This window comes from Heterocephalus glaber, unplaced genomic scaffold (assembly GCF_053883595.1).
Source record: "Heterocephalus glaber isolate CG9 unplaced genomic scaffold, H.glaber_assembly_v1.0 deba00001579, whole genome shotgun sequence".
In the NCBI taxonomy this organism is placed as follows: Eukaryota; Metazoa; Chordata; class Mammalia; order Rodentia; family Bathyergidae; genus Heterocephalus; species Heterocephalus glaber.
In genome coordinates this window covers 298,468-808,432 of record NW_028258360.1, presented here as the reverse complement: position 1 = coordinate 808,432, position 509,965 = coordinate 298,468, and the positions used below count along the sequence as shown (strand labels likewise).

Genomic DNA, 509,965 nt, shown 5'->3' with positions numbered 1-509,965 from the left:
CTTCTGGGCTTGCAGATATTGACAGCTGACTGTCCCTTTTGGAGCCCTTCAGAAGTTCCTACAAAATACTCCAAACAAATCACTTGTTAAAATTTGATCAAGAATGGCCCCCAAAGTTCTTATGCATTCAAAAGCCAGGCTTTTGTAAGGTGATTGGATCTGGGGGCACCACGGTAGCTGAATGTGCTGTGGTGAGGTGGGGCCTGGTTGGAAGATGTGATTCACTGGGGCATGGAAGGATATATCTCCCTTTTCTGGCTCTTCCCTTTTTGCTCTGCTTCCTGGCTGCCTTGATGTGAGCAGCTTTCCTCCATGACAAGCCCTTCCACCATGCTGTGTCTGCAATTTAGGCCTTCCAACAATGGAATAAACACACTCAGATGTGAACCAAAATAAACCCCTCCTCCTTTAAGTGGTGTGTGTCACGTATTTTGTCTCAGTGATGACAAAGTGACTAAGACAGATTTTGGCACCAAATTGGGGTCACTGCTGTGATTGCCTGACCATGTAATTCAGAAGTTTTTGGAAATGGTTCATGGATAGGGGCCAGGGATTTAGCTCAGTGGTTCCAGCGCCTGCCTCGAGACCGCAAGGTCCCAAGTTTGATCCCCAGTACCAAAAAAAAAAAAAAAGGAAATGGTTCATGGAAAGATTTGGAGATGCCAGCTAGAGAAGCCCTAGAATACTGTTAATCAAGCTTGAGGGGAGATTCTGATTGGAGCTCAAAAGACCAGAAGGCTCACTAAAATGCACACAGTAAAGACCAGACTCAAGAAGTTTCAGGTGGAAACAGGTATTCCATTGTCAGTTGGACTCCAGACCATGTGTGTTACACTCTGGCAGAAGATTTGGCTTCATTTTGCTCATGTCTTGAGAGTTTCAGAAGACTGAAATTAAGGACAGTGGACTAATTAATCTTGCAGAGAAAATCTCAAGGCAGTCCAATGTTCAGGTTGTGGTATGAGTACTGCTTGCTGCTCTTAGCAAGATCTATAGTTGGTCATGGTGGCACACACCTGTAATCCCAGCACTCTGGGAGTCTGAGGCAGGAGGATCACCACAAGTTCGAGGCAAGTCTGGTCTTCACAGTGAGTTCAAAGGTAGCCTGAACTACATAGTGAAACTCTGTCTGAAAAAAAAAAAAGCCTATAATAATAATCAGGAACAAAAACCAAAGCTGAATAATACGAAGCTTGACCAGAAAGGAAGTGGCTACAAAGGTGAAACCTTGGAGCTCTTGGTTGCTGAAATTATTACCATTGAGAAGAAGCCAAATACAATGGCATCTCAGTTCATGAATGCTTTTGTTTGCAAACAATTTGGTTCACAAACAGAAGTATTTGGCAAAATTTTGGTTTTCTTTGCAAACTCTGTGCGGAGTGACAAACATGACTGCAGCTGTCTTTCCCACATGACCATGAATGTGGCCATCTTTTCCAGGATCAAGGAATGAATTAAGTTTTGTGAACCAAGATAACACTGTACTTTGCATAGGAAAGATGGCTTGAGAGCATCTCAGGAATCAGAAAGACCCCTCACCCTTCACTGGCTCAAGGGTGTAAAAGGGTAAAGGTAAATTCCTTTGAAATACTTTGAAAAAAAAGAGCCCCAGGGCACCCTGCTCCAGAAGGGCTACCTAGGGAATTGGTTCCCCAAGATTTTGTTCACAATTCTCAGCCATCCAGGTACTTGGAGGACTCTGTAGCTATGATTCAAGGGGGCCTGGCTACTGCTCAAGCTACAAACAGACCTTGGAGTCATCCATGTGATACTGGTTTTATAGGCATGCAGAACTGAAGAATGCAAGAGTCATGGGGTCAAGGAAGCTTCCACTCAGCTTCCAAAAAAAAGTCTAGAAGGCCAGGCAGTGTGCCCCTGAGGGGGCAGTGTGTAAAGCTGTGAAAGTGAAGTCAAAAGTACAAATAGAGACCCCAAGAAGTTGGAGAACCCAGGAATATGGAATATCAGCTCAGGAAAAACACAAACAGTGAGCAGAGCCAGCCCTAAAGAGAAGCCATGAGGGCTATAACCAGAAATGCCATAGAGGCAGGGCTACACAAGCCTTTTGGCATTCACATCTTGCCATAGCATGCCGTGGGTGCTAGGCATGGAGTTACAGGATTTAATGTTTGCTCTGCTGAGATTCAGTTTTGCTTTGTTCTTGATTTCCTTCTAGTCACCTATTCCTCCTTTTTGGAAGGAGAGTGCTTATCCTGCACCACTTTTATGTTGGAAATGTTTATCTTTCTTTAATTTTTACTATGGTTCACAGCTAACAGTCACAGAAGAAACTGTGGAGTTGGACTTTTTAGCAATGCTGGAACTGTTAAGTCTTTGGCAACACTTAAAGATGGACTAAGGGATCTTACATAAAGAGATATGCATGAAGTCTTTTGGGAGCCAGGGGCAGAATATTATGGTTTAGATCAAGAATGCCACTGTCCCGTCCCCCGCCCCATTCTCATTTGCTCAGAGACAGGTCTTTTGGAAGGTGACTGGATCATGGAGGCTGGAGTGGACAACTAAAGCTGAAATGTGCTATTGGGAAGTGGGGCCTAGTTGGAAAAGGTGGTTCACTAGGGCCATGGAAGGGTCTATCTCCCTCCCTGGCTCCTCATTTCCTGCTCTGCTTCCTGGTCCCCATGACATGAAAAGTTTTCCTCCAACACAGGTCCTTCCACCATGCTATGTTTGCATTTGAGTCTTCTGGTTATGAAATGAACCCACTTAAATATAAGCTAAAAGAAACCTACCTCCTTTGCATGGTGGATGTTGAATATTTTGTCCTAGTGACAAGAAAATAACTAAGACATGTTGGACTTTCACCTGCAGTTCCCTTGGCCTGAAAGAATGAACTCTCAGGGCCAAGGATTTAGCTCAGTGGTTCCAGCATCTGCCTTGCAAGCGCAAGGTCCTGAGTTCAATCCCTGGTACCAAAAAAAAAAAAAAAAAATTCAGTGGGCCTTCACTAGCCTCTCTTCTGCTAGGCCTGTGTCTTAGCTACTTTCTCACTGCTAGGACAAAATACTTGACAACCAAAAGTTAAAGGAAGTAGCTGAGTGTGGTGGCACACACCTGTAATCCTGGGAGGCTGAGGCAGGAGGCTCACTGAGAGTTCAAGGCCAGTCTGAACTACACACTGAGACCCTTTTTTAAAAAAAAAAAAAAAAAGTTAAAAGAGGAAGAGTTTATTTTAGCTCACAGTTTGTAGAGGTTTCAGTCCATAGTTGGCTGGCTCCAAGGTCGGGCAGCATAGCAGAGGAGAAACAGTCCATGGCATGGCTAGGCAGTAAGCAGCCCATGCTAAAGCATGAGGGATGGATGGATATGGAGATATATATATATATCCCACCCCCCTCCTTCCACCAAGCTTCACCTCTCAACATCACACCTAGTTATAAACCCATCAGTGGACTAATCCAGAATCAAACATTCATGATCTAATATCACACATCCATGTTCCATTCACCTGCAAAATGCCCCACTTATGAGAATATGAGGCTTTGAGGGGACACTTAGATATAAGCCATAATAGCCTGTTCACCTTTAGATGGGCTTTGAGTCAGATAATGAAATGATCTGAAACAGTTCTCCTCCACATCTGGTCCACCGGAAACACTCATTCCCTAACAAACTCTGAAAAAACAAACTAATTATTGTCTACTATCTACTAATAACTCTCCTTTGATCCACCTTCAAGCAGAAGCTAGCTGTTCTATCCTCCAGATTTCCTGAAAAGGAATCAGACATTAATAAACTATAAACTCATCAATTCAGATAACACATTTGAAGCTTTCCAAGTGGTCTCATTGAAGTGAAGCCTCTCTCTTTTGACTTTACATGTGGCGGGGGGATTATGTTCCTACTTCTGTCCATTAGAAAAGTTTCAATTCCACCTGAAGCTATTTCCAAAGAAATCTCTTAAAAATGTCCTTATCCTTATGGTAGAGAAACTGCACACATTGGCCACATTATCAAAATTAGTATCACCTATCTTAGTCACTCTTCAATGCTGAGACACAGCACTCAACACCCACAATTTCAGGAAGAGGTTTATTTTGGCTTACATTTCATCTGGCGCCAAGGCAGGATAGCATGGCAGAGAGGCATGGTGGAAGAGAAGCTGCTCATAGCACAGCTTCAGAGAAGGAGTGAGCGAAGGGAGATAAATCCTTCCAGGCCTTGCCCTCAGTGACTGGCCTTTTCTAGCCTCCCACCCCACCAGCAAGTCAGCTATGAGCCCCCATAATCCAGTCACCTTCCCAAAGCCCTGTCTATGAGCACGTGTAGCTTTTGGGGAATTTCCAGGTATAAACCATAACATCACCAATGAGAAGCAGATACATAGTGTCCACCTTAAGATAAACTCCAAGAATACAGCACATTGCTTATGTAGCATTTTGATTAAAGACCATAACCTGAACAGAATCATGAGAAAATATCAAACCGAAAAGGAAAGCATTGTCTTAAAAAATTAGTATGTCTCAAAAATATCATTGTCATAAAAGACAAAGAAAGCCAGAGGAACTAGACTAAAGAAACACGAGACAAGACTAAAGAAACATGACAAGTAAATGTGATACGTGCACTGCAACCTCTAGTGGAGGAAAAAATCAAATGCTGCATTATGACTTTGTGAGGGCTGTTGATGAATTGGAATGTGGATGGTAGATTTTTTAAAGTATTATTTTAATGCTTGATTTTCTGGCATTGGTAACTGTACTATGGTTACATTATAAAATGTCCTTTGTCTGAGGAAGTATACAATGAAGTATCTGGAGGTAAAAGGGCATGATGAGGGCAGCTTATTCCCAAGTAGTTTATACACAAACATGGATATGCTAATAGAGAAAATAAGTCTCTCTTTAATGATTAAGTAAATAAAGTAAAATGTTAACAGCAAATGAATCTGAATAAAAGGTATGTAGGTATTGTGTGCCATTCTTGAACTTTTCTATAAGTTTAAAATTACTTCCAAATAAAAAGCACTTTAAATTTTAGTAAGTCAGCTCTCTTAAATCTTTAAGATGACTCATTTGTATCCTTGATAAAGGAAAAAAAATCAAGAATCATGTATTTAATTATTAATGAATTCATCTTATTCTTTTAAACCATTTTGCTATAAAAAACACAAATAAAAGTGCATATTTCAAAGACATGGTTTAGAGAATAATAACAGGAACACTGTACACTTGTGAAAAACACTGTCGCTGGAATTGGTGGTGCACGCCTGTAATCCCAGCACTCCAGAAGCTGAGGCAGGAGGATCACCATGAGTTCAAGGCCAGCCTGGGCTACACAATGAGCTCAAAGCCAGCCTGAACTACATAGAAAGACCTTGTATCAAAAAAACAAAAGAAACAAACAAACAAAAAGCACTGTCAATAATTTAAGCCTCAGGCCAAGGATTTAGCTCAGTGGTTTTGCCCCGAGCTACACAAGCACAAGGACCCGAGTTCGATCCACAGTACCCAAAAAAATAATAATAATAATAATTTAAGGCTCCATACCCATCATTCCACTCCAGGTAATTTCCATCTCAAATTTGGTGATAATTCTTCAATTTTTTTTTTTTAGTACCAGGGGTTGAACCCAGGGCTTTTTCAATGAGCTACATCCCCAACCTCTTTTTTTTTTTTTTTTTTTTTTGGAGACAGATCTCACTAAGTTGTCCTAACTTACTCTTTCTCTTTAGGGGTGTGTTAGATAATCTTAGACCTTTTTGGATTCCAGGCAGGACTGGAACTTCCAATGCTCCTGCCTTGGCCTCCCAGAGTGCTTATATGACAAGTGTGTACCACCATCTGTGGCTGCATTTGTCTCTTGATGAACACATGTATAAGCTTTCTCTAGGATACATTTTCTCTAGCTGGAATGTACTGTAGCAGTGCTCAACTTTACTGTTGTGAAAGGTTACTAAGCAATGACACAATGTTTTGCTCAGTGATTTTAATAATGTATATACTTACCAAGTGTATGTAAGAGATTCTTTTACTCCATAACCTTTGTCAATATTTGGTACTATACAACCTTATTTTTTCTATTCTGGTAAACATGAATGCTACCTTACTTTGCTTTCACTGGCACATTCCTTAATACTAATGAGTTTGACCACTTTGTATATATTTATATGTCATTTGTATTTATGGAATGCCTGCTGTGTCTTTTGCTCTTATAAAATCGTTTTATCTTTCTTGTTCATTTGTAAGACTTTTCTAAACATCCTGGATATAAATCCTTTGTCAGCTATGAATTAGTCTCCCAGTTTGTAGTTTATATTTTCACTTTTTATGATGTGCTTTTTAAATTCATTTTGGTATAATCAGGTTGACTAATCTTTCATTTTTGATGTGAACTTTTGTGTTCTGTTAACAGAATCCTTTCTTATCCTAAAGTCATAAAGATATTATCTTTGAAATTTTGTTGTTTTTTTTTTTTGGTACTGGGGATCAAACTTGGGTCCTTGTGCTTGAGCAGCAGGCGGCAAAACCACTGAGCTAAATCCCCAGCCCATCTTTGAAATTTTTATGGCTATGGCCAGGCATGGTGGACAAGCCTGTAACCTCAGAACTCAGGAGGCTAAGGCATGAGGATTGCTGTGAGTTCGAGGCCAGCCTGGACTACATAGTGAGTTCAAGACCACCCTGTACTACACAGAAAGACCCGGACTCAAAAAATTTAAAAAAAAATATATATATATATGGCTTTTGCAGAGCACAGTGGCACACATCTGTAATCCCAGTACTAAAGAGGCTGGAGGATGGCAAGTTGAAGCCCAGCCTGGGCAATTTAGTGAGACTCTATCTCAAAATAGAAAATAAAAAGGGGTGTGGCTCACTGATAGGACACCCCTGGGTTTGCTCCCTAGTACCACAAAAAAAAAGTTTTATGTCTTTGGCTGTTATACTTTAATCTACTAGGAATTGATTTTTGTATATGATTTGTGGTAGGGACCTGACTTTGTTTTCTTATTCCACTTGGATAATCAATTGTACTTGGACCATATTTTGAATAACTTTGTGTGTGTGTGTGTGTGTGTGTGTGTGTGTGCGCGCGCGCGTGTGTTTTGGTACTGTGGATCGAACTCAGGTCCTTGCACTTGCGCAGCAGGCAGCGAGTGTGTGTGTTTGACAGGGACTCACCATGTAGTCCGGGTCAGCCCTGAACTCAGTTCGTAGCCCAGGCTGCCTTCAACCTCACAATTCTCCCCCATCAGCTTCCTAAGTACTGGGATTACTGGCATGTGCTACCATATCCAGTTTTGACACTAACTGAGTTGACGCTACTGTCCACGTATGTGTTGGGGGCAGGAGATTTAGCTCAGTGGTTCCACAACCTCCCTCGCAAGCACAAGGACCCGAGTTCAATCCCTGGTACCAAAAGAAAAGAAAGAAAGAAATTTCTCACATATATATGTTGGGATCTGACTCTGGATTCTCTATTCTGTCTCACTGGTCTATTTTTATTGTTGTTGGTTTTTGTTTGTTTGTTTTGGGAGGGGGTACCAGGGTCGAACTTGGGACCTTCCGCTTGCAAGGCAGGCGGCGGAACCACTGAGCTAAATCTCCAGCCCACTGGTCTATTTCTCTATTCCTATGCTAATTCAAAACTGTCTTAATTACTCTACTAGTAAATTTTTAAGATGTAATACAAACGTACTATTTCTCTTCAGGAATGTGTTAGATAAGCTTAGGGCATTGTTCCTCCATATCATTATACACTCAGCTTCTTAAGTTAAAAAGAAAAACTATTGGGGACATGAAAATGTTAGGGTCAGGGATTTAGCTCAGTGGTTTCATTGCCTGCTGCGCAAGCACAAGGATCCGAGTTCGATCCCTGGTACCAAAAAAAAGAAAGAAAATGTTAGTGACCCTCTGGGAAAAATTAGATTCTTAGAAAACTGGGTCGTGTTCATTACACAGTATTTAGATCTCTTGAATAAACTTTTTTGGTTAATTTCCTGTGTACTTTATAATTATGGGTATTATATTAAACTTTTTAAAATTATGTTTCTAACAGGTTTTTCCTGGTGTTTAAGTGTAATTGAATTTTACTTTTTTATGTAATTGGATTTTAATACTGCTTTTGTATCCAGCAATCTTGCTAGATATCCCTATTCATTCTAATAATTCATTGATTGATTATTAAGTTTTGGGTTTTTGTTTTTTTTTCTTTTTTGGTACCAGGGATCAAACTCTGGTCCTTGTGCTTGCAAGGCAGGCAAAGAAACCACTGAGCTAAAACCCCGGCCCTGATTATTAAGTTTTTAAACAATAACAACCATAGAATCTTTAAATAATGATAGTTCCTTCTTTGCAAACATTATACCTTCTTTTCCTTCTCATATCACTTGAGAATAACTCTCAACTAAAAATTTGAACAGAAATGATGATTTGGGGCATCCTTTTTTCTAATACCCCATCAAAGGAATGTTATCAATGCTTTATCATGAAGTATATTTGCTGTGATTTTTTTTGAAGATGGGCTTTATCAGCCCATGGAAGTTTCTTCATATTTCTAGATTGCTTAGAGTAGGGTCTTTCCCTTCTGCAGTAAGTGGGTCTATATGGCTTTTAATTCTTTATCCTCTTATCCTACTAAATTACATAAATTATTTGTAATAATTACATATATTATTGCATATATTAACTAATAATTATTAATTACATACATTAATTATAATAAAATTTATTTGTCAAATCGTAAACTAACTTGCATTCCTGGGATGAATCCAATTTGATCATCATGTATTTGTTTTAATTTATAAGTGGATTCAGTGTGCTAATACTTGTCAGGATTATGAAGAAGATGGAGGCATACATGCTTCTCATACTGTCCTTGTTAGCTGATCTAAATGAAACTCTTTCATAAAGAATAATGAGAATTTTAAAGATGAAGAAAAGTTCCTGACAAGAATAAGATAGGATCCCAGACATGAGAATAATTATTCTCTTTTCCCATTCTCCCTTCCTAATTCGCTCATGCCATTTTGGGGGAAGGGGGGTACCGGGGATCGAACTCGGGACCTTGTGCTTGTGAGGCATGCAGCGGCACCACTGAGCTAAATCCCTGGCTCTGCTCATGCCATTTTTAATGATATACATGTCCCATAACATGTCACATGTTTCTGTTCATATTTTGTAGAAATTGAGCAAATATAATAGTATACATGATAATCAATAAAAGTCTTGCATTTTAATTCTTAGTTTCTAATCCAAGATTAGCTGCACCACTTGCCTACTTATAAGAAGTACTACTGATGGGGATTTAGCTCAGTGGTTTCAGTGCATGCCTCACAAGCACAAGGGCCCGAGTTCAATCCCTGGTACCAAAAAAAGAAGTACTACTACTACTTTGGAAATAAATCATGTCCTGTAATTCCCACTGAATTCTTTAGAGTTATCTCTTAGTATCATCTTGTGTCATATAATATAATATATTATATTATTTTAGTTTAAAAGATATGTCAGTGGAAAGCATGAAAAATAATCCTAAAAATATCAATAAGATAAAATAAAAACAAAAGTATGTATGTTGCTGCTTCCTCTAAAAGTGAAACTGTAGTTGCTGAACGCATTCATATGCTAGCTCCCTTGCACAGAAAATTCGACTTAGGGACGGGATTTAGCTCAATGATTTCGCCGCCTGCTGCGCAAGTGTAAGGACCTGAGTTCCCTCCCTGGTACCAAAAAAAAAGAAAGTTAGGCTTAAAGTGACTCAGTCTTTGTTAGGTGCAAACAAAATTGTCAATTCAGCTCTCAACAGAGAAAGCAATGTCTGGTAGCTCAAAATATAAAATAAGCAAATGCTGCACAATTACAGTTTGAATGAAAATAAGGTAAGTAGGTTCTAATGTTCTAAGAATAGGCTTATGAATCCAAGACAAAATCTATAAAAACATTACCTCCTGCTATATTATCTTTAAACTCTGGGACATTATTTTGTGAGATTGCTACTTAAAAAGGTTTGAGAGTAATGCTAATTTTTCAGAGTTCAAAATATACAGTGTAGTTATTTAGGCATTGATTCTCATACTCCAGTTCCTTCCACACATCACATAGCTACATGATATTCCCAAGTCATGGATTTTGCTGTTTGATCTCTGATATAGCTTGAAGATATTGCAAAGCTCCAGAAGCGAGACAGTGCTCTGAACACACTAAGTATACATGTGAAGCAGCTCAAATGTACAAGAGCTTCCATCAACAATCACTTCAAAGATCATTAATAACTTACAGGTGTGAGAGTGGAAATGCCCTCTGCACTCCCCTGCCCCTTCTTGAACTCTGGTCACTCTCTCTGGGCCATTTTTCTAACAGCAAATTCTTAACTTGGCTTGGCATTTCTCCATTTTCTCTTCCATGGCTCTGGGGCTTTTAAGATGACATTCCAAACCTGCCTAGGAAACATAGAAGCAGGCCAAAATGCTTCGATATATTAATGCTGATCTTTTAAAAATTCCTCAGTATTTATTAGTTTACTGGAAGTAGAGAAAAGCAATTTAAATTATTTTTCAAAAGATACCTATAAAGGCAATAAAAAGAACAGGTGAGTAGCAAAACTCTGTTTGGTTTGTATCGTGGGAAAATTTTGCTACACTGTAACATCTGCTTGGTTTCTATCATTGATGAAGACAGGCTTTAAAGCTTTACTACCATTGCCAAAAAGGCCAATGGACTGTATGAGAGTGAGAAGCTTAATTCAACACCTACATTAAGGTTTCTTAACAGCAGAATTATTGAAATTCTGGGGCAGATAATTCTGTGCTGCTGGAGGTAGCCCCATATAGATGCTAACAGCAGACCTGACCTCTGCCTACTACATGCCAGTAGCACACTTGCCCCACACCCCTGACTTGTGACAACTCAAACTCAAAAATGTTTCCAAACATTGTCAAATATCCAAAAAGGGGGAAAATTGCCTCTAGTTGAAAACCACAAATCCATACAGAGGTATCTTCTGATTTTGAACTTGTGAATATGAATCAATTACACATCTGGGCAAGACACATAAGACAACTAATGTGTTTTAATCATTGGGTGAAGGGATATCTGCATGATACAAAATATAACTGAATAGATTACTTGTAACTATATTTATTTATATATTTATTTTTTTGGTACCAGGGATCGAACTCGGGTCCTTGCGCTTGTGCAGCAGGCAGGGAAATCACTGAGCTAAATCCCCGGCCCAGATTACTTGTAACTATAAAGGGGAAAATTCACCTTACAAAGAGAACTGGAAGTCGCTACCTTAACTATGTAACCACATGTAGCATCACTAATAATGCAACAAAATGACATTATATACATAACTTGTATCTAATCAAGACTGTAAACTAATATCTTGGGTCATGATGTCAAATGATATATATAAAATTGCTACAGTCATTTTGTATATAATGTGTTTATATAAATTTCATAGACATTATATGTAAATGGAGAAGAATAAAGCAAATGTGGCAAAATGTTAACAATGAATTTGAATGAGAGTTTTTGTTGTTCTATTTTATTAGCTTTTCTGTGTTTCAAATTTTTCAAGATTAAAATTAGGGAAGAAAAAATATATAATTATTTAGTCTACAATCTTATTTATTTATTTTTTGGTACAGGGGATCGAAATCAGGTCCTCGCGCTTGCGCAGCAGGCAGCGAAACCACTGATCTAAATCCCCGGCCCTGTACAATCTAATTTAAAGGATCACATATTTATATCATCACCAATGATAATTATTTATTGGGTATACAGTACTGTGAATGATTCAAAGATTATCAATATATAATCTCTGCCCATGATGGGGAAAATATTAAATATCAAAATCAAGGAAGGAAAGAAGGCTCAAAAAAACATAGCATAATAATTACAAAGCTTAGAATCAATGTGAATAAATACTAATCAACAAAACCGTTAAGAACTTTTTATTGTCCATCCAGTGCTGTATCCATCCAGTGTTGTGTTTGGGGCTGGGGATTTGGCTCGGTGGTTCCGCCACCTGCCTTGCAAGCATAAGGACCCAAGTTTGATCCCCAGTACCAAAAAAAAAAAAAAAAAAGCCAGTGTTGTATCCATCCAGTGTATTTACTGGCCTAACAATGGCCCGCTAAACTAACCATGAGCTGTCAAGATTCATCCTGGGTCAAACCTATCTCATGAATACGCCTCACTCTGACTCCACCAATGTGATACTCACACCTGCTCAGTTTCTACTTCCAGGTTTACTTTCTAGGACTTATACCTTCCTGACTCCAGCCTCAATAATTCAAAGATGACTTGTTTGTTCATCTCTTCAAAGACAGAAACAGGGCCAGGGATTTAGCTCAGTGGTTTCGCCGCCTGCTGTGCAAGCGCAAGGACCCAAGTTCGATCCCCGGTACCAAAAAAAACCCCCAAAAAACAAGTACTTGTAGAGAAAGATAGAGAGATAGAGTGGTAGCAGAGCAAGAGAGGGAGAGAGAATCGAACTCATGACCTTGTACTTGCCAGGCAGGCACTGGATCCACTCAGCTACAGCCCAGATTACAACTAACTTCTTATTTTAGTTCATAGATAAGAAAATTGAGGCTTGGAGAGGTTTAATAGCATGTCCAATTTTACCTGGATGGTAAACATCTGGGATAGGATTGAAACCTAGGTCTTTTATTTTCTGTTGAAATGTACTGCCTAGGAAGGGGAAATGAAGCTATATGGCACAGGGCAAAAAGCATGGTTTTTCTGCCAGGGCTAAACTGAAAACTAAAGATAAGATTTATCTTTTATGTGATATTTGCATTTGAGACTCCTCCCCCTACTACCAAGCCCCAAGCACTCAAGTGCTTTCTGCATCCCTTACTTGACAAGGGCGAATCCTAGAACATATTGAGTCCATTATTTTAACATTTTCCAATCTTCTGACTTTCATCAGAACTTTCCCAAGTATTCCATGCAACAAATGATATAAATTTAGATTATAAAGAATATTATGCCAGGGATGGTGGTGCATGCCTGTAGTCCCAGCACTCAGGAAGCTGAAGCAGGAGGATCGCTGTGAGTTCCAGGCCAGTCTGGGCTACACAGTGAGTTCAATGTTAGCCTGCACTACAAAGTCAGACCCTGTCTCAAAAAAATCAAAAGAAAACAATTATGAATGAATATTTATCTAGGTTAATGTTGTACACTTTTGCATTTAACTGGGACTTACTAAACAAGGACTCAAGCTGGGTGTGGTGGTGTACATCTCTAATCCCAGCACTCAGGAGGCTGAAGTAGGAGGTTGCTCTGAGTTTGAGTCCAGCCTGGGCTACACAGTGAGTTCAATACCAGCCTGAACTATACAGTGAGACCCTGTGCCCAAAAAACAAAAAAAAACAAAAAAAGTCAAAGACTCATTATTAGAAAATATATACACCCTGGGACAGGCTGGGGGATCAGCATTCCTTTTAAGTTAAGCCTTCTATAAAGCTGTCTAAAATGAAGGAAAAAAAATCTGTTTTATGAGGTTTTATTTTTGTCATATATTTTCATAATTCAGAAATCAAATAACATAAAAAGGTTTTCACTAAGAAGCCTCAGCTAACAGTTCCACAATAGAGCTCTTGTCTAGCATGTGTAAAGCTGTGGGGGCAATCCCCAGTAACTAAAAAAGAAGGCTAGGGCCGGGGATTTACCTCAGTGGTTCTGGCACCTGCCGCACAAGTGCAAGGTCCCGAGTTCAATCCCCGGTACCAAAACAAAAAACAAAAAAAATAAAAAGAGAAGGCTCAAGTACCTCTCTACTCCCTCCCAACTTACAAGAAGTTTATTCACTTTTTGTCAATCTAGTCTCTCCCACTCTCTCTCTTGGGGGGGGGGGGGACGGAGACCAACCGAGACCTTGAACTCCAGGTGATCTTGCCTCATAGCTCCTGGGTGCTGGGGATTACAGGTATGCACCACCACACCGGGCTCATAATACTGTATTTTGTGGGTGTGGTTAACCCTGTTTTGTAGTCCCCTATTGCTAGACACTGAAATTGCTTCCAGTCTTTACCAATACTGCTTGATATGCTTGTATATGCAGATAAATCTGTGGGGCAGATTGTACACAGAATATAGCCTCCCCCCCTCAAGATGTCCACATCCCAGTCCCAGCAATCTGTGACCACATTGCCTTATATTCACAAGGAACTGCAGATGTGATGAAGGACCTCCTTAGTTTCACCCTGAATGTGAGTGGGTGTAATCACAAGGTTACACCTTGGGGCAGGCTAGCAAGACAGGTCAGAGGGGAGAGTAGATGCTATACTGCCTTTGAAGATAGAGGAAAGGGCCATGCACCAGGGTATATGTGCAGCTTCTAGATGCCTCTGGCCGAGCCTGAAAATGGTCCTTCGCCTAATCCCTACTCCCTTTCTCCTTCATAGGCTAGATGATTATCAAACAAGACAGTCTGTTTGAAGGGCCAGGGATTTAGCTCAGTGGTTTCGCCACCTGCTTCGCAAGCGCAAGGACCCGAGTTCAATCCCCGGTACAAAAAAAAAAAAAAAGACAGTCTGTTTGACTAAGATTATAGATCCTGGATGCCATAGCCCCAAGAGGCAGTTGCATTATGTATCCTTGTTCCCTTTCTGTACATGCCCCAATCACGAGACAATCACACTACATTCAGCCTAGGGCATGTAGGCCACGTAGCATGAGTTACCCCACCTTCTCTCTTGTCTTACACCATAAATAAAGAGTGCGTTGGGGTCAGGGATTTAGCTCAGTGGTTCTGCCACTTGCCTCTCAAGTGCAAGGACCCAAGTTCAATCCCTGGTACAAAAAAAAAAAAAGAGTGTGCTAATTGCTTTTTGGCCTTTTGGCTAAGATCAAGTGAAGAGTGCGCTGGACTCCAGGTGGCCATGAGCTCATCAGGCTGTGGTTCCACCTGGCACCAGCTATAAAGCTTAATCTTGGTATGTATCTTTCTTTCTTGTTATTCTTCAATTTTCTTCATCTCCCACCGCTCTCCCCAGCTTCAGACCGTAGGCTGTACATGTCATGGCATCTAGACATGACGAAGAAACACCTACATGCCTAGACCTTTTTTTTGGTACCGGGGATTGAACTCAGACCTTGCGCTTGTGAGGCAGGTGGCAGAAGCACTGAGCTAAATCCCCGGACCGCCCAGACCGTTTTTTCTGGGAGGGAGGAAGCAAGTCTCTTTAAGTCTAAACTGCCTACACCAGGCTCGAACTTGCAATCCTCCTGCCTCAGTCTCCCAGAGTGCTGGGATTACAGGAATGCGCCACCACACCAGGGTTTAAATTTACTTTCTATATACATTATATTTGAGATCCATGGTAATCATTTAGATACAGTTCATTAAATACTATATGGTGCTCCACTGTGTGAATAAACCATAATTTATATATTCATTTCCTTGTTGAGTGACAGCAATTTGCAAGATTTGCTCTTATAAATAATGATATTACAAAAATAATGATAGTATGAACATTGAATATGTCCTAAATTTTTTATTTTGGGATGGGGGGTTGTTAATATTATGTTTGTGGTGCTGGGGATTAAACTCAGGGCCTTCGCACTGAGCTATATCCTCAGCCCTTCTTTATTTTGTATTTAGAGATAGGGTCTCACTAAGTTCTTAAGGTTGCTAAACTGCCCAGGCTGGGCTTGAATTTACCATCCTCCAGCTCAGGTTCCCAGAATGCTGGGATTACAGGCGTGGGCCACCATGCCTAACTCCATGTTTTTAACTGCAAAAAATAATTCCAATTTATATTCCCACCAACATTAAAGAGCAGTTCCAATTTCTAATAATTCAGGCTATTAAATATAGTAATTTTACCAGTCAGTATAAAATAATTTTTTTTCCAGTACTGGGGATTGAACCCAAGGCCTCCACAGTGGGCTACATTTCACATCTTTTTATTTGTTTGTTTTGTTTTCAGGGTGATGAAATTGCTACAAGAGAACAGTCACTGAATGGCTTTGGCTGACCCAGTTTTTCCTCCTCTTACTTCCAGTTCTCAAGCAGAATCTACCCACAATGCCAACAACCTGAGATGAGGAGGGACTGTGCAGATTAACTCAGGCTTTGTCCTCCTTCCTCCTAGAACAGTTGTTTGGCAACACTTGAGTTTGGTGATCCAAATGTACCCTGATGTGTAGAATTCAGAGCAGACTGCTTTCAAGTTCCCTCAGTTGCAGTGAGGTGAAGTAAGGCACACGTAGATAAGACTCCATCCGTCCTGGGCAACTTTCCTGAGGCTTGGGCAATCAGGTCCTTTTGGATCCTAAACTTCTGCTTATCCTTGCTGCCTGTTGTGCACAGTAAATCTGCTTTGTCTGACTCATCGTGCAAGTATTCCATCTCATCAGACAAAACTCTGGCAGCTAGATTTGTGTAAAACCTCCTGCCAGAACTAGGAACCAGAAAATTTAGGAAACCTAGCAGAAACTGGGGAGGTGTTTAGAAACCTTCCCAGGGACTGGAAACCATAATACAGTGTTGGCCTCCTAGGGACTGACATCCTTGCATGGAATTCTGCTTCAAAGTTGCCAACAATGGAATGCACCTGAGTATAAGCCTTGAGATACTGAGAATTTAGCTGTAATACCAGAACTTGGGAGGCTGAGGCAAGAGGATCCCCATGCATTTGAAGCCAGCCTGGGCTGAGGCAGGAGGACCACCCAAGGCCAGTCTGGGCTACATAGTGAGACCCTGTCTCAAACAAACAAACAAACAAAGATATAAATAGATAGGGCTGGGGATTTAGCTCAGTGGTTCCTACGCCTGCCTTGCAATCCCAAAGACCTGAGTTCGATCCCCGGTACCAAAAAAAAAAAAAAAAGATATAGATATATCCTCTGTCTTTTTACAATACTTCACACTAGCATGTTGAATGTTACAATCTAGAGTGATCTTGCAAGCTAGATATTGAAGATAATAAGCTGCCCAAGTAGAGTGTGTCTCTACGATGGTTCCATGGAGCAAAACTATCTACCTTCTTTGAGCTATTACATAAAAAAGAAATGAACTTCTATCATATTAGCCATTTCCTTATGAACATTCAAGTTTTATTTATTCTTTACCAATCTTTATGCCTTTTTTTTTCTTGACTTATTATACTGGCTACAAAACTAGGAACTTCTGAAAAATGTTCAATAAGAGTGAAAGCTAATATCCCAATTTTAGGGAGGAAGTATTAAGTCTTTTACTACTAAGTATTATCTTAGATCTGGGTTTTTTGGATTTTGGTTTTTCTGGTACCAGGGATCCAACTCAGGACCTTGCACTTGCAAGGCAGACATGGTGCTACTGAGCTAAATCTCTGGCAATTCTGGGATTTTTTTGTAGATATTCTTTAATTGGTTGAAGATGCCCTATACTTAGTTTGTTGACAGTTTCTACCATGAACAATGGTTGAATTTCACTAAGTGCTTTTTCTGCTTCTATTCAAGTAAAAAGATTTATATTTATTAAATTCTTTACTAAACATAGAGCCACTAGCTTTTTAGCTCCTTGTCATTTTCAGCATTTGTATTTTTCAAGGAATCTGTTCAGCCCAGTAGGGTGGTACATGCCTAAATCCCAGATACCCAGAGGCTGAGGCAGGAGGCTCACAAGTTTGAGGCCAGTCTGGGTCACTCAGCAAGACTCTCTGTCTCAAAATAAAATATAAAAAGGGTTGGGGATGTAATTCAGTGGCACAATGCCCTTAGGTTCAATCCTCAGGAAAGGAAAATATGAGTTATCAAATTTACTAGCAACTTGGAGCTGAGAGTATATATCTCTTTGTATTTCTTTTTTTTTTTTTTTTTGGTACCGAGGATGGAACTTGGGTCCTTGCGCTTGCGCAGCAGGTGGCGAAACCAATGAGCTAAATCCCTGGCCCCTCTTTGTATTTCTTTTTACTAGTTACTCCAGGGATAACTGTGTGCTTCCTTAGCAATCTACCAGGAATACTGAACCACTTTATAATAAGAAAAGAAACTAAAAGTAGCACACTTCCATTTTCCCCTTACTCCACACGTCTATCCCCCTAATGTCTTTTTAAAACCCTAAATCTTTTTCTTTCTTTTTTTTTTTTTTGAGACAGGGTCTCATTATATACTTCACTGGCTTTGAACTATGTAGTCCAGAACTCATGGTAATCTTCCTGCCTCCCTGCCTCAGCCTCCCAAGTGCTGGGATTACAGGCATGTACCACCATGGCCAGCTTCAGTCATTATTTTATATGTGCAATAATTGTTTCAATCACGTCAGCAATCAATTTCTTTGCATAACTTTTTTTTCAGTACTGGGGATCAAACCCAGGGTCCTCATACTGAACTACATCTCTACACATTTTATTATTCTTTTTTTTTTTAAGCTTTTGTTGTTGTTTTTCTTGGTACCGGGGATCGAACTTGGGTCCGTGTGCTTGCAAGGCAGACAGCGGAACCACTGAGGTAAATCCCCGGCCCAAGCTTTTGTTTTTTTGGTACTGGGGATCAAACTCGGGACCTTGTGCTTTCGAGGCAGGCGCCGGAACCACTGAGCTAAATTCCCAGCCATTTTATTATTCTTTTTTTCTTTTTTCTTTTTTTTTTGGTACTGGGGATCAAACTCAGGACCTTGTGTTTTCGAGGCAGGTGGCAGAAAAACTGAAATCCCTGGCCCTTATTATTCTTTATTTTGAGACAGGGTCTTGGTAAATTGTCCAGGTAGAGCTCAAACTTTGGATCCTCCTGCTTGAGCCGTCCAGAGTGCTGGGATTACAGCCATACACAATCACTGACTACAACATTGCTTCTTGTGATTCATTCTCTCCTGTGTTTAACAGATTCCGTCCTCCACATTCTCTACCTTTTGTATTATCAATGGTATGAGAAGGTAAATTCCCACTTGTTTGTATCAAATTGTTTTTAATTCTTATTTTTTAATAGTAATTTAGCTGGGCATGGCATTTTGAGTTCGTTATATTCAGTCCTTTCAAAATATCATTCTTTTTTGTCTTTATACATGTCTATTAAGAAGCATGCTGCCAACCTAAATGTTTTTTCCTCATATATAATCTTTCTACAGTTTTGATGTTATCTTATATATCTTTGAACACTGTAACAATTTACTGATATTTTCTTTTTTTTTTTGTACTGGGGATTGAACTCAGGTCCCTCTGCTTGCAAGGCAGGCAGCGGAACCGCTGAGCTAAATCCCTGGCCCCTCATTGATATTTTCTTTTAAGGCACTTATCATACTATACACTTAGCCACTTTTCATACTAACTTTATATTATTGAATCATCTTCCATACCTGCCTTAACGCTACCATAGAGAATAAGCTAGCTGGCACTATACTAAGTGCTATATATATTTTCCTATAGAGAGGTGCCATGTTCGTTTTTGTTTGTTTTTTGCTTTGGTTTGGTTTTTTGAGACAGGGTCTCACTATGTAGTTCAGGCCAGCATTGAACTCACTATGTAGTCCAGGTTGGCCTCAAATTTGCAGCAATCTTCCTGTCTCAGTCTCCTGAGTGCTGGGATTATAGGTGTGTGACAGCATGCCTGGCTAAGAATCCCATGTTCTTTCACAGAATTTGGAATGGTATGTAAAGAAAAAAAATCAAAATGCCCTATGTGAGTTGTCTCAGAGAATGCCTAGATAGGTCAGTTTGCTTACAATTCGCCAATGTTGAAGAACAAATAACAAATAACAAATTAGTTAAATATATATGCAATGACTACTTTGTTCACAATTTATTGCTTGGCTTTTCAGCAGATGGTTGGCATTCTTACTGGAACTGTTTACGCATCAGAAAGGTATTTGTTAAGCTCAGCAAAGTTTTCATCTGCCAATGGGGGGGTGTCATCAGTGTATATACAGATCTATGTCTCTGTGACTGTGCTGGGAAGGGGAACAGTCCCCACCACACCCCAAATATATGATCTAAGCTGCTTCTATCACTTGGGTTCAAAAGCCTCCTGGGGGTAAGCATATTATTTTAAACAAAGAGAAAAATCACATAGCTTAATCTAGAAACAAAGAGTCTTGGTGCTTAAAGAAGAGGAGTAATTCTGAATGAACTAGTGTTACAGTTCCTGACACTGGGAATTACCTTCCTCTCCGACCACCTTGGATTCAAATCTTAAGAAAAGAGAGGACTATAAATAAAAATTAAAATACTGTTTGTATTAAAACCAGTGACAGAGTACATTACAGACTATTTTGGAACCCTCTGACAGAATACACCACAATCAACAATGAACAAAGCTTTGCCAGGTGTGGTGGCGCACGCCTGTAATTCTAGTACTAGGGAGGCAGAAGCAGGAGGACTGCCTCAAGTTTGAGGCTAGCCTGGGCTACATAGTGAGTTCAGGGCCAGCCTGAACTACAATGGCAGACCTTGTCTCAAAAAATAAAAAAATAAAAAGCTTTGGCATCTCTACTTTATCAGTATAGTGATCACCAACTGTATCCGGAAAAAAATAGCAACAATACACACAGAAGAGATGCCGAGCAATAGGACAACTTTCAGCAAAACACAGTATCAATGGTACAGACACGGCAACCATGGCGAATGGCAAAACCTACAAAAGAAGGTACAGTGAATAATTGGAGAAGAGATTCAAAATATAGTATAATATTTTCTGTTTGTTCATGTTTGTGCTGTGGTACTAGGGAATGAACCCAGGACCTCATGCAAGCTAGGAAAGCACCTTTGTGTTGATCTACATCCATCTCTCTTTCTTTGCTTTGAGACAATGTCTTGCTATACTGCCCAGGCTGGCCTCAAACTTGCCATACCCTTGCCTCTGCCTCCTGAAGAACTAAGATTATAGGCACGCACCACCTCATTTAGCTAAAATATTCTATTATATACGAAGTCTGATAGTTTACCAGACTTGTTATTGAAAATACAGTAGTACCTCAGTTGAAACACTTGTTTTCACAGTTCCGCTCACAAACCAAATTGGACAAGAACTGAATCAAATTTTCCCATAAGGTCAATAATGAACCTAACCACTGAATTTGATTTGGTTCTCCAACTCAGTTTGCAATCAGAATCATGGAATCAAGTTTATGAACTGAGATACCACTGTACCTAAAACTGCCAGGCATGGTGCCACATGCCTGTAATCCCAGCACTCAGGAAGCTGAGACAAAAGGATCAGCATGAGTTCAAGGCTAGCCTGGGCTACATAATGTAGTGAGGTCAAGGCCAGCCTGAACTACATAGTGAAACCCTGTCTCAGAAAATCAAAAAAAAAAAAAAAAGAAGAAGAAGAAGAATTGGGGCGCAAATACTGGTGATAACTTACAGCATGAGAATCAGGGCTAATTTCACAATACGGTCAGGGTATGACAGAAGTATCAAAGCCTTAAATTAAGAATGTTGGGGCCGGGGATTTAGCTCAGTGGTTCTAGTGCCTGGCCTCCAAGTGAAAGGACCCAAATTTGATTCCTGGTACCAAAAAAAAAAGAATGTTGGGCTGGGTATGGTGGTACATGCCTATAAGCCCAGTATTCAGAAGACCGAGGCAGAAGGATTATGAGTTTGAGGCCAATCTGGGCTACAAAGGGAGTTCAAGGCCAGCCCAACTACATAGGAAAACCATATCTTAAAAAAAAAAGTGGTGAATTTGTAACCTAGTCCTCAAATCTATAATATAGTCTGTGTTTGTTAATTTACTACAATGAGAATAATTATGCTCTCGCTGAGTATAGATCTTTTAAAGTTAAGATACTTCTGACTTTACAAAAATATTTGATTACTTTAGTAATTGAAAGTTCCTACATTTTCCTCTAGTTTAGACAATTTAAAAGAACTAGAAATATAATGGCCACAGAAATCTTTCTCAGAATGACAAGCGATATGAAAAAATGTCATCTAAGAAACTAAAGTGTGCTGTTACTTTTTTTTTTTTTTTTGGTACCGGGGATTGAACTCAGGACCTTGCACTTGTGAGGCAGGTGGCGGCACCACTGAGCTAAATCCCCAGCCCCTGTTACATTTTTTTTCTTGGACAAGGAATAATAATGCTAAAGTTATCTAATTCCCACTATATATATATTATATATATAAATGTATATACATAATGTATATATATATAAACTTTTACTGTAAAATTATACTTTGTACTGACTTTCCTCAATTCTCAAAATATGCCAGGAAAACATTTTTAAAAGCTTTTCTAGGTAAGAGAATGAATACATAAATTTGAATGGTTTGGTAACACATATCCCAAATGAAAGCCCAAACCTCACCTTTGCCACTGTCTTTTTGGCGACAAAGCAACACTGTCATGTAACAAGGATGAGGAAGGTCATCATAAAGTCACCACAAGGGATAAGATGCTCTGGGGAAAGGGGAAAGGGGTAAGGGCTGAGTTGGGAGGAAATGAGAGGTGACTCCAAACTACTGAGTATAAGCCCTAGATTACACAGAATGTGCAGAGCACTTGAACTTCTTCCGTGGACTGGACAAGGGCTCCTGCCAGGCATTCCCAGGCATTCCCAGGCAGGGAGGACTCCGGACAGCTCCCAGCGAGGTTGCCCAGCAAAGGAAAGAGCTGGGGAGGCGCCATGACGTCAGTAGCCTTCAAGTCCACAGCCAAAAATAGCCTCGTAGAGAAAGGCAGCTATACCATGTCCTTCAGGTATCAGTTAAAATTTCCTCCTCTTCTTTATGAATTTGTATTATTTATAAGACACTTGACACATGTTTAAACACTTTCATAGCTGCTCAGTCTCAGGAAATAAGGCTTGTTCGGCCGAAGGGAAAAAAGCATGTAATGAGGGAGTTAACAAGGGCCGATTTTTTTTTTACAACATTCTTTAAAAACTGGAAAACTCTCTTTAAACACCAGGAACAGCTTAAATAATTCACTCTGGGCCTGAGGGGCCCATGTGGACGTTCAGGCGGCCTTCTCCTCAGGCTTCTTCCCCGAGGGTGGGGGGCATGGAGGCACTCGGCCTCGTCCTCACCTGTGCCTCGCCTCTCCGGCCTTCGCAGCTGTGGAGAAGCCCTCGAGGTCCAGGCTTGAGCTCCAGAAGTCGCCCCCAGGCCGCGCCCTCGCACCCTTGGGCGCACGGAACGCCGGGAGCGAGCGGAAGTGCGGCCCTCGCGGCCTACGGCGGCCTGGAGGGAGCAGGTTCGAGGCTAAAGCGAACGAAGCCTCAGGGTACGCGGCCTTCAGTGCACCCTGGGGTCTCGCACGGCCCCTTAAAAGGCTGCTGGGAGTCCAGCGCCCTTCTCAGGGTGCCTTGACCCAGCCTGGGCAGGCGGAGAAGGCCCCTAGGCCGAAGGGGCCCCGCTAGGTCGAGGGGGGGGGCACCTCGCGGACTCCGGGCCCTCTGTATATTTGTTTTGCCGAAGGGAGTTGACGGGAGTGGAGTTGTCACAACTCGGGAACTGTGAACCCTGACCTGCGGACCCGGGGCGGGGGAAAGGCAGCGAAACGGGGCTCCTCGCGAGGCCCCGCGCCCAGCGGCGGAGGAAGCACCTGCCCCCGCCCACCTTGACCCGGCCGCCGCCCTCCTGCTCAAAGCAGAGCCCGGCGCGGCGCCGATCCCGGGCCAGCTCCGCGGGAGTCTCAGCGAGGATGAAACTCGGAACCTCACGGACCTCGAGTGCAACCCTGCCAGGCGACATCCTGGATCTCCTGGATCGACCCCCGCGCCCCAGGACAGGGAGAGTTCGACGCTCCCAAGTAGGGAGTCTCCATGGAGGAATTCGTCCTGCTTCACTTCCAGAGTTGAAAGCCCGGCAGCCGTCGGTTCTGCAAAGAGGAGCAGTCGGGCGCGGGCTAGAGAGCAGCTGATGAAAATAATTGTCTTCGAACACACAGCCCTGCGCCCAGGGGCGCGCGTGTGCACACACACACACACACAACTTGCCCCCTCTAGCTACCCAACCTTAGTATTCCGGGCATGCGGTTTTCAACAACTTGCTTGACACAATAACAAAGACATTTAAATGCCAGGACGCAGACTTCACTTTTTAACCTGCTGAGAGGAGCTACTTTCAAAGCTTCCCCACCGCGAAGAAACTGACAAAAAATATGGGGTGCGCTTATAAATTAAACACCTTACCGTCAAAGCTATGTGCGTTAATCAGGTTTCTAAGGCAGTAGCCATCTCTGTCTTTTCCTATTCACCCAAATAATGCCCCAAGAAGGAACCCCTTCACACAAGAGAGAGCTGGGGGGGGGGGGTGAATTGTACCCATTGCTAGTAAAAATCATCTTAAATCAATAGAGCACCACTTGAACTTGAGTTTCCATTGTTTCACTGAATCATCAATGTTTTTAATTAAACAGTGCTACCCTTTCTGTTAGAACATTACATAAAAGGGTTAGGTTTCTACTTTTGTTGAGGCAGCTGGCGTTTGTTGGCTGTTGTGTTTGAGCAACAGACTGTTCAATAGAAGCGAGAAATAGCTCAACGCGCTCTTAATAGACCTGTTTCAACAATGTACCTTGAAAAGGAATACATTGTGTTATTGTGTTAGTTTGCTACAAACCTATTAAAAGAAAAATAGCATCCATCAGGTCTAACAAAACGCATTTGTATTATACGTACTTATCTGCTTCAAATACACTTCTTGGCACAATGTCTAGAATTCAACTAGATCATCAAGAGCTGGACAGAAGAACACATACCAGTTAGGAAATGATACAGAGTCTAAAAATAATAATAAAATAAAGTCTCAAGAGACAGTAATCGCTACTTTTTATGAGAAATGCAGACAACCCTGTTGCAGTTGAAAATACATTGCAAATGTGTGGATTTCTGCGGCAAAAGAAAATTTTTTTTAATTTTTGTAGCATGAGACTATTGATCCAAATCGCATGTTTGGAACAAATCTGATACACTTTCGATAGCAGTTTGTTTCAGAGAAAGATTCAGGACAGAAGCGATGCATTTTTAAAGCAGAATTAAACAGCGCAAAGAGCCTGGGTCTTCAGGGAAATGCATGAAACAAACAAATCGAAAGCAAGGGTTTCAGCCAAGACGTTGGGGAGCAGCGCTGTCTGGCAGTATGAAAGGAAATGCTTCTTGAAAGTGCTTTCTTAAAAATTATTTTAAAACTTATTTATGGCATTTTAAACACAAAGTGAAACTTGAAGCAAAAAAAAAAAGAAAAAAGTGATATTCCTGGTACCCGGACAGAGCCTGTGGTCTATAGCAGGGATGGCTGCCACTTGGACCACAAACGTTAAGGAAAAAAGAGGCAAGTGATGAGGCTAATTTAGCTCTGAGGTTGCTTAGAAGAAAGGACACTCAAAGTAGCATCTGTCAGAGAGGCATCTTTTGCTTCCACACAAGGGATTTAATTTGGTTTCCAACCTGAGTGCCCAACATTCAGTTTTCAAGTGCAAGAATTTGGGGGCACAAGAGAATAATAGATTGTCTACAATTGAACACAACTGTACAAAAAGGAGAACTTACTTAAGTTAAAATAGCACCTTATGTGACATGTCTGTGTTAACAATAGATGAAGCAATATTTTGTCCAGTAAAATCAATCATTTGTTACTTTTCTGAATCAGTAAATTATCACATGAAGATTTAGAAAAGTGTCACCTTGAAACTTTAGATGATAATTTTGCCGGGTTGCAAAATAGTTGTTAGAACCTTTTAGAAGGCAACTTGAGGTCAGATGGTTAATATGACCACTCTTTTCAGTGAAAATATTTTCTCTTCTGATAAAGTGTGTGTGTGTGTGTGTGTGTGTGTGTGTGTGTACACTGGAAGGTAGTTGAGATGTATTTGATCCATACTTTAACACTTTTCACTGACATCTTCCCTCTAGAGCAAATCTAGTTTTTAAATTAATTCATTTGGAGTTAAAAATAGAAATGAAATTATAAAGCCCAAATTGCATTAGAGTCTCAAATGTATAAGATTGACAGAAGAGTTGACATTTTCAAAGTGAGAATTTTTATGCATGTGATAATCTACCAATTATGAAAGGAAGTTCACAATAAATTGGTGTGACTGTAGTAAGAAATATTGGCTGAGGCTTTACAAAATATTATTATTTCCATTTAGAACTTTTAACAATATGTGTATGTATGAAGTTAAGCCACCTAGAGAAGAATATTGAATGAATTTTAATTTGAAGACATTTTTCAAATAAACAAAAAAATCACCAAGCAGGTCATTTGAAAACCCAGCAAAGAAAGAAATATATTTTAAAGGAAGAGTGTACTCTGATTCTTTGTTTTATTCTTGGTCTTGAAAATCCTTGACTCTCTACCCTTACAAAGAATCTTTAATAGTATATGAAAGTTAAATGTTTTTATTTAAAGTTTTAAAAGTCCAAATAGTGTACCTTATAATTTGTCTCCCTTGAAAAATAGGAAGAAGAGTATCACATAAAGATAATTTTCTATATTCCCTCCAATTTTTCCTAGAAAGAAATTTCAGATATGCTAATCTCTTGTCACTAGTATCTAGAAAAGTTTTAACCAATCTAATCCTAAAAACTCTGTACTGCTATTGATTCTAAGCAGCCTCTAATCCAAAAGATTTTGTAGAGTACATTTTCAAAGCATCAAGCCTTTTTTACAGTTGCTTGGTCTGCTTTGGTAGGTAATGAGTATCCTTTGGCTTCTTTTGCTTTTTAGCTCAGAAATAGGGGAAGTAAAAAGGCTAATATGTTTTAAACATTTCTGCTGCTCGCAATTATTTCAATGCCATTCTCTGGTGTTGTGTCTGGAAATGGGTGGCCAAGCCCACTACCCACAGTGCCAGACATTCTGCTGGATCCAGCCCTGGGCATGGTCATCAGGAGGGAAAAGACTCAGCTTCCAAACTTGATTAAAAACAGCCCAACACCTTCTATCCTATTAAAGAACTATGTGGCTGGGCAAGCTGAGTAAATTGCTTCAGAGAGGAGCTGACTGAGCTCTACGTCTCTTTCACAGGAGAGCAGAAAAACTTGGGAAAAGCAACCAGATAGCTGGTGGATTGCAGAAGGGTAGTTTGTCCACCAAGTAGCTTAACCCACAGTTAAAACCTACTTTGCAGGATGTAGGTGCTGAGAAGGCATGATTCTACATTGTAATTTTTCAACTTAATTTGAAAGGAGAATGGAAACACCTCACACAAAGACCTACAAAGATGTGTGGGAATTGTTAACTTTTTTCTAAAAGACTTTTTTCTAATTATTTTCTGTTTGGCAAATATTTCAAAATATCTTTCTCCCTTTAAAGTTACATTCCAGAAGACATAATTTTTTTTAAAGGCTAAGATTTTTTAAAAAATTAACTAGGAATGAGGACTGTGTAGGTTGGTGAATAAACTAGATACCTGTCAACGTCTTCTTAATGATAAGTTGTTGTTATTTTCTGGGTTGTGATTCTTATGGTTAAGACTAAAGACATCCAAACAAGAATCTGAACATGAACAAAAGTGGCAGGTTTTCTGGTGTGTTTCAACAGTATAATAAAAACTGTCTCTCTATGTGCCTGTGTGTTCTCCTTCTATTCAAAATTTTATTCCAGAAAATGGTGAAATTTGGTACTTTTTTTGTGGGCACAGGAGGAGGAAAATATGATACATTTGGGGATTTTTCAGTAGAGCTGTGTTTAGTTTTAATTTTCCTGAATTTTAAAATAAACACTTTGACCAAAGCATGTTTGATCTTTGCAAGAAGGAAGTATACATTGTGAAGGAATGTGCAGCGGTTGGGCATGAAAATGGGGTTGTGACTCACAGCTGCCGGCAGAAAAAAAAGGCGTCGTGGTGTCAGCCAGAGGTGTTCAGTCTAATAATTCAAGCTGTAAACTGTATCCCCTAAAATTACCTACATAATAAATCATTGTATGAAGAAAAAAAGTTTGGAGTGAAAAGAGTAGGAGAAGCAGAATCCTCAGGAGACTACAATTTGGGGATCTATTGGCAATGGATATGAAATATGGGCTTATTTTGTCCAAACTTGAAGGATCCACATAATACTAAAAATCATTCTAGCCCAGCTGATTTTTTTTTTCCTGGCATGAGTTTCAATACATTTCTATATAGTCTATCACAGAAATGGATTTACATTTTCCCCCTCCTGATCACACAGCTAAAACTGGTTTGTGGGATTTAGTGTCAATTTATGCAGTTTTGAGAGGGAAAAAAACCCTAAATTCAAAATGGCTTCATTTTAGAAAAATAGCCATAGCTAAGTTATCAAATGCATATCAAGAACAGAGGCAGAAATCTTTCTGAAAATTCCCTTATGTGCCTGTCTCATATTTGTGTTGCTTTTAGGAACCAAAGAAAACACCAAATTTATGTGAATGGTTGAATTAGCTGGCCTAAGAATTCAATGCTGGGTTGAAACACTTAAGACACTGCGGTTGGTAAAGCCAGTGCCAAACCTCGGAGATTTGAGAACTGAGAACGTTTGGGGGATAGAATGCACCCATTTGGAGCAGAAAGGAGCTGGCAGTCCCTGGCAGGAGCCAGGAAAGATGCAGTTGTCAGGAGGAAGTTTAAAGGCCAAAGACACACTAAGTCTTTGAAACCATAAGGGTGAGGAAGTCAAGAGGCAGACTCGCCAAAGCCACATTGAAACAATTTATTTTATAGGATCCCCTACATTTCCAGAATTAGTGAGCAGAGCCACTCCGAGAACAGGGGCTGCGGGCGCTTGCGCTCCCGCGGACACCTCGAGGGGGAGAGAGTCGAGTAGACACCGGTGTCTTTTGCCTGAGCATTGCACAGGAAAATATAAGGAAGAGGGAGGGGGAGAGAATAGACAAAACGAAGCTCGGGAAGGCTGACTCCAGCGAAGTTTGCAATAAAGATTAACTGGAAAAAGGAAGTCCACAGCAATTAAAACCCCTGCCCTGGCTCATTAGTATTCATGACTGAATGTCCAGCGTTTCTGTTTATCTTTCTCCCAGGATCAATATCCGAGCAGCGTGGGCAGGGGAGGAGCCCAAGCAGGACCCTGCGTGAGCCTGACCTTTCGCGCCCTCCCTCCGGGTCAGAGCGTCTTCGAGCCTCCCGGCCAACGCAGTGCCCGCGCTCATTAAATCCACCATTCCTCGCCTGCGAGGACGGGCGCGAGGGCAGGCGGCGACACAGCCAGGCGGGCAGGGCTGGGGCCCGCGGGCACGCAGACCCAACCGACTCGGAAGAGTTTCGGGAAACCACACTCAGCCACGCTAACCGCTGTGGCCCCAGTGGGTCGAAAGGTGGAAAAAAAAAAAATCCTTGCCTGCAGCAAGAGGCTCCAGGGCAACTCCTGCCAGGCCCTGGCTGGTTCTTCCTGGGTCCAGACCAGAGGTTTAGGTTTTTGTGCAGGGGCAACCTGAGTCCTTTGGCAAATGGATCCCCACGCCCACTCCCAGTTCTAGCGAGACTAGAGCCTCCCAGGCCTCCGCCAGCCTCGGAGAAGCAGCCCAGCCTTGGAGCATTGACTGCGATGATTATCTTTGACATTATATTAACATTATTATTACTCCTACCCCCCACGTTCTCTAGCTGCTCTGCGCTGAGCTGCGTTCCGCTCCCCAGGGCCACTGGCACAGGCTTTGGGATGGAGAAAACCTGGTTGGGGGGGGGGCTGAGGCAGGATTGGGAGATGGGGGGGCGGTAGTCAGTTTCCCCTCATTCCAGGATTAACTGAGAGGAAGGTGGCGCCCCTCTCCCCCACCTGGAGGGCGCGCAGGTGTTCAGGGCAGCCTCGCCCATGGAGTGGGCCTGGGAGACCCCAACTGCAGTTAGCCCCCCACCTCCACCCATCCCACCCCGCTGGAGACTTGAGGTGCCGGGTCAGGCCTCGGGAGTTCCAGCTGACCGTGCCCTTTTGAAGCCAGGTTGGGTGGAGAGTGCTAGGGAGGCCTGGTCCCCTCCGGGTTGAGTTACGACGACTGAAAGGGGTGAGGGGGATGAGAATGAACCGAAGAGTGAGGGGAGCATGCCTTGCAGAGTCCTCCTCCCACTCGTCAGCGTCAGGTCCTTTCCATCCAGCCGAGGAGGTGGCTGGGAGATGCAGGAGCCACAGGTCGGCATGTGTGAGCGGATGGCGTGTGCTGGGGTGTGGAGATAGTGTGTCTGGGTGTGGGTGTGCATGTGCGTGTGCAAGTGAGGGGGTATCCCCAGCCCCTGCCTAATGGCCACTCCGAACTCCCTCGTTCAAGAGGGATGCTGGTCACCGGCAGGGACTAGAGCAGGAGAAGGCAAAGCAAAGTGGCACCTCTTCTAATGGTGAAAGGCTCCAGGAAACAAAAAGAAAATTGAGAGGGCGGCAGGGTGGCCTCAGCACCCAGGGTCCCTGGACGTCCCTTGGAGAGGTGAGACAGCAGTGGGAAGACTCTGGCCGGGGGTAGTCCCTGCCAAAAAGCTGGGCCTGGCAGTTCAGGAGCAGGGCGGGGCCTGCAGGCTTTGGTGCAAGTCACCCCCACAGCCTTGACCATGAACTCGGACCCCGGGGCTGCTCGAGTTATTGAGTACAGGAGTCCTCATTTGTAACACCCGGTGCAAAACTACACGGGTGCCTTTGCGTTTGAAGATGCCCTGAGCATCGAGCCTGAGGGTTCATGATTTACCCCTAGATCCAGTCTGGAGAGGAGATTTTCCCCTAAAATAAAAACCCAGTGACAGTCAGCAGGGAGTGGGGCGAAGGGTCGGGGGGGTGTTTGGGGAGGGAAGGGAAGGATGACATTTCTGTAGGCCGGGTTCTGAGCTGCCAGTTAAAAATAAAAACCATTCATTGAGTTCCACTTGGAGTGCTAGTGGGCCAAGGGGCTCCAAGTTCCTGTGGTACCAGAGTGGTACCAGGCTGGAATCAATCAATGCACGAGTATGTACTGAACCCCCACTTTGGATCCTGAGGGTTGCTTTTTCGGGCACGTGTCTATTTAAGAAAAAAATTAAAATGCAACGCATTCCACAGTTCAACTCTTGATGGGGTGTTATTTTGAGGCCTTCATTTCTTAGCCCTTGGAAGAGAGCCTAATGCTCCCTTTATCTGGTTATCTGGTGGCACGACTTGGGGAGGGGCAAGACTCGAATCTGTCTCTAGTGGGTACCTCGTGGGTCCCCGCGCGTCTCTGAAGCTACTAAGGAGCCCACCGGGGACCTACTGGAACACACCTCTCCCGGCCTCACCGACTAGGCAAAGGACCGGTCACTTTGAGGGCCCAGGCCTTCCTAGCCGACCCCCAGGGACGCGGGAGAATAGCAGAGTTCAGGGAAACCCGAGCCTCCGGTCCCGCCGGTGATCTGCCCTTGATCTCAGGGTTTTGTGAGGAAGATAAAACCACTTGAGACTGAAAACATCCGTCCGAAAAAGAGACAAAGGGGCTGGGGGTGGGGGGAGGAAGAGCGAAGAAGGTGCCGGCGGGAGGAAAGGGGCCGGGGCGTTGTGGGGTGGGCGCGCGGGGCTGGGACGCGTTTCCTTTCCTCGCGTCCTGCCCGAGCTCGGCCCTACCAGCCTCTCTTTGCTCAAGTCCGGAGCAGAACGGACGCGGGCTCTGTCCTGGGAGTGACCTCCTCCCCGCCAGGGAGTTCAGAGGACATCACTGAACTAGGAGAAGCTGATAGCAATGCCAGTTATCACTGTGGTCATTAATAATGCAGTGAGGATCGCGATAATTAATAATAATAATGATGGGCCTCCCGAGGGGGCTCCAGCTGCCTCCGGATAAAGCGACTCCCCGATGAGGGCAGTTACTCGGGGGGTGGATGGAGGGCAGCGCGCGGGGCGCGGCCTTGGGAGCCCTGAAGTTCAAGTTGACGGCGGTGGCGGCCAGACTCGGTCCTCCGTCCGCTGCCGCTCTGGGTCCCCAAGAGAGGCGAGGACGGGCTTCAGTGTTGTGGCTCTGGAGTCGAGGCAAGGGCAGGTTAGCATTCAGGCCCGTCTCGACGTGGGGGCTGGAGGGGGGTCGCGCTTACCCCACTGCACCCCGCTCCAGGAGGCTCTACCAGCCCCTGCGCGCGATCTGACATCGCTGGTCCTCTTCACGGTTTTGCCATCTCCCTTTCCGTTCGTCCAGTGCCCAGGATTCGAAGGGCGAAAGAGGGAGACTGGGCCACACCGTCGGGTTGGTGATTCGTCCGGACAAAGCCCGGGAAGCGAGGGCGGAGGAACTGGGAGCCATTTTGGAGGGACGCTGCTCCCCCTGGCTCCGTACATCCTAGGGTGGGCCACGAAACCAGTTCTAGGCTGTGGTCTTCTCCGCCGGGTTCGTCTTCACCTTTTATTTTCCTACTGAAAACTAAGGTCAGGCCCAGCGACCTAAGGAGCCTTTCGGGCGGCCGTCCGACTCTCAGATCTGGAAAGCGACGGGACCCCAATGCCGTGAGAGGCTTCTCTTCTTCCTTCTTGCCTCAACTCAGAAGAAAAGCCCCCAAGACCTTGAGGTGATGGGAAAGTTGCCCCCCTACATCTTATTCCACCCTTCTCAGATTTGGGAGATGTCTCAAAACTAACAATTCCCACCTCCCAAATTAAAAAGTTGAAAACATTTGGAACAGACCGGTGCATTCTTGCCCAGAGTTATGATGAATATTTAATCTGACTCCTTCCTCTCTCCCCCACCCCCCGGGGGTAAGGGACTTTAGAAAACCCTAAACGATTTTCCTTACAGCTTATAATGTGTTCAGTGAACTCTCCCAAGGACCAGTAACATATGCCAATTATTTTAATAATTTTGCTTAATATTATTAGGGGTTATAAATTTGATTTTAATAGAGTTGATTGCTTCAGAAGTTGGAGCTCAGGCAGCTCGAAAGGGCCGCTGGGGAGGGAGCGAGGCTGGCGTTTGTCACCCTGAGTCTCACACTCCAGGCTGGATGGATGGAGTCTTTCCCTCCCTGCTGAACAGGTTGGCTTCGGGGAGGCCAGCGTAGCCCTGCTCTCCCCGAGCGCCCTCGGGCCTACCCTTACTGGCCTGCGGCTCTGGGCGAGGGCTGGAGGGGAAGGAGAAAGCAGTCTGCATCGCAGCTCCGGCGCCCTGGGGTTCGGCTGGGGGAGCCCTAGGAGGTGCGGGGAGACCCCACCGAGGTGCTGCCGCCGCCGCCACAGCCCCCACCTTTTCGCCGCTGGGAGAGGAGATCCTAGACCGCCCAAGGCCTCTCCGAGATCTAGGGACACCCATGGAGAGAGGGAGATGTCCCAATGGTTCAGGGATTTAAACATCATTTCCTCCGTCCCTATCCCGTGGCTACTAAAATTATTTTTGTTTTCTTTCTTAGAGCATCTTTTCTGAAAACTCTGACCAACTCCGAGGGTGAGGGGCGAAGCTGCAAGCCCTCCAGAAAAGCTGGTGGCTTAGGTACTTCCACCTGGCAACTTTGTATCTTAGTCTACTTTATTTTGCTGAATTCTTGCAAAGGTTCTTTCATCTGGGACCAAGTTTGTTGCCTCCTGATTATCTCAAAAGGAAATTAAAACGTACTCTCACCTTCTCTTGAACACCCTGGTTATTAGTGCAGAGCTGCTTTGCTTAAAGATAAGCAGCATTTCTTGAGCAAGCTCTCTGCATAAAATTTCAAGGAAAGAAAAAAACAAAAACTTCTGGTAGAAACAGGCCCCCTTAAACTATAATCATTGGGCCAAGTTCAAAAACAAAGTACTCAGCTCAGTTTTAAACGTGCAATTAAAAATAACTGTACCTCAGCTTTTCAGAGGGAGGGAGAGGAAGGGGGCAGGGAAGGGGGAAAACAAAGAATAAGGAAATGTTTAGTGCTCTTAAATCCAGTCCAAATAGCTGAAAGAAAGAAAGGCATTCCCTCAGATAATGGAGCCATTAGAAACTCTGAAGGTTCCTGCCGCCATTCCTCACGGGGGCTTTCCAAAAATTTAATTCACTCTCAGCTACTAAACAAAGGATGTAGAAAATAATTTTGAGACGTTCTGCCAAAGAGGCAGTTCAGCCTGGTTTCTACGCATACACCTTCCTTCCCAGAATGCATGGTGGTGCCTCCCACTCTGATCCGTATCTTTGTCGACCCTCTAGCTGCCTCCTTCCCATTTTTAAAGATAAATTTGCTAGGAAAAAAGAATAGTATGTTCATGCAGTTTCAACACATTTTATTATATTTCTGTATGCATTACTCTCAAAACATATCACAAGAAATGATCAAACCACTTAAAACCTTCAAATAAAAAATCTGCAACAGTTTATGCCCACAATTGTACATATTTATAGTTAAGAAACATTCTTTATAAATATTGTTTCCTCTGTAGCAAGTTAATACCATAATTTAATTACAAATGGATAAATATGGTAACGGGTATTTACAGAAGGGAGGGTGTTATTACGGAAAAAGCTAACGGCACAACGTTTATTTTTCCCCCACAATCTTTCATACAGGAACTAACAAATTGAACTTGCAAAAGCACTAAAACATCACATGTAAACCCAGCTAACAGAAAAATACATTCACAAGCGTTGTTGGTGGTGTGTACGTGTGTGCTATGGGTTGGTGTGCTGAAGAAACGGAAGGGAGACTTTGGCACAGCTCGTTTTTTTTTTCCCCCAGTCGATAGTTGTATGAAGTTTACAATCAAGTTGCCTTATAAAAAGGAACACAATATTCAATACCACAGTACAAAATAAACCATTTTCTTCCACATTACTTAAAAAAGAAACCGGGTAAACCAAAAAGAGAAAAGAAAAAGCCCATCACTTAGGGAAGGGAAAGCAAGGGAAGAGGAGAAGGCAGGAAGGAACGCAATCCAGAGTTTACAATGGACAAACTTCTATACACCAAGAAGCCATTAAAATCACCTCGGAGAAGGACGGAGGCCCGCTATGTACAGTTTGTCAGGAGACTTGGGAACGCGAGTGGGAAGGAACATGAGCATGGGGTTAGGCAGGAGGGTTTGGGTGAATATTTTTGTGGGTTTTTATTCTTTCATTTTTATTCCATATTTTTATATGTTCAGCTTCAAAGACTCCGTAAGATTTTTTTTTTTCTTTTCATGCCTGGATTTTGTTTCTTTAAAAAAGAGAAACTTTTTAAAAATCCTTCTGCTGGTAAAATCTTTTTCTTCATCATAAAAATCAGATTTTAACAACACGATCACAAGGTACCCTGGGCACAGCGCCCGGGATAGGGCCGGGGACAGGGAGAGGGCCCCCGGCCGCTCACACGTACCATTCATTGAAGTTGGAGGAGAGGCCGCTGTGGGCCCCGGCTGTCCCGCCACCCGCGCCAGAGCCCCCGCCGCCGCCGCCGCCGCCCGCCCCGCCCGCCCCGCCGCCCCCGCCCGAGCCGCCGCCGCCCGAGCCGCCGCCGCCCCGGTGCACGGCAGACACGCCGGCCGCTGCCGCCGGCGACAGGTTGGAGCTGCTCTGGGGCTCGGCGCTGGGGGACACCAGCCCCGGGGGAGTGGACGACTCATAGCCAGAGCTGGCGGCCGGGGAGGACTCAGAGCCCTGCGGGGAGGACTCATGGACCTGCAAGACAAAAGCCGGGAGGGGGGACCAGAGGGGACTGGGTGTGAGTGCAGCTGCTGTGAGGCCGGCCCCCCAGAGGGGAGCACCCCAGAAACCTCCCGGGCCCCCTGGGGGCCCTCCCGGGCTGGCGGAGGTTACCCAGGCCGGCGAGGAGCCAGCGCGCCAGGCAGGCCTGCCCTCCACCCGGCCACCGCGTGATACCTTCATGTGCTTGCGCAGGGAGCTCGGGTGCGTGTAGGACTTGTCACACATCTTGCAGAGATAGGGCTTATCGGAGGTGTGCACGTGCATGTGCTTCTTCCGGTCGCTGCTGTTGGCGAAGCGCCGGTCGCAGCCCTCGAACTCACACTGGAAAGGCTTCTCTCCTACGGAAGGCAAACACTGGCGCTCGCTCGCAGCCGATAACCAGGACTCCAGAACCTGTCCCCACCCGGGCTGCGAAGGGGCAGGGCCTCGGTGTGGCCGGAGAGGGGTACAGGGACTGCGTCCCCGCATCCCTTGGACAGACTGGATCCCCTGCGTGGGAGGACCAACACGAAATTTCCCTCCTGACAGTCCTGATCACTGATTGCATGTTTTACTTTCTTCCTCAGGAACGCTCGTCTCTGCGAATCCCTAACGGGTTTGGGTAACTCCTGGCCCTGCCGTCTCTCTAATACAAGGCTTCCTGGATTCGCAGCATCTAACAAGTTGTTCTCTCGCCATAGAGAAGCTGTTGTTATGACAAAATATTTGGGGCATTATCAAAATCACACAGGCTGCTGGGCTGCTGTCGATTTCTCTCTGGGGCCAGTAGGCAATTACATTTGGAGTTGCTGTGTTTTGTTTTGGGGGCCGGGCTGTAGATACAGACTGAGCCAGTATTTCTCATCCAAAATTTTGCAAACTATCACAATGCTAGCCTCGCCTCCACTCGTTTAAAAATGAGTTGAAAGAAAAGATAAATATTAGAGATGAGGCAGCTTTCTAATGATGAAGAGGGGCACGAGCTGGGAGGTGGGGGTTGGAGTTAGGAAAACCTTTCAGAATCTGTTTAATTTTCTGGCGGTCCCCGCATCCTGTTGCCAGAATTCCAAACGCTTGGAGTCATTTAGAGGTGTGAGAACTCCAACGTCGATCCACTTGGAAAGGGGGCCCTTTAATGTTAAATTCCATTAGCACCTAAATTGTTTTTTTAAAGACATCCGCTCAGACACAGAGCTCGAAAGCAAGCATTTCATGCAAATAAATTTCTCAAATTTTAAACCTTGTTAAAAGCTTGTCTCGCACCTCGGCTCCCTCCCTTCCCGAAAGAGAACAATAGGCCGCTGGCGCATCCCCACGTCGGAGTAAATATTGACGGGGGAAGTTGGTAAAACATTTGGCTTTCTTTTAGGAAATCGTCTGGCACGGATTTGGCTGAGACCTGGTCATAGATGAATAATCTATGAAGCGGGAGGCGCGTTCTTTTGCGGCTTTCCTCCCGCAATCCCCCCCGCAAAGGCCGCCCTGCCTGGGGCTCTCGGTGACTGGGTTGTGGATACAAGTTTGGAATTGCAAACCCTCTGGTGCCCATTAGAGATTTTCACAAACTGCTGCGCAACCACCGTAAAGCCCCCGCGACCCACTCCAGACTGGTTTTTTAAAACACTTTAAAAATGAGAAATGCTTTACAGCTTCGACTCACACAAGGCTCTTTTAATGGGAAACATTCCCCGGAAGGGCTTTTGGTCCCCGAGTAAGAAGAAGTGGGAAAACACACAAGCCGCTCAAACAGACATACACCCGGAGCCGAAAAGCACATTCACACAAGCTGGCAAAATCTCTAGGCTCGCTTCCCGGGCACCAAGTTAGAGAACAGTTTTATTTTGTGCGTTTAAGTTAGAACGGAAATTATTAACCAGGGCTGAGTAAACGAAGCCCTTGCATCACCCCCGACCATACATTTGGTGTTTCGCTGATCATTTAAAACTCAATTTCCGCACATGGAAAAACCCAGCCCTATAGTACTCTTTCATTGTCCAAGAAAAACAAGCCGAGCCGCTGGCTCTCACGCACAAAACCATCTCCTATCTCAGGGCCCAGGCTGGAGACTGGCGCCCAGCGTCGGGGACACACACACACACACACACACACACACACACACACACACACACGGCTCGTGCATCCCTGCCCGTGGTTACCTGTGTGGGTCCTTTTGTGGATTTTGAGGTTCTCGGAGCGCGCGAAGACCTTGCCGCAGCCCGGGAAGGGGCAGGGGAAGGGCTTCTCGCCCGTGTGTACACGGATGTGGTTGACCAGTTTGTATTTGGCCTTGAAGGGCTTGCCTTCGCGCGGACATTCCTCCCAGAAGCAGACGTGGTTGCTCTGTTCTGGGCCGCCAACGTGCTCCACGGAGACGTGGGTCACCAGCTCGTGCATGGTGCTGAAAGTTTTGTTGCAGCTCTTCTTAGGGTTGCTCAGCTGCTCGGGGTCGATCCACTTGCAGATGAGCTCCTGCTTGATGCACTGCTGCCGCATGTAGCGGAAAAAGGCACCCGGGTGGTGGTGGTGGTGGTGGTGGTGGGCCGCGGCAGCTGCCATGTTCATACCCATGTTCATATTCATGGGGCCGTACTGGTTATGGAGCTGAGCCGCCGAGTAGGGGTCGGTCCGCGGGCTGGCCACCTGGCGGTACTGCTCTGAGCGCCCGAACACCTCACCCGGCAGCCCGAGGCGCATCTGCCCGTTGAGCACGTTCTGCGAGCCGTGAGGCCCGTGCTGCTCCGGGAGGCCAGGGAAAAGGAGATGGCCCTGCGCGTCCGAGTGAGCGTGGTGGAGGCTGCCCGCGCCGGGTCCGAAGAGCCCATGTTGCCCGCCGCCCGGCGCGGAGTCCCCGAAGCCGCGACTGCGGAACAGGAAGTCTCGGGTGGAGTTAAAGGGCGGCCCGGAGTAGGAGCCAACGTGCGCCGCGTGAGGCCCGAGTGCCGCGGCTGCAGCGGCAGCCGCAGCGGAGCCCGGGTAGGCGCCGGGACCCTGCGACGTGAATGCTGAGCTCTGGCCGGGGGACAATTCGTGCGCGCCGGGGTTGAGTTTGAAGGCTCCCATGTGCGCCGCGGCCGAGTCTACGAAGCTGTTCTGCGCCGCTGCCAGGCTCAGTTCGCGGTCTTGCATCTCCGCGGCCGCCGCTGCTGCCGCGGCGGCCGAATGGTGATGGTGGCGCGCGAAGCTGCCCACCCCGATGGCCGGGAACTGCGGCCCGGCGTCCAGAAGCATGGCCAGCGCGCCCGCCCGCCCCGCCGGCCCCGGCGAGCCCCGCGCTTCCGCGCCGCCTCGGCTTCTGCTCCTGATCCGCGCGTGGGGCGTCGACCGGCCGCCGGGCTTCGGGCGCAGGCGGCGGGAGCAGTGGAGGCTTCAGCCCCGGGAGCCGCGCTCGTGCGCCTGCTGCCTCCGCCGCCGCCTGGATCTGCCTCGGGCGGCCAGGGACGGAGCGAAGGCGCGGAGAGGGAGAGGAAGAGGAGGAGGCGGCGGCGGAGGAGGCGCGGGAGGAGGAGGAGGAGGTGGAGGAGGAGAAGAGTCCAAAGCCAGGCGGAGAACCAAACTGTATTAAAGGAGCTGCGGCGGGGGCGGGCGGGCAGGGCAGGGGAAGGCGGGCGGGAGGAGGGAGCGGGAGGGAGGTGTGGGGAGCCGTGCGGAGAGGGGGGCCACCGGGGGGCTAGCGCCGCGCCGCAGCCCCCACCGCTGCGCGCACTCGCGCAAGCACGCACGCACACACTCACTCGCTCGCCGGCCCCAGAGACTCGGGGCTGGGCCAAGCCGAAGGGCGCCCGCTGAACGGAATCACGGCAGCTGCAGGGCCACGATGCCCGAGGGGACGGCGGTGCGCAGGCCGAGCGGGCGGTGGGCGGGCGAGGGAAGGACCGAGGCGAGTCCAGCTCTCCGCGCCCAAAGCCGGCGCGTGCACGGCTCCACCTGACCGCGGCTGGGGCGCTGAGACAACGGCAGGAGGTGGCCAGGCGCCCCGCTCACCGATCGCTCGCGCGACCGCTGCCGCCTCCTCCCCCGCGGCCCTGCCCGCGCCGCCCCGCGCGCTGCGAGTATTGTTCGGCTCCGCGGCTGCGGAGCTTAGTCCTCCGAGCTTGACATTGGCTGCGCCTGGAGTAGTAAACTTGTGGTGGCCACGAATTTCCCCAGATGAAGGAAGCAGCCGCGCGGCTCCCTCTTTCTTTAAGTTGTGCCGGAGGGGGGGCAAGAGGGGGGAAGGGGGCTGTGGGAGGGGAGAGGGCTAGGAGGGGGAGGGGAGGCTGGGCTGAAAAACAATAACAATAAAAAAGTGATCCCTAGCTCGCCCCCTTCTAGCCGGTCGGCCCCCGGTGCAGGACCCGGAGCCGGTGCCCCCCCCCCCCCGCTAGGACGCAGCGGAGCCCGCGGCTTCCCCCTCTGGGTTGCAATCGCGGCCGCCTCTGTTTATTTCGGTGGGCCCTGCCGCCTCAGCAGCAGCCTTTTATTTTTTATTTTTTGTCTCCTCCTTTTCCTCTCCCCTCCCCCGCGGCCCCCGCGCCTCCCGCCCCGGCTTTCCTCTCTACCTCCCTCCCTCCCTCCCTCCCTCCCGTTACAGGCCGGGCCTCCCGGTCACACCGCCCCTTTAACGGCGGCTCTCGCCCCGCCCGCTCTGCAGGCTCCGCTATTGGCCTTCGCGGCCTAGTCAATCCGGCGCCCCCGCCCCACGGCCCCCCCGCCCCCCTTCCCCCGCCCCGGGAGCTCCTCTCGGCCCGGTCGACCGCCGTTCGTGCCCGCGGGCCCAGCCTGCCAGCCTGCGGCGCTTCGCCCGCGCGCCTGGCGCGGCGGATCCTCGTCCTGGCTGGCTGCGGCGCCCCCGGGAGCCGCCGCGCCAGGCACTGCCGGGCCAGGCCGCGGGGTCACGTCTCCCTCGGCCGGGCCTTGGCATGGAACGAGAAGGCTCCCCGACCTTCCGCGGAGTCCACCCGCTCCCCGAGGATCCAAGCCACTCCCGGCAACACCGAAAACCCCAGAGACCCCGAGCCAGGGCACACTGGCCGCCCGAGACGTGGGCAGCAGCCAAGTCGCCTGGCAGGGGCCCTGCTCGTGGGGACTTGTTGGGCCGCAAGCTAGCTACTGGGAGCGGCCGGAGGGCCGGTCTCTTGCCGGGTTGGCACACTCCCTATGCCTCCCCACCACCTTGGTGAATCTGCCTTGTGGCGTTGAACACGCAGGTGAAGGACTAGTGGGGTCGAAAAGCCGGGCTGACCCCTTCCTCCTGCGCCCTGCACGCGCACCCAGACGCCGCCCCCAGCCGGGCGGTGTTCCCCACGGGCCCCTGGGCGCGCTCGCTGCCCCCACCGCTCGCCCCCTGCTCCGATTGCAGCAGTAAACACTGGGCAGCGGCCCCCAGCAAGGGAGGGGCTGTTTGGAAGTGGTTTACAAATACTGTCTGAGTGGATGCCCAGTAGCTGGGGCCGCTGCCACGATGGGCCGGTAAATGTGGGGACGCCCGGCACAGCCAAGCAAGGCTCAGGCCTGAGTTTGGCTGCGAATCAGACTCAGGGCCTGGGGAAAAGAAACAGCCAGACTGTAGGGTTTAAGCCGTCTAGAAGGTAAATATCACTCCTCGGAGAGCAGAAAGTGCTCCAGGGGCAGTGGTCCGGCCACGAAGCTGGGGCCTGTGCGGTGGCACTTGGCCCTGTGGCTCCCACCGCACCCCGAGCCCCACGCTGGCCACTGCGAACCTTCCTGGTCCCACCGCCTGAAGCTGCTGCTCCCGAGGTAACTAGAGAGGGAACTGCGGGCCAGAAGGCAGCGGAGGTGTGAAGGGAAGTGCCGAGGCCATTGCCTTTACACATCTCTGGGAGTGGGGATAAAATTCTAGTAAGGAAGAATAACATGCACTTCAATATTTTTGTGTCAAAATGAAACCAACAAAAACGCGGGAAGAAGCTAGCTCACAATTGCTGGCCGAACTCGGACTAGCTCGCCGGCTCTAAAAGCCTCTCCCAGGGTAAGGGAGTCTCGGCCTAGGCTGGAGCTGACGGGAGCTCCTTCCACTTGGGGCCCTGGGCCCTCCCTCGGTCACCCCCTCTCCGAGCGCCACTGGAGGGGGCAAGAAAGAGGGAAACTGTGGCACTTCGTCTGAAAGCTGGAGTTTGCCTGGAAGCTAGAAATCCTAGCCTTCCATGACTTGTTTAAAAGGGGCATAGGGCAGTTTTCAAGCTGGCTCCCTAGACTGGTAGGAAGGGAGAGTGGGAGGGGGATGGGGGGAGGGAGGGAGGGAGAGAGAGAGAGATCTCCAGGCAGAGAGGCTGCCTTGCTACATTAAATCCATTTAAAAAATTACCCAGTGCAGTCTCACACTTGTTTATTTTAGTCAATTTATATTGGGAAGGGGATGAAGGAGTGGACTTGAAAGGCTTATTCCAAAAATTTTTCAAAAAACATTTTCCTAGAAATTGATTGTGAGAATTGCAATCTAAAGACCTCACTTCCCTTCCTTCTTTCAAGTCATCAGACTTCCAAATTTTCTTCCTTTCCCACTTTCTCACCCCCTCCCCACCCCTCCCTCCCTCTCCTCTCTGACCCATTCTCTCCTTTCGCTTTGATTCTCCCTTTGCTGCTCCCGCATTTCGGGGCGGCGCGGCTGGGCGCTTACTCGCGCTGGATTCCGAGGGCCGCGCGCTGCCGGGCGGTGGGGCAGACGCCTTAATTCCCGCCGGAGACCCCGCGGGCTGGGCCCTCCTGGCTATTCTTTCCCGGCTGCAGTTCTCCTCTCGCTGCAGGACGCAGAGGAGCTGAGCCAAGTTCAAAGTCACGTCTCCGTCCCCTCTCAGAAGTGCTTTCTCTGCAAACCGCAAAACCTCTTTCCATCACCACATTTAAAAGAAGGAGGGAGAGGAGCAGAAAGCTAGGTGAGGAAAAGCTGCAAAGGCTTTCAGAGTTATTACCTCAAAAGTAGACCATTCCTTGACTGAAAAAAACCACCCAGGCCTCGTTTGGCAACATAGGAGTGAATTTGTTTTTCAACAGGTTTCTGGAAGGGCCCATTTGCAACGGTGTCAGACTCGCTGGACCCACAACTGTGTCCAAACGGCAAACTTGTTCCCTCTTTGTAAGTTTCCCAAAAATGTTCTTTCAAAATTGAATGGTGGCTACAACCTGCAAACCCCAGGCCTGCGGCTGGTGAGGATCCGGACCCTGGGCGCGGGCCCGAGCTCTTTTCCTGACGAGCCCAGAGAGCCTCAGCACAATTGAGAATCTGTGGTGCATTAAAAAAAAAAAAAAAAAAATCCCACCTAACACCCGAATCCTCATCAGCTGATCACCTCTTTTTGACGTGTGGGCCTCTGTGAATGGTATTGCCCGAGTTCTTTGGTAGTATGATGTGCATTTTGTGTATATACATAAATACAGCACCTGTACATTCACCAAGCTCTCACACATGCACATACACAAGTATACACTGCTGGACAGGAGACCTTAACACAAACAAATATGTTACACTGTTAAACTGGGAAGCAAAACTATCTTGGCACCATACCATTCAAACTTTTAATTTTCTTCTTAGGGAAGGGGTGGAGGTGGGGGAGGAGCTGGAAGAAGAGATGGGAGAAACAAGTATGGAATACACAGACGAAAGTCAGGATTTTGCAGGATTCTAGCACCGTCGTTTACATCTCAGATTCATAAAGTCAGCAAGATAATCAACAGGATATTAAGTTGCAGGCCATCTTTGATTCAGTGGTCTCAGCTACTCCTAGGCTAGGTGAGCCTCCTTCTGCAAAACCCACCTAGAACAAAAGTTCTTTGTCAGGGCTTCAGAAGAATGTAATGTAAAAGAGGAAATTGTGAAAATCTCAGCAAATGTTGTAACTTTTATATGCCATTTTTAAGAAGAGGGGTAAGAATGGAAATATCATAAGATAAGGCCCTCTCCAGTCTGCTAAAAGAACTTCCTACAGTTAAAATTTACTGTTCTGAAACTGGACTTATTAAAAAAAACTCCATATAAAATATATGCTCTCCAGCAGTTTAGAGATAGGGATGGAAATATGTGTGTATTTGTAAAAAGAAAGACTGAAAAAAAAAAAAGTCATCAACTACTTCTACTTTTGCCCCAGCATTGGTGAGCGGCTGTGGTTTTGCAAAAAGGGAGAGAATTGTCCTTACTTATCTCCTCTTTGCTGATGGGAGTGTTACCACTACTGCAAAACAAAAGAAAAATAAAAAAACAAAAAACCAGGAGGCATTCGCTGACGTAATTATTCTGAGGACCATTATCCTTTGGGCTCCCAGGCGAACTACATCCAGGGAGGTTGAATACCGATGACAAGCGAGCAGCTTTCCAATAAACTGCAGTATTATTGCAATAGACTTTGTAATACAATTTATTCTGTCATTCATAAATAACAATGCCATATGTCAGCCATATTGCTTACACAAGTAAATCCATCAAACGTGTCACCGTTTGATTTAGCCCAACAGCTTCTTCAAATATTGAAGTATAGATACTGGAAGAGATGTTGAGTAGGGGACTCCTCCCCCCAGATTTGAGGGTTTAAAAAACTGCATACCCTCCTTGTTCATCCTTTGTCTCCTGTTTTAAAATACCCTAAAGGATAGGACATGTAGGGAGAAGAACTTCTTGAGATCAATAGAAATAAATATTAGGTGGTTATATGAACCTTAAACACTTACAGGAACCTTATGGTTGTTGTTTTCAGCTTCTGAGCATATTTTAGAGCACAGTGATGTGTTTCCCATGAAATTACCAATCCTGATGGTCAAATGCAGGTCAAAGGCCTTTCCCCAACAACTTCTATCTCTGAGAGTAAAACTGATTGATAACCAAATAGGAGTATGATGACAGGCCAATTTTACACAACATATTCCTTAGTAGTGGGGAGGTAGAAAAGGTGACAATTTTTCAACAGCTTTTAGCCATAAAGGTCCAGTAGACAAGGAGTGGGGTCCAATTCTAGACTACCCAAACAACATAAAAATCCACTGGAATCCAACATTTCAGTCCGGCCGTCTACCTTATCTTCATTATGTTCTGCATGCATCAGAGATCATAAACTTTAGCAAGATGCACATTTTTGAATACATTCAGCCAGCCCCTACACGTATGCTGAGGACTCAGCAGGCACTCAGGAGGGTGAGAAAGAGAAGCAACCCTTGGAGAAGCACTCAAGAGTTCTGTAAATCGAAGGGGGAGTCAAGAGTAATAAGGTCCCTGAGCCCAGCAGCAGCGCCTCCTGCAAGGCGGATCTCAGGAAGGGTGGAGGATCCAGTTCCTGCCCAATTTGGCTAGAGTGGGCTGGGCCAGGAGAGGTGTTTCGGGACCTTGCTTCCTACACTCCTGGTGAATCTGATTTGGGAAAAGCCCTTGAGCCTAAAGTCCCCATGACTTCTGGCCCTGACAGAAGTCCACTAAAATGGTGCTTTGCCCAGCTGGCCCATCTTACAGAGATATCTGCGTGGACCACCCCCCTGCCCAGTGTCCTCCGGCAGTCTGCCTCCCTGGCCCTAGTTAAGCACCCATTGGCTCCATTGGGTTGGGCTTCACAGGGCCTTGGGTTCATCTGGTAGCTCTGGGTGCCCTGCTCACCCTTGAACCCACCTCCAGCATGGCCAAAATCACCCCACCATCCCCAAATCACCAAGAACTCAGCCTTTCTGCAAGGAGTCCGTTCTCTCAGAAACCACGCGGGACCAGCCAGTTGTAAAGCAATTGCAGGGGCAATAAAAGGCAGCTGGGTGGGTCCCCCACCTTCTTTCTTGTGCACCCCACAGTCCCCCAATGGCCCTCTCTCCCTGTCTGCAGAAACAATCAAACAAAGCCTCAAAAGCCAGGAAATGTCCAATTCACTTCCCTTAGAGTTTATTTAATTGCCCACACTCATCGCAGGAAACTTGGCTGTGTTCAGTGAGGAACCGAGGGCAGCGCTGAGCCGGGGAGCTGCTGTCCTCCCTGCACACAGCTGGAAGCCGAGCTCCCAAGCATCCCCAGAGACCAGTCCCGTGGCCTCCAGGCAACTGAGCTGGAGCGTGGCTGCCGGGTACCAGCCAGCTGGGCATTCACTGTGCCTCTCACCTCCTCAGCCTCTCTTTGTTTAGGGCTGGAAGGAGGGGGGTTTGGGGTGCGACCCAGAGGTCTGGAAATCCATGGCCTCAAAAGCCTGCGTCCACTCCAAAAAGGGTATTTCTGTGGCTCACCACGTCGCTGCCTCGGTACAAGCACCTCTGCTGTGAAAAGTGCAGACAAGGGCATGAGTTTAGGGCATTGCCCTGATGACCAGCACCACCATCGAAATTTGGGGTTAAATCAACAGAAAGAGAACTAGCATTTGGATGTTTATAGCCCCCTGCTTTTTAAATGAATACATTATTTTCTTCAACGCCCTGGAAATTGTTGGTGTTTATTTAGGAAGTGTGACACAGCTATTGGGCCTTTAGAAACTTAGCATTAAAGGGGGTTTGATTTGGCTTCCAAAAAGCTTGAAAAAGAAACAGTGCACCTGGGGTCAGGCAGGTCATCACAATAACAAAAAGCGCGTCTACAAAATAAAAAGCTCTTTTATAAAGAAAGGCAATCCCGGAAATCCACTGCGAGCCTTCCTGATGACCATCTAGCTAGGCCTATTCTCAGGTTTAATTGGCAGGAGGTTTATTGGCGCCTTATTGGTGTTGATTGAAATTTTGCTCCCAGTCCTTTCTTTTAAGAATTAGCATGTCAAGTCGATTTACCTGAGTCAATTATCTTTTTTAGGGTCTGAGTTTGGTCATAAATTTGCAAATATTCATTAAACTCACTTTGTAAATATCCCTCTTCCCAGTGACTACCCAAATCTGTTATTTCCTTAAAAAGTATTTTTAAAGGCTTCCATAAAAAGAAATTGATCAGGGAGCTATATGTGAATTAAGACATATTAAATCGATGGCAGATACATATCACGCTGTGTTTAACAAGAGTTGTACAAGGAGGCGGGTTCCAGATTCCGCACGGCTGTGCTGCAGCATTATTCACATTTTTACAGCCTTTCCTTCATGCCTCCACCCATTAAACCATTAAATTTCAGCAATTCAATAAAACAAAGCAGTTATAATTTTGACGAAAAGCTATTTTGAAGGGGGTGGAGGCACCCATTTTAGTGCACAATAAAAATGCTCAACAGTCCATATTGTAGCCTAGGTTGTATTTATTTTCTTCTTTATTCTTTTTTGGTTTTTGTTTTGTTGTTTTGTTTTTACTTATAATCTGTAGGAATGAACTCAAAGCTGCCATTACTGCAAGTATAGATGCTCACTGCCAAGAAATTCAAATAAAGGCCACTCATTTGAAATGTTTTGAGAGGAAATGAAGACAGTGGTGATAATTCCCAATATGATGCTTTCTTTATAAAGGATGGCGTGGGTCTCCACCGACCTTCGTTGTTTTGTTTTTTTTTTTTCTGGTACTGGGGATCGAACTTGGGACCGTGACCTTACAAGGCAGGCGCCAGAACCACTGAGCTAAATCCCGGGCCCTTTGTTTTTTCTTTTTTTTCTGGTTCCACCGACCTTTTTGTGGTTGGCTTGAGATGTTTCAAGTCTTTGAAACAAAATGGTGAAAGAACTCATCCTCTTCAAATACAGATGTGGATTTTGTCAGTGTTGCTCATTACATTTTTTTTTGTTGGGTTTGCACTCGTGCCTTTTTTATTTCCCTATATTTGAACTTCATTTAAGCTTAAAGAAAAAAATCCACCTGAAATTTGATAGTATTATTCTTTGTTTACTTGTCAGTTTTATAAGAGAAATGACATTTCCAAGGCTCATAGGGAAGCTCTCCACTAAGCACCAGTGTCAACGGCACTAGCGAATCAATTCTTTTGGAAATATTTCTCACTTCTTCCCAGGACCATTGCCCAATGATGGCTTTGTGTGATCTATTTTACTTGTAGCACAAGCAAACGAGTAAAGCTGGTGACATATTTCATTGTTATCTCCCAAAGGAGGGGGGAAAATCACATTCTATTCATTATTGCTTTTTTTAAGATTAATTTGTGGAGGGAAAAAAAAGAAAAACTTTTTACATTCTGACTTTAATTTTTTGCCATTTTGGAACATCACGTGTTTTACAAATGTTTATTTTTTTAATTCTGAAAAATGACCCTTTGGGGCAGTAAAACTTGTGTTTTTCGGGTCTCACATTTCTCTACTCCTGAAAGTGACATAAAGACTCATTTCTATTTTTCAAAAACTGATTTGGTAGCAAACCGCCGGAAAGGGATGGGTTTCCTTCTTTTAAAAGCCGGTTTTTATGGTTTTCAAATAAGACATCTCAGTTGATTAGAAAATGATGAGGTGAAAGCTTATCCTATTAGCAGACAGGTAACGAAGCTGCTTCTTGCTCTAAAAACACCACTGGATCTATTCTAGCTTGGGTCCCTTTCACACAATCTGGGCACACATGTGGAGTGAGCTCTGGGCAGGAGGATAATTCTGCTGCAAGGCCACTGCTTGTTGGGCGGCTTCTCTCTGGGGAGACGCCGTTTGGTCCGCCTGGCCACTGCACCTCCGAAAGGCAACAGCGTTGCTGCCCGATATTCCCGCCGCCCCGCCCCTCCGGTAGATCTAATCGAAAGTGGCAGCTCTAGAACCGATGAGTAGTGAGATTACAATTCTTATAGGGCTGGGGATTTAGCTCAGTGGTTCCGGTGCCTGCCTCGAAAGCGCAAGGTCCCAAGTTCGATCCCCGGTACCAAAAAAAAAAAAAAAAAAAAAAGATTACACTCCTAGGCAACTCCTTTGAACCATGCTGAAAGGAACTCCATGAGCTAAAAAGTCGAAGTAAAACGGTTCCTCAGGAAAATGATTTATTTTGACTTCACCTGTTTTTGCGGAGCCAAATCACTCAAGTTGTTTTGCAACCAATAGACTTTAATAAATCTTCCTCATTCCGTCTCCTGTCTGCGCCCCGCATGAGCGCTGGGCAGACTGGGTGTCCAAATAAAGTTTATAGCATCACCGGTACAGGTATGATGACGGGATATCCACTTTTCTTCCCAGACAGCAGCGCAAGGATCATCCAAGAGAGGAGGAGGTGGTAAAGGAATCTTGGGTGCTGCGAGGGCCGCTGTGAGCAGCGAGGAGGTGGGTTTTGAAGTTGCAGGTCCTCTGTCGCCTTTTGCTCCTTGGGGGGTCTCCTGCCCCTCGCCCCCCGGTGCAGCCAGACTGCGTGCTGGCGCGCGCACTCCGAGAGGTGCGTCAACAGAGCGTAGGGCACTGCGCGCGCAGGCCCAGCGCAAACTTTCTGCAAGTGCAACTCGGGCGTCCCCGGGGAGGCGGGGATGCAGGGTTCTGGGAAGGCGGGGGAGCGAAGTGAAAGCGCAGGCGGTCGCGAGCACGGGGGCGGTTCCCTGCTGGGCCGAGGCCCTGAACGCGAGCCAATCGGACAGCCGCGGCTGCTGCCAATCACGCGGCTCCCTCCAATCCCACCCGTACCATTTCCAAAATCTCGGTCCCACTGTGCAGCTCAAATGTGGCGTTCACTCTGCCAATCGCTGGAGGACAGAGTGGGAATAGGAATAAGCAGAGTTGGGAGACCAGGACAAAAGAAGTTATAGAGCCCCTAATATATACATGTTTTTGAAGGCGAGAAGAGGGAAAAAAGTTCCCCCAGTGAGGGTCTATGGGTCTGATCGTGTAGTTCTGATGGAGCCCCCTTTGAGCAAGAGGAACCTGCCAGCGCTGAGATTAGCGGATTTGGCAATGGCTCAGGCCCAGCCGCTCCAGAACATGACATGCTTCCCGATGCTGGCCTGCCCGCCCGCCCACTCCCAACTCCGCGCCTCAGTCGCGCATCTCCACCCGCGGGACCCGGGCGCTGACCCCGGCGCTGCCGTCCCCGCGCTCGGACCTGAGCACATGGCCCAGGCTAGCGCGCCAGGCCACAGCCTTCCTGCCCAGGCGCTGCCGGCGCAGGCCGAGGCTCCAGCGGCCGCCGTGTACACGGCAACCGCAGTCGCACAGCCCGGCTCCAGCACCCACCCGGCCGGTGAGGGCAGATGTGGAGCGCAGCCCTCCGCGCCCCCGCCCCCAGCCCCACCTCTTCCTCCCTCCCCTCCCCCTCCTCCCCCTTCCCCTCCCCCGCCCCCTCCTCCTCCTCCTCCTCCTCCTGTCCTCTCGGGCTACACCACCACCAACAGTGGCGGCGGCGGCAGCAGCGGCAAAGGCCACAGCAGGGACTTCGTCCTCCGGAGGGACCTTTCCGCCACGGCCCCCGCGGCGGTCATGCACGGGGCCCCGCTCGGAGGGGAGCAGCGGTCGGGCACCGGCTCCCCCCAGCACCCGGCCCCGCCTCCCCACCCGGCCGGCATGTTCATCTCCGCCAGCGGCACCTACGCGGGCGCGGACGGCGGCGGCGGTCCGGCGCTCTTCCCCGCGCTGCACGACGCGCCGGGAGCTCCGGGTGGCCACCCGCACCCGCTCAACGGCCAGATGCGCCTGGGGCTGGCGGCGGCCGCTGCAGCCGCGGCGGCCGAGCTGTACGGCCGCGCCGAGCCGCCCTTCGCGCCTCGCTCCGGGGACGCGCACTACGGGGCGGTGGCGGCCGCAGCTGCCGCCGCCCTGCACGGCTACGGAGCCGTGAACTTAAACCTGAACCTGGCCGCGGCCTCGGCCTCGGCCTCTGGGCCCGGGCCCCACCTGCAGCAGCACCATGCGCCGCCCCCGGCTCCGCCACCGGCATCCGCGCAACCCCCGCACCACCCCCACCTCCCAGGGGCGGCCGGGGCCTTCCTGCGCTACATGCGGCAGCCAATCAAGCAGGAGCTCATCTGCAAGTGGATCGACCCCGAAGAGCTGGCGACCGGGCCACCGCCGCCACCGTCCCCGGCCCCCGCCGGCTGCGCCAAGCCCTGCTCCAAAACTTTCGGCACCATGCACGAGCTGGTGAACCACGTCACGGTGGAGCACGTGGGCGGCCCGGAGCAGAGCAGCCACGTCTGCTTCTGGGAGGACTGTCCGCGCGAGGGCAAGCCCTTCAAGGCCAAGTACAAGCTCATCAACCACATCCGCGTGCACACCGGCGAGAAGCCCTTCCCCTGCCCCTTCCCGGGCTGCGGCAAGGTCTTCGCGCGCTCCGAGAACCTCAAGATCCACAAGCGCACTCATACAGGTGGGTGTCTGTCCCCGGCCGCCGCCGCCGCCTCCTGCGCCGCTTCCGCCGCCGCTTCTCCTCCTGCTCGCTTTCATTTTTCCCTCCTTCTGCTGCTTCTCCTCTCAGTCGTATAACCCGGACATGTGACTTCTTTTTTTTTTTCTCTCCCCTTTTTTTCTACGAATAAGTAATTCGATAGCACACACAGGCCCTGCGCCGGCTTCGCGCACGGCGGAGTCTCCAGCGCTCCTGCCACCTCCACCGGGACTGGCCACGCGCTTCAGCCGCCTCCGCCGCCCGGAGCAGAAACAGCCGCAGACGGAGCAGCAGGAAGGCTCCCAGGACGGTCGGCAGCCCCCCAAGTGCCCGATCCCCGGAGCCCGGGGAGGGTCACGGGCAAAGGGCGGGGCCGGGGCCTGGTCGTCCCCCTGCCTCTCCTGCCCCCCGCCACGAGTCGCAGGCGGAGCGCATTGGGAGGCACGAGTGGGATTTGCAGCGGTATTGGGGCCGCTTTGTGTGACCCCGCCTCGGGGAGGAAGGGACCCCTTTGCCTCCCAGGCAGGAGGAAGATGGTGAGAGGCACGCGCCCTCGTCCCCCAGAGACCACCCTGCTTTGCTACACGCCCTTGCACTCAACCACCCCACTCACAATGGCCATGTGCACGCAGCTCACACCAGTGCACACGCCCCGTCCTCATGCACACCCACCCCATTCTTGCGACATTGCTTGCCCTCAACTCATGTTCCACATATACACTCCTTTCACTCGCACACTCAACGCTCACACGCGTTGTCACACAGCACCCTCACGGACACGTCCCACACTCCCCAGAGTGCAGGGTGCTGGAGAAGTTGGCTTCCCCCCAACACTGCTGGGGGCTCGTACCCAGCGCCTTGCTCACCCCACGCAAACCCCTTATTCCTGGGCTACACCCCCCAGCCCGGGTCCTGTCTACGTGGGGAGAGGTTCTCAGTGGAGGAGGAGGGAGCCCCTGTATCAGTGAGGCCTACCACGCTGCGGAATTGATGGGAGTCCCCAGCGGCTTGGGGAGCCCTCCCAGCCCATGCGCCCCTGTCACTGCCTTTGAGGGTACCATGGCCGGGTGAAGAGGGGCTGCGACGTGGGGCGCTCAGATGGCCCCTGTCGGCTTGGAACCGACTGCCGTGTCGGGCGGGAGCGCTGCTGAGCTCGAGTGCTAGCGCAGCCGGGATTTATAGGGACAGACAATATTACTCCTCCGAGGACTCTTAAGTAACCGGAGTTTACATTCACTAATCACTTGGCTGATTTATCTGCGGCTGCGTCGAGGAGGCAGCCCCGGGCCTGGGCCCTGATGCCCGGCCAGCAGCTGACCGGGGATGGGGGTGGGGGGTTGGGGGAGTTGGGGACTACAGAGCAGCAGCTGCATCCTAGGCCTTGCCCTTTGGGCGGACATCCCACAGGCCCAGAGGACTGTCGGGGAGCGCGTTTCCCCTAGCCCCCATTTTTCCCTACTCGAGATCAGTCCTCCTTAATGATTTTTCCGAAAGGAAACTTCCTATCAGGCTGTCATTAACACCCCCTGTCCAGCTAAGCTAGCTGCTTGCTTCTGAGCCCAGCCAGCACTTCCCAGTGGGTGAGGGCAAGGGACAATGAAGCTGTCCCTTCGGCCCCTAAAACGGTCCCTAAACACGGTACAAGCAGCCTCGGCCTTCCTGCCTTTCCGGGGCTCTGGACCGGAGTAGGCCTCCCTTTCCTTCTCGGATCTTGGCTTTCAGGCCCCTGAGGGACAGGCCAAAGGCGCCACCAAACAGCAGGCTGTGGAGGGTGTGTAGGGAGGGAGTTGGAGACCCTGGGGGCCCATGGGACGTGAGGGCGGTTTGTTTTCTGGTCCAAGTTGCCGAGTAGTTGCATTTCCTTCCCTCCTCCTGATGGCAGCGTGGGTCCTGCCAGGTGAAGCATGCAGGATTCTCCCGGAGGGACGCTTGAACGACCCAGTCCGGCTGAAGCTCAGTGCCTGGAGTTTTGTCTGCTTAGCCATTGGGCATTGTGCTCAGGGAGGGACCGACCACACTTCCTTCTCTCCCTACCACAAAGCTCTCCCTTTTATGGATCATCCGGGATCCCAAAACAGATTGATCAAAGGGACTAATCCCCAAGCCACTCCTGAAGGCCCTGGTCCTGACCCGAGTGCCCTCAATTGCGTTTATGGCCTGCCTCTAGGCCAGACTCTGGAAGGAACTGGCAGGACCCGGGCTGTGTGCACACAGTGCGTTCCCTCACTCTCCCACAAGTCTCAGAACTCTACATAGTTAAATTCTGACTGACCCCTCTGTCAGAATCTGAAATGTAAACACTGGAGTCTCTTAGCCTTCCTAGTTGGATGGAATCTGCTCAGTGGCCCCGTGGGCCCTCTAAACAGCATGGGCCATTCGGATCATACTTCCTTTTCTTCTGCTCTCTCCGGCCATCTTTCCTTTATCCCTAATTTCCACCTTTGTTTCCATCTCCTCTATTCCCTTAACAGGGTCTTCTTGCTTCTCATACGCAGGGACGCAACCAGCAATGTTCAGACTGTTTATTTTTTGCAATGCGGGATGTGTGGGTTGGGCAGGGAGGCAGGAGAATTCCAAGCAACCTTGCACATTTGCATAAAGTGAATACAACCACTTAAGCCTCCATATTGAAGAGCTGATTATAATTTTTTAAAGAAAGAATGTTATGTTAAATTATTATCACCAACTTAGAGTGTAATAATGGACAGCAGGACAAATCACTAATGTTTTGGTGGGAGGGGATTTACTTTGGTTGCAGCTCATCTCCAAAGGATTTTTAAGGGTTGTGATTATCTTTTTGAGTTCTGTGGGGGGTTTTGTGTGTTTGTACATTAATTGTATTTGAATGATGTCTAATTTCGTTTTTAAGCAATATTTCTAGGTAGGAAAGTTATATTCCAGGCATCTGGATACCTTGAGATGTGCTAGTGAACTCTGATGAAGCAGTTATCATTGGTGAAATATTAAACACACACACTGAAAAATTGGTTGGATAAAAAAAATTACCTCAGAAATTTATGTACACCAAGCCAACTCATAATAGTTTCTTTTAAAAAATAAGCGATCCAAAAGAAAGAAAACTGCTCTACGTGATATGTCACCATAATAGCTGCTATTTTAAAATTCTCTAAAATGTGAGGAAAATGTTATTTATAATATGAGTGGGATGGCTTGTTCAATTATGGATTGAAATACTTCAAGTTCATAGATACTAAGGTGCTGGGGGAAAAACTCAGGTACTATTTACCGTTACTGGTTTTTTTCCCTTTTGCCTTTTAACACCAGGTGCATTGCGGTTGAATCTCCAGTTGTCTGATTTAATTGTTTCCACTTCCTGGACTAGTGGCCTTGTATTTAAGGCATCGTGTTCCTGAGGTAGTTACACCAGCTTAAAGGGGTGATAGGCCAAGAGACCCCAGTTTTTTTAGAAAAGTGTTTTTGATCATTAACCAATGGAGAATACTGTTAAAAGTTTGTTTAGGGAGTAGGCAAATGGCAGGTTTCCTGAGGCTGTGGTCTTTACCCATGTCCATGTTCTGTTCTGCTATTCTGTCCATGTTGTGGAGGAAGCTGGTGGAATGCAGAGGCCAACAGCCTATTCTGTGCCAAGCCAGCCTTGTCAAATCTTACGGAGTGATTGTGTGTTTCACAGGTGCCTTTATTTCTACAGAGGAGGCTTTGGTTTATTTTCTTTCCTTTCCCATTCCACATCCTCTCTTGCTGCCCATTCCCAGCAGTGAAACCCTGGGAAGACTCTCAAACAAAGTACCATTATCATTTTACTGCACGCCCAGCTAACTTTTAGTGTATGTGTTTATTTTTTTTCTCATATATTCTCATCCCATCTGCAGCTTTGGAAGTATCATTAGGGTCATTCTTGACAGAGGATCTTCTACTTGTGTTTTGGGTGTTCAGACCCTGAGGGAATTGAGGAGTCAGTATGGGGTACCGGGTGGGTTTTGGTGGTACGCCTTGGACCTTATCCCTGAGGATCTCGCCGTGACCCCTGTGGTGCTACAGGGTCTGACACCTGGCCTCTCACAACCCAGGTCCAAGCCAAACCTCCAGGCCAGTGGCTGGTCCTGAAGGGACCTGGAACGTACCAACTGGGCTTAGGAGTAAGGCTGGGTGTTGGTCTTTGGCCGAATGGGAAAATGCACCCCTGCATCTGCTCCAAGATTTCTTCTCAAGTGAGAAGTCTCTAGAAAGCCACTGTTTACCTTTCCTGTGTTTTGTTGCAGGGGAAAAGCCTTTCAAATGTGAATTTGATGGCTGTGATAGGAAGTTTGCCAATAGCAGTGATCGAAAGAAACATTCCCATGTCCACACCAGTGACAAGCCCTACTACTGCAAGATCAGAGGCTGCGACAAATCTTACACTCACCCGAGCTCTCTGAGGAAGCACATGAAGATTCACTGCAAGTCCCCCCCACCTTCTCCAGGAGCCCTTGGTTACTCAGCAGTGGGGACTCCGGTGGGTGCCCCCTTGTCCCCTGTGCTGGACCCAGCTAGGAGTCGTTCCAGCACTCTGTCCCCTCAGGTGACCAACCTCAACGAGTGGTATGTTTGCCAGGCCGGTGGGGCCCCCAGCCACCTCCACACACCTTCCAGCAACGGAACCACCTCCGAGTCTGAAGATGAGGAAATGTATGGGAACCCTGATGTTGTGCGGACGATACATTAGAGTGTATTATTATTAATAGATGAAATAATAAGTGGGAGTCCTTGGATCCTCTCCTAACCTGAGACAATGCCGAGCCTGAGACAAACACATGACTCAGACTTGCCACTGGTCTAATTAGCCCTATTTATTCAGTATGAAACCCTATGGTGTTTGTACATTTAATTAATTTAATTAAGATATTTGGGCTTTTTTTTTCCTTTTTCTGAAACAAACAAAAAACAACCAAGCTGGACTTGTACATTACAGGGGGACAGGGCTGGGGGCAAATTGTGCCAAGGGAAATGAATGGAGAGATTACTTAATCAAGATACACACTGCCGATACAATATGTGTGTGTGTGTGTGTGTGTGTGTGTGTGTGTGTATTTATATTTTTCAAGGTGGGGAAGAAGAGCATTAAGTCAAAACTTCATACAGCAGCCAGGCCCTCTGCACTTTCCAGAGTGCCTTTCCAATGCCTTTGACACCATGATGTGGACTGCTTTTGAGCCTTCTTGTTAGGCCCTGATTCTGCAAAGGCCTCTTGGTTGTAAACCACACACTTGCTGCACTGCCAACAGATTCCTGCACTCTGGCTGTGTCCAAAAGTATTTGTAAAAACCCCTCAAGTTCTAATATTTATGGTGTTAAATTTCCACGCTTTTATTACTGATCTCACCTTATCACAGTATTTTTATACAGGATTTTTTCTTCAGGGCCTTGTGTGATTTTTTTTTTTTTTATGTGCAGCAACCTTAATATATCTCCATATATTCTACTGTGATTGTGTAAGCAAAAATGGAGAGAAACAAAAGCTGCTGCAATAAACAACTATGAAACTGTGATCTTTTATAAAATAGAAGAAATTCAAGTGCTTTCTTTTTCCTCTCTGGTTTTTTTTTTTTCTCCTTTAATCTGAAATCTCAGATGCTGCCTTCTTACTGTGTCCAGACTTCTTGTGTAATACAGATTATGTTTTTGATCATAAGTTCTTTGGGATGCCAACATTCACAGTCAGGTCTGTGGAGATGTGATGATGGCATTGCCTGTTTTTCAAATTTTTATTTCTTTTGGAAAGCTGTTTTTAAAACAGGCCAACTCTTCTTTTATACTATTGTGTCAACCTTTTTTTAAAAAAAGTATATTTTAATGCCTGAAACTTCATTTTAGTGCATTTTCTTCCACCTGAGCACTGAGCACACCAAACTCTCTTCCGTTTGAAAATGACAGTGTGAAGTATATGATTTACATTAAAAGAGGGGAAGGAGTTGCTATACATATTAAAATTTTTAAAAGGTTTATAGTTACCACCAAACACTGATGAATGTGTGACCTTTGCCAGAGCTGTCAAGCTAGGATAAAAAAGGTCAAGGACCTAGGACAATAACTCTTAGTCAATTTATTTTCAGATAGTACAACACATCTCCTGTGCAAAATGTAGTCCATCAGAAACATCATACAAATATACTAAAGAGCACTAATTTATCCTCAGAGACCCTGAAGACACCCCCTCCCCAGGGTTTGTAGAAATGTTTTGTGTGCTGAGTGGTTGATGTAGTCTTGTCATTGTTAATAACTTGTATGTGAACACTTTTATTTGTACAGTTGAATTAATTTATTTTCAGACATCATCCTCCCCAACCCCACCCCTGGAAGAGTTCAAAACACACCAAAGAATTATATTACACATTTTGGTGAAAGATTGTCATTTATGGTCCATGGTTTGTTTTAAAAAATAGGGGAAAGAAAATGGAAAAATATATTTTTAAGCTTACTTGAATGAAAAGTGAAATGTGAAAACCAAGACTCTTCCTGCATGTCTTTTTTGCATTGTGTTGATGAGATTATATATAGTTTATAGATATATTACTAGTACAGTGCATGGTGCTGTCATTTGGAAGCCCTCAATGTTGTCTTCAGATTGTTACAGTAAATATGAAACATGCAGACCCTCCTTTATAAAGAAAAGACCATAAAACTTGAATATAAAATAATTCTACAGTTTTAAAGTTTATTTGATTTTCATATTATTCACTTTCAAAGTCCCTTTCCAATACAAAAGTTATGGTATGAATGAGGGGGGGATAATTTATGTATCGTAAACTTATTAGGACAAAATATTCCTGATGTATAATGAGTTGTTTTATTTATACAACTTTTTCAATGGTAGTTTGCACTATTCTTTATTATGCTACAGGTTTATTTATTACAAAACAGAAGAATGTATTTTATGTGTTTTTGCCATGCATAGGTTAATTCTGCCACAGATTTATTGGCTCCTGATTCACCTAAAATGAACGCTGTGTACCTCCAATAGAAAGAAAGCAAAAGTGACTATGAAGTAAAAATGTAATAAAGGTATTCTTCCTATGTATTGCTACATTTTACCTAATGGCATAATGCTGTCATTCTTTTAAAACAGAGAGCAGTTGCTAAGATAGTGAACATTAGGTTCGCCTCCCTTGATCTTGTGGCCTCTCTCCAAGCAGTAAAATAGTTTTACAGCTTGGTTTACCTTACAGTTTAATTTAGAAAATTCAAGATATTTATGAAGACTAATCCCTGCAGTTTGTAGTTGTAGTAACACAAGTCTCAGGGTTTACTGTACTCATTTGTTAAAATTAGGAATATGCTTAGTGATTCTAATCAGTGAAAAGCTGGAGAGTAAATTTCAGCATGTGTTTGGTGCCTAACCTGTAAAGTAAAAGGGAAAAATAATAAGAGAGAGAGGGAAAGAGGAGGGTAAAAGCAAAACTGTTGAGCTGATACGGGTATGGAATGAAATTGAGTAGTGGTCATTAAATTCTCTCATAGAACACAGATCAAATACAATGTACTGTAGCTTATTTTGGAATTTAAGTAGATAAAAGTAACCTAAGCTCAGCACTTTGGGGCAAGTATGAAGGAGAAATTAGATTCTTTCATAGTAACAAAATATTCAAGTGGCTGAAATGAGTGGATTTGGCCATGTACATTAAAAAGCTGGATGTTTGCTTGTTTTTATGTTAGCTAATACAAAGCTGATAAAAGGCAAATAGTTAAAAACAATTGGTAGTGATGTCAATAGGCATTTCTCCAAAAGGTTATAGTGACTTTTAAAAGTCAGGTTTGTTAAATGTAGTAAAGGTGAAACAGGTTACCAAGAGCTGTTTTAAACCAGATGACAATAACCAGCACACGAAGGAGAAAAACACTCATAAATGGGGCTCCAATCAATGGGAAAACTTATAGCTCTCTAATGAAGTTTCTTGTGAAAAGAAGGGTGACACAAAGCCACCAAGACATGAATCATTCATGGGAAATATAAAAGATAAAAGATATCCGACAATGAGCAGAACATTGTATAGAGTGTATAAAACAAGTTTCCCCTTCTTATTTTCTGCTTTAAGGCGCACAATCTCCCACTCCCAGCGTTCTCTGTCCAGTCTATAGAGTTAAAATTGACCACTGCTCGTCCTGCGCCACTTCAAAGTAATTTAGTCCAGAACGGAAGGCTTGGCGCTTGGACAATCTTCATGGTGTGTTAAGATTTCTATGGCAATTGGCAAGCAAGACGTTCCCATCTGAATATGTCTCAAAGAAAGCCACTTATTGACACTAAGTTGGCTATCATCAAAGACTTCATCTTCTGTGGGCAAAATGTGGCCCTTGCAAGCACCGTTTAAGTCATAAACTTTGTTTTCCAGGCTAGGAGAATCTCCAAACACATGATTATTTATAGTTCATGTATTTATATTTTCCCCATTTGGATGCTCTTTTGTAAAGCTAATGCTCCTAAAATATAATGTACTTAGAAAGAGCTCGATGAGAATTATATTTTCTTGAGTTGGAGATGGGCCTGCAAGTACCATTGCACTGGGGACTTGAAGAAAAAGAGGGGCCCAAACCAAAGAGCTGGGCCCAGCTGTCTGCAGATGTCATGTTTGTACTGCATTCTCATAATTGATGTCTTTCATTTTGTGGAAGCTTTGGGAGGTCATTGTAGTTTTATCTAGGCTAGGAAATGATTTTTAAATCCCACTTTGGTTAGGAAATACAACATCTGGGGAAGGGGCAGGCAAGACGATCTGTTTTCCCAAGTGATCGCCTTAAATCAGAGCAAAGGAAAGCTGATCACAAGGTAAACAAAACAATCCAGATGCTTATTAATACTTCCATCCTGTCACAAGCCTACCCGCTTGCCCGTCCACCCGTAGGGTACCACAACAGGACACATGACCATGGAAATCTTCCAGGCCTGGAGCAATGGTGGAGGAGACCCACAGTGAAAGCACTCTCTCCCTGAACAAAACTTCCCAGAAACACTGGCCCCCACGCCCACTCACAACCACTCCTGAGCACACATTCACATACAACCCCAGCGCCTAATAAAGCGGGGAGAAGTTCAAAGGCATGTTCTTTGAAATTCAAACTACTGCTTTTATGGTACATCCACGCAGAGCATCAGAATTGCTATGGCAATGGGCAGGGCCAGGGGAATCTCTGGCAGCCGGTCCATGACCATTGGAGACACTCTATTAAGATACAGTTGCAGTGACCTCTCCTTTCGTGCCAAGTTAGTGCAGTCATTTTCCACATCAGATATATACATGCATACATACATATATATATATATATATATGTATATGTATATGGCTTTTTTTTTCTGATTCCTCTTTAGAACTTCCTAGCTTGAGAGAGAGGAGAAAGAATGAAGACCGGAGGAGAGAAAGCGGAGTGGGGGTGGGGTAGATGGTCGGGGGGGGGGAGCAGGGGCGCCAAAGCTCCGGTTCCTCTTCTCTCCCCACCTAAGTACTTTTATTTGCAGAGCGATTGTTCTTTGTTTATTTAATACAAGTACTGTGTGAATGGTGAAAAATAAACACGATGAAAAATAACCAAACAGATGATTCCTCCAAGTGAAAAAGCCGGGACTTAATAAAAGTGCGAAGCAGTCACCGCTGAATGAGAAACTCTTTGAAGTGGAACTTATTATAGGAGGAATACTTCGGGGTTGCCCTAACGACGCCGCTGAATCGAAAGCGCTCGCCTTTGTCAGCGATTTGTTCTCCTTTGCTGGGGTGCCCGGAGAAATTACTTACATGGGCTGCCTTAACATGCAGCTTGCAAATCAGTAACTTTGCAGCTCAGACTTGGAGACGCCACTCGACAGCGGACAAAAAGAAGTCAGGGGGGAAATGCACCGAGCTTTCACGCCGAGCCTGTGGGGATGGGGCGCACGGGCGTGTTGTGGGAGGCAGATAGGACGTTGTATTACAACTGGTCCCCCTCACCCGAGCTCCCCACCCCGCCTCCCTCTCAGTCCCGGGCGAGCTGGGTCTGGGCCTGCGCCGGGCCGCCGATGCTCGGGCCCTCCAGCGGGGGGCGCTCTGGGGACTTTCCCAGCGGCCCGGGCCATATTTAATAAGGGTCGTTTATCACCAAGGCGCTTTGAAGGGTCGCCTCCAGCCCTGTGCCCATTAGAAAGGCGGAGGTGACATTTAAACTCCGTTTTCAAGGATCGCGGGGGGATTTCATTGAAAAGGCAACTCGTTTGTCTTAGGAGCCTGGAAAACAACCCCCTTCTCTCTCCTTTTGACCACATGGCATAACTCAAAAACAATAGTTCAAAAGTGAAATGGCACCGTGGTGTTCACTGGGAGACAGGCCCCCATCCAGCACCAGAGAAAGGGGTAGTCCGCAAGACAATGTGCTTTTTGTGTCCGACTCTGTCACAAGGATTGTGTTGTTTGCTTTTGGAGGCTGCGCCTGTTATACTTCCCTCAAAGTGCTTGTGTTAAACAAGAGTTATAAGTCATCCAAAACAACAAACATTTTGATTTTCTTTGCCTAAAGGGCTTTCCCTGGCTATGGGCACCGTGAAAAAATAATGTCCTTGCTTAGAAAGGAACACCAGTAGTAGCATTACAAGCGGGTGCATTAAATATTGAATGACACTGGAAAAAGAGCTTGTCGAGGGGGCACTCAGCCTGTCTTTCTTCAACTTTGTCTTCGGTGGCTGCTGGACTATTTAAGATGGTACTAATTAAGGCAGCTTCGGATGCCGCCGAGCCTGCCGGCCAGGGCCGCGCTCGGTCAATGGGCCTGCGTCCCCGCGCCGGCTCCTGCGTTGGCTGAGCCGAGAGCAAGTGTCACTTCTCATTTGCAGGCTGAAGAGAGGGGCCCATCCTACACTAGAGGCAGCAGGGATGCAATCAGCAGCGGGCGTTAAAGGAATACGGGGGGCTGGAGTGAGGAGGGGAGGGGAGACGGGAACAAAATGCGAACAGCTGCCGGGGCGGGGGAGGAGAGAGCCCGGCCCGCGTGCACCGCTTTGGGGCACATTTCGGAGAGCGCCGCTGAACAAACAAGCGCCACGCGGGACTCGCCGGGATTGGAAACATCCCCTCTCTTTCGTCGCTCCTGGGTGGGGAAAAAGGAAAACCTCAGCCCTGCCAAAATCCATTAGGCAGCGTGGCGGAGCATTATTTTACAAAGGGCCTCGCTTCTACAAAGACAGACAAAAGCGTGGTGCAAACAGCCCTCTTCACTTCCCCCCAAATCCCCTTCACAGATCACAAACAAAGCCAAAGAGCCTCAGCCAAGGAGCTCCAGCTCCAATTTTACAGATGGCAAAACTGAGACCCTCAAGTGAGACCCCCCCCATCTCTTTATTGGCTAATATTCCCTGAGGAATCAAAAGTTGAGACCCTCAGTGAGACTCAAAGACCCAGGCAGAAGTGGAGTTCTGTTTAAGGTTGGCCCACAGCGACGCCAAAAACATCCTCTACCCCTTGCACTATTCCAAGTGTTTGATTCAAAATCAGATGGTTTCAGCAGTTTGGAAATTCCTATTAAAAAAATAAAAAGAATGAAGCGTACTGCCAACTAACTGTGGCACCATAAATGAAATGCATGCTTCAAGAAACTTAACTGCCAGTTCTGGAGGAGGAGGGGAGACTCGGCTGGTGGAGGGGGAGGGCATCCTGGCAGTTTTCTTTCTGCTGGCGGAAGCCTGCGGGCGCCTCTGTCTCCCAGGGGGAGTTTCAGCTGGACCTGGGCCTCCCTTTACCTCAGAACCCCTAGCAGACCCGGGGAGCGGAGAGATGCGTCCAACGCCCCCTCTGCTGTGGATATGAGAGATTTGGACCCTCGAGGTCGGGTGCAAGGTTTAGCATCTTCACCTCTAGATCCACTTGCAGGGTCTGATTCTCTCTCTGCCTTTTGAGAAAGTTTCCCCGGGCTCCCTTTGGCTGTTGGGATAAGGGGTGGTCACATTTCTTCCTTGGGAACCTCGCTTCAGGACTAGTCCCTACCCTTCCTGCTGAGACCCGAGACTCTGCCCGAGGGGGTGGGCTGAACAGTTCAAATCTAGCAGCCAGAGGTGTAGGCCTGGGGCCTGCCGCCCCACTCGAGGCCCGGAGTCGCCTGGGCGGTGGAAATGCCGCAAGATCCGCAGACCTAAGACTGGAGCTGCCAGGCCCAACCTTCTACCACAGTAATCTCGTAGTCACCTATGCTCTCCTTCTCCGTTTGCCCTACTTTTACTTCTTTTTTATTCACAAACAGGCCCCAGGCCACGGAAAAGGGTGCAGACACGTGGTCTTTTTGGCCCAGAACGCGCGCACACCCAAACACACCCTCGCACACGCTCACGCACAACTCACACACCCCAGCCCCGCCCCGCCCCCTCCAGGACTCGGGCACGCGCTCGGTCTCCAGGCGCCTTGCCAAGAGCGCGCGAGCACCCTGCGTGGCACACTGGCTGAAGTTCCTGCACGGAGTGGCGGGGGTGGGGTGGGGTGGGGTGGGCTGGGGTGAGGAGGGAGGGGTGGGCGGCGGTGCACGCCGCCGACTGCTGGCGGTGCGCACAAGTTCAGAGCTCAACTTCCCACTCTTAACGAGACCCGGGATCCTTTTGGAGAGGCCCTCGGGAGCTGGCGCAGGGGCTGGGAGTGGCGTGGGTAAGCTGGCCGGCGCGGGGCTCGGGCGGCGGGGCACGAGGGCGCGACAGGAGGAGGGCGCGAGGGTGCCCGCGGCCGGCCGGGCGCTCCGGGAAGTCAGCACGGGCAGCTGTGACTTCACCTATTAGCCCCGATGTCTTTCCGAGGAGCCCGGAGGAGTTAAACAGCCCACAATGGGGCGCCTCCAGCCTGACCTCCACCCGGGTTTAATAGTTTCATAGGAACTTCATTAAATCAATTACTTAGTGAGCACATCATCATTTATTTGTAATTAGCAGCGAGGAGCGTGTTCTCTCCCCCAGCCCGCGGCCAGGGTCCCAGCGGGGTTGGCGAGTTGTGCAAGCACTTTTTGTTTGCTGAGTGTTGACTCCCGGCATTATTCGGCCCGGGTAATCTTTACGTCTTAATCTAGCATTCAGGGGGCGAAGGGAAAACAAACGGCGCAGGCCGGAGGCCAGCCCTGAAGTCCTAGCGGTTTGCAGAACTCAGCCCGCGCAGGGCGCATCTCCGCGGCCCCGGTCCTCCCGGGAGAGGGCGAGGGCACCCCCGGCGAGGCTGAAGGCGACGCATCCGGGCAGGCCCGGGGGACCCAGAAGGAAAGTGCCGAAGGAAGCGGAGACCTGGGACAGGAATGCCCGGCCTGCCAAGCGAGCACAAAAGGAAAACGACCGGGCTCGTGCACGAGTGCGGGCGGTGTTGGACGGGGAATGTTTGTGTGCGCGCGTGTGTGCGTGTGAGTGCGTGTGAATGCGTGCGCGTGAAATCCCATCCATTTCGGCAGCTGGGGCGCTGGGCGGGGAGAGGTGCGCGGGGAGCAGGAGGTGCCGGCCTGCCCAGCGTGGAGGCAGCTCGCTGGGTGTCCGGGCTGCAAAAGTGCTTTAATTTGGGGCCTGCAGCCCCGGGCGCAGCTCCACGGTGGCCCACAAATTACGAGCTAGTGGTTAGCGAGGGAGGGAGGGAGGGGAAGCAGCTGAAAGCCGGGCCGGGACCTGCGCGTGCGGAGCTACGCGCGTAATGGCTCCGCGAGGAGTCGCGATTCCTTCTGAGCGTAATCATCTCCCCGCTCACGCCGCAGCGCCCGCCAAACACCGTGAGAATCCGAGGAGTTTTGGCTCCCGGGGCCGGAAACCAGGGCTCTGCGCCCCGGCGTCCTTGCCCAGGGCCCGATTGCCGCTCCAAGTTGGAGAAGTCCCTCCAGCGCGGGAAACGCCCTGCTCCTGGTGCGATCCCAGCTCTGGAAAGGGACCGAGCCGCGCCTGCCAGCGCGGGGTCATTGATGATCCGGCTGCGGTTGCCTGGGCAGCAGGCAAGTGTGGACGACTATGTACTTAAGAAAAGGCCCACGGGTACTAGGCCTGGCAAGGGGGCTTCCTTCCGGTCAGCGTGCATCCCTGTGCGAGTGAGGTTTTGAGGGCAGGGTCCTGAGTGTGTGCAAACGTGTGGCCTTGCGATTTTCTGATAGAACCAGTGCTTGGAGGGCTTGTACACCAGTGGGCCCAGCCAGAACCTGAGTGCTGGGGAGACACGGGCGTCATGGAGTGATGGGAAGGGGGCTGAGGTGTGGCCCCGGGTCTCCAGCTGCGTCCCGGGCGGACGCTGCCTGGTGTACACGTGTGTGAGGCTGCTTGGCTCACTTGCTAAGGACCCGCCCTAGCCTCTCCTGAGGCCTGCAGTCTGCCGAGTCACTGCCATGACAACGTGGTGGGCTCCCAGGAAGGTCTCCTGAGCCTCCTGATTCCTTGGGCCCCACTCTGGCCTCTGTTTCCCCCTCTCCTTGCTCTCCCCATCCCGCACTCCTTCTGTTCCTTTTCCCTCCTGTTTTTTGCAAAGTTGACACAGGTCAGTTGAGCCTGTACCCCAACATCTTAGGGTCCCTTGCCTGCTGGATGCAGGATGAGAAGGAGGCAGGGGACAGTTGGGATCCTGTTTCAAAACTGTGTTTTCAACTGGACTTGGTGGCCCATGCCTGAAATCCCAAGCACTTGGGAGACTGAGGCAGGAGGATTGATGCCAGTTTGAGACGTGCCTAGCCTACATAGTGAGTTCAAGGTCAGTCGGAACTACACAGGGAGACCCCGTCTTAAAACAAAACAAAGGAAGGGCCGGGGATTTAGCTCAGTGGTTTCACCGCCTGCTGTGCAAGCTCAAGGACCCGAGTTCGATCCCTGGTACCAAAAAAACAAAACAAAAAAAACCACAAAGGGCTGGGGATTTAGCTCAGTGGTTCTGATGCCTGGCTCATGAGCACAAGGTCCTGAGTTCGATCCCTGGTACCAAAAACAAAAACAAAAAAAAGTGGGCAAAATGAGTCCTGTTAAACCACCATTTTTGGGCTGGAGATTTAGCTCAGTGGTTCCACCACCTGCCCTGCAAGCGCAAGGACCCAAGTTTGATCCCAGGTACCAAAACAAAACAAAAGGGCCAGGGATTTAGCTCAGTGGTTCTGCCACCTGCCTTGCAAGCACAAGTACCAGAGTTCAATCCCTGGTTTTAAAAAAACAAAAAACAACCATGAAACAAAAACAAACCAAGACCACTTTTCTCCAGCTTCCTGAAAATGCAGAGATCTGACTGATCTATTCAGCTTTGCCTTCCCACCCTGACGCTCTGTGAGCTTGGGTCAGCCTGAAAAACAGGAACCATCAAGCAGCCAGTCAATAATCCAGGAGAAGCTCATTTAAAAATGTGAGAAGCACTTTATAACTTTGCATTCTTCTCCACTTCTTCCTGCTCCAGTGAGTCCCTGCCAAAACCATTAAAAGGGTCTGGCTTCCAGAATAATTACCAGGAAAAGTCAATGGGTGTGCATAAAAGAAAAATACAGTTTTCTTGAAAACATCCAGAACCGGAACACTGTGAACACAAATGCTCCCTACAAGGGCTGGGGATTTAGCTCAGTGGTTCTGCCGCCTGCCTTAAAAGCACAAGGACCCGAGTTCGATCCCTGGTACCAAAAAACCCAAAAAACCAATGCTCCCTACAGTGTGTTGTGCACATTTTTGCTCCAATGCACAGGATATGTAGCCATGTGAAATGTATGGTTGATCAGCCAAGATTACACATGCACGTGCATACACACATATACACATGCACTCTCACATGCATATGATTATGGCACATTTAAATCTAACTGTGGAAATGATCAGGGCCTATACATCTGGACCCAACCAAATACAGGATGACAGCCTATAAGGAAGCAAGACTGAGAATAGCTACATTTTTAAATTTTTTTTTGAGGCAGAATCTCACTATATGGCCCAATCTGGCCTCAAACTGGCATTGATCCTCCTGCCTCAGCCTCCTGGGTGCTGGGATTACAGGTCTGTGCCCAATTTAGTAAAGGCTCACATTCTATTCTCTGTGAGTGCATACTTATCTAATTTTGCCTAATTAACTTTTGAATGGATCTAAAAAATAGAATTAAAATATAATTTCCCCTGACTTCTCTCTCCACTCTTGGAGTCTCCCACCTCCTCCACCTTTTAATAAAACAGTGTCCTGGGCTGGGGATTTAGCTCAGTGGTTTCGCCGCCTGTTACATAAGCGCAAGGACCCGAGTTCGATCCCTGGTACCAAAAAATAAATTAATTAATTAAAAAAAATAAAACAGTGTCCTTTGGAGCAAGAAGGGAAGTTAGGGAAACATTTTATTACCTGGCAGGGAGGTGAAGTGGTTCATTTGGAAAATCTGGATGCCAACTCCAGAGTTTTCCTCAGTTCAGGCTGGCTTTTAACTTTCTATGAAGCCCATGCTGTGCTTGAACTCACAGCCATCCTCCTGCCTCAGCCTCCTGCCACCACGGTATCTTCCAGCATTTAGTCTGTTGTCTGACTCTGTTCTGTTCATGAATGGGACCCTGATCAGATCCTACCTGTATTGGGCAGTCTCATCTGAGGCTTCTCAGGTCAGGGGCGTCCCAAGCTCTGCTCCCCATCTCCATTCAATGGGGCTCTCCTGGCAGGCGGGGCAGGACCCGTCTCTCTTCACTTTGCTTGACTAGGATCCTCACCACTGGGCCCCTTGTGTGCACAGGGTCCTCATTCTCTGGGAGGGAGATTCAGAGGACTTCTCGTCAGCAGCTTCCGTGTCACCCAGACCTGGTGCACAGAGAAGGCTTGAGGTTGACACCTGCTTGATTTAAAACTGGCCAGAAAGCTGAGTGCAGTGGTGCATCCCTGACATTCTAGCTACTCAGGAGGCTGAGGCAGGAGGATTACAAGTTCAAAGCCAGCCTGGGCAACAGCAAGATCCTGTCTCAAAAAATGAAAAGGGGTGGGATGTAGCACAGCATTCCCAGGGTTCAATCTTTAGTACTGTAAAAATGAACAAAAATAACAGAGTGGTCAAAACTAATGGAATGGGACCCTGGAGTCCTCGGCAGCCTGCTGTAGAGGATGACAGGTGAGAGAAATTGAAGGGCAGGTCTAAGGTCATATTTGTCCCTTTAAGGCTGAGGACAAAGGTCTGACTGCTGTGGTCATGTCTTTCTCACTCTCTGGTTTTTTGACAGGGTCTCACTATGTAGTTCAAGTTGGCCTAGAACTCATGTAGCCCAGGCTGGCCTTGAACTTGAGGCAATCCTCCTGCCTCAGCCTCCTGAGTGCTGCAATTACAGGTGTCAGCACCACACCCAGCTTGCTCTTCCAGTGATGGGCCTTGGGCTGTTTGCACTTTTCGGCTGTGGTGCCTGGTGCTGCTATGAATATGGGTCTGCACACATACTTTTTACTGTCCATGTATGCCGATGTAAATACTTCTTTAATAAGCCAATGTGAAGCACTTTACAGGGAGTTCCCGCCAAGAATTTAGAAGATCTGGGCCAGGGGTGTAGCTCAGCAGCCCGCCTACCTGGCAAGCACGAGGTCCTGAGTTCGATCCCTGGTACAAAAAAAAAATCTGATTTCTCTCTTGGATCTGGCTTCACAGGGTCAGCAAAATGCTGCTGGAATTCAAGGAAAAGGCAAGTCACTGCTTTACTGCTTTCCAGTTCCAGTTGCCTCTCTTCCCCATCTCCAAGTGTGCATGTGTGTGTGTGTGTGTGTGTGTGTGTGTGTTCAGACCTACCCAGTACTGGTGCTTTGGAGGAACTATTAACACATTAATATTATCAATAGCAGGCAGGGGCTGAGCCATTAGGGATTTATGAAAACATCTGAAGCGAGTCATTTCAAAGCGCGGATTTGTTTTATAGTCAGTATTACATTTTATGACGGGCTCTTTTGCCAGCAAAATGAGTGCATACGCATAATACACAGCTCCACTGAAGGAAACCAGTGCCCTGGGCTGCCCTGCAAATTTGTGTTCCAGATCCCCAGGAGGCTTCTGCAGTGCACAGGCACTCCTGGCCCTTTGCTAAAGGGTTGACCCTGAGCTACATGGGGAGCATCTCCCCCTTAACATTTTTAGCTGGAGAACCACCAAAGCCTCTTCACTTTTCTGACATTTTCCTCAAATTGAAAACAGAAGAAAAAAAAAAAAAGAAAACAGAAGAAAAGCCAATAGTGAGCTGGGCACGGTGGCACAGGCCTGTAATCCCAGCACTTGGGAGGCTGAGGCAGGAGGATTGCTGCAAGCCTGAGGCCAGCCTGAGCTACATGGTGAGTTCAAGACCAGCCTAAACTACATAGAAAGACCATGTTTTTTGTTTTTTGTTTTCAAGCCATTATCTAGTAGTGAGAGACCAGACATTTTCCTGGTCACTTCTTCGAGACAGGGTCTTGCTATGTAGCCCAGGCAGCCTCGAACTGGCAGTGATTCTCCTGTCTCAGCCTCTCAAATGCTGGGATTACAGGCCTGTGCTGCCATGCCTGGCTACTTTTGCCATCTTACAGTGATTCTTTTTTTCCCAAGTTCCACAGGGGCAAATTCTCCGGTTTGGGCTAAAGCAGTCTGAGCCCTCCTAGAAGGCACCCAAGGAGAGGAACAAGCAGGTCCCTGGCCGGGGTTGGGGGGTCTGAGTCCCAGCAGCCCAGGGCCTGGCCCTCTGCATTCAATCATCTGACCCCTTAGCCCCACACTTATACCCCATATCAACCTGGAGGAGGGTCTGATGAGAGGCTGATGGAGTGTGAGTGGCTGCAGTGGGACAGAAGCAAAGAGCACCCCAATCCTTGGCTCCCCAAGCCTGGTGCTGTGGGGCCCCCCAGGACCCCCGCCCTGGATGGGGCTAGTCCCTGAGAGTTCCCCCTCCACGTTCCCAGGGAGCAGGGTTTGTAATATTTTACAGCAGCTGTTTAACATTCCCCTACCTAATTATTAAACACGAAAGGGAGTAAATTAAAATGGCAAAGTGAAATGAAATAAAAGGTGTCTTTTCTTTCTGTAAAGAGACAACACCTAATTAAGGAATATTTGAATCCCACAAAAATGCAGACTCTCACGGTGACATAAAACTTCTCCTTTTAAACTGGCAACAGAACCCAGAAAATTAGGGACAGGCCCAAGAGGTAGTCAGTCCTTTTAAACAAAAAGCTCTTTCCTCTGAGACTTTCGACTTTTTTCTCTCTTCCTTTTTTCCTTTTGCATGGTGCTGGAGGAGCATTTACACTCACACAACTCCTTTGAGTTGAGGTTTTCTGGGCCTCGGCCAGCCCAGCCTTCAGCTGGCTTTCCGCCCTCCTGCCGGCAGCCCCATGCTGGGTCCCGGCCTTCTTTTCTGTCCCCAGCCGCCTCCCCTCCCCCACACGCTCTATGGACGCTTCTTTTGGGGGAGTGGAGGGGGGCAACATGTTCTGCTTCCTATAGAGCTTTCCTGGCAGTTTCTGAAACTCCATGTTTACCCATCTTCCAGTTCCTTCATCCCACTGAGCCGAGGAAGTGAAACCTCCTTGGCTGCTACCTTTTCTTTTCTTTTTCTTCTTTTCTTTATTTTGAGACAGGAGCCTGGGCTGACCTCAAACTCAGATCCTGGTGCCACAGCCTGCCTAGTGCTGGGGTTACCAAGTGTGCCACCAAGCACCTTGTTTTTCACTAGACACTGGACGCTTTGACCTCTTCCTGCTGGATTCCACCCAGATGCCCTTGGCAGCCTTTGTGCCATTCTTCCTGTTACACCAGAGGTTGCCTATGGCCTCTACTCACTGGCCACTGCTGTCCTTCCCTGCTAGAACCGCATCCAGGGACACTCAGGAAATGGAAATGTACTAAGTGCCTGGGGTAGGACCTGCTGTTGGAGCTCAAGTAGGAAGGCTGTGTACTACTCAGGGCCAGGTAGGAATTAAAGACAGAGGTGGTTAGGGCAGAATCTTCCTGTACTAGTTGCTCACTTCTTTTCGTATTCTCTTGTGTGTGGGTGTGTGACAGAACCTGGCCCCTTATGTAATACCCACAGGGCTAGTAATATTTTATTATTTGTTTGTTTGAGACAGTATTGCTATGTAGTTCAGGCTGACCTCAAACTCACTGTGATCTTCCTGCCTCAGCTTCCTGAGTGCTGATATTACAGGTATGCTCTATCATGCCCATAACCGGCTTCCAGCTTCCTAGTTATTTTTTTTTAGCAGAGTATTTTTTTTTTTTTTGGTACCAGGGATCAAACTCAGGACCTTGAGCTTTCCAGGCAGGTGTGGCGCCACTGAGCTAAATCCCTTCCCTGCTAGAGTATTATTCTTGCTGTTTAGTATTATCGTGAAGAAGAAAGAAAAAAGTTATAGTAAGCTAAGAAAGTATGAATTGATATACTTTGAAATAGCTACCTCAGTCATGCCTTTCTGGGATTGTTTTAGGCTTTGGATGGCATGGAAGTCCTGCAGAAATTTCCCCAACATCACAATACAAATGCTGGAGCCAGAGGTTCCAGATTCCTGCTTATTAGACTAAACACTAAAAGGAAATCTCTTTTTTTCCTTTCAAGAAATAAGGAGAGGCGATCTTGCTGGCATTTCCTTTTGGGGATGGAGCTTGAGTCCAGCGGTGCTTTTTAAGAGGGCAGAGCAGATTCAGCTCGAGTGGTAAAGTGGTGAGGCTGGAAGTGAGGTCAGAGCTCCTTGAGCTGCTGCCTGAGCTCCCTGAACATATGCCTGGCAGCTCGGTCCAGGTCTCGGCCCCCAGCCCCGTCCTTCCTTCTTTTCCCCAAAGCACACAGGACAAAACATATTTTTAAACCTTCCTTTTTCTTTTAATCTTTGCATTAAAATGCTTATGTTTCTGAGTAAAGCTTTGGGTTTTTTTAAAATTCTGAGACACAGTCTTGCTAAGTCACTAGGTTGCCCAAGGTGGGCTAGAACTTGTGATCCATCTGCTTCAGCCTCCCAGGCTGCTAGGATTACAGGTGTATACCACCACATTCAGTGCTGAATGGAATTTGTTTTGTTTTGTTTTGTTTTTGGTACCGGGGATCGAACTCCGGTCCTTACGCTTGCGTAGCAGGCAGCGAAACCACTGAGCTAAATCCCTGGGCCCTGAATGGAATTTTTTAAAAGGAAGTTTATAACAGCACAACTCAGAGTAGCTAAATCTTGGAAATGGCCTATATGTCTGCCAACAGATGCATGGCTAAAGAAAATGTGGTATTCATGCACAATGGAGTACTACTCTGCCATAAAGAAAGCTAAATTCAAGTTATTTGTAGAAATATGGATGAACGCTGAGACCATAATGTTAAGTGAAATAAATCAGACCCACAAACTTAAATATCACATGGCTTTTCTTATATGAGAAACCCAGATTATAAATAAAGAGCAAAATAAAAGATAGGTAAAAGGAAGTTGGGAGACAGATCTTTCTCAGATAGGAAAGGGATCAAGAGACAGAAGGAAGGGCCAGGGACTTAGCTCAGTGGCTCCACTGCCTGCCTCTCAAGCGGAAGGACCTGAGATCGATCCCCAGTACAAAAAAAAAAAGATGGAAGGAAGAGGGAGGAAGAAGAGGGAAAGGAGACAAGAAAAGGAGTTGCAATATGTTATATACATGAACCAACTCCACACGAGGAATATAAAATTATGTCCTACAAACATGCACTTATTAAACAAAAATTGGGAAAAAGAAGAAATGTCATAGTAATGAAAATAATATCTTACACTTATGCTCCCTAACATTTAGGGGCAGGAGGACTGCTCTTTGCCACCCAGGATGTTTAGCAGTGTCCTCGGCCTTGATGCTAATAGCAGCTCCCTCCCCTCCAAACCAAAACAATCAGAGATGTCCCCAGACTAGCCAGTGGCCCCAGAGAGGCGAAATCATCGCTGTGTGAAAGCCATGGAGCAGGATGGGGTGGCTCGTGTGGCTGGAGCCCGGTAAATGAGCTGGAGCGTGGCTCAGGTAAGTCGTGGTGGAAGGTAGGGGAACTCAAATGACAAGGAAGGCTTAGATATTACTGTAGGACAATCGAGAGCCAGGGAATGTCGGCTAATATAAGGGTCTGGCTGCTGTGTGGGAGCAGGAGTTTGAACAAGATCTTGCAGTGGTCCAGGTGATAGGGATCAGGGATGGGAACAGTGAACAGATGCAGGATGTGTTTTAGAGGACCAGTTGATAGCGCTTGCTGAATCTGAGTGAGGGGTGAGGCAGAGAAGGACCAAGAAGATGACCTACGATTTGGTCCAGCAACCAGGCAGGTAGCTATGTGTGTCTGTCTGCTTTCTGTCACTGTCACAGAATAACTGAGGCAATCAGCTTATGAAGAGAAAAGGTTTATTTTGGCTCATGATCTTGGCAGTTCCAGTCCATGATCAAGGGGGTGCATCACTTTGGCCTCTAACAAGGCAGCCCATCCTGGTGGGAGTGAGTGGCAGAAACACATGGTAGAGCAAATTGCTCATGTCTCACTCCTCAGGCAGGAACCAGAGAAAGAGAGGATCCTCGGGCAGCAGAGTCCCACAGTCCCCAAATGACCTACAGGCCTCACACACGAACCCATCACCACCACCTTTCGACAGTGCCACCTGGAGGCCACGTCTTTACCACGTAGACCTTTGGGGACTTTAGAAAGGGCTGGAGCCAGGATGGGACAGGAAGTCATTGCATGGAGATGCCAGGAAGACGGGATTTGCAATGCCGGAGACCCAGGGAGGGAGAGGCTGGAGACAGAGGCTTGGACGCTTTGGGGCACACTGGTCTCTATGGGTGCTTAAAACCACAGGAAGACATTGTGAGGAGATAAGAGAAGGAGCTCAGGAGAGAGTTCCTGAGTTGCTTCAGGAGGGAGAGGAGGGACCAGAGGAAGACACGGAGCCAGGAGTGGTGGTTAACACCTGTAATCCCAGCATTTGGGCCGGCTGTGGCAGGAGGATCACTGTGAGTTCAAGGCCAGCCTGGGCTACCCAGTGAGACTGTACCTCAGAAAACAACGAAAAAACAGGGTTCTCCCTGAGGTGGGAAGTAGCCCAGAAGGGATGGTGTCAGGAATGTCAAAAGTGTGTGAAAGGGCTGGGGATTTAGCTCAGTGGTTTCGCTGCCTGCTGCGCAGGTGCAAGGACCCGAGTTCGATCCCCGGTACAAAAAAAAAAAAGTGTGTGAAGAAGGCTGAGCGGTCCTTGCCTGGGTGACCCAGAGCTTATCCTCGGCTTTCTGTGCACAGTGTCTGTAGCCAGGCGAGGGGAGGAAAGCAGGTGAGCCAGCACTTCCGGGAGGACACGGTGCTGGCGGGGAGCAGGTGCCAGGGTCCTTTCCAGACCAGAGGTGAGGCACATGCACTGTGTGCTGGTGGCTAGGAAGGGACAGAGGTTGGGATCGGTTGGGAAAGTTGGAGCAAGAGAGGGTGCTGAAGGAAGAAAGCTGCTAGCCAGCTGGATCAGAGCCCAAGTCAAAGGACTGTGGCTTAAAAAAGTTTTTTTGTGTTAAAATATTTATAAGATTTTTGTTTAAAATATTTTAATTTAATTAAAATTTTTTTATTAGTACATGTTTTCCATACATAATGATTACATTCATCTTTTTTTTGGAGGAAGGGTTTCACTGTGTAGTTCAAGCCAGCTTCAGCTCACTGTGTGGCCCAAGCTGGCCTGCATTTTAACCGCCCCCCCCTCCCAACTTGGTGGCACTGGGGATTGAACACAGGGCCTTTGCACTGAGCTACATCCCTAGCATATTAAAATTTTTTTTGAGGCAGGGTCTCGATTAATTGCTGAATTGCCCAGGTGGGGCTTGAACTTTCAACCCTCTTGTCTCAGCCTCCCAGTGTGCTGGGATTACAGGTGTGGGCCACCATATCTGTTCATTTTGTTTGTTTTTTAGGGACTGGAGATCGAACTTGGGTCCTTGTGCTTGCGAGACAGTCGCTGGAACCACTGAGCTAAATCCCCCGCCCCATATCTATTCATTTTAAGTCTTCAAGTGTGAAATTCAGTGGCTTTAGTACCATATTAACCCAATATTGTACAACCATATTGTACTACTTATCAACTCTATTGTACATTTTTATCATCCCAAACCACAACTCTGACCATTTATTGGTAATTCCCCATTCCTCAGTCCCTCCAGGGAGGGGCAGGTTGATTTTGCTTGTTTGGGTTTTTTGGGGGATTTTTTGGTACCAGGGATTGAACTCGGGTCCTTGCGCTTGCGCAGCAGGCGGCAAAACCACTGAGCTAAATCCCCAGCCCTATTTTTGTTTTTTGAGACAGGCTCTCAATTTGTAGTTCAGGCTGCCTGAACCTTACTATGTATAGCCCATGCTGGCCTTGAACTCACAGTGATCCTCCTGCCTCAGCCTCCCGAGTGCTTGGACCACAGGTTTGTACCACCTTGCCTGGCAAGGGACAGGGTTTTTTGTTTGTTTTTTTGTTTGTTTGTTTAGTACCAGGGATCGAACTCAGGACCTTTTGCTTTCGAGGCAGGCGGTGGAACCACTGCGATAAATCCCCAGCCCAAGGGACAGGTTTGGATAAGAGCTGGACATGCATTCCTAGTAATAGGAAGGAAGTCCCAGACTTTGGTTAGAGTGGGAAGGGTGGGCTTGTCGCTTAGTAGTGGGACAGTAAGGAGGGGTCTGTCTGATGGCTCAAATTTTCTTGTCAAAGTGAAGCTTCTGAAGCCTCTGCTGAGGAAGGGGATGGAGTGGAGGAGGGAGGCAGAGAGAGTGTGAAATAGTCTTTGGGAAGGTGTGAAAGTGAGAAACTAGGGAAGTTTACTAGGATTGATGGTCGGGCTCCAATGCTGATTTGCTGTTCCTACATTTGAAATGAAAATGAGACTGGCCAATAGTGTTGAGTGGGTTTAAAAAATGTTCTCTAAAATTGCGATAAAATATGCATAACGAAATGCAACACTGTAGCCATTTTCAGGTGTGCAATTCAGCGGCGTGAAACGCGTTCACATTGTCGTGCAAACATCACCATCACCGGCTCTAGAATGTCCCCCAAAGGGAAAGGGCGTTGCCATTAAACTCCAACTCCTGCCCTCCCCTCCCCAGCCCCTGGCCACCGCAGGCTGAGAGTTTCCCCCGCGATGTGCAGGGCAGACCCGAAGCGGTGGGCAGTTTGTCACGGGGAGTTGAGGGGCGCTGCCAGGCAGCAACGCCCCGTGGGCCCCTAACTCCGGCTCCGTGAGCAGGCATGAGGAGGTGCCTGACTGGTACCTTTGGAATCTTCTCTCCTTTTCTTTCCCATGATGCCAAAGACAGCAGGAGCCAAGGCTCATGTTGAATTTATTAATTACGATGATCCCCTATTGCTCTTGACACCCCTGCGGAATATTCTAGAGGGGCCCGAAATGGCCTGTGAGTCACTGGCATTTCTCCTCCCCCTCCTGCCACGGACCGGAGAACACAGTCGAGGGCCCTAGGATCCCCGCACTCCCTCCACCTAATTAGGTAAGAGAAGAGGCATATGGCACGTTACATGGGGAAAGAGGTACATGTTCTATGAATAGCATCGCTCTGTGAACAGACAGGCTGGCAGATGATTTCGCTCGATCTGATCACACAATATGGGCATCCTCACTGTGTGAAAACCGCCAAGCTTCAGAAACTCGCTAACATCCTCCTTGCTTTCTGCTTCTCAGCCCGCGCCTCTCCCTGCAAAGCTGAAGGGGAGGTGGGGAGCCCTTTCCCGGCCTGATGGACTCTCCACCCAGAAATCCTGTCTTCCCATCTTCTTCACCTTCCCCAGCCCGGCTGCTTTGTGCATTGTTGGGGGAAGCATCTCCTCTGCACAACACACCGCTAAGCCTGTCTGGTGACTGCTTTCTGACCCCTCCCCTGACACGCGCGAGCACACGCACGCACACGCACACACGCAAGTTTGAGTCCAGGGCACTGGCTCTGTGTGCAGGCCACACTTTTGAAGGGCATGGTGGCCGGGGCTATGTTCTGCCCTTTGCGAGGAGGCAGAAAGACAGTGGAGCGGGTTTTTCCCTAAGGGAAGAGGCTAGGGCAGGTCACCTTGGGATTCTGGATTGACCGACTGGCGGTAACCCTAATCTCACTCGGAGTCTTGGCTCCAGCAGTGCCCTTAGAAGACGTGCGAGGTCGTCAGAACGGCAGCTTCTTAGACGGCTGGGGTCACCTGGAATTGTGTATCAGCGATGCAGAACCTTTGGCGGTGGTAGCGATGTCCCCTCCTGGGCTCTCTGGGAACCACTGAATCCCAAGTCTGCTGACCTCTTGAAATGTAGCCAGTGCAAACAAGGCACTGAACTTTGAGTTTTATTTAACCTGGAGTTAAACTGCCACACGTGGCCAGTGGCTGCCACGTTGTGCCTCGCAGTGGCAGCAGCAGGCACCGACTCCCCAATGAGCCCCAGCTCTTCAGTTAGGGTGATTTCAATTAAAGGTGCCGGTATCCAGACGTCTGCATTGTCTCGGCTGGAAGGAGTAGGTAATGGAGCCGCCAGGGTGGTGCGGGTAGGGCTTGTGTCTCTCCCCAGTAAGGAGCTTGGAGTGTCAGGGGAGGCCTGGCTGGTGGCCAGGGAGGATGTGGGGCCTCTTGGTATCCAGCTCTGCCATCCATAGGAGCAGCCTTCACCCCCAAGGTTGTGAGGTGGCTGCTGTACTTCCCAGAATCAACTTCTGGCAGAAAGGCAGGGAGAGATGGGAAAAGAGCACAGGGCATGTGGTGGTGCAGCCTCTTTGGGAGGCTGAGGCAGGAGGATTGCTGAGAGTTCAAGGCCAGCCTGGGCTACACAGTGAGTTCAAGGCCAACCTGAACTACATAGGGAGACCCAGTCTCAACACACACACACACACAAAGCAAAATAAACAAACAAAAGGAGCAAAGGCTTTCTTTCCAAAGGCAAAATAAGTCCTGTGGTAGAGAATTTGGCCAAGAATGAGTGTATTACTACTCTTCAACCCAGAAGCCCCACTTCTAGGAACCAGTCCCCAGTGGTATCAAGGATAAATACAAAATGTGTACACTGTGGCTTTTTTTGTGGTACTGAGGATCAGTCCCAGAGGTGTTCTACTACTGCGCTATGACCCCAGCCTGTTTTATTATACATATACATATATATGTGTATACATTTGAGATAAGGCCTCACTGTGCAGCCCCAGATGGCCTCAAACTTGGAGCAATCCTCCCGCCTCAGCCTCCTGAGTGGTGGGATTACAGGTGTGCCCCACCACACCTGGCAATTATTTTTTGTTTTGAAACAGAATCTAGCTAAGTTGCCCAGGCAGAACTTGAACTTGTGAGCCTCTTGCTTCAGCTTCCCTTGGTGATGGGATGATAGGTGAATGCCACCACACCTGGCCTGAAATTATTTACGGGCATCAGAAACTGGAAATAACATGGATGTGGTGACACACATGTAACCCCAGTGACTCTGGAGGCTGAGGGAGGTGAATTGCAAGTTTATGGTCAGCCTGGGCAACTAAGCAAGACCCTGTCTAAAAGTAAAAACTTTTTAAAAAAGGGTTGAAAATACAGCTACCATCTGTGAGCCTCTAGGTTTGATCTCCAGTACCAAGCAAACAAAAACACAAAAAACTAGAGATAGCCCAAGTATTTATCACTAAGGTTGGTTTGTAGTATATAGCCAGACAACCAAACAGTCTTCCATAGAAAGAAATGAGGAAACATTGTACATACAGCTGTGGAGGGAATTCTGAGAGTGAAGACTATAACACAGAAGAAGGTAAGGAGAACAACATAAAGTGATAGATAGACAGATATCCTTACATGTAAGCAAAGAAGGGAGCACACACATATTTTATAAGATTTGCAGCAAAAATGAGCAAACAAAAATATTGTTTTATTGATTTATTACTTTTGATCACAGATTTTTATTCCACGGCTTTCTGTTAATGGGCTCAAAGAACTTAATTCCACCTTTGCCCTCTCTGTGGTAGACACAGGAAGTTGAGCCTTGTATGGATTCTCTTATGTGCGAAACTCAACGTATAAATCCAGAGTAAAGTAAAGGGAGATGTTAGGAAATGAGGCGGTCAACTGCTGGAGGCAGGGAAAGGATCCAAGGGAAGGGGACACGGTAAAGAGGAGGAAAGCTGACCAAGACATGGTTTGCCTATGTGCCAGTTGCCTTGGAAACCACTAATTTTTTTTTTCTGCCTTCTGAAGACATTTCTCTCTCTTTTTTTTTTTTTGTACCGGGGATCGAACTTGGGTCCTTGGACTTGTGCAGCAGATGACGAAAACACTGAGCCAAATCCCCGGCCCCATGAAGACATTTCTGATTGTCACAACTGGGGCTGAAAGTGCCACTGGCTTGCTTACTGATTGATTTATTTTATTGATTTATTTTTTGGTACCAGGGATTGAACTCGAGACCTTGCGCTTGCGAGTCAGGTGGCGGAACCACTGAGCTAAATCCCCAGCCCTTGTTGATTTATTTTAAAGACTATATAGTCCAGGCTGGCCTTGAACTCATGGAGATCCTCTTGCCTCAGTCTCCCAAGTGCTGGGATTACAGGTGTATGCCACCCCCCCATACTAGCCTGTTTAGCAGGTAGCAGCCTCTCCAGTGGCGAGAGACCAGAGATGCTGCTCAACACCCTACAAGTCACAGAGTAGATCCCCATGGCAAAGAGTCAGATCATCAACAGAGCCAGCAGAAATCCTGACATGGATGCTAAGCAGAAATTGCTTTAATAAATGGCTAAGTAGGGTACATAGTAAATCCTTGAGGAATTTAATATAAGGAATTAAATAGATAAATGTATGTGTTGAGGGAATAATCCAGATGGACGACTACTGAGGTGTGTCTTAAGCTTATGACCCAAAGAAGAGCAAAGAGAAAAGGTATCTGCTGAATTCGTATCCCCTTGCTACCCAATTTGGAGGGCCGGGCAGGAGAGCAGTGGGTATGTTGACAAAGGGAAAGTGACTTTCTCTAATTACCATGCGTGAGAGTGTGAGAGTATCACACATACTCTGCGTGATAGTTTGTGCAGATATTTGAGTGGCCTGGTGGTATTAGGCATGAGTCACATGGCAGTTGTCAGACTTCTGGGTCAGTATTGTTTTCTCTGGAAGACAGAGGAATCCTGTCTTAGAATTGAGCACAAAGCAACACATTATGGTACTTTTCTCCTTTGTTTTAAGAGGCATCGAAGAGACTCAAAAATGAAGAAAGGTGAGGGGTGGCAAGTCCTAAACATTACTTGAAAGTGTGTTTTTGGTCCTCAGAGAACTTTTAATACAGTATATTGAAGAACTGTCAGGGAGATGAGAGAAGCAAAGACTTTTGATATTTAGTTTGAAACAAAGCGGAGAGACATGAGATTCAAATATAATGAAGGGAAGAATTTCAAAAGCAAATCTGGGCCACATTTCCTGGTTTTGACTCTTACATATCAAACGAAGTCCAACTTAGATGCTTGCTGCCCATCTCCCATCTCGGTGACACTGGGATGTGCGTTAATGGCAGGATCCTTCAGAGGCCCCAGTGCCTTCTGGGGTGTAGTTCCATACTCAGGGGAACTTCACCTCCCTCGGATGTGGTCAAGGGTGTTTTCTGTGTCCAGAAGCTGGCCTGTGTGGCTGGTGTTCCAAACTCTCTTTAACAGTGTTGAGTCCTGCATCCCATACATGTGCTCTAGCTTGGGAGCCAAGAGCAGTAAGATTCCGTCTGACCCCAAGGTGCTCTCCGTTCGGTGAAGGAGGCCTGTGAACCATGTGAAACCATACTGGGTTTTCTAACAGAGCATTTACAAAAGGCTCTGGAGGGCCAGGGATTTTAGCTCAGTGGTGCTGCCACCTGCCTTGAAAGCACAAGGTCCCAAATTCGATCCCCGGTACCAAAAAAAACACAAAAAACTCTGGGAATGTTAAGGACAGGGCTAGTGTGTGTGGGAAAAGCTTCAGCGAACAGGTGGTTTCTGGGGGAGGTGCTAAAGGGTGAGGAAGAACAGCAACAGGCAATTCCGCGGGGCATTCCAGGCCTAAGGGGAGCATCTGAAAGTCCCCAGATTGTAAAGGGGACTGCTGTATCGAAGTGCAGGGTAAGAAGTGTGGTGAGGCAGGGCTTGGGAGTAGGAGGCCGTGAGGCAGGAGGAGAGGTCTGGAGTCGTGAAGGACTTGCATTGTTTACAATGCAGAGCTAATGGCCAGGGATGCACATTGCACAACTCCAGGGGGTGCTGCTCATGGTGTGGTCTAAGAGAATGCTACTGCTTGTGGGGCTCTACTCATTGGCCCAGCTAATGGTTGTTGAATGATTGCTAATACAATATGTACTGAGAGTTCTGTGTATTTTGTTTAATCCTCCCATGAGGTCCATTCTATTCTTTATTCCCATTTTATAGACAAGGAAACTGAGGCATACAAAGTTAAGTTGTGTGGCTGAGAAGGGGTGGTACTGAGATTTAATCTGAGCAGTTTGCAGCGTGGTTCTCAATATTTGTCATGTAAGACAGGAAATGATGTGGGGTTTTTTGTTTGTTTGTTTTTTGCTTTTGGTACCGGGGATCGAACTCAGGACCTTTTGCTTGTGAGGCAGGTGGCGGAACCACTGAGCTAAATCCCCGGCCAGGAAATGATGTTTTGTAGAACAGGGAGTGGGGCCGGGGATTTAGCTCAGTGGTTCTGGCGCCTGCCTCTCAAGCGCAAGGTCCCGAGTTCGATCTCCGGTACCAAAAAAAAAAGATTGTATATAGGACAGGGAGGAAATGACAAAGGTATGAATACTCTGAAGGGCCCCTGCCTAGGGATACCTGTGTCACGGGCTGGCCACTTGCATGGCCGAGGGGGACTCAGAGTCTCGACACATCCATGGTTCATTTCAATAGCTCAGGGTGGCCGGGTGGAGCTCAGCCTTCAGGTTCTGGTTCTGTCACAGGTAAGCTCTAAGGTAAGGTGCAGGAAAAAATGCCACACAGAGTCCTTCATCACTTAGCGACCAGGACACATTATGAGAAATGCAGCTTTAGTTCACTTTGGCACTTGTGCCACATCAGAGCGTACTTACCCGCATAGGACGGCTACAGTCACATGGGGAGGCGGGTAATGTTATGCGGCCACCATGCGATTTCAGCTCCTTGTTCACCGAAGCACAGTCATGTGGCACGGGACTGTTCTTTACATCTGGGCGGTTGGCAGTGGGTGTTGTGGTTTCATAAGAAAGGGTCATGATATTACAGCTGAGGATGTAGCTCAGCAGCACCGCACCTGCCTGGTAAGCACAAGGTCCTGAGCTCAATTCCCTGGTGATGATAAATAAATAATCTGCAAGAAAGGGTCATGAGGGTTGTTTACACACAAAGCATGGGCTCCTGAGACAGTCAGACCAATTTTTGTCATATGACCTTGGATAAGGCATTTGCTTTCTCAGAGCCTCAGTTTCTTCAATGATTAAAAAAAAAAAAGGGGGCCAGAGATTTAGCTCAGTGGTTTCACCACCTGCTGTGCAAGCGCAAGGACCCGAGTTCGATCCCTGGTTCCAAAAAAAAAGCTGCAGTAAGCAGGCACTCCATAGAGGTGCTATGTTTAATGCAGTTGCTTCTGGAAAGCTACTGGTGCCCCCTTCCCCAGCCTGCAGTTCACCCTCGGCCTCTTCTTTCCTCTGGAATTTCTGATCAAGCACCACCATTCCTTAGTGGTTTTGGGAGGGCCATGCAACACTGTCTACCAGTGAAACCACTCATCCTAATTTATGAGGCCCCTGCTAGTGACAACACCCTTTCCTTGGAACTCCTTCCTTGTGAAAGTACCCTTGAGTTTTGTTGGCCAAAGTGCACAGCTGTCAAAACTGTCTATGGAAGGGCCGGGGATTTAGCTCAGTGGTTCCGGCACCTGCCTTGCAAAAGCAAGGTCCCGGGTTCGATCCCTGATACCAAAAATAAAAAACTGTCCATGGAAACAAATAGGTGAACGGTTCTCAATAGTTTCTTCATCTTCCCGTACTTTTTCTTTTCTTTTTCTCTCCAGTACTGGGGATTGAACCCACGGTCTTTGCATTATACAGCATCTTCAGCCCTTTTTACTTGTTATTGAGACAGAGTCTCCCTAAGTTCTCCAGGCTGGGTTTGAACTTTTGATCCTCCTGCCTCAGCCTCCTAGAGTGCTGGGATTACAGGCATGTTCTACTATACCTGGCTTCCATATTTATTCTTGAGTGGTTGTGTGATTTTTTTTTTCTCAAATGAATTACACCAGGAACTGGAAACCAGGGGATGCGTTGGGCAGGGGTGTGTGCTGCTTTCCCAGGCCCAGATGTGTGTTTCTCCTATGGATGGGCCCCTCCAAGGGGCCTCCCTGGTGCTGGCAAAGTGCTGGCTGCCCGATGGCCCTGTCCCTGGTAACACCTTTCTGAGTGGTGCATTGCTGGGGCTGATGTCCATGGGCATCCGGGCCTCTCCCTGGGCCCAGGGGTGGCGTTTGTCTTTCTGCTGCTGGGCTCTTTTTCCTGTGCACTGGGGAGGTTTTTCTGGATCCCACCCTGACAGGCTTTGGCTTCCTTCTCATGCCAACCCCTCAGCTCTCTCTAACAAGTCTTCCTTCCTCACCAACTGCTGCCTCATACCCTTCCCTGCCCCCTTTTTCTTCAGCCAGCCTCTCATCTACACCCAGAATGTTTGTTTCCTCTTTTTTTAAGAAAAATTTTTGTCTTTTTGTGACAGGGTCTCACTATGTCTTCCAGGCGGGCCTTGAACTCACTATGTAGCCCAGACTGTCTCACAGTGATCTTCCTGCCTCAGCCTCCCACCACCATGTCCAGCTTTGTTTCTTGGTTCCCCTGTTCCTGGCATAAATTTGGGACCTGTGCAGACACTTGGAAATTTTCCAGTGACCACAAAGTGATGCATGCACTTCTCCCCCTGCATGGTATTTTCTGACAACTCCAGGGACAATGAATAATAAATCAGTGCACTGTGTTTCAGTAATTCTTTTGGTTTAAATTCTTGAAGGCAGCTCTTGGAAGGTGTAAGGAGACAGCAGCCCTCAGAGTTTCTCCTGGACTGCATCTTCTAAAAGCTCAGCATTGACTAGTGTCTGTAAATAGGCAGTGGGGTTAGAGCTCGAGGAAGGAGCAAGGCTTAAAGAAAATCTGGAGACTCTAGGTTCAGTATGTTCTTCTCTTTTTCTTTTTGTTTTTTGGGAGGGGACAGGGTCTCACTGTGTAATCCATGCTGGCCTTGAATTCACTATATATCCCGGACTGGCCTTCAACTCATGGCAATCCTCCTGCCTCAGCCTCCCAGGTGCTGGGATCACAGGTGGATGCCACCACGCCTGGCTCAGTATAGTCTTCCTCACCCTGCTCAGTGTGAACCTCAAATACTCAGATACCCCCTGAATGCACAGTGAGAGCAGGCAGGAATGTGGCTAGGGGCCGGCAAGAAGACAGGAACACCCCTGCTCTAGGGTGGGGGAGGGGCGGGACACTGTGGGCCCTTGGCAGGGCCCACCTCGGCCTGGGCAGCAGGAAGCCACAGGAGAGACGGCCATGCCACACAGGGGCTCCTCATTTGGCATAATCAGACCCACGTTTCTTTCCTCGTTCTATGCACTCTGGGTCATCACTACTCACTGGTCGTGGGTAGAGCATGTCTTCACTGGATCAGCTTGTTTGTAAGGAGCCACATCCAGCCGTGCTTGGTGCCACATGCCAGTACTCCCAGCACTCCGAGGGGAGGCTGAGGCAGGAGGATGGCAAGTTCAGCCCCAGCCTGGACAACTTAGTTAGTGAGACTCTGTCTCCAAATTTAAAGAAATAAAAAGGGGCTGGGGATGTAACTCAGTGCAACGACTGTGGGTTCAATCCTTAGTATTTCAAAGCAGCAACAACCACAAAGTGCCATCTCTCGAATCTGCCTTTGGCTTTTGGGGAGGGTTAGCAGGTGTGAACAAGCCACTCCCCACTGTTCCCTTGGCAGAAGGAAGGGGTGTTTGTGAGTTCTGATTGGTGGGTTTAAGGTGTTCACCTGGAACGGAACATCCTCGGTCGTGCACTTCGTCACTGTAGATGTGGTGGGGCAGGGGTGGACGGGTGGGGTGTTGAATGCGGTGTGCGTGTGCGTGTGTGTGTGTGTGTGTGTGTGTGTGTGTGTGTGTGTTCATGGTACTGGGGATTGGATCCAGAGCCTCATGCGTGCTAGGCGAGTGCCCTACCACTGACCCACACCCGAGCCCGAGTGTGCCTTGTATTTGATGGAATGTGTAATAGGGTCATGTCTTAGGACTCGGTGCTTTGAAACTCGTCAAATGTGGTACCGGATGCGTTTTGACAGGAAAATTCCCAGTACTTGTCATTTTTTGGTACATTATATGCAAGCCAGAACTTAACAGCATCGATCACCTCGTGACTTGTACCCTCTCCAGACAAAGCAACGTTTGGTACTTGTTGCACCTCTGAGAGCCAACAACGATGAGTGCCAGGGCACCACTGTCCTGTCATTTGTTCCAGCTGGATGTTTCAAAATATCCAGGCCAGTGGGTTCAGGAGATGAAACAGCCAAAACCCAGTGGCTGAAAAGCCACGCCTAAGCTTGCCGGTTCTTTCTGTCTCTGTCACAGCGGAATGACAGGGAGACATGTTCTTAACGATCTTAATCACCCAGGGGGCCCTGACCCCTTCCAGCCCTGCATGGCTCCCCAATGCATCTTGGACGTGCTCCAACCTAAGGTGCTGGTAGGGTGAGGTGGTAGGAGTATGTTTTGAAGCAGTGAGTGTCAAGAATCTAAAAATTTATTATGTTTAACTGATAAAGAAAATTGTCTGTGTTTATCAAGTACTACACGATGTTTTGAAATATGTGTACCTTACGGAATGGCTACAGCACGTTAGTTAACTTCTGCATGACCTCACTTAGCTACGCTTTTGTGATTCAAATACTTAAATTCTCTCTTAGTGATTTTCAAGAACACAGTCAGTCGTGGTGGCCCATGCCTATAATGCCAGTACTCAGAAGGCTGAGGCAAGAGGATTGCCATGAATTTGAGGCCAGCCCGGGCTACAAAACAAGTTCAAGGCCAGCTTGAATTTCATAGTGAGACCTTGTCTCAAAAAAAACCCAAAACCCAAACAATGCATTGCTTATGAACTATCATCATCACTCTGCTGCACAAGAGAGCTCTTGAACTTATTCCTCCTGACACTTTGTTTTAGGAGCTAGGTTGGTTAGAACAGTGTGAATTCTGTGTTGCCAGCCTTCATAGTGGACAGACACAAGTTCATTTTCCTCTATGTAGAAAGTACTGTTCTGGTTAATGCTCATCATGAAGTGTTTGTTGTCTGCCAGGCTTTGTACGCGTGTGTGCTAAGTGCTTTGTACAATAGTCTCATTCATTCCTGAAGCAGCCCCAGCAGATGGGAAGCCTGTTGCTGTGCCCATTTTAGAGGAGGAAACAGAGGCTCGGGTTAGGTAGCTTGGTCCTAGAAGAAGGGGCAGAGCTCGGATCTGAGCCCAGTTCTGTCTGATCCCAAAGCCCAGGCTCCTAACTATAAACGAGATCCCCTCCCACCTCACACCTCTTCGCTTGAATGACTTATTTTCTCCACGTCCGACAAGATCTCCAAACAACCACCTCCTTATACACACTTCCTCTCATTCCCCAGACACCTGCCTGGCCCCTCTGCTCAGAATTAATGATGGTAGATGGCAGCGCTGACATCCGGGTGACCTCCCACGGTGAGCTCTCCAGGGCTCCGCCATCCAAACCAAATGGTGAGATCAAGCCAGTTGGGGGTGTCACTTCCTCACCCCTCCAGAAGTAATTCAGTTGTTTCTGCTTGTCAAATGCTTCTGTTTGCTCGCTAAGCCCGCATTAGTCATTGGGATATGTCAGTATGTGAATGGATTTCCTGTGTTCCAACAGCTGCCGGGCTGCCAGCACATGTCCCACACATGGCAGCAGCCAAGGCTATGCGGGGGGCCCACAGACCTCCAGGGTCCTCGAAATTAAGTCCAGGCTCTGAGACAGAGGAGAGGATGCTGGGGGAGAAAGCATTGTTCCAGGATCCAGAAGCGATCTGCCCCCATCCAGTCTCCTCTCTGCCAAAGTGGAGGGGACACTGCACCGTGAAGCGACAGCCCCTACAAAATTTCCTCTCCTCTCGGAACACAGCCCGTCTGTCCAGCAGGGTCTGAAATAACCCCGGTCGGCCAGCAAAGGAGTGTCCATTGTCACATGCACATTTGTACCACAGGGAGTCCACACGGCCCCCATCATTCAAATCACAGCAGCCTCTTCGGTGACAGGGAGGCGGGGAGTGAAAGTCGTAGCTGCGATTCCAACAGCCAGGAGGATTGTTTTTCTGAGAATTTCTGCCAGCAGCCACGGAGGACTCTGTGCGCCTACAGGAGATCTGGAAATTTAGACAGCTATCAAATTCAAATTAAACACCTATGTGCTGCCCACTTGCTGGATAGGCAGCTCGGTCCTACTGCTTTGAGTTTGGAAAAGACCAGAATCTGATTGTCCTCACTGTTTTCTCGTGGAAATGGCCCTAACCATCTCTCCCAAGATCGCAAATTAGATACTGGGGTTTAAAGCTTACAGGCCAGCGGAGCTGTTGTTCAAAATTCAGAAATGGGCTGCATTGAGCCTCTGGCCTCAGAGTTCTCTAGATCGGGCTATTAGAATGTGGTTGTGTGGGGGCTTCGTATTTCTGTACAGATCAGGACTTGTAGTTTGCAGCTGGGTTTTCGTGACTTCTTTTCAGAGGTGAGCACCAGCTGGATTGGAGTAAACCTTTTCTCTTTTCCTCTAACTTTAGCCCTCAGGACTTAACATTGTGAGAGATTTCTTACTGGTGTCCTGGTGGATGGGCTGTGTGTCAGGAACCTGGTTTCTGATCTTGAACCTGCACCGTTCCAGCCTTGGGACCTTAGGCAAATTATCCAGTATCTTCAAGCCTCAGCTTTTTCATCTATACAGCGGGTATGATGGTGACAATAAAAATGTGAGAATTAAATGAGATGCTTAGCATGGTACTGGGGTATAAGAAGGGCTTAATCATGACAGTGTTGTCAGAAGATGAAAACGGCAATTGTTATTTGGTGTCTCTTGTCTACGTCTCTTTCTCAGGGCTGTATAAGGTTACTCCTGTGCTTGGGGGCTGAGTTGGAGTGCAAGCACCTGCCCCCAAGAGGTAGAAGGCCAAGCCACCATGGGGTCAGGTGCCCACGAGGGAGATGAGATCAGATGTCTGCAGTCCCATGGCTTCGAGTCTGCCAGGTGCCTGAGCGGGCCCGGGACTAGCAGAGGGCTTCGGGTGGATGGCCGGGGGTCAGGGCCCTGGGCGAGTGCTCTGAGGATGCATGGCTTTGCCATGGCCAGATTTTGGAGGTGGCAGGAGGAAAGATTGACATTTAAAACTTTTTTTTACTGTGGCCTAATATGCACAACACAATGTACCCTTTAGCTGCTTTTGTTGTTGCTGTCATTGTTTTGGTCTTTTTTTTTTGGTACTGGGGATCAAACTTAGGTCCTTGCATTTGCGCAGCAGGCAGCGAAACCACTGAGCTAAATCCCCGGCTCCTGTTGTGGTTGTTTTGAGACAGGCTGGCCCTGAACTTACTATGTAGGCCAGGTTGGCCTCCAACTTGCAGCCATCCTCCTGCCTCTGCCTCCTGAGTGCATCATCATGCCTGCATCCCATCAACCACTCGTGAGGATGCAGTTCAGCAGCATTAAGGATGTTCGCCCTGCTGTGCAACCGTCAGCATTATCCATCTTTGGAACCTTCTCCTTGTCCAAAACTGAAACTCTGTCTCCAGTAAACACCACCTCCTCATCCCCTACTTCCTTCCTCCTTTTCACTGGCATATGTTTTCGATTACACAATAAATACAACCACTATGGGGATTTGGTATATATACATATTGCTTCTTGATCTTTTTACTTCCCCTTCCCTTCTCCCCTCCCAGCTCCCTCATCCCCTTCCCATCTCCACAAAGTCTAAAACCACCATTCAGCTTTGTCTCTGTGAGTTCACTACTCTAGATCCCTCCCATACATGCGATTGTACCGCATTTCACATGGGTTAGTGAACCTTGAATAATGTCCTCAAGATTCAGCTTTGTTGTGACATAGTGTCCACATTCCCTTCCTTTTTAAAAGCTGGCTAATATTCCAACGTGTCTGTGTACCACATCTTACTTATCCATTGGTCCACTGACGGACACTTGGATTGCATCTCCTCTTTATAGCTGCTCACGATTGAATAATGCTGCTATAAAAATGAGTGCACAAATATTCATTTGAGTCCTTGCTTTCAGTTATACACCAGATGTGGCATTGCTGGAACATGTGGTAATTCTGCTTAATTTTCCCAAAGTGGCGGCCCCATTTTCCATTCCCACCAGCAGTGCGCAGGATGCTTGCAATTTCTCCACATCTTTGCCTACGCTTACTTTCTACCTCTCGATAATGGCCGTGCTAATGGGAGTGAAGTGGTGGCTCACTGGGAGGCCCTGGTTGGAGAGGCTTCATTAAAAGGTTGGTCTTGCCCTAAAGGCTGGAAGCACAGTGCCCGGCACACACTGGACATCCAACGAGGTCTCTCCTCTTGGGGACTCGCAGTTTGGGCATGGAGGACCAGGTGCCTTCTGCTCTCCAGCCTCCTCAGGGTCTCCAGGCCCAGCCTTTTTGCAGACAGGGGGCCACCTTGGCCCAAAGTGTCCATGTGGCCCCACAGGTGGCCTTTACCAGCCAGGCGGGGCTGGAAGGCTCCCTGTTGACCTGGAAACAGGTTACTTGGGAGGAGCAGGGAGAAGCCACAGGCAGGCCGGGCTGGTGTGTGGGACCCTGGACCCCTGGCCGCATGTGGAGGAAGGGTCTCCCTCTCTGCACCCCTGGGTGGCTTCTCGTCCCTCTACAAGATTCCTGTGCCCTTGGAGTCTGTGCCTCCCATCTGATTCCTTTTTTTTAGTTTCCTTCTCCCTGCCTCCCTTCCTTCTTTTGTTTGTTTCAGACAGGGTCTTGCTATATATAGTCCAGGTCGGCCTTGAACTTGCTGTGTAGCCCAGACCAGCCTCAAATTCACTGTACTCCTGTCTCCAACTACCAAGTGCTGGATTTACAGGCTCGTGCCCCCACACCTGTGTCTCGTTTGCCTTCTTTCCACACTTTTCTGAACGTGCCTCACCCACATCTCTATTTCCTACTTTCCTCCACCTTCTGGGGGGTTATGTATGTATGTATGTATGTCTTCTGTATGTCTCCCTACTTGGGTCTCTAAAAAATCCCAAAGGCAGAACTGGGGATGTAGGTCAGTGGCACAGCACCTGCCTGGCAAGCGCAAGGTCCTGAGTTTGATCCCCAGTACAAAAAAAAAAAAAATTCCCAAAGGCTTGCTTCATGCTTGTGCTGAATGGCAGGTAGCTCCAGGCTAACTGTGCTGGTCACTGGTTGAAATTTAGAGAACAAACTCCAGACATTTGAGAACCCAAGTTCATTCAACAGTTTGGGAGACTGGGGATGGGAGCTGTGGTAGAGCCCTTGCCTGGAGTATGTGCAGCCTGAGTGCTGCCCTCAGCGTTGCACACACGTACAGTGGACGTCGAGGGCCTCTTCTGCAGCGTGAGTGTGAGAGGCAGTGTCAGGAAGTGGCCACAGCAGGTGACAGACACCCCTGCTCCCGAGGACTTTGCTGGAGAGCCAGGGACGCGGGTGTACGAGGCGCTGAGTGTGGACAGTGTAAATGTGACAGGTGCTCTCTGGAGGGCCACATGGGGTCCAGTGGGGATGGACACACAGGAGTCCCTAGGCGTGGTGGCTCAGGGAAGGCTTCAAAGAAGAGGTGACCTGGTGGCCCATGCCTATAATCCCAGGACTCTGGGAGGCTGAGACAGGAGGATGAGGCATCCAAACCCAGCCCGGGAACTTAGTGACTTAGCAAGATCTGTCTCAAAATAAAAGAAAAAACAAGGCTTGGGATGTACCTTAGTGCCAAGACCCTGAATCCAATCCCCAGCACGAAAAAAGAAGAGGTGACATCCAGCTCGGTCAGTTCAGGAACTTGCTAGATACCACTGGGGCCTGGACCTGAGTCCCAGAGCCCACCAAGCTGCTCTAGGCACGGGTTATCTCTCTACTTGATTTTCCGATTGCATGTTTACATTCTAAGAGAGAAAGTCTAATGGGAGCCAGAAGCCATCAGCAGGGGCAGGGCGAGCCCTACAATGCAGGCTCAGATTGTTTCTTCGAGTCTCCTCCTTCTGTTGCATCCTGGGGGCTGAGTGCTGGGGTGTATACTGATCCCCGTAGAGCTTTGCATCAAGACAAAGAACAGAAGGATATACATGACAGCCGCTTTAGCAACTAGACCAATCACAGTGAAAATCTGAAGATGCTCAACATACTTTTAAATGCCCGAGTAAGCAAAAGATACAAAAGGGGAAGGAAACTTGTACTGTGCATGTACAACTTTTACTGTTAAAATTAATAGGAAATGGAAACAGACGTCCCCAGGGTCACATTTCTAATGGCTCTGGCTGCTGAAAGAAGGAATACTGCTAATGATCAGGACTGTGTGCCTAGGCGTGGTCACACACGTCTGTAATCCTAGCACTCAGGAGGCTGAGGCAGGAGGATTGCTGTGAGTTTGAGGCCAGCCTGGGCTACATAGTGAGTTTAAGGCCAGCCTGAACTAAATAGTGAGACCCTGCCTCAAAAAGAAAAAGAAAACAAAAAGATTGTGTAATTTTTCAGGACTTTGGGACCTGAGTCTGAACATGCAAACCAAGTTAAAAGAGCATGATGTTGAGGGTACAGGGCTTGAGAGAGAGAATGATTCTGAGGCATGCTCATGGGAATGTTTCGTTTCTTCACGAACTTCCTGAAATCTTCACCGTGCATTGCCCCCCATGGCCACCAATGCATCCCCATCCTTTGAAAGTCAGCAACACTTAAGGCCAGTGGATTACAGCTGGCAAATCCGTAACAACAGGCTGTTGTTATATGGCTGTCAACCAAAGCGCAACGGTTCATTTTGTGTCAACCCAGCAAATATTTTAAGAGCCAGATTTACATTCTTTTGCAAGGTGTAAATCCACACATGATCTTGCTGTTCTGAAAAGAATGTGTAATTTTTAATCTGGGGATCCTATCACCTTAAAAATGGATTTGAACATGACTGTGAGTGATTTTCAGGCACTTATTTCAATATTTCCCTCTATTCTCAAAATACATAATGAAGTGACACAACTGTTTTCTTAAAGGATTTGCTGGGGATTATACTCTTCAAGTAAAGGGATCCTGGATTCTGGTTGTCAGTTTCCTTAAAAAGGAAGTCAGGGCCAATATTTGTCTAGCATTCAGAGGTCTTGGGTTCGATTCCCAAGCACTGGAAAAAAGAAAAAAAAAAGGGTGTGTGCATCTGCACACCCGTGTGTTCCTAGATATTGAACCTGGGTCATCACATACTTTGGGCAAGTGCTCTCCCATGGAGCTACATCCCCAGCCCAGAGATAAGATAGTTCTGAAATGAAGCATTAAACAGAAAATTTGGATCAGGACTCTAAGATCAGGTGGTTCAGGTCAGAAGGAGAAGAGTTTAATAAAAATGTGTGGGGGCGGCAGGCGTAGTTCAGTGGCACAGTGCCTGGCTAGCCTCCGTTAGGTCCTGGGTCCAATCCCTAGTACCACAAAAACATTAATTGACGTGTAAAAATTGTACATATTTGTGGAGTACCATGTAAGTGAGTTTGGAAGATGTTAGAAACCTTCTTTGAGATTTCAGGCCATCAGCTTGGCTTACTTTGAAAATGAAGAAAGATAGCTCCATTTTCTCATAGAATTGTGATGTGGGGGCTTAGAAGAACATTTAAGAATAGGTGAATGAGCCTTTGAAACAGACGGCTGAAGTGTAGCATACAGTTGTCAAGATTTCGTTGAAGTCATTCCTATACAAATCTGAATCATGAACCAATTCTAAAGGCATGGCATACTTCTTGGTTTACCAAAATTATGGAATTGTAGGTACCTTGGATGGCCTGTGTGGTCAGGGACACAAGGCCTTTGTGTGTCTGGGGGCTGGGTAAGGGAAGGGCTCAGGTGACACTAGTTTAGGGGGTGCTCTCTATGAGCCAGGAAGTCATGGCAATTTGCCTGTTCTGTTCATTATATCAGTTTCTGATTTTGACTTTACATGAATTCTGGAAAGATTTAGATGTCTTACTTGGTTGGACAGAATCTAGGTGTGATGGTGCAAGGGGGAATGTTGAAACACCCCGAGAGGCAGTAGGGACCTTAACGAGCATGGAGATCCTTCTAGATTCATGGACAAGGGTTATCTGCTACAGGGCAAGGGATGTCTGGAGGGAGTCAGAATACAAGGAATGATGCAGGAAGTGGGGAAACGAGCCGCTCTCCTTTCCAGCAAGCGGCAAAAAGCAGGTGCCCAGGAGGCAGGCACCAGGTGGGGTCTTTAGGAGGGAGGCTTACCGAACTGCTGGTCTTTCTAGGTGCAGGTGGCCGGGCCAATCCCCAACCTCCCTCTGGATGTTAAAGGAAGTAGGCACGATGAGGGGAGAGATACACAGGGCAAAGGCGACGTAGGAGATAAGAGAGAGCTCAGTGCAGTGTCTCCCAGTGTTTGCCCACCACGGTACACAGAGAAAACAGTGTCTTCATGGCAGGAGATGCCCAGCTGGGAAGAAACGTCCTTCCGTTCTTGGCCTGTCCACCAGCCAAGGGCTTGGGGGGTCAGAGGCACTCTCTGTCTGTCTCTCTCTCCCTGTCTGTCTCTGTCTCTCTTTTGCTGTCTCTCTCTCTCTTACACACAGACACACACACACACGCAAATGCACACCCACCACCCATTCCTGTACACTGGGTGGGATCAACATCGTGAACACACAGTGAAAATATGAGGGGCATGCACCCTTTGAGAATCCAGTGAAGTTATGAATGCTCGTCCCAGAGAAACCACACAGAATTTTGCCCTTAGTTTCCCATAATTCATGGGAAGGCTCAAGTCTGCTTCTGGGCATAGGAACTCCTATTTTGGATCATTAATCAAAGCAAGGGTGTTGGTGAAGAAATAAAGGTAGGGTCATAAGGATAAATTTAGCAACTAGGATAAAAAAAAAAAATCCATGTAAAGAAAGATAGAATCACAGACTCTTAGGGTTTTTCAAAGGCCATTTCTATAAAGTTCTGGCTTTAGACACGGTTCAAATGCTGGGGATACCAAGCAGAAAATATCTGGGCCAGGTAGTTAGACCTGAACCAATGGAGCAGATTGCAATGGCGGACCACATTGCTTAGTGCCATGTTGTCTACTTTTAAAGAAAATTTTAATGATAACTTCGTCGGGATGATTATTTGGTAAATAGTCCAGCTGCATAAGTTTAATTTCCTTCCAAACTTTTTTTTTCTTTGTCTTGGTGTGTAGTTCAGGCTGGCCTTGAACTCACTATGTAGCCCAGGCTGGCTGAAACTCACGGAGATCCTCCTGCCTCAGCCTCCCAAGTTCTGGGGTTATGGGCATGTTCAACCTTGCCTGGCTCCTTTCAAACATTTTTCAAAGGGAAGCTTTTCCAATTTCCTTAAGGCGCATGGAAGAATGGGGGTCATGGTGAAGTTTGCTCTTGGGTTGGGCTTCTGTGTTTGGGGACTGCTTGGGCAGTTACCCTCTCTAGGCGCTCTGCGTGGTCCAAAATCAGTTCTGGTTAACTCAGCTTCGATTGCCCAAATAAATAGGCACCCTCCAAGCACCTATATGCGGAGATGACACGTGACCCAAACGACGAGACAGTCAGGGCTAAAAGCCTTTCTGATTATTTCTGAACGAAAATGCACACCAGATCACGAAAGACAAAGTGGCGAGAGGGCGACTAATCATCAGCGTTACCCAGAAAATTGTGTGACTTCTGTGAGTTTAATCTCGGGGAAGCTCTGTCTCGATGCAAAATACAGCTTGGCGGGAGATTTCGCCGAGGTCCCCACTGGTGAGTTAGTTTGCATTGCAGCAGTTTTGTAGCAGATTATTTACCAAGGAGAGCGGGACCCGCAGGCCCCAGTGCCTAGCAGCGGGCGGTTTCTTCCGCCCGACGTCCCGGCCTTCGAATCCCCTTCCGGGTTCTCCCGGTTCGAAGGTCAGAGGACGCTTCCCTCTGCCGGCGGCGGCAAGGCAGAACTGGCAAGTAGGTGAGACTGCGTTGCCCTCTGGTGCCTGCCAACTCCAGAGAAAGAACTGGCGCTCAGCAGGCACGGTGCGGAGGGAAGTGGGGGCGGGGAGGACGGGGGGGAGGTGTCTCGCCCACGGCACCCCGGGAACCCCAGCCCGGGGGCCTCCTCCAGCGGGAGCCCCGTGACCTGGGATGGTGAAGAGGGCCTCCTCGAGGGGTGGGGCTGGGCCTTTGCCTTCGGGGACCAGTGGGGACAGCTGAGTGATGGCCACAGATACTCCTGTGCTGCCCTGTGACAGGCGGCCTTGGGGTGCTTTTGGCATGTTGGGGTACTATTCCCTGGGTGCTCACTGCGGGGAGGTGCAGACTCTGACCCTCGGAAGCCCCTGGAGAGGAGCAGATCCGCCGCTTCCGGTCTGAGGTCCACCTCTTCCGAGGAGGAGACCGGGGTTTCAACCCCCACGAGTCTGCCGCGCCGGCCCAAGTAGGGCAGGGCCTCCCAGTCCCTCACTCAGGCTGTGGGCAGCGGGTGTTGGACGACAGGGACGGGACAACCTCTGCCCTCTCTGAAGCCCCCGTTCCCAGCGCGGCCCCTGTCGCCCACGGCCGTGTTGCGCCCACCCTGGCTCGTTTGCCAGCCGCCTGGTTTAAGCGAGGGTCCCCTCCCAACGAGACTGTCCTGTCCGGGACACCCGTGCTGTGTCCTCCTGCCACAAACGGGAAAGGCTTCTGGAAACAAGCAAGGGAGCCTCAGTCAAAGAAGTTGATGGCAGCCTAGAGCAAAACGCAGGCAGCGTTTGGGGAGAAGCAGGAGGGGTTAGAGCGCTCCCTTGCTGGTCCAAGTAGAAGAGATAATGGAGCCCGGGGAAGGATCCTTGGGACCGCTGGGCTTTGGGGACGGGGACAGGACCAGGGGACCGGAATTTAGCTCAGTGGCACCGCGCCTGTCTCACAAGTGCAAGGTCCTGCATTCGATCCCTGGTACCAAAAAAAAAAAAAATTAGAAGAACTAGAGAGAATTCGGGTTGTGGAAACTATGCAAGACTAGAATATGTAAGATAAATGTTTGGGGAAAAATAGAACCAACAAAATAATTTTCAAAGAAGCTAATTCATAGATTTGTAAATTACTTTAATTTGGCCTGTGTGTGACTGAAACAGAAGCAGGCATAATAATGGGAGCTTCCCAAGCTCTATTCTGTGGGCCGGCGGTGCCCGGAAATGGGATCCAGGATCCCGCGGGGAACTTCCTGTTTCCTCCCGGGTGAGACCCTTAGGCTAAGGAATGTGAACGCTGGGGTGGCTTTCGGGAAAGAAGCTGCAGAAGTCCCGAGTCCCACGCGGTTCTGAGTGTGTGCGCGCCCAGGGCCTGGGAGATGGTGTCGCCCTTTGCTCTTGAGGACAGTGGCTCCCCATCCACCTCACCCACTTCCCTTTTAAGGAAAGTGCTTACTTTATGCTGCTCCGCCTGGAAGCTCAGTGCTCTTTTCTAGAAAAAGACTCCCTGTGATCTCTAGGGAATTGAAGAGGGACAGCGTGTTCTAATGATTAGACTGATAAAAAAGATTTGTGCATGTCTGGCTGGTGTTGACTTTCGCTGGCTGCAAAAGTGGAAGTTGGGAAAATGGAAGCTGAAAGGCCAGCCCTTAGCGTATGGCGCGCACATCTCACGTGAAACAAAAGCAAACAGAACTTCAGTGCTGTGTTCAGTTGCTGTTGGTTTCTTTTCCCCAGGTATTAGGGATTAAGCCCAGGGCCTTCACACTGAGCTACGTCCAAAGCCCTTTTAAACTTTTCTTTTTTTAAATTCAGAGTCCAGGGCTTGAATTTACAATCCTCCTGCCTCAGCCTCCCAGAGTGTTGGGATTACAGGTGTGGTTTATAAGCTTGACTTCCGAACAGGGCCTTGGAAGATGGCCATGAGGGAAGAGCACTGGGGCAGCAGGTGAATCCTATAAGGCAGGGCTGTGGGTATCTGGGAAAGTTGAAGTCCATGGGCTGTCATTTTTCCTTTTTTTCCCCTCCTCTCTCAATAATGACCTAGTGAAATGTTTTTTTTTTTTAAACTTGGGATTGAATCCCAAGGCCTCCTGCATGCTAAGCAAGTGCTCTGCCATTGAGCTACATCTCCAACCCTTTTATTTATTATTTTGAGACAGGGTCTGGCTAAGTTGCTCAGGCCGGCCTCAAATTTGTGATCCTCCTGCCTCAGCTTCCCAGAGTGATGGGATTATAGTGTACACCACTGCACCTGGCAAGAAGAACATTTAAATCAGAAAACAGTAGATGATCCTATATGCTGGCCTTGTGCTCAGACTGGCCACAGGTGCCCTGCCTTCTCAGGCCTGGGCATGCAGGAGACCAGAGGGCCACTGGGTCAGACTGTGGACCTGCTCACACTTGCCTGGTATGGTCAGCGGTGAGAGTGTTGCTGTGAGATTTGCATGGGAAATGTGATGCGTGTGCAAGAGCTGCAGAAGCGAAGCCGGTCTAGGACCCAAGATCAGAGATTTACCCTGCTGCTGGTACAAGTAATGTCTTCTGTCGGTGAAGTGGTGGCGACCAGCGGGAGGTCCAGCAATGCAGATTTTAATCAGAAAATTTAATTTTGTATACAGTTCGCAGTTTGTGCACGGTGAGAAGTGTTTCTCACTGCATGGACTTTCAGGACTGGCTCTGAGGAAAAGGAGTTTCAATTTATCTCGCACCTTTCTCAGGAACAACCTCCGAAGCACTGCCTGGTGTCACTGGGCAGCTGCTGCAGGGCTTCAGGCGCCAGGCTTTCTTCACGATCCCCGGTTGTTTGGAGCCACCAGAGGCAGCCTCATTTCCTATGATCCGCCGGGAAGGTGGACGCCCAGGCGGCCAGGACCTGGGTGCCCTGTGCCCCGGCCTGTCCTTCCCGCCGGCTGACTGTTTCCCAGGTGACTGTGGAGTCAGCCGTTGTGGACATGGTGACCCAGGGCCCGGCCAGGGTCCTGCGAGCACAGGAGGTCACACAGCTGTTTCTGGGTGACCCAGAGATGCCAACCCTGAGCCAATTTGCTGGGCTTGGGCATTGGGTGGGTCTCAAGGGTGTGAGGCGGCTTTCTCTGTAGCAGAGGCAGGAAGATACGGTGAGGGCATCAGGCGTAGCCTGGGGAGGGCAGGTGGAGGCGGTCAGAGGGCGGAGGCGGGGGGTCGTAGCGAGGAGGCGGAGTCAGAGGCCGAGCCCGGGCTCTGCAGGCGGAGCCTCCCTGGCTGGAGCGGGCGGGAATCCCTCCGGGCCTCCACGTGGAGGTAACAGCGGCTCCGAACCGCAGGTCTCCAGGGGCCTCCCGTCCGCCGGTTCCGCCTGGGCCTTCTCCACTTCTGGGAACAAGTGCCCTGCCGGCCCCCTCGTCTCCTAGCCGGGTGTGTGACAGAGCCCTGCGTGTGTCTCGGTCCCTCGGCCCACCCTCCCGGCCCAGCTGCTCATCACACGAGCTGTGCTCCTTGGGAGCCCCCGCCCTGCTCGGCCACCGCTGCACTCAGGGGACCCAGGCTGAGGTGGAGAAGGCTTGGACCTGGCTGGTGGAGGCCAGTGCGGCGTCAGCGACCACAGCATCTGTCCCAGCCGGGGCCACTGGGTGGCTTGCCACTGGCACAGAGCCTTGCTGCATCCTCAGAGGGGCCTTGTGTGTTTGCCTCGGTGCAATCTGAGGCTTAGAGAGGAGGAGGAACTCACCGGGTAGCTCAGGCCGCCAGCCTCGAGGCAGAGGCATCCGGCACAGGAGGGCAGAGCAGGCGGCTCCGCAGGGACGGCGGGCAATTTGGGAAGAGCCAGGTGCCCTGTGGCAGAGTGACCCCGCGGCCAGCTGGACACTGAGGTGTATTCGAGGACACTGCCCAGGTTGGCCTGGAACTTGTGGCAATCCTCCCACCTCAGCCTCCTGAGTGCTGAAATTCCAGGCACCCACCATGCTGGGCTGTCAAATTTTAAAATGTTAGCCAAGTGGCCGCTGCCCAGCCTGGAGCAGAAGTCCTGAACGCATCTGTGGTTCTGGGTTTCGGGATTTCATGGCTTCATGTGTCTTTTTCATTCTACAAATGCTCATTATTTTCCACAAATAGATAAGAACCAAACTCTCTTTTCCCATTGTGAACCTGAAGCCATGGCTTTGGCATGGGGTTGGTTACAATCCCATCAGAGGACAGTAACAAGGCAGGCACACAGAGAAAGCCAAGCAGTTATTGATGAAAGATTTATTTATTTCACATGATTTATATTTGTCACTGAATACTTACTGGGCATTATTCTGAGGATTTCTTGAACATTAATCCACTTCTCTTATTAACCCTGTGAAGTTGGTTCCAGTATTAACTCCATTTTACAAACTGGACACCTGAAACCCAGAAAGGTCAAGTAACTTGTCGAAGGTCACACAGCTTTGTGAACTTGAGCAGTTTGATGCCAGCACCATGTAATTAAGTATGGGTGTACATATTTCTGTTTCGTTTTGTGTGTGTTTTGAGACAGAATATCACTGTGTGACCCAGGCTGGCCTCAAACTCAGGGCAGTCCTCCTCCTCAGTCTCCCCGGGTGCTGAAATTCCAGGCATGTGCCACATGGTTAACATTTAAAAATTTGACAGCCAGGCATGGCTCACATGCCTGGAATCTCAGCACTCAGGAGGCTGAGGTGGGAGGATGGCCACAAGTTCGAGGCCAACCTGGGCTGCATAATGAGGCCAGTCTGAACTACATAGTGAGACACTGTTTGAAAAAAAAAAAAAGTAAAAAAAAATATATATATATAAAAAAAAGTGACATGATGGCTATTGTGCTTCAGTCCTTTTCCTACCGTTCTGTGGGCTAAAGTCAGGTTGCAAACAGTTCTTTCACTCGTGTTTTCCTTGCCAGGGCCATAGGTGGCCCGTGTTAATCGGGTCTGATACTTATAGTTAGAGAAAGCCTGTTAGGCCAGGAGCTGTGAGGGGAGCATGGGGCCCTCCCTGTGGGCAGTGGCTTTGCCCCTCATGCAATAGGAGAAGCTAGCAGCAGTGCTGGGGGCTGACAGCATGCACTGCATGCTCCTAAGCTCTACCTCGCTCAACCCTCAGGAGGTGGAATTTCTTTGCAATTTGCCTGGAGCTGAGCCTGGAAGCTGGAAGGATCCAGGAAGGGTTACAAAAGGCCAGGGAGCCCCAGCCCCCCTCTCGAGGCCCCGGTGTGTAAACAGAGAGCAGGGCCTGCCTAGAGGAGGGGTATTCGAGGGACAGTGGGCCCAGGCTCCCTCTCAGGATTTCTTTTTCTGTTTGTTTTATTCTTTGTTTTTTGGAGACAGGGTCTCACTATGTAGTCCAGGCTGGTCTTGAACTCATGTAGCCCAAGATAGCCTCAAAATCATGGACATCTTCCTGGCTCAGCCTCCCACATGCTGGTATTCCGGCCCAGGTATAGACCTCCTTGTAGGGAAGGAAAGAGCTCTTTCCTAGAACCCCCAGGGAGCAGGAAGCAGAGTGGGGGTGGAACTCGGTGACTATCCTGCTGCTCTGGTTCCTTTCTGCTATCCAGCCTGCTGGTCCCTCCTTTTCCAAAGGGGATCTTGGGACCCAAGTCTGGAGTCCTGGCAGCTGTGCGTTCCAGATCTTGCTTGCAGCTCTCTATGCAGGGTCTCTTAGGCCTTGTCATAAGCAAAATCAGTGCTGGTGGGGTACTCTGGGGGCTGTGGCTGGCAGACTGCAAGTTTGAGTCCTGCCCGGGCAGCTTAGTAAAACCCTGTCTCAAAATAGAAAATAAAGGGCTGGGGATATAGCTCAGTGAGAAGGCCTTAGACTGAATCCCCAGTACCAGAAAAAAAAAAAATTAGTAGATCTTAATATAATTAGCTTCAACTTGGTGTTTTAAAAATCAACAGATATTGCTGGGGATTTAGCGCAGTGGTTCTGCTGCCTGCTCCGCAAGCACAGGGACCTGAGTTCGATCCCTGGTACCAAAAAAATCAACAGATATTTAACAAAAAGTTTAGAAATTAAAAAAGTGAAAAAAAAGAAGAGAGAAAGGAAAATAGAAAGAAAGAAATCACCAGTTCCCTCATCATCCAAACGTCTGCTAGCATCTTGGTGTGTTTTCTTCTTTTGAGGCTGGTTGTTCATGTGTAGAGGGTCAGCAAAGCACTTTGCATGGTTGTTTACATGCATTAAGTCACTGCAATCGCCAACAACTGTATGAAGTAGGGACAGTTACTGTCCCCAGTTCACAAATAATGAAACCGAGGCCCCAGACATCAGTGCCTTATGCAAGGTCACTCAGCTAAGAAGTCTGAGAAGCAAGGAGCAGGCAGGGCGGCTCCAGACTCTGCACTTGCAGCTCCGGATCTGATTTTGACCTCACCTTTAGTACATATGCTGCCAAAAGCAAGCACTTGAACTCACCTTTATATTAAAAGCATTTTCTGCTTTTAATAGAGAATATCTGTAATCCCAGCACTTGCAAGGCTAAGGCAGGAGAATTGAGGCCAGCCTGAACTACACAGCGAGACCCTGTTTTATACCCTGCCCCCCAAATAAAGGATAATGAAGAGGATTGGAACCAAATAGGTGGGGAAACAGGGTAGGAAAACCTCAGCTGCCCACCTGCTTTCGTGTCCAATAGAATTACTGGGACTTTGGGTGCCTCCGGGGTCCCCTCCTGCTGGCCACTACCACGGTGACATCATGATCTCAGTAAATGTTTGCCAGAGAGCCAGGGAGTCTGCAGCGCATGCGCCTTCCCTCTCCTTGGAGAGAGAGCTAGTGCCAGAGTCCTTGCCCCTTAGCTTTCCCTTTGCAAAAAGCAAGTCTGCGAGTGTGATCCTAGGTCCCAGCCTTATTAGAGTAGTGGCCAACCAGAGGTCTTTAGCCCAAGGCACATCTTTGGGATCAAAGCTTCCTGATCTCTGGGGAGGTCCCTGGTCCCTGCATAGCAAAGGGAGCCCGATGGGCCTGGCCTGGGAGGCGGGTGCCAGGCCTGAGGCCTTGGTGAGAGCTTGGTGTTGGCCAAGGTGACCCGGAGTCCCCGGTAGTAGCATGGCTATCACCTTCGGGGACTGGGACTCAGCTAAGCTCTGCCTCAGCTTTTACAAAAGCTGCGCAGTGCACATCTCAAAGGTTCAAGTGCTTTGAAAACTGTGGCTGACACTGGGACGCGTTCTGCTTTTTCTGTATGTATTTTAAGTACAGATAAGACAAATTCCCAGAATGTTAGTCATGCAGCATGACAAAGGCCACCACAGAGGCTGAAGTTCGAAGTTTTACAGACAGCCCCTGGGCGGTCCAAGTGTGCCTGAAAATCGTAGGAGATGTTTGAAAACAATGTTTGTTCTGGCCTCTGTGGGTCAGTTGGGGCGGGCGGGAGGGCGGGGGGGAGTGTGTGACACCAGAAATCAGGGCAGTAGGGGAATCACTGAGCTCTTTCACTTGTAAAATCAATTCTCACGGCCCAACATGTCATTGTGGAAACATAGTTTAGTGTGGCAATAGCCAGGCATGGTGGCACACACCTGTAATCCTAGCACTCAGGAGGCTGAGGCAGGAGGATTGCCACAAGTTCCAGGGCAGTCTGAGTTTGGTAGTGAGTTCAAGGCCAGCCTGAACTGCATGGAGAGACCCTGCCTCAAAAAAAAAAAAGTTCTCAAGTCATGCTCCTTTTAATGCAGAAGTCAGATTTCATCTTTTGAGGTTATGTAGTTTTATGTAGTTATTTCTGTCTTTAATCTGCAAAATGAAGGTCAAAGTAGAGTATGATATAATTAGTTTTGGGTGGGGCCCTGGCATTGGTATCTATGAAAAGCCTACAAGATAATTTTTTTTTTTCTGTTTTGAGACAGAGTCTTGCTATGTTGCCCAGGCTGTCCTGGAATTCCTAGGTTTAAGCAATCCTCCTGCCTCAGCCTCCAGAGTGCTGGGATTACGGGTTTGTGCCTGTTCTGCCAGATAATTGCAATGTGCAGCCAGTGGTTTTTGCCACCAAAAAAACTGTGATTTTGATAATTTAAATTTTTAAATAAAAGTGAATAAGGAAATCAAATTCACTTTGCAAGCTAGGTGTGGTGGCACATACCTATAATCCCACTACTCAGGAGGCTGAGGCAGGAGGATCCTTGCAAGTTGGAGGCCAACCTGCTTTTCATAGCTAGTTCAAGGCCAGCCTGGAGTACATAGTGTCTCAAAAACAACAAAAAAAAGAGAAACAAAGATACTGAGTTTTTGCTATTCACTTGGGATGACAACTCCCCACATGTGTGTGTGTGTGTGTGTGTGTGTGTCGCGATGTGCCTCTACTGGGGGGGAGAGGAGCAGTGGACTTAATGAGGATCTTACAGAAACTCCGTGGACAGACAGTAGCAGGCGACAGCATGCTCTGGATGAACAGGTGACATCCCAGTAGGAAACTCTCTTGCTAAGCACATCACCCCAGAACCATCTCCTTTTAAAATGCATTTCAGCTTGAGAGCTGGATTCTCCACACCCTTGCGGGACCCTGAACACTGTGTCCATGGCAAAGGGACCTGAGACCGACACCCACTGTGCATGAGCCCGGAAACTGCAAGACCCAAGTTTGGGATGTGGACCCAAAATACAAGTCCAAGAAGTAACACTGCCATCCAAAATGAGCATTTTCTAAAGATATTTATTTGAAAGTTTCAAAAAAAGCAGAGCTCCTGCCCCAGGGCTCCTGGGAGTATGTACAAAATACAATAATTAAATTAAATCCAGCAGTTAAAATTCCTCATAAAAAGAAAACGCTGAGTGCTTCCCAATGGGGAATGCTCGACTTAAAAGAAAGGTTTCACTCCGTGGCCTGAAGGTCAACAAACTGGGCTCTGCAGAGAATGGATAAAATTTCTTAAAGGGCTTCTTCGGTCTTTGTTTTGGGGAAAGAAAATAAAAGAGTAAAAAAGGACAAGTTTTGAAAATTCAAAAAATGAAGGTGCTGCCCTAAAATCATCAGGAGTTTTATAAACACCACACCGGAGGCTATGAAAACACACGCTCTTTCCCAAGCACTAATCGAATACATATGTGCTTGCAGGGGGAGGAAAGGCCGGAGGCTTTGAATAAACCTTTAAAACCTGTTCATTTCAGAGGCAGTGCTTGCAAATCCATGACTGTTGCCTGGCTACTTATTTTGAAAATGTTTACCTTAAATATTCTCATAAATATATTTCACAATTTGAAATTCCCTGGATGGCACATGACATTTTTTTAAAGCTTTTATGAAGCAAAATTATACCAATAATATTTTTGGGTCACATTCCAAAATGGAATGTTTATCATAATTTGAAAATATCAATTTTCATAAAATCATTTGACAATGTCCCTGCAAAAAGGAAAAAGAATAGGATAGAAATCAGATTTTTCAAGTTACATAGGAATAACTTTATGCCTTATTATATAAAATTTATATTTTATATTTATAGAAAGTTGAATTTTATCTTTTGATGAGACAGGGCCTCTATATATCCAGGCTGGCTTCGAATTTAGGGCAGTCCTCCTGCCTCAGCCTCCTGAGTGCTAGGATCACAGGAGTGTTTCACCATGCCCAGCTGCTGCAATAGGATCTTTTTTTTTTTTTTTTTGCAATAGGATCTTAATGTGGGCTTTGCATTAAGACAACATGATCAGATGTAGGCCAATAGGAAAAGCAACTATGGCAGCAATATTTAACTTACTGAATAATTAGCAGCCTAGCTGACATTTCTGCTTTGATTCCCAGAGTGCATCCGCTGTTGTCTGGTCTCCAGCCTTTCCAGGAAAATGGGCATCATTCATATCCTGTGCCGAGTTCACAGGAAGTGAAGGATTTCGGTGTGTCCTGAAGCAGCTCAGAATTTAAGAAGCTAGATTTCCCTCTAATACATGGACAAAGAATGAGGGAAAAAATTGCACAGTTTTGTTGTTTCCTTTCCCCCAACATATTTGTTATTTGTGAAGGAGGAAAGGAAGAAAAGGTAAAATTGCAAGGAAAAGAACCAAGCATGGTGATGCACACCTGTGATTCCAGTTACTCTGGTGGCTGAGGCAGGAGGATGCCAAGTTTGAGGCCAGCCTGGGGAACTTAGCAAGACCCTGCCTTGGATAAATAAAAATAAAAAAGCTGAGGATGTGGCTCATTGATAGAGTGCTTGCCTAGTATGCTAGAGGCCCTGAGTTTATTTATCAATATTTTTTTATTTTTTGGTTTTTGAGACAGGATCTCGTTCTGTGTGTGGTGCAGGCTGGCCTCAAACTCCCAAGGATCCTCCTGCCTCAGCCTCCCCAGTGCTGGGATTACATGTGTGTGCCACCACACCTGGCTGAAGCCCGGGTTGAATCTCTAGCACTGCAAATACAAACAAAAGAGGGAAGAGGAGGCAGAGAGCAAACGGAGGGATGGGACTGAAGAAGGACGAAAGCAGCCTGGGAGGACACAGTTGCAGGGGTGAGATGGGGACCCAAGAGCAGGTGAAAGGCAGCCTGGCTCTCCGAGTCTGAGTCCCATGCTTCATACCTCCTGGGGGCTGCTTTCCTAGACAGCCATTCAGAGCCGCTCAGGCTAACCCTGGTCCCAGCTGCCTGGGAGGCTGAGGCAGGAGGATCGTCAGAGCTCAGGAGCTGGAGATCATCCTGGGCAAGGCCGGGAGACCCGGCCCAGTGCTGCCATTGGTCGGGCGCTTTCATTGTTCCAAAACACAGCTGGGAGCAACGTGGAACCACGAATCCAAGGTGCTCAGGTGCGGCTGTGTGGTTTGGTGGAGAAAAGGTGGAGACTTGAGTCATAGATTGGTTTTGCCAGCAGTGTGACCTTGAGCAAGTCCTCTAACTGGGCCAGTAGCCGCACAAATCCCAGAAGGCCGCACGCTTGTAGTTTTCTCTGGGAATTGCGCCCCCTTCAGTCAGGAGCTGGCACTACATAGTCCTTCTAGGGTTTTAATTTCTAGTCAAAGTCGGCCTGGGACAAAACAATCAGATAAGAGTTTGGGCTGGGGATTTAGCTCAGTGGTTAAGGTGCCTGCCTTGCAAGCGCAAGGTCCCAAGTTCGATCCTCAGTACCGCCCCCCCACCCCCAAAAAGAGTTTGTGGTCAGAACAGCCACGCAGCTAGGAGAATCCTAACAACAGCAGAGCCGCGAAGCTGCCCCGGGATGCTCGTGCCGCCGAATATGCCAGTTCCTCCCAGTGTTCTCCCGAGAAAGCAAATGAGAAAACGGGGTTCACGCCATAGACGTGTACTTTGAAGCCAGCGTTGCTGTGGCGAGATTGTTGTCCTCTCCTGCAGGTCAGGCTTAGTACCCGGATGGAAATCATTTGTCCTGTATTGCGTGCCCGCTGTGTGCCAAACACCATGCTTGTGCTTTTCAAAAATACTGCATTTATCTTTATTTCACATTGGTTTTTCAAAAAATTGTTTTTAAAAATCATGGTAAAATATACATAACATTTACCTTTTGTTTTGTTTGAGACAGGGTCTTACCATGTAGTTCAGGCTGGCCTTACATTCATGGTTATCCTCCTGCCTCAGCCTCCTGGGTGCTATTACAGACATATGCATCATGCCTGGCTTCAAAATTTATCATTTTAACAGTGTGTGTGTGTGTGTGTGTGTGTGTGTGTGTGTGCGCGCGCGCGTGCGCGTGTGTGCGCGCAGGGTGCCAAGGTTGGACGTCAGGGCCTCACATTTAGTAGGCAAGTGCTCCTTCTACCACTGAACTACACCCCCTGACCTATTTTAACCTTTTTTCCCCTTAATTTTGAGTGAGTGCCTTTAGTCGTGCCATCGTGGCTGCCTGGAGGTCCTGATTCGATTCGAAACGTTTCCCTTTCATGGTCATTTGGACTTTGGGGAAGAGCCAGAAGTCGCACGGATCTGGTGAATCGATCCAGTGGGTGGGGACACATCACCATGTTTTCTCGAAACACTATCTTTTTGTCACTCTCGAAGGAGGACTTCAGAGCTGCCTCCAAAAGTGGCCAGAATGCCAGGAGAAGTGGGTTCGAAGCAAGGCACAGTATTTTGAAGCCAGCTCATGGCAACGTGTCTTTTAATTTTTTTTTTTTTTTTTTAAGTTTAAACACACACTGCACGTTTTGCTCAGCCCTTGTGTCCTGCGTCCTGGGTCCTGATGTCCTGTCCACTCCTCCCTCAATGACCAGGCCCCTAGGGGGGACGAGGCGGTGATGAAATGTGGGGAAGGGCCATGGTGAGGTTAGAGCAGCGGGCCGCATTGCCCCTGCGTCCGCGCTGGCCTGGAGCGGCCTGCTGAGCTCCCGGAAACCGTGGGGAACGGTGGGTCTCGGAGTTGGTGCCGTGGTTTTCTGTCCTTCCCTTCCTGGACCCCGAAAGAGGCCCGCCGCCTGCTTTTTAGATATGAGGCCAGAAGCTGGGCCAAGAAGCTCCACAGAGGATGGGAAAGGGAATGTCTTTTTTCCTCCATTCTATTATGCATCTGAATAACGAAGGTCATTTGATTCATTGTTTCAAAACAAAACACGATATGGCCAAGCCAAGTATTTGGTATTTTGTAGGCCAAACATTCCAGGTTCTTTTCTCTGCATTATTCCCCATTAGTAGATATTTTTTAAACTGTTACTACATCGTGTAAGATGGAGTTTTTCAGTCTGTCAGCTGTAAAGAAAGAAAGCTTGTAAGTTCCTTCCAGACCCAAACCCTCACCTCAGGAACATGTCCTGTTTTTCTTTCTTTTTCTTTTTGTGTGCTACTGGGGTAGAACCTAAGGCCTTCATACTGAGCTACATTCCTAATCCTCTTTTATTCTTTATTTTGAGATGGGGTCTCCCTAAGTTGCTAAGTTGCCCTGGCTGGGCTCCACCTTTCCATCCTCCTTCCTCAGCCTTGAATGTGTGTGACCACAGGATGGTCCACCAACAGTGCTTGAGAATTCCCAGGTCAATAGGTGTAGGTGGAGGGGCAGGCAGAGAGGCAGTTTTTCTGCACCAAACTTTGTTCTGGCTTGGGGTTCAGCTTCTACTCTGCAGTCTGCCTCTGTTAAATCTACTCTGGCCAAGCAGGATGGTTCTTGAACAAGACATCATGTGGGAGAAAGACAGCGTGGCTTGGCCGGCCCCTGCCCAGAGCCTAAGCAGCTTTCCCGTTCTGTGTGTGTGTGTGTGTATGTGTGTGTGTGTTTTAAGATAGGTCTTGCTATGTAGTCTCAAAATCATTGCGATCTTCCTGCCTCAGCCTCCTGAGTGCTAGGATTGCAGGTCTTCGGCACCAGCCCAGCTCCAGTTCTCTGTATGGCCTTGGATCATGGGGGCTGCCCGCAAGCCTGACAGGGTGTGCGGAGCTCTGGGAAGGGGCAACCTCACCCCCTACCCCATCCCCGCCTGGCTGCTACCAGCCAAGGAGGAGGGACAAGGAGATGAAAGAGGTGAAAAACTCCAAAGCTAAGCTCCGGGTTTTCCAAGAGGTTTCAAATTCTTCATTCAAACCGCTCTAGTGTTTTCATAGCTGTAGCCAACAGCACTGGGACTTCTTTTTGTTTTAACATTTGACGTTACTTTACAGCTTTGTGCCTCCCTAGACTTCCACAAAGGCATTTTAACTTTAAAAGAAAAGCTCACTGGGCCAGTCCTATGCCGTTCCCAGGAGCAGTCTGGGATCCATTTGGCCCAACAGGTGTTTGTTGAGTGACTAAACGAATGAAGCGATTCCCTGGGATACCTTTCACTCTCGGCGAAGTTTTTCTTCTCTCTTTAATAAGCTGGGATGACTGTGGACGTCTTCTCTCTGAATTGCAGGGGAAATCGGCAAAGTTGATTGAATGGTGCTTGGGAAACTTAACCATAAAGTTCCCTGAAATAAATGTCCCTTTTTCTCTTGCTTCAAAGGGTGTGTTTGGGTAACGTGAGCAACCCTCTGCCTGACTGGGAAGCCGGGGGACCGGGACCGGGACCGTGCCCCCTCCTCGGTCCAGCTAGCGAGCGGCTCCTGGCCGGGCAGATCCGGCCCGGATCCAGGCCGGGCCAGCCGCGCGCTGGCGTTTTCGGACGCGGTCACCGCGCGGCCGAGCGGCGACTCCGGGCCGGGCACCTGGGGCGGCCCGGGGCCCACGTAGGTGTCGCCTGCGCGCAGGGTGCGCGGGGCCCGGGAGGACGTTATTGTTACACTGTAACGAGTCTGATTAACGCGCTCCTGACACTTTCTCTTAGTTTCTCGGGCTCCTAGCAACAGCGCACAAAGGCGAGCGATTGTGCCGGGCTCCGCGGGAACGCGGCGGCTTTGATCTGCCACAGTCGCAGCCGGGCCGCGTGACGGGGCGGCGGGGTCTGGGCGGCCGGGCTCCCCCGCCCCGGAGCGCCGCTCCACGCTCGCACTCGCCGGCGCCGTCCCTGGGTCCCCGCGTCCCCGCGTCCCTGGCCGCGCGGGCTCTGCCTCGCCGGGCCCCTCCCGTCGGAAGCAGCGAGAACAAACCCCGTGGATCACTGAGAACGGGAAGAATCTAAAAGGGAGGCCGCAGATCCCCAGTCCCGGAGACTTGTTCGAAACGCACTTTCTGCATCTGAAACTGGGTCGCATCACAGCAAAAGGCGCTGGGGAGACCTCGGGTCTCCTGAGGGTGGCTTTTCTGTAAGGCGCGCCGCCAAATAATTACTAGGATTTAAACAAACCGACACCAAAGACAGCAGAAAACACCGGACTAAGAACAGTAAACAGCTGCCGGGCCCCGGCCCCAGCAGTTAGGGATGGAACAGTAACTCGCTTTGCGCGCCCGTCGGTCGCTCTTCTTTTTAGCTACTTCCTGTCCCGGTCCCGCTTAAAACAGCGCGGGAAAAAAGACTGAGACTCAGGCCTTAACATTTAAATGCAGGGTCGGGTAATTGCGTCTCCCCTTGGCTCTGTGAAGCCCTGGAGGGGAGAGGGGCCGGTGGCTGACGCTGAGGTCGCCGTCCGAGCCCCGCCGTCGCAGGCCTCCCCAGCATTCATATGCAAAGGTCTTGATGGAAATTTTATAACCGGTTTTGTGCCGTCGATTACTTTCCTAATACTAGAGAACAATAAATACATAAAACCGGAAGATTTAGGTGGCAAGGTAAATGGAAATGCTAAAGGCAGGATACCTTTCAAATAAAAAAGCCTCAAAGTCCCCAAAGAGTAAAGTCAGCTTCCGGAACTCCAGCACAGCTATTGGGGGCCGAGGTGGTTCGTGATAATAATGACACCTCTATCTTGCAGACGGGACAGCCGCATAGTTGTCCTATTGACCCGGCAGAATAGGCCCGGCAAGCGGCGACTTTCAAATTCACTAGCAGAGGCCGTGAAGTCTTCATTCTGCGGGGCCTCGGGTCCGCATCCTGCCCCCAGAGGACAGGAGGTGAGGACGGGGCAGCACAGGCACATCGGAAAGGAAAGTGCCCGCTTCTGCTGGGTGGACGGCAGCCCCGCTCCATAAAACATGACTGTATTGATATAATCCTCTATACCTTAAAATGAGGTTGTCACAGACTGTCATTAAGACCTCAGTAAAACAATGAAGACATTATTGGACATCCCCCCTCCTCGGGCAAGGTATTAGGGGAATAAAGCAATCTACACCACACGGGTCCTATTGAGATTAATGAAAAAATTATGCAAAAAAACTCAATTTCATTTTCCCGCGACGAGGCTTTGCATACATACAGTCCATCTTGCCTTGCACCTGATGATTTATTAAACTAATCTATGGTGATCGCCCTGATGTTCTCGACTCAATCTTGTCCAGGCTCATTTTCTAAGTAATTGTTTCTCATTAGTTCTGATAATGTTTTAATAGTGTTACCCATAATTTAGCCCCCAAGAATTAATAACAAGGGGGTGATCTGGAGAAATGGCTTGTGATGAGCTACACAAACTATAAACAGGTATGGTTTTTAATTAATCTGATTAGCAGCGAGGTCCTCTTCTCGCCCTCCCTCCCTGCCACCCCAGCACCCAGAGATGTGGGCAGGGCCAGGGGGACACCTTCCATGTCCTGCACCTCCTGCCCTGGAGCTCCGTCTGCCCAGGTCTGAGGGACATGGGCTGTGGCTAATGACTCTCTCCTGGGACCCTCGTTAGGGTCTCCGCTGGTCCCAGGCTCACGGTCCTACCACAGTCAGGACACTGGGTTCTCAGGAGGATCAGTGCGTTGCCTGGGAGACTGAGTGAGGTGGCTTTGTTTGAACCAAGTCCAGTTTGGGACCAGGGCATGGTGAGGTGTCTGACTTGATGGGAAGCAAGGAGCCCGTGGGCCCAAGGCTTGTGGGGCAGGGGACCAGGTTGCTTCTCCTGTGGTCCCAACACCCTGTACTTTCCTCTTGGGGGCTCCCTGTGGGGCCATCCCTGAGGGTAGGGGTCCCTGGCTTGAGGAGGCCACCTGTGTGGGATGGGGGCTGCCTGCATCACTAGGGTGGACACCAGAATGTGTGCCCTTCCCTCCTCTCACGCCAAAGGCTGCCTGTGACTCCTCTTGGCACGTCCTGGACCATCCTCCTGCTCCTGGCTCTGAGCATCCTCCTGTCCTTTGTTCTGAGCAGAAACTGCTCAGATCAGGACACGCCTGTTGTCATGACTCCCAGCAGTCCCCCAGGCCTGGACCGCAAGGCCATGGTGGCCACTGGTCACCTCTGAGGTTGTTGAGATGCTGTCCCCCCTGCCATTCCCTGAAGGGGGGTGCGGGTGGCTCCCACCACCTTTCCAGAAACTCTGGGGCAGCACAGGATGACTCAGGTGAGGGGATGACACCCTAAGGAGGGCCGGGAGGCTGCTCGGAAAGGGGGCCCAGCTCAGCTCGGGAGCTGTCTCCACGAGTCCCCTGTTTGGGAATATTAGTTGGTGTCTCAAGAACGTGTGTCGCCGGAGGAGTTCCTTGAGGAGTCCAGTGGACAGGAGTTCCCCTTTCTGCCCTGGTGGCGACATCTCCACACTTGGTCTTGGTGTCACGATGTCGTTGCTTGTGACCAGACTTCACTCTGCTCACCTCTCCAGAGGCTTCTTGTGGGGAAGAGGAGACCCCTGGTTGGGGCCCACGCTTGGGGCCATGGAGGGAACACACCAAGGGGGGGTAGGAGGAGGTGAAAAAAATGAAACTGAAGAAACAACTGTTTTCTATTTACAAATTTAAATAAACAGAACAGCCTTCCCTGCGGTGTTTGTCTATGAGTAGCAGTGTCGCTGCTGTGTAGGTCGTGAAAAGGTTGATGTAGAGTTTAAAACTTCCCATTCTGTTAATTTCTTAAAGAACAGTCGTCCAGAGTCTCAACACAAAAGCTCATGATTTAATGAGGAACAGAAACAAAATCTCTGATTGTTGGTGTTTCAAACTTCATTGGCGTCTTCTGGCATGCAGGAGCTGATCCTCCTCAGCTTCAATACCCTTTAGCCTTCAATATAAGAGTACGTGCTGAATAGGGAACAATGGCCGGTTGTTATGTTTATTTACCCTTACTACAAGCTGGGTTAACCTCTTCAAAACAGCTTTACTAAGCCCGTTAACCACACCACCCATCTGACCTGTAGCAGCATCTCTAATGTGATGCAAATCTCACAGGGGGCCATGCGCACCAGCCCTGGCTTTGTGTCGTTGGAGACACTACAAGTTTATGGCCGAGGGAGCCCTGTCCCTGCCATGCATTTGCAGGGAAAATGGCCTCAATGGTGAACAGTTAAACTGGGAAAAGAAAGGGCAGAATGGATGGTCTTGTGTTTCTGCACATTTCTTTTTTAATTGCCGGTAACTGTTGACCCAAAGCATTCACCCCATGAATGCTTTCGGGCTCACTGTCCAGCACTTGGAGGACAGAGATGGTGCAGCTGGGGGATGGGGGTTAACAGTAATCAGTTTGGGAAGTTTATTTTTAGCAGGTAGCTTTACAAGCCAACATCGTGCTCCATAATGTTTTCTGTGCTGTCTCTGTTGTTTTAGAGGACTGCTAGTGACACACACAAAACCCTTTAATTTTACTCCTTTTTTTTTTTTTGGTACTGGGGATCGAACTCAGGTCTTTGCTCTTGCAAGGCAGGCAGGGGAACCACTGAGCTAAATCCCCGTCCAAAACCCTGCACTTGCTTAAAATCATCTGTGATGCTGGGCGTACAGATGGGTAACGTGGCAAGCACTTCCCAACACGAGGAGGCAGAGGGAGTCTGTATATTTGACAGATCAGCCTCAGGGAACCCTAGCTTCTTCCCACCTTCTTCCCTCCTTCCATGATTTTATCTCCCTGTGAAATCCTAAGTCCATATTTGTAATGCATTAATAACAATAAGATCATAAACTTAAGGGCGCCAAGGAAGAAAGCTCAATTTCAGAGGAATAACTTGGCCATAAGACAACAACAACTGCCCCGTAAATGCATTGGAGCCCCAGTCTGGCATGCTAGCAAGTTGCCCGAGTGTACATCTGGCCTTAAGCAATCCACTGTATATGTTCAGCCCACCTGATGAGCCTCATTTAACAGATCACTTCTCCTTGATGGCTGTGGCAAGCGTAACAATGTTCTGGGCCTGCTTCAGTAACGGCATGTCGATCATACTCCCTTGGAAAGTAAAGGCTCCCTGGAAAACACAGAACACAAACTCCTGAAAGAACACTTGGAATTACTGGCTCCCTTTCTGCACACACTTGTGCAATAAGAACGTGTTTAGATTCCACCTGAATTACACTGACTTTCCCACCCAACTTTTGAGAAAGCCAAAGTAAAGTGCAGGGGAAGGATTTCCTTTTTCTTCCTAAGGAGGAGGGGGAAAAAAAACCTTTCAGCATTTTAATGGAGAGGAAAAATATATCAGATGCAAAATATGGGAAACTGTTCATTTAACTCTTGAAATCAAGCAGAAAACAACCTTGGAAGGAAAATTTCAATAGTTCCATTCTATGGTTTTTGAAATATTGCATAAGACTTTAAAAGCAGTAATATGCTTTGGCAACTAATTATTATTTTTAAAAATTATATTATCAAGTTAATGGTGAAAGACATCCTCCTTGTTCTTGCATAATTAAGAGGTGTTAGCTATGCTGCTAAGCAAATGGAGGCTGGCACTGCCACTGGTCTGCCAGCCACACTTACAAAAGAGGAGCAGGACCAGAGACAAGAGTTTGTGGCAAACAAATCACACTTCCGGTGAGGGTTGGGCCCAGAAGGCATCTCTGAGGCCATTTTTTTTTTTTTTTTTGGTACTGGGGATCAAACTTGGGTCTGAGGTCATTTTGCATGTTCATTTTTTCCCCTTTTACAAATACTTACTCCATATGTCATGTGACCAGGCCGTTCTGGATTAGGAAACTGAGGCCCACAGTAGTTAAGGGCTCTTCCAAGGTTATGCGACTAGAAAAGTTGGAGCTATAATGTCAGCACTCTGGGAGGCTGAGACAGGACGATCACAAGTTCAAGTCCAGCCCCAGCAAATTAGCAACTTAGCGTGACTCTGTCTCAAAAAATAAAAAAGGGGTGGGGGGCTGGGGATTTAGCTCAGTGGTTCCACTGCCTCGAAAGTGCAAGGTCCCAAGTTCGATCCCCGGTACCAAAAAAAAGAAAAAGGAAGTGGGGTGGTGATATAACTCAGTGCAAAAGCCCTGGGTTCAATCCCCAGGGCCCCCCCCGGCCCCCAAAAAAGAAGATGGAACCCCAGTTAAAACTTGGATCAGTGCTGTGAGCTTTCCCCAGAGACTCCTGCTTTAAGATAACCGGAGGTTCCTTTAGTCTGTTAGAAAAAGAAAAATTAAGTGGACAGAGGTGGCTTAGAATCCAGTTACTATCCGGTACCTATGCTCTTTTCGTTCCTTCTTTATGCTGTAACAGTCGCAAAACCCTCGTCTTCACTCTCCTGTCTAGGAAGACAAGGAGCGGGTATCTCTGAGACCTGCATCCTCATCCCGCCGAGCTCAGCCACTTCAAGGTCTCAGGTGCTCAGGCGCTGCCCTCTGCAGTTAGCGCTGTCCTCACTCAGGACTTCCGGGCCTCGAGGTGCTCACTTGGTCGTGCTTACACAGGGCGGAGGTCAAGAACAAAGAACTGGCCAGGAGTTCTTAGCATGGGCTGCAGCGTTTAGCTTCCCATCAAGACTTGGGATTCTCTCCTGCAGTGCTTCCCCGTGAACACCTGTGTGGGCTGAAGCCCGGGTCACCTGTATGCCATTCGCAACCTACTTTGGCTTCTGGTCATTGCGTTCAACCTGAACTCAGCCTCGGCGTCTCTCTGGCCGTGATGGGGTTTATGAATGTGGTTTGAGGAGTTCCGAGGTTAGCGCTCTGTAGGAATCGGGGCATGGGACACATGCTGATTTACAAGGCAATCGTCTAGTTTTCTTACTGGAGTAAATGAGGGAGACCAAGGCCTCTTGGTTATCCGCCCACCGCGTGGATTATGGCCCTATAAATCAGCACATCTGTCCTGCGAAGGACTAAATAATAGGCTGGAGGGCCGGGGATTTAGCTCAGTGGTTTCGCTGCCTGCTGCGCAACCGCAAGGACCCGAGTTCGATCCCTGGTCCCCCCCCCCAAAAAAAAGGCTGGAGAGACAGAATTAGCATAGATGCAAACGGAATCAAAACAACGCCTTTGGGTCTATGCTTGGTGCCCGAAAGTGCTTTGCCTTCCACAAGCACATTGAAGATGAGAAGTACTTTCTGTGGCTGATTCAGGACAGGGAGATCATTGCTTTATTCTGTTTTGCTTGATTTCCTTCATTAAGGTAGAAAACAAAAATTTTTTTGGTTCTGTTTCCTTCAACTTTGCAAACTGAGGACTTAAGTGTTTCCAGAATTAGACTGCCCACCCCAGGCATGGTGGTGCATGCCTGTGATCCCAGCACTCAGGGGGCTTAGGCAGGAGGATCCTTGCAAGTTTGAGGCTAGCCTGGGCTACATAATGAGTTCGAGACCAGCCCTAACTACATAGTGAGACCCTGTCTCAAAAAACAAAAGATTTAGACTGCCTAATATGAATATCCTTCTGCTTTCATGTACCAGCCTATGATCTGGCTGTTTTTAAAGTACTGTATATGGATCTACATGGGAAATGTAAATGGTCCTTTTGGTCAGCATTTGGGAAAAAAAGTGCAGTTTGTCAAAAGCTACTTGGATTTTCAGAGAGAGTTTGAAATATTCCTTAATGGATGATTATAGAGAGGTTTCAGTCTCACAGTGCAATGCTTTCTTGAAAAATTGTCATGCCATTTAAATAGTACAGGGACCTTCCATCAGCTGGAAGATTCAGACTATAATTTTGTTTAAAATGCCTTTAAGTAGTAACCGATTCATGATTAAATACCTTAAAAACCCTGACAACAAAGTGAAAAGAGTTACAATTTTTTTAGTGGTTACTATTCCCCAGGCCCAAGCCTAGGGCCTTATGTGTTTGTTTCATGTAATACTGATATTATCTGTCCCATTATTAAGTTCTCTCTCTTTTTTTTTCTTTTCCAAGTGCAGTGGCACTGCCTATAATCCAAGCTCCTCAGGAGGCTGAAGGAGGATGGTAAATTTGAGGCCAGCTTGGGCTACATAAGAGACCCTGCTTCAAAAATAATAAATAAGGGCTAGAGATGTAGCTCAGAGCTCCTTGGGTTCAACCCCCAGTCCTGGGGGGACAAATTTTTTATGTATTTATTTTTTGAGACAAGGTCTCACTCTGTACCCCAGGCTGGCCTCCAATTCATGGTGCTCTTCCTGCCTCAGCCTCCCAAGAGCTGGGATTATAGGCGTGTGCCACCACACTTGGCAAAAAAGACCCACCCCTCTAACTTTGGTTTAAAAAAATCACATAAGTTACCATCTTTGCTATTGTTACGAATATGGCTCAGCACAGTTAAGTGTGTTTACAGAGCTGTTCGACAGAGGTCCAGGTCTTTTTCATCTTCCCGCTTCCCATACTCCTCTCTCTCCACAGCCCCTAGCAACCGCCATTCATCCCATTGCTGTCTCTATGTGTTTGTATCCATTCCCAGTTTATAACCGAGGAAACTGGGGTGCAGAGAGCATAAAAAAGTGGGCAAGTCTGCCCTGTAGCTTGTAAGTACAGAGCAGAGATGAACCTGTTTCTATGTGCCTGGAGCTGCCACTCTTACAGGTTTATTGATTGAAAAATGTCCCAGGTTTGTGTGGTGCGAGTATGTGAATGACTCTATGTCCTGGTGTGTGTGTGGAAGGGGCCTAAAATGCAGATTCCTGGGTCCCTTCCTATAGGGCTGATGCAGAAAGTGGGGATAGGCCAGGAACCATTTGGTGCCACTGATGCGAAGCTGGAAGACCCTGCGTCTCCGCTGCCAGGGTTGGGATGGCCAGGTCCGCTCTGCCGCACAAGTCTATGAACCCCAAGTCCGTTCAGCCTTGGGGAACCGTGCCTTTCTCTTAACAGGCATAGCCGTACCACAACGAGCTTCCCCAGGCGACTCATCATTCGCCCACTCATCTGTCCATTGCAGGTCTTGGCTGAGCTGCTTGGGAGCTGGGGGTGGGGCCTCCATCCCTGCCCTAAGGAGAAAGGGTTTGAGGGAGCAGATGGGGAAGACAAGAAGTGGGTGCCTCAAAATGCAACAGGAACCTGAGAGAAAGCTGGGGGCTGGCGACAGTTCCACCTCTGCCAGGCTGCAGGTGCACACAGATGTGACCGTGTCACAGGAGCTCGGCTCCGGTCAAGGTCACGGCTGTTGTTCCTGACCGTTGTAGACTCCTGGCCGCCCACCTAGCGCAGCTTTCCCTACACAGGTCTGTGATTCAGACTCCAGAAGGGAGGGACGACATCAGATGTGGATGTGTCATCTTCGGGACAGTTGGGCTGTCAATTTTCTACCACCTCAGTCTTGTCATGGGGACAAGCCGGGCTCTGAAATAACATTAACGTGGTCACACCGGGAGTTCTGGGAGATCAATCCCTTCACTGTCCACCGGGGAGAGGGGTGCCGCTGATAGTGGGGGCCGTGTCTCTGGGAAATGTCCTATCCTCTGCATCTCTGGACTTAGCGCCGGAGCCTTATTTTCTCTAGGTACTGAGTCATCATCCCCTGGGAGCCACAAACTGCTCGAATGTTTTGGCAGTTCATCCTGGGCACGGGCTCTGCCACCGAGCTCCTTGCCCAGCCCCAAATTGATCGGATTCTTTCCCCGTTCACTTTGTTTTCAACTTCTAGGGACATCGGGGTGTTCTCCCCACCACACTCCGATCCCAGGGTGCTGTGGTACCCTGACAGTCCAACAGGGCCCAACGCCCAACATGTGCACGCACTCCCACACCCACACACGGGTGCACACATGTGCATGCACACCCTCTGCCCTATGTCCCTTTCCCTGTCCCTGGCAAACTGAAGATGGCACTCTGGGAAGTCCCTGGGCCTCCCTGGTGGGACCACTGTCACCCTCTTCCCTGTCCAGCCCTGCTGCAGCCCTCGTCTGTGGGTTCAAGGCCTCATCCTGGAGTCCCCAGTTTTTGGTGCTGGCTACACACCATGATGGGAGGCCCCTGAGGTCATGGCAGGTCTCATGGACCTGTGATTCCCCGATCCCCACACCCAGGACACACAGGAGAGCTCTGTGAAGGCTGCCCTGACAGTGATGAAAACACATATGGGAGTCGGAGGTGGTGCACACCTGCAATCCCAGCACTGTGGGAGTCTGAAGCAGGAGGATCGAAAGTTTGAGCCCAGCCTGGGCAATTTAGTGAGACCGTGTCTCAGGACCAAACAAAACCAAAAAGGGTAGCTCAGTGTAGATGCCCTAGGTTCAAACCCCAGTACCACCAAAAACAAAAACGAGAAAACTAAAGGAGAAGGAAGCTGAGAGAAGTAAGTAATATGAGCTTCCCAGAATAGGGAGGCTCAAGTTCAATAGGGGGCTTTCGGTCATTTTCTCCCCATAATTCTGGACCCCAGGAAGGGAGACAGTTGTCTGGGCCAAGCTTTACACTGCACACAGCTGCTGGGTCCCTAGGTCACCCTGCCACGCGTAGCACGGTCCCATCCAGGTTTTCCACTCCCAGCTGTGGAGGCTCACAGCAGGTCCCGGGAGCTTGGCTCCTTGTGACCAAGGGGTGGGTGGCAGGAGAGATGGACTCACCTGGCCCCGAGCCCTCACTTCCTGTCTGACCCAAGTGTCTTCCTGGGCCCCCAACTTCCCTGGGGCTGGTGACATTCACCAGGCAGCCAGTTGACACTTACTGCTCCTCTAGCAGGACAGTGTGGCCAACTGGAAAAGCATCATATTGGCTTGGGGTCAGGTGAGCACCCGGGGAAGCGAGTGCACCTCATCCACGGCGCTTCCAGGCTGAGGGCCCCAGAGAGAGGCGCCATCAATGTGGGGGCCTCTTGGCCAGGGAGGGCTTCAGGGACAAGGGCGGTAAAGGTCAGGGTAGAGGTCAGGGATCCCAACTGCAGGTCCAAGAGGGGCCTGGGAAGCAGGCGCTGACAGAGAGAGGCGTTGTGGGGTTGCCTCTCTCTGCCCTTTGGGAGCCCAAGGACAGGACCAATGGAAGGACATGGCCTGGCCCTCCTATGGCTGATGGGTTTCTCTAGCGCCTAAGGACAGGAGCCTATCGTAGCCTGAACTAAAGCAATCTGGTTTTTGGTTTTCCTGGGGAGGGTACCGGGGATTGAACCCAGGACCTTGTCCTTGCCAGGCAGGCACAGTGCCACTGAGCCACATCCCCGGCCCCAACTAAAACAATCTGGATGGACAGCATTGTTAAATACTGGTTGTATTACTCATAGCTGCTTGATGTCCCCCCATGACAAAGCATGTGAAAGGGTGGTCTTTGGAGGCTGAGGCAAGAGGATCAGAAGTTCAAGCCCAGCCCAAGCAACTTGGTGACTTGAGACCCTGTCTCAAAATTAAACAAAAAAACAAATAAATAAATAAATTTGGTCTCTGCAGATAGAGCCCAGTGGAAGCCCCCCCCCCCTTTTCTCATCTGCCCTTCTTTTCTTCCTTCCTTCTCTTCTTTTCGTGCCAGGAACTGAACCCATGACCCACACGCACTAAGCCCATGCCCTGCCAGTGAGCTACACCTCCAGCCCCAAGAGGTCTCACCTGCCAACGCTTCTTAATTTTACAAAATATTTTGAAAGACACTTTCTCACTTGTAGTAGAGAAGGCAGGATTCTTTCCATTTTATTGATGCAAAAACAGTTAAACCTATTTAAGGAGCTTACAGGAAGGCTAAGATGAGCCTAAGGGGGCCGGGGATTTAGCTCAGTGGTTCCGCCGCCTGCCTCGCAAGCACAAGGACCCGAGTTTGATCCCCGATACCAAAGAAAAAAAGATGAGCCTAAGGCTTTTACTCCAAATCTCAAACTCTTGCCAGTGTACCCCAAAGTACAGCTGATAACCATTGTAGTTGTAATTTTAGAAAAATTGAAATAGTAATGAGTTAATATACATATCTTTATATACTGTATATTTTACAATTTTATCTTGATGTAATTTATAAAAATAACTAGCATATCTATATTGTTACTTCAGAGATATTAGTGCTGAGGATAAGGCTGAAAAATATATACATAATGGGCAGATAAGAAAGAATGTGAAAATGCAATTTTAATAAATGAATTTGAGAAAAACTGAAATACGACATGCTTTCATTCATTCTCAGTTTCCATCTGGAAACACTCACTATAATTATTATGATATCAGAAACACTAAAATTCAATAATACCATATATGAGTGACATTTTGAGTTTTAAAAAGAACTCAAACTCTTTGTTTAAAGATTCAGAGTCATTTGACCCTTGTATTTGCTTTACAATATCAGTAATCTTTTGTTTTATAGAAAAACATCTTTAAAAACTGTCATAAAAATAGTAAAAAATATTACCAAACAGAGGATGGTAAAGCACTTGCCTGATAGGTACAAGACCCTGGGTTCGATCTCCAGAACTGAGAAAAAAATTTAAAAATAGAATTTTACTGAAGGCTGGGGAAATACAGAATGTATTTTTTCTTTTTTTTAACACTTCAAATGGTAGTGATAATTTGATAGATATCTTAATAATCTTTTGAATTAAAATTCAGCAGCCATTTACTCCTACTGCCAGGTAATTTACAGATGCTAATGTATCTCAACGTGAAATTTCTGGAAGTTCAGCAGAAGTCGTCAGCAGGGGCAACAATCCGCATTGCGCTGGCCTGGGTTAGGGTCAGGAGCCGCCATGCCTGGGCTTTGATAGGCAGCCCTGTAAGCTCTGCAAGAATGCAGAGGTGGAGACCGTGAGGGTCGGGCTTGGCATCCTCTGGGGGCACCGTGCCAGCGCCTCGGGAAGGCCCTCCAGCCCTGCGTCCTGGACAGGGCCTGGACAGCCCGGGGACCTACACCTGGAGAAGGCCCTGTATCCCTCCTGTACCTTCCCTAGCCTTCCTCTGCAGCTCTGGCCTTGAAAACTCAGGGCCACCAGAGCCACCCCTGGGGGCAGAGCGGAGGCCTTTGTGTGGTCCCCGAGCACATTCACCTGCCACACAGCGCTGGCCCCAGAGAGGGCGCTGGGGCCCATCCACTCTGCACAGCCCCTTGGGGACACGACACTTTCCAGAGCAGTGTTCAGTAGCCGAGGCTGGAGCCAAGGGTTGCGGTGACACTCCGGGAGGAAGGGCCGAGCCTCCTCTCCGAGGCGGCACCGTGCAGCAGTGAGGAACTTGGGCTTTGGGCTGGGCCACATCTGAATGTGAACCAGGAATTCCTGGTCCTGCCGCCTGAGCCACAGTGAATAAAGTAACCTCGCCAGCCTCAGTCTCTCCATCTGTAACATGGGCATGACCTGTCCCTGTAGGGTTGTCCCAGGATTAAGTGAAGTAACGCAGTGAGCGGCCTGTCACATGACAGGCTCTCGGCAAATCCTGCCTCTCCTCTGCTGCAACTCGTCACCCTTCTGACAGCTGCCACTATCACTAACAATACTGAGGCCCCAACGCTGATTGCTACCAGGATCGAGACACCATGATCACTGTGGCCACTGCTCTTCCTCCTGTTACTCCTGCTGGCCGTTGGCCAGAGCTTACTGAGCTCCTCTGCCGCAGACCAGCTAGGGAGAAGCAGGGCATTTGACTGGGACAGGTTTGATGCTTTCAGAGTCACTGTAAGAGTCTGAGAAATGCTGAAGACACAAGTAGACGCAGACGGATTCCTGAAGTTTCCTGTCCTTCCAAATTCCCATAAATCATAAACTCAGTGTCTTGAAGAAACTAGACTCAGGGGTGTTCTGTTATCAGCAAAGCGTCACTCAGAAAAGAATTTAGAAACGTTCACTATGACTGAGAGGAGGCTCCCATCAAGCGGAGATAATCTGAAACCGGAAGCCTGGCTATCCTGGAGGAGGCACCGAAATGGAGAGCAGAGTTTCTCAGGAGAATGTGGACAGGAAAAGGGAAAGATGTTGCAAAAAACAATAGCAGATGTGTTCACTAAAAAAATAGGAAAGTCAGTTGGGCACGGTGGTGCGCACCATGACCTCAGCACTCGGAGGCTGAGGCAGGTGGACTGCAAGTTCAGACCCGGCCCAGGCAATTTAGTGACTTAGCAATAGCTGCTTCTCAACAGACAGGGCTGGGGATGCAGTTCAGAGGGGGGCCCTGGGTTCAATCCCCAGTACGGAAAACAAAACATTTCATGTAACGTGCAAATGGAGTGGATGTACAGTAGATAGGCAGCATCGACATTTTGCTTTCTTAGCAAGAAGCATGATGTTATTTAGCTCTGGCCTTATGTAGAAAATAGAAAAACCCATGTGTTGTGTTTGGTAAGATGAAGTCAGGACTTTACCCAGAGTTTTAGGAAGTCAGAGGAGAAAAGCAGGAGAGGAAAGTCTGCAAGATGGATTTGGCAGAGCAAGGCCTGAAAGGCCGAGGCAGCTGAAGAGGAGGAGAGCCGAGGTGAATGTCCGAGTCAATCATTTTAACACGGCGAGGACCAGCCGTGTCTGACAGTCTCAGAGGCTGCAGCCCTCCTCCCCTCACACCCCCACCGGAGACCACCAGAATGCTTCTTGGAGCTATGAAATACAGGTAACAAGATCTACCGTAGACGAGGGTCAGGCAGAATGCTCAGACAGGCATGGCTATGTCTTTTTTTTTTTTTTTTTTTGGTACCGGGGATCGAACTCGGGACCTTGTGCTTGCCAGGCAGGAACCACTGAGCTAAATCCCTGGCCCTGTCTTTATTTTAAATATCTTTTGATAAGGACATCTGAAAAATTCAAGCCAAGTATGTCACACAGAAAGCTGTTTACAAAGGAAAACAGAACGGGGTTTATGAGTGTTAAAATCTAAAGGAGTTTCCAAATTTGCTAACAATTTAGACTGTGCTTTTCTTACTTTAAAAAAATGGTCTTATTGAGATATGATTTGTGTGCCATAAAACTCACCCATAGTTAGTGTAAAATTTGATTTTTTTTTTTACTAACTACAGAATTCTGCAATTTCTTGATTTAGTAGCTATGTATGGTTCTTCAACTATCACCTCCATCTCAGTTTTTTTTTCTGTACCAGTGATTAAACATTGAACACAGGGATTTACCCCTGAGCTACATCCTCAGCATCCTCAGATCTCAGATTTCTTCTTCTTTTTTTTGAGACAAGGAAACTCATGTAGCCCAGGCCGGCCTCCATCTTGCAAGGATCCTTCTGCCTCAGTCTCCCAAGTGCTAGGGTTACAGGTGTGTGCCACCGTGCCTGGCTCAGATTTCTTTTTGGTTGATTTCTTAAGAGCAGCCATTCTTTCTGGAGTGAGATGAAATCTCAGCATTGTTTTAATTTGCATTTCACAAATGACCAGTGATGTTGAACATTTTTTCATATATCCATTTGCCATTTCTAATTCTTTTTTTTTTTTTTTTTTATTGGTTTTTTTGGTACTGGGGATCAAACTCGGGACCTTGTGCTTGCAAGGCAGAAGCCGGAACCACTGAGCTAAATCCCCAGCCCTGCCATTTCTAATTCTTCATCAAATTTCTTTTTGAAACTAGGGATCTTGTTTAAATTATTTTTTATTTTTAAAAGTAAGAGACATGTGGAATAAGCCAAATGTCTAAATATTTTTATTTAAAGTATTCTGTGTCAAATTTAAATTGCTATTGCCTCTGAGAAGCACAGACAACGAATGCCATTCATTGCAGTGTGCAGTTAGACCAATTATGCTAAATTTCTAGGCTTATTCTTCCTTTGAAAAGCAGATATAAAATAAGTTAGAATGAATTAAAAGATATTTTTAAAGATTTACTAAAATATTGGTGCTTATTTTTTTCAGTACTAGGGATCTAACCCAGGGGCACTCTACTACTGATCTACATCCTTAGCCTTTTAAATTTTTAAACATTTTTCACTTTGAAACAAAGTTTTGCCAAGTTCCTCAAGTGGGACTTGAACTTATAACCCTCCTGCCTCAGCCTCGTTCAGTGCTGAGATTACAGGTTTGCACCACTGTACCTAGATATGATGTCCCCCCCCCCCGTTAGGAATTAAACCCAGGGCCTTTGCACTGGGCTCCATCCTCAACTCTTAAAAAAGTGTTTTGTTTTTTTTTAAATTTTGAGGGCAGGGGCCAGGAATTTAGCTCAGTGGTTTTGCTGCCTGCTTCGAAAGTGCAAGGACCTGAGTTCGATCCCCATACCAAAATAATAATAATAATAATAATAAAATAAAATAAATTTTGAGGCAGGGTATTGCTAAGTTTCCTAGGCTGGGCTTGAACCTTGGATCCTCCTGCCTTATTCTCCCACAGTTCTGGGATTACAGGGGTGCACTATCACACCTGGTGTGCTGATGCATTTCTAAAAGGACAACAGATGATCAACAACTAATAAAAGTTTTCTTTCAAATTTTCTAGAAAGCAGCAAAACGTCAGTATCATATACACTGTTAAAAGTGGATCCAATAATTCCTTTTCAGCATTGCTAGAAATTTTGAAACCAGCTAGATGGACAATACTCACTCTAGCTTCTTGTACCTCATTCTGTCCAAGATGCTGAGGGAGGTATGTGGCACAACAGAGAAAATTCTCTAGAGTAACGGGGAGAAATCGCCCCATTTTTTCACGGTGAAGAAAAGAGAGGATTGTAGAAATGCCTGATTGATATTTTAATAAAATTCCATTTGCCAGCTTTTCGTATTAAAGGGAGGATGAGATTCGGTAATAAATACGACAACGACGAAAGGGAAGGGGTGCTGTCACCTCCTCTGGAGTAAGGAGTTCATAGGAGCAGAGGGACGGTGGGGTGCGGAGAGGGGGTGCAGAGCCCGAGAGGGGAGGCAGCTCCGGGGAGGGGAGGAGGGACGGAGACGCGCGTGGACTGGACGTAGCTACAGAGGAGGGAGAACTGGAGGAAGAGAGGAGAGGAGCAGGTGCCAGGCGGAAGCATCCCTTCCTGCCCTCACCTGCGCCCTGCGCTCAGAACCGGAAGCCAGGCCAGGTGTAGCCACGGGCAGAGCTGGGTGCGGTGACACTGGGGGTGCGACCTTTGAGTGAGATCGAAGTCAGCTCTGGGCTTCATGTGCCTCCTTGCCACGGGTTCTCTGCTCAGGCTGACGGTTTCCAGGCTACGTTGGGAGACTGGATGGATGGGAGGAGAGGGAATGGGGTCTGCGGTGGGCAGGGCCGACCCAGGAGGCCTCGGGGGACAGGGTGGGTGGACAGGAGACGGGCAGGGTGGCAGAGGGAGCGACATTTTGATCGTTATGGAATATTTTAAGGCTCTGTCCAGGTTTAGTCATGAGCACGGGTATTCATAGTAACCCAGCTGGAACCATATTTATGCTAACTATGTCCATATCCTTTCTTTGCTTTTTTTTTTTTAACCAACGGGGCCCTGCATTCTGGTCACAACTCTGTCACCACCTTGGCCCTGAGTGACCATGGGCAACTTCCAGATCCTTATTGGATTTCTGTCATCAACCGGAAGGAGCTGATAAGACAGTTTCTGAGATTTAATCCAGATCAAAGAATATTTTTTTAAAATAAAAAAGGAATGGAAAACTTCTGAAAAATATAAACCAGAAAAAATATTTTGATTAAAGTAGATTTTAAGATGATTTTAGGATGAAAGAAACAACTTAAAAAGTTATCAGATTTCACCTACATAAAAATTCTCTTCTCCTCTAATACTGACCCAGCCACTTAACACTAAAAACCCCAGAAACTAGGATATGATCAGCACTAGCATTTAATTGCCTTGTTTCAAAACTTGCAGTTTTGTGTTAATCAAACCAATCATAAAGTCACCATTGGCAGACTCTTGGCTTTTCTAAGAATTAGCTTTTTTGAAGTCAAAATTATTGCATATAGTTTTGAAAAGAGTAAATGAACAAGGGCATATGGGGTGGGGGGTAGCAATTATTAGGATTCTCCAAAGTGGAGTTCTGTCGTTTCACCTTTCATTTTCCCCAGAAATTGCCTGGTTCTGATTTTGAGTGTTCCTGCTCACAAATAAAGGGGGAGAGGCTGTGGGTGGTGGGGTGGGAGGATACATTGTCATCTATTAGTGGAATCAACCCTTTCAGTTGACAAAGACAACAACCAAATCTTTAGATGGTTTATTTGATCTGCGTGAAAGAGTGGCAGTAGGATTTCTGGCACTTGAATAAGCGGAAACAATATTTTTGGCTAGAGAGACTTGTCTGAGTTCTCTGAGGGAGCCTTCGAGAGGCCATCTGGACGGAACAGTATTTCTTTTGTAAGGCCCTGCATTTGGCAACAAAAATGAAAGGTGTGCGAGCCGCAATCAGATACCTTCAAAAATAATTTGCCTTCATATTTGGGAGGGGGGATTTATGACTGTTTGTAATTTTCTACTTTCTGTTTTCTTTCCTTATTAAGGGACAAGTTCCTAATTTATGATCCAAGACAGGATGTGCTTATACTGTTAGCCCAGTAATTTGCACCATTGTTCTCTCATGAGTGAAATTTCAAATGTTTCTGTTATGTGTGATATTTACAATTGTTATGTCAGGTAGTGACTTTGTGTCTGGCCCTTGTAATTGTTAACTGAACCTAGATTTTAAAGATGAAACATTTCGCCTTCCTTGGTCTTTAGCCAGCTTGTGAAGCTATGACAAATGAAAAATACTGAAGAAGTCAAAAGAAATCTTCCACCCAAATAAAGCACTTACAGCAATGATATGAATAAAACAGAATACTTGTTAGAAAACTGAAAATAAAGCAAAGACATGTTTGTAGCCAGATATTGCAGAAATAGGAATATTCTAGCAGAATACCTTTAAACATCTATCACTTTTTTTTGCTATTCACATTTTTTGAGTAGAGTTGCCATTTAGAAAGAAATGCCAAATTCTGATAGTAAGATTTCCTATGACTAGTAATCATTTTTAAAAGAAGCTGTCTCCTTTAGCTGTCATTTTTGTCTAATAAATGAATAAGAAGAAAATTTAGTTCATAATATAGATGTGAAAAAATACACATTATCAAATACACTTGAAAATACATGTATATTGCATTAACATGTAAGCTATATGTACTCATTTCTATACAAATTATAGTTGCTACTGATACCAATTTTGACTAATTATTTGCTAGAGAAGCTTTTATTTTAATTATCCAGTTTTAACACTGTATAAAGTTCTTAGTTGATAAAAAAAGAACTGTTAAAAATCATGTTTCTTTAGTAAGTCAATACTAAATGGAGTTCTGAATGGAGAATTTTCACGTATTATTGCAATTACCATTAGTATGAAAATATAACATCAAAAATGAAATAAACTTCTTAGAAATTCCTTTATAAATTTAAAACAAACCACATGGGAATGGTTCATTCTGGCTAAAGTATTTTACCCAATAATTTGAAGCTAGAATAATTAATGACATGTGGGTTATATCCCCAAATACATTTTTCTGGAAGGATGGGAGAATCAATTTGATTAAAATTAGGGTTGGATACGTCACAACTTTGTCAGCTAAATTAAAACTATTTTGGTTTCTGGGAATTAAAATGGCAGAGATTATGTAGAGAGTTTATGCTTTTCTGAGAGATTTTAATAGGAGAAAGAAACCTGAAGTCCCTGATATGAGCCTGTTGCATGCATTCTTAGTACTGGGGACCACTGTGGCAGGCAGAATTCTTTAGCCTGAAAATCTCTGAACTAAAACAGTGCCACCATAAATACCAGTGCCTGCCAAACAGTGAGAAATTACATGAGTTATTATTATTTTAATATAAAGTGTTCTTTTCTTTGTGAGACATCAAACTTTATTTCCATAGAACTTCTAATTAAAATAAAATAAAATTTTGGATTATCAAAGACTGAACCCCAAGAATTTATCTGCTCATGATCTGATTCCCATGATTTTTGTTCTTTGGAGAGGGAAGACAGGAAGAAAATGTGAGACTAAGTTTTGAACAATAGCAACAACAAAACAACTATTATTATTATTACTATTACTACCACTACTATAGAAAACACAAATGACCAGCACTAAGGATGAACTTTAGGGGCCTGGGATTTAGCTCAGTGGGTTCGCCGCCTGCTGCGCAAGCGCAAGGACCCGAGTTCGATCCCTGGTACAAAAAAAAAAAAAAAAAGGATGAACTTTAGCTATGTCTTTGGTCTTTGGGTAGAATTTGAGATAGAAGCAGAAGAAAGCAAAGATACACAGTTTTGCCTTCTGGGGTCATTTCTACTTAAAAACACAACTTGGGTGACATTTTCATGGCACAGGGTGGGTCTCTTAGAAATGTATGAGTGTCTCATTGGGACACCAGCCATCAGTTTCCCATGTTTGAGAGGCATCTGGTCTGGACAAAGTATTTGAGGGTTCAATGTTTTAATCACATGTGATTCACATGTGAAATAAAACAGATTAGATGTTTGTCGGAGGCAATATCTTTCACCAGCTAAGCAGCCTATTTATATGAAATCTTTGCAAACAGAACTCACACTATTTAAAACCCCAAGAACTCTTCATGACCCAGAGTCACCTACCCGCAGGCCCAATTTTTGTGACCAGCCAGTTTATAGGTAAAGTGAAAGAAACATGCTAACTGGATAAAATAACCATAGGTCCCTACTGGAAGCCCTATTACTCGAATCATTTAAACCTAGCTGGACAAAGCACCAGGAGAATTTGCTGTAGGAAACAAACTTCCAAGAACGGGCCAGGGAAGAAATGACCTAACAGTCTCTCCTCTGCTCTAGTTTCTATGGTTGTGTGTTGGGAAAAGCTGTCCCGCTACACTGCTGTGAAAGCTTCTGCCCCAACAAGGGGCATCTCTTATTTAAAACACAAAAAACAATGAACAGCTCAGAATCTAACATTAAAGTTGCCCTCATCAACAGGCAGGGGCAACTTTGGGACAATTTTCCTTAGGAACAGTATTTTCTAGGCACAGTGGGAAAAGGTTGTTTTCCTCATTCATGAACTTACATGCCAGGAAAAGCACGTTTCTGGTTGGAGTTTTGTTTGCTGGCTGCTGAAATTTAGGGTGACCTCTCCCATAGCCTAACTGTTTACCATGCCAGGTGGCGGCCCCTGATGCTATCCAACGCCAGACCCCGTTGGGACAGCTCATGGGGACAATGCGAGCCTAGACTGGAACTGTGCTGTCTGTCATCTAAATGGAGCTTGGGCTGCCTCAGTTTCCTGTCTCAATAGAATGTGTTTATCGCACACAGACCCTCAGCTGGCATAGGCACATAAAGCATTTAGTGTGTGTGTCTGCAGGCAGGTGTGTGAGAGAGGGGAGTGGAGGGGTTTGCATGTAGGAATGAGAGTCCATGCACCTCTCGCTAGATAAATATCTATGTCTGTTCATGCAAGATTGTGATTTTTGGGTTAAGATAGAGAAATTGACACAGAATACACTGTCAGTTTGAAAATATTTTTCTATGAAATGCATTATTTTTCTGATGGCCACTGTGGATGTGAAATGAAATATGCTATTTATCATGAAATTGGTACATGTCCAAATTGGGTGTTTCCAAAGTAACATACATACTCTGCTTTGGGATATTAACTGTGAGTTTATGCAAAGATGAGCTCCTGTGTGTGTGTGTGTGTGTGTGTGTGTGTGTGTGTGTGTAGTGTGTGTGTGAACATGCATGCATGGGCAGGGTTGAAGGCAGATGTCCATAGGGAATGACCCACTTAATAATAATATTACCTACTTTTGCAAGGCTTAGGATTTTCAGGTGTTCTTGTTGCCAGAGACAGTGCAAGGGACATTCCTCGCATGCATCTCACAAGATTGTCACAGTTTCACTCCTGAAAACCAGGTTTTTTTCATCTTTTTTTTTTTTTCTGGCAAGGGAGACTGTTTAACATTTAGATCCTTAATAATTTTTCCATATTCTTTCTTTCCGAAGTAATTTGCATTGAAAGCACGGAAACTTCATCCCTTATGGAAGTCACAGGCTGAGTTTGGAGATTACCTCTGGCATAGATTTATAAATGTAACTTTCCTATCCTCTTGAAAAGAGGCAAGCGGTATTATTGCAAATAACCTTTAAGATAATTAACTGACAATGCTGCAACTAGCATAAAATCTTCCTTCAGGCGACACCTAATTTAAGTGTTACTGGCACAAAGTGGAGACAGATTGTGCATTACCACTGCAATATTTACATAGCAGAAACCCACGGAGCAGGAAACGGGCTCAATGACGCACTAAATTAGGAACAACCATACTCCAGTGTTAATTTGCTTTCCATTCGATCCAAATCGCAGGACCAGAAATTGGTACAAACACACATACAACCTCCTACTCTTAAATGACTAAACCGAAGGAGATTTTTGTACTTTTCCCCCCGAAATTAAAATAACTTGAAATTTATTTCTTTTCTCCACAAGAACCATTTGGTCAAACTGTGTTTATTTCATTACAACTTGCTCTCACTTTGATCTAAAATTATTTTCATATGAATGCTGCATTGAAGTCTGTAGAGGAAAAACTAAACAGACTTCTATTTTCTCTAAGGCTGCCAAGATATTTTATGGAAAGAATAAAACGAGAGATTTGAGAAGCTGTTAGTGAAATATTTAGGGACGGGGAAGGGTGAATCTACCTTCAGATGATGAATCTGGTGTCTGCTCCACTCTTCACACTCCCCACCAAATACAATGAGTTTTCCTAAAACCATTCACACATATTTTTAAAAATTCTTCCGCACAGTATTTTAAACACCAGTTCCAGCCAAGGCAAAACATAACAAAACATTTGGAAACAAAACATTTACCTTTCCTAATTGCTGATGCTCTTTAAAGGCAGCAATCAGTTCTTCCGCCCACTGGATTTTGTCGGGGGCAGGGGTGAACAGCTCCTGGACCACGGCTATTTGGTTCGGGTGGATTACCTGCTTACCTACAAGACATGAATATCACCAGAACCTTGTACCACTGACAGATGTTAAGACAAGATGTGTCCACACAAAAGGTTCCTGAATGTCCCCCAGACGGTGTGCTAAATAACGAGTTTAGAACTTTTTTGAAGACAAAAGAAAACAACAAAAAAATCCCAAACCTGTCATCAGGCAGGCTTTTCCAGAATAGCATGTAAGAACAGGTACAATAATGGAAGGCATTGTGAGGGCCACTTCAGAGCAGCTACCTCTCAGTTTTAGTTACAGGTGGATGCCAAGGCAGCTCACTGAATGTTAAAGGATGATGTCCACAAATTACAGCGATTATCTTGAGTTAAAGGAAAATTAAATTCAATGAGAATTCTTTCAAATTTTCTAAGTTCTCTTTTGCTTATTATGAGGGAGGACACCACATTCCATGGTTTCCTGTAGGAATGGCATGTCAGTTTGCATAGGGCTTGTGGCAGGTGTTATGGCTATATTAATGTCAAATGGTATCTTATAATGAATGATACATGTCTTTAAAATGTGTCATTTCTCATCCCTAACAGAAAATTGAATTTCAATAAAAATAGTATATTCAGTACAGTAAAATAGAAGGCAGATTTTGAACAATACGACCTCTAGATTATTCTAATTTTTTAAAATAAAAAATTACAGAAAATTTCTCTAGCCTCAAAATATCCAGATTTCCCCTTTATGCTTATAGAACGAAGACTGGCTATTTTCTCCTTCACAGCAACTTACACATCCCAGAAGAAATATTACTTCTATAGAAATATCTAAAAAATACTTGTGATTTGCTTTGAAGTTTAAGGATTTTAAACAAAAACATCATACAAACATAAGAGTCAAGGGGTTCTGTGAAATCATATTGTCATTAGGAAAATAATTTGTCAATCAGGGAAGTTTGGAATCTAGTCAGGTCATTAATAAAATGCAACATAATTTAATGTTGTTACAATAATGATGAGATTATATTTTATTACATGATAAGGTTATGGATATAATTTGGTTCCTTAAAAATGAATATACACTTAATGGGCATTTACTCTGTATATGTGTTGGTATATCAATTAGCTTTTCATTTGAAATAGCTGTTTTAACATTTAGTCAGTACAGACTACATGCTGGATGTTTTATAAAATGCCAAATGTTAAAACGTTACTGTCATTATTTTGTCCAATAAAAAGGAACAATGTTTTTTAAAAAATGTTTTAGTGTTTCATGAGAGGAATGTAAGTGGCTAAATAAAACATCTTTGCTTTTTTGTGGCACAATTAAAACACCTTCATGTTGCTATTTCCTTCTTATCTGTTGGCATGCTAATTATACATTAAAAATCTATATAAGTAAAGATTAAATTATTTGAAGAATAATTTCTAGAAACATAACATGAATGATGTCAAACAAGAGCTCTTTCAAATAGTAGGTATTTAATATTTAAGTAATCTAATAGTTACAATATTGTTAATAAGGCTGTCAGTTCTATCAGTCATTTGCTACTAACTGTTAGTCTTGAATTTCATAATTTATGTACATAATTTCCACTGATGTGTAAAAAGCCAAGTTTCATGGAAAACTCTTGACTGAGGCACTACAATTTGAGGAGCAAACAGAAACTCCTGAAAATATTGTGAAATCTTTAATGGGTCTCAAGTACTTGTATTTTGGTAGTGAGGCTAATTTTAAGATGTGTGAGATTTTAGAAATCCATGTACATTCATACATGAGGATCTTGGGCTGGGGATTTAGCTCAGTGGTTCCACCGCCTGCCTCACAAGCACAAGGACCTGAGTTCGATCCCTGGTACAAAAAAAAAAAAAAATACATGAGGATCTCTTTTGTAGCCTTCGTCTACATCCCAACAACTGTATAACAGGCTTGCATGCCATGTGGGAACAGAGCAAATATTTTATCCGGAAGAGTTATTATTGACAAGTTACTGAGAGGGTGCAAAATTGGACAACATTAAAATTTATGGCCATGAAATCCTTTTTACAGTACCACTTGGTATATCTTGCTTTAAATCAATACCTGTCAAGTCTTTTAGGTAACTGTATGATGGTGTCATTTTTGTCTTCTACAAAAGGCTGCGAAAAAGAAGAAAACCTATAGTGCTTCATACTTATAATCTTTCTTCTCAGCATGTAGTACTGGAGTAACTGTAATGACTAAGTCAGCTGGTAAAGCTTTATCCCTAGATTTAGTTTGGGTGTCTTTTTATTAAAAAAAAACTCTCAAAGTTAATGGCTATTTATACAGCCAATGCATTGATTTAAAATCAATCAATATGGATCGTGACACTATGAAATAATGACTGCAGAAAAGAAACCATAGCGTACAGTTGGTATATGACTAACTTTTAAACATGACTTATTAAGAAAAACTATATATATTTAAAAGCACAGAATATCTTTATAGCCCAGATTGAGTCTTCCTTACCAGTACCTATTACAGATAACACAGTGCCAGCCCTGGATTCTAACTCTTTCACCTGCTTCAGATAGATATTTCAGAATTGGGTCACAGTATTTATTCCTTCCTCCCTCCCTTCCTTTATTCTTTTGCTTCTTTTCCTTTCTTTCCTCCTTTCTTGTGTGAGGCCCAAGGTATGGCAATTAAATGCCAATTAGTACAAATAGAGAGTGGTCTAAAATACTCAGTAAAAGAGCATTTTAAAATATTATAAATAATCTAACTTTTAATTACCTTTGATTAGTATGCAGAAATATAAGTGGGACAACAAAGACCTTCTCTGTGAAAAAAAAAAAACACGCAAAATGGCCTTGGAGTGTGGCCCATGTCTGCGGCCACGTTCCCGGGAGTGCACTCTGGGCACGGTGCTCCAGTGGCTCCCGTGCCCCGCCTCCGTTTCTCTGCGATTTAATGCTCCCCGTGTGGAGAAACAATAGTGCCAGGTCCATAAGTTCCTCGTGCTGAGTTGGGCACAGTCTAGAAATTTAAACCTGATTTGAAATCACTTGTCTCCTGCGATTGAATTGGGGACCAATTTAATTCAGTCCTCTGTCTTGGGGACCCCCTCAAGCTCCCTTCGAAGCTCTGGGGCAAACACAACTCCAGAGGAAGATGAGGAAACCTATACCCAAGGCTGGGGATGCAGGCCAGGGCTTTCTCTTTTTTATTGAATTAGTTCGCATTTCGGAGCAACATCTGGCTGCCTGGCAGCCAGAGCCACACATTTTCGGCCAACAACATCGGGGTCTATTAGATAGATTTCATGGAGCTTTTCTCTAACTGTCCCATTTGGGGCACAACCTGGCCCGGTCATGGAAGAGGCAGGTTACAAGCTCAGGCCTGGGGAGGAGGCAGAGGGAGGGGCGCCTTTCTTTGCCAGTCACTTAAATGTAGGGAACATTCACTTAATGATAGTTTGTAGCACTGAAAAAATATTTCTCTGTAACAGACCACATTTTTTTTTAAATTTTAAAAATCAGGGGCTTAGTTTACTTTAGTTCTTTATCTTAAACACAGAGAAAGCAAATGTCAGAGCTTTAATTCTAACAACCTTAATGTTGATAATACAGCTTTTTCCTTTTTGTGGTATTGGGAAGGAAACCCAGGGTCACTATGTCACTGAGTGACATCCTCAGTCCTTCTTATTTTTTAATTTTTAATTTTGAGACTCTTGCTAAGTTGTCCAGGCTGGCTTAGAACTTGTGATCCTCCTGCCTCAGCCTCCCAAGTGGTTGGGATTATAGGTGTGTGCCACTGTGCCTGGCTATTATATTGCTTTCTAAATCTTTCAATTTTATTTCAGGTTAAAGCATCACCCATTAAGATACCATTTATGGGGCCAGGGATTTAGCTCAGTGGTTTCGCCGCCTGCCTTGCAAGGGCAAAGGCCCAAGTTCGATCCCTGGTACCAAAAGAAAAAAAAAAAAAAAAGATACCGTTTATGTTTGAGGGCACTGTTCTTTTAGTAACCCTTAACGAGATACAATTCCCAAAGATCTATAATAGGGATAGCACAGTGCTTGTTTTCACCTTATTATTTGAGTATATTTCTAGTATAAATATTCTTGGAACTTTCAGTGTGAAAACAAATAAGAATAAAAGAACACATGGTATTTTCTGTGATTGCTGGTTGTGTGTGTATATATTCACATGTGTGTTTATGCACAGGAAATTATTGTGGTTTTTCAAAAAATAGATTTCTGCTGCAAAAAAACACTCCAATTTTTGATTGCTCCCCTGGCCCACGGGGAGCAGAGTGAGGGGACCAGCCAATCGTCAGCTGCCTGCCTATGCCCCAGGCCGAGCTCAGAGGGACCTGCTGCTCCTATTGCCAGCCGATGCCGTGTCGCCAGCTCACTTACTGGGAGGTAGGAGAGGCTTGAAGTGGCAGAAGAACAAAAAACTAGTTCTGAGTAAAAAACAAATTATAGAAGGACATCAGCAATTGTTTTTCAGAAATAAATGAACATGTTGGGTATTTTAAGAAAATTTTCATCCACGCATGGACCCAACTTTTTATGGCAATTCACTCCAAAACACTCCTGTAAAAGCAGCTTCCCTCGGATCAGCCAAAACTGTACTAAAATTCTTAAGAGGACAGGAGGAAAAAGGCAATGAATATAAAGAAAAAATAAAACAAGGGTTTGCTTTTTGATTTGCAGAGCCAAAGAAAACGCTGACAATTGATTTGGCAGGTGGTTTATGCTCTTGGCCTTTTCATGTTGGAGGTTGTGGAATAATTACAAGTGATCGCTGAGGACATGAGAAATGTATTTCCTGGCTAAATTTCTATTTTTCCAGAGCACTTGCTAATCTAGATGCAGCTTCTAAGACATCATCAGAATCCTACCAGTGAAGCCCATGGCGGCGGCTTCTCTCGACTGTCTACGCAGCCCATCTTCGTCCCGGAAGTCAATGTACACCAGATCTATGGCTTGTAGGCCAAAGGCCTTGGCCACGATGACAATCTTTTGTCGGGCGTAGACAATGTCCTGGGTGTCTTTACTACTTGTTGCGCCTGAAAATGGGATGTGGACACAAAAAGAGGCTTTAACTCTGGAAACCAAACCCAGACATTTCTTATAAAAATTCAGTTTGTAAAGACATCTATGTCTCCCTGGGAATTGCTCCTCAACAAAATAATATTTCTTCAAATAGAAAGGAAGAGTGGGTGTGGGCAGGCGGTGTTAAATCTCATGTGTCTATTTCCCTGGTAGGGCATCTTCCAACACAGTCACTTCTGCAGGCATCGAGGAGAGGCCCCTCCTCCTTTCAGGAGGCGGAATCAGGGTCCCAGGGACTCCTGATAGATTTTCTCCTTCTTGTCATCACTCCCAAGTGTCAGCCCAAAGATGGCTCCACAAAAAGTGGCCAGGAAGCTGCGAGGGGAAGCGGCCACCTCTCACTCTGGGCATAGAACGGCAGGTGCCGGCCTGGGCCCATTGTGCTGGGTGTGCGACCCCTGTCCTGACTGAGGTTCTGCATCAAACATCTGGCTGGGGCACTCAGGAAATGAGACAGACACTCATTTTGGGAGAGGCACAAAGTGTCAATCTGCCTGCGTAGTCCGCTGAACTGTCGGCCACACGGAAGTCTCCAGCAAAGACTGCTATTAAAATCAATTCCTTTCTTCAGCCTGGAGGGACGAGGAGGTGTCACTTTTTATACTTGGATGATGCCTGACACTCACTGCTCAGGGAAAGCGTCTCCAGGTCCCGTGGCCTTGGCCCTCAAGGTCTCCAGTTACACAGAGGCCAGGGCCGAAGGGACAGAAAAAATTGGTGAAAACTGGTGGTGTCCCAGTAAATATTTAATGAGAAGAATTCTGGAACATATTTTAAGATAAATTTTAGACTTGTCTTAAATGATATTTACATACTACAGTTATGTAGAAAACAATTCACTGAGGCCAATGTAAAATTGCCTGAAATTTGTTTTAGAATCCTAGGCAGCCCCCAGATTGATATGAAGACAAAATATCTAAGTTATTGGAAGATTTTTGGCATAATAAATTTATTAGGAGCCAACTAGATGCCATATATTCGTAAACATACCTGAAGCTGCAACAGGCTTTTTATTAGTTATTTTATTAATGAGCAGAAATAATAATGCAGTGTTCTGGAAGCAGGACAGCTATGAGGAGCCCTAAATGATCAGGAAGTGGTGTCCATGCCATTGTTATGAACAGACATTTGCATGGTTGGTAAAGAAACATTGTTATGCAAATATCCATTTGTGAGGTGCAAAGAAAAATTACACACACACACACACAGAGGGAGAGAACGAGAGAGAAAGGTCTTCGACACCTATGCTGGCTCGAAAATCTTCTCCTCCAAAAACGACTGCATCTAGGAAAAGACCCACTTGAGGCCCAATCTTAAGGGCTTCTTCACACACTGCCTGCAAAAAGCAGAGGAGAACCAGGTCTTACAGAAACGTTCAAAGCAGAGAAGGAGCCGGGCTCCTCAATCAGCAGGGAGACCCGACTCCCAGCCTAAAACTGCAGCCCAAATTTAACCCTTCCCAAAGGCGTTTAACACCATCCAAAATAAGCACTCTGTAGATATCTGCTTTGCTCAGGGGATTATAGTAATACCCATTGCTACACAGTAATATAGTTATAATGTTCAAATTGTAAGTCACCCAACTTCTAGAGAAATTTCAAGTTAACTCATTTTGATTGTACTAGAAGTTATTTATATTTTTCCAAATTTGTTTTTGCTTTAAGAGGTTCTTAAATAATAAACATAAAACCATGGGCAAGAAGGAAAGAATTTTAAAATCAAACTAATTTGATTATTTGCATTAGGATCAAGTAAATGGTCTCAGGATTAAAGGCATTTGATACAAAACCTATAGCTTCAGAGGGGAAAATAAAAATGCAACAAGTCCTCCACGGTGGTTTAATAAAGCAACTTTGACATCTCTGAATGAAACTGAAGATTAATAACATTCACTATAGACAGGACTGGGAATCTTGAAAGGTGGGGATGTAAACTGCTAATACACATGTAGGTGGAAAAGAAATGAGGAACCAGTAGGGACACTGTTGATTAATTTCAGGCATTGCCAGGGCCCCTTAGTACATTATAGAATAAAAAGGCGAAACAGTGCTTAAAATTAAATCACTGTATGAATCTGGTTGCTTCGAAGGGATGTGTTGTCGATCCCATTCCGAGGGTTCTAGGGTGGGCTGGAGGAATTTGTGGTTATTTGTGTAAATGAGCTGATCACGAGGTGAGGCTTGAAACAGCCCCCCCAGACATTTGCACTCAGCCCCTCCTGCACAATCCCACAGGTCTCAAAGTTTTCTCTCCAGCATCTGCTCACACAGTCTCTCCCCAGCCCAGGTCAACTATCTTTTTCCTTTGTTTTTAGTAATCTCTTTCTCTTGCCCTCTGCGGGAGAAGAAGAAAAAAGAGGGCTAGAAACTCTGTGGAGGGGGCACCGGGGTGCTAAGTTGCTATCACAGGCCAGGGCGATTGAGAGGCATATTTGGAAAACAAAATATAAATGCCCACGAAAAAAGGGAACAAAAACAGGCCAGCGATGGGTCTGGCAAGGCAGGTAGCTGAGGGCCCCACAAAATGGTTGAAAACACTTGGCTTGGCCAATTCCCCTGAATGTATACTTAAAAATACTTTTAGTTCTAATGTGCCAAAGTAAAATAGTAGACTGTCGATTATTTGTGTACACGAACTTAGAAACAATAATCTCATCTGCTACAGTCTGGATGCCTTGCTTACAAGGAGGTGAGAAAAGGTCTCCATGAAAAGGCTACTGATAGAAAAAGAACAATTCAAAGTTAACTCATAAGGGTAACAGAATTAATTTCCCATGTACATTTAATCTATAAATGTAATCATCCAAAGCATATATTTACACGGTGATTATTTAATTAAAGTTATTAGAGATATGTAAATATTTCGTTTAAATCTTTAGGACTGGGAAGCTTTTCCTTTCTATTTAACCTATTTCTTTGTTTTCTAAGATGCTGACAACCTGGTTTTTGGACTATTACAGATAACAGATGGTGCTCAAGGTTTACCTTGCTGGTAAATCTTTCCTTAAAAATATTTTAAATAGATGTTAAAATCGAAAGCAAAGGTTCTCTTTTGGTGATAAATAAAATACTAACTTATGTATCCAATGTTATGGTTTTCTTACCTTAAAATTGAGCAAACCCATTGCGGTTTCCACAAAAGGGATTAAATTCATTGGTTGTTCGAGTTTTCGGCCTTTTAAGTGGAATGAAAATTTGCCCGCAAACTAAAATCAAAAGTGTCATAGGTGATTAGTGGGAGAAAAAAAAAGAAAAGAAAAGAAAAGAAAAAGGTACAATCCCTGAAATGTAGGCGCAGAAGTAGTAGAGTATTTGAGTCTTTGGCCTGAGGAAGTAATATCCCAGCCTCCTTCATCCACACAAAGGAATTAAAAAAAGAAAAAAGAAAATGAAAAGAAAAAAGGTTACAAAGTTACCACCAAACTAAACAGTAAAACCCCAAGCATTACAATTTCTTTTTTCACCTAAAGAGCAATTTGAGGCCTAGGAGTCAGGCTGGAAGGAGAGATTCCTGGGTTTAAATGCTTCTCGTGAAAACATATTTACTGGAGACCTCTGGCCCTCTGCGTTAAATGCAAATGTGGGCCCTTAAAACAATGCGGTCCTGCTCTACCTGCGGCTCTGTTTTTGTTCCGTGCCCAGCACTGACATCGCCGGAACTGTTCCGCAGCCTTCTACGTGGAATCCATATTATTCATTATAGCATCATTACCCTTTGTTCGGGTGGTTTTTCTCCATAATTTTTTAGCTTACCTAGGAAGACCTTAAAAAGGAAGTTTAATTCTTTGAAGACCAAAGCTCGCCAATTTTTTCCATGAGACCAGTTCACAGCTAGCTCTGGCTGCCAGTGGGGTAGCCCAAATTCCAAAATCTATCATCTGGAAACATACAAAAGCTCTGGCCCAGATTCCCCCCACCCCCCCTTCAAAAGGGGGGAAAAACTCCCCACAATCTAAATTGTAAATCTATTATGTCTATCTAGATCTAATAAGATGTGGAGAGATTAAAAAAAAAAAGAAACACAGGTGATAAAGATATTTTTGTAAATAAAGATGAAAACATAAATATATCCATTTTAAATTTAAGGGATATTCAGCCATTAATGGATATCAAAGGAAAAGGGAATTTTAATCATCTCTCCATTCAGTCTCAGTTGGGTAAATCATATCTAAGAGATTTGCATAAATATAAACCATCAAAGACTTTTCATCTTCAAAGGGGGTTTCAAGACCCTATAAGCTTTGTACTGTAATCATCACAGGTCACCACCCTGCAGGAATAAGGCTGCTATGGCAACATAAAAAAACTAATGCTTAAGGCTTAGCATAATATTCTGACTAATAGAAAGGAAACTCATTTTAAAAGCTGGCAGCCTATTTACCAGAAGCGGGATTAGAGGTGTTATTTCCCCTTTTAGCTGCCCCTCCTCGGCTGCAAATCCCCCCCCCCTTAAAAAAAATCTAATCACTGGGATCTTTAAAAAGCTTTTGAGCAATTTGCAGTAACTTTACAATTAGGCTAAAATAAATCACAGCTTTCAGTAATGAAGGACGGTTCCCCTTGCTCCTTGCCCTCCCTGCCTCAGCCAGCCTCACCTCCGTAACTTTCAAGGCAAGGGTTAACTCAGCCAGGACGAGAGAAGCCGCAGTGCAGTGCGAGGGGACAGAGCCCTGTGGCCTTCGACGCGGAGGGAGAGGAAACATAATTTAGGTCACAATTATGCTAGAAAGCAGGTGCTGAAATATTAGTGGTTTTTTGGTGTTGACTATGTAGATTTTCTTTTTTCATTAAAAAAAAAAGAGAGAAAACTTGCAAAAGCCACTTGCCCTGTTCTCTGTGATAATTCTTCTAACTACAAAAATTGTAAAGTTTACAACTGGGCAAAGCCTTTAAAAGATTCACCCTGTTCTTAGCAAGTAAAATCTCGAATGTTCTTTATTTTTAAACCAGTAGGGGCATTTAAAAAATTAAATATGGCAGCCCCTCTGCCCTCTCCCCCCTCCCACTCTTTCTTAAAAAATTGCATTAAGTACTAACACAAAAGGTAACTAGTGGAGAAGTTTCAATTAATTTTTTTCAAAAGGAGACGATTAAATGTTTCCGGCCTGGTAAAGTGTTCATTTCAGCGAGGTGGAGGGAGCTGGGGTGGGGGGAGGAAAAGAAGGGGGAGAAATTACAAAGAGATTGGGGAGGAGATGAAGTAGCGAGGCTCAGCAATTCTTTCAATTCCAGTGCACACCCAATAGTGTGTTGGAAGAATGCACACTGTTCGGGATTTGTGGGAGAATTGTCCCGCGACAAAAGAGGCAGAGCTACGCTTGTTATAGTCCAATAAGCTGTGCCAGTCAAACAAGAACCCACACTAGCGACAAAAGGCGAGCAAGAGATTCTCACACAAAAGGAAACAAGTAAGCCCATCTTTGAGTTGTGCATCAGGCTCTGGGTTTTACGCTTCGCATAAATACAAATGGAGAGGAAAAAATAAACAGCCCCAAAGACTTTCTGTGAACTAGAAGTGCTGCTTCAATTCCAGCGCGCTCCCGGGCATCCGAGGAGGCTGGGCTGGGTCCCCTCTATGATAAAGGGTGATGCCGGAGATAAGCGGGCATCACCGGTGAGACCTGACAGGGACGGTGACTTCTGTCCACTTCCATCAACCTAAGACATGTCCCAGAGGAGTCAGAGCCCTCAAGACCCTAACACGCTCCCACGGAACCTCCCAGTTTTCAGGGTGACCTTGGAGAGAACCTCAGTTTAGTAATAAGTACTGGCCCTTCCCTACAGGTCTTTAAGAAGAGCCCAACACAGAGCTGCCCAACAGAGACACAAGGGCATCTGTAAGTATGACTTTAAATTTTCTTTTCTTGTTTTTTTTGAGATGAGGTCTTGCTATATAATCCAGGCTGGCCTTGAACTCACAGCAATCCTCCTGCTTCAGCTTCTCAAGTGCTGGGATTACAGGCATGTGCCACCATGCCCTGCTTTTAATTTTAAAATTCCTAATAGCTATGGGTGGTCAAAGAGTTAAAGAGACAGATCCAGTTAATTTTCATAATATCTTGTATTCCACCTAGTAGATCCAAAATATTATTTCAATGAGCAATCAATGTAAAAATTACCGAGGTGGTTCATACTCACATTCTTCTCCCCTCACCAAGTCTTCAAAATCAGGTGTGCATTTTACACTTGTAGCACATTCCGTTCTCACGGGCCACCTTTTTTTTTTTGGTCCTGGGGATGGAACTTGGAACTTTGTGCTTGTGAGGAAGGCAGCCAAATCACTGAGCTAAATCCCTGGCCCTCAAGGACCACATTTCAAGTGCACAGTAGCCCCATGTGGCAGATGGCCCCTGTGTCGCACACAATAGGTCCAAGCTATTCAGATTTAGTAAGCAGGCGAGCAGTTTTATTAGTATTATAACCACTCAGTGTTTTGCTGTGATTGCATCTAGACCCTTCGAGATAATATTTGTTGTTGTTATTGTTTTTATTTATTTATTTTTTTCTTTTTAAAAATATTTTTGGTACTGGGGATCGAACTCGGGACCTTGTGCTTGTGAGGCAGGCGGCGGAACAACTGAGCTAAATCCCTGGCCTATTGTTTTCATTTTTTGAGACAGGGTCTCACTACTGAGTTCAGGCTAACCTTGAACACATTAGGTAGCCCAGGCTGCCTTGGAGATCCTTCTGCCTCAGCCTCCCAAGTGCTAGGATTACAGGTATGTGCCACCACTCTTGGCCTTGAGATAACACTTTGAACCCTCTGCTCACTCGCCCTGACAACAAACACAGCCAGCTCTCGAATCTCATAGCTTCCGCCCTGAAGTAGCAAAATAAAATGGTATTTCATTCAACAGAGACCTGCAGAATAATAGCAACCCCTAAATAAATTTATCCCCCCCATACTGTTTCACAGTTAAAACAATGATAGTATAATTGGGCCTATTTCAAAAGCTTTCTTAAGTAATTTGATGTGCCAGCCACTTTACATTTCACGTTTTTATTGGCTGAAAAGTCTGTCCTGAAACTCAAACACACCTGTCAGCAATTTAAAAAGGACGTACTAGAGAGCTGTTCAGGAAATAATATCTTTGCTAATTAAAACCACCAGTTAAAAGCTTCCTGTGTATTCATCTAGCTGCCCCCAGAGGTGACCTTTTTGTCCCTTACTTTGGCTCAGTTTTTCATACACAGCTCATGTCCTCAGCGGCCTATGATGACTTCAGTGTGGCTCAGCAAAGGCTGTGTACGTCATGGCTCTTCTGGGTGGAAACCTTGGCCTGGGCCCGGGAGCGGGGGTAGGAGCAGGGACAGAGGGCTGGCTCCTATCCAGGGACTGTTCTAGGGCGCTTCGGGGAGGCTGATTTGTCCAAGCCTCAAATCCCATCAGGGAGCAGAAGCATCATTTCAAAAGTAGAGCTGTTCCCTGGTATACTTGGGAAAAGCCAGTTACTAGGAGGAGGGAAGGGTTGCTTGCGCTCAGTCTTCTGTCGCTGTTCCCTTCCTCTCTGCTCTTTGTATGAATTTTCCCTTTCCAAATCAAGGGAATGGTGGTGCATGGCTGGAATCCTAGCACTCTAAGAGGCTGAGGCAGGAGGATGGTAAGTTCTAGTCCCTCCTGGGCAACTTAGCAATACCATGTCTCACAACAAACAATCAAAAAGTTGGAATGAAGACCATGGGTTCAATCTCCAGTACTGGAAAAAACCACCAACCCAAATCAAAACCCAAGGGTACCCAGTCCTTCTTTCTGCTGTTACACTGGCCAGCTGACCTGAGTCTCAGAGCAAAGCATTCTACTCACCCACTGGATTTCTTCAGGACTTTCCACCTTGGGGAGCATCAGGCTGGAAGGGAGCACCCGGGACTGCAGAACAGCTGCCAGGTCTTCCTCGGCCAGGCCGCTGGACACCGAGCTGACTCGCACACACTTTTCAGCTGGGCCCAGATCAAAGTCTTCAAGAGTTTTTACTATTTTCAATCGAGCTTCATTCTGTAAGTGTTGATAAAAATGGACTTCTAAGTTTAGTTTGATTATGAAGAGGAACAGAAGTGAACTTTTCAAGGATTCAGAGTCTCGACACCATTATTAGATCTCAAATTTCCTGTCTATCATAAAAGTGATATTTGAAAAGTCACCCAATCTGGCAGATGAACCTCTGATTTCTAGACTTCATTCGAGGTGGCTTTCTCATGGTTGAGATCTACCACGACACAGCCATGGCATCCTGCTCGTCACTACTCCTTTCCAAGTGGGAAGGCACAATAGGCAATTATTTATTGATCGGGCATTAACTAAGTTCTTTAACTGGAATGTTCTCATTTAATAAATATAAGACATCTGGATCATGGCGGGCTCATCTGTCAGCCTATTCACATTTGGGGGGTAAAAAATAAAGATTTCTTTTTCCTTTTCTCCATGTATATGTTTTTTTACTCACTTGTTTTATTTTTTGCAACTGAGTTGCATCTTGACATTCAATTAAGAAGGAGCTCGCAGGAATGTGACACTCCACATTACAAGAAAATGTCCCACTTATTCAGGTGGATGGCAACAACAGTACCAGGGAATCCCTTTGTGAAATACTTAGCAAATACATTTTTTTCCCCTTTGATTTGACAGACTTTGCTCCACAGTTAAGAAAAGCTGAAAGGTTGAAATTCTGCTTCAGTATTTGAATTATCCCATGAAAAACCATATGAGTCCAAATATGCTCTTTATTGGGGTTGGGTTGGGGAGAATGAAGGTGGAATGGAGGACAGAAAGGTGCCCTGAGAGGGGATTGGTGTCAGGAGAAAGAAAGCACCGGGAGCCATCACTTCCTGCCAATTTCAGTTTCAAAACCGAATTCCTCCCACTGCCAACAGCCCTCCACAAATTCGCATTGTCAGAGCAAATGCTTATCAAAAGTAGTTTCATGTGGGAAGGGTTTTTATGGCACTAATAAAACTTTAAAGCTGCTCACTGCTGAGGAGTGGTTTTTTTTTTTAAGTTTTAACACTATACTGACGTTTCAATAGCAATGATTATCTAGGAAAATAGCAAACCAAAGAAGGGACAAGAAAGCATTATGTAAGCCAATATGGAGTCTCAGTCCAATGCAGGAGACAAGCCAGGACGGGAGAGTTAAACCAGACGGATGTAGGTCTACGACCTACTTCCAAATGTGGTCTGAGTTAAGTGGTGTGTGTGAGGAAACAGTAGCTCAGAGTTGTCAGGTCAGATGGAAACATTACCTAGGACCAGTGCAGGGCATCTCTGTGGAATTCTGATTTGTAGCACTCTGGCCACCAATAATTAGGCCAAGCTTAGACAAAAGCAAGAGGGAGCTTGTGCTACCGAAAGTCAGGAGTGTAACAACCAACAGTGTGCTTCTACATCACACCTTTGGCCACTCCACCACTATAAAGCTCCTCATCCATGTGTTCTACCAACACTCGTTACAGCCGCTGGATGGGAATCCAGGAAAGCGAAGGCAAACGTTAGCTCAGCGTCATGGGTGCCAGGCCCTCTCGAGCTGCAGGAGAAAAGCTTCATGCTCTCTCTGGTAGCATGGGCCATCAGATCCATGGCCTGGGAGACCCAGACAGCTATCAACCCTGGATCTCTCCACTTTGCAAACATTCTAACTTCCAAGTTCTCTTTCAGCAGCAAGTCAGCCTTAGCCAGGCGTGGTGGTGCACGCCTATAATCCCAGCAGTCTGAGAGGCTGAGGCAGGAGGATCACAAACTCAAGCCCATCCTGGCAATTTAAGTGACTCGGTAAGAATCTGTCTCAAAATTAGATAGACAGATAGGCAGATGGCTGGGGATGTAGCTCAGACTGAAGGCCTGGGGTTCATTTTCCAGTACCACACTCATAGAAAAACAAAAACAAAAAAGTCAGCCTTGCAAAGGGTCTATTAAGACAGAGTAAATGGAAAATAGAAGGGAACTCAGAAGACCAGCGAGGCTGAGACGCCCCCTGAAGCTGGAGTGACTGGATTGTCATCTCCCCTCTGCTGTAATCTGCTGTGTGCTCAGCAGCACACGCTCCCTGGCAACACCAGCTTCCTAAATTGTTAATGCTGGTGTCACACAGCATCTGACCTCTGAGCTGTTTTTCTGTTTCCCTTGGATGTGAACGGGACTGTTTGTTCAAAGCTCGTGTTCTAGTCCTGTTTGTGAATTTTATCTTGAGTCAGATCGCCATGGTTTCGGCACATTCCGGTTTACTTAAGAAAATTCAGCCCTTGTGAAATTGGCTGCAAATGAAGTCCCTAACTCCAATTTTGGGCATAATCTGATTAGTACTTTTCATGTTATAATGAGCAGTGAATGCTCAGCATTTTATTGGGCTTTTTAATTTTGGCTCAGAATTAAAGCCAAGCTCTTTCCACTTCATCCTTCTGCACCTTTCCAAAAGAAGACAATGGCTTTGGAGGTACATTGCCACGAGATGCCCTTGTTCATGGGCTGTTGCTTGTTTTGATTTACATAAACCAAGTGTGCATCCGTCTGGTCTGGATCCCAAAATACCCAACAACTTCATGAATTTACACCAACCGACAGGCACGTCGGTTCTTTTTCCCTTTTTGGTATTTTAATGGTGAAACATGTTGCTGTGCTAGCAAACACACCCATGCCATCTGTTGGTCTGAAATGAATGAAGGCAGTTTCTAAGAACCAGTAAGTTCAGCGTCCGGTGTTCGGTGAGAGTCACAGTCTACCCAGTTGCGAAAAGCAGGAAGTTCTGTTCCTTCCATCTTCTCCCTCTCGCTCTGTGCCCACCATCATGCCTGCTTTCTCGTCTCCATCTTTTCACCCCCATGTTTCCCTTGTCTGTTTCTCTGGCCCATCCCAGCAGAGGCGCCATCTCTCAGACGACTCTCGGGGTGACCTGCTGGGGCCTCGGGGAGGGACAAGCCTCCTGGGGACAGAGGAAAAGGAAGTAAAGAAGCCACTGGAGGAAGACCTTTGGGGGATCTCGAATCCTGGAAGCAAGGTGGGTTGTTCCCACTGAGGGTGGGAGGGGACTGTGTTCTCAAGGCCACGCTGCAGGGCAGCCTGTGGAAGCGTCCTCACTGTGGAATGAACTTGCCCCCCTGAGATCCGACAAGCTGGAAAAGACAGAGTAATGGAATTAGGGCCTTTATCCATAGTTCCAGGAGAGCTCTGAAGAGACGAATTGCCGTCGTCCGTGCTGCATTGGGTTTGAGCCCAGACTTTGCGGAGGTCTCAGAGATGGTTGGCAGAGCTCAGGATCTTCTAAGAATGATTCTAAAACATGGTGTTCCCAAAGTTCCCGCACCCGATCGATATTTCGTGCCATGGGCTGTCGGTGCAGTGGACCGAGAGCTAATAAACTTGTCCTTATCCATAAGCCACCATATTATGTGACTGTGTCTGGGCCAGGAACCAAGGCGTGCTCTGATTTCAGAGGCTGGATTCCTGTCACCTGCAGAGGAGACACGCTCAGGTGACGTCAGAAAGCGGATAAATCAACCATCACCAAGACCGGCAGACTCCGAAATTAAAGGAGAAAATATGGCTGCAGTTGGTTCCATCGGTACCCATTAAAGCTAATAACTAATCATCCTTGCAAGTTTCTAGCTCAGAATGATCAAATCGGCAAAGAAAACAACATCCGTCCACTTTTACACTCCAGTGGAAGAGGTGGTCCCTCGCGGCAGGGCGGCACAGTCTCCCATCTGGAGAATAAATCGAGTGTGAAGTACAGTATAGTTTGGGACCAGGCGCCGTGGCAGCAGCTCAGCAGTCAGTTCATTAGTTCCAAACTTCCAGGGATTAGAGCGGCATCAATTCTACTGTCAGATAGGATGAGACAGACAGGACACGAGAGGCAAAGAGGATCGAGACACCGAAAGCAGCCCCTTGGGTTTATTTCTACAACGACAAAGTATAAACACACACAAATAAGTGCCTTAAATAGTAGCATTATCAGTTTCATAACATCTGAGTTAACACCTTGCCCTTCAAATTCCAGCTCCCTCCCCAAATCTTGAATGTTAATGTGTAGCGGTTCCGGAGGAAATCACAAAGACAAGCCCTGCGTGCAACAGGAGCCAGGAGAGAGCAACACGGCCCAGCCGGGGTTCGGCGATGAAGAAGCAGGAAGGACTTCCTGGACTCCAGGGAGATGCACTGCATTTGCGATTTAATAGATTGTATATATGATATCTGCTACATATGTTTAATGTTTTCATCCTGCAAATGGCAAGTCGCCACGCCATATATTTAGAAACACGTGTAAATTCTTCTCTTTTCTAGATTCGCCCACCTGATCTCATTTCCACTTCACCTCGTGTATGAAGTGGCTTCGGTCATGGAGTGGCCCCACTTTTGAGAAGGCCCTGCTGTCGGTATCTTTATGAAAATGATGAACATTTTGGAGTCAAGTCTGGTTTAAAATAAACTCTGTCTGAATTTTTTCATTTCAGGATCTCCTTTTTTACACGACTGCTTTTTATATATTTATATTTGAAAAACAGAGTGCCTGTAACATAAAGTAAGTCATCGCTGGTAAATACCGGATTTTTCTTATAAATGTATCAAAATTATAATAATGATTCAGAGATTGTCATAGAGACTGTGTTGAAAAAGCAAATAAAATCTGTTTCTTGTCCAGTGGTGATGTGTTTCGTCAGGTGAGGTTGGAGAGCTGACTTTCTATCCCCTGGTTTTTCTCTCGTGCAAAAGAAAGCTTGGTTTGCTTGCTTCCACAAAAGAGAAAATGTATGATATTGAACACATCCTGTGTTAACTGGTTTAAAATTTCACGCCTTGGTTCACTGTACAAGCCGTTACATGCTGGACATCCTGTTCACTCTGAGAACGTGGATTTGGGTAAAGCAAAGTTTCTGATGTTAATTAATCATGAAAGGTACATTACAACACAGGTTTATAGTAAAAATACAAAATCACCTTTCATTCAGAGGATGAAGAAGACTCAGGTGTGTCTAACGGGAAGCTGATAGGATGTAATTGGAATTTGGGGCCTTCAGAGATTAACTGGGAAAAAGAAAGCTCTACAAAACACAGCTCTAAAACACAAATATCTATGAAAAGAATTTATTTTGAAGGTACCTGAGCAATTAAAAATATTTTTAAGGAGGCCGGGGATTTAGCTCAGTGGTTTCATCGCCTGCTGCGCAAGCGCAAGGACCTGAGTTCGATCCCCGGTATCAAAATATATATATATATATATATATATATATATATATATATATATATATTTTTTTTTTTTTTTTTTAAAGCTGTTGGAACAATAGCTTTGGGTCATAAAAGCCTTTACATTTGTTAAAAATCATGGAATATAGACTTTAAATTGTGCATTTCACTGTATATAAATTTCAACTCAAAAGCAAACCAAAAAACTGTAAACAAATATGGACTTCTAGTTAATAATATGCACACAGGCGTATTTAAGAGGAAATGTACTACTGTCTGCCACTTACTCTGAAAGAAATAAAAGGCAGTAGGATGAATTTAAGGATGGATAGGAGAGATGGATGGAGAGACATAGGTTAAAGCAGGGAGAGTAGGATGTTCATGGGAAAATAAAGCGGGTGAGTATATGGGTAACAGCTTTTCTGATGTTTGAAATTTTTTGTAGTAAGACTGAGGAAATTTTTTTAAAGGTACCTCAAAATGTTGATTTTTTTTGGAATTGACTGACACATGTATGTGGTCTCTTTACACTATTACCTTTACATTGGTATACATTTGAATATTTTTTAATGATAAAAAGTTTAAAATTAACCACTTGAACTTTATTTTACTTGTTATTTGTAGGAAATAATTTGGGGAAGATTATTTTTAGCTTTCGATGTCTTTGGGGGGGATAACAGCTTTAATGAGACAAAGTTCACACAACATCCAACTCAGCCATTTAATGTGTACAACTAATAGATGAGTGTGGCGGCACAGGCCTGTAATCCCAGCCCTCGGGAAGCTGAAGCAGGAGAACTGCCATGAATTTGAAGCCAGCCTGGGCTACACACTGAATTCACGTTCAGCCTGAACTACATAGGGAGACCCTGCCTCAAAATAAAAAGAAGGGTACCACCAGTGTACTTTTCTGTCTGTAGTGTGCTTTGTGGGACTTAGAAATGGAGGTATGCAGTATGTGGTTCTCTGCGACCAGCTCCTTTGACCCAGGACAATGTTTCAAGCTTCATCCGTGTTGCAGCAAAGGCCAGTGGCTCCTCTTCACTGCCAAGCAGTGTGCTCGGTAAAATATAAACTTTCCATTCTAAATTTTTTTGTTTTTGTTGGGCACACCCATAATCCTGGCACTCTGGGAGGCTGAGGCAGAAGGATCACAAGTTCGAGTCCAGCCTGGGCAACTCAGTGGCTTAGTGAGACTCTGCCTCAAAAAGCAAAAATGGGCTGTGGTGTGGCTCAGTGCAAAGGCCCTGGGTTCAATGCTCAGTACTCTGCCCTCAACAAAATTTTGCTGGGCTGGGGATTGACCCTAAGGCCTCACCCACACTAGGCAAGCACTGTACCACTGAACTACATCCCTAGCCCTATTTTTTATCACTTTCAACAGAAACTCTTCTTCCATTAACCAACAATTCTCCATTCTCTTCACCCCCAATTCCTGGTAATCTCTAATCAACCTTCTATGAATTTGCCTACTCTAGATATTTCCCATGGGTGAAACTGTATAATATTCTTTGGCTCTGGCTTAATTCAGAATAGCACCTTCTCCGGGTTCACTGACATTGTGGCATATATCCACATTCCTTCCTTTTTGTGGCTCTGTAATATTCCATTGGAGAGCAGACATACCATTTTGTTGTCTGTCTACTGACAGACACTTCTGAGTAATGCTTCTATGAACACAGGCATACAAGTAGCTCTTTGAGTCTCTCTTTTCAGTTCTTTTGAGCGCAAACCTTGGAGCAGGTATGAGTCACAGTAGGACAGACAGTAATTCTATAGCTTTTGAGGAATTACCAAACTTTTCCACAGTACCTGCCCCATTTTATGCTCCCACTGGAATGTACCAGGTCTGATATCTCTACATCCTCACCAACACTGGTTACTTTCTCCTTTTTTGGTACCGGGCTCGAACTCGAGTCCTTGCGCTTGTGAGGCAGGCAGCTGAATCACTGAGCTAAATCCCTGGCCCCCGTTACTTTCTTTTTTATTCCTCCATGTATATGTGTATGCATGTTTGCACTGGGGACTGAATCCAGGAGCTCAGAGCTGAGCTATATATTAGTTTTTCAGAATTTTGAGATAAGGTCTTGCTAAGTCACTCAACTGCCCCAGGAGGGCTTGAATTTGCAATCCTCCTGCCTCGGCCTCCCAGAGTGCTGAGAAAATAGGCATGCACCACCATGCCCGGTGTGTATCTTCTTTGGAGAAATGTCTATTGAACTCTTGGCCCACTTTTGAGCTGGGTTGTCTTTTTTTGTTGTGTTAGCTAAGAGTTCTTTAAGTATTCTGGGTATTAAATCCTTGTTAGAGAAATGCTTTGCAATATTTTCCTCTGCTCTGTGGCTGTCTTTTCACTTTCTTAATGGCATTCTATGAAGCAAAAGTTACACTGTTGCTGAAGTCCAATTTATCTATCTTTCGTTGTTGTTGTTCTTCATGCATTTGCTATCATTTTGAGACCACTTCCCACAGGTCTGTGACTATGACTTCCTCTAGGAATTTTATCAGTTTGCCGCTAATATTTATGTTTTGAGTATATACAGAGTCTGCCAAAAAAATGTGTACACACTTATCGCTAATAAATAAATGTCTGGAAGCCCATGGCCACCACCCCGAGCACCTCTTGTAATTATAGAGGCCAAAGGTAACTTGTATGACTCTCACGATGGCTCAATAAATTTAGTATTAAAATATTCATACAAGCTTTTCTTTTCCTGATGTAAACATTTTTTTGGTGGACTCTGTAATTTTGTATATGGTGTGAGGTAGGGGGCTATGATATTTTTATTTTGTGCTTTCAATTTTTCATTGAAATACAGTGGTAGTTCCCTGGGAGGAGAAAGCTCTGGCAGAAAGAAGGGTTCACTGCCTCTGCCCCCCCCCCCCCCCCGCGGCCTCGTGAGGGGGCGGTGTCTGCTGCCCTAAGGCCAGAGCTCTGTCTACCCCCTTCCTCCCTTCTCTTCTTCTCTTTATTTTGTTTTGGTTGTGGTTTTTAAACAGGTTCTCGATATGTGGTTCAGGCTGCCCTTGAACTCACTATATACCCCAGCCTGGCCTCAAACTTGGGATAATCTTCCTGACTCAGCCTCTCAAGTGCTGAGATTTCAGGCATGTGCCACCAACTATGCTCTCTTCTCTTTTTTACCTTACCTTCCCCTTCCTCCTCCAGAAGGGTTTCCCACGACTCTATGTGCCAGGCCTTGAGGTCTCTCTGAGGCCCTCGACAGACACCGTCAGGGGCCTCTGAGGTGGCTTAAACCCAAAACTGAGGGCCAGGGGTTGCAGCCAATGCCTTTTATCCTCCTGTTAAATGGGACTTGCTAGTGTGCTCTGAAGTATGCTTTGCACACGTGCCCTAAGAGACACAAAGCCCCCAGCATAGCTCTCCGTGGCCTTGTTCCTGACCAGCGGCAACCTTGACGCTGGGATTTGGGGAGCTCCAGAAGATGCAACCTCGAGGCTCCTCCCAACCATCTTCTTCTCCTTGCTTCTCCGCCAGTGGGGCAGCACCACAACTTCCAGTTTCTAGTGGGATGGCAGAAGCCCTGTGGACTCAGGCGCTGGGTCTGCTCCAGGCGGGCTGCTGCAGTGGGGAAACTGGGTGTCTCAGCCTCCCCTGAAGAGAGGCCACCTGCATGTGATGAGAGGATCAGGCCAAAGATCCAGATACTTGAAAATATTTAGATAACCTAGAGGTCTGTCTTTTAAGAATGTTTATGATTCTAGCAGGGCCTGGTGGTGCACACCTGTAATGCCAGCACTCAGGAGGCTGAGACAGGAAGATCACAGCAAGCTTGAGATTAGCCGTGCTGCACAGTCAGTTCAAGGCCAGCCTGAACTACAAAGTAAGATTCTGTCTCAAAAACATACGAACAAAAAGAATGTGATTCTGAAATCTTCCTAAGCACCATGCTTGCCTTCTGCATGATGACCCTGGCCTGGCACATTTACAGTTTTAGCTTTAAGAGAGGGATTAATGAAATGCTACTTACTACACCAGGTGCTGGGGACAGGGGTGGGGGTGTAGGGAGGAGACACACTATATAAGTCACTCCCAGCTGAACTCCAGGAAGTCGGCTGTTGTTTGTTTGTTGGAACTCAAGGGTAGGGGCAGCACGTCCGCTGAGGTGTGGGGCTGGGAGGGAGCCTGAGGCTGGGGCTGACCTACGGACAGAGCAGGGTTTCAACAGGCACAGAAAAGGAGGGCAGCATGCAGTAGAGAGCCAAAAATGGTCAAGGGCGGAAGCAGGAAGAGGGAATTAAAAGGCACATGGGCCGGGCTGGGTGGCACAAGGAGGTCTATAAGTTTGAGGCTACCCTGGGCTACATAGTGAGTTCAAGGCCAGCCCGAACTACATAGAGAGACCATCTCAACAAAACAGAACAACAGCAAAATACTTCTAAAGAAGGCAGATGGGTGCTCTGTAGAGATGAATCTCGGGAAGGCGGGATCCTCGCTTAAGCCAGGAAGGAGATGGAGTGTCCAAGGGGCGGGGACAGCCCAGGACTTAGAAGTCGGGAGAGAGGGCTGTCGGTGAAGGCCAGACAAGCAAGTGCAGTCTGGTGGGAAAGGGGCTTCTGGGAAGCGGCCCTGTGCCCTGGCTGCACATGGGGGGTCAGCAGTCCCCGAGAAGTCCTTCCTGCCCCCAGTCCCACTCTTGTCCTGGGAGGTCCTCAGCCCTTCGGCTGCTGGGTTCCATTTCTGGGGTGGGTGCTGGCACCCAGGATTCTGACTGGGGACTCGGTCCCAGGCACTGTCATGGAGGTGGGAGGGGCACAGCAGAGCCGGGGCGGGGGGGGCAGCCACCTCCCCTGCTGCACCTTCTAATCAGTCCTTGCCACCTTGGCCCTGGGGGACGGGGGGCAGGCCCCCTTCTCCAGCAGGTACAATGTGCGCCCCAGCAGGGCTGGCTCTCCCTCTCCCTGCATTTGTTTCCTGACTTCCCCAGGTTAGAGGACAGAGGACATAATTAACTGTTTTGGTTTAAAAGCCCTCCTGCTGGGTCGAGGTCTTCGTGGGAGAATCAAAGTAAACAAGCAAAAGCAGTTTCCTTATCCAAGGACTCTGGCACCTACCTTTCTCCACCACGAGGGAAGCGCACTGCTGCAGGTGCATGGGTCCCGGGCAGGGCAGGGCCCGGCCTTTCATTCTCTTACTGGCAAATCAAGAGCATTCGGTTCGTAATTTAATGAGCAGCCATGCTGTGGTTCTAGACATGCACCGATGACAGCCCTGTCACCTGTCCCCACTTGAGCAGTTTTAGAATGATGCTCATGACATGTTTTGGCGACTGACTTCCTGTAGCCCTCAAGCCAGCTTGAGGTACAAGGCTGAAAATGGATCCCAACTGTCTCCTCATGCAAAGAGCAAGAACTGATTTTTTTTCTTTTAAATGCAAAAGGCTTTTCACTTCTGTGGAGGAGAACGACTGTCTCCCTGCCCATCACTAAATTTTGGTGGTGAGCTTGGCCTCTCCAGGCTGTGGAAGGTAAGATTTGAACGTGGGCCCACACTGGAGCTGGAAGATTCCTATCTGCAGGACAGTTGCTTCAACAACAATTGGCCAAGGTGTTGACACAAAGAATGTGGAGGTTATAAAAGTGTACAGATAGAAGGATACACTTCTGGGCTGGGGATTTAGCTCAGTGGTTCCGCCTCCTGACTCGCAAACTCAAGGTCCCTGGTATCAAAAAAAAAAAAAAGTACATCAGAAGGATATGCTTCTAACCACAGGGCACAAGCAGCCTTGCCATGAAGCGAAGCCAACTAACAGTAACTTCCAAGGACTACAGGATGAAGTCCTTGATTTCCTGTTGTCCCAAGCAGGCCTTAGCCTGTGTGGCCAGGCAGCACCCCACATGGACTCTTTAGATTTGCTAGAGCACAAATGAGTCTTCCTGCAGCCAGGACAGAACTCAGGTCATGCAGTAAGCTGTGTGTGGCAGGAAAAGGGGACAGAGATAGATCCTGCAGGTGTGTGAAAAGGGATAACAATTCTCAAAAACCCCTTTTAAAGTAGATGAGGCTCTAAAACTAAAAAGGAATAAAAAGAGACCCCCACAAAATATTGCCAGTTTGGACAGGTGTGATGGTGCATGTCTGTAATCCCAGCACTCTAGGAGGCTGAAGCAGGAGGATCTTAAGTTCCAGCCCAGCCTGGGCAACTTAGTGACTTAGCAAGATTCTGTCTCAAAGTGGAAAAATAAAAATTTAAAAAGGGCTGGGGATGTAGTTCAGTGCAAAGGCCATGGGTTCAATTCCCAGTACCACAATACACACACAAAGAAAGAAAGAAGGAAAGAAAGAAAGAAAACTACTACTAGTTGGTTCTATCTTCACATATTCTGATTACTGCTATTCAAATCTACACTCATGATCTCATTTTATAGTAGCTGACCGTTAAAAAAATATATTTGTTTTTGTTTGTCTTACTTCCTAATTATTTCCCAAAGAAAACTGTAACTAAAAAAGTCTCTGTTTCTTTTAGGTGGCAAATCTATCAGTCTCTTAAAGGATGGTACTTTCCCACTCTGTTCATCTATTTCACTTCTAAAATGAACCAGGAAAAGCAAACAATATAAGGTGGAAAACTTGAAGAATGGAGGACGATGAAGGGCACCAGGACACTGTATCGTTTAAAAAGCAAATTGGGAAGTGCTCAGGGAGCATGGTTTGGTAGGGGCAGCTCTGAGGTCCAAGGGGACAGGAGGCAGCCAGTTGTGGTGGAGGAGGCGGCTGCACGCATCGTGTCCCGGCACCCACCGGTCCTGGCCCTCGTCCTCTGGTGCGAATTGCCCCCTGGAGTGCCGTGGCTGGCGCCACGTTAGATTCCCCCTGCCTTGCCCACCTTTTCCCTTTGGCAGCTCTTCATGTCAACTCCACTCCTTCACTGACGCCAACCAGGTGCACTGCAAGACTACTTGGATTTTTCTTTCCTCTCTCTGCGCCCAGTAAATTTTCACAGTGCGTTTAACGTGAGAACAAGCAGGTTCAGTTCCTGTGTGGCGAGCCAGATGCCCAGCAGCACAGAGGACTTGGGTTTCCAGGGCAGAGGCCCAGCCTTGCCAGACCCTGCAAAGGCTCCCGGCAGAGCTGGCCTGGAACGGCACCAGATGTACTGCAGCGGAACAGATGTGTGGATGCTCGCTGCTTCCCTATGCGGGTGTCAAAGCGAACCTGCACCCTCCAGCAGTATGAAGACGGGGCCTCTGGGGCTGGCCGTCCTGCCCGGAGAGGCAGCTGGACATGCAGGGAGTGGAAGGAATGCTGCCCCACGTCCCAACGCGTGTGGGGGCCTCAGGAGCATTAAGGTCCTTCCTACCAGTGCCCTGTTAACCCTGAGTCACAGCACAGAGTGGCAAGGAAAACCAGGATTTTTTTCTTTACTACACAAAGAGGATATGCAAAAAGTGGAAGTATAAAGAAAATGTAAAACTCTTTGAATCTGGCCTTTGCTGTACACCTAGTCAATTGCTAGACTATGCCTGAAACCTTGGTGGGCAATGACTTTGTTGACATCCAGCTGCTGCTTGAGGGGGATTTCAGGGCAGAAGCCAAGCTTTGCAGCTATCCGTGGAGAGCCCAGAGGGGAGAAAGGCCTGTCCCCGCAAAATGGCAAGATTAGTGAGCCTTGGAAGAAGACAGGGCCAAACCAGAGGCCCAAGTCACCCCACAGTGCCAGTGGCAACTTAACACCTAGCGCTGTGTGGTCAGTTGACCGGAAGGACAAGGGGGTCCCAACCGCGCCCAACGCCAATGGCCTTGGTGAGAAACGCATCAGTGCTCCCTGACTTAAGATGAGTTCCACCTGTGATGACCCCGTCATCCATTAGAATGTCCCATGTCAAACCCCAGCCTGCCGAACACGCCAGCTTAGCTGCAAAGCACACTGCAGTCTCGCTGCCCTCACGACAGTGCTGAGCGGAGCCAGCACAGGTCCTGCTGCCCACAGCTGCTGAAGGACAGAAAGGTCAGACTTGGCAGGAGGCTCCACAGCTTGCCTCCGGTTCAGATGGGCAGAACTCACACCTCAGGACTCGTCTTTGTGTGTGTTCATTTTTGTTTTGTTTGAGACAGGGTCTCATTATGTAGCTCAGGCTGGCTTCGAGCTCAGTCCTGCTGCCCCAGCCTCCCAAGCATGAGCTGCCACAGCTAGCTAGGATTCCAATCTGCGCCTTTGACCTTGGGGATGGGTGCTTTCCCCAGGAGACTTAATGAACAGCTTAGTTTCCTCCTTGAACTTGCTCAGCTCAGATTCCGTGGCTGGGTCAGGAGCCCTCACAGATGCAGGAGTCCCATTCTACATGCCGCCTGCCACCTGTCTTTTGCATTCAGCGACAGGCAGCAACATTCCTCTTCATGTAGGCATGTCCTACGCAAACACTTGCAACATCTGCAGAGTCCTCTGTTGTGTGGGTATGTCATCATCTACCTCAGCAAGCCCCAAAGGATCAAGATTTCAATTTCCGAGCCAGGGATTTAGCTCAGTGGTTTTGCCGCCTGCTGTGCAAGAGCAAGGACTGAGTTCGATCCCCAGTACAAAAAAAAAAAAAAGATTCCAATTTCCCCTGTTTTTTTGCTATTAATCAATTCATTTCATTCAAGAGCTAAATTTACTGAAAATGCTTTATGCCCAAGCTGCTAGTTTAGGTATGGAGAGAACAACTCCCTGCGTATATGGAACTTACACTGCAGCCAGGCTAACAGCTGATAAACCAAGAACCCTTACAGGCTGTGAAGAGGCTAGCAAGAGGACGGAGTAGGTGGCAGGTCAGGAGGGGCGGCGGGACGCTTGAGGTGGTAGCGGAACAGCTTCTGTGAAGGTAAGCGAGCTGCCTCAGTACTTGAATGACTAAATGAAGCCATGACAAATATCCCATAACAGTCACCTTAGCGCCTTTGTCCAATTACCTGCGCACTCGGGTTCCCAAGGACCGGCCATGGGGCTCCAATGCTCACAGCCTCCCTCCAACCCAGCAGGTCTCGCTTCAAGTCCCCCTGTTCTCTGGGATGGCCAGCAAAAGCAACAGGATGGTCTCTTAACAGCACCGTGCCTCAGTTTCCTCATTTGAAAGATGGTGGTAACAGCCGTGCTTGACTCAGAGTACACCAGATTCTAGATTTAAAAGGACATGTGCGCGTTTAAGTTTTTAAAGGGATGTACAAACTTTAAAGGGATGTTAAACTCCCACCTGCTGGCGCCCACCCTCTTGGGTTTGGTTCTGTGGTTACAATGACTTGGCCCAGTCTTCAGAAGCCCCAGTGTGGAGAACTTTGACCACACAGAGGACAGGGAACATAGCTCAGGGCTCTGAGGTCCCTGGTCCTCAGTGAAAGGAAAGCCCCAGGGAGCAGTCTCTCAGAACTCAGGAGGGTACCCAGGGCCAGTCCACTCACAGACAGAGGGAGCTGGCTTCCCACGGATGGGCTGCAGGGTATGCTACCCCAAAATATGGCTCCTTCGCATGCGAGAGCAGCAGAAGCAGGAAGTCACCCTCACTTTCCCCCCTTCTTCCCGGAACCAGGCACAGGGCTTTGTTCTGGCACGGCCCTTCCTATGCCCCGAGGAGAGGAACATCCACATCCCCCAAGATACCGGTGTCAAGAAGGAGCTGAACCCACAGGCCTGGCCAAGCTCCCCGTTTGTTCTTGTTGGGTCAGAGCCCTGTCTCTGACTTGTGCAGGACCGACTGCTCTGCACCAAACCAAGTATGAAAACCACCCCATTCCCCTTGTTTCTCTGGGGCTTTGTCCTAAGGCTCCCACATCACAGAAAACTAACCAAATATGTAATTATTTATACACATAAATTCAAAGAACAGAGACTCTACCATCTTCCAAGCATACCAAAGAAGCATCAACAGGTAAAAAAGCACTCGCATTGAGGAACTTCAAAACAGTTGACAAAAATATCAAGTGGAAACTGACACTTGTAATTTAAAAGCATATCTCACTTATGGTTAAGAGGCTATATATGTACCTCTTTTAGTATTTAGCAAGTTATATCTTCACTCTTCTTAGTGATGTTTGTTCTGCTTGATTTGATAGGTTTGGGTGGGCTTGAACACGGATGTTTTTAAAGGCTCCCTGGGCAACTGATGACAGCCACAGCTGAGAACTCTACCCTACAGGGTTCAAATGGCCCACAGGACAAGCAGCCCCCAGTGCTCAGGTGACAAAAGCTGCTGGGGAAGAGGAAGCCAACAGCCCCTCGAGCATGTGCCATACATCCTCAAGCAGCATCTTAGTCGTCGCGCAAAACCTCACCAGCGCGCTCCGCTTTACTGCGCTTTTCTACCTGTGACACTGTTGGCAAATCCCGCTGCTGAGGTAACTGGCCATCGTGATGATTTCAGCTCTTGGCTGGTGATGAATGTACTGGAGGGAAGACTCGCATAACAGCTGAGCAGGAAGAGCACCACAGAGGGAGACCAGGGACGCTTGTCCCGCATTTTACAGCTACACAAATAAAGAACTGCAAAAATGAGATCACCGCCATCTTGGAAGAATTAGTTCACTGGCAGTGCTTTCTGACCTAAAGAAAACATGTAATCCTTATAAGAAAGCAAGCGCGCACACACACACACACACATTTTAACAGCTACCTGTGATCCAATGCACTGTGACACCATCTGGCATGCTGGAGCCGGTCCATACATCCATACACAACCCATGGCCACCACTCCCAAGTCCCAACTTCCCGCCTTTGTCCTCCTGATCAATAGTCTCTCAACCCCATGGAGTCCACACACCTCCGTTTATCGACTTTTTCCTGGCCCAACCTTTTCAACAACTGCCCTGGAATTTCTGGAATGTTAGCAGTTCCCTCACATCAGCAGCCACTGCCTGGAACTCCGTCCATTCTCTTGGAGCTGGGGCTTGGCCCTGTCCTACTCACTCTCCCATGGGAGGAAGGCCACATTCCCCTGCATGGAGGCCCAGCCCGGAGGGAGGCCTCCTCCTCGTACATGTCCCTGTCCCCCAGCACCCCTGACCATCCCTTCCCTGATGGGAGTCCATGCCACCCGGTCATGTCACTTTTCAAGTCCCCACCGCACTCATCAATGGAAATGTCTCCCAACTCCTGCAAATGGACTCCATCTCATGCCCTAGGCCAGTGATGATGAATCTTTTAGAGCTTTCAATGATACAGATAGCCCACTGCGGCATGCAGGCCATGCCGTAGGTTCACCACCACTGCCCTAGGCATTGCCAACACCCACCGTGATACCTTGGGCATACTCGGGACTCGCTTTTTACGAAATTGCTTTATCCCTAGATTCTCAAACCCTGAAACCACCCCCTCTGATGCTGCCTCCTCAGTTGCCCCCTGGTCCTTGTCCTTTAGTTGCCCTACGCCTATCCCCAAAGCCCTGGCCCCAGGGAAGTGGGCTCATTCTCACCCTCTACCCCCCGACCTGGATTTCACTGTTAACTGTTCCAGCTGACCCTGTCAGCGTGTCCTCAATTCTTGCTCCTCTTTAATTTTCTTTTCCTCCTGCCTTGGTCTGGGTTTGGTTTGCTGGAAGTTAGACTACATTCCCCATTCACTCCTTGTTCAATGACTCAACTATGTCAGGCCCTGCCCTAGGTCCTGGGGATATAAAGATGTACCCTTGTCCCAGGGACGAAAAATGCAGAAAGGGCGATGCCGGGGGACGTAGGTGCAGCAGGACAGAGGTCACTAGTGGCTGACAGGGTTGTGTCAGAACCGCTACTGGCCCTCAGCCTCTGGATTCCTGAGAGAGAAATCAAGTTCATAGGTGTGAGCTGCTGTGGCCCTGGGTCTTTTGTCGTAGCAGCTAACCCCATACGAGACACAGGAGAAGGGCTCATGGGGCACATGTGGAGGCGGGCCACAGTGACACAGAGCTTGTCACGGGGATGAACGGTGCAGCGATGTGAAGACAGGCTTGGGCTCTTGATGCTCAGCAGGCTCTTTACCCACTTGGAAAATTTCCTTTCTCACTCTTCTGTGTTCGTGCTAGGAGGGAGAGGTGTGTTCCGACAATGGCGGGGAACAACAGGAAGAACATATGCGTGTGTGTGTGTGGGTGTGGGTGTGGGTGTGGGTGTGTGTCTGGTTCTGTTTTAGACGCATCTGTGCAGGGCTTCTCTCTTGAGCATCAAACTCCAAACCAGGCCTGGGTGTAGCTCAGTGCTACAGCACTTGCCTACCATGCACAAAGCCCTCAGTTTGATCCCCAGCACTGCAAAAACAAAATAGAATAAATTCGAAACCCACAGAACAATAAGACAGAGGTTCGCTCATTTTCAGTTCTTTCCCATAAATTGGTAGGAAGATGAGTTGACTATTTCCACACTACTGAGCTCTTGAGACAACGCAAAGATTCTAGTATAGTGGAACGTTTAGGGATTACTTGATTTTTCTTTCCCTTGAAACAATAAGAACTAGTGAAATAAATACATATTAATGAATAACATGCAATAATATTTTAAGATCTATTAAGCCTTGCCATTAACACGCATTGATTATGTAACAGATTCTTTGGGAGGTTTTCTTTCCCTCTCCCCCTCCTTCCCTGTTTTCTCTCCCTTCCCTCTTTTTCTCTTTCCCTTTCTTTCTTCCTTCCTTCTCTCCCTTCCTTCCTTCTTTCCACCCTTCCTTCCTTTTTATAATTTTTAATGGGTTCTTTGAGGGTTTTTCTCTTTTTTTCTTTCCCTCCCTCCTTTTCTTCTTCCCTTCCCCTCCCTCCCCTTTCCTGTTTCCCTCCCTTTCTCCCTTCCTTCCTTCCTTCCTTCAACAGATTTGCAACAATTCTAAATTCAGTTGGCCTCTGCTGGTGGTCTGTGGAGCTGCTACTGATGTTTTGCTCCCACCTAGGAGCAAAAGGGTTATCATGACCCCTCAGCTCCTCATTCAAGGGGTCAGAGGGCAGCTTGGCCTGTCCAGCTAAGGCAATGCTCCCTTGGAGTATAACTTCAGGACTAGAGAAGTCTGTTTGACAATAAAATCCCTTTTCAGGGAATATTTTCAGTTTTCAGGTAAATCTGAGCTCCATACTTCGTCCAGGTGGGTATTCTCTGGGTATCCATCCTGGTCAGTCCTCACCATCCCCTGACATGACTGCCTGTGTGTTGGTTTCTTCGACCTGGCAAGCATTCTCTAGGTATTTAATTGATGTTTGTTGAATCAAGCTGAAGAAGAAGAAAAAGAAGTAGATGCAAGGCAAGTGGGTCTGCAATGGGCCCTTTGGAGAGCTCCTGTGAAGCGTGGAAGGAGAGGACAGAAGCACAGCTCGGGCTGGTACCTTGGAGGAGGAGGACCCCGGGAAGCTTCTAGGGTAATCCTGTGCAAGGCAACTGCTTTTGCAGTTTTCCTAATGGAACTCAACCATCAAAGCAAAGTTGCTCAGATGTTGAAATTGGATTGTGAAAAACAAACAAGTACACAATGTGCTGTTATTTAAAAATCACCCATTTGGAAAGAAATAAATCCAATATTGTTACTAACACTAAGCTGTTCATCCTCAATTGTGAGCAAGTAAATTGGTGAACATCATACATATTCGGAAACTGAAATGAAGGCTTCTGTTGATGTATTGAGACAGAGCTCTGAGAGCAGGCCAACAAATTCTGGCCAGAAGACCAGAGTTGACTATTTGATGAATGCATAACCAAACAGTAGAATTTTATTGATACTATTGCTCATTGAAGCTGATATACCCCAAAATGGTGAGGTTAATTAAGAATGCACATCAGCCTGGCGCGGTGGTGCACGCCTATAATCCCAGCCCACTGGGAGGCTGAGCCAGCAGGATTGCAAATTCAAGCCCAGACTGAGCAACTGAACAAGACAACAAAATCCTGCCCCCCCACCCCGGCAAAAAAAATGACCAGCATGTAGCTCAATTGGAGATTCCTGGGTTCGTCCAGGACCACAAGAAAAAAATGAAGCTATTTTGCTGATAGTGATGTGTTTCCTTATATAAAAAAAAAACCCCAAATTTAAGAAAATGGTGGTTTATTCAGAAGATGGCTATTATGTGAGAAAAAAAAAAATCCTTCAAAAATCTCTTCAAAAGAGCTGGGGATTTAGCTCAGTGGTTTCGCCGCCTGCTGCGCAAGCGCAAGGACCCGAGTTCGATCCCTGGTACCAAAAAAAAAGTTCCAAAAAAAAAAAAAAATCTCTTCAAAAGAGATCTAATATTCCCATTTAATTCTATGAGTAAGACCAACCAGGATGTCCGCAGGGAAGGAGATGAAGGAGGCCCCATTGATGAGCTCTTGAAATACACTCCCCTGAGGTGTGTTCATTTCCTAGAGCTACCTCAACAGCACCACAAACTTGGCCACATACAGCAACAGAAGTGGACACCCCTACAGTTCTGGAGACCAGAGATTTGAGGCTGAGCTATCAGCGAGGCTGTGCTCCCACTCTGGAGACCCCTTCTGTGGCTCCTGGCAGTCTTTGTGGCCACATCAGCCCAATCTCCGCCTCAGTGGCTTCCCCTCTGTGTCCCTTTTTGTTTGGAGACGGGGTCTCACTGTGAGTTTAGCTTGGCCTTGACCTTGCTGAGTTGCCCAGGCTTGGCTCCCACTTGTGGTCCTCCTGCCTCAGCCTCCCAGAGTGCTGGAATTACAGGCCTGTGCCACCATGCCTCGCTTCTATGTGTCTCTTATAAGAGCATTTATTTGGTTTAGGGTACAGATGGATAATCTATGATGGTCTCATCTGCAGGTCCTTAACTACAACTGTAAACACTCTCTTTCCAGTTCATGTCACACCCTCAGATTCTGGGGAAAAGGACAAGGACCTGTCTCAACCCACCCCAGCAATATACCTCATGAAGAGCAGAATGGACAGTTCCTTAAAGGAGCTATTAGCTATCACAGTATGATAATATGGCCAAGTTTTCCTTTTCCACCTTTCCCTTTCCTCCCTGCTCATGTAGAGCAACAGTTCCTGGACCACTGAAATCTTTGACAAGATCTCTAGGGGTGTCACTGTGTTCCTGTACACAAGACTTGGGACTGTCACAGACACCCAGGGTAGGTGAGCTGGACAGATCTTAGAAGTTACTCGGGGCAGCCCTAAGCTCACACCTGACTCCTCTGCAATGTTCCTAGCCCCAGGGGCACTCACAGCTGCTCAAAGGCCTTGAAGGTGATCCTTTGCTCATGGAGAGCTCCAACACTACATTGCATATCCTGGTGCTGACTGGAGGCACAGCTAGCCTCCTCATCTTTCTACAAATCCGTGCCTGTATCAGTCACCTTCCACACTGCTGGACTATAATACCAATAGCCACAACTTTTTTTTTTTTTTTTGGTACCGGGGATCAAACTTGAGACCTTGTGCTTTTGAGGCAGGCGGTGGAACCACTGAGCTAAATCCCTGGCCCCCAATAGCCACAATTTAAAAGAGGAGAGATTTAATTTGGCTCATGGTTTCATGAGATTCAGTCCATGGTAAGCTGGTTCCAAGTCAGACATATCATGGTGGAAGAGCATGATGGACAAAGCTGCTTAGTCCCTGGTAGCAGGGAAGCACAGCAGGGCAACAGTGCCAACAGGGAAGGGGCCAGGAACCCTATATAGTACTCGAGGTCACATCTCCATGACCCACTGAGACACACCCAGAAGTGTGCTTTACTAAGCCCTTTGGTAGCTCACAAGCCAATCAAGTTGACACTTTCATTTAACTCCCACAGAGCCTACTCTTTCCCATTCTGCTGCTCACTTCTGCTGGAAGAGCACTAACCAGGGGAAGAGGAAGATGACACTTCGGTACCACTGTCTTTGGAGCATGTGCTTGGAGTGCTTCTTTCCACTGAAGTGCTGCCTCTTCCATGGAGGACTAGTGGATATCTTTCACAACTCAGAGAATGCATTTTTACATGGTTTGCAAAGATGCAGAATCCTAAAATCAATGTTAGGGCTAAAGCCTGCTCGGCAATTATCTAGGCATTTTAGAAACAAGGAGACCAAAAGGCTCAGAGAGGTTACAAACAACTAAGGTCACTTGACACACTGGGGCCTGAGTCAGGGCCAGGATATAAAGTCTGCTGATGCCCATCCCAGTACCTGCTCACTACATCACACGTGGGAGGGACTGGGACACAAAGCCTGCTCCTATCGCACTTGACATGGCCTCTGTGGTGTCACTCCATGCCATCATGAACCCAATGATGACAGCCAACGGTATCTGCTGAGTGTGTGCTCCGGGCAGACAAGCTCTTTGCATTCACAGAGCTTGCACACTCATGTGGGTAATGATCACGTGGCACACAAAAGGCTCTGAGGCTCTGATCAGCTGTCACATCCAGGAGGTGATTGGGAAGAAAGTCACCTGAAGGGCTTGAAGCAGTGCCCATTGTCATCATTTGAATCAAAAGGACTTCATCTAGAAAATGATTCTCTTTACTTCCTTTCTAGTGTGCAACTCTAAAATTAAACAGGAACCCAAGGTCAGCAATGATAGCCACAGTAACAAAGCTGTTTTTATCAAAGCTCATCATAGTCTATAAAATAAAGTGTCCCTCTGGGAAGAGTAAAGTCACTCATTGGCTAGTCATAGATGAGAGCAACATTTTATGGTCGGCACAGTGAGAGAAAAGGATCCAGATGGCGGATCCTTTTGGCATGGACTTATCTGCTCCTGCTGTCTGTTTCTTCCCCGTGTTAATTTCTCTTGCATCAGAACTATCACGGAAGTCTGCTTATTTCCAGGAAGACAAAAAGCAGAAAAGTTTTCTTCTGTTAGGTTCCGACCTTCCTCCTTTGACAGCAGTAGGGTGTTCTATTCCCCAGAGGAGGTGACTAAAACGCCCTGGGTCCTGGGTCTTTGGCGAAAAAATCTCGAGGCTCTGTCCCCTGAATGAGTCAAGACAATCCCTTTCTCGTGAACAGAAAAGGGCCTTGGCTTTTGTGGGCCACGTTACCTGGGCCAGACCTGACACCTGATGAAGATTCAGAATTTATTTTAAAACAGGTTTTGGCATGTTGGATGGAGCATGTTGTATTATTTCTGGCTGCAGAGTGAGTCCCGTGGGCTTGCCGCCCTGTCTTCTTGCATGAGGAATCCCTGCCAATCCAGGATCTGTGAACTGCTTCTGCCAGCCAATCTCTAATTTAGCATATGTACAAAGCCAATTTTTGGACACCATGATGGAGCCTGGCACCTCTGCAGCCCTCCATATTTGCAACGCTCACAGCGAAATAATGAGGAACTAGCAAGATAGAAAAAAAATCCGACATGAAAAGGCTTTCTAAATTTGCAGATAATTCGTCTATGTATTATATATGTATGTGTCTCCCTCCTGCTTTTCCAACATAAACTTCCCCCATGCCTTTCCTTGTAGTTATTTCATTTAGATTTTCAATCTGCGATGCACTTAGTAAAAGCCAACACTGACGAAGATAAAACCCTGCTCCCCACTGAGAACGTCTGATTTTTAAAATGTAGAAATGCTGCTCTTTACAAAATAGGACATTTCCCTTTTAATTAGCTTCAATATACACCCAAATAATTTGCAACGTGGAAATGATACCATTTTAGAGTACTTAACAATAATTCCCACGCATGCAAAACCAATTTGATGAGAGGCCCAAGCTAGTGAAACCTTCAGTTTTGGGATAAATTGGGCTGCTTCTGAGGGGACAGCTGTCACCAGCACAGGAAAACTCACCTGACCCCCAGTCCTTTGTCACGATCTCCACTGACAAAACCTGAGTCTGAGGTGTGTCTGGTGGAATATTTGGAAACAAATGCAACCTGAATATCCAACATGCCCATCCATCTTAGATGAAAATAGGGATCTCTCTGTCTCCCTCCCTTCTATAGATGTTTCTGCCAATCAACTAGTTTTTTAAAAGAAAATAAGTTGTTTAAAAGAAAATAAGTAGCCGTAGAAGCTCCATGGTGTTGTTTCATGCTGTCTTTGAAAACAAACACATTTATTGCCTTTATACATCTGCCATATGCTGGTCCTGAGTCCCCAAAGGGGCATCTTCCAGGAGGGGCATTTTGATATTTCTCTGGGTGCAAATGAAATAAAATCTCTCAATTAAATTGGGGAGGGGGTGACTGCAATTTTCTTTTTTTTCTTTTCTTTTTGGTGCCGGGGATCAAACTCAGGACCTTGCACTTACGACGAGGTAGGCCGCGGAACCACTGAGCTAAATCCTCAGCAACTGCAATTTTCTGATGTCTGTGTCTTCCAATGCACAGATTTGTGACAGTGGCCAATTTTTTGGCTACTTTGGTAAGTGAGATCGCTGGTGAGGGATGGACGGGCCTTCCCAAAACATACTCGATGCTTGCATTTAGGGCTTCTGCCGGCAGAAAGTGAGAATCTGAACCTTGTATGCAGAGCTGTAAATATTTCAGGAACGAGGCTGCTGGTGAGTTCGTATGGCATGCAGAAGCTGGGCTTGACTGCAGGCCGGTGTGGCTCCCCAGGTGGCAGGGCCTGAATGCGGGCGTCTCGGTTGGCAGGGGGTGAAGTGCAGGCCTCTAGTCGCCTGAGTGGCCCCTGGGCTGATTAGCGACAGGGCTGACAGGCTCCTGAGGGGAGGGCCTGTCCGGTTTCTTCCCACAGTGGGGATGACGGCTGTGCACAGGGTCTCAAGGCAGACATGGGGGCGTCTCTGTGTGCTGCTGGTGGAGCTGCTCAGAGCTGCTCATCAACAGGCCCGCACTGGTGGACTCTGAGGCTGTTAGGGATGTCTGACCGCGTGGGTGGTGCCGGGTTCCTCCCACCCCTGGGGGCTCCACCCAAGCCAGCCGGGCAAGGACAGAGCACTGGGGATGGAGAGCAGGATCCATATGTGCCTATGAAGCAGTTGAGGACAACTGAAGAGGCTCACACGTCACCCCTCAGGAACTGCTTCAGACTGAAGGCTGCGGTCAAGGCCTCAGGAACCTGGGCCCGACCTGTCTGCCTAGGGACGGGTGGAGGTGAGGGGTTTGTGACATTTGTGATTCACAGAGCGACTAGAACATATGCAAAGATGCCAGAAATTGCCCTAAAAATAAAAACATAACTCCTTAAACAGGGAGGAATTTGTCACTCACGAGAGATCGAGGAACCAAGAATTATGAGATAATTGTTTTTTCAAATGTAGCCTAAAAGGAAAGACAGGGTCATTGTAATAGAAAGCTTAGAACTTGAGCTCCGCTGCCGCAGCACCCTGAGACAATCCTCAGCTTGATGGTCTAATGAGATTCCATACTGACAGTTATACAAGACAACCAAGACAAGTACTGGATTAGAATGCAGGTGTTTTGTTTTGTTTTCATTTCTGAAACAGAGTATCACCATGTAGTTCATTCAGTTCAGGCTGGTCTTGAATTCACTGTATAGCCCAGGCTGGCCTTGAACTTGCAGGAATCCTCCTGCTTTAGCCTCCCGAGTGCTGGGATTACAGGGATGTCCTACCATGCCTGGCAGAATGTAGATATTTTGAACTCCAGACTTTTAATGAAGTAAAATTATCAATAAAGACAAAAAAAAAATATGTACTTCAGTTTTTCTTTTTTTTGGTACCAGAGATCGAACTCAGGACCTTGTGCTTGGGAGGCAGGCACTGGAACCACTGAGCTAAATCCCCAGCCCTGTACTTCAGTTTTAACAAAGCTTAGAGTTCAAGATCAGATTAGGAGAAGTAAAAAAATCAGCCAGATTATAATTTGGAATTCAGTTACAAGGTTTGTGATTCCAGTCATGCAGTTGATTTTCCTAGTGAGAAGAAAATATTTCGTACCTAGGACTGCCATGTGTTGGGTCGAAATAGGGTCAAAGAGGGCTGGGGTGAAGTCAGTGGTAGAGGGCTTGCCTAGGACGCACCAGGCCTGGGTTTGCTCCCAACAATAAGAGGGAAAACAGAAGAGTCAAAGAAAAGGGGACTCTCTCACTAGCGATACAGAGGTGCCAGTCAAAGCCCTCCAGGGAACAGCAGTGAGAGTGGCATCAGCAGAGTTCTCTTAAGGACCTGGGCCGCAGGGTGGGGTGACAAATCTGAAATGTGCCAGCTGAGATGGCGAGCCTGAGCATGGGCAGGACACTCGGGCAGGATGTCGGGCAGGGGGATTTCCTCTCCTGCAAACCCGGGCAGTAGAGAAGGCCCTCAGCTGGCCACCTGGAGCCCGCCCACTAGGGAGAATAAGCCACACATAAAGTCAACTACAAAACATCTTCTCAGAAACATCTGGGTTTGTATTGCATTAAATAACTAGGCATAATAGTCCAGCCAGACTGACAGCTAAAATGGACCATCACAGTAGCTTTCCTCCAAACCCTGAAGAAATAATAAAAGTCTCCAGCCCATGAAGACTGCAGCCTTCTCCCTTTCAGAAGAGCCCTGCGAGCCGCTCCCCGTCAGATGAGCCATGGTCCTCCTCACCAGATGGGCCATTTGCACAGGGCTGTAGATCCTGATCTTGTGTGCAGATGGTGATTAGAAGGCGGTTATTATGGTTAGGGTTAGGTAAAATGTAGGGAAAGAAATCTCATCTATGCCTATTTTTTTTTCAGTACTGGGGATTGCACCCAGGGCCTTTACACTGAGCTATATCCCCAGTCCTTTTTTTTTTTTTTTTTTTTTGGTACCGGGGATCGAACTTGGGTCCTTGCACTTTCACAGCAGGTGGTGAAACCACTGAGCTAAATCCTTGGCCCAAAACCCTCAAGATTCTTTTTTTTTTTGGTATCGGGGATCGAACTCGGGTCCTTGCACTTGCGCAGCAGGTGGCGAAACCACTGAGCTAAATCCCCAGCCCTCCCAGTCCTTTTTTATTTTGAGACAGGGTCTTGTTAAATTACTAAATTGCCCAGGCTGGGCTCAAACTTGCAATCCTCCCGCCTCCGCCTCCCAGAGTGCTGAGATTATAGGGATGTGCCACTGGGCCTGCTTAGACCCACCTATTTATGATTTCCATTCTGGTTCTGCCAGTGTCTCTGGCAGCCAGTGAATGAATGGTGATGTGTATGGTCCCCCCACCCAGTTCCTGGCACCTGCCTCCCTCACTATTGCTGAATATTCACTAAGTGTGTCTTTGAGTGCGATGTGTTCTCAATGTGGGGTAGAACCTGATGAATCCAGATCACCAGTGTGTTGTGTAAGCCAAGTGTCTGGGTGTTCTCATCCCTGAGAAACATAAGCTTTCTTCCCCACTAATTCTGTCTAATCTTTCCTTTCCTGATTTTTACATTGATGGGATTTATTAAATAACAAATCATCTGTCAGATAAAAGAGGACTGAATGGAAAGGATGAAAACTTGGAAGAAAAACATATCCTTTTGATTCTTATCTCCACAGTCAGCTCACGGTGAATGCCACTTATGTGGTACCTTATCTTGGTGAAGTGCCTTCCCATATCCTTATTTTCAGCCTTGCAGCGACCGTGCGAGGTTGGTGGCATCCTCCCCCAGGTACAGATGCCCGCTCTGAGGCTCGGAGGGCTGAGCAGACTTTCCTGTCATCTGCCATCAGAATGTCGCGTGGACCTGACCTGGGTGACCCTCTTCCCCGCTCTGCCCCGGGCTGCCCAGACTCCTCGGCCGGCCGCTGGTGACAGACCTTAGTTCATGGAGTTCGTAAATGTGCCAACAATCTGCCAGTCCAGTAAGCCATGAGGCGACTCTGTGCTGATGGAAAACCTCTGTGGAAGGCGCTGTTCCCACACATGGCCAGCATCCTCCCGTCTCCCTTCCAGGGTCTTGCATGGGGCTAGGGCTGGGGTGCGTGAGAAGCAGGATGTGACCTTTTCTCATAAAGTGAAGACTTACATCCCAACACATAATTAGGAAGAAAGTCAAAGTTGTTTCCTCAGCTGACTGTCACCGGTCGAGCGGACTCTGGATTACACACTTCTGCTCAGTGGTTTGACCTTCGAGGTCAGGCATATCCTGATGAAATCAGAGATGTGGGATGGAGCGAGAGGCCAAAGCAGCTAGAATGGCAATGACCTCTTTGAAAACGGAGGAAAAGAGAAAGCAAGAGCAGAAGGCACATGTGCTCACGTGAGTGTGTGTGAGAGAGAACAGAAAGAGGACTGTGTGTGTGGTGTGTGTGTGTGTGTGTGTGTGTGAATTAAGGACGACGAAAAGTGAGTGATAGAAGCAGAAAGGCGGGGCTGAGTGATACTAATTAATTAGACTTTAAGATCTTGGCAGCAAGAGGTGTGTTTATAAACAATCTTCACTAAAACATACCTTTCCAACTATTAACTGTCTTATTTGCCAGAAATAATCTCTGCTCTAATTATTCTGTCCTTGTCTCAATCCAAAAGTGGGGAGAGAAACACTAATAAGTGAACATAAGCATTCTTGTGCTATAATACGCATATTTCTGCATGAGGTTAATATTTCCAATGCTCACCTAATGAAGTGAGGCCAGTTCAAACTAATTCACCAATCAAGGAAGGGGTGGAGAATGGTTAGAAGGCTTTTAAGCTAACAGCAAAGACAATTTAGATTAAAGATATAAGAAATAATAGAAACTCAACCATTCAGGAATCTCTTAAGTAGCATGTGTATGCTAAGCTACCAGGAGTCCAACTTGTTTTTCTTTTGAGATTTAGGTCTAGAACTGTTCAGTCCATGTAGATAAATACTTCTGCAGAATGCCAAATACTTTTTTTCTTTTAAATTTCTCCTATGTATCCTTTCTGAGGAAATGACTACAGGATGTACTCCACTAAATGAAGGAATAAGCCAGGAAAGAAAACAACATGAGAGGGCCAGGGATTTAGCTCAGTGGTTTCACCGCCTGCTGCGCAAACGCAAGGACCCAAGTTCGATCCCCGGAACAAAAAAAAAAAAAAAAGAAAACAACATGAGAGCCAATAAACAAAAGCTCCAAACTCAGAAATTAGGCCCAATGCTTTCCCCAATAAAAGAAGGGATGCTATCGGATAACAATTTAGTGGACAGCAGCTCAGATTGCAGTAGTTGGTGAGAACTTTAGAGGAAAAAATTTCAAGGTTACTTGACTTATTTAAAGACATTTTATAGCTCCACTGGAGAGTTTGGAATTGAACTAGTGATAGTTACATAGAAATAAAGCAAATTCAGTACGTGAGTAGATAAAGTAGCACATTCAGACAATGAAATATTATTTAGTAGTAAACAAAAACGAGCTATGACACCACAAAAAGAAAGAAATAAGTACGTTAAAGACATATTGGTAAGTGAAAGAAACCAGTCTGAAAATGCTATTTACCTTGGGAGTCCAACCACAGGACATTTTGGAGGAATCAAAACTACAGAAATCTGTGGTTGCCGGGGGCTCAGTGGAGGATGCTGAATTCATAAAGCAAAGGGATATTTTTAGGGTGATGAAACTGTCCTGGATGATACTGTAATGACAAATACATAGCATCATGCATTTGTCAAAACTCATAAACTGCATAATACAAAGAATGAATCCTAAACTATGGACTGGAGTTAATATTTTTTTTGGTACCGAGCATTGAACTCGGTCCTTGAGCTTACGCAGCAGGCGGTGAAACCACTGAGCTAAATCCCCGGGCCGGACTGGAGTTAATTTTAAAAATTTAAAATAATGTGGGCCGGGGATTTAGCTCAGTGGTTCCACTGCCTGCCTCACAAGCACAAGGTTCTGAGTTCAATCCCTAGTACCAAAAAAAAAATAATAATAATAGTAATAAATACAAGACAATTATTAACTTTAGGAAAAATAAGAAAGCAAATATAAGGCAATAAATTGTACAGGTCAGTTGTGAAAGTGCTTACACAGCCATGTTAAACAGTGAATATTAATCTATTCATGTATATGAAAGCGATGGGGGAAAGTGTAAGAGTTCGATCCTCACCTATCTATTGGCATAGGAGGAAACCAATAGATATTTTAAAATGAAAAATCAAGCAACAGCAGGATAACAGTACCATCTAGAACACATAGAGGTAAATAGCAAGAAAGTTAAAAGATTTGGAAGTAGTTTCTTTTAGAGAGGAAGACTCAGGGAGGATTGCGGAAGGTTAATTTTTTAAATTAGCTTTATTGTAACAGCAAAGAGAACCCTAAATCAAGTCAGTTCCCCAGTTCCTCCTCACTTTGATGAATGGCTCAGTGGTCAGACCAGATTAATGAAGTCAGAGATACGATCTTTCTCTGAGCACACGGACTACACCTAACTCTTCATTTTATTGACAACCAGTGTCATTTGTTCCAGCAGAAACCAGCCCATGGCATGTGGAGGGTTTAGCACAAATCCACAACCACCAGCAAGGAAAGGGACAGACTTCCTCAGGGCCCTGGACGACCTGGGGCTGTGCTGCACTTCGTCTTGGGGAGCCAGGTTTTCCGAGCCACCACGCCTGCCCCGGGCAATGCACCAAACACCAATGTGGTGGGACTTCCGCTCTCACAAGTTGGTGTCAGCCTCGTTTTTGAGACATTTCCCTAACTTCTTTCCTGACTCTGACCCTGTCTGGCGTAAGCCTTCCCTTCTCCAGTCCTGCTGTTTGCTCTTCTGCTTAAATTCAGACTTATCCATTTGGACTTGACTGTGTGGCTGTTAGATTAGCTACTCACTGAGGTCTAACAAACCACCTCAAAATTTAGTGGCCATAACCATTTTATTTCACCATGGTTCTGTGGGTCAGAATTTATGGGACTCACCTGGGCCTTTCTCCTGGGCTCCCTGGAAGTCAGTTTTCTGGTGGCATGACTAGGGCCGGGTCAGCTAAGATGGCCTCACTCATGTGTCTGAATGTTGGTGTCAGCTGTCACTAGGGCCATGTGTTTCCAAAAAGAGAGCTATGCTGCTTCAGATGGTGGCAGGGTCCCCCAACGTGTTCAGTAGACCCCGGAAATCACGGGGCCGGCTGAGAACCATTGTGGACAGAGGGTGACTATGCAAGGGTATGGGAGTGGAGGGCAGGAATCACTGGGGTCCACAGGCACTTCCTGGTCATGTTCTGGCTTCTCTCCAGCCAGACGCCCTTAGATGGGGATTGGTCAGCTCTCCAGGAAATGGATGCGCTACTTTGTTCCCAAGTTTAGTATAAACTCAGTGGGGCTTTTTTCCCCACTCCTTTATTTCCCTTGCATGCAAGAAAAACAAAGCGATGCACTTCTGTAAGGGGAACCAGATCCTCCCGAGTTTGGACTGAATGCCACTGGGCTTGGCCAGACCTGGTGAGCTGGGGAGGAAGCAGCCAGGCGTGGACTACTTTACTTACATGCAGTGCTGGGGTGCAGCTTTGCCAGCACTGCCAAGATTCCTTGGCTGTGCCCTTCCAAGGAGCAAGAAGCCAAATTTGTCCATTAAGAAAGAAAAACTTATCAAATAACAGGAGCAATTTGGGACAAATTAGGCTACATCTGTTCATTTATTTATTCACAGAATCTTGTGAATTGAGCCAGTTAAATGCCAGGCACTGTGTTAGGTGCTGGGCATGCACAGATGAGCACATTATAGTTCCTGACCATAATACGCTCAGAGCCAGGGAAGGGTCAGAGGTAAATGTAGGCGTCCTTCAGTATCCCAAATCTAATCCACCCCTGGAAATGATGGACAGCAAGCTTTTGGACTGTGTGAGCCAACATACGGAACCAAGAGTACTGTGTTCCCAGCCCATCTAAAAACCCCTGGCAATTCCCCCAAATAATGTTAAAAAGAAATGTAATTGCTTTATAACAATATACCAAGTATTTATACATAATATAAGACATGGACAACATGAATTATTTAATTAGTTAATAAATGGGCACTCACGGGGGTGTTTTGTACAGTACACGATACAATTTGTGTTTCCCTTCTATGCCACATGACACACGTATGGTAAGGTACATAAACAATGAAACCACAAACTAAGGATCCTTCTTGGAAGACACTTGCCCTTAATGACATGGTGTGGACATCAGTGATAATGCATATGTTTAAAGGACATGCCATGCCATCCTGGCTAGCACATGGCTGGGCGCTGTCCCCTCCTCTAATCCAAAGTCTCAGAAAGCCTAAATGTTTCTGCCAGCACACACACACAAACTGTGCTGGAATACTGACCTGGATGGTAAACTCTGGTTTAATACTTTCTGTGGGTTGTTATGACTACGCCAGTGGAAGTTTAAATAGTGCAGTATTCGTCTTGTACTAAGACAGAGGCTATGAAGCAACATGATGACCCCTGTTAAGTTACTGATCAAAGGAAGAAACAGAACTGTACGCAGGTGAGTACAGTCAGTGTGAGGTGGGACAAGGTGAGCAAAGTGTATGGAAGCAGCACACAGTCTGCCATTGTGCTATGTCTCTGAGTGATCTTTTTCCCTTTCTATCATTCTATCATCATCTTTACAGTCTTGTTTGCACCGTGAAGACAATACTTCACACCCACGGACATATACACAAACAGCGATGCATCTCCAAGTGTGAATACACACGAACACAGTGGCCTTGAAGCATGGGGGCCTTCCCACCTGCCAAGGCAACCTGCCCTGGGCCTGAGCTCAGCCCCCTCATCCTGTGCTAAGAACTGGACCAGCAGCCTACACAAGCCATGGCACAGCCAGGCAACAGGCGGAGGGGCCTGGATACAAGGTGTGACCACTTGCTTTGGGAGACCTGGGATTCTCTGCAGCCAGCAGCCATAGGGTGCACAGGTCCAACCTCACGGGTGCACCCCTCCAAGGTTAATGGTTGCTAAGGCAACCTGGATAGCTGGTAGACGTTATTCCTATGTGTCTGTGAAGGGGTTTTGAGGATGATTAATATTTGAATCAGTGATTGAGTGAAAAAAATCTTCCCTCTCCAGTGTGGAGAAGCATTATCCACTCTGTTGGAGACAGAAGAGAAAATAAGATAGATGGAACAAAAAGGGTAAATACTTTCTCCCTTCCAGAGCTGGGATACCCATGTTCTGCCACTGGCCATCAAAGTGGCTGGCTCTTGGGCATTCACACTGTGAGTCTTGTTCCACTGGCCTTTCTAGTTCTGGGTTTACAGATGGCACATTGCAAGACCTGCCAGCAACCGAACATCCTTACATCCTATTGGCCCTGTTTCTCCAGAGAGCCCTGGCTAATACCATATCTATATGCTTACGATAGTAACACAGGTACTCTGTTCTATATTGTAGGTACCAGGGGTCCATCAAATTTTTGTAATTTAACTTATACCTTTGAAACACTAGGCCAGGAACTAAGTATTTAAAAGTATGTGTATGGCTGAGGATATAGCTCAGTGTAAAGCATTTGCCTATCTTGTGCAAGGCTGTAGGTTTGATCCCCAGTACTGCAATGAACAAACAAACAGGTAAACTAAAAGTCCCCTTGTGGAGGCTTTTTTTGATAAGTTGGATTTTTTCAGTGCAGGGCATAATAGTAGCCTTCACATTTGTGTTAGACAATTATGGTACATCAGCTTGATGGAATATTAAGAAGTTATTAACATTTATAATTATGAGGACTGTGGTGATGTGGGAAATGCTTGTGGTGTGTTAAGTGAAAAAGAGCTAAATATAAAAATATACTTACTGCAACTAAGTAAAAATGCATAGGGAAGAGGTGAAAAAGAACACAGAATAAGGAGAGCACATTACACACATCACATTTCAATCTCAAGTGGATTAAGTGGAGCTTTGTAAAAAGCAAATCCTACCTTCCAGCTATAGAAACCAAAGAGGTTAAAACAACTTTACAACATGTATTAGCTACAGTGATGTGAGCAGCTGTAGCAGAGAAAACCCACAATTATAGAGCCTTAACACAAAAATAGTGCCTTTCCTGTCCACATCAAATCCATAGCAGTGCGTGCGTGCGTGCGTGCGTGCGTGCGTGTGTGTGTGTGTGTGTGTGTGTGTTTACTGTTCCATGCAGTTTCAGGGACTGGGCTGCCAATGGCTCTACCATCTTGGATCCACAACTCCCAGGTCCCTCTCTCTCCCCCAGCATGCAGCCCAAGGATGAGAAGGAACATGGTGAGTGGAAAGTTTTTATGGGCAAAAGCTGGGAGTAGTATATCACTTCCACCCATATTCTGTTGACCAAAATATAATTAGAAGGCAGTTTACAATGAACTGCAAAGGAGTCTGGGAAATATGACCAGGAGAAGGAAGTGGTGATCTGCTGGCTGATCTCTGCCACATAAATTCTCACATCTGATTGTAAGTAGAACAAGAATTGGAATCCAGATCTTCTTTGAATTTTAACTCAGTCTTTAAATACTCAAATCTTCTCTCAACTGTGTGTTCTCTCTTTCCACCCTATCTGTTCCCAGCCCTGACATACATCCATACACACACACACTCAAAGATAAAGAAATGTGTTGCAATTTAAACAGAAAAGAGTTCTATCTCTAAGGGTACCCAATATACAATCTATTATTCTTTTTAGAGCATATATTATGATCTCAATGAGAATTATCCCTGGAAAGGAAATAGTTACTAGGAATAAATCCCTGGAACAACAGACTTTGGCTAAGAGCTCACTTGGCTGAGAAAGAATGAGCAAATGCCTACATAATTGCACGGACCTTATTGATATTTCCAGTGTTACTCATGTCTTTGCCTAAGCATTATTCCATTATCAATGCGTAGAAGGAAAATAAAATCCTGCCTGTAGCATATATTCGGACCCCCGGCACTCCCCACAAAAATCTCAGCCAGAAGGCATGAGAAGGGAATTGGCACGCTTATCTACTCTGAGGCCTATCTTGGTCCATTCAGACCCCTGTATCAAAATACCATAGCCTAAGTGGTTTATAAAAACAGACATTTACTTCTCATGGTTCTGGAGGCCAGGAAGTCCAAGATCAAGGTGCCAGCAGGTTGGATGTCTGATGAGAATCTGCTTCCTGGTTCACAGATGGGGACTTCTCCCTGTGTCCCCCCAGGGCCAAAGGGACAAGGACGCTCTCTGGAGCCTCTTCCTAAGGGCACTAACCTCATACACTAGGGCCCCTCATATGATCTGATCACCTCTTGAAGGCCCCACCTCCAAATGCCATCACACTGGGGATTAGACTTCAACACAGTCAGTCCGTAGTGGGGTTGTCTTCCTGGGCACCTGCTCAGGTTTTTGGGCCCTAAGACATCTGCTTATTGCCACAGCAGCTCTTCTATCCCATGACCAGTGACAGTGAGGGTTTGATCACTGGGAGGGAGCCACTTTGCACAAAACACCCTAAAGAGCAAATTAAAATATTATTTGGGGATAGGCTTCGGCATTCTGGAAAATATACGTCTGTCTCAACTTGGCATTGTGATGTCAAATGTTCTCATTTGATGAACAAATGAGTTCAAATAACAAGTCATCAAATCCTATTAGTTCTTTGTTGTTTCTGCCAAACACCTAAATTTTAGCCAGAGTTTCAGGTGAATAACGTGAAAAACAAAATTGCTAGTTTATATTTCTGTCCTATGCCAAGACTAACCAGTCCAGTGCCCCAAACATTTGGCCACTTAGTAAATACTGAGTTAATCATGATGAAAAGGATTATTAAATTATGTTGTTTAATAAGAGTTCAGAAACTGTTGCAATACAGATAATTATAGCTATGGAAATGTAGCTGGGCTGCTCTGCTCTGTCAGGTCTTCTCTGAGGTTTTTGTAGGTTTACTCATTCTGTGTCTACACCAGCCCCACTCACTGTTTACACATGCAGCCTGCACACCGTCTGCACACACATCCACAAGAGCTGCATCTTGCTGCTCACAGAGCATTCGCCCTTTCCAAGGCTGTGAGCTCTACACTGGTACTCCTGGGACAACAGTGCCCAGAATTGCCCCACAGTGACCCTAACTGTTTTGGTAGCATGGGGCTGGTTGTGTTTTCCCCAGAGGCAGAGGGGGACAATCCATGTGGAGTGTGCTAAGGCTGCTCCAGAAATCTGGCTCGCTCACTCCTGTTCTTTATTTCAATGTTCAAAAGAAGAAATGTTGTGCCAGATGTGATGGTGCATGCCTATAATCTCAACATTTGGGAGGCTGAGGCAGGAGGCTCGCTGTGAGTTCGGGGCCAGACTGGGCTACATAGTGAGTTCGAGGCCAGTCTGAACTACATAGCAAGACTTTGTCTGGACAAAATGACCAACCCCCCCCCCAAAAAATATATAAAGCTGGTGTCAAATTCTTCAGGAATAAAAGAATTGTCTTTTTTAAAAAGTTACTTTAATAATTACCTTCAATAGAGTTTGATTCCAAAGCCCATACTGTCACTCACAACCAACATACTGCCCCATGAACACTGAGGATTGTAATACCAAGCTATCAAGTAGCAATGATTTGTGGTTTACTAATTAAGGGCAATAAAAGCATCCCAGCAATGCAAAGTATTAAATAAATACGATTATTACTGTTCTTGCATTTGACCACTGACACTGGAAGACAGCACTGTCATCTGCAATGGAAATGTGACAAGCCAGCAAGGGCGTATTAATGTCAGATTCGAGCGACACGGTGAAATGCTCATGTTTGCTTCCAAGGGTATTTCTGTTCTTGGAGCCAGGTTCTCAAGCACGGCCCTCCATTAAGGTCAGCATCATTTGCAAATGCAGAAGAAAATACAGTCATATCACTTCATTTTCCCCCCCTGAAATAAAAAGAAAAGTGGTTCACCATTTTGGAGCAGAATTTTAAAGCAGAAATCATGGTGCCTTTGCCACTTCTGATTCAAAAAGGAGAAATTATAGCCTTTCATTCTCCTAGCAGGATGTAACTAAGGTTTAGATGAGTGAACAGATGCATGCAAAAAAATCAGCCACACGCACAGAAAACATTCATTTTCACAATCTGGTAAATCTGCTAGGTACGCATGAAACAGAGCCAAATGGATTTCAGCAGAATGCAGTGTCACAGCCTGGGCACAACAGAGACCCACCTTGGCCACACTTGTCACCAGGGCTGTCGGCAGCCAGAGTCCCAGGCGTGCTGCTCACCCAGCCACCTGGGGATCTCCCGTGGCTCCATGCTGGTGGCAGAAGGTGCCCACCCCTAGCCAAGTACCTTAGGTTATTCCCATCTCAGTGTGGGACAGAGCATGCGATGAGCCTCCCTTTTGCCATTCCACGGGGCACAGAGTCCCTGTTTGAGTTCCTACCCTTCACCCCACGGGCAGCTCATGGAGCATGGGATCTGAAAACTGGAGGCACAGCAGCCACTCTGTGTCACTCACGTGGTGGGCGGCCACCCCCCAGCCCACCCTACCCCACCCTACCCCACGCTTTCTTCCCCACGGGCTATCGCCACTGAAATTCAGACAATGTAAAAGGGGATTTCCACAATCTTTAACCTCGATGTCTGTGTGCCTATGAGATTTCAATAGTGTGGACTCCACTGACCCTTCTCCAGAATTATTTATTTTTCTACTGGACCCTAAGTCCTCAAACACTTAACAGTATAGGTTTACAACCCCTTGATACCAAACAGTAGGGATGAATGGGTTTGGGCATTAAGAATGGTCTGGACCTTAAGAAGGTAAAATGGTACCTGGACAGTCTATATCAGGGTGGTGAACCTATGGCATGTATGCCACTGTTTTCATCACTGAAAGCTCTAAAAGGTTCACCCCCATTGGTCTAGATTATATCCATTCCCCCAAACCTGAGGGAAAAAGCAGGAGGAATTACACTCAGTGGATGAAACCAATCAATCCTCTCCTATCAATTTAGCTCCAGTTTTGCTGTCAAGTGAGTCAGCAGAAAACATGATACACTTTTTGGTTTTCTGAACTTTGGGGACTTTGGAATTGTGGATAAAGAACTAGGAATTCATACCACTCTTTTCACACAAGAAGCTGGAAATAAATACCAAGGAGCAGTTGCACAGCATCGCTTTGTCAGTAAAATGGAGCTTTCCCTCCAGAAATGTCTTGAGACTTGTGTTTCTCTGTAGAGTTCAGTGATTCCAGCTGCATCACTGTTAAACCCCAGACAACAAAATGGAACAGCCTCCAAGGCCTTCTAGGGGCTGAATGCCCCGTCTGCTTCGTGGCTATTTTATAAATCAGATCCAGCCAGGACCACCAGAGGGACAGGCTGCTCGAGGAGGCAGCTGGGAGGTCACTGGGGACAGCGGTGCCACCTGTGTCCTGGGCGACAGTAAAAGCATAGTGGAGAGCTCCTGCCCCGAGCCCTCAGTGGGCAACTGATCTTGCCTGCCATTTCTGGACTTCCTCTGGCTCCAACTGAGTTGTAGCTTCTCCCTTCGCCTCAGATGGGCAAGTTTCCAGAGCTGTCAGCTTTTCTTCTGCCCAAGTTAGCAGGGACATTGATTCTGGAGGAAAGGGGGCCCTTGCTCCCACCCCCCATCTTTGCCTCGCTCCTGGCGTAGCCTCCCCAGTGCTGTGGCACTGTCTGGTTTTATTAGTCCTGCCTGGCTGAGGCCTCCCTTCCCAGGTGGCCCTGGTGGCTCCGGCCCCCGCCCTTTGGTGTGTTGACATGCATTTCTGGTCTCCCAGGGAAAGCCTGCTTACCTGGATAATGGGCACCTGACCCCCTGGTTCCCAACATGGGCTTCTGTACCACAGCGGGGCTCGCATCTGTTTGCATTGTTTTCTAGACTGTCGCCAGGGGGGAGTCTTATAAATGTGACCTTGCTTGGCTGGCTTTGGGATCGATGGAAATCAGGTCACTTTGGGGGCTCTAATGGGCCTGGATGTTTGGGTCTAGAGTGGACAAAATGAGTCTCCTGCTTTGTAGAGGAGGCCTGTGGTCCTGCTGAACTGGAACTGGCTCTTCTGAAAGCATTCGTCTGGTACAGAACTGTAGGCACCTGTGTCTTTGAGGAATTTCCCCAAAAGGACAGGAGGACGACATTTTACCTAGAAAACTGGAAAGGTCTTCTAAGGCAAAGAACGCATTGTTGCCTTTTGTAACAGACGGAGTATGTTTGGAGGAAAAGGAAGGAAGAAGGAAGGAAGGAAATGCTGTCTCATATGCCATCTGTCATTGTCATCAACCTTATCTCTTCTCACCACTGTGACCACCTGTACATCTCCCCGTTCACATCTGCCCAGCTCTAATTCATTGCTCTGCATGCACAGTGATAATCGTTAAGGCCATATCTTTGCCGTGCAAAGCACTTAGTGGCTTCCACTGCCTTAGAATACATCTAAAACTCCTGCTGTGGCCCGTGGTCCTGTACCATCTACTTCCTGTGTGTCACTCCAGCCACATTTTGCATATCCTAGGCTCTGGGCACTCTAGACACAATTCTGCTGCCCCTGGACCTTTGCATGTGCCCCTCCATCCATCCAGAGGCCCCCTCTCTGTTCCGTGTCCTCGGCAGCTTGCACTTAATTATCGCTTGTGCATCCTTCCCATCCTGGTTCAAATGTGATTTCCACAAGGGCTCTTTCTTTCCTGCGTAAAGTCCTGTTTATGCTCTCATGATACCATATGCTTTTTCTTTTCATCACACATGACAACTCACAGGTATACCTGTATTTGAGTGACCACCAGACAGATTCGTCTCCCCAGCCATAAGCTGTGTTAGAGGAGGGGTTGCACTGTCATCTCTGGGGACAGCCTAGTGTTGTATTCGATGAGTCCTGAGTGAATCATTTATCTGGCTGGTATGGCTTTGCAACAGTGTCACTCCTATGTAATAAAAGAGCTCTTGCTACTCCAGTGGAATGGAAATTTCCACTTGCCAAAACACTTGGGCATTAGAGGTTCTTGAGAATTTTGGACTCACCAATAAAGATGATTGAGCCAATGTCCCCAACCCCTATGGACAACCCTGGTGGCTTCAGGCTGTGTCACATTTCTCCCCAAAGCTCCTATGGGCCCTTTCTGATGGCAGACTGGCATGTCTTCCCTGAGTTGTCATGGTGGCCAAGAGGAACATGTCACATTGGTGATAATGTCAGTAAACTCTGAGGTTGCCAAGGAGAGCAGCAAGGGAGGGCCAAGAGGGAGCCAGCGGGCCTTCAACACCAGGCCTGGGAATTGCTCATTATCAGAGGTGCCAGCCGCCACACCCTGGACAGAGGGGCGTAATTGCTGCAAACAGCTAATCACTAACAGTTCGACAGCCAAGGGCCTACAGCCGTTCCTGTCTTCACTTCAGGCTCTGTCCCTGCACAGGGGAAAGGTGCCAAAAAAGGAAGCCAGGCACAAAGGCATGGCTTCTGTCTCACAGAAGGGGCGCCTCTTCCCCTAGCATTCCTAAGACACTTTGGGAATTCTGCTTTTTGCCCTGCTTGAAATCTTGATGTTTCTATCCGAGTGAAGGGCTTCTGAGCTTCAGATATGTCTGACCTGGGCCCTACAGCCTTCCAAGTGACATTGGCCATTCATGGAAAGGAAGCCCATGAAAGCAACATTTTGCTTTCAGGAGAATATGTGGGCAAATGAGGACTGAACACTCATTGTCTGGATACTACTGAACAAGCTTCCTGTGGGAAGATTAAAATAATGATCCCATAATTTGTTACATTAAATTTATTATGTCTTTATGATGATTCATTAAAATAAGTGGATGGCTTCATCTAGTAAATGTCCAAATAGATATGAAGGCAGAAGTGTCACAGGCCCCTGAAGGGTGTGCATGTATGAAATTAACAAGCACAGCACCTGGGTAAATCAAGCCCACCTCACTCAGCCATCTGCCAAGCGTCTTCTGTGTGTAGTAGATACTTAGGATGCAAATGTGCTTGTGGCCTCAACAAGCTTATGTACCAGTGCAAGAAACCCACAGATAAATCAACAACTACAATTTGGGGTAGAGTATTGGGATTGGTGTTGTCAGTAAGAGATTTTCTTACTCAAGGGCAGCTTTTGTACAAGAAAGACTGAATGAGCTTGCCTTGGTTTTAAAAGTAATAACATAGTCATTAAAATTATCAATTCAAAAATTCAACTTCATGCCAGGCATAGTGGTGCACACCTATAATTCCAGCACTCTGGGAGACTGAGGCAGAGGATCCCAAATTCGAGCCCCACCTGGGCAACTTAGCAATTTAGTGAGATGCCGTGTCAAAATAAAAAGTGCTGGGGGCCGGGGATTTAGCTCAGTGGTTCCTCCGCCTGCCGCGCAAGTGCAAGGTCCTGAGCTCAATCCCCAGTACCAAAAAAAAAAAGTGCCGGGATATAACTTCATGGAAAGGTCCTGGGTTCAGGACTCAAGACTGGAAAGAAAAAAAATCTACCTTCACCCAGGCACAGTGGCACATGTCTATAATCTCAGCTTTCAGGAGGCTGGGGCAGAAAGATGGTGAGTTCAAGGCCAGCCTGAATAACTTAGCCAGACCCTGTCTCAAAATGCAAGAAAGGCTGGGGATATATCTCAGTGGAAGGGTAGGGCACTTGCCTCATATATGTAAAGCCCTGGGTTTAATCCCCAGTACCCCCACCAAAAAAAAAGATAACAGAAAAAAATCCACCTTAGGCCTTTGTGTTCTGCATATAATCTTATTATATTTTTAAGTAAATTTGATCAATTAAAATTGAATAAAAAAGTTGAAATCTCAACTGACACCATTTAAAACTTTATTCAATTCCCTTAAACTTTTAAAATAATATTTATAATTTATTATACTCATTTTCCTTTTGACATTGTTCAAATGCTTGAGCTAACAAGGAAAGTCTTCCACATACTTGCACAGTACTTAAGTGTCTACAAATTACTGATACCAAGGCTGGGCACTGAGGTGCCTGACGGCCCAGAGACCTTCCCCAGCACGTGGAGCCCTGGCCAGCGCCCTCTGCAAGAGGGTACCAAGCCCTCTTGTGGCTGCCACCACCACACGAACCTTCAAATTCATACCATTTGGACAGTAGGTCTTCTTGAGCCCAAACTACAACGTAAGGAAATTCTTTCCTCTGCTTTGAGTTCTAAACTTCTCAACTGGTTTGCAACTGCAGCAGATCAGCCCCAGGACTGGCAGTGGAGTTGAAACTGGCCATAGATGGACAAGGAAGTTACTTTCTTCCTCAGATATATTTACAAACAGGGTGACTCTGCCTCAATAATCTTGGGTGAATACTTTGTGTAACTGGAAGCACTGGGGATCTCTGTACATCCTTCCAACCCTTCAAACTACTGCTGACCACTGTCCACGTAACATCAGCATGCAGCTTAGACAGCTACAGTTCAAATATTCTTCAGTCTGACCAGATCATGTCCCTGTGTGAACAATCCCCTCTGCCTGTATCTCCAACTCCCAGCAACTCAAGCATTTAAGGATGAAAGGTAATTAACAGATGATTTAGAATATAGTAAAAAAGAGGAGGAAACTAGCCTGGGAATGACTTTCAATAATAAAACTGAAGAAATCTAATATTTATTGGTCATATGTGTGCCAGGCACTATGCTAAAGTGGTGCATATATATTACTAATTTAATCTTTGTAGTAATCCAGTGACAGGGCTTTGTTTCTGTTCTTAAAGATAAGAAATCTTGGGCTGGGGAGGTAGCTCAGTGGTTGAGTCCTTGCCTAGTGTGCACAAGGCCATTGGTTTAATCCTCAGCACCAAAACAAACAAACAAACAACAAAAGAAACCACCCCTGAAATCTGAAGCTTAATGATGTATAACTTGCCCAGGTCAAAGAAGTAACAAAGGTAGGCACTGAATCTACCTTTGCTTCTAGTTCTTCAGGTACTAATTATAATGCAATGCTGCACAAGTCACCCATTGACAACTGAGTAGAAGGTATAAAAAGACAAAATACACAAGAAAACCCACCTTCTAAACACAGGAAAACCATAGAATAAATTTTTTAAAAAGATTAATGCAACAAAGAGCATATTTTATAAATATCACTAGTAGAAAAAAGTATATTTTATATACATCAACTAGTACAGACATTGGTATACTCCAATATTACTGCTGAAAATATACTCCTAATCTCTGAAAACTAATTTTTACATAATTTGTAACATACTTTGGCAATATATAACAAAGCCATACAAATGTTGTTACCCATTGGTCTGGTAATCCCAGCCCTATAAACATTCCAAAGAAATAAGTCTGGGCTGAGGAGTTGACTCAGTGGTACAGTGCTTGCCTAGCATGCACAAGGCCCTGGGTTCCATTTTCAGCACTGTCCCCTCCCCCCCCAAAAAAGGCTGAGAATAAAAAGTTATATACACAAAACTCTCTATTGCTAAAATTATCAAATTTTAATAACAAAACTACAGCGAGAAACTGGAGACAATCTGAATAGTCAGTGAGAGGAATATTTTACTGAAGTGAAAACCTTTGATATATATTACACATGTTAAAATAATAAGTACAAAGATTTTGTAACAATTTAAAAAGGAAGATTTGAAAATAATAGTAATGTAATGACATAAAAATTATGGCTGCAAAGGGACCAGGACTGGAAACGAAATAGAGTAGATTCCATGTGAGATTGGTAGGTCGAGCATTAATTCTTCCCCTTTTAAAGGTATTCTTTATTGCTGTTAAAAGCAATAAAAATTGAAACTTGTAAGTACCTGACAAGACTTGTCTATAAAAATAAGGGCACCTGCTGGGTTGTTTTGATGATTAAATAAGTTAATGGATGCAATGGATGCACCTAGAAATAACCCCTGCAGGCTCTCTCAGAGCCTCCCTCTCCTGCCCTTCCTTCCTCCCAGCTTTAGTGTCCTGAGGGGTCAGGATCAACACTGGGCACGTGGTGTGGTGGAAGTTTCTCCACAGGACCTCCTTTCTCAGTGTGTTTATTTTTTATTGTTTTTATCCATGACTTCCAGAGCTAAGTAGGCTCTGGACATTTACACTTTCTGGCTCTGTCGTCAAAATTAACTTGTTCTTTTCGTCAAGGTTAATATATTGTTTTTAAAAGTATGTAGTATTAACAGCATGGAAGTTCCCCAAAGTAATAAACAGAATTACCAGCAATTCCAGCAAAGGAATTGAAAACAAATTCTCTGTAGCAACACTGTTCAGAATAGCCAAAAGATGGAAGGAACCAACAGGGAGGTGGGTGGGGAAAACGATGGTGACCGGTCCTTAAGCCTCAGACTCCCCTTCTGCCCTTATTTCATCCCTGAGAGCATTCTGTCCTCAGAAAAACCTCTGATGAAGGGATCCTATTAGGGCTCTTTATGAAGCCAGGGGGCACAGAACCAATTCTGACTGCCTTAAACCAAAACGAACTTTATTGGCTCTGCATTTCCAGGCTGGGGAGATTGTGGCAATCAGGTGCAAGCAAAGCCCTCAGGACTGAGTTTCTTGTCACCTCTCAGCCCTGACTTCCATTGGAGGTTTCATTTTCAACTCCATGTGGTACAGACTGGAATCTCCCAGGTGCTAATGGTTGCTGAGAACCAAACTCACTTCCTGGTAGGTACAGAGCTCCCCCTCCCTCCCACAGAAACCCAAGATTCACTCTGATTGGGCTATCTAATGTCACGTGTGCTTGCCTATGCCAATCACAGTGGCCATCAGACATGCAGCTCCCTGATTGGTTCACCCTGTGTCCCAGACTTCCCTAGGGCTGAAGCCCCACCCAAGACTATCTGGGCTGAGATTAAAATCAGAGACCTGGGTTTGTAGAAAGAAAGATGGATACTCTACTGGGGGGGGGGGGGGCAAAGCTGTAGTCTACACTCATCCGCATTCTTCCCAGGATCATTTCCATTGTAGTAGGAGCCAAAACCTTAAAATAAAAGAACATCCTCTGGTGCTCTAATTAGGGCGTTTCCAGTGCTCTGCAGAGGAAGGCTACGCCATGGGCTCCATGGCTTCCTCACTGACAAGCCACCCACGGGGAACCTGACTCCACTGCACAGGCAGACACAGGCTTCATCTTCCATTTGAGCAAACACACGTGTTTGCTACACATATAAACCTGTCCAGCAAACCCAGAGTGTTGGTGTGATTGATATCCAGGAAATGAGGCACCTTGGAACAAGTGGTATTAGGCCCAGGATTACCTACCTAGATACCTGCGTGATTGACCCCATGTGATTATCTGTCATGGAGACAGACCCTTCCCTGCTTCCAGTGCAATTACCTTCCCCCAGACAGAAGAAATGGATGCCCACATGATGGCCTGCTCTGCATACATGCATGATTGATGCCTATGCAATTATCTAACAGTGATATGCCAATGACTGATACCCATATGATTATCCGCTAAGATACCCATGCAAATGAAAATTGGCAAGCCCTGCCAGCTCTAATAATAACCCTAACAAGTGAAAACCAATGGCTAACTTAAGGCAAGTTCTTTAAAAATACAAAAAGCCACTGATGCTCTATTAAGCATGCATGTATGTGTGTCTATTAGTGTACTCGTGTGTGTATACATATCTCTGCTAAATAGTATATACACATGAATATATGGAGTAGGGTGAGCAGAAACAAAGAGATCCACTTTCTTGTAGCATTTAAATAAAACAGAGTCAGGCGTGGCGCTACGTGGGTATAATCTCAGCTCTCTGGGAGGCTAGGGCAGGAGGATCCCATGGGTGAGCTCAGCCTGGACAACTTAATGAGACCCTGTCTCAAATAAATAAAAATAAAAAAGGGTGGATATATGTAGCTCAATATGAAGGTCCAAGGTTCAATCCCTGAACTTAAAAAAAAAAAAGTAAAACTTGGAATAGGACCATTATTACAGTAAGTAAATATCAAATCTAACATTTTCAGATTCTGGAGGCACAATAACTGAAAAAGAAAGTCCAGAAAGCAGCAAACATTTATTTGCTTATAAATTTGTTTGTGCTCATAGACATTGGTTCCTAGAGACTTTTGTGTTTCTTGGTGACCATATTGCGAACAACGACCTGCAGCTGAAGATGAGGTGCAGCTGCGTACATCAGTAAGTCCCCACTTGCAACCCTGTGTGTGCAGGTAACGCAGTTTCGTTTCTCAGCCTCTGCTGCCCTGCCCCTCAGAAAGAAACAGTCTCCAAGTAACAGCATGTTTGGCCATTTATCTTGCTACCTTTTCCCTGTTCTTCATTCTGCCTTTTGAGAAAAGCATGTAATATCCCCCATAGAATTCAATGATTTTCTTTGTTATTGTTAAAAAAAAAAAAAAGCTAATCCATGAAGAGTCTCTTTCTGGTTAATGTTAATTCAGCTGCCTGTTTTATAATAGGATTATGTTTTCCAGGATTTAAAAACCCCACTTGTTAACTACCAAATAGACTTCTACAACAGCTATAAAACCTAATTTAATACCTATTAGCATTAACGAAATAGCTGAGGTACAATTTATGTCTAACGACACTTTAACACCCTACAACCTCCAATAAAAATATAACATTTCTTTTGAAGTTATAAAAGGAAACTGTTCAGTGGAATAACTGGAGTCTTGTGGGTTCAATCATGCAGTATCTCTAAGGGAGAACAAATGTTTACATACAGGAAGGATTATGGAGAAAGTTTGCTTAAACAGATTAGTGCATGTTTACATGTATTTATGCTCCCTTTTACATCATGCAAATTCAAGTTAAAATGATCTTCATTTCTTTCATTTGAAAACAATTACAGAGGGAGTAAACTATTTGGTCTGTTACCTAATTAGGTTAGAATAAATTTCAGAATAAAGCATTACACCAAACTCAGGCAGAAGGCTAATGCTGTTTCCGGCTTTAGGAAGGGGAAGAGCTTTTTCCTGTAGGCCGGTGTCCATGGGGGAGGGGAGGCCAACAGTGATTCTGTGGGCCAAAGGCAGTGAATGGTAAACAGATCCCTTTTTGTCTTTGGATCTTCATTCCTGTATTACTGTCTTCATAAACTGGATTGGGCATTTAAGGGCCTCTCGGGAATGTAAAACAGAGACAAATTTCTTCTCCACCCTGCCCTCCCTCTCCCTCCTTTTTCAGACAGGTGACTATTGGGAAGCTCATGGTAAGCCAGATGGGAACAGAGAAACGCTGGCAAATATTGTTTCAAGATGAAGGACAGAAAAACAAGGAGGCTGACGTGTAACATATCAAAGACTATCCAGGCACTCGGAAGTTGAACATGAATCTCTGGGCAGTCCAACCTCTTTAAAGATGCAAATTGCAGTCAAACACAGAAAACAGTAGGGTTCTGTTTATCCTTTCACAAAGGGTGCAAACTGCTAATCAGGCTCCATTGCTGGGCTGGCCACTTTGTTTATCAATAAACAGGAAGACAGTTAGACTATAATTTTCCTGCCTAGTACTGGTGGCCAAAAGGAAATGCTGGCAGCTTGGTAGTACTGAGTTCCAGTTGCATCAAAACCCAATTATTATTGTAATAATGTATGGGTGTTTGCAAGTTGCACAGGCGTGCTACACATGTCCACAGAATCATGTGAAACATATTGGCAGAGAAGGAGCTTGGTGATACATGGACGAAGAGGAGCTGTCAAAATAGGCCTGGTCCTCCAAGAGCTCAGCTGTGGAGTGTTATTTAAAAACACACACACACGGGAAAATAGTGAAGATGGCAGATATGGGAATCTTTCACATGTTAATACAACATAACAAAAACATGGTTTGGTTAAAATCAAAGAAGTATGCAATAAAGTAATTCTGAGATGGGAAATTTGATTGGCATATGCTTTAACTGTCATCCTAAACTCTGTTAATATGGAATGCTTGTACCTCTAAAAGACACAGTTCAGAGTTATTGGAGCTACCTTCATGTCAATGGAGCTACCTTCTTAAGATATTATAAAATCTCAAATCTAGGAGATACAGCTCAGTGCTGTAGCCCTTGCCAAACATGTGCAAGGCCCTGGGTTCAATTCTCAGCACTCAAAAAAACCCTAAAATATCACATAAGATCCTAAATATAACAATTCAGCCATACATGTGTTTAGGCATTCAAATTGTCCAAATCATTACTTTAGTTCCTTCTTTCATTTTTTAATCTCTGTGGATGTACCTGTAAGAGATTAAGATGCACTCTGAGTTTAACATAAATCTCCAACGGAGCATCACAAATGTTCAACAAAAAGAGATTGTAAAGTTCACCACATGGCGCTTCAGTTCATGTTGGAATAATATGCAAGCAAACAATAGTTATCACATATTGAGCACATATAGCTCACATAGTCATCAAATATTTGGTGAGTAGCTACTATGTTCAAGGAAACCCTAGGAAGCTGTGGGAATACAGTGAAATCCTCTTCACAAAGCCAAGTGTCTTCCAGGGAAGCAGATATGGAACAGGTCATGAAGCTAAGGTTTGGTGGCCCACTTCTGCATTTACCTAACCAGTTCTCACTACCATGGCTGGCTCTCCAAGATGCCAACCCAAAGCAACCTGCATGCCATTTGAGATGGGGACCCTTGCCTCCTTCTGCTAGGATAAGGATGGACAAGTAGAAATAGTGTAGGGTTTTTTTTTAATAGAGTAGGTTTTTTATGGCTCTGTTAATAACAATTTTGATCAAATGTAGTGGTCAAAAGTGCAGTTCTTTGGTGTGGCTTGTATAGCTGTCCCACTTATTAGCTCTGTGACCCTGGGCAAGTTTATGAACCTCTCTGTAGCCTACTGTCCTTGTCTGTCAACAGGGATAATAACAGCAACTCTGTCATGAAGTTACTGTGAGCAAGAAAGGAGTTAATCCATGCAGAGCACTTAGAAATAGAGCTGGCACACGGAAATATTCACCGCGTGTTCTCCGGAGTTACTCTCAGACAGCCATCAGCACCATGGCCAGCGCCAAAGTCCAGCCCTTGGGAGGTCACAGGCCTGAAAGAACAATGGCAGCCCAGAGACTGCCTGCGGCTCAGGAGTGGGCCCAGCTCCAGGAGCCTGCCCTTCGCAGGGGTACCCGGAAAGGTGGGGCAGCGATGTCCAGAGCTGACCGATTTGTGCAGCTGGTCCCGGACCGGCCAGTCTGGGCTCCTGGCCTGGTGAACCTTGACACCCTTGTCAGTGGGAGCTTCTGGCCCTGATCCCTCTCATGTATCAACTCCAAACTAGGCCCTTCATACCTACTGCAGGCTCCCTTTTTACAGACAACGTGGAGCAGAGTGTTTGGATTTGTTGACCCTACTTCCCCTTGCAGCTAACTATGCATAGCTCTAGGAAGGAGATGCTCTGACACCCACAACCCCCATTCCCTGTGTACGGCACCCATGTGGCCAGAAGGCCAGCTTCCCCTGCTACTGCAGAAGGCGGGTTAGACAATGTGGATGAAATGCACGGTGGGCTGCCTACTACTGTTCAGCCTCAGCCTTGTATTTCCACCCTGGGAGACTCCAAGAATTCATCCTCTGATGGAAAAATTTGAGGGATCTTTAGAAAACCCACCTCTTTCATGTGTGTGTGTTATTGGGGATTGGATCCAAGGCCTTTGCACCGAGCTATACCCCCAGGCCTTCTTTATATACATATTTTGAGATGGGTCCTTGTTAAGTCACCAAGTTGTTTGTCCAAACTGGACTCAAACTTGCAATCCTCCTGCCTCAGCCTTTCCATCTGCTCAGACCAAATGAGAAGGCTGGGATTATGAACAAGACTCACCACATGTGGCTTACAAAACCCACTTTTATCTCAGTCTAGAGCCCTGACTCATCTTTCTCTTTAGGCTTCTGGGCTTTTCTGACACACATTGGGAGGCCTTGTGGTCTACTTGCCCAAAATACACTGCTTCTTCCACTAGTCCTGGCTGGGGATTCCGGGCCCAGTTGTAACTTCTCGGGGCTAATTTCTGACCAATAAATATCTTGCATGATGGCATCATATAGGGAAAGTTGTAAAAATGCATTTGAAAGAGACAGTGTACCTTTAGTAGAAAGGCAGTCTCTGCTATCGGCTTATTCCTGACTTGATGTTTGCTCCTGACAAGCCACACTTGTCTTTTACCAATAAAACACCATCTTGCCAGGTATATACTAGAATTAAAACACTACCATCACTCGTTACCACCCGGAGAAGATCTGATATGTGTTAAAACACCTGGCAAAATTGTATTATTCCTCAGTTGTCTCTGTAAATCAGAATAATTAACTTACCCATTAATATACCCACTGATTTATTATTAAAAACATGGTGATATTTAATACATTGCTATCAGTTGTGGCCAGTGAAGAAAACCTGAAAAAAACTGTATTTCAGTATCAAAATTCCCTCTGCAAAATTTCGTGTTACCGCTTTTTTATTTGGCAGTGCTCTCCATACTTGTTTGGTTTGGTTCAGTTTGGTACCAGGGACTAAACCAGGGTGCTCTACCACTGAGCTACATCCCAGGCTTTTTTGTTCTGAGAGTCTCACTGTGTTGCCCAGGTTGAACCCAAACTTCTGCCCAAACTCTCAATCCTCTTGCCTGTCTCCAAAGTAGTTGGGATTATAGGTGCATCCTTGGTTCTTGATTTAACAACTAATACCTCTTGATCTTATTTTGGGAAAATCACCCATTTTTTTTTAAAATATGGATTTTAAGTAATTACTAAAGTTGAAAGAAGTTTAATGATTTTTTTTCACTCAACTGTCGTCTCCAAGCTATCTCTTACCTCATTTTAGAGGACATGGCCGCAGTTTCTACATTTAGAAATTTTGGGATCACTTAAGCTGGACTCTTTCCTTGTTTTTTTTGAATCTTAATTTTAAGCTGGAACTCAAAGATCTGTTTTATTGCCTAGGTCTTGGCTTTCTGTAGTTATGTATTTTGGGTCATACTCAGTCTTAATTGGATTCCTAGGAATTGCAAGAAAAGAAATAACTAACAATTTAAAGCCTGCAACTCTTTGTAAAGAAACTGTGTTGCGCTCATTAAATGGAAATTGCTGACTATTATGACCCTAATAGAAATACTTGAATCTTTGTATTAACAAGATGCCTGGTTTGAAGAATAAAACAGTGAGAGAGGGAAAAAAAGTGTTTGTTTGGTTGATTTTTTGTTTTTTTAACAATTACCCTTCAAAGGGGGAAAGGTTATTTAAGGGTATGAAGAGATTAATAAAAGACTGAAAACACTTTCCTATTTTTATAAAAACCTGAACAGGTTTTTATATCAGAACCTTTAAGGATCAAAAAGACCTTGCAGAGTTCCTAAGCACAGTTCAGCTTTCCATACTGTTCCAAAAAGACCCGCAGATACCCCGATTGCTATTGAAGAAATCTCCCAAGCCCTTGAGTCTTTTAATAAAGGCGAGGCACCTGGGAGAGGAGCGTTCCCATCCTAATTCACACCCCTATTGAAGAGGCGGGGCGCCCCAGGCCCCTGTGCACACTGAATCGTTCCCCTTTAGCTTTCTCCCTGCAGGAAGAGTACACCTAGCCACTCTACTAATTCATTTCAACAAGAGTGACGACACCAAGGAATGGAAAATTTAGCCAAGTGGATTTGTGTGTACATACAGGGTGTAAGTACAAATGGGGCTTTAGGGTCTGTATGCTGGTGTGTGTGTGAATGTGAGCACACACAAAGGAGGATGTACAAATAGGAGAGAATTCATATGCTTAGGATAGAAAAGGTTCTTCCATCTGTACACAATGAAAGGCATGACAGCGGGCCTCAAGGGTAAGGAGTTCACAGGGCTGAGGGCCAGGATAGCACACATAGGTTCATCAAAGAGTGACAATCAGCTGAACACTTTGGATGATATTGGAGGTTCTTAACTATGTGGCAGCTCAACTGACAGGCTCAACTGCCCATTCTGAGTCTGCAGGCAACCCCAGGCATCCTTTAGGGGGTTTGTGTGTGAGGAAGAAGCACTTAGGACAGGGCTCCCCAGGAGGGGACAGTCTCACAGCCCTCGCCCTAAAGCCGCCCTCCCTTGTTCTCTCCTCCAGAGCTGCTAGCCTTCCCTGTGGCCTTGCGATCATCAATTGTGATGTGTCATCTTGACTTGGGTGAGGACCGCCCAGCAGATGGAGCTCCAGTGGTGCCATGGGTTAGCGTGCAGTGCTAACATAGTAAAGCTCTCGGTGTGTCTGTAGATGACTGACACATATTCTGAAGACTGAAGAGAGAAAACCTGCCCTGGATGTGGGTGGCATCAACTGACATGCTTGTAGCCTGGATGGAATAAAAATGGAACGAAGAAGGAAGGCTTCCCCTTTCTTCAGAGGAGGAGCTTTGATCTTCCTCGCCACCTTTGGACTTTGGTCTCCAGTTCCTTTGGTGTTTCTACCACAGGTTCTTTGGCCTTCCAGCAGAGACCTGCACCAGACTCTGCAGTGAGCTCCAGGCCTTTGGCCTCCAACTGGATCTTCTGGGCTTGCAGTGTGCAGACGGCCATTTTGCATTCTTCCACCCTGATTCCACAGGCAGTGCACCCTAATGGATACAGGCCTGCAGTATGTCCTGACACCCAGGATGGAGGGAGAGAGAGAGCAAAAATTCGGTGGGGTAGGAAGCTTATTACTATTCTTACCTTTATTTTACATTAGAGATGGGCCCAGAGAGAAGGGAGACTGCCCAGATCACACTGTCAGGTTAAGATGTTACAAGGATCAGACACTAGCATAGTTTGGTTCTAAATTTTTTTTCCAGTGCTCTCTAGATCAAACCAGGGCCTTGCACATACTAAGCACGTGATCTACCAGTGAGCTGTACCCCCAACCCTAAATCTGTCTTCTTGGCCATCAATTATGCCTTTTTATATGAAAGAGATATTTTAAGGAATGAGTTTTCCATTCTCTCTGTTTTCTAAGTTTCTTCCTTCTCCTCTGCCTCCTCCCCCACTCTTTTTTCTAGGGGGTGGGTGGGTGGAAGGGGTGTTTGAGATGGAACCCAAGGGCTTTGTGTTTGCCAGTCAAGTGCTCTATCATTGAGCTACATCCCAGCCCTAAGGTTCAGCACTTTGAAAATGTTACACTACTTTATAAAAAAGAAAGAAGAAAGGAAGGAAGAAAAGAAAGGTACAGATAGAGAGCGAGAGAAAGAAAGAAAAGAAAAGAAAAGAAAAACCATTTACATAGTGCTTGAGAGCTTACAAGGTGACAAGGTGTGTCCCCCTTTGAACCTTCCGGCCGGCCCCTGGTAGGTGGTGTGTGTCTTGTTATCATCAACCCCATGGGACAGATTAAAGGGAATAGGTCAAATGAGATGGCATGTGCCTTGACTAGACAGCATCACAAATGGAAAATTTAAGTGCATTTTCTGTTGCCACACTATGACAAAATACCTGAGGGAAACAACTTAAAGGGAAAAAGGTGTTGTTAGCTCATATTTTCAGAGATTTCATTCAGTCCATAGTCAGCTGGCTCCATTGCTTTTAGGCCTGAGGCAAGGCAGATCATGTGGAAGAGGGTGGTGGAGGAAAGCTGCTCCCCTCATGGCAAACAGGAAGCAAAGACAGCCAGCAAGGGCACAGGGACAAAGGTCGCCTCCAAGGGCACACCCTCAGTGACCTCCGTCCTCCAGCCACACCCCACCAGCTGGTTTCTGCCATCTTCCAACAGCACCACACACGGGGACCAGGCTTTCAACACACGAGCCTTTGCAAGACAGTCCTGATCCAAGCCATAGCACAGGCCCTCCACCGTTCACTGACCAGGCTGCGCATATCAACATAAGCTGCCCACCAGCAGCATCCAGGCCTTATGAGCTTAGGTTCCTACAGAAAAACCTTCCTTGAACCAAAATTTAGAGTTACTTGGCTTCCTGAAGGATCATGAGTATGTGTAAGAATGAATTATTGGCCGAGGATTTAGCTCAGTGGTTCTGCTGCCTGCCTCGCAAGCGCAAGGACCCAAGTTCGATCCCTGGTACCAAAAGGAAAGAATGAATTATAGACCTTTGTAGCATTCTTTTATAGTACAAACTGGCCTTAAACTCCCTATGTAGCCCAGGCTGTCCTTAAACTCACAATCTTCCTGTCTTGGCCTCCCAAGTGTTGGGATTACAGGCATTTAGACTAATATTTTTAAAAACTTTTAATAAAAAAAAGCAGTATCACATACATGTAATCACAGCAGGAGGCTGAAGTAGGAGGACTGCAAGTTCAAGGACAACCTGGAACACAGCAAGACCCTGCCACAAAAAAAACAAAACAAAGAGGCCAGGGATTTAGCTCAGTGGTTCTGCCACCTACCTCACAAGCACAAGGTCCCGAGTTCGATCCCCAGTACCAACCCCCCCCCCACACACACACAAAACAAATAAGGGCCAGGTGTGGTGGTGCATGCCTGTAACCCTAGTACTTGGGAGGCTGAGGGAGGAGGACTATCATGAGTTTGAGGCCAGCCTGGGCTACATAACAAGACCCTGTCTTAAAAAAACAAAACAAAACAAAAAACCTAATTAATTTCAATTTTATTATTAAAAATTTTAAAAGATCAGTACTTTATTTTTAGCAATATGGTAGTTTACAGTCTCTCTGGAGGAAAACCTTTCTCTCTAGGCCCTTGGCATTCCAGTCAATATAGTTTCACACCACGAAGAAGGATTAGCAGAAACAATAAAAAGTAATTTAGAAAAAAAAAAGTAATTTAGGCTCTAAAATATTGAAATTATCAGATTCAGATTATACCAAGCAGATATGAAAAAGAACCAAATAGAACTTCTGGATATAAAAAATATAAACACTAAAATTTAAAACCCAGATGTTGTGCCAGATTATATACAACTGAAGAGAGAATTAGAAAACTAGAAATTAGATATGAAGTACTAACCTAGAATGTAACCTCAAGAGACAAAGAAATAGAACTTATAAGAAGATATTGAGAGACAAAAAGGACAGAATTAAAAGTTCCTTAATGTGTGTATTCAGCATCTCTGAAGGAAAAGAATAGGAGGGATGGAATAGAGGCAATATTTGAGTGCTAACGGAGATTTTGCAAAACTGGTAAAGGACATGAATCCACAAATATAAAAAACACAGCTTAGGGCCAGGGATTTAGCTCAGTGGTTTTGTCGCCTGCTGCACAAGCACAAGGACCCAAGTTCAATCCCCAGTACAAAAAAAAGAAAAAAACACAGCTTACACCAATCAAAAAGGAAGAGAGTAGGAAGGGAAAAGATTAATAAATCTATACTGTTACATTTTAATAAAATTTCAGTAAACTAAAGTGATCTTAAATGTAGCCAAAGAAAAAAGACAAGCAACCTAGTTTCAAAGCTTAAAGTAGTAGGGGGATGGGGATTTAGCTCAGTGGTTCCAGCGCCTGGCTTGCAAGCGCAATCCCAAGTTCCATTCCCCGTACCCGCCCCCTCAAAAAAAGCTAAAAGTAGTAATAGTAACCAGAACACAGTGAAATTATATCTTCAAAGTTCTGAGAGAGACTGTCAATCTATATTTCTGTACCGGGTCAAACAGTAATGACATCCTCAAATAAAAACCAAGAGGGTGGGGATGTAGCTTGGTGGTGCCATGCCTGCCTGGCAAGCGCAAGGTCCTAAGTTCGATCCCTACTACTGGGAGAGAAAAAAATCAAGAGTGCCTCAGCTACAAGAAAATTCTGAAACACACCTCAGGAGAAAGAAAAATGAACCCAGAGAGGTCTGAGATGCAAGAAGGAATGATGAACAAAGAAGTGGTAAAATATGAAAGTTAATCTAAATAAGTAATGTATATATAAAATGGTAATAGTAGTGATATAAAATGTGTGAGATTAAAACGAAATGACTTAAATCTTGGGAAAAAAATAACACAGACATTTTAAAGATGATTGGATCTAATGTCGTCTAAGTTTATTATGTAGTCCAGGAAGAAGATATATATCAATCTGTAGCTTTACTGAATACAATTAGTAAAATTTCAAGAGTAAGCTGGGTGTGGTGGTACATAATAGTACTTTCGGCACTCTGGGAGGCTGAGGCAGGAGGATTACAAGTCTGAGTCCAGCTTGGGCAACTTAGCAAGAACCTGTTTCAAAACAAAAATTTGCCGGGGATTTAGCTCAGTGGTTTGGGTGCCTGCCTTGCAAGTGCAAGGTCCGAGTTCAATCCCCAGTACCAAAAAAAACATAAATGGATTAACGTTTGAGTTGGAAGACAGAGATTATCAACATGGATATAAAAATGTTTAAACTGTAAGATACATGTTTAAAGCATAAAGATGAAAAAGTTGAAAGCAAAAGCATGAAAATCATACTAAGAATGTTGTCTTTGCTATTTTAATACCAGACTACATATACTTTAAAGCAAAAAGCATTATAGGGGACAAAAATAGTACATAATAATAGGTTAATCAATGTACCAAAAAGATGTAATAATTCTAAATTCGTATATACCTATTAACATAAGTTCAAGCTATCAGCAGCAAAAATTGATAGAACATCAGAGAGAAACTGGCAGATTCTCCTTTGAAGGGTAGATTTCAACTGGCCTCTTTCAACTGTTGATACAACAAGCAGAGGAAAATCAGTACAAATTTGGATATTTGAACATTACTAACAGACTTAGTCTAATGGAAAATACTGAGAACTCTGCAAATAGAAAATAATACCTTCTTTGCAAGCACTAGGTCTTGAAGGAAGACTGGAAGGATTTTAAAGAATCACCACCATTCCCACCATATTCTTAGCCACTGCAAGTATGTTACAAGTCAGCAACAAAATGATAAAACAAACTTCCATACAGTTGGAAATTTAAAAATTCAAAGTTCTTGCTACTCAAAGCGTGATCTCTCCCAATCTTACATGCCACTCTGAGTTAAACAGGAAGTGGAAAGTGAGAGGCTGGCATCTGCTGGCCTAGGGGTGTAGCTCAGAGGCAGGGTACTCGCCTACCATGTATGAGGCCCTGGGTTCAATTCCCAGAACTCCCCAAATCAACAGATGCTTTTATAGCAGTTGACATTGCCTTCACACACGAGTAGCATTTCACCTTTCCAGCATTTTATTTTATTTTACAAAAGTGTCAGTCCACAGAGGGGAAATGTAAAAAAAAAATCAAAAGAAACAAAGGAACAAATAAAAATTATCAAACCAGAGTCTGGAAAGCACCATTTTGATTTTCATGGTTCAAGCAGGAAATCAGAATGGCAACTAAAAAGCACTTAGAGGGCCGGGGATTTAGCTCAGTGGTGCCGCCACCTGCTTCGCAAGCACAAGGTCCTGTGTTTGATCCCCGGTACCCCCCCCCCCAAAAAAAGCACTTAGAGGCCAGAGATTTAGCCCACAAACACAAGGTTCTGGGTTTGATTCCCATATGGGGGGAGGGAGCACTTAGAGTCAAATTTTAAAAAGGATGTGCTCTCCTAGAACTTTCTTTTTAAATTTTTTTTTCAAAATTTACTTGTATTAGTACGTTTGCAATGCATAAAGGTCACGTTCATCACAGGGAGCTGGTTCATGTACATAACACACTGTAATTCTTCTTCGTCCTCTTTATTCCCTTCCCTCCTCCTTCCCCCCTGTACTCTTTTCCTCCCCTCCATCTCCCACTTTTTTTTTTTGTACTGGGGATCGAACTCGGGTCCTTGCGTTTGAGCAGCAGGCAGCGAAACCACTGAGCTAAATCCCCAGCCCCTCCCTCCATCTCTTAAGTCTCCTTCCTATTTGCAAAAGATCTGTTTCCTATTGTCTATCTTTTATTTTCCTCTTTAATTTATAATCTGGGGTTCTCATATAAGAGAAGCCAGGCGATATTTAAGCTTGTGTGTCCAATTTATTTCACTTAATATTATGGTCTCAAGGTGCATCTGTTTTCCTACAAATGACTCAAATCTATGCTTGGTTACGGCAGAGTAGTACTCCACTGTGTGTAAGTACCACATTTTCTTTATCCGTTCATCAGTTGATGGACATATAAGCCACCGCTTCCAGGATTTAGCTGTTATGAGTTAGCTGCTATGCATCACTGTAATATGATGTTTTTAACTCTTTCAGAACGATGTGTAGAAGAGAAACAGCTGGGTCGCACAGACCTTACTCTAACTTTTTTGCCTGTATTACCATTGGCCTACATCCCCTCCAAACCATGGATCATGCAACCACTTTTGTGTCCCTCCTGCCTTACATGGTGCCTGCATCAGCAGATATTCCATATTTATTTAGGCACTGCATGCTTACTTACACTTAATTAGTGAAATATTTACTCTAGTGAAATAGCAGCCCTGAAATCGGCCTCCACCTCCTCCTCCACTCCCACTGCTCGACACCCAGTGTCACGGTGAGTCACCAAGATTCTGTGCATGACTTGGTGTATTTTTCCCGTGGCCCAGCAAGCAGTGGCTTGGACAACCTGCACCTCCTCATGGATCTAACAATGACAGGAGGTGATAAGAGAGAGTGCAGGCGTCTTTTCATCATCCATGCTTGGGGCCATGAGAAGGAGCTCCTTAAACACAAATTGGATTAGCAGGACAGGGTTAGAGCCTGCCGGAAGGTATGGGAGCCTTATAAACTGCGGCATGGAGCTCCTATTGTCTTCATTCTAAGCCCATGCTCATCAAATAAGATATGGAGGTAGTCATTAATAACGGGAAGAAAGGAAATGAGATATAAAATGAAGTGACCACATTTTTATAATTACCAGAAAGCTGCCTTAGGCAATAAAAGTTTAGATTAGCAAAAAATAAATAGGATAATCTGAAATAAGAGTTAAATAAGCATTTTTTAAATAAGAAATAAACTCACTAAAAAAGTCTCTTATCTCCTCCATCAAGAAAAACTTTAAGGAAACTGATTAAGAGGTGACTTCAAAAAAGAAAAATATTTGAGATGTATTAGAAGAGTCCAACACACCTGGACATTTCCAATGAACTGAAGTCCCGGGTCTAAATGAATTACAACTCCATGGCACTGGGAAAATTTGCAGATATAAGCACAGAGCTCCTGTCAGTAACTCCTGAGAAATCACAGAGAATACAAAGTTGGGCCAAGGCACTAACTTTTGAAAAAAGGGGAAATGGTGAATCGTGAATCATGTTGATAGTGAATCAACAGTGAGCTCCAGGCTGATTCCATCAAAAATTCTAGAAAATACAAATCTGAGTTCTGCCATTTGTTTGTTTTGTGGTAGTGAGGGGTTGAAACCAGAGCCTTTGCACTGAGATACATCCCAACCCTTTTTTGTCTTTCATTTTGAGACACGATCTTGCTAAGTCACTAAGTTTCCCAGGCTGGGCTCAAAATTGCAATCCTCCTGCCTCAGCCTCCCAGTGTTTTGGATTTACAGGCATTTGCCACATCAGGCTGAGTTCTGCCATTTAATAGCAATGTAACCTTGAACACATTTCAAAACTTAGTTGTAAGAATTAAGATATATATATGAAAATAATATATTTAGATGAGATGGTACATGTAAAATAATATTACATGTTAGATAGGAAATTATCAGTAAACCATTTTTTCTTTCATTTGTACCACTTCAAAAAGAGGGAATAGCTGGGGCCCAGGATTTAGCTCAGTGGTTCTGGCACCTGCCTTACAAGCGCAAGGTCCCGAGTTCAATGCCCGGTACCAAAAAAAAAAAAAAGGAGGGAATAGCAACTAGGTACTGACACAGCCTCATCAAGAACCAGTCTTGTTTACCTGGCCTCGTTTTTCTGGTCTAGAGTTACAGGGTTAAAAAGATATTTTTAGGCTGGTATATTGGGAATGCATCTTCATTCTGAAAAAGCATTTAATAGAATTTCATAACATCCTGATGAAAAGACTGGATTTTTGGAGTTAGGTGACTGAATAACCTTACCCCCAGTACCACTCATGAACATGCCTGTTTCCTTTCTTGTAAAATGATGTAATAACAGTCTCTCCCTGGCTGTCGTCTACATCTCAGTGCCTAGCCTTGGTCAGCACTGTATACACATTGCTCACGAAGCCTCTAAGGAAGTTCCCAGTGCCCAAGCTTGTGCAGCAGCTGGCTCCACCCTCTGACATTTCCCTCAGGAATCAGTTCCGTTTTCCCATAGTGTGCTTGTTAGGCTCTCAGATGATAAGAACATTGGATAATGAGATCAAATCCCAAAAACCTTGACAGACTAGGGCTTTGAGTTGATATATGTGAGGTGAAATTAAGTTCCAGGTAGAAATTTTAAGAAAGAACATTTTCCCATGTGGTGTCCTGCCTTATTAGATTTTCTGTGGATCACAAAGGGAATTTTAGTTCACTCTAAGCTCTACATGTGGAGAAGAATGTGTCCAGCAATTAATGCATGGTCAGCTGCATCAAGAGAACCAGAATGGCCTGTTTTAGTCACTTTCTTGTCACCGAGACACGATTCCCAGCCCCCACAACTTAGAGGAGGAGAGGTTTATTTCGGCTCACAGTGTGTAGAGGTTCAGTGCATAGTTGGCTGGCTCCAAGGCAGGATGGCACTGCAGAAGGGAATGGCAGAGGAGAAAGAGCTCGTGGCATGGGCGGGGCAAAGAGAGGGTGCAGGGAGGCGCAGGGAAGAGATCAATCCTTTCAGGCCACCTCTTCCAACCAGACTCTACCTCCTAGCAGCAAGTCAGCTAGCAACCCCCATAATCCAATCATCTTCCAAAAGCCCCACCTATGAGCACATGAGACCTTGGGGGACATTTATTTAGTTAGTTAGTTTTTGAAATAGGTTCTCACTATGTACCTCAGGCTGGCCTTAAACTCACTGTGTAGCCCAGGCTGAGCTCGAACTTGAGGCAATCCTCCTGCCTCAGCCTCCTGAGTGGTGGGATTACAGATGTCTGCCACCATGCCTGGCTAGGGGACATTTTTAGATGTAAACCATAACCTGGCCCAACCAAGACCCATGTAAACATATAGTCCAAGATGGCGAGCACAACGCGTCCATCGTGAACTCTTCTCTGCCTCTGGTTTCTTCTGAACAGCAGCTCAGCTCCTGTGACACTGGGTCTCAGGAGGGCTGAGGCACAGATAAACAGTGAGGAAATGGAAGGCAGGAAGGGATCACATTTCCAGCTCATCTGGGGTCAGGAAACATCCTCAGGTGGGTCTAAGAGGACAGCCTCAAGAGTTGCAAGGAAATATAATTAGAACTTTATCAGGCACCTAATGGCTCACTATGCTACAATGCTGAAATAAATTCCCTTCTAATCGTGATTACTACAGCTTTATCTAATCTGCTTCCTATAGGAAATCAAGCTACTCCCAGGCACTTTATCAACTTTTTGCTCATAATAATCCCTGTCCCTGACAAAAGAAGATATTGTCATCCCCACAGTACAGATAAGAAATCGAGGCAGAGAAATAGAGTGAATTGCCCTGGGTCACACAGAACCCAAATTACAATTTAGTATCTAACGCAGAGCACATTACCTGAGTTTGGGAGGAAGCATACTGGAATCACATTATAGCTTCAAAAAAAGGACATATTTACCTTAATCTCTGGGAGAGAGAAGATTAATTGCATTTTCCTTGGCACATGCCAAAAATACTGAGAAGACACTTTAGATTCCACATGCTTATTCTAATCCTTTTCCAAATGCTTCAAAAGCCTTGGTTTGACCAGTATTAGGATGATGCAGGAAATCAACTTTATTTTTCAATTAAGGTAAATATTTGTTTGCTGAATGCCCAAGGAAAGTAATCAAATCAGAATGCCATATAGTACAGGTTCTTTCAGATCATCAGGAAGCAAGAGACTCCCCCCAGTAGGCATAAATCCAGACAGCCTGCTCCTCTGTCCCCAGCCCCGCTCCACTCCCAGCCTAACTGCACCATCCAGGGACCGCATAAATAAAGACCAAGGGAATCATATTTTTAACCAAAAACGTTCCATGCAACCATAAGTTATTATTAAACAAAGTTATATATTTTACCTAATTACTGAAAAAAATCACGTTCATTATAAAAATCTAGGAAATAAAGTTACACAAAATAAAATTAATCCAAAAGCATGCCCTACATCATCACCAACTAACAACCTTTTGTTGCTGTTTACAAACAGATTCTGTAAGGCTCATTTCTCTGGTCAGGGCATGAGGAATCAGGCAGAGGCTAACGCAACCTGAAGGTTCTGTAAGTAGTTTCTCTTTAATTAAGTATGGAAACTGGCAATTTACCCATGGACAACTACCTTTTATTTTCTTGCCATTTGTCTTAGAAGATAAGACCACTATGATTTTTGGTGGTAAAGACAAGAAATGATTGTATTTTATTGGCCTGAGAATTTTTTTTTTTTGGTACCCGAGATCTAACTCAGGTCCTTGCGCTTGCGCAGCAGGCGGTGAAACCACTGAGCTAAATCCCAGGCCCATGCCCTGAGAATTTTACACGATAATTCTAGAACTGTGTAACTCACTCACCCAGACCAGCAAGTATTTATGGCCCAAAACGGACTGTCTGCCTCTTTACCTGTACACACAATAGTCACATCTACTGGACACAGGTACATTTTGATCAAATTCTGCCCTTCCCTCAGGAAAAAAGACACATCTGCACATTCAGAACCCATATAAAAGCTGGATAAAAAATGTTAATAATCAGCAAGTGATGAGTATAGCGGAATCTTTCCAAATAGGGAGCAATACTGCCACAGACCAGCACGGTCCAATCCCTTTCTTCTTCCATCAGAACCTGCTCCTTACCTTTTTGTTCATCGCTACACCATCCTCACAGTCGAGCACCACGCAGTCTACATTCAGAGAAGGAATCTTCTTTATTTTCTTTTCGTCGTTCCCAGGTACATATAGCACTGCCCTCCGAGGAATATACTTGTGACTGGACAAGGAACTATAGCGAAGCCTGGGGACATCGGCTGCTAGGGAGGTGCTCCTGCAGGAGACATAGGTGGGATTAGTCCAGAATGGAATTTCTGCATTCACAAATTTGCAAAAAAACTTATTTTAATGAAAAATTAAAATACAACATATAGACAATCTTTCTAAATTAGGGCGGAACACAATCCCATGTTAAAATCTTGAAAAGCAATCACAACAAGATATAATCAGTGAAGCTCAGCATAATGGTGCACACCTGTAATCCCAGCACCCAGGAGGCTGAGGCAAGAGGATCACCATAAATTCAAAGCCAGCCTGAGCTACACAGTGAAGCCAAGACTAGCCTAAACCACATAGTGAGACTCTGGCTCAAAACAACAACAAACAAACAAACACACCCTAATGAACAAAATGTCATTTGGCTGAGGTTTTAAAAATACACAGTCCAAGGGCCAAGGATTTAGCTCAGTGGCACCGCGCCTTCTTCGAAAGCACAACATCCTGAGTTCGATCCCTGGCACCGCAAAAATAAATAAATAAAATTAAAATTAAAATACACGGTCTTGTTTATTGGCATTATCTTCTGGGAGATGGAGGAGAGTGTACCTAATCTTACAAAAATACTTCCAGTATCAGTATGCTGTCCAGATAGCATCCATGGCAAACAAGATGAGAAATGTACATCCAAAAGACACTAAACAATAACACAGGTCGAATATCTTTTGTCTGAAATACTGGGGCCAGAAGTGTTTGGGATTTTGGAATTTTTAAATTTTGGAGCACTTGCATACACATAGAGGGACGTCTTGGGGAGGGGACGCAAGCATAAATATGAAATTCATGAAGGTAATTTTATGCAAAAATAAATTTAGAGGGGTACAGTGCTGGGGACTGAAGCCAGGGCTTCAAGAGTGTTAGATAAGCTCTAACCGCTGAGCTACACCTGCAGCCTAACTTTATGTAGTATGTTTAGTGTACCATGTTTGGACTGCAACCTGTCACATGAGGAGGTCAGGTGTAGAGTTTTCACTTGTGGTCGCATGTTGGTGCCCAAAAAGTTTTGAATTTTGAAGCATTTTGGATTGCTGACTACAGATGTCGATCTATACTATCTACAATTACGCGTAAATCAAAAAGTAGAACACAAACTATATAAGCATCCATATGGACCCTCTTTGACATTCCATCTTTAAAAGTAGGCAATAGGTGATTCAAGTTCAATTCCAACAGCAGACGAGATAGGCTGGCTGCCTCATGAGTAGGAGGACAGTGGATGGCAGGCCGCGTCTAGCTCTGCACTACAGACAACTGCATTCCTGGAAGTTTAACTCCTCGCCATTCTGCAGGCTGCTAAAGAGTAAGCGAAGGCAATAATGCACTCAAAGCTCTAAAACAAGCTGGCAGAGATGAGCTAGGCGACAGGGTGCTGGGCATCGCACAGCAGGAGGAGGTGTAGTGGTTCTTCAGGGAGAACCTAGGGGCAGCCGTGCCTGCCTGCTCCTAATCCATGCTCTTTCTTCCCTCCAACTACTTCAGCTTCCTGGCCAGCAGCTCCTTGGGCTCACGCTGCCCCCTGCCCCAACCTGACCCAAGCTTGTCCTGTAAAAACAATGCTTTATGCTTAGAATGTAAGTTTTGGTGAAGGAAGAGGAAATCAGCTCTCATAATCAGGACCAGTTACATAATTTGCAGGACCCAGTGTGAGATGGAAATGAAGAATCTCCTGTTTAAAACAGATTAGGAATTTTGTTTTAGAGACAGGGTCTCACTATGTAACCCAGCCTGGCCTTGAACTCATGGAGATCCTCCTGCCTCAGCCTCCCGAGTGCTGGGATTACTCCTGGCTGATTAGAATTTAAAGATGGCAAAAGGAGAACATGAAGCCAAGTGCCACAGCATAAATTACACACCCATGTCCTGCTTGTAACAGGTGCTATGTGTCATGGTATATGTCATGAAGACTGCTGGCAAAGGACAGGTTTAGGCTCTAGCCGACTAAAAATGCCCTAATGTCTTTCCTGCAAATAAATAGTGTGACCTATTTCAAGTAGGTGTTAGTTGTACTCTTTTTTTTTTTTTTTTTTTTGTACCAGGGATTGAACTCAGGCCCTTGCACTTTTGAGGCAGGTATTGGCACCACTGAGCTAAATCCCTGGCCAATTGTACTCTTCATAAGAACTGTTGACATCAGTAGCTATCTTAAGTTAATACCATCAAATATTCTGCATGGTTGTAACATTTTGGTTTTTTGTTTTGGTTTGGTTTTTGGCTTTTTGAGACAAGGTCTCCCTATGTAGTTCAGGCTGGCCTTGATCTTACTGTGTAGCCTGGGCTGGCCTTGAACTCACAGTGATCCTCCTGTCTCAGCCTCCCAAGTGCTGGGATCACTGACATGCACAACCACACTCAGCCTCATTTTGCTTTAACTGCTGTGACTTATGACTTACTGTACCTGATGAAAAATCAGTTGTTTTGAGGATCTACCAAATTTGTGGGCATCTGCCCTCCCCTGTATCAAGGATTGAACTCTGGACCTTGTGCTTGCCAGGCAGCCACAGCGCCACTGAGCTACATCCCCATCCTTTTTCCCTCTTGCTAGTAACCTTTAAAATTGAATCTTAATCTTATTTTACCTGTGCTCTGACCACTGATTGATAGTGCTGATCAGAGGAGCAGACAGACAGGCTGGGGTGTTGTTGCTGTGTCTCCCTCCATTGTGTTTTCTAAAGGCCCCAGAGCTCCCTCTCAATCTCTCCCCCCCCCTTTTTTTTTTTTTTTGAGACAGGGTCTCACTATGAAGGCCAGGCAGGTCTCAAACTCATGGCAATCTTCCTGCCTCAGCCTCCTGAGTGCTAAGATTACAGGCATGTGCCACCACACCCAGTTTCTCTCTCTCTCTTTTTTTTGACATGAGGTCTCACTTTATAGTCCGGGCTGGCCTCAAGCTACCTGTGTCAACAAAGTGTGGTTGTACACACCTGTAATCCCTGTAATTTGGGAGGCTGAGGCAGGAGGACCACAAGTTCAGGCCCAGCCTGGGGCAACCAAGCAATTTAGTGAGACTCTGTCTCAAAGTAAAAAAAAAAATTTAAAGGCTGTGGATGTAGCTCAGTGTGGAGGCCTTGGGTTCAATCCCAGTATTTCATACACAAACACACACACACACACACACACACACACACCTCTCTGTGTGGCCCAGACTGACCTTGAATTTACTATCCTGCCTCATCCTCCCAGATGCTGGGATTACAGGTATGCGCTACACACCTACCTTAATTTTTCTTTTTTCCTTCTCCTTTTTGGACCCAGACATTAAAGACAAAGAAAGACATTAGAAAACATACTGTATGTAAGGGAAAATTAGAAAATAATTCTGCTTGCCCAGGGAAAGTCTGAGAAAAAATCTGAGAAGACTTGAAGCTTACACTGTAGGCTGATCTATAGCACAGAGACGGTCTACCACCACTGAAAGACCAAAAACTGTAACAAAAACACAGCAAACTCTCAGGAAGGGAAGAATCTAGTTAACAGAGTTACAACATTTTTTAGATTCAGATGCCCAATTTAACAACAACAACAACAACAACTACTACTACTACTACTACTCACAATGCCCATAAAGAAATAGGAAAATATAGCTCACAGGGGAAAAAAATCAATAAAATTTGTTTCTCAGAAAGATTCGATGGCCAGTATGCTAGACAAAGACTTAAAACAATGGCCTTAAAAGACATCCAAAGAACTAAAGGAAGATGTGAAGAATGTTAATAAGACAATGTGTGAGGAAATACCAATAAAGAGATTAAAAAACCAAAAAGGATTTTAAAAAAATAAATTCCAGAGCTGAAAAGTACAATAATTGAAATGAAAAATTCATGAGACTCAAAGTCAGGTCTGAACAGAGGAAAAGAATTAGTGAACTTGAAGAAAGGACAATGGAAATTATCAAGAACAGAAACAAGACTGAAGAAAAGTGAACAGAGCATATAGGACTTGTGGACACAATCAAGGCAATCAACACATATTATGGGAGTTGCAAGAGGCAGAAAAGGGTAGAGAAAATACTTGAAAAATAGTGGCTGAAAAAAATCTAAATTTTGAATAGGGGACATAGCTTAGTGGAAGAACACTTGCCTAGCATATGTGAAGCCCTGGGTTTGATTCCTAGCCCTACAAAAATAGGTAAATTAAAAGTTGCCCGATCTGATGAAAGACATGAATATCAATATCCAAGAAGTTCCATCAACTCTAAGATGAACTGAAAGACCAACACAGGGACACATTAAAATCAAACTTGCATGTCTGAAAAACAGAAAATCTTGAAAATAGCAAGAAAGATGCAAATCATCACATATAAGACTAAAAATAGATTTCTCATCAGAGACTTTGGAGACCAGAAGCCAATGGGCCAATAGATCCAAAGTGCTAAACAAACAAAAAAAGTAAACCAAGTACCCTATATTCATCATAACTGTCCTTCAAATTGAAGGGAAAGTTAAGATATCCAAGATAAACAAAAGCTGAGGGAGTTCATTATCATTAGACCCACTCTACAAGAAAAATTAAAGAAATTCTGCAGGGTAAAATAAAACAATACTAGACAGTAACTCAAGCTAATGAAAAAACAAAGTGGTTTTTTTTTTGGTACTAGGGATCAAACTCAGGACCTTGCACTTTGAGAGGCAGGTGCAGTGCCACTGAGCTAAATCCTCAGCCCAGAAAACACAGAGATTTTATTTTTTTACTTTTTTTATTTTTTTAATAATCATTTGAGCTTTTTTTTTTTTTTTTTTTTTTGGTACCTGGGATTGAACCCAGGACCTTCCACTTGTGAGGCAGGTGGCGGCACCTCTGAGCTAAATCCCCAGCCCTATAGAGATTTTAATAAAAGCAAATATATGAACAATTATAAAGACTAGTATTGTTGTAACAATAGTTTTTAACATCAAACGTTTCTAATTTCATTACCTGTGTAATTTCAGAGACACGCACTTTAAAAAAAGTATTAGTCTAAAAGCTAGTATTATTATAGCTGTGTAACCCCACATTTTATTTTGTACATAATTTCAATGACTAATGTATTTAAAAGCATTATCATTTTATATTTTGGGAGACACAATCTGTAAAGATGTAATTCTGTTACACTAACAACCAAAAGAGCTGTGAAGGAACAGAATTTTTGTATGTTATTGAAGTTAGGATGGCATAAATTCAAACTGAAGTGTTGCAACTTTAGGATGCTAAATGTAACCCACATGGTGACTACATAGAAAATAGTTATAGATTATACACAAAAGGAAATGATAAAAGAATTTAAACATTTTACTACCAAAAAGAAAATTAACCAAACATACAAAAGAAGGTAATGCAGGAAATAAGTGACAAGAAATATAGAAAACAAATGGCAAATGAGAGAAGTCAGTCCTTAAATTCTCCAATCTAGATTACACTCTGCAATCAAAAGACAGGAGTTAGAGCTGGGGCTGTGCTTAGGAATAGAGCACTGGCCTAGCTTGTGGAAAGTCCTGGGTTCAATATCCAGCTACACACACACACCCATGCAGTGGGTAAAGAAACTCCACCATGCTTTCAGGAGTCTTCTTCTGTGTTGGATGCCACTCAGCAGCATATTCAGTGTATTTAAAAATTATCAGTACATGTTTATAAGGCATAATGAATACATTCATTGTGGGGAGTTAGTGCATGTATATTTATTACCTCTTAATTCTTACTTCCCCTTCCCTCCTCACTTGCTCCTCTCCCTTCCTCCCTAGGTCCCCTTCCCATCTCAAAGAATCTATCTCCCTGTTTTCTATCATCTATCTTTAATTTTGATCTTTAAATTATTTACTTTGAGTTTCTCACATAAGAGGAACCTGCAATATTTAACCTTGTGTGTCTGATTTACTTCACTTGGCATTATGGTCTCAAGGTACACCCATTTTCCTACAAATGACTCAAGTATTTCTTTATGGCTGAGTAGTAGTACTCCATTGTATACAAATACCACATTTTCTTTACCACTCATCTATTGATGGACATATAGGCTGCTTCCAAGATTTAGCTATTGTGCTGCTATAAACATGAGTATGCAGGCTGGGAACTTAGCTCAGTGGTGCTGTTACCTGCCTTGCAAGCGCAAGGTCCTGAGTTCAATCCCTAGTACCACAAAAAAACCCAAAAAACAAAAAAACAAAACATGAGTATGCATGTATCACTGTAATAGGATGTCTCTAACTCTTTGGGGAAGATACTCAAAAGAGGAATAGCTAGGTAAAATGGAATTTCTACTTTTAATTTTTTGAGGATTTCCATAGTGGTTGTAGTAGTTTACATTCCCACCAAAAACAAAGAAGGGTTCCTTTTCCCTGGCCAACATTTTTTGTTTTTTGAGATCCTGAAAATATAAAAGATGACTTTCAAAACTGCTTCAGAAGATGGTAAGAGGGCCAGGGATTTATCTCAGTGGTTCTGCCGCCTGACTTGAAAGCGCAAGGTCCCAAGTTTGATCCCCGGTACTGAAAAAACCAAACAAAAAAAAACAAACAGAAGATAGCAAGAACAATGGGTGTGTTGGAAGTGAAGGGAAGTATTTTGAGGAAAATTAATGGTAATGTGCTTTTTATTATAATACATTTATTTATTTTTGGTACCGGGGATCGAACTCGGGTCCTTGCGCTTGCACAGCAGGCAATGAAACCAGTGAGCTAAATCCCCGGCCCTTAATATGTATATTTAAACACACACCATATTTCTGATCATCCATTTTTGTTTGTTTGTTTGTTTTGGTACCAGGGATCAAACTCAGGACCTTGCACTTGCGAGGCAGGTGCGATTCCACTGAGCTAAAGCCCCAGCTCCCATCCATTGTATTTTTGTAAAAATTGCAAAGAAAAATATCTAGAAGTAAACACATTTGAAGTTTACTAGGGATGCCTCTATCCTGTAGAACTTAGGATTTAGATTTTTTCTGTCTCTGCACACTATTTTCTATTTTGCACATTTACCAGAAAGAACATTATTCCTTTTTAATTTCTTTTAGACATGGCTGAAAACAAACCAATAAGAGCATTTATAAAAGGTCTCCAGTGGTAGTGTAATGTATTGGAAAGCATTAATAAGCCAAATGACATGAAATTGGGTCAAATATCCCATTTTTTACTACAAAACAGCAACTGTATATGGCTCAACCCGGCATTCTGACAATCAGAAGGGTGAGAAGCTGGCAGCAATTTCTACTTCAGTGAGAAGCGACATGATGGCTGCCTGCACAGGTGAAAGCTCACATACATGGTAAAAAAAGAACACAGCAGCAGGCAGGTGTCGCTGTGTTACCTGTCACCTGTCTCCCAGTGTGCCACTGTGGACCTGGCCTGGCCTGGACTCCTGTATCCAGACTGCCAAGGTGACCAGCTCTCCAAGGATGCGGTGGGCACAAGGCCTGCACAGAAGAGCTCGGCCCATCCTGTGCCCTTGGTATGGCAATGCCAGTCTGCTTGTCATTTCCATTACAAGTACTTGTGCCCGGGTAACTTTACGGAGCAAAAACAACTCTTTGGTTCATAATTTCAGAGGCGAAAGTCCGAAGAGGATGTGCTGACTCTGCAGAGGGCCCCTCGGCTGTGTCACGGGATGTCGCCCTGATGGAGGAAGCCATGCAAGCATAGGAAGGCGGAGGCTGCAGGTGTGCTCCTACAACACTCCTTCCGAGGAACTCAGGGGCCCCACAAAAACTACCTTAGTCCCTGTAAGCACATGACTGGTGACCTAAGCACCCCCACTAGGCCCCACCTCTTTTTTTGAGACAAGGTCTCTCTATGCAGTCCAGCCTAACCTTGAACTATGTAGCCCAGGCTGGCCTGGTACTCACAGAGATACTCCCGTTTCAGCCTCCTAAGTGCTGGGATTAGAGGAGTGCTCCACCACACTCATTGAGATCCCACCTCTGAAAGCAACTTCCAACATGTGACTTGTTGGGAGACACAGTCCCATCCAAACATCTCCAGAAGCAGCTGCCATTCCTCTGGCACTGAAGTTCCTGTGGAAGAGCCAAGTTCAGCAGTGGTGGGCATCTTCATTCTGTGCCTCTCTGCCACATCTGAACCTTTTATCCTCCCCCGTGTATCCCTCCTTCCCATAATACATTTATACCCTAGTTCAGGGCCTCCTCTACCTACCTGGGCAACTAGGAAGGCTCTTGCACACCTCTACTGTGTCCTCTGTTCACTCCTTCCTTCAGTGAGCAGTTAGTGGACACCCAATGGGCACCCTGCACTGGGCCTCCAGCAGCCACATGATACAGATTAGAAAAATGTTCCCCTCGCACCTTTCCGTGGCTGGAGACCGAAAGGCCTTTCCTGCCCTATCACAGCATGACCTCGACATGGAGACAGACTGAATGCAGCCCCAACAGTACCCAGGCGAGGTGCCCTGTCCAGGGCACACCTGCACAGTCGTATGCAATGGTCCCAAGCTGGGTGGTGCTGAGTACAGCAGGAGGTAGCCCAGAAGGTCCAGGAGGACATCCAAAAGAAAGCCCTGTGAAACAGGCCAGGAGGCTCAAGGCACAGTGAAGCTTGAACAGAAAAGTCAAAGGCACCAAGCTGTTTGGAGTAAGAAAAAGGTACAGGGGGACTGAGCTCGGGGCTCACCGCAGACTCGGAGCCTGCAGGAGCTGTCATGGTTCTGGAGGAGAGGGAGGGAGAGCTCCCCCCCCCCCCACCTCCCTTCCTGCCACAGTCCCCTCCTTCCACAGCCCCGCTGTTCGGAGATCTGTTCTGTACTGGAGTCTTACACTGGGTATGACTATGACTGCAGTAGGTGGCAAGATCAAACTTATTTTAATCTTACATATTTGGAGTTAGGGCCTCTTGATAGTCAACATGCAAATATATTCAAACAATATGCAAAGCGGGAGCTTAACATGAGTTGAAAAAAAATCTGGTTGCCTTATGGTGAGTTCTCTCTACAGAGGGACCTCTTTTCAGATGCGACATTCATGGGGGGCTCCTCCTGGCCTTGCTTTTGTCCTCCCCTTTCTTCCTCCACCTGAAACCATTCATTAATCATTTACATAACTAGAGATATTTTGTTTAACTTTTTTTTTTGGTACCGGGGATCAAACTCAGGTCCTTGCACTTTCCAGACAGGCGGCGGAAGCACTGAGCTTTAATCCCCAGCCCCATAGAGATATAACCAGTCCCTAGTGCCCATGCTGAGGGGGTTCTCAACTTGGGATTCCATATAACCATCACCAGGGAACCTTTAAAAATTGTCAAATAGCTGGGAGTGGTGGTTCACGCTGCAGTCTCAGCATTCCGGGAGGCTGAGGGAAGAGGATCACCACGAGTTGGAGTCTAGCCTAGGCAACTTAGTAACTTAGAGAGACCCTGCCTTAAAATTTTTTAGTTTTTAAAAAGGGATGGGGATGCTGCTCAGGGCAAAAGCCAGTATCACCCCCCTACACACACACACCACACACACACACACACACACACACACACACACACACACACACACACACACACACACACACTTGTTAAAATTGTTAATTGCACAGTGCAAATAAATTAACTGTACTGGTAACAGGATCCAAGCTTCATTGACTTTTTAAGGTCTTGGCATTTCTGCTACATAAGTGAGGCGCTGCTGCAGACCAGCCCCATGAGATACCTCTCTCTCTTCTCAGGAGACTCCCCAGCTCCCATGGGAGGGCCTGTTCTCAGAGTGCCTCAGCAGTGCAGGACCCAGGGCCCTTCCTGCCTCATCAGCCTCTGCTGAGGACAAGCTCACCAGTTGATGCAGAAACCAGCAAAGTCTGTGGTGCCAAACTGTGGGTCATCAATTCTCAAACTTGGCTGCCACTAGGATCTCTCATCTCAGGAGTTTTCATATCTGTCAAAGCCACAGCCAGGTTGGCTGTCACTGGCAAGGGTGAGACTGAAGCTTTGGGACTCTTAGAAGTTACCTTTGTGATTTACTGTGCAACCAAATCAACCCATTAGAAACAGCAGGAGGGGAGTAAGCGAAGCCTCCTGTGTTCACAGACCCTCCCCATGGCTCCCCTCACCGTCTGAGCTCCACTTCCTGTCAGATCAGTGGCAGCATTAGATTCTCATAGGAGTGAAAATCCTCCTCTGACCTGTGCACATGAGGGATCTAGGTTGTGCTCCTTTTGAATCTAATGCCTGATGATCTAAGGGGTGGAGCTGAGGTAGTGATGCTAGTGCTGGGGGATGTAACTATTATGTATCACAAAAATATTCTAATAAAGAAAAACTTAAAAAAAGAATTCTCCTGGGCCAGGAATTCAGCTCAGTGGTGTCCTGCCTGTCTGGCAAGCACAAGGTCCTGAGTTTGATCTCCGGTACCAAAACAAACAAACAAACAAAGAATTCTCTTCCCACCTCTGGAAAATTGTCTTCTGTGAACCCTGTCCCTGGTGTCAAAGAGGTTGGAGAACACTGTACTTGAGGACCTCTGATTTAATAATGACTTCTAACCCCCAATTCATAGTTTCTTTCCTTTGTTAGGGGCATGCCAGCTGCATGTTATAGTCACCTGGGGAACTTTGAAAAAAAACGAAGACCAAAGCCATACCAGGGCCTAAGGGCCAGCTCATCACATCGCCCGTCTTGTACTAACACTTCTTGAAAGCTTCCAGAGAGACTCCAAGGTGCAGCCAAAGATGAGAATCTGCACCAGGGCTGTAAGTACACCAAAGCGCTTTGTGACTCCTAGGTAGGACTTGGGGTCCTTATCAGGGCCTAATCCTATGGACTGAGGCAGGGGAGCTGGACACCAATTACATGACTTCCCAGGAATCAGGGGATTGGGAATGACAATGTTAAGAAGAGTAGTTTTCCTTGCTTGGAAATCATGTTACTCTGCATTCACCACCCACTGACTCAGTAGCAGCCGTAACCACAAAGGTCTGGGAGTCTGGGGTTCTGGGAGGTGAATATCAAAGCCCTTAAAGAGCTCAGAGCTAAAACTAGATTCTCATGCCAAGTTCACAGTGAGATAGGAAATCTGTCTGTTAGCAGAAAAGGAACTCTAGGTTCCAAGTGCTTAGGGATCTGAACACACAGCTCTTGGGAGGCCGGGTGAAGAAAGGATGGAGATCTGAGGCAAAGGAAGCCCTTGTCACTGACAGGACAGATCCTTCAGGGGCAGGGACAGGCTGAGTGATCAGACTGGGGTAAAGATTGTTCCTGTGTCCTAGGAAGCTGTGGGGCATGACGCCAGCTGGAAGGCTGATGGAAAGGCTTGTGCCAGCCTCCCATGTCACACTCTGGACAAGTACTTCCTGGGACTGCCATGTGGTCCTGGGGAGACAGCGTTGTGCCCTGCTAGGCAGAGGAGGGGCTGAGGCAGCCCAACAGGCAGTGGCACAGCCTCTCCCTTGGTTACACGCTGGTCCATACCCAGGTCTCCTCTGTCCGTCCGGCAGTGGCGATTGTCACAGCAGAGCCTACAGCACTGAGTGAAGACGAGAGCCTATTCAGCCATCCTCGCCTTCCCTGGAAGTGACAGCAAAATTCACCTGATAATTCCACCATGCATGTGGCTATTAATAACTCGCTATTTACACCAGGATCTATTATGGAGGCTTACTTATGTTCTCGCTTTGCTAAGTTCCCAATGCCCAGAGAGATTCCTTCTCTATTTTGAAGAACCATGTTTTGGTTTCTATGGCAACAATGCACGGGGAGGGGGAGCTTTCCATGGACACCAGAGCAAGGCTTAGCTATCTGTCCCCCCTCAGCAGGACAGGCCCTTCCTGAGGGCAACACCTGATGCAAATGCTGAAAAGTCCAGGGCCCTTTTCAGGGCAAACTCACAAACAATCGTGTCACGCCTCGCCCAAGAGCTCCATTTTGTGCTGAAAGGAAGAGAGTCTTGTGGCCAAAGCACACACACAGGAGAGCAGCTGGAGGTCCAGAGGGGTTCGCTTCTGGGGAAATGAGAAGGGCCCCAGGCCAGCGTTAAGGACACTGTGGGATTCCGTGGGCTCTGGGACCCCTACTTTGCCAAGGAAACCCTGGAAAAACAGGTTGCTGCAGGATAAGGACAGACTTGACAAGAGGAGGAAAAAGCAGCGTGCTTATTCTTATCCCACCTCGTAAAGGAGGGCAATGACATAAGTCAGGCATGGTGCCACACAGCTGTGATCTCAGCACTTGAGAAGCTGAGGCAGGAGGATCGCTATGAGTTCAAGCCCAGCCTAGGCTGCATAGTGAGACCCTGTCTCAAAACTCAAAATACAAAAGCAAAAACATAAAGGAGGGCAGGGCTGTTGGAGTGCTGAGCAGTGAAGGCAGTGCCTCCGCAGACCGTCAGGCCTAGAGGGGTAGAGCCAGTTCCCACAAGTGACCCGGAGGACAGAGCCTTTTCCACACAGAATGAGAAAGTGCTGAGTGCAACCAGCCAGACACAGGAGGACAACACTATGTGGCCCTACTTACACAAGGCCCTCGGGGGTCCAACTCAGGGGAAGGAGATGCAGGACACTGCCAGGGGCTGGGGTGGGAGAGGGGACCCAGTGTAATGGGGATGGAGTTTCCCTGTGGGGAAAATATCAAAGGTCTAGACAGGGGACAGGGCGGAAACTGCAACAATTCAAATGCCCTCAAGCCACTGAACTGCACACCTAAAAATGGCTAAAATGGCCAGCTTGATTTTCCGTTCATTTTACCATGATTAAAAAAAACAATTAAAGATAAGGGTGTGGAGACACACAGCTGAAGTCCCAGCTATTGTACCTGAGAGGCTGAGGCAGGAAGATCACTTAAATACAGGAGTTCCGGCCAACCTGGGTAACATAGCAAGACCCTGGCTCAAAAAAAAAAGTTGAAGTTACCACATTTGTTTGCCTTGTCGCATCCATGCTATCCTTTATACACAAACACATGTTGGTCAAATTCAGCATCTACCATGCAGTCAGTAGGCACTGTGTCCACATTAGCGGGCCCTTGCTAACTAAGGGCTGTGGCTACACAAACTTGGATGAGCAGCTGAAGCCTGAGGTGGCCACAGAATTCACTGTCCAGGCAGGTGTGTGGCTTGTTCAGGGGGAGGGGTAAGTACCAGGAACAGAGAAAGCCGCATGGGACTGTGGTGACCATTAATGATCTCAAATGGAGACCATGGTTATATCCCACATGGGTTTCTTTCTTCTTTTTCTTCCCTTTTTTTTTTTTTTTTGCAGTACTGGGGACTGAACCCAGGACCTTTGCACTGAGCTATACTCCCAGCCCCTTTTTTATTTTTAATTTTGAGACAGGGTCTCACTAAGTCACTAGGTTGTGGAGGCTAGGCTCCAGTTTGGGGTCCTCCCGCCTCAGCCTCCCAGAGTGCAGAGTACAGATACGCACCACCACACCCAGCTGTGGCTTAGTCTTTAGTAATCATTATGGTGAGGGCCGGGAATTTGGCTCAGTGGTCCTGCCGCCTGCATCGAAAGCACGAGGTCCTGAGTTCGATCCCCGGTACCAAAAGAAAAGTAATAATAATAATAATAATCATCATCATCATGATGGTGGCAACTTTAGAGTGGTTTGAACTTGGGGCAACTGGTAGTACATTTTCCTGAAAGAAAGCTGAAGAGAAAGAAGAGTTCAATAGCAGCTAAGGCTAAAACAGCTCAACAGAAGGAGAGGAGATAGAGGGCAAGGCACAGGATCTGAGGGCAGGCAAGGGTGACACCAAGAGAGGACCAGGCCAGAGGAGGAAGCTGGGTAGTGGAGGGAACTTGGGATGAATGGAAGGTGTGAAGTAGGAAGAAAAGGAGAGGTGAAGGCGGAAGGAGGGGGGGGAGGGGGGGAGGGGAGGGGGAGGGGGAGGGGGAGGGGGAGGGGGAGGGGGAGGGGGAGGGGGAGGGGGAGGGGGAGGGGGAGGGGGAGGGGGGGGAGGGGGGGGGGAGGGGGGAGGGGGGGAGGGGGGGAGGGGGGGGAGGAGAAGTTGGCTTTTGTTTTTCTGCAAAGCTTCCTGTTCAGCATCACAGGGGGACAACAGACCATGTGCCTATTCACGGGTCTTTGTCTTAATCCCACTTTCTTTTGGTGAGAGGGGGAGGCGTAGAGGTTCTATGAGGGTGGAGACCCGGTAGTTTTTCCTGGCAAGACACTGGGGTCGGGAGGGAACCCCACACCTTTCCCTGCCCACGCCTAGGAGTGCAGTGCAGTGAGCATCTCTGCCCTTTCTGGGCTGCTTCTCGTGGGGACCTGGAACACAAAGGTCTATAAGGCTGTCACTCACCAGTAGTTAGCTGTGGATGGCTGAGTGCTGGGCCTGGGGTGGCCGAATGGGATTCTGCCTTTGAGACTGCTAGCTAGGTCCCCAAGTGTGACACAGCACCTGGCAGGCACATGATGTGCGAGCACCTGGTAAACTGTGATTTAAACCTAAAGGACATGGCAGCTTGACTTTGCCAAGTAGAGATTATGATTTTTGCATCCTGAAACTCTGGGTAGCAATGAAGAGGGAAACTGTTCCACAATTGGCCAGAGGTTGAACATCCATTCCTAAGAGGATCTCCTTCCAAAACCAGCTGCAGAAAAGAGATTTAATAGCTAATGCATTGAAACAGCTGCGGGGGCCCTGAACACTGTTATTGTAGGACCATCAGAAATGCCCACTAGCCAGGCATGGTAGCACCTGTGTGTAGTCCCAGTTACTGAGCAGTCTGAGGCAGGAAGATTATTTGAGGATAGGAGTTTGAGACCAGCCTGGGCAATGCTGTGAGAGCTTGTCTCAAAAAAATTAAAAATAGGCCAGGTATGGTGGCACACACCTGAAATCCCTTTAAATATCTTACGTTTTAAGCTCGGTGTGGGGCACATGTCTGCAGTCCCAGCACTTGGAAGGCTGAGGCAGGAGGATCACCATGATTTTGAGGCCAACTTGGGCTACATAGTGAGACTCTATCTTTAAAAACCAAACCAGGGGCCGGGGATTTAGCTCAGTGGTTCTGGCGCCTGCCTCGCAAGCTGAGGACCCAAGTTTGATCCCTGGTACCAAAAAAAAAACCCAAACCAGAACAAAGCAGAAAACCCCACCATCATAAATTGTGGTAGGGATCAAATGAGATCATATACATATAAGCAATTAACAAAGAGTAAAACACAAAGTAAAATTTTTTTTTTAAAAAAGGAAGATGCATGGGCTGGGGATTTAGCTCAGTGGTTTCGCCGCCTGCTGCGCAAGTGCAAGGACCCGAGTTCGATCCCCAGTACCAAAAAAAAAAAAAAAAAGAAGATCCACTAAACTTTACAACTTAGAAATTCCATTAATACTGGGTAATTCAAATTTTTTTGTTGGGGGAGGTACTGGGTATCGAACTCGGGACCTTGAGCTTGCAAGGCAGGCACTGGAACCACTGAGCTAAATCCCCAGTTTCAATATTTTAAAAATAACATTTTGGGGAGGGCTTTGTTTTGTTTTTTTGAGACAGGGTCTTGCTATGTAGCCCAGGCTGGCCTCGAACTCACAGTGATCCTCCTGCCTCAGCCTCCCAAGTGCTGTGACTGCAGACATGTGCCCCACACCGAGCTTAAAACGTAAGATATTTAAAGTTGACATGATTATTTCCTGGCTTGTTCAGAACTTGAGAGGTAACAGAGCAAATCCAAACTAGAAGATCAACTTCTCCTTAACTTTGCTTTTAAAGGTCGAGGGAAGACCATCACCCTGACAAAGGCAGCCATGGATTCTTTTCCAGAGTTTTTCACAAGCTGAACGACCACTAAACATGTCAAACGAATGCACCATCCCACGGCTGGGGTCTTTGCTACAAAAGTAATCAGTAAGGAATTTGTTTTTCCTCCAGAAAAATGGCTCTAAAATTTTGAGAAAATTGTTCTTCCCACAGCCTAATTTTTTGTTGTTGTTTTTTGGTAACTGTCAGGAAAATGATCTGGGATAATGGAATCTGTTTTCTTCCCAGAGTCTCTCAAAAATTCCTTTCAAGTGTCAATCTTAATGAAATGAGGCCAAAATGTTACACAGCTTAGAATTTTGATATTTTGGTAGCTACAGTCCGTTGATTATTCTGATCTGTGATGTGGGGAGGGGCTGATATTGATCTCTCTCTCACGCTGCATAATTTCTAGAAAAAACACAGTCTGGGTCTAATTGCCAGCCCCGTACCACACACACGAAAGCTGTGAACGCAAGCTGTGATGGGGAATCACGTGGAAGTGGCTTTGATTGTGTGGGACCTACAATAAGATTAAGATTGTTTTTTCCTTCTTAATTATGCAGAGCTAAGTGTGATGATGAAATTAAAACTAAACATATGGATGTGATCATGAGGCTTTTTCTAACATAGTTGGGTTTTTAAAAAGTATGTTTAACGTGCTAAGAACACTAACTCCTGTAAATATCTTCTAAAGGCAAGATTGGGCAGCACGTGCTCTAGTTTTAGGGGAAGATTGTTCCCTCAACCCAGTGCCACATTTAGCAATGTACCACCTCCAACAGCAAAAGTTTCTACCTCTTTCGGTTTACAAAAAAATCACTCTTAGTGAATTACATTGTAACTTAGTTTTCAGTGGACTGAACTGAATCAAATTCAAAAAGTAACACGTTTTGGTTGAGGATAAAGGGAATATAATCAAAAATTAAGACGTGCAGTCTTTCCATAATCTGTATATCCAATATAACCCGCGTTAGGATCTGGGACTTGTGTCGCAGTTTCCTGTGACAACAGCATCCGAGCCGGGAAAGCCCGGAAAGGCGCGCTGCACTGTCTGGAGGGAGCTAACTCGCCCAGTCACCTGGAGGGTGCTGACACTGCTACTCCTTCCTTGGCAATGAGCCCATGAGGCAGGGGCTCCGAATGACCTGAAGGACAGGGTGGGCCCTCGGGATGGAGAGTTGTGGGTTTCGTGGCCTCACAGGCACCGCCTCAGTCACGTCTGCCGCCGCTTGTCCCCGTCCTCTTGGGGTCCTTGCCCCTTCTTCCACCTTCTTTCTTCCCTTTGCTTCGCTGTCGCCCATCTCGCTTGCTGACTTGCGAATCCCACACCCTACATGTTTCCCGGGGGAGTTTAACCACCCCCCACCCCCGGCCTCTGGGCTCAGGCGTTCTCCGGGACAGGCCCTCAGCCGTGAGGGACAAGGCTGCACCCATGGGACTGCAAAGCCGTGAGCATCTCAGGGCCCCCCAGCTCCCTGAACCTCAGGGAGCTTCATACAAGTCCCAAATGCCAGAGGACTGAGCGAGCTTTCATCTCCCACCACGGCGGAAATGCAACGAGTGACTACTAAAAAGTCAAGCATGGGAGCAAACTTTCCCGTGGTCCTCCCTGCCTGGCAGAAAGCAGAGAAAAAGACATAGATAAGTCGAACCACGAACCGCGTTTCCGCAGAGTCCCAGCGGTCCCGGCAGACTGCAGCAGTAACACGCGGCCGGGGGAAGCGATGGAATATTAAATTATGAAACGCCAACAGTCATACAGCCATTCCCACTAATTAAGAAGGACGGAAGCTGTTGGTTATAAACCCCGCCATGTCCGGCGCTCGGCTCAGTGGGCGCGGGCTGTTGGCTGGGCGTTTGCATGGGGCGGGCGCGGCCCACGTGCTATTAATCCTAGTCCTGCACCCACGTTTTAATCATTTGTTCTGTGTTTATTTCTCAGTTAACGCTAATGAATGGCCTGGATACCTTGGATCATATATGTCTAATTGCAGTGAAGAGCGGTTCTTCGAGGCATGTACATTTCAATTTACCGCGGGGGATAATGCCGTTTAATTGTATTTCTTTCTACGCAAGTGAAGAAAAAGGCTGCTCAGGCAAAAAGGGAACTAAGTGTTCTCCTCTTTCCCTTTGTTCCTGCAAGAACTAAAGTCACTTCAAGAGCCACTTAATCCCATCATCTGCTGTTACAATTGCCTTCCAGCGTCAATCAGAAAGAATCCTCAGTAAAATGATGCTGCTATATTGTGTAATTAAAAGCAATTCAGGTAGTTATTGCTTGGGGCCCTTCACCGGGCCAAATATTTAAAATGGCCCTGCGGGATCCTAAACACCCAAGTGTTTCACATTTGGTCAGCAACAATCTCTCCCTGCAAAGGGAGGAATATGCCAAGGAAAAAGGGAGAGAGAAAGAAAGAAAAAAACCCTGCTACCTTTTTCTAGCACAAATTGTAAAGCAAACTAAAACAAAAAGAGAAGAGAAAAGTCTAAATTTTAAAAAGTCCACAACTCCCAAATACAAAATGAAATAAAGGGGAAAAAAGAAAACAGTGAAAAAAAAAAGAAGAAAACAAAACTCTGATGTTTTCCAAATTAAATAGTCCCTGTCTCCACCCAACTTTTGCACTTCAGAAAAAAGTGCAGTGAGTTTGGCCGAGTCTCTTCAACATGAGACAGCCTTGTAACAGAAAGAGACTTTCTAAAAATTGAGACTTATTCAGAAAATACCGAGTACGATGACAGTGTGTCTCATCCCGTAGTTACTGACAGAGGCAAGAGGGGAGAAGTACTTTTTATTTTACATATTTATTAGTCATTTATTTTCTTTTTGTGTGCTGAGGCTTGAACCCAGAGCCTTTTTTGTATGCCAGGCAAGCATTCTACCACCAAGCTACACTCCCAGCCCTGAGAAGTACTTCAAAAATATTTGTCATCTACTTCTACAGCAGCTTAAATCACTTTTTTAAAAAGGAATTGTAGGGCCGATGTTTGGGGGTGTTTTTTTCTTTTTTGGTTTTGGTTTTTTTGAGACATCGTCTTGGTACATAGTCCAGGCTGGCCTTGGACTCACTATGTGGCCCAGGCTGGCCTCCAACTCTCAGCAATCCACCAGACTCAGCCTCCCAAGTGCTGGGAGTACAGGCACCCACTAGCACACCTGGCTGATTTTTAAGTTTTTTTGTTTTTATAAACCAACAGGAGTTTAACATAGTGATTTCTGGGGCCGGGGATTTAGCTCAGTGGTTCTGCTGCCTGCAGGCACAAGGACCTGAGTTCAATCCCTGGTACCAAAGAACAAAAAGCAAAAAAAAAAAAAAAAAAAAAAAAAAAATCGTGGTTTCTTTTTTTTTTTTTAACAATGATTTCTGATGTGTACTTTTCAAAGGAGGAAGAAGGATGGCGAACAGAGGTGGGAATAATTCTCTGGTTTTAATGCGTGGCTAAAATATTTTTGAGTTAAAACACAACTCAACAGATGTAAAACAAGATGTTAAAATAATTTGTGAGGGCTGGAGATGTAGCTCAGAGGCCCTGTAACTGCTTTGCAAGTCCAAGGTTCTGAGTTCGGTCCCTGGTACTGGAAAAAAAAGATGTGGGTCTGTCTGTTTTGTCATCATTTCCCCTTTGATAATAAAAATAAAAATGGGAAAGAAGGCTTTCTGTTGGTTTACAAGGAATTTCAGGACACAGTGCTGAGTGTGTGCATGACTGATGTTGTACAGTAAGGGAGTTTCCTAGAGACGCCAGGTTACTCAGGGGGGAAGTTGCATTCTGGAAACAGTTGAGCTCGAAGCACCCGGCCAGAGAACAGCACTTCCCAGGGGCACCAGTGATGCAATCTGAGGTACGAATCAGTGGCAGATGGAACAGTGGCCTGAAAACTACATGTGAACACAATGTCGAGTGAATGTCCACACTGTAAATGATGTCCAGATATCAGACAGCACATCGTGTAAACACAGAACTGCCCTCACTTTCCACATGGCTATTGTAGCTACTGAGCTCAGCACTAACACGACCAACTAAACACATGGAAAGTACACTCTCAAAAGCCTAACCTTAGGCCAGGGATTTAGCTCAGTGGTTTCACCGCCTGCTATGCAAGTCCAAGGACCCGAGTTCGATCCCTGTACCAAAAAAAAAAAACCACAACCTAAGCTTAGCCTGGCATGGTGGCGCATGCTTGGAATCCTAGCACTCTGGGAGGCTGAGGCAGGAGGATCACAAGTTTGAGCCCAGCATGGGCAATTTAACAAGACCCTGTCTCAAAATTTAAAAGTTGCTGGGCATGGCACACACTTAATAATCCCAGCACTCAGGAGGCTGAGGTTGGAAGATCACCATGAGTTTGAGGCCAGTCTCGGCTACATAGTAGATTCAAGGCTAGCTTGCACTACAAAGCAAGGTCCTGTCTCAAAAACCAAAACCAAAACAAAATAACCCAGCCCAAATGCCTATCAACCGATGATGAATGGATAAAGAAGATGTGGTTTTTTAAATACAATGAAATACTACTCAGCCATGAAGAAGGATAAACTTGAGACACTTCTAGGTAAATGGATGCACCTTGAGACCATACTCTTAAATGAAATAAATCGGACACACATATAAATATCAAATTATTTCACTGGTGGGAGAAACCGAAAGTGTAAATGAGGATCAAAATGTTTGTAATATTGTGAAATGGGAAGAAAATGTTCAAATGGGAAGGGGAATGGGGGAGAGGGAGAGGAGAAAGGAAGGAAGGGAAAAGAAATAAAAGAGAAAAGGAAAAAATGGAAACAAAGCTTTTGTAAACGAGGGGAAGAGGGGTTGAAGGGAGAGGAGGGGAATGGGAAAAAAAGAATCAAGATAGATCATGTACAGGTACAGATTCCCTATGATGAATGTGATCATTATGTATATCTAAAATGTACCAACACAATTAATTAAACAATTTTTTAATTTAAAAACTTTTGAAAGGCTGGCCAGGTTCACTCCCTGGTACTGGGGGGGATAAAATTAGATCTTCTATGGGTGCACAATGGTAGAACGGACCAACTGCTTTCTGTGTTTGAGAGACTCAAGTGTCCCAAGGAGACACTGCACTGCTCCAGCGGTCCCGTCAGGAGCTGTTTCCTCCGAGTGGAAGCCCTGGGTGTCTCCAGCCTCGGGTATCCACACGGGGGCCCAGGCGCATCCAGCCGCTCGCAGGCTGGGCTCACTGGGAACGGGGTGCATGTCTGAGGGCAGCTGTGAGCTTCGATCGCCATCTCTCCCCACACTGGCAGAAAATGTGTTTCAGAAATGGGCACTGCTGCTTCTTTATCTGACCTCTGATCAGGCCCTGAAGTAACTATTTCATGCTCTACAGTTGGTTTGTTTTTTCATTTGCTTTTGGATTAAAATCTGGAAGTACTCTCTCCTAGGGAAAGCAAACGTAAACATTTGGCAAGGTCATTTTAGGAACACTGAAGTGGTGATGCAGGCCAATGTGATCCGAAAGCACTCAGGAGGCTGAGGCAGGAGAATCATCACTGTGAATTCATGGCCAACCTGGGCTACACGGGGAGACCCTGTCTCGAAAACACAAAACAAACAAAAAAGGAATATTCAAACTCAGCTAAGCAATCGGAAGAAACACGGATTCCCAGATAATGAACTTCCAGCCGAAGTCCACTTCAGAACCGGCAGGGGAGTCCCTGAGCCCGAGCCAAGTGGGACAGGACGAGCACAGGGGTACAGCAGCCAGGGATCCAGCACAGGCTCGCGTGGGGGGGGGGGTTCCTGACGACCAGAGGTGCTGTGCGTCCAGCCGGAGGGCACAGCATCGCCAGGGTCAGGGCTCATCTCGAGGGTCGCGGCCCCTGCGTCCATGTTCACCCCAAAGCCACTTGGAGGGTTCGCTCCAGGCAGCGGACGGGTTCTCCAGTCATCTCAGCTGCCAGTAAAGAATCTTAATGTGACCCTAGAGAACGCTCGCAGGCACGTTTTCCTGGCGCAGAAACCGCCCTCCCTCCCTTCCTTTTCCTCCCTTCCTCCCGCCCTGGAGGTTTTTGTCTGTTGAGACAGGGTCTCACTACGTAGTTTAGACTGGCCTTGAATTCACTTTGTAGCCCAGGCTGGCCTTGAACTCGCAGTGATTCTCCCGCCTCAGCCTCCCAAGCACTGGGATTACAGGTGTGCGCTAAGCAGTCTTGTTTATTCAGACAGACCCTCACTCTGTAGCCCACACTGGCCTCGAACTCCTTGTGCTGGGCCTCTCAAGTGCTGGAATTCCCCCTCCTCATCCCCACCCCCAGTATTTCTGAGTTTGAATCTCCGGAAACTGGTTGGAGGAGGTGAGGTATTGACGGTGACTGGAAAAGCGGACCTTCTCTCCACAGACTCCGCGTGGACCCACACACGCACACCCGGCTTCACACTCGCGGGTTCTTCCCGGTACAGGCTCGGGAAGGGGATGCTAGGCTCCCAATCCTCCTGTGGGAACTGAAAGGGCTTCCTAGAGCTGGGCATTGTGGCGCCCTCCCATGATGCCAGCACTCAGGAGGCTGAGACAGGAGGACTGCAGTGAGTTTGAGGCCAGCCTGCAATATATAGTGAGACCTTGTCTCATAAAACAATGCAAGAAACTAGATAGAAGAAAGGAAAGGAAAAGAAAAGATTCCACACTCCCCAGGATGAAGACCACTTGGCTTTCGGAACTGACTGTGACCCGGATCTGTGCTGCCTCAGGGATCCTGCACAGCTGCAGGGATTCCAGAAGCCGGTGGCTGTAAGGGACACCCAGGCCCGTCTGGCCCTCTCTGGCTGGGCCCGAGTCCACACCTCTAAGGACAGTTGTGTCTACGCGTGTTTCTCTGCAAACAACACTGCTTTTCAAATAGTCCACTGGTTAACAGCATGAAACTGAACCTGGCAGTAAAAATGTCAGAATGCGCCCACTCTAGTTATTTATTTTTGTGGTCCTGAGGATTGAACTCAAGGCCTTCACACTGGGTTACATCCCCAGCCCTTTTTATTTTGAGACAGGGGCTCCTTAAATTGCCCAGGGTGGCTTATACTTGTGATCCTCCTGCCTCGGCCTCCCAGAGTGCTGGCATTACAGGTGTGCACCACCATGCCCGGCTAGTATGAACCTACTTCCTAAAACACCCTTCCTTGATGACTATCTCAGCTCATTATTTGTGTGTGGTGGGCGCCCTACTGGGGACTGAACCCAGGACCTTCACACTAAGCTACATTTCCGTTCTTTTTAAATTTTTAGACAGGGTTTCTCTGAGTCTCTAATTTCCCCTGACTGAGCTCAAACTTGCAATCTCCCTGCCTCAGCCTTCCAGCAATTACAGGAATGCACCACCATGCCTGGCTGTCAACCTAAATACATGTTAAAAATAGAAGTAATCCTGTGTGTCAAGATTTTGATCACTTGAGAGCCACTTTTTATCTGAATAAAGGAAGTCATAGCAGCAGCTTGGCACAGTGGACCACACCGGCATCTATGATGCCCTCCCATGTGTGCCCCACCCCTCTGGATTCTTGTGACATCTGACCGTAATGGCTTGAGGGTCACGGAGGGTCCAGCTGACCAGACAGCCTCCCTCCTCCTGCTCTGAGGCACCTGCCCCACCTCCTTCCCCTCTTTTCAAAAGAACTTATCAAGCTCTGTGACAGCTGCGTCTGCACTCAAATTCAGCAATCTGCTAAGTCAAAACTTTGGAATATCTAAGTTTGTGGTGCTTTGGGTTTTATTTTCCATGTGCAATGAGAGGCCAGCAAGTTCCCTTAAATCCCTGGCTCTGTTTAGATTTTTGACACTGACATAAGCTTATCAGCATGAATTCTCAGGTTTGTTGTGACTGACTGACTTAGCAACTTCCTACCTGGTTAATTGTAGAAACCATCTCATCATCTGGGGAAATGTCTCCTTTTGTAATGACCAAGAAACTCCTACATTTGTTTATTTCATAAATCATTTTAATAACTGCTTCTGTATCGTGCCACAGCCACAATCTGTCCCCTGGGGTTTTTTTTTTCCCCTTGATTTTTGGAGCCAGGGTCTCACCGTGTAATTCAGGCTGGCCTTGAACTCCTGGTGATCCTCCTCCCTCAGTCTCCTAAGCACTGGAATCACAGGCGTGCGCCACCACGCCCACCTCCCCTGCAGGTTGAAACAAGGTTTACCCAAGACACATGAGATGTACCAAAAATACCTTCTGCTCAGTACAAAGGAATACAAAGAAGGCCCTCCCAGAAACAGTTTCCATCAGTTTTGTCCATTCGATCTGTTCTTTCAAGGGCCCTAACTCTCCTCCCTGACAGCCACCACGACTCAGGATGTCTAGCTGGGAAGATAAGGCAGATATGTCAACTGGGGGTAACCAGGACGGCTTAATTAAAGAATTTCTGCATCTCGCTTACAGAGCATCGCTCCTTAAGTACTGCGTGGCATTTATTTAAAATGTCCCGGAGGCAATTAAACCCTTGATTAACAATAAAATTTCCTTCCTTGACTTCATTCTTAATTAGCGCTCCTGCCTTTCTCATGCCCGGCCCTGCAGCACGGGCCTCATCGGAGCTCATACCACGTGACTCTGCACGCACACTACGAATGGAATGAACACGGCCACGGGGAACGTGACTCCACCCGGGCTGTGGGTGAGGCTGGGAAGCCCGAGGGAGGTGTACCGTGCTGCCGCTGTCTCTGCGGTCACCTTCCTGCTATGACCACTGTTCTGGGTGAGGGTTGCAATTACTAATTCCAGGGTTAGTTCTTAGTTCCTATTGTTTGTTGTTGTTTTGAGACAGGGTTTCACGCTGTAGTTCAGCCTGGCCTCCAACTCACAGTGATCCTCCTGCCTCAACCTCCTGTGTGCTGGAATTACTGGCATGCGGCCCCATGCTCAGCTAGATGCACCTTCTGAGTTGGATATGATAGCCGGTGAGAAGTCAAAGGACAGATGTATGTGAAACACTTGACAGGGCATCATGCATGGGGTCTGATCAGTAACAGCAAGTGCTGGGCTAGGGTGTGGCTGGGGAAAAAGCATCTGGTTAGTACTCCCAAGGTCCTGGGTTCCAGTCCCAGGAACACACACACACACTGGACCATTACCAAGCACACAGTCTCCACCCCTCACCCTGTGAGTGAGATCCGTGAGTCTGGAGTGTCACCCAGGACAGACACAGGTGGTGGCCAGCCTTTGCCACAACTGGGAAACACAGCTCCCTGGGGAATGGGGAGCAGGCACTGCACACTGAAAAGATGGGCTTGGAGTTTGGGTTTTTTGGGGGGTTTTTTGGTACTGGGGATTGAACTCGGGTCCTTGCACTTGCGCAGAAGGCGGCGAAACCCCTGAGCTAAATCCCCAGGCCCTGGGCTTGGAGTTTTTAATCCACTCTGAGATGAGGTTTCAGGATTGTCTATGCATGTGTGTCTAATTGGAAAAAAGGAATTTCAGAGGGCTTCTTCCTCTCATTTTGATGAGGAAATAGTGCACAGCATGGCAGGCCTTTGTTCCAAACCCACTCCTAGGTTTTTGCTAGGAATCCTAAGGTTCAAGCAATGTAACTGTTCAAGCTCCTAACTGCAGATGTGACTGTACAAACTGCAAGATGTTCCTACCTGATGTTTCAAGATGTTCTGACCCCAGTGTTTCAAGATGTTATCTCTGCCCTTCCACTTCTGTAAATGAACCCAACCCTCCTACCCCATAGATCTCTGCATAAGGTTGCTTCCGTTTCTGTTCGGGACTCAGACTTTGGAGTTTGAAATCCTCTGGGCCCAAAAGGTTCCCCTCATCTCTCTGAGTGCCGCTTGGCTTCTTCAGATAGCTGTAACACTTGGCTGTAACGCTGAGCTATTTTACTTCGCTGTAACGATTTTAATGCTAGACACATTTTTATTTAGTATTTTATTTGTTTGCTGTGGGTTTTTTTGTTTTTTTGGTTTTGGTACCAGGGATTGAACTCAGGACCTTGCACTTGTGAGGCAGGCAGAGAACCACTGAGCTAAATCCTTGGTCTGTTTAGCATTTTATTGAGTCAGTAAGTAGCAACTAGGCCCCTGAGCCAGGGCTGAGGTCTGAAGATGAGGAGGAGAGAATAGCATGGTTGGGGAAGTTGAGGTTAACTTGATGGGAAACAGTGGCCCAATCCTGGAGTCAGGAGGGACAGGAGCTTCAGGGATAAGTCACAGCAGAGGTGACACTGAAGTGGGCCATAGACTCGAGATAAAAACGTATGCTGGGAACCTGTGGGAAGGAAGACTGGTGGACTCAGCAATTTTTTTGTCTTCAGGGCTGGGGGCTCAAAGCCGGCACCTCACACATGCTAGGAAAGTGCTCTAAAGTGTGACCTTTAGCAAAATAGTCCCACCCAAGAGCCTCATGTTTTCTAAACCAAAAAAGCTTCTTTTTATACTTTGCTCTCTGATAAAATCTACTTATGCTTTTGAAATTATTTTAGAAATGGATAGGACCAGGGCTGGGGATGTGGCTCGAGGTGCCATGCCTGCCTGGCAAGTGCAAGGTCCTGAGTTCAATTCCCGGTACCACAAAAAGAAGGGCAAAAAAATAAATAGCTAGGACCTAAGTAATTATTTTTCCCCCTAGTACCCGGAATCAAACTCAGGACCTTGCATCAATGGAATAGTTTAGAAGATACAGAAACAACCCCAGACGTACTCAGCCACCTCATCTTTGACAAAGGAGCCAACCGCCCTCATTGGAGGAAAGATAGCCTATTTAATAAATGGTGCTGGAAAAACTGGATTTCAACCTGCCACAGATTAAAATTAGACCCCTATCTTTCACCATGCACTAAATTAAAATCGAAGTGGATTAAAGATCTCAATATTAAAACAGAAACACCAAACTTGCTGGAAGATAAGTTAGGTAGAACTCTTGAAGACATTGGCATAGGAAAAGACTTTATGAACAAAACCTCAGTAGCATGGGAACTAGCACAAAGAATCAACAACTGGGATCTCAGCTTATTAAAAAGCTTCTGAACAGCAAGAGAAACCATCAAGAGAGCTAAGAGACAACCTACAATGTGGGAAAAAAAATTTACCAGCTGTTTCTCAGACAAAGGTCTACTATCTAGAATATATAAAGAACTTTAAAAAATCAGACCCCCCAAATATAAAGACCCAATTCAAAAATGGGCATCTGAAATGAATAGACATTTCTCAAAGAAGTAAAAGCAGCAAATAAACATATGAAAAAATGTTCAACATCAGTGGTCATTCAAGAGATGCAGATGAAGACAACACTGAGATTCCACCTCACCCCAGAAAGAATGGCTGCTATTAAGAAATCAACCAATAACAAATGCTGGCAGGGTTGTCAGGAGAAAGGAACCCTTCTCCATTGTTGGTGGGAGTGCAGACTGGTGCAACCACTGTGGAAATCAGTATGGAGATACCTCAAAGAACTAGGATTAGAGGTCCCATTTGACCCAGCTATTCCTCTACTGGGGATCTTCCCAAAAGAATTAAAAGAATCACATCACAGCAATATATGTGCATCCATGTTTATAGCAGCACAGTTTGTCATAGCTAAAGCTTAGAAACAGCCCAGTTGCCCATCAACTGGAGACTGGATAAAGAAGATGTGGTTTTTTAATAAAATGGAGTACTACTAAGACATAAAGAATGAGAAACTAGAGTCATTTATAGCTAAATGGATGCACCTTGAGGCCAAACTCTTAAGTGAAATAAATAGAACACACATGTGTAAATACCAAATAGTTTCCCTGGTGTGAGAAGCTGAAAGTGTAAATAAGGATCACAATGTAGAAAAGATAATGTGAAATAGGAAGAAAAGGTCTAAAGGGGAAGGGGAAATGGTAGGGGTAGGGGAAAGAAAAGAAGGAAAGGGCCGGGGATTTAGCTCAGTGGTTCTGTCACCTGCCTCGCAAGAGCAAGGATCCGAGTTTGATCCCTGGTACCAAAATACCAAAAAAAAAAAAAAAAAAAAAGAAAAAAAGAAAAGGGAAAGGAATAATATGAGAAAATGAAAAAAATGGAAACAAAGTCTCTGTAAATAGGGAAGGATGGAGGGGTTGAAGGGAGGGCAGGGGAATGGGGAAAAAATAGAACCAAGATACATCATGTAAAGGTACAAGATCCCAATGATGAATGTAACTGTACTGTATCCCTAAAATGTATTGTATTACTAAAATGTAATGAAAAAAAAACTCATTACCTTGTGCTTGCAAAGTAGGTGCAGCACCATTGAGCTAAATCCTCAGCCCCCTAAGTAATAATTCTATTTCAAGTTGATAAGAACTTCCTTTCAGAAGACCCTTCCTTTAAAATCAGAATTGCATTGAAAAGATACACGACTAAATTATACTTCATATTAGTGGAAGCTATGAGAGGCATTACTTAGGCATTTACCACTCACTGTACAATATGTTAAAATAAAACATACCTGGAGTCACGCTAAGTCAAAGCAAGCCTAAATTCTCATGGTAGATTATTTTCTTTATAATGTTTCTTTTCTTTCTTTCTTTTTTTTTTTTTCACTATCTCAATCCTTTCAACAACCCTAATAAGTACTGTTATTGTTGCCTATTTTATATATGGAAACACATGTATATTTTATTTTTTATTTAAGTTTTCCAACAGGCAGCTGCCAGCAATAGTACATCACATTTCACAACTAATAGAAATTTTTTCAGGGTGTTACACAAGTTACAGTATACTAACTCAATTTTCACTGACCAGAAAAACCACTTATAACAAACAGATGGGCGTGGTGGTGCTCAGCTGTAATCTCAGCTACTCAGGAGGCTGAGGCAGGAGTATAGCAAGCTTAAGCTATCCTGGGAAACTTAGGGAGACCTTGTCTCAGAATGAAATATTAAAAAAGGGCCATTGATGTAGCTCAATGGTAGAGCACTTGCCTAGCATGTGTGAGGCCTTCTGTTGAAAGAATGAAAGAAAGAAGAAGGGGGGGGCGGGAGGAAGGAAGGAGAGAGAGAAGTTCTGGTAAGATGGCGGAGTGGTGAACAGCAGAGAAAGAACCTCTCTGGGATTTGGTATCCAGACACTGGAATATAGTGGCATGAGGACGAGAAGGAGGAAGTGGGTCCCCAGGACCCAGGAAGGATTCCAAGTGAGAACTGAAGTCCAAGGAGAGAGCCAAGAGAGAAACTTCAACGGAAAAGAGGGAGGTAGCAGGTAGCAGAAGTGCTTACTCCTTAGCCTGGGAAGTCTGAGGTCATGGCCACACCTAAGAGTTATTGCTACACAAAAAGAAAGCAGTTTGTGTGTGAATCACAAAGCCAATGTCTTATTTTCCTCTTGCCCGGGCATGGTGGCACATACCTGTAATCCCAGCACTTGGGAAGCTGAGGCAGGAGGATTGCCATGCATTTGAGGCTGGCCCGGGCTACACAGTGAGTTCAAGGCCAGCTGGACTACATAGTGAGACCCTGTCTCAAAAAACAAAAAAACAGGGCCAGGGATTTAGCCCAGTGGCACCGTGCCTGCCTCACAAGCATAAGGTTGTGAGTTTGATCCCCCATACCAAAAAACCAAAACAAAAATCTCCATTTTTCTGACTTTCCTTATTCCTCCCATTCTTTTTGTTTGTTTGTTTTTTTGTTTTTGTTTTTGTTTTTGGTACCGGGGATCGAATTTGGGTCCTTGCGCTTGCGCAGAAGGCAGTGAAACCACTGAGCTAAATCCCCAGCCCTATTCCTCCCATCCTGATGCCAGTAAATTTCTTTTGGGGGGCAAGTTCTAACAGATCAGTGTTGTGTTGCTAAGTATAGGATTTTATCCTTTTAAAATACAAACCCCAGAAACTCAGTCTTTTGTAGGCTCCCTGCTCTTTGTGATCACAGGAGAGGGGAGGGAAGAGGTGAACAGGGAGGCGGGCGGCTCACAAAAGTCCAGACAGTATTTGACTACAAAAATGCAGAGCAGGGGAGCAGGTTGGAAGAAATGAATCAGAAATCTTGCAAACAGAGGAGGGTGAGTTCTTTTAACAGATTAAGGGTTGTAGGTTTTCATGGTTACTCAGATGGAACAAGAAAAGACTTTAACCTCTTTGCCTCATTCCTTTTGGGTCTGAACAAAATAAAAGTCGGGTACATTCCAAGCATCCATTACCATTTTCTTCTTCCCTTTAAGATGGCGAGGCAACGTGTGGCGCAAGATTCAAGGTTACATTCCTGCCAAGGGGGCACCACCAGAAGGGCCCCTAGGTAAGGCCGCCCTGCCCCCGGGCAGCAGTCCCACTTCCGGCCTCAGGCAGGGCACACGGATTCTAGCTGCTCAGCATGAATAGAGAAGTGCACACGGCAACTGCACATGTGTCAAAGAGGCTGTTTCTCTGGCGGGAAGAAACCATATTTTCCAAATTAGTCCAGCTTGCGGCTGACAGGCCGAGTGCCCATTCTTCTACACGCATAATGAGCTGGTGGCCCATGCTAACAAAGCCTTCAGGAAGTGGTTAAGCTCACTGCCTCGTGTACTGGTAGAGCATACGATGAAGAGGAAGGTTTGAAACAGGCAAAGAAGGAGGAAGTTTGGGCAGTCACTTTGACTACAAAGTGGAAACAGTTTTATAGGTTCAAATTAGAAGGGGTTCCATTCAGCCCTAGCAGCCCTCTCTCTACAGGGCCAATTTTGGACTAGTCTGTTCATTTCCCTCATAGAGGCAACTACTGAGTAATTACCATTTCTTAAACATTTTCACAGTCTATAACTGGAATTGCAAACCCTGTTTATTTACTTGCCGGTCTGTTCTGTTTGAGAGAGGGTCTCACTATGTAATCTATGCTGGCCTTGAACTCACTGTTGCAGCCCACACTGACCTCAAACTCCTGCCTCAGCCTCTTGCGTGCAGCAGGCATTATAGGCACTGCCATCACACCCTGCTAAGATTACAGAGTCTTAGAAATTAATATAAACTTCTGACCAGGACAATAAGACAGATCAGGAGGTAAGATTTGAGAGGGAAACAGAGACAGCTGACCCTAAGAGCCACGACTGAGGGGAGTGTGCTTTCAGAAAGTACTCTTTATGCTGCCCTGACCCCTCTACCTGGTATAGAACAGATGTGAATTAAATATATGACATCAAACACAAGGACACTGATGCAGTTGTCAAATTTCTTAAGTTAGGTTTATATATAAATTTACTTGCCATAATCATATGATACGGATAACAATTGTTTGTAAAGCACTTAAAAATGAGAAGAGCAAGTGGAATCACCCTACTTACTTGCTAACCAACATGCTACTGTTAACCATCTGAATGAGAAGAGTGGCATAGTCATAAATGTCAAAGAAAACGGATGTGTTTTTAGCTATCTTCAGGGGAAGCATAAAATTGTCCTATTGGGTTGGTAAGGAAAAGCTAACATGTGCCTGCCTCTTACCTTAGAGCACTGTATTTCTGTATTTTAGCTCTATTTTTAAGCTCTTTGGATATTACTATCCTGAATTTATAGGTAGTTTCTGGGGTCAGGAACCAGTTACAGGTTTTTAAACGCCTTTAAAATACCAAAATTACCAAACAGCAATTCCTTACCATAATCTTTCTGTCCACATAGCTTAAGACTCATAGGAAGCTGATTTCCCTCTCAGAAGTGAAGAAAAATCACCTTTAAAACGCTGTCAGGTGGTGCTGAGCCCTCCAGACACTTTGGTGTGGGGTCTTTAAGAAACATACTACATCCCCCGAGGAAAAAGGGAAGGAAAGACCCCCCCCAACAAAAGCAGAGCACTCAGCAGAAAGTGGAGCAGAAACTCCAGCTGCCCCCAGGGTCCCTCACTCGTGTCCTGCTGTCCACAGCTGCTGGGGGCGGAGGCTCAAGGACCCACGTTCCAGATGGTGACTCTGAAGCAAGGTGAGAGCACCGAGGCCCGGGGCGGGGAAGGCCCAGGGCGACCCGCACAGTGAGTGTTCCTGAGCCCCTCAGCTTGCTGGGGCCCTGTCCAGAGAACCTGGCCACTCCCCACCGCGCAGGGCCTGCTCTGCGGTCCCTCCCCAGCCACCACCCGGCTGGCTGCTGCAGGGCCGACCTTGGAGTCAGTCTGACTGCAATGCGTCAAAGTTTTTTGGTTTTTTGCAGTACTAAGGATTGAACCCAGGGCCTTCACACAAAGCTACATCTCCAGCCATTTGATTTTTTAAAATTTTGAGACAAGGTCTCACTAAATTGCTCAGTTGCCCAAACTGGGCTCAAACTTGCAATCCTCCCGCCTCAGCTTCCCAGAGTGCTGGGATTACAAGTGTGCACCACCAGCCCTGGCTTCCTCGATTTCTTCTCTCTCTTAATTAGTACACATTTGCCATACACAATGATTACAGTCATCATGGGGAGTTGGTTCGCATACACAACACATCTTAACTCTTTCTATGTCCCCTTCCCCGACTCCATCGTTTTTTAAAAGCAGGTTAGAGTCATTTATTCTGCTGCTAGGTTTTTGCATTTAAATAAGAAAAGAAATGAAAGCCATCTCAACTCCTAAACAAGGCTTTAAACAAACTCTGCATTGACTCTACCACTCTACAAAACTCCGGCTGTGTTTCTCTCTCTCTGAGTGAAGCTTGCCACAGAGGGCCCAGCCTAAGAGAGCAGAGAAGGTGGCACCTCCTGCCCAGCACCCCCCTGGCAGGGGAATCCAGTGGCCTCCGAGCCCCCGGCTGCGGCCCCGCCCTCAGCTGCCGGCTGGGCCATCTTGGACTGCACTCCCAGAGCCACCCTGGCGGGCTCGGCCCCAGCAGAGCCACCCTGAGGACGCTGGGAGGGACCGGCTTTGGGAGCTGCCTTGGGCTCTCACTTGGGCTCTTCACCGTGACGCAGCCATGGGCTTTGTGGTCCTCACTGTCCCCAAGTCATCTGCAGGGCCAGAGCCAAGCTGACGAGGTGGCATTAGTGAGCCTCCTGCCAGGCCTGCCCGCCCCCAGGGCACTGACAGGCCACTGGGACCAGTTCTTCCACAGGGACAAACTTTAAAAGGTGAGCCTGGATACAGAATGGGCTACGTTAGCCGAGTGTGGTGGCACACCTGTCCCAGCCCCTGGGAGGCTGAGGAGGCAGGACCACCATGACTTTGAGGTCAGCCTGAGCTACACAGTGAGACCCTATCTCAAAAAAAAAAAAATCACACTTTGCTAATTGACAGAGAGAGAAAAAGAATCTTCTCTGTGACTCTTTCTTTCCTTCCTTCCTTCCTTTCCATACCAGGGAGCAAAATCAGAACCTTGTGCTTTCAAGACAGGCGTGGCACCACTGAGCTACTTCCCCAGCCCCTCGGTGACTCAAGTGCTCCACCAAGGGGCCAGTGGCCATGTGCTCTTCCTTGGTCCCCCTCAGGAGAATCCAGGAGGGATGCCAGGTACTTGTTTTAGTTTTCTGAGATACGGTCTCGCTGTAGTTCAGGCTGGCCTTGAACTTGCAGCAGCCCTCCTGCCTCAGCCTCCCAAGTGCTGAGATTACAGTATTGCCACTATGCCTAGCTTCACGATGACATTTCTGAACCCCATCTGACTAAGGACATTTATCTCCAAACAATCTGTGTGTCTACAGGTATGGCAGCCACCCTCCACCACGCCCTGGCTCTTTTCCTTAGGCAGAACTGATACTCTAGCAGGCAGCTGACAAAAGAGCTGATCAGAAAGGCTGTGGAAGCAAAGTGTAGTACTGACCTGTGTCTCAGCACTCCGATGACCTCCGAGCGCTTGGTGGTCACAATGAGTTAGGCTTATCCCAGTGCTCAAGGACACCCTCTCCCTTTACACTTAGCCAAGTGACAGCGCTTCAGATCATTCTTCCTTGTTCCAAGCTTAAGATGACAGCGACCTGGCCTGCAAGAAGACGATCTGCTGGCCTTGAATTCTTTCTCTGGCTCCAGCAGCAAGGCCCAAGCTTCCAGGACAGTTTTGCATCCCCAGCCCTTTTTATTTTTTATTTTGAGACAGGGTCTCACAAAGTTGCCCAGGCTGTGCTTGAACTTGTCATCTTCCTGCCTCAGCCTCCAAGAATGCTGGGATTTCAGATATTTGCTACCATGCCCAGCTAAAAATCTAAACAAGAAAAAAAACTTGTATGTTTAGAGGCTGGGCTTGGTGGTGCACACCTGTAAGCGCAAGCTTGAGGCAGGAGGACTGTGAGTTCGAGGCCAGCCTGGGCTACATAGCAAGACCTTATCTCAAAAAACAAAAAAACTGCTGCGCTTATATTAAGTACTGAGAAGTTCAGGAGGACCTGATTTATACTAAATGAACTTTGGAGAACGCACATCAAAAAACTCTTGAACAAATGGGGTGTGGTGGTACACACACACACACACACACACACACCGGTTATTCTGGCTATTCAAGGGGCTGGGCAGAAGGATTCCAAGTTCTAGGCCAGCCTGTACAACCTAGTGAGACCCTGCCTCAAAATCAAAAGTGCTGGGGGTGCAGCTCAGTGGTAAAGCACCCATGGGTTCAACCTCCAGAGAGGGAGGGAGGGAAGGACAAAGTGGGAGAGAGAGAGAGGCCGGGGAGAAAAGGAAAGGAAAGAAGAAAGGAGAGGAGATGCATAAGAGACCCAAGACCCGTAACACTAATGCTAACATTGTCTGTAAAGAGAGGACACCAAAAGCTGTTATTCCCTAGAAGAGCTTTCCTGAGATACAAAATCGGGTTTCTTCAGCTAGTATTTATTGCACACTGGCTGTGGAAGAGAGGTCTGGGTCCAAGTCCAGCTCTCCTGCTCCTGTCTCTGCAAGGAAATAGCTCCCTGCCTGCTTCTGCTACTTCCTGGCTGCGAGGTCTGACCTACAGGGTATGTGCTTATGGGGCTGACATGCGTTTGTGTTTGTTCCCCTTTCCACCTGCTTCAGGGGACAGTACAGTACCCCCACAATCTTCCGGTTTCAGGGAAAGACCTTCCCCCTCTGTCTGAGAATTTCATCTGAAAAAGAACCTGCAACCCTGGAAGAAATGTGTTAGCAGGCTCGATTTTAAGACAGTTCTTGTCAACAATTACCACGTTGAATTTCTGGAAAAGCAACATTGGGGAGAAAAAGGAAATCCATTGGAAGAAGTAGTAAAAATACCTGCAAGGACGGGGTGTCGCTCAGCAGTATGGCACCTGCCAAGCGTGAGGCCCTGGGTTCCATGCCTCGAAGTGCAAAAGAGAAAATCTGCAATTATGCTTCAAACAAGCAGGTGAGGGCGGTATATTCCCCAAACCTAGAGTCTGAGGTATTTTCCAAGGAATAAAACTCTGAATATACATCCTTGCACTTCTCAGGGTGGGGGGATTGTTTTTCAGATACTGGAGGATTGAACTCAGGGGTGTGCTATCACTGAGCTATATCCTCAGCTCTTTTTTCATTTTTCATTTTGAGACAGTCTCACTATGTTGCCCAAGTAGGACTTGAATTTGCCATCCTCCTGCCTCAGCCTCCCAGAGTGCTGGGATTACAGGTATGCTCTACCACACCCAGCTCCCGCACTCCTTGTTTATGGCACACTGAAAACACTGATCAGACCAATTCCCCAAGAGGATGTAATTCTGATGTTTTGCAAACATATACTAATACAAGCAGAAGAGGAGGAGGAAGAGGAAGAAGAAAAACAAAGTACCAATTAGGGGCCTGGGATTTAGCTCAGTGGTTCCACCACCTGCCCCACAAGCTCAAGGACCTGAGTTCGATCCCCGATACCAAAAAAAAAAGGAAAAAAGGAAAGTACCAATCAAGTGAGTTCCCTGGCCTCCGGTGTGTTTGGCAGAAATTGGGTCACTTCATTGCCCTGTGGGAACCAATTTCCTAGGAATACGGGGTGAGGGAGAAACAGTCGTGGGGGTGGAGGCACTGTGGGCCAGGCCACATTTAGAATTTTCTCTCTCAGGGAGCCTAGAGCCTTTCAGACAAGGGAAAAAAAAGCAAGTAACTGCCTGTGTCCTTTCGATGACACCAGTCTGCCCCGCGCCTCTCGCCGGCTTCAAATCTTGAGAACCTGTCAGCCACGCAACTTTGGTTAGCATTCCAAGAACTAAGGTCCGTTTGTGCAGGGACCTGACTCAAAAGGAACGTGGCCACGCCCACAGAGGGGGAGCTAAAGCTGATTATCAAAACCAGTACACACAGGGTTTCCAGTATTTACAATGCTCATTGCAAATATAAATTCAAAACAATTATAACAACGGTGTTATAATACTATGAGCCTGGCATAGAGTTTCATAAATAATATTTGTAAATGAATGAGTTCATCTTTATGTTCCTAATCTGGAAACACTACCAGAGAAGATCAGCAGGGAGTCAAACATGTTGTCAATTTAAAAATAATAAATTTTAAAACTCTTATGATTCATCTTTTAGCAGGACCGTACTAATTATCATTACTTGAACAGTAGTCCCGATAATTTTGCCCTAACTTGTTTATGCGAAGAAACCCAACTACACTTCTTTCAACTGAAAACGTACTTCCCGTGGAAAAGAAGGGATTCTCTCTCTCCATATCCCAAACTTATCTGAATTCAGAACTGCTAACCTGTTGCCTTCCTGCGCATGTGCAGTGGCTGGATTAATAGGACAGAAAGCAGCAGCCCTAAGAACTGCTCCAGGGCATGGAGCAAGTCCTCTGAAAATGAAGGGGAATTCACACAACCACCACAATGCCTCGCTGGGAGCCGTTCCGGTCCATCAGAACCCAAATTTAACTTTTTCTTTTTCTCATTGCTGAGGATCCGACCCAGGGCCTTGCGTACACATGCTGGGCCAGGGCCCGGCCCCCCCAATTCCAGCTTTTCAAAAGCACCTTAATGTGTGGGTACTGAATAGACCTCACATTTGCAATAAATAAAACTTTACATGCATTCCCAAATCAACTTTTTAAATGCATACAGACATAACTGAGTTTCTGAACACTTTAAATCTCTCCTAAACTGCCTCTGGATCAAAACTATTACTGTTCCCCAGGGGTTTCTACAGAATGGTGCTAAAATGTCCCTTCAGCCCTCTGCTGGCCTTCTCACCAACAAAAAAGTTGGTAAACAAAAGAAAACAAATGACAATAGAATTCAGTTTCCTACCTGATTGGGTGTCCTGGACAAAGTTTCAAGTCCCCCAGGGCTGCCCCAGGGAAAGCCCATTGTGAGCCCTCACTTTCCCCTTTCTTGCTTTTGTTCCCTTGAGAGCCAGCCCTGAGGCTTACCCAAGCTGTGAGTCTCTAGGCAAGAGGCAGGTCCGGATCTTAAAAAGAAGGGTCCCTGTGGAAAGTCACCATCTTACTCACTCTTGGCTCTGTCCTTCTTTTACATCAAGATTTTGTTGCTGCCACAAACATGAAGCAGGCTCTCTTCCAAGCCAAGCTGCCAGATAATGGTCATGTTAGCAAGCAGCCTGGTTGAGGCAGGATTAGATAGCCCTCTTCGGCATCATCATCTTCCTCATAAGCCCAATAAATGCTGATGCTCAGCAGGACCCATCCCCAACTTTAAGTCTCAGCAATGGCTAAGAGGAAAGTATCACAAATTTACCGAAATTATCTGTCACACAAAAGAAAAGAGAAGGAATTAATCAAAGTCTCTCTCTTAATGCAATGCTTGATTGAACCACCCCAATCCCTTTTTAAATAGGACACTGGTGGCGAGTGACCCTGCCCGCACACCCTGGCGAGGTGCACAAGGAACACTTGTTCTAGTTTTTTTCTTTTATGACCTCATTAAAGAGGATTTTAAAGATTGTTCCTGAAGATGAGAACAAAGTGTCTTAAGACATCTTGAGCTGTTTATGTTCTCAGCCTTTTGCTGCTGGGCTGGCCCGGCATCCATGTTTAGCACCAGGCGCACTCAGCTCACACCCACAACCCCAAATTGAGGGTCTGGACGAAAACGTCAGCGCTGCACCCCTCCCCATGCACACACGTGCTAGTTTCTTACAACAGAAAGTTTGGCCCAGACTAACTTGGGATCCATACTTTTCCCCATCTCCTCCAAGTGGGGAGCTGCTATTAATTAGCTCTGGCAGCTGCTTGTCACCTCTTAAGGGAGGGTGGCGGCTGCCAACCCTGCCTAGTGTGAAAGTACTCTGCCGCCAGGAAGGCTTTCCTCTAAGTGTTTGTTGATTCCACGCTCCCATTTAATACAGAAGATTATATTTTACGATCAGAAACAAACAGATTTATCACTGAAGACTTGCAATGCGAGCAGGGAAAAAGGAAGCCAAGGATTGAGCCGAAATGTAGTATTTTTATTGACTTCTTAGAAACCAAACAACCTGGCATATTAGTGTGCGCATTCTGCGACAGACATCCAGCCCCATTGTACGACTCCAAGGAGAATAAAAGGAAACCCTACTGTTTGAAACCCAGCGGAACATCCCCACGACGGGGCCCAACTGCCTTCGTGCATGAATGGGAAGGAGATGAAAGGAGAGATGAACTTCTGAGGTACAGCAAAAAACAAAGACAACAAAAGTGCTGACCATGAGGGAATGACACAACTCGCTGCGGCGCAAAGGATGAGAGAGAGGCACCCGGACAATGGCGGGGACAGCTAAGTGACACGTAGGAGAATTGAAAAATCTACACAAGTGTCTTTTCTCTCCACCCCTGAGGAAAAACAATTAAATGCTGGTACATCTGTCATTAAAAAAAAGAAGTAAAAAAATACCACTGAAACCTGGAGCCGTGACTGGGGCTGGTAACTGAACTCCCCAAACTGTCCGCCTCCTGCTAAAGCTCATCACCCAATTCTCCCTTTTGCTGAAATGAAGAGATTTCATTTCTGTGACGATTTCCGACATCTGAGGATAGGGTAGCAAATCAAAGGCTCATGGTCCTAAAAATTCGTGTGGACATATGGATGGGAACACGGATGCAGAGCTTAAAGCCACTCCGTGAAAGGTGGGCCTCGGGAACTGTATATGGAGAAACCTGGCTGTTTATAAATAAACACTGTGGCCTTGACGCACGTTGTTATTATACAGAGACCCATTAGATTTCGGATTCACTTGCACCTAGCAGCAACTCCAAACATTTTAAATTTCCCTACTCTCAAACCCTAATGCAAGGAAGACACTGTGTGTAAACACTCAATATGAACGAAGGAAGCTTCATTCTGTTAGGTGTACACAGTCACGGGAAGCGATGGGAATAATTACCTTTTGATGTTTGTTTTTCTTAAACACAGGCATACCTGTCCACACTTCACTAATGTTGAGCCCTGCTAATGAAGTGTTCAGTGAGAAAATCCCACCGACCAAATATATTAAAACCTACCCTATGAAACCCCCGCTAGATGTTTATTGCTCCGGAAGTCCAGCAGCCTGGGAAAGTCACACCAGGTTTTAAAGCTTACTCCTGAGCCTTATTTCTTACTTGATAAACGTGCGGCCTCGCACAAGACCTGAAACACAGTTATTGACCCTGTCAGAAGGCCTGATGAATGGATAAACGCTGTAATTGATTAGTGGAGAAGTGTGAATTAAAACAGGGCATGGCATCAATAACCAGTCTCTGACAACAGGGCCTCTCATCAAACGTAAAACAAGAGCCTGTGGCTATTTCTCATCAAAGCACGCTTTTCTTAAGACTGGAGGGAAGGGGAAGTAACCGGCCCAGTGTCCTGTTTTCTGGATTCTTTAATTCTTCCTCCTGGGAATGATGTCGTGTGAAGCCACCAGCAAATGGTACAGGAACTCAGCTGCAGTGCACATTCATATATCTAGTCCTGTGGAGCAGTTCAAGGTTCCTTTGGTGCCAGGACTTAAAAAAAGAGCAGGTAGGAAGTCCTCTTCTTGAGCCAAGCGTGGTGGCACGCACCTATAATCCTGCCCATGGGAGGCTGGGGCAGGAGGAGCTCCATGAGTTTGAGGCCAGCCTGAGCTACATAGTGAGACCCTGTCTTGAAAAACAACAAAAAAGAAGGCCTCTCTCTCCATTTTTTCACTGAGAGCTCTCTTCATTTATCTCTTAATTAAAAAGTACATTCTGCTTGTCCCAGTGTCCCTGGAGGGACAGGAAGCTTAACTTACTGGAATACTGCTTCCATCCGCTTCAAAGTGTGGAAATTTCATTCATTCATTCATTCATTCATTCATCCAGCATCTGGTGCAAATCATTTACTGTCCTGGGCTGGAGAGCACAGTAAAGTTTGAGGGTAGACTGAGTTGTTGCAGACCCACCCCTGCTTAAGATACCTAGAAATACTAGATAATCTAAAGCAAATTTATAAAAAAGGTTTAAGATGGGCATGGTGGTGGATCCCTACAGTCCCAGACTCTGGGAGTCTGAAGCGGGAGGATCCAAAATTAGAGCCTAGCCCAGGCAATTTAGCAAGACCCTATCTCCAAGTAAAATAAAAAGAGCTGGGATATAGCTCAGTGTAAAGGCTTTAGATTCAATCCCCAGTACTGCAATAAAAAATACATATACTTTTAAAATGTTTAAAAAGTTTAATGCAGCAGGGTGTGGTGGTGCATGCCTGTAATCCTAGCACTTGGGAGGCTGAGGCAGGAGGATTGCCTCAAACTCGAGGCCAGCCTGGGCTACACAGTGAGTTCAAGACCAGCCTGAACTATGTGGCAAGACCCTGTCTCAAAAAAAAAAAAAGAAAAAAGTTTAATGGATACTTGAGCTCGAAAGAAAGAGAAAAAAGAAACTCTCAAAAGCTAGAAACAGCAGAATCTCAAATCGATGCTGTCTCCCAAGGCCTCTCAGCCCTGGAATAAGAACTGGGCCCAAAGTGTCAGCACCTACCTGGAACAGAAGACTTGAAGTTGGGTCTCTGCAAAGGAGAGAGGGAATGGGACCAAACGTGAGAAACCACCACTCCAGGGCAAGAGAACTTGCAATACTGAGACGACAGCCAAAGAAGAAGGGGGCAGCCCACGTCTGGCCTGAGCCTTGTGTAGGAGTCATGCCAACCGAGCCTGTGCTAGAAACATGTGTGTGGCTGCGGTCTACACCACCTGGGTGGCGGCGAGTCACAAACAGAGAAATTCAAATAAAAAACTTGCCCAAGTCACTAAACAAACAAGTTTTAGTTTCCAGAAGAAAAATGCAAGGGACGGTCCCAAGAGCGCATCCCCAGTCCAGGGCAGGTGGACTCCATCTCTGAAGACAACATCACAGTGGAGCATTCCAGCCACTGACCAAAAACCACCATGCACCAGGGCTGGTACAACACAAGGGAGGGCTGATGGGTCTCCGGGAACTATAAGTCAGTAGAAGGAGCCCCAAAACAGAACCTGAGAGGTGTACGTGTAAAGGCCCACACAATCCTAGGTACTTGGGAGGCTGAGGCAGGAGGACTGCACAGTGAGAGCCTATCTCAGAATAAAAGGCTTGGGATTAGCTCAGTGGTGGAGCACTTGCCTAGCAGTCTCCAGCCCTTGGGTTGGATCCCTGGTACTAGGGGGTAAAAAGTGATAGCACTAAAAGACTAGGACATTTATTCATGAAAATAAAAGATCAATTTGAAAGGGAACCGAATAGTCTTAGAAGGAAAAAGAGTCACTAAAAGTAATAGGTAAAATAGTAGCTTGGACATGGCGGATGGCAGGGTTAATGAACAACAGGATGGATGTAGGGAAATCATCCAGACCTCAGGACAGAGTTTGGCGACGGAGACAGAAGATGAGAAATGGGCAGTGTGAGCCACTGCACAAATGGCAGGGAGAAGAGCATGGATGAGTGTCTTGGGCTTCTTCAGAACAAAGGATCACACAGGTTCCCAGGATGAAGAAGACACTCGGGCATGGCACCAACAGTCACAAATCAACAACTGAAACACGTAATTGTGAAGCTACAGAATTCATAATTTTTTTAAAAATCTGCAAAGTAAATTGTTTCTAAGCAGCAAAATAACCCCTAAATAATGGAAGAGTATTTGCAGAATATTCAGGAAAAATAACCTTTTGGCCTGGAATCCCACTAAGTTATCATTCAAGATTATGGGAAGGGGTAGGGGGAGCTCAGCATACAGCACAGCCATAGCCCTGGATTTGATGCCCAGCAAAAAGAACTAGGAAAGGGCTGGGGATTTAGCTCAGTGGTTCTGCCACCTGCCTTACAAGTTCGACTCCCGGTATGAAAAAAAAAGAACTAGGAAACTGGAAGAGACTGTGTCACTAAATATATTGAATTAGTGATCAATACAGAAACAAGTTGTACAGATAATTTCTAGCAAGTTTTTTTTTTTTTTTTTTTTTTGGTACCAGGGATCAAATTGGGGTCCTTGCGCTTGCGCAGCAGGCGTTGAAACCACTGAGCTAAATCCTCAGCCCTCTAGCAAGTTTTAACAAGCCTTTAAGAAGATAATTCATAGCCATGCACAGTAGCACATACCTGTAATCCCAGCATTTGGGAAACTGAGGCAGGAGAACTATAAATTCTAGTCCTCCTTGGGCAACTTAGTGAGACCCTGTCTAAAAATTTAAAAAGGGCTGGGGTGTAGCTCAGTGTGAAGGTCCTAGGTTCAATCCCCCCAAAAAAGAATCACATGGGCTGTTTTATATGAGCCGTTCCATTAATAGACTAAGGGAGAAATAATTTTTTCAATTCACTTTTGAACAGAGCATAAAAATCAAAGGTGACTGTAAGTATAGGTTAGTCTCAGTTATAATCAAATGCAAAATCCCTGAATTTTGGCCAATTAAACCTAGAAAAGGGCCAGGGATTTAGCTCAGTGGGCACCGTGCCTACCTTGCAAGTGTAAGGTCCTGAGTTCGATCCCCGGTACCAGAAAAACAAACAAAGCAAAACTAAACCTAGAAAAGGGGAAAACATGTCTTATACCAAGGATTAGTTAAGATGAGAATGTATATTATTATAGCTCACTTCATTAGCAGATTATAGAAGAAATGCCTTTTGAACATCTCAAAATATACAGGAAAAGCATTGATAAAATTCAATAATCATGCGTAATTTTTTAAGTCCAATAAAAGAGTTCATAAAATGCCAGTCACAGTGGCTCAGCTACTTGATTAGACCACAAATTAGAGCCCAGCCTGGATACGAGTGCAAATCCTCAGATGCAGATGGAATAAAAAAGAAAAGATGCCTTATAAGAGATCCCAACAAACTATTAGAAAATAGGGTGGATCAACAGATGCAAATTTTAACTACAAGGTATGATCAAGATATGTGCTAAATATTTAAATTTTTAAAAACTTTATCATAGTAAAAGACATATTGTCATTAATCTCCTTCAAAATAGTCGCCATAGTTTCAAACACACTTACCCCATTGTTCTTGCCACTTTCTGAAGCAATTCTGGAAGTCCTCTTTGTGTCTTTATGAGATACGATTTTTTAAAAATCCAGGGAATGCTGCTGCTGAGTACCATCCAATGGCAAGGCAGGCTCATAAAAAAATTTTTTTTTTTTTGGTACCGGGGATCAAACTTGGGACCTTGCGCTTGCGAGGCAGGCAGTGGAACCACTGAGCTAAATCCGCAGCCCTAGGCTCATAAAAATTTGATGATGTATCCTCATTCACCTTATTCACCAGATCTGGCACCAAGTGACTTCTTGTTCTTCACCAAAGTAAAAATGACCATGAAAGGCAAAAGTTTTGAATTGATTCAGGACATCATGGCAGCCAGGACATTGCAACAAGACACTCATGAAAGAGGATTACAGAACTGCTTCAGAAAGTGGAAAGAATGGTGAGATAAATGTGTTTGAACAGAGGGGGTATTCTAAAGGCGGATTAATGGCAGTGTATTTTACTGAATGTATTTTTTAACTTAAACATTCACCATATTTTTTGACTCCATGTATATAAACTGCCGTTGGTACTGGGGCCTCCAAAAGATTCAAGCTTATTTCCACAGCATAATTCTGGAAAAGCTTAAGAACAAGGGGTTTCCTACACCTCTGACAGCCAGGTTGTGGGTTTGAAGAAAAAGATTGTTTGAGCCTCTGTACAAAGAGCACTCAGACTCTCCCTCCATCAATCTCCCCTATTGTAGTAGGTAAATGAAGTTACTTCCGGCAGAAAGCAACACAGTAACAGAGAGGAATGAGTCAAAAAGCAGAAATAGGGCCGGGGATTTAGCTCAGTGGTTTTGCCACCTGCTGTGCAAGCGCAAGGACCTGAGTTCGATCCCCAGTACCAAAAAAAAAAAAAGTGGAAATAAGAACAAAGTGGAAGCAGCGCTTGGCATGGTGAGATTCCCATCTCCTCCCCAAGCAGCAAGACACAGGGCGACGAGAGATGATGCAGAGAATAAAAGAAAGTGAAACAACAAAGAGAAATAAGATGTGACTCTGAAAAACAATAGAATATTCTTTATAAAAGAAACAATGCACAAAAGCTGGCAGAAATTAAACCAAAATAGTTTTTGAGGAAATCTTGGTGTAGAGCGCTCGCTTAGCATGCTTGTGGCCCTGGGTTCAATCCTCAGTACTGACCCAAAAAATTTGAGGAAATCCTTCAGAAAGTTGAATAAAAAGACAAAAAAATTTTTAAAACTTTTTTAAAGTTTTAAAGTTTAAAAAAATTTTTTTTAACTTTTACTAGCAGAGAGGATTCCAGAAAAAAGACTAGAAAAAAACCCGGAGAAAACCAGGCATGGTAGTACATGCCTATAATCCCAGCACTCAGGAGGCTGAGGCAATAGGATGCCATGAGGTCAGCCAGAGAAGGAGGGGAAGGGAAGGAGATTCTTCTCACTAAACTGCTAAATTGCCCAGGCTGGGCTCAAACTTTAAATCTTCCTGTCTCAGCCTCCCATAGTGCTAGGATTACAGGCATGCAGCACCTGGCCCAGGTACAGCAGCCTCACCTCTAACACTCATTTTTCCATGAAGTCTGAGAGACACTGAAGACATTTTCATACTTACAGTCTTGGAATCATCTTCCTTTCATGGAACTCTTTTTCACTTAACTATGAGATGTTATACAGCCCCAAGTGAGTAAATAAACCATGAAAGACATGATTCCCAGGAACTGGAAATGCAGACTACAAGAGGAGCAAACACCAGGGTTATGGCCAAAGGAAATCCTAGGGGCACACACACATGGTTGGCTTAGAAGCAGCAGGCTTGGACAGAGGCTGCAGGAGGAACTCGGAGTGAAAGAAAGAGGGAAGGACAGTGTTGGGGCAAGAGGCGTAATCTCTTCCCTCGCCCTCGTCCAGCCAGGTCAATGAGAGAAAAGCAGGGTGAATTTGCTTCACTGAAGTCTTACATTACACAGGAGCTTCCAGAAATGACCAGACCCAGGGGAAACCTCCTGCCTTTATGAATTATGCTCCATGAAGATTGGCCTGCCATGGAGAAGTGGGACTGGACAAACGGGCCTGACCTGGTAAAGAGGGCAGGAGAACAGGGAACCCAGCCAAGCCCCAAGCCCGCTGCTCAGATTCCCCTCGGCCTCCCTGCAGCCAGCACTGCTTCCTCCCAGTACCTGGCAGAGCCCTCTGGAATTTGGGGCTCCCCAGACAGGGGAGAGGCTGGCTTTTTCTAAGACTTGCTGTGCTTCAGGAGAGAGGGATTCTAGTTTCCATGACCTGCCTTGGAGAAGAGGAATTCTGGCTACTGTGACTCATTTAGGAGGGGAAAGGAGAGCGAAGACTTTGCTTCAGAGGCCTTCAATCTCCTGTAGAGTGCTCATTCTGCACAGTACCACACTGAGCGGGACTTTTTTCCCAGTGCTGGGCATGGAACCAAGACTTTTTGCACCAGTGCTCCACCACAGAGCTACAGCGCTAGCCCCAGCACACTGTTTTCTGAGCCCCCAAGAGAGACTGCTTAATGCAGACAACATGGTCAAAGTCTGGGGAAAAACTTAGCTTTAGCTGAAGAGTCTGTTACTAACCGGAGGAAACAAAAAGTTATATAAGAAAGGAAAGACTTGTACAAGAAAGGAGGCTTTTCGTTTTTGGAGACAAGGTCTGGCTGCGTATTTCAGCCTGGCTTTGAACTCACTGTGTAGCCCAGGCTGGCCTTGAACTCATGGTGATCCTCCTGCCTCAGCCTCCCCAGTGCTTGGATCACAGTGTGCGTCCCCACGCCTGGCTCAGGAAGCTTCATTATGGTACCCAGTGTGGCTCAGCTGTGAACAGGATTTTATTGGCACAATGTAAACCCTGGAGTGAGCATCGGGTTAACAAATGAGAAACAGGCCTCCATTTTTCACAGCAGGAAGCCGCAGGTGCTGCAGACTCAGTATCTGCACCCCTGCAGCCCTAGTTCTGGTGGAGACCCTCACCCACAGGGGGCCAGCACTGGTGAGCCTGTGAGTGGGAGACAAGGGCTGAGGGCTTGTGAACAGGACAGGTGCTACGTGAGGCCGCCTTGCCACTTCTGCAGTGGGAGGACAGTGGGAGCTGCGACTGAGCCTGGAGCGGGGCCCTCTCCGGACCCCAAGGCTCTGGTGCCTTCAGGTGGCGTCCCAGCCTCAGGGACCACAAGAAATAAGTTTCTATGGCTCATAAGCCACCCAGTTGATGGCATTTTGTTCTCGCAGCCTGAAGAGACTAAGGCAAAAAAACCAAAATAAATTAAAACTAAATTAAACATCCTGCTGGGCTTCATGGTACACACCTATAGGCCCAGCAGATGGGAGGATCACATGAACTCAGCAGTTCACGACCAGCCTGGACAACACAGTGACACCCTCATCTCAGAAAAGCAAGTAGGAGAAAAATCAAGACTAACATTATGTTATGTAGAAGCACCATGGGACATGCAGATGAAACAGCCGCCAGGGTCCAAAGTGATTGCTGGGGAGTCATACTAGGGGCCTGGGAAGCCACACAGAATTATTTGAGTTTTTAAGTCTGTACACTGTATTAGCTCATAAAAATTTACACTAAAAAAATCAAGCCAGGTGTGGTGGGGCTCACCTGTAATCCCAACACTGGGATTTGGGAGGCTGAGGCAGGAAGATATGAAAGTTCAAGCCCAGCCTGGGCAATTTAGCAAGACCCTGTCTCAAAATAAAAAGAGGTGGGGATTATGTAGCTTACTTTGAAGGTTCCAGGTTCAACCTCCAGTATTGCAACTAAATAAGTAAATAAATAAAGCCCGGGATTTAGCTCAGTGGGGCTGCAGCTGTCTGGCACAAGGTCCTGAGTTTGACTCCTAGTACCAGAAACAAAAATTAGGCAGGGGATGTAGCTCAGTGGTGCTGCGCCCACCTGGCAAGCACAAGGTCCTGAGTTCGATCCCCAGTACTTAAAAAAAAGTCAATAAAGCAACATTTTTGTGCACCAGCAATAAACATACATACTTTGTACGAATAAAGTCCCAATTCCTACCTGCATGGCTCTCAGATTTTAGCTGACTGATGGAGGGTAAAGAGAGAAATCAGAGAACCACAAGGTAAGTACTAAGACTGAGCCATTATTTAGACCCAAGGTCAGGAAGAAATAGATGCTTCTGAGAGAGTTAACCAAGTCACTTTAGCAAACACAAAATCTGAGCAGCCATGCATACATCCAGGTTGAAGTAATGTGCTAGAGCCATCGTGAAGGGACAAGAAAGAAAAAAGAATGGAAGGGAAAAAAGGAAACAAAGCTTTTGTAAATGAGGGGAAGAGGAGTTGAAGGGTGAGGAGGGGAATGGGAAGAAAAGAAGAAGCAAGAGGTACCATGTACAGGTACAGATTCCCTGTCATGAGTGTGATCATCATGTATATCTAAATTGGACTAATAAAACTTTAAAAAAGAAAAGGATGTGATCAGCTGGGAAGACCCCCCAGCCTGGGGAGTGAGCAGAAGCCAGGAAGGACAGGGTCTGAAAAGCAATCTCCTCCCGGGGGTGGGAAAGTGAGGAGTGGGAGCAATGGAGGCGCCAGGACCTGCAGTGGCCGGTGGGAGGATTAAAGTGGGGCTTTGGAGCTGGGAGTGCAGCATATGCCAGTAAGGAGGCTGAGGCAGGGGGAGCCCCGTGAGGTGAGGCCAGCCGGGCTACATACCTAATGAGCTCAAGGCCAGCCTCATGAGCGAGACCATTTCAAAAGCAAACAACCAAAACAAAAAATTTCTGCAAAGAGAAAAGAGGGCAGGCAAAGGGTTCCTGTGGATACACAGGGCTGAGGCTGAGGTCCCCTGGCTCTCCTGCTGTTTTGGTCAGGGCCTGGAAACTCCCGGAGACCCATGATGGCTTCTTCTTTGCCTTAAAGCATAGGAAATTGCTTGGCTGGCTGATTACCATAGTGGGGCCGGAACCCAGGACCTCTGCACTGAGCTACATCTCCAGTCCTTTATATGTTTTATTTTGAGACAGGGCCTTGCTAAGTTCTTAGTTGCCCAGGCTAGGTTTGAACTTTCCATCTTCCTCCTGCCTCAGCTTCCCAGAGTGCTGGGTTTACAGGCGTGTGCTACCGCGCTGGGCTAAGTACAGGATCTTTAAATGGCAGGGGAGTTATAAATGGATCTGGAGAAGCCTGCTTATGAAGAACATGCATCTCACAGTTCCCCAAGTCAAGGGAGCTGTGGTCACTGTGGTGACAGCTGAGCTGAGAAGGACACGCCCAAAGACAAAAGGGAGGCGAGGGGCTGCGGTGGGGCCATCAGAAGTCTCATCCAACCCGTAAGAGGACAGGGCAGGAAGGGCCAGAGAGGAGCTGGGGACAGCGGGAGAAGTTTGGGGAAGCAAAACTCCCTAGCCTTGCTGGGTATGGTGGCACAAGCCTGCCATCCCAGAACTCAGAGGCTGAGGCAGGAGGATCTCCATAAATTCAAGCCCAGCCTGGGATACACAGTGAGTTCATGGCCAGCCTGGAATACATAACAAAACCTTGTCTGAAAACAAAATGAAAGAACAAAAGCAAAAACTTCTCTCCCTGTATGGATAAAAACTCACAAGTTGCCTCATGCCCTACACTGTCTTCCTGAGTCTCAATGACAAAGGGTGTGCAGGATAAATAACAACAGCTTTATTATCCGTGCAGCTCCACTGGGGCAGAGAAACAGAGCAGACGGGCTGGGAAGCACAAATGTCCAGAGCTGCCTTGGCTGCCTTCTCCAAGTGCCTGCGCCACACTTCCTAAAAATAAAAACTCAAGCCACTGATTAAAAAGAGGTGAGGATGTGGAGGGCTCGCCTCTGGATTACCATCTTTCCCATCGCTTCCTCTCCTGGGACTGCTTCCAGGTTCCTCTGTAGTGGAAGAATTTACACAAAATCAACTCTCACCTTCCAGCAAGGATTTGGGAGGGGCCGGGCAGGGCAGTGAACTGGGGTCCAAACCCAGCACCCTAAGGAAAAGGGCTCGGAGCTCGCTCCCCCTTCTGAGCTGCTGCACTGGCTCGTTACCTGCCAAATGCATCTTTGCTGTGCCTCGGGAAGGAAGGGAGGGCAGGGTTAGGGTCATGAGCCATTTAAAGAAGCCTCCCTCCCACGGAAGGCCTGAGCATCCTCACACATAGCATTTGCATAAACTTCATTTATATAAAGGTGCTTTGGCTTCCACTTTGGAAACTCAAGACACCGGCAAACACGGGGCCATTTCTGCACGTAGAGCTTGGGTTCCGATTCATAAACATACCATGAAACCTAGCGTGCTATACATTATCATACAGGTACAATTTTTTGTGCCTGTTGACCCCAAAGTAGGAAAGCTGCCAACCAGTTGGGAGGACACTAAGACCAAATTTCTCATCTACTCCAAACCCAGAAGGTTAGTTTCTGAAGGATAAAACCAAACGCTGTGGATAAAAGGACACAGAGCCATAATCTTCCAGAAAGTATCTCCTATGCAAAGAAAAGACATATATAATAAACAGAGCCCTTCCAAAGACCTCTACATATTAAAAATCAAAGAGCAGGCAGTGAGAAGAAAACAAAAATCTCACACTGAGTGCCTACAGTCAATGAGATAAAGAAGGCACCAAGGAGGTAAGGATGCAGGAAGCCAAGGTGGAAGGGGACGGGATAAGGGGACCCAAACTGGGGCACAGCACCCACAAAATAAAAAAGAATAGAGCCAGGCATTTCACACACTTGTAATTACAGCCCTTGGGAGGCTGAGGCAGGAGGGTGACTTGAGTCCAGGTGTTAGAGACCAGCCTGGGCAACCTGGGGAGAGCCTGTGTCAAGAAGAAAAGAAAGGAATAAGCAAAGGTTTACTCATGTTTGTGTGACAGTCTGGGTCTAATGAAAATTTCATTTCAACTAGGCTGCTAGATTTTTTTGATTTTTTGAGACAGGGTCTCACCATGTAGCACAGGCTGGCCTTGAACTTGTGGAGATCTTCCTGCCTCAGTGTCCTGAGTGCAGGGATTACAAGTCACTTGTTTTAAAGTTTTACCGAGTTCAGAGTACAGAAAGCCTTGAAGTTTGAAGGAGCCTGAACATGAAGATGTGGGAGCCGGGTGGTGATGCACACCTGCAATCCCAGCACTCACGAGGCTGAGGCAAGAGGATCACTTCGAGGTCAAGGCCAGCCTGAGCTACATAGTGAGACCCTGTCTCAGAAAACCAAGGGAAGAAAAAGCCAAAAACATGAGAAAGCAAAAGAAAAAAGCACACCAGGGTTTCCAAGGTACATGCCAGCCCGGGCCGGTCCTCCCCTCCCTGCCGGGTCCCTGCCTGAGGAGGGGTGTTTACAAGTCACCATTTAGCACCTGCCTCTGAGCTATTCTTACACCGAGCTGCTGAGTTTCCATGAAGGACGAGGCAAGAAATTAGAGTGCGAAGCCCGTTTTCATTTGCATGCTGCAGTTTAACATAGGAAAACGTAAAACATTAGACTTGTTTTTTAAACAGCAATGTTTAAAATTTCTTCCATGTCAAGGATGAAGGAAAAAAATTTTTTTTACTCCTAAAAATGGCTCTTTCCTAGAACATCAGGGTTAGTTTCTGAGTGGCACGTTTTAAAAACATTTAATCAGTAATCTGAAAGTATGTCAACACCTTCTGGCGGTGTGCTATAAAATGTGAGCCTTGTCAACAGCAACAGAGAGAGGTGACACGCTGGGGACACAGAGCTTTTATGCTGACACACAGTAATAATATAATTTTAAAATTTATCATCTGTTTGGCTGCAAGCAACAATTAATCTTTTTGACAATTTGTACAATGCTTTCAGTAGCACCTGGGAAGAAAAACAACACGTTCTAATTTTTACTTTCATCATTTTTCAGGGCTTTATAGCTTCCAATGCATACAAAGCCACACATACTAAATTTTGTGATTAGGATTACAATGTTGGCAAAAAATATTTCCCTTGTCACCGCACCCCCCTCCTCCCCTTGGTTAATAAAATTACTTAACACAAGAACTGCGAGAGCAAGCCCGGAGGAAATATGGGCCTCAGAGGGTACATTTCTGTCACGTCAAACGACATTTAATTCCCAAATCATTTAACCTGTGACTCCACAAGACTACTGAGAGCTCAAATGCAATTCTGGTGGGGACCTGGAAGTGACACGGTTCGCTCCACTTCGGCTCCCTCAAGGCATGTGACACAGAGCCCATTTGATCCGATGACCTGAAACACACTGCATAGCAGCCAGGTATGGTGGCGTGTACTGGAAATCTCAGGATTTAGGAGGCTGAGGCAGGAGGATCACCGTGAGTTTCAGGCCAGTCTGGGCTGCAAAGTGAGTTCAAGGCCAACCTGAACCACACAGTAAGACCCTGTCTCAAAAAAACAAAACAACAACAACAAAAATCAGACAAAAAATAAAAAACAACTCGTCAAGACTTTGCCTTGCACCCATCTGACAGCTCATGAATCCAGGGTACTACATTGCAGCTCAGGTGTTCTCCAGATCCCAGCCCCAACTCCATGTGTTTTCAGTGGTCACTCACCCTTGGCATCCATTAAGACGCTAAGAGAACTTAGCAGAATGGGTCAGGGCATTAGAATGTGGCAGCCCAAGCCAGGGCAGTGGCACATGCCTGGAGTCGCATTTACTCAGGAGACTGAGGCAGAAGGATCCCGTGAGCTCAGAAGTTTGAGGCCAACCTGAGCAACATAACAAGATCCCATCTCAAAAACAAAACTGGGCCAGGGATTTAGCTCAGTGGTTCCGCTGCCTGCTGCGCAAGTGCAAGGACCCGAGTTCGATCCCCGGTACCAAAAAAAACCAACAACAATAAATCAAAAACAAAACCAACAACAACAAAAAGAATATAACAAGTTGGATGTGATGGTGCATGACTGTAATGCCAGCACTTAGGAGGCTGAGGCAGGAGGATCGCTTTGAATTTGAGGCCAGCCTGGGCTACATAGTGAATTCAAGGACAACCTGAACTACATAGCGAGACTGTCTCAGAAAAAAAAAAAAGAGAATGTAACAGTCCAATGTTAGGAAAAGTGACTATACCAGCAGCGAAGATACACAGAAAAGTATGAATTCCACTATAAAAGCTACAAGGCAGGGTCGAACAAGGCAGGAGACTGTGAAATACAGATGTGCACCTCTGTTTAAAAAAAAAAGGATTTAATACTGTGTACCTCTGTTACAGATGTTTCCTTCTTTGCTCATCTCTTTGGTCTTTCCTTTTCTCTTCTTTTGCAAGCCTGGGCCTTCTGAGAGATGATGAAATGATTTTACCATGTTCCATGAGTCTTAGGTATTGGGACCTGAATGGAGACTTAAAGTTCAATGATTTATCTGTGCCTAGTGGCACATGACTGTAATCCCAGCATGCTAGGAGGCTGAGGCAACTCAGCAACTTAGCAAGACTCTGTCTCAAAATAAAAATTTTAAAAGGCAGGAATTGTGGCTCAGCCTGAAGGCCCTGGGTTCAATCTCTAGTACTAAATAAAAATATGATCATTTTCTCCATTAGAAAAATAAATAAGTGATTTTTACTGAATGATTTTGTTACCGAGTTTGGGTGTCCAACTTCTAGATGCCTCTTAACTCTGTCCACACTCTGATTAGAAAATAGAGTGGTTAGGGCCGGGGATTTAGCTCAGTGGTTTCACCGCCTGCTGCGCAAGCGCAAGGATCTGAGTTCGATCCCTGGTATCAAAAAAAAAAAAAAACAGAGGGCTTCTTCAGAAAAGACTTCTGGAGAAGAGCCTGACCCTCTTCACGGCGCCTCAGTCACTCTGGTGGCCCTGTGACCCAGGGACCAAGCTCGAGATTTCTATTTCGAGGCTCTTGGCATGAAACGCACCAAGGCTGCCTTTGTGCTGTTACTGCCGGGCCCAGAATGCAACCCCTCCAAAGACAGCGTCTTGCCACACTGAGCATTTTTGGTTTGGTTGGTGTTTGAGGCAGGGTCTCACTGTGTTGTCCAGGCTGAACTCATGGTGATCCTCCTGCCTCAGCCTCCCAAGTGCTGGGGGTAGGGGTGTACGCCACCATGCCTGGCACACTGAGTATTTTAAACTGGAGAAAACTACAGAAGCAGAAAGGTCACTCAGTGCCCTCCCCTGCCCTGAAGATTCTGTGACGGGAATCTTGCCCTGGACCCAGAGGAAGACATGCTGAGTGGGAGGCCAGGAAGAGCCCGGCCGAGCAGGCCTTGCTGAGTCCCCACCACCACCACCACCACCACCGCCGCCGCCGTCACCCTCCAATCGCACCCTGTATCCTCCAGTCACACCACACACCTGGCCAGAACGACACTGACGTCCCTACGTCCTTGGGTCTTTATTCTGAAGGCTCCCACCTCACGTAAAATCCATGCTAAACTGAATAAAGGTGGGTGCTTCTCTTTGTTAAGCTGTCTTTTGTTTGGTTTTGGTTTGGTTTTGTTTCTTTGAGATGGGAGTCTCGAACTTTTGAGGCTAGCCTCAAACTTTTGGTGATCCTCCTGCCTCAGCCTCTGAATTACTATGATTACAGGCATGTGCCATCACACCCAGCTAAGAAATCTTTTCTTGAAAAGTGAGCTGGTCACCTAGAAGAAAAGAATCCAGGGATATGTCCCTGCACACCCTTCTGAGAAGCTTTTCTTGTATAGGGCTTGAAAGAGTGGCAGTAACTTGTAAATACATACGCTTTGTTTCCTTTTTCTCTTTGTGTGTGGCCTTCACACTGAACTATGTCCCCAGGCCTTTTTAAATTTTATTTTGAGATAGGATCTTGCTAAATTGCTAGGTTGCCCACGCTGGGCCCAAACTTGAAGTCCTCCTGCCCCAGCAACCAAGAGTGCTGGGATTATAGGCCTGTGCAACCATGGCCAGCGTCATTTATTTTGAAAGTCAGAATTCTGACACGAAATCAGGGGCACGAGGGGACCTGCAGCCTGGCCACGTCATGCAGAGGGAACACCTGAGACAGGTTGGCAAGCATCTCCCGAACCCAGGTCCTGACTTCCTGACCCCTCACTCGCTGCTCCCATAGCACTGTCATCTTCCTGTCCCTGAAAGGAACAGAAATTATTTTCTCACCAAGGAGAGCGTTCCCTCAACCTCCCGAGGGACAAATTCCCCCAACACTTTCTCAGCTAATTTGCTAGTTTGCTTCTAGTTCTATTTATTGCTAATATGCAAGTCTAAACCGGGCCTGGTAGCACTTGCCTGAAATCCCAGGTCTCGGGAAGCTGAGGAAGGAGGATCGCTGCAAGTTCGAAGCCAGCCTGGGCTGCACAGTGAGACCTTGTCTAAAAGAAGGAGAGAGAGGAAGGAAGGAAAAAGAAAAGAAAGGAAAAGAAAAGAAAGGGAGGAGAGTCTAAGGCCTAAGCCAGAGCTCCCCAGCTAGTGCAGAAGGCACTGATGTCCAGGGCACCTTGGCAGGAGAGCCACTCCCAGAAGCGCTGAGTAACAGGGAGCCTCACAGTATGGAAGCCATGGCACGGGGATGTCCAAAGGCTTTTCCACATAGCCTGTGCTCCTCAGCTAATTAACAAACAATCCGCCCAGCAATCTGATCAAGGAGACAACCAAGACCTCAACCCAGGTAAAAGTAGGAGTGAGGCTGGGTGGAGTGGGCACCCAGTGGAACCCAAGTGTGAACACCAGGCCTGTGCAGCAGGGCCCAGAAGAGGCGCAGGTGCCCACTTGGCAGTGCCAGCCTGTCCTTTCACTCTGGGGTGAAACACTGGTACGTGATAGCCATCTGCTGTCTGCAGCAGCCCCTGTGTAGGCACCTTGGAGGGAAACACATGCTCGGGTGGGGGCTGGACCCCATGCATGTTCACTGCTCCTGGCTCCTGTGCGCTCTGGCTCTGCAACTTTTCAGGCTTCACCTTCCATGCCTGAGATTTTCTTGCAACTGTTCTATCAGATTTCCCAGGTATTTTGCTGTTTTGTTTTGTTTCGTTTTGAGACAAGGTCACACTAGTGTGTAGCTCGGGCTGGCCCAGGTGGGTGATCCTACTGTCTCAGCTTCCTGAGTGCTGGGATGACAGGTGTGCACCACCATGCTCAGCTTGATCTCCCTGGTTTATAAAGCAAGTGGTTTGTGGAGGGTATGGAAGGTAGCAGGGAGGGAGGACACAGACTGGTCACCCACTTTCAAATGAGCTCGGTTCCACTGTGGCCCTGGAAATGCCTCACTGCCGGAGGAAGGAGGTTCTGCCGCTGTGACAGAGGGAGCCGGGCACAGCCACGGCCAGGCCCAGCTTCCCTGCACTTACAGTTTATTGCATTAACTTTCCTTTTGGGACACTTACTGCTGGGAACCTACTGAGGTCTTTTGTCCCATCTGGCCCTCCCTCCGTGGCATGGTAACATCAAAGGTGGCCCATTCGGCAGAGGCAGCTCTGGCTCTCAAATCCACCCTTAGGGACATGGGAAATGCACGCATGCAGCAGAATGAACCACGGAGACCTTGCTCCAGCCTTCTGAGAGGCTCTTAAAATAATCTTCCTTAAACTTCCTGCACGTGTGCCCGAGCCAAAGCCTGGTGAGGTATTAGTATTCCCCTTCCAGATCCCCCTAAGGCACCAGCTAAGCCGTGTCAGACAGGGAGCGGCCCCCAAATGCTAGGGCTGGCCCCAGCCCCGCCTCTCCCCCACTTGGCTCTCAGTGGTGCTTAGAATAATCTCCTCTCAAGGGTCTGCGGAAAGCAGAGCTGCCTGTGCAACTTCTGCCTGGGGATGAGGTAGCCAGGAAAATCTCAGGATCCTGGCAAAGGCCCTGCAGTCCTGGCCAGAAGCTGCTCCTCTCCCAGAAGCTGCTCCTCTCCCAGATCAGCTGCCGCTTCCTGCATGGAAGAGAGATGGGGACTGGCAAGCAGAGGAGGCTGCACTGGTCACTCCCATCCCTTGGCATCTCAGAGGACCTACGACGAGCCTAGGTAGGGCTGCCTGGGGGACACAAAGACGGACAAAGGCGCTCTAGCCGTGCAACTCAGTGGAAGTGCACTTGCCCAGCATGTGCAGGGCCTGGGTTCCATCCCTGGCCCCACAAAAGTAAATAAATAAGTTAGGCAAGCAAGCCAGGTGCACACTTGCATCCTGGGACGTGGGAGGCTGAGGCAGGAGGATCGCTGTTTTAGGCCAGCCTGATATACATAGTGAGTTTAAGGTCAGCTTATACATAGAGAGACTGTCTCAAAAATTTTTTAATTAAAAAAAATTTTTAAATGATACAGAGAAGATTAGCATGGCCTCTGAATAAGGTTGACATGCAAATCTGTAAGTGCTCCATTTTTTTCAATGGGCAGGGGAAAATTAAGGTGTGTTACATACATGTACCAATATGCTGAGGTAAAACCCACTATTCTGAATAACTAGTAAGCACTAATAAAAAATAGAGAGAGAATCACATGTAATCTTGTAATTCTACTGCTGGGTACATGGCCAAGAAAAATGACAAATAGTTTAACAAAACCCTCATGCACAAATGGTTACAGCAGCATTCTTCCCAAGAGTCAAACAGTGCGAGCAACACAAGTGTCTACCATTGGATGTGTGGACAAAATGTCTATCCCTGAAGTGGAACAGTCTCCAGCTGTAAAAGGGAATGGCGCACTGACAGATGTTACAACATGTGTTTTAGAGACATTATACTAAGTCACAAAAGGCCACAATTATATACCATTTCTACGAAAAAGCAAATTCCAGAACAGGCAAATTTATAGATTCAGAAAACAGATAAGTGACTGTCAGAAGAAGGAAGACAGGGACCTGGGGTGAGGGGCAATGGGAAAAGAGATTTGGGGGTGCGGGAAGTGTCCTAGAGTCAGACAGTGATGGTCAGTGCCCAATTCCATGAACAGACTAAGAACATTACAATGTATAATTTCAAAATGTGGGATTTGTCTGGGTCTGATGATGCATGCCTGTGATTCCAGCACTCTGGGAGGCTGAAGCAGGAGGATCCCCAAGTCTGAGCCCAGCCAGGGCAGTTGAGCAACTTATTAAAGCCTTGTCCCCCCCAAATAATTTTTTTAAAGTTCAGTGTGAGGGACTTGGGTTCAAACTCCAGTATCCCTCTCTCCGAAAGCGAGACTTACAGTATTTTAATTATAGCTCAATGTTGAAATGCTACAGCAGGGCTGGGGATTTAGCCCAGTGGCACCGCGCCTCCCTTGCAAGTGCTAGGTCCTGAGTTTGATCCTTGGTTCTGAGAAAAAAAAGAAAAAAAGAAATGCTTTGGCACCTTAGGGCTACTGGCATTCAGAGCAGAGCACAAACTGTCTGGACACCTTCCATAGAGCCAGGGAACAGGGGCTCCGTGCAGCAAGTTCTCAGGATCCACGACAGCAGCTCTGCATCTGACCTACCTGGGCTGTGTCATTACACAGGTCACCCTGTGCTTGTCCTTTACTCTGAGCATTTGGGGGTGGCAACTATGCCTCTGTGTGTGTGTGTGTGTGTGTGTGTGTGTGCGCGCGCGCGGGCCCTGCCGATGGAGCCCAGCCTCACGTTTGCTGGTGAGGGCTCCATCACTAAGTCTTTTCCTGCTCTGTTCCTGGAATCAGCAGCACACAGAAGGGACTTGGGTGCAGGTGGCTACCAAGGAAGAAGTTATTTGCTTATGAGGAGCTTGCAGTCTAATTCTCAAGCTTTCTCATTTTTCTGTTTCCTTATCCGGTGGCATGATAATGCTAAATAAAACCAATGTTGTTACTCGAGTGTCACCTTCAAGGTCAAAATTAGTCAAGTAGTGACAATTTCATACAGTTTAATCCAATACATAATCACAAGAAAAAGTATCTTTTTTGTCCTATTCCATTACACAAAGTGATTTTCAAGGTGGGGTGTCATGGTGCATGCCTGTAATCCCAGCACTTAGGGGGCTGAGGCAGGAGGATTGCTGTGAGTTTGAGGCCAACCTGAGCTACACAGTGAGTTCAAAACCAGCCTGGACTATACAGTGAGACCCTGTCTCAAAAGATTAAAAAGGGGGAGGGGGATTTAGCTCAGTGGCAATGTGCCTGTCTTACAAACATAATGTCCTAAGTTAGACCCCCAGTAAAGAGAGAGAGAAAAAAAAAAAGATTTTAAAGCTTGGGGCTCTGAAGCGCCATTTAAAAAGCACCAACAGAGAGGTAAGGGAGAGCAACTGTGATCCCCAAACTCCAAAATTTAGTTTCCATATGAGTTGGTTTTATGTCTATTTATTTTCTCCCTGAAGTACTGGTTATTGAAGCCAGGGCTTTTTGCATCTTCATACCAGCCCTTTAAAAAGTCTGTTTTTTTTTTAAGTTTATTTTGAGATAGGATCTGTCTAAATTGCTAAATTGTCCAGACTGGGCTTGAACTTCTCGATCCTCCTGCCACAGCCTCCAAGAGTGCTGGGATTACAAGTGTGTGCCACCTTGATTGACTTAAAAATTATTCTGTGCAGCTTATTTACAACTCTAGATCAGCTCAGGTATAAATTAAGAAAATGTGCCACACAGGTTGGGGATTTAGCTCAGTGGTTCCGGTGCTTGCCTCGAAAGGGCAAGGTCCCGAGTTCGGTACCAAAAAAAAAAAGTGTGCCACAGGTCAAAGAAAGAGAAGTAATACTTAAGCTTTCTGCTTTCAGTGTCCTGAGAATCGCAGTGTTCAGGGATGTCCATGCTGGCTACCTTGGCTACGGCCAGGGAGGCTGCCATGTTGGAATTCTGGAGGGGCAGGAAGTGGGTCAAAAAAATCCTAAGCAAGAAATCAAGAGTGGATCGGGAGAGACACTGACTCCAGAGCGCTGATTAACCCCAGTCTTCTCGCACAGTGTACCCCACCCTGCCGCCTCTCACTTAACAAAAGACTGGAGGTCTCCCTATGAGAGGAAGCTTTTGTTCAAGTAGGAGGTTGACAGCTACTTGTGGTGAGGAGTTTTTGTTTGTTTGTTTGTTATTCAAATAACTTTTTCCCCCCTAGGAAACTGAAAGGGAAAATGTCAGAAGTGTGTGATTAATGATTTTTTAAAAATAGATGAGATCCCTTGTTGAACTGAAAAGTATGCATTGAAAAGGAAGCCATCCCATTACATGGTAGATTTTCATATGTAAGTTTGATACTAATTCTCTCAGGAGCTGTGCTCGAGTCCAGTCAGTCACCAATGCCCTGGGAAGGGCAGCACTCAGGAACATGCTGGAAGCATGAGCACCAGAGCTAGAGCACTGATCACCCCATCAATAAATAGGAGACCCCTCCAATTCTGTCTTGGCCTCCAGGCTATGGTATCAGTGTGATCCTAAAATATTTTAAAAGTTAAACAAACAATCCCATGCTGTTGGAATGGGGGAAGTTAATGACTGGGCTGGAAGTGGGGAGGCAGGGAAACAAGGGCAAATTCAAGAGAAAAAAAAAATCAAACCAAAAGTTTCCTTTTTTTTTTTTTTTTTTTGAAGTTCTCTTTAATCTGTTCTTGAAGCCAAGACAGAACCTGACATTCTATGTAAATAAACACCAAACAACTCGGAATCCTTAGCGATCCAGAACACCTGAAGGAGCTGGCCTGTTACAGGCACGATGGCTTCAGTGGATTTAACAACAGAAAAGAAGATAGCCCCAAATGACCAAACTTAGGGGGACTTTCCTTTCCGGAAAGAAAAGTAGATGACACTTCCCACTGGGGGTGGGGAGAGGCAGGCGAGATAAAATGCTACTTAACACAACAGTATGGACAGCACTCAGGCCCCCTGCAAACTCGGTCCACAGAGCTCACAAAGGGAATGCAACTTACTGCTCAGAGTATGTAACCGATTTGAGTCCAGAGAGCTGATTAATAAAACAGTGTAAAAAGAATGCAGAGTTGATCACCATCCAGCTCCTATTTCAACCAGGTTCTTTACACGCGCTGTTAGACAAAAATGCCAACTATTGGGCCGGGGATTTAGCTCAGTGGTTCTGGTGCCTGCCTCGCAAGCACAAGGTCCCAAGTTTGATCCCCGGTACCAAAAAAAAAAAATGCCAAATATCGTTATAGCCATCGAGCATTGGCTGTTTTCATTGTTGTTCAAATTTACCGGAGGGGAAAAAAAACCTCAAAAACGTTGAAGTTGCTCTTCTTTGCAGAGCTTATTCTGTGATGGAGGGAAATGTCAGCCTACAGATTTCAAGTTAGGTTCCTTCTGGAAAATAGTAGTAAATAACCATAACTGTTTGGTAAACATGGTACTCAGTCTTATCTATAATTGCTCATGTTGAAATCACTGAACACAATCCTCAAACATCACACTCTCTTTCACAGATAGGCTGGGCACATGGGATTAAACCATTCCCTGCTGTGAATCACAGAATTAAAGATAACAATGGTTTTTATCTGCCATTTGCCTCTAGACTTTAGCCTGTCTGCACTAGATAATTTTTATTTTTCACTGATAAGAGCCGCTGGGGTCAGTTATCACTTCCACTGGGACAACCTGTGAGTAACGGTAAGGATACAGTTCAAGACATCCCGCCAGCGGGGTGGGCCTGGGGTCTGCAGGTGGACAGGGTGCTGTGCCGCTCTGGCCTGGTTGTGCTTCTGAGAATGAACCACAGCCATTTGTCAGCGGTGCGGCTTCAAATGCCTGGGACTCTGAGAGTACTGGGTGTGGAGGAAGGCACTGGATGCTGGACCCCACACACCAGCCACCATGAGCTTCCTGAGGTGGGCAAGGGCAGCACTGCAGGGCGAGAGTACTTCCAGAGCTGGATGGGTAGACCTGGCAATCGCAGGTTCCCCCTGGCCAAGGTCCTGGAGGTGCATCTGTAACCCTGGCTTTTGTAAGGATGAGTGATGGTGTTAGGTAATTTCAGCAAAGCAACTCATCTGCCAAAACACGCCTGCCAAAATATTCAGATAATGTCACTTGACACTTACGTCATCTGACTTTCTGGCTTTACTTTCGGGCCGTGTGCTTTTGCACTGTGCCTCCCTGCCCACAAGGACCCTCTGCGCCCGTCCCTCCCTGGTGGCCTGGAAGAGGAAGGGTGAGCACATCCTTCCCTCTCTTCGGGCTGCTTTCTCCATTCCAGTTCATGTGTTATTCCTATAGCACTGCCAAGTTTGTACACTAAAAAAAAATCTGACTCAAGAAAAGCCAAGCGAGTGGTGTCATTAGCAAATGCAAATATGCTAATTCAGATAAAAATATAATTCTTTAAAAATCCAACATTTCAAATGCAAAATCATTTCAATGACACGTTTGAAAAGTATCTGGATGTGATACTGCCAACAAGGCAGTACATTTAGGGCAATCTTAGAAAGTATATGAAATCACAGACTGTAATATCCCGCAACTATTTTAATTTTAAAAGCTCAGTTTACAAATATATACCAATATTTTTCTCACTTTTAATCACTCCCCCACTGTTTTAGCATAAGAGCTAAAATAACCTAAAACAGCCCCCTAAAACACACACAGCAAGTCTGTTACACTGATCTGGGGGAAAAATATGTATGAAGAAAAGAATTTTCAATGTAATCTGAAACACAGTATCAAAAAAATGTGTGCAGTTTGTAGGGTTTTAGCTACTAATAATTTTCCCTGGGAGAATTTTACTTTACAGCAAATCCAAATGAAAATGCATATAATTAAGAGAAAGACCATTGCTTCAAACAGATTGACTGTTTTTAACAAGTTTCTCTCTTTCTAGCTACTCAGATATGCTATATTTCCTAATTATCACCTTTTAAGGGCCATCTGGGCCCATTCCTCCCCATCAGGGGGCAATTCCATTTGCATTGTTCCTGGGCTTAGTCATGATCATGTAGTCTGGTGGTAAAGTTCATTAGAAATTAGAACAGAAGCATTCAGCCCAACACAGTAAACCAAATATCTGATACTCGGGCCCACAGGAGAGATGCAAAGTGCCATCCACCGCATTCTCACACAACTAACAAGTCTTCACTGTACACTTCACCCAGTTGCTTAAAGAAACACTGAGCCTGGTCCCTGACCAGGTATGTAATGAAAACTTGATTAAGTCCCCTCACACTGCAGAATATTTCTCAATTAAGGCAACATAACTAGAGTCCCTTACGTCTTTTGCTTCAAAAGTCTATTAAAAACCCTTTAATGGCTCCCTCATTTAGCCCACCATTCACAAGCAGTATACTACTTCCTTCCTGGAGAGAACACACAAGAATGATTCTAATTGTGTTTTCTGTGAGACAAATGCACGTCATGGAAAAAGCTTGTCCAACCCACAGATTGATGCAGACTAACTCTAGGCTCCAAAGATCTTTCTCTCTGTTGTCGCCTTGGAGGATCATACTCTCTGTCTGTTCACAAGATCTCTACACAAGTCTGTGTGCCAGAGTTTTGCAAGCCTGGCCAGCAACGCACCGGACAATTCGGGCAGCTGCTCCTCAATAGAGCCGATTGTAAAAGGTCTGGCTAATTCAAGGCAGGCCTATAGAAGGTTCCTGCTTCAACCCTCTGAAGGCCTGACACATAAAACCCAGGAAATTGTTACCTGCCTCCTCTTGCAATTCCCGACCTGGCTTGCAATGGCCATCTTAATCCGGGCGCCAGCCCATTGAGATTGAGGAGGAGGGACCCCCGCTGCGAGCCACAGCCTCTTCAGCTACACCTTAGTCTTGCAAATGAAGACAGCTGCAGCAGCCCTAATCTATGCAAGGCAGGTGTCGCCCCGGGGCTCTCTGCAAGTGACCCTTGGAGCTATTAGGGCTGCGAAGCTAAGAAGTTACTGTTCTAAAAAGAACTATTTCATAGCTGCTCATTATCGAGGTTACTAAGCTTTTTAAAGGAACAATGGCCTATTTCCTCCCATTTGTACCTTGATATTCTCCCTGCCCTTCTGAAATTCTCTTACTTAGTCCCTAATTCTGACCCCAGCTGGGTCTCTTTAAATTGGTGGCCTAGCTATTCCCAACTGATGCTATTCATTCAATGTTATGTGCAAATTTGATCTACATCAAGCTTGCCATTATTATTATTTTTAATGGTATTGGGGATTGAACCCAGGGTCTTACACACGCTAGGCAATTGCTCTACCACTGAGCTATATACCTATCCCAAGTTTGCCATTATTTTTAAACCTATTCTAAATCTTTTTCTTTCCTAAAATCTTCTATCATTAATCTAGATATTAATAGGAGTTTCAGGAAAAAATGTCCATAGGATCTTCCTGGGATTTGGTAATGAATGAAAATGATAATTCATTGTTTAATTAAAATAAACCTATAGCAAAACACTACCATGGAGACTGGCCCAACTCAAGTCACAATCATGCCATGCATGATGGCAATTCCTGTAATCCCAGCACTCGAATTGGGAAGCTGAGGCAGGAGGATGGCTGCAAGTTCGAGGCCAACTTGAGATACACAGTGATTTCAAGGCCAGCCTGGACTACACAGTGAGACCCTGTCTCAAAAGAAAAAAAAAGGCACAGTCACTGGATCTCTGTCTGTGTCTCAGTGTGGTGAACAAGACCTCTGAGTCTAGTTCCTGGCCTCCAGGGTCCCCCAAAGGACTGTGGGACAGGACCCCAGCCATGGTTCTGCTCAGGAGGGCCCAGTTCATTCCTAAAGCCCTTGGGTGGGCCAGGCCCCAGGCTACAGGCTGCATGTTGTGCCCCAAAGCCCCTTTGGGTCTGAGAGGAGCTCAGGAGGACAGGTTCAGGGGGGCCTGCGCCTCTTCAGTACAGCCTGGGGCATGGCCTCCTCCCAGACTGCACCCGGCTCAGCGAAGCCTTTCCACAGGCCCCTGCTGGTTGCTCCACTTCCCTCCCAAACTGCACAGCAGAGTGAGGGGAAGTCTGAGCCCATTCCCTGGACTGTGATAAAAACAGCAGCCTGGTAGTCGCAGGACACAGGACAGCGATGGCGAGAGAGTCCTGATGGAGGGATCCTGCAGACATCCACAGGGAAGACCCCTCCTCCCATCTACTGGAAGGATGTTTTGCTCAGAGAGTTGATGCTTAGGTTATGTGGGATTCAACGGAGATTACTGAAAACCCAGAATCGCCACATGTGATCAGCAGGGCATAGCAACACAAACCTGTAATCCCAGCACTCTGGGAGGCTGAGGCAGGAGGACTGCAAATTCAAGCCCAGCCTAGGCAATTTAGTGACTTAGCAATCCTGTCTAAAAAAAAAGAAGTAAAATGAGGCTAGGGATGCAGGTTAGTGTGAAGAGCCTGGGTTCAATCCCAGTACCATCACCACCACAACAACAAAATTATTGTATGCGATTACCGTGCAAGATTTCATTAACTATCTTTTTCTCCATTTGAAGCTTGATTTTAAAGAGTATTTGAAAATTCTGGAAGTTGCTATATTATTTTTTTTTTTTTTGGTACCAGGGATTGAACTCGGGACCTTGTGCTTGCGAGGCAGGCGCCGGAAACACTGAGCTAAATCCCCGGCCCGCTATATTAATTTTGAATAAAGATGATAAATAGAATTATTTTAAAATTTCTTTCTTAACAGTATGTATATTTTTTCTACTTTTCACATTTGGAAAACACATAATACAGCCCCCCCGCTTCAATTCTTATAGAACTTTTGCATTTTTACAGAAGTATAACATTTGAAACAAGTGCAGAAAGCCTGTAAATGTACCAGAAATGCTGGGCTACTCATCCATACCCATTACTTCTAACAATTTCACAAGAAGGAGCACATTTTCATGAGTTGTGTGATGTTTTAGCAAGAAGACTCCTATGGGCTTTAATGGAAGTCACACGGCTAAAACTCCATGTGCCACTTTGGAAATTTAAGAGTAATTGCTAAGTCCCTCTTAGAGGGTCATAGAAATATTAAAAACCAAAGTATTTTGCTAAGAACTCCAATTATGCCTGAGGGTTTACATCAGATTTTATAAAATGATTGGTCACATATATAATGTACTCTAATACCTTTTTATTGGCTGGTTGTTTTCTTTATAAAAGAAGGTCTTTGTGAAATCCTCTGTACAGGAATATACAATACAGTGAACTTCAGTCCCAGGGTTCACTTAAACCCATGGCTTAATCTTAAAGAGGTGGTAGCCAAAAGAAATACATGAGTGTAGGAACATTTTATCTTGGTATTTGTCATTTCAGAGAGAATCATTTAGGTTACTGCATCATCAGACCGATGGTTTTGCACAAATTCATTAAGCTGTTGAACATAACCAGTCTGCCCTGGGGAATGTTCACCTGCAAGATCCACTGTGTCCCAGCACTTGGGAGGCTGAGGCAGGAAGATCGCCACAAGTTCATGGCTAGCCTGAGCTACATAGTGGATATCCTGTCTCAGAAACAAAACAAACCAAACAATAAAAATGAAAAACTAACAAATGTAACAGGGCTTTGTTCATAGGCAAATGACTCATAAACCTCTGATAGTTCTGGCCCAAAATAGTCACAGAAGAAAAATGAAAATTTGCAAAAGAAATAATCTTGTTCTTCCTTTTATGGGATAGGAAAGAGCATGACGTACGATAAACCGCAGTGAAACATCACAAGAATTGCACTCTACGATCCCCAGGCAGTTCATTTGGTTTATGCGACGCTAGCGCAGCCAAGTCTCGCCGGTGAGGGAAGCCCTGGAGGTCAGTCGGAGGCCAGAGACGGCGCCTGCGTCTTGACAGCCACACACTCGTGCCATGGTCAGAACAGGCCAGGCACGGAGTCCACGCTCAGAACCTCTGCGCCACTCTGTGATGACAGCACTCTCTCCTAGCGGAGAACAAGGAAGCTTTTCCACTAATAACGACAAACCCTGGGTTTGGGATTGATTTGTTGGTCAGCCAGCCCATGGACTGTTAGGAGGCCTCATGTAAAATTACTTTGTTTTTGGTACCGGGGATCAAACTCAGGACCTTGCGCTTGGGAGGCAGGCGGTGGGCGGCACCACTGAGCTAAATGCCCGGCCCCAAAATTACTTTTTATATAGCTGGTTAACTTGGGTATCATTCGCAGCAACACAGGAGTATCACCCGGGCAACTCTGTTACCACAACCTGACTGATGCCATCTCGCAGGCCTAGTTATTCACTTAACCTGATCCATGATTTCACCCTGGAAGCAGAATCTGGGAAATAAGGGTGTGTTTCTACAGGAGGCCACAACACTGCTGAAGATCTGCAGGCACAACTGCAGAAAAGTGCAAAGGATGCTCTAGGGAATCAGACAGCTTCTGAACTCACTATGGAGTCCATGCTGGCCTCGAACTTGTGGCGATCTTCCAGCCTCAGCCTCCCAAGTGCTGGGATTACAGGCGTGTGCCACCATGCCCAGCTTCAGACATCTTGTGAATGTGTGGAAGGAGACAATATTTGCACATTATGCCTTCCCTTGGCCATCAGAGGCACTGCCTTACCAAATTCCCCAGTTAGCAGGCCGACTTCAAATCACCATTACCCATGAAAATACCAGCCTACAGTTTGTAATAGCTAAAACTTGGAAACAGCCCAATTGCCCATCAACTGGAGACTGGATAAAGAAGATGTGGGTTTTTTTCTAAAATGGAGTACTACTCAGCCATAAAGAATGAGAAACTAGAGACATTTATAGCTAAGTGGATGCACACTGTGGTCATACTCTTAAGTGAAATAAATAGGACACACATGTGTAAATACCAAATAGTTTCTCTGGTATGAAAAACTAAAAGTATAAAAAAGGATCAAAATGTATAACTGACATTGTAAAATAGGAAGAAAAGGTCTAAAGGAGTAGGGGAAGTGGGAGGGATAGGGGAAAGGAAAGAAAGGAAAAGACAAAATATGAGAAAAGGAAAAAAATGCAAACAAAGTCTTTGTAAATAGGGAAGGGTGGAGGGGTTGAAGGGAGGGCAGGGAAGGGGGAAAAAATAAGAACCAAGATACATCATGTAAAGGTACAAGATCACAATGATTAATGTAACTGTATTGTACATCTAAAGTATAACAATAAACTTAACGAGAAAAAAAAAAAGAAAGAAAGAAAACACCATCCTATCTGTCTTCAGCCAAAGTTGTGAATGTAGAGTTTCCAGCAAAAATAGTGAAAACTACAAACTGGGCATCTTAAGTTTTTTTAACTATTGCCCTAAGAAGATAACATGGTCATTTAATATTTTTAATGTCTAAGTACCTGTACCAGACAGTAATATACATAGCCCTTTAGGGTGCTTTTTCTCACACCAAGACCAAGGTTAGCCAATCATCTGCTTTGAATGGAGTTCAATAATATGTACCTGTAGATCTAGCATAGCCGCAGAATCTTCTATATAATTACTGGCTAGAGGACTCTATAGAAATGCTTTTCTTGGGCCGGGGATTTAGCTCGGTGGTTCCACCGCCTGCCTCGCAAGCACAAGGTCCCGAGTTCAATCCCTGGTACCAAAAAAAAAAAAAAAAAAGAAATGCTTTTCTTCCCATGCCTTCCAGCCACTTCCACCCTCCCCTTCCCATCCTGGAAAGAAAAGAAATATGGTTTCTCTACAGTGGATTGCGGTTATTCATTACGTGACATTTGGACAGATGTGTCATTTGCAGATATAACAGGTCTGTGCTTCACCACCCCCTGCACAATTACTCAGATTGCCATCTGAGGAGCTGTAAGAGTGATTCGCAAGGAAAAAAAGAAGTCCCTGCACAGCGCAGTGCCATCTGCGTGACACTGGTGAAGAGAAACATTGCTCACCAAGCAAGGGAGACTTCACTGAGAACCCTGGAAGGCCGCTGTTCAGAGGAGTTCTGGAGGCCTGAACATTCGGTCTCTATTTATAACCTGTATCTAGAGCAGAGTTCAGTGGGCTATGCAGTTTCAGTCAAAAGGCTCTTTTCTGGGAAGCAGAATATTAAAAAAAAATACAGTATTTTTTTCAGTACAAGGGCTTGAACCCTGAGCCTCATGTATGCTAAGCAAGTGCCTTCCAGTTAAAGTATTCTGAGCCAGGAAAAAAATTATTACATGTGTTGTTTTTCATTACTAAAACAAGTACCTATCTGTATGAACTAGATTCTCAATGAATGTCTGGTGAGTGAATGGACATGGCCAGAATTGTCCTGTACTTTCTGCTTTTAAAGAGTTAACCTACATTAAAATATCAAGAGAATGAAACATTTCACACTAACTCTTACTACCTTTCCTTTAGTTATTCAAAAGATGATTGTAACAAACCCACTATATAAATCTCAAAGAAAAAAGATAATAATACTTCTCCGGTTGTGGTTTGGTTGCAGAAAAGGCAAATTGGTGCATAATTAACAATTTGTTGGTGCAAATTCATCTGCATCTTTTAATTGGTGTTAATTAGATTAGGACTAAAATTTCTTTAATCCTCTATCTTGCCTTTTTTGATGCAAACTAATTTTCTCAGCTGGATGTCAAAGTTTCCTATTAATTACACTTTTCTAACAGGAGCTTCTGCAGCAATGTAGACTCAAATATCCAGACCAAGAGCAGTTTTCAGAAATGGCTTGGGAAAAGCCTTTTGGGAAAAATGAGACTTGGTGAGAGGGAGATAAGGAGGGAATTCACCCAAATTCACTGGTAAATCAAGGCTTTCACATTCCAAATCGGGGGTTGTCTGAGGCGTGAGAGCTTCTAGCATTTGGCAGCTGTAAATAACACCCTGTAACCTAACTCTGCCACAGTGCAGATGTTAGAACAGACCTGAAACAACAACAACAACAAAATGTTGAGCCTTATGGCTAAGAAGATAACTTGCTTGGAAATCCAGAGAATATCAATATGCGGCTGCCTCTTCCTCTGTGATCCAGGGGCCACTCAAATACTGGCATGCCCATTCCGATGGAAAACACATGCAAAACACAGGCATCTTAGGTGAATTAAGTTCCACGTCTCATATGGTTTCCTCCAAATATTGCAATCCTTCTACAAGAGTGAGCGTGTCGGGAGAAAAGGTCACAAAATACATTCAATATCTTTTATGGCAAGGTGACCTGAAATAACATTTTATGTAGTCAAGGATTTTTGATAGTTCTTTATCCATTGCTTTCCTCTTGCTGTGCAGTGGTGATGATTGAAACCCGATGTCTACTGCAAAAACAAGCTATAAAACATTTTATGTACAAATAAAACAGTAGCCATTAAGTTTTGCTATGATGTCTGAGTAGATATTCAGCATGAAAACATGATAAAACAACTGTAAACGGATTGTGATCAAATGTAATTACAATGACTTGTCTCCAGTGAATGACATGAACTAAACACAGTCACAAGGCTTCTCCAAAATTACTTTGGGCAAAGAACCAAGAGAACACTATATCCTTTTTTCACCAAAGGCATTTTGCCAAATAAATCGCAAACACACAAGCTGTAATAACCACGGCCAAAAAAAGCACTTGGGAACTCATTATGGAAATGTTTAAAACACACATGCACGCACGCGCACACACGCACTTATATTTGATTAAAAAACTTTCACATTAGTATCATTAATATTAATATCACTCATATTAATATTAATATCATTCCACTGAAAAAGCTGCAGGTTTGAGATTTTTAATTGGTGCTCCCCAGAAATAAATCCATGGAGTGATAGGCAATTGCAAGGCGCTCTCTCTCTTTCGCTCTCTCTCTCTCTCTCTCTCTCTCTCTCTCTCTGTCTCTCTCTCTCTGTCTCTCTGTATTTGGCTGTCTTTCCTGGCATCTTTATTTTGGAGAGGTTGTAAGAAAATCTACTTGAAGATTTGTATTCAGCTAAATGTAAACAATGGGTTCCATGAAATAATCTTATCTTTTCAATAAGCTGCTGCAGGTGGATTATCTCCTTTTTGATGCAACCTACAATTGCATTTTCTTCAGAAACAGAAAAAGCAACATGGCCATTTAGCACAGGAAAGTCATGGCAAAAATAGCTCTAGGAACCCACAGACCCAGGAAAAAAGGGAGAGTTTGTGTTCTCAGTCCTGCTTCTCAACTCTGGCTGATGTTCTGGTGTCTAGTCCTAAAATTATGGTAATATTGTTGTGAGCCACTTGGGAGTATTACCAAGAAAACAGAAATTTCATTCTACTCTTAAGAATCTATCTCAGAAGATATATGCCCAGACAAAAACTTACATGCAAATGTTCATATCAGCATTACTCAAAATAATCAGTAAGTAGAAAGGACCCAAATTCCATCATCCAATCAATGTATAAATACAAGTGGTATACGCATAAGATGGAGAATCATTCAGCCATAAAAGGAATGAAGTGCTTGCACATGCCACCACACTTGGGAACCCTGGGAAAGTCACACTAAGTGAAAGAAGCCAGTCACAAAAGGATCACAGTTTGCATGATTGCATTTATAGAAAATGCCCACAAGCAGCAAATCCATGGAGACAGGAAACAGATTAGGGGTTGACCAGGCCTGGGGGTGTGGGGAGAAATGGGGAGTAACACTTCATGGGTACAGGTTTTCTTTCTGGGTTGATAAAACATGGATATAAATAAAACTGATCATGTTGATAGTTGCATGACAATGGGAATAAACTAAAAAACCACTCAATTCACAGAATTGTCTTTCAGTGGGTGAATTGTATGGGACAATAAAGCTAATAATACACGCATATAAAGTAAAGTACACATAAATGAAGTAGAACTCATTTACATCCTATAACATGGCGGATCTTATTCCCTTAATATATATGGCAGTAGAAGTTTCAGGGTCAACTCTAAGGACTGAAGAGGGCTCCACATACAGTTTGACTTCAACTCTGCCCACCCCTGAAGAGGAAGAATATTAGGAAAAACCCATCTCATACCTCCACCAACTCTGTTCTCGTGGAGGTCACCAATGAGCCCCATGTCACTAAACTCAGTGGCCAATTTCCTATTCCCAGATTGCTTGACCTGGTGGTAGCAGCATGTGTCACAGTTAACCACTCCTCCTGTCCTGTGGCACTGCTTTCCCCCCGACCCCTGTACGCACACTCCCTGGTTATCATCCTCCCTGCGCACAGTCCTACCACTCCTTTGCTGGCTTTGGTCCACCCCTTGATGTTGGAGTGGCCCTGGGTCCATTCCTAAGTGACCTTCTCTAGCTGCTTTGCTTCCCTATCATCTCTACCAACAACTCCTGTGTGCAGATTTCTCATCCTGACCTCTCTCTCAAATGCCAGGCTCCTAGCCTCAACTGCCTACTGACATCTGCACAGAGAATTCTAATAGCTGTCTCAGACTCCACGAGTCCAAAGCTCAACTCCTGACCCAGCCCCAGCAAAACCACGCTTCCTCTATGGCCCGCTCTGCCTCTGCCATGGACAATTCTTTCCTTCCAGTCACCCAGGACAAAAACCTAGATGGTCTTCCTTGGCTCCTTTTATTTCCGACTGAGAAACATTCAGTCCGCTAGGAAATCTCATCGCCTCTGCTTCGGAATAGATGTAAAATCCACCTAGCCACTTCTCACTTGGGTGTGAGTCCCCAGCAGCGCCCACCAGGCTCCTGGCCACCTTGTCCTCCTGCCTGGTCACTCGGCTCAGTATCTCTCTGTCAGCATGACTGTTGACAATCCCTCTGGAGCCATCCCCTGCCCATATCTGGTCCAGAGCGACTTTGTAAGTTTGGAACATAAAATTTTGCTACCACAAAGTTTTAAATAAACAGTGGAGAAAACGGAGGTGCAGACTTTTGCTAAAAGTCAGGCCTGTGGTAGCAGCCCCGTGAGCGTCTGAGGTAGGAGGATCACAAGTTCAAGGCTGAGCTGAGCAATGCAGTGAGAATCTGTCTCAAAATATAAACAGGGGTGGGGATGTGGGGATATAACTCAGTGCTCTCTAGATTCAATTCTCAATACTAAAAAGAGAAAGAAAAGAAAAGAAGAAAGACTTTTTGTTGCTGTTTAATGTTTACTATAGCTCTGAAATATGCTAGATGATCTAGAGAAGATTCTCTAATTCTAGAAATCTCTCAGTGAACTTGTGGATGTTTGGGAAGAGAATGTGCTCGAGATATCCCAAGAGTTTAAGTACAACATCTGGAGTAAAGGAAAGAGCATGAGATGTCAGGGATGTTCCTCCAACAAGAATCTGCGAGACTTTCAGAGTTCTGGGGGAAGCCATGCTGTAAAAGGAGAATTGCCCTGCCTAGCTTGTGGGTAACACTGGGGTTTTTTTTCCTGGTGCTGGGGACTGAACCCAGGGCCTCGTGCATGCTAAGCATGTGCTCTACTGCTACACTATGTCCCCAGCTCCCGAGGTGAAGCACTGGAGACTGGAACAAGGGGAGCAAGAGCAGGGAGAAAACATCGAAAACACTCATGGGCCTGTGAGCAGAAACCGACTTCTGCTGGGGCAGTGGCAAGGGATTAAATGGTAGAAAGGGGCTGTGGTCTAGGTGAGATCTGTGGGTTTATTTTGCAGTTGACCAGTATTTGTCTTGGTTGCTGCTGCAGGGTTTTTTCGTTTGTTTGGGAGTTTTGTACTGGGGATTGAACCCAGGGCCCTGCACATAAGGCAAGCACTCTACCAGGAGCTTCTTTGACCCTAGTTGCTGCCGTTTTGACTAAAAACAAAACAAATCAAATGATTCCCAGAAGTCCAGAATACAGGACATTTTCATAAATGTAAACTGTTCAAACACCCTTGCTTTTATTTATTTGAAAAGTAGGAAGAAGGTGTAGGCAGGGCAAAGATTCCTAAATCCCATCAAAGTTCAGCCTGATGGATGCCTGTTTTTTAGAGTAAGTATCTAGAAATTGCAAGTTATGTTTCAGGAAATACTAAACCACAGGGGAAATTTCACTAAGACAATTCAGATAGTGAATATTTTGTAAGCATCATTTAGACACACAGACGTTTCTAACAGGCCTCCCACCAAATAGTAAAATGAGAGAATAATGCTCATAAGGAAACCTAAGAGACTGTCTAGGCCCAAACATGTCTTGCAGTTCTAGGAACTCTCTCTCTGGTTATGAAATGTATACCGTGTGGGGTGCAGGACACTGTTTACTTCTCTGCTGTAACAGCTCTTAAAGGCTGAAAATAGGGATCTTTATGAGGAACGAAAGAGAAACTTTCCAATATCCATGAAGTTGAAGTTAGGCTCTCAATAAATCAGGAAGTCTTTCAGAGGTGAAGAAAATGAAACAATGATTTGAAACAATGATTTGAAACAATGATTTGAAACAACGGGCCAACCCAGTATCTCCTATTTGGATAAGTAGGGTTCCTGGGGTTAACCAACTTTTTCAAAGCTTTTAAATCCCCACCCCCACTGATTCTTAAAGGAGTACTATGAAAGAGCCTGAGAAATTTCTAAAAAAGGATAGAAGGGAAGGAGGGAGGAAGGAATGGATGGATGGAAGGAGAAAAGAAAGAAGACAGGCAGGCAGGCAAAACTCATCTTGGAACCCTTAATGTCTCACTTCCCACTCAATGCTGAGCCCATAAAAACTCGTTATCTGATTAATCTGATTCAACCACTAGATGGCCTTTTAGTTCCCACCCCAGCACCTTGGACGTGGCCAGGCCACCACCAGCTGGCATTCTGGAAAATGGGCCAGGGTTGCCATGCCATCTTCATGCCCGGGGAGAGACTTTAGACACAGGCAGGCAAGAGTTCAGTTCTCCTCTTTCTTCTGTTTCTTCAAACACATTCAACTTGTTCAAATACCCAACATTACATTAAAGATGATTTATTTCTGCTCTTCATCTTTTTATAATTAATTGCTTGGCAAGCATTAATGAGAAATGATGGGCAAGGACTTTGTTTCTCAGATGACCACAGAATTCCTGAAATGTATGTGTACACACACACACACACACACACACAGGGTATGATTAAAAATACAAGGGCTACCTAAATTTTTTATTATAATAAAAGACATGCTGCCATTAATCCTTCTCAAAACACGCTCCCTCACTTCAAACACACTCATCCCATCACTCTTGCCACTGTCTAAAGCAGTTCTGGAGTCCTCTTTTTCATCGTCAGGTCCTGAATCAATTCAAAACCCAACAGAAATTTCTGTCAAATAAAAACATTGTAAATGTGTCCTCATTCACCTTATTCACAAGATGAGGCATTGTGCAACTTCTAGCTATTCTGCAAAATTAAAGTAACCATGAAAGGTAAACATTTTGCATCAATTCAGGGCTTTGAAGCGGCCAGGACAGTGCAACTAAAAACACTCAGGGAAAGACTTCTAGAACTGCTTAAAAGTGGCAAGAATGATGGGATAAGTATGTTTGAAGCAAGGGGGAGTATTTTGAGAGGGATTAATTTACTGTTATAATTTTTTTTGAGACAGAGTCTTGCTATGAAGCCCAGGCTGGCCTTGACATCATGGCGATCCTCTTGCCTCAGCCTCACAAGTGCTGGGATTACAGGTGTCCCCTGCCACACCTGGCTATAAATTTTTAAAAATTTAAACAGTCACCATATTTTTCAATCACACCTCATATGTCCTTGTGTTCCCCTTACCAATGGAAATATTAGAAAGATTTGTTCCTGGAGGAAATGACTTCAGTGTGGAGTGAACTGACCCAGTAAAAAAATTAAGAGAGAATGTTTACTACGCCTGTAGGAACATCAGTCTAGTAAAAAAGAAATCAGTTTTTTGGATGATATCAAATACATAATATGACTTCATTAAAACAATTTTTTTTTTGGTACCGGGGATCGAACTCGGGTCCTCAGCTTGCGAGGCAGGCACCAGAACCACTGAGCTAAATCCCCAGCCTTAAAACAATTTTTAATGTGGACATCATCAGTTGCTTCCTCCCAACAGAGCATTTGACTTTACTCTTTAAACATGCAGCAGCTGCCTAGGAAACAGAAACCAGTACGCAGGCAGAATTCTGCCTTGCTGCTCACCTGCTGCAGAGCAGGTGCGGTGAGCTTTCCTCTTTCTCAGAGAAGGTTTACTGTCCATACAGACACAACATTCCTAAGCTGCCACCCTGCCTGCCTTCCAGTCTGGCTCTGTGTGTGTGTGCAGATGTAGCCCTGGCTGTCCCTACAGCAGGCTGAAGTTGAAAATGACGTATTATCCGCTTTCTGTTCTTCTACCCTACATCTCGAAATCCATCCCCTTGGGACAGTTACATGTGGCATTTCTGTGGAGAGGTTTTAGTCACAAGTGCAGGCTCCCACTGTGTTCTGGCAGGGCAGGGCTTCCTGACAGACGCAGGGTCCTCGACACCTCCAGACCCTAAGAACCTCCCATCAACACTCGCTTCTTGTTCCTCCCTGGGTCTACGTGGAGGTCATCTAATTTAGGGGGAAACCCCTCAGAAGCAGAATTCCAGCAGGGCTTTGGGGTGCAGACACTCAGGTGGGGCAGGGGACATTCAGACTCATGTCACATGCAGGGTGAGACGCAGTGTCCTTCCACAAGAGCCCAAGGAGAAGAGAGGCATTCACAGGAGCCCCAGGGAACCAGCCACAGGGCACCCAGATGGGACCAGGGGCATAGTTAAGGCACCTGGCCTCTTTCCTTTTGTTAATATAGGTGAGGGCATTATGTCCAGCGCTGGTGGCTTTTTTGGGGCAGTGGAAAATTTCACATTAATACTGTAAAAGCTGCACCATATTTTGACACCTGCTACATCAGATACAAACAGAGAAAAAAACCCCACGTCTACAGAATGAAAAACCATTCATTTCCCCCTTTTTCATCCCAGCAGGAAGAGAAAGCAATTCCAAGCCACTCTGTAAATGTAACCAAGGTTAGAGATTTTGGAGGGAGGGATAGGCCAGCACCTCCTGCCCCAAATCACTGAAGCATTTTGGGAGACTGGTAGTCTCAAAATAATGACTTAAGAAAGAAAGGAAAAAGAAAAAAGCCCATCAGGGAACAGCCTGTGAGATCCGAGAGAGCTCTGGTGTTGTACAGGTTCTTCCGAGAACCACCTCGGGGAGGCTTATCCCAGGGGGCCTGTACTGGGGGCTCACACCCACGGAGCCACCCGACCCACCCTGGGGCGCCACCGTTGGCGTGCAGGGGTGGGCGCTGGGCAAAGGAGCAGCTTTTCCGGACCCCATTAGATTTCTCTCCACTCCCCCCCTTCCCACATGCTCGTCCGGGTCCCGCACCCCCACTGCCACTATGGTCCCCACGCGCCCCATGGCCAGGGCGCCAGGTGTCTCCTGCGCGGGACCCTCCCAGCAGGTACAGAGGCGCCCTCCCCTCACGCGAAACCCTCCGGAAGGCCCTCCCCAGACAGAGCTTGGAAATGATTAATCTCTCAGATTAACTGAATGGGCTCAAATATAAAAATATTTTTAAAAAACAGTAGGGTCGTTAAAGAGTGACAGATTTAAGCGCCATCTGGGCTCGCTGGTCAGGGTGGCGCGAATTCCATCAAACGGCTGAACGGTGCACGAACTGAGAATCCCATCTGTTTTATCTAACATGCATCCGTCCAACATTTTGGCCATTTTGAAGTTAGAGTTGCTGAAAGAAAACCACGGCCGTGTATTATCTCCCTAAACTGCCAGAATGCAAAACAGACATTTGGTTATCATGATGGACAACAGAAATGAAGCCTGGCTGGATTCTAACACTGGCCCCAGTGAAATTCTAAATAGGCTTCTTTTCATCAAATGATATTTCCCCATAGTTTTATTTTTTTAAGAAAAACCCTTAGGACCATATGTGGGTGACTTTTCTTAGGCTTATCTTGTGAAGTTTTCTTTAAAAAATTTTTTCCCACTAATAAACTATATTAAGAGTTTGGATCCTGGAAAACAGGATTATTTGTTTTGTTTTCTGTCTCATTTTAATCCATCCTCCTCTGCTCCCCTCAACCAAAGTATTTTAATGAAAAGAACATCAAAGTATTATCATGAAAAGTATTAAAAACCATCACTTAGATGATTTAAATTGCTTTTCAGAAATATTTTCTTTTTTTTAAACAAGTAATGTTTTTTCCCATTTTTTTACAAATTGCTTTTAACCTTTAGCACTTTGGACTGTTTCCCTGTCTGGCTATGCTATAATAATTCTCAGAAACACTAATCACATTTCTTTTGTACTTGATAACAGTTTCTGAATGGTAGCAATGAATCACTCCAAACAAATAGCATGGCTACCTAGTCTTTAACAAGTGTGTCTGTGGTTATTATTTTAAAGACTAAATATGTCTTGGGCATTTTGAGATTTAATGTCTTTTTAAAAAATCCTATTTTAACCAGATTACCCTTTAATTAGAAAACATTCTTCTGCTATAAGGTGATTATAATTTTATCTTTAAAAATATGGAGCAGATAATTTTCTTATAACTATACAATATTACAGTATTTTACAAACACATGAAAACTTAAGTTATCATAAAACCAAGATTCATGCAATTGCCCGATTAAAAAGAGACTGCACATTATCACATGATTTTATTCTATTTTTGTCATCTTTTATATGTACCATGTGGAATTAAAACCTCAGACCCAGATTTGTGTTTTCTAAAGCCATTTTACACAGCAAATATTATTCCAGGAACAGAATTCTCTGACAACACAAGCTGAGGGTTTATGGCATGCCATGAATATATGTGCATTTATCATTTCATCATCTATAAATATCTTCCTTAGATAATAATATCTTCCTTAGAATTATTTCAAAGATTTTATGCAATAAAGTTTGTGAAGGTGTATTAAAATAATGAGTTGCCATGCAAAGGTATCTTTAGTACTCACAGTAATCGTTTAATATTCATGTGGAACAACTACTGAAAAGCAAAACACCCTTTCTCCAAAGCCCCCTTATGATTAAATAAAGAAGCACATTTATGTGGATTATTTTAAAGTGATATTTCACAACTGGCTTTTAAGAAATGACAAAGATATCAGAGAACAATAATTTCTACATTTGACAAATTTTAAAATATAAGAGTAAACAGTCAAGTTGTCAGATATTGTCTTTGTACCCTTTATTGTCCTAACGGGTGCTGTGGCCAATCCAGAATTCTAAGAGCACCGAAAAGCTCTGCCCAGGGAGCCAAGGCTCAGAGCTGCCTCCACCCAAACTCCTATCTCACAGTGATCTGTCTTAATAAATGTCAGTGGTCCAACGCTAAAACCCATTAGGTCGTCACTAAAGCAAATGCTGGAACCACTGACTTTCTCTTTTTCCTTTAGGTTTATAAAATAAATCACAAAGACAAAGAATTTTTTGAAGGATAAATGCTATTTACAAAGTCCTTGAAGAGAAAATTGTAATGATTACTAAAGTTTCATTAAATTTGAGGTTTGTCCTTCCCTGAGTCACCTGCAACAAAAGACATGGGTTCCAGCCTCAGGCCCCTGGTTATTCACACTCTTTCCCTCCACTATCCAAGCCTGCAACAGGCTCTGGAGTTAGGAAAAGCCAAGCAGGAGCTCTCCGAGCACAGCTTTGACAAAAATGGCGTGGCTCAGGTTGTCCCTGAGATGCCAGCTGGCTTCTGCACAGAGGTGACAAGCTTTCTTTGTCTGTTGCTAATCCCTTTGGCTTTCTTAGCGTCCCCAAGTCACACAGACGTGCAGCAGGCACTTCCATCGGGTGGACACAGTATTGATGTCTGGCATCAGTGTTGGCAGCATGGTACCCCCCATGCCATGCCTGGTGCACTCCTTCAGTGGGCACCCCACAAAAGAGTCAGTTACACTTGGGCGCGAGACAGCTCTGCTGCCCAGCAGTGGCATGGGAGGACACACTCAACCACGGGATAGGGGTGAGCCACAATGTATGCCTGGGTAAAATGACAAGCAGTTACGAGTGACAGAGGACTACCGCAGAGACATTCTTCCTCGGCCAGGTAAAATGCCCCTAATCAAACAGCACACACTCAGGGATGCCAACCGAAAAGTGTTATTATTTATACTCATGCGTGGGGCTAGTATCAAATGACACCCTGTTTGCTCCAGTTTCATACACTGTTCAATCAATGACTACCTATCTTCAGGGCTTAGAAAGTAGAAGAAAATATTCCCCTTGCGGTTTACCTAAGTAGCACAACATGAGCTCACGGAGGGGACAGGCTCGCACTGCCCCATTTCATGATAGCATACTCCTTGACAAATAATCATATTTTGAAATCACAGCTCATTAGCTGTATCTCACTGCCCATATTTAGGTGCACTTGAGTAATTTTATGGAACCTTGGTGTTTTTTTTTAAAGTTCATAATCCCGCATGCTGCCTTAAAGGTTTTTCCTTTGTTCCAGCAGTGACCACCCCAGATCTCAGCACTATACTCAAAGACCCTGCATAGCAGCACCTTAAAAAGAGAATATAAGCAACAAAGCATATGAAAAGGCAGAGCAAGGCCCAGATGTAAACAAGGACAGTTCCTGCACAACCTAAAAACTACTTCATTCTTAATAGTGCAGTATCCCTCTAACCATCACTCAGAGAGAATGGGGAAATAGTTTACAAATGTGCTGTACTTTATAAATTATTAGCAGGTAGTAGCAAAGGGTAAAGTAGCATCTCCCATTTCTTAGGTTATCCCATAAATCTGTACTTCAACATGGGACAATTTGTCAAATTTGTTTCTACCGTAACAATCGTAATGAAAAAAATAAGCCTTCTTTCTCCTAAAAATCTTTAATTTTGGCCTATTATGATTATTGCCTAACAATGTCTTAAAGACCTAGAGCAATTCAGTCTATTTTTTTAAAGCAGAAATCAACAAAATAGAACCAATGTTCCAAGGTCTGTGGCTTATGTGATTCTTTCCGTGACACTAGAAGAGTTGGAACTTATTTTGGCTCAAGAGAATTGATGAAATTCTACTCTCTTTAAAAAAAAACCCCATCAATAGTTTGTGTCAGATTTTTAAAAAATGACTCTGGTGCTAACATGTATCTTAAATGATCCAAAACTTCTAAAACTTTTCGTGGCTTTGAGCAAGAGCATCATAAAGTGTACGACACCCGAGTAAAACTCTTTAGAGGGACAAAACAGTGAGGAAGGATCAGGGAGCCACACAGGTCAACAAAGTCCTTGGTCCCCACTTGGGGTCATTCTTCCCTCCACCACGGATTGGACTCCCAGTAAATTCCACATTAGCTCCTCCCTTCCGCTGTGGCAGGAACACTTGAACTGCCTTCGCCGCCACAAAGTTGAGTTTGCTGATTGGGCCTGAAACAAAGGGAAGACGGCGGGCCCAGTTCATAAGGGACAGGGGAGGCGGCAGGCTATTGTGCTCTGGGGGCATTGGCAAGCTGTTAATTCTACTTTAACATCGTTAATAAGACTGTTAACACATCAGACTTTGTTTAGGGACCTTGAAAACATCAACAAACTATTAAATGACCCACCTGAAATAAAATAGTATCCACTTTGGAAAGCATCAAAATTATCCTTAGAAAAAAACACATCCTTAACACAGAAAAAGGGAATCTCATACTGTAAAATGTGTCCCAAGACCCCAAATTCTTACATTTAATGTACTTGGAACTGCCTTTTTATTATTTTGATGATTTCATGTCTGATCAACAGTTTTATGAAATAAAGAAGTTATATCAAAACAAAATCACTGCCATGTGCACAGTGAAAAAGGATGTACAGGTTTAATAAAATATTTTAAATGAATAATTAGCCTGATGGATTAACAACAGTTCATTTTGCAAAAGTAGGAAAATGTCTGATCTCAGTCCTTAGAGAATTAGGAAAGCAATCCATTATAGAAGGGAAGTTTTGTACTCATACATCAAGAAATTGTTAAGTAATTTCAGGAGGAATAGAGAGTTCTTGTTCATGGCTTAAGGGAAATATAATTTTCTGAAAATTATTTAATAAATTTTCTCTTTTCGTTTGTTTCACTTAACTTTAGGAATTACGGCTATTTTAAATAAAAAATATTATGCTTAAAATTAAGGACACTAAATAGCTCAGTAATTAATATTCAATAGTCAGTATTATAAAAGAAATTACTTCATTTGAATGTTTTTTTGGTGTAAATGAATGTTTTGCCAAACTTTTTCTCAATTAAAATAGTCTACTTCTCATAGGATGGTGTATTAACTAACATTGTTATAACTGACATTTAACTTTTTTTTTTTCATTTTAGGTAAAACAACTCAAAATATATTATGAGGAATTTATAATAACATTTTCAAAAACAATTTTGGGGCCACTATATGCATCCGAAATCTAATGATGAAAACATTATAAGGTATTCCAGGTGTAGCTTAAGGAATTGATTTTCTAACAAACTTAACACCTATAATACACATTTACTTGTACATGCTTATTTTAGATATCCTTGCCTGGGACTCAAAGCAACAATTATTTAGTACTCTTGCCAGGTCTGCTGAGGACAATTTTTTTATAAACTTGAGAAATTCAAACAGAATCAAATCACATGAAGAGATCTACAGCTTTTAGAAGAGAGGCAAGAATTCTAGGGAACACTGAAATATCTGGACTCCTCTGAGGGTGGGGGTGTGTAGATGGGCGTGGTGAGTCGGGCCTGGGGAACAGAGTGGAAGGACAGAGAAACTGTACATGAATCGGACGGAGAACACAGTCCTGTACACTTCTGGGTAAGTGTGGAGGCGACACCAAACGCAGTCCCCGCATCACACACAATACGGAGATTGTGTTCTCCACAGGTCAAAGGACCAATGAGCAAAGGCTGGTACAAGGCCTGGGGACTTGGGCGACACAGTCCATGAAAGCATCAATCACCACGCATTTTAAAAAGTGGAAACCGAGGCAGTTACTCTGAAGGAGGACCGCCGGAGGAATAATATTTGGCTACCACTGTTCAATTGCCTTTCCCAAACACAATGCTGGGCTTGTTTCTCCGGCTTCCTACAATCTTTCATGTTTTAGATACACACATTTCATTCCAAGTATTTCAGTTGCCATAACAACTTCATAAATTTGTTCTCAGATGTCCTTTTTAATCATGTCATTTTTAAAAAGCTGGATGCTTCAGTAGAGTGCCTCAATTTATTCCATTCGCACCTAGCTCAAGAGGGGCCTGGGATTTATTTCTCTTTCTCAAACACCTGCAAATAATGTCACTGTCTCTTTGTAGGCCAAGGAGATTCTTTGAAAGATGTTTGTGTGTGGCCTGATTATCAAGTTTTTAAAACCCAGGTGACAGGAAGCCCAGAATCGCCCCACAGCTCACAGAAGAGGCCCTGCTGCAGCGACCCAGCCTGTACAGCAGGCCCCGCACACAGAGCTGGGGCTTTATTTCCAGATATCAATTATTTATGCTGCCAAACAGGTTTTTGATAGAATGCTAGCACTTTAAATTGGCTTCTGGTGACTGTTACTGCACAGTACCTTTAAAATATTATCTACCTTTAGATGGGAAAGTAAAACTATCCCGATGTGTAACGGTTTCAAAAGCATGCATTAATTTTTAAGCTACTCCAGGATGTTTTGGGATTGCAAGCCAATAAAGACGAAAGCCTAGGCTCCCTGGCATCATTAAATAAATGACTTTTGCCAACATCAACAACTAAACAATGGAAAACAGAAAACAGGCCACCACCAACAAATGGACTGGGGGTGTCAAAAAATTCAAGCCGGGCTTTTTGCATATGCAGTGAAACAGGGCACTTCCCACAAGTATTGAAATGCACAGATAAGAACACAAAAGGCCTTGAGGAGGTCACGATGTGTGATTAAAACACAGCAGATGGAAACCTGTGAAAGTCCACTTCTCTAAACTTTAGAAATAAAGCTCAACCTAAAAGTCCAATCAGGAGTCTGGCACCAGTTAGGGAAGTCAATGATACTAGTTTTATGTTTTAATTGTGTGATCAATTTGTTAGATGAGAAATACATATATCTTTAAGCTTGGGGAATTAGAAGGGGAAAATACTATTTACAACCTCCATCTGTCAAAAATTAAAATGCAGGCTGGATGACATGAAGCTAGGTATCAGCCAAAAGTAAACATTGGGTATATTCAGGAAAGAGCATAAAAACAGATGCGGTATAAAAAGTTAGACCTTTTACTTCAAAAAATACTAAGTGACTAATTCTTTACCACGGGGGGGGGGGCGCTCCTTTAATTATGTAAGAAGCGAGGAGAAGGGGGCAGGATTCTTTACCTTTGAATACTAAATTAGGAAACGGCAGCATCAAAGGCAGGATGGATCTGTTTTGCCTGAAAAATTAATAGGCTTTACAAGTCCTCTGCAGTAGTCCCGAACTGCAAAGAAAGAGGCTCTGGTGACACCAACAGTGCCGGGAACAAAGTGCAGCCCTGACGGAGGGACTGGGGTTGGAGGAAGGTTTTTGTTGTTGGGTTGGAGGAAAGTGGGGTTTGTTTTTCTTTCACCAAAATCTATCAAACCTTCAGCCGAACCTCGACAGAGGACCTGTCTTTCTGGACGCTTCCTCCTCACCTTCCTGGGGCTCTTCCCTTTCTTCTCTCCACCCCAACCCGAGGCACACTGCCTGCAGCCAGGGGCCCAGCGGCCTGGGCGCCCAACTCCGCAGCAGTTTCAAAGCGCGGAGCTGAAAGGGGGGGAAGACCCGGAGGGAGGAAAGACGTCAAGTCAGCATTCCCCGGTGGGTTCGGGTCTCCACCCTTGTTTTCTCTCCCTTCTCCCCTCCTGCCAGCCCAGAGCGGGTAGGGAGCGCGCTGCAGAGGCCAGCTTTCTGGGTGCCTGCGAGGACTCGTCACCCGGCCGCGCGGGCATCGCATCGGCGCTGCACACGGAAGGTGGTCATTACTATCGATAAACACAACACTCAGAGGGATGCCACACTTCACCTCCTGAGCCAGCTGCTGCTGAAGCTGCTGGTGCTGGAGAGAGGGAGCAGGGTGACAGCACAAGGCCTGTCCCCGGGGTCAGCCCCTGCTGCAAAACGTGAGCCTCCTGCGCGGAGGAGCGCGCAGCAGCCTTTGGCGTCGGGCATCACACCCGCACCCCAGCTTTTGTCTGCTGTGTACCTGCACCCCACTGCTGCCTCGGAGGAGGGCAGAGGATCGCCAGCGCCACAGCAGGAAACCAGAGGGCAGCGGGCGGCGGGCTGGGCCGGAAGCCGGAGCTGAGGGAAGCACCGGACCTCTTCGGAAAGGGGGCCGAGGAAAAGGACCACCATTTGCAGATGAATGAAAGCAGGCTGCTTAATTCACTCGATTACAAATCTTCATTGCTCAAAACAAAGCAGCTAAGTTTAGACAGCGCTTCAGAGATCCTCCTTTGCCTACAACTTGCAGTACAAAACAGTGTCTCCCTCCCCAAAAAGCGAGGATCAAGGATCAAGTTAGAACTTTACCTTAATCTTTTTTTAAAAGGTTTAATTTTTCCACCTCCCTACTACCCACCGGGTTAGAATTTAGACGATGTTATTACACTGACTACAACCCATTTATTTTACCTTCTTTTTTAAAAGATGAGAACGACGTAGCATGTACTTTAATCCTAAAAAAAAGGCCCCAAATCTGAATTTAAAAGAATAACATTACTAAGCAATTATAAGGAAAGTCAAGAAGGATTTTTGAAAGAGCTATCAAAAGACAATATTTGTATAGAATTTGAGCATTAGCAGCGGGCCTGACACAGCAAAACCATTGTATTTTCCACTAGTTTTGTTTTGCTCTATACAGCTGTGTTTTCACAGATGCAAAGCCATGTGTCTCCACCAAAAGGTTTAGCCCTCCCTTCAGATGTGAATGCAGATCAAAGGTTCCAACGCAGAAATACAAGATCCTTTTCCCTTTGGAACATGTTTTTATTTTTCTGCAGTGGCTGCAAAGCAGAATTTCCATCTGTTGTCCTTCTGAGGAGCACAGGTCAGCCCCAGCAGTGGGGCTGAGCGCCGTTATAGCAGCAAAGAGGGCGCAGGCAGGGCGGGGAATCACCCGAGCAGGAGTAGAATCCATTTTAAGTGACATAGACATTAACGTTTATGTCTCTAAAACATCAGAGCTGATGAACTGAAGATGAGCTTTTGCTTTTGCAGCACATGCACCTTAAGGAGATAATAACAGCAACTGAGATTTCTCCCTCCTCGCCCCAGGGATACGCAGCCAGGCGTTTTGCATTTGGATCTTGGCTGGCTGAAAATTCTCTAATAGGAAATGATCTGATAAAATGATGCTTTTATCTTAAATACGTTACAATTTACCAACCCATCATTTAGAATGGAAAATTTTTTTAAACATCTCTTACCTATTATTCTTTTTTAATAGCTCCCTTATTCTCAGTTTATGTTCCCTTTACTGAGCATACCCTGAGAATGACTGATGACAGAAACAAGTTTCCCTCTGTTACCACTGTAAAAATGAATTTACTGCCGTGTAAACATTTGCTCAGAACAGCGAAAATACAAGCAAAGCCGCTAACAAGCTTTGCAGCCTTTGAAGGTATTTTGCCAGGTTTTTAAGATCACTAAATATTGAGGGAGTGAAATGAATTAGAAAGAGGCGTATATCTGCCCATCTATATTTCTGTGGAAGATCAAGAGAGGTTAGAGGGATGAATGGATGGAGACATGACAGATACAAAGCTTTCGCTGGTCCCTGGTGAGACTACTGAAGCCCAAAGCGGAAGTGCCCGGGATGGGTCCGAACGCCAATGTGTGAGTGCCATCTAGTGGTCATTCCAGAACAGCACCCTGGTCTTGGCGCCTACAAAACCTCCAAACTGCGGTCCAAGGCTCTTTCCCTCCACCCCACCCCCACACTTCCCCGCCCCGTTCTGGCTCGCCCCAGCACTCCCAGCCCTCCTGCTCAGGAACTGTAGCTTTTAGGCTCAATTACAAAACAAACCAAAAAAGCAAAATGCTGAGAAAATAAAGCAGGAAGAGGGAAGAGGGATGAGCCCGAAGTGGGGTAGGTTTAGTTAGCAAGGTCAGTGTGTGCTATCACAAGTCTGAGGAGGCTGCCTGGAAGCCACGCAGGGAAGCCTAAAAGGAGCTTTTTGTCTCCGTCTCTGTCTGTCTCTCCAGGATCTCACTATGCAGCCCAGGATGGCCTCAAACTCACAGCAAGCCTCCTGCCTCAGCCTCCCAAGTGCTGGGATAACAGGTGTGCAACACCACAACCCATGAACACATGCCCAGTCTCTGTATTGTAGCCCAAGGACTGGGAACTTGCTCCCTTAAGACAGACCCCCCCGGGGTTCCTATACCTGAAGTATCAAGTCCGGCAAGGCGTGGGTGGTGTTCGTTTCCACTATGTGAGGTCACCCCTGCTGTCCGGGCACCCAGGGAGGCCAATGCCACCAACTGACAGCAGGTACCAGCAGCAAGGCCGGCAGGCTCCCCTGTACCCAGTGCTGTGTAAGCGCCACAGCAGGTCGGCCCACCAAAGTGTCACTTACTGGGAAGAAAGGATGCCACCCAGCTCCACCAAGTGAACCTCCAGGTATCACCTGTGAAGCTGCCCAAGACAGCATCCCGAGGTCTCTCCCAGAGCTGGGAGGAAGGCCAGAAACCGCTAACGTGCAGCTTGGTCCCAGCCATGAGAGTCCATTTTCCTGTCCTCCTTCCATGAGTCTTAACCTTTGTATGCAGCCCTGGAAGGGCAAACAGTCCTTACAGTAACAAAACACAACAGCGCAGCCCTCAGCCATGACTTCCATAGGCCTGTTGGAGAGGGAGGATGGTTTGTTTTATTAGGGATGGAACCTAGGGCCTTCTTACTGAGCTACTTCCCCTGGCTGACCAGCCTGCCTGCCTCCCTCCCTTTCTTTTTCCTTCCCTTTCCCTTCCCTGCCTCCTTTCCTTCCTTCTTTCATGAGACAGGGTCTTGCTAAGTAACTAGGTTGCCCAGACTGGATTCAAACCTATGATCTTCCTGCCTCAGCCTCCCAGAGTGCTGTGATTATAGGCACATGCCCCAACGATTGGCTGGGAGGGCAGATCTTGTGATAAACAAGCCACTGTCCAGAAAGAATGGGCTCTGGAGGAGATCTGGGCCCGAATCCCAGCTTCGTGAGTGCTTCGTCCTAGCCAGGCCCTGCCTCCTTGGGCCCTGCTGAGACAGGGCTGCCGCTGGAGTGATCAGGGATGCATGTGATATGGCTTGGGCCAGGTTCTGCAGGGAGGCGGACCTGGACACAGGAACCCTGTTCTGAGAAGTCCTCATTAGGCAGTGTCACTGTGTAAGCATCACAGTATGCTTCCACAACCAAGCACACCACCATATCCCTGGTGACATCTATGGGACCGCTGTTGTCTTTGCAGTCCACTATTGACTCAAGTGGTGGCATGTGCCTGTATTTACTGCCACCATCGTCATCTTTTAGGCTGCTCTCCCCGGCTGGGAACTGCAACTCTTCCTACGTTCTGTCAGGTGCACAGGTGGCCAGCACAGCCCTTCGCCCGTGAAAGGGTTACTGTGAGGGGGGTGATTCATCACCCTCCAGGACCCAGCCGAGAGCCTGTGTGTGCTCACATGGAGGCTTCCTCGTGGCCTTGCCTGCACGTGGGAAAGTGAAAGCAGAGGTGATGCCACTTAGGGTTTGGGTAGCACTGCGGGAATGTTCACAACTATTTCCACCTCATCTGTCCACGTCTACTCCGTTCCCTATACCCCCAGGTCTCTATGATGGGGAGCAGTACCTGTGTCTTCCTGGGGAGGCTCCAGTCCCGCTGAGGTCCCAGAGGGTCACACAAGTCAGGCAAGCCCGGGCACCTGAGTGCCAGGAACAAAAGGATCAGCCTGGGGGGTACAGTCTGACATGGCAGCTTTCTGAGGACTCCCTCATGCTCCCTACAGCTTCCAGTCTCCTGGGGTGATCACCCAGGTGCAAAGCTGGATCCACCAGACCCATCTGCCTGGAGTTTCATCCTGAGCACAATCAGGGACCAGTAGCTAGTTCTGATCGCTGAGCTGAGGCACAGTGGGGGAGAGGAGTGGATGTCAATGTGCCCAGAGCTGCCTGCCTACTGCCTGTGTGAATGAGCCAGGGCGTCCATTAAGCCCCTTGCTTAGAATCAAGAGTCTCAGCTAACAGCCATAACTCAGAGCTCCATGTCATTCAAAAAGTACTTAGTCCACCCTTGTTGTGTGTGGTCCCAGGCGGTGCTGGGCTTTCCCACAAGTGAAGGAGCAAGAGGACAGGATGCAACAGGGGGAGTCGGGAAGGTCTCCCAGGACAGCTTGGGGTGGGGCTGCACCCTCAGGGCTGGGAGCTGTGAGGTTCTGGAGAGCCTGAGGTGTGTTCTAGAAGCTTAGGGCCACACTGGGCACTGAGAATAGAAGGCTCTGAGGGAGTCAGGACTCCAAGGACAACAGCCCCAACATGTGACAAGGTGGCCTCAGCGTCCCTGCCTGCTCAGTGCAGTGACCAGAACAACACAGTCCCCTCTTCAGAGGTCTCCCCGCTTGCCTAACTCCTCAGAGCAGCTCATGTGCACCTGTGGCCAAATCAAGACAGGACCTCACCCGTGAATTTAGTGACACCATTTCTGTCTCTCAGGGGAGTGAGGGTTAAAGTGGACAAACACCTGTGGCTTCTCTTGTTTTGTTTTGTTTGTTTTGCTTTTTTGAGACTGGGTCTCTCTCACTATGTAGTTCAGACTGGCCTCGAGCTTGGGGCGATCCTCCTGCCTCAGCCTCCTGAGTGCTGGGATTACACGTGTGTGCCACCATGCCCAGCTCACCTATATCTGAGACTTCTGACACTGCCTTTTTGCTTTCCCTCTTGAAAACATTTTTTGTTGTTTTGTTTTGTTTTTTGAGACAGGGTCTCGCTATGTATGTAGTTCAGGCTGGTGCAGGCTGTCAATCCTCTTGCCTCAGCCTCCTGCGTTGGGATTACAGGCGAGTCCCACCACACTCAGCTTGTTTCCTCTCTGAAAAACTTCCTTCTCATGAAGTACCATAGAATATTTGGCATATAAATCTTCCATCACCGTTTCAAAATTTCCCCATCCATCAGCTCCTTTTAAAGGCGAATCAGTAAGATTTGCCAAAAAATGCAATAGCGTGTGAAGGTACATCTCATTCACATCTACCTGTCCCACTGGGTAGCTCTTCTACCTCCATGACGAGGCTGTTAAAGGAGCTTCTTCCCACACTGCACCCGGGCTATCACATGAAACGTGGGTGCTAAGGAGTCCTTTAGTCCAAACCGGTTTCCGCACATCACTGTCTTCTGCGAAGTAAGCTGGCACACAGGGCTGCTATTAATAGCACAACCAGAACACGAGTGGAAAACCTGAGCAAAATTATCTTTTTAAAACCCCGTTTAGCAGGCTGGAGCAGAACAGACTATGCGGCACGGTTCGGGACACAGAACGAATGCATCACATGTCCCTCGCTCGGCAGCACGGCACGGCTGGCCAGACCAGCGCCTCTGATGTCCCAGGACAGTGGGGCAGGCTCTCCATTCGATTTGAGCTTCACATTTAAGCATCCTAAATAATGCTATTAATTTAGTTCTCCTCTAACCACCGTGATTTTTTTGAGGGAATGAGTAAGTTTATGAATGAAATATTAATATAAACAACTACACATCCATATGTTAAGCATAAAACATTTCAAAGTAAGTCTGATCTGTGGAAGTAAAGTCATATAACATGTAAGACCACACTGGGAAAAAAAATGATGCTTTGACAAATGTAAAAAAAAACAAACTACTGGCAGGGCATGGTGGAGCACTTCTGTCATCCTGTCTCAGCCTCCCAGAGGCAGGAGGACCAAAATTTTATCGAGCCCACCCTAGGTAACTTGGTGACTCTGTCTCAAAATAGAAAAATAAAAAAGGACTGGGTGGGCCAGGGATTTAGCTCAGTGGTTTCACCGCCTGCTGCACAAGTGCAAGGACCCGAGTTCGATCCCCTGTACCAAAAAAAAAAAAAAAAGGACTGGGCATGGAGCTTAGTGCAAAAGCCCTGAGTTCAGTCCCCAGTAGTGCAAAAAGAAAAAGAAAAAAAGAAACTACTAATTGAAAATAAATACTAGTGAAGGTAGGTAACTTTCCTTCTTTCTTTCTTTCTTTTTTTTTTGGTACTGGGGATCGAACTCAGGTCCCTGTACTTTTGAGGCAGGCAGCAGAACCACTGAGCTAAATCCCCAGCCTGAAGGTAGGTAACTTTCTATTGTCAGTCCAAGACAGCAATAAGAAAAACCTATCTTTTCACTGAATTAATTTGACCAGAATGCAAAGCAAGCTTATAAAAAACCTTAAACATCCATGGCAGGCAGTACAATATCTCACCTCGGTAAGTAACAATCTGATGGCAGCTTCTTAAGATCTAGGCACTGCTGGCCATGTGACTGGCTCTGAAGATAAAAATGTGAGAAGAGGGCCTCGAAAGAGTGGCACAGGCAGCCAGTCCCCACTCTTTGGACTGCCATCATCACACCTGACGGCGAGTCACAGAAACTAGGGCTGACAAGAATACTGCTTTCAGAAGTCACAGAACAATGGGCTATTAATTTTGGCATTCCATAACCATTTTACCTACACACTCTTTTTAGAAAATGGGTAAAATTCAGGAAAGCAGAGCCTGGGAAGGCTGACACATATTTGGACCCTTTCTGAACAGTGGTGATGAGATTTTTGTCCGCGGACTCGCAAAGTTAAAGGCATAGTCCTGCCAATTGTGAGATGCCTTCTCCAACACAGACCACCCACAACTGTGGATTTTCCATCTGGTGAACAAAATAGACAGCTCCCTAATTATTTTTAAAAAGGATTTTTCCCCCTTAACATACTTTCTTTATTTGTCTGTGACCTGGAACTTAGTGGAAAACCTGGTGCATGCCAACTTCACTTCTTGTAATGAAACATCCTATTTTATTGTTTTAACTAGTGGGGTTTTTAAGGCTCTAACAGAAATTGTTACCCTGAGAGCAACGTACCAAGCCACCAAGACAGTTCCACCCAACAACTGTTTTTCCTGAACAGAGAATATCTTGTTGAAATATTCACTGCTAAAATTTTCTCTCACAACCAACAGGATGGAAATAGGAGGGAAATTATTTTCAATCCTTCTCAACTGGGCACCCATACTGCTAGTGTCAAAATCTATGGCTTTTCCAACAAGACGGCCACCTCTGCCAAAAACATGCTCAGAAATGCCAACTGTAATTAAAATCTGGCACCTGTTTTGGGCACCAAATTTGCTTCTAATATCTCCATGTTGAAATGTGTCTCAGCTCTGAGAGGACGCACGATGCTTCTTGCCCTCTGCCCTTCAGAAAAACACTCAAGTGGAAAAATTGACAGCTGTTATCCCGAAAATTTTTTTTTCAATCTTAACTATTCTAAATCTTCCCTGCTTTCTTTCTCTGAGTCCATTTGTTTAATTAGTCCCAAGAGAATCAGCATACATTCCTTGCACACATTTTTTAGGAACCTCAGGAAAAATAGGCATTGAAATAAGTTCTTCTGACCGTGGAGTTTTGCTTAGTAGGGGTGGTAGTGCAGCCTGGTGGATTTCCCAAGGTTTCGATACTACACAAGTGGGGACCTGTAGGTGGGGCTGGGGCTTCCCTAGAAGGCTTTCTGGAGGAAGCAGTAAATCTGCATGTGTGTATGGCTGCCTGCACACAGGCACCTGCTCTATCACTGGGTGATGGCCCCAGCCCGGGGCAGTAGATCTTGATTTAACACTCACGGTCCTCTCCCTGCTCTCTACCCACACGCTTGTGCCCCACCTCCTATTCTGCTGAACCAGGGCTCTCAAAATCTTGCTATAGCCATTGGCATTTGTTTTTTGATCTTAAGGAATCTATAGCGTTTCTCAAGAAGGAGTCCTCTTCCGGTCTGTCTCACACAGGACACCTAGGTCTCCTTAGGGAAGGGAAAGCGGCCCTGTGTGCACTTTGGAAGGTTAAGCCTATTGCACACCACGCATGCTCAAAGGACCCAAAGGCCAGCATGTGCAAATGCCCCGACAGCCTACTAGAGAGGAGGGGACCCTGGCTGCCCGCTCACCACAGCCCCCAGGGCCGACAGGGTGCCCAGACACAGGGGTCTCAGAATGAGCCTCCGGTGGACCGGCAGCCTGATTGGGATGCACTCGCCCTACTGAGAGCTCCTTGTACCACCAGCTCTGACCCACATGGCCTCCACCACAGGAGACTGAGAAATTGCCGTAAATATAGAAAGATGCCCTCTCCCCACGCCTGGCAAGGCCAAAGACACTTGGCCAATGGCACAGACCTTCTGAGCTCCCCCAGGCTTCCCTCTGCCCCTCAGCAACACACTTACCCGTGACACCCGAAGCTTCTGGGACACATCTCTCTTCATCAGCAACGAAGGGGGACAAAGGCGCATGGCAAACCACCTAAGGTGCAAACACCTACTAACACTGTATAAAAGCAGTGCCTAACTTAGGACAAGGTCCTCATCAAAATATTTCACCCAAGCCAGGGATTTAGCTCAGCAGCACTGCGCCTGTGATGCAAGCACAAGGCCCTGAGTTCAATCCCCAGTACCAGAAACATTTTTTTCACTGAGAAGTTGATTCTTTGAATTTTTTGGTCAATTTTTGCCAATGGAAGAAATGTCACAAATGACAGGCCCTCAGGATAGCTCACAAAAGCCCGATAACCCCAAAATGCCCCAGAGTGCTACTATTTGTACTACTGTGTTCATGGGAAAGAGAACCCTAAATGGAAAGTGGGAATTTCTCAGCCACAGGAAAGGAGTACCTGACCTTCTTAGGCATTTATTCACGCTCCACACCTTTGTTTTTTTTTTTGGTACCGGGGATCAAACTCGGGTCCTTGCGCTTGCGCAGCAGGCGGTGAAACCACTGAGCTAAATCCCTGGCCCTCCACACCTTCTTAAAGAACTATATCTTCCTAGACCAGAAATTCCCCTAAGGAGCATTTTCCAAAAAAATTTTACTGTAACCTACAGAAACCTACATTTTATTTTGAGAGCTCCTCCCCTACACATCCCATATAAACAGTTTCATAAAGCAAAATGTGTGACGGATTCTAGGTAACATAGTTCCTATTCTATTATAGCTTACTCTTTTAAATAGTCCAAATAAATTAATCTTACAGCTCACCCACAGGTTGAGGAGCACAGTGTATTTCTTTTCTTGCAGTACTGGGAATTGAACTCAGGGCCTTTGCACTGAGCTAAAATCCCCAGTCCTTGTTTAGTATGTATGTATGTATTTATTTATTTATTTTTTCAGTACCAGGGATCAACTCAGGACCTTGGGCTTGCAAGCCAGGCACGGCACCACTGAGTTAAATTCCCGGCCCTAGTTTTTATTTATTTTGAGATGGGGTTTTGCTAAGTTGATAAGTAGCCCAAGCTAGTTAAGCTTGTGATTCTCCTGTCTCAGCCTCCCAGAGTTCTGGACTTACAGACATGTGCCACCATAGCTGGCCCAAAACGCCCTTGACCAGAATATGAACTAAAGAGTGTAGGTGGGGAATGGTGGCCATGGACCTGACTACCTGCAATTCATAGACTGAAAGCCAAGATTATAATTACAAACAAAAATATAGAAGGAAGGCAATTTCCTGCAATCTCAGGAAACATGTGCCCCCTGGTTTAGGCTTTCTGCTTGTCTAAGCAACCCCTTTTTCTCCCTTTCTATCTTGCTGAAGATGTAGGTGTTGGCAGAACAGTGAGGATACAGATAATTACAGATACTTGATAACAAAGAGAATGCAAATCACACTGCTGACAACCCTGGAGGTCTGTACATTCAGAGCAATAGCTTATTCAGCATTCAGGACAGCACTCCAAGACGCTCTGGCACCAAAGCTAATGGGTAAGCAAAGCCTGCTGGCCTCCGCTACAGAAGTGCCACACCTCGGCTCAGCTCCTATCGGTAGGGCCCTCAGGCAGGCCCCACCCAGTAAGGAGAAGAGGTCAGACAGAGGAAACAGGCCGTTTCGCAGCCTGTCCTCAGGGACCAAGGTCACCCTCACAGGGACACCAGCGAAAGCCCAGCACTGAAAGGGCAGCGTGCACCCCGCCCGGCCAAACCTACCCAGAAGCCCAGCAGGTGGCACTGGCTATCATCGCAGCACTCTGGGAAGGTGACGCAGGAGGACTGAAAGTTTGAGCCCAGCCTGGACAATTTAGCAACTCAAAATAAATTTTTTTTTCAAAATAAAAATTTTGAAAAGGCTGGGGATGTAGCTCAGTGCCAAGGTCCTGAGTTCAGCCCCCAGCACTGGAGATAACAAGCCCCTAACTGCAGTGGGTGGCCATGAAATGTGAATTCTTCCCAAAGGTCTCTCAGCACCATGTGTCACTGTGCCAGAGAACCTGAGGCCCTCGTGGTGTCCTTCCCAGGGATGGGGGACCTCTGTCCTCCTTGAGGGGTGTCCTGCTGGTGTTCACCGCCAGACTACAGGGACACAGCTTTTGTATTATGTCAAATGTTTTTAATCCTGCTGGGGGAACCCAGGGCCTTACGCATGCTAGCCAAGTACTCTACCCCCGTCTCAAATTTCCTTTTAAAAGTTTTTACTTGACATTCCAAAAAGAAGACTCCATCAGTCTTTGACTTTTAATTTCTTTACTTTCTGTCTTTTGTTGGACTATTTTTTATTTTTATTATTTTTTGGTACCAGGGGTCAAACTCGGGACCTTGCACTTGCAAGGCAAGTGGGAGAACCACTGAGCTAAATCCCCGGCCCTGTTGGACTATTTTATTTATTTATTTGGTATCGGGGATCCGAACTCAGGTCCTTCCGCTTGCGAGGCAGGTGGCGGAACCACTGGGCTAAATCCCTGGCCTCTATTTAAAGAAATTGTCTTAATTACTTTTCTGGTTGCTGAGACAAAATACCGGGGACCCACAAGTTAAGGGAGGAAAGCTTTATTTAGCTCACAGCATAGTTTCAGTCTATCACTGGTTGGCTGCAAGGCAGGCCGGCAGGGGGCCTCGGCAAAGGAGAAACAGTTTTCGGAGGGCAGAAAATAGCAAAGCAAGCAAGGGAGGAGCCTTACCAGGATCCTTCTGCCCCTTTTATATTGTATCCAGGCTACTGGGATTAGGGTGGTGCCAAACCAATCAGTGGCCTGATTTACTAATCACACATCTTTAATTCCAGCGTCACACACTCTCGATCCAGCCACCTCTGAAAAGCCCCACCTGTGACTGCATGAGGCTTTGAGAGGACATCTAGACAGCCATAATAGAAACAAAGTGATGGGGGGGGCATAATAAATAAAAAAGCTAGGCATGGTAGTGCATGCTTGTAGTCCCAGCACTCAGAAGGCTGAGGCAGGAGGATTGCTGTGAATTTAAGGCCAGATTGGGCTACATAGTGAGTTCAAGGCCAGCTTGAACTACATAGCAAGACCCTGTCTCAAAAAACCAACCAACCAACCAACATATAGTGTCGATCCTAAAATATAAATAGCCTCAATTCATTTGGATTCCCACTATGATCCACTGGTAACTCGACTTGCAATTAGTCTAGGTTATAAATGACTATTCACATTTTTAAATTAGCAAACCATATTCTGTGTCAACTGAGTGTTACATCAACTGCAAACAGTGTGTGGATGTGGGCTTGCATTGGTGACGGGAGAAGACTCCAGCAGGACCACTGGCAAGAATTTTCAGAGAACAATTATGTATCTGTCACATGTGAATTTGTGTGAATATAATTCATAAAACCAATTAATGAAAAATCTGTTAGATATACAATAAATGTGAGAGAAAGGAAACTAGCCACTGATTCTGTTACATTCTCAGGAGGCTGAGGCAGGGGGATCACTGTGAGTTCTTAAGGAGTGCTTTATGGAAAGGAGTGAGTGTGGATCTGCAGGCGCAGACCAGCTCTGGGTATCTATGTCTGAATACACACAGAGGCACTTCCTGAGCAGGAAAGGTCCTGCTGGCCTTGACACAGGAGAGCACGGCAGTGCCCATGAGAGTTCTGTGCCAGGCCTTTGTTTCTAACTGCCCACTTCAGGCACCTTCACCACTTGTCAGCTTTAAACCCACCCTCAGGTTTCCTCCTAGCCAATGTCCATCTGCAACACAGCAGTGTCTGACCTACTGCAGCACATTATGTGAGGAATATTCCTCCAGAACCAAAGCTGGACTGAGGGTGAGAAGAGGGAGCCTGCTAAACATCTTCACATCTGTCAGCTACTCGAACAACACTGCAGACCTGGACGTGGTGGCACAGGCCTGTAATCCCAGCACTTGGGAGGCTGAGGCAGGAGGATTGTAGTGAGTTTGAGGCCAGCCTGTCTACATAGTGAGTTCAAGGCCAGCCTGCACTACAAAGCAAACACATGAACACAGCAAGCTGGCCATGGAAAGAACACAGAACTGCTTATTTTCCCTATTTCCCATGGGGACCTCCAGGAGAACCAGTATTTTAACCACAGACCAGCCAAGAAAGTAAGAGCCAGAGCAGACGGTATACCCAAAGTGAATCACATCTGTACAACATAGGAAATACCTTCTGTTAAACTCTGCCCTTTAAAATCAAAGTTCTCTCTCCAAAAGTAGGGGGCCAGGGAGACAACAGTCCCCAAACAACTCCAGCAAAAGGAACAGCTCATCAGCTGGGCAGGCAGCAGGGCATCTGAGGCTGTGTGAGCAGAGGCGGCTGCAGGGTGCTGTGCAGGACCCATCTGAGGCCCTGCCTGGCCTATGCATTTGGTGGTTTTGTATCAACTGAAGCTCAGCCAGACCCACTGGGTCCTGCTCACTGGAGCTAACAGATGATCTTTCTTTCTTTCTTTTTTTGGAGATAGGGTCTCACTTTGCAGTTCAGGCTGGCCTTGAACTCCTGGTGATCCTCCTGCCTCAGCCTCTGGAGTGCTGGGATTACAGGCCTGCACCACTACGCCCTGGAAAGATGATCTTTTATAGCCAGGGATGTAGCTCAGTGGCACCCTGCCTGCCTGGCAAGGACCAGGCCCAGAATTTGATCCCCCGTACCAAAAAAAAAAAAAGAGAGAGAGAGATGATCTTTTAGACTGCTCCATCGTGCTTCGGCAGCACATATACTAGACTGCTCCATCGACATCCTTAACAGGAAGCTGGCTCCCTAACACGAAGGCACCAAGGCGCTGGAAACTAAGTGCTGGGGCCAGGAGAAGATCAGATCTTCGTCGCAGCCCTCGGGACAGGATTGAGGTCGCTCACGTGGGGTAGGTCAGGTCTCACAGATTTAGTTTCACTCTCACCAGAGTGGCTGTTGTAAAGCAAGGCCACCCCACATGCTTGGCCCCATCTGTACACAGCCGGTTCCCTTTCTGGGTCTCTTCCAGGCTGTCATGCAGCAACAGGCTCTTGCACCATGAGCTCCAAACTTTCTGGCCACTAGAGCTGTGATTCAAAATTATCCTCTTTCCTTTACACTGTACCAAGCATTAGGAATTCTGTTAGAGCAACACAAAATGCACTAAGCAATGGGGCTGGTGTTTTGCTTGGAGGGACTAAGTTGTTGCTTCAGAGATATAATTGGAGGCATGGGCTGAAAATAATGCAGAAAGTTCTGAACTGCACATCCCATGGAATCCCACAGCTAGAGTTCATCACAACCATTCTTTTAACTTAGCAAGTGTACTTTCTTAAAGTTCAGTATTCTGGTAAGAGTTCAACACAACAAATATTTGCCAAGCACAGCTGGCCTCAAGGAACATACAGTCTGGTGATAAAGACATTCAATCATAAAGATTCAAAACAATGTCAGAAGTGTTTGTATGAATAACAGCTATAGTAGGAACCATGCTAAGCAACATTGGTTTTGTTTTGAGGTACTAGAGATTGAACCCAGGGCCTTCACACTGAGCTACATTCCTAGCCTCTTTTTTTCTCTTCCTCTTCTTCATTTCTTTTTCCTTTTGAGACAGGATCTTGCTAAGTCAGTCACTAAATTGCCCAGGTTGGGCTTGAACATGGCAGTCTCCTGCCTCAGCCTCCCACCACATCCAGCTATGTATATTATCTCTAATCTTTCTGTCTCAACAAAATACAGATCAGAAAACTGAGGCTGAGGAGATTAAATGATTTGCCTGAGCTTGTTGCCCTGGTAAGCGAAAGACTAGAATTAAAAACAAATCTGTCCCAACAGGAGCAGAGAGCAGACTCACTGGTTCAGTGTGGTAAGGAATAGGTAAGGACTCCAGGGCAAGGTACTTCCAGAGGTATGTAAAGCAGACAAGGAGAGGATACAGGGAAAAGGGAGCCCAAGCAGTCAATAGCTGTGTGCTGTGGCAAGGAGGGTCTGTAAAGGTATCAATGGGATCTGGAGTGTGGCAATGAGGCTGGACAGGGGTTAGGCAGAGGTCAATCTCACCCTGGGGAAGGCAGGTGGTTTACAGACACGGTGACAAGGAGAAGATGAAGATCTGAGAAGCAGCCGGGTCAGCTGGCAGGAGCTAGTGATGCAGTACACCTGGGCTTGTTAAAAAGGCAGTCAAGGAGGAGGCAGGCTCTTGGCATCTGAGATGAAGAAGCCAGAAGCAGAGCCATCCATGGTGCCCTAGTGGCAGTCACTCACATCTGAGTGAGAGTGACCAGCTTGTGTGTAGAGAGTGTCAAGATCATTTTAGAGCCCACCTTCACCCACTAGTCACTCCTCATTCCTCCTCCCAGCATCCATAACCACTAAACTTTCAGCTCCTTTTCATAGTTTGTTTCTGAGCTATTTCCTATCTCCTTGCTCATCGTCTGTATGTTTTCTATTAACTCCTTGAACATATTTATGATGGACACTTTTCAAGTCTTTGTCTGTAAATTACAATATTCAAATCGTACTGAGTTTGGCTGCTACTAACTGCTCTCTCCCTCCCCCTATTTCTTAGTCTCTTCTAGGATTTTTGATAGGACATTGGACATCATGAATGATATGCTATATACACATGGGATTCTGTACATTTCTCCAAAGGTAATTTTTGTTTGCATACTCAGTGAACTTGGCCCAATACAAACACCAAACTGTCTCCCATGTGGTGGCAGAACCTGAGATCTTCATTCAGTTCCTTCAGCTTCCTGCTGCTGCTTTTCCATCAGGCCCTTGGCATCTCCTCTGTGGCACACAGTTTAGGGCCAACCAAGGATCTGTGTTGTGTGAAGACTTTGGAGCTTGACCCCCATGGTTTCCCACACTCTGGGGTTCCCTCCTAAGTTTCCGCTGCTCTGCAGTCACTGCTGCTGCCCTCCAGCAACTCAACATAGCAGGGTTGTGGCTTTCTGCCCCAAAACTGGTAGATCTGGGAGTGTCTTCTGGTTGGGAGCCAGAGACTTCCAAACCTTAAGCCTTCGTTTGTCTTTCATGGTAGATTCCCCTCCTTGCCCCAGTTTCTGTTCGACTCTGCTTACTTTCCAGCAGTGTACAAGAGTTGGTTTTAAGACATATTACATGCAGATCTCACGAATGTGCTCTACATGAGTGCAATCCAACTGGTCACCATTCACAAAGGAACACAGAGCCGCTTGTTCTTAACAGCTTCATGACTACTATGTAGAACTACACCATAATTAATAAATCCTCAGTTGGTGGGCATTTTATAACAGTATCTTTTCTGTTAACACTAAAAGAATTCTCCTTTCCAAAGGTGTCCAAGCCAGATGGCTGAAATGCACTGGCCCAGCAAAGAGGCTTCAGAGACTGGCTTTGGTTCCTGCCCCATCCCTTAATAAGTGTCCTAGTTACTTTTTTTTTCATTGCTGAGACAAAATACCTGATGCCCAAAGTTAAAGGAGGAAAGGTTTATTTTGGCTCAGTTTGTAGAGGTTTCAGTTCATAGTTGGCTGGCATGGCAGAGGGGTATTGCAGAGGAGAAACAGTTTGTGGCAGGCACAGAGCAGCAAAACCAGCGAGCAAGAAGCAACAACCAATGACTTTCTTTCTGTCCCTTATACTTTATCCAGACTACCTACCCTTAGGGCAGGTAGCACTCACACCCAAGGCAGGGCAGCTTTAACCCTAGCATGGCACCATGAATCAATTCCACTATCACATCCTTGAACACAGTACCACACACCCTAGATCAAGCACTACCTATAATCGCATGAGGCTATGGGGGGACACCTAGATGCAAGCCACAATAGTATGTATGTAAACTTAGAGAACACAAGTGTTATGGCTTTTTCAGAGGTAGCTGGCTAGATCTAGAGTATGATGCTGGAATTGATTCATGGTGCAATGCTAGCTCAAGGGCACTAGGATTAAGGGTGTGAGTGCTACTCACCCTAAGTAGTCCAGATAAGGTAAAAGGGGCAGAAAGATGCTGATAAGGACTCTTTCAATGGAGTTTTTAATCTCTTAGAAATCTGTTTGTATCTGTTTTATGGATTCTATTTGTTTCCTATGTTGGGATTCCATCATGTTCCTCAGATCCTCTATTTTTTTTATCTGTGTCCTCTCTAGATTTATTAATCATGTCTTGCACTATGGCCACAATCTCTGCTGTTATCTGAGAAACTATTTCTGATTTCAGTTTTTCCAGATCCTCTTTTGTTGCCAGTTTAGGGAATCCAGGTGGTTGAGTATCACAGTGTTCCATCTCCTTTCCCTTTGGGGTTGCTTTAGGTGATCTGGAAGTCTGGTTTTGAGACTTGTTTATGTGTCTTCTCATTTCAAGGTGTGGGGGGGTCACTGCTTCTGTGATGGGGGGTGGGGTACAGTGCCCCGGAAGCCTCCTCCTGGGCGCCGGGAGCAGCTCACCTCTTCTGCACTGGGGGGTGGTGGTACGGCAGCCTGGAAGCCTCCTCCTGGGCACTGGGAGCAGCTCACCTCCTCTGTGCTGGAGGGGGAGAGGAGGGTGGTACAGTGGCCCGGAAGCTTCCTCCTGGTGCTAGGAGCAGCTCACCTCCTCCTGGCCGCTGGGAGCGGCTTACCTTCTCTGCCACTGATAAGGACTCTTATTGCTTTTGCTACCACGTGGGTGCCATGAACTGTATTTCCTCTGCAACCCCCCTATGCCTTGAGCCACTGTGCCTTGGAGCCACCCAATTATGGACTGAAACCTCTGCAAACTGTAAGCCAAATAAACCTTTCCTCTTTAACTTTGGGTGTCGGGTATTTTGTCTCAGCAAGAGAAAAACAACTAACACAACAAGCAAAAGAATTCTTTTCTTGGGCCAGAATGTAGCTCAGTGGTGCTGTTGCCTCGTAAGCGCAAGGTCCTGTGTCCAATCCCTGTACCCAAAAAAAGAATACTTCCTCAAGGTAATATTAACATATATAAAGATAGTGCCTGAAGCCAGGGAATGCTGGCTCATACTTAGTATCCCAGCAGTTGAGAGGCTGAGGCAGGAAGATCCAAAGTTCAAGCCCAACCTGGGCAACTTAGCAATTAGTGTCTCAAAATTTTAAAAAAAGGGTTAGGGATATAGCTCAGCACAAAACCTCTGAATGCAATCCCCAGGACTGAGGGGCAGGGGGAAAGAAGCCAGTGCTTGCTCCTCAGAAAGAGCCCGAGAGAATGTGGTCTTTCCCAGGAATAAGAACAGGATTTGGGAGTGGGCAGAGAAGGGGTTAAGATCAACAGCACAGGGCGACAGGGACAAGGGGGCTCAGCTGGAGCAGGAGGTCACAGGCGAAAGGTGAAAGAAAAAAGGAGAGAAAAAAAGAAAGGCCAAAACTAATGTCTTTGAAGTAGGTAAGATTCCATCAAACACTTCCCTTGTTCAGAACTACTTTAGTGAAAGCCGGGGAGTCAGGCAGAGTCCCCCTGGCCAGCACTCTCCTGCCCCAAAATGTCCACTTTTAGCACTTCTCTGAACCCTCTGACCCTGTGTTATAAGTAACTCTTTCTTCAGAGAGCAAACCCACCAGCGGCCCCTATGAAAGCCTCCCTCGACTAGAGGAAGACCACATTTCAGAAATGCATTACATCCACGCTCCAGTGACTGCAGAGGAGAGGAGGAGGAATAAAAACCCAGGGTGAACTGGAAAGAGGCGGTTTAGTTTCGCAGGTAACACCCTTCTCAAAAAGGCAATGATTGGGCTGGGGATTTAGCCCAGTGCTTCAGCCGCCTGCCTCGAAAGTACAAGGTACCAAAAAAACCAAAACAGAGCAAAAAAAAGGCAGTGATTGAGAGTGGCTCACATGGAAGTCACAGGAGTGGTGCCCCAGCCACCTCTGAAGCAGGGGAGGTTTGTAGGCAGCCTCCAGGGTGCCACTTCCTGCTCTGGCATCTGTCCTTACCGGGCAGAGAAGCCTCACCCAGTCACCTCGGGCTGCAGCACATCTCAGAGCCCAGGGTGGGCGCCCGCAGCCTCTCTGACAACACACCTGGACGAGACCCACCTGCAGGCTTGCAGATGCATGAGCTGCTTCCACACCAGTGACACCATCTCCATGCAGAGTCTGGGGTGTCCCAAGGTCCCAGAGGATCAGCATGGAATCTCAGGAAGGGAGAAGACTCGACAAGGAACCAGGCTCAAACAGGAGGCCGGCAATGGAAAGCCCAGGGCCCAGAGGTGCAGTAGTTTACCCCAGCCGCCTCTCTCTCCCAGCCCCAGCCCTTCTGCACCCCCTGGAAAGAAAGGACTTTGAGTTGTCTTTTTGTTTGTTTGTTTTTTGAGACAGGGCCTTGCATTGTAGTTCAGGCTGGCCCTAAACTCACTAAGTAGCCCAGGCTGGCCTCAAACTCACAGCAATCCTCCCACCTCAGTCTCCCAAGTGCAGGGATCACAGTCGTGCGCCACCACACCCAGCTGAGATTTAAACACTGTACTTGCCAGGAGGCCCTGCCTGGAGCACCCCATGTCCCCACGTCTTTCTGCCCAGGTGTGCTCTGGACACCGTCCATCTACAGAATGTGTTCCTGAGTTCTCACCTAATCTTTGGTTTTCTTCACGGTTTCAGTTGAGGAACCGGTCCGGCATGGTCAACACAAATGCTGGGGCTGGGCTGACCGCGGCAGGGGCACATGACTCCCACAGGCAGCCGAGAGCCTGGCCCTGTCCCCTCCCCACAGGAGCCAAGTGGAAGCTGGCAACTCTGCCCCATCCCCTGGCTCGCAGGCTCCACCTGCCACACACCTGCCCAGCCTGGGAATTCCATGCTGATGACACAAGCAAGGGGGACCGAGAGCAGCAGGTGTCTCCAGGTGAAGTCTCCACCTTAGCTAGGATGCTGGGAATTGTCAGTATGAGAAATGTATTTTCCAACCCACAAAAATATTCACAATCTTACTTTTTGCAACATTGTACAAAGGCAGAAACAGAAATAACACTGTCAGAGTAACAAGGAGTAAACAACCGGCCATTATACTCACCTTTTATAGACAGACGTTTTAAGGGATCTGATTGGCACACTTAAGGGCACATTTATGAATCTGATAACCTAAGACTTTAACTGCATTACAAAGTCATTGCTGCCCAGAGCCTAGAGCTCAGGTTTACAAGCCTGTTCTGCCTGTCTGCAGGCCCCCGATGCTTATAAATGACACCTTCCAGTGTCTTAAAGTATGAGAGGCAGCTAGTCCCGCATTCTCGGGCTGCTAATGGTTTCACATAAAATGAGCTCCTACGATTTTATTACCACCCTAGTGCAACCTCACAGGTGAGAAGCCACCAGGGAAAGGACGAGGACATGTCTCTCGCTCCTGGCCTCTGACTTTTCCAAGCACAAGGAACTGTTCCATGAAGTATTTCCAGTGATTGTTCCAACTCCCCAGGCTGTTGACTAATCCAAATAGGTCTACTGAGTCACTTAGGGAAACCAGAAGTAAGTCACCAAGTCAAATTCACTTCCTAAATTCACAGCCATAAAACTGATTACTGATCCTTTCTATTTTCACGTGAGTGGTTACATTTGATGGCCAGTACTGTAGCTGATCTGCATGTTGAGAAATGACCACTGGAAAATATTAAATTTCACATTCAGTGAGATAAGCCAGACATCAGTTTTATAAACATGCCCACAACACAAAGGTTACTGTTACCTGCAACCCAAGAGAAAGGTCCCAGTGGATCTGCAAACTTGCTGTGTTAGTACTTGTGTGTTTCTGTAAGTTTTAACACACAACTTGCCAAGCACAGCAGCCATGAGCTCCTTTCAAAAGAAAACAACTAGCAGCCTCCGAAACAGGGTTGATTACCAGAGACAACCAGAGTCAAGTGTATCTAACTTTGTGTGGCTATTTCCCTCCCCTTCACTGATGGCTGGCTAAAGAGAAGTCTAAGATTATTTGGCAACATTATTTCTCCTGGAAAAAACAACAACCTAAAGCCATACAAATGAAAAATAACTTCAATTTTCAAAGTAGTCAACTGGGCTGGGGATGTAGCTCAGTGGCACTGTGCCTGCCTTGCAAATGCAAGGTTCTGAGTTCAATCCCTGATACCACAAAAAACCAAAAAAATCAAAAGTAGTCAACTAATAAATGCTTATTTTTTCAATAAAACAAAAAAAGTAAAATCATTTTTAAATGGCAAACATATAAAAAAGAGTTTAAGTAAATAAAACTCTAGTTTTAAAACTTTTTAAAAATTTCAAATACAAATAAACCAAAATTCAACATAGGCTTACAAAAAAAACCTTTCAAAAAAAACCCAAAAACTAAGCTCAGCTTAAAATTCACACACAAAAAGTCTTTCCTTTTAAGACCAAAGATCTTCCAGAATCATCTGTCATAGGATTAGAAGTGGTGAAAACTAAACCAGCTGCCAAAAATTATTTCCTTTGTAGCACAAACGACTAAGGATATAACACCCACTAACTGACCTGCAGAGAAAATGCAGAGTTAATTTATTCTGCATGTTTTTGGTTTTACTTTCTGTTAAAATAAGATTCATCACCATATACAATCCCTTCTTCATGGATTTTACCTTAATTATGAAAAACAGAGACAAAGGAAAGAACATACAAAAGAGGAGGAAATGGCAAAAAAAAAAAAAAACCCCATCCAGGATTTTGGAGTCAAAAACTTTAAGATTATGCCAATAATTAAACCAATGATGAAAAACACCATGAATACACGTGCTTCTAAAAGTGTAGGACCAGCCGAGGATTTAGCTCAGTGGCTCTGCCGCCTGCCTCACAAGTGCAAGGTCCTGAGTTCAATCCCTGGTACCAAAACAAATAAATAAATTAAAGTGTAGGGCTAAAACTGGTATTATTACAACATTTACAATATCTTTAGAGACATGGTAGCTTCTGGATCTTTTCTGATGCAAAAGCCCGGGCCCCAACACTACCAACGTGAATAGAGTGTAGAAAGCAATCTGCACACGAGCCTGAGCTGGATGAGGCAGAACCGGACACTGCTGTGAGGGGTGACATGGGGACCAGCCTGTCAGTCCCCAGACAGAGAAAGCCTTTGTAACTCGAGCCCTGGAATGTCAGCTGCCTTGAATTACGTCCACCTGGGATGGGATGATGTCCGATGACCAACACCACAGACTACTGGACTTGAAAACCTCACTTTTTTAGTAATTGACATTTAAACTGTTTGAAGTTTCTCTGAAGCACTCTTAACACATGAACTGCAGATTCAGGAAGCTAAGTGTGTAGTGAAATGAAGTTACCTGAAGGCTGCAGAAAACAACTACAGAACTGCGGTGAGTACGTCACAGGTAAGGAGGGCCACTGTTTTATCTGTTCCAGTTCACTTCCCAGTGTGCTCTGTGTTGTGCTAGGATCAAACCAGGGCTTTGCACGTGCTAGGCAAGCGCTCTTCCACTAAGCTATATGTGTCCTAGCGCATTCAGAACGTAATTACAGAAAGTCAGGAGGCTGAGAGGGCATGAGACTACACCAGCTTCATGCCCAGCCCCGTGCTCCTGGGCACCCCACACTGCATGATGCCCTCCTTCCTGGTAGCTTCCTCTGCCAGGAACACCCTTCCTTCTGCTAGCCTCCCTTAAAATCTGCTGAGAGGCCTGGAGTGGTGGTGCATGCCTGTAATCCCAGCCCTCGAGAGGCTGAGGCAGGAGGATCGCCATGAGTTCTAGGCCAGCCTGGGCTACATAGTGAGTTCAAGATCAGCCTAAACTACATAGTGAGACCTTGTCTCAGAAAGAAAGAGAGAGAGAGAGAAGAAAAGATTTGTTTAAAGGTCAGTCCCCATGCCCTCTGAAAGTCACCTGCCTCTGTATCCCCCCAGCCTTTTGCTGCCAGTGGAGGTGCTACAGCGGCCACCTGAAGACACAGACGCAGTAGGTAAGGACTCCTTCAAGGGCTTCCTCCACTGGCCCTGCCAGCCACCGAATACGGCACCCCTGTTAGAGCGAGGCCACCTCTTGCATGACATGTACTGAGGAAAGGCCCTCTGTCCTGGGCCTGGCACAGAAATGGTCCTGGGAAATTTTCTTTGCTTCTCCCCTCGGGAGTCATGATCAGAACCTGGGGACACAATCCTCATTTTTCTCCCAGTCCTGGGATGGAACCCAGGCCATGGGAATGTGCCCACCAAGTGCTCTGCCACCGAGCTGGGTCCCCGTCCCCATTCTTTTCAGAAGAATGGATAAACTCACATCTGAATAATGATATGGGCCACAGGGTCTAGCACTTTTTTGACAACATACCGTTCTCTGAAGTGTTCTCTTTTCCCATTTTCCTGCACAATAAAATCAACAATGACTCCTGCAAGAAAACAGTTTTGTCTTACTAAAATAAAAACCAAGTTTAAAAACATTATAATAAGAAAACCACATCAAGCAGTAAACCATATGGCTGTGAGGATAAAAAGCCGAGTTCCTTATCCCTCATTAACAACAATCCTGGAAATATTAACATTTGTGCGAATTCCCTCAACAGTGCACTAATTAATGAAATGCACCTGTGTCGACAGCCCTGCCTGCATCTTCCCACATCATCCTGTTGGCTGATCCAGGTCCTCACTGAACACATCATGCTCGTGGAGCCCACAGACTGCTCGGCCCTGCTGGGCACTGCTGGTCTCTGATGCTTCTCGGCCCCCACAACCAGAGCCGGGCTCCAAGACCAGCCTGTTAGCCCAGGGGCCAAAGACAGAGGTGGAAACACCAAGCCTCGCCTGTCCTCAAGGGGCTTACAGCCCAACCCTTGTCAAAACCCAACAGGATGGGCCGGGGATTTAGCTTAGTGGTTTCGCCGCCTGCTGCGCAAGCGCAAGGACCCAAGTTCGATCCCTGGTACAAAAAAAAAACAAAAAAACAACCCAATAGGGCTCTGGCCCAAGCTGCCCGGGAGTAAGGATCTGCCAGAGCAGATCTTCAATAGCAGCACCCTAATTCAAAGCATGGGCTGGAAGGAGTTTAAGGCATCACAGTATAGCCATACCCCCACACCCATGTTTACAGCTGCACAACTCACAGCAGCTCAGTCGTATGCCCATCAGCAGACAAATGGATAAAGAAAATGTGGGGTTTTATACACAGTGGAGTACTACTCTGCCATAAAGAAGGATAAACTTGAATTATCTGTAGGGAAATTGATGCATCTTGAGACCATAATGTTAAGTGAAATAAATCAGACACACAAGCTTAAATATCACATGGTTTTTTAAATATAAGAAACCCAAAGTGTAAATAAATTAAAGAACAAAATAAAAATAGACAAGAGGAAACAGGGAGATAGAACTTCTGCACATGGGAAAGGGACCAAGAGATGAGGGAGGGAGGGTTGTAAGAAGGAATGAAGATGTGTTGTGTGGAGAGCCGACTCCCCACATGGAATGTAATCATCACGGACTGCAAGCACGCTGTTGGCGAGGCAGTGCATGTGCTTCTTTTAACCCGGTTCCAGTAATCACCAGGGGTTTGGGGCAGGGCTGGGATAAGGAAAAAGAAATTAATTAAGGCCTAGGACAATTTCAGGATGAAAGTGGACGCTGCTCTGGTTCCTCCCAAGCTGGGGGGCCATGTGCTTTCTTTCTCGGAGGGTGGAACCTAGGGCTTCGTGTGTGCTACACGAGTGCTCCACCACCGAGCAACATCCCAGCACAAGCCCTGATTTTTAAAAATATATCTTCTGCATGCTGACTCAGCTGAGTTAGGGAAAAGAAGTGTGTTCCAGGTGAGGAACCTGAGACAGCATGCAGGGAGGAGCTTTAGGCCACCCCAAGTCCCCCAGGGTGGGGGTAATGCCACATGCAGACATTCAGGACCCCCCTACCTACAATCCAACCTCGGAAACCAACAATGGGGACCAGCAGAGACAGTACTTTGGGAAACTTCACAGAACACTTGAAAACAGCCCTGGGATGTATCCAAAAACTGAAGCCAAGAAAGAACCTTCAGATTTGACATCTTAAATTACCAAGAATGTTTGGACAAATCTGTAATCTGGGAAAACACACACTCCCACACGCACGCGGAAGAAGGCTGCCTCTCTGCCCATTCATGCGCAATGGTAATTAGCAGTGGAGTCGGCTTCCTGCGACCAAGGGAATAGATTTTCATTCAAGGGCACTGTCACCAGCACCTGCAGCGTGCGGGCACATTTAGGGGGCAAACCGCAAATGCAGTAAGATGGGGTGCTCCTTGGGGGAGGCGGGGTCTCCAGCAGCCAAGGTTCGGTGGTGTTCTGAGGCAGTGCTCAGTGTGCCATCTCTGCATTCAGTTCCACATGGCTCTGGGCTTGAAGCCCGGGCCTCGGAGGCTGTGGCCTGGCTGGGGAGACAGGAGAAGGCCCTGGGGCTGGGCAAGCGGGGTCTGTGTGGGGAGCGGGAAAGTGAGGGGCGGGAGGCGGGGATGAGTCCGCACCAAGACGCGGGCAGGGTCGTCCTGAGGGCAACAGGAAGGGTGCCGAGCGGAGCAGGAGAGGAGCCATCCGTTCACTTCAGTGGCTCGGAGGGACCCATGGTGAGCATGGCGTCGCACCTGCGAGAAGGGTTGTAACAAAAATAACAGAAAAACCAAGTACTGTGAGGATGTGGGAAAATTGGAACCCTTGTGCATTCCTGGTCCAGTGGAAAACAAAAAGTGAAACAGAATCAACATGTGAGCCAGCAGTTCCACTCCTAAATACACACACAAACTCAAGACAGGTGCTCAAATACTTGTGCATGAACGCTCAGAACAGCACTATTCGCAACTGCCCAAAGATGGAAATAAATCAAGTGTCCATCGGTTTATGAATGGCCAACAAAATATATATCCATACAGTGGAATACTTCCCGGTCGAAAAAAAGGAGTGACGCTGGCTGGGAACTGGCGCTTGTCCAGTTTGTGTGAGGCCTGCAGCTGGGTCCAGAGCACCACCCGTCCACAGCCTGGCAGCTGACAGCCATGAGGAGAAAGGGGGATGAGGCCAGAGACAGGGAGCCCTGAGCCTAGAGGCCCCCACAAGGGAAGGGAGGCGGGAGCCATCGGAGGAGGGCAGGGCCCCGGGGGGACGACACACATGGCTGCCATCCGAGAGATCCAGGAAGAGAGGCTTCCAGGAGGCAGAGTTGAAGATGAGGAAGAGCAGGAACAGGACAGAGAGAGAGGGGCTGAGTGCGAGGAGCAGCGAGCATCTGACTGATGGACACAGGGTGCAGAGCGAGCAGGGTGGGGGTGAGAGACACAGGCACGGCGCCCTGAGAGATCCAAGGGGCCCAACGGGAGAGGAGCAGCAGTGTGTGACCAAAGGGACGTCCTACAATGGAAGGCGAGGACGATCAAGCCAGCCGGGTGCAGGGCCAGGCGTGCCTTGGCGGTGAGCACCAAAAAGCCCCAAACCCAACTGAGTGTAGACTGTACCTATACCTGTGGGGAAGACGGAGCTTTTATTATCTCCAATCTCCGCTCAAATTGAGCTCGAACGGACCAAAACAACTCACAGCTCAAAAAGCCATTATTTTATATTACAGAATTCTCCAAGGTCCTCTTACTAAGTCCCTTCCAGACAATGGAATGCGGACTGCTGCAGCTGTGGGGTGTAGAACAGCAATGAATGAGCACGCCACGCCCCGCCCCCGTGTCAGGAGTGCTTGGAGAGTGGGGCGGGGCACAGGCAGACGACGCATAACACAGTATGTCTGGGGAACATGGCCCACGGGAACCCGTGGGCGGGGCCGGGAGGGGGTGCTGTGTTGCACAGGGTGGTCAGCGAAGCCACTCTGACTGGCGACATCTGAGCTGAGACGGAAGGGACACAGCCCCAGGCTGGGGATGGGAGAGGTGCTCAGGGGCTGCAGGCTGAGCTACTTCTTAGGTTTCTCGTAAACTTTGAAAGGGACCATTTATAGGGCAGTGGAGCAGTGTTTCCTCTGCCGTCCATGTGTCTTTTGTTTGTCTTAAAAATGAACAGGAAACCCAACCCTATCTTTCCCCAAAGCGGCGGCCGTTCCTTAAGGGGCAGCCTGCCAGCCACGGGGGGTGGGGGTGGGGTGTTCATCTCCCGTTGCTGCAGCGCCCCCGAGTGCCTCGGGGTCAAACTGCATTTGGCATGGAAGTTTGCGGGTTTTGTCCCCCTAAATTTTTGTTTCTGGCCAAAAAATAATATAGGCATATCTTTCTTCTCACAAAGAAGGCTGAGATTAAATAAGAAGGAAAGTCAAGTGTAAGGGCTTTCACAGAAGCCTGCACCACCTCCCACACCAAAGCGGTACACAGCATTTGTACAATGACGTTTAAGGACCATACAGACTTTAATAATCTCCACAGAGAAACGCTTATAGGGGGAAATGCAGTCTTCAGCAATGTAGAACTGCAAATTAAACCATGAATATGAACACAGTCTTCCCCTAAACTGTGGCCCTTGTTTTACCAGGAGGTGGCAAGTAGGGCAATAAAGGAGAAAGTCTTTCTTTTAAAACGTTCGGGACTTGGGGGTTCTGAAAACTAATATCTGGATAGCATCCCACAAATACTTGCAGAATACTATAGTTATTCTCCCTTCTCAGCGAGAACACAGTGAGGGGAAATAGTTATGGTAGACTCGCTCAGGTCGAGCTTTCATTTAAAATAGAATACTTACTTTCTCAATGAGACTGACTTTTTTTTTCCTTCTGAGACAGGGTCTTGCTATGTATTCCAGGCTAACCTTGAACTCACTATGTAGCCTAGACCTACCTCGAACTCAGGTGATCCTCCTGCCTCAGCCTCCGGAGTGCTGGGATTATAGGTGAGTACCACCACACCCAGTTAGAGGCTGACTGTCCCTCCTTCATTCTACTGGGCACCTCTGTTGATCCAAAGCCCAGCCAAGAGAAAGGCGTGGTCACATGGTCACAGGTGATCAGAAGAGCACGGAGGGAGAGGGCAGTTTTTGTAGCAACACAGCTCCCAGCAGTGCCCCCAGGCCGGGTCATGGTGCCAGCCCAGACTGGAAGAGGTGGCGCCCAACAGCCAACAGCCAAGGGACAGGGCTGTTTCTGAGCCTGGCACTGCCAGCTGCACAGCCTGCAAGACAGTGTGCGGTTGCTTTCCCATGTGAGGGACAGAGGAGCCTGACAGGGACACAGCAGAGGGGACAGAAGCATCATGCAGCACTGGTGCCACTCTGTCAGACCAGCAGGCTCACACAGAGTGGCCCTCTGCGGACAGGAGCAAGGGGATCCAGAGACCTGGAGAGGGGGTGGCCGCGCCACGTTTTCCAAGACCAGCTGGGCAGCGTGGCTGCACATACTCGGATACACACATGCTCAAGCCGGCTCTGATGTGCACCGACACCCAACACGGAAACAGAATGAGCTTCCAGCAGCTCAGGGAAAGGCCCTTCTAAACTCGTGCATAGTGGAGAAAAAACAAAAGACAGAGAAAGCAAGGAATGAAGCTCAGTTCTGGGCCCCGTTCATTATCTGAATCATCCAAGTGAGTTACCTAATTGTCTTGGTCAATTTTGTGTTGCTATAATAGACTAGATAATTGTTTTTCAGGACTGGAGATTGAATCCAGGGTCTTCACACTGAGATACAAGCCCAGCCCATTCTTATATTTTTTATGTTTTTATTTTGAGACAGGGTCTCCCTCAGGAACTATGTAGTTCAGGCTGGGCTCAAACTTGCAATCTTCCTGTCTCAGCCTCCCAGAGAGGTTGGATTACAGGCCTGTGGCACCACAGCAGGCTACCAGACCAGGTAATTTAAAAGAAAAGATATTTACTTCTCATGGTTCTTGAGGCTAAAAGTCCAGGATCAAGGTGCCAGCACCTAGAGAGAGCCTTCTTGCTGCATCACCCCACGGTGGAAGGAAGACAGCACCTAAGGTCCAAACTCTTCCAGGACTCAGGCTCCCGAGGTAACGACCACTCCTGCGACCCCACACTCAGCATCGTGCAGAGCTGCAAGACCTAATTCCTGCTTCCAGGTCCCACTCTGGGCATAGTTGCACTGGGATTCAATTTCCAACAACAAGGTCTGGGCAAACAGCAGAACCACAGCAACAAGCCGTAAAACAGGCGAGTAACCACGTGAAATAAATGAAACCCATTTGTGTTACAGTGGATTAAATTCATACCCAAGTGACTGATATGAAAACACAAATGCCATTTCCTCAGTATTTTCTTTACTGCCTAGTAAAATTCTAAACCTGTTGTGATCACGAGCGATGTGTAACAGCAGAACACGGCTACAGTTGTATTCAGGCACAGGAAGGCATATTGGTTTTACAATGAACAACGCTACACAGCTTTAAAAAACTCGCCCTTGCCTCTAGCTCCCCGAGGAGCCCAGCTTTCTCCTCCTGGTCCTCCTAAAGCCGCTTCCCTGCGACTCCAGCGGGGGCTAAGAAGACTGAGCAGAGGCCCTGCACAGATGCGACATCGGGCAGACCTGGGCTGGGACAGGCCTCCCTGGCTCCCTGGAGAAAACGCTACTCAGGAACTGCTCATGCCGGTGCCACCAGCTTCTCCACAGACACCACCTTGATGGCATCTGTCACGTCTTCTGCCAGGCTCACACACACTTTTTCTGTCATTTTCTGAGGTATTTGGGAGTGAACCCAGGGGCAATCTATCACTAAGCTCCATCTCTGGCCCTTGTTTTTTAGGGGATAAGGTCTCACTTAGCTAGCTGCCCAGGCAGGACCTGAACTTGCAGCCCTCCTGTCTCAGTCTCCCTCGGGGCTGGGATTACAGGCCTGCATCACGGCACCTGACTGAGCTCTAATGCTTGCCCCTCTCATCTATCCCATACAATCACCTGTCTTCTCTCACACACTCCCCTCCTGGGCCCTGGGTCCTGCCCTGTGTACCGTCTGTCCCTTCCCCACCTATTTCTGCACTCAACCTGGGACAGCCCTGGCAGACTACAGGGCTGGTCGCCCACTTCCCTGGACTAAAGTCACTTTTTGTCCCACAACCCAAATGTGCATACAGCAACCCCCTCCAGCTCCTCAGATGCACTTGGGTGACTTAAGTCAACTTCCAACACTGCAACAAACATCGTACAGCATCTGACACTTCACCCTGACCTTTGAATACCAGTTCAGATGACAACACCCAATCACTCTTATTCTCGGTCCATTCTTGTCAAAATAATCACTTTTAATTTCCTAGGCCTCTGTACCCCTGCCTCTAAGACAGTGGACTTCTCAGAAAGCTGCAGAGCTGAGACCAACTCTACAAAAAGGTCCATTGGTAACGCCACTGCCATGACCCCCACTTTGGGTGGGTGGCTTGATGCTGTCTGCCCCCTGTTCCTTTCTCCGGGGCCACACAGAGTAGGAAGCGCCTTCCCACACACTCCTTCCAGCTGCTCCAAACACAGTCACCAAGCCCTTTTCCTTGTGCTTTTCCCCAGGGCCTGGAACATGCGGGCAGATGCTCTGCCACCCAGCCACACACCCAGCCTCCTTTACAGTCCACTGCTGCTTACTTTAGAATGTACACTATCAGGATGAGCAGTGAAAAGAGACAGTAAATATGAGACTTTCTAGAGGCAGCTAAAGCCAATTCTTACCTATAATGCCAGCATTTAGGAGGCTGAAGCAGGAGGATCACTGTGAGTTCAAGGCCAACCTGAACTGCATGAAAGACCTTGTCTCAATCAATCAATCAATAATAAAAAGGGCGGGAGATAAAGCTCACTCAGTGTGAAGATCCTAGGTTCAATCTACAGTACTGCTGAGGAGAAAAAGATGGAGAGAGTGGAAGAGAGAGGGAGAGGAAAGAAGTCTTCTGTTTTCAAAAACTTAAATCCAGGGCCAGGGATTTAGCTCAGCAGTTCCGGTGCCTGCCTCGCAAGCGCAAGGTCCCAAGTTGGATCCCTGGTACCAAAAAAAAAAAACACTTAAATCCATTCTTAAAACCCTAAGCCAGGATGACTTCAACAAACTTCACATATAAGAATTTCAAAAATCTCATCCTCTGTAGGGCAATGAGCATAGCAGCATAAATTGTCAGAATCAATCTTTCCAGAACTCTGAAAATTAACAAAAGGCCCACAGCAAACTTGGGAGCACTTATTTGAGAAAAGTGGATGAATCTCAGAACAGCAATTCTGCAGGGTTCTAGCTCACCCTACCCCTTCCCTAGCTCCGTGGTAACCCTGAGGACCAGCAGCCCACAGTCACAGAGGAAGCCCGCAGCCTGGGCCGGTGGAAGAGGAAGAACAGGACTGAGTCCTTACAAACCTGGCCCAGGTCGGCACTACCCCATTCCCCCTGGAAGACTCCACTTCGAGACTCTGACCTGACCCAGGCCAGTGCTTTCCCTGAGGTCATCTGTCCAAAAGATCAGAAGCAATGACTGTAGTAACAGACAGCTACTTGAGCAGGAGGATGATAGCTGGGCCAAAAACCAGCTACCAAACAGCTTAAAGGGAAAAGCCAGAGAAGAGATGTTCCTGGGAATCTGGATGCCGGGCACAAGTGCCAGAGAAACATGCAAAGGCCTTGTGCTCTCATGTCTTCGTGTTTCACCTTTAGTCTCCATGCAAGCAGAGAGTGACAGCAAAGGCAGAACCGCAGGCTGCAGGTTGAATGTCAGAGACACCCCCAGCACAGAGCCCCTCAGCAAGGTTGGGAGATCACAGATCCGAGCATCCGAGGAAGTCTGTATGTAACAACTAAACAAAGAAGCAGAGACTTCAGTGTTCATACATGACGAAGAATACAATGCAGAATTAGCTCATTAAATTCACTAAGTAAATAACAACAGAGGGCAACAACAATAAAAGGAAAAGGAAAGGAGAATCTGATTGCCAAAGTTGTCACATTATGTTGTTGTTCAGGCCGGGGACTTAGCTTAGTGGCACTGAGCCTGCCTTGCAAGCACAAGGTCCTGAGTTTGATCCCCAGTACAAAAAAAAAAAAGAAAGAAAGAAATATTACATTGTTGTTGCTGAATTATCATTATTTGTTTTTTTGAGACAGGCTCTCACTATGTAGTTCAGGCTGGCCTTGAACTCACTATGCAGCCCAGGTTGGCCTTGAACTCCAGGCAATCCTTCTGCCTCAGACTCCCAAGTGCTGGGATAATAGGCTTGTGCCACCATGCCCAGCATCACATTATGTTATTTAAAGATTTAGTTTTCAATAAATATTTGCAGGACATCCAAAGCAACAAGAAAGTATGGTCCACATACAGAGGGGGAAAAAAGCAGTCAATACAAATTGTCCCTGAGCAGGCCCAGAAGCTGGATTTACTACTTATGCTAGTAATTTAAAATACATTCAATGGGCCGAGGATTTAGCTCAGGGGTTCCGGCACCTGCCTCAAAAGCCTGAGGTCCTGAGTTCAATCCCCAGTAACAAAAAAATAAATGAATAAAATAAAATACATTCAAAATTGGGCCGGGCCTGGTGACACACATCTATAATCCCACACACTTTGGAGGCTGAGGTATGAGGAATGCCATGAGTTTGAGGCCAAACTGAGCTATATAGTTCAAGGCCAGCCTGAATTACTTAGCAAGATCTTGTTTTAAAAAAATTTTTTTTAAATACCTATATCAAAAGAAACCACTTATTAAGAAATGAAGCATGAGAATTATATCTCAGTAAACAGAGAGTATCAATAGAGATAGAAATTATAGAAAGGAACCAAGTAGAAATTCTGAATTGGAAAGTACAATAACCAAAATGGAAATGACCTGAGCTAGCAGAGGGAGGAACCAGCACACTTAAAGACAGGTCAAGTGCGATGATACAGCCTGAGGGGTAGGGAGGAAAATGAACCACGCCTCTGAGAGGCCTGTGAGATTCAGCAATCACAGAGATTCTCAGAGACCTGTGAGACGCCATCCTGTCAGAGAGGCGAATAAACAGAGGCGAGCCCAGAGTCCCAAACTTTCGAGACAGTAGCAGCACCCACCTCTGTGCAGCAACTCACACACAAGAGAGCCCCGGGGAGAGAAGAGGGAGCAGGGGAGCATCTCAGATCTGCTACACACGTCCAGGAAACTCAACAAATTCCAAGGAGAGTAAACTCAGCAAGAGCTGCATGTGCCATAAGAAAACTGACAAAAGCCAAAGACAAACTCTTAAAAGAGAAACAGAAAAATGGGTGATCACTTACATGTAACTGTAATAAGATTAACAGGTGACTTACCAGAAATAATGGAGGCAAGAAGACAGTAAGAATATATTCAAAGTGTACACATACTGCCAACCAAGAATTCTCAGTAAACAAAATTTGAAGAAAAAAGATCTTTAGACTCAAAGCACATGACCCCAGTTTATATTCACACACATAAGCAATGGTAAAGCCACTTATGTAAGTATCAAAGACAGTGTAAATGTGTATTTCTTCTCTTTTACTCAACTGATTTAAAAAGCAATTTACATAAAAGAATGTTGTACAATGGTATCAAAAGGCATACATACAGAAATGTAGTATTTGTATTACGATGTAAGGATTACATTGTATTACAACATTGTGAAAAAAAACAGGAGTAGCTATCCTCTTTGCAGATCAAGTGGATTTCAAACCAACACTGAATAAGACAGACAAAGAAAGACACTACATCCTTGTAAAGGGAACAATCCAAGAGGAAGAGACGACAATCATAAATATATATGCACCAAGCACAAGGACCCAAGTTCAATCCCTGGTACCTAAATAAATAAATAAATAAATAAATGTATATGCACCAAACACTAGTGCGCCCAACTATATAAAACAAATACTAACAGACATGAAAAATCAAATAAGCACTAATACAGTAGTAGCGGGGGACCTCAATACCCCACTGTCACAAATAGATAGATCAACTAGACAAAAAATAAGCAACGAAATACTAGAACTCAATCAAATTCTTGAACAAATGAACTTAACAGACGTTTACAGAGTGTTCTACCTCACAAAATCAGAATACACATTCCTTTCAGCTGCACATGGGTTGTTCTCCAAAACAGATTACATACTCGCTCACAGAACATATTTAAGTAAGTGCAAAGGAACTGACATTATCCCCTGCATATTATCAGACCATAGTCCGATGAGACTGGAGATCAATAGCTAAAGAAACCACAAAAATTTCATAAATACATGGAAATTGAACAACATACTTCTGAAAACCAATGGGTCACAGAGGAAATTAAAGAAGAAATCAGACAGTTCCTTCAATTAAATGACAATGACAATACAATATACTGGAATCTATGGGACACAATGAAAGCAATCTTATGAGGGAAATTCATAGCAGCGAATACTCACATTAGGAAAACAGCGAGCCCAATTAACCTGATCCTGAACCTCAAGCTACTGGAAAAAGAAGAGCAGGACAATCCCAAAGCTCATGCAAGGGAGGAAATTATACAGATCAGAGCAGAAATCAATGCAATGGAGACTAAGAGAATGATACAAAAATCAATGAAGCCAAGAGTTGGTTCTTTGAAAGAATAAACAAAATTGACAAACCTTTAGCAAAACCTTATCAGGAAAGGAAAGAAAAGGCCCAAATCCATGCAATTAGGGATGAAAAGGATGAAATTACAACGGACCCAGTAGAAATCCAGAGGATCATCAATACCTACTTTGCTAAAATAAGGTTATTTACTTTTAAAAATGATACACTGGACATAATCTGTATATAGAATAAAGCAGTTAATGGTAAACTGAATAAGGCACCCTTTAAAGCAGATGCTGTACAAAATACATTTAGTGTGTTACGTATCAAAGATCTGGACTTTTGGTGTTTTACAATTGCATAATAAAATTGCTTTTTACCCTTTTCAATGCCTATGTACAGTTTCCCTAATTAGCTCTATTGATATTTTCATTTTATGCAACATATACTACATCTTAGTTTTCAGTGGGAAAGGATAAAGGTCACTAAAAGAGCTTAAATAATTCCATGAAGCAGAGGACAGAGCACAGCTGGCATTAATGTGACATGGTTCACCTTCTGTAAATGCCGTATTCACGCTTTTCACGGGCAGCCCTGACAGGAGGGTCTACTTGCTGCTTCCCGTACACTTAATCTGGTTCTTTTTTTCTTTTGGTTTTTGAGACAAGGTCTCGCTATGTAGCCCAGGCTGGTCTTGAACTCTCAACGATCCTCCTGCCTCAGCCTCCTGAGTGCTGGGATCACAGGCGTGGAGCACCCCACCTACCTTAATCTGGTTCTCGTGATATGTACGTCCTCTTTGCAGTTCCCACCATGACTCTCCTCACAGCACTAGGGTAGAAAGACGAACTGCTGCCTGCTGTGGTGGCATCTGACACCAGGCAACTGGAATATTACCACTTTCCAACAGAACGAGGCTGCAACCATCTTTTGATAAATCAATTTTCTGTGATTGAAGTTGTTTTGCATATTTAGAAATGCTCCAAAACAACATATATGGAAAGAAATGTGTTCTAAATTTATAAAAGCAGTCCTGAGATAAACTCTTCACTATCAGATTTATCTCAGGCCAACTCAGAGATGTATGCTTCTTTAAAAACTGGGTTTTTTGTTCTAACCAGAAAAATTGAACCTGAAAAAAAAGGTACTGTGTATTTGTTAAGAGTGGGGGGCTGGAGATTTAGCTCAGTGGTTCTGCCGCCCAACTCGCAGCCACAAGGTCCCAAGTTCAATCCCCGGTACCAAAAAATAAATAATGAATAAAAATTAAAAATTCACGAGAATTTTCTTTGACCATTAATTTTTGCTGCTTATATTCAGGTAGTCTGTGAGATATTCTAGTTTGTGTATATGTTTTAATTATTTAAATGAATGACTGAAGCCACAAATTGTTAAAATACTAAAATTCTAAGTAGGATCAAATAATGGCTTCCAGGGTTTTATAAATTATTAACTACGATAAACAGAATATGTCCTCTTGTTGGACTTTGAATATTTCACTTACTGGATGAACTTTAAATTTAAGAGGGCATTAAGTTTCATGCAACATTTTCAGATTAAAATCTAAAAATTATAAATATGGCAGCGTTTGCTTTGTAAAGAACATGTTATACAGAAAATGCTTCCATTAACCAAACTTCTAAGGTTAATTCTTGATGTCATTTACTAGGCCAAGTCAATTTTAAAAACTCATGTTAGTGATTTATATTGTCTCTGTCATCTCTTTTGCCTCCACATACCAGCTCACTATTTCTAAGGGTAAACTGACATTTCTTTACGTATTTTCTTTACGTGATAAATGACTTTCAAGACAAAGTTTACCAAGGGAAAAATGAATCAAAGTTAACTTGAAGTAAATCAGATCTTGTAAGTATTCTCAAATCACACAGTGATTGTGATTACAGTGTCTGTGCTTCTCCACAGGGAGAGGGAGCCACATTCTGGGAGCACATTAGTGGATACTATCAATGGGCAGATTTATTTGGTGAACACTTAAAACTTTATGTTAAATGAAACTTATTAAACACATGATTAAGGCAAGTTTCAACTTTGTTAAATCTGGCATAAGGACAATGTCTTAAGTTTTGGCCTTAAATGACAGTCCAGATTTTAGTGATGGATAGATGGATGCTCTGATTTCCCCAGTTGAACTCAAACCTTTTTGGCCATGTTGTGATACAATCACCCTTATTTCCTGTTACATTCAAAGGACAGTCTCACTTGATGCTCTCATGAGTTGATTGTGGGGAATAAGAGACAAGCATTTCAAAGCACAGTAAGTTTAGGGGACTCAGTATTGCTCAGATAACAAGGCCTGTGCTGTATATAAAACTGGTATCATTTTCCTGAATAACAGCTACATGACAGACAGGAGTACTGCACACCTGCCCGACTCTTCATCTTTACTAGTTAGGGACCAGAAACAAAACCTCAAAACGTCTCAAATGATTTAGATGTTTAGAACATATTAAGAGTATAGATCAATTTATATCAGCTGACACATGAATCTGATTATAGAATCCTTTAGCAAAGGACCACTGAGATGATATTACCCAATGAAGTCTTTGCCTGAAGTTGCTCGTTTCTCTGAAAGTTCGTATGTGTTTGACCTACACCAACCTGACCCCGAGGACAGGATGTGAGGCTCCACAAGGTGGCCACTGTAGCGTGAATGTATGTACATACATAAACTCAGCTGGAGAGGAGGGGGTTTGCGAGTAAAGCACATTACACACACAACATAAATAACTTCCCTTTTAAAAGTTACTGTGAGTAGGGCCGGGGATTTAGCTCAGTGGTTTTGCTGCCTGCTATGCAAGTGCAAGGACCCAAGTTCAATCCCCAGTACCAAATAAATAAATAAATATAAATAAATAAAAGTTACTGTGAGTAAAGGATGCAGAAGATGATTTAGGCACTTCCAGCGTTACCAGATGCAGTAATTGACTTGCTTAAGACATGGTTGCTTTATCAACATGGTTCGTGGCATTGGAAGCTCCAACTTTGGATAGGATCCTTTTCATGACAAAATAATTATAAAAAAATGAAAAAGGATGGCAGCAGAAAAAAAAACAGTTTAAATTTACAGACACTTTAAACTTCTTTTGGCCTTTACAGCAACTATTATGTTAAAAACAAAGTTGCTGGGGAAGCTACCTCACTTGCAAGACAAATCGCTATTACAAATTGGCAAATCTTGGTCACATATTGCATTTTTAAAGCACAGAACCAGTAGCCACCTGCCTCTTCCTGTGCACTCATAAATCATTTTCTTCTAATTCCACGGGCAGCAGAGGGATCTTGGCACATGCGCGCACACACCAGTATCCAGAAGGGCAGGACACACTGCCGTCAGCTGAGCGGCACCCCAAGGAGCCCATCATCATCTAGAGGCTGCTTTAAAACAGGCAGACTACAAACAGATTGCATTTCCCAGGTTGAAGGCAAAAGTGGGTTTCTCCATCTCAGCTGCTCAGTTAGCCTCTTATGGCTTTCACAGAAAGCACCACTCAGGAATAGGCTATTCAATACACAGAGTTCAACTGGAGACTTAAGAATCAGGGTTGGGGGCCAGGGATTTAGCTCAGTGGTTTCACTGCCTGCTGCGCAAGCGCAAGGACCCGAGTTCGATACCCGGTACCACACACACACACAAAAAAAGAATCAAGATTGCAGTCTTGATGCAGCTCATAAAAACTCAATTAAAAAGGCATCAAAAACCACATTTAGAATACAGCTGTCTGTGTGGGAAGAACGCAGGGTCCCGAGCCCCAGTGGTGCCCTGCAGAGCATGGCAGGGCACGGCAGGGCAATGTCAGCAGCCTGTGAAGGTGAGGGAGGAGGGGCCACACACAGGTGTGCAGCAGCACCCTGGGGACAGTCAGGCCCCTCCTGCCTGTGCAGGTGTCAGATCTTTACATCCTGGGACTCCACCATCTTGGCAAGTGTCTTCTTGATCCTCAGCACAGTCAGCATGGAGGCTGGGTTGCGGGCCCAGCACTCAGACATGAGCTTCAGGCCCGCGTGCAGACACTCGTCGCTGTTCCAGCGGTTGGACACCAGTGGTCGCAGGCGTTTGACAACACAACCTTCTGCATGTCCTCGTAGGATGGGCTGCTGGGGACCATGTTGTAGTACGGCAGCTGGTACTCCTCCACAATGCATCCCGTGACGCAGTGGTGCGCCATCGCCCAGATGATCAGGGCGAAGCTGTAGATGTCGGCCATGATGTAGGGCTGGAAGTGGTTTTTGTTCAGGCTCTTGTGCAGTACCTCTGGAGCCAGGTAGCACTTGGTGCCCACCCTGGTATTCAAGGGCACATCGACTTCATTTGTGTCACTGTTGAATTTAACAGCAAGGCCCAGGTCAGAAATACAGAAACTTCCATTTTTCTTAATGAGGATGTTCTTGCTCTTGAGGTCTCGATGTGCAATTGCAGGCTTCCCTTGGGTACCGTAAATCTCTGTGTGGTGGTGGCACAGACCACAGGCCACAGGATAAGCCAACTGGAGCAGGGCTCTGGTGTGTCGTGTAGCGCACTTCAGGAAGTCATAGAGAGACCCATTTCTGTGGTAATCAGTGGTCAGGTAGAGCTGTGTCCAGGAACCCATGCCTTTAATGTCTGGAGCTCTGAACCCAAGTACATGCTCAGGGCGCATCGGCACTGTCTGGTAGATCTCCGTTTCTTGGAACAAGCTTGCTTCTTCAGTGGTAAAAAACACTTTGACTGTCACCTTTTCTCTGAGCCATTTACCCATCCACACTTCTCCATACTGGCCTTCTCCAACCTGCCGGACCATCTGAATCTGTTTGGCAATAGTTTATTGAACCAGTAAGGGAAGTCCAGACCCACTCCCAGAGCTCTTCGACTGGCCAATAAGATGTTTCAGTGACTCTCCCACTGGAATAAGCCCTTCGTCCTGTTTCAAATCACGATTGTAGCGATGTCTGTTTGAGATGCTCCTGCAATAGTGTTTGTAACAAAAACAGCTGGAGAAGATGCAGACTGCCATGGAAATAAGCACAACCAGCCATCAAATGCTGCCGTCAAAAAATGGACCCATAACGACAGCAGGCAGTGTAGGCTGCAAATACTGGTTACACAGATTGGTCCGACAACACTCTACTGTCAGGCGAGGCCAGGCTTTTGGAGAATCCTTGAACTGAAAATCAGATCCTTCATATTTCACACACCCTGAAGCTAATGTGGTTTCTCCTTGGTCATATTCTTCTATGATGGCAAAGCAATGTCCATTAGTTATGCACGTGTTATGAACAGCATCATCCGGGCAGTGTCCCAAGCAATAGCACTTTAAAAAAGGCAAGGTGTCCTCTGGTGCTAAGGTCATTCCGTTCTCTGCCTTTTTCGGGTCAGTCTGATTTCACCCCAGTACCATGGAGCATGCTGTCTAGATTTTGCCCTTGGATGTGTGTAACGATGAACAGATAGGGTCCCAATAATCTGATGTAAATACAGAGCTGCGTCATTGTTCAATTTTAATATTCCGTACACTGCCACCTTGAATAACTGTTGCTCCACTAATTCAAATGACTTTACTCAATGAAATTTTCTTGTTGAGGATGAAATCACTTGACAATGACTCCACCTCCCACTGCTTTCTCCTGATTCCCTGGAGATGTGGCTATTAAAGTGCACTTCCAATTTTCTTCAAACACCTTTGACCTATGCTTCCCTCTCATGAATTCCAAGACAGTATTAAAGTGATGCATATTTTCATAAATCTGGACCCCGCAGAGGTCATCCTCCAGCCTCGCACGGCGTGGGGCACGGGGAGCAGGCCTGGCTCGCCTCGGCCCTCAACGAGCTGTGGCCCTGCTCGGTCGCCCCTTGCGCAGCCAGCCATGTGCTTCTCCTCTGGCATGGACGACGATTCAGAGCCGAGCCTTCCTGCCTGTTCCCTCCCTCCATCTGCCCTCACCTGCCCACCCGGCAGGCGGATTCCCTCAATACCTACTTTGAGAACCTATACGCCAATAAAATGGAAAACACAGAAGAAAAGGGCAGATTCCTTTATGAATCTGCATATGAATTCCTTTATGAATTCATTCCTTTGGTATGAATTACCAAAGTTGAACAAAGAAGACCTCAAAATTCTAAACAATCCAGTATCAATCAATGAAATTGAAAACGTAATTAAAAATTTACCAACTAAGAAAAGCCCAGGTCCTGATGGCTTCACTGCTGAATTCTACAAGACATGTAGAGTGGAACTACTGCCACTACTGTTTAAACTCTTCAGTCAAATTGAAAGGGAAGCAATACTCCCAAATTCATTCCTGGAAGCAAGCATCACCTTGATCCCCAAAGCAGAGAAAGACCCAACTGAAAAAGAGAACTACAGGCCAATCTCACTAATGAACATAGACGCAAAAATCCTTAATAAGATACTGGCAAATAGAATGCAGAAGATCATCAAGAAGATCATACACCCTGATCAAGTGGGATTCATCCCAGGGATGCAGGGATGGTTCAACACACGCAAATCAATCAGTGTAATACACTATATCAATACAGCCAAGGACAAAAACCATAGGATCATCTCAATAGATGCAGAAAAAGCATATGAAAAGTCCAACACGCATTTATGATAAAAACTCTACAAAAAACTGGAATAGATGGTCTCTACCTCAATCTAATAAAAGCCATCTATGAAAAACCAACAGCCAATATCATACTAAATGTTCAAAAACTGAAATCCTTCACACTAATATCAGGAACAAGACAAGGATATCCACTCACCACTCCTGTTCAATATAGTTTTGGAAACATTAGCCACGGCAATTAGACATGAGAAAGAAATAAAAGGAATAAAGATAGGAAATGAAGAAGTCAAATTGTCATTATTTGCAGATGACATGATAATCTATACAGAACACCCCAAGAACTCCACCAAAAGTCTTCTAGACATAATAAACCAAATTCAGTAAAGTAGCTGGATACAAGGTCAACACACAAAAATCAATAGCTTTCCTATACATGGACAAAAGACTCACTGAGAGAGAAATAGGGCAAACAATTCCTTTCACAATAGCATCCAAAAAACTGAAATACCTAGGAATCAACCTAACAAAAGAAATCAAAGACCTCTTCTCTGAAAACTATAGCACTCTGAAAAGAGAGATTGTAGATGATATCAGAAAATGGAAAGACATCCCCTGCTCCTGGGCAAGAAGGATCAACACAGTGAAAATGGCCATACTTCCAAAATTGCTATATAGATTCAATGCAATCCCAATTGAAATCCCAGCAGCATACTTCATGGACCTTGAGAAAACAATCCAAAAATTCATTTGGAACAAGAAGAGACCCAGAATAGCAAAAGCAATTCTAGGTAACAGAGACATGGCAGGGGGTATTATAACCTCCAACTTGAAACTATATTACAAAGCTATTGTGATAAAAATAGCATGGTACTGGCAAAGAAACAGACCTGAGGACCAGTGGATCAGATTAGAAGATGCAGAAACAACTCCAGACACACTCAGCCACCTCATCTTTGACAGAGGAGCCAAACACCCTCACTGGAGGAAAGATAGCCTCTTTAATAAATGATGCTGGAAAAATTGGGTTTCAGCTTGCCAAAGATTAAAACTAGACCTATATCTCTCACCATGCACTAAACTAAAATCAAAATGGATTAAAATCTAAATATTAAAACAGAAACTCTGAACCGGCTGGAACAGAGGTTGGGTAGAAGTCTTGAAGACATTGGTGTAGGAAAAGATTTTATAAACAAAATCTCAGTTGCCCATGAACTAGCACAAACAATCAACAAGTGGGATCTCTTCTTACTAAAAAGCTTCTGCACAGCAAGAGAAAGCACCAACAGTGTGAAGAGACAACCCACAATGTGGGAAAAAATTTTCACCTGCTGTTCCTCAGCAAACATCTACTATCTCCAATCTATAAAGAACTTAAAAAAATCAGACCTCCCAAATTTAAAGACCCAATCTAAAAATGGGCATCTGAAATGAACAGACATTTCTCAGACAAAAAGAAGAAATAGGGCTGGAGAATTTAGCTCAGTGGTTTTGCCGCCTGCTGCACAAGCTCAAGGACCCGAGTTCGATCCCCTGTACCAAAAAAAAAAAAAAAAGAAAGAAAAAAGAAGAAATAGCAAATAAACACATGACAAAATGTTCAACATCACTGGTCATTCGAGAGATGCAAATGAAAACAACACTGAGATTCCACCTCACCCCAGAAAGAATGGCTGCTATCAAGAAATCAACCAATAGCAAATGCTGGTGGGGCTGTGGGGAAAGAGGAACCCTGCTCCACTGCTGGTGGGAGTGTAGACTGCTGCAACCACTGTGGAAATCAGTATGGAGATACCTCAAAGAACTAGGACTGGAAGTCCCATTTGACCCTGCTATTCCCCTGCTGGGCATCTTCCCGAAAGAATTAAAAGAATCATACCACAGTGATATATGTGCACCCATGTTCATAGCAGCACAGTTTGTAATAGCTAAAACTTGGAAGCAGCCCAAATGCCCATCAACTGGAGACTGGATAAAAATGTGGGTTTTTAAAAATAAAATGGAGTACTACTCAGCCATAAAAAATGAGAAATTAAGAGATATTTATAGCTAAATGGATGCACATTGAGACGATACTCTTAAGTGAAATACACAGGACACACATGTGTAAATACCGAATAGCTTCTCTGGTGTGAGAAACTGAAAGTGTAAATAAAGACTAACAGTATAATAGATAATGTGAAATAGGAAGAAAAGGGGCAAAGGGGAAGGGGAAGTAGGAGGGGTAGAAGAAAGGAAAGAAAGGAATGGAATTAATACAAGAAAATGAAAAAATGGAAACAAAGTCTTTGTAAATAGGGAGGAATGGAGGGGTTGAAGGGAGGGCAGGGAAATGGGGAAAAAAATAAGAACCAAGATAGATTATGTAAAGGTGCAAATTTCCAATGATGAATGTCATTATATTGTATACCTAAAATGTACCAATAAAATTAAATTTAAAAAAAACCCAAATTGGCTGGAACAACTGGATATCGATGTGGAAAAAGTCAAATCAGTTTTGTGCAGTAGCACATTCCTACAATCCCAGCTATTCAGAAGTTCAAACCCAGCCTGGACAATGTACTGAGATCCTGTTTTTTTTTTTTTTTTTTTTTTTGGTACTGGGTGGGGATCAAACTCAGGTCTTTGTGCTTGCACAGCAGGTGGCGAAACCACTGAGCTAAATCCCCGGCCACTGAGATCTTGTCTTAAATTTAATTTTTTTTTTAGTCAGGGTTTTGCTATATAGTTTAGGCTGGTCTTTTTTTTTGTTTTTGGTACCAGCGACAAATGTAGGCGTGGGGCCACTGAGCTAAATCCCCAGCCCTAGGCTGGTGAGTACTGAGATTACAGCCTTGGGCCACCATGCCTGGCTTGGAAGCACAGCACTTGCCTAGCACCCATGGGGCTCTGGGTTTAATTCCCAGGACAAATAAATGTATGTTAAAGTAGACATAAACCTTACACCTCACACAAGTCCTTCCAAATGAATCACAGAGCAAGTACAAAACACTATATTGTACAACTTCTACAAGACTGATCGAGATATGTTATACATATGTATCAGTTCCCAAAAACAAACATCACTTTTCTATATTAAAAACATGCACTGCTAGATGTTGTGGTGCACACATGTAATCCCAGCACTCTGGAGGCTGAGGTAGGAGGGTCACAAGTTCAAGGCCTACCTGGGCTACATAGTGAGTTCAAGGCCAACCTGAACTACAACAGACTCTGTCTCAATAAACCAAAAAAAAGAAAAAGTAAATAAAATAAAATAAACACACTGATACAAAAAAAAGTAACTTCTACAAGAAAACACAAGAAAAAAATCTATGACTTTCTGTTTAGCAATAAATTTTTAGATAAAATGTAAATTACATGAGTCACAAAAGACAAAACAGGGGCCGGGGATTTAGCTCACCAGTTCTGGCGCCTGCCGAGCAAGCGCAAGGTCCCAAGTTCGATCCCTGGTACCAAAAAAAGCAAAACTGATAAGCTGGACTTCACAAAATTAAAAAATTCTGCTGTGTGGGCTGGGGATTTAGCTCAGTGGCACCGTGGCAGCCTGACAAGCATAAGATCCTGAGTTTGATTCCCGGTACCCAAAAAAAGAACCTCAAAAAGCTTCTGCTCTGTGAAAAACACTATAAAGAGAACGCAAAGTCAAAACACAGAAGGGCCGGGGATTTAGCTCAGTAGTTCCACCGCCTGCTCTGCAAGCACAAGGACCCGAGCTCGATCCCTGGTACCAAAAAAAAACCACACAGACCTGGAGAAAATATCTCCAAAACATAAATCTGATAAAGGCTTAATATATACCAGCAGCATTTAAAACTCAACAATAAGAAAACAAACAACAACCTATGAGACAGGAAAGGCCACAGTGTTTTCCTACCTCACGTACAATACAGCACAGAACACTTCTTGACCAGAAGGGAAGGGGTTTCTCCACACTCTAAGCGACGGGGCATCCCAGAGTTCCGGCAATTCTGACACGATCCACCTGGACAGCATCTCTCTCTCTCTCTCTCTCTCTCTCTCCACACACACACACACACACACACACACGCGCGCGCGCGCACTGAGTGAAGGGTTCAGGCCCAGGCTACCTCACTTCCCAAGCAAACTAAGCCCCAGGTTTTGTAGTTGTGTTCTGGCCTATTGGCCTTCAGTCGGGGGCTTCCCAAAAAATAAAAAATAAAAATAAAAATAAAACCCCTCGTAAGGTTCAATTAATTTGCTAGAGCTGCTCACAGAACTGAGGGAAACAGGTTTCCTGGTCTTTCTGTTGAAAGCCTCCGTCCTAAAGCTCAACAGGGCCCTAAACACCAGGAACCTCATTAGCGAACAAAAGACACATCACCTTGAGAACTCAAGGGTTTTAGGGGGCCATGGCAGGAAACAGGGAGACAGACCAAGCTTGTATTTCTTTCTTTTTTTTTTTTTTGGTACCGGGATCGAACTCGGGTCCTTGAGCTTGCAAAGCAGGCGGCAGAACCACTGAGCTAAATCCCCGGCAAGCTTGTGTTTCTTATATCACAATGGCACACATCCAACTAAGAGACGGGCAGAAGGTCTGCCCAGCTCTCACCAAGAATACATACAGACGGCAAAAAAGCACACGCAAAGATACTCAACACCATTCAGGTTAAACAGATTAACAAATTAAAACAAGATACCACGACATGCCTACTAGAATGGCTAAAATTTTACTTTAAAAACCCACAGTGTAAGTGCTGGTGAAGATAAGGAGCAACAGCAATGATCATGCATTGATGGCAGACATGTAAAATGGCTCAGCCACTGGGAAGAGTTTGGTAGTTTCTTATTAAATGAAACATAATCTCACCAAACAATTTGTGGATCATACTCCCAGGAATTTACCCAATGGATCTGAAAATGTATGTCCACACAAAAACCTGTAGTTTTATATAGACAGATACATAGATTATAAATATCAACTTTAGTCATAATCAACAAAAACTTGGAAGCAGCCAAAATGTCCCTCAATAGGTGAATGGAGGTCTGGGGATGGTGGAGCGCTTGCCTGGTGAGCACAAGGCCCTGGGCTGGATACCTGCCACCACCGAAAAGAAAACAAAGAAAAATGTGAATGGATAAACAAGCCATAGTACATTTATAGAATGAAATACTACTCAGCAATAAAAAGAAATGAGTTATCACACCACAAAAAGCATGGTGTGTATGTGTGTGTATACCAGGGAGTGGACCAAAGGCCCTCACACTGATCTAAATTCCAAGCCCTTTTCTTTTTTATATTATTGTGAAACAGGGTCTCCCTAAGTCACTAAATTGCTCCGGCCAGGCTCAAATCTGTGATCCTCCTGCCTCAGCCTCCCAAAGTGCTGGGATTACAGACATGTGCCACCATGCCTGGATGATACAAAAGAAGGTATATGCATATTTTCAAGTGAAAGAACTTTCAAGTGAAAGTCTAAAAAGACTACATAATGCATGATTCCAATTATATGACATTCTGGGAAAGGCAAGATGCAGACCTACCAGTGCCAGGAGTCTGGGGGAGGGGATGAGTGAGTAGGTGAAGGACACTGGACTTTTTAGGGAGGAAAAGTGATCCTGTATGGTATGTAATAAGGTGTGGTAGACACATGACATTATGTATTTATCAAAACCCATAGAACTTCACAGCACAAGGAATGAACCTCAATATTTGATATTAAAAAATATCGAGGAGGTAGAGAGATTCTGGAGAAGAATGCAGACTGTGACAAGAACATGTAACTATTACAGACACATGGATCACACTCCCTGGAGGAGACAGGCAGGAAAAGGTGCTGAACTAAGTAACTCTGGAAATGAGTGGAACCTACTGGACCACAGGGAAGCAACTGCAGATGAGCACTGTACTCTAGAGGCTAAACTCTTCTCCCATGGGGTGCAGCTTAGCAATTCTGACATCCCTACACTTGCATTGAGTAAAGGATGGCGGATGGAGTGGCGATTTATAAACCAGCACAGGAAGGCGGCTAAAATGGTCCACGTGGTGACGGATTAGATGGGAGACATTAAGAACACATGTGTAGCTCAACATGCTCACAGATGGCTCTGTGTAGAAATAGTCATAGATGTGTATACATATGCAGGTTAGCAGTCACACACCTATGTCTTGGCTCTGTCGGGGAGAAGTTATGCTCCCCTTCCTGAGAGCAGGATGATTTGTATAAATTCAGCACGGGTGGAAAATGACCCTTCCCTGTGCAGGAATGGTGCTGCCACTCTAGAAACAGAAGGCAAAAGCCACAGCGAGCTGCCATGGCCTGAGCTGAAGGGTAACCCATCGGATAGAGAAATTAAGCCACCATTAAGCAACTGACACTCAGTTCCTTAACTTCTCCCATCCTGGTGTGTTCGGAAGATGCCAGGGCCCATTTATGTGGCCCCTGGTGAGGCTCTGTGTCCAGGGGTTTGGTGGGGAGTGAGGAGGTGGGCGGAGAAGGTGCCAAGGTGCTCGGGAGCTGCAGAGCACTGGTCATGCAGCCCCAACTAGGTCAGAAATGGCAACCCCCAGCACCCAGGAGGCTGAGACAGGATTGTCATGAGTTTGAGGCCAGCCTGGGCTACACAGTGAGCTCAAGGACAGCTTCAATTACATAACAAGACCCTGTCTCAAAATACAAAAAAAGGAAGTGGGGACCACTGAGCAGGGCACATAGGCTGCCCCTTCATGGCTCAGAAGTGGAATCTGGAGGGCCTGGGTTCACCTCCCCAGTGGCTGCTCCGTTCCAGGGGTGCTGCCCTGAGCCAGGCATGGATGGGGAGAGGGGAAGCAAAGGTGAGAAGCATGGGACAAGGTGGGCCTGCCATGGGATGTGGGACAGGGCAAGGAGATGTAGAAAGTTACAGACAAGGAACCACAACTTCGGTTTCCAAACCAAACACTGCCACTGCTGGTTATAGGGCTTTGAGAGACTCAGTTTCCTCATTTTTTTCTCCTTATAAAGCTAACCCGAACTTCTTTACATGGCGCTCAGGGAAACCAAATGAGATCATGTCTGTGCCTGACATTACGGAACAGGCAAGTGCTAGAACAGCGGTTCTCAAAGTGTGGTCCAAAGACACCTGGGTCTCCCCCAGAGCTTTGCTGAAGGTCTGGTTTGTCCTCCTTTTTCAGTTTTTGCATCTGCCAAACCAGAATTTCTTTCAAATATTTCCTCCAAAGCATTGGATGTGAGACTGTGGTTGACTCTTATTAAGTCAAAAAGTTTCAAAAATATAAAGCCTTAAAAAAAAAACACTACTCTTCTCAATTTTTCTTTAAAGGCTGGGGATGTAACTCAGTGTGGTGTGGCAAATAGAACACACTTGCCCAGCATGCACAAAGCAAAAGGAAAAAGAAATAGAAATTTAAAATAGGTTTCTTCGTTAAAACATTTCATTTGTGTCAGCCAGGGACGGTGCCACATGCTTGTCATCCCAGCTACTTGGTAGGTAGAGGCAGGAGGATTGCAAGTTCAATCCCAGCTTGGAAATTTAGCAAGACCGTCTTTCAAAACAAAAAATTAACGAGGCTGTGGATGTAGCTCAGGTAGAGCGCCCTGTGTTCCATCCCCAGTACCAAAAATAAAATAAAATAAAAACCAAGTCATTTGTGTTAAATTTGTTTTAATTCCTGATATCACAAAAAGGAAGATATTGTATAGGCAAAGCTCTTTGGGACCCTCGGTAATTTCTAGGCACTTAAGAGGGTCCTGAGACCAGACGTCTGGGAACCGCTGTGCTAGGCGCGCGAGCGTCAGGGGAGGCGCCCCCTCCCGGGAGCGGACTCCAGCGTCCGTCTGCGCCCATTGCCCGGGTCTGCGCTCGGCCCGCCGACGACGACCTTGACTGAGGTCGAGCCCGCGCATCGAAGGCGCACACCATTCCCCGCGGGAGTTCCCGCGAGCGCTCCGGAGCCGGCCCTCGCGAGCCGGGCCGGCGGCGGAGACTGGGGACCCGCACTCACAGCCTCGGCCGCGCCACTGCCACTCCGAGAGCCGCCCTCCGCAGCAGACAGAGCGCCATCTTCTCGACCCGCGCGCTGCCACGCCCAGGCCACGCCCTGCTCGGTATGCCACGCCCAGTAGATTTAACCACGCCTCTTCAGACAGGCCCCCACCTCCCCGTTTCGGCTCTAACTCCGCCCACTTTCTCCACGCCCCGCGGCCTTTGCTCCCCTGCTCCGCCCTACGCGATCTGACAGTCTCCACCTGGAAGACCACAGTCAACCTGCAGACCGGCTCGGGCTGTGCGGCCCTCAGGACAGACGTCCCGGGAGACAGAGCAAGACCCACAGAATAACGCCTCCTGAGCAGTTTCTCAAGTGACCAAATGCTCCGCCTGGCGGCGGTGTCCAAACAGGCAGCCGGGTCTGCCCTCCAACATCCGCTGCTTACCTGCTCCTTGGTACCTGAACCCGTGCTCACACCATCCCTGGCCATTTCTTTACCTTCTGTTTTGCGTCGGCTGCTTTCCATTCATTCTCTGAACTTACACCCGAAAACTTTTCTCAGAAGAGCGGAAGGAATAAATTCCGCTCTCGGGTGCAAAGAGCAACTGTTTCAACAAATGAAACCTGTTCGGCCAGAATGGGCTCCAGGTTCTTTGGAAAAGTGAGGCAAGATAGCTAAGCAAAAGGCTGGAGAGAGAAAGGCGGGCAGCCCGCCTTGGAGTACGCTTTCTGGGACTAGGGAAACTTTTCAGTTAAACATTAGCCCAGACTAAGATGTCCAGGCCTAGAAACAGTGGGAAAAGCTAAGCGGGAAACGCAGCTTATGCACTGTAAGTCCCTAGCATGTGCCAGGGTCTTCTACTGTGGGTCCCACCCCAACCCCATGACAGTGTCATCGACTATGCAGATCTGACCCTCCCCCTGCCATGTATGGCGTGTATTTGGTCTTTTTGTCTTTCAAATAAATCATTGATCCTGCTGCTACTTTCGATGTCCTGCACAAGTCTTTGTTTAGGACATGAAGGACCTGGACAAGACCCCAACCTGGTACCAGGAACACAGATGCTGGCTATCTGCTGTCCAGAGGAATGATTGTAAGAGATAGCGGCAGGAGAGATGCTCAAGCCCGCCCACCCCATCCCCACCCCTGTCCTGCCTGTCTCCCTAGTCCGGACTGGTGCCCCACACTGCCATACTGAGCCTAAAACAAAGGAAAAATCAGGAGCACCCGTCTTGTCTTTAATTAAAACTTTGATATTTTGTTCATAATGGAATTTTTCCATCATCTTGATTTTCAGGATATTTTATTGAAATATTTTCTTAATATCTGAGTCTTGGAGCTGTCCTATTAAGTTCTGCATCCGAGGCCAACACTCCACCTGCCTCACCCAGGTCCTGACCCCTTCTAAGGACTACCCCCTTCTACCTGGATTATTTCAAGTCTTCCTTGCTGCCCTTCTTCCCTCCCACCATCCACCTTTTTGCCCTACGGCCCTGCTGATCTTTAAAAACCATCATCAATACTGCTTCCTGGTTCAGAATTTGCTAGCTGTGTAACTGCACCAGTCCTTAGTCTCTCCACGCTTCTGATTCTTTGTCTGTAAACAGGACACAAATAGTGCTTGCTTCATGGGGCTGTGATGAGGAGATGCTGAATATACGTATGGGGACTCGGAGTCTAATCAAGTGCCCAGTAGTGTGAACTATTTCTCATTATTATCATCACCACATTGAGTTACTTCTTAAAGTCCTTTGGTGGCTTGGAACGAAAAACAGAATATAATCCAGGTTCATGAACCTCAAGACCACCCAGCCTGGCCCCTATCTGCTCCTCCAACCTTCCCTCCAGCCCCACCTGGCTTCCTTCTGTGTTTTGTGTTGTTTGTGGTGCTGGAGATAGAAACCAGGGCCTCGCGTGTGCTAAGCACCACCGTGGTTTTTCTTTTTCATTCTATGAGTGCTTGTTTGCAGTACATAATGAAATCATCCACCGTGAGGGGAGTGGTACATGCACATGGCACATCTTCATCCTTTTTATGTCCTCTTCCCTTCCCAACATCTCTTGGTCCCTTTCCCTTTGCAGATCTATCTGCCTGTTTCTTATTGTTTATCTTTTACCTTACTCTTTGATTTATTTATACTTTGGGTTTCTTATATGAGAGAAACCATATGATAATATCTGATTTGTTTCACTTAAAATTATGGATTCAAGGTGCATCTCTTTTCCTACAAATGACTCAAGTTTATCTTTTTTTTTTTTTTGGTACCGGGGATCGAACTCAGGTCCTTGAGCTTGCACAGCAGGCAGTGAAACCACTGAGCTAAATCCCCAGCCCCCTCAAGTTTATCTTTTTATGGCAGAGTAGTACTCCATTGTGTATAAATATCACATTTTCTTTTTTTTTTTTTCACATGAAAATATTTATTTAATCTTAAAATTATATTCCTGGACTATAACAGGCAATTATTTCAGCACTCCTTAGACTCCTGGAAATTTTAAATGGTCAAAGCAATTTGAAGATTAAATTTCCAAAGTCCTCACCAGACATCCTTAAGTCACCTTTGTGCTCCCAGGTGGTAATAAGCTAGCAGCAGTTGGCTTCAAGCATGCATCTTCCACCGAGAATATTACATTTTCTTTACCCATTCATTTGTTGATGGACATATAGGCCACTGATTCCAAGATTTAGCTATTTTGAATTGTGATGTGCATATATTACTGTAATATGATGACATCAACTCTTTCGGGAAGATACTAGAAGGAAAGCTGTGTTGAATGGACTTTCTATTTTTAGTCTCTTAGGAATACTGATTTCCATAGTTGTTGTATCAGTTTACATTCCTCATCTTTTTTTTTTTTTTTTTTTTGGTACCGGGGATCGAACTTGGGACCTTGTGCTTTCGAGGCAGGTGCCGGAACCACTGAGCTAAATCCCCGGCCCTAGTTTGAAGCTAAATCCCCAGCAATGTTGAAGCCCCCTAACTGGCACTCATTGCCAGCATTTATTATAACTTGATTTCTTGATACCAGCCATTCTTCCCATGTGTTTTAAGTTCACTAAGCTCTCTCCCACTTTGGGGCCTTAGCACAACACACAAGCTGTTCCCTATCCTCAGAAAGCTCATGGCTACACCTTCTCATCCTTCTACCCTCTTCTCCTCTTCCCCCATCTATTCCTGACCACAGCTACCTGACCACCTGCATCACAAAGTCTTTATGTGCTTGTGAATTTATGTCAGTGTTGCCACCTCCCTCCCTCCCCCATAGTTCTCAGAGGATGGGAGTGTGGGCAGAGGTGGGATTCCCACCTTTCTATTGATGGGCTTTTGGGGTGCAGTATTGTGTTTTGTGGGCAGGACTAGAGATGTGCTGTCAGTCCCACGTGCAGAAAGGGCAGTGCTAAGGAGGTTCAGAATCTAGACCATTAGTTTTTGAAAGCAAGAATCTGGGATATCTTATAACTGCAGTGGCCCCAGCATCTGGCTCAATGGCTCATATCTGGCAGTGTTCAATAAATACAAGATGAAAATGTCCCACCAACCTCATTAGAGTTCTGAGAGCTGCCATATGATGATATCCTTATTAAAAATGTCTGGGACCTAAAATAGGATCTACAGTGACTTCTTCAATAGTGATTCGATCTCAGGCTCTGCTGGAAGCCATTGCAGCTGTGCCCAATCTCACCAGGAATGCTGTGGTTTTGTTAAGCTTCTATGTGACATTTCTAGCACACAGGTTCTAAGAACTATGCTAGTAGCATCACTTCTCAGCCTTTTGGCTAAGATCAAGTGTAGAACTATGCTAGTATATGTTAAAATACAGCTTCAGGGCTGGGGATTTAGCTCAGTGGTTTCGCCACCTGCTGCGCAAGCGCAAGGACTCCAGTTAGATCCCTGGTACCAAAAAAAAAAATACAGCTTCAATCACTTTTCCTACATAGTGTGTGGATTTCTGGACGATCCATTGCCAGATATAATACAGAAATGGATCCAGAGTTTGTCCCCTGAGACCAGTCCAATCTGTCCTTTCAGTTTCCAAAACTGAAAAGAAAATCAAAGTACTTATTTGGCAAAAGGCATTGACAGGGCCGGGGATTTAGCTCAGTGGTTCTGGTGCCTGCCTCTCAAGCTGAGGACCTGAGTTTGATCCCCAGTACCAAAAAAAAAAAAAAAAAAAAAAGGCATTGACAAAGCATATGAAGTTGAGCAGGGTGAATTCTACGAGATCCGTTATCCTGAGGTGAAGGTCTGGGGAGGCAGGTGGCCCGCAGGGATCTGGGAAAGAAAGGGGTGCTATGCTTTATATCTCGGCACTCATGGAAGGTGATTGGACCGGGGGCTTCTTGCTGACTTGCAAGGTGGGGATTTAGGAGGTGGGGCCTGGTTGGAAGAGGTGGCTTACAGTGGGCTTGACCAGGAAGGTGTTGCTGTATCTCCCCGCCCTGCTTCCTGGATGCCAGGAGGTAGGCAGCTTTCCTTCACCCAGGGCCTTCCACTGTGTTGCTTGGCCTTGGAGCCAGCTGGCTACAGACTGAAATCTCTACAAACTGTGAGTCAGAATAAACCTCTCCACCTTTAAGTTGTGGGTGTTGGGTATTTTGTCGCAACAAGGAAAGTGACCAAGACAAGGGGCTTGGGTTAGGAACATCCCACCTCGAAATGGGCTTGAGGTGGCCACGGTGGGGACCAGAATAATCAACACTGGTCACTGTGGAAGCTGGGTGGAGGCCATGCAGGGCCCAGGACACTGTACCCCAAAGTCTGGCACCTTGGCAGGCTGAGTACTTTGAACTGCAGGGGATTGGAAGGCCTCAGAAGCAGGGCTCTCTGACCTTCTCCTGGCCTCTTGCCTGTTTCTCCCCCTCCCATCCCTACCAAGTGATGCACAGAATCCAGACTTCCTCATCCCTGAAACTAGAGGGTGGTGACTGCCACTGAATTAGGTGAGTCTTTAGGGGAAAGTAAAGCAGACCGGGAGAGCACACCAGGACCCCAGACTGGCGGTGACCTGAATGCTCCTTTTTTATTTTTATCATCACCATCATCACCACCATCATCATTATTTTGAGTGATGCTGAGGTGGAACCCAGGGCCTAATGCCTGCCAAGCAAGGGCTTGACCCAGCCGCAGTCCCAGAACGTGAAGTCACCAGTGTCCCTCTGAATGGATAATGAGTTGTATTTTTCACCTCGGTCTTGTAAGTACACTGAAAGGCAAATAACTTTCACCCCTACTCTCAGGAACATTGGCTTTTGGATTGGCTCAACTTTGGCAAACAGACACACCCAAGGCAACCGAGGATGAAATGTCCAATCAACGCGTGGGTGACTGGAGCATTTCTGTAACTTTCCAGGGCTAAAGAGCGACAGTGATTAAGAAAATGAAGCTGCTTTGTTCTTTCCTTACGAGGACCAAAAGGCTCTTTATGAGAATCCATTTTTTCCCTTCCTTTTGGTGTCTGGCCGCATAGGTTATTTTCACCAGAGTTGAGTCTCAAAGGCTGAGCGGGCCGGTGTCATCGATTTAAGACTTCAGAATCCCACGCTCAGAAAGAGGCCTATTAGAAGTTCTGTGGAATGGTTTCTGAGCACAGACAGAACTACACTGCGCGCCCGGCCCTCCCTCCTGCTGCTAGGATACAAAACCCTCCCAGCCGCCCTCCTGGGCGGCGCTGCCTTTGATGAGGGTGAAGGCTGGGTCCACGCCTTGGGGAGAGAGGAAGAGGCTGTCTCTCAGATTTAGGCCAACTGCAGAAAAACTTGCGACCACATTGTGGGTCTTCTGGGCCTCAGCTTCCTCTCTATAAGCAGAGGAGTTAGACTAGATGATCCCTAAAATTCCTTCTGGATCTCAACGGTCGGGAATAGGATTTTATTGACTACCTTGGTTTCCAACCTTTGCCCCCCCAACTGTGCTGCGGCGCCCCCTGGTGTCCGCATCTAGGTACTGCCCCAACCCCGCCCGGAGCCCCTCTTCGTTTTTTCCCCAGTGCTTTGCCACTTCTAGCTGCAGGATAAGGTATTTATTTCTTCTTCTTCTTTTTTTTTTTTGAGACAAGGTCTCATTACGCAGTCCAGGCTGGCCTCGAACTCATGGCAAACCTCCTGCCTCAGCCTCCCGAGTGCTGGGATTATAGGCAGGCGCCACCACGCCTGGCATAAGGTATTTATTTATGATGTCTGTTCAATGGAAGCCCCAGAAGGGGAGGGGGTTGAGCCTGTTTAATTCACCCATGTGTCCCAGGCCCACGGAACCAATGTCTGGAACATGGCTGATGCTCAAACAAACACACTTGTTGAATTCAAGGTGTTCAGTCTTGAGGAATCTTCTGCCAGACACATTGTTCCCATAATTTCCTCTGTTATTTTTGCCTAAACAAGGCTGATCATTATCTTGTCTTTCAGTTGCTGTTCCTTAACTTCCTACTGCGATCAGTTGAATACCGGTCCCCAAAGATGTCCCCATCTTAACCCTCAGAACCTATGTGTCACCTTCCAGGTGTGAATAAGGATCTTGAGATGGGGGAGATTGTCCTGGATCAGCCAAGGGACCCAGTGTCCTCACAAGGATCCGTTTAAGAGGCAAGCAAGGGGTCCGGGGATTTAGCTCAGTGGTTCTACCGCCTGCCTCATAAACACAAAGTCCCGAATTCGATCCCTGGTACCAAAAAAAAAAAAAAAAAAAAAAAAGAGGGAAGCAAGAAAGTCAAATGAGTGACAGATGTGCCATAGAAGCACAGTGTAGAAGAGTTTGGGACCACAAGCCAAGGTCTGCAGGTGGCAGATGGGAGATGGAGAAAGAGGAAATGGCTTCTCCTCTCAAGCTTCCAGAAGGAATGAAGCCCTGCTGCCCCCTGGATTTTGTCCCCATGAGAGCGATTTCAAACTTCTGTCCTCTAGAACTGCAGGATAATAAAGTTATATTGTTTTAACAGACTAGGTCTGTGGTGATGTATTACAGCCACACTAGGACCCTGGTACACCTAGTAAAAGAAACCGTCCCAAGAGCTCCTCCATCTAGGAGCCAGTTCGTGAAGGCTGATTTTAAAACATTTTTAAGAGTTGGGCATGATGGTGGACGCCTACCATCCCAGCACTTGGGAGGCTGAGGCAGGAGGATCCTTGCAAGTTCAAGGCCAGTCTGAACTACATAGTGAGACTCTGTCTCAGCAACAACAAGAAGACATGTTTAAGTCCAAAATGATTCAAATGACCACAATCATCTCTATCAATGACAAGCAGTCAACAAGCTTTTGCTTTGGCCAGAGCTTTCCTGACTGTGAAAGTTCCTACAGAGAGCAGCTTCATTTGCTTTTCAAGAAGGGTTGGAAGGGCCCGGGATTTAGCTCAGTGGTTCCGCCGCCTGCCTGGAAAGCACAAGGACCTGAGTTCGATCCCCAGTACCAAAAAAAAAAACAACCCCAAACAAACAAAAAACCCCAAAAATAAATAGGCTTTAAAAACTCCTTAACTTGGGCCGGGGATTTAGCTCAGTGGTTTCCCGTCTGCCTCGAAAGCATAAGGCCCCAAGTTTGATCCCTGGTACCAAAAAAAAAAAAGGATTGGAGCGCTTTCTCTCTGTGCTGTTTTACAGGGGTTCTGGATCCCTGAACTGAAAAAAACAGAGACACAGCAGGAATCACTGCCGAAATTACATTATGCATTTATATGCTTATTGCTTGCCATTAACACTTTCATTCACTCTTGATGTGTTGCTTTCCATGACAAAGTAAGCCCCATGAGGGTGGGAACCTAGTATGTGACTGTATTTTCCATGCTTAAAATGATACCCAGGACACACTAGGTGCTAAGCAAAGACTAATGACTATTAGTGAATGACCAACTCACTAATTATTTTCTCACTAATTAATTTGAATTCTAATTTAAAGTGAATAACTGAGAAGTTAACTTTTTAAGAAGATGTGGGGCCTGGGATTTAGCTCAGTGGTGCCACCACCTGCCTCACAAATGCAAGGTCCTGAGTTTGATCCCAGGTACCAAAAACAAAAAAAGATGTGAACAGTTGTTCAGCAACACGGTGGCTTACCTGTTAGAAGAAACAAATGATAGCAACACAAAGGCAGTTTTTAAAAAAATGGTGGTGGACACCTTGTAATCCCAGCACTCAGGAGGCTGTGGCAGGAGGATCACCCTGAGTTCAAGGCCAGCCTGAGGTACATAGTGAGTTCAAGTCTAGACTGAACTGCATAGTGAGGCCCTATCTCAAGCAAGCAAACAAACAAACAAACCCCAAATCAGCAAGTAGCCTGACGTTGTTAGTTGTGAGGTGTCCTAGTCATTTTCTCATTGGTGAGACAAATGCCAAAACCCCACAACTTGGCTCATGGTTTATATAGGACCCAGTCCATAATTTGATGGCTCCAAGGCAGGAAGGGAATGGTGGGAGGGTCTGGCAGAGGAAAGCTGCTCACATCATGGTGGCCAGGAAGCAGAGAGACAAGGAAGCAGCCAGGGAGAGAGATCTACCCTTGCATTTTACACCTCCAGTGACCCACTCATCCAACCACACCCCACCTACTAACAGCACATAAACCCTGAACTTTTCATTAGATTAATCCACTTATGAGTATAGCACCACCATGATCCAATCACCTTCAAAAGCCCCACTTCTGAACACATGAAGCTTTTGGAGGACATTCTAGATCTAAATCGTGATATTCTGCCCTGGGCCCCAAAAGATTCATGTTTATTTCCTTATGCAAACTGCATTTAGTCCAACTCTAAGAGTCACCTGAGTTTTAACAGTTCCAGCATTGCTGAAAAGTCTAACTCCAAAGTTTTCTCTGAGACCAAGGCAAACTCTTAGTTGTGCACCCCTGTAAAAATCAAAAAGAAAGTTAAAACACTGCCAAGTCTAAGTCCAAAGTCTTCTCTGAGACTCAAGGCAAGCTCTTAGCTGTGAACCCCATACAAATAAAAAACAAAGTTAAACACTGCCAACATACAGTGGCACAAGGTAAACATTCCCACTCCAAAAGAAAGGAATGGAACCAAAGCAATGCTGAAATCCAGCAGGACAAACATTAAATCTTGTACTTCCAAGTCCAACACCTGGGGCAACTTGTGGTGAGCTATGAGCTGCAAAGGAGCTGTGGAGCCCCACACCTACAGCACTACCAGTTGCAGGCCTCGTGGTCTCTCACTTGGCATAGCTCCACTCACTGCCTGAGAGTTTCCTCAGTGGAAATTCCACATCCCTGGCATCTCCAACTTCCTGTGATCTCCACTGCATTTTTGGCTTCACTCTCAGAGTTTCATGGACTGCCCTCTCATGGGAATACTGCCTGGCTTCCCAGGCCTTCTTCTGAAATCAGAGTGGAAGCTCTCACAACCCTATAACTCTTGCATTTTGTGTGCCTGAAAAACTCGCACCACATGGATGATTCCAAGTTCTGCTGCCCACTTGAACAGTAGCCAGGCCCCCTTAGATCATGACTGCCAAGGACTCTGAATGCCTAGATGGCTGAGCACTGTGAAATGCATCTGAAAACCCATTCCCTAGGCAGGTATTTTCAGGCAGGATGCCCTGAGGCTCTCTTCTCAAAGCAAAAGTCTTTCAAAGAAGTTTACATTTATCCTTTTACACCCTTGAGCCACTAAAAGTGGGGTCTTGCTGATTTCTAAGGTGCCCTCAAGCCATCTTCCCTATTGTCCTGATGCAAAGTACTAGCTACTTTATAATGTTAATTTTATTAGCAACCACACTCTCCATGGCCCCAACTTTGCAGATGCTTTCCTTTTATTGAAGTTGAGAACTTTTTATAACTTTTGGCTCTAATATTTTTTTCCTGAATTTTGCTGAAGATCTGACTAAAGATAGCCAGCACTATCCATGCCACACCCTGAATATTGGGCTGCTTTGAAATTTTCTCCACCAGATTAATTAGTCCATTGCCCCTAATCTCAGTCTCAGGCAAAGCCTCAGGATATAGGTAAAATGTAGATACATTTCCTCCCAGAATGTAACACACATTGCCTTGAATCCAACTGCCAATGGAGTCCTTGTTCCCAACCGAAATCTCCTGAGCCTAGCCTTTACTGCCTATATCCCTATCCGTTCTGCTCTTCTGAGCTCTAATCAGAATCACCCATCTAGCTCAGTTTACAGCATTCAAGGGCTTCTCTAGCCAGCATCTCCAAACCTTTCCAAACTCCTCCCACAAGCCAGTTCCAAAGGCTTAAAAAAATTTTTTTGAGACAGTCTCACTATAGAGTCCAGGCTGGCTTTGAACTCACTATGCAGCACAGGCTGGTGTCAAACTCATGCTAATCCTCCTGCCTCAGCCTGGTGAGTTCTGGGATTACAGACATGCACCATCACACCCAGCTCCAAAGCCTTCTAAACCACATGGTCAGGTATAGTCAAGACAATGATCCCACTATCAGTACCAAAATCATCTTAATCTCTTTCTTATCACTGGGACAAATACCTGACACCCATAACTTTTTTTTCTAGTGGGGGGGGATTGAATTTAGGACCTTGTGCTTGTGAGGCAGGTGCAGCCCGAATGACACCCATAACTTAAAGGAGTAGAAAGTCTTTTTTAGGTTCATGATTTTTAGAGAATTTACTCCATAGTTGGATGGCTCCAAAGCAGGAAGAGTATTGTGCAAGGGTCTGGTGGAGGAAAGTTGCTCATGTCAGGGTGGCCAGGAAGCAGAGAGAAAAGAGAGGAGTTGGGGAGGGAGACACACCCTTTCAGGTCGCCCCTCAAGCAGCCCATTCCTCTGAGCAGGCCCCACCTCCTAACAGCACATTCGGCTCGGAACTCATCAATGGGTTAATCCACTGATAAGTATAGCACCCCTATGATACAATTACCTTCCAAAAGCCCCACTTCGAGGGCTTCAAGAGCCCCACATGAGGCTCTGGGGCAACATCTAGCGCTAAGCCATAACATGAGGCAATTGAAAGGAGACATGAGACTCTATGGTAGGGGGCACAGTTACAGCCAGCTTCAGAAATGGTCCTTTGGCTGTCTCTCCACAATTCAAATATTAGGGAAATAAAACAGGATGTTGGCCTGTGATCAGAATCTATTAAGAATTTGGGTTTTTAAATTACAAAGCCAGAGGGGAAAGCCCTCTGTCTTGGCCCCTCCTAGGAAGCCCAAAGTAATCCAAATGTGAAAGAATTCATGTGTGAGGTTATTCACTATATTCTCACTTGTTATAGACAAATACTGAAGAATAATCTAAATATCAACAGGGAATCAATTTTTAAAAGTCTGATATGTGACACGACAGAAAACTATTCACCTATAAAAAGAATGGCTTTTTCCATGTACTAATACAGAAATATCTCTGAGATTCATTCCTAAAAAAAGTAGACAAGGACTGCAGGGTGTGCATGTGGCTCAGTGGCAGAGCACTTTCCTGGCAAGCACAAGGGCCTGGCATGGCAGAGGGAGAAAAATTATATTGTGTTCTCTCTTTTGTGAAAAAAGGAGACTAAAATAAAGATAGGAGTTTCACATTTTTTTCTAGTGGTAAATATACATAAAAATTTAATATTTTAACCTCTTGTGGTTTTCTTTCTTTCTCTTTTGGTTTTGTTTGTTGTTACCATACTGGGAATTTGAACTCAGGCCCTCACTCATGCTAGGCAAGTGCTCTATCACTGAGCTACACCCTCAGCCTTTTTACTTTGCTCTGAGACAGAGTGGCCTCAAACTTGGAATCCTCTTGCCTCAGCCTGAATAGCTGGGATTCCACACCCAGCTCCATTTTAGCCATTCAAAAGTCTGTGGCATTAAGTACCATCACAGTATTGTGCAGCCATCTCTACCACCCATCTCCAGAAGCTTTTCATCTTCCCAAACTCGGGTCCTTGCACTTGCGCAGCAGGTGGCAAAACCACTGAGCTAAATCCCTGGCCCTCTTGTATTTTTTTTTGTTTTTAACTCTGAAAGAATAAAATAATGCTGATGAAGCTGCAAGGGGAGATAGGACTTATTGGAGGTCAATCAATCCCCCGATCTGCCTAAAGAGGAGGGTGGCCAGGACTAAAGAAAGAAAGACAGTAGAGACTTGCACAATTTTATAATACATGAGGGGCTGGGAGGTCAGTGCATCAGAGTGGGCAAAGACAAAGACACTCCGAGCTTGCCACTATTTATTGGGATCATCAGAGGGAGTATCGGGTGACTCAAAGGGCTGCAGTAATCCTTTGTTGATGAGGATCTTAGCCTATAATGAGGATTTTATGTTGATGAGGATGGTAAGATAGGCAAAGCATTCTTACAATAGTAGGTGAGATGAGATAGCAGACTAGTAAGGAATTTGTTCTTACCCCCGTGAAAACTTTTCTTTTTTTATTACTGCTCAGTTCTCAAAGAACCAAGATGTCTTCAGCTGATGTGATCTTGTCCTTGTGCATCACAGTATCACAGGACCATTGAAGCCTCAATTTGTGACTGGAGGCAAAACAGAGTTATGTTTCTGCATGCCATAGCTGGCTTGAGGGCAAGGTGACATTGGGCCTTCCACAGTCCTTATCATAATTTAATTATGAAATGATTTTTCCCCCAAATTGTATAGAATGCCTCTCAATAAGGACTAGAGTGAGTGGAGATAAGGGTTGGGAAGAAGGTTTTCACTGTGTATCCCTTTCAGCAATTTTTAAATTTTTGAGCCACAGGTAGGTATGACTTATCCAGCACAGTACATTTAAATCCTCTGAACACTGAGAGAAATGAAGGAAAGAGAAATTGCAGCATCACTTTCATGAAGCTGTAGGTCACTAACTGGCCAGCCCAGGGCCCCGGGGACATCTTTGCCTGTGGAGACTGTGATGCCATGTGCTGTTTTGCATCTTTATGGCTGCTGAGTTTTGTGTTGCTTCCATATTCCATGCTGGATTAAAAACTCCTAGAGTCCAGCCTGTGTATGAAGTAGAGAGAGACCCAGTGACTGTGTATGAAGTACAGACCCAGTGACTGGCACAGGTCACAGAGCTGCATGGTAGGGGTGTGATGCGGACCCACCTCCTGCAGGCTTTGGTGGAGACCCTCTGGGTTGGGGAATTATCTTTAATGCACCAGATAGGCAGATTGTTAGCCAGACTTATTACCCAGCTTCCTATCATGGGGTGGGGCAGGCACAGGACTGGAGGATTATCCCTGGCTGACAAATCCCCTGGGCCCTGCCAATCCCATTTAGAAAAGAAACAGATCTGTTTATTGCTGATAATAGATGGCATGCCCACGGGTTTGCTTGTCAGTAATATGTGCATCGCTTTTTATTTTTTCTCTTAGCAACAGGAGCCAAACTTGGATTCATTCTGATAAACCAGACATTCGGGACTGTATGTGATCTAATTGCTCTGAGCTGTGTCTTAATCCCCTTTTGCTGACTCTGTGTCCCCACAATGGCAGATGCCACCTTGATCCAGGATTGAAAATGCTCCGCTCAACAAAGGGGCCTCAGAATTGTCCCCATGGGTGAGATAGATGCTCAGTGAGCTCTTCTTCCTTGTGTTTGTTTGTTGTCCTATGAATCATTTAAATAATAGAAGGAAGCAAATCCTAAACCTGTTGCTGTGATAAACTGAACTGTCCAAAGGCAAAGGCCATTTCTTAATTCGTCACCGTCACTGTATCCCTAGAAACAGGTACTGTGATTGACAGGTAAGGGGCTCTCAAAACATCTGTGGAATTGCCTTGTTCATGAAAGATTAGAATGCTTACAATAAAATGTTCTCAGAGATCTGAACTGTAGTAGAAAACACTTGGAAAAGAGATGAATTGAAATTAGATCTATAATTCCTTGGGATTTTTTGTTTTTGTTCTTTGTGGTAGTAGAGATGGAACCTAGGGTCTTTACCTTGAGCTACAGCCCCAGCTCTGAGTTGCCGAGGCTGGCCTTGAATTTTCATCCTCCCAAGTAGCTGGGATTACAGGTGTCACCACCATGCCAGGCTGATCTGTAATACTTTTTTTTTTTTGGTACCGGGGATCGAACTCGGGCCCTTGCACTTGCACAGCAGGCAGTGAAACCACTGAGCTAAATCCCTGGCCCTGTAATGGTTTTGATTTATAAGAACTAAAAGACCAGGGCCGGGGATTTAGCTCAGTGGCGCCACTGCCTGCCTCACAAGCGCAAGGTCCCAAGGTGGATCCCCGGTACCTAAACAAACAAACAAATAAACAAACAAACAAATAAATAAAATACCAAAACTGGGTGTGGTGGTACACACCTGTAATCTCAGCACTTGGGAGACTGAGGCAGGAGGATTGCCAAGAGTTCAAGGCCGGAATGGGCTACATAGTGAGTTCAAAATCAGCCTCCGGGCTGGGGATTTAACTCAGTGGTGCCGAACCTGTCTTGAAAGCCAAGGTCCTGAGTTCAATCCCTGCTACTGCAAAAAAAAAAAAAAAAAAAAGAAAAAAAAGAAAAGAGTAAGACCAACCTGAACTACATAGTGAGACCATGTCTCTTTTGTTTTTTGGTACTGGGGATCGAACTCGGATTCTTGCACTTGCACAGCAGGCGTCGAAACCACTGAGCTAAATCCCCGGCCCGCGAGACCATGTCTCATAAAACCAAAACCAAAAACCATATACCAGATCCAAAACACATGCATTAGTATTTAAGCTTATTCAAAATATTGCAATAAATGTCATTTTAAAAAATAGCTTCACAAGAAAAGATTTGTAAGCACACTTAACAGTTCATGCCTGAGCCCTGGTGTTTTAGCTAATGTAGTTCCTGTGTAACTCACAGATGAAATCCAGTACACAAACCCAGACCTGGCGTTGGGGGCCCCTGGACTGCTCCTCTTGCTCTGAGAACCATTAGTACTGCAAATAGAGAAAGGAAGTCATTGGGATCACATTCTCCTTCCTAATCTCTTCCTTCTTCCTCCTAATTTCCTGCATTCAAAATGCTACAATGCATGGGCTTGTTATTAGTTTCCTTGGAGTTACAGGAGTTTTAGAATTCTTCATGCAAAAAGGCTGAATGGTTAGCTATCTATATCTCCTTTTAAAAATCCCATTTAGTATTATATAGGTAAGAATACATGCTTTATACACAAAGTGAAACAGTCAAAAATACAAAGTAGGGACATAGGGAAAAGTTAACATCCAAAGGCAACATAATTGTTAATATTCTGATGTCTTCCTTATAGACACATGAGGTATATCTTTCTTTTTTTTTTTTGGTGCTGGGAATCAAATTCGGGACCTTGCACTTTTGAGGCAGGCGGTGGAACATTATGTATTTCTGTGTGTGTGTGTCCACATATGTCTGTCTAGATGATGGACATCTATGCTGGATGTGGTGGTCCACTCCTGTAATCCCAGCACTTGGAAGGCTGAGGCGGGAGGATTGTTGTGAATTCAAGGTCAGCTTGAGCCATACATAGTGAATTCAAAGCCAGCCTGAACGACATAGCAATACCCTGTCTCAAAAACAAAATGAAACAAGACAAAAATAATAAAAAAGATGATAGGTAGATGATTGACCCATCAATTAATGAACAGATAGAGGGAAATGCACTCATATCTACATAATTCTTAATAAAAATAGCATAATTTATACATACTGAGTTTTGGTTTGTTTTTGCATTGCTAGGGATTGAATCCAGCACTTGTTCATACTAGGCAAGCACATGAAGCTATATCCCCAGGCCACAATAGTCTTGAAATTTGCTTTGCTCTCCTCAATGAACCAAGGAAACACGTCTTTTAGTTGATATTGTAAAACCAAATGCACATGGGGATATTCAGACTTTTTTGTGAAAGAGAAGAAACAAAATATATGTATAAAAATACTAAAGACAGGGCCGGGGATTTAGCTCAGTGGTTCCACTGCTTGCCTCGAAAGCACAAGGACCTGAGTTCGATCCCCAGTACCAAAAAAAAATACTAAAGACAAATCCAGAGAAAGCACTTATATAAGCCAGGAAATGAGCTCAGAGGTTAGATAAGTTGCTTTCTCCTAATTCAAATATTTTCCTCTGATAAACTCCGAGAAATATTTTCACAGCATACATTTTTTTGGTAAGATACAGCTGGGAAATTCTCCTATTTCATGCCCTCTTAAGCTTAAAGTTTGGAAAATCTAGTTTTTGCTGCTTCTTCTTCCTTTTTTAAAAAAGCTTTTAACTTATTGACCCTAGTATTTTTGCTACATCCATTGCTAGGATCAAATCATTGTTCTTTTCAAAAGCATTCCTGTAACCTGAGGTCAAACGAATGTGAAATATGAGGAAGTTATAAAAAGACTAAAATCTAGAACACCCATACCCATGATGTACTTTATCCAAATTTTTACAACTTTGAAGTGCACTGAATACAGAAAGAATGCACGGCTTTTATTTTTCCAGCCAGAGAAGCCACACACAGAAAGAAAGGAAGAAAGAAAGAAAGAAAGAAAGAAAGAAAGAAAGAAAGAAAGAAAGAAAGAAAGAAAGGGTATCTGTTTCTCAATTTTATAGTCAACCTCTCAATCTAGGAAAAAAAAGGAAGCTGAGAGGATCCAAGTCAAGGCAGCAGAAATAAACTGTTGCCATTGTGTTTTGGGGTTTTTTTTGGGGTACTGGGAATTGAACTCGCGACCTTGCCCTTGCTAGGCAGGCGGCAGAACCACTGAGCTAAATCCCCGGCCCTGTTGCCATTGTTAATGAGAAAATAAATTCCTTGAGATATTTTTCCCCCAGACAAAAAAAGAAAGAGAGGAAGGAGAGAGAGAGAGAGAGAGAGAGAGAGAGAGAGAGAGAGAGAGAGAGAGAGAGAGAGAGAGAGAGAGAGAGAGAGAGAGAGAGAGAGAGAGAGAGAGAGAGAGAGAGAGAGAGAGAGAGAGAGAGAAAGAAAGGAAAGAAGAAAGAAAGCAAGCCACAAAGATGATCTGTGGCTCAGTTTATTTCATAGAAGAGAAATTGTTTGATGTTTATTTTGTACAAACTGCCAACAGCAAGTGGACCCAAACAACTCCACTCTCTCCTTTGGGGAGCCGCTGTCCAGCTCGGCCCGATCTGGTCCAGCTTCTGTGAGATTCCTATGAACTCCATCCCGCCGGTTGAGCCCAGGTGAGGGGCTTAGGCAGCGAGGATGGAAGTGACCAGAGCCTGAAGGCTGACATCTGGGTAGGTTTGACGTTGGCTAGCACACTGAGTGGAGGCTCATCTTCCTTCCCCTTCTCGGCATGCACAGCCTCACCACAGGCTTGGAGTGGCAGTGCACACTTCTAGGCCTGCATGGGCCTTGCACGTTTTCGCTTGCCCTCTTTCTTCCCTGCCACCAAGCCCGAGAGAATGGCATGTCCTAGCCAAGTCACTACAGCGAGGAGGATGAGGGCCGGGGAACAGAGCTGCATGCAGAGCTGTAGTGGAACAAAGCTTTCCTGGCTCCCCAGAGCAGCCGATCACAGCGGATACAGAAACACATCGGCAATAATAGACATCTGCTCCAGAAAGTCCCTGAGATTGGGGACGCTCTGGTATATGTGGTGTGATCAGACAACACAGTGAATGCCTAGATCTTTAAAAATTGTATTCTAGGGTTGGGGATTTAGCTCAGTGGTTCCGCCGCCTGCCTCAAAAGCACAAGGTCCCGAGTTTGATCCCCCATACCAAAAATAAATAAATAAAAATTGTATTCCAGTAAAAGATACATTGCCATTACTCCCCAGCAAAATACTCCCCTCATTTCAAACACATTTAGCGCATCTTTCTTGCCACTTTCTGAAGCAGTTCTGGAAATCCCCGTTTCATGAGTATTTCTAGTTGTGCGGTCATGGCTGCCTCAATGTCCTGTATCCATTCAAAACGTTTACTTTTCCTGGTCATTTTGACTTAGGAGGATCCAGAAGTGTCATGGTGCCAGATCTGGGGAATAGTATGGACAAGGACATGCAGTAATGTTTTTGTGAGCTGCCTTTCTGTTGGATGGCACTTGGCAGCAGCATTCACGGAAACTTTGGACACTCACAAAAGAGCACTTCCAGAACTGCTTCAGAAAGGGGAAGAACAGTGGGATAGGTGTGTTTGAAGGGAGGGGAGGACTTTGAGGGGGGATTAATGACAATGTGGATATTACTGTAATACCTTTAAAATTTTTTAAATATTCACCATATATTTCATCACCCCTTATACTGCAATATTGTGGTAATACAAGTTAAAACACACTTTTCAGCCAAAAGAACCAATTCTTTGGCTGTTCTTATAGAAGCAGAAAATAGAATAATGGCCACTGTAAGCTAGAAGGTGAGAGGGAGGGATAAAAGAAGTTGGATAAAGGGCACCAAAATACAGCTAGATGAGAAGAATTAGCCGCAGTATTCTAGAACACAGTAGAGTGATGATAATCTATATCAATGTATTATATATTTAAAAATAGCCGGAAGAGTTAGAAGGTTCTCAGTTCCTCCCTCTTTGGGCAATGGGAAAGCCAGGCCAGGCTAAGTTTGGTTCGAAGAGAAGAGTTCAGTGTTCTCAACTCAAAGAAATGCTAAGTGTGTAGGAGATGGAAATGCTGGTCACCCTATGAATTGTAAATATGTATTGAATTACTGCACTGTGCACCACAAATATATAAAATAATTACACATCAATGAAAAATTTATTTTAGAAAAGAATTTTCTTTTTGGTACTTGGGATTGAAACCAGGGCCTTCACACTGAGTTATGTCCTCAGCCTTTTTCATTTTTAATTTTGAGACAAGGTCTTGCTGAATTGCTAAATTGCCTGGGTTGGGCTTGAACTTGGGATCCTCCTGCCTTAGCTTCCCAGAGTTCTGGGATTACAGACATGTGTCGCCATGCTCGGCTGAAGGAAGAAATTTTTGGCAAATGCTGCACTGTAGGGAGTGTAATGTTTGGCCATGTGTAGGGTGGACTGCAGAGGGGACAGAGTATGATGGCCCCACTGTCAGGCGATCAGCCCTCGGACGGAAGGGGATTGTGGCTCCCAGAAGGAATGGCAACAGGAAAGAAGCTGACAGAGGACTGGCCGCAGGGGTGAGAGAAACGGCTGCGCCACATGAAGATGAGGGGAGATAATTAATGCTTGTGCACAGGTCAGTTGGGGGTAATCCAAAACCTAAATGTAAAACTACAAATATAAAACCAATAAAAAGGGGGCTGGGGATTTAGCTCAGTGGTTTCACTGCCTGCTGCGCAAGCACAAGGTCCCGAGTTCGATCCCCAGTACCAAAAAAAAAATAAAATAAAAAGGGCTGGGGATGTAGCTCAGTGGCACCATGCCTGCCTGGCAAGTGCAAAGTCCTGAATTCGATTCCCAGTACTGATTTTTAAAAAAAATAGAAAAAATCAAATAATTTTGTCACCTTGTCATTTGTAGCAGGAGATGTTCAGGCCCATCATTTCTATACCATAAATGCTATCATCTCAAAAAGTTGGGTGTTTTTGCTCCTTGTAGGAGCTTAACCAACATGCCTTCAGAGCTTCCGGTCTAGCTAGAGCCAGGCGCCAAACTGACTACGGGATACCCTTTTCCAGATGTGTTATGAATGAACGAATGAATGAACATATACTGCACATATGCAAGTAGGGGACAGAGGAGGAAGGAAGGAGAATGCGACATGGTAAAGAAGCAGGCCAGAGAAGGATGGACAATGCCTTGCTGCAGACAGCAACAGAGTCAAGCCCCAACATTAGCAGGCGGCAGAATCACCTTGTGGCTTTTTAAAACCCAGAGTGCTGGTCTGAGCTACAGGGCTTGTGGTCCAGCAGGGCTGGAATGGGGCCTGAGGATCTGCATCTCTCACACAGCCAGGCCATGCTGCCATCACTGGTCTGGAAACCCATGGAGAGAAGCCAGAAGGAAGGGGTCTAAGGCGCTCAGAAGTCCCCAGGCTTGGTGGGACCGAGGGGGCAGATGGAGAGCGTTTCAGGGATGTTGGTTCAGATACCGAGTCCCAGAGATAGCAGAGTGTGCTGATTCCTGCCCCCTGGAACAATGCCAGGCACGGGTTCCTGCCCCATGGTCCAACAACGGGCAGGAAGGTGAGTCCTTGTCATTCACGCAGGCTGCTGTCACACTTCGCCGGCACCCAGCCCTGGGAGGATGCCAGGAGCTAGTCCATGAGTCATGCAGCGTCTGTCTGTCTTCCCCAGAACCCTGCACTTCTGCTACAACTCATGCAGGTCACAGGCATTCACTGCAATAAAGGCATCTGTGGTTGGAATCCAAATTTGAATAGAACAGTAACTAAAAATAAGGCCTACCACTTTGAAAGGAGGTTAAGAGACTCATGTCCTGAAAATAGCTATTATTTGCCCACCATCTAGATTGGATTCAAATTAGGACTGAGAAAGTAAAGGTCCTAGAGCTCCTTCAGACAGATAATTTTATTAGTACTTTCCTCACTTTAGAGGACTCTATGTATTTTCTTCCTTTCCTTTTTGTTTTTCTTCAGTACCAGGAATGGAATCCAGGGCCTTTGCACTGAACATATCTCCAGCCTCTTCAGTGTTTTAAATTTTGAGACAGGGTCTGACCAAGTCTCTAAGTTTCCCAGGCTGGGCTTGAATTTATGATCCTCCCTGCCTCAGCCTCTCAGTGTGAGATTAAGTGTGTGCCACTGTGCCTGGCTGAGTGTATTTCTTTTCTCTCTAGATATAGGACATTTTCTTTGGCTTCTGTCATAAAATACTGGGATTGGCTGGCCTACAAATCAGAAATGTATTCTTTTACAGCTCCGGAATCAAGGCATTGAGGAACCATGCCCCCTCTGAAATCCACAGGAAAGACCAATGGATCCTTCCTCGGTTCTCCGTAGCTCCTTATGGTCTCTGGCAGCCCCTTTGGGTTCTTGATGTGCAGCTGCATAGCTTCACTCTCCACCCAGACGTCACACAGGGTTCTTCCCATGTGGCCTGCAAGTTCACACAGCTGTTCCCTGTTTTCAGAGGGAAATGGGGCCTGTTGGATTCAGGGCCTATCCTACTCCAGCTTGACCTCATCTTAACTAGATAAGGCCACATTCTGAGGTACTGGGGGATTAGCTCAGAATTTTGAAGAGAATTAATGGCAATGTGTCTTTTACTGTTTTGCCCATTAGATGGTGAAGATGGCCTTTTGATCTATTGTAGCTCTTGCCACAAAACCTAACACATGGCAAGCACTTACATATTTATTTTGCAATGCTAGGGATTGAACCCAGGTCTCCATACACGCTAAGCAAATGCTCTACCACTGAGCTACAGCCGAGCCCATTCAAATATTTAAGGAATATTTTGCTAAATCCCTTTTCTGCCCCATGGTGAGCTGCTATTTGCCTTTGTAATAAAATGAGCACAAGAACAATAAGGGAGAAGGAAGGATGATTTAAAGGCACAGATATTGGTTTTCCCAACTAAGTACAGAGGAAGTAAAACAAAAGCTTGAGAGGCAGCTGTGATCAAACTGGGACCATGTTCAGCAGATTAAATAAGTGGCGTGTGCACAGGCAGCACGGACCATTGGCAGAGGGTCGGTATTCCCCTCAGGGTACCAGGCAACAGGGGGTCCCCAGGGATGTAGCTGTAGATCAAGGAGGGTGCAAGTGGCCTTGGAAAGGGGTCAACTAATGGGATGATTTCAGCTCAGTCAGGAAAGGCAGGTGGGACCAGACCTACAGTTCAAGATCATTCCAGACTGCATGTGTCCCCATTGTGGCAGTATCTGAAGGTGGAGCCCGTGGGAGGTGAGTAGGTCATAAGGATGGAGCCCTGAGGAAAGGGATTAGTGCATGAAGAGTCATGAAAGAGATGAGCTCTCTCTTCTCCCTGCCACATGAGGAGTCATAAACAGATGCTATCTGGAACTAGGAAGCACATGCCCACCACATTCCACATCTGCCTTATCTTGGACTTCCGGACTCCAGAACTGGGAGAAATAAATGTCCATCATTTGTAAACCACCTGGTCTCTGGTATTTCGTCATAGCAGCCAGAGTGGACAGAGACAGGAATAGTGGTTCCTTCCCATTTGTCCCCAACCCTCAGAGCTGAATGGGAAATCAAAGAGAGCTCTCTGGACCCTCTTATGTATTGCAAAAATAGATTTGCCAGCAAGGATCTTCAAAATGGGTTGTCTCAGTCACTTTCTCATCATGGAGACACAGTACCCAACACCCACAACTTCCAGGAGGAAGGGTTTATTTTGGCTCACCGTCTGTAGAAGTTTCAATCCATAGTCACCTGGCTCCACGGCAGGATACACAGTGAAAGGGCCTGGGCGGAGGACAGCTGCTCTCCTCATGGCATCCAGGAAGCAGGGGACAGGGAGAGGGAGGGGAAAGAAACATTCCTGGGTCCTGTCACAGGGACCCACCTCTTCCACACAGAAACCACCTTCTAAAGCAAGTCAGCTCTACAGCCCCCACCTTTGAGCACACGAGGCTTTGGGGTCAACATTTGGGTACAAACCATAACATGGGCAAACGATATGATCAGTGTCCCCTCAAGGAAATGCTAGGGATTCCTCTTGACTGATTAGAATTTCCAGGTCCTATGGGGTGAAGGTAAAGGTGCACCTTTGACTGTCTTTGATGGGACTAGTTTACAATTGTGTACAGATAGGAGAACTTGGGGAATAACTGAGACCCAATGTTTCCCATTCACAGAAATGCCTATGAGGAGTTTTGGAGGCTTTTGCTGAAGGGGAGTGGGAAGCAGAAAACAATATGGCAAAGAGAAAGGGAGGAATCTTTATTTCCTAGAAAGCCCTAATTTCTATGTGAAATAGGTGTTCACTGGACCCTCTTTCCTGAGGAAAGCAACTAGTCACCAAAGCCCAGCAGCAACACCTGGAAATCTTCCAGAAAGCCAAGAAATTATAAAATATATCTCCTGCCTCCTAGTGGGCCACAGGTCAGAAGCCTGTGCTATCAGGGGGTGTCCTTCTTAGCCTTGAGGACTTCCAAATGCAGTTCCTCACACACAGGGAACCTGTAGGGATGTTACTTCAGTTGCCTTCCACCAGGAGCCTCGGGCCTTGTCCCCGGGCCCCAGGCTACTTCCAAAACCTACCTTTGCCAGAGGAGCTCATCAGATTCCATCTGGAGACAGGAAGGAGTTCAGGTGACCGCTGGCCCGTCCAAGGAGAGCAGTTTGCCGACAGACTGAGAGTCCCGGAACTTTCCCCCTCAGCATCGAATTTCTCTGGATGATTCCCTTCTCATGCTTCACAGATGTTCACAAAATATGGTGGCTTTGACTTCCTCTCCTACCCGAGCAGACACAAAAGCACGTGGAGCGAACCGAGGGCCACACTGTGAGCTCCGTTTCAACAGAGAATCACTTGGCTCTTTTAAGAGAGCAGGGGGCGGATTCCCTGCCCTCCCTGAACTTCACACCTTCTCCTATACTTCGTAGGTGTTTTCTATCTGCCCGACAACTAACAGGTCCCGTCAATAAGAACTGCTTGGTCAACCTCCAGACTCTTTCCCACACTGTCCCTTTCCTTGACTGGACACCCAACCTTCACCACCACCGATCAGCAATTCGCTTCCTCAAAATGAACTACGGGTCCACTCCTGAGACAGTCATCTCTGTCAGTGACGCCTGCCTCCAACCCCTCTCCTTCCCATAGTGGCTACCTTACAGTTTTGAGGAAAACAAAGAATAATGTGTTACTCTTTATAATGCACATGATGTATAGAAGGTCTAAACATAGAAAACCTGTATAGAAATTGTAAATCCCAAACCACTGTATTTGCTTAACTCCAATATTACAAAGGAATAATCGCGGCTTATGGTACAATGGCCTCTTTACCCATTGTATCTTTGTCACTTGCAGACAGGATTCCTCATGTATTTATTCACACATAACTATGGCGCCCTAAAGACTGAATATATGAATATAAATGTAAATCAGAAAGAATTAAGGTAGATTTTACAGATTTCCCAGGGCTTTGAAAGCAGGCGACATCTTCCAATGGAAGAAGGCAATTGCAGGTGCAGTGTGAGGTCTGTTCTCTCCTTAGGGACCTTTGCCCTCTGCCACCTTTGAGGTGGGTGTTGGGGGGACCGAAGCCTCCTGGGACTCAGGGGGGGCTGTAGAGGGAAGGTTTGGGAATTGCTGGAACCTGGAGACCTGAAGGGGTTGTGCTCTGAGGCACCAGGGCACCTGGCTCCTCCTCACCTCAGCTCCGGTAGTAGCAAAGGGCCAGTCTCTTCCAACCCTCCTGGGCTGGGCAGCTCCAGCGCCATCCAATTAGCAACAGCCACGCTTCTGCTTCTGCTTCCGCTTCCGGGTGAGGAGAGGAGGCAGCTTCCTGGTGGAGCAATGTCGTGGACGCTGAGAGGAAATGCACTCCACACTGAGCCTTGGGCTGCTTTTATTGTTGTTTTAATAGAAAACAAAGCACTTCTCATTCCACTCTTACACATTTAAAAGATGCTGCCCTGTAATATTTTTTAAAGTGGGCTGAGTGTCCAGCTCAGTGATAGAGTGCTTGCCTGTAGTGTGCAAGGGTCTAGGTTTGATCCCCAGCATTGAAAAAAAATATTCACACCTAAGGTAGAAATAAACTTCTTCGTAACTCCTCCAAGGACTTTTTTTTTTTTTTTTTGGTACCAGGGATTGAACTCAGGACCTCGTGCTTGTGAGGCAGGCGGTGGAACCACTGAGCTAAATCCCCAGCCCTCCAAGGACTTTTTGATGAGCTTTCAAGGCAGGGGAGGAAGCCGGGAACACCACAGGCCGAACCTGCAGCGAACTGGCAACTGCACCTCACAGCAGAACAGCAGGTGGCTTTTCTGGTGGTTTTCAGAGAGGCCGCGTTTCTGGGTGGCACTGTGTAACATAAGGTGCTGCACCGATTAGCTGGGATCAGAGTTTTGTCACCGTGGACTGAGCCGGGGTGGTGCAGATCCAGAGAGTTTCCTCCTCGAGGTTCTGAGTGCCCTCACTTCTCCCCGTGGGTTGGGTCCCAGCTAGTGGCTTATGGGTTTACTATACATCAGAGCTGACAGGTTTCTCATAGCTCAGAGATGTCATTCCATCACTGCCAGCAGCAATTCGGATTAATCTGATGAACGTTCTCCACATACCGTCTCCATGGTTCTTTCTAAAAAACTTCAACATCAATTTTGAAACCAAATATGATAAATACTGTCAATTAAATAGGCATCCAAAGAAGAGGCTTCAAGTGCATAAGTTAAAAAAAGGAAGATTCAAGATACCTAGGAGATGAGTAACAGGGGACAGACCATGGCGATTGGAGGACAAGAGTCTCACTTCTCTCTATAGCCTATGGCACATTTTGAACTACGTGCCATGTACAGAGTACCTATTCCAAAGGGGGGAAAAGCTGAATTAAAATAAATTAAAATTAAATATCCATGGGCCAGGGATTTAGCTCAGTGGCACTGTGCCTGCCTCATAAGCTCAAGGTCCTGAGTTCGATCTCTGGTACAAAAAAAAAAAAGGCTGTTAAAATTAAATATTCAGAGTATAAATTTAAACTTCAAAACCTGAAGATTGTTAAAATGACTTTTTTTTTTGAGACAGGGCCTCACTATGTAGCTCAAACTGGCTTTGAACTCACTATGTAGCTTTGAACTCACTATGAACTATCGATCCTCCTGCCTCAGCCTCCCAAATGCAAATGCTGGGATTATAAGCATACGCCACCCAGGTTGGCTAAAATGCTTTTCCTTAAACCTTTGAAATAAAAGGGAATAAGCTCTTCTGTTCATGAGCCCTCCCTCCCCCACCCCAGCATTTCAGTTGCTATGTGAAATTCCTTTAAGGAGCAAGTAGGCATGTGTGGGAGTTAAAAACGCTTTTAATCATCCCCCCCAAATTTGACAGAAGTGCAGTAAGAAGGCCCATCTGTTTTGTTTGAATGAGAAGTGACCCAGCATTCTGATTTCAATTAGCCTCTTTGTAGCTTTCTGTTTGGGCTGGTTCCATGGGTAGCAGTTCACACTAAGTGTAGAGAGGAGCGGGCCAAGTTCTGCCAGTGCTGATCTGTTTTAACAACTGTCAATGAACATAGCACAAGTGTACAAGACAATGTTGCTGGATACACACGAAAATGCATAATTTTACAGAATCAAAATAGCACATGCTGGAAATCTGAAAGCTAAACAAAATATTGAAATGGTGTCTTTAAGTCATTAAACAATAATTTAAATATTTAAAAATCAATATCAATTATCATCAAAATTCCTCATTTCAACCAATGAACACACGCCTACTTTATGCACAGTGTTGCTGCAGCTCACATGTGGCCAGCAGCCATCTTGAGCCACAGCTGTCACGATGACCTTGGAGTCACCCTGACCTGTGCCCGACACCCACTTTCCCAGTGTACAGTAGATAAACAAAATGATTGCAGTAGGATGTGGAGCTTTACGCTGACTTGATACCATCAGTACCAGCAATGCTGCCTCTGATGTTGGTTCTGCACAAACCACACACCTGACTCCCTGACCACTTTGTCCTGACCACTGTAGGAGCCCCTCCCTCTGACCCAAGCTGTAAGGTCTTCCTGCCACCCTGACCATGCTTCTCTCCGTAGGTCCCCAATGAACTGCACTTTGAACAATGACCTATGACCTCTTACAGAGATGTTTAGCATAGTCAGTGCCGTTCGTGTGACTAGTTTTTGGTAAAAATATTCAAAGGAAATAATGACTTTTGTTTTTTGGCACTGGGGATTGAACTCTGGTCCTTGTGCTTGCAAGGCAGGTGGTGGAACCACTGAGCTAAATCCCCAGCCCAGAAATAAGGACTTTTTAGAATCATGTTCTCCCTCCCCTTTTCTCTCTCCTCCTCTCCTTCCTCTTTCCTCTTCTCTTTCTTCTCCTTCCTTCTCCTTCTCCCTCTTTTTGGCGTTGGGGGTTGAACTCAGGCCTTCCCACTGGGGAACACCCTCAGCTTTTTATTTTGAGACAGAGTCTCGCTAAGTTGCTAAGTTGTCCAGGCTAAGCTCATACTTTCAATCCTCCTGCTTCAGCCTGCAGAGTGATGGATTACAGGCTTGTGCCATTATGCCTGATTCCATGTTTTCTTCTTTACAAAGTTAAATAATTCTTTATTAATGAGGATGCCAAGTAATCACTGGATCCAAGAACAAAAGGGAAAAAAAGATAATCAGATGTGAACATGTAGATTTGGAGTTCAAATGAGCAAGCTAAAGAAATTCAGTTGAGTTCCCAAAGCCAGAGGAATGTGCAGAAGCAGTGATGTTTAGTGTTTAGATTTTAAATGACACAGTTAAGGAGAAAGCAAATCAGTAGAAGGAATCAGATTCTATCAAAATAAAAATAGAAGAAAAGCATTAATTCCTAATATTGATCTTATTGTAGGCAGGGAATTTATGGTCACCATCTATTTGGGCTATAGGAGTAAAACTTTGGAAAAACATTTTCTTAATGGCATAGATTTACATATGAATGAAGTACAAGAATATCCTGCTGTTCATAGGCAGAAGATGAGGAACTCATTCTGTTAATCAAGCTTTTTTATTATTTATTAAGTTTATTAAAAAACAAAAGCATGCACTAGGGTAGCGCACTTGCCTAGTGTGTATGAAGCCCTGGGATCCACTCCCAGCAGTGCAAAAATAAATCAACAAAAATCTAACACAGGCCTTGCCAAAGCCTTCTAAAACTAATCATTCAAAAATAAGCCTTTAAGACCTATAATGCTTAATAACTTAAAATGTTGGTGATTTATAGCCTTAGTAATTTTAGATAGCATATGTAAAAGCCTGTGAAAAGTATAAGATATTGACTGCACAGATTTGAGGTTGGTAATTTTCAAGTCAAATACAGCTGAGCAGTCATCAGGTGCCCATTTGTGACTGGATGGCAACACCTGGGTTGCACCTGGGAGCCAGCTGTGCAGCATCTGCACTGTGATGGTTACAGAAAGGGCTGCGTCCACCTGCTTCCTCCAAATTGTCCCATTACTGAAATGTCACGCTTTAGAATCACCCTTTTCAATTAAAGCACTGATTTCCTACTCTAAAACTTAAAATGCTAATCTTAAATAACACTACTAAGATCACTCTATTTATTGGCATTGTCTGGATTATCCAATTAGCTAAAGGTTGGGACTGAGAAAATGACATAACTGGGAAAATTCTGAAGTGACAAAGGAGGAAGATTTGGAAGCATTAATCTCTTAAATCCGAAAGGACATGGCTACCCCCTGTGTGTACCATGGCAACCAAGATGAGTAAGACGGGGCGCTGTCCCCAGAGAGCTTACTCATGATTTCACAGGGTGAGGGGGCACCTAATATATAACTGTATCAAAACGTATGAAGCAAGAGATCTTTATAATGAGTTTATAAAACCTTTCCAAACCTACAGCTAAGGTTCATTTTTTTTCCCCCCTGAGCAACTATGATCAAAGGAAAAGCAGGACTTCTCAAACAAAATAATCATCTGGAGATGGAATACAAACCCAACCCCGAAGGAGCCTTTAATCCTCTGAGGGCTCCAGTCCTCCTCAGAGAAGGGTGGTGCCTGTTGCCTTGTAGACCAGCAGGCTGCTCCCGGCAGAGGTTGGAGCCATGGCCAGAGGAGGGCACCCCAGATCCAGTCATGTCTCCCCAGCAGACATCAGCGATGTAACTGTGACCCAAGAATGATTCCCCGGTGACATTTGGTTTAACGGATGGCTTTGACTTGTGAGGAAAGGATCCTGGTATTGAAAGGAAAGAGAACCAAACTATTCTTTGTGTTTCATTAAATGGACCCTCATTGTTTTATTTTATTTATATTTTGAGATAAGGTCTCTGTTGCCCAGGGTGGTCCCGAACACTTGGGCTCCATCAATCCTCCCAGCTCCATCTCCTGAGCAGCTGAGATGACTACAGATGTGCGTACCCACAGTCTTCTGACTGGGCATTAGAAGAAAGGGCATCATCATGAGCTAAACTGAGTCTCGTCCCTCCCCCCATTCATATGTTGGAGCCCTAACTGCAGGACTTCTGAATGTGACTATATTTGAAGATAGGGCCTTTAAAGGATAATTAAGGTCAAATTAGTTAATCTGGATGGGCCTAGTCAGTCTTACTGGCATCCTTTTAAGAAATTTGGACATACAAAGAAGGTGGCCACCAACAAGCAAGAGAGGCCTCAGGAAGAACCAAACCTACTGTCATCTTGAACTTGGACTTCTGGCCACCAGCACTGAGAAAATAAATAATGTTGTTTAAGGGAGGGATTGTCTGGGCCACAGATAGTTTCCGGTTTGTGGTCTGATAGAAACCAGGCTGCATAGCAGGGAGCAAGAGGTGGATGAGTAAAGCTTCATCTGTATTTACAGCCGCTCCCCATGGTTGTTCCCTTCACTGCCTGAGCTCCACTTCCTGTCAGATCAGTGGTAGCATTAGATTCTCATAGGAGCAAGAACCCTCCTGTGACCTATGCACGTGAGGAATCTAGATTGTGCTCCTTTTGAATCTAATGCCTGATGATCTGAGGTGGAGCTGAGGCAGTGATGCTAGTGCTGGGGAGCAGCTGCAAATACAGATTAACGTTAGCAGAGAGGCCTGACTGCACAGAGCTCATAATAAATCAATTGGTTGCAAACATAAGAGATAGAACTCTATCTCTTTCCCATGTTGCACACTTGTCAAGGTCACAGTTTTGGTAACTCCCAAGCTAACCCCAGTCAAAATGAGTAAGAAACAAATGTCACTGGACAACTTCTTTGAAAAGGGGGAAAGACCCAGTGATAAGGCAGCAGACTCTAAGACTCCCAACAAAAAGAAAGCTGCATTTGAAAGGAAACATCAAGAGTTCTACTTAAATTACAGGTTCACTGCAACAGTTGATTCACATTCTCCAAGCCTGCTGTGTATAGTTGCAGGAAAATAAACTCAGGGCTCACAGTAATTCTGCTTTGTGGTAAGTTGCATAATTACTTCACACTAATTCTGCATTACGATAAGTTGCATAATTACTTCATTTTATATTATAAACTAAAAGTAATTAAGAAATAAAAAGTGGGCATGGTGGCACACACTTATAATCCCAGCACCCAGGAGGCTGAGGGAGGAGGATCACAGTAAGTTCAAGGCCAGCCTGAACTACATAATGAAACCCTGTCTCAAAAAACAAACAAACAACAACAACAACAAATGTAATGGGCTTGAATCATCCCCAAATTGTTCCCCCCACCCTGGCCCATGGAAAAATTGTCTTCTGTGAAACTGGTCCCTGGTGGCAAAGAGGTCAGGGACTGAAGACTTGGGGCATCTTCTAATATTACTGTGTTGTTATTAGGTCAATAGGAAACTACAACCCAACCCCGGTAGAAGGACAAAGGGGCCAGAACCTCCAGGAATGAAGGAATGGGTCACCCTGCCAGATGAAGCCTAGTAGCTGGAGCCACCCAGAGCTAGAGTGGGACTTCCTCACCTCGGTTTTCTGGCCTGCATCCGAGGTGCCTGCTGAGGTCCCAGGGAATGAAGAATGGGTAGAAGATAGTTACAAACACCAGTTATAACATAACCAGTTACAAAAATGCAGATTGCAAAGGTCATGATCATTTCTCATTTTGTCAAAATAACATCTCAGATCTTTCTTTGTAACATAACATTAATATTAGTACTTGAGTATCGTTAAATTTACATAATTTATATTTGAGTTTATTGGTACATTTTAGGTATACATTATGATCACATTCATCACTGGGAATTTGTACCTGTACATGATGTATCTTGGTTCTTATTTTTTTCCCATTCCCCTCCCCTCCCTTCAACCCCTCCCTTCAACCTCTCCCTTCAACCCCTCCACTCCTCTCTATATACATAAGCTTCGTTTGCGTTTTTCCTTTTCACTTTTTTCCTTTCTCCTCTTTCCTCTAGCCTCTGCCTAGTTCCCCTTCCTCTTTGAAGATTTTCTTCCTATTTCACAATATTATACAGTTTGTTTCTCATTTACACTTTCAGTTTCTAACACCAGAGAAACAATGTGGCATTTATACGTGTCCTGTTTATTTTGCTTGAGTGCCTCAGTGTGCATCCATTTAGCTATGTCTCTAGTTTGTCTTTCCTTTATGGCTGAGTAGTACTCCATTCTGTAACAAAACAAAACTCTTAACTTCTCTTTTTTGGTACCGGGGATCGAACTCGGGTCCTTGCGCTTGGGAGGCAGGCAGAGGAACCACTGAGCTAAATCACTGGCCAAAACTGTATCTTCTTTATCCAGTCAGCAGTTGATGGGCATTTGGGCTATTTCCAAGATTTAGCTATCACAAACTGTGCCGTTATAAAAAAAAAATGGACTTCACAAATGTGTGCATCATCCTTGCGCAGGAGCCATGCTAATCTATTGTTCCAATTTTAGTGTATGTGCTGCCAAAGCGAGCACTACGTTATAATCTTTAAGTCATAGAGTGGCAGGAAAGGAGTAAGCATCACCCAAAGAAAAACAGCTTTCTATTCTGGGGAGGGAATGTTTCCATCTCTATGCAGAACAGTTGTATCATGTTAGGTTTAATCATGAACTTGCTGTTGTATTTGGAGATGAAGTACGGCTTAAGATGTGCCTGGTTGTCAAGTTGACAAGGGTGGATAGCAATCATTAATAAGGATGTGTCTGGGGCCAGGGATTTAGCTCAGTGGTGCCACAACCTGCCTCTAGAGCACAAGATCCTGAGTTTGATCCCTGGTACTGCAAAAAAAAAAAAAAAAAAGATGCATCAATTTGACAAAATTAAGAAAGATCAGTAAAGCGCACTTCCGCACTTCTGGGTGTGTCTGTGGACATGGCTGGAATGCAGGTCAGCAAACTGAGGAGGCAAGTCCTACTTGTTATGGGCACCTCCATCCAAGAGGCTTGTATCCTGGATAGAATAAAAAAGGAAAAGATGGAAATCTGCCTTTTTGGAGAGCTCGACTCCTTCAGCCTGTCCAGAGGCTGTTGCCCTGGACACTGGTCCAGCTTCTTCAGCCTTCCAACGCATACTCACACCTTTAACTCTAGGGAGCTTCTAATGTGGACTGGAGCTACACCCTTGATCCCTCACTCTGCAGCTCTCATCTTGGCCTGAGCTGCTACTGGACCCTCCAGCTCTCCAGCATGCAGATGGCCACTGTGGACCCTTCTGCCTCCAGACCCACTGGCCTAATAAATCCCCTTGCATAATTACACATAGGTTTTCTATGGATTCAGTTCTAGAGAACCCTAACTAATACGGGCCTAGTAGTGGAGTTGGAGGTCACAAAACTTGGTGACTAATTGAAGGGAGGTGCCAGGTAACCTGAGGCTCCAGCTCAGGCGATGAATTAGTTGAAGGGAAGGCCTGAATGGAGTTCACTTCTGTACATAATGAGCTTGAGGCTCCCAAGGACCACTTGAATTATTAGGCAAGGAGGTGGCAACAGTTGGCAATGGAGGCAATGGTTATTATAAATGAATGAAAACGGGCAGAGAACACCAAGTGAGAAGTAGGTGAAAGATGGAGCCCCCAAAGGGCACTGATGGCAGAAACTGGTGAAAGAGGACCAGACAAGCAGTGTCTCCTATTTTAGTGCACTTCTCCAGACTATGTACAGGGCCAGGACATGTTGCTGACAATCTCTTTGGGATATTATGAAGGTGACTCGAGCTCAGGCTGAGAAAGATGGCTTTAGGGACAAGTTTTCAGGACAGATTGGGTGTCCTGTCAACAAAGACCTAGTAAAATCCAAGTTGAGAAGTAATCACTGGGTGGGGTTTCAGTGGGCACTGGAGACCTCAGTAACAGAACTTCCAGCAGAATCCTAGGGACATGAGAGCTAGCAGGGAGGACAGGAAGAGGTCAGAGGGCCTATGTGCCATCTAAAATGTAGCAGAAGCCAGGAGTGGTGGTGCACACCTGTGATCCTAGAACTCAGGAGGCTGAGGCAGGAGGGTCACATGAGTTCGAGGCCAGCCTAGTCTAGATAGTGAGGTCAAGGCCAACCTGAACTACACAGTAAGACTCTAAAAACAAAACAAGATAAAGTAGCAGAAAGTTGAGTGTATTTAGCAAGGAGAGGGTTTGAGCACAAAGAAAGGAAGGAAAACTGAAGGAGAAAGAGGAGCCACTCTGGAAAGCCAGCAAGAAGGAAGGTGAGGCTGGAGCAAGCACAGGATGAGGACACAGCTGGAGCGCGAAACTGAGACACCTGGCAGCCAGGGTGCTGCTGGGAAGCCTGGGGAACTTTCCTGATGTGCCAGGAAAGGAGAAAGCTACAGACAAAATGCCACTTTCTTTTTTTTTTGGTACCGGGGATTGAATTAGGGAACTTGTGCTTGCGAGGCAGGCGACAGCACCACTGAGCTAAATCCCCGGCCCAAAATGCCACTTTCTTAAACAGCGCTCAGGACAGTCCTGCAGAATGTCTAGATCTCTAGAAACGATGCTGGGAGACAGAAGGAATAAATCTAACACACTTCCAGCAGTTACTTCATTTCCAGGCCTTCACTACATGTGCTCTTTTCCTTACATCTGCTTGCAGCTATGAGGGCGCATGGAAAAGATGTCCCTGGGGTTCTCAGATGCTCACAGCTCACAACCCAACATGACCAGGTCTGTTCTGGGCTACATTTCAACTAAGGAAAAGGGTCAGCAGGCCAGGGTCTACCTCACTGGCCAGAAGCAGGGTGCATGTTCCTGGAGAACTTCCTAAGCAGATCACAGCAGCTGACCTCAAGATGGTCCTGACCAAAGTCACAGAGAAGAGGCCATTTTCTCCACTGCCCTCCTCACTGTTGCACTGTCCTTGTCATTCCTATCCTCATTCTAAATAATTTCCTTTTTTGTGTGTGGCATTGGAAACTGAACCCAAGGGTTTGGAGATGCTAAGCAAATGCTCTATCACTGAGGTTCATCTCCAGTCCTTCCTTTAGTACTTATACAGGTTGAGCATTCCTAATCTGAACATCTAAAATGTTCTGAAATTTTTTTAAAAAAATTATTTTTGGACCCGGGATCAAACCTGGAGCACTGGGGATGCTAAATAAGCACTCTACCACTGAGCTATACAGAAATCCAAAACTTTTTGAGCAATGACATGATGCTCAGAAAGTTTTGGATTTCTAATTTTCATATTAAGATGCTCAACTGGTAAAATCTATGCAAATATCCCCAAGACCAAAATAAAGCTGACTTTTTTTTTGTACCAGGGATCAAACTCGGGTCCTTGCGCTTGCGCAGCAGGTGGCGAAACCACTGAGCTAAATCCCTGGCCCAAAGCTGACTTTTAATCATTCATTGTTCACTGAAGGAAAAATTAAAGTAACTTAACTTTGATCAACAAAACTAACCTTAGTATCTGAATCAACAGTTTGTTTTTGTAAAGTAAAACCTTTGGTCAACCAGTCTATTTCAATGCTACCTTTACACTGCAAAAGATACTAAAAAATCTTATAAGGAATTTTAACCCTTCTGTATGAGATTCAAAATAACTCAAGCTCCAAAACTTATAGGTCAGTTCGTTTTTAAAGATAGTGATAGAAAATTACTCAGTAAGAACCCAGCAAAATCATATAAACAACAGCTAGAAATTTTAGTTCTAAGTTTAATGACAATGTCTGATTTGTTCTCATAAGCAGCAAGCAGTGAGCCTCTTAATACAAATAGTTTCACAGACTTAAGGAGACTAATATCTCTGAAATCATCTCTAATGTCTACATTTTTCATAGATTTCAGTCAGATGAATATGAAAAAGCAGTAGTGATTTCTTGGCTTTCTGAAAAAAAATCTGTGAAATCCAAATTAAAACAATGTAATCATAAAGATGTAGATTTGCTATTCACCACCAATGTACAGATCATAAAACCCAATTTTTAAAAGAATAAAAAGTACTATATTTTGAAAAACTCAAAAATATAAAATCCTTAAGGACAACAATGTATGGAAGGCCCATAGTAAGTACCAGACTTACCTCATTTACCTGACTAAATTTATGTTACTGCCTCAGAGGGAAACTTCTGGACTTGACCCAAAGCCCAAAAGACTGAAATTACAGTGAAATGAAATTTAGATCTAATTTCATTTAGATCAAAACTCAGTGATATACATGAACAAAATTTGATAAATCTGACAAAACACTACAAATCAGCTTAAAACACCCTTATCAATAGATTTGTATTTACATGAGCTCCTTGAACATATAACAGGTAAGGATGCAATGAAGATGTTTTTACAATATTTATTAAGGTAACAAATTTATAAATTGAAAGACTCAGAGGCACATAGTTTAAAAGGCCAATACCATGGGAATAATGAAGTCAACACAGAAAACTAAGAAGATATGAACAGTTACAACCAAAGATTTTTAAAAGTTACATTCCCCCCAATGAACACATCATAGGAATCATCCTTCAAAATTACCATGATAAAAAGTTATTTCCTTCAAAGAAAAATAATTCTTTCCACCTACCGAGCCTAGAAAATCCTATTTACAATTAACTGTCCTGCATTACACCAGTATTATGGCCTCCTCTATTCTGCCATTAAAAGTACTGAAAACTTTATAGCTATTATATTTACAAATGCACATAATATTTATTAAATTTGCTCCTCATCGAGAACAACTGAATATATACTTAAATCAAATCACAATACAAATGCTTTAGTGTCAAAAACACATTTTGTGGGGACAGGTGTATGGGAAGAGGTGTATGTAGAAGTATGTTGTTTCTGTAGGATTACTAGGCCAATAAGTCTGATAAAACCCAAGGTAGTGACAAAAACAGGTCTTTGTTGATGAAGAATTTTATTTCTGTTTTTACTGGACACACTGGGCTTCTTCAGTCAACCTTTACCACACTGTATATTTTGGTAACAAACCAAAAGCATGCAAAGAAGCCAATAGTTCCTAGAAAAGAAAAAACAAAAATAAATACATTTTCAAACAAAGTTTATAATTTATACCAACATTCACTTTTTTTTTTGGTACCGGGGATCGAACTTGGGACCTTGTGCTTGCGTGGCAGGTGCCGGAACCACTGAGCTAAATCCTCGGCCCTCCAACATGCACATTTTAAATGACTGGTTCCTTTAAAAAAAAAAATCCCCAAACTCTAAGCTATCAATGGCCAGGAAAATACCAGATCCATGGCTTTCTAAAAAATATAAAACTACTTCAAATCAAATTTCTTACAAAAACAGATACAATTTTTATACTGTAAGATTACCTAAGCTTTCCATAATACATACTATTTTCCTTACTACATACAAAAGATTGAGTTAAAAAACAAAAAGAATCCCAAATTTCTCTTCCTGTTTAAGAGTATTTTATCACGAAATGGAATTGCTACTAAAATATTTTCAAGGTATGGTACAAATACACTTTTTTTGGTACCGGAGATTGAACTCGGGACCTTGCGCTTGGAAGGCAGGCGGTGGCACCACTGAGCCAAATCCCCAGCACTATAAATACACTTTTAAGGGCTGGGGATTTAGCTCAGTGGTGCCGGCGCCTGCCGCACAAGTGCAAGGTCCTGAGTTCAATCCCCAGTACCAAAAAACAAAACAAAACAAAACCAAACAAATACACTTTTAATTACTCAGATTCACAGAATAATAGGAGATACTTCCCAAGTACAGTTATTGGAAGTTATCAGTTTTTAAAGAATTGCACTAAAAGAGAAAAATGCAAAGCCAAGGTTTTGGCAAGTGACACAGCAAGGAGGATGTCCCCCAGATAAGTGATGGGGCCTGGTGCCAGAGCACAGGGCGCTCCGCGCAGTTGGTCCTTAGATGAGATGACCGACATCTCCAGTAGAAATTTATTGGCCCTAGCCGTCTCTGTATACTGTTATGCAGAATAAAGGAGACAATTCATGCAAAAAATATACGCCTTATTTTCAGGGATCTTCATCAAACTAGAAATAAAAAATCTGAATGTTAGTTGGGGAGACTTTTCAATGTGACAAAAATGAAGCTGAAAGGAGTTAAGTGACCGTCTCAAGGAGTGTGGCCTTTTCTGGTTTCAAATGGAGTACACTTTTAGATTCAGAGACTGTTTTGTAAAAGAATATACACTAAGTTATAAAACTGCCTAACATAATTTAAAATAAATTGAGACATACCATTTATCCAGGACTAGCCTCTGAGAAACCCATATGCACACAGAAGGGGGCAGATACACCTCCTACCCTGTACAAGGCTTACATTTCAAGTCCCAACTGCTTTTCAACATTGTCTTAAAGGTAAAGCAAGGAAGAGCAGCAATACAGGAGATTCTCTAAACCGAGAGACCTCTGGAAGTGTGAGGGTGACTGGTCCTAACCGCGGCCACGAGAGGCCCTGGGTGCCAGGCCCCAGCGCACCTTGGAGGACACACAGGGGCACCTTGGGTGCTTCCAAAGGGTCATGGAGGCTCAAGGAGAGGCTGGGGTTAATTCTACAAAACCAATGGTGAAGAAACAAATGTGTTTAAATGATCTTGTGGTTGGCAAGAATTAGAATGAGAGGAGAATATACTTAGGATGAGGAAAATGTGTAAACTTTTAGGTAGGGGAGTGTTTTATTTCCCTTACACACAAGACGGAAGAGCAGTTATAGGGGACCAGACTGGCACCACCACATCATCTCCAGTTTTGTCCTTTTCCTTCTCTTACTCTTCCTTACTGAGAAAAACATTTTATTACTACCATCCCGGTAAGCCCACAGGACACAATGAATACTGAAAATGGCATCTCTTCTTGGGCTACAGAATATTTTCATTTTGTAAAATGGATTTTGTTTTGTGAGATCAAATGGTGTCAACCTGGAGTTCTCAAGTAAATACAGACACAGTCCCCTTAGAAAAATACAGAGCCTTTGCACATTCCCACTCTCTCCCTGTCTTCGGTGAGTTTTGAGACAGGATCTCACTCTGCAGTTCAGGCTGGCCTTGAACTTACTACAAGCCCACACTGGCCTCCAACTGTGGTAATCCTCCTGCCTTAGCCTCCCAAGTGCTGGGATTACAGATGTGTGTCACCATGGCCAGCTCCCTACTCTTAAACAAAATCCCTTCCACAAAATGAAACGCAGGATAAGTTAATGTCCTCACTGCCTGATCCTATTCCATGTGGCTCCAGAATTTGGATTACAAAATCGGATTAATAATGAATGAAAATATGACATCTTAAAAGCCATAAACAATAAACTTTAGGTGACAGCTAAGCTACCATTTCTACATGTGCATTTATGGTCACACAGGTACAGAGGCATAAAGATAGCAACTCCTTGCTTTGTAAGCGTCTGCCACCTTACAGCCCATTTATGGACACTCATGCCTGTGAGCCTACCCTGAGCGCAGCGCCCTGAGATGCTCAGCCCACCCTGGGCCCAGCCCGGCTCACTAAGGACCCAGGTGCCTGGGGCCTGTCCTGCACTGAGCCTGCTGCCAGCCCGCCACACACTACCTCACACTCTCAGCTTTAAGGCAGGAGTAAAAGCAAACAATTCTAATGGAAAAAAATTTATTTCTTTTTCCTTTTTGGTTCCTTATACAACATACATGACAATCCTGGGTACAGTTTTGGATGTACATTTTGAGTAATATTACTTTCCTGTGACAGAGAAAGGTCCATAATTTTTTTTTAAATCACTCCACAACTGTTAACCAAGCGCACACAGGGTGCTGAGAGACCAAATACTTTTACCAATTCAATTCGATGTGGCTCCAAAATTCTGATTAAACTCTGGATTTACACATGTAAAGTCAATGTCCATCTAACACTCATTACATACTGTCAGGTGCTTTGGTTCTAGAGTGGAGCTAAGACGTCTAGTTCCAACTTCCAGAATGAGGACTGTCCTATTACTGTCTTTTCTGGAGGCTGCCCTCTTGGCCTCACCTGGTCCTCTCCTCAGTGTCTCCCCATGACTGGGCCTAGGCGGGAACAGCTCCCTGACAGCCTACTCTGGAGAGGGCAGGGAGCATGTGCACACCACACAGAGGCGGCGGGGGGTAGCACGAAGGTGACAGGCCAACTGCTCTGCTTTCTAGCACCATGGACTCTGCCTCACCTTCTCTCGTGACTTCTGTTTTATCCCCTTTATCACCTTTGCAGAACTGAACTGCACAGGTGGGGGCACTAAACCATGATGCTTAGTTAGTGTTGAGGGCCAAGCACAGGAGCACTGAATAAAAGGAGCCTGCAATGGGTTTTTTAAAGGGAAAATATTTATAAATTGTGCAAAAATTTTTAGTTAAAAATAATGTTACCTGTAAAAAGAAAGAAGATCAAAACCATTATCATGGTATAGCCAAAGTACAGAATTGTACTTGCTGTTCCTGTGATCTGCAGCTTTGAAAAGAAGTAATGTACTGCATATATTAAGAAATATACTGCAGTGAAGCCGCTGGTGAGGAATGAACGCCACTGCCAATGGTAATCCTAGGTAGGGAAGAAAGTAATTAACAGCAAGATTAGATAACATGTAGTTACAGAGCAAACATTACTTCAGTGAAAGCCCCCCAAACCTAATTTTTGCCATCAGTTCCAACCCCTGGCTTTTACTGAGTTTTGTGCACTTCCAGCCTCACTAAAGGTACAAAGAAGCATCTCCTACCTGTTGTGGAGCTACTTAAAAACAGGCTAAAAATGTGAGGCAAAATATTAAACAGTTTATGAGTAATAACATACTTAAAATTTTGTGATTCTCAAGGAAAAGCAATGTACAAAAGCTTACATGGTTCAAAATTAGTATTAATTACATTAAAGTCTGGTCAACTCTATATCAGGAAAGTTATTCTATTAAGGGCTGGCTGAAATACATTTTTAGTTAGTACTAATACAATTTAGACAAGTGAGGTGATTAAAGCAGCTCCTCATGCTGTGTACATAAAGTGGCTTATGGGTTAGCAGGAGAACTTCTAAAAGAGAACACGTCAAGATCTTTCCCTGACTTGGGCCAGGGATGTAGCTCAGTGGCACCTCACAAGTGCAAGGTCCTGAGTTCGATCACTGGTACCAAAAAAAAAAAAAAAAAAAAAAAGATCTTTCCCTGACAATTTAGAATATGTGAAAAATAATATATTTTAAAAAGCAAACCGGGCCGGGGATTTAGCTCAGTGGTTCTGCCGCCTGCCTAGCAAGCCTAGGTCCCGAGTTTGAACCCCAGTATCAAAAAAAAAAAAAAAGGAAACCAAGATTAGAAAATCTTAAAGAACCCACACTCCAAAGGAGAAAAAAAAACTACTATACAGGTAATAAATGAATTGAGCAGAGCTGGATGTGGTGGTGAATATCTGGAATCCCACCACTGGGGAGGCTGAGGGTGACAAGTTCAAGGCCAGCCTCGGAAATTCAGTGAGACTGTCTCAAAATAACAAGGACTGGGGGTGTTGTTCAGTGGTAGAGTGTCCCTAGGTTCAAGTTCCAGTGAAGGAAAGAAGGAGGGAGGGGAGAGAGGAAAGGAAGAATGGTGGGCAGGAAGGAAGAGGGAAAGTAGATTTCAGGATATGAGATCTACATGCAAGAAACAGGTTTTTTTTTTCCTTTCTTCTTATTTATTTTATTTTTTGTGGTGCTGGGGACTGAACCTAGGGCCTCACACATGCTAGACAGGCAAGCCTTCAGCACTAAGCTGTATTTCCAGCATCTTTGTCTTTATACATCAGCAACAAACAACTCAAAGAAGACATAAAAATATGAAGGGATGAATTTAACCAAGGAGCTAAAAGATTTATATGCTGAAAGAAATTACAGAAGACCTAAATGGGGAGAAGACACTCCAGGCTCAGGAACTGGAAGACCTGATATGGTTAAGATGGCAGAATCTCCAAAGTGAGCTAGGAGTCAATATAATTCCTATCAAACTTCCCAAGTTTCCCTATCAAACTTTCCCAGAAACAGAAAAGCTGATCCTCAAATTTCATAAGGAATTCCAAGGGGCCCCAAATGGTCAAAATAACCTTGAAAAAGAACAAAGCTGGAAGACTCATCTATCTGTATTTCAAAGATCACTAATCAAAATAACTACTAATCAAAAGTGTGATACTGATGTGAGCATATAGATGACTGGATTAGAACCGATAATTCAGAAGTGAACCCATACATCTATGGCCGACTGACTTTCAACAATAGCCAACTCTGTTCAAAGAGGGAAGAATAGTTTCTGCAACAAATGGTGCTAGGAAAGTTGGACATCCGCATACAAAAGAATGAAGCTGGACCCCTACCTCACACCATATACAACAATTAATTCAAAATGAATCAATGGCCTAAATATGTAAGTTGAAACTGTAAAATATAGAAGAAAACATAGGGGTAAATCTTCCTAATCTTGAATTTGGCAATAAATTCTTAGATATGATATCAAAAGCATGAGCAACAGAAGAAAAAATTAAATTAGACTTCACTGAAATTACAAACTTTTGTGTAAAGGCCATCAAGAAAGTGAAAATCACAACCTACAGAATGGGAGAAAATATTTGTAAATCATGTATTTGATAAAGGCCTACATCTAGAACACATAAAGAATGCTTACAACTCAACAGAAAGACAATTGACTCAATTTAAAAATGGGCAAAGAACTTAAGTACACATTCTTCCAAAGAACATATACAATCCATACAAGAAAAGATGCTCAGTATCATTAGTCACTGGAAAATGCAAATCAAAATGAGATATCATTTCATAACCACTGGGACAGCTATAGTAACAAACTAAAACACACACACACACAGAAAGTAAGTGTAGCCAAGGATTTAGAGAAACTAGAACCTTTGGACATCACTAGTGAGAATGTAAAATGGTGGTTCTCCAAAACGTTAAACAAAGAATATCGGACAAAGCAATTTCACTCCTAGGTATACACCCAAAAGAACTGGGAAAAAAAACCCAACAACCCAAAAAACCAGACTGCTATTCATGAATGCTCACAGCAGCACTATTTATAATAGACAAAAGGTGGAAATGACCCAAATGTCCATCAATGGATGAATACATAAAGATATGTTGTTAAACCTACACAATGGAGTATCATTCAATCACAAAAAAGAGTAGGGTATATGTGCTACACCATAGGTGAACCCTGAAAGTATTCTAAGTGGAAGAAACCAAGCACTAAAAGACCATATATTGTATTTATAAGAAGTAACCAGAATAGTTTATCTTCCAGAGACAGAATCCAGACTGGTAAAGATTGTCAAAGTCTGTGGGAAGAAGGAAATGGTTTTATGTGAGGAAGGGGAATGAGACTATTTTGGAACCACAGAGAGGTGCTGGTTGTTCAACACAGCAAATGTGTAAGCACCAGTGAGTTCTGCACCTTAAAATAGTTAATTTTACGTTATGTGAATTTAATTTCAATTGAAGACCATCATACTTGGCTTAACAGTTAGACTTTATCTTTTGTGTAGAAAACAACTATAAAAGAATGGATTTAACATCTAAATCTTTAAAAATCAACTATATTACATATGAATGTCATCAATTTGGTGTTGCCATGAATGTAATCATTACAGTGTAATCATTGAGACACTGCACAGAATTTTCCCACTTATATTAAAATATTTTTACTAAATTCTCAGAATCTAGAAATATCTATGAACAAGAAGCTTTTTAGTTGTTGTTTTTTTTCTTTCAGGGCTGGGGTTTTGAACCTAGGATTTCACACACTAGGCAAATGCTCTACCACTGAGCTACAACCTCAGCCCAGAATATCAATTTTTAAGTAGGCAGATGTAAAACTAAACAGTGAAAATTTAGCAAAGCATATATAAAATATCTAACAGTAAAAGCTGGGCATGGTGGTGCATACCTGAAATCCCAGTACTTGGGAGGCTAAGATAGTAGGATCGCCACGAGTTCGAGGCCAGCCTGAACTACTTAGTGAGTTTAAGGGTAGCATGGGCTACACAGTGAGACTGTCTCAAAAAGACAAAAACAGGGCCGGGGATTTAGCTCAGTGGTTTTGTTGCCTGCTGCACAAGCACAAGGACCCGAGTTCCATCCCTGGTACCAAAAAAAAGACAAAAACAATCAGCGGTGCTGCACCTGCCTGGCAAGCACCAAGGTCCTGAGTTCTATCCCCAGTACTGAAAAAAAACCCCCAAAACTCTAAATAAATAGACCAAACTAGACTTCACTCAATCCTAGAAGGCCACATTCAATTTAAGAATATAGGGCAGGGGCCGGGGATTTAGCTCAGTGGTTCCACTGCCCGCCTCACAAGTGCAAGGTCCCGAGTTTGATCTCTGATACAAAAAAAAAAAAAAAAAAAGAATATAGGCCAATTTCTATGATAAACACGTATTTTCAGAAATTATTCATAAATAAATCGGACACACATGTTTAAATACTGTGTTGTTTCTCTGGTGTGAGAAACTGAACGTGGAAATAAGGACTGAGATGTATAATGGATGTTGGGAAATGGGAAGAAAGTGTTCAAATGGGAAAGAGAACAAGGGAGTAGGGAGGAAGAAAGGAAGTGACAAGAAAAAAATGAAAACAGAAGGAAAAAATGGAAACATTTTTTGTACATGGGTGGAGAGGGGGCTTGAGGGTGGGAATGGGATAAAATAAAATTTATTTTTAAAAAAGAAACTATCTCAGTAACAGTCAAGTTGCAATATGCCAAAGTTATAAATACTGTCTATGAATTAACACAAGTGCACTGTTAATACATACCTCTGCACATAGATGGAAATAACAAAGAAGTATAGTTGCTTCAGAACATGTGATAACCAAAATGATAAACACCAAAAACAGGAAGCCAAACATGTAATACATCTGGTGTGACCTACAATCAAACACATCAAGATGAAACTATAAACATTTTCTCTCTAACATACTAAATGACACAGTTTCATTTTTCTTGAACTGAGAAAAAGTTGCTTTTTCCTCCAACTAACCAAACAAGTTCAACTTTCATAGGTTTAGATGGTATGGGTGTGTGTGTGTGTGTGTGTGAGTGTGTGTGTGTGTGTGTGCAGGAACAGGAAGGATATGGCCATGTCACTGGGTTTTTCACATTTTGATCAGGTAGACCCTGAAACTCCTTTTCATTTCAGTATGGTTGGTCTACTTGCCTACTGGGGAGTCAGACATATTTGATAAAAACTTAATGGAAAGGCAGACAAACTTGGAAAAGGTTGCACTGATACATATGGTTTCTAATCACCCATGTTAAAAATCAGTTGAATTTGGAACATTACTGTAACTGAGAAATATTCTAATCACTAAAAAGCTCAAATGTCATTCTAATTTTATGCTACTTCAAATCTTGGTATTGTCTGTAACGTTCGTTAAGGTAATCTAATAATGACATAATATACTACTATAAGATACATGTGCACATGTAATAGAGTATCTCAAAATTAACTACAAGTTCTCCACGGGAACACAAAATCAGAGAATGAAGGCATGGTGGGACTGAAAGGATGCAAAGGTCACCTGGATCAACTCGTGCTCCGATGCCTGTAACAGGCATGCAGAGGCTCTCTCGAGAGCATGCAGATTATTTATAAATACGGGTCTAGAGAGACTCAGGTTAACTTCCTGTCACATGGCAGCTGTATGGCATAATTACTTAACCTCCAAAACCTCATTTTCATCTCTCTAAAATGAGATAATATCTATGTTAGAATTCTGAAAAGTTATAAAAACTAAATAGGATGAAGAATCAGCTTTTGATTAATATTAGCTGTTATCACTATTATTCTTTTTAAAATAACTTTTATCCCATTCCTCCCCTATGTACAAAAGCTTTGTTTCCATTTTTTCCTTCTATTTTCATTTCTTTTCTTATCCCTTCCTTTCTTCGTTCCCCTTCCCATTTCTCAACATCCATTATACATCTCAGTCCTTATTTCCACATTCAGTTTCTCACACCAGACAAACAATGTGGTATTTAAACATATATGTCCGAATTATTTCACTTAAGGTCACTATTATTCTTTATCCTATTCTTTATCTTAAGGTCACTATTATTCTTTATCCTAGGAAAGATAAAATAACCTTTGGCTGTTACAATTTTTGTAAGTTAGAGAATTGCTTTACATTTCGAAGATACAAACAGTAATCTAGACTAAAAACAAAAGCAAAACAAACAAAACCCCCCCTAAGTATTACATATAATGGTAACAGGAGTAAGACTTCATCCTTAGCTTACCAAATGCTATTCAGAATGAAGAAAAGCTGTATAAAGATGCAGCCGAAGGGCAAAATCCCTCCCATGATAATACCAGGCAGGGGCTTTGTATAGAAAGACTGTTCAGGAATCTGACGTGGAATCTGATTGGTTCGAACTGGGTGTTCAATGGCCTTCAGGAAAGGAAGAAAGAAAGGATTCATAATTACATATCTGTTTTCAAAATTTTTCTCAGTACAAGATTATTGGCCTGCTTTTTCTCAGCTTCCATGCTGACACTAATGGCAATGAAAGTCTACTTAAGCCATCAAACTGAAATTTGTATTTAGAAGCAATGAACCAGACACCATCAGGTACAATACCCAGTCTGTCTACTGGAACGAGTCAACACTGTTTTCAGCAGGTAGCCAGTGATTAATGGCTTTAGACAAAGTAAGAAATATGCAGGAGAGAATATAGTACTTGGAAAATAATAGTTAATAAAAAGGTAGAGCTAGGTTTTTCATTTTAATTATATACTTACTGTAAGAAATCAGATGGTTCTGAAATTTTTTCAACATTTTTTAAAATCTGGAGGTGGGCAATGACATCTTTATTAAATTGCCCAATTTTACTAAGAGTCAAGAACATGAAAAAGGCAATGAAAGGCTATATGAAGCTTTATAACCATAAGGTACGGGTGATCTCAATTATTCTCCCTTTTAGGACACACTAGGCGGTAGTATAAAAATACTTGCAACCTAAAGTTCCAAACATCCCTACATGGGGAGAGGGGAATATACATGTGAAAAAGCTCAAAAACATTCTTCCACAGTTTTTGTGATGATAAACTAAAATTTAAAACCTATTTTCATTGAGACTGGATTTCCACAGACTAATTGTTTTATATGCAGATACACATGTGTTCAGGCAGATAACCAAATTATTCTTCAATGCAAACCATTTTTAACTTCTAAAGTAGGATTAATTTAAAAATTTTTACACTTAATCTACATGTTTTGTTTTGTTTTCTTTGGTACCGGGGATCGAACTCGGGACCTTGCGCTTGCGAGGCAGGAAGCAGAACCACTGAGCTAAATCCCCAGCCCAATTTACATAATGTTTAAAAGTTCTAACTCTGTTGGTTTACTATTCATAATACATAAATTTAAAATATTTAAACTAGTGCCAGAGAACTGAAAAATTGGAGAGTCCTGATGTGCCAGGTGGATGGAGACCACGGTGCCAGGTGCATGGAGACCACGAGGCCAGGCTAGCCCCTGTGAGTCACTCTTGGACGTGCTCCCTAAATGCACCCGCCCCTTACCTTCTTCCTTGGTCTGAGAGCTGGGACCCAGGGCCTCCTTCGTGCTAAGCAAACACTACCACTGAGCTATTCCCCCAGCCCCTGTCACGTTACTTCTTTTAACTTTGTGGATTTGATGTCTTTCAGAAGGAGGAGAGACAGAGAAGGCAGTAGGAGAAAGATGGTGATGAGACAAAATATATTCTTATTTTCTTCCTAGCCTGAGGGTAGAAGGACCCAGCAAAGAATGAATGGTAGACTGGAGGGATGGAGAGAAAAAGAAATGAAAGACTGAGCTTTGTCTATAGTCTTCCTTAAAATCAAATATTAGGAAATAAGCATGTACAATTTACTTCAAAGCCATGCATCAAAAAAAGCGTTAATCTTACTTTGTGGTCACTTTTCTTACATATTTACTCCCTAAACTGCGGCATTTGTTAAGATAGTTAAGTACTGTGCACTAGTGACACTTCTACTTAGGAAAAATAGACACATTTTTAGAGTAAAAGAGCTAATAATGTACATAACATCAAAAATTCAAAGTCTTCATTTATTTATTTTCCCAACCACTTATCTATTATCTGTCTGTCTGACAGGGTCTTGCTATGTAGTTTAGGCTGGCTTTAAACTCACTATGTAGCCCAGGCTGGCCACAATCCTCTTGTCTCAGCCTCCCGAGTGATGGGATTACAGGCATCTGCCACCACACCAGGCAGTTCTCATTGGTTTATATCAGCATTTCTTTTCCAATTAATCTATTAGTTTCCATTTATTTGAAAAACTCTAAAATCTAAGAATATACCCGTAATACCTCTTTACTCCATCCCTAATATTAGTGGGGGGTTTTGTTTTAACAATACGGGGGACTGAACACAGGGCTTTTGCAGTGAGCTGCACCCTTAGACCTTTTTGCACTTTTAACCAGGGTCTTGCTAAGTTGCTGAGTTGCCTAGGCTGGGCTCTAACTTGCAGGTCTCCTGCCTCAGCCCCACAAAGTACTTCCTATCACTATGACTGGCCTAATAATAGTATTTTAAGAATTTTCTATGAAGTCCAGATTCTGTAAGACAAATTCACAACTGTTAAGATATTTTTATAATATCTTTCAAGGTGGAATATTTCTACAGCTGAAATTCAACTGCATAAGTTAGCATCTATAAACTTACATTCTTCTTAAAACCAAAGTATGCGCCAATAAATGTCAGAGGCACAGATATGCAGAACCAAAGGCCCAGTATGGCAACCAGTGTGCCGAAGGGAATGGCTGCTGATGATCCTTCTCCCCAGAGGATGAGATTCATTATGAAGAAGTCAGCAAACACGATCCTAAAAGACACAACAGGTTTTCTGGTAAAAGCAGCATTAGAAGCAAAGTGAAGTAGTAACAATACATGACACCACAACTTGTGTTTCTAACCGCTGCATCCTAGGGTATGTGAATTTAAAACTTTACTAGAACCTAGTATTTGCTTCTTCTGGTTGGTTCTTCTTCTGAATGAAATTCCTACAAGCAAACTGCAGAAGTTACCTCTTTCCATATTTTCACCACTGTTTTAACCTGGATTTCCTATGGACAATGGCAGTAAGCCTCTGCTATTTGCTTGCTTCCAAGACTTTACCTTCTGTGACTTGCTGGTGACATCCACTGCTCATTTTCCATCTGGGCTGCACGTCTTTTGCCAAAGTCACACACGTCAATCATTTACATACTCCAGAGTGCCTAAGTCTTCATTACATATCCTACTCTCCCAGTCTGTGGATTTTTCTGAACCTAAACATCTGAATGTGTACTTCCTTTCTTGCTTTCTTCTCAGTACATTTAAAAAAATAATGAGTACATGTTTGCAGTACATAATGTTTACATCCTTGTGTGGAGTTGGTTCATATACATAACACATCCTAAGTCCTTTTTTCCTCCTCTTTCCCTTCCTTCCAACTCCTGATCTCCTCCCCATTTAAGAGATGTCTCCCTACTTCCTATTATCTTTTATTTTGCTCTTTAATTTATGTGTACTTTGGGTTTCTCATATAAGAGAAACCATGTGACATTTAAGCTTGATTCTCTGATTTATTTCACTTAACATTATGGTCTCAAGGCATATGTTTTCCTACAAATGACTCACTTATCCTTTATGGCAGAGTAGTATTCTACTGTGTGTAAATATCACATTTTCTTTATCCATTCATCTGATGATGGACATACATGCTGTTTCCAAGATTTAGCTGTTATGAGTTGTGTTGCAATAAACATGGGTATGCATGTCTCACTATTACAATGAAAGGGTAATGGGAGTTGCCAGAGACCCCTGCAGTGGTCCTGGTCTCCTGGAAGCCAGCAAGATGTCCGTGAGATAAGAAAGTGGGAATTCAAAGAAATACACAGAGACTTGAGAGAAACTCAGTCTTGGACTGATCTAAGCTGCTCTGGGCAGTAAAGACAAAGGACTCCCAGGACATCCAGTGTTTATTCATTACAAGCGTGAGAGCGGGGGAAACTGCACAGGCCTTGGGACACCTGCTGATAACAAGTATCAGGCATGCAGGACTGTAGAAGGAGGGCACAAGGGTATCTCTGCTGAAGAGAACAGTTAATTCAGAGGGGAAGAATTTAGCTGGAGCCAGTTGAACTTGACTGGTTCTGTACTCAGCCAAGCTCTGCTACTTCCAATGTAACACAGCCAAACTATGGAGGGGCAAGCAGCTTGTGCCACTATAGCCTGCTAATACTGGGCAGAGGTGTCTGCTACACACTGTAACATAACATCTTGAACTCTTTCAGGAAAATATCTGTAAGGGAATAGTTGGGTCAAATGGAATGTCTAGTTTTAGTTTTTTTAGGACTCTCCATACTAATTTCCATAGTGGTTGTACTAGTTTACATGCCCACCAACAATGTAGAAGGCTTCCTTTTCCCCTGCAGCCTTGCCAGTATTTCTTATTATTTGGTTTCCTGATGATGGCCATTCTTTCTGGGGGTAAGAAGATACACTCTCACTGTTATTTAAATTTACATCTCTCTAATGGACAGTGATGTTGAGCATTTTTTCATGTATTTATTGGCCATTTGTATTTCTTCTGTGAAGTTTCTATTCATTGCACTTGCCCATTTTTTGATTGGGTCTTTTATTTGGGGCATGCCTAATTTTGTTTTAGTTCTTTTTCTTTCATTCTGTAGGCTTTCTCTTCTCAATACATTTAAAATAATAGCTGTATCATACAATAACCTACATACTCTATAGGTTTTTGTTTTGTGCCATGCTGGGATCAAACCTAGCATTTCATATATACTAAGCATGCAATCTACCACTGAGCTTCTAGCCTAGCCCTACACGGTTAGTTTTGTTTTTTTTTTCCCCCCTCACTACTGGGGTCTGAATCTAGGGTCTTTCACACTAAGCTACACTCACAGACTTTTTTGTATTTTTTTAATTTGTATTTTGAGAAAGGGTCTCACTATGTAGTTCAGGCTGGGCTTGAACTCACTTTGTAGCCCAGGCCGGCCTCGAACTCACAGCAAAACCCCCTGCCTCAGCTTCCTTTGTGCTGGGATTACAGGCGTTTGCCACCATGTTCAGCTTATACTTTTTATTTTTGTGACAGGGTCTCACTAAGTTGCTGCATTGCCTGGGATGGGCTTGAACTTGTGATCTTCCTGCCTTGGCCTCTCAGAGCGCTGGGATTACAGGTGTGCACCATCTTGCTTGGCTCCTACAGAGTTTTAAATATATCGTTTCCCCTTCTTTATCTTTTGCTACCTAGTTTAAGAGAACAAAGCCTTCTCTAACCTGGGATCATGAAGATACTTTTTATTTTCATTTAACACTTCTGCCTGTTACCTTTAGGTTTTATTCTACCCAAAACTGATTTTGTGTATGTAATTTAAGAATGGGACTTTTCTTCTCTTTTTGGGGGGTGGGGGGGATAGAACCCAGGGGCTCCCACATGCCAGGCTCTTACCCATGAGTTACAGTCCCAGCCCCTCACATAATGGGGTGCCCCAGAATCATTTTATATTCAACAGCTCCTCTGGCTCGGGATGCCACACCCTGCATACTTCCACACAGACAAGGCCTGTTTATCTTTCACCTGGGCAGCCCAGAGGAAGATCTTCAAATCCCTTTACAATACTTCATCTTCTCATCAAGTAAAAGCCAATCACTGTGGATGCTGCCTATTTGGAGAGGCTGAATGAGGTACTGTCTAAGTTTTCTGTTACTAATACCCCTGGGAATAGAATCTTCTACACAACTCCCATCTGACTGGTTACCTGGATATTAGCTACTATCTAGCCATTTTGCCAAACTCTTTTTATAGAAATCACATCATCTATAAATAATAACCTGATCCTACATTTTGGATTGTATTTCTCTCATTTCTGTTTCCTGCCTTGCTGTTCAGAGAACTTAAATAACTGAAGCCATAAAAGTGATTTACTGGGAATTTGCTGCTGGAATACTTGGGTTCTTAGCACTCCCTTACAGTCACTTGGGTGCTCTCTTGCTCTATATGCTTTAAAACTTTGCTTGTATTTACCTACTTTTAGGGTGAGATAAAAATTATAAATCAGAGACAGCTGATCAGCGACATATGAGAAGAACCAGCACGGGATAATGAAGCCTAAAAAGAAGTTTCAACCATTTGTTATGGTTTAGATCTCAAGTCTCATGTGTTCAGAAATGGAGCTTTTGGAAAATGACAGGATCATGGAGGAGCTTATACTTATCAATGGATTAATCCATTGATAAATTCCTAGTGGAATGTGCTATTAGGAGGTGGGGCCTGGTCAGAAAAGGCGGGTCACTGGGGGCATGACCTGGAAGGCTGTACAGTATTCTTGTCTCTGTTTCTGTTCTCTTGCTGTTTTCTGGGTGCCATGGGGTAAGCAGATATCCCTGCTATTCCCTTCCATCATGCTGTTTTTGCCTTGGAGCCAACCAACTATAGATTGTACTCATGGAAACTGTGAGGTAATCCCAAATAAACCTTTTCTCTTTTTAACTTGCAGATGTTGGGTATTTGGTCCCAGTAATGGGAAAATAACTAATATACTATTTATCACTACTGCTTGTTCAGGGGTCAGTTCTTGCCCATCAGAAGAGGAAGTAGGGGAACAACTAGGTTCTATTTCTAGGGCCAGAAGCTTATTAGATAGCAGAGATCAGAAGCTGTCCTCAGAAAGTCAACATTTTGTTCTGATTTGTGGTGACTGTTTAGTACATGTCACTCCACTGAATGGAATATTCTAAAAAATGGCAAGACTTCTGATAAAAATCCAAAGACATACGCTTGCCTAAACATCTTCAGAGGAATCCATTCCTGTGATTAGATGAAAAGCCTTAAATCAATTTTACGTGACAACATGTCAGACTGACTACCACAGAAAACAGAACACAGAAAATTCTAAGAAAAAAAAACAAAAACATTTCTCATGCGTAAAGGTGATTTTCTCAGAGAAATCATGCTGTAGTCATTTGCCAAATGTCTTTTACTCAATTTCAAAAAATAAATTTGTTTTCTTAGGGATATGATCTAGAGACAGAGGATTAAAGAACCAGCAACTCAAAAGTTGGGAACAAAAATATGACTATACGAAGTAATTATTGAAAAATTCACTTACCCAGGACAAAGAAATGATGTCAATAAAACATTTGTTTTCCACTTTTCACCTCCAAAAGCTATGAAAGAAAGCAAAAGTGACATAAATAGACTTTTCTTTAGAGGTCTAAGCCTGGCATTTGCCAAAGTGCCAGGCACTACCAGCTGTGCTGTGGTTTCCTTATCCAGGGCCGCAAAGCTGGGCTGCAGGGCCCAGGCCTGCCTGAGAACGGCCTGCTCTACAAGTTTCTGCTCAGCCTAAGACAGGTCAGAGATGAAAGGAGTCCTCTAGACCAGCTCTTTTCTTATTTTTTCAACCTCAAAACAAAACAAACCCCTTAAGTCCTGAGCCAGCATTAATGGGACCGGCTAGAGAAAGTTCACACTAGGGATTCTCGAGCGTGAACCCTCGAGCGTGACATGCAACATGTAAATTCCCAGTCAGCTGGCATCTTCGGGGTCTTCTAGCACTGTGGTTTCTGGCAGGGCTGGGGGGATGAGCATGTCAGACCAGGTGACCAGGAAGAGGAGGTCATGGCCTTTTGCCTTAACAGCCTTGTTGATCAACTTTTCACTCTCCTTTGCCCCTCTCTGATTCCTCACCTCAATTAAAACAATCATATACTGAAATACAGAGTAAAACATGAAAGTATTAGCCTGTTCCCAGTTTAAAATTCAAACATGAAAGGAGCTCAGATGAGAAGAGCTTTAATTCTTAAAAAGGTGTAACAAGATTTGTAAGCAAGTTTGAGTACCACTTGCCCTCAAAGAAAGTCACATACCAATATTTATATACGCCATATTATATGTGCTATGAATTTGCACTGTAACTAAGAGACTTATGAAATTATTAGTTCTGGGAAAATTCAAGTATTTTTTAAGCATGAGAAATGATTCTATAAAATGAGGTGCTTTTCTGATAGGGCGGCATGACAGCAGCCTCTGAGCACTGCCCCATTAGCAAGCTACTTCATCTCATCTGCAGTGGAGACCTAGGGATGGAGAGAGCAAGTGGGAGGGGTCTGGGCGAGGAGGAGTGGGACGGGAGGGCGGGCATATGGGGCGCAGCCTGGACTGCAGAGCTGCGGAAGCCCGTGCGGCTACAATCGCGGCGGGGGAGGAGGAGGAGGAGTAAAATGAAGCTGCGGCAGGCAGGGGCCTGACTGTATCTCCTATATTAAGATACAATAACTTCCCCAATCCTATGTCCTGTAGTAAGGAGGAAAAGAAAAAAAAAGAACCTGGCAAGATTTGAAGACACACAGACGTATGAACAGGGCTCCATGTACTAGAACAGGAGGCAGCAAATTCTCACCCGCACTTCTATGTTAGGCCAAGATTCCCTGACCCAACCTAAAGGCAGCCTGTGTAACCCTTCCGCATTTCACCTCTAATCTTCCTCTTGAGAGAGCCTGAGGGACCACTGCTTATGAACCCCAGATTACTGACAGCTGCAGCGCCGCCTCTGACACAGAACCTGCCGAATTGCTTCTGGGCCATGTAAACATCTCAGTCGCCCTGAGCCTTTTCTGGGGGCTGAACTTTGTTTTACTTCTGGAAAGCAAGACTACAGAAGACTGTAACTCATTACAAAAGCACCTTACTCCAGGGCTCTCTAAAACACTGAGATCTTGGTTCACTTGACATACAGATTAAATGGACACATTAAGAACCTTGGGATGTTAAAAAGATGTTTATCTAGATGTTACTTACTTTAGTTAAGAAATCAATGATACTTATTTGCACACTTTCCTCCTCTGACAGTCTCTGTACTTTCATGAACAGTCAATCTAAAGTGGGGTCCAAATCTTACAATATAAGGAGATTGGGGTGGTGGATAAGCAGCATCTAAACTGCTCATTTCACTGTTGAAGCATTTTGAAACCACACTCCTAGGGTCATTCACTGATGCAACAAAAGACATCACCAACCAGGCTTCTTTTACCTGAGACCCCTGACAATACCTACTGTTTACAGAGTACCCCTACCTGACATCCAGTCGGGATGACTGATGTGACACCAATCAGAGTGGCTTTTACTTACACTTATAGAATCTGGCGGCAACGTAACCCGCAGGAGTACCCAGCAACACCCACAGGACCACGGCACACGTCATTAGCGCCCCTCTGTTGGCAGGGGACAAAAACCCCAGGCAGGCAAAAACTAGAAAACGAATCATTAAAGGTATAAATGTGATTACTCTGTTACCTCGGTTGTGAAATGACAGAAGAACACTTTCATTTAATAAGAAAATGAATACAATTTCAAGAAAAATACACCCTGTTTGGCATTCAGCTATATCAAACTGTAGTAACATCTCATGCACATGTCAGTACGATCCTACAAAAGGCAAACTCCACTTTGGAGCCCCTCACCTGGGCCCACACCCCATATGTCCCCTGTCTGGGGAGGCTAGCCAAGCACTAGAGTACTTTCCATCCTGCTGAGATCCAACGACTATCTTTAAAATTAATGTGGATAAAAACCACCCTCATTTTTATTTCAATTAAAAATATTAAGTCCTCTGGTGTAAAAAATAGTCAAATATAAGCAATAAGACAAGATCTAATCACAGGGTAAAGAGGGAAATTACTTGGTAAAGAGGGAAGGACTTGGTCAATAACTTGAGGAAACTGTCACTCATTAGTTAGCTTTGTTGGCTCTTGCCTACATAGCCCTTCACGCTGACTGGAATATAAACCCCATCTAATATGCAGAGATCCCAGCTTGAAGCTGGGGCCCAAAGTTACGATGTGTTCACAATGGCAAGGCCTGTAAGATACTGCCAAGAAGTGTCTCAAGCAGGCTTCTAATCCCAGCAGCAGGATAATCTCTGTTGTTTCCCCAATGTGCACATGAGCAAGCATGTACGTGATTAGCCATACAGTTGTGACCAAGAGGCAGACCATGGGAGCTTTAGAGATCCGTCTGGATTCCAGGTGAGATGTACACCCCTGCCCCACTGCAACCCAGGCTGGAGAAATGGACTGACCTGAAACACCAGGTTCGGACTCAAGGACTTAAGGACAAGGATTCAGTTAACAAACCTCCTTTTCACATAATTATTTAGAAAAAGTATTTCTACTCTTTAATTTTCTCTTGACACTTACATAGAGTCACAAAAGTCATAATTAAAATCTGTGTCCCAGATCCTAGGAAGACTGACAGAAGCATCCCTTTTCTTGGAGGACGGAATATGTCACCATGAACTAGTTTCCAGCCAAATTCTTCCTGGGCATCCTCCTAAAAAGGGAACGAAATCCATTAAATGTGTTGTATGACATCATCATGACAGCTAGATAAGTGTGTTCACTGTTGAGTATGCTGTTACAGAAAAAATTTGTAAACTTATAAATGTTAATATTTACTTCAATTCTGAAGAACAGAAGTTGAAACTTCATATGACTTTCTAAATTTTTTCTAAAGAAACTATGTATTAAAGTCCATACCAAGAACTTTATAAAGACAATGTAAGTCCTATCTCATCCTTTTCTGTGTCAAACTTTGTGATTCAACTTGACTTATCTTTGATTACACGCTATCCTTTTTAACCTATGTTCATTAATGTACAAAATAAGCAGATAGTATTAGCCCTCGCACTATAGCTATTTTGCCAGTACAGTAAGTGTGACTGACCACTGACATATTAAGAAGTCTGTACTGAACTGCATCTGTGGTCTTCAGACATGTATGAGAACCTAATCAACAGCTCCACTTGTTGTTGTAATAGAAATCTTATCAGAATTATCCGTAACTGAACTGATTCTCCCCCTCAAGTTTGTTCTTCCTACAGTCTCCCCAGTAGATAAAAATGCCATCCTTCCAGCTGCTGAGTCGCCAAAACTTTGGAGTCATTCGTGAGTCTTTCCTTTTTCTGAGCTTCCCACAAAACCCTTTAATAAATCCTGTAGCCCTCCCCAAAACATGCCCACAGGATGCCCATCTGCTCCATCTTGGTTCTAGCCATCACATCTGAGCTGGCTATCCCCTGGCTACAATAACGGGTCTCTTCTACCCTTGTCCCTGCTCAGCGGATCCTCCGTTCAACAATCACAGGGATCCTTGGTGCTGCCCCGGCATCTGACCCTAGGTATCTGGGTCAGTCACGCACTTCTACACTCTCCACAGCCAACCAGTCACCCAGCCCCTCACACCTAAACATCCATCCACTTGTCCACTTCCTCCCTCCACCCTGCCACCAACCCATCTCTGGGAGTTCTGTCAGTGGTCTCCTACTACTCTCTGTACCTCTCACCTTCCCTGCTCTAAGCAATCCTCCACATGACATTCAAAACGATTTTCCTAAAACATGACACTGCTCTTTCAAATTCTCCAACAGCCTTTTGATGACCCTCGGGCTCTACACCTTCCAGGGCCTTCAGAATCTGGACCCCGCCCTCTCCTTCAGCCCTCTCCCAAGTAAATCTGCACCCTTTCCCCAAACTCCCATTTAGACACCTGTCTTTTTGAGCAGTAGACAATGCTACTTCTAATACACTTCATATTTTTTCTCTTTTAATAAATACAAATCTACTGAAATCACAACAGCTAATTTTACAGGACAATAATAATCAAAATATTTCCTTCCCCCTTCATACAAAATACTTTCAGGCCCTTGAGAATTATACTCTACCTGGTCATTTAAGGAATGTACAAGACAAAGTGTATTAAAATTATATGTAGAATTGGTTTCCTAAAAGCTGAGGGAGATTATTGGTGGTTTTTACAGATTAGACAAGACTGAACATAACTCAATAAATGTTGGGTGATGGCTATGCTGATCTTATGTTTGTGAGTGTTTAAAACCTAGGAGACAAAAGTAAAGGCACCTCTTTTAGGAGGTAGAGTGTTGCACAAGGGGCCACTTCTGATTACTTTTTATTGGATTCTTAAAAGAAAAGGAAAACAAAAAACCCCTAAATTCTGTCCAGAGAACCTTTTCTGGGGCAAACCTACATGGTTACATTATGTTTTTGTTATCCTTCCTAAGCAAATGCATGAATAATTTTCTTATAACAAGGATAGCATATTATATACATACTTCATGTTTTGCTTGCTTTTTAAGTCTAATATCATTTTTTCCTTGGGGTACTGGAAATTGAATCTGGGCCCTTGCACACTGTAGGGGTGACAACATGACTGGGTTTGAGATTTGCTCTAGGGACTGGTGGAGTATACTTCTAGGTATCTGGGTGGGTCATCAAGAAGTGGCCTGGGGATCTATGTCTGGTCCAGTCTCCCACCCCTTCTTTTCTGGCACTGAACTAAGCTGAGAACTAAGTTGCTTTTGTGCCACAACATTCTTTCACCACAATATTCTTGCCTGGGAGCCAGCCAGCCAACCATGCACTGAATCTCCTTCAAACGTGAGTCAACTTTAACCTCTCCTCCTTTAAAGTGTGGGTGTTGGATATTGTGTGCAACAATAGAAAGCTAACTAAGACATACATGCCAGCTGAACTACTCCACCACTGAGATACATCCTAGGCTTTTTACTTTTTAAGACAGGTTCTTGCTATTCCTGCTGTGTAGGGTAGGCTAGCCTTATATTCACTATACAGCCTAGGCTGGCCTGGAACTCAGAGTGATCTTTCTGCCTCAGCCTCCCAAAGACTGGAATTACAGGCTGAGATTATAGATGTTTTTGACTGTTTTTTTTTTGGTACTAGGAATCAAACTCAGGAAGACCCTGCACCACTGACCTACATCCCTGGTCCTTTGACTCTTTTTTAAAGACAGGGTCTCACTATATGGTCCAGGCTGGCCTGGAACTCGCTGGGTAACCAAGGCTGATCTCAAACTTGCAGTGATCCTCCTATTTCAGCCTCCTAAATGCTGGGGTTACAGGCATGTATCACCATGCCAGGCTTGGGATTATAGGTATGCACCACCATGCCTAACTTCCTTAGCCCTTTTTAAAATTTTTTTGAGAAAAAGTCTAAGTTTTCTAGGGTACTCTTGAACTTGTGGTCCTGCCCGCCTCACCCTCCCAAGCAGCTGGGATTACAGGCATACGCCACCAAGCCCAGTCAGCCTAATAACATCTTGACCATCCTCTGTGAGTAGAGTTTTCCTGTTCTTTTAAATGATTATACAGTATACTATAGCATGGATATTTCATTATTTATAAAATCAGTCCCTACTACTAAGTATTTGGGTTGTTTATAATCTTCTATTTATCAACTATCATGTATTTATTGTTTGAAAATAAAAACAATAAAATCCTTTGCACACTGACAATTTCAAAGAATGAAACTGTTGGGTCAAGCTATTTATATTATAGATTAGGACACATATTGCCAAATTGCTACTGCAGGCTGGAAAACTTCATATTCCCACACTTGATGTAACCAAGTATTCTTGTCCTCAATCCCCCAACACAGGACCATATCAAACATTTTAATTTCTCCTAGTGTAAGACAATATTGAACAACAAAACTGAACAAACAATATTGTATTGTACTTTTTAATTTGCCTTTCTTATTATGAACAATGTCAAATTCTTTCACATATTTAGGAAGCACTGATTTGTTTTTAATGGGCTTTCTTTCCATATACTTTGACAACTTCTTAACAGGTTGTTGATTTCTTAATGGCTTTAGGATTTCTTTATTTATTGAGAAATTGATTGTGATAGATGTTTAAAATGTTCTATATTATGCAACTTAAAATGTTTGAGAATAAATGAGCCTGGGACATTAAAATCACAGTAGGCCCTTGACTTACAAACTCGATTGGTTCCAAACGGAGAGGGCTGGCTGGAACTCAAGTTGGTTGTAAGTCAATACAGCTGAGATATGGATGTTTACCTGAGTACACACTATAGATAACAAGAGGCAGATGAATTTTCCATTAACCTAAGTAACCCAGGTTACTTACTAACCCAGGTTACCCTGACACTCGTGTGTCAGGCCGGTTGCAACTTGAGGGCCCACTATATTTTGAATATACCAAAAAATTGAAATGGCGAAATTCAGTTATAATTGATGTTCAAAAATCCAATGCATACACAAGTAAAAACTGCTAGGGAGTTAATCTATCCAACTGTGACATCACACAAACTCCATGTATAATCGTATCACCTCCTTATTTGAAAATGTGAACTCAAGATAACTTTTGAGAAGAATGTTTTAAAAGCAGATTCTAGAGTTACCCTTTCAACTTCTTCTGAAGCAGCAATAAAGGCTGTCTTCAGCAGACCAAAGATGAGATAAAATGTCCCCACTCACCGTAGAATCCATCTGATTGTATCTAGCAATGTCTTTATGCAGTGTCCGTAACATAATCATAGCCACCATTCCAGATAAGAAGAGAACAATGACGAGGGAATTCATTATGCTGTAGAAATAAGCACATCATGATTCACCTGTATCTTAATCTCTAGGACTGTTTAAAATTAAAAAAACCCTGTTCATTGTGTAACATTAAAAAAGCATTAATGAAAATTAAAACTACATAAAAGTCAACAAATTCGGTCAGTTGTGTTCTTCCATATTTCTTTCTAGTAGACATATAGCTTCGATACTTATCATAATACAGGTTCTGGTTTTGCAATTTTAGATTGACTGATTTACGTCAGTGCTAGGGATCGAACTCAGGACCTCATGCATACTAGGCAAGCACTCTACCATGAGCTACACCCCCACACACACCCCTTGTAGTTTTATAGTTTGTTTAGGCTTAGAATTGTTTTGTCCATGGTCAATATATATATATATTTTTTTGGTACCGGGGATCGAACTCAGGTTCTTGCGCTTGAGCAGCAGGCAGTGAAACCACTGAGCTACATCCCCGGCGTCCATGGTCAATATTATTAAATAACTACTGGGTCTAAACCACTGTAGCACAAGTAACAAGGGATCAACAAAAGATTGGCCTGGGCACTCCAGAAATGTACAAAAGAAAAAGTTTGCTCAGTAGATTAGTGAATGTTCAAAGAATTAGTCAGCAAAGTTGGAAAAGGAGAGTGATGGCAGGATGAACAGGTTTCTAGATAAGAGGTCTGAGTCATGCTTTGTAGAGAGTAACAACAGTGCAACAGCAGCAGTGCCTTCTATTTAATGAGCACTCACACATGCCAGTCACGGCCTCAGATGGTGTCATAGCTCCTTTAGTCTTCAGAACAATCCCATGAGCTAGATTATTCTAGATAAAGAAACAAACTCTGAGGAATATGTGGCCTGCCTTGACAAACAACTCACGACTTAAAGCCAAGGTGTGAACCCAGGTCCAGACCTCTGAATACACAGGAGAGGATTAGACAGTAAATGAGATGTCTGCAGACACAAGGGGCACAATAAGGAGACAGGCAGAAGCAGACTGCATATGCTTACCTAAACCACTGAATGTGGGTGTGAGGCATAGACTCCAGAATATAGTCCCATCTAGATGCCCATCTGATATTTTTGTCTTCCTGGAGGGGGAAAGAAAAAAACTCTTAAAAGTCTTGCTTAAAACTACAGCCAGTAGTGCTCGCTTCGGCAGCACATATACTAAAATTGGAACGATACAGAGAAGATTAGCATGGCCCCTGTGCAAGGATGACAGGCAAATTCATGAAGCGTTCCATATTTTAAAAAATTAAAACAAAAAAACAAAAAACTACAGCTAGTAAAGGTTTATTTTTGATGTCAAATTTCAGAGCTATATTTAATTTGTTCAGAAAATAACTGAATGGAATAACTTATTCAGACCACAAAATCACAACCCAGATACACGGAGCATCCTGCAATTCTCACTCACACTGGGCTCTTAATACTTAGAAATATGCTGTTTTACTCTGCTGGGCTTGCAAAATTAAAAACTATATGAGAAAAAAAATTATATGAGATATTAAATATCACAAGTACATTAGAGAGCTTTTAAAAAATAGAGATAAAAGCCAGGTGTGATGGCACATGTCCATAATCTCAGCACTATGGGAGGCTGAGGCAGGAGGGCTGCCAAATCTGAGTCCAGCCTGGGAAATTCAGTGTCTTAGCAAAGACTCTGTCTCAAAATAAAAATAAGCCTGGGGATATAGCTCACGCAAAGGCCCTGGATTCAATCTCCAGTACCAGGAGTAAAAAACAGAGGTGGATTACTGCCTCAGTTTTTCACAACAAACTTACTTTTCTCCTAAGGTACTTCTCCACTGATAAAAACACTTCCTTTAATTTCCTATGAAAATCTACCAACCAGAAATTCTCCATTTATGTTCATACTCAAATCCTGATTTTGAAAATGGTATTATTTCCCAAAGGCTTTAAGGTATATGCCTTCAACACTTTCATACTGTCTATTTCTATGCCTATTTTCCACTCTTTGTTTCCTATACATCCCCTAAGGGTAACACAAATCAGGCTCAATTCTCCAATCTCCTCTACTGTTTCACTTAAACTAAACCTTAAGTTTTAAGAGTGATAATGTTGCTTAGTACACTGACAAACTATTCTAAAAATCAGCTCATTAAATGCTTATCCATTTGACAAGCTTAATCATTAGTATTTTTAATTAGTTTAAATAGTACACATTTAAAATCAATTTCTGAGTTATATTAAAGATAAAAACAAACTCACCTGGAAACTAACAGAATAAGTATAGGCAATTTTGATCTCCCCAGAGGCCTTGTTACTTATATCCATGGGAGGTCCGGAGCAGTCTGGTTTATCTATATGGGTATGTTTGAAGCTGTGGGGAGAAACATTATGGCAAGATGCTGATAAAATGTTTTAGGAAATGGAGTAAAATAAATGTTAGAAATTCTGTACCTATTTCATGATGCTGCTGATAGTGAAAGATGAAATTATACATGTCACATTTAAAACAGCAAATATTCACTTCATAAAAATAATGGGCTTAGTTTTAAGTACGTGTACAAAATCATTACTCAAAATTGTAAGCAAATTTTCGAAAATACCTATGCTTAGAACACCATTAATAATTTTTTAAGACAGGGTCTCACTATGTCACTTGGGGTGATTTTGAACTCTTGGACTCAAGGGATCCACCTGCCTCAGCCTCCTGAGTACTGGGAGTACAGGCATGTGCCACGGTGCCTAGCTAAATGATCTTCAAAAAGAAAAAAACACGGAGGTAGGTTAAGTGAACTGCCACCTGATTATGCCAAGCAATTCTTTACCACTAGTGATGTGAGAAAATGGCTACTTCAGTGGCAGGAGAAGTCACAGCAAAATGGAATATTCCACCCATATAACATGCTCTCATGCCAACACCTCCAGCAACCTCACGAGGTGCTCTTTCAGAGGCTGCTCACATACTGCAGTCTACCGCGAACGCTGCATGGGGGCGTCAGAAACAACAGCACCATGCAGCTCCTGTGAATCTGCCCACAGGGAGGTCTTGCTGAGTCACCAGGGAAGTGCTTTCCACTGTCAAGGGAAACGCTCTGCTAACCCTCAAGTTCTCTAGCTCACACTGACAAACTGAAATGCTCAAAACTTCCTGAATGAAAAACCTGAAAGGCACCTTGGCCTGACCAGTTGCTGTGAGAGGGATAAATAACCATGGTTTCTCTGACAAACCCAACACTCAGTAATCAGTCATATGGTAAAGGGAGTTTAGTTACCATCAATCCTGAAATGACAGAATAATGCTCAGGGAATATACCAGTTGGGACCAAAATACTTCTTTGGACCCACACAGTACTTCAATCATTTATCTACTCTTTGTTTTGGTAACGGGGCTCAAACTCGGGTCCTTGAGCTTGCAGGGCAGGTGGAGGAACCACTGATCTAAATCCCCGGACCCATTTATTTACTGTTAATCTATCTGTATAGTTACCTTTTTGGTTCAAGTTTAGCAGCCACCAATCTTGCTCCCATGGACCCTGTCTCAACAACATGATAGTATATTTTGATGTCAACGTGGTTGAAGATATAAAATGTATCTCTCTCATGGAATTCTGACTGTGGAACAGAACTTAAAGTTAAAGGTAGAAAACTGGCCACAGGAGAATGGAAACAAAAAACTAAAATTGGTTATAAGTAGGAAAATTTAAGCTGGGATAGAATTCTAATCCTTTCCCACAAAAATGTTTGAAGTTTTGAACTTAAATTCCTTATAAATTGAAAATTAATTTGGGAAGGGACAAGTCATGCTTTTTAAAGTTTTAAATTTTACATAAAATTTAATAAACACCTGTTCAAAAGAACACAGATCTAACACTTTCTAGCTTTTCAAGTAAAATAAGATTAACAAAATAAAGTTCACAATATTATGTTATAAGCATTTCAAAGTTTACACATTTAAACACTTTTCCTCCTTAAGTTTGTAACTTTGGACTAAAATCAATAATTTAAGTCATTCAAGTGTCTCTGCTTAACTCTCAAAGCATTAACTAATATAACCAGTTCCATGATCAGGTTCATGGTAACTTCTATCAGACCATATATCCATTAAGAGAGTAAATTAAGTTACTTTGATCAAACACAAGTTATTTTAATATATACTGCCAATAATATTACCTTTTATATTAATGTCTCCATTCTATTAATGTATTTTACTTATAAAAGAATGACATCATAGAAGAATGTCCTAGCCCTTAGCACAGCACTTAGCATACAAAAGACAATGTCGAACTGAATCTGAATTATTTTAATTCTGTTAAATAAACTTATTTATTTATATTTGGTACTGGGATTGAACTCAGGACCTTGCACTTGCCAGGCAGGCGTGGAGCCAATGAGCTACATCCCTGGCCCTCCTGCTAAACTTATACATTATTAATCTGGCATCAATTTAAAATCTAAGTAATTATACTCCAGAACATCAGAACCGTACTTATTCAGTGAATGTAACAATTTTTGTCGAGGTAAAAAAATGAATTCTCTAAAAAAACACCATGTTTTAAAAAGCAACACAGAGTTTATCACAAACTTACGTTAATAACACAGGCATCTTTTGCATGGCCTTTATCTGTGATGTAACAGCCAATAGGAAATCCAGGATTGCAGAACCTCTGACCATCTTCAACATCATAACACCATGTGACAGGCATATTATCCACAATCCTAGGTAGGGAAGTAAGTCAAGTCAGAAGAGACCCCAGCAAACATGACTAAAATTACTGCCCAAATCAGTGTCTACATTGTGTAAAATGTAAAAGGCTAAATGCCTTAGGATTCCAAAAACCACAAGGAATTTTGATGAAATGTAGTATTTCATAAGTACTTGACATCATGCCAACATCTGATACACTGCAGTGAGGAAAAAAAATTTATGGCTTCTTTGAAACTATAAATGTATGTAGTAAAGGGGAGTTTTATAAATTAACTTGTCGCAATTGCTAATTTAATGGTATAATCTGGACAACTAAGCATAATTAACATTCAAAGCTCTAAATAGGTACAACTCAATAAAATATATTTTCTTCGGGACAGTTTATTGAATAGTACAGAAGCAAACTCTTTTATTATTGAAGTATTTCAACAAAAAAGAAGAATATAACTGCAAAATGGGAAAATGTTCAAAGGGTCAGATAAAAAAGTGAAATTTACAGTATTATCTGTTAAAATTATAATTGCAGGGCCGGGGATTTAGCTCAGTGGTTTCGCCACCTGCTGCGCAAGCTCAAGGACCCGGATTCGATCCCCAGTACCAAAAAGAAAATAAATAAAATTAAAAAATAAAATTATAATTGCAAATGATTTCCAAAAGAAATATGCCTTTGACACTTTGATGATTTATAGTCAAAAATAGCTTTAAAAAAAGATAAAAGTGAAGAATAAAGTTCTGCAGCGCTGTACAGCTACATTAAAGTCTGACCATGTGGTCCCACATGTTCAGAGCACACTGTGGGATACAAATAAAAATTAGTTAAAATATACTAGTTATATTACAGTCATAAAACGACACTCCAGGGCATGTTTTATTTGTTAATTAATGTATGCCTTAGGAAATAAATTAGGATTCTATATTCACCTGAGGTGTACATTAATGACCTAATAAAACATGTCTCGTCACATTTAAATGCTATTTAGTAGTACCCGATGCCCTGAGCTTTAGAATCACCTACACTATTAAGCTGCTTATTATGAGAGCCAGCAGGCTACTAGTTCCAATGAAAAGACTATAAAATATTAGAAACATAAAACAATGCTATATAAAATAAATAATTCAGATTTTCTAGAAGCCTGAGGAATCAGTTAATTGCTTTAATTTTTTAGAGAATGAAGTTCAACCAATGAGTACATATAAGTAATATGCAATATCTTTATGCTATCATGTTGGAGAGAGAATTACATAAAAGTAAGAGTGCTAGTTACCAAATGAGGAATTCAGAGCACTTTGGGTTTTTTAAAGGTAAAAAACTTATCAATTATTTAGATAATCCCCTGATATAATAGCCTGGTTTTGGTATGCAGTAGAAACCAACAAACCTTTTTTTTTTGGTATCAGGGATTGAACTTGGATCCTTCCGCTTTCGAGGAAGGCGGTGGAACCACTGAGCTAAATCCCCAGCCCCTAAACCTTTTGAAATAAAAGAAAATTTAAAAAATATCACTTTTAATTACTACCCTCCTAAGTTAGGGATAGTATTCACTTGGATTTTTCTTTTTTTGTTTGTTTTGGTACTGGGGATTGAACTGGGTACCTTGCATTTGCGAGGCAGGTGGCAGAACCACTGAGCTAAACCCCTGGCCCCTTACTTGCATTTCTAACATCAAAAAAATTAAAATCCAGGGCCAGGGATTTAGCTCAGTGGTGCCACCGCCTGCCTCGCAAACTCAAGGTCCCCAGTTTGATCCCTGGTACCAAAAAAAAAATTAAAATCCTATTTCCAATCTTGTTAAAAAAAAAGAAGACTCAAAAGAATAAAGGCTGAATGGCCCCAACTTTTTGTCATGAAGGTCTCCTTCCTACTATTTCCCTCCACGGAGTCTGAATAGTGCTACCAATCAAGCTTCATTTATTAGTAACTAAATTTTCCCAACAAATTAACTATAAGTTTCTGATCAGAAGAGAATAACCAAAATCCTAGCCCAAAACAAAGAACCTGGGGACTTAAATCATCCTTTTGACATGAGTAAATGTGTACTATCCATTAGCATTTTGAATTTTTAAAAATAACACATCAGTCCTCTTTGCTAACTTGGTGGGAATCTGGGATGGAATACAGTAAAGTATCTTCAAGACCCCTTTCTGGCCAATAAACGATAGTCCAGGGGTTCTATGATATTAAAAATATTTTATGTACTCTGGTAACTAGTTGAATAATTACACTTTTATTTTTAAAATGTCATAAGGGGCCAGGGGTATAGCTTAGCAGTAGGGCACCTGCCTAGCATGCACAAGGCTCTGGGTAAATATCTAGTAACACACACACACACACACACACACACACACACACACACACACACACACACACACACACACACACACACACACACACACACACACACACACACACACACACACACACACACACACACACACGTCCTAATTCCAAACTCTGGAGAGCATAGCTGATATAATTCAAGTTGCTAGTCAGTCTTAAGAATTAAGCCTGCTGACAGAGTAAGTTCAAAAGATCCTCAAACATGTTTTGATATCTCAAATAAGAAAAATATTCATTGACTTAAACAAGAAAATTAACTCTTCCCTATAACAAAAATTCATTCACATATGATATGGAGGAAAAATTAGTTCATTCATGTCATGGAATGTCATACAATTATGAAAGAGAATGAAATAAATATAGACCTACAGAGGTACTTGTATTCCCTATAATATTTTCTTAAATGAACAAGTAAGCAGCAGAATAATGCGTACAGAATTTCAGCTGTGTTATTTTAAAAAGCACACAGCGGGCTGGGGATTTAGCTCAGTGGTTTCGCCTCCTGCTGTGCAAACGCAAGGACCCAAGTTCGATCCTCAGTACCAAAAAACAAACAAACAAAAAAAAGCACACACCTACCTGTGTATGCGCAGAACAACTAGAAACATGCATAAGAATTAACAGCCCTACCTTTAGGGAGGAAATAGGACTTTAAAAGGTAGAAGACTCTTAGTTATTATTTAATATTTTCTAAATTGCTTGTGGTCTTTCACAGGCATTTATTAATTTGTAATTTAGAAAATGGTTATGCTCTCTGTAAACCAGCTCAGGGCAAAGGATAAAATAAAATGCGCTACATTCACAATACAATTTTATAATGGAAGCACTACACTTCTGGAGCTGTGCCCCTTTGGCCCTATTTATTTATTTACTTATTTATTGTGGCACAGAGATTGAACCCAGAGCCTCTCCACTGAGTTATATCCCTAGCCCTTCTTTTAAAGTTTTGAGACAGGGTCTTGCTAAGTTACCCAGGCTGGCCTCAAACTTGCAATCCTCCTGCTTCAGCCTCCCAGAGTACTGGGACTTCAGGCACGCACAGTCACGCCCAGCTCCGCCATCAACTCTGATACCTATGCTTAAAAATAAGTCACATACTAAAACTTTCTTAAAATAAGTCAAAGAAGAAATACACTCACCTAATGGTCCCAATGAATTCATCAATGTGAATCAACATTTTCCAAATGTGTACTGAGCTAATTCAAGAACTAAAGCCCTTGTCTAGAACTACTGTATATTTCTGATATGGCTTAAATATTTTGTTAATGATTCAGGCTTGAAATCTAAAATTTTTCCAATTCAACTGCAAAAATCATTATTTACCAGCACTTTTCTAGTTTTTTTAAAGTTGAATACTTTAAGTTTACAACTAATATATTCATATACTTTCTAAATTTTACTACTGAATGGTTTCTTTGTAAACTATTTGAAATTATTTATTCTCTTTTTTTTTTTTGGTACAGGGGATCGAACCTGGGTCCTTGCGCTTGTGCAGCAGGCAGCGAAGCCACTGAGCTAAATCCCCGGCCCTGAAATTATTTATTCTTATTAAGTATCTTATTAAGGATGTAGGTTAACTGCATCATAAATTTTGCTAAAAAGATTTCTAAAGTACTCTCCTGTATGGAAGCTGTTATGGCTTGTCTCTAGATGTCCCTCAAAGCCTCATGTGGTCATAGGTGGGGATTTTCAGAGGTGACTGGTTCTAGATTGTGTGATGTTGGAATTAAGTGTGTAATGCTGGGAATAAGAGTGCCCCATCCTGGGTGTTAGTGCTACCCTGGATAGAATATAAGGGATAGAAAGAGGGCTGCTGCTGCTGCTTCTTCACTTCTTTACTGCTTTGCTGCCTTCTGCCTACCATGAACTGTTTCTCCTCTACAATGCCCCTCAGCCAGGACACACTGCCTTGGAGCCAGCCAATTATGGACTGAAACTCTATAAACTGAGCTAAATAAACCTTTCCTCCTTTAACTTTGGGTATTGGGTATTTTGTCTCAGCAATGACAAAAATAACTAAAACAGAGAGGCTACTAAGGAAGAGGTGCTCTGTTATCCTCAGAAGCAAGACAATGAACAGCATCACTGGCACAGAAGGGAGGAAAGCTAAAACCACCCACAACTGAGGAATCTTCCTTTCACTCAGGCAACAATCAGCTCCTATTTGAGTGAATGGAAGTGGCAGGGGCTAATATGAGAAGACAATCTAAGACTTGAGCCTAAAATAGCATTTTCAAAGGCATAAAGACCAATATGAAGGAAAAGAAAAACAGTAAGGGAAATTTCAATTATTTATACTGCAGGTAAATGTATCCCAAGTTACATTGATCTAGCTGTTTATTCTCATTGTAGCTTAGGGGAAAAAGCTTTTAACTGACCAGAAACCAAAGACATGAAGAGATGAAGGGGCCATTTAAGATCCTGTTTGCACCAGGGCTCAGATGAAAAAGCAGCTGACGTGAGTCTAATAGGCAGGTTTTGGACAGTGCCCTTTCCTTCCACCTTCCAGCAGCGTCCTACCTGTCTATGAAGCTCATCTCCTTAGGGCTGAAGTATATGCAGCCCAAATGTGCTGACTGGAAAGGCCCCACCTAATCACAAGCCCAGGACCACTTTGTTCCACACGTACAGCCAAGAACAGGGAGAGGGACTGATCAGGCAAGAGAGAAAGAGAAGCTCCAATCACTGTATCTGGGCTGTAGGACAGTCAGGCCTCAACTGAGGTCAACATCTCCTACTCTCCCTGGGGCTGGACAAACAGGTTTCAAGGGTAGGACAAAAGGTGGTCCTCCTCGGGATCACCTCCAGCACCTTACACTTCCCAAAGAGGCAAAGCATACAGAAACCAGGAATCTATAGAGAATGCAGACATCTGCAAGCAAAATTATCAGGAATAATAATAACGGTCATTCTTGAAAGGGTAGGTTTTGAGAGCCTTTCATAATATTCTATGTTTGAGTATTTTTGAGGCAGGCAGCAGAACCACTGAGCTAAATCCCCGGACTTGGACTGATAAGGTTTTTTTTGGTACCGGGGATCGAACTCGGGTCCTTGCGCTTACGCAGCAGGCAGCGAAACCACTAAGCTAAATCCCTGGCCCTATGTTTGAGTACTGAATAACAGGCATACATAACTTTGGAAACAAAAACAGGAGTTTTAAAGGCCTTTTGATTTCCAACAAGCTGGTAAGGAACTTGTAAATTTTACACATGATGGTTACAAAATAAGAGACAGTTGGGCTGGGGATGTAGTTTGGTAGTAGAGCACTTAGCTAGCATGCGCAAGGGCCTGGGTTCAATCCTCAGTACTTTGGCAGAGAGGGGAGGTAGGAAATATTACACATTGTAATACAAGTGTTTGATTTTGAAGTATGGTATTTATAAAACATCAAACAAAACTTAAATTTTCTTTTGCTCTGATCTTTCTCATGGCTGACAGTATAAAACAATGTTTCTCTATAAGACTGATCCAGATCCTTTCCACGAGTATAATCCCTGTGAACTACCCAAGAGTAAAAGAAGCACTCTATGTTCCAGGCCCATGTGCCAAAGAAGCACCAGATATTATAGCAACCTAAAGCATATTTTAAAAATGCCAAGCTTTGGAAACTGTCATTTCTGAATTTTTTGGAACGTTTTCATGACAGCTGAAGTTTGTTGTTAATGTATATGTTAACACCCATAACTGAAATGGTTACGATGAAGAAAAAGATACTTTAATGATGCTCTGAAAAGCAAAAGCCACTACTTCATTTTACTATTAAGGAATGAATTGATTTGCTATATTTCATACAGTTTACAAAGTAATTTATATACTCAATGAAACAGATTTTTTTTTTTGGAGACAGGGTCTCACTCTGCAGTCCAGGCTGGCCTCAAACTCGTAGCGATTCTCCTGCTTTGGCCTCCCGAGTGCTAGGATTACAGGTGTGCACCAGCGCCTGGCTGAAACAGATGTTTTATTTTGGAAAGGAAAAAGACCCAAATCCAAAATATTCATGTCTTACCAATGATGCTGATAATTCAGTAACATGCTTTTTTTCAAGAAATCTAGCTTTTGCTTGTCTTCAGCTCTCTCTGTGTGGTATGTCTTCATGCAGACAAGACGGCAGGTGTCCTCTTTATTAAATTTGAACTGTATGAAAAGAAAGTGGAAGGTACTTTAAGAAACATATCCAGGTCCTTCATAAAAATACCGAAGACAAGCATATTACTTAAGTGGATTAATATTGGCAATAAACATTTTAAAATTCTTCGTAGTTCAAACAGATTTAAATTTCAATCTTAGTTTCTTTAAATACTTGTCTCCAACTTTTCAATTCCTAAATTTTTCCTTTTGATATTTTCAGTCTACTCACCTTTCACATAAATAAGTCCTAGAAGCAAAAGACAGAGAAAAAAAGAAACCCACATGTAGAACAAAATGGAACATCTGTCTCTCCAAAGTAATATCCCAGGGTTATGTTTCAGAACTCTAAAGTTGAAGCCTTTCTAATAATAAGCAAATGTCCAACTATTTCAACAGACATTAAAGGTCTCTTTAAATGCCAGCTGATAGGGACTCAGCAGTAAATGAGATAGAATGGAATGAAGTAAGAAAGTCATATATGGGTGTCTACAATCAAGGTAAATCGGATCCTTTACTCAAGTATAAAGACCCTCAATTTTCAAGACCTTATTTAATAATGACAGTGAAATAAAAATTGTTACTTCTTTAAAACTAAAGATTTTTCCAATTTAAATTGAGGCCTGTTTCATGTGTGTAAAAGTAATGATGCTCACAATGTACTATAATAATACATTTATTTTATCAGGAGCCACATTTAAAAAATCTATTTCCTAGTTTTTAGAAGGCTGTATTTACTAACTACATAGAGAGTTGATTAGTATACATTTTTAATAAATTCAAACTTCACTACAGATGTTATAAAAAACAGTGTTTCACTTCTAAGGAGTCCACTGTTTATTATATACATCCTTAACCCAGCTGCTATCCATTAGCAGAGGAGCGAGTTTAAGTGTGGCCCACTGCTGCCATCTGCCAGCCAACAGTTTAATTTTACCACACTGCTGCCCTGCAATAGAGTAATACTTGTTTTTTGAAACATAACCTTAGAGCTTCATGTTTTAAAAATAGTAACTGGAAAAGCAAAAGTATACACATTAGGGAATCAGCGGCACAGGACACCAACCTTAAAACCAAGTAAGGAAAGGGGGGGGGACAGAAAGAGAGAGAGAGAGAGAGAATGAGAATGAATGAGTTACACCACAAGGGCAAATCTTACACCTCAATCCAAAGCCCAGTGAGTTTAGGTGAGTCAACCTGGGTGTTAAATTGCAAAAAAAATTATCAAAACCAAGGATGGAAGTGATTAATAATAGTTAACATTTACTCAGTGCCTCCTATGTTCTATGTACTTAAATATATCGTCTCATGTAATCCTCCCAACAACCCTATGAGGAAGATATTCATCCATAGTTTACAGATTAGGAAATCAAAGGACAAAAAGTCATACAACTAAGAGGCAGAGCCAGGGGTTAACCCAAGCAGACTGCACTCTAGAGAAAATGCTCTTAGTCATGACATGCTACTGCCTCTCGCTGTAATATATCTTGCTGGAAAGGTTTTAATAGTTTAAATTATCTTTGGTTATGGATTTAATAAGACTACATTTTGTTAAAGATTTGAAAATATTATTAGCTGTCAAAGGAACCAAATCCTCCTTATAACATGCAAGCCCATTATTCTACTTTTATAAATTCAATTAAAATATATGTAATTTATATAAGAAAATGTTTTATTGTAATTTTTCTTGAATTATTCAATGTGGGGTTAAAATTTTTTTTTGTTAAATTCTTTTATTGGTACATTTTAGGTATACGACACAATTACATTTCTCATTGGGAATTGTACCTTTACATAATGCATCTTGGTTCTTATTTTTTCCCCATTCCTAGCCCTCCCTTCACCCCCTTCACCCTTCCCTATTTACAAAGACTTTATTTCCAATTCTCATCATTTTTCTTTTCCCTTCTTTCCTTTCCCCTGCCCCTCCCACTACCCCTACCCCTTTGGACCTTTTCTTCCTATTTTACATTATCAATTATTCATTCTAATCACTGGTACATTTTAGGTATACAATATAATGACATTCATCATTGGAAATTTGCACCTTCACATAGTCTCTCTTGGTTCTTATTTTTCACCCTTGCCCAGCCCTCCCTTCAACCCCTCCAGTCCTCCCTATTTACAAAGATTTTGCTCCTATTTTTCCATTTTCTCATATTAATCCCATTCCCTTTTATCCTTTCCCCTAGCCCTCCCACTTCCATCCCCTTTGCCCCTTTTCTTCCTATTTCACATTACCTATTATACATTTTTGTCCTTATTTACACTTTCAGTTTCTCACACCAGAGAAACTATTCAGTATTTATACATCTGTGTCCTATTTATTTCACTTAAGAGTATTGCCTCAATGTGCATCCACTTAGTTATAAATGTCTCTAATTTCTCATTTTTTATGGCTGAGTAGTACTCCATTTTATAAAAAAAAACACATTTTCTTTATCCAGTCTCCAGTTGATGGGCATTTGGGCTGTTTCCAAGTTTTAGCTATTACAAACTGTGGTGCTATGAACATGGGTGCACATATATCACTGTGGTATGATTCTTTTAATTCCTTGGGGAAGATCCCCAGCAGTGGAATAGCAGGGTCAAATGGGACTTCCAGTCCTAGTTCTTTGAGGTATCTCCATACTGATTTCCACAGTGCTTGCACCAGTCTACACTCCCACCAGAAGTGGAGCAGGGTTCCTCTTTCCCCACAGCCCCGCCAGCATGTTATTGGTTGATTTCATGATAGCAGCCATTCTTTCTGGAGTGAAGTGGAATCTCAGCATTGTTTTCATTTGCATCTCTCAAATGACCAGTGATGTTGAACATTTTTTCATGTATTTATTTGCTATTTCTACTTGTTTGTCTTGAGAAATGTCTGTTCATTTCAGATGCCCATTTTCGGATTGGGTCTTTAAATTTGGGAGGTCTGATCTTTTTAAGTTCTTTATAGATTCGAGATAGTAGACCTTTGTCTGAGGAAGAGCAGGTGAAGATTTTCTCCCACATTGTGGGTTGTCTCTTCACACTGCTGGTGGTTTCTCTTGCTGTGCAGAAGCTTTTTAATAAGAAGAGATCCCATTTGTTGATTGTTTGTGCTAGTTCATGGGCAACTGAGGTTTTGTTCATAAAATCTTTTCCTACACCGATGTCTTCAAGAGTTCTACCTAACCTCTGTTCCAACTGGTTCAGAGTTTCTATTTTAATATTTAGATCTTTAATCCATTTTGATTTTAGTTTAGTGCATGGTGAGAGATATAAGTCTAGTTTTAATCTTTGGCAAGTTGAAGCCCAATTTTTCCAGCACCATTTATTAAAGAGGCTATCTTTCCTCCAGTGAGGGTGTTTGGCTCCTTTATTGAAGATGAGATGGCTGAGCGTCTCTGGCGTTGTTTCTGCATCTTCTAATCTGTTCCACTGGTCCTCAGGTCTGTTTCTTTGCCAGTACCATGCTGTTTTTACCACAGTAGCTTTGTAGTAGAGTTGCAGGTTGGGGATTGTGATACCCCCTGCCATGTCTCTGTTACCTAGAATTGCTTTTGCTATTCTGGGTCTCTTCTTGTTCCAAATGAATTTTTGGATTGTTTTCTCAAGGTCCATGAAGTATGCTGCTGGGATCTCAATTGGAATTGCATTAAATCTATATAGCAGTTTTGGAAGTATGGCCATTTTCACTATATTAATCCTTCCTACCCAGGAGTAGGGGATGTCTTTCCATTTTCTGATATCATCTTCAATCTCTCTTTTCAGAGGGCCATAGTTTTCAGAGAAAAGGTCTTTGATTTCTTTCATTAGGATGATTCCTAGCTATTTCAGTTTTTTGGATGCTATTGTGAAGGGAATTATTTGCCCTATTTCTCTCTCAGTCAGTCTGTCATTGGTGTAGAGGAAAGCTATCAATTTTTGTGTGTTGACCTTGTAACCAGCTACTTGACTAAATTTGGTTATTAAGTCTAGAAGACTTTTGGTGGAGTTCTTGGGGTCTTCTATATAGAGTATCATGTCATCTGCAAATAATGACAATTTGACTTCTTCATTTCCTATCTTTATTCCTTTTATTTCTTTCTCTTGTCTAATTGCCGTGGCTAATGTTTCCAGAACTATACTGAACAAGAGTGGTGATAGTGGACATCCTTGTCTTGTTCCTGATTTCAGTGTGAAGGATTTCAGTTTTTGACCATTTAGTATGATATTGGCTGTTGGTTTTTCATAGATGGCTTCTATCAGTTTGAGGTAGAGACCATCTATTCCAATTTTTTGTAGGGTTTTTATCATAAATGCATGTTGGATTTTGTCAAATGCTTTTTCTGCATCTATGGAGATAATCATATGGTTTTTGTCCTTGGCTCTATTAATATAGTGTATTACATTGATTGATTTTCGTATAGTGAACCATCCCTGCATCCCTGGGATGAATCCCACTTGATCAGGGTGTAGTATCTTATTAAGGATTTTTGCATCTATGTTCATTAGTGAGATTGGCCTATAGTTCTCCTTTTCAGTTGGGTCTTTCTCTGCTTTGGGGATCAAGGTGATGCTTGCTTCCAGGAATGAATTTGGGAGTATTGCTTCCTTTTCAATCTCATTGAAGAGTTTAAATGGTAGTGGCAGCAGTTCCTCTCTAAATGTCTTGTAGAATTCAGCAGTGAAGCCATCAGGGTGTGGACTTAAAATTGTGTGTGGAATAGTTCTGTGGAAGGCATTAAATCAAATAATTGATAAACCTAGAATCAGGCCTGGGTACAGGGCTAGCTCCATCTTGATGTAAGACCTTAGAAAGTTGCCTAGTCCTACCTTGGCTTCAATAACTATAAAAAAACTTGTAAAATGGGTTTAGTAAAGCTGTGCAGGACTGTTGAATTAAATACAGAAACGTGCAAAGCTTATGATGCTGGCAAAAACAGGCGTTTACTGAATGACAGTTATTACATATTCTGTCACCAACTTTTAGCAAATGGTAGAAAAATTGTATCAAAGCCCTTCACATTCTGGAGGAGATACTGTGGGCCCCTGCAAGAGCTATGCAGGCCCTGTTGCCTGTGGACCACCAGCACTAATCCCCTGCACCTCGGTTCTCCTAATGTACGTCACCACAGAAGTCCATGTCTCCACAGCATCCTTCCTTCCCCATTCTCCATCCCAAGGTAGATACATACCTGCCCTCCGGATGCCAGCCCGAACCCTCCCGACCCTTACCCCTTGCGTGTGCCCCTTTGGAACTCATGTGTCATCAGCAGAAGCCATCGTGCATCCTCAACCTCTTCTCGGAATGTTCTCTGAAACCTGTCCTAAGGCAAACCTGGCTCTCCCGAGGGACATGCTTCACCACAGTGGGACAAATGGTGGATGTTTTCTTTCAGAGGCCACTGCGCTTGGCCAGCTGAAACCCTCAGGTTTGACTCATGTCATCAGACACATCCTACCGACTCCAGGTTGGTGTTGCCTACCAATTCCAGGTCAGTAGCCTCAGTCCTGGGAGATTTCAGCTCCTAGCTCCTGATTCCTGGTAACTGTAACATTTAAGTAGATGTTTCTTCCAACATACTGTCTTAGTCACATATCATTGGGACAAAATACTCAACACCTATAACTTAAAGAAGAGGTTTATTTTAGTTCATAATTTTAGACCATGGTCAGCTGGCTTCAGGGCAGAAACAGCATGGCAGAGGGGCATGGCAGAGAAAAAGGCACTTTACCCATGGTGGCCAGGAAGCAGACAGACCAGGGAGAAGCCAGGGACAAGAATATATCCTTCATGGTCAAGTGCCAGAGACCACCTCTGACCAGGCCTCACCTCCTAACAGCACATTTAGCTTCTGAACTCCTCAATGTATGAATCCACCAATAAGTATGGCACTCCTATGATCCAAGCTCCTTTCACATACATGAGAATGGGAGGAGGCACATGTGAGATCTAAACCATTAACACTGTTGTTATGGCTTATATCTACTTTTTTTTTTGGTACTGGGGATCAAACTCAGGACCTTCCACTTGCAAGGCAGGTGCGGGCACCACTGAGCTAAATCCCCAGCCCTATGACTTATATATAGATTCCCCCTACCTCAGCCGTATGTGCTCATAGGTGGAGCTTTTGGGAGGTGACTGCATCACGGACTGTATGATACTCCTCAGTGGATTACCCCCTGATGAGCTTATAGCTCAATGTGATGTTGGGAGGTGAAGCCTGGTCAGAGGAGGTGGGTCACCGGGGGCATGGCCTAGAAGGATCATCTCCCTCCCTTTTCCCTGATCGCTCTCTGCTTCCTGCTTGCTATGCCAGGAGCTGCTTCTCCTCTGCCACACTGTCTTGCTGTAGAGCCAGCTGACTACGGACTAAAACCTCCACTAACTGTGAGCTAAAACAAACCCTTTCTCCTTTAACGTGCAGGAGCTGGGTACTGTCTCAGCAATGAGAAAGTAACTAAGACAACTGTACTCTTGGTTCTCTGACCTCTTCCCCACCTGCTAACCTTCATCATATTTCAAAGCACTCCCTTCCCCATTCTCACTCCTCTGCCATCTCAATGTCAAGTTTCCAGTGTCAAAGTACTGCCCCATTTTCCCAGCTCACCAGCTCAAGTATTCCTCAACTCCAAGAAGACCTGGACACCAAAACCAACCAATCCTATGGTCCTTTTACTGTCCTCCCCCAAGGAAGGTCATGGCCCTCCCTCCCTCCCTGCAGGCTCAAATTCTAAGGTCAGTGGCATCACCACCTTTCGTATGTCCTCAGGACATTTGGTCTCCTCTCACACTGTTGTACTCATTTGTCCAAGCACAAACCTAGTTAAATTCAACTCTACAGTAGCACAGAGGACAAGAGCTGGAGAAACAAATCAGCACCCCAGGCAGTCCAACTCCAAATCATCCTCTAGCTCAGAGGCGGATAATGTGCCAGCAATCCCTCTGCAGGCCTCTGATCCATCCCACCCTCCTACCGACTCCTCCTTCCTCAAACCTCCAGCTCTCCTTTCCCTCTTCACTCTCAAGGGATGACCATGCTTCCTGCTTCACTGAGAAATTTGAAGCAGTGGCCACAGTCACCTTCTAGCATCACATCCTCCAGTTACCGTGGGTTAGCTGGGTCACAGAGGTCAACCTCTCCACAGGGACCCAAGGTCCCATCCCTTCTTTCCTGTACAAGGGCACACTCAGCAATCCCTCCCTCAAATCATCAGTCTTCTCACCTTTACTGGATCACCCTCGACCATATACAAACCTTTCTAAAAGATATAAAAAGTTCTTGCTCACGTCATGCCACCCTCCACCTACCACTCTTGGTCTCGCCATGCCTCTAAAATACAGGTGCTTAACAGAGCTGAATGTATGTCCATGTACCCCTGGTCTTCCCAGTCTCTCCATGTGGCTACTCTACCACAGCTGCTTTTTCATCAGTGACTTTCACACTGGTCAAGTCTCTGTCCCTACTCTCCTGATCTAGCAGCGACAGATTACCCATTTCCTCCTCCCATCCTTCTTATGTTGGTTTCAGAAACCACACTCTCCTCATTTTCCTGCTTCTCACACCTTCATCCTCTCGGGCTACAATACTAAATAGGTGATTCAGGGGTTGGACCTTGAAATTGTTTCCTCTATCTATATCCCACCCACTCCTTTCAGGATCTGCTCCATTCTGTGGCTTTAAACACCATGTATGCATTGATGATTCTCTCTAGTGGGAGAGAGGGAGAGGGGAGAAGACAGGGAATGGGGGAAGAGGGAAAGAAAAAAGTGGGGAGAGAGACAGAGAAGCAGGTCCATCTCCAAGCTGAAGCCTTTCTCCAAACTCCAGACACACATATATAACTGTTCAACATTTCTAGTTGGATGCCTAATCAACATTCCACACTTACTATGTCCATTACCTTATCTATTTCTTCTAAACCTGCTGTTCCCCCAGTTTCTCACCTTAGAAAACAAACTTGAAAATCTACACCCCATCCCTCAGCCAAATCTTTCGGCTCCACCTTCAAAACAGCCAGATTCTAAGATTCTGACCACTTCACAATCCCTCCTCCACCCTCAAGGTCTAAGCCACCATCAGCTCCTATCTGGAAGGCTGTGGAAGCTAACCAGTCTCCTGGCTTCTCTCTTTACACTCCTGTGATTCATCATCAATGTGAAATCCAAGCCTACACAAAGCCCTCCGATGTTCGCCATCTTGCTCAGATGTAAAGGTCAAAAGGCTCTGCGGTGACTTATAAGCCACTCTGTGAAGCAGCCCCGTTACTTCTTTGTCTTCTTCTCTGACCACTCTGTTGTTCACCTGCTCAAGTTGTACTGACTTTTTCCTGTACCTTGAACACACCAGGCCAGCTCACACCTTGGAACCCTGGCATTTGCTGGTCTCTTCACCTTGAACACCTTCCCCCAGGTATTCACAGGGCTTACTCCCTTATTTGCTTCAGCTCTTTTATTCAAATGTCACCTTCCCAGTGTGACTTCCTAAATTTACATTTTTAAATGTCACCTTCTCAGTAAGCATATTTCGAGTTGCAAACTCCCAGTCCACTTTCCCTGATTTATTTTTAGTAGTTTTTTTTTTCTCAGTAACTAACACATTACATCTTTAGTATTTATATTGTTTCCATTTCCACACTTGGGTAGAGATTTTTTTTTTTTTTTTTTTTTTGGTACTGGGAATCGAACTTGGGACCTCGCATTTGCGAGGCAGGGGGCAAAGCCACTGAGCTAAATCCCCGGCCCTGGGCAGAGATTTTTGTCTTGTTCATTGCTATATCACACATCTACAATACAGCCTGGTACACACAAGTCAGCCAACAAACTTGTTAACCAAGTGAATGGAGGAAATGAACAGTTAAGAGTCAAGTTATTATGGCCCTATACAATGTGGCTCTGGCTTCATGCAATACACACAATGCCTTACATTCTTGTCCTGATGCAAACAGAAGTCAGACACAGAAGATGGCAAAGTAGCTTTGAAGTTTTATTTTGTTGTTGACAGTTACCATAGTTTTTTGCTGTAAATCTAAAATAAGGTAAAAATATTATTTGAAAATAAAGGACAAAAGAATCAAAAGTGAAATGAAAAATACTGTTCAATACATTTATGGCTGGTTTGGAAAAAAATACCTGATCTCTCAGCCCCAAGTTTCTGAGTTCCTATGCCTTGGCCATAAAGAGTGCCTGCTCTGTCCCTTAATTCCTTATTTGGGAAAACCTCTCCCCAAGTTTGAATATTTAAAATTGTTAGCATTTTGAGAGCAGAAAACATCAGTTTGAAATATCTAAAGAAGATGCATTTATGGATGGAAACTGTAAACTTGAGGTGCTTAGGTTTGCACAATGATGTCTCTCCCTCCAGGGCTCCCCAGTTTTGTCCAGGTGCTGGATGGAATGAGATGGCTTGTGCAACGGATGCAGGCTCAGGGATTTCCTGCACAGTCCATGTACTAAAGTGCCACAGGGGTGGGGTGCCGAGTGAGAAAGCGGGCAAGGTAGCAATGCATGAGGTCTCAGACATGGGAGACAAGAATAGGAAGGCAGAAGAAACAGCTGTCGGGCTGGGAAGAAAAACCTGGAGTCAAGTTACAGCCATTAAAGTGAGTGGTTCTCATGTGGTCAGTTAAGGAGTAAAAGGAAAAATGCAAAGTACAGGAAAATAGATTGAAACATAGAAAAGTAAATCCAATTTTATATAAGCTTGTATGCATATAGAAATTTCCAGGAAAGATCATCAGAAAATGAAAGAGGAACCAGGGGAAGAGAGACATATTTTTTCATTTCATACTCTCTGTACCATTTAATTTTTTATATAGGGTATGTTATTTTAAACTAATTTTTCTAAAAGAAAAAGACCACTGTTCTTTGTGCAGTGGGAGAGCAGAAATAAAAGGGAATGGGGCCCTGCAATGTGGAAGGATAGCCAACTTAAAAGAGAAATGGTAGGAGACAAACTGACTGGAGAGTTCCTTATTCTGTGGTGAGTTTGGCTTAACTCATGTGGCAAAAAATGTATCAGACATGTTCCAGATACACTTTCAATGATCACAATAGAAAGACTGACATCCAGAAAACCCAGTGGAGGTACCCAGGCTGTGCTAATGCTTTTCTAAGGACAAAACTGTCTAGGGACAATGCTCAAGAAGGGAGGAACACAGAGCAGCAGGAACAGCTCTTCATGATCTTTAGGGTTGAGCAAGGTCTCCCTGTAAGGTGGGTGGGGTAGGGGACAATCCCTTTAGGCCACCACCTTTTCATTTATAACACTGGTTGTATGAATGTTCACTAAGACACACTTATCAGTGACATGTTGTGAAGACAAAGATCCTTTCAAACTGTGGCCTTAAGAAATTATTTTTAGATGCAAAATAAAATGCTCCTTAGCTATGACAGCTAAGTTAATTCAGCCATTCTCAAAAAACATAAAAAAGCAAACAAAAAAAAGTGACTAATTTTTATGTAACACTAAATACCAACCTTATATGGAGAAGGTTCAATTCTTTCTCCAAATAATACTTGACCAAGATTTTCAGATGGACGTTTTCCTTCTGATGCTTGGCAAAAATCAAACCTAAGGGAAGAGTATTTAAGTTTTTAAATATAAAGAAAACAATGAAACATCAAACATCTGGCCACTCTTGAAAGATTAGTTACTGATCATTTTAGTAGCTCTTGTAGATGAGTAAGAAATATATTTGTATTTCAAGTCCCCTGTGCCACAACTCCAAAAGAACAGAAACACTCCAAATTATGACTTAGAATACTCTAATTTCTAAATAATACTTTCATTAAAATGTTAATTACGGAACTTAAAAAGTTGACACATAATTTACTTTTGTTCAAATTATAAAATCATTTACAACCATATCCAAGTGAACTTTTCAGAACCTATCTCCTTTTGTTATAACTTGCTAATCCAAATCTTTACTTAGAAATGACATTTCAGCAAGATGTGTCAAGTCTACCCAGCTCTCCCTGATACACTGGCCACCACCTCCCAATAGGAGAAGACGGCTAAACAGACCTGCTGAGAACACAGCTGTGGGAAAGTATACTCAGTCACCTGTAAGATTCTCTGTGCTGTGATGCCCTCGTATTTTCAATTGATTTCAATAAAGTTTTGTTTAAACATTACAGCCTAATTTGAACTTTGTCACAGAATATTAAAGAACAATTCTTTCTTCATCCCAGAATGATATGGGGAGTAGTTGCCAGTAATGGCAACAGATTAATGAGATTCCCAAAGAGGAAGATGAATCTCAAATGATAAAAATGGGCTGGACAGAATATCTCCTATCTACCAAATATAAAAGATCCACCAAATTTTTCTAATAGCTGCAAAGATTCAAGTAGACATAGCTGTTTACCTAAAAAAAGAAACAAAAACTAGAAAAAGTATCTGTGTCCAACAGTTATATAAATTACAGTCCATCCACTCATGAGTTATGTACTCTCCTCTTATATATATTTAGGTGCACAGACTCTTATAGGATAGTCTTACATTTTGTGTATCCTTTTCTCCATAACATATATATATATATATAAATATTTTTTCTCTTAATGAAAGGAGAGGAGAAATTGGAATTCAACTAAAATTCAGAAACTGTTGTACAGCTAATACGGAATAATGCAGTGGTCAAATGAATGTTAAGAGTTTCATGTAGGGCCAGGGATTTAGCTCAGTGGTTCCGCCCCCTGCCTCACAAGCACAAGGTCCTGAGTTCGATGCCTGGTACCAAAAAAAAAAGAGTTTCATGTAGCATTTTCCATAATATCAAAAAACTAGCAATCAAATATTGATAAACAAGGAATTAGTAAGCAAACAGGTCATGGAATATATACAAATTCTATGATGGAATAATAAATAGCTACTAAATAGAAGTCACTGCATAGTAATATGGAAAGGTATCAACAACATATTCACTGAGAAAGAAATGGTACAAACCAAAGGTAACAGTATGAACCTACTTTCATCTAAAACAAAAATGTATAAAAGTGAATACAGTGCTAGAATATTCAGAGAAAAAAGGAGAGATGTTGATATCAAAGTAGTAGTTCTTTCAGGGAACTGATTACGTGAGAGACAAGAATTCTGTTTAAAAATGTATGATGTATTTAATAATTAAAATTTTAAAAATATAGTTTTGTGCAGATGGGTGAAAAAGGGACTCCATTATCTAGCTGATGCATCTTTTTGTTGTTGTTGTTGTTGTTTTTTTTTGGTACTGGGGCTCGAACTCGGGACCTTGTACTTACGAGGCAGGCGGTGGAACCACTGAGCTAAATCCCTGGCCCCTGATGCATCTTTTGTACTGCAAAGCAACACTTTCACCTTGGCAAAACATATTTTAAAAACGTGTTTAGGTCTCATGCATTTTTAAATGCATACAAATCTACTTTTAACTACAGAGAAAATAGAGTTCTAGGCACACAAAATTCTGATGAATCACATAAACTTTATATAAAAATGAAGCTAAAAAACTTACGCTGTATATTCATAAGGAAGAACAGATTCCACAGAGTCAAGCCTGTTTACAAACAGTTCTATATCACTCTGAAAATGAGGAGACACAGAATTAAGATACAAATAATTTGCAAAACAGACATAAGTCATGCTTAGGACTGAAAAAAGTTGAAATGCTTAAAATGTGAAGTTTTATGACATTCAACTTACCGTAAATACAACAAAATAACTTTCAGAGTTGCAAATGTCTGTGGTATTTCTTAATTTTTTTTAAGTTCTTTTTTTTATTGTTGCTTTTTCTTTTTTGAGATAGGGTCTCACTATGTAGTTCAGGCTGGCCCTGAACTCACTATGTAGCCCAGGCTGGCCTCAAACTCATGGCAATCCTCCTGCCTCAGCCTCTGGAGTGCAGGGATTACAGGAATGCAGCACCACACTTGGCCTTTTTTACATTCTAAATTTTCTAAAACATTAAATGTGACATTTTAAGCCAAAAACATGCATCACATTAATATAAAGTGTTTTTAGAAACAGGGTTTCCAAATTCAGTATTTCATTCTGCGGCACAAAAATAATTTTTAAACGTTCTCATTGCAACCAAGAAATGTTGCCAAGTTAATTAGAAATGCCTAGATTAATTATGCTAGAAATACAATCCCATGCACACAATGTACTCTTAAGCAGCCAGGAGACAGACAATGACAACATGGTCTAACTTTGGAGGACTGCTTTGATCAGTTTAAGAATGTTGAACCACAAGTTATAACCATGAAGTTCACAGTGACCACATGACATTCAACAATGAGGAGAATTGCTTTATCAACTTCCTGGGAAACATGGGCTAATTACTTTACACCACACCTTTCTACTGAAGGTTCCAAAATATCTCCTAGGTACAGATGAAGCTCCACAGGACCCCCAAGACTTACCCACCCTCTCAAATCACTGATACACATGACAGAACTGACTAGCTGAAGAACTGCAAGTCATCTGTGTCCTGCAATACTTTTGGTGCTAACCAAAGATCCGTGAAGTGGGAGGTGGTATTTATCCAGGACAAGTACCGTTATAGAGTCAAGCCACTGTGGCTGCTCTGGACTGGATCAAGTGGCTACCTGGCATGGCACAAAGCCACACTTATCATTCTGAATCTCACTGACTAGCACAAGCAGACAAGATCTCTGAAGTATAATTAAACAACACTGTACAGCCACTGACAAAGCAGCAGAACAAGCAGGTGAGAGTGGACCTCTGAAGCAGGTGAGAGTGCACCTCAGGAGCCGACTGCTTGCATCCTGAGCACAGGGTAGTCACTTACTGTCATTTTTTTCAAGTTATTTAAGATGCCAGTTTCCTCATGGGCGCTTCAGCTTCCTTATCTGTCACAGGAGTAGGTGGATTGTTAGCATTTACAAAATATCTCACAGTGCCCGACACATGAAGGGCTATGTATTTGTGAAAGCCAAGAAATTAATGATACTCAGTACAAGGACAGCCTAAACTAGAGTGCCCACCTTAAAAGCTTACCCAATATTCAAGTTTTGTGAAGGAAAACAGCCTTTGGGTACAGTCTCATATACAACCCCTACCACTCTACTTAAATGAGATAGCAACTCGATGGCTACACTGCCTCCAACAAACACAAGAAAGTAACTGTCTCCTTGCACAAAATATTTCAGACCGAATCACTGGTCATTTTACTAAAAAGATGATGGAACTTGACATTACAGCATGCTTGAATAATTAAAAAGGAAAAACTATATAACTATTGTGAAGGCAAAACTCCTAGCTGACAACTTCCTCTGCCAAAATAATTTTCACTAATTAGAAGGGGTCAATACTGCTCTGAAGATACATCACAATTCAAATGATCTATTTAACATATCTTAATGAAGACAGAAAGGTCCCTAAAAAGCTATTCCTATTGACGATTCTAGATTTCTCCAAAGAAGGAATGGAGCTATTATATGCTATACAACTTTCTATGCTTTCAGTTTCAAAATCCACAGACCCACACTGCTATCACACAAGGTTCTCCTGCTATTGGGTGCAGTGCACTGCAATCAGGTCCATTCCTCACTCTCCACCTTGTCCTTGGAAGCCAGGCCTGGTCTTAAATCCAAGGTGTGACACTTAGCAGGTGACTGTGGCAACAAGTTCCTTCACTTCCCTGTGCTTGAGCTTTCCCACCTGTAGAATGGAGGAAATAATCCCTGCTTCCAACAGTTTTTGAGAAGCTTTTTTAAAAAATTAATTTTATCAGTACAATTTATATATACATAATGATCACAATTAGCATAGGGAATGTGCACCCTGTACATGGTGCATCTTGAGTCCTCTGTTCTTCTCAATCCCTCCCTTCCCTTCAACTCTTCTTCCCCTCATTTACAAAAGTTTTGTTTCCATTTTTTTCTCACCTTTTTTCTTTTCCTTTCCTTCTTTTTCCCCTTCCTCCTTCCCAGTTCCCCTTCCCTTCTGAACAATTTCTTCCTATTTCACATTATCTATTATATATTTTGGTCCTTATTTACCCTTCCAGTTTCTCACACCAGAGAGACAATTCAATATTTACACATGTGTCCAATGTATTTCACTTAAAATAGTCTCAAGGTGCATCCATTTAGCTATAAATGTCTCAAGTTTATCCTTCTTTATGGCTGAGTGGTACTCCATTGTATAAAAGACCCACACCTTTTTTTATCCATTCATCAGTTGATGGGCATTTGGGCAGTTTCCAAGATTTAGCTATTACACACTGTGTTGCTATAAACATGGGTGTGCATATATTGTTGTGGTATGATGCTTTTAATTCTTTCAGGAAGATATCCAGAAAGGGAATAGCTGGGTCAAATGGGACCTCTAATCTTAGTGTTTTGAGGTATCTCCACACTGATTTCCACAGTGGTTGCACCAGTCTGCACTCCCACCAACAGTGGAGCAGGGTTCCTTTTTCCCCACAGCCCTGCCAGCATTTGTTGTTGGTTAATTCCTTGGTATCAGCCATTCTTTCCAGAGATGGAATCTCAGCATTGTTTTAATTTGCATCTCTCGAATGACCAGTGAGGGTGAACATTTTTTCATGTATTTATTCGCTGTTTCTATTTCTTCATCTGAGAAGTGTCTATTCATTTTCAGATGCCCATTTTTGGGCTGGGTCTTTAAATTTGGGGGGGTCCTAATTTTTTTCTATTCTTTATATGTTTTAGATACTAGTCCTTTGTCTGAGGGACTACTGGCTAAAATTTTTTCACTCTGTGGTTGTCTCTTCACTCTTGGTGATTTCTTTTGCTGTGCAAAAGCTTTTTCATAGGATGAGATCCCAGCTGATGATTCTTTGTATTATTTCCCATTTGATCTGGGTTTTGTTCATGAAATCTTTGTCTACCTCTATATCCTCAAGAGTTCTACCTAGTCTCTCTTCCAGCAGATTTAGTGTTTCTGTTTTAATATTCACATCTTTGGTCCATTTTTATTTTAGTTTAGTGCATGGTGAGAGACATGGGTTTAGTTTCAATCTTTGGCATATGGAAAGCCAGTTTTTCCAGCACCACTTATTAAAGAGGCTATCAGCCGGGGATTTAGCTCAGTGGTTCCAGCACTTGCCTCACAAGCACACGGTCCCAAGTTCAATCCCTGGTACCAAATAAATAAAGAGGCTATCTTTCTTCCAGTGAATGTGTTTGACCCCTCTGTCAAAGATAAGGTGACTGAGTGTGTTTAGGGTTGTTTCCGCATCTTCTAGTCTGTTCCACTGATCCTCAGGTATGTTTTTTTGCCAGTGCCATGCTGTTTTTATCAGTCACTCTGCAGTACAATTTTTTTATTAATGTTTAAAGCTGTCTCATTTATTATTTAGGCTATTTAGGTGGTATGCTTATGTTGAAAATGGAAGCGAATTTTTCAATTGCTTTTTTAAAAAGTAAATAGTAAGTAATGAATTTACTGTTATACTCAAAATCGTCCACGTTTAAGGTGAGAATCTTTGCCAATAGAAAGGTGCTGCTCCAAATTGTGAATGGTTTTATGAAGAACTGCAATCTCTGTTTTTTTCTTCTTGAAGATGTTGAAGGTTCCTTCTGTAGATACTCTATGGGGAGACAGTAGCATCTGGATATGGTTTTGATTTAGTCTGAACTCTTGCTAGTCTGGCATCAAACTCCAGCTGTAGTTTGATTATTTCATTTTGCTTTTCTTTTTCTTGAGTTATTAACTTTGCATTTAACTCTGAGATTTCCATCTTCTTTTTCTTTATCAGATCTTCGTGCTTTTTTTCATTTAATTCAACTTTTTTCTGCAAATCTTGATAAAATTTGCTTATTTCTATCTTATGTTCTTCCTCACTGATTTTCATTTCATGTACAAGTTTGGGAATATTTTTCTTAGATTCCTGTTTGTGAGATTTCAGCTTTTCCCTTGTCATATCAGCATTTCTTTTTAGTTGTTCATTTTCACCTCTCAAATTGTGTTGATAGTCAATGGTCTGTTATAGCCCTTTTGTCACATCATGAAGAGCAGCACATTCTTTTTTGAGGCTTCCTTTGTTTGCATTACTTTTAATATACAGGAATTTCCAGTATGTTATTCTTTCCACTGGTTTCTATCATTTTCTTTTCTATCTGTGAAAAATCCTTTATAAGTTTGTCAATATTCACACTGTTAATCTTTTGTGTACATTCTTTGCTTCTTTGATCCATGCTTGAATTGCTGTTGTTCCTGGTTCCTCAAAGTCTCCCTGCCTCAACTGGCAGTCTGGTCCGGTATGCTGGTCCTCTGCAGTATAATTTCAAGCCAGGGATCGCAAGGCTCCCTGTCCTGCCTTTGTTGCCCAGAACTGCTTTTGTTATTCTAAGTTTCTTCTGGCTCCAAATGAATTTTAGGAATGTTTTCTCTAGTTCTATGAGGTATGCTAGTGGTATTTTGATTGGGATTAGATTGAACCTGTATAACAATTTTGGGAGTAAAGTCATATTCACTATGTTGGTTCTTCTTATCCAAGAGCAAGGAATATCTTTCCATTTTCTGATATCCTCTTTGATCTCCTTTTTCAGACGACTGTAATTTTCAATGTAAATGTCCTTTACTTCCTTTATTAGATTGATTCCTAAGTATTTCATTTTTTTTGATGCTACTGTGAAAGGTGTTTCCCTAATTTCTTTCTCAGTGACTTTGTTTTTTGTGTACAGGAAGGCTATTGTTTTTTGCATGTTGACTTTGTATCCAGCTACCCTGCTGAATTTGGTTATTAAATCTAGAAGTCTTTTGGTGGAGTTGTTGGGGTCTTCTATGTAGAGAATCATGTCATCTGCAACTGTGATAATTTAACTTCTTCCTTTTCTCTTTATTCCTTTTATGTCTTTCTCTTGTCTAACAGTGCCTAGCACGAAGTGCTAAGTATTTACTATTATGTAGCAATGTCTAACAAAATTTAAAGCAATGGAAACGTTCTTTATTTGTTCAATGCGCAATAATATAGTAGCTTCTAGCCACACATAGCTATTGTGCACTTTAGGATGCACATTTAAGTTGTGGTTGATGGGGTTAAAAAACTAAATTTTAAGTTTTACTTATTTTTAAGCAGTCATAGATGACTAACAGTGTTTCAACTGGATAGCACAGTATCAGGAAGATTGGCACGCTGCTTAGTACCATTTATACAACAGCTCTTCATTTACTTAACATTTTTACCCTAGGCACTACATTTTCTCTGTTCCTAGAAAATAACTCTAATTTTACTAGTCTAGCCTAGGAGTTAGCAAACATTTTCTGTAAAGGATCAGAGAGTAAACATTTTAGGTTTTGCAGGAGGACATCCTGCCTCCGGCCCCATAGTGTGAAAGCAGTTCCCAATAATATGTAAATAAATGAACATGGCTCTAGCCCAATAAAACTTTATTTAGGAGTTCTCAAATTTGATTTTTATATAATTTTCACTACCACTAAATAATATTGTTTTGTTCCCAACTGCTTACAAATGTAAAAACAATTCCAAGCAAAAAAGAAAAAAAACCAAAAAAACAATTCCAAGCTTGACAGCCCTACAAAACCAGGCAGCAAGCTAGATTAGACTCTTGAGTGTTGCTTTCTAGGTACTTCTCGGAGGGCTCAGTACAGGTATAAGATTCAAAGACCTGAGGCTATAGGACACTGCTCAAGGGTATAAAAAGTTAGGTTAAATGTATATATCCAATGAATGACACAAGACTTTGTACTTAACATGTTCCCTCTGAAATTTCACAGTTCATTCTCTGGCTTGAGGATTACAAAACTGAGGCAAATTATTCTCATTTTCTGACTTCCCTCATATCTCCTTAAAGCAATTTTTATTAGTATATGTTTGTACATATAATAAATACCCTCATCACAGGGTACTGGTACATATACATACCACATCTCAATCCTTTTATTCTCTTTTCCACCCCTCCCTCCCATTTCCCCATCGTCAGATCCATTCTATGAGCCTTAATCCTTCAAAACTGAAAGACCTCAATCTTTGGAATTGCCTATGTCACTGAACATGCCAGCTGATTTTTCTAAGACCTTGTCATATTCTCATCTCTCTCTTAGCAGGTATGTCACACAGAATTACAGCAAAATTCCAGGTTTAGACAGAATGATGGTGTTTTCATTAGCCTTCTGTCCCTAAGTACATATCCTTCAATAACACTTTATTGCCTATATGCTAAACTCACAGCTAAGAGCTCATATCTCAAATATAGGCTTCTTTTCAAATATTTTTTTTGGATTTGTCCATGACTAATTAGTTTACGACTTTTACTCTCTCATATAACTTTGACAACTTCTGAAATTACTGTATATTCTCATTAGCTTCCTATTATGTTACATATGGAGTTTAATACAATTGGCAAATCAAAACATTTTGTGTACATTCTCTTTGGTAAATTTAAAACCAAAAATAGCTTCAAGTAGCAATCCAGGAAGACTGCAGAGTTACTATTCCCCATAGATTTAACCCCCATCCCACTCCCCTAAGCTAACTCACACTTTCTTTGTTGCTGTTGTTGCTGTTGTTTTTGAGACAGGGTCTCACTTTGTAGGGCAGGCTGGCCTTGACCTCACTAGGCAGCCCAGGCTGGCCTAGGACTCTCCAAGACCCTCCTGTCTCAGCCACGCAAGTGCTGGGATTGCAGGCATCTGCCACCATGTCCAGCTTTAACTTCTTTAAATTCCAATTCAACCTTTTAAAAAGGAATCAGAAATCAAATTCACTGGCTCCTACTAAAACTACAGTTAAGTCTTTGAATAACTCTAGGTGCCAGAAAAATTTCTCTTTCTGAAACCATTTTAGTCTTCTGTTTATAAAACTTAGTATCATTTAAAGGCTGAGGCAGGGGGATTGAAAGTTCAAGGCCAGCCTGGACTACGTAGTAAGACCCTGTCACAAAACACTAGCCAACCAACCAAACAAACAAAAATTTAGTATCATTAAGCCAATTACTACTATACTCCATTTTAGTTTGTTGACCAAAGAGGGTTTTCATTTACTTTTCTCCCCCATTTTCTTATGCGCACTTTTAGTTTTCACCCATCTTACTCAGCAATTATCTCAAATCTCCACTAAATTTACTTCATCTGTCAACTTTTCCTGATCTGGCAATCTCAAATTCTACTCCTAATAAATGTGCTAACAATGCCACTTAACAGGCATATGTTTTAGCCTTACTTTGTGATTAATAAGGCTATCTGTAATTATCAAAGGCTTCCCACAAAATTTTCCAAAATAGAAAATCCAGAAACAATACTTCTCACAATCTTTCACCTAAAAACAAAGCTAATTTTAACACAGCACACAAATAGTGACCATGACTTCAGTTTCGAGACAGCACAATGTCAGAGTGCTGAGTTCACTTCAAATCCTCTCAATAAATACGTGCTCCTGGGCAAGTCATAACTGTGAGTGCTGAGCAGCGAGGTCATCATGGATCAAAACAGTCCCCACAAAAGTGGGTTCACAGTTGCCATGCAGTAACTACAGGCTGAAGGAAGACAGGTGTAGCTGTTGTGTAAAGAAACTGGACGTTCCTCAATCTGATATTTACTAGCACATGAGTAACCCTAGGGGTTTCTTCGAGAGGCCCTTCCTCCTGCCTCAAAGCAGAGGAAGCAGCTACATTGGTGTTTTTAAAGGACACAAAGACAGCAAGCCCCCTGAGGACCTGCTGATGCCTGTCAGTGCTCTCCGGCTGGCTACTGGGTCTAGGAAAAGGAAGATAAAACCCAGCACACGTCTCAAAATCACTCACTCCACTTGAAGATGAGGAAACAAGTTAAAAAACTGGACTGCAGAGATAAAAACTAAATAAACTCAAACATCACTTTTCATTTCTGCTGCTTTCCTTTCCTCACTTTTCATTATTCTTTTCTCATCTGGCCCTTTTCCACACTTATTTTTATGAGGTTAGTATATCACAGATATCTCTACCAAATTACGGACCTATTTCTGTTCAGTGAAATAATCAAACACATCTTGAGCACTCAGCTTATCTTGGCCACTTCTGCAGCACTTGCTTTCATTCTTTTCTGAATTATAAGAAATCCGAAAATTTAAGAATTATTGTTTCAAAACACATTAGCTGAGCATGGTAGCACATGCTTGTAATCCCAGCACTCGGGAGGCTGAGGTAGGAGGATGAAGGGTTTGAGACCAGTGTGGGTTACATGGCGATTTTAAGGCTAGCTTGGAATACACAGTGAGACCCTCTCTTAAAAAACAAACAACCACACAACAAACAACCACGCTAAGGAATGTGAAGAAAGACATCTTTAACAGAGCCATTTACAAAGTATTATGAGAATGAGATCCTCCTAATATAGCAGTAAAATGTTAAGCACTGGGAAAAAGATTGTGAGATTGCTAGATATGTGGCTTAATAATGAACTTCGGGCTGAACCATGGGAAAGTATGCTACAGACATCATGACATTCCTTCCTAAAATATAAATACATGTACAGATGAAACAATGTGGAAATAGAAAGCAACTGGTGACTTCAAGTGATCCAGGTGATCAGCACATTATTCTCTCAACTTTGTTGGATTTCGAAAATTGTCACAATTAAAAGCTGGAAAAGTTGAAGAGTAGACCATAAACTTAAGCAAAACAAGAGAAGCCAAAAGAAAGCAGCAAGAAATGATGAGTAAAATTTAGGGTTGAAAGATGTCCTACAGGCAAGAATAATGACCTTAAAAGAAGTCAATTTCCTAAATGAGGGAAAATACTAGAATCTGCAGTAGATATGAAAACCAGAAACCATAGATAACAACACATCCTGAAGATCATGAGAAATTCATTCAGCCAACACGTGTATTTAATGCCCACAATGTCTTATACGTAACATTATAGGTAACAAAATAATACAAACTCATTAACACTTGCTTTCAAAGAATTTATAATCCAGATGGAGAGACAAAGCATGTATTCAAGAAAGTGACAGCATTATTTATATGCTTAGGATAGCTACAGAATCTCTGTGGAATTTACTTTTCCTATCATTAAAATAGCAAATGCTGTAAGAGAGTGCTATTTGACTTCTTTTAAGGTCAATTTCCACTTCAAACATCTTTATGGCCCACTGGAAAGTTAAATAAGTCCATCTCCTTCTGGACATTTTCCTGAAAAGAGACAACTAAGTTTTCACTGATGTAACTAAAGGTTGAAAGGTTATTTGCTTCACATTCCTACTTTCAAACTGTCCCCACCTACCTAATTACAAGCAAGTACAGTTTGGACAATATTAAACAGTTTAAGGAAGTTACCAAATCATAAATCACATAGACAATGCAATGCCAATTATTTAAACCAATTACAATGCTGAACTAAGAAATTTTTATGAAAAAAGTTTTATTTACTTTAGTGCTATATGGTCTCCCCTCTAAATCCTTTTCCTGAAGGTACATTTTATTTGTAGCCTGAATCAGTCCAATCTGCATCTGATCCAGCTGTGGTCACAAGTACAGTCTATTTTATTGCTTTAAGGCCCAGGGGCATGCCATAGGATGGTTTTCCCTGTATCCTCATTCCATTTTCTGCTTTTACTCCACCTTGGCACTGCCATCAGATCTATGCCAACACACCTACAACTAGATTTTCAAGGGAGAAAGGAATCTCAGTGAACAAATGAGACTTTGTACAGGGATCAAAGCAAATGACTAGTCGGTCACAAAAGGGTCTAAGATATGAAGATACAGCCATTATAAAAAGGAAAACTAACAAGTTTCAACTGCTTAATATTACAGAAGTCTACAGTGGGAAAATTCTGAAGAAGGCCAGTTTTAACTAAAACACAGTAAAACAACAACAACAACAAAAAAAACAAAACAAAACCCCAAAAGGAATTTGTTTATTGGAACTCACAAATGGATGGATGTTCACAAGTTCTGTGAACTCAGCAATGCCCAGACTTTGATCTTCTATATAACTGGGATTCTTTTCTAATCCTTCTGAAAAATAAAACTTCAATACTGGAGTATATCAAAGAATATAATACACAATTAAGTACTTAAAACTTTCCATTGACCCCTGCATCAATTCTGGACATCCAGGATGATAAGTGGTCAAGGTTTCCTGAAGGGAGGGTAGAGGAGTAGTAGAAGAGCACATAGGGGTTAGACACAGCAGCACCCCAAAGTGGTGAAGAGTTCGGGCTTTGAGGGCTGAGATAAAGATCAGTGACGGTGCACTTGCCTGGCATTCCTGAGGCTCTGGGTCCAACCTACAGCACCACACAAAAGCCAAAGGAAGAGCCTGGGCTTCGGAACCATAGTTCTGGGCTTATTTGCATCCCAGCTTCACTTTTACTAGCTATGCTTGCTTAAGTCTAACTAAATCTTACTAAGCTTCTATTTGTAAATCTGAAAATCACAGCTGCCAAAAAGATTAAGGTACCATATACCTGGAATACACAAAATACGCAAATTGTAGTTTTTATCTTATTAGTGCAGGGCAATAAAGGGGTTTACAAGGTGAAGAGTTAAGGAAAAAAGATTTCACAAACTGCTTCCAAAGGCTTTCGTGTGTAGTTAATTTTACTGGCAACAGAGAACAATCTTGCACAAAATAAATACAATTATAAACTGCAAAACTTGTTGAGAGACCATAGTGACAGAAAAGCCCAAAAATGGGGAAATAAAGGCTTGGGAAATGGGACTCTAGGCTGACAGAGCCAAGCAGTCCCTGCAGAATGTAGGCGTGCCTGTGTGTTTATGCTGGGGGTGGGAGGTGATTTTGTTTCAGGTGTCCAGTTATACATACTTAGTAAGAAAACCCATTGCTGGTATGTCTATTTATTAAGGTAATTTGATTCTTCCTAAAGCCAGTTTTCAATTTTCAAACAGTATTAATAACATCCACAGACTGGTAAGTTTCCAGAAGTTAAGAATCAATGCTTTCATTCTAGAGAAAACTCAGAGTATGAAACTAGAGGTCAGTAATTATTACTTATATCAACAAGCACACACATAAATCAAGCACTTTGTACTTTAAAACCTTCAAACTACTTCCATGCTCAAATTAAAGCAGGTATAGAAACATTCATTCTACATCTTTTCAGAGCAATACCAAAGACTACATTCTGAAACTTGACTCATTCTATATTAAAGGCAACTGTTCCTAAAATAACACAATTTATAAAAAGCTTCTAAAAATATCAATAAGAGGAGGTTAAAAGTATGACTCTGAGTAAGCTTCCTTTTTATCAAAAAGTTGTTAAAACTAATTCATTTAAGCTTTTTTTTGGTTTACCACTAGGGGGTACAGTATTTGGTTATTTTTCCTTCCAACATGAGAAAAAATCTTATCTTTTATCTAAGAATACGATCTGTATATCAAATAGTCAAAACAAGGCAGATGCTTTGAAGAGCTAATGTTAGTTTTAGTTCTTAACTCTGAATTCACGTTGAGGAGCCAGTAATTACTTGAAAGTTAAAATGAACAAAGGTAAACACCCACTAATTTTCAACTATTAGCTATCAGAATGCCACTTACAGACATTCAGAACTTGTCTAAAGCTAAACAGCAAGCAACTGAAATAGTCAATACTGTGACAGACCAAATGAGAACCACATACTTTACCCTAGGCTACTCTCTTCACCTCCAGGGCTTTCATCGACTTATTAGTGTCACATATTGTCTTGATTTTAAAACGAAGAGAGATGCTACAGGAAAGGAATCCCATAGCTCAATCCTTCATTAGCGTAGTTTCAATAATAAAATATGGCAAATAAAACAAAAAAATAGACAAAGAAGCCTCAATAGCAATGAAAGTAATGTATTTGAAATGTTTTGGGTATCATCACATAGCTATTAATAAAAATTAAAACACTGTGCAGATACTGTATCATTTAGCCAGAGGCAGTGTATATCCAATCTATTTTTCTTTAAAGAAATCTGGCAATATTAAACAGAACTATATCCTGACCTAGTGATTTTATATTTGGGAATATGCAAATTAACTCCTGTTAAATGCATTCTAATGAAGTTATTTATAACAGAGAAACATTGGGACCAATCTAAAAACCCTACAAGCATTCAAGCAAATCACAGACAGTACAGTAATAAGAATGATATACTATATGGTCTATGAAAAGGAAATACTAGTCTATAAAAAGCAAGAACATTCATTGACATTAAAATCTATCCACAGGAAATGACAGTAAGTAAAAAAAAAAAGCTACAGCTGGCACAGTGGCACACGCAGGTAATCCCAGCACTTGAGTGGCTGAGGCAGGACTGCTTTGAGTTCCAGGCCAGCCTGAGCTTTATAGTGAGTCCGTGTCTCAACTCCCTTTCCCCCATAAAGCTACAGAAACAGTTACAGTATTTATGAAGGCCAAGATCATAAATCAGAAGTTAGCAATGTAAGCCAGGTGGGGTGGTGCACACCTGTAACCCCAGCACTCTGAGAGTGAGGCAGAAGGATCACGAGTTTGAGCCCACCCTCAGCAACTTAGTGACTTAGCATGAACCTGTCTCAAAATAAAAAAAAAATTTTTAAAGGTCTGGGGGTGCAGTTCAATTCCCAGTACAAGAAAGAGAGAAACAGAAACAGAGAGAGAGAGAGAGAGAGAGAGCGCGCAAGCAAGTTATCTAGATAGAATTTTATGTTCACTGGACTCTTGTTTCTCTGCCAGTAAATTAAACCTAAAATAATTTTAGGGTGACAAAATGACCAAATCTTCGGGGTTCTTCTATTTTTGTGCTGAGGATTGAACATAGGACCTTCAACATGCTAGGTATACACTCTATCTTTATGCTATAGCCCCATCCCCTCTGGGTTTTTCTGATTGTCTCTCAAAATACATACTGAACTAAAAACTGCAGGACACAGACTTCATAGCAAATGTAAAGACTATGCTGTACTAAACTACATTTATGCTGAAGATATGCTTCTTTCATCTCTATACTTATTAATATTTTATAATATCACAACAGTGAGAGACTGTTCTTTTCCTCCAAGAAATGCAAAATACCTCTCAAAAGGCATATATGAGCAAATATGATTATCCCTATTTTATAGCTGAAAAATTGGATGGAAATATTATCAACAACCTGCCCAATTCACCCAATTCCCTATCAACACTTTTGGAAATAATTATTCCCATTTCATGACTTCTGCTTTTAATTTTTAAAAGAAGTCTCTTCTGGTTTTCTGAATAATATGTCAAGACTGTCTTCCTTAAGAAATACAGAATGTATGAGAATAAACTATCGTCACCACTCTGGCTGAAGTAATAAAAATTTAAGTTCTTATTGTTATGTATAGCATCTCCATTGAGAGCAAAGGGAAGAAATGTGAAAGTTTAAATTCTCTGTGCCACTTAGTCAAGTTGTAGGGCAAAAGTGCTAAAAGTACATCCTCCTCCTCTTCTGAGAGTTGTTTCCATTGGCCAAGATGTGAATAGCTGGCAACAAACATGAAAATTCAAACATTTCAGAAAACAGATCTGCCTCACCTGTTTTATCCCTATACCTCTCAAAATTAACATACAAAAGCATCCTCCCAAATTATCTAAAAAATAACGAAAATGTGGCTACTTTGAGAAAACAAAAATCATCTACCTGGCAGATAATCTGTATATTTCACTCATCCTCATTTTCTGAAACCCACCTCAAATGTCATTTCTCTGCTTGTTCTCCCTGAAAACCTCAATCCACAGATGTCCCTCCTTTTTAAGAGCACTCTGAACATAAATCTTTCATAATATATCTGATTTCATTAGTCTGCTCATAAGCTTATGTCTCTTATTTTGAGGTTCCTACATGGCATATATTCCTCATCTCTGAGAAACTAGCAATACAATATATAATTGCCGTAAAATTAAAAACCATGTTGGGCATGGTGGTCCAAGCCTGTAATCCCAACACTTTGGGAAGCTGAGGCAGGAGAATCAAAAGTTGGGGTCCAGCCTTGGCAATTTAGTGACTTAATGGAGACCCTGTTGCAAAATAAAAAAGGTATGGGAAGTAGCTCTGTGCAAAGGCCCTTGGTTGGGGGTGAGGGGGTGGCGCACTATTTCAGCCAGAAGCCTCAAAAAGAAGTGAGATGAGGGGGCGGGGCATGTACATGTACCAACTCCCCACGATGAATGTAATCATTACTACAAACACATACTGATGAAAATAAAAGTTAAAAAAGGAAAGCTTTTTGTGCTGCATGGTATGAGGGAAGGACTGAAATATCCACTACTGATGTGAGAAAGCCTCAAGAGACCCTTAGGCATTTTTATAGATACAAGCTTTTTAACAGATGTATCAACATGTCATTCAGGGCAGCTGACAAACTTAAACAGAAATGCAAAATGCAATGAAAAGCTTAACAGCTTCTCTAATGCCTTAAAATAACCTCAAAATTCACAGCTACAGTAAAGTTAGAAGTAATAAAATAAACACCGGCTTTTAAAAAAGAATCAAACTTAGTAAAGAAACCTATTTATAGATTGTAAAAAGTTGGCTGAACGATTATTTGATGTGTTAAAATTATTAACGGTTTCAGAGATCTTCATCTCCCACAAGCTATTTTAACCACTTAAAATAACTGTGTATATTGTCACATCTTCACCGAATAACCTAAAAGCCGGCTGTTTATGTCTCTTTTACTAGCAGTTAAACTGACAACCGTTTAAGTGTGAATATCCTAAGAGGTCAATGTTTTCAAGACTTGGCCTAGGAAAAACACCAGTTTCTCCTGTTATAGACTCCTTGTGTTTAAAACAAATCTCTGAGAAATTAAATAATGGGATCTTACATATTTTACATTGAGAATTTTAACATTTAAAGGCAGAAATTAAGTGTGTAAACCATTATGACAGGAACTCTTCTTAATGCAGATTAATGTGGGTGTTATATTCCACAAATAAGTAATCAACAGCTAATCATGAAATTGGATACCAAAGGCCTAAAAAAGTACAAGCTCTCATAACCAACCCGGAGGTTAAAAAAAAAAAAAAAGGTAGCACAATGAAACAGGAAGCAATGGAGTTAAAAATTACTGTAAATTGTAACTAAGCTGGGAGTTGCCCCGCAAAGGACATCTCGGCGTGCAAGACCGGGGGCTGGCGCTGCAAGCCTCCAACTTCGGAGCGCGCCCCTTCCTCAGGGTCCCTGCTCCAGGAAAGTGAGTACAGCTGTTCCTGCGACCTGCATAGACTGGCAGGCGCGAGATGAGCCTGGGGACACAGTCTCCCAGATCAACCCCGGCAGGGACTGTTTCTGAGCATCCTACCCTAAACCCCAACCCAAGCTGGGCGCTCTGGGAACAGCCCGACCCCACTCACGATACCCTCCTCTCCCCGCGCTCCCCCCTGGGGACCTCAGAGCCCCCAAACCCCTTCCCCTTTCCACAGTGCACCCCGGAGGCCCGCCAGGCCGCACCCACCTTGCACTCGTCTCTCTTGTCGTCTTCGCAGAAGTTGACCGGCGCCAGGCCCGGCAAGTAGAAGGCGCTTCCCCGGCGCGGGCCTGGGGCCGCTCCCAGCAGGAACAGCGACAGCAGTATCAGCCGCGGCCCCCGAGATGAAGACAACGCCGGCAGCCTGGCGCTCATGACGGCTGCTTCGGGAAAGGGCAACCGAGCCTGGGGGATGAAGACGGGAAGAGGGGAGGGGTGGCTCGGAGACTACGACGAGGCCGCTGGAAGTGAGGGAAGCCAGCCCCACGACGGCTTAGTCCCAGTAGCGCCGGGAGACACCGCGGGCCCCGCAACAGAAACCGAGCGAACCTCGACGGAGCATGCGCGACGCCGTCTGCACATGCTCAGTGAGAGCGCCGCAAGCTCAGCCAGGAGTTTCCGGGAGGAGCGCGGAGGCGATCCGCTTTCCGGGTTTTCACCGTGCCCGCCGGAGAGTTCCGGCGTTAGCGTTCTGATTGCACATTCAGATCTAGATCTCTGATGGGGCGCTCCCCATTCGCTGTTGTGTCTTAATAATTTCCCATAAACATCATCGGGTTCCTTAACCACGCCAATCCGTAGTACAAAGCAGGGGCTCTAGAAAGTAATTGCTGGCGGTGGCAAAGTTCGGGGGACACCTGGTTGGAAGCAGGATAAGGAAACGAATGGGAAGGACCTGTCTATACCTCTGCAAATAGACAGCTTCTAAGTGGTATAAGCACGGTTTCCGAGCACCGGCTATGGCGGTGCAGTCTTGTGTGAGACGGAGCTCGCGTGCACAGAATAAGCAGACGTCTTTAAGAGTGGAAATTCAGGTGGAAGAAAAATAGTAGATGAACAGAAGGAAGTGTTGACATTTCTTTGCAAAGGGAGACAGACACTCCCGAGAGTTCATTGAAGAAAGTTATGGCGAAATAGGGTACGATTACTTTTTCCCATTGATAATGTCATATGGCGTCCCCATGTGTAAATTTACAGACGTACTTGTGCCTGGTTGTTGCGTTTTCTGAGTATTTTTCACGGGGAACTTTACTTTTAGTGACAGAAACAAACTAATTCAATTGAGCTTTAAGAAGTCAACCGAATATTTAGGAAGAGTGCATGGGAGGGGGGGAATATCGGACTCAAGAATGAGCAAGTTCAGAAAACAGGAGTCAAGTTGAAAAGTTTGGAGCCCCACAAACTGCTATCTGTATTCTTGTGTTTCACATTTTCCCCAAGAAAGGTCTCCAACTTTCACCAAATGTTCAAGGGGATCTAACACTCTGCTTAAAAAGTTAAGAACCAGTCACTGATGGATAATGTGGGAGTAACCAGGACAATGAAAGATACAATTCTGGCTTGCCAACGTAGTTGCACTGACTGAGAGCTCCAATTTAGGACCACCACTATCTAGTTAGGTGACTTCCGTACATTAATTAATGGAGAACAGGGAAATAGAAAACAGAAAATAAATGTCCATCGTCCTATAATTGTGAAAGTTAAAAAAAAATGTATGGAACACACTTCTTGGCTCAGAGGGGTGGTGTCCATTTTATAACTAAAGCAAAGTTAGTGGGGCCCTGAGCAAAAAAGGGGTGTGGCTGGCTTACCCTCACACAACTGTCTCCCTCGAAGAAATCAACATATTAGACTCTAGGCTAGAGAAAATTTGTGATGTCCTGGACTTGGAAGTAATGTAGACTTCCAATATAATGAAGCGACCATTCTCACCAAAAACAAAAAGGGGGAAGGAAATTAACTCTTGTTCACCTTCTGTGTTTTTACCCATTAAAAGCTGCCCTTCATCACCTTGATGCCTCCTCTCCAACCTTTTCCTTCCCCACTTCTCCCTACCTCTACCTGCTGCTTACCTGTTTCTCCTGCCTCAAACCGGGGAGATGTGCTAAAATTTTCATTTCCTCACTCCCCATAGTGTTGTTCAGCAAGTACTATTCGCTGGCAGCTAACTGCAGACTAATCCATGCCCACAGCGACCAGTCCAGGCCAAAACCCTGAACTCCTCACCAGACAGCTCCAGCTTTTACAGACACCCCTCAATTCCACTCTCCTGCTGAAGTCCTGGCGCCCCATAGTACTATATCTACTACTATTTGGAATGATAATGTGTATCTGTGCTGCCACATTTGCTCATTTATAAGAAATTCCATTGAGATCAAGGGCCTGGTCTCTGCATCCTACACTTCTCCATTCCTAGAGCCTGGAGAAACAAGGAGAAAGGAAGCACATGACCAGAGCTCTCCAGACCAGAGATCTGAATTTGGCATCGCAGACTTTCAGTACTGAAATAAATCTGACATTTTCCAGAGGCGTTTAACCCTCCCGTTTCACAGAGGAAGAGAAGGCGGTGACTCCCCACAGTGACCAGGACCCCTGAAGGCTAAATCCGCAGCTATCCTGGGGTGTGGGTGTGGGAGTATAAGGACTTCTCTTCAGACCTTGCCGCTTCCTCAGTTCCTAGGTTCGGCATCAGAAAAAACCCGGACAGATGGAATATCGATGAATGAAAATGACCTCCACATTTCTGACGGCTCGCTGGGTTTGCGAAGGAGTCATGCGCATTGTCCGGCTGCTGCACCTAGCCAACTCCTACACCGACACGTCATCCACTCAACCGGATACCGGGGGGCAGGTCAGGGGACGGGGCTGGGTCCCTGGGCGAGGCTGACTCTTACTTCCGGTTCCAGCCTCTCCTGGGCCACGCCTCGCCGGGCCGGGGTTCCCTTGGTTACCTGGAGCTGGGGCGTGGCAGCATAAGGACCGCCCCGCCCTTCTCGCTGGTTGAAAAACGGAGTCCCTTGTTTGTGGGCACTTGAGATGGCATTATATGCCATTGTGAAAGGCTTTATAGGGAGAAAAGCACAAATACCAGTGGAGATTCTAGTTCCAAACTAGAAAGAAGGCAGTTTCCCTTGCATTTTCCCGTTGACTGTGATGCTCCTTAAAAGACTGTAAAACTAAAGGAATATGATTTTCTCCTTTCTTTTGCTGATTGCATTTGTCAACTCAGATTTAAAGTAATAACATGGCGTCATCACATCGAGAGACAGAATGTAGAACAGTGATTACAGAGAGGCATGGGTGTTATTGTTTAATGGGTTTAAGAGTTTCAGTATGGAATGGTTAAAACATTTACAGATGGATACTAGTGGCAATTGCACAACAACGTGAATATACTAATCTCACTGCATTTAAAAATGATTAAAATGACAAATTCCATATTATGTATATTTTACAGCAATACAAAAATATGGCACTTGTTTCTTCCACTTTTCTCTCCCAATGTATTTGGAATCCTGTTTCCCTGAGTTTCCCACAACTGCCATACAGGATTGTCATATTTAGCAAATAAAAAACAGGATTCCCAATTAAACTTTAATTTCAGGTGATAAGTAGACAATTTTTAGTGTAACTATGTCCCCAATATTTCATGAGGCATACATTTATATTACCTGGCCACTGTACATTTTGTCAAGTTGAAATTAGTAGGGAAGCTGCTTCCATTTACAGGAAGTCTACTCTACTAGCTGAATGCCTAAATGGATGGGCCGTCAAGATATTCTAGAAGGAAAAAAATAAACCCACTTCATTTTCCTTCATTTTCTGCAAATATCCTAAACAACAAAAAATCGTAAGTAATCATTGAAGGGGATCAGAATATGACACCTGAAAATCTGATATGCTGGCATAAGGGTTATTTGGAGTTCAGGCAACTAAAGAAATAGCAAACCCAGGAAGAGATCTCTGCATTCCTCCTTTTTGCCTAAAGCAGAAAATAATTTTCTCTTTTTACAAGCAGGAGTAAACTGGATATGCTGGTGCATGCCCGTAATCCCAGTACTTGGGAGGCTAGGCAGGAAGAGGAGTGCCATGAGGTCAAAGCCAGCATGAGCTACAGAGTAAGACCCTGTCTCAAATAATAATAATAATAATAATAATAATAATAATAACATAAAATAAAAGCAGGAGTAGCAACCAGAGCAGGGATTATTTGGCTAATAGGACCAGAACTTTTTCTATTGCAGAAAGTCCTGAGACAGCACCAAAATGAATCTACATAACAAATCTTACTAAACAACTTTTGTCTACCGCACTTTTCACAATTTACCACCCCTGGAGGTTAAACCCCTTTCACTGGTCTAATTGCTACTCCACATTGTATTGCCTTTTGTTAAAATGGTTTATAACAGTGGTGGTGAACCTATGGCACACATACCTCAGTGGTATATTTGTATCATTGAAAGCCCTGTTATTATAATGTTTTTCTTTTAAGACAAAAGATGTTAATGTATGAGTTGCTTTTTGTAAACTAAAACCTCAGTGTTTAGATTTAATTGCAGTGTTGGCATTTTGTGACACATAAGTGAGTTTTGGGTTGCAGTTTGGGCACTCGGTCTCTAAAAGATTCGCCATCACTGGTATATAAACTCCCAAATACAACTGCTTTTTGGGTTTTCATTTCATTTCTATGAAGGCCCCCTACACATAAAAATATAAGTATAATTTATTTTTTTTTCCTGTTGACTTTCCTCAGTTTAATTCACAGGTCTCAGGTACAGAACATAAGAGGGTAAAGGAAAAATGTTCCTCCCCTGCACTACAACTTAGAAATAAAACTTGCCCTGAACACTAAGCTAGAAATGCAACTCATAGAGATCAGAGCCAATATATGAGAGTTCTTAAGTTTGAAGATAGTTAAAGGTTCCCAAACAGGACCTGCTTTATAAGCTCCAGAGGAGGAATTATTTGATCAGCGGACCCTGGAAAAATGAAGGCCTCAGCAGTAAACCAAAGTATCACTCCAGGAAGACAATGGTGGAGCTCTATAAGGTAGATATATAAACCCTAATTTTATTTGCTCTGAATTTAAGCTTCTGACCAACTGTTTCTTTTAAATTTAGCTTGCCTGGAGCTAGGGATTTAGCTCAGTGGTTCTGCTGCCTGCCGCGCAAGCACAAGGTTCTGAGTTCAATCCTTAGTAGCAAAAAAAAAAAGATACTAAATTTAGCTTGCCTGGAGTTTGCTTATTGAGGAAGACTATTTGCCTGCTGGATTCAAGTAGGTCTCCTCTGAGATTATTGTTGTTTTAACTTTATTGAAGTATAATTTACATATCATGCAGTTCATTCATTTTAACTATTCAGCTCAATGATTTTTAGTAAATTTATACAGTTGTGCAGCAAGCACCCTAATCAGTTTTAGAATATTTCCATCACCCCAGTAAGATCCCTCATACTCTTTGATGTCTGGCCCCCCTTCTATGTTCAGTTCCAGAAAATCACTAATATATTTTCTGTCTTTATAAATTTATTTTCTTCTTCACTCTCCTGGAGTTATACAGTACTTCTTTTTTATACATTAATAAGTAATTTGATTTACTTTTCAATTCTTATGTCTGTGGCTAAAATAAACTCATAGCAAGGAAATAGGACAGCTTTTTGGTCTCCTGACAAGTAGTTTGGCTCTGGTTGTTGAATTGTCCTGAATCCTGCAAAGTCAATGTCTTCCAGCCAAAGGCCATGAGGAAAACACCTGCGGTTGGGTTTTTTTCCTCTTTTCAGCCAAGGAGAATGCATAGCATAGGAGAACCACAGGGCATCTCAGTAAGAAGACACTAGAAATGAACTTACAGGATTCTAGCTGTGTCTGTTGGTTGGCAGGAGTATCTTAAAGAAATATTTTTCCTCTGGATCAGATGCTGTCAGGAAACAGGAGTAATTCTCATAGTACTGATATTGCTGCTCACTGCCTCACTTATGAGATGACACATGTACCATTAGAACATCTATAAACACTATCCTGACCTGAGATTGAGCTCTGTGGTTTGCCCATGGGTAAATAAAAAGACTTATCTAGAAGGAAGGCAGACTAGACTGGAGCTAAAGCAGAAATTGGTAAAGAAGAAGTGGTCGCCTTTCTTAGCCAATATAAATGTTTGATCATTGTGTCGTTTGGACAATGTTCAGGTTTTTGTGTGTTGTTTAGACGTGATTACAGTGGGTCCTGTTTTTGTCTTGATTCATCAAGGTCACACAGTGGCCTTGACCATTGTTCATGTCCTGCAATGTTGCTTGTTTGAAGAAGAGACCTCTTGGGAGGCCAGCTCCCCATGCTGGGGGCTGCACTTGGCTTTCTCACTAAGATAATGCCATCCAGGGGCAACCAGTCAGCCCTTCCCTCTTCTGTGCAACTGTATAATTTTGGATTTTTTTTTTTTTTTGGTACTGAGCATCAAATTCAGGACCTTGAGCTTTCAAGGCAGGCGGCAGAACCACTGAGCTAAATCCCCGGCCTTGGATTTTTTTGATTCTTCCACAAAAACATCAGATCACTGAGTAAATCCCAACACTCAATCTCAGACTGGGATAGTTTTTATAGATTTTTAAATGGTTCACCCTTTACCCTGTAAGTGAACAGCAATATCACTAATCTGTTTCTTTTCTCTCTTCTGTGCCCCTAGAAATCTTATTAATGAGCTTTAGCAATATTTCCAGTGCATTTAGCTAACAGAGTTCCTATGTATAGGAAGAATTACAAATCAATTTTTAAAAAATATAACTAAATAGGGGGCTGGGGATTTAGCTTAGTGGTTCCGGCGCCTGCCTCACAAGCGCAAGGTCCCGAGTTCGATCCCCAGTACAAAAAAAAAAAAAACTAGATAAAAAAGTAAGCAAGATGCTGGGGATTTAGTGCAGTGGTTTCGCCATCTGCTATGCAAGCGCAAAGACCCGAGTTCGATCCCCGGTACCAAAAACAAAACAAAACAAACAAACAAAGAAAAAAAAATTAAACAAAAGAATAGTCATATCGCAAGAGTAAATCATTGATGGTTAATGGAAATAAATATGTGTTCAATCTCTCTTTATTTATTTATTTATTTATTTATTTATTTATTTTGAGACAGGTCTCACTATGTAGTCCAGGCTGACCTTGAACTCACTATGTAGCCCAGGCTGGCCTCAAACTCTTGCCAATCCTTCTGTCTCGGCCTCTGGAGTGCTGGGACTATGGGTGTGTGGCAACAGGCCCAGCTTCATTCTACTTTTATGCATTTGAAAGATGCCCATGAGAAATAATACTGAAAAGATACACACATATGTATAGCAGTGTCAAGAAATCATCCAGAACAGTGTTCACCTAACTTTTAAACTGTCTCTGGGAGTGAGATGCTGAGCACATTTTTCTTTTAGTTTAAGAGTAGGTTTTGAATTGTGCTACTAAACAGTGTTTCTAAGTGGAGAGTGGAGGAAATTGAGAATTGCTATAAGATGGATATGTTAATTAGCTTGAATGTAGTCATCATTTCATTATATATATATATATATATCTCAAAACATGTTGTGCACCTTAAATATATATGATTTTATTTGACATTTATACTCACCAAAAAAGAATAAGATATTTGTATTCATATGTTTGTGTATGTAGGTATGCATACATGTGTACCTATATAGGTATGAGTGTATGTTTGAGTTTTTCCTTGTCCTTCCAGTCTATTCAGTAGCTAATATGCTTTCTTAGAGACCAGAGCAGTACAATTATTGCCATGTGATTCCTTTATACAATGATGAATTTGGAAATTAACATAGAAGCTCAGTGTGCTTGATGGTATGGTATTAACCAACAAAAGCAACATATATGGGCTGGGGATTTAGCTCAGTGACACTGCGCCTGCCTTGCAAGTGCAAGGTCCTGAGTTTGATCCCCCATACAAAAAAAAAGCAACATATATGATGCGTAGAATGGCAAACTGAGAGAACATTTTTATGCATGTATTTACATAAATACATTGAATATATGTTGAATATATATTGTATGTATATTGTAGATAAAGATATAAATACATTTAAAATTCAGACAATATGACAGCTTTTTATTAAAGCCTAAAATGTATTAAAATGAACTTTTTTTCTTTTTTTGCTGTGTTGGGGATTGAACCCAAGGTTTTGCACATGCTAAGCAAGAGCTTTACCCCTCATCCACATCTCCACCCCTTAAAATAAACTTTAGCAAGGATTATAGTTGTTTTTAATTTTGTGGGAATTTTTTTTTTTTTTAGTACTGTGGATCAAACTCAGGACCTTGCACTTGAGAGGCAGACGCCAGAGCCACTGAGCTAAATCCCCGGCCCTTTGTGGGAATATTTTAAATATGCTAGCAATAGATGGAATCTGCAGGCCATTCATAAGCTTCCCTTGAGAGAAATGAATAAATCATTCTGTACGTTTTGCTTTGGACTCCTGGCTAACGATCGCTTTGAAACTTCTGAGTATCTTTAGGTATTTGTCACTGAAATAAAATGTTGGGCAAAGTTTGCAGAAAAGCCCATAAAGTTCAAGCCCAGCCTGGGTAACTTAGTAACTTAGCAGGACCCTGTGTCTAATTTAAAAAGGGTTGGGGATGTAACTCAGTGTGAAAGCCCTGGGTTCAGTCCTCAGTACTACAAAAAGAAAAAAAACCATGAAAAGAAACAAAGATGGTGGCCTCAAGTACCAGGACAGTTGCACGACCAGAGATCGGAGGCTATTCTCTGTCACTGCTTTTTTTTTTTTTTTCTGTTACTGCTTTTAATGAGCTCCTGAACAATCCAAAATACACATGTTCCCCAAAAGAAAAATATTTGAGAGTAATTTGGGCTTAGGATGTTTATTGACAAAAAATCTAGACCACAGGATTTGGGCAGTATGGATTGAAGGGTAAGGAATGTATAAAAATAACTCCATGGAGTCACAGCATGGTCATGTTTTTCTGGAGACCTGACTTCAGAACATAATACCCACGTGGGGTGGGTTTCACTATTGTGTCCTGTTTAATGAAATACTTGCAGACAGTTTTCCCTTCTCTTCTTTTCTTCTCCTTCTCCTTCTTTTTTTTATGCAGGGGCTTGAAGCCAGGGCCTCAAACATGCTCAATGCACACTCTCTCATTGAGCTACATCCCCAGCCCCATTTGAACATTTTGGGGCTTCAAAACCAGCTCATTTAAATTTCAGATAAAGTGAGCTGGGTTTGAAGCTCAACACTGCAAAGAAAAACAATGCACAAAGGAATTCACATACAGACAAAAGATATACAAGTAGCAAAAGCATTTAAATAAACATTAAGCCTTATTGTAATAAAAATAGCATATTTTTACCCAATAGGGTATTTTTTAGAAATTAATTAAAAATCCAAGTTAATAAGCAATGGCTCTACCCAATTTATTTCATACTCTGACACTAAGCATTAAACAGTCTTTCTGGAAGATAACTTGATACTGTGCATTTTTAAAGCCTTAGAAATGGGAATAATCTGAAAGAACAATTTTACTTCTCAGGATCTGTCTTTGAGAAATATTTAGAATGTGGAAAAAGATTTAGCTCTAAGTATGATCATCAATACAATGTAATGTTTTTACAATAAAAAATAGAAAACAAGTAAAACGTCCAACAGAGATATTGAAGCAAATTATGATATTACATCCATGCCATAGAGAATTTCCTGAGGCATTATAAGTATGTTGAGAAGAACTACTAACACAGGGAGATGATTAAGATAACATTGCTAGGGTCAGGGATTTAGCTCAGTGGTTCTGTCGCCTGCTTGAAAGCACAAAGACCCGAGTTCCATCCCTGGTACCAAAACCAACCAAACAAACAAAAGATAACATTGCTAAATGAAAAAGCATATTATAAAATTACATGTATATTCTAACTCCAGTTATGTTTCTAAAAATTACATACTGTCAGAGCCGGGGGTGTAGCCAGTGGTAGTGCAGTTGCCTTGTATGCAAGGCCCTGGGTTTGATCTCCAGTACCGAAAACAACAATCAGAAGAACAGGGCTGGGGATTTAGTTCAGTGGTTCTGCCACTTGCCTTGAAAGCACAAGGACCCGAATTTGATCCCCAGTACCAAAAAAAAAATTAGAAGAATGAAAAGACAAACTTTTTTTCTGTACCAGAGTTTGAACTCAGGACCTTGTGCCTTCGAGCCAGGCATGGTGCCACTGGGCTAAATCTCCAGCCCAGCAAACTATTAACTGAAAGAAAATGTTTGTAAATTACCTAGGCAATACAAGATTTGATTGCAGTATATAAAGAACTCTCAAAACTCAAAAGTAAGAAAACAAACAACTCAATTTAAAAATGGTGAAAGACTTAAAACAGATACGGAAAACAAGAGCAGAAAGTGGTCAACATCAATAGCCATGAGGGAAATGCAAATTCAAACCCTACTGAGGTACAACTAAGCTAAAACTAAACACAATGACCATACCTAGTGCTGATGAGGATGTGGGATATCTGGAACTTTTATGTAATGCTATCTGGAATGTAAAACAGTATAGTACAGTTTCTTACAATATAACTTACCATATGACCCGGTAATTCCATTCATAGGTATTATATTTAATCCCTGGAAAAATGAAAATTTAACTTCATACAAAAATTCATACACAAATATGTATAGCAGCTATATTCATAATCACCAAAATCAGAACCAACTCAAACGTATTTCATTGTAGAAGTGGATAAATTATAGTACATTTGCACAATGGAATACTACTCAGCAATTAAAAAGGAACAAACCAGTGATACACATAAACTTTGGATGACTCTTGTACACATTGTGCGAGAGGAGGCAGTCTTGAGATGCTATACTCTGTGATTCAATTTGTATGACATTTACATAACCCAAAATGGTAGTGACCAATGGGAAGACTAGGAGATGCCAGGGATTAGATGTGACTACAAAGAAATAAGAGAAGGAATTTTTTTGGTGAGGATGATAGAATTGTGACATATCCTGATTTTGTTGGGTGGGCTATGCATGTGTTAAAGCCCATTGAAAGAGGTAAAGATTTAGCTTCAGAGGTAGAAAGCTTGCCTAGCATGCACAAGGCCCTGAGTTCAGTTCCTAGTGTCATAAAAAATAAATAAACAGACATTTTCTTTGTTTTGTTTTGTTTTTGTTTTTTGAGACAGGGTCCCATTATGTAGTTCAGGGTGGCCTTGAACTCACTGTGCAGCCCAGGCTGGCCTCAAACTCATGGCAATTCTCCAGCCTCAGACTTTTGACTGCTGGAATCACAGGCATGTGCCACCATACCTGACTGAACAGGCATATTTAAAAATAAAAAAATACATATAAACCTAGAAAAAAGAACAGAAAGCCATACATGAAAATACTAACATTGGGGTTTTTCTATGCAGTCAAATAAAGGTGATTTCTTCCCTTTTGATTATGAAATATTTCTGTATTTGAAAACAGGGAACATAGGCTTCATCTGTGAAGAGATCTGATCCAGGCAGGTAAGACACTTATCTATTTCCAGGTGTGAATTTGCCCCACTATGGGAAAACTTGGGTACTACCGGGCACAAGCTCACATCGGTTCTGCCTTTTGGGGACTGAGGGGCCTCACCCCAGTATTGGAAAATTCTCTTTTGGATAAGATGTTCCTTTCATAGTTTCTAAGAACCACAGAAGTCTCACTGCTTGTTGATTTTGTGCCTTGCCATAGTCCCAAGTGCACCGGGCCTTGCTCCATTAGTGTCCATTAGTAACAGCTTTCACCCCTCGGTCTGCAGCCAGAATTCCTTACGAAGTGGAAACAGGATGCGGGCGCAAGGATGCAAGCCTGGGCTAAGAATCTGCTTCCCTTCCTCATCCATCCCCATTGTCTTAATACTCAGCAAGTATTAAGCACTGGGAAGCTGCCAGGAGTGCGGTGGCACCAGCCTGTAGTCAGAGTTATGCCAGATGAAATTTTAGAATTGTTTTATGTAGAGGCCTCATCAAGAACCTAGCTTTAACCTGACCTGTCACGATTTGCAGCCTTCTCTGGAGAGATCAGAGCTGTGACTGCAGATACCGCCCCACCCCCACCCCAGGACAACAATCAACACCTGGACCCGCTCTTGGGGTCCCCTGGGGTCCCCGCTGCTTCATCGGTTCCCCTTGTGGCCACCAGCAGGAAACAGGCTGGGGGCATCCACTGGGCTGTTGATCACAAGTCCCCAAAACTCCATAGCTGGCTTATGACCTCATGGCTCAGTTTGCAGCTTGGTACTGAGCCTTTCAGACCCTGTGTACCCCGCAGGGCAAGGCCAGTACAAAAGGCTGTGATGGGCATGTGTCATCTCTCAGGGGCTTGGCCATACCTTGAACTAATAGTTTTGGATCTCAAAACAAAACCAGTCTATTCCATACGTTGTAGGTGCTTAGCTCCCCAGATGTACCTATAAATGCAAGAGAATGCTCACTTCAGACCAGAAGTGGGGAGGCTTTAAATTTGTCTACACCTCTTCCGGTTTTCGAAACTTATGTTATTTATATCATTTAAAATTAATTTACAATCATCTAAGACTTAGGATCCTGTTTCTTTGGAAGAAAGATGGGTAAATGAACCATTTTGTCATAAGAGCAGATGTTCTGATCAAGTTGAAGAGAGAGGAATTTGAGAGGAGTCTTAAGAGTCTTTCCATTCTTTCTGTTTATGGAAGTCTTAAGGGGCACAAAGCACCGAAAGGAAAAATTGGAAAAATTGGGGTGTTGTGGTCCACTCTGTGCTGGGTAATTTATAAATAATAAAAGTTTGCTGGGCATAATGGCACATGTCTGTAACCCCAGCACTTGCGAGGCTGAAGCAGGAGGATCACCGTGACTTTGAGGCCAGCCTGGGCTACACAGAGAGCTCAAGGCCAGCCTGCACTTTCATCAGGAGCAGCTCCAGGAGTAGCCAACACTCCAGCCTTCATGGCATTGGTCTACCATTGATGTAGGAGGGCTTGGGCCTGCACCTCACTGCTCCCAAGGCAATTAGATTTCAGTGGGAGCCTTAGAGGGCACAGTCAAGGCCAGCATGAGGTGTTAAGATCCGGGAAGAGGGATGAGAGTGTGGCAGTTGGGAGAGGAACCATGAAGAAATGAAGCCACAGGGTGTGACAGTCTGGCCACACTCAGGCCGTTGAGGGGTTACCCTGTTCTTCCTGCTGAGTGAATGTGAAGGAGTGGGATGCCTAGAAACCAGGGGTGACAACCAGAGACAGAGTAGAGGGCTGGGGAAGAGCAGGAAGAGAACCCAGGACACAGGCTGGGGATCCCCAAAGGCCCCAGGTTCAGAATGCCCCGTCTGGGGACAGCTCTGACCTCAAGGGGAGGACAGGCAGGGCAAGGCCTTTAGAGAAAGAACCAAAGGCAGGGCACTGAGTTTCCTGGATGGAAAGCAACAAGACAGGATGGAAGCAGGCTTCCTCGGGGTCCCCTGGGGAAGGGGCCACCAAGGGCAGAGCCATCTCTGACCAGGGAGCTCACTGTGGGGAGGAAGCAGACAAAGGGGTGGTGAGGATTCACCGGGACAGCGGAATGAAGGGGAAACTGTGGTGGCATCGCTGTGCTCCCCTGTGCAGCTTCCTAGAGGACTCAGGGTTAAGGTCATCGCTGCCACTCAAAGGCAGTGGGTGCCAAGGGACACAGAGGACAAGATGGGAGTGTGCGAAGGAGCCAGGACTTCTGGGACCGGAAACTTAGTCCTGGTAGCAGAGGAGGGTTTGTTTTGTTTTTTGGTCCTGGGGATTAAAGCCAGGGCCTTTGCATTGAGCTGCATCCCCAGCTTTTTAATTTTTTTTGAGACAGTGTCTTGATAAACTGCTAAGTTACCCAGGCTGGGGATGAACTTTCGAGCCTCCTGCCTCAGACTCCTGGAGTGCTGGGATTACAGGTACACACCCACCGTCCTCAGCTCAGAGAAGGCTTTAAAGGTTCAGAACATAGAAACAATCAGTAATGGCAAAGACCTTTAAGGGACAGGATGGCTCGAGGTTTGCCAAGAGCATTGTCCCAAATGTCATGTGGGATGTATATGAAGTTATAACTCCCATGGAAAAGCAGAGGATGCATTAAAGACTGAAGCTTACCAAAGATAATGTGGTGACCTTTGAGGAGGAACTGACAATGACATAGTGCAAAAGAATGTGTCTTGACGCAAGGCTGAAACCACTAGAAGCTCCCAGAAGTGACAGGAGGAACACTCTCCCGGGAGGGAGCGAGTCACTGAAATAAAATGCCATTGTTCTTTTTTTTTTTTTTTTGGTGTGTGTGGGGGGATATCGAACTCGGGTCCTTGCGCTTGCACAGTAGGCAAGCGCAGCAGGCAGCGAAACCACTGAGCTAAATCCCCGGGCCCCCCCCCCATTGTTCTTAAATATAGCCCACTTGCAGTGTGCCCAGTCTCCAAGAAAGAACTTTAGGCTCCTTGACAATACTTTTCTTTGTTTTGTTTTGGTACCGGGGATTGAACTCAGGACTTTGCACTTGCAAGGCAAGCAGCGGAACCACTGAGCTAAATCCCCGGCCCTTCTTTGACAATACTTTTAAATTCTATTCTTAGTTTTATTCTGGGTACAATCTGACATATTTTAATAAGAAGAAAAAATAATATAACAATTCATGTGACCCTGTTTGTATCCATAATTATCTATTCTCCTTTATTAAAATTTAAGATGTGATTGTCAAATGCATTACTAAGATTACGAATATACTCAGTGCCTCTCAGAAAATAAGCTTCCAACAGTGGTGATGCGTCATTCTCTATTTGAAGAAAAACATCTATCTTTAGAGAAAAGTCTCTTTCCTTAATCCACTTACTGATTTTATTTTATTTTTTATTTTATTTTATTTTACTTTATTTTACTTTATTTTGAGATGAAGTCTCACACTGTTGACCAGGCTGGTCCCAAACTTCTGGGTTCAGTTGATCCTCCTGCCTCAGCCTCCCAAGTAGCTGGTACTACTGGTGTCTGCCACTGTGGCCAGCTTAATCCATTCACTTTTGTCCTGAGTTCCTCACATGCGTCTCTCTAGTAAGTGAAGGCAGTTTGTTAGAAGAGTAAGGCTGTTTCTTGCTAGCTGCAGTGGCACGAAAAACAAACAAAACAAAGAAACAAGGACCCAGAGCTTTCAGGAGAGCAGTGGGGACGAGTCCCAAAGAGAAACTTGCATATGGGAAACAAAGGGGGACAGGCCCAGCACAAAAGAATTTTCCAAGTTTCCTCAGATTGGAGTTTTTGTTACTTCGTTTTTGTTTTTGTTTTGTTTCATTTTGTTTTGAAACATGTAGTTCAGGCTGACCTTGAACTCACTGTGGAGCCCAGGCTGGCATCGAAATCGTGGCGATCCTCCTGCCTCAGCCTCTGAAGTGCTGGGATGATGAGTAGGCCCCACCACGCCTAGCCCCAGATTGTTTCTTTCCAGCTCCTCAAATGCTTTCCACTCAATTTTAAAGGTTTCCCTTCTGTTGAATGGAAAATATGAGCTGAGGAAGGTGCTCTGTAGGGGCCAACACAGAGAGTGTTGTCATTGTCTGTAGGGGGCTCATGCAAGAACAGAGGGCAAGAGACTTTGAATAAGGCCTTCGTGAGAGATGGGAAGTGGGAAGCCTGATCATCAGGGCACAAAGTTCAACTGGCCCACCAGAGAGGGAATGGTGGGGAGGGGTAGGCGGCGGGGACAATAGACTGTTGCCACCTTCGGAGGTAGTCAGAGCCTTGCCTGGTGAGGGGGTGAGGCAAAGGCGAAGGGGTCCGCATGCTGGGCCAGGCCTACAAGGGGAGGAAGGCAGCATGAGGTCCAGTAAGGCCTGGCAGAGTGGCCCAGGCCTGGGCGCAAGATAGAGTGAAAGGGAGGCCCGTGTGGGTGGAGAGTGACCCCGAGAACACTATCCAGAGCAGGTGCCGGTGTCCCCAGGCCAGTGCGGTTTGACTTTCTGTAATGGAGAGCCAGTCAAGGTTTCCCAGTAAGGAGGCGACACGTTCATGTATGTTCTCTCAAAAGGTGACTCTAGCAGGAGTGTGTGGGACTGGCTGGTAGGACACGGTCACGCCTTGGGCAGCGCCAAGGGCGCCAGTCAAAGCTGATAGCAGATGGTGTGAGCAGTGCTCCTGGAAGCGTGTGGTGGCTTGAGAGTTCCGATGTCAGAGACACAGTGGTTCCAGGGCAGTAAGGATGCTTTGGGCCCAAACAACACAAATGGACCCTTGGGGCAGGAGGGAGCTGAGGAAAGGACTGGAGAAGGAAGGGAGGCTGGCCCACCTCGGAGTCTACTTCCTAGGCTGGATCTGAGGCATAAGATAACCAAGGAGACCCTACCCCAACACCCCTTCCCAGAAAGAATGAGAGAAATAGCGGGGAAAAGAAGGGATAGCCCACCTTGGAGCCTGCTTTCTGGGACTAGATCCACCTTCTGAGAGAAACATCAGCCAAGGACCAAGATGCCCCCTCTGAATACCGTGGGAAAAAGTCAGCAAGTAACTTAGCTAATACATAGCAGTCCAATGGTCTTCCCCAATCCTTGGCTTTTCTCCATCCTAATTACCATGTCATTGACTATGCAGATTTGACCCCTCCCTCCCCACAGGTTTGGACCCCCAAGGCCATAAAAGGTCAAACTTTCCATGGTCCAACAGAGAGGCTGAGTCCAGTCACACTGGCAGGAGTTATACCCCAGACCCTCAATCCCACCTTAAACCCTAAGGCTTAAGCCCTCAACACCAAACCCCTATGGGGCCCTGAACTCTGCCCACTACCCTGCTCCCAAACTATGCAGTGAATCTTGTCTTTTCTCTTTCAATAAATCATGGATCCCGCTGCCATTCCAGGGTCTCCTAGGCAAGTCTCTGTTTAGGACATCAAGAACCTGGACAAGACCCCAACCTGGTAACACTAGGTTGGCTTAGGGGGAAAAAAGATTACTAGAACAATGGGCATCACCCAAAGAACAAAAAGAAAACACAGGTATCAGAGCTGCCTTGTGGGTTAGTGGTGACTCTCTTCAGGGCATCGCTGTGGGGATGACTCGCTTCTGGTCATTCCAAGACTTTACCGCTCCAGAGCCAAATTCCAGGGAGGGAGGATGGGATGGCTGAATAGTGTGCTCACTCTCTGGCCAAAAGATTGTACGGGCATCTTGGCTGAACATCTCACCAAGACGTCAGGCAATGGGAGAAGGGAAACTGAGGTACCATTGTCAGGAGAGGCTTGTGTGTGGGACAGGCAGTACAAAACCAGGATGGGAGCTATGATGGTCATGGCAGAGATGGCTCCTTCCCCAGCACATAGCCACTCTAACTCTACTTCTTCCTTAGTAAAAGACACCACTAGTATTCAGTGCCTAGTTAACAGGGTGGATTTTAGTACCTAAGCTCTTTTTCACAGCTAGGTGGGGCCATGTGATTAAATCTGATGTAAGTTCCAAGAAGATGGGTAGACAAATGGCAGGCGCACTCTCTCCCATTCACTTCTTCCTTTTATCATCTTCTTGGAAAGCAGGTGTGATGGCTGCCAGTACAGTAGCCATGTTGTGATTGCAGAGCAGAAAGACAAAAGTTTGGGTTCTCCACCACACTGGCTACATATCAGCACTGGAGCTGCTGCCACAGTATTTCATTTATAGAAGAGAGAAAAGAAAAGAAGAAAAACTTCCAGCTGGGCATGGTGGTACATACCTATAATCCCAGGATTCCGGGAAGATGCGGCAGAAGGATCCCAAGTTTGAGTCCACTTGGGGCAACTTAGTGACTTGAAGAGACCCTCTCTCAAAATAGAAAATTATTAGGACCAGGGATTTAGCTCAGTGGTTTCGCCGCCTGCTGTGCAAGCACAAGGACCCAAGTTTGATCCCTGGTACCAAAAAAAAAAAAAGTTCTGAAATAGAAAATTATTTTTAAAAGACTGGGCTTATAGCTCAATGTGAATGTCCTGGGTTCGATCCCCAGTACTACTAAAAAAAAATTGAAAAACCAATACAAAACCACCTAATAAACAAACAAACAAAAAACACAACTTCATATTCTAAGCCTTTCTTATTTCTGGCCTTTATTACTAATATTTTTGTTTGTTTGTTTGTTTTTAGACATATTCTCACCATGTAGTTCAGACTGGCCTTGAACTCACTATGTAGCCAGGCTGGCCTTGAATGTACAGGGATCCTCCTGCCTCAGCCTCCCAAGTGCTGGGATTACAGGCATGCACCACCAGACCCAGCTGTTACTAACGGTTTTTATCTCTAAGGGGTTTAGGATAATGATTAAGAAGCCCATGACTTTGAGAAAAGCTGAAATTGAAGGGGGTGTGTGGATAAAAGGTGCAGACTGAACAGAAATAGCTAGAGAAATAGCAAGCCAATAGAAAGCATGCTTATGGAAGTTAGGGGGAAGAAAGACTTTCAGGAGGTAGAGAGAAATCAGAGCCAATGACTTAGTTGCTTTTCTCTCATTGCAGAGACGAAATACCTGACACTCAAAGTTACAGAGGAAAGGGTTTATTTGACTTACAGTTCATAGAGGTTTCAGTCCATAATCGGCTGCCTCCAAGGGAGGGTGGCAGAGGGGCAACAGTTCATGGACAGAAGACAGCAAAAGCAACAAGAGGCTTTAACAGTGACTTTCTGCCCCTTTTATCTTATTCAGACTGCCGGTATTAGGGCGGTGCCAAACCAATCACTTGTGTGTATCATTTAGTAATCACACACCCTTAATTCCAGCATCACACATTCCAGATTCAGTCACCTCCAAAATAGCCCCAACTCATTCACGTGAGGCTTTAGGGGAACATCTAAACACAAGCTATCACAGCCAAGATTTCATTCCTGGCTTGGATTATTTATACACTCTGACATAGAGTGTATAAATAGAGTGCAATGGAGGCTTTTGGGATTACTGCCTGTCGGGAGACAAACAGAGGAGGAGGAAGCAGAGGTTCTATTTGTACCTCTCCAGAATTTTATTCCCAGCTAAACTATCATTACCCGTGAAGACAAAATAAAAGCATACAAGACCCCAACATTTTTGCCTGCTATGTATCTTTTCTAAGAGAGCTAGTGGGGCATGCTCTTTTCTAAAATGAGGGTGTAAGTCAAGGAAGAGAAAGCTATGGAAACAGAATATGTGACACCAAAAGAGGGGAAAAGAATTCTCAGAACAAAAACATCACCATGAGTGTAGTGCAATATGTGCAGAAAGTTATCAATCAATACAGAGTGGAATGAGAAGACAGAGCTGTTAAAAGAAGAAAAGACTGTGAGTTCCATCTGTATCATCAGTAAACTTTGGGAAAAACTAATATTGGACACACAAAAGTAGGCAAATGAACCAATATGTTAATTATTAACTCTAAACAATCAATAGTTTTATAAGAAAGGAATTAATGACAGGGTACCATGTGTCTCAACAAGAAATACACAGTCATATATTAGCCCATAAAATAATTTAAACAATGTAAAATTATTATCATGGGAGGATTACAGTTTGTACACATGTGATGATGTAAGAAAAACACTATAATAGGAAGCAACTGATACCGTCATCTCACAAGACAAAACTTTTTAATTTGTTAAAAATATGTCGTTTAGAAATTTGGTCATAAATACTAGAAGAAGTATTTAAAAGAGGTAAAAGTGATTACCTCTAGGAATTCTGAATACAATAGAGGTAAAGCAAGACAGTTTTGCTCTTCTGGAGAATGTGATTTAGCAGGGATTACATACAATGAAGTGAGCAACTATAAAACAGGCTGAAAGAGAAGAACAGGAAGCAAAACGAGCCATTGGGAAATAGTTGCTCTGTTGTTGGGTTCTATGTTAAATTGGCTCTGCCATGGAATGGTATTTGTTTATATCCTTATTGCTAAAGGACGCCATAAAAATATCCATTTCTGTATCTTGACTGGAGTGGTGGATTCACGAACCCACATAAGTGATAAAATTGTATAAACTCAACACACACAAAAGAGTATAAGGCAAGCAGGAAATCTGAATAAAATAGGTGGATTGGGCCAATGTCAACAGCCTGGTTGTGGTGTTAACCTGTAAGTTTGGAAACTGTTACTATTGGAGGAACTGGGTATAAAGTGTTCACTATAACTCTCTCTATTATTTCTTACAACTGCTTGTAAATTTACCACTTCCCCAACAAAAATTTCCGTTAAAGAAAGTATCTTTCACTTTACTGATTCAAGAACTTCCAGGTCCCAAGGAAGAGAGACCCACTCAAAGCAGCCCCGGTCACAGGGAACACACGATGGGACAGAGAGGACATTGGGTCTCAGGGCAGGCAGGCTTCCGAGGACACCAAACGGACAAAGTCACCTGCTGGCCACCCAGAAGGCCTCCGCTGGAGAGTCTGTTGCTCCCAGGACCCGGTCCTGTCCTCTTGGATGCTCACCCCTGACGCTCGAGCCAATCAGCTCGCTGAGCCTCCTCGATCACACCGAGACCGAAGTGATTTGGCCACCACTGTCCAGCAGAGGGCGCTGTGACGGACAGAATTTTCAGTCGCAGGCAACAACTTGATTAGTTTCTTATGGCTGCCGTAGCAAAGTATCGCAGAGTAGGTGGTTTAAACAACACAAATTAATTTTCTTACAGTTCTGGAGGCTGGAAGTTCGAGATCAAGGTGTTGGCAAAGTTGGTTCCTTCTGAGGGCTGTGAAGGAAGAATCTGTCCCAGGCTTCTGTCTTTGGCTTGTAGATGGTCTTCTCCCCCCACCACACCCCTCTCCCCCCGCCCCCCAATCTCTCTCCTTCTCCACCCTACTCTCTCTGTCCCCCTCCTTTGAGACAGGGCTTGGCTACAGGGTTCAAGCTGCCCTTGAACTCTTGGTGATCCTCCTGCCTCTGCCTCCCGAGTGCTGGGATTGTAGGCCTACGCCACCATGCCTGGCCATACGTGCCCCTTTTATTAAGATTCCAATCATATTGGACTGAGGTCTCTCCCAACAACCTCATCTTAACTAATTTCATCTGAAATGAGCCTATTTCCAAGTAAAGAAATATTCTGAGCTATGGGGGGAGGGGGTCAGGACTTTAGCATATGAATTTGAGGTGAGGGTCTCAGGACTCATAAACCCAGCTGAGAACTGTTTCTGTTTGAAAGGCAGTATTTCCACACATCTGCAGGGAGGCCAGAGGTCTCAGGACCAACGGGTGTTGGGCCTGGGCACATTTTAGCTCTCGTCTTTCCATCTGTGGAATGGCCACATTTACATTCTTTTCACAGTTTCTTCCACACCTCACAGCAGGGGCTGTGATGACTGACAGCTCCCAAGGGCCCTGTGTCCATCTCAAGAAATTGGTCTGTGGTCTTTGAGCCATCCCTAGAGTGACTCAGTGGTCACGATTCTTTCCAGACATGAACCACATGGTCAGAAAGAATGCGTCTCAGAAGAAGTGGGTCACCATTTTCCTCAGTAGATGAAATTCTACCCTGGAAGCAGAGAAACAGTTTCAGTACCAGTTTAGGCCAGCTAGAGCCCTGGGGACACTTCTCAGCTGTGGTTTGGTCACTTTCCATGAGACAGCGTCCCAAAGATACCATCAGCACCCGGCACAAAGAAAGTCCTGAAAATAAAAGACATTCTTTCTCCCCTGCAATGCATGTTTAAAAATGAGCTTCTTTATTGGAAGCAAAGCATTTTAAATTTGCTCAAACAAAAAGATGGAAAGCTCTGGAAGAAAAAGGTGTTTATCCAAAAGCTGAGCAAGATCACCAGGGAGCTGGCTGACTTCCTTATTTCCAGGAATTAACTTTACCAAGGTGTTGCAAGCTGTTTCAGGAAAGCACAGCAATAGCAGGTCTAGGTGAGCAGAGAGTAGGTCACCCTATTTGGGTAATGACTCAGATTAGACAGCCAGCTGTCACTCCTTCAGAGTTTGCTGCCTTTTATGAAATCTCTTATCGACCTGGGCACTGTGGTTTGGGTTTTTATGCATTCTCCACCTGCTTGTGGGTAGATTTTTATGACTAGTGTCAAATTATTTTATACATTGACAGATTTTTTGCTTGTATTTGAGGAAGGAAAAATGGACCTGTTCTTTCTCTGGCCTTAGGAGCAGCAGATCCGGGGAGTAAATACTTCTTGTGACAAAACCAAGCCAGGAGAAGCACCTCAGAAACAGGCTCTGAAGAGGGAGGTAATCACCTAAAGTTAGATCAACCCTAGTCTGTTCTATTAGGTAAATCCTGTTGCTAAATTGCCTCTGATAAGCTAATCACGGGATAATACTGTGTTCTACAAAATAAAAAAAATACTTAGCAACAGGAGAATGGAGCAAGTATCTAATGTTTTCTAGTCCCTTTCTTATTTTTGTTGGTACCTGGGATCGAACTCAGGACCTTACACTTTCGAGGCAGGTGCTGGAACCACTGAGCTAAATCCCCAGCCCTCCCTTTCTTATTTTTCTTGATTATTTTTCCAACTTGAAAGAAGACACAGTGAAGAACAAAAACAATTCATTTAGAGCATGGGAAAATGTGATCTAATTTTTAAAATTGTTCTCATAAATAAACACATGGGTCACTCTCAGATGGTGAAGCGGCATTTCTGAGAAGTCAGTGATATTCCAGCACTGAGTGGACAGGCAGTGTTTTCAAAACTAACAATCTGTTCTCGCTGCCCTACTTCTTTTTATCGCAGTCTTGGTGGCTCTGCAGAAAGCTGCAAAGCTTCGTGGGAATTGAGTTTCCCCAAGCAGAGGGCAGTAAAAGCAAGAATGTAGAACCGAGGCACTGGGCATTGTTGTGGTTCCCGCTGCACTGCACGGGGCTCCCTAGGGCTCTCCCCTCCAAGGCTATGAATCCCTCCCAGTAGGACAACTTTGTCTACTTATCCTTCACCTGTTGGGGAGTCCATGAGACTGGATCCCATATTTATCAGATCTCACCAAAGTGGATAGGAAAGGCATTCCTATAATAACTTTGGTAACTATGTCACAATTTCAGAAAATGTCTATGACACAATGTTACGTAAAAGGAGCAAGATAAAAAAATGAACTTTGTGATTGCTACCACGTAATAATTATGGGTACATATCAACAAGGTCTCCAAGACAACAGCTAAAAGTGAAAACATTTGATTTCTGGTGAGACTGTATAAAAGATCCTGTTTAGTGGATTTTGCTCTAATCTTGTCATGATTGGTACAAATAGTAACAGGAAAGAAAAAGGCATAGGTATATTCAAAGTGTTGAGTAGTCTGTGCTCTCCACTGTGGCTTTCCAACAAGCAGCTCCAGTAATTATAGAGGGGGCAGGTGAGTGCCACCTCAGAGAGCCAGGTAGGCACCGGGCCTCTTCCCACAGGGACCCAGAGTGACAGCTCTCTTTCCAGGTCTGGCCCCTGCCTTTTGAGGGGTCTTACAAATGGGCTGGGCACTGTTGCAGATGCCCAGAATCCCTGGCTGGGGCCACAGCAGTGTGCAGGTGGGGTACTGGTTGGATCTATGCATCACCTAGTTATCAGCCAAGCTATTTTACCAACCAGTCCAGCTGTGACAGTGCCAATGAGCGGATAAGAGGAATCCTGACAGAGGAGGAAAGAAAAAATGGGAAGAGGGGCCTTGCTTATTACACTGCCTAGCAAAGCGGAACAACTCCACAAACTGGCTGGGGTAATGGTGCTGCACTTCCGCTTACGCTTTCCTTCTTGTGAATAAGCAATGGTGTATGGCTGAGGCCATGGCTCCCTCACACTGGACCGCACACTGGGACTGGTCTGTGGCCTGTTAGGAACTCAGCTGCACTCTAGGAGGTGAGCAGGAGAGCAGTGGGCGAAGCCTCAGCTATATCACAGCCGCTCCCTATCACTGGCATCATCGTCTGAGCTCCACTTCCTGTCGGATCAGTGGCAGCCCCAGATTCTTATAGGAGCGAGGACCCTCCTGTGATCTGCACATGTGAGGGATCTAGGTCACCTGTGCCTTATGAGACTCTAATAATAAGAGAAATAAAGTGCACAGCAAATGTGGGGCACTTGGATCTCTCAAACCCCCTCCCTATTCTTGGAAAAGTTGTCTTCCAGGAAGCCAGTTCCTGGTGCCAAAAAGGTTGGGAGCCACTGGCCCAGAGGTCCCCCCAGAAAAGGCTGGAGGCAGGGCGTGGCCACACCCAGGGAGCGGCGGTGCTGAGTCTGTACAGACTGAGGCTTCCAGGCTCTGGTGGGATCTTCCCGTTCAAGCCTTCGGCTTCTCTGTCTCTTCTCCCTGCTGCTGCTCCTGTCGCTGGAGTGCTCTGGACCTTCATGTGGTGATGGGGACAGAAAAGAAATATAAGGCCTTTCAACCTGGGAGATGGTCTTGTCTTTCTAAACAATACTCATAGGAATATGTTTCCATCACATTGTAGGCCAGGGCCCCGAACTTAGGAGCCCCACGTGAGAGTGCCAGGACACTCTCAGGAAACAAGGCACAGTGCTAACTTTCTTAAGTGATAAACAAGGAATTTCAGCTGGAGGGGAAGCAGTCCTCTCTTCAGCTTGATAAGTCACTGGTTTTTTTATAAATACATTTTTTATCAAGTTTACTATAAACACAGATACCTACTTTCAGTTCTGTTAGGAAAATGTTAACTTGGGCCGGGGATTTAGCTCAGTGGTTCCGCCGCCTGCCTCGCAAGCACAAGGACCTGAGTTTGATCCCCAGTACCAAAAAAAAAAGAAAATGTTAACTCAGTTGAAAAATGCAATAAAGGATCAGAAAATACCTGTCCTCCCACATGCGCAGAATCGCAGAGTGAATCAGGGCTCTTGCAGCGAAACCACATCCAGACAGTGGGGAGACGCACATAGGGACAAGTGCAAAGACGTTAGCACACGCACCCTCACGTGCCTTCAGGACTGGCGCAGGCGCGGAGTCAGAGGCAGGAAGAGACTGTCACAGAACGTCGTTGAATGGGGGCTTCAACCACAGACATTTACTTCTCTTGGCCCCGGAGGCTGGGAAGTCCCAGATCGAGGGGCTGGAAGGTCTGGCCCTTGGGGAGGCCTCTTTTCTGACTTGCAGATCCTAGCCTTCTTGTTGCAGGCTCTCAAAGGGAGAGTGCGGACATTCTGGTGGGTCCGTCTCTTCTTAAAGGACTCCAATCCTGTCCTACGGCTTCCATCCTCAGGCTTCCACCTTCATCTAGGCCCAAATATCACACTGGGTTCAGGTCTTCAAATAATGGATTTTGACTGGAATGCAAGCATCCAGCTCATAAGACAGATCTTATGCAGCAATCACAGGAGGGGGTAGCTATGCAGGAAAATAAAGGATCAGAAAATATTCTGACCATCCTTTCTTCTACCCACTCTCCTATCCACTGACCCACCACCCACATACTGGTATGGTTTAGATCTAAAATGTGCCCCAAATCTCATGTGCTCAGAGGTGGGGCTTTTGGAAGGCGACTGCGTCATGGGGGAGCTACACTCTCATCAGTGATTAACTTGTTGAGTTCATAGTTGAATGTCCTGTTGAGAGGTGGGGCCCAGTTGAAGGTAGCTCACTGGGGCTGTGACCTCGGAGGGTGTACCTTTGTCCCTGGCTCCTTCTCTCTCTGTTTCCTGGCCTGCTGTGGGTTGAGAAGCTGTCGTCCTCCACACCTTCCTTCTATTGTGATGTTTCCGCCCCGGAGCAGGCTGACCATGACCTGAAACCACTAAAACCATGAATCAAAATAAACCTTTTCTTCTTTTTTTTCCATGTAGTTTATTGGTACATTTTAGGTATACAATACAGTTATTTTCCTCATTGGGATGTTGTAACCTGTACATGACGCATCTTGGTTCTTATTTTTTCCCCATTTCCTGCCCTCCCATCCCCCCTCCACCCTTCCCTATTTACAAAGACATTGTTTCCATGTTTTTCCTTTTCTCAAAATTTTTCTTTTCCCTTCTCTCCTTTCCCCTTCCCATCCCATTTCCCTATTCCTTTAGAGATTTTCTTCCTATTCCACAATATCCATTATACATTCTGGTTCTTATTTACACTTTTAGTTTTTCACACCAGAGAAACTATTCAGTATTTACACGTGTGTCCTATTTATTTCACTTGAGTATCTCCTCAATGTGCATCCACTTAGCTACAAATGTCTCTAGTTTCTCATTCTTTATGGCTGAGTAGTACTCCATTTTATAAAAAAACCACATCTTCTTTATCTAGTCTCCAGTCGATGGGCACTTGGGCTGTTTCCAAGTTTTAGCTATTACAGACTGTGCCACTATAAACATGGGTGAGCTTATATCACTGTGGCATGATCCTTTTAATTCTTTTGGGAAGATACCCAGTAGAGGAATAGCTGGGTCAAATGGGACTTCCAATCCTAGTTGTTTGAGGTGTCTCCATATTGATTTCCACAATGGTTGCACCAGTCTACACTCCCACCAACAATGAAGATGGGTTCCTTTAAACCTTTTCTTCTTTTTTTGGTGCTGGGATCGAACTCGGATCCTTACACTTGCGAAGTAGGTGGCAGAACCACTGAGCTAAATCCTCGGCCCAAAACCTTTACTTCTTTAAGTTGTGTGTGTCAGGTACATTGTCCCAGCAACAAAAAAGTGACTAATACAGAAACTACCCCACTCTTGGTACCAATTTTCTGTATCAGCTTTTCTGTTGTAGGGATGAAATACTTAACATCTGAACCTAAAAGAAAAGAGGTTTATTTTAGCTTGTGGTTTTAGACATTTCAGTCCACAGTTGGCTGACTTGAAGGCAGAAACAGCATGGCAGAAGGGCAGAGTGGAGGAAAGCTGCTCACTTCCTAGTAGCTGCAACATAGAGGACAGGGGGAAAGCCCAGAGAAAAAGGGGCCAGGAGCCATTTATAGTCCCCAAGGTCACACTCCCATGACCCACGCAGACACACCCATCAGTGTGGTTTACTAATCCCCAGACATGTTTCAAGCCAGTAAGTTGAGTATGAAGATTAACCACCACACATACCCATCCTTCCTCCCATCTGTGCATCCAAAACAAACATTTGTTGAGCACCTGCCATATGGGAGAGGACTCACTGCCTATCAGGGAGAATATATTCTGTATTCTAAATACAACATCCTGAGTGCTTAAACACAGACCAGTAGGGTCCCAGAGAGAAAGAAAATTAACACTGATAGAGAACAGCATTGGGTGTTTCCCCAGTTTATATGCATTAGTCTGAGGTAAGGAATACATCTCATTTTCCAAAGTGAAATTAGAAGCAAGTTCTTTGCCCTGTAAATTAGCTTTTATCCTTCCAGAGCTCAGTGGAGAGAATTCATCTCTAGCCAAGGAAGGTTGCCAGTGTGTGCTGACGGCAGAGAGAGGTGGAGGGTCCTGGGGAGACCACAACTGTCCTCTCCGGCCACTGGGCGAACACTGACTCTCAGTGGACCACGCAGTGCTCATGGTTGTCCATCCAGGTGTCCTTGTGGCTGGGCCCCTGCCCTCCTAGGGGCCAGGTGGGTTGGGCCTGAGCATTTTAATTGGTCCTAGAGGCAGCTGAGCTGAGCTACAAATCCAGACACAACAGACAGGCAACCAGGGAATGGAGACACCCTGGCTAAAAAGGATTTACCAGCCCTTTAAAGTTTTTAGTTAAGGCCAACCACATATTTATATCTAAAACAACACTTCTGCCCAAACCCAAGAGCAGTATTGTAATTGGGTTCTGACAGCCAACTTCCCACGTTGAGGACTGCTGTATTAACTACAGAAGAAAAGTCTCTTTACAAACAGGTATTTGTTCTGTGGGCAAAAGGTATTGTCACTGGAATCCCCTACCAAGACACTGTTCTATAAAATAGGAATTCTTAATCTCATTACTCACTTGCTTGCTTTTTGAGACAGTCTGCTAGTAGTTCAGGCTAGTCTTGAACTCACCACTGTTTGTAGTCCAGGCTGACCTTGAACTTATGGTGATCCTCCTGCCTCAGCCTCTTGAGTATTGAAATTTTTTTTTCATTAAAAATGTTATTTTACTCTTGATACAATACATATGTTCATTTTCTTCTTCAGAAGTAGACTTAGGAAGCATTTTCCTTTAAAACATAATGCACATTTAATTCAGTGCTCACACTTATATTTTGCTTTCTTGATCTTTTTTGGTCACACACTTCTATTTGCAAATATTTTAACTAAAAATGTTTTAATTCACTCAAATTCAGAAATACTTCATATAAAGCTTTTAAGAAGAACTTGTTTAAAAAGACCAATTTTTAAAATTGCCTGCTTGATCCTAATATACTATTTTATTTCACCTTCATAACGATCTTGAATAAGTAGAGATAATATTATTATGCCAAGAACTGTAGTAAAGATAAGCAAAATGAAGGTCTGAGAAGTTATAAGACTTTTCAAAATCATGCAGAATTAAAAATGAGCTGTGACTTTTAATCATAAGGTAAAGGACCTTTGAAAATTATGGTTGAGTTTTTTTGTCAGTCTGAATAAAAGTGAAAAGTAACTTCAATCAGTGTTCACATGATGCAGAAAGAAATTAAACACCTGCACGGTCAGTACAAGGGAAAGCAAAGAAAGTCTGAATGATATCTGCAGGACATTCTCTACCCTTCAAGATGGCTTCATATTTTTTATATAAAAAATTGTGTATATGTGATCCTGTACATAATATTCCTGTTCATACTTATGACCACTCATTTTGTTCAGAATAGAGCAAGGCACAGAATGTTCAGATGAAGCCCAGGAGGAAGAATCAGAGATGGAAACCTGGCTAGTACTGTCCCTGAAGAGATCAAGAAAAAACAAGTATGAAGAATAATTAGTGAGAAAAAGAAATGTAAGACAGTAAAGAAAATACATATCTTTAAATATAAAAGAAAAAAATTTAAGGTTTGAATGTATACTTTAAAGTCAGTGTACAGAGTGATCTAGATAATCGATACTACCTACTAGGGATCAGAAAGACCTTGCCACTGGGACCCTACATGTTTTAGGGCCTCTACAAGAGTTGTTCATTTGATGATTCAAGCATATAAGAAAAAAATTACAAGGAACAGAAAGTATATATTTCAAGCTAATAAGTTTAAGGTTGCTTTTAAGACCAACTTTTAAATTTGCCTACTTAATCCTAAAAATTGACTCATTTATTATTACACTTAATTATACTCAGTTATTATGGTCTATATTCTTTTTCTTAAAACCAGAAGGAAGAATGACTTTTAAACCAAGAAACTTCTCATGGCAATTTAATAAATGTTCAATTTCTTTTCTTACTGCAATATGTATAATTTATATTCTGAAAAGAAGTGGATGTGGCTTACTACTGATAGACAACATAGTCTGTTCAAGGAAAAAAATTAATCATGCTTAATTTTTTTTTCAAGACAAAGTCTTGCTATCTAGTTCAGGCTGGCCTTGAACTCACAGTGGTCCTCCTACATCAGCCTCCCAAGTGCTGGGATTACAGTAATGCACCACCATGCCTGGCAATCATATTTAATTTATAAGCTTATAAAGCAACATTTGATCAAGGATCTTCCAGAATACAGGCTCCTTTTGGCAAGCAAATGGCACTGACAGGACCAGAAATTCAGTCACACCTCTCTCTCTGTGTTAGTTTTACTGTGACAACAAATAGGCTCTGTAGGGAGAGAAAGCTTTTTCTCTATTCTCTTATGTTCTTTGCCTGGGGCCTGTAAATTAAATGGCAGAGATAGATTAGCAAGAGAAAACAAAAATGACAATTTATTCCTGCAAAGCACATACACACAGTGATATTGCAACCATTTGAAGAAGTGGCTGGCACTGTGGATGCAGCTCAACGATAGACTACTTGGTGAGTATGTGTGAGGCCTTGGGTTCGATTCCCAGCACCATTAATAAAAAGGAGTGGTACAATCTGGGACTTATATGCCGTCTTAGTAGATGGAGGAAAGGGGAAGAAAGGCTTTTGGGGAAACACCGAGTTTTAAGAATAGGTTTTCAGAAGAACAAATAGGAGATAAGGTTTGTAATTATGAGCCTGGGGTGCAGCTCAGTGGTAGAGAAGTTGGCTGGCATGTATGAGGCCACGTTTTGATCCCCAGGACCCTAAAAAAAAAGATTATGATAATGTTTGTCTCTACAGCAAGAATGGTTTTATGTCTCCTTAGAGCCTTAAAGCTTCTCCAGAGAGAACATCTGGGGTGGTCACACTCATGTTCCCCCTTCCTGAAGGGGGTCCACTGTGAAGAAGAATTTATGGCAGCCTTATTTCCCAGAAGTTGCTACTTTTAGTCAGATGAGGGAAGTTCTGAGAGTTTTTTCTACATGTGTTGAAACTCAAAGGTCTATAGTTTAAAATAACCTCACTTCAACTCTGGGGTTTGAGTGGATCTCCACACGCCCAGACCCCAGTAGCTTGCCACAGGGGAGATGTGTTTCTCGGTCACTGTGTATGGGTGACGTCTTGTTCACCCCAGGATGCAGCCTGAATGAGTGAGCAGGCGGTCTGGGATGTGCTACTGTGCCGTGGTGGAGGGAAGAGAGGTTCTGAGGGCTCCATTTGGATGAGGCATTTGTGCTTGTTATTGTTAATAGCTAGGTGTCCCCCAAGGGACTTATGTGCTCGTAGGCAGGGCTTTTGAGGGGTCATTGACTGATGGAGGCGTTTTCGATGTCAGGAGGTGGGGCCAGGTTGAAAGAGGCGGGTCACTGGGGCGTGACCTGGAAGGATACATCTTCCTGGCTTCTCCACCTCTCTCTGTTTCCTGGTCACCATGATGTGAGCAGCTTTTCTTCCACCAGACCCTTCCCCCATGCCTTCCTGCCTTGGAGCCAGCCAACTATGGACTGAAAACGTGAGCCAACATAAACTTCTCCTCCTTTAGGTCGTGGGTATTGGGTAACGTGCTCCAGCCACGAGAAAGTGACTAAGACAGTCCTGCTCACACGCCACATGGCTATGCCTGGCCTTAGTGGTAGCAAAGAAACCTGCCCCTCCTAAACCAAAAGACTCTGGAGGTAACAAACACAGTGAATAATTGGGAACAATATTATTAATGCAGTTTATCAAGACTCCAAAGATTTGCTCTTTCCACTCCATTTTGCTTAGAAAGCTTCATAGAGAAAGAAAGACTTGAGCTGGTTTTTGAAGGATAATTCTAGGCAGGACTATATGGGAAATGAGAAAGCTGAAGATACCAGGTCGCATGGAGTACACAAAAATTATCGATGACAAAAAAAGTTGGAGATGATGATGGTGCCAAATGATAAAACTGGGACAAATGAGAGACCGTGGCTTTCATGCTTTGCAAACATGCTCCTCAGCCTTCTGAATGACCACAGAGAATGACCGCATCCCTCTGAGGGCCTGAAAAATCATCTTTGAAGGCTTGAGCACCATCGGAAATAATAACAAGAAACCTGCCTTCTGTTGGAGAAATACTCAAGTTGCTTTTATTATAGAAGTAATGTTTTACTCGCTTGAAAGTCTACAGAGGAAGTGACACTTCAGGTGCTGACGCCATGTTCGACCATATTTGGGCTGTGGTTTTACCTTCTCTTGGGCACCAGGCTGAGCGTCCCAGTGGGGAAGCACTACTGCTTTCCATTTTTCTCTAAGTTTAAACTTTTCCAAATAAAGATTTGGGGGAAAAATGAGAGGTTGCCTTGCATAGATTGACTAATTTACCTTTTTAGCTTTATTTTTTATATCCTTTGCTTCTTTGGTTATTTATTTTTACTTCACCTGTTGCTCATTAGTAATGGGGAATTAAACCTTACTAGTACAATTCTATTCCTATATATCCATTTCTCCCTACAAACACATGTATTACTGCTGTCTGGGATATGTTTTCGTGGTGCTAGCCCTCCATTCTGTCCTCCTCCCGAGCAATCCCTACTTACCATTTAGGGCCACGTCCCTAAGCCTTGTGCCTTGTCCCTAAGCCGTGTCCTAAGCCTTCTCCTCATGGAGAACAGAGAAGGCCACTGTGCTCGGCAAATTCCTTTCTTTAAAAGAGATAATTTAGGGCAGAAGAAATCTGTTATCCAAATGAAAGTAAAGGTGGAGAAATGGTAATAGGCAAGAGAGAGGATGAGACAAGGATGAGATGAAAGTGACAGAACCGGGGCGGGGGGTTCTCCAGCAAAACAGGCAAAGGTAAGCACCACCAAAGGTAGTCACAGTGTTACCGACCACACAGCAGCAGCCCCACTGAGTTCAGGGAACTCAAACGGCAGGGAACTGAAACTGGAAGGGGCATCCTTGCCTTCCGGACTCCTTCTGTCACATCCACCCCCACTGGATAGTAAAGTAATGTGGGTGTATCCTCATGGTTCCTCCCATTTGAATTCTCAGATACTTGACCTGTAGGCTGAGTGTATGAGCCAATTCCCTTTTAGTTCTGAGTGACAGAAATCAAGGAGAGCCATCTACAGCAAGGAAAAGGAGTACTAGCTAAATCTTGGAAGCAGCCTATGTGTCCATCAGCAGATGAATGGATCCAGGAAATACGATGTTTAGACACAATGAAGTACTACTCTGCTATAAAGAAGGATAAATTTGCATAATTTGTAGGAAAAATGGATGGACCTTGAAACCACACTATTAAGTGAAATACTATAAATCAGACACAAGCTTAAATATCACGTGGTTTCTCTTACATGCGAAACCCGAAGTATAAATAATTTAAACAGCAAAATAAAAGAGATAGTAGGAAACAGAAAGCTAGATCTTTTGCAAGTGAGAAAGGAACCAAGTGATAGAGGGAGATGGAAGAGAAGGGAAAGTAAAAGGAATTAAGGTGTGTTTATGTACAGGTACCAACTCCCCATGATGAATGTAATCAATATGTACTGTGAACATGTACTGATGAAAAATTTTTAAAAAGCAAAGGAGGGGCATCTATTATCTGAAGTGTATGAAACAGCCCGGGGCAGGTGCACCTGCCCCAGAGATGAGCCTGACTTGTGGCCAGTCTCCTAGTCGCCCTCTCACCACTTCCCTGGGGAGACTCCATGCTTGATTGACCATAACCAGGTCCCCTGCCCTGCCCTGGAGCTGAGGGTGAAAGGTCAGCCCCACCCGAACTACACAGCCTGAAAGGCTTTGAGTTTCTCTAGCAATACAGCTGCTATAAAAAGTTGCTGCTCTTTCATCCGACTTACATTTCTTCAACTGCTTGAGCAAGGAGCCAAGTCAGGAAGTCTTCCTGAGTCATTCACTGAACAAATACCATGCACCTTCCATATGCCTGCTCTTGTTCTAAGGGCTGGGGACACAGCAGTGAGAAAGATGCAGGTTCTGCCCCAAAGAGCTCTCATTCTCGTGGTCCGTGGGTTCTTCTCTCCTCAGAGCTTGCTCATGGTTGTAGACCTGTACATCTTGACCTAGGTTTGATGGGTTTGGCCTATACACCCCCTTCTCCCTGCTCTTGGCTTAATCACGGCCATTTTGGCCTCTAACATAATGACTAGTTCCTCCCTTGACCAAAGGGGTCCTGGAGAACTGTGGTTTACAGTGAGGAAGAGCACTTCTTGTGGGGGGACATACAAGCTCAGTGTTTGGGAGGTCCCTGGAAATCAGGGTCTGCTCCAACTCCATCCCAAGTCTGTTTCCTTTTTTTGCTTCCAGGCGTCCTACTTGTGGTTGAATTTACACTAATTTTAGCTTGAGCTAGATGATCCAGCTTTTCCAAATCTGAATCTACCTGGTCTTCGGGCTTCTTGGCTTATTAGTCCCTGGGGAAAAATGTCTCACTTGAAAAGCACTATTTCCTTTGCTCTGTTATTCCGAAGCTTGTCTCCTACTTGTAAATTCTCCTAAATGCCACAAGAAGTAGATATATCGGTCAGCTTTCCTGTCACTGGACACAATATCCAACACTCACAACTTAAAGGAGTAGAGGTTAAATATGGTTCATGGTTTCTGGGGATTCAGTCCATGGCCAGCTGGCTCCAAGGCAGGAACATCATGGCAGAAGAGTGTTGGGGAGCAAGTTCCTTAGTTCATGGCTGCCATGGAAGTGGAACAGGGGAAGAGTGCCAGAGATCAGACATAAACCCCAAGGCCATTCCTCCATGACAAACTCAGACACACCAGAAGTGTACTCCACCAGTCCCTGGGTGGGAGGTGATCCCAAAGCCAATCAAGTAGACACTCCCTAATGGCCATGATAGCCAGAATTTGGCATGCTTTCATCAGATCCTCTGAAGCTCTGGCCTCAGGAGGCACATGGAGAGACAGCAGCTTCCAAATGTACCTCTAGTCAAGAGCTTCCTAAGCCTGCTGTAGGATTCCTTCCTCTTCCAGGGAAGGATGAGAGGGTCTCTTGCCTTGGCTTGACCCAGTCAGTTCCACATGTTGGAACATCCCACTCTGAGGTGTTTGTCAGGGTTCTTTGATTGTAAGACACAGAACCCAACTGTGGCTGATTAAGTAAAACAAATTTGTTGTGAGTACATAGTGTATCTCTCAGAGTCAAAAGAAAGGGAAGAAACCAAGACAGCTCTGCAGAACCAGATCTGAAATGTAGCGTTCTTGTCTTGCTTTGCTTTTGTTCAGGCTTTGAACTAAATAATTATAGGCATTTCTGGTGTTTCTATCAAAGGTTCCAAGGAGACAGGGTTTATTTGCTGAACTCAGGTCAGATGTTCACTGCTTGGCAAGGTTAGGGAAAGGCATTTCAGCTGACAGCCTACCACACCATCTGCAATGTGAAGCACATTTCAGCGAAGTGAAATCCAGGTGCTCCTAACAAAGGAAAGGGCCACAATCACCAGGAAAGCAAAAGCAGTCAGTGATAGTCAATACACTGGGGAGTTCAGTACACACAGGAATTGCCTGGGAATCCTGCTAAATTGCAAATTTTGATGCAGTGGCTCTGGGGAAGATTGGAGAAACTGAAAAAATGCCTTTCAACCATCACAAACTCTTTTTGTTGGTATCTTTGTGTGGATGCTGCTGGAAACAATGCCTGTCATTCTATGACAGTGCAGTGAAAAGTTATTTTCCTATCTCGCCTTAAAATTAGTTACTTTTCTCATTGCTAAGACAAAATACCTGATACTCAAAGTTAAAGGAGGAAAGGTTTATTGTGGCTGACAGTTTGTAGAGGTTTCAGTTCATAGTTGGCTGGCTGCTAGGCAGGGAGGCATCACAGAGGAGAAACAGTTCATGGTGGGTAGAAGGCAGGAAGGCAGCGAAGCAGTGAAGTAGCAAGCAACAAGCAGCAAGCGGCAAACAACCTCAGCAGCCCTCTTTCTGTCCTTAAATTTTACCCAGATGGGTAGCACTCACACCCAGAGTAGGCCTTCCCATTATCCACTTCCAGAGCTATGCCAAACCAGTCCGTGGGCTGCTTTAGTAATCACACACTCTGATTCCAGCATCACACACTTAATCCCAGGATCACACCCTCTGGATCCAGCCAGCTCTGAAAAGCCTCACCTATGACTGCCTGAGGCTTTGGGGCACATCTAGACACAGCCATAACAAGGACTGACTTATTTCTTAAAAGGTTTAAAAATTATAAACTAAATAAATACTATATTTCTTTTGCGTCAATAATAGCCACATAGTGTGAGGCCCTGAGTTCAATTCCCAGTACCAAAAACCAAACGAACAAACAAACAAACACATAGAAATGGAAAACAGTTCTGATCTGATTAAAAAATAAATAAGTGGTATTTCCAATTAGTAGAGGAAGGGTTATCATTCCACAATAGTCTTGGAACAGCCGGCTATCTAAAAAACGTAAAGTTAGAGCCCTATCTCACCCTACACAAAAAACAAAAATTTGCAAGTTAAAGCTTTAATGTCTAGAAAAGTATAAAAGAAGTAGAAGTAAATGCAAGACAATGCTTTTATAATCCTCTATAGGAAAAGATTTACTGAACATGAATCAAAACTCAAAGCCATACAGAAAAAGACAGCAGATTTATCTGCATAGACATAAAATTCTGACATAAAATTATGGCAATATCATAAACTAAAACGAAAGCCATGAAAGTTACCAGTAGAATGTATTTTTAACATGTAAAATGGACAAAGGTGTGTTCATAATATACAAAGAGCCCCTCCAAATCAATAAGAAGACAACTCTATGGAAATATAGGTAAAGAATATGAATGAGCAATTCACAGAAGAAACATTTATGATCAAAAGTATATGACTTTGTTTTGTAAGCAATTAATAAAATATAGCCTCAAAAACACTTTGTAGTAAACACAACTGCTTATAAAGTTATAGAGAGAAAGTATGATAAAAATCTCAGCTACTAGACAGGTGTGGTGGTGCACACCTATAATCCTGGCACTTCGGAGGCTGAGGCAGGAGGACTGCCATGAGTTCGAGGCCAGCCTGAACTACATAGTGAGACCCTGTGTCTAAAAAAAGAGAGAAAGAGGGCCAGGGATTTAGCTCAGTGGTTCAGCTGGCTGCCTCGAAAGCACAAGGTCCCGAGTTTGATCCTTGGTATCAAAAAAGAAAGAAAGTTGAATTACTAAGAGACGTCTAATGCAGGAGAAATTTCTGCACTAGGTTTAAAAGAAAGTTTGACTAAAACTGATGACTTTGTACAGCCCCATTTAACCAATCATCTGGGGCATCCTGGCCACTTTTATTAACTGCTGGAGTCAAATCGGTAACCTTGGTCACACAGAGCACACTCAGTGCTCCCGGTGTCCCCTGGCCAGGCCTGAGTCAGAGGCAGGGCAGTGTTGGGCGCTCCTGAGCCAGGGCCTCTGCCAGCGTGGAAATCACGAAGGCCGCACGCCCAGCAAGCTTGGCCTGCCTTTCCTTCCCCACGCACTCCCCGTCCTGGGCTGAGATGCTCTCCATGAGCACTGTTCTGTGAGTCGTCTGAAAAGTCACACCCACTTCTCACTGTGTCCTGTGGCTGGGATGCTCTTCCAACCTGCTTAGGTTTGGGTGATTCAGAGAGCCAGGGAATCACCTCCGACGCACCAGGTAACAAGCGTATCTTGTAGGGCTGCCAGCCACTCTCGTGACCTTTACTTATTTATTTATTTATTTATTTATTTATTTATTTATTTATTTATCTATTGAGACTGGGGCTCACTATGTAGCCCAGGTGGGCCTCAAACTCACAGCGATTCTCCCACCTCAGCCTCCTGAGTGCTGGGATTACAGTCATGTGCATCATGACCGGGTGCCAACAGCTTTATTTAAATACTATAAAATCTAGCCACTTAAAATGCACAGTTTGGCCCTTTTTTCCCCGGCATTTACATAGTTGTGCAAACATCACCACAGTCCACTCTGAGGACGTTTCCACCGCACCCCAAAGACCCCTGTGCCTAGCAGTCTCCCTAGACCCCATCTGGGCCACTAGGCCGGCCTTAGGTCTCCACACCTCGGCCCTTCCCAGAGTGCTGGGTTCACAGCTGTACACCCCGAACTCCCCACATTGTATCAGTGTCAGTCGGTTCTTCCCTCTTTCTGACCATGATTCATCCTGTTGTTCCATGATGTCAGTTGCAAACACCAGGACACTCCCCTTTGAATACTTGATTTACCATTTTCGATCTCTGTTTAATTTCTTTCCTGTAGTGTAAAGTTTGCTTTTGATGATATGCAAGTTTTACATGTAAAATTCACTCTTTTGAGCATGCACATCTACCTGTCAGAAACCGCATTCATATGCACTGGCAAAAGACAAAAGGCACAGCAAATTTAGTTAAAAATCGAGCTGGCTTTTATTTTCTGTTCTAGAATCGGCCAGCACCTCGCTCGCTGTCAGTGCGCGGGGGGACAGCGGGGGGACGGTGGGAGGCAGAGCACAATGTCCGGGGTCCTATGCAATGAGCGGTGGGGTCTCTCGGGCCCAGTCCCTCTGACAACTTAGCGACTGTCGACCTGACCGGACTCTCAGAAAATGTCGCTGAAGGATTTCTTTTCCCAGGGAAAAAAGGAGCACTCCCTAGGGTAACGCTGCAGTGCGGGTGGAATTTGGTGATGCCTCTCCCCAAAAATCTGCCCGCAAAAGCTTGGTCACAGGGTGGTGGTGTTGGGAGTTGCCCAGTTCTGGGGTGAGCCCAGGAAAGACATGTGGGACCCTGGTCTCTGTCTCTCTGCCTCCTGCTCCTCCGACACCAGCTCTGCTTCACAGCACCCACTGCCCTCGTCAGGAGCCCGGACCGAGTCCTGGCTTGGACTTGAAGCTCCGACACTGTGAGCAAAGCAAACATTTCTCCTCTGAAGTCAGCTGCCCTGGGCCTTGGGTCGAAGCTTTGGCTGCAGAGCTGTCCCTAGATATTATTTATATTAATCTCCACCTTATGTTCATTCCCTCTTTTTCCTATAGGACATTGAGATTACAGAGTAGTTCCAGCTCTAGGGTACAGTTTAAAAATAACTTCAGTACCAACTGTTCATGTCATCATTTAAAAAATGGTGTGGAATTTTTAAGTCAACAAATAGCGTAGCAGGCGTGCCAGTAGTTACATATTCTGATCACAGTGCATGCATTATTAATAATCTAAAAATGATATGAATTTAAAGGAGGTTTCTGTATCCTCAAGAGGGAAATACAGAAGAGTGGGCAGGGCTAATTCTACAGCTTTGTATAGGTGCTCTAGTGCCCTCTTGTGGACATATTTAGTACTGCACCCAGGCAAAAGACGGGATCCCCTCTGACGTCACCTACTACCCCTTCCAAGAACAGTGTTTTTTTGTTTTTTGTTTTTGTTTTTGGTACCGGGGAGCGAAGTCGGTTCCTTGCGCTTGCGCTTGCGCTTGCGAGGCAGGCAGCAGAACCACTGAGCTAAATCCCTGGCCAAGAACAGTGTTTTTTAATGTATAAAACAAAATAAAGAGAATAATCAAGGAAATCCTTTTAGATATAGTAATATCGAAAATATTTAGAAAACTTTATCACCTTATTAAAAACTCTAGTCTTGGGTCTTGTAAAATTGTAACATCAAAGTCATGATGATCTTACACAGTATTTTCAGATATCTTTAGCAATCATAATCTTAGTGAACAATATCTATGCTTTCAACTGGTGAGGAAGTGAGGGTGCCGTGTTTGCCCTGGTATAGCTCCCTCAGACAGAAATTCACGCTCAGCCTGGAAGCTGCGAGTCTGGACTCAAGGCAGGGCCCTGCTCCATCTGAGCTCCTACAAATGCTTCTGGTCGGCACTCCAATTTCTGTCTTCAGCTGGCTAACTCTATAATTTTCATGGTAACAGAACACGATTCAGGTTGCTCTGAGCCCTGTCCAGGGGCAGAGCTTCAGAACCCTGGAAGGTTACTTCCACTCGGTCACTATTTGCCATGTTCACACTTTCTCCCCAGGAGGGTCCCAGGTGGTGTGAAGAATAGGAGAGATGTCCTGTTTTGCAAAAGTGTTTTGCCTGTGGGGATAAAACTTATGCAAAAAACCGATATCAGGCATGCCAGGTGTGGTGGTGCACGCCTGTAATCCCAGCACTCGGGAGGCTGAGGCAGGAGGATCGCTGTGAGTTCAAGGCCAGCCTGGGCTACAGAGGGAGACCCTGTGTGGTGGTGGTGGGGAAACAGCTTTCCAGATTTTCTACTGCTGGCCTGGTAACAAAAAACCAGATGAGAAAGATCAAATCATACAAATGTGTTTAATGTAAGGTTCCCTGACAGGAACACCTTCATCCTCGGTGGGATTCTGGATGGTGACTCTGCCTCTCTGAGTGTCTCTTGTATCTAGCGGGGCTGGTTATGAATATTCCATGAGACACGGTTTGTAGAGAGCTTGCTGAGCGCCACCAGGCCATGTGACCGACTCGGTGTTGTCCTCGTGGAGGGTAACAGCCTCGAGAAGGTGCAGTGGGAAAGGAGGTGAATAACAGGGCGAAAGCGCACCGAGGAAAACCGTCTGCGCCCCACTCCACCACCAGGGGGCGCAGTCGAGCTCTGGTTTAGGAGAAAGGTTTAGGAGCCGCTGTCCCGCCTGCCTTGGGCTGAGGGTCTGAACTGGGGCCAAGGTGCCTGGCGACTCGGTTCTAAAAGCTGGACGTTCATCTGAGGCAGCAGCAATAAGAGCTGTAACTGCCTGCACCCTGTGGAGCCCTGTGGATGTGCGTGTCTCACATGCGTGCTGTCCCATGAGGAATGCATGCATCTGTACACGCACGAGACAGATATCGCCTCCGTACTCAGGAAGGTTCAGGTGAAGGGCAGATTGTAAACAAGAGAAAGAAAAACTACAGGGAGAACCAGGTCGTGTCAGGACCAATACGCTAAGAGTTAAGGCCCTATTAAGAAGCTGTGCATATCTAGCCAGGCGTGGTGGCACAAGCCTGTAATCCCAACAGTGGGAGGCTGAGGCCCGAGGATCACCCTAGATTCACGGTCAGCCTGGGCCACATAGTGAATTCAAGACCAGCCTGAACTACACAGCAAGACCTTGTCTCAAGTCACACACAAAACAAAACAAAACAAAACAAAACAAAAGGGCATGGGAGGGAGGTTTGGGCTGGTGAACTTGGAGCCTGGAAATGGTAGACAGAGAACACAGGGGAGGGGCATGGAGCGAGCCGGGTCCTGGTGCCTTCCCGGAGTCCTCTGCAGAACTCCAGTTGCTACGTGAGATGCACTGAAAGTGTAAAGACCGGCTGCCTTGGGCCTCATGGAACTTCTGAGTTGAGGGACTTATGTTCTCTTTGTGCCGGGAAGTCCAGCCCATTTCAGATAACCTCGGAGAGGACAGAGACTCGGGGGAGATTTGCTTTTAACCTCATAAAGCCACCGACCGAGCTGCAGACCTGAGCCACCCTGGGCCACGCTGGGCCGTCTTCTGGAGTGTCCAGGCCTCAGCAGAGCTGTCAGGTGGGAAGCCACCCTAGGACCCAGCCCCCTTACCACGGAGGTCCCCAGGTGCAGTTAACCTGCCCTGCAGCGCAAGGACTTGGGGACCAGGACTCCTGGAGGGCATTTGTGTTTATCCATTCTTCACAGTGACGGAATGTAGGTGTCATTTCTGGGAGCCCATTAAAAAATCCATCCAGGGGCCAGGGATTTGGCTCAGTGGTTTCGTCGCCTGCTGCGCAAGTGCAAGGACCCAAGTTCGATCCTCGGTACCAAAAAAAAAAAAAAATCCATCCAGGGCTGGGCTGGGGCTCGGGGTAGGCCTCAGGGGTAGAGCGTGTGCCCGCTGTGTGTGGGTTCAACCCCCAGCCCTGCAAAAGGAGGAGACGGGCATGGTGGTACGCATCTGTAATCCTAGCACTTGGGAGGCTGAGGCAGGAGGACTGCCTGGGCTACATAGTGAGTTCAAGACCATCCTGAACTACACAGAGAAGTCACATTCCAGGGTTCTAAGGTTGAGGACTTTGTGAATTTGGAGGTGAGAGGTACAATTCAGTCTGTAAAGTTGAGACGCCTTCCACTCACTGAGAGCTCAAAGAGGGAGGCTCCCGGGTGCCCCCTTCTTGTGCTGCTTTCTCTCTCCGAGACTGTATTTCAGCTCCTCTGATTTGTATCCTGAGAGCTCGGCTCTGTCCCCCAGCCTGGGGATTCCTACCCAGGCAGCTCAGACGCCTGCTAAGACCTGCAGTTCCGGTGAGAAGAGCTTGCAGTTCTGGGGAGCGGGTGCGGGGTGCCCCTGCTGCTCCACGTGGGGAGAGCCCCACGGAGGTGGGGGCGGGCGGGAGACAGGGCTACGGCCCGACCCCATCATCTTAGAGGCTCCCCGGCTTCCTTTCTGCATGCAATCAACAAACATGTGCAGGAGGCAAATCTGCGGCGGATGCCAGTGGCAGGGATTCGTCAGCAAACAAAGCAGCACCCTGCGTCCCGCGGAGCTTCCACTCCAAAGCGGGGACACACGGGGCCGCGTTTCCCGTGAACGCGTCCACTGGGCCCCGGACCCGGGACTCCCCGGCCGCTTCTGCAGAGGGCTCCTGGGTGGTTTCCCGTCTCAGCCCCACAGCTGCGGGAAATTTCTGCTTTTTGCTTCTCCAGGCTCTAAGCAGAGCTACGCATACCCTGGGCGAGAGATTTTTCTGGGTAAAGGAAAGTCCTGTGTCCTCCTGCGCGCTTCTGAATATGTCCCGGAAAGGCCGGTTCAGAGGTCACCTTCCGTGGGAAGCCCTGTGAGCAATGAGCCCCCCCCCCCCGAGGTCTCGGCCTGGGTCAGCTCTGGTCATTGCCCTTCACCCCGTCTCGGCTCCCGACCGGCCCTAGGCCTCAGCTCGGCTCTGAGAGTGCACGAGAAGTGCTGCGTTGAGGACAAAACCCTGGGCCCCAGGACACTGCCCTGCCTGTGGGCAGAACTGAGCGCCCAGGGCCACCACACTTGTCCCCAGAGCCACGAAGGTGGGTCGCTGGTGACTTCAAAGCAGCCGTGAGCATCGCCAGCATGCTTTTAATTACTGTTTTTATCAGCGCGTTACCTCCGTGGTGGGGAGCTCCCTGCACACAGCACGCCTAAGTTCGGTTTTCTCCCCTTTCCTTCCCCCCTCCACCTCTTGGTCCTCTTCCCAATTACAAAAGATCTACTCTCTCTTTCCTGTGAGCTATCTTTGATTTTGCTCTTTAATTTAGGTATATTTGGGTTTCTCATAAAAAGAAACAATTCGATATTTAAGCTCGTGTGTCTGATTTATGTCACTTAACATAATGGTCTCAAGGTGCATCCATTTTCCTATAAATGACTCAATTTATCCTTCCTCATGGCAGAGTAGTACTCCACGGTGGGCAAATACCACATTTTCTTTATCCAGTCACCTGTTGATGGGCATACAGACCCCTTCCAGGGTTTACCTATTTATTATGAGCTCTCTGCTGGAAACAGGACTCTGATGATGAATGTAACTCCTTCGCGAAGATCCTTAGAGGGGGGTAGCTGGGTTCAAGGGGATTCTTTTTAGTTTGTGCACCAACAGTATTTAAGGTATTGGCAACAATTAAACCATGAAGGGAAATTTTCATTATTGTGTGGTGCAGCGTAGGCCCAGGGGCAGCGTCTCTGTTCACCCTAGCAAGACCTGCTCAACTGCAGCTAGAGGCTGGTGAGAAAAAGATGCCACTGTCTCCTCGAGGGTTCACAAACCCGGAGTCCCAGATGCGGATCTGGGCCGGGATCTCCGGAGTTAGTGGGTCATTGTTCACGGTCACGTCAGCCCGCAGGGGCCGGGGTGTGAGCGCAGTCACCTCGTGGCCGTGTCACCAGGCTCTGTCCGCACAGCCTTCCTCCTCTGGGGACAGAGCTGGGCTTTTTCTACTGCTCCCCTGCGGGCCTCATGACACAGAGCTCAGCAGGGACCTGCCTGCAAGCCCGAGAGGCCCTGTGGGCTGGCCCACGCCAGGGTTCACCCCTTCCCCTTTCCTCCTTCCTGCTGAGCGTGGCCCACACCCTGGCCCCGCCCTGGGGCATCCCCCACTGGTGTCCTCGCTTTGGGGACAAGGACGTGGCCCATATCTGTCACTGTTTCTCTTTCCTCACCATGGGCTGCTGTTCTGTGGGGGTAACCTGGCGCGGCCCACAGCACTGCGGGGTGCTTATCCGGTCAGGTCTTGGGGACAGACAAACGGGTATTCATGGCAAGTAGGTTTGGCAGCAGATACAACAAAGGGTTCTCGTTCCGGAATCTATGAAGGCCGTCCACTGCAGTAGGCTGCGTGGTTATCTGACAGACACTCAAAGAGCATTGGACAAGCTGGAATCGGGTTGGTAAAGTCTCAGCAATGCAGGCACAGTCCTCACTTGGAAGGGTGCCTAGGAAAGCCACCCAAATCATGACACGCAGTAAGACCAGGGACACCCACCACTGCCACTTCTCTTTACCTGGGGAATGCGAGTCCTCACCAACATGGTGGAATAAGACAAGGCCATGAATACTAACTAGAGTGAGAAAAACCAAAATTGACACCAGTGCAGAGGATGTGGGGACAGACCTTGCAAATCCAAAACATCTCTGAAAACCAAATGTGAATGTGTGGGAAGGGAAAAAGATTAACATATAAAAGTCAGTGGTTTCCATACCCATTAGGATGGTGATCAGAAAGCCAGACACACCATGAGGGTGTGATTACAAACCACGCTGTTTATTTTTTATTACAGAAGACATATTGCCTTTAATCTCCTTTAAAATACTGCCGCTCACTTCAAACACACTCATTCCCATTGTTCTTGCTACTTTCTGAAGCAGTTCTGAAAGTGCTTTTTCATAAGTGTCTTTTTGTGGTTGCCTCCATGTCCTAAACAGATTCAAAATGTTTATGTCAATTTCTGTCTAATAAAAACACTACAGTGTGTTCTCACCCACCTTAGTCATTGGATCTGGCACTGTGGGACTCCAGGATCTTCCCAAAAGACAAAATGACCATGACAGGTAAACATTTTTGAATCAATTCAGGACACCGAGGCAGCCAGGACAGCACAACTAAAGACACACATGAAGGAGAACTTCCAGAGATGCTTCAGAGACTGGCAAGAGCGATGGGATGAGTGTGTTCAAGGCAAGGGGAAGTGGTTTGAGGAGGGTTCACGGCAATGTGTCTTTTACTATAGTGCATTTTTAAACTTTAACATTCACCGCAGTTTTGGAGCACACGTTGTAGCAAATGATGATGAAGATGTGGAGAAATCAGAACCTTCAGCACTGTTGGTGGGAATGTAAAACCAGGCAGCCACCACTATCCTTTTGAGATCTTTTTACATTTTTCCATCCAGTGTATTAAGGTGAGGACAGTATGTCCTTTCTGGACATATGTTTGTCCCTGTCTGCAGCAGAGATCCATGTCTTGGTCCTCCACATGGGAGCTTCGCCTAGGCCAATCTCTTTTTTCATTGTGTCCTTGAAGAAGAAATGGCCTCTATGTGACTCAGGGTATCATCCCTTGATAAAAATCCAAGTCGGCAACAAGAAGAAATGAACTGATAGCATGCGTGCTACACATGAACCTCAAAAGCATGGTGCTCAGGGAAAGAAGCTGGAATGAAAGATTCCATGTTCTGTGATTCCATTCCTAGGAAATGTCCAGAAAAGACAAGTCTGAATACAGAGGAAAAAGGATGTGAGGTTGGCTGGGGTTGGGGTGGAATGGGAAGTGACTCTAAGTGGACACAGGGAATCATCTTAGGGTGACAGGAATGTTCTAGAACAGGATTGCGGTGATGTCTGCACAACTCCACATTTGGTATAAATCACTGAGTCACACTTGAGAAGTGCATTCTGTGGGGTGTAAATTATACCCCAGCTCAGCACAACAGGCCGAGTGGATGGGGCCTACTCTGAGGAAGTGGGGGAGGCTGGCTGCTTGAGGGAAGTACAGGGAACTCAGCTTGGGAATGTGTGGCCCCCGCCACCCGTTCACAGGTGGCCATCGGGGACGAGACCCCTGCTGAGAAGACTTGGGCTTCTCCCTCCGCATTGCCCAGCACTGCCCAGCACTGGGGCCTCTCCCCTGGGGGGTGAGATGTGTCCTGTGAGCCTACAGCTGCCCTCATTTAAAGCAGCTTTCATGGAGTGACAGAAGGAAGAAGGGACCGACTCCTGCCTCTCCACCCCCCTCCCCCTGACGAAGGTGCTGTCCACCTGTCCACCTCTCTGACACACCCTCCGCTGGAGGGCGGGAAACAGCAGGGGCAGCCAGCCCACTCTGCCCTCACAGTCTCGGGTCCCTGGGGAAAGGGTGACCCTGAACCTCGCTTGAGCACCAGGGCTGACTGAGGTGTTGGAAGAGGCAAAGGGGACAGGGCTGTGCTGGGCGGTGGGGGAGCTGGGCAGCGATGCCACCACGGGGTGGAGAGGGCGACAGGAGGGTGGGACTCTGAGGGGAAATGGGGCCTGGGGGAAAGAGGGGGAGCCGTCCTGCCCCACACCATCTGCACAGTCTTTTCTCCTCCTCCCAGCAAAGCCAGCCCCCCAGTACCTAGGCTGCACCTACAACCAGGGGGTTGCAAGTACAGACTAAGGACCGGGTGGGGGCCTCACCTTTTCCACTGCTGGGAAACAACTCCTGTCAAAGAGCGGCATCTGCCTGTCTCCGGGGCTGTGGGTCACAGTGTCCAGCGTGGCTCAGCCATCGGGGCGCCATGCTGGGTGGTGCTGGGGTGAGGTCGGCCCTAGTCTGTGTGGTAAGGCTCACATGGAGCCACACTGTGTGTGGAGCCACACTGGAGTCTGCAAGGTCCCTCCTCTTCCCTGGGCTGTTTGGCGGGACCTGGGATGCAGGTGGAACTGGGGCACAGGGTCTCAGGCCAGAGAGCCTGGGGTTCTGATGGGCTGAGTACGCAGCTGGGCAAGTTTCTGGTGGGACGGGGTGGGGTAGGGACCTGCTCTCACGCTGCCCCCCACCCCGAAAAGCCCCGCCAGGGCCTAAGTTAAGAGCCAGTAGGTGCTGAGTGCACTTCCTCCTCCCCCGCTCCCCGCAGCCCCTCTATTTTTAGCGCTGCCTTTCCAGAGCTGCACACATGAAATGTGCTTTTGAAACACACACACACACACCTCTGAAAAATGTCAAACCGCAGGTCCTTTCCTCGCTCCTCTTTCATGTTTCTAGGTTTGTGCTATTCCTGGCTGACCCCCAAACACACAGGGTCAGATGGGGCGCCCTTGGGTGAGCACAGTGGAGGTGCTGAGCTGGTTGTGAGTCATGGGCCCTTCTGCAGCCTGTTGGGGACTTACTCGTGGGACAAAGAGGAACATATGGGCCATGAAGATAGGGCCCTGTCTAGCTGTGAATTTGACAAGGTCAAGCCAAGCTGGTGAGATGGGTGTTGGAAAACACACTGGACTGGAAGCCTGATGTCACATTCTAGTTCAAGCTGTTTGGGAACATCAGGTGGATCTCTGGGTGCATTTCCCACTCTAAGTTGAAAAGGTTGGTCTAGATCCTTGACTGATTGGTTGATTTTTGAGACAGGGTCTCACGCTATATTCCAGGTTGTCCTAGAAATTGCAGGAATCCTCCTGCCTCAGCCTGAGTGCTGGGATTACAGGTAGGATGTACTACCAGACCTATCTCTGGACACTTGTTTTAAAACTGTTTTGACCCAGGGCACACACAATTGAAATAAAAGTTCCATGAAACAGTATTTATGCCTAGTAGGATATATTTTATTTTCTGTTCTCATTTTCTATTCTATTTCACTTTTTACAAATCCTGAGGATGATTCACTTGAGGACTGTGCCCACTGCCCTCCAGCCTGTAATAACTGCATACAATTGTAAATTATATGTTATATATATATTTTACCACAACAAAAATTTCAAATCACCTTTTGTAGAGGTGAAAAATACTGGGTTACACATCTCTCATCTAAAATAAAAATGGATCAAAGGACTAAACGTTAAAACAGAAACACTTAACCTGCTGGAAATAAAACAGCTAAAACTCTTGAAGTCAGAGCGTAGGCAGGGACTTTCTGAACAGAACCACGGTTGCACAGGAAGTAGCACCGAGAATCAACAATGGGATCACATCAAATTAAAAAGCTTCTGCACAGCAAAAGAAAACCAACAGCACGAGGAGTCAACTTACAGAATGGGAGAAAATTTTTACCAGCTATTCCTCAGACAGCGGACTCATATCTAGAATATATGAAGAACTCAAAAGAATTAGACCTCCCCAAGTAAAAGACCCAGTTAAAAATGGGCAAGTGAGGAGAGGGATCCCCATCCCCACTGAACACACAGCGAGTAGGCGCTGGCTTTCCCCAGGGAGCCTGCTGTTGGACTGTCCCTCATGCCAGGAAACATTTTCCAGGACCCGCTTCCCTGGGGAGATTTCTCGACCACCACAAGCAAGGAAGGATATGATAGGCCAGTGGACATAACTCCTGTAGAACAAAGGAAATTAACTTTTGATACCCATGCATTGGTTCGGGATTTAGAAACTCATGGATTTGACAAAGCACAAGCGGAAACATTTGTATCAGCATTAACCACTTTATCTAATGTCAGCCTGGATACTATCTATAAGGAGATGGTCACTCAGGGGCAACAGGAAATAACAGTTCAACAGCTAATGGCTCATTTGGATTCTATCAGGAAAGATATGGTCATCCTAGAAAAAAGTGAATTTGCAAATCTGAGAGCAGAGAATGAGAAAATGACAATTGAATTAGATCAAGTTAACAACAACTGATACATGAAACCAGCCAAATCAGAGCAGATAATAAACTGGACATCAACCTAGAAAGAAGCAGACCAGGGCTGGGGATTTAGCTCAGTGGTTTCACCGCCTGCTGCGCAAGTGCAAGGACCTGAGTTCGATCCCTGGTACCAAAAAAAAAAAAGAAGAAGCAGAGTAACAGATATGTTTACAGATCAAGAAAAGCAACTTATGGAAGCAACCACAGAATTTACCAGAAAGGAAACCCAAACCAAAAGTATTATTTCAGAGACCAGTAATAAAATTGACACTGAAATTGCTTCCTTAAAAACACTGATGGAGTCTAACAAACTTGAGACAATTCGTTATCTTCCAGTGTCAGTGTTTACTTGCTTTGCAATAGCTTTGGGATTTTATAGATTCTGGAAGTACTACTAATGCTGCTACCACTGCTGCTAATGACTTCTTAGAACACTACCCCAAGACAGATTTTCTTTCAACACTGTCAGTTGCTGAAGAAACTTATTACAAGATTATCCAAGTATATATGGACTAGAAAAGTGTTTCACGTATTTCAACTTGATTTTGTCTTTATTTTATGTTGAAAAGCTGTCATTCAAAACCTGATTTTTTTGAGGTGAAAGAGCATTCTGTCCACAACTTTTTTTTTTTTTTTGGTACCAGGGATGGAACTTGGTCCTTGCGCTTGCGCAGCAGGTGGCGAAACCACTGAGCTAAATCCCTGTCCCCTGTCCCCAACTTTTGATAGTTCATAGAAAAGGAACCAGAATTTTCTTGTGTTTGAACAACTTTATAGATAAAATTTTGTTGATATCTGCAAAAAAAAAAAAAAAGGGCAAGTGAAATGAACAGACATTTCATAGAAGGAGTACAAATGGCCAAGAAATACATGAAAAAATACCCATCATCACTGGCTAGTAGAGCAATGAAAATTAAAACAACACTGAGATTCTTCTGTCTTACCCCAGAAAGAATGGCCATCATCAAGAAATCAAATAATAACAAATACTGTCAAGGCTGGAGGGGAAAAGGAAGCCTTCTACATTGTTGGTGGGAAATGTAAACTGCTACAACCAGCATGGAGATTCCTCAAAAAGCTAAAACTAGACATTTGACCCAGCTATTCCTGTTTCTTCCTGAAAGAGTTAAAGACCTGACATGGCAGTGATACATGCATACCTATGTTTATAGCAGCACAATTCACAATAGTTAAATCTTGAAGCCAGCCTGTATGTTCATTAACAGATGAATGGATAAAGAAAATGCACTGTAGGGGCTGGGGTTTTAGCTCAGTGGTTCCGCTACCTGCCTCGCAAGCGCAAGGTCCAGAGTTCGATCCACGGTACCAAAAGAAAATGCACTGTTTACATAGAACGGATACTACTCTGCCATAAAGAAAGATAAACTTGAGTCATTTGTAGGAAAATGGCTGCACCTTGAGACCATACTGTTAAGTGAAATAAATCAGACATGCAAGTTTAAATATCACATTCTCTCTTATATACCAAAATACACATAAATTAAAGAGCAAAATAAAAGAGAGACAATAGGAAGTAGGGAGATTGATCTTTCTCAGATGGGGAGGGGATCAAGAGACAGAGGGAGAGAGGAGGGAGAGGGAAAGGAGAGAGAGAAAGGAATTAAGCTTTGTTACGTACGTGAACCAACTCCACACAAGGAATGTAAACATGTGCTGCAAACATGCACTAACAAAATTGAAAAGCAAAAACAAAAAATACTGGGCTTGACATATATATATGTTATCCTCCAATAACTTTTAAAAAAAATCTAATTGTGCAACTATAGAGGACATGCACCTCTTTGGCAAAACTTGGATCAATTATAAATTTTTTTTCAGTTTTTAAAAATTAAGTTTTAAGATGTTTTCTCTCTTGTTCTCTCTTAATATTTTAAAAAGCAGCCTACTGGCACATGTCTGTAATCCCAGAACTTTGGGAGGCTGAGGAGGGAGTATTGTAAATTCAAGTCCTACCTGGGCAACTCAGAAACTTAGTGAGACCCTGTCTTAAAACTTAAAAATTTAAAAGGGCTGAGGATGTAGCTCAGTGTGAAGGCACTGGGTTCAATCCTCAGTACCAAAAAAAAAAAAAGGGTAAAATTTTAAAAGAGCAACTAAAGGTTAAGTAGATACAGGGGACAGAAATATCTTTCTTTACCCATCTTTGCCTTCCTTCCTCTGGCAGATTAACAAGAGAAAAAGCACACAAATGGTTTAATATAAGTTTTCCAGGACACGGGACACTTCATAGGGACGTGGAAGGCCTTGAGTTTTTATGCCTGGCTTTGGTGAAGACTGAATGGCTGTGGGGAAAGATGGGTCGGAGGACACAGGCTGTGGGCTAACAGGGACACCCTAGGAGAAGTGCAGTGAGAGTTCTGGCCAGACTCTTTGCTGGGTCCTTGTGTCTTCAGAGGTAAGAATATTCCTCTCTCCTGGGTGCAGACTGGGCATCTCTCAAACAAGGGTTTTCTGACCTGCTCTGGGAGCCAATGGTGAGGAAAGGTGAACATGACCTTCTGACCCTGCTGTTTTCTCAAATACCAAGTGTCATGTCTTCGGGTGGCAAGGCCGAACCCATCCTACTGCTGGGGGCTGAACCTCAAAATGGAAGGGGCTGATCCCATATACACGCTGGCTGCTGGAGACAGGTCCAGATAGCACGCACCCCAGGAAAGGAATGCTTCCCCTTCGAGAGCTGGTGCCTGACGCAAAGGCCGATTCTGTGATCACAATTTCCTGTAACCCTGTTCCTTCCACACCTTCAGCCCAGTGGGCTCTGGCTCTGCCCCCATGATTGCTCCCCACATAGGATCGTAGATTGGGGCTGCTCAGGGTTGGGCATGGAAGGGAACCCAGGGATCTCCCAGAAGTTGCTTTTCTGACAAACTCTCTCCTGGGGTATTTTTCTTGTGAAATTCTGGCCAACTGTCTTTCTGGCTTGACCCTCAAACTTGGCATTTCCCTTGCATTCTTGGTTAACATGACAGGCACGCTGAGTTCGCTGGTAGAGTGGGGTTTTCTCATGGTTCCGCTGTCCCCAGTGTGGGGCTCTGAACTTCAGAGGAGCCCCAGTCACAGTTATTGACCAAAAGAGGAAGACGAAATGATTCCATTGAGCTGCAACTTCCTCTTGAAGGGAAAAACGAGCAGGGAAGAAATCGAAGGTCAGTGGATTGATGCTTTTGTCCCCTCAGTTATCTTCTTTGCTTGAAGTCCTATTGCTTTAGCACCCTTGGGCTGGTCCTGGAGCTGTCTGGCTGACTGCAGGTGACACATTTTACCTCCTTGGACCTCAGTTTCTTCATCTGCAATCTGGGAGGATTGTACAAGGCCCTCCATGGGTTTCCTCCACCTGGTGACTCTCAAGACACCACAGGAGGACTGAAGGGCAAGGCCCCATCCCCACAGTGCACAGCACATGGCTCTCAGAAGCGCCAGTGTCTCAACTTCCCTCTTGGCCTCGTGGCTGCTGGCAGGCCTCCCTGGGGACCAGCACTGGAGACAAAGTGGACGGTCAGTGCATCCTGGTGGGAAGATGGGTAAGAGCTGCCCCTCCCCTAAACGGCTCCCTGCGTGACACGCAATACTCACTCCACCGTCACTAGTGTGGTGATACTGAACACAGTGTGGTGTCTTAGGGGATACAAGGAGAGCATCTACATTAGGAGGGGTCGGGGCAATCCAGAAAGGCTGCTCGGAGGAGGCTTGCATCTCAAGTGAGAAGGAATCAAGCTAAGCTGCCCAGGACACATGGGAAAGGAAAATGCATTCCAAGCAGAGAGAGTAGCAAATGTCAGGTCCTGGGATTAGAGTTATTGCTTAAAGAAAAGCTGGGGCCATCAAACTATTGTAGGTAGCCAGGTGTGGTGGTGCAGCCTATAATCCCAGAACTCTGGGAGGCTGAGGCAGGAGGATCGAGAGCTCCACCCCAGCCTGTTTGACCCTGTCTCAAAGTGAAAAATAAAAAAAGGCTGGGGATGTGGCTCAGTAGTCCCCAGTACTGCAAAAACCAAAACAAAACAGATTGCAGGCAGCAAGTAACACAATGCGATGTGCACCTGAGCAAGCTGAGATTGTAAGCAAGCCCGGGGTGTGGAAGGGATTGGGGGTGTGGAAGGGATTGGAGGTCAAGGCTGAGGAGGTGAGAGGGAGGGGAGATGGCAAGGCTGGGTGAAGGCCACGGCAGAGGAGATGGGTGAGGTCACAGAATGGAGGGGCTCGGGGGTGGTAGTTGAGGAAGAGGAGGGAGGGGTGCAGGGGGTTGAGGGGAGGGGCCGGGGCAGGGGCTGATCCAGGAGGTGGAAGCTGTGGTTTGTCCCCCACGTGTCTCCAGGCTTGGTTCCTCAGTGGGAACATTCAGAGGTGGGGCGTGGTGAAGGAGTTCATTCACTGGGGACGCTGCCATGGAAGGGACTAAGCAAGTTCTTAGTGGAGCCCAGTTAGTTCCCACCAGAGCAGCTGAACCAGTGTGAGCCCTTCCCCAAATCACCCCTGGCTTCTGTCTTTGTGGTGCAATCCATGGCTCCACCGTTGTGATGCCACCTGCCCTTAAATCTGTCACCAGAGCTGAGCAGAAGCTGGTGCCATCTCTTGGGCCATCAGGACTGTTTCCTTCACACATTACCAGCCTCGTGTATTTTGTTACAGCAAGGGGAAATGGACTAGGAGAGGGAAGATGGCACAGGCAGGGCTGGACATGTCCAGCTGGCTGCGGGGAGGACAGGTGGTGGCCAGTAGATGGCTGGACACCTGAATCCAGGGTGGACAGAGACATACTTAGTAGCGGGCCACGGACTGGCGGATTTCCAGTGTCCTCTCCCAGGGTGTCGCAGGATTTCACTTCCTTGGCCTCTTGAAGGTAGCTGTTGTCACGTGACTTGTGAGGGTCAATGAAACTGAATGCAAGTGACAGGGCCGATTCTGAGGGGGAGAGTAAAGATGTGCCACATAGGGCCGGGGATTTAGCTCAGTGGTTCCACCACCTGCCTCGCAAGTGAAAGGTCCCGAGTTCAATGCCTGGTACCAAAAAAAAGATGTGCCACATGAACCAACGCCCTCTCCCTCCTTTCCAGTACCTGGAAACATCTGGCAGATGTTCTTCCTCCACACCCTCGGCTCTGGGAAGCCCCCTGACTCCCCAGGACCAGGGGCGCCCCCTCGTTGGTCCCGCAGCACCCTGCCTGCACAGATGCGCCCTGCAGCACGTCTGCCTTCCCTCCAGAGACCCTGCTGTTTCCTTTCCTGGAGGGTTTTGTCACCACCACATCCCTAGCCAGTCCTAGGAGCTCATGGAGTGGGCAGCACGGAGTGTTAAAATGGGTGAGTGGCCAAGTGTGTTATTCGAACGTGAAGCCTTATCAATGATTAAATGGGTGCGGGGAAGGAAAAGAAACAAATCCATAAATAGCCACCCCCCCCATCCTTTTCCTCTTCAACATTAGAAAAAAAGAAGAGAGGTGGAGCCTGTGCAGAGCCCCAGGGAGCTAAACCACACTGGCTGGGGCTGAAGCAGCTCCGGGAACCCAGATGTGCACACCTCAGAGATGAGATAGGGCGAGGGCGTGGGCTCTGTCCCAGGTGTGAAATCAGTGCCTTGTGGGACAAGCACCTCCACCCCATCCCCAAGAACAGTGACTGAGGTCGCCACACCCTTCAGGTCTGGGAGGGGCTGATTTGGGGGCATCTCTGGCCCCCGGCCCCAGCTGCTACCTTCTTATCAGGGAACCCTCAGAAGGACCCGGATCTTTGGTACCATTGGCTTGTGGGCCTTGGGAAAACCATTTAACTTCTAGGAGCCTGATTTCTAAAATGGGACCAATAATGCCTCTTTGCTGATAAAGTGAGGGAAAAATTAATATAGGGAAGAGTGTCTGCCCAGAGCAGGTCCTGTTCGGATGTCACTGTGGTTACCGTTATTGCTACTGGCTTCCTGGGTCTGGTTAGCAGGGGCCACGGGGCCCACTGATACTCGTTCAGGGCCAGGAAGATGGCAAAGGACGAAGGAAAGGAGGCTTAGGAAACCCTTCCGAGAGGGATTGGGGAGTAGCTGGATGGGGAGTCACATGCTATGGGGGATGATATCTGTTCTCTCTCCATGCCAAGAGGAGGGGGAGGGGAGGGACTGAGGCCCCTGCAAAGCGAGGGGAGCCCTTTTAAACAAAGGGCATACAATAAAACACACAAGATTACCAGGAAAACCCTGGTAGTAAATTACAGCTGCCAAAATGTTTCTTACAAAGCAAATATATGATGTTACATCTGCTTCTTGGTGTTTTTTTTTTTTTAAACAGGGTCTCACTGTGTACTCAGACTGGCCTTGAACATGTTCTGTAGCCCAGGATCCTCCTGAGTGCTGGGATTATAGGTGTGTATCACCATGCCTGGCTCCATGCCTCTTTATTCATTAGTGATATATGTAATAAGACTGTAATTTCAAAGTAGTAAGGAGTATATGTAACACCGGCAATGGCTCTAAGATCAGTGACAAAGTCCCGGGTATTCTCTATGCCAGAGCGGCTGCTGCCCAAGTCCATAATGGAAATGCCACATTTCAGGCAGGGCCTTGTGACAAGAAAGATGTGACTGGTTTCCCTTCCAGCTGGGAGGCTTCCTGGATTCTGGGTCCCCCATGGACTGGGTAATCTCTCGATACCTTCACCCCCCATGTAGGTTTCTAAGAGGCTGCCGCAGTTTCTGCCCTGAGGAACTCACGAGGGGTTGAAATGACACACCTCTGCACAAGAGCAGAATGTCAGGACAGTGTGGCACCAGCCTGTGGCACAGGCTGGGGACAGAAAGGAGGGCCAGGGTTGCAGAACTCGGTGCAAGGGGTCTTTGCACCAACACCTCACTGACCCAAATGGCCTGATGCTCAGTCTCATTGTCATAGACGGGCAACAACGACTTCGTATATGCCAGGCTAAGCGCCCTCTGAGAAAGGACTTTAAGTGGCACAAGGATGCCGCTACAAATTCTTTATCTTGGAGCATGTGAGTCACCAGACCTCAGTCATCTAGGTTATTCTGACCTTGTGGACTCCAAGATGCCATAAAGATAACAATGGCAGTAAAAGCTTTATCCTCCTTGTCACAACTCTGACCTTCCACGTATAAAATAGCAAGAACTAGTCAATGGGGAAGCTGAGGCAGGAGGATCTCTGTAAGTTTCAGGCCAGCCTGGGCTACATAGTGAGTTCAAAGCCAACATGAACTCCATAGTGAGACCTTGTCTCAAAAAACCAAACAGACAGGGCCAGGGATTTAGCTCAGTAGTGCTGCCACCTGCCTTGCAAGTGCAAGGTCCTGAGTTTGAGCCCCAGTACCACCACCCCCCCCCCCGCCAAAACCAGGCAAACCAAACCAACCAAACAAAACAACAACAAAAAAGAACTAGTCAATGGCCTATGTTATTCTTGTTGACCAATGCAATTTGGTTTGCTACTGCTGTTGTTGTTCTTCTCTTTCTCCTTCTCACCACCCTCTCCTCCTTCTGTAACAGCAGGAACAACACATGAAAGAACCAAGTGGCACTCGGAGAGGTGGAGGGTAATCAAGGTTTATTATGCCAGTGGACTCAGAGGAGCTTGCCACTCCAAATTCTGAGCAGGGACTATGGAATTTCTTTTATACAGAAGCAGAACAAAGGCAATTATTTAAGAGGTGACAGTTTGTAACTTAGCACATCTGGTGTCCTTGGTCTGATGAAGAAAAAACAAGCTCCCATAAAAGCAGGATGTCGCAAAACCATTACCTATAGGAACAGAGTTGTCAGGCCAAAGAACAATAGCCACAGGGAGGAGAAAGATGACAGGGGAAGGTGACAGAAGAGTATTAGTTATGGCCTTTAGGGTTTTATCTAACACTTAACACTTAGGTTTTTTTTTAAAGTTTTGTCTTTCTTATCACTTTTCTTTTTCCTCCTCCTCTATCCTCTCCCTCCTCCACTAGCTCCTCCTCCTCTTTTCTTCTTCCTCCTACTCCTCCTCTTGCTTCTCCTTCTTTTCAGTTATAAAACCCAGTGCTCTAAATGTTCCTCGGAGATCCTTCTGTTGAAGTAAGGGCCACCAACCCTGGCCCCAGACCAGGCCTGGTCAGTGGTCTGTTAGAGCCAGGTGAGTGGGTGAATGAATCTTCACCTGTTTTTCCAGTTGCTGCCCATAATTAGCACCACTTGAGTTCTGCCTCCGATCAGATCATCAGTGGAATCAGATGCCCACAGGAGCATGAACCCTACTATGAACCACATGTGGAGGATCTAGGCTGTAGACTCTTTGGATCATCCTGAGATGATCCACTCTCTCCCCGCTTCCACGGAACACTTCTCTTTCATGAAACCAGTTCCTGGTGCCAAAAAGGTTGGGGATCACTATGTTAAAAGTCTGGTTGCCAGACTGTGGCTCTATCAGGAGGTGGTAAAAGATGGGAGGTAGGGGTTAACTGAAGGAAGTAGGTCACTGTGGACATACCCTTGAAAAGAGATATGAGGACCTTGAGCCCTGCCCTTTCTCTTTGATTCCTGGCCATGAGGTGTGCAGTTTTCTCTGCCACATACACCCACCATGAGGTGCTGCCTCACCACAAGCCCAAAGCAACAGAGGCAATCAACCATGGACTGAAGCCTCCAAAACTGTGAGCCAAAATAAATCTTTCCTTTTTTTTTTTTTTTGTACCCGGGATTGAATTTACCAGGCAGGCACGGTGCCACTGAGCTAAATCCCTGGCCCAACCTTTCCTCTTTTTAAGTTGATTGTCTCAGGTATTTTGTTACAGTAATGGAAAGTGACAAATACACCCAGAACTTTTTGGTGTCATTTTGAAGGCACTTATTCTTGGCAACTAGAATGTGTATTTTCTCCTGGGGTAGCCATCCTCAGTTTTTTATAAGCTCTGTGTCCTTAGCATTGGTGCACTGCAAATTGTTTTTAGATTGACACTTTGATGGCCATGAAGGGAGCCTGATGTAACTTTCTTTGCTTACTCAGGGCTTTCTCTGGATTTAGTTCATGGTACCAGAAATTGAACTCATTATGTTCTCCTACTCCAGGGCTCAGCCAGAAGCCAGGCATGAGTCCTTTTAAGATCTCATGTAGCAAACAGCCCTGCCCAGTACTAGGAGACTATACATAAGTGGCACATGCTTCCTGCTTTTCTGTAATTTGGCTATATTGTTTTATCTTAGGAGTCTGACTGAAGGTTTACATGACTCAAATGGGCATGTCAGATAGCAGAGTTGGGCATATTGCTCCTTTGCTAATGGCTGGTACTGAGACTTAAGTCCTAGTCCATGAAGGGGCAGGGCTTGGCTGAGTTCACTTCCAGCCAAGGTCAACTTTGCTCCAACCGAATCCCTTCCCCTGAATTATGGCTTCTCCCTGACCTAATGGGTTATTGGTTAACTGCAACCCAGTTGCAGAGGATTTGTTCTCTCCAAGAAAGATAAGCAGTGCCTCCCCCTTTACACCCATGTGTACAGCAGCTATTGCCAGATGCTTCCAGATACTTCACACTATATCACTAGATGTCTTCAAAGCATACCCTGCTCACCTTCTTCCCATGCTTGTAATGAGTAATACTGCATGCCCTTGGCACTCTTTGTCTTTGCTGCCCAGAGCACCTTCGATCAGCCTCAAGACCCAGCTTTCTCTCTAAGTCTTGTTTTCTGTCTTTATTCTTATTAATGTGTGTTGCATTGTCTCAGAGAAGACTGAGACCCACTGCAGGGGTTTTTGGCAACTTCCCTTTCCCATTCCTATCTATAATCTCAGGTTTCTCAGAGTTTTGATTGAGACTGCGCTTTATTTAATGTTAAAAAATTTTTTTTGGTTTGTTTTCTCATTTTTCACCAAAATAATTAGGAGTAAGATTCTGTGTCCATACTGTGGGTACTGCTTTCTATCTTCCTTTGTGGAAGTTTGGATCTCAGGTGAGGACAGGGCTGCTTACTAATGAGGGGCCTACAGGTTTTGTTTAGTGGGTCCAGGCCTTGAGCAACCCACACAGGAGAGGAGGATTGCAGCCAAATAATCCAATCCCAGCCAGCTCTGCTCCTGCGCTCTCCAGAGCACAGGGCGGCAGAGGTGAAACCAAAGAGACTGACCTGCCTGAGGGAGAGACCAACACTCCGGGACTGAAGTCTCCTACCACAGAGACCACGTTAGACAGTCTTGGGAGACAGGCGTGGGGAGGGATGGTCACAAGGCCTGTATTCCTAGCGGGGAGGCCAGGTTCGGTGGGTGTAATCTTCAGAGAATGCGGAAGGAGATGATGCCCGAGGGAGACAGCATTTAGTGCAGTGCTATGCTCGAGCTCTTGTACTGCTGCCCACACCCAGCAGAAATTAGTGGTCTGCATGACTACAGGTCAATATCTGAGCGACTAAGCGTCCTCATTAAAATCACAGACCTCTTTGCTTTGGTTAAGGGCAGATCACAAGTGGTTCTTAGAATCTGTCAGGACTCAGTTGATATTTGACCCCACTGTTGTTACTAACTTAACTGCTATAGCAAAGGTGACAGTCATTGCTGTCAACTGGTTTGCGCTGCATGCCGAAACTGGATTGCCTAGGGTCATAAACAATACAGTGGCTCACTCCCAAAGAACTGGGCACTGGGCCAAAGAAGCTGCAAACCCCACCACAAACAAACAAATAGAAACATGATAAGACAAGGCAAAAACATTCCCCACAAAAATTCCCAACTCCCAAAACCAGTTCAGGGGGCATCAAGCAGGGAGATCATAAGTCACACAAGAGAAATGTCTGAAAGGGTCAGTGGAGGCAAAACAGCTCAATAAGGTGCTTGGCAAATTTAAAGAAGATATAACCAATCAGGTCATGACCCTAATGAAACAAATGATCAGTGAGTCTAGAAAGACACTAATGAAAGTCTAGTGGTGCAAAAGAAAGAGATGCAAAACATGAATGCCCAGCATAGAAAAGAATGGGAGTCCATAAAGAGTTCCAAACAAACCCAGGAGGTTGAAACTATGACTGAAAGTATGGGCAGCAGAAGGGAGCAGTGTGAAGACAGAGTATCAGATCCAGGGGACAGAACTGTGGTCAGTGATCAATTAATGAGAGATATCATAAAAACAGCAAGAGAACTTCAAAAATGAATCCCAAAGCTGCCAGATGATCCTAATAAGACTAATATAAGAGTAACTACATTAATCAAAAAAATCAGAAGACAGCACAAAGGGCATAAAAAACCTCTTTACAGAAGTAATAGAAGAAAAATTTCCAGACATGGAAAAAGAATTTAACATACAGATAAATGATGCATATAGAACCCCAAATACCCATGATCAGAACAAAAATCACTCCATACCACATAGTAATTTTTTTGTAAAATTAATAGGCACATTTTTTTAAATGAAAAGCAATGGGGAGCCACACAGACTCTTTAGCAGGAGAACAGAATGAGATTTCCACTCTATAGATATAATAACAATATTAATAATGACAGCAATAACGATTGCTAACATTTACCATGCTGATAATATGTCAGGTAGTATGCAAAGTGTTTTATATCATATACCACATAATAATTAAAACACCAGAAATAAAACACAAGAACAGAATCTTAAAGGCTTAAAGAGAAAAGCAACAAATCACCTATAAAGGAAAACCCATCAGAATCACAACAGACTTCTCAACACAAACCTTAAAGGCAAGGAAAGCTTGGAATGAAATGTCTCAAGCTATAAAAGCAAACAACTCCCCACCCAGACTGATATATCCTATAAAATTATCTTTCAAAATGGATAGAAAAATAAGATATTTCCATGATAAAGAGAAACTAAAGAAATTCATGACCACCAACCAACACTCCAAAAATTCTCAAGGATAACCTAGAAAGAGACAGTGAAGCTAACAATGCCAAAAGGTCCAATAAAATAAATGCCTCAGGTAGGCTAGCAATTAAATAAAAAGGAAAGAAAATAAAACATCAATAGGAAACTACAAAGACAGGAATAAGTCAATACCCACAATTATAACTACCAATGTAAATGGACTCAACTTGTCAGTTAAAAGATACAGATTAGCAGAATGGATCAAGGAACAAAATCCAATGGTAAATTGTATTCAAGAAACACATTTAACACAAAAATAAATTTATAGAGTAAAAATGAAGGATGGAAAATAATTTTCCATGCACTAGGAATCCAACAAGAAGGAGGAGTAGCTATCCTGTTTTCAGACAAGGTGGACTTCAAGCCAAAGCTGATCAAAAGAGGCAAATAATGACATTATATATTGGTTAACAGAACTATTCAACAAGAACAGATAGCAATTATAAACATATATGCACCAAACCATGGTGTACCCAACCTCACAAAATGAATACTATTCTGTCATGTTCACCAGCACCAAAAACCATATAAAACTTCTGGACTTAAACATCTATGATTTTTCAACCTTTCAGAAACCCCAAAAATCATGCACTGGGTCATCCCCCACTGCTTCTATTTTGTTGGCTTCAATCTTCCATTGCCCCCAAACAAGGACCTAGACTAGGAGGGAGCTGGTCACAATATTATTGACAGGAATGATTGACAGGGTGCTGAGTCATCTCAAGGGCATCCAGAGAGCATGACTCTCCCACAATTTACTGTTTGAATCACATGCATGACATGCAGTCCCTACATATGAACCTTCAAAGAAGTCTGAGTGGAGAAAAGGTTACTGTAGATCAGGCCACAGGATATAACAGGCATATGCTCTGGCTTGCAGCTTTAGAGACTTCCCAGGTCTTTGTTATTCTTATTCCTGCTTCTCTTAGGATAATGAAAGGATTGGCTCTGTGCTTTGCCCAAGTTCAGATGGATGGAGGGAGAGTGGTCCCACAGCCCCAGTTGTGCTGCCTGCAGTAGGCCGACACTCCTATTTCCTTTTATCTTGACTCCCTGTGGATGTGCTGGGTCACAGCGACACCCCCCCCCACTCACATATACACAAACGCTTACTGAATGGATCATGAATGAATCCAGTGCAGGTGCAGTCTATCATTTTTTTTGTCCTCTTTGGGCTTTCAAGATCTCTCCTTTGAACAGAGGAACCCTAAATGTTTGTGTTTGATTTTTCTACTGGTGATTGAACCCAGGTCCTTCTCACTGAGCTACATCTGCTGCTCTTTTAAAAAATTTATTATTTTGGCTGGGACATAGCTCAGTGGTGCCACCACCTGCCTTACAAGCGCAAGGTTCCAAGTTTGATCCCTGGTACCAAAAAAAAAAAAATTAAAAAAAGATTTATTATTTTGAGCTGGGCATAGTGGCACATGCCTTTAATCCCTCCATTCAGGAGGCTGAGTCAAGAACATTGCTGCAAGTTCGAGGTCAGCCTGGGCTACACAATGAGCTCAGGGTCAATCTGAATTACATAGCGAGACTCTGTCTCGAAAAACAAAACAAAACAAAACAAAATTGTTATTTTGAGACACAGTCTCGCTAAGTCACTAAGTTGCCCAGACTGGGCTCTAACTTGAACGTGCCACCATGCCCAGCTCCTGTCTTTTGAAGACATAAAGGACACTTCTGGGACTTGTGATCTGTCTGTAGGTCAGGTATATAAAAGCTGATTCATCTCTTCCTGCCAGGGGTGGCAAGAGTTCAAGTTTATTGTAAAAGTGTATAGTAAAAAGGACTTTATTAGCTAAACTCATTCCCACGGGCCTGCAGTACGGGAACATCTTTCATGGCCCAGTTTACACATGGGAAACAGCGAGCGCTGTGGGCTTTGTGAGTGGCCAGTCGGGCATGTTACCTCACACTCTAGACTGGGGAAACTGAGGCACGTGGGAGCCCATGCCAGAGTCACATGGCGGGGAGTGAGCACACTCTGCTGCTGAAGGAAGCAGGCTTTGTGCTTGGTTCAGAGAAAGCCTCCGAGAAGCAGGCACTCTGACAATTTAGGGACAGTTCTGTGAAGGAGGCACGGGATTAATCAAAGGATGTGTGGATGCCTCGTTTATCAGCCAGGTATGGTCGGGGAAGGCCATTCTCTGGGAAGCGGGAGGAAGAGGAGTGGAGGCCGGGGGCAGCAGGTTTCACTTGCAGCGCAGCTGTCTCTGCAGCTCACCAAGCATTGCTCATCTGGGCTGCAGACGAGACTTTCAGGCTCAGTTAAGGCCTGAAACTTGTGCGCCCAGATCACAGAGCACAGGGAATGCAGGACCGGGGGCCTCTCGTCCCTTTCCTCCATGGAGCGGAGCACATGGCGTCCCCAGACGGCCCTTCCTGCTTACCTGGCTCATGGCTTCTAGTGTATGCGGGGGGCACCGTGGCTGCTTTCAAATGTCCTGCCGCTGGCATTCTGATTGTCACCTCTATGGTCTGGATCCCAGCCCATGGAGGGCACAGAGCTGGAAGAAAAGAAACAGCCTCCAGGGTGCTGTCCTCCCCCTCCTCGTAGCAGTGGGGCCTGGCATCCTGTGGCAGGAAGATCACCTTGGCTGATACCCTGGGGTTTTCTGCTCTTTCTCTCTTGATCTCTTCAGCAGGGGAGTAAAGGCAGGAGGCCTTGCGCTGATTCACTCCCTGGAGGGGAGCGTGCATGGGCCCCTTCCAGGCCTCACAGCACTGAGGCAGGCAGCCGGCTGTGGGTCAGGGCTCTGCTGGCCTCCTGGACCGACTGTCCTTGGGAAGGGAGGTAAGTCACTGGACCTTCTCAGGGCAGGAGGCGGGCTTGGGGGTGGCAGTGGCTCTTCCCCTGGCTGGCTGGCTCCCCGCTCCTGATGTCCATGGGGAGCATCTGTGGGCTCCTCCTGCTCCCTGGGGTCCCACCATTCATGATCAGGGAGAAGGACAGGTCAAGTCCCTGAGTTGTCCCCTGGAAGCTTTAGCAATCCTTCCTCCAGGTGGTGGTGCTAATTGACTGCACCCTCCCCAGTCAACTTCTGGGGGTCCCAAAAGGGGAATACCCATGCCAGGGCCTGGTGGGACACACTGTAATCACAGCAGGAGGCTGAGGCAGGAGGATTGCTGCAAGCTTAAGGCCAGCCTGGGTTACATAGTGAATTCCAGGCCAACTTGAACTACATAGTGAGACCCTGTCTCAACAGAGAAAAAAAAGTGAATAGCCTTGTGAGAGGGAAATGCCCCAAGAGGGTAGCTTCATATTCAGGCCAAGTGACCAGTGCTAGGTCCTTTCCTAAGAGCAGAGGGAGAGAAGATGCCTTGTGCTCCTGCGGAGGGACCCTGCAGGCACACTGAGGTGGATGGGCTGAGGAATGCACCTGGGCAGGGCTGGGACGGGAGCCGGGACACATATCCCACCGCTGCTCCTGGGCCTGGTCAGTGAGGCGCTGTCCCCTTGCATGTGCACCAACATCCACGAGGGCACAGGGGACATGGGGAACACGGTGGGCGTGGGGGCCTCAGCTCTACAGCTCCTGTGCAGATCCACGTGATCATCCAACCAGGCCCATGGCTGCGGTGACGGCACTGCCTTCGCCTCCTGGGCGGCGACTTTTCCATGGCCTGCAGCAGAGCCCAGTGTCCTGAGCCCTTGTCTGTACTGGACCTGAACCCGGGGCTGAGGGCACAGGGGACAGAGGCAGGGCCTTCAAGGGCATCTCTGTGTGGGCAGCAGAGAGCGGACGTGGCCCGCCAGGGAGCCCCGGGCCTGACGGCATGGAGCAAGGAGGAGCCCAGAACAGTCAGGAAGCGGGGTTGAGGGCCAGACCTAACCCCTGCCCCTGAGCCCTGAGTGGAGAGAAGCACAAGGCAGGTGGCAGCTGGCTCCAGCAAGGAGTGGACCACGGCCAGTGCCTGCTGAGCTGACTTCAGCCTGGCCAGCTTGGGCCTTGCCCTGCTAGGACTTGAAGCCCCCACCTAAAGCTCAGCCAGCTTGGGCCGACTGTGCAGGGAAGGAGGAAGAGGAACAAGAGGCACCATCTTGGTTCAGAGCTGGCAAAACTCCAGGGAAAGCACTGGGTCCACAGTCTGTTCCTTGGGTTTGCTCTGAAAGGTGGTCGCTTCCCCAGCGGCTCTGGCCAGCCTGCCTGCCTCTGGGGTCCCTATTCCTATCTCCCCAGGGTGTGTGTATGCGTGTGTGTGCGTGAATACATGTGTGCTGTTAAAAAGAACCAGAGCTGGAGGGGGCATAGTGGTACACATTCGGGAAGCTGAGGCAGGAGGTTCACTGCCAGAAGATGTGGGGGCCAGTCTTGGCCCTGCTTCCCAGGGAAGCCAGCTTGGGATCCGCTTGCAAGGATCACTGCAGCAGCCTCTGAGCCCCCATCTCTCCCTGTTGTTGGTATCTAGCCCAGAGTGTGAGAGGGCTAGGGAGGAAGTGGGTGAGTTCAGGGCCGGAGTTGGTTTGCATTTGCAGGGCGCAGTCTTGGGGAGCTGTTCACTACTTCTAGGAATCGGCTCACCCTGGGGCTGCCTCACCCTGGGGCTGATGTCCCTCCAGGATCAGCACCACCTGAGATGTCAAAGCATCAAATACACAAAGTAAACCGTCCCCCCCCAACCACGCACACAGCTGCCTCCTGTTGCTGGCCAGCTCTGTGGGTTCCGAAGCCAGCAGCTCAGAAGCTAATAACCGGGAGGCTGCCCGGCTGGGGGAGCCTTATGGGAAATACCATAAGCAGGTGCTTGGCTGACAGCCCCGCACCCCAGGGGAGTGCAGTCAACCAGGTAATCCCAGCCTTTGGGTCCTTCTCACTGGGGGGCAATGGAGAGGAAATTCGTCCCCACAACATTCCAGCCTTTGTAATAAAATATGCCTTAGGCGTCTGTGTTTTGGGGTCATTTGCTACACAGCAATAGAAACTGGAACACTGTGCTGTACTTCCACAAAAAGTTTACTTTATAAAAAGATGTTTTTTAGTTGGGCATGCTGGTTTATGCCTGTAATACCAGACCTTGGGAGGCTGAGGCGGGAGGACTGCAAGTCTGAGGCCGGCCTGGACCACAGAGTGAGACCTTGTCTCAAATAAAAAACAAAAGATTTCTCACTCTCTCTCTCTTTCACTCTCTCTGTCTCTTTCTTGAGACAGGGTCTCGCTGTGTAGTTCAGGCTGGCCTTAAACTCACTATGGAGCCGAGGCTGGCCTTGAACTCAATGGCAATCCTCCTGCTTCAGCCTCCCAACCTCTGGGATTACACCACACCTGGCTGATAGACTTTTCACGTACAAGTTGCTTTAGCAAAACGATGCCTAACTGCCATCCTGGAGGGGTAAACCAGACACAACATCGCATCTTTACTTCCTGTCTCCCAGGCTCCGCGGTGAGTGAGCTGGCTTCTGGCATGGCCGACCCTGACCCTGACCCCAGCATGGCCCCGGCCAGCGGCAACTCCTGCCTCCCTTACTTCCCGCCCCGCGGGGCCAGCGTGGGGCTCTCCCTGTTCTATTCGGCTCTCTTGGTCTCCAGCTCCCTGGGGAACATCCTGGCGCTCTGCCTGGCCCGGCACAAGGGCGAGAAGACCACGTCGACGGGCGTCTACCTGACGCACCTGGCGGTGTCCGACCTTCTGTTCGCGGCGGTGCTGCCCGGGAAGATCGCCTACTACGCGCGGGACTTCCGCTGGCCGCTGGGGGACGCGCTGTGCCGGCTGACTGCCTTCGTCACCTACCTCAACACCTACGGCGGCGTCTACCTGATGGGCTGTGTGAGCGCCGACCGCTACCTGGCCGTGGTGCGCGCGCCCCGCTGCGCGCGGCTCCGGAGCCCCAGCCTGGCGCGGCGCGCATGCGCGGTCGCGTGGGTCCTGGCGCTGCTGCAGACGGCGCCGTTGCTGTTGCTGCCGCTGGGCGGGCGCCTGGTGGGCAGGACCACCTGCATGGAGCTAGGCCGCGCGGCGCCGGTGCTGCGCCGGCCCGGCTTGGTGCTGGCCGCCTGCGCGCTGGGCTTCTGCGTGCCCGTGGGCCTCATGTTCTTCTGCTACGCGCGCATCGCCCAGAGGCTGCGCGCCGCGGCCCGCCGGAGCCCGCCGGGCTCCCAAGGCCACTACCCACGGCGGGCCTGGCGCCTGGCGCTGGCCGTGCTGGTGGTCGTCGTCGGGTGCTTCAGCCCCTACCACCTGCTGGTCATACAGTTCATGGCCAGGGCCCTGCTGCGCCCGCCATCCTGCGCCGAGCAGCAGGCGTTCGCGGGCGCCCTGCAGGTCACCATGACCCTCATGAACCTCAACTGTGCCATCGACCCCGTCATCTACTTCTTTGCGTCCACGCGGTACAGGAAATGGCTCCTGGGCTTTTGGAAACTCAGAGCCTCCTCGCCCCCAGGAAAGGCGTCCTCAGAAACAGCTAGTGTCAACCAGACACGAGGCTCTGTGTCCCCAGGCTTTGTGGCAGAGGTTGGGGTCTAGTCCCTGGCCTTAGAAGCAGGGGCGTGGTGGCGCACACCTGTGATCTCCGCACTCCGGAGGCTGAGGCAGGAGGATCACTGCAAGTTCAAGGCCAGTCTGGGCTGCACAGCAAGACCCTGTTTCCAAAAACAAACAAAAAAAGGATAAAGAGAGCTCCTAGCCTGAAGCTTATACAGGGGGGTGGGTGGGTTGGAGGTGTAGGCTGCTTAAGAAAAAGAGTACAAAATAAGAAATACATTAATGTTTCTGGTTTGGGATTATTTTGTCAGATTTTGGGACATTTGCATATACACAATGAGACCTTGAGGATGGAGCCCGAGTTTCACACAAAACTCAGGTGTGTTTCGTTCACACCTGACACACATAGCCTGAAAGTAATTTTATACAAGATTTAAACAATAATTTTGTAAACAAAAAAATAACTGTATAAAACATTGTGGAATGTTCAACTTGTGATGTGCTGGCACTCGAAAAACTTCAGATTTTTGTGAGGCATGGAGGTGCGTGCCTGTGATCCCAGCCCTCCGGAGCTGAGGTAGGATTGCCAAGAGTTTGAGGCCAGCCTGGGCTTTTCGGATTAGGGATGTTGAACAAAACTAGACAAGGGATCTTGGAGGGAGCTTGAGACTCAACTGCATCAGCTTCTGGCCAAGTGCACCTCTACAGTTTCCTAATAACAGTGGTGCTCTGCCTCTGAGGGGTGCTTGGCTTTTTATTCAGGAAAAACAGTTTTCACAGCAAATGGTGAGCACTAGAGCAGAGATTTAGTTTACTTCAAACGTAGGAAGGTGATATTTGTAAAGAGCAAAAGCACTTCTCGTTCTCCGTTTCCAGACTTCAAAATGTTTAGTTAACATTTGCAAAAACGCCAAGGTTGCCTTGAGAAAGTCCCCTCGAAGCCAGCTGCCTCTGGGGGTGAGGACTGCGCTGGCTTTTGAACGTCCAGATCTGGGCAGGAGAAAGCCTTTGGGCATCGCTGCATGAAGGAGAGGAGAAAGTGAGGAAAAGCTGCTTCAATTTGTTTTCCATTTGTTTGTGTGCTTCAGAAAGGTGTGATCCATGGAGGTGCGTTGAGAATAGAGTTCTGTGTGAAGGCTCTGGGTTCAGTCCCTAGGACAGGGGGGAAAACAAAAACAAAACCCACATATATTTGGTGTTTGTCCCAGGCTATGGCAGGCAGGGAAGCTGGTGGGATTCCCTGAATGAGAGGAATTTCTGTTGTTACTCTTCATAAGCCCTTTCCTGCCCTGCGCCCGAGTTTACCCTGAGCTGGTGACTGGCCAGCACCTTGGGGACAGGGCTGTTTCTGGAGGAAGAGACCCAGTGGGGGGTGGGGGTGGGGTGGAACTTCCGCTGCACAGGTGACCCTGAGGAGGGTAGGGGACGCGATGGCTCCAACCGCCCTTGTGGGAGCTGCAGGCGGCCGAGCAGGAGCAGGTCACACTTGCCTGGGCCAGGGTGGGGGGCAGCAGGTTCCCCCTTCGGGGATAGGACGGGCTCTGCCTCAAGGATGGGCAGCGGCGGAATGGAGACAGGAAGAGCAAAGAGAGAGGCGCAGAGAGGAGGAGGTCTCCGAGTCACGCCAGGATTCACCCCCAAAATCCCCCACCTTGGGCGTGGCCGGCCAGGCCCGCGCCAGGAACCTCACTGGGCCCTGCACCCGCATCCCCGCGGCGCCTGCCCCAGGTTTTGTGATCTTACGGCCCGCTGAGATTCGGGGTGACATGGCCGCCCCTCTTCCATGACCAACGTCTGCAGCCCCAGAAGATCTGAGCGCAACTCTCAAAGCAAAACCCGCCTTCAAGTGAACCAGGCGCGGAAACTGCGACTTGAGGCCCTGCCGCTGGGAGAGAGGATAGAACTCAGCTGGAAGCGGCTCTGCGAAACCAGGGCGGGAGAGGTTTTCGCGCTGTGGTGGATGAGGCAGTGGAAAAGCACTGGGGCTATGAGGGGAAGTCAAAGGCCAGGTGTGTGTGCTAATTTGGCAGTCTTTGAAAGTAAAATAAAGCCGGATGTGGTGGCTGCACACCTGTGATCCCAGCACTCAGGAGGCTGAGGCAGGACAGCCGTGAGTTCAAGGCCAGCCTAGAATATATAGCAAGACCCTGTCTCAAAAAATCAAATCAGAAAAGAAAGTAAAATAAAAGCTCACCTCTTGATGCTGGGAGGTAGTGTGCAAGTTGGAGCAGGGTGTCCACTGAGTGAGGCTTCCACCCTCTCCAGAGACTGAAGGTTTCATTTCAGAGGTGCTCACGGGCCCTGGAGGAAGGCTCTGCTGAGCTGTAGGAGTTTAACACCTCAAAGGCAAAGAAAGAAGGGACAGTTGAGCCGGGTATGGTGGCGCAGGCCTGTGATCGCAGTGCTCTGGACTGGCAGGGGAGAGGGGTGGACAGCAGAGCTGGGGCTCAAAGCAGGGCTGGGGCTCAAAGCAGGGCTGGGTGCAGGCTTGCCCTGCTCACATTCGCGTCGGTCACTGAGAGCTGGTGGGTGCAGCTCCGGACACCATCAGTGTGACCCTCACCCCAGGACACTTTCGCCTGCCACTTCCTTTCGGTGTCATTTCGAACAAAACTGCCAGGACTTCAGTGCGCATGCGTGTAAACCTCCCGGGCTCCTGGGAAAGTGGATTCTCCTGCGTTGGCCGGGAGCCATCGGAGGCTGCATTTCTAGCCCAGTCCCATGAGGAGGTTTCAGAAGAGGCAAATTCAGAGCTGATGAGGCTCGATCCCCCCAGCAGACCATTTTTTGGCCGCACACTGGTATCATTTGGGGAAATTTAGAAACTCCGGATGCCTTCTGGGGTCCCCGAGGGATTCTGGTTTAATTGATCTGGCCTGAGTGTCAGGGATTTTTAAAGATCTGTGGTGATTTTTTTTTTTTTTTTTTTGGTACCGGGAATGGAACTCAGGACCTTGAGCTTTCGAGGCAGGCGGTGGAACCACTGAGCTAAATCCCTGGCCCAATCTGTGGTGATTTTGATTTGCAGTCCATTTTGAGAACCACAGCACAAAAGAGCCGAAGAGATTGAGAGACATAGGGGGAGGATTTTAAGGCATTCAGCTGTAAGTCTGAAATCCACATGGCAGGCAAGAAAATCATGTTATAGGCACAAGGCAAAACTGCTTCTTACACAGAAAACCTGGGTTTTTGTTTTGAAGCCTGCAACTGATGAGGCTCACCCTTTTCTCCATTTTGGAGAATAATCTCTTTTACTCAAAGTCTACAGATTTAAGTATTAATCACACTCAAAGAATGCCTTCATCAGCTGGATGTGATGGCACACACTTGTAATCCCACCTTTGGAAGGCTGAGCCAGGAGGATGCCAAGTTTGAGCCCAGCAACTTAGTGACTTAGCAAGAGCCTGTCTCAAAAAATCAAAGGGCTTGGAATGTGGCTCAGTGAGAAGGCCCTGGTTCAATCACTGAAGAAAAAAAAGGATGTTTTCATCACAATGTCCATGTAGTGTTGGCCCACACAGCCTGGCGAGGTGACAATGACATGCACTGTCACAGAGGTTTCCAGCCAAACGTCTGCGGTAACACAGACAGGAACAGGGTGCCTGGCAGGGATGGGGTTTGTGGAGGGTACACTTTGGTTTGGGAGACGGGAGGAATGACCCCAGCGCTCCCTGCCATATTGCATGGCTACCTCTGCAGGCTCTTCAGGAGCAAGGCCCACGACCCCTTCCTTCCTTGGGTCCCAAATGTGGCCGCGGGTCCCCTGTGCCCATGATCTCTGAGCTGTCACGGGGGGATCGGTGCCCCTCTGTGGGACCATGAGACCCAGGCAGCCTGAGCTGTGGTGACAAAGGGCCACCAACTGGGTGGCTCAGGATGGTGGAGACTCATGGCCCACAGTTCCGGGGCTGGAGGTCTGAAATCGAGGTTCGGCAGGGCTGGTTCCCAAGGGGACCTGGTCCTTCCTCTCCCAGCTCCGGTGACCTTGCCATCCCCAAGCTTTTGCTGTGTCACTCCAGTCCCTGCCTCTGTTGTCGCCTGAGTTTCCCTGTGTGTGTCTGTCTGTCTGTCTTCACGTGGTGTCTCCCTCCTCTCATAGGGACACCAACATCTTGGGGATGGCCAACACTGATGGCCTCAGCTCCACTCCACACAGACCTGTTTCTTATTTTGGTTTTTCGGTTTTTTCTGGAGGCGGCATCTTGCTATGTAGTCCAGGCTGGCCTTGAGCTGCCAGCAACCCTCTTGCCTCAGCCTCCCAGACTCTGGGATTATAGGCTTGCACCATGACCCTGGGCCAGAGACCCTATTTCTCATTAAGGAACCAGGGGTGAGGAGTTCATCGTATCTTTTTAGGGGACACAATTCTGCCCATCACACCCTCCATTTCTGAACACCCCTCTTTTCAGACACTTTCCTCTCTGAGTCCATATAATCCGTCTCTAATTCTAACCGCTACATGGCCTTGGAGCCCCATCAGAAAAGTGAGGAAGAGGGGTTGGGTCGGTGGTGCACATCTGCGACCCCAGCACTGTGGGAAGCTGAGGCTGGAGGGTCACGAGTTCAAGGTCAGCCTGGGCAAGTTGGCAACTTAGCGAGACCCTGTCTCAAAAATAAATAAATAAAAATTAAAAAATAAGTGAGGAGGAGGAAGTAGAGAGGTCTGTTAAATGCTAACTAGCTCAGGAGAGTTTAGCTTAGGGTTTGTTCCCCAGGCCCTGTCACAGTAGTGCCATGTCCACAGGGAAGTGTCTGTGAGGGCTCCGAGTGGAGGCGGCAGAGACCAGGGGAGCCCTGTAGGTCAGGGCCCTGTATGGGGCTCTGAATTCCCGGGGGTGACAATGGCCATGCAACCAGCACAGGTGCCTGGGGGATTCTGCCTTGGGCTGGAGAGTACACGGTGACTTCCAGGAACTGTAATCCCTTGACATTTTGAGGGCAAGAACAGAAAGTTTCACCAATCATTGCTCAGACCTGAGGTGACCACAGCCAGCTTTCACTACGGTTTTCTCTCTCAAGACACCAAGTGAGTGATGCCAGGCAGGTACACGGGTCAAGAGTGTCCTCTGATGGAGGAGGTTACGGGCCAGACCGTGCCACCCCGAGCATACCAACCCTGTGGCACCTGGGTCGGGGCAACCACGAGCAACCCGGAAGCCTCCACGGAGGTCCCCTGCTCCTCTAGATGGTGGGAGGTGGCCAAGTTGCGATTTCTATGCCAAAGACCTAGGACAGGGTCCCCAGAGGACCGACACTGGTGTGGGCCGGTGGCCTGCTAGCAACCAGGTGGCGCAGCAGGAGGTGAGCGGCGGCAGAGCCCGCAAAGCGCCATCTGTATTTGCAGCCGATGCTCCGCCTGCTGTCAGAGCAGAGCAGCCGGGCCTTGGCATCTGCGGGAGCGCGGACCCGACGGTGAACTGTGCGTGAGCATTCGGGATAAAGGGAGGAGGGCACCACACGCCTCTGAATCACCCTGAAACCAGCAGCCGCCGCCTCTATCCTCCGCCCCATCCACGGAAAAGCTGGCTTCTGTGAAATCAGACCCTGGTAGAAAGGATGGGGGCCACTCCCCTAAGAGATCTGCAGGGCTCTGAGCCTCTAATTCCACGGAGCCCTGGCACATGCCCTGTTGGCTCTAATGGGGGACAGGCAGCAGGGTGGCCGGTCCAAGGAAGCGTGTGTGTGTGTGTGTGTGTGTGTGTGTGTGTGTGTGTGTGTCTGCTAATGACTGCATTTGGTTGGATGAGTGTGAGGTGTAAATGGCAAGCAACTGATGGGAGAACAATACTGCACACTCATCATCTTCGGCCAAGGGCAGCTGTCTCTGAAGACAGGAGGCCCTCAGAGCTGGGACGCTCTTCAACTCCGTAACTCACACTGCTGGCTCTGGGCTGACACTGTCAACACTCATTTTTCCACCAGGTCACCAAGTGTTGTCCCAGGGGGAAGGAGGAGACGGGGTCTCCAGCCTCAGGGTTCACGTGGACCCGCAGGAAGCCTCACGGGGCCCCCCCAGCACACACACCAAATGTGCTTGACGTGGACGCGGGAACTGGTTGGCAGGGAGACTTCCCGGCCGGCCAGACTGATGGGTCATTTTCTGAGCCTGGAGTACGGGGCAGGATGTAGTTTGGAAGAAGGTGGACTTGGGTGCCCCATGGACCTAAGAAAATGGGTCTCATGGAAGTGTCTACCGTAAAGCAGGACATACAAGGCAAGAAGCCAGAAGAGAGGTTAGGGGGAGGGGCAGATTCCAAAGGCACGAGGGGCCCTATTCCCAGAGGGAGCTCAAGGAGGCTGCTTTGAATATGGTTTCTCTGCCCCAATGCCCATCGACTGAGGATTGAATAAAGAAGATGTGCATGTGTGTGTGTGTGTGTGTGTGTGTGTGTGTGTGTGTGTGTTTTAATAGAATGGAGTACTACTCAGTCATAAAGAAAGATAAACTAGAGATATTTATAGCTAAATGAATGTACCTTGAGGCTATACTCTTAAGTGAAATAAATAGGACACATGTGTGTAAATACTGAATTGTCTCCTTGGTGTGAGAAACTGAAAGTGTAAATGAGGACCAAAATGTACAATAGATATTGTGAAATTGGAAGAAAAATTTCAAAAGGGAATGGGAACTAGGAAGGGGGATTGGAGAAAGGAGAGTAGGGAAAGGAAAAAAATGAAAAAAGAAGGAAAAAATGGAAACAAAGCTTCTGTGTATAGGGAGGGGTGGAGGGGTTGAAGGGAGGGGAGGGGAACGGGAAAAAAAGAAGAACCAAGATACATCATGTACAGGTACAAATTCCCAATGATGAATGTGATCAAAATGTATACCTAAAATGTACCAATAAACTTAATAAAATATACAGGTTTCCTTGTGACTCAGGTGTGACAAGGCTGATAGATCAGGAGGCAGCTGTCAGTGGCAAGACAGTTGTTACTCACAGGTCCCAAGAGGAGCCACAAGGCTGGACAGGAGGCCGAGGGGGAGCCAGGGAAAAAGTGAGCAAGAGGCTTTTCTTATGTTTCTGAGGAAGCCAGGCCAGGCAGGGCTGGAGGGCGGAGGACGGGCGCGGGGACACAGGGTCTGGGTTAGTGGTCCTGTCTGGTCCTGTCCCTGGGTGATCGGGCAGCGGACGGCGGCTGGAGTTTGGGAGCCCGAGAGGGCTCTGGGTTGGTTGGTTGGTTTGGTTGGAAGAGTGCTCGTGGGTGCAGACTCCCCGGGGTGACCAGGCCCCGAGACGTCACGAGTCAGCACACAATCAATTCGTGATTACAGAGGTGAGGAAGGCACCAGGAGGACATCAGTGTTTAAGGGCGGGGGAAGCTGAGGAAGCCAAGGGAGAGACTGAGAAGGGCGGGAAAGCAGGACAAGTGCTGTCACCAAAGCCCAGGGAGCTCAAAAAGGCTGGCCTTAAACTCATGGCGACCCTCCTGCCTCTGCCTTCTGAGTGCTGGGATTACAGCCATGCCCACCACGCCCCGCTCTAAATGTTTTTTTTAACAGAGAGAAAGAAGCTGTCATAGTTGACAGCCTAAGCAGAAGGGGTCGGTACAGAGGCAAAGCTGACGATACAGAAGAGGAAAAGCAGACAGAGGAGAGAAGGCCCGCGCTGAGCTCACTTTAGAAAGTGGCACTGAGGGAGAGGAGCCACTGGGTGTGTACCAGGTGGGCACCCTGGTCTCCCCCGACCCATCTACGGAACCAATCAGCCAGGCAGGCACACGGTTCAAACTTTTTCGAGATCTTTATTCTTCATTCTCAAAAGAGGACCTCAGCTTATTATCAGGAAGCATTTCTGAAAGCCACAAAGATGCCGGGAATACAGTGTTTAAGAAAGAGGTTTAGGAACAGGCCCACGCTCCCCCAGTCCCAGGGTCCTCACAGCAGCCCTGGGGTGGGCAGAGCTGGGCAGGAAGCCCCGTCATTTCCTGGGAAGCCACGTGTGTCCCGAGCCACACAGCTGACAGGACGGGAGGGGCCTGCCCGGAGTGTCAGCGGTGTGTACGGCCCAGGGGTGGCTGGCTGGCTCCTCTCTGTCCCCACGGTCACTGTCACTGTGGAGTGCTGGGTCCCTTTGCCAGCAGTAGATACCCTACTTCTATCCCAGGGTATCTATCTGAGGCAGCCTGAGTGTGTCC

General features: G+C 45.2%; 5 protein-coding genes, 3 long non-coding RNA genes, 1 other non-coding gene and 5 pseudogenes across 15 annotated transcripts; 7 read left to right on the top strand and 7 right to left on the bottom strand.

The window, feature by feature from the left end:
• Positions 1-33,961: 33,961 nt before the first annotated feature.
• On the bottom strand, positions 33,962-38,629 carry Zic2 (Zic family zinc finger 2). 2 transcript variants are annotated; one of them, XM_087193079.1, is made up of 3 exons: positions 37,513-38,629; positions 35,552-35,715; positions 33,962-35,350 (listed from the first exon to the last, which is right to left on the bottom strand). In XM_087193079.1, exons 1-3 carry the CDS (start codon positions 38,582-38,584, stop codon positions 35,039-35,041), a joined length of 1,548 nt encoding a protein of 515 aa, XP_087049205.1. In that variant the 5' UTR covers positions 38,585-38,629; the 3' UTR covers positions 33,962-35,038. The 2 variants fall into 2 exon arrangements, with proteins under 2 accessions (XP_087049205.1, XP_012932723.2); XM_013077269.3 differs by having other exon boundaries at positions 35,196-35,387; positions 37,513-38,615.
• A 10,193-nt stretch (positions 38,630-48,822) lies between these two features.
• Positions 48,823-57,547, top strand: Zic5 (Zic family zinc finger 5). The gene is made up of 2 exons (XM_004858620.4): positions 48,823-50,480; positions 54,740-57,547. The coding sequence occupies exons 1-2, from the start codon at positions 48,944-48,946 to the stop codon at positions 55,180-55,182; spliced, it is 1,980 nt and encodes a 659-aa protein (XP_004858677.2). The 5' UTR covers positions 48,823-48,943; the 3' UTR covers positions 55,183-57,547.
• Positions 57,548-62,981: 5,434 nt separating this feature from the next.
• On the top strand, positions 62,982-162,445 carry LOC147823456 (uncharacterized). Its single transcript, XR_015443770.1, has 2 exons — positions 62,982-63,103; positions 155,458-162,445. It is a non-coding gene; the product is annotated as an uncharacterized LOC147823456 (long non-coding RNA).
• LOC106010579 (uncharacterized) lies at positions 94,473-148,426 on the top strand. The gene is made up of 3 exons (XR_015443769.1): positions 94,473-94,602; positions 141,583-141,635; positions 147,786-148,426. It is a non-coding gene; the product is annotated as an uncharacterized LOC106010579 (long non-coding RNA).
• Positions 111,733-337,231, bottom strand: Clybl (citramalyl-CoA lyase). 5 transcript variants are annotated; one of them, XM_004858621.3, is made up of 9 exons: positions 337,100-337,231; positions 205,212-205,398; positions 143,603-143,791; positions 138,903-139,004; positions 137,042-137,135; positions 135,586-135,753; positions 130,635-130,759; positions 112,916-113,033; positions 111,733-111,879 (listed from the first exon to the last, which is right to left on the bottom strand). In XM_004858621.3, exons 1-8 carry the CDS (start codon positions 337,156-337,158, stop codon positions 112,938-112,940), a joined length of 1,020 nt encoding a protein of 339 aa, XP_004858678.1. In that variant the 5' UTR covers positions 337,159-337,231; the 3' UTR covers positions 111,733-111,879; positions 112,916-112,937. The 5 variants fall into 5 exon arrangements, with proteins under 5 accessions (XP_004858678.1, XP_004858679.1, XP_087049202.1 ...); XM_004858622.4 differs by having other exon boundaries at positions 111,733-111,859; XM_087193076.1 differs by lacking the exon at positions 337,100-337,231 and adding an exon at positions 311,459-311,583.
• LOC147823455 (U6 spliceosomal RNA) lies at positions 261,412-261,507 on the top strand (annotated as a pseudogene).
• LOC147823454 (bone morphogenetic protein receptor type-1A pseudogene) lies at positions 311,584-337,093 on the bottom strand (annotated as a pseudogene). Its single transcript, XR_015443768.1, has one exon. The product of XR_015443768.1 is annotated as a bone morphogenetic protein receptor type-1A pseudogene (transcript).
• A 19,165-nt stretch (positions 337,232-356,396) lies between the features above and the next one.
• LOC147823453 (uncharacterized) lies at positions 356,397-361,281 on the bottom strand. Its single transcript, XR_015443866.1, has 4 exons — positions 361,195-361,281; positions 360,081-360,276; positions 359,221-359,305; positions 356,397-357,968 (listed from the first exon to the last, which is right to left on the bottom strand). It is a non-coding gene; the product is annotated as an uncharacterized LOC147823453 (long non-coding RNA).
• A 7,011-nt stretch (positions 361,282-368,292) lies between these two features.
• Positions 368,293-368,392, bottom strand: LOC147823452 (U6 spliceosomal RNA; annotated as a pseudogene).
• A 3,795-nt stretch (positions 368,393-372,187) lies between these two features.
• Tm9sf2 (transmembrane 9 superfamily member 2) lies at positions 372,188-438,323 on the bottom strand. Its single transcript, XM_004858623.4, has 17 exons — positions 435,736-438,323; positions 419,870-419,937; positions 417,861-417,954; positions 407,313-407,440; positions 400,850-400,979; positions 399,751-399,875; positions 398,526-398,637; positions 397,302-397,381; positions 396,198-396,306; positions 392,079-392,211; positions 391,012-391,131; positions 388,991-389,048; positions 384,540-384,699; positions 382,110-382,261; positions 380,627-380,738; positions 376,216-376,387; positions 372,188-372,870 (listed from the first exon to the last, which is right to left on the bottom strand). The coding sequence occupies exons 1-17, from the start codon at positions 435,901-435,903 to the stop codon at positions 372,803-372,805; spliced, it is 1,989 nt and encodes a 662-aa protein (XP_004858680.1). The 5' UTR covers positions 435,904-438,323; the 3' UTR covers positions 372,188-372,802.
• Positions 397,437-397,543, top strand: LOC147823451 (U6 spliceosomal RNA). Its single transcript, XR_015443871.1, has one exon. It is a non-coding gene; the product is annotated as a U6 spliceosomal RNA (small nuclear RNA).
• Positions 423,770-424,674, bottom strand: LOC106010587 (coiled-coil domain-containing protein 152 pseudogene; annotated as a pseudogene).
• Positions 438,324-483,136: 44,813 nt separating the features above from the next.
• On the top strand, positions 483,137-484,058 carry LOC101724840 (coiled-coil domain-containing protein 90B, mitochondrial-like; annotated as a pseudogene).
• Positions 484,059-500,693: 16,635 nt separating this feature from the next.
• LOC101725210 (G protein-coupled receptor 183) lies at positions 500,694-503,183 on the top strand. The gene has a single exon (XM_004858643.4). It carries the CDS (start codon positions 500,714-500,716, stop codon positions 501,869-501,871), a length of 1,158 nt encoding a protein of 385 aa, XP_004858700.3. The 5' UTR covers positions 500,694-500,713; the 3' UTR covers positions 501,872-503,183.
• The last annotated feature ends 6,782 nt before the right edge of the window (positions 503,184-509,965 follow it).

Coding starts and splice junctions, on each gene's coding strand:
- Clybl (XM_087193076.1), bottom strand. CDS start 311,568: ATGTTTTTAAACTTGGTTTTTATTTTAGTAAGACAAAACTGTTTTCTT. Junction 139,005..143,602: donor GTCCTGAAGAAATCCAGTGG/GTGAGTAGAATG, acceptor TTTTGATTTTAG/TTTGCGGGCAAATTTTCATT. Junction 130,760..135,585: donor CGCCGCCATGGGCTTCACTG/GTAGGATTCTGA, acceptor CATGTCTTGTAG/GTAAGCAGGTAATCCACCCG.
- LOC101725210 (XM_004858643.4), top strand. CDS start 500,714: ATGCCTAACTGCCATCCTGGAGGGGTAAACCAGACACAACATCGCATC.
- Zic5 (XM_004858620.4), top strand. CDS start 48,944: ATGTTTTTGAAGGCGAGAAGAGGGAAAAAAGTTCCCCCAGTGAGGGTC. Junction 50,481..54,739: donor CCACAAGCGCACTCATACAG/GTGGGTGTCTGT, acceptor GTTTTGTTGCAG/GGGAAAAGCCTTTCAAATGT.
- Tm9sf2 (XM_004858623.4), bottom strand. CDS start 435,903: ATGAGCGCCAGGCTGCCGGCGTTGTCTTCATCTCGGGGGCCGCGGCTG. Junction 399,876..400,849: donor AAGATGCCTGTGTTATTAAC/GTAAGTTTGTGA, acceptor TCTGTTCCACAG/TCAGAATTCCATGAGAGAGA. Junction 372,871..376,215: donor GATCTTCTTTCTTTTTACAG/GTAACATTATTT, acceptor TTTCTTTTCTAG/GAACTATTGGCTTCTTTGCA.
- Zic2 (XM_087193079.1), bottom strand. CDS start 38,584: ATGCTTCTGGACGCCGGGCCGCAGTTCCCGGCCATCGGGGTGGGCAGC. Junction 35,716..37,512: donor CCACAAAAGGACCCACACAG/GTAACCACGGGC, acceptor TGCCTTCCGTAG/GAGAGAAGCCTTTCCAGTGT. Junction 35,351..35,551: donor CCCTGCGCAAGCACATGAAG/GTATCACGCGGT, acceptor TTTGTCTTGCAG/GTCCATGAGTCCTCCCCGCA.